The sequence below is a fragment of the Rhinoderma darwinii genome, chromosome 4 (assembly GCF_050947455.1).
Source record: "Rhinoderma darwinii isolate aRhiDar2 chromosome 4, aRhiDar2.hap1, whole genome shotgun sequence".
NCBI classification, from domain to species: Eukaryota; Metazoa; Chordata; class Amphibia; order Anura; family Rhinodermatidae; genus Rhinoderma; species Rhinoderma darwinii.
In genome coordinates, this window is record NC_134690.1 from 211,879,977 (window position 1) to 212,424,859 (window position 544,883).

At 41.2% G+C, this 544,883-nt stretch overlaps 2 protein-coding genes across 3 annotated transcripts; both read right to left on the bottom strand.

The window, feature by feature from the left end:
* Positions 1 to 2,503: 2,503 nt before the first annotated feature.
* Positions 2,504 to 307,306, bottom strand: BACH2 (BACH transcriptional regulator 2). Of its 2 annotated transcripts, none has more exons than XM_075862164.1 (7): positions 306,825 to 307,306; positions 235,388 to 235,510; positions 155,034 to 155,193; positions 84,298 to 84,552; positions 38,151 to 39,689; positions 19,064 to 19,270; positions 2,504 to 8,083 (listed from the first exon to the last, which is right to left on the bottom strand). In XM_075862164.1, exons 3-7 carry the CDS (start codon positions 155,064 to 155,066, stop codon positions 7,607 to 7,609), a joined length of 2,511 nt encoding a protein of 836 aa, XP_075718279.1. In that variant the 5' UTR covers positions 155,067 to 155,193; positions 235,388 to 235,510; positions 306,825 to 307,306; the 3' UTR covers positions 2,504 to 7,606. The 2 variants fall into 2 exon arrangements, with proteins under 2 accessions (XP_075718279.1, XP_075718278.1); XM_075862163.1 differs by having other exon boundaries at positions 235,383 to 235,510.
* On the bottom strand, positions 93,740 to 95,452 carry LOC142761008 (uncharacterized). Its single transcript, XM_075864185.1, has 2 exons — positions 95,307 to 95,452; positions 93,740 to 94,423 (listed from the first exon to the last, which is right to left on the bottom strand). The coding sequence occupies exons 1-2, from the start codon at positions 95,354 to 95,356 to the stop codon at positions 93,772 to 93,774; spliced, it is 702 nt and encodes a 233-aa protein (XP_075720300.1). The 5' UTR covers positions 95,357 to 95,452; the 3' UTR covers positions 93,740 to 93,771.
* Positions 307,307 to 544,883: the final 237,577 nt, after the last annotated feature.

Genomic DNA, 544,883 nt, shown 5'->3' on the forward strand with positions numbered 1-544,883 from the left:
GGGGCTGCAGGAAGAGAAATAAGCATTCTGCAAAGGTTGAGTACATTAGGCTGATTGAACTACGTCTATGCAGTTACTACAGCAGAGAAGGAAAAACCTACATGGTTATCAATTAAATTGGATACATAAGACCCTGATATAATGAACGTGAATGATAAACTAATTATCAGATGACTGATAAACAGTTCAACACATTGATCCTCTGCTCACGATTTAATTGGGGAACATTTCTAATCAAATTTTCCATTTTCACAGAATATTATATTATAAATATAAAATGGGAACTCAAAAGATATGATGGTTTATATTTTTATCCTCCTGTATGATGGGAGAAATCACTGATTAATTGCAATTTTCTTACATTTAAGTGCTTTATTATAGGTGTATCCTCTCACCAATCAATAAATATTTTTAAAGTGCTTAGCGGTTAAGCATAATTGTTCCAAAATGACTTTGATAAAGTTAACGGCATAAAATACATGTTCATAAGGTAAACCTAATTAGTTGTTTTTTAGATTCTGTATAGAATATATAAATTCAGTTATCGGAGTTCAGCTTAAATAAATAAATCACTTAAAACACGTGTTTTCTGCAATTCATTCTGAGCACAGAATGGGTGTTAAATATTGCCACATTTAATAGTAAGTTAATAAGATGAGACCCAACCAGATTTGAAGAGTTTTTATGGAGTGATGATATTGTCAGAAGATTAGCATCAATTAAAATTATTAGGGAATGTCTTGTTCTTCCCTTTTAGTCTATAGAGTAAATACTGCATATGAAAATGTGCTGCATATGAAATTTTAAATTTTTCATTTTCAATTCAAGTTGTTACACAACAAGAAGTGCATATATAAAGATTGTAGAATTCTCCACTGCTCCACTATGGAAGATAAAGATAAATTATAAATGTCAGGGTAGATATCTTTCAACACACATCACACTTTCTTTAATTCATTTTCTACAATTTCCCCTTGATGGCTGATGCTGGAAATTCACACATTTTTAGCAAAACTCAGTGCCAAAGTTTTATCTTAAAAACTTTTACAAGACCAAGGGTAAATTGGGCATATAGCATATTTGTAGTTAGTAGGTTTCTTTTTAGAAATGTAAAAAGGGGATTACAAAAAACAAGATTAAACGGGTTTGCCCATCATGTTTTATGACCTATTCATTGTATAAGTAAAGGGTTCTCACCCCATTAAAATGATAGTACTTGGTAGTTTCCATATTGGTTGGATTAAAGCCATTGGATTAATGGTGTATGACCTATTCTACCAATGAGTCATAAAATAGTATGGTGGAAAATCTCACTTTAAATTTCAGAAATGTATTTTTCGTACTTCCCATAGTCATTGAATTCTAATGAAATCACATATACTGTCTACCAGAAATATTTAACCAAAACGAAACAAAAGCATAAAATACTTCTCTATGTTAAACTGTGAAGAAAAGAGGTTTACATGGAGGAAATTTCTGGTAACAACTTAACAAACAATAAAGAAAAAATAGTAAAGGAAATAACTAGCAATAATACAATAATAAGTAATGCCCATCAAAATACTAAAATGCTGCCCAAAATCTTAAGGCGATTCAAGGTCACCCAGCTCTTTATATTACAAATTTGGCAATTATACATATACTTGGCCATGAAAACATGCTATATAATGACTATTTCTTGTGAAATGAGGGCTCTGTTTATGCTGTACATACTGCTGCAAGAAAACCAATTCATATAAACTGCCTTCCAGTAATAACCCTGATCAAGCATAGCCAATGGCCATGGAGAGTATTTAATAAGCTTCTTTAATGTTTCAAATAGGTTAATGTATTAATACCTGGTAAAGACTATCTCTATGCTATAGGATAGCACATGTATGCCCTTTTCTTGCCTGTGTTTATCCTGAAGCTGCATGATTTTGTGCATTATTTTTCCATTCTTAATGTTGTTGCGTGGGGCTTCCTAAAACAAGCCCATGTAGCATGTGGAGACCACTTCTGTCCATATAGGTACAAGTGCTAAAAGAGTGGTCACCAAGAAGAAGTTAGCTGGTTGCCAGGCAACCTAAACTTACACACCCAACAGAGTACACTGAAGGGGGATGCAAGAATAGCGATTATCATAGATTTTGCAAAGGGATGTTATTCAATTGAACTGTGTGTATATAGCAAACTACAGCTTTAACTTTGTTTTAGCAGCAGCAGGACATTAGTTACCGGATACAAAACGATGGTGATATTGTTTGTACTGATAAAATTTAAACTTAAAGGGGTTTTCCACTACCGGACAGCTAATGACCTATCTACCGGATAGGTCATCAGTAGATCATAAGTGCTGGGTCCGATACCCGGATCCTGCACTGATCAGCTTCTCTGGGCATCAGACGTCCTTGCCGGAAGCAGTTGGCTCCGGCCACAGAATAGCAGCCAAGCTGCAGTACTGCAGCTCTACTCCTATTCAGGTGAATAGGAGCAGAGCTGCAGTTCAGTAGCACGGCCGCAATCCAATGTACAGAGCCAACTGCTTCCAGCTCCGTAAATTGCATACTGTGCAATGCCATCCGGTGTCCGCAGGCAGCCAAAACAGCTGATCGGTGTGGGATCTGAGTGTCAGACCAGCACCGATGATATACTGATGACCTATCCGGTGGATAGGTGATCAGTTGTCCGGTAGTGGACAACCCCTTTAACATTAAAAAACATATATTACGATGCAAGTTGATAGTACAGCTGACTAGACCTCTTTTTACTCAGCAACACACTTGAGTGGTGTGTAACCTTGAAAAGTCTAATATGGCTTATAGTTTTTATGCTGTTTTTATCATATTTGTAGATACAACATATTACTGTATATATTAAAAAGAACTGTATAACTAGATCAAGTCTTTTAATAGAAACCGTTAAACAGTTAAAAACTGAGTGTAACTTAATAAATTCACTTCCACTGTTTTGTTTTTTTTTAAATTGTCCCATCAGAACACTGACTCAACATTTAAGTCATTTCAATATATATCTGCATTGTTCTTTCATTCTGTTATCAAGCAATACTCTTTGTAAGTTAAATTTACAATTACTATAGTGGAGTTACATTTATGTGCTTTTATTATACATCAGAAAATGTATGCACAACTAATGTACTGGCTCTCAATAAGTAGTTCTTTATGAGAAATCGTTTACGCTCATTTATATTAAGCAGAAGTAATAAACATCCCTACCCTAATGGTTTTCTATTGGAGTACATAATACTGTACTTGGATAGCTTAATGTTCCTGCGCTCCAATACAAGATCTGAGATAGAACTGCCTCATCTGTCCTTACCTCTAATAGAACAAACCAAATACAACTGTCTTACAAGCACTTTCTGTCTCTCTGGGAGCTACAAAAAGAGTGTACAACATAAATGGCATCTGAATCCATAACTAAAGAGTGAAAACAAGCAGGCCATACAGTATATAAGATTAGCAGCTGTGCCCCCATGGATCTTGGAGCTGATAGCAATTGCTATAACATGGGTAGCAGATGCAATGTCACTAGTACATAGACCATAATACAGCAGATACCATTGATACACACTACAGTACAAAAGACATAGGGTATACAGAAATAATAATCATTTTAAACTAGGGTGTCGGTATAAATATGCGTTTCAGAGAAAAGAGTTAAAAAATAGTAATTTTTTTCAAATAAAAATTTAATGAAAGGAGTTGTGATCTTGCTATTTCGATATACTAATCCCAACTGAGTAAAAGCAAGAGAAATTGTATAGAAAATCAGATAATTATTGTAGATTAAATAAAAATAAGAAGTACTGTAACATTTAAAAACAGAGTTGTTAGAATATGGCTAACCAAAATGAGAACATGTACCTGCAGTATTTAGGTAGGTTAGATTAAGATCATGTATTAAAGTAGAACATAAAATAAAAATTGTAGCAACAGAGAACATGAAGGCGTGAACACAAAGAATTACAAGTTTCCTATAAATAAATACAAACAAGAAAAAAGTCAAAACACTGGCAAGCTTAATTACGTATATTGCGGGCATCTGCTATCCAGCCACACCACTTAATCTTCAGTTAAGTGTTAGTTACTGTGCAGAAAATAACCTTTGTACAAGTACAATATATAAACATAATGTGTATTGGAATCCCAATAAATTATGTACGAAACAAATAAATAAAAAATTACCTAGAATAGGATTCAATCAGACGCCAATGTCAGATATTCGCAAAACGGCAAGAAATTGCGAGGGTATCTTAACAGGAACAACATTTCTTTCTCTGTTGCCACTTTGTTGATACTTGTCATCTCTATATTTCAGAGAGTAGCTAATATAAATGAACTTCCGGGACGAAAATAAAACACCGGTATAATACCACACATACACAATTTCAAGGGCAAGATATTGTACACCACAAATACTGCACAATGAGTGAGAATTACACATTATAATCTAGAATACATAAAAAACACATTTTTAGATTTGACTTTAATATATCATATGTGGGATTTGACACTTCTTGTCCTGTTTGCTTGCCCAAAAGTTTATTTTTAAATTCATAGCTTATAGAACAATTTCCTATAACTACCAACTTGATGATTAAGTAGTCACTAAGTCTTCAACATGGATTTCTAGCAAACTATAGCCAAGTGTAATAAGTTGGAAAATACAACACAGACATGCATGTTTATGTCATCCTTCTTAACAACAAGCGCCAACCAGCTTATTCCCTCATGTAGTCTCGATGCCCGGAAAACACAGCCACACAAGAGGGCAAATAAAAAAAAAGTGAAAAATATCCAGCATCGGAAATTCAAGGCGCATTACCTTAGGCTATGACTAAGGTTCAGTGTTCCTTGAAACTAATACGCAAAGTTTGTCTTGCATTTTATGCAAGACCTAAATTTAAAAAAATAAAAAAGTTTACGAGAACCTCTGGTGCTGGACATTTTTTCCACTAATTCATACTTTGCAACCACTGAGACTGTGTAGGTAGCCAATCTGAACTATATCCAAAACCTGACCATTTGTGCCAAACAACTTTGGTTGTCATATTGTCCAAAGAACAAAAAGTGTACTTGACGGTAATTTCAATGGCAGTTTCTATTATGTCTGATGCTCAGAAACATGGATAAAGCACATACATCAATTTTCATTGTAATCTCTAGGCAAGCATGGTGTAAATGTTGCAACGAATGGGAACCATGTCACTTGGACACCTCAAGTTCAGCCATCTTACTTATGCCATTAAACTGTCTTCCAACATGTGCATCAAGAGTCTAAAAATGTATGTATGTCTATCCTGCCTCTGAGCCCTCTCAGCCATTCAGCATGTCAAGAGGAGCTACATTACATGAGTAACCTTGTCCTGTAGCCGAGACTTCTTAGAAAAAGGAAGAGCTATTGCCAAAATGCTCAAAAGTGATGGCAGAACACATTTAATTGACACAAAATAGCTGAAATTAAATGAAAATGCTACAAGCAAAGCTTCGGAGTAGTTTTTTAGGTTTGCATATGCAGCCCATTCAGGGTAGAGTGCTTTGTAACAAACTAAACACAATGCCTTTTAGGAGATCAAGGTCACGGACATGATGGGATATACATTTGTAGGAAAATGCTTCTACTAAATGTGGTATGCTTCAATATAGAGCACGGTGAAATCATGTATAGGATTAATATGACATGCTGTTCTAAACAAACTTTGCTATCACAACAGTTACAGCACTCAATATCATCAATACAATGTATGAGGAGTATGATTTTAGAATATAGACCGTAAAGGGATGAAGAGGAGGGGTGATCTCAGCTAAAGTCATGTTTCTTCATAGTATCTCTTTAAAATTGTAAAATGACACATTTTATGCGTATGGCGGTCAGTTAATACTTCATAGTTTTCACTAACTATCAAATAATTGTGAAATACATTTTTAGACAATTAGTTCACAGCTATGGAAATGTTTCTGCTAACACAGAACCACAATCGAGCAACCTTTCATTAACCAACATGTCAAGCGCGCTCATAATTCTGGCGGTGGAAGCAATTCTGGCTGTCTTGAATTGGATTATTCTGAAATGGGGTACAGATGGAGGAAAGACGTTCTATGACTCTAGTCTGTATATAGGGAGACATCTTGAGAACAAAGTCGCCACTTATTCAAGATAGAAACTGCAATTGTGTATATAAATGTACTCATCAGCAATTTCATTGTCGTTTTATGTTACAGGCAAAGCGGGGGAAATGGGGCAACCAATACAAGTTACCAAGCTTTATCAACTGAAAGACTGCCGCAGCACTACATGGTCTACACCTACTTCAATATAAATCAGAGCTGCCTGGTGTCGCATTTGCATAGCAACAATTCTAACGTTTCTACGTTTTCGTCTTCCAAATACCAGGAACATAGCATATCCTCATGAGATCCAATATAGGAGTGTCACTAAGGAAAATACAGAGGGAAGCCAGGATAGGTTTCTTACTAAAAACCGAATATAAACCATTTTATATGATAAAAAAACATGTTCTGGAATTCCTGAACTGTTAATATGAGGTAAGCGATTTTCATTGGTTTGATGGACTTCAGCAAACTCCCTTTGTTAGCCGTCTTATTTTGATTTCTAATATGTTTCTTGAAAAGGGAAAAACACCTAAAGAAATCCACAGATGGCATCAAGCAAATTAAATTTTTCAGAACAGTTTTCGAGTAGCCGGGACTGAGGAAAATTTGAGTTGAAATTTTACACTATATGATAAATGCAATATTTGGCAAGAAAATGTTTCTACATCCTAATATCCTGAGTATTTTCTTCCTTTTTTTTTTCTTTGTTATACAAACAAATAATGCATATGTAGTCATGTTAAATTTACACACAACAGCAAAACTCAGTGCATGTGGCTAGGACAAAGTCTGTAAGAAAAAAACTAATAAAAATAAGCTTAATTGAAAATGAGACTGGCGCTGTGTGGTGCTAAAAGCTTATGTGTAATAATGGACGAAAAAAAAAAGTACCAATACAGCGGTTTATAAATAACTAAATACTAAATGATCGTGTCAGACTGAGAAAACATATATAAGAAGCAGTCTGTGGCATCAATGACATAAAAAGGAATGTTGGATATTATGTGAAGAGAAAAGAAGAGCTGACTTCCAGTTTCAGGTTGTGAAAATCGAGGGATGCGTGGACTTTTTGCATATGGATATAGAACCTATATACAGTTCACCTATAAAACCTTGATAACGGTCTTTAATGAAAACAAATGAACATTCTGAGGAAATTCCTGAGATTTTGTGACATGGGTCACTGAGAATATAAGCTGCTGTTGGGTCCTCGTGGGTATTAAATCCATCCCTGTTAAGATCTGAAATTAGAATACATTAACAAATATTATAGAACACAAGGAGGACAGTGTAGTCACTGTCTAGTCCCTTGCCTGAGCAAGGTATAGCACCATTGTGAAAGGATCTCCAACTTTCAGAGAGGAGTAAAATACTTATAAAACAGTATTGCTGCTAAGACTGCTGTAGTGTGCACCAATATTGTGTTCTGGAGGCAGTGGCAGCCCAAGGCTGACGGGTGACTTCTGTTGGACCATGCAGTTGTAACATCACTAGGAGAAATCTTTCCTTGGTTGTTCATCCGTTGTACATTTCTCGGTCATCTCCTGACAGAAGTCTACTGTTACTGTTTGGCTGTTCTGTTCCAAACAAGTCTCCCTCTCTGAGTAACTACCATGCTCCGATCCCTCCACACTTCTTGCTATACAATTCTCTGGTATATTGTTGGATACCAAGTGGTTTCCAAGCTGTACTTGACCTTGCTCAATGCAGCACTGCATATTTTCTCCGACATCCTGGGACATGACAAGTTTTTGCTCGATCCTTGCTGGTAAAGGATTGAATGCAGCAGCTGTAGGTAGATCCATAGGCCTCAAAACAGGGCAGTACCTGTGTAGGGCTTGGATCTGCTCTGGACTCTGAATATCTCTACATACTTCTTGGGATAGGCAAGAGAAGTTGTCTAGTAGCTCTCCCATGCAGGCCTTTAGCTGGTTCCTTTCCGTTAACAACTTTTCTTTTTCACATACCTAATGGAAGAAGAAAGTACATTAACTATTTATAGTTTACCATAAACCTCCGTCTCACCACACGAGTGTTGCAGTGTAAGTTTGCAACTGATCTTAAACAAGCCTTTAGCTGTATCAGTCTTTGATGTCATCTCTAGTTTGCGCAGTCCTGCCATATCGTTTAAGCTGTGACTAAATCACTCTATGTGGTAATACAGAATGTTCCTAAATTCTGGTCTCCGAATATTCTACTAGTTTTAAGCACTGGAAATCATTCACAACAAGATTGTACTTTGATAGAATTCTTAATAAAGTAATATGACATGTTATTTTACAACAGCTTGTAGAATGTTTAGATTTTAATTCATTGCATTTGTCTTATTGGATTGCTGCAAAATGGAAAATTAGTGATTCTGTTATGATTAAAGGGGTTTTGCGAGACTTAAATATTCATGGCCTCTTCTTATGATAGGCCAGAATGAAAGGGCTGCGATGCTCAGGTGAGTGCCACATCTCTTTAGTTGTTTACACCGGCACACTGGCTTGGCGGGTACGAGTGGCTGTGCCTCGTATTGCAGCTCAGTCCCTATCAAGCCAGGTCTGTATGTACGGTGTTGTGACTGCGTATACAGAAAGTGCCTGAGCACCTTTATTCTGCTGACAGGTTAAAGTTCCAGGGAACTGAGCCCAACCAATCAAACATTGATGTAGTTTAGGGTTAAAGGAGTTTTCCCACGAGAGACATTTATGACATATGCACAGGATATGTCAAAATGTCAGAGATGCGGGTCCCACTTCTGGATCCACACCTATCTCTAGAACAGGGCCCCCTAAACCCCATTCTAGTTTTGTCTGATCTCGCCGACTCCCAGGCCACTTCCTGGTTATATGGTCAAGAGTTACGAATACAGCGTAGCTCGCTAGTAGTGAGTGTCAGTTACGGAAGCAGCGTAGCATGTGAGCTATGCGGTTTCCGTAACTACCATTCAGCTTTATAGGACTTACAGAAACAGGGTAGCTCAGCGAGCTACGCTGTTTTTGTAACTCAGGACAATATAACCTTTTTCATGGTCGGAATTCGACTTAATTCAGCCACAACACAGAGCGGCTTAACAGGATTTTGGGGGCCCCATTCCGGAGATAGGTGCAGGTCCCAGAGGTGGGACCCGCATCTATCTGCCCTTTATGACATATCCAGTGGATATGTCATAAATTCTCTCATGGGAAAACCCCTTTATTAGAGGGGGTTCTCGGTTTAGGAATCGATTTGTGGTTACAAAGTTCGTTTCTCCCTCTGGAGGACCTGTTCTGTCCTTCATAACAGACAACCCATTGATATGAACGCAGGAAAAATAAATACGAACTGTTTCCCCACAGATTAAAAATGATCGCAGGGGGCGTGGCCAGCTGCTGATGTGAGAGGACGTGTGTGGCGATAGCTCCGGGCCAGCATCCTGTCTAAAATCCTCCTGACGGTGCTGTAATCCTTGAAATCAGCCAAAATTCCTTACCAGCTGCGTCGGAAGGGAAGGACATCTTCCAGGAAAAAGATGAGCCCGCCTAAAGCGATGGACGCGGCGGAAAAGCTGAAATCATATGCCCGCGTGGTGATCCAAGATGGCGCCAGCGGGAGTTCTTCTGCGCAGGCCGCGGCTGTGGCTGGGACATCCACCCCTGCTCCCTCGGAACAGGATGCAGGAATCACGCTGCAGGAGGCATCGGATAAGCTGCTGACAGCCATCCTCGAGACACGTACGACACTAACGGCTAAGATCGATGAGGTGAGAGTGGACGTGGGCCTATTGAGGCAGGATCTGCAAAATGTGCGGGAGAGAGTCACGGAGACGGAGGGCAGGATTTCAACCTTGGAAGACCTTACTGCCAACATGCCGGCGGCTATTCAAGATCTGCACCGTAAAGTTGAACTGTGGCGCCAGAAAGCCGACGATTTAGAAAATAGATCGCGCCGCAATAATCTCCGCATTGTGGGATTGCCGGAGAGGGCAGAGGCCTGGAGAATTCGTGGAAAAATGGCTGAAGGAGATCTTTCCAGCTGCCTCCTTCTCGTTGGCGTATGCGGTTGAAAGGGCGCACAGGGTTCCAGCACGGTCACCAGTTCCGGGTGCTCCCCCAAGACCACTGCTTGCTCGGATGTTGAATTGCAAAGATCGGGACACGGTTCTGCTGGAAGCTCGGAAGGCCGGCGGATATCGATTTGAAAATGCCTCTGTGTCCATATATCCGGATTTTTCTCCTGATTTGCAGCGACAGAGGGCGTCATATGTCCCTATCAAGCGCCGACTCCGGGACCTGCAGATTCCATATTCGATGGCCTATCCGGCTAGATTGCGGGTTGTGAATGGAGATAGAGCCATATTTTTTACGGATCCAACTGAGGCGCAAGAATGGCTTACGAGCAAGCATAGGCGATCTCCTCGACGCCGATTGCTGTGGCTGTGCAGGCTGGGAGGTCATTGCCGATATATGGAACTCATGGATACCCCATATTGCATGTAGTACAAAAGTTCCAGTTGAAAGTATCCTTATAAGATAATGATGTGATGTTGTAACATGTTATCTGCAACCTGCTATGGGGGGCCTGAGGTCCGTGTTATAAGTTGGGCAGTTTAGTCCTCATAATCTCTTCCTTATGTGTTCTGAATAAGAGAGATGGGGAACCGTTAATACGAGTCAGGTTTTAAAATGTTTTATAATATCTGGTGGATGGGATGCTGGTCGGGAGAAACGCTATACCTATACAGATAGTGTATTTGCGGCAGAAATACGCTAGCCGTAGAAACTACCCCCTAGAGTATTGGCTACAAAGGTTTGCTCCTGTTGAGCAATGTCTGTTCTTGATGTTGTTATGAAGGATACTGAGTCAACTCACATTACCGCAGAAATTGGCATAAATATTGTACACCTACGAGACATAGAGGGGACTGCAGACGGGGTCGGGACAATTGTCACTCAGGGGCTGGTGGGTAGGCTTCTGGGCTACGGTGCTCCACTATGTGTTAACAGTACGAAATGGCAGGATTACGGTTAATGTCCTGGAATGTCCGGGGAATGGGGTCTCCTGAAAAGAGGCATATGATATTCGCTGCTGTGCGGAGACAGCGTCCACATTTAACGTGTCTACAGGAAACACACATGACACCTGATACTGTGAGGAGTTTGAGTAAGCCCTGGGTGCAGTGGGTGGGACATGCATCACACACCTCGTACTTTAGAGGGGTGGCCATCTTAGTGAATGTGGAGCTCCGTTGGAAATTGCTACAATCCAACATGGACCCTGAGGGGCGGTACATTTTCCTACATGCGGTTCTTGATGAATGTCCATATGTGATCTTGGGGGTGTATAATCCTCCACCAGCTTCACTGGCAATAATCCAGGAAGCCGTCCGATTTGTGACAGCATATCCGGGGGCCCGGGTGATTATGATGGGGGATCTCAACTTGGCTATGGACCCTGGTATAGATAGATTTCAGGGGAATGGGAGTAGAGGTCCGGGAAGCCCCTCTCAGTTAAGTCTCCTTGTAAAGGAAATGGGATGGATTGATCTGTGGAGAGCGACACACAGAGGGATCAGAGAGTACACATGCCACACCCCACAATACAATGCGCTGTCCAGAATTGATTATATATTTGGATCGCCTGCGGTTTTCCAGGAGGTAGACTCTGTGGATCATTTACCGAGGGGGATCTCGGATCACAGCCCGATTTTACTAACATTGAAAAGGCCACAGGCAGGCAGAAGGGGTATTGGTAAAATACACCCGTTTTGGCTTCAGCTCATTCAACAAAACGATCGTATACCGGATCAGCTATCAATATTTATAGAAGCACATGCTCAGATGGGAAATCGGTCGCTGGTGTGGGATACTCTCAAGGCCTATTTGAGGGGATGTCTCCGATCCTCCATATCCTATGTAAAACGAGCTTCCGCCCTCCAGGAGGAGGACTTAGCATTTCAATGTTCACAGGCGGAAGGGGCATTTGTTCAGGATCCCACACCAGCTAACCGGAATGCCTGGCTGGATTTGGGTAGACAGTATCTACAGGTCTTGAGGGATAAGACTTCGCGTAGTCTATTCTTTAGCAAACAATCTCATTTTGAATTGGGCAATCAATCGGGTAAAATTCTTGCTCATATGGTGCGGAACAGTTCTAGATCCCCCCCGGTGATGGGTATAGTGGGGCCTGGCGATAGAACCTACACCTCCTCGAGGGATGTTCTCGAGCAATTCACACAGTTTTATGATCAGCTGTATTTTTCAAAAGTTGATTATAGGATGGATGAGATGGAGAAGTATTTGGATGGAATATCGTTTCCTACATTGACAGCCGAGCGGGTGGCAATGCTTGATGCTCCATTTACGGTAGATGAGATTTTGGAGGGGATGGCGTCTATGGCTAAGGGGAAAGCCTCAGGGCCGGATGGTATCCCCCTTGAGGTATATCTACAGTATGGGGAGCTGCTGGCCCCCCAATTGCTGGCCCTGTTTGAGCATAGCTATCGGAGCTCTGCTCTTCCGGAATCCATGTGTGACGCCACCATAATTGTACTGCTGAAACCAGGCAAAAATCCAGATGAATGTGGGTCCTATAGACCGATCTCGCTGCTGACAGTGGATTACAAAATCTTGACTAAGATGCTAGCTAATAGGCTATGTAATGTGATAAAGGAGATCATCCATTCAGACCAGTGTGGCTTTATATCCGGCAAGTCCACCTCAGAGAATATTAGACGGGTACAGGTGGTGACGCAGATTGGATGGGAGGAGCAGCAGGACTGGGCTGTGGCATCTCTGGATGCGGCAAAGGCATTTGACTCGGTAGAATGGGCATATCTGCTGGCAGTGCTGCGAAGATTTGGGTTTGGGGATTGATTCATTAATTGGGTCTCCTTGTATAAATCTCCACGAGCGCAGGTGTTGGTGAATGGGGCCCTGTCCCCTTCCTTTGGCCTCCATAGGGGCACGAGGCAGGGGTGCCCACTTTCGCCACTTCTTTTCGCATTGGCCATTGAACCACTGGCTCTTAACATCAGGAGGGATCCCGCATATATGGGAATTAGAATAGGGGACAGAGAGGAACGGATAGGGTTATATGCGGATGACATGGCGTTGTTTATGGCGAACCCCAATGCCACCCTTCCTAGGGCCATATCCCTCATTAACGTTATTGGAAGGTATTCCGGGTTACTAATTAATTGGTCTAAATCGTATCTGATGCCTTTGAGGCAGGATAACTGTGGATGGGGCACCCAGTTCTGCGGACTGCCAGTAAGACCAGAGTTCAAATACTTGGGGATTAATATTGCTAGGGATAGCTCTAGATCGTACAGGTTAAATGTAGCGCCCTTGGTCACGTACCTAAGGGATAAAATACAGGTGTGGAAAGGTCTGCCTTTGTCAGTGGCAGGACGCGTTAATCTATTAAAGATGATAGTATTGCCGAAGTTTTTGTATGTGTTGGAGCACATGGATGTGTTGGTGCCTAAAAGCTTCTTTAAAATAATAAATTTGCTGTTCGCGCCGTTTGTGTGTGGGGGGGGGGGGAGATCTAAACTCAAGCTGTCGATTCTACAAAGACCTAAAGATGAGGCCGGGGCTGCGTTACCGGATGTTTTTCTATATTACTTGGCGGGTCAGCTCAGGTACTTGACTTCTTGGGTCTCCCCCCCCCCCCTAACGACTAATGCGGAGTGTCATTTAGCCCAGGTGTTGGGCTTGAAAACCCTGTGGCTGATACTGGAACCGCATGATTTTAGACACCGCTCCCTGTTACCCTTGCATAAGTTGGCTAGACGAGTCTGGCAACAGGCTAAAGATCTACTGGGGTTTGTGGGGGTGGTGGCGGAGAGTCCGCTGTGGGATAATCCGAGTTTCTCCCATCTGCACGGGATGGTGGGGAAACGTTACTGGTCCTCTAGAGAGGTAGCTGCTCTATCACAATTGCTAACGGGAGAAGGGTCGGTCATGACGGTGAGTGAGATTCGGGCAGCATTCAATATACCACCGGGGAATTAATTATATTGTATACAGCTCCATCACGCTCTATTAGCACAATTCCCACTGAACTCCGTGACGTACTCTAGCTGTGATTTGGTGGTGAGGTTGAACACGCCGTTTACACGTGGAGTCGATTCTTAAATTTATTATTTTCTACTGGAGGCTAAAATGCGAATGGAGCCCCTGGTGGCTGAAGATAGGTGGCGTGCACTAATTCCACAACTCACAGCGGAGCAATGGAGGGAGGCTCAGGGTTCCCACTTGCTGGTTTCACCAGCGGCAAACAATAAACTAGTGCAGCTGTTCATCATCCACCAATGTTATTTGACGCCCGTAAGATTACATCGTATGGGAAGAATGGTGTCCTCACAATGTCATAGGTGTGGAGAGATGCGGGCTGATTTTATTCACCTAATGTGGGGTTGTCACTGGATTCTTAGCTTTTGGGAGGAGGTGGTTGCATTATTGACGGCAGTGCTGGGGAGGACGATACCTTGCAGGCCGGAGGTGTGTTTGCTGGGACTGCTCAATGAGGAGCAATGGTCAATATATGAGAGGACTTTCATAAGAGAAACACTATGCATGGCAAGGAAGGCGGTGGCCATGAGATGGATGGCGGATAGGGCCCCGACAGTAGCGCAATGGCGTAAATTGGTCAATGACATACTTCCATTTGAGAAAATAGTGTATAAACACAGGGGGAAACCGGCTAAATTTGATCTGATCTGGAATGGTTGGTGCTCATCGAATCTCACTCACTGTACAGTCCAAGGGCTATCAGCTGCTCTGATTCAAGCTGGGGGTGGGAGCGGGTAAAGGAGTCGGGAGGAGGACACTTCCAGGTGCTTTGTTTTATGTCGTACGAGATGATGGGTGCGTTATTGCAGAATATCGAACTGGGGGCGTATTCCTACTTTCGTGATGTACTGGATTAAAAGTTTTGTTAGAATGATTTGATCAATCTGTATTATGTATATGTGGTCTGCGAACCACGGTCTAACATCATGGGTACCTGCGAGTATTCCCTTTGTATGTATTGATTCTTCTGACATATGTATTATTGAGTGTATAATGTTATCCTGATGTATGTGATGGTTTGACTCTGACAGTTACTTTTAATAAAACGAGTTTTAAAAAAAAAATGATCGCAGGCACAACAGGGGGATACTTTGTGATAAGCCTTAAAGTAAACGCACCCTTCTAACAAGTAGTGATTGTTCAAAGCTGACAATGCCATTAAACCCCTTTAATAACATTTAATGCAACATCCCAAATATATTAATGTCGTTTTTTTCAGCTTATATAAACCACTAAATAGGTTCTACAGTGGATATATAAAGTCCACATACCCCTGTTAAAATGCCAGATTTTTGTCATGTCAAAAAATCAGTGCAAGATGAATAATTTCAGAACTTTTTCCACCTTTAATGTGACCCATAATCTGTACAATTCCATTGAAAAACAAACTGAAATAATTTAGAGGGGAAAAATAAAAATAACTAAACTGCAATAATGTGGTTGTATAAGCTTGAACTCATGTTAAATAGTAGTCAGTACACAGTTGCCATTATTTAAAGTGATTCTGAGAAACCTCATATAAATCTCAGCTGTTCTATTAGGATTTTCCTGAAATTTTCTTTGTTGCATGGGACAGCAAAAGACATGGTCCATAAAGAGCTTACAAGAGAACAAAGGAATCTGATCGTTGAAAGGCATCAGTCAGGAGAAGGGTACCAAAGAATTTCCAAGGCATTAGATATACCATGGAACAAATGAAGACGGTCATCAAGATGTGCATAACATTTGGCACAACATTGACAAGAACTGGACATCCCTCAAAGCCTTGATGAAAAGACAAGCTGAAAATTGGTCCGGGAGGCTACCAAGAGGCCTACAGCAACATTAGAGGAGCTGCAGGACTTTTTGGCAGGTACTGGTTGTGTAGTGCATGTGACAACAATCTCCCGTCTTCTTCATATGTCTGGGCTGTGGGGTAGGGTGGCAAGACGGAAGCCTTTTCTAACAAAGAAAAACATCCAAGCCCGGCTATGTTTTGCAAAGACCTACATCAAGTCTGCCAAAAGCATGTGAGAAAAAGTGTTGTAGTCTGATGAGACGAAGGTTGAACATTTTGGCCATAATTCCAAAAGGTATGTTTGGTGCAAAGCCAACACTGCACATCACCAAAAGAACACCATACCCACAGTGAAGCATGGTGGAGGCAGCATTATGCTTTGGGGCTGTTTTTCTGCATGGAACTGGTAAATAGTACAAATAAAAACTACAAGTCGTCCCGCAAAAAAAAAGCCCTCATACAACTGCATCGGCGGAAAAATAAAAAAGTTATGGCTCTTCAAATATGGAGACACAAAAACAAATAATTTTGAAAAAAAAGTGTTTTTACTGTGTAAAAGTAGTAAAATATACAAAATCTATATAAATTTGGTATTGTTGCAATAGTAACAACCCGCTAAATAAAGTTATTGTGTTATTTATACCACACGGTAAATTGCGTACATTTAGGATGCAAAAAAGTGTGGCAAAATTGTTTGGTTTTTTTCTATCCCCCCCCCCGCCAAAAAATGAATAAAGTTGATCAATAAATTCTAAGTACCCCAAAATGGTGCTATTAAAAAATACAACTTGTCCCGCAAAAACAAGACCCTATACAGCTATGTCAACGCAAAAATAAAAAAAGTTATACCTCTTTGAATGAGATGATGGAAAAACTTAAAAAATAGCTTGGTCATTAAGGCCTAAAATAGGCTGGTAATTAAGGGGTTAATCCCATAGGGGGAGTTTTCATTTTGATTTTTTAACTTTAATGTACTGGCATGTATCTATATTAGTTTGTGTACTGATTGTACACAGGCAGTTGTTAGGACATACCTAAGTATGCCCTAACAGCAAGGAATATGGTCAGACAGCCCTGGGGTCCTTCAATGGACCCTGGGCTGTCTGCCCATAACAAGTATTACCATCGATCACGTCACAGGGATTTCCTGTGACGCGATCAAAGGGGAGTCCCCCTTCTCACTATTGCTTTGAATTCCGCAATCAGCTTTGATCGCGGCATTCAAGGGGTTAACGACGGAGAGAAGAGGCTTCTCTTCGTAATTAGAGCGGGGCTGTGTATTACAGCTGTTGCATCCATTGCCACACTCATCATGGGGCGCGGACTCTGGCTGCCACACCGGGACACGAATACTTGTCCTAATGTGCAAAAAAAAAAAAAACGCCGCTCAGGACGAGTATTCTCGTCCTGGGTTGGTAACCAGTTAAAATACCACTCAGACGGCCATTTAGAAAAGTAGTTCAACAGTCCAACGCTACTTTTGGAGGGTACACTTTCCCCCAGCCGGTGTGCAAAAAGATAGTTCCAAGTCCTCCTTGTGTGCTCTCAGGTGTTGTTCACCTTCTAGTTCCACGAGGGATACGGTAGTCTCTCAATCCAGATTCTCCTAATTGTTTGCCAACCTATATCTCCAAATAGAGAAAAACAGAACAGATGCAACACCTTTAGGATCACTTCACGCTTTTTATTACATAATTAAAGGATCGGGATGCCCCAGAGTAAGTCGGAATGGCGAAACCCAGGGTTGAGCTAGAGAGTTTGGGGTGCCGCATGATATTGCTCGTGATATGTTTTTATGTTAATTTATCCTGTAAGTATGTAATAAAAAGCGTGAAGTGAAGTTGGCGACTGATTAGGAGAATCTGGATCGAGAGACTACCGTATCCCTCATGGAACTACGAGGTGAACAACACCTGAGAGCACACAAGGAGGACTTGGAACTAACTTTTTGCATACAGGCTGGGGGAAAGTGTACCCTCCGAAAAGACAATTGGACTGTTGAACTGCTTTTCTAAATGGCCGTATGGGTGGTAAAAATCAACACATTTGTTTGCATTTATTTTGGGCTGTTGTGGATTTCACCCAAAATTTTATTTTCACCTGCTCTGATCAAGTATAATTATAATACATATTGAGTAAAGAGCCAAGGACTACTATATATTTAACCAGTTAAAATATGCCAGAATTCTGGCTGAAAAGGAGCCAGAATTCTGCATGCCACATTTATTAGCTGTTTTAGACACACTTTTCCTACAAGCTAGACAAGGAGGCATGCTTTAGCAGAATAGGGGTTGTGGTCTAGTAGAAAAGGACATGGTTTAAAATGCAACACTGTGTGCCAACATTTTGGCGAAAAAAACTGGTGTAAACAAAGCCAACCAAGAGGTGGTATACGAAAGAGATGTGTCTAGCTAGATGCACTAAATTTATCATGCAGCATGCACCACTTTGATACATGGCACTTTTCTCCTGTCTTGTCTAAGATTGCACTGTCTAAATCTCAGACAGTATTAGCAAATCTTCCCCAGTAAGTCATATTAATGAGAGGATACCTGGACATGAAGTGATGCAAGAAGTGCCAAAACATGACATTACAAATAATAGTTGAATAAAAATAAAGACGTGGATTCTCTTCATCTTAGTGAATAAACAATCACTGCCCACTCAACAGTATAAAGCATATTGCAAAATTAGTTAAAAGTGAGTTTTACAAAATTCCTTTAAAGTTCTTTATTGCATTAAATATTTTGCAACATTTTCAGGTTTACAAGTGTATAAAAAATGTATGAAAGCATATGTTTCATCCGCATACGTACATTGTGAGACTTTTTTATGTACATGCTACACAGCTGAGCCGTTTTCTCAAGCGAAGAAAAATTTTTTTTGGACATGACTAGAGGTGCTATAAGAAATAGAACAATGAAAGGTTATTGTTTATGGGTCCTTATCTGTCCCAGATTTACATCACCCAAAGCACTCTTCTGTAAACCAGTTTTAGAAAAGGGATTTATTTTTTCAATGACAACCTACTGTATATCTGTACATAAATGCTTATATTCCCCCTAAATGTATGGTATAAACTATTCTCTCACCATTGTTACTCAACAACGGTGGCATGGGCTACTCACCAGCTTATGTATTTCACATTCTAAATTCTGTATACAGTCAAGTTTCCTCTTGCGACAGCGTTGTGCAGCTATTCTGTTTTTGCTTCGCCGCCGAATGTCATGAATGAATTCCAACTGTTCTGAGGTCAGCTTGTGCATTTTTATCATCATCTGGAAATCATTGCGTGGAAGATCTGTGATTTGATCAATTGGAAAGGGCAGCTTAACCTACGGGACAGAAGAAAGCATAATACTGAACTGTTATTTATTTATTTCAGTAGCATTCTACAAAAAAACAAACAAGGACTTTGTGGAAAGAGGTTGCAATACCCCAAACGAATTATAACGTAGAACACATGTACAGCAGCATAAATGAACAAATGGAATATCCTCCCTTTACTGTATAACACCTCATTATTCACGCATCGCAGAATGGGCCTCACCCTCTACGAGAACTTACTTCCTACTGTCCAACGAGAATTTGTAACATATCTTCATAGGGGTTGGAACTCGCACATAGTGCTCTAAATACCCTGCTCTCTTTCACACAGTCATAGTTAAGGGCCTGTTCATATCAAGGTTAAGTTTCCGATGATGGGTTCCTTTGACTTTTCCGTTGGAGGAACCCACCAACGGAAACCATAGCTTCCGTCTACACTACCATTGATTTCAACGGTAATGCTTCTGTTGCAACTGGCTTCTGTTTGTTTCCGTTCCGTAAGGTTTCCATTTTCTTAGCAGAATCAATAGCATAGTTGACTGTGATATTTTTTCCGCCAAAAAAACAGAAACCTTACAGAACGGAGACCAACGGAAACCATTTGCAACAGAAGTATTACCATTGAAATCAATGGTAATGCAAACGGAAGCTATGGTTTCCGTTTGCCTTTCCGTTGATGGGTTCCTCCGACGGATAGGTCTAACGGAATCCATCATCGGAAACCGAACGCTGATGTGAACAGGCCATTAGTTATGGCTTGCAGCCACTATTGAGGTAGGTTCATTGCATATTCATGTATATAGCTATTCTTTGAAGTGAACTCCCCTAGTGGCAGCTGCAGGCAAGCACTATGACTACAGCAGTTATACGGTCTGCCCCTATCGTAGGTACGCGACTACCTTTGACAGGTCTTGTGCCGAATGATGGCTGCCACTAGGCTGACAAACAATTCTAACAAATGATCCAACTTAAGGCCTAGTTCACACGGAGTTGTTTGCAGGCAGAAAAATCTGCCTCAAATTTCCTTCAGGATTTTGAGGCAGATTTTGACCTGCCTGCGCTTTCTTTTCCGCATTTTTTTGCAGCAGAAACCAGACTTTCTGCCTCCCATTGATATCAGTGGCAGGTCAGAGATGGAAAAGCGGGAAGAAAGAGCATGTTGCTTTTATTTTCCAGTCAGCATTTTTGATCTGCTCGCAGGAAATCAATGTCGATTTCGTACGTTTTTTGGTGTGGTTTCCGTGTCAAAAACAGCACCAAAAAGCAGTGTAATTTGAGTCAGGTTAGTTTTCCTCCTAACTTGGAAACTGTGAGGGACAGTAAGTAAAGCCACTGAAAATGGTTGTATTGTGAAGCAACCCTTTCAGTTTCAGCCTCATTAACACATTGCCCCATATTTACTAAGCAGTACATGCCAATTTTTGGCCCAAATGTGCAAAAAAATTCAAATAATAACATGCAGTAAAATTTGCAACTTTCTCATCACTGGTCAAATTTCAAAAGTGATTTTAAAAATGGGCGTGGTCTCCACGATGTAGTATAGACCACATTTATTCTAGTTTGTTCAGATTTTTTTTGTTACATTTGTTTATTTATAGGAGTAGGAAATCACACACTTTTCTAATATACATGTATTAGAAACTCTGCTCTTATGCCAGTGCAGTTGCCCTTGTCTATTCACAGTATAATGGCATAGCCCACAGATTGGTCCTATTCTGGTCTCTCAAAGATGCATTACACAGGACCAAACAGGGTGTTAGTCATGTGACCCCCTCCACACAAACACATCATGTGACCCCCTCCACACAAACACATCATGTGACCCCCTCCACACAAACACATCATGTGACCCCCTCCACACAAACACATCATGTGACTCCCCCCTACACACACACATCATGTGACTCCCCCCTACACACACACATCATGTGACTCCCCCCTACACACACACACACACACACACACACACACACACACACACACACACACACACACACACAGCATTCAGTTAGCAATAGGGTTAATGACATACATGTATTGGGAAACATCCATGGGCTACGTGAATGAGACTAATGGTGGAATAATGATTAACTACTTCACTGCGCATGTAATTACTTGTATAAAATGGCTGCCTGTCTTAAGAGATGTGGTCATGTTGTTAATAAAGTTAGCTGTGAAAACCCCCCCACAGTGTTGAGAAAACGTAAGAGGTGCCCCTACACGGACACTGGCAGACATGGTGAGATGCTGCTGTAGCTAGAAATACTTACGAATAATCTACTATTAACTTGTTACATACCTGGGTAGTATTATCTGAATGGCAGTAGTGACATGATGCGAGGCTGGTGGGTCACATGACTGACGCCATGTTTAGTCAAATTAGTTATCCTATGGATGCATTACTATGGACTAATATGTGGACTATACCAGTTTTCTTAAAGACAGAGGCCATTGCACGGTTATGAAAGGTATGTGAGCAGAATTTATAATACATGTATATTAAAAAAAACTCGATGTTCTCTTATGCTATAAAGAAGTAAAAAAATTATACAAATAAAAACCGGACAACCCCTAAATAGCAAACATTTTGACCCCAATATATGCTTCCTCATAGCAGTGGGAATATTATATTTTCTGCGCCAACGTACCAGTTTTATTAAGAGCACCCTTATGTCTCCCATGGGGGTATTTACCCTTTTTTCCTCCGGTGTTATTGTCTTAATTTGTCTTTTGGATTGTTTCCATTTCAGTAAAAGCTTCATGTCTTTTTGTCACTCATATATATTGTATTTGGGAGATTCAACTTCTACACAATGAACACCTCTTGTAACATATCGTTCTTTGCATTGCAATTACGATGGAATATTTTTTTTCAATGCTAACAAAATTTGATTAAACCAAATTTATTTAGAGGCGCGTGTCTTCTAATAAATTTACTGCAAACACTCCAACTAGTTCCCCTACTTAGACTGGCATAAGATACCCCAGTATTAGTAAAGGTGGGCCATTGACTGTCATCCACAGTGCTCTTCAATGCTTTCCTATGGGATACTGCATCCTAAATCATGTCATTCCAGTGACAATAAATGCTACACATCATGCAAGAATCAAACAAGTTGTAGAACCAGGTGAAGGATTTTAAAATCTACTATTTCATATCATTGACAGATTACAGAACAAAACAATTGTAAGAATTTAGAGCTTTAGCAGCAGGGCCGGATTAAGGTTGGTAAAGGTGCCGAGGCAAAAAAAATTGGTGGACGTCCCCATCCCACCTGACCCCTTATGGCAGTCACATATAGGAGAGGCGGCACTGTATGTGCCTGTCCCCCTCCACTGACAAGCTATGGGAGTTAGGGACCTAGCCCAGCCCGTGAATCCCTTAAACTTTAAACCCTTCCCGCTCCTTGACGTACTATTACGTCATGGCAGCTGTATCGTTCGCGCTCCATGACCTAATAGTACGTCTCGGGAGTAACGGCCGTTTCGGCCGTCCTCCCGACACATACAGGAGCTGTGACAGCTGCTGTCTTGTTCAGCAGCTGTCACAGCTCCTACAGCGGGGACCGATCGCTGTGTCCCCGCTGATTAACCCCTTAAAAGCTGCGTTCTATAGAGATTGCGGCTTTTTAGGGGTTAAGCTGCCATCGCCGGCCTGCTACACGATAGCGGCCGGCGATAGTGACTATGGCAACCGGACACCAAACAATGGCGTCCGGCTATGCCATAGATGGAAGCCTAGTGGGTCCTGACAACGTCAGGACCCACTATGCTTGCTGTCAGTGACTAGCTGACAGTTCTAATACACTGCACTACGCATGTAGTGCAGTGTATTAGAATAGCGATCAGGGCCTCCTGCCCTCAAGTCCCCTAGTGGGACAAAGTAATACAGTAAAAAAAAAGTTTAAAAAATATGTGTAAAAATAAGAAAATAAACGTTTTAAAAGTATTAAATGTAAAAATCCCCCTTTTTCCATTATCAGTCCTTTATTATTAATAAAAATATATAAACAAACAAATAAACTATACAGAATTGGTATCGCCGGGTCCGTAACGACCTGAACTACAAAACTATTTCGTTATTTATCCCACACGGTGAACGCCGTAAAAGAAAATAATAATAAACCGTACCACAATCACAACTGTTTGGTCACTTCACCTCCCAAAAAATGGAATAAAAAAAGAGCAAAAAGTCGCATGTACCTAAAAATGGTACTTATCGAAACTACAGTTCGTTACGCAAAAAATAAGTCCTCGCACGGCTTTATTGATTAAAAAATAAAAAAGTTCTGGCTCTTAGAATAAGGTAACACAAAAAGTGAATGATTTCTTACAAAACTTATTTAATTGTGCAAACGCCATAAGACATAAAAAAAAACTATAAACATCTGGTATCGCCGTAATCGTATCGCCCCGCAGAATAAAGTGAATATGTCATTTATAGCGCACTGTGAACGCTGTAAAAAAAATAGAATAAAAAAAAACAATAGTAGAATTGCCTTTTTTGAGTCACCACGCCACCTAAAAATGGAATAAAAACGGATCAAAAAGCCGCATGCACCCCAAGAAAACTGTAATGGATTCCTCAAGGGGTCTAGTTTCCACTTTTGGGGGGTTCCCAATGTTTTGGCACCACAAGACCTCTTCAAACCGGACATGGTGCCTAATAAAAAAGAGGGCTCAAAATCCACTAGGTGCTCCTTTGCTTCGGAGGCCGGTGCTTCAGTCCATTACCGCACTAGGGCCACATGTGGGATATTTCTCAAAACTGCAGAATCTGGGCAATACGTATTAAGTTGCGTTTCTCTTGTAAATCCAATTGTGTTGTAAAAAAAATGGAATAAAGAGGATTTTCTGACAAAAAAATTTTTTAAACTTCACCTCTACTTTGCTCTAAATTTCTGTGAAACACCTAAAGGGTTCATAAACTTTCTAAATGCTGTTGTGAATACTTTGAGGGGTCTAGTTTCTAAAATGGGATGTTTGATAGGGGTTTCTAATATATGGGCCCCTCAAAGCAACTTCAGAACTGAACTGTAACCTAAAAAAATAAATAAATGAGGCAAAACGTTGCTTCTTACATTATACTGATAATGAGCATTGCCCACCCCGAGATGACCCCAGTTTTGACCGTTTGTATAAACGGAGACCCCTATTAGACCGTTTCAGAGCCCGGTTTTCCAACGCATACACCCCAGAGAAGTGTATTTCTATTGATGAGTCCCTGGTACATTTTAAAGGGAGGGTTCAATTCCGCGAGTACCTGCCGGGTAAGAGGGCAAGGTATGGCGTGAAGATGTCTAAGCTGTGCGAGAGTGCATCAGGGTATACCTACAGGTTTAGGATATATGAAGGAAAGGCCACCCCCAAACCAGACTGCATCCTGGACTACAATAGGTACATGGGAGGGATGGACTTGTCAGATCAAATCCTGAAGCCCTACAGCGCCATGCGGTGTGGTATAAGAAGCTGGCCGGGCACATCATACAGATGGCATTGTACATTGCGTACGTGCTACATCGATGTGCAGGCCAGACGGGAACTTTCCTGGAATTTCAAGAGGTGATTATCAAGAACCTAATCTTTAGGGACCAAGAAGGGGGGGCACCCAGTACTTCTGGAAGCGAGGCCACACGCATCGTACCAGGGCGGCAACACTTTCCAGGAGAAGTTCCCCAAACTGGCAAGAAGGGAAAAAGTCAAAAGAGGTGCAAAGTCTGCTATAGGGGATGACACAATATATCAATGTGACACGTGTCCCGAATAACCAGAGCTCTGAATGAAAGTGTTTTAAAATTTATCATACATCCCTTGGTTTATAATTTACCCCAATTATACTTACCCTGATGCACTCCACACAGCTTATCCCCCCTCGTCTTTCCCCTCTGAGCCCTGCTATGTGCCCGGGCAGCTGATAACAGCCACATGTAGGGTATTGCCGTACCCGGGAGAACCCACATTACAGTTTATGGGGTGTAGGTCTCCCGTCAAAATGCTCACTACACCTCTAGATGAATGCCCTAAGGGTGTTGTTTTTAAAACGGGGTCACATCTTGGGGGTTTCACCTGTTCTGGTACCTCAGGGACTTCTGCATACATGACTTCGCACTAGAAAATCCCCAGTAGGCCAAATGGTGATCCTTTCCTTCTGAGCCCTCCCATAGGTCCAAACGGCAGTTTATCACCACAAATGGGGTATTGCCGCACTCAGGACAAATTGGGCAACAAAATGGAGTATTTTATTTCTTGTGAAAATAAGAATCTTTGCGCTAAAATGACATATTATTGGAAAAAAAATATATTTTTTTCATTCCCAGCCCAATTCAAATAAGTTCTGTGAAGAAACTATGGGGTCTAAATGGTCACATTACCCATAAATGAATTCCTTGAGGGGTGTAGTTTCCAAAATGGGGTCACTTCTGGTGGGTTTCCATTGCTTTGATACCTCTGGGGCTCTGCAAATGCGACATGGCACCCGAAAACCAAACCAGCAAAATCTGCACTCCAAAGAACACACAGCGCTCCTTCCTTTCTGAGGCCTCCCATGAGCCCAAACGGCAGTTTATCACCACATATGGGGTATTGCTGCACTCAGGAGAAATTGGGCAACAAAATGGAGTATTTTGTTCCCTGTGAAAATAAGAAATTTTGATAAAAAATTACATCTTTTTGGAAAAAATTTCATTTTTTTTAATGTCACAGCCCAATTGAAATAGGTGCTGTGAAAAAACTGTGCAGTCAAAATGCTAACAGCAACCATAAATTAATTCCTTGAGGGGTGTAGTTTCCAAAATGGGGTCACTTCTGGCGGGTTTCCATTGCTTTGATACCTCTGAGGCTCTGCAAATGCGACATGGCACCCGAAAACCAATCCAGCAAAATCTGGACTCCAACAAACACATAGCGCTTCTTTCCTTCTGAGCCCTCCCATGAGCCCAAACGGCAGTTTATCGCCACAAATGGGGTATTGCCGCACTAAGGACAAATTGGGCAACAAAATTGGGTATTTTGTTCCCTGTGAAAATAAGAAATTTTGATCACAAATGAAATTTTATTGGAAAAAATGACATTTTTTTCATTTCACAGCCCAATTCAAATACGTGCTGTGAAAAAACTGTGCAGTCAAAATGGTAACAACAACCATAAATGAATTCCTTGAGGGGTGTAGTTTCCAAAATGGGGTCACTTTTGGGGGATTCCCACTGTTTTGGCACCTCAACACCTCTTCAAGCCTGGCATGCTGCCTAAAATATATTCTAATAAAAAAAGAGGACTCAAAATGCACTAGGTGCTTCTTTGCTTCTAGGGCTTGTGTTTTAGTCCACGAGCGCAGTAGAGCTACATGTGGGACATTTCTAAAAACTGCAGAATCTGGACAATACATATTTAGTAGTGTTTCTCTGGTAAAACCTTCTGTGTTACAGAAAAAAAAATGAATAAAATTGAAATTCAGCAACAAAAATGAAATTTGCAAATTTCACCTCCACTTTGATTTAATTCCTGTGAAATGCCTGAAGGGTTAAAAAAACTTTCTAAATGCTGTTTTGAATACTTTGAGGGGTCTAGTTTTTAAAATGGGGTGTTTTATCAGGGTTTCTAATACATAGGCCCCTCAAAGCCACTTCAGAACTCAACAGGTACCTTAAAAAAAGGCTTTTGAAATGTTCTTAAAAATAGGAGAAATTGCTGTTTATGTTCTAAGCCTTGTAACGTCCAAGAAAAATAAAAGAATGTTCAAAAAACGATGCCAATCTAAAGTAGACATATGGGAAATGTGAACTAGTAACTATTTTGGGTGGTATAACCATCTGTTTTACAAGCAGATGCATTTAAATTCTGAAAAATGCTATTTTTTCAAAATTTTCTATAAATTTTGAAATTTTTCACCAATAAAACACTGAATATATCGACCAAATTTTACCACGAACATGAAGCCCAATGTGTCACGAGAAAACAATCTCAGAATCGCTTGGGTAGGTTTAAGCATTCCGACGTTATTACCACATAAAATGAAATATGTCAGATTTGAAAAATGGGCTCTGAGCCTTAAAGAGGCTCTGTCACCAGATTTTGCAACCCCTATCTGCTATTGCAGCAGATAGGCGCTGCAATGTAGATTACAGTAACGTTTTTATTTTTAAAAAACGAGCATTTTTGGCCAAGTTATGACCATTTTTGTAATTATGCAAATGAGGCTTGCAAAAGTCCAAGTGGGTGTGTTTAAAAGTAAAAGTCCAAGTGGGCGTGTATTAGGTGCGTACATCGGGGCGTTTTTAATACTTTTACTAGCTGGGCGCTGTGAAGAGAAGTAACATCCTCTTCTCTTCAGAACGCCCAGCTTGTGACAGTGCAGATCTGTGACGTCACTCACAGGTCCTGCATCGTGACGGCCACATCGGCAGCAGAGGCTACAGTTGATTCTGCAGCAGCATCAGCGTTTGCAGGTAAGATCGACTTACCTGCAAACGCTGATGCTGCTGCAGAATCAACTGTAGCCTCTGGTGCCGATGTGGCCGTCACGTTGCAGGACCTGTGAGTGACGTCACAGATCTGCACTGTCAGAAGCTGGGCGTTCTGAAGAGAAGAGGATGTTACTTCTCATCAGAATGCCCAGCTAGTGAAAGTATTAAAAACGCCCCGATGTACGCACATAATACACGCCCACTTGGACTTTTACTTTTAAACACACCCACTTGGACTTTTGCAAGCCTCATTTGCATAACTACAAAAATGGTCATAACTTGGCCAAAAATGCTCGTTTTTATAAAATAAAAACGTTACTGTAATCTACATTGCAGCGCCTATCTGCTGCAATAGCAGATAGGGGTTGCAAAATCTGGTGACAGAGCCTCTTTAAGGCCAAAACTAGGCTGCGTCCTTAAGATCTCCTCAGGGAGTCAATATTTCCCTAACAAAAGGGGGTCTGAGAAGAGAACAATGTATATACTACCCATTTAAACAGTGACTGGCAAGAAACTATAAAATGCAAAATAGACTTTATAATCCAGCCCTGTTTGGCAGTATAGGTTTGCCTCTGAATGCAGAAAAGAGCTTTAGCAAATAATCCCCCGATGGACAAGTAGATCAAGCATGACTCATCCATCTGGATATCCTCACAGGAAAGACATTTTCAGATAAAAATAGCAAACACCAAAGGCTTTTCAATTCACTGTAATGTGGTTAGAAATTCTGACCCACTGGCGCTTGCAATGAAAACATAGGCCATGCCATACAAAGTAACAAAATAGAAAAGGAGATTTATGCCCGTGTTTCTGTCTTGAAGTGCAAGAGTTAAAAACAGGTAAGAGATTTGTGTGGGAAGTGACTGGCACCTGTCACAGAAAAGTAATTACCTTGTAATGTTAAAAGAGAAGTTTCGTCTTAAGAAAAAGAAGTTGGGCAGAGCACATTACATTGTGACACATTTATAAATCCAATTTTTTTAGGCTTTGACGATGGTAACCCCCTTACTATAATAGTACATGTTGCCAATAGAATATTCAGGCCTGAAACAGGCATTAGATTATCAATTATTATACGGGTTGTAACATAACATGTAGCAGCCTGTACAGAGTAAGGCCTCATGCACACGGAAGAGGTGCTGTATGGCAGTCGTGGCTATCTCCCTACACCCAGCATATGATGGGAGAATGCCATGTTTTGTTTTCTGTTGGAATTCTGTTGAAATTGTACGGATTCATATGAAGTCATTGGCATACGCTGGTATGGTGAAGAACCTATGTACATTTATGGGAGCATCAACGGCTGTGTGCACGGGAACTAGGGCCACGTACAGATGTGTCGGTTCAGATGTTACAGTGTAGTAAATGAAATAGTACCCCGCATACACAGTATGGTTAAAAACTGTACATTTTTTCAAGGCATTCTGTGGCTTAGCATTCCCCATATGTGGTGTTTTTTGTGGCAATTTTACCATTTGACTTCAATGTGGAAACCACAATGAAAACCGCAAGTACTATTTTACTTCAGTTTTTTTTATTGTGGTACCGTAATGTGGTTTTTCATAAAAAGCTTGTGCACCAACTTCATGAACGACCATTTTATAGAATAACTCAAACATAGCGGTAGAAAGAGGTTATGTATAGCATGGTAACATCCCTGCGTAATAAGTGTCGTATGTCATTGTCTCTCCACATATACAGCACTGGTCTATGGGGTCTCCAGGAGCAGGGGTTCAGGTTGCCAATGCTAACTGTGTCACACCTATAGCTATTCTACTGAACGGGAGGGCATTTTGGTAAATTATGTACAATTGGTAATCTGGAAATAGGCAGTACTCCTTACAAATATTCATGAGCAGCCATTTTGATTGAGAAACACAGCAGAAGTCCTGGAGGATCATAAAGTCGTTTATTTAAAGCAACTAACCTTCATAAAGTTCAAAATATATCGATGACATCATTGTTAAACACTGATGTAAGAACATCTAAAAACAAACATTTTAATGACTCTCTAATAAATGCTGCCTACTGTATATGTTCACACCTCTCTCTTTTCATCACACATGTAATATGGCTACTTTATCCTAACAAAAGTACTAATCTCTGGGATTAAAAAATAAATAAAAAATGCAAAAAATTCCATACGTCTTTTCAAATTGTAATGTGGTGTTGTAGGGCCCAATTTTCACCACTAGAGAGCAGCAATTGCAAACTTTAAACAATAACGCATGACTAATTTAAATTACCATCAGGCAGAACGTGACAATTAGTTTAAACCGCCACCAGTCCCTATTTCTAGAAAAATGTGTATGCAGTCTGCAGGTCACCACGTAGAGGGGGGAGCGCTATCCCCAGGAATACAGTGGACTCATAACTACGAGTCAGCTGTATTCTTTCATCGTGACTAGATATTACCCAAATGGCACAATTTAGCCTTTTTGGATAATAGGGGTACGGACCTGTAGCTGTAATACGCAGCGCTTACATAAGACAGCAGATTCAGCGGACAGCCCCACTTTAGGATTTAATACCCATATAAAAGGAAAATTCCGCTTATTCTAATTCAGCATCAACTAGGACTAACCCTACACAATACTATTATATTATTTAACCACGCAAAGAAGATTTCAATCCTAAAGATACTATAGAAAGCCTGCAGACACGATAACCCTACTCTTAGATTGACACTAAAAATAATGATATATACAGATGTGAACATCATTACTTTTTCTTGAATTGTGTTAAGTTATACAATTTGTCAATAAACCAATTCATTACAATCTCGCACCAACCAGTAATGTGTGATGGATGTCCCGATGGAGGATATAGACTTGCATGTTAAAAAATTATATACGTTTAACATAAACTTTCTTTTACTAGACAGTGCGAGATTGTAACATGAAACGAACAAAAATACTTTATAACGGGAGAATGATCGATTTTTTTCTTAATACCTTTTGGTCTAACCATAGTCCTCCGGTTGGGGAAGAGTTTAGGATTAATTGGTTTCCTTCCAGAGGTCCTATATTGGAAATGCCCAAACTACAGATTATTCTCTGTATAAATCTTTACTTGTTTACACAACATCTAGAGTTGGACTCTAATCTCGATTATACACTCAACTATTTACACCAAGAGGAGATCGTGAGCTCCAGTTTATGTTAAAATGGGAGGAGGATATTGGCAATCAGTTGCCCACAGCGCCTTGGTTGGTTGGCAGTGTGTGAAACGCTCAGTAAAGGGAGTTGCCAAGTTTGCCTTATGGAAATGTCATAAAATATTCCTTACACGGCTTATACGGTTGCGGAAAGACTACGCAAAACATATCCTTACGTGCCTCCTATATGTTTTTGAGGTTGCCATGCTACAGGCTCTCACATTTGGTAGGCTTGACCCATTATTAATTCCTTTTAGAAAAGGATTTGCTCCTTATTGATCACTATATTGCAAACACCATTCCACGTCACACCAGAAGAACGCTTGCTGGGTACCCAGCCTTTCAATCTCAACTACACCCATTTTAAATTGGTGCATTATATCCTATTGCCAGCCAGGATTTATATTGCGTTTAAGCGGCAATCCCCAGATTTACATTTAAAAAGGTAATTTAGTAATGCCCAATCTCCTAGCTAATCTACTAGGCGCTGCCACACTGATAACGCTGGTGAATATTGTGTCCCAAAACGTTTATTATTTTAAAAGTTATGAGCTTTTTTCTAAATATGCAAATGAGTCTATACTAGAATAGTGGGTGTCAACACCAGCGATTCCCCTGAGATAGAGCTGCCTCATATCCTCTGACACTGTCCTATCAGCGTGAAGCTGCTTCACACAGTGTGAGAGACTGAGGCTGGAGAGAAGGGGGATCACTTCAAATAGCCATATCTCCTCCTGCTATAACAGTGGTTCTGGTGGCATATGAAAGATGAGATTCTACTAGTTCTAGCTGTGAAACTAACGGAGATATCACCAGTTGAAAACACAGTTAGGAATGGAAGCTGTGTACTATATGATCAACCTGTATTGATGGGCAGGGAAGGGGGAGAAGTTGTATGACTGACGATTGGACAGGGTCATGCAGAAAACATTACACTGCCCAAAGTGAAAAGAAAGAGTCACCTCCCATTTAGCAAGTACAGCCAAATTAGCATATTTAGAAAGATGCACATAACTTTGCAAATAATAAACGTTTTTGAAAAAAAAAAAAAAAATGACACTAGTTATCAGCATGATAGCACCTATTAGATTAGTTAGGATTAGTTAGGAGATTGGGCATTAATAAACTAGTGACCGATCCTCTTTAAGCATGTTCATAGCCTGTATTAATCAAATTACGTTTTTTGAGAAATTGAATGCAATTACTTTGGATACAATGGAACAGTATTTGAAGGACAGGCAGCCGTAAATATCCTTCTCCCATTCTCCCAATATATTGGGAATATATTGGGAATATACTTTGTGAAGGTATGTTGGTCCTGTTTTTCTCAAACTGGGCATTTATATGTACGACATCTCTACTCACAACCACTTGCGGATGTGCTTGGAGCTAACCCAGAATGATAACCTCTAGTTTATTCCTGATAAACACTCAACCCGCCATCATCTCCTTGAGATTTAACACTGCATATCAAGCGGTATTTCTACTATTAATAGTTTTTTGTACCTTATTACTATGTGTTCATTTACTATGTATTGGCTGTACCAGCCTCAAACTGAATTCCTTTGTGAAGGGGAAATGCTTTTGTATTTTCTATGACCGCTATAATACAATAAATATATTTAAAATATAAAATCAAATAATTGTACCGCTCATTTATTTTGTTATTTTTTAATTACAAATATATTCAGTGTTAAGCTCTGTTCACACTTAATTTGATGTATACACCCAGAAAATCTCCTGAAATATACGGCAGATGTATAGATGTGACAAATGTATACTTACCTACTAACTACCACTGTAAAAAAAAATAGTGCATTACATCTTTTTTTTTCAAGAGTTCAATATATTGAAAAGCATTAACCACACTTTCAATACAATGAAAAAAAAAATGCATGCAGACAAACTGTATACCTCCCAAATTTATACCAAAAGGACTTTCTTTCAGCAAACCTTGGGTCGATTATAGTCTATTCACAGATTTGGCATGTATGCCGAACGTGCACCACAAATTTCTTACAATTGCTAAATCATACTTTTAATGACCAGTGTCTGATCTGTTAGTGGTTTCCCATAGTGTGATTTCTCATCTCGACCCCAAAGCAGACCACATGAACTGCATCTTTGGGGCGCTGTGCTGATATAGGCAAGCCCTTGTATGCAGCTCTGAGGACAAGCTGTGTACATAACCACAGTCATCTCTACCTGAGCTTGGCTATGTACATAACCACAGTCACCTCTACCTGAGTTTGGCTATGTACATAACCACAGTCATCTCTACCTGAGCTTGGCTATGTACATAACCACAGTCATCTCTACCTGAGCTTGGCTATGTACATAACCACAGTCACCTCTACCTGAGCTTGGCTATGTACATAACCACAGTCATCTCTACCTGAGCTTCGCTATGTACATAACCACAGTCATCTCTACCTGAGCTTGGCTATGTACATAACCACAGTCACCTCTACCTGAGCTTGGCTATGTACATAACCACAGTCATCTCTACCTGAGCTTGGCTATGTACATAACCACAGTCATCTCTACCTGAGCTTGGCTATGTACATAACCACAGTCATCTCTACCTGAGCTTGGCTATGTACATAACCACAGTCACCTCTACCTGAGCTTGGCTATGTACATAACCACAGTCACCTCTACCTGAGCTTGGCTATGTACATAACCACAGTCATCTCTACCTGAGCTTGGCTATGTACATAACCACAGTCATCTCTACCTGAGCTTGGCTATGTACATAACCACAGTCACCTCTACCTGAGCTTGGCTATGTACATAACCACAGTCACCTCTACCTGAGCTTGGCTATGTACATAACCACAGTCACCTCTACCTGAGCTTGGCTATGTACATAACCACAGTCACCTCTACCTGAGCTTGGCTATGTACATAACCACAGTCACCTCTACCTGAGCTTGGCTATGTACATAACCACAGTCATCTCTACCTGAGCTTGGCTATGTACATAACCACAGTCACCTCTACCTGAGCTTGGCTATGTACATAACCACAGTCATCTCTACCTGAGCTTGGCTATGTACATAACCACAGTCACCTCTACCTGAGCTTGGCTATGTACATAACCACAGTCATCTCTACCTGAGCTTGGCTATGTACATAACCACAGTCACCTCTACCTGAGCTTGGCTATGTACATAACCACAGTCATCTCTACCTGAGCTTGGCTATGTACATAACCACAGTCACCTCTACCTGAGCTTGGCTATGTACATAACCACAGTCATCTCTACCTGAGCTTGGCTATGTACATAACCACAGTCACCTCTACCTGAGTTTGGCTATGTACATAACCACAGTCATCTCTACCTGAGCTTGGCTATGTACATAACCACAGTCACCTCTACCTTAGCTTGGCTATGTACATAACCACAGTCACCTCTACCTGAGCTTGGCTATGTACATAACCACAGTCACCTCTACCTGAGCTTGGCTATGTACATAACCACAGTCACCTCTACCTGAGCTTGGCTATGTACATAACCACAGTCACCTCTACCTGAGCTTGGCTATGTACATAACCACAGTCACCTCTACCTGAGCTTGGCTATGTACATAACCACAGTCACCTCTACCTGAGCTTGGCTATGTACATAACCACAGTCACCTCTACCTGAGCTTGGCTATGTACATAACCACAGTCACCTCTACCTGAGCTTGGCTATGTACATAACCACAGTCACCTCTACCTGAGCTTGGCTATGTACATAACCACAGTCACCTCTACCTGAGCTTGGCTATGTACATAACCACAGTCACCTCTACCTGAGCTTGGCTATGTACATAACCACAGTCACCTCTTTTTTTTGTGGTCCCAGAAAGAAGCACTCAGAAACAGAGTTAGGAAAACATTTAGCAGTTGGAGTCCCCAGTCCAAGACGTCAAGCACATGATCACATGAAAATACGGCAGCAATACAGTGTTCCACATATATGCATCAGTATTGCTTATACAGCAATTTATTCTGATTCCATATACTCTCAAAGTTTTTAAGCTTATTGTAGTACAAGAATATTGTTGTAGAAAATACACCAATACACAATACAGATGTACGCAAGATTATGAGGAACAACTCAGCTTGCATATGGCCTTCTTTTACTTTTTATTTCACAGGGATTGCGTCTATAAATAACAAAATATATAAAAAAATGCAGAGCTAAAGGTAGACTAACATCAGCTACGTATTTGGGAACAGTCCTTTATAGAATTCATATGCATCCTGAATACGTTTGTATTCAGCTAAGCACATACTGTACATGTTTTATTCACTGACTTGATTTTGGCCGGTGCAGCGAGCGCCAATCAACGAGACAGCTCGTTGATCGGCGCTCGTTTGCTCCTGTCACAAGGAGCTATATATGGAGACGAGCGGTCGTTACTCAAATCACTTGTCCCCATACATTATAATGTCGGCAGCGCGTCTCTCTGTTTACACAGGGAGATGTGCTGCCGACAACGATAATATTTTCCTTTTTTTAAAACGATATGACCCGTAGATGTACGAGCGTTTGCTCGTTCATCTGCTGATCGCTGCCCTGTTTACACAGGACAATTATCGGCAACGAGCATTATATGAACCCCCTTAAGATGCATGCTCTTTACATTCCAGAGATCAGGCTATGAAACGGTGAAGGAAATAGAATCTTGTGGATACAACATATCACAAAATAGACTTTGGCTTCTACAGCAATGTGTAAAGTCTACTCTTTGCTCCCTTTCACACAACCATTAAGACTTTGTACCTTTGTAATATGGGATATCAGCTACATCAGACACCCAAATAAACACAGAGAATTGCACTTTAAACAGGACAACTGAGATTAGAATTGATGATGTGGATTATTGTTTGGCAAAAACTCTTATGTACTATCTGCCGTAAAGCAACTTTTCCAAAGTGTAGCTTATTTAATGGAATATAATACAGGGCTATGGACTTTGGTGCAGAGAATCCTGGTAGCATCCCGGGACTAGTCTCCGATAGTAACTGTTGATTACTTGCAGATAGTATACAGATGTGAGGTTCAGAATTTTAAGGCACTAGTATATTGCTTTTAATAAAATATGAACAAAAAATTTATTTATTAGTGTTGTGACTTTAAACTTTTTACTGTGTTCTTACTTCTCTATGGGGGCTGCCATTTTTTTTTCCATCTCTGTATGTGTCGATTAACGACACATACAGAGATGGAATACGGCACACACATCCCCATAGAGAATGCGAACGGGAGCCGTTCCATTCTCAGAAGCGTGCGCCGTCTGTGTGGGAACGGCGCATGCGCCGCTCCCACACAGACCATAACGAAGCTCGTTCGTAGAGCAAATTCCGGCGCCATTTTCATGTGGACCAGAAAGCCGCTGCCGGACACTAAGTTGACGGCTTCTGGCCATATGTTCAATAAAGCGAAGGCGCAAGGAGCGTAGACCAGCGGAGGCGGCAGGAGCAGGTAATTTATGTTTGTGTATGTGATGTGTGTATTATGTTCGTGTTATACTGTCTGCTGAGCTCTGTATCTGATCCTCCTACACTGTGCAGTCGCTCAGAAAATGGCTGCACACAGTGTAGGAGATAAGAAGATTCAAACCCCTCCTTCACCTGGCACTAGCCAGAAGAAGGGAGGGGGTATTGTGTGAGGACACTAGAGGAGAGTGTGTCCACCCCAAATGTGCAGCATAAATCAATGAGGTTACTTTACCACATTGCCAATGCTGCAATTTCGGGAACTGCTCCCTCTAGTGCCCAGCACATGGAAATGTTATAAATTAGAATCTAATTTATAATATTTCCTTACTTGTGAAAAAATTAAAAAAATTAAAACAATGTGTAATCACTCAAATACTAATTGTTTAACTGGAAAAAAAATTAAAAATTCTAGCGACACATTCGGGGTGCCTCTATTTGGCATACACTGGTCCTTTAAGAGACCGAGCCAAGCGGTGGCTGAACAGAGCAGGATGGGCATGGTAAGCGGCCAGCCTCTCGTTACAAGATTAAATAGATTAATTTTTTTGGTTTGATCTATCAGTCACTAGGACCACTGGTATATTTGGGGTTATTGCTCGGTTTGCTAAGATTAATTAGTAGAGAATTGTTCCTGAACTTTATACTATACATACTTTATTTTTAGTTTTGCCTCCCTCATTTTGTCAGCCATAATATTTTTATCCCACATTAAATGTTTTTTTTTTACGGATGAGTGGTCCTTTGTGCTACTACACATGACCACAACTATTTTGTCACTATATGTATGAACCGCATGGTCACCGGATACAGGAAGTCATTGATAGCTGGTCAGGAGGAGACCATTCGAACATTCAGAAGGGAAGGAAATTTCAGAGCATGTAGAAAGATAACAATATCTTGGCATTAAGTGTACATAGCTCTACCTGGAACCTTTCTGTGCGACAGATATGTTTAGTGTCTTTCCAACAGCGATGGACATTGAAAGTTGTAACAAACTTTAACAATTATGATATTGTGATTTGCATCATTGGACCTCCGCTTGTATTGCATTGTGAAATGCGCACTTCATGCAACAAATGGTGCCCATTTTTTAGAAAATATATGGCCTTTCCTTATGGAAACCATAGGATAACAATTGATTTCATATAATAATGCACGTATACCATGCTCATGTTGCTGTGGCTCTGAAATGGAAGACTAAAAAGACATGGGCCAAATACTGCCTAACAAACCAAATAATTCGTTTGCGAACAGTTGCACTTTCCTGTCTGTTCACTACAGTTTTGGCTTGATTTTTTCCTTATGTGGGGGCAGCAAAATCTGCTATTCTTTTGGCTGCCGGAGAGAGTATTGTGTCTGAATACTGAGTGTAAAGATAAAAACATTACTTCATGTACAACTACCCGATAGACATTCATCACAAACATGTAAAATAGATTTATTAAAGGGAGTTTCAACCTTTAGATTAATTTTGAGTTGGCTTGCAGATACACGCCTTCAAAAAATATGTTGCCTTATCCTAACTTTATTCTGTGCTTTACAGCAGAAAGAGCTGTTAAATGACTTTGTGCAAGGAAAAGAATAAAAAAAAACATTCTGATGGTAAAAATGCCATCTGTGAAAAAGAAAAAATGCGGATACAACAAAGGTGACTAATAAAATTTATTAGAACCATTAAAATATGTGTTGTAATACAAACTTCCTTCAAGGGACTATATGTGTATACAAAAATGCTTACAATCACAAATTAAACAAATGCTTGGGTTCCTTACCTCGTGCCCCCTGTCTTGCACTGGACATGACTCACTGTCTGCTTCAGAAAATGATCCAGATTCGTCACTTGAGTTAGTTCCATAAGACTGCTCACATTTTATCTGTGGCCGTACTTGATTATAGATTGAGTCAGCTATTGAACAAGCTTCTTGATGATCAGTGGATGGGAATCTTGGGCCTTGTGAACAGGGTGATGATGAAAATTCACAAAGAGGAAGGCTACAAGGGGATCCACCACTGCCATCTTCTGCATATGAGTATGAGGAGCATGAGCTGGATGTCCTTGTTCTAGTTTCCAAAGGTGGAGAACGAGGACATACTTTAATTGGCACAGGACAACTAGAGTTTGGCCGCAGCCTTCCTGGCAATGGGTCTGTTATAAGCCCACTATGGGAAAAGGTGTGTGAGCTCGGTAGAGATTGGCTAGCTCCTGCCCAAATACCCTTTGGCACTTGCTCAGAAAAGTCTTTGTCCAAACAACTGACACCAGAATATGATTGCACCGGGGTGCTTATTTGGTCACAAGCACTTGAAGAGAATATGACACTTCTCCTGTCTAATTCCATTTCATGCTTAGAGGCAAGCTCTGGACCAGACCCTCCGAGAGGTGAAGCCATGAGCAAGCTAGAAGAATCTATGTGAGGTTCACAGGACAGTTCATAATTCCCAGTGAAAGGGTTGTATTCAGTTTTATGGTCACCCTGAGTTGCTCCCTTTTCTACAGGGCATGAAGGACTTCTGACAAAACGTTGTTGGGAAGTACCAGGCAAGTCAGTAAATTCCCCCCCTTTTGCTCCACTGAAAAAAGTTCTTAGATTGGAAGGAGATGACACACTTTTGGGGCTATCAATGCTAACAGGGCTGGGTTGTTTCCTCACCATCTCAACGTCCCCCTCTGTATCCCTGATATCATTATCATCTCCAGACAAGCAAAGTGTAACACTCTCTTCTTCATCATTATCATCATCCCGTGGCTCACTTTTTATCTGGCTTAAAGGAAGTCCTGATTTTAGGCCAAATTCAGAGTTATTTTCATTGAATGTGCTTGTAAAACCTGAGGTACTGTGTGGTGTATTGTAGACATTCTTAGTACAAGCCAACTGGTATTTCTTATATCGTGGGTAGCGGATTATAGGATCCTTGTCTAAGCTTTCTTTGTTTTCCCTTTGCATATTGGAATTGGGCAATATAACTTCATTTCTATCGGCTGCTTTCTCACCAGAACCAAAGTTGAAAGGCTCGTGGTGCATTCTTTCCTTGGGGCAAGATATTTTTGAGGTTTCAGATTCCATAGTTTCTTCTTCACAATCAAAAGTCTCATTGTGCACACTCTGGCATAAGGTGTCTTTCTTACAGAGAAACACTCCATCCTCATTGTTTAGAAGCTGCGACTGAAGGAAGCGGAAGCAGGAGTCCTCCAGGTTATGCATACGTAGGAATTCAGCACATTGGATGACCTCTTGGATGTTTTCTCTGCTCAGTAATAGCTTCGCAGTGTAGGCAAACTGCAACAATGGACCAAATCCTCTAGCAGTGACCTGCAAAAAAAGGAAATTGCCAACATTACTATCAGCACTGCAATTGTTTAGAGTCCCTCAAGTGTAGTGAGACAACCTGACAGCTACAATGTCCATACATAAACAGGGTAAAGTAGTAGTTAATCTCCCATCAGGTCAGCAATGACTCTGCATTTAATTATTAATTCCAAATTGCTTCTACACATGATGCTATGGTTGAAAAAGAAAGCTAGACTGAAACACAGGCTGGGTGACTTCAAACAGCATCCCCGATGAGTGATAAAAACGTGCTAAATCAATACAAGCAATCACATCTGCCTCTATTGGTGAATGAGGAATCCCATTTCATGGCTAGAATCCGGTCATTCTTTGTTGTAGACAAAAAATGACAAACTATGTATATCCTTGCCAAGCTGACTGCTGTGTCTCTACATCTGGTAACTGGATGAATATATCTGCATGTCTCAGATGAAAGATTATAAAATGGATTGAGTTACTTCAAATGTAAACTAAATATATGTTACAGCAGGAATATAACAATGTCAGTTCTAAATAGTATGCATTAGTGGAAGCATTGCACCCCGTGGAACAAAACAATAGAGAGGTCTGTCGATTTTTTAAAGTCTGCTCCTGAGTCATAGTTCACATAAGACTTTATTCATGTTTAACCAATTTCTAAAGAATAAAACCAAGCAAAACAATGATCGGCCGACAATCTAATGATTGGCCTCCCAACTCTCCCCCGAATGTTGGCAAATGTTGGGGGAAAGAAGGATCAAGGCATGATGGATTTCAATACTTGATCCTTTGTTCCCATGGGAGATAAGCCGCTGCCAGGGGTGTCCGGCAGCGTCTTATTCCCCCCTCCCCATTGAAATGAGTGTGCGTGCATGTGGGGGAGTCAGGGGAAATAAGTGTCAGCCGAGAAGAGCGTGCATGCTTGTATACGGGGGAGTCGAGAGAAATACCTGTTGACTGACCGTCATTTATTGTGTATAGCCACCTTTACATTCCTCCTCACAACCATTAGTTCTGAAATGCCTAATACATCAAACTAATTTGTAAGTCCACAGGGGAATAAAACAGAAGATCTTAATTCTTTCAGTAGCTACAAGTTTCTGAAGCTCTCTTTACTCATATTTTTGCATTAAAGTAAAAATGCCGCAAATAACAGGTGAGATAATAAAACAGATCGCATAGACTATGTGATTATTTAACCACCAACGTTAGAATTAGAGCTTGCTGCAATGCTATTCCTAGAAAGTTACCTTGGGGACAGTGGCATAGCAACACGGGGTAAAAGCACAAGCTAAGCATTACTGAGATCAACATTTAGCATTCTCTTCAATTTTGAATTTACAAACCAAACTGCTGCAATATTAGTGGAATGTTACCAAGTTGTTGCACTTATGTCACTTTTGTTTAACACCATTTCAAAAAGAAAAACAATGAGGGAGATTCACTAAGCAAAACGTGCAACAATTGTCACAAATTATACCAAAATAATAGAGTGCAGAGCGTGAGCTAAATTTCTTATGTGTTTTAGACACTTTTTACACCGACCTTGACAGTTTTTAAAAGTGTTAAAATAAAGGACGTGGCTGAAAGAGGAGTCGTAAAATGTGCCCAATTAAACATGCGCGCCATCTTTTGGGAGAAAATATTGTTGAGGATGGATGCCAACCATGAAGAATGATTTGGCACATGGTTATATCACAATCTACAATCTGGGTTTTAACATGACTGCAGGAAAAAACTTACTACATTACCTTAATTCACAGTGTTATAACTGTGCACAAACAATGCAGCTCAAAAAGCTGGCCTTACAACGTAGTTATTGCCTGAATGCTTATTTGGCCAACAGTAATCTCTCCTGATTTTCCCATGAAAATGCATTCAGAGTGTGTTCATATCAATAGGCAGAGGGGAATAAGCCACTGCCAGATACAAGCCTGGGGTGTACACATTACATTGTTGACTGACCCTGCTCAATCCATATGGTAGTGTATGGTCAGCTAAAGCGTTAAGATCCTTTTACACGGACCAATGATTGGGTGAACGCTCGTTCCCGCTCATTCATCAGCTGATCACATCTTTTATACAGCACAAAATTTCATTGTTGTTGATAAACAGGGAGATGCACGGCCGACATGATTCAAATGCACGGGGATGCTACATAGCTCAATCTAAGAAAATAATTATTCTAGAAAAGAATACAATAGACTACATAAGAACCCCTCGCATGGTAATCACATCTACAACTCTATGTAGGTCTTCCTTCAAAAAGCAAGTTTACGGATAGGAATGTTAGGCTATTTTCACACGGAGTATTTTTACCGAGTTTTTTGACGAGAAACCGCGTCGCAAAACTCGGCAAAAACGGCCCGAGAACGCCTCCCATTGATTTCAATGGGAGGCATCGGCGTCTTTTTCCCGTGAGCAGTAAAACTGCCTCGCGGGAAAAAGAAGCGACATGCCCTATCTTCGGGCGCTTCCGCCTCTGACCTCCCATTGACTTCAGTGGGAGGCAGAGAAAGCGTATTTCGCGCTGTTTTATGCCCGCGGCGCTCAATGGCCGCGGGCGAAAAACGGCGCGAAAATCGGCGTGCAGGGAGAGGAAAATCTGCCTCAAAGTTCCAAACGGAATTTTGAGGCAGATATTCCTCCTGCAAAATACTCCATGTGAACATAGCCTTAAAGTCTTTGTGACAGGCATGAGAAGGGATTTTCATTTTCCTGTCCTAGCACATACATACGGTAAACAATCTTGTAACCGATTCATAACATTCCATAGTAGGACTATTACATCAGACAGCATGGGCTGAGAGCTATTGAAAAGGGACAATAGAGGCATTCATTGTTCCACATTTCTTTAATAGACATTTCTCAATCCAGGCTCTCAGTAAGAACATAGACATACAATCGCTTGCACAACAGCTCACTACAACACTGCCTTGACAACGGCATCGAATTTCATAACGGTCATCAGGGCTTTTTTTCGTGGTGACATTACACTTATTACACCACTGCAAGCATTATGTAGTACTGTAAACAGTTAGTATTGTGTAGCGCACAAAGAGTACTACCCTTTTGACCCATTCTTACAAAATGTGACTTTCATGAACTAACAGTGCAGGTCCCACAACAGAAATAGGAACAGTCATGCAGACACATAACTCTACAGTGACTTTTGAACCATGCTTATCTGTATTATTCATTCAGAAGTATACACAGTAAACAGATCACAAACCAAGACAACAAATTAATGTCAGGGGGCCAAAAGTCAAAGAGCAACAAAGTTACTACAGTTGTCTGACCTTTTACCTGGTCATAAAAAGAAAATCAATCCACGTGAAAAGGCATGAATACAGAATAAACATTCACAAGATAAGTGAAGCTTAATGCGTTTTTGCTGGTAAGGCGGATACTCAGGGCCTGTCTAGAGCTTGTAATAAGAAAGAACTTTGTGTGTCAGTTGTCAAAGTGCGCTCTTCATAGAAGCAAAGTTCTAAAATACTGGCACCACTAGCGGCCGATGCTGGGTTCAAGAAAATGTCTCATGTATTTCTTTTTATTTTCTTTAATTAGATGTGATGGTCTTTTCTTTTCTTAAATGTTGTAAAAACGCTACCTAGAGGCGACCATATTGGAGGCACACACTTCCTTTCTGTATAGACAGTACAGCAGGGAGTGTGTGCTTTATTGCAGCTAAAGTGGGAGACAATTGACAGAGAAATCTCATCGATTATTAGTCCCCAAGAATCAGCTATTCCAGTAATACAATAGAGCCGTCATAGGATGTAGAATGTAAATAAATAAAATGTAAATAAATAAATATATATATAATAAAAATCTGTTTCAAATGTAATCTTCTCATGATACATTCCCTTAAGGGTATGTGCACACGATAGCAGGCTTTTACGTCTGAAAAGACAGACTGTTTTCATGAGAAAACAGCTGCCTCGTTTCAGTCGTAAATGCTCCTCCTCGCATTTTGCGAGGCTTCTCTGACAGCCGTAAATTTTGAGCTGTGCTTCATTGACTTCAATGAAGAACGGCTCAAATTACGTCTGAAAGAAGTGTCCTGCACTTCTTTTGACGAGGCTGTATTTTTACGCGTTGTCGTTTGACAGCTGTCAAACGACGACGCGTAAATGACAGGTCGTCTGCACAGTACGTCGGCAAACCCATTCAAATGAATGGGCAGATGTTTGCCGACGTATTGTAGCCCTATTTTCAGACGTAAAACGAGGCATAATACGCCTCGTTTACGCCTGAAAATAGGTCGTGTGAACCCAGCCTTAAGCTATTTCCCGCATTCCAGCAGTACATAATAGTGCAAGAAAATAGGTGAACTTTAGACAAATATATCTACGGAATGTTGTAAAAGTGTTAAACCAAGTGGCATCTTTTAGCCTCTGAACTGGACTTTGTAGTTTACTGCTTGTCTGGCTGTACTTTGTGTATCTTGCATTGTTGTTCTCGGTTATGGCATGACACTAGTTACATAGTTAGCATGGTTGACACAAAACCACATGTCCATTAAATTTAACCAGGAGATGGATGAAGGTAAGGGGTGGGGTAATTTTCTAACTCTGTTCCCCTATTGATTCAGAGAAAAGCAATTACTTACAGCACAGCAAGCGTAATCTCGCTGTAAAATGTCATTTACAGCGTGATCTCGCGAGATTACGCTTGCTGTGCTGTAAGTACCACACTAACGTTACTGAAGTGTCGGGATTGTGAATAGATATCCCGTCCTGGCTGGTAGTGATGTCTATTCATTGTCAAGACACTTCAGTAACGTTAATGAGTGAGTATGTGACTATGCGCTGATTACATGAATGGAGAGAAGTGTATGACGCGGATTGGTCACTGATTGGTCAGCGTCATACACTTCTCTTTACAACGCCCACTTGGTCAAAAGTAAAAACACGCCCAGATGTCCATTAAGAAAGTCATTAGCATAAAGCTAAAACCGGTCATAACTTGGTGAAAATAGATCGTTTTTCTAAATAAAAACCACTGCTGTCACCTACATTACAGCGCCGATCACATTATGTAGGAGATAGGCCACTTATAATGTGGTGACAGAGTCTCTTTAAAATTACTCGATATATTGTCGATCGGGGCTAGTTTTTACAACTCTATCTTCAAGTTAATGAACTAATGAAACCTCAGCTAATGTTTTTTAAATGCTCTTTTTTTGTTATTTACTGCCTTTTTAACATTAGATTTTAGTTGTTTATACTTATTGTCTATAGTAATAAATTTTGCAGTATAATTACTCAGAGTAGATTTAATGCCCTCCCAATTAAAGTCTCCAATTATCACTACAGTACCCCCCTGTGCTGCCAACTCCTTTTGTTTATATAGCAACTTTCCATCTCTACATTGATGTTGGAGGGTTTATAGATTCCACCTAAAAATATTTTTACTGTGTTTACCCCCCTTTGTAATTCCACCCACAAGGATTCAACCTCCTCACAATCTTCACCGATTATTGCCTATTTTATAATCACCTTCATATCACTTTTCACATACAGACATACTCCAAGCCTCCTATTAGCCCTGTAACTCTGAAAGTGTAAAGAATATTGACAGCCCAATCGTGTGAAGCGTCTAGCCATGTTTCAGCAACATCAACTATATCGATATGTTCCTCCAGTACCAAAGATGCAAGCTCCCCCATTTTGATTGCTAGGAATCTGACATTTCTCTTTTTCTACATTTATTTGAAATTCTTTATTAATGAATAAAAGAATAACAATTTTATATCATAATCACGTATGGATTAACATTTTACTTCCAGATCATTGCCTCAGCCTGTGAATGACCAATCCCTATTTAGCTCCAAATAATGTACAACTAAACCATACCGAAGTTGACTACACATCAGCTCATGATGAAGCTGTGACTGTCTATATCTAAATCTGATAGGGACTCATACCTATATAGGAGGGGACTGGACATTCACAGACCTTGGCAAAAGCTAAAGTACACCTGCATTATAAAGTGTGACAAATCATTTCTTTCCATTTCCTCTCTAAAATTGTCATTCATTACATTCATTTCATTCATTACATTTATATATATTTGCCCCCATCACAACAAAGTAAGCGACAAGGGGAGAAAAAAAAAGATACCAATAAAGGAGTGAGATGGGAGGATCAGATAGAAACACTTAATTTCCCTTGTTGACCTTGTTAAACCAGATAGCAAGGGTATTATTGAATTTACACATATTCGTAAATTCGTATGAGCCATTCTTTCTTTCGTCTAAACCACGTATCTGATGGAAATTCTCCAGACCCCCATGTCAGGAGACTCTGTGTGCTATAAATGTTTTTATTTCTGGCAAAGAAGAATAAAAAAGCAACAGCTCTCTTTTTAGTTGCTGGGAGTTTTTCGCATGTTACCCAGGATATATAACCAAGGGTTCAGATCTAATTTAACCTCAAATATGCAATTTATAATATACTAGATGGACTAAAGTATTTGAACACCTACAGATTACACCTACTGGTGTTTGTATGACATCCCATTCTAAACCATAGGCATTAATTGCAGCTAAAACGGTTTCCACTCTTCTGGGAAGTCTTTCTACAAGGTTTTGGATTGTGTCTGTGGGAAGTTTTGCCTATACATCCAGAAGAGAATTTGTGAAATCAGATACTGATGTTGGATGAGAGAGGGCCTGGCTGGCAATCTCCGTTCTGGTTGAACCCAAAGATGTACGATGGGGTTGTGGTCAGGTCTCTGTGCAGCCAGTCAAGGTCTTCTACATCAAACTTACCCAACCACTTCTTTATGGACCTTGCTTTGTGCACTGGGTCACAGTCATGCTGGAACAGATAAGGTCCTTACCGAAATTGTTCCCACAAACTTAAAAGCATACAATTGTCCAAAATGTCTTGGTATGCTAAAGCATTATGATTTTCCTTCACTGGAACCAAAGGGTCTAGGCCAACCCCTGAAAAACAATGCCGCAGCATTATCCCTCTTCCGCCAAACTTTAGAGTTGGCACAATGAAGCAATGAAGTTAATGGCAAAGGTAACGTTCTCCTGGCATTCGCCAAACCCAGACTCGCCCATCAGACTACCAGATAGAGAATGGTGATTCATCATTTTACAGAACAGATATCCACGGCTCCAGAGTCCAGTGGTGGTTGCTTTACACCACGCCATCCGATGCTTAGCATTATGCTTCATGACGTAAGGCTTGAATGCAGCTTCTCTGCCATGGAAACCCATGTCATGAAGGTCCCAGCGCACAGTTTTTGTGCAGATATTAATGCCAGAGTAGGCTTGGAACTCTGCAGTTATTGAGTCAGCAGAGCATTGGCGACTTTTATGTATTATGCCCCTCAGCATCCGGCGACCCCGCTCTATCTTTACGTGGTCTGCCACTTTGTGGCCGAGTTGCAATAATACTCACAGTTACATAGGTTGAAAAAAGACACAGGTCCATCAAGTCCAACCTCTCAATAAATTACACGTAATTCATTAATTATAACCCCAAATGTCATTTGTCAGTAAAAAGTCATCCAGCCTTTTTTTTTAAATGCTGACATAGTATCTGCCATTACTACCTCTTGGGATTGAGCATTCCATAGTGTACCTACTCTAACTGTAAAGAACGTTAGGGATAAATATTGATCGTGGAATATTTAGCAGGAAAGAAACTTCACAAAATGACTTGTTGCTCTGGTGGCATCCTATTACAGTACCATGCTCAAATTCAGTGAACTCTTTAGAATGAGTCATTCTTTCTCAAATATTTGTAAAGACAGACTGCATGGCTAGGTGCTGGATTTTATACACCTGTGACAATGGAACTGAATGAAACACATAAATTCAATGATTAAGAGGTGTGACCCAATACTTTTGTCCATATAGTGTATCTCTGTCCAGCATTTAAAAAGTTTGGGACAGCTCCAGAACAAATGGAACAAATCTGCATGTTCTTCCCCACATTTAGCACATTTGTCATCCAATTTAAGACCAAATTTGTACATAAAACTTGGGTTCTGTGTAATCTATGGACTATGAAATATTAAGTCACCCTATAAAGATAAATTTGTAGAGATCTTAGAAATTGATGAAAAAATATTGTGCCAGTCCTTCTCGTTAAGCTCCTCTCCGATATCTTCCACCCATTGTGCTTTTACATTTAGGGTCAGTTCACACGTTGCGTAAATACTGCAGTTTTTCTACAATGAAATTAGTTGCGGAAAATCTGCAGAAAATACAGTAGCAGCAAAGTGGATGAGATAAAGCAAATCTCATCCACACGCTGCGTAAATAGTGAGCTGAAAAACTGCTCAGAAATTGACATGTGGTGCAGAATTACATATCCGCGGCATGTCAATTGTATTTGCGTAAACGCTGCTGATTTGAATTCAATGGGGAGGTAAAACCTGCAACAAATAGCAGTTGCGTTCTTTGCGGCGGATTCGCAGAGATTCCACAGCAAAAAAAGCAACTCTGCAAAGAATTAAAAAAAAAAAAAAATCTTATACTTACCCAGGAGTTTGTGCTTCTTCCTCCAGGCCAGCCTCCTGGGATGACTTTTCATCCCATGTGACCACTGCAGCCAATCATAGGCTGTAGCGGCGGTCTCATGGGATGAAAAGTCTTCCCCAGGGGACGGCCTGGATGACGTCAGAGGGCTGGCGTCCTGGAATGACGCTTCGTCCCATGTTACCGTCGCTGCAGCCAATCACTGGCTGCAGTAGTCTCCTGGGATGAAACGTCATCCCAGGAGGCAGGCCTGCTAAGTACTGCAGTTTTCCGCAGCGGACATTCCGGGCAAAAAAACTGCACCACAATTTGGTGTGTTTTTTCGCCCAGAATTCTCTGCGGCGCACAGGGCGGATACGCTGCTTGCTTTTACACAGTGTATCTGGCCCGTGTGAACTCAGCCTTAAAGTGGATATTTATAACCCATTTTATAACAAAATGTTAATACAATATAGAGAACACATTTTTTTGCTTTGTGTTACATATGAAATTCTTCATCCTATCCAGTTGTGTGTATGTATCATATACTTTATTCAAATCTTTAAGTGCCGATCTCACCCTAATATATCTGTTAACCTATATTTACTCTGTAGCCTTGTAAATGGCTCGTGCCTCCTTCAAACAGTTGGCAGATAAATCGTATGCCCTTCATAATCCATTCTTAAAACCCTATCAAACTAGTGCCCGTGATGTGAATATTATGCCATATTGGTGTTTTCCTTCGACAGAAATTCACTCCCAACATTTTTTAAATTTCCTACCACATTTTATAACAATGTATTAATAGAGAAAATCAAACTGCTTGAGCTTCCGGCTTCCAAAATTTCCAGCAGATTAAGATTCCTATCCTGGTATTGAACAGATGCAGAATGGTGTTAACTATACTCAATGTCTTAGCACTTAATATTGCCAAGACCTGCGACAAAACAAAATACAATTTCCAATTAGGTAATAAAAGACCTTCTTTCCCCACATGAAACATTTATTTTTGACAAAGTTATGAGCATTTTAAGTGTTATGCAAATTTGTTCTTAATGCACAAGTGGGAGTTTTTTTTTACTTTTCACCAAGTGGGCGCAGTAAAGAGAAGTGCATGCCGCTGACCAATCAGCCTCATACACTTCTCTTCATTCATGTTCAGCTGTACTCACAGCACAGCGTGATCTCGCAAGATCACACTGTGCTGTCACTTACACCCACATTAACTTTACCGGAGTGTTGGGAGAATGAAAAGACATGGCCTCCAGTTTGGTCAGCGTCATACACTTCTCTTTACTACGCCCACTTGGTGTAAAGTAAAAAAACGCACACTTGGGCATTAAGAACAAATTTGCATAATACTTAAAATGCACATAACTTTGTCAAAAATAAACGTGTTTTTAAAAAAAATAAAAAAAACAAAAACAAAAACAAAAACACATTACTTATCTACATTAAAGCACCTATTGGATTAGGTAGAAGATAGGGCAGTTATAAACTGGTGACAAAGCCTCTTTAACCCCTTAGTGACCACCAATACACCTTTTCACGATGGTCACTAAGGGGCCTTAGGCTAGGCCACCGTGTTCTGATGACAGCTGGGCTCCTGCTGCAATGCCCGCAATTGAAGTTCACTTAGATCGCAACCATTTAACAAGTTAAATGCCGCCATCAATAGCGACCGCAGCATTTAACTTGTTTACAGAGGGAGGGAGCTCCCTCGGTCACCCATCGGCGGCCTGCAAATGCAATTATGGGTCTTCCGATGGGGTGTCATGGCAGCCGGGGGCCTAATAAAAGCCCCCAGGTCCTAATAGATTGCCTGTCAGATTTACACTGACAGGAAATAATGCTCTGGTATACGAAGTATACTAAAGCATTATAGCAGCGATCTGAAGATCGCATAGTAAAGTCCCCTAGTGGGACTAATAAAATAATGAATAAATGTGAAATAAAGATTATTAAGCAAAATGACAGTAAAAAAATAAATGAAACCATTTTTTCCCATAAAAAGTGGTTTTATTTAGTAAAAGAGTAAAAAAAGAAATAAAATAAACACATATATGGTATCGCCGCGACCGTAATGACTCAATTAATAAAGTTAATATGTAATTTAAACCGCAAGGTGAACACCGTAAAAAAACACAAAAAGCAATGGCGAAATTGCTATATTTTTCCATTGCCCCCTAAAAAAGTCATAATAAAAATTAATCAATAAGTTCCATGTACCCCAAAACAGTACCAATCAAAACTACGTCTTGTCCCGCAAAAAACAAGCCCAAAAAAATCACTAAATTCACGGAAAAATAAGAGCATTACGGCTCTTAGAAAGAGACGATGCAAAAACACAATTTTAGTTCAAAAGTGTTTTTATTGTACAAAAGTCGTAAAACATAAAAAACCTTTACATATGTGGTATCGTCGTAACCATACCGACCCATAGAATAAAGGTAATGTGTTATTTATTCCGCACAGTGAACGGCGTCAATTTAAAACGCATAGAACTATGGTGGAATCTCAGAGTTTTTTTTTCTAATCCCCCCAAAAAAAAGTTCATCAAAAAATTATATGTACACTAAAATGGTGCCATTATAAAGTACAACTAATCCCGCAAAAAACAAGTCCTGATACAGCTATGTAGACGGAAAAATATAAAAGTTATAGCTCTTTGAATGCGACTATAGAAAAACAAATAAAATAGCTTGGTCATTAGGGCCTAAAATAGGCTGGTCACTAAAGGGTTAAAGGATATGTAAACTTTTGATGGTCATTTATTTTTTTTTTCCCATAAAGAGGTCAGTCAGTGTTTGGTGTAACTTTTTAATTAGTTTTTATTAACAATTTGTTTTACTTTTTTTGATACAGCTGCTCTGTATTCTCTATACAGAGCAACAGTATCTAATGCTAAATCCTGTTCCCGTCAGGTCCGCGGGACTGACCGTGTCAGTGAGAGCGGGTCCTGCGTGTTTCTGACACGCAGGAGCCACCTGTCATCCATCACATCTAAGTTCATCACTTAGATGTGATAGATGACAGGTGGATCGACTGCTGTTACTGAAATGAATAACGGGACTGACGGATTCAGGGCAACACGAAAGATACAGCTGCTCTGTATAGAGAATAGATAGCAGCTGTATCTCAAAGAGTAAAACAAATTTTTAACAAAATGAATTGAAAAGTTACACCAAACACACTGACCGGTTTAAAATAATAAAAATGCCCCTCAAACGTGTATTAGCCTTTAAGCCCGCCAGCTATGGATCAAGGTCAGTACATTTAGACCTACATAATCGTCAACTTGACCCCAAAATATTTATTCCTGAGTACTTAAAGTATTCTTTACTTTTCAGAACCTTTAATGTGTGTGCACTCTTCTCCACATGTTTAAACGCAAATTGATCCAGTGGTAACAATGCTGATATTCCCCAGTTTATTACCAGACCAAAAAAGCTTCCAGAGGCCTGAATTGTCAACTACATACTACTCTCATTCCTAGATGGATGGATTCCACAAGAAGACCAAAAGATCGTCTGCATAGTGACACTTTCTTCTCCATGATACCATAACTAAAACCCACTACTTTCTTACTATCCTGTAAGTTAAAATTTAGCTCCTCTATTACCAAAGCAAACAACATAGGTGATAGGGGGCAACCCTGCATTATGTGCCCCTTGACAGTTCGATTTGGAGAGACTTCCCATCATTCAGACAAATCCATGTATGAGGTTCTTTATAAATCAGTTTTAGCCACCCAATAAACTTGGGGCCAAAACCCATCCAGCCAAGATGTCCTATAAGAAAGGTCATTATACTCAACTAAAAGCCTCTGTTGCATCAAGAGACAGGATCGCTCTCCTATATTGGTCCTCATGTTGACAAAAAGTCTACATAAATTATCTGTTGTTGTGCTCCCTGGTATAAAGCCACATTGATGCTCTCTTATAAAAACACTTATGACATTCTCTAATCTGCCTGTCAATGCTTTTGCTGAAATATTCGTGTCTGTGTTTATCAATTAGATTGGTCTACAGGAGTTTGGATACATTTTTCTTTGCCCTGTTTTGCTATTAAATATATATCTGCTCCACACATTGATTTGGGAAGTGTACCAGGCTTAAAGGCTTCATTGAGTATCTCCAATATGACCGAAAAGAGAAAAGATGCAAGACAAGAACATATGAGAAAATAGAAAAGTACTTTAATGAAAATTACACATAAATACACAATAAAAAAGAATCCATCAACCAACAGGTTAAAAAAGACATGCACGCCATGCACTATACAAAATTAGTAACGTCTAAAGTAGACAAGAAGTATAATCTGGTAATGAGGGTACGTCGGTACATAAATATAAATGAAATGCAAAATGACTACAAATGTATGCCAGATGAAATGGTCAAAGGAGAAGTACTCAAAGGTATAAAGATAATACCATAAATGGATAACATCAATATATGGACAAGTATGAAGAACATATGATGATGGATCACGTACCCATTGAACATCCAGGTGAGTGCACGGCAATGTGTCTGCCCCCAATAGTTCGCTTAACAAATTGCCTTGATACCTTTGATAGATTTTAATGGAAAGGGCGTCTGGCCCAGGAGCTTTATTCCTTTTAGATTCCTTAATAACTTGGCTACGTTTTTCCACTGTAAATGGTGCATCCGATAGCCCCCTTTACTCTACGTTAAGATATTTTAAGTTAACTGAATTCAGGTATCTGCTTAATTTCGTATTATTTTCAGCAGTTTTTTAGCTATATACTTTTCAGGAATCTGGCATTTGTAAAGGTACAAAGCTGGTGTCCCATTTTTCACATTCAGTATCAGGAATGCGATATCTTGAGATTCGGTGGGCACATTTGTCTTTAATTATGGTATGTAACACATGGATCTCCTTATCCACTGTCCTTTTCCTCTCTCCACAGTCCCCTTCACTACCCAATAGAAACTCAAACCCTTCTCCCTTACACCAAGACTTAAGCCATGCATTTAACTCCCTGAGCTCTCGCTGTCATTCCAGTGTTGAGCATGGCACAATCAGTAATCCAGAGAATACTACCTTGGAGGTCCTTTCTGGAGCTTCGTTCTTAAAAAAATATTCTTAAAGACCTCCCACCACAACAAGACAATAAGACACATCAATATATTAGAAATGTATCCACCGGTTCCACCATATGCGGAATGCTGGCACCAAGGTGAAAGCAACCATTCGATTGAGACGGTCTTGGCAACAAATTATTCTATCTTCCTGACAATAGAGTCCCCTATAACCACTAATTGTCTAGTGCTACCTGCATTACCATCCCCCGACTACTAGTTGGGCGGTTCTCCCAGCTCTTATTGTGAGAAGTATTTACTAGGGCTGTCATTGATGAGACTGATACTCTCGCACCATCACTCAACTTGGCAATTTTGCTTGAAAGCACAGAAACAGAACTGGCCTTTTTCTGGGAACCCTTTCTACTCCCCCTAACTACATTAATCCAGCTACTTGCCTGCTCCTCTTGACCCATTTCTCCACCTCGACTAGGATTCCCAAAAATTTGAAATATTGACAGTATTTGATATAACCATGTTATGCTGGTTGTATCTCAATAAACAAGGTTTTAAGAGATTAAAAAAAGGGTGTACTTTTTTCTCTGAAACAGCGACACTCATGTCTTTCACTTGAATTTCCTTCTGCTTCTCCTACATTTTCGTCTCGAAGATGACAGGGGGCAAGACAGCAGATTACCATGGATTAGCATTCTTTGTATCTTATTGCAGACAGAGCAATGTGGGAAGGCTTTCCTGCAGTTAGTTGTCTTACAGCCAGACTAAAGACTTTGAGGAGGAAATGGTTGATCTCCTGGGGCACAAAGAAGAATTCTTCACAGATTTTTCAATTTTATTGCAATATTAGGCAAAATAGTATTAAAAGAGAGATTTACTTTCTACATTTAGTGATCCATACAACCATGGATATCATGGTCTCACGCCAACACCTGTGAATTCATACCAATAAATCCTGATTTATTTATTGAATAAAATTTGGCAAAGAACTGGTGAACTGACATTTGTAGTATGTGTCGATCCATTATTAACAAACTGCCATGACAAGAGTTTTATCTGAAGAGCTTGTAAGGCCATATGGTTGGGCACATTTGAAGCCAATATCAGTAATGGATCCAAAAGAGAGCAAGACTGTCTCACTGTGAAACACCTGTTCTTTCTAAACACAGAACTCTTCTGATCTGTACCCGTTGTCTATTGCAAAGCTTTAATTTACACCACTCTTTAGGATCACATCTTCATTTAGCAAGACAAAAACAATGCAAACACAACACAAGCACATTGTGTAAACCTGGTCCATAATATCAGGTCAAGGAAAGGTTCGAGTGATATTTTAAGATTCAGATTATCTATGTACTGCTGTCACATTTAGCCATAATTTACCCTTATGTAATAAACTGCATATATTTATTATTTTGCTTAGAACGGCAAAAATGTTCTCTTGGAGTTCGGCTGCTTTCAGATAGGCATAATACTGGTGCTTTTTGCACCCGTACTATGGTTGCAACACCTGAACCTCTAGCGGTTCATCAGAACAAGGGTTAGACAACTAAAGACTTCTATGGTGTTCTAACTCCAGTTCTAATGAACCACACGAGGTCCGGGTGTTGCCTTAGTAATACCAGTGCAAAAAAAAACAACACCCAGATTACGCCTGTTTGAAAGCCTAAACGTGATAAGCAAATGCTCATGGTGTGCTAATTATTTCTATTCACTCCTACCGAAGTTTAGTTCCAGAATTGTCTACTCATTGTTGTTATGTTGTTCACATTTATGTTTGTTACATTTGAATATAACACAATTCCTTATTTTATGCACGAGCCATTAAAGGACTCCTGACGCCGCAGGAAATACTTTGAAACCTACTCTACATGCAAGCTTCTGATCATTAAAATTCAAATGCCGAGATTCAGCATTCACTTGCCATTGTTCTTTAACCTCCGTAGCCCCAAAGGAATTCTACACAGAGGAGATAGAACTTCACCATGTGAATGAAAGCCAGCATACCTAATAAATGTGAGATGGATTCTGGCTGACTATAGATTTCAATCTCAAGCTCCTTCTTACCTAGTGAATATTAGAATATCATTGCTTGTAGACTGATAAATAACCTCTGTCTATAACGGTGTGCTCACTGTTTATATCATCCTATTTTAATGGGAGATCTTTACAGTGTTCTCTGAAGTGTGGAAATGCACCATTGCCTTTGTTATCGCCATGCTTAATAACAACGTTATGCATTTATTTCCTCTAATTTTCACCTCAAAGCTTCATTTTATTTCTACACTTGACCAATTATCAGGAAATTTCTTTTATAGCAATTACCTACTAAAATTCATTACCACAATTACCCTACGTATACATTCCTCATAGCTGAATATGCTGCATGTAAACAACCATAGTAGTCGCATAGCCTTTGTCTCTGAGAAAACTGCCTAAAGTCTTGTGCTCTCTTAGGCTATGTTCACACGGAGTATTTTGGGGGAGGAATATCTGCCTCAAAATTCAGTTTGGAACTTTGAGGCAGATATTCCTCTCCCTGCACGCCGATTTTCGCGGCAATTATCGCGCCGTTTTTCGCCCACGGCCATTGAGCGCCGCGGGCATAAAACAGCGAGAAATACGCTTTCTCCTGCCTCCCATTGAAGTCAATGGGAGGTCAGAGGCGGAAGCGCCCGAAGATAGAGCATGTCGCTTCTTTTTCCCGCGAGGCAGTTTTACTGCTCGCGGGAAAAAGACGCCGACGACTCCCATTGAAATCAATGGGAGGCGTTCTCGGGCCGTTTCTGCCGAGTTTTGCGACGCGGTTTCCGCGTCAAAAAACTTGGCAAAATACCCCGTGTGAACATAGCCTAAAAAGCCATTGCTAGAAAATGGCCAAGTTTTTTTTGTTTTTTTTTTTAAATTGGTGCTTTGTTTTCTTATTTTGAATGTCTCTATCTATATAAAAACTACAACCCTAAAGCACTTCAGTTTTCACACTGGACACTGAGAACTAACAATACAGATGTAGCCATCTTTATCTTGACTTTTAACACATTAAATACATAGTGGCAAGATCCTTTATCTTAACTTTTTCAATTACTTTTGTTGTGTGATATCATGAAGCAGCAAGTTATCAGAGTCAAGATAAAGATGGCTACATCCATACGTTAACACTTCCTGCAATGTAGTGAACCCTTTTTTGCTGTGTACTCTGGGGGCAGGGTCAGAAGTAATCTCATTAACGTCAAAGAAAAGGATTACAAAGGTTACACCTTATGTTATAAAGCTGGAGAAAGATAATTCAGAATCCCACCATTGACAATAGTTGATGGACACAACTCAGGTCCTCTGTCCATTCTCTGCAGTGACTATATCACATACATACTATATCACGTTTCCTGACTTGGTTTCTTAAAGGGTATCTAGACGTTCAACAAACATCTGACATGTCCTAGGGTCCGAGCATTGAGACCCCCACCAATCGCTAAAACTAAGCGGCAGAAGTGCTCATGTGAGCGCTCAGCCGCTTTGTTTCTGTTTGTTTTTTTCTGGAAATTAATGTAACGGACTACGGGCTCAATAGAAAGTCCATGAGCCCGTACACTGCTACATCGGCTTTCCGAGAAAAGCCGAACAGAAAAGAAGCGGCTCAGCGCTCACATGAGTTGGGTTATGCAGAAGAACAATGTTCTGAAGCAAACAAGTAAGTCCATCTCTTAATGACTTTTAAAGAAACAAAATTTAAGGCTTTGGAGTGACCGAGTCAAAGTACTGACTTGAATCCCAATAAGATGTTGTGGCAAGACCTTAAACAGGCAATTCATGCTCGAAAACCCTTCCATATAGCCGAATTAAAACAATTCTGCAAAGTAGAATGGACCAAAATCCTCCACAGTGATGTAAAAAAAACTCATCGCAAGTCATTGCAAACGTTTGATTGCAATTGTTACTGCCAAGGGTGTTCAAACCAGTTTTTAGGTTTAGGGGGACAATTACATGGGTGATATAAGTTTGAATAAATCCTTATCCTCAATAAATGAAATGATAATTTAAAAGTTGCATTTACTCGTGTTTCGGGTAAGTGAGTTTTTCACAGCACTGTGTGTATATATACTATATGTAATAGTATGAGTTTGTTGTCTGCACTATACCCATGCTGCCAACTTGTAGACACTGCCAGACAGAAAACAAGAATGATGTCATGTCCAAGTCATGCTCCAGGACCAGAATTTAAATAACCACTGCAGCATCTATTTCTAGGAGCCTGATTGCTTGGCATACCAAACATACATGAAGGAATGAAGCATGGCATGCCAAAAGTTTGGAATTAATTTATCTTCTGTCAACAGCTTATGCTTGTGCAAAATGCAAGCTTGCAGTGAGAAGCCAGAAGAGGACTTATACGGTAACACAGACAACGTCCAGAGACTTTCATTATAAACTTGCACACACTGTCCAGACACCTGCTTTTTGACTGTCGAGTTGTTGGTTGTGGATGCTGTGTGTTGAACTATAAAATACGCTGGCCAGGAGCACTGAATGAGCTGGAGTACTAGAGCTATTTCCAGAATGCAAAATTAAATTAGCTGCCCTTCTGATGGGGGGGGGGGGGGGGGGGGTTGCATTGAGAAATGTGTACAAGCATATTATACATCAACTTAGCACGTACTGTCTGAAGGGTCAATTCTAGGAAATGAGTACTGGGAAGACCCCAGCAGTTGGCAGGCACGTAATGAATACAAAAAGAACTAAGTGTGCAAGGCAGCAACATTGGCTACAACTTTTTAAATTGTTTGTATCTATTGTTAATGTCCATATGGACCTCTTAGTGGCAAAATTAATAAAAGTTACTTTTTAATCATATTAGTCAGCAGTTGGGAAATTGGCTTTCAGTGTGCCTTGCACACTTAGTTCTTTTTGAATTCTAGGAAATGTCACAATGAAAAATATATATGGCCTACTGTGGATTTTGATTAAAAGACAGCAAAAAAGAATATCGCAAGAATATACACTATATGAACAAAGTGAGTGGGACGCATAGACATTACACTTACTGGAGTTATTATGACATCACATTCTAAATCCATAGGCATTAATAAGGGGTTGGTCCCCCTTTGAAGCTAAAAGAGCCGCCACTTTTCTGGAAAGGCTTTCTACAACAATTTGGAGTGTGTTTATTGGAATTTTTGCCCATTCATCCATTAAGGCATTTGTGAGGTCGGACACCCATGTTGGACGAGAGGGCTTGGCTGGCAATCTCCGTTCTATTTAGTCCCAAAGGTGTTCGTTTGGGTTCAGGTCCGGACTCTGCGCAGGCCAGTCAAGTTCTTCCACACCAAACTCACCCTACAATGCATTCGTAAAGTCTTCCCTACCCTTTAAATTTTTTCACATTTTGTTATATTGAGGCCTTGTGCTAAAATAAAAAAATTTCACGTTTTTTCCCATCATTCTGCACTCAATACCCCATAATGACAAAGTGAAAACAGAATTTTAGAAATTTATTAAAACTGAAAAACTAAAATTTCGCATGAACATAAGTATTCATTGCTATGACACTTGAAATTTAGATCTGGGAGCCCCTCTCTAGATCATCTTTGAAATGTTTCTACACCTTGATTGGAGTCCACCTGTGGTAAATTCATTTGATTGGACATGATTTGGAAAGATTCACCCCTGTCTATATAAGGTCTCACAGGTCATGTGCAAGAGGTGTAAAGGACTCTCAAACTGGGAAACAAAATTCTGTGGTCTGATTAAACCAAGATTTGACTTTTTGGCATCAATTCTAAGCTTCATGTCTGGAGGAAACCAGGCTCATCGCCCTGCCCAATACCATACCTACAGTGAAGCATGGTTGTGGCAGCATCATGCTGTGGGGGTGTTTTTCACCAGCTGGAACAGGGAGACTGGTCAGGGTTGAGGGAAAGATGAATGGAACAAAGTACAGAGATACTCTTAATGAAAACGATACTCTTAATTAGAGATACTCTTAATGACAAGTCTGGGCCGAAGGATCACATTCCAACAAGACAATGACGCTAAGCACACAGCCCAGACAACACAGGAGTGGATTCGGGACAACACTGCGAATGTTCTTGAGTGGCCCAGCCAGAGCCTTGACTTCAACCCAGTCGAACATCTCTGGAGAGACCTGAAAATGGCTGTCCACCTATGCTCCCCATCCAACCTAACAGAGCTTGAGAGGATCTGCAGAGAAGACTGGCAGAAAATTCCCAAATACAGGTGTGCAAATCTTGTGGAATCATACCCAAGAAAACTGGAGGCTATCATCACTGCCAAAAGGTGCTTCAACTAAGTACTGAGTAAAGGCTTTGAATACTAATGTCAATGCAATATTTTAGTTTTTCCTTTTTAACCCCTTAAGGACACAGCTTGTTTTGGCCTTCAGGACACAGCCGATTTTTTCAAATCTGACATGTGTCACTTTATGTGGTAATAACTCTGGAATGCTTTCACCGAGCCAAGCGATTCCGAGATTGTTTTCTCGTGACATATTGTACTTGATGTTAGTGAAAAAATTTCACAAGGGATAAAAGACAAAAAGCACCCTAACATTTGAAAAACAATTTCTCCCGAATACGGCAATACCCCATATGTGGTCATAAATGTTTTTTTATTAGAAATGAATTAACCCTTTCAGGACAGATTTTTCATTTTCGTTTTTCACTCCCCGCCTTCCAAGAGCCATAATGTGTGAGGGCTTATTTTTTTGCAGGAGGAGGTGTAGTTTCTATTGACACCATTTAAAGTACCAAATAATGTACTGGGAAACTGAAAAAAACATTATTTGCGGGCTGAAATTGGAAAACAAACTGTGATTCCTCCATTGTTTGTGGGGTTTTGTTTTTACGTCTTCTACCGTGCGGTAAAAACAAAAACGTAATTTTATTCTGCGTCTCAATACAATTACGGGGATACCAAATTTATATTTTTTTTTTTATATTTTATTACCTTTACAAACAAAAGACTGTTAAATAATTGTTTATTAACATCACATTCTGAGAGGCATAACTTTTTATTTTTTGGTCGATTGAGCAGTATGAAGGCTTATTTTTTGCGGGACGAGCGGTAGCTTTTATTCGTACCATTTTATGGTACATACAACTGCTTGATCACTTTTTGTTAAATTTTTTTTAGAGCTAAGGTGACCCAAAAAACAGCTGTTTTGGCGTTTTAAATTCTTTATTTCTTACAGCATTCACCGTGGCACAATAAATTACATTTTACTTTATTCTGCAAGTCGGTACGATTACGGCAATACCATATGTATATAGCTTTTTTTATGTTTTGTAGCGTTTGCACAATAAAATCACATTTTTATAAAATTATTTCTTTTTTGTGTCTCCATATTAAGGGGGCCATAACTTTTTTTATTTTTCAGTCAAGAATGCTGTGTAAGGGCTTGTTTTTGGCGGGACGGGTGTTCGTTTTGATTGGTACTATTTTGGGGTACATGCGACTTTTCGATCACTTTTTATTCTATGTCTTAGGAGGTGTGGTGACCAAAAAATAGCAATGCTGGCATAGTTATTTGTTTATTTTTTTTACGGTATTCACCGTGCGGAAAAACAACATCATAGTTTTATAGTTTGGGTCGATACCAAATATCTGTACTTTTTTTACGGTTTCATTTTTTTCTTATCGTAAAAGACCTATTATAGGAGAAAAATACGTTTATTTTTACACTTTTATAAAACATTTTTATTAACTTTTTTTTAAAACTTTTTACGCTTTCTTTTTTTACCTGCAGCACTGATCGCTGTCAGTGTGACATAGTCACTCAGACAGAAAGCCTATCAGGACATCCTCATAGGCTTCCATACATGGCAGATCCGGAGGCCGTTGTTTGGCGACCCGGAGGTCGTTGTGTGGCCTCCGGTTCCAATGGCAACGCACACGATTGCATGGGGGCTGCCAACGTGCTACAAACCCCCTAAATGCCGCATTTAAGGGGTCAATTGCCAAAATCAGCGGCGATGAGCCGCTGATCGGCAACACTGGAGTGTCAGCAGTCGGGGACAGCTGACCTCCTGGTTCCCGATGCACACTGTCGCCGACAGTGCCCATTGGGAACGACACAGTGGCTTCCGGTCACTGTGACAGGAAGACGAAAGCTTCTGTCCATGGCAGACACGGAGGCCATTGTTTGGCCACTGGGGGCCATCGTTTGTCAATCATTGGCAAACCTTGCGATTTCAGAGCGGGGTCTGCCGATGTGCTAGAAACCTCTAAAATGCGGCGATCGCAACTAATCGCTGCATTTAAGGGGTTAATTCAGCGGCAAAGGACAACTAGCCGGCAAGAGTGGAGTGTCAGCTGTCGAAGACAGCTGACCTCCCAGCTCCTGGTACACATGGTCACCGACGGTGTGCACCGGGAACGACTCAGTAACTATATGTTCTCGTGCGGGAAGTAACGACGTATTGTTACAAATGGTGCGGCTAGGGGTTAATCTAATGTCAAGCAAAAAAATACATGTCTGATTTATCTGTATACTCCACAATAAGTGACATAGAAAATTATTGAATATAGACCCAAAATAAAGAAAAAACAACATGATTTTCTGATGTACATCAGCTAAAAAGCTTTCAATTTGTGAAAAATGAGGAATGGTTCATCATTAGAGATGATTTCAAAGTCACATATGATAAATCCTCCACAGTAATAGGAGAGAAGAGAAATAACTTATCATATCACAGCATTACAGCAGAAAGCAAAAAACGAATAAGGCCATACAATTTGCCTAGCATTAATAGGATGAGTCAACACAACCAGTGCTGACAATGAGAAGATATGCACACTGCATAACAGACTTTGTCTCAATCATTTTTCAGATTGGATTTCTCCCCCGGAGATATGGATTCAGACGGGTGAGAAGCTGCTGGGAAGCAAGTTGCTAAGCTACTTGTCCTTCCCTTGTTGTCACTGTCACCTTCAAGGTTGTTTACTACGAGTGAACACTATCAGGAGATTGAAGAACTGAAGAAGCCGCCTTGTTTCAGGCGCCCGGAATAGGGTAGAAGTTGTAAATCTTAATAAAAATTGTCATCTTTCCCTGCAAAACAGAAATGACTTGTATTCTATCTAGGGTGTCTTTATAAGCTGGGATTAATGAGAAGTTCCTGTGACATGTAGAACAATAAATTCTAAAAGGATTGCATTATATTACATTTAGGGAACATTACTTTATTGTATTTCATTTTTAGGTGGTGTATTCAAGACATTTTAAAGGGAACCTGTCAGCAGCATTTCACCTATTGAACTTCACATATCCCCCACTGGCCGCTGCTATCAAAAGTTCATTGCCTTTATCCCCTCTCCTAAACTCCTCCCCCAACTGTAAATAACGGTCTGCGAACATTTTGCGCCTTTTATCGTAATAATCCGGTGTCCCTTTGTGCGCACACACCAAAAGAGGACATCAATGCACTAGCGCGGTATTTTGTGTGCTGGGGAAGGCGAGGAGCTGTCAATCAAAAGTAAGGATCAAAAATAGATATTGGGATGCACTCCTCAATCAATTGGCGTGGTGCTAGTAAGGTAGGGACGAGAATCCCACAATATTGGAAATATATAACCCCAGCACACACAGAGGTACGCAAAAGATCCAGATGCAAACAAATTTAAGTTTTATTGCAACAAAAGATGGTAAAGTTGAGGTGGAAAGCGACTTGGTAAAGACGTTTCGGCCGAACCCACACAGGGAATATCCGGCGGACAACCCATACCAGTGATATCGTCTTACAGCGACCGTGACAAAGGCCGAGGTTCGGCCGAAACGTCTTTACCAAGTCGCTTTCCACCTCAACTTTACCATCTTTTGTTGCAATAAAACTTAAATTTGTTTGCATCTGGATCTTTTGCGTACCTCTGTGTGTGCTGGGGTTATATATTTCCAATCAAAAGTAAGGAGGCGGGGTAAACTCGGAAAGACTTGATGAATGAAGATCTGACTCTTTTCAAACGAAGATCTGACTCTTTTCTGCTCATTAGCATACGTTGTGGGAACACTAAAAAACTGAATACTAAAGCTACAGAGCCGACTAAGAAGATAATTATAGGTTATATACAAATAATTTTTCACCCACTACCACCAGGTATTGCTGGTTTTATAGGTGAAATACTGGTGACAGGTTCCCTTTAAATATATAAAAATTGTTTCAAGTAACTGTATGCAGGGGCAAGCATTTTTCATTGCCCCAACACACCTAAAATGAAAAGTGAAGCAACAATAAATAAAAACTGGAGATAAAACAATTCTACAGTTTTCTAAGTCAGACTTGTGTGTCTCCATGGCTACAGACTACAAATAAGCCCTGTGTAGTCTGATCAGTTACTGTCTTCCACTGCCTGTAGGTTAACAAATAGAGGGGTAAAATGGAATAGTGTAACATGACTACACACAGAGTTTGATTTTGCTTTCTAATAACGTCTGAAACATTTATTATTATCATGGTAAAACCACTACTGAATAAAAAATACCTGTGGCATTTATCCTTTACAAATTAGTTTTAGTCAAAGTGTTCTGTAAGCACATGCATTTTCCATCACTACAAACTCAGGCCCAGAAAGAAAAAAAAAAAAGATGTACCTCATTTATAAGAGAATATTTCAGGCTAATTTAGGCTTTTTTTTGTTCATTTTCATTTGCCAGGATGCGTTAGAGTCTGTTTAGGCTAGTACAGGGAGAAATCAAGTGACAATGTTAGAATCTATCAGCTGTTTCAACCAGTCGTCTGCAAGAATGCTAGAGGACGAATACAGAGGATGCACAAGCAGCACTTCCGCACCTGCATATCAGCAAACGAGAAGGCTGCCAGTTCGAGAACAATTTTACAAAAATATCGGACATTCAGAAGCTCATAGGGTATGCTCACTTTGAACCACTTATTTTTATTTTACATTTATCTTTAACATGCATAAAAAGTAGATTAACTCTGCAATAACTTTACAGCTCAAAAGTTACAACCGGTCGTATACCCCTAGGGGCAAAAGCAAGATTTTTAGAGGGGGTTTCCAAAAGGATACTTTTTAAACCAAAATAATTTTCACGAATGCTCTCTTCTGGATTTTTTTCTGTGAAGATTGGTTTGCACATATCCACCTGCCTAACACTTTTATATTACAAGCTCTGCTGTAAAGGGTCAGGCTAGTGGATTTGTGCTGACCACTGTTGGTGGCGCAAAAAACAAAGACTAAGTTAGTGCCACAGTGCCCCCTGCCACAACAGGACCACTCACCTGTCCCTATTCTCACGCCGTCCTTCAGAGATGCCGGCCTGGTCTTTTCTGGCCAGGCCTGCTCCGGTGGTACGATGCAGGTGCCGTGATGATGTAATCGCGCCGCCTGTACCACAAGAAATGCGACGAATGTCAGGGAAAAGGAACGGAGGGTTCCCTTACCCTGCCAGCGCTGTCAATCGTTTCCACGTCCTAAGGACACAGATACAATTGACTCCAAATGTATGTGAGTGCCTCCTAAGTCAGCAGGGACCGCCGTGGGTCCCCCTGAGTCAGTGGGATAGCGGGTCCTGCAGCTACAAGATCTCAATGATAATCCGGCCCTGGTCACAGGGGGGTTTCCAGGTAACTGGACTCCCGCATGCTCTTCTGACCTCATTACCCACATTATAAATGCTACTAAGCTCACATCTCTCTATGGTTTTTCCAACTGAAAGCGGCTTTTTTTTTTTTAGACCAGATAGTGTACAGTTTTCTTACAAAAGTATTCAATATGCACATGGCTGTATGGCTGTTTAATAGGACTGCCATAGAGGTGCATGAGCTTTCTGCTGTCCCTCCGTATGCCTCTGATTTTATAAGAAGATAAAATTGTTGAACACTCCATCGGATGCATATGTACAGAGGTACAGTATTCTCTCCTAGATGCACGGATTTCAACGATGCCTGTATGGAGGTACATGGAGGCTGTATGGATCCATGCACTGCCATACAGGCTCCATGCCAGTGTGCATAAGCCCTTAATCTGTCGACTAAATCTCAACTTGTTCCACAAATACCCATCAGAATTTGAATGCAGTTCTGAGCTAGAATACAAATTCACAGGTATTGTGGGCCTTTGGACGAGAGTCACAGTGAGCAGTTGTCAACACCACCTTTAGTTTGACTATTGTACAGCATATTTACCCAGATCCACATGCCCCCAATCAGGCCCAGTTGGCCCTGGCATCTGCCTAGGTTTGCCTGGTGCTGTCGCTAGATCTTCAACATCTGTGCACAATATTTCATCAGTAGCGTCAATAATAGCCACACCCTAGCTGATATCAACTGTTAACCCCTTTAGGACGCAGCCTGTTCTGGCCTTGTGGCACAGCCGATTTTTTCAAATCTGACACGTGTCACTTTATTTGGCAATAACTCCGGAATGCTTTTACCAATGCAAGCGATTCTGAGATTGTTTTCACGTGACATATTGTACTTTATGATAGTGGAAAAATTTGGTCGATAAATTCAATATTTATTCGTGAAAAACACCAACATTTAGAGAAAATTTTCAAAAATGTGCATTTTTCTACATTTAAATGTATCTGCTTGTAAAACAGATAGTAATACCACACAAAATAGTCACTAGTTACCATTTCCCATATGTGTACTTTATATTTGCATCGTGTTTTGAACATTCTTTTATTTTTCTAGGACGTTACAAGGCTTAGAACTTTAGCAGCAATTTCTCACATTTTCAAGAAAAATTCAAAAGGCTATTTTTACAGGAACCAGTTTAGTTCTGAAGTGGTTTTGAGGGCCTTATATATTAGAATCCCCGAATAAATCACCCCATTTTAAAGAAATTTACAAATTTCTTTATTTTTTGCTGAAATTCATTTGTAATCAAAAAAATTGTGTAACACAGAAGGTTTTACCAGAGAAATACAACTCAATATTTATTGCCCAGGTCCTGCAGTTTTTAGGAATATCCCAAATGTGGCCCTAGTGCCCTAATGGATCGAAACACCAGCCTCAGAAGCAAAGGAGCACCTACAGGATTTTGGGGCCTGCTTATTTTTAGATTATGCTTTAGGCACCATGTCAGGTTTGAAGAGGTCTTGTGGGGCCAAAACAGTGGAAACTCGCCAAAAGTGACCCCATTTTGGAAACTAGATGCCTCAAGGAATTTATCTAGGGGTATAGTTAGCACTTTGACCCACAGGTATTTTGCTATATTTATTGGCGTTAGGCCGGATTTACACAAGCGTGTGCTTTTTGCGCGCGCAAAAAACGCGGCGTTTTGCGCGCGCAAAAGCTACTTAAGAGCTCCATGTGTCATCACCATATGATGTGTGGATGCGTGATTTATCACGCAGCCGCCATCATTATGACACTCTGTTTGTAAACAGAAAAGCACGTGGTGCTTTTCTGTTTTCATTCATAGTTTTACTGCTGTTGCGCGAATCACGCGCATCACACGGAAGCTGCGCGTGATTTTCACGCAGCCATTGACTTCAATGGGTGCGTGATGCGCGAACAACGCACACATAACGGACATGTCGTGAGTTTTACGCAGTGAACACACGCTGCGTGAAACTCACTGACAGTCTGCACGGCCCCATAGACTAACATAGGTCCGTGCGAGGCTCGTGAAAATCACGCGCGTTGCACGGACGTATATCACGTTCGTCTAAATAAGCACTTAGCCTGTGAAAATGAAAATCTACTTTTTTTCGGAAAAAACATAGAAATTTGTGATATTTACAAGGAATAAAGAAGAAAATGCACCCCAACATTTGTAAAGCATCTTCTCTCGATTACGGAAATACCCTATATGTGGTAATAAACTGCTGTTTGGACCCACGGCAGCGCTCAGAAGGGAGGGAGCGCCATTTGGATTTTGGAGCGCAGATTTTTCTGGATTGGTTTTTAGTGCCATGTCGCGATTGCAACGCCCTGGAGGGAACAAAACAGTGGAAACACCCCAAAAGTGACCCCATTTGGGAAACTACACCCCTCAAGGAATTTTCTAGGGATATAGTAAGCATTTATACAACTCAGGTTTTATGCAGAATTTAGTAGAATTAGGCCGTGAAAATGAATATAATCATTTTTGTCCAATAAAATGTTGAATTTTTTCATTTTCACAAGGAATAAAGGAGAAAAAGTCGCCCTAAATTTGTAACGCATCTCTCTCGAACATGACAATACCCCACATGTGGTAATCATTTATTTTTTTAATAGAAATTAATTAACCTTTGCAGGACTGATCCTTTTTTGCTTTTCCATTTTCGTTTTTCACTCCTTGCCTTCCAAACGCCATAACTTTTTTATTTTTCCATGAATTGAGCGGTGTGAGGGCATATTTTTGGCAGGACGAGCTGTAGTTTTTATTGGTACATTCAACTTTTTGATCATTTTTATTACATTTTATTTAGAGCTTTGGAGACCAAAAACAGTGATTTTGGCGTTTTAAATTCTTTATTTCTTACGGCGTTCATAATGCGCTATAAATGAAAATTTTACTTTATTCTGCGGGTCGGTACGATTACGGCGATACCATATGTATATAGTTTTTTTTATGTTTTGCACCGTTTGCACAATAAAATCACTTCTTTATAAAATAATTTATTTTCTGTGTCACCATATTCTGAGAGCCGTAACTTTTTTATTTTTCAGTCAAAAAAGCGGTGTAAGGGCTTTGTTTTTTGCGGGACGGGTTGTAGTTTTTATTGGTACTATTTTCAGGTACATGCGACTTTTTATTCTATATTTTGGGAGGGGTGGTGACCAAAAAATAGTGATTCTGGCATTGTTTTTATTTTTTATTTTTTTTGCGGTGTTCACCGTGCGGTAAAAATTACATTATAGTTTTATAGATTGGGTCGTTACGAACGCGGTGATACCAAATATGTGTACTGTTTTTTAACGGTTTCATTTTTTCCCTATAATAAGAGACTTATTATAAGAAAAAAAAATATTTTATTTTTACACTTTTGTAAAACATTTTTATTAACTTTTTTTTACTTTTTACACTTTCTTTTTTTACCTGCAGCTTTGATCGCTGCTATAATACATTACACTACCTAGGTAGTGTAACGTATTCCAACTGTCAGTGTGACGTCACAGTCACTCTGACAGTCTACGAGGACCAGCCAGAGGCTGGTCCTCATAGGCTTCCGTTCATGGCAGACCCGGAGGCCGTTGTCTGGCCTCCGGGTGCCATCACAAGCATCAGCAGCCCCCACAATTGCATGGGGGCTGCTGATGTGCTACAAACCCCCCACATGCGGAGATCGCAATCGAGCCCCGCATGTAACGGGTTAATTGCCGAAATCAGCGGCAATGAGCCGCTGATTGGCAACAGTGGATTGTCAGCTGTCAGGGACAGTTGACCTCCCGGTTCCCGATGCACACTGTCACCGACGCTGCCACAGACACTGTCATCGACAGTGTGCATCGCGAACGGCAGTGACGTCCTGTCACTCTGACAGGAAGTCTATCAGGAGGCTGGTCCTGATAGGCTTCCGTACATGGCAGACACAAAGGCCATTACTTGGCCTCCGGTCGCCATGCTAGCCATCTGCAAACCTCTCAATTTCATTGGGAGGTCTGCCGATGTGCTGGAAACCCCTGAATGCGGTGATTGCAATCGATCACCGCAATTAAGGGGTTAATTGCCGAAATCAGCGGAAATAAGCCGCTGATCGGCATACAGTGGAGTGTCAGCTGTCAGGGACACTCGGCCTCCCGGTTCCCGGTGCACACTGTCTCCGACAGTGTGCACCAGGAACCACGCAGTAACTGTACGTCCCCATGCGCTAAGACACTGGCCACATGGACGTACAGTTGCGTCGTGGTGCGCCTAGGGGTTAATCATTTGTGGACCTAGATCAACGTTGAAAGCAGTGTATCAATGCATAAAGAGAGGTTGGTAATACTGTGTGATGCATTTGCTACCCTATCCCAAATAGGCAGACTCCCAGATTCATTTAAAGGGAATGTGTCGCTAGAAATTGTTTTTTTTCTTAGTTAAACAATTATTAACAATTTTTTTTCACAAGTCAGGAAATATTATAAATCAGATTCTAATTTATAACATTTCCATGTGATGGCCACTAGAGGGAGCAGTTCCCAAAATTGCAGCATGGTCAATGTGGTAAAGCAACCTCTTTGCTTTATGCTGCAAATTTGGGGTAGACATACTCTATCTAGTGTCTTCACACAATCCCCCCTCCCTTCTTCTAGCTAGTGCCAGGAGAAGGAGGGGTTTGAATCTTCAAACCTTCTACCTTCTACACTGTGTGCCGCCATTTTGTGAGCGATTGCACAGTGTAGGAGGATTAGATACAGTGCTCAGCAGACAGTATAACACGAACATAATACACACATCACATACACGAACATAGATTACCTTCTCCTGCTGCCGCCGCCGCCGCCTCCGCTCTTATTCCTGGCACCTTTGCTTCCTTGAACATATGGCCGGAAGCCGCGGCCGGAAATCGTCGTCTTACTGTCCGGCAGCGGCTTCCGGTCCACATGAAAATGGCGCCGGATTTCGCTCTGCAAACGAACTTCATTTTAGTCTGTGTGGGAGAAGCATGCACCGTTCTCAAACAGACGGCGCACGCTTCAGAGAATGGAACGGCTCCCGTTCGCATTCTCTATGGTGTTGTATGTGCCGTATTCCATCTCTGTATGTGTCGTTAATCGACACATACAGAGATGAAAATAAAAATGGCAGCCCCCATAGAGAAGTAAAAGTAAGAACGTAAAAAGTAGAACACAAGAAACACAAATAAATAAAATTTATGTTAATATCATATTAAAAGAAATATGATAAAAAAAATAATTTATGACACCTTCCCTTTAAACTTCTCACTAGACTGTAGCATCTAAGTGGTTAGACAGAGGGAGGGGGATCCCCAAAGAAGGCCCCCATGTCTGCATACTGTGTATGCTTATTAGAACCTGCCTGAGTTTTACACTGCATCCGGCACTGTGAAAGTTGTTAAAAAAAACAAACAACTAAACAAAGAACGATGTCGGAATTGAAGGTTTTTTTTTCATTACCCTCTCTCAAAAAAAGTCATAAAAGTTAATCATTAAGTCCTATATACCCCAAAATAGCATTAATAAAAACTACAACTTGTCCCGCAAAAAACAAACCCTCATAAAGCTTTGTAGATGGTAAATAACAAAAAAAAAAATTATGGCGCTCAGAATGTAGAGACACAAAAAAAAGTGTTTTTATTGTGCAAAGTAGTAAAACATAAAAGAACTATATGAATTCGATACTGTCATAATCGTAACGAACGACTCACAGAATAAAGTTAAATTGTCATTAATACCACAAGATGAACCTGTAAAAACGAAAGTAAAAAAACAATGGCGGAATTGCGGTTTCATTTTTCATTCCCCCCCAAAAACGAATCTTAAAGGGGTTGTCCGGTTTCAGCAAATTATTATTTTTTTCTGTATAATTAAAAGTTATACAATTTTCTAATATACTTTCTGTATTAATTCTTTTCAAGATCTACCTGTGGATAAAATTCTATCCATGGTCATGTGATGTACACACAAGTGCTGGGTTCGTTTCAGTATCATTATCAGAGCTGTGTCTTCTGACACTCCCAGCACCTGTGTGTACATCACATGATCATGGACAGAATTTTATCCACTGGGAGTAAACAATGAATGCTCCTACTGAATAACAACAAGCAGAGATGTTGAAAACCGTGAGGAATTAATATAGAAGGTAAATAGGAAAATTGTATTACTTTTATTTGTACAAAAAATAAACATTAATTTGTTGAAACCGAACACCCCCTTTGAAACATATGTGAAATAAAAAAATACAACTCGTCCCGCAAAACATATGCCTTCATATAGCGAAGGAACAGGTCAGCAGAATTATGAGACTGTGTAGAAAAATAAAGTAGCTAATATGAAATCAATCTATGCTCCCATACAAATGGGATTATTTCATTTAAACAGTAGATCTGTCAAGCTCCATTGCTTCAAATGAATCCTGTCATTTCCGGAGTTCATTATAAATCAGATTTATATTACGATTTATGTTTGGTGAAGTCATTGCCTGGATGTAAGAAATAAAAAATAAATTACACAGCAGTTAGTAGTTGCACAAAGTCACTGTGCTGCACGGAGAATCAAAAGAGTCATCTTGCTAAATGAGGATTCAGGCTGTCCTATACCATGCCTGTAAGGAATAAATAGGAGACCTCTGGGAAAAGTGCTGAGCGTAGGCTGGATCTATTTCCAGCTTACATCAGCAGCTGCTGCCCCTGGGATCGTGCATACCCTATACCATATGCAATCACTGCTATGCTGCAACCTGTCTGATAATGAAAGAGCATGGTGTACATCTATACTCCAGTAGAATCCTAAATGAGAAAAAGAATGCAGATGACAAGGAAAGAAACCACATTTTGAAGTCATTAAAAAGAAATACTTTGACACATGAAATGTTGTAACCATTAATAGCACTTATCACATGGTGGAGAGACAAAGGGACAAATTAATCAAATTGACAGAACTGGGGCATTTTATGCTAATATGGGCTGCTGTGCTACAGATTATACTCTGGTGTCTAGAAAAAGGACAGAAACGACATGGCTAACATGCTAGTGACATATGTTCTGTAGGTTATATGCATGCATCCCAGCACACCGTACAATACAGGTCAAAGGAGTTTAAAAAACCACATCCACATACAGCGGGAAACAGTCAGCGCAGAAATAAGGGCATGTTTGGATCTTCAAATCCGCAACATGTCAATTCTGCAGCAGATTTGTCATGGATTTTCACTGCGGATTTCAACCTATGAAATGCAAAGGGTAAAAATCGGCAGAAAAATCCTAAGGAAAAATGACAGAAAAATCTGTATGCAGATTTTACAGAAGCTTTGCAGCTGATTTGCACCGAAATCCTCTGCAGTGAAAGTTTGCAGTGTGTTGACTCAATAAAATCTCAGTTACTATAAACTGCATATTGAATGATGAAAAAAAAAAAGGGCAGTATTAAACAGAGACTGGAAGGGATTCATAAGAGAGTACCAATGAGACCTGATTTCCCAGAGCAACATCAGTGAAGAATTGACTCTATGCTTCCTGGGTCAGGATAAAGTCTGTGGGCTAGCAGAACAATCTTAGGCCATAATATTTTAGCGGCTAGTTTAAAGGGGTTATCCGTACAATATAAACATAGTCTAAATCAGTTCCTCACTACATATAAACATGCTTCTTAATGTACTTAGGTTTTCATTTTTGGATCAAAATGCCAGTCGATGCCCCGGTCACGTGATCCTTTCAGTCTGTAGTTCATTGGTTCTTGATGACATGCCGACACCGCTACACGAGACCTCAGACTGCTTCCTACTTCACTCGGTGTTGGCACATCATTCAACACGTGACCAAAAGTGGCTGGCTCTGATGACAATCGTTAACTTTGCCAGCCCCCTTCAGAAATCTAACATTGTGCTTGTTCAGGGTATTAGCGACTGACGTGGGAAGGTGCAGGCGGACTATTGGCGGAACAATTCATGAGGACATGCATAGGGATGTGATGGGCAGGGATTAGTGTGTAGAGAGGACAGCAAAGCATCATGGGACATGTAGGAAAAGATCCAAAGAACAGCGTGCAGTCCCGCCGACAACCAAGCAGTCTTACAGCGTTTGGGGAGCAATATGAATATAATAGTACGAACATATTAATTTATTTTTTAAGATGAAAACAATAAAATTACATTGGGTAACAAGGTTCTAGGTGTTTGGTAGATGTATTTTTTATTTACCTTTAAGTATAGCCCGTTCTTAAAAAATTAAAAAGGATCTCCCTATTTCTGAATTGTTTTCTCAATGGAAAAAGCTTTGACCAGCAGGCTTAATATTTTTTTCTGCTTTTACAAACAATGGCAACTCCAAACCGTTTATTCAGTTTCCTTTTTCTAATATTACATTTGTCTAGCCCCTTGGCAACATGTCACTTATATACGTGACATTAGCCAAGGGGAAGAATGGAGCAGGCTCACAGGTGGAACCCACTCCATGCTCGACGGGTGTCAGCTGTTTTATACAGCCGACACCTCACTGCAACTGTCAGGATTGGAGATTACTCCAAACCTGGCCGTTTAACCACTTAGATGCCTGGGCCAATAGCGGCCGTGACATCTGAGCCTTAGAAGAGAGAAGCAGCCCTCTGACAGCCCACCCCCCATGCGAATCGAATCGGGTGGTGCAGATAATTTTTCTAGTCGGCCAACTTTGTGCTGCTTTTAACCCCCTCCCCTCGCTAGACTGGCTACAGAGACATCTTTGATCGCAAGCATTTAAGCCCTCAGATGCCATGGTTTTTTACTTTCATTTTTACTGAATGAAGATCGCGGGAGCCAGTATGTTTCTATGGCAGCCGGGAGTCTTCTGAACGCTCCCAGCCCAGCTATAGGAATATTGATATTGAGCTCTGCCTGTGGCAGGTCTCAATAGCAATGCACTGATTTTGCCATAGACTGAAGTACAAATGATCCCTAGATTACATATAAAAAAAATAAAAAAAATAAATAAACACATTACGTATCCCCGGGTCCGAAAAGGCCCTAACTATAAAAATATATATCCAATACGGTGAACGTCGTAGCGAGAAAACGTATAAAAATGGCCAAATCGCCACTTCAACCCCCAAAATAAAACGTAATAAAAAGTGATCGAAATGCCAGACATTCCCCAAAATGGTATAAATAAAAACTACATCTTTCCCCGTTCAAAAAAAACTACTTAAACAGCTCTATACCCAGAAGTATAAAAAAAGTTATGGGGGTTCACAAAATGTCTTTGATTTTTTTTTCAAACTTTTAATGCCTTTTAAAAAATGTAAAACATAACAAAAACTATATAGATTTGGTATCACCGTGATCGTACTGACCCTCAGAATAAAAGGTAACGTGTTATTTTCACCATACAGTGAACACCGTAAAAACGAAACCTATAAGAAAATGGCAGAACTGCGGCTTCCTTCCACAGTTCCCCATTCTGAATTGCAGTATATTGTGCAAGCGATCCAACGACCGCTATGGGGACTAATAAAAATAGGAATAAACAGTTATAAATAAAGGTGTAATGATGGGGGTAGGGAAACAGACAAGTGAGCCCTAATCTACCCGCCACTCAGTTCCTGCCTACTTGCAACGACCCGCCCTAGGCGACGGGGTACAACTGGGCGACGGTCTCTACGCTCAGTAAGTGCACGACAGACAAGGGTACACAAAGCTAGGGAAATGGGGCAGTTGCCCACGGCAACACCGTGAGCAACAAGAGAGGTGAACGAGCCGAGTCAAACCAGGAGTGTACGAGGTACCAAACGCAGAGCAGGAGAGTAGTCAGTAACCCAGGGTCAGTATGAAGCAGGGTCAAATAGTTCAGAAGCTGCAGCAGGGCCAGGAAATCACACCAGAAGAATCACAAGCAAGGAGGAACAGGAAAGGCAGGTATAAATAGACAGAGGGCGGGAGCTAGCTCCGTCTGGCCAGGCTGCGATAGGCTCTCCCACTCCTAAGCCTGCCATCCTGAGTGGTGGAAGATGGAGTCAGTCTCAGAGGCATAGACTCAGGTGCAGACTGATTACCTATGGGCGTGGATACAGAAGCTGTGCCTGGCAGATCCTTTACAAAAGGTTTTTTTTAATGTGCAAAAAAATAAATAAGACTTCAGAAAACACCTTTTTGTCATTTGTCCTCTAAAGTAACATTAAAAAACATAATTTGTATTACCGAGTCCACGCTATTCTAATATCATTTTATTTAACTCACACAGTGAATGCTTATATTTAAAAAAAAAATCCACAATTGCAGTTTTTGGGTAACCTTAGCCTCTCCAAAACATGGAATATAAAGTGATCAAGAATTTGCATGTACCCCAAAATGGTATCAATAAAAACTACAGCTCGCAAAGAACAAGCCCTCAACACCGCTCAATTGAAAGAAAAAAAAGTTATGGCTCTCAAAACAATATTTTTTAACAAATATTTTTTTCTTTGTAAAAGCGTTTAAACATAAAAAAAATATATAAATTTGGAATCACCATGATTGTATCGACCCGCAGAATAAAGTTAACATGTCATTTTCACCGCAAGGTCAACACCGTAAATACGAGACCCAAAAAAACAATGTGGAATCAGTTTTTTCCCACTTCACACCACAAAGATTTTTTTTTTTTTCAGTTTCCTAGTATATTATATGGAACATTAAATAGTGCCATTAAAAACTACAACTCGTCCTGCAAAAAAACATGCCCTCATATAGCTATGTCGACATAAAAAATTAAAAAGTTAGGACTTTGGGAAGGAGGAAAAAAAATAAAAAATTGGATGTGTCTCCAGAGGTTAAAGATCAGTAACCATGCAGTGGGGCAAGTATATAAAAAAAAATAGAGTGCCTTCAGAATGCAGAATACTTTTTCCCAGCACTGAATTTTGTAAATGATGCCAAACATGACACATAGCATTCTTTGTGGAAAAGAAAGCACAGGGGTTGTAGTTCTTGTAAGATTTTGTACACAGGTCATAATGAAGCTGCTCCACTGAATAAAAAGTACAGACTTTTTTTTTTTCTTTGTTATAGCATTTTCACTTGAATGATTTGCTGAATATTTAATGTGTGTTCTCTTTCCTAACAACACCCACGAGACTACTAAAATGTTCTACTTTGAGAAATGTTCTCAGAGCAGAAAAGACTTCCATCAGACATTGCATCTGTTGGGAGACATAGAATTTGATCCAAGAGAAGTATTAACATGGCCAACAATAGAGACCAGAAAGCATGCATGTCCATACTATTTTATCATAAGTTAATAAACCAGAGCAAAGGGTTAAAAGACATGTATTCAATACAGGATTCTTTTATTGGCACTTTCAAAGTAAATTATTTTGGGATTTCTACAAAATAAATGCCCCTGTTTTCTCTGTGCATGCAGAAAACCATAGACAGAGTGACCCGATACTGCACAGTAGACACAGGCAGATAGAGAAATAGGGGTCAGCAGCAGGTGGCACCGACCATCGCTCATCACATGAATGGTTGTGAATATCATAGGAATAGCTTATCCCTAACCATGTGACTTTACCTGAGAGCCAGGAGTGGACACGGGCAGCAGAGGGCTCCCATGCAAGAACAGTTTATGGGCCCCCTGCTCCCAACTCATAGAGCATCCCACTTATCATAGAGAATCTCCCGTATGTCTCTTCAATAATACGCCAATAATTGTGAAATATGAAGAGCTGACCCTTACATGCAATTTAATAAATGGTAGGATTCGGCTAGCTGTTTTGAGGTAGAAGAGGGCAACTTTTAGCTGTTGCACCCCTGTGCAGATGCACAGGTCACACAAATAGCTTAAGTTATCATGCTGCAGAAAGTTATCAGTCATGCCTTATTTATACGAACGTGTTTCACGTCCGTGATACGCGCATGAAAATCACGCGCATCGCACGGACCTATGTAACTCAATGGGGCCGTTCAGACAGTCCGTGATTTTCATACAGCGTATGTCCGCTGCGTAAAACTCACGACATGTCCTATACTTGAGCATTTTTTGTGCCTCATGCACCCATTGAAGTCAATGGGTGCGTGAAAACCACGCACGGCACACGGACGCACTTCCATGTGCCGCGCATGATTCCCGCTACAGTTATTACATAAATAAAAGGAAAAAAAAAAAAGCACCACATTCATTGCAGTTTCTAAGCATCAAAACCGCATGTCATAAGGATGGCATATGCGCGAAAATCACGCAGCCACGCACCAAACACATGGAACTGCAATGCGCAAAAAAATGCAGCGTTTTTTGCGTGCACAAATCGCACACGTTTGTGTGAATTTCGCCTCAAGATAAGGATTTCTACATCTGTATGTTGCTGTGCTCTGAAAGGGGTTGCCTGGGCATTTTCTATTGGTGGCCTATCATTAGGATACGTCATCAATATCGGATTGCGAGGGTCCGACTCCTGACAACCCCATGATTGACTGAAGGAGTCGTGACATTCGTTGCCTCGGCCTCTTCAGTATTTACCAAGATCAGTGTCACACACTTCTGCAGCAGCTGTGCCTGGGATTGCAGCTCAGTCCACTCACTTGAATGGGTCCAGAACTGCAATCCCAGGCACAGCCGCTATGAAAGTGTTTGGCGCTGTGCCTGTCAACTGGGAAAAGGCCACGGTGATGAACGCCACCCCCCCTCAATCAGCTGATTGTGGGGATGCCGGGAGTTGGATCCCCACTGATCTGATATTGATGACCTATGCTAAAGGATAGCCCATGATTCGAAAATTCCTGGAGAACCACCTTAAGGCCTTATTCACATGACCGTGAAAAACGGCCATGGCCGTTCTTTTAACTGCCGTCACACAGCCGTTTTCAGAACAATGATGTTCTATGGGTGTATTCACACGGCCGTTTTTTTAACAGCCCATGAATAATGGGCATCAAAAAATAGGACATGTCAAGTTCTACACTCAGTACAAGCTGCATTCGTAAACATCTTACACATTAATGTATGTGGCTCATCTTGCGAGATGCATTCATGGACATTCTGTGTACACAATGTAAAAAAAATAAAATTGCATGCTTAGCTGCACGTTCAGAAGTCTAAGGCCCTGTTCACACTGAGTTTTATTGCCTTCAGGTTTTTTGAGGCAGATTTTGACCTGCCTGCAAATTCTTGCCGCGATTTTCACAGCTTTTTCGCCCCCGGGCTTCGAGGGCTGTGGGAAAAAATACGATGTGAAAAACACTTTCTCTGCCTCCCATTGATTCCTATGGAAGGTCAGAGGCGGAACCGCAGTAAGAAAGAGCATGCTGCTTTTTTTTTTTTTTTTTTTTTTTTTAGCGCGAGCAGCAAGAAGCCACTGTGGAAAAACGCCTCCGCCACCCATTGAAATCAATGGGAGACGGTTTCGGACATTTTTTGGTGTTGATTCCAACGCTGTTTACGTGTCAAAATCAGCATTAGAAACAGTGTTAACTAGGGCTAAAGCTAGTCAGACACGTTAAATCTAAAATCGACCGCCGATCTAATGTGTAGTTCAACATTACCCTGACTGCAGATGTGTAAAATAGAAAAAAGGAGATAAACAGTTGTCTAGCAGCAACTTATTCCCCTCTCCCCATAGAAAAAAAAAAACATGCATGCTCATCTAGGAGTTCGGGGAGATAGTTGGTGGCTGAATGAGTGTAAGGCCAGCTGTAGGCTCTATTCAGACAAGCAATTATTATACTTTATTCTGTTGCCTCAGTTTACAGAAAAATTGAAACAAACATTTTCCTTAATGTCCTAAACGAATTTCAATGCGATTTCTCTGATGTAAATACCATTAGTTGGCTTCAGTTGGCAGTTTCTCGATCAGGCTTCTGTTGAGTTTGGCAGGCAGAATAAACGTAATCTGCTGAGCTATTCTATCCAGTAAAAATAAGAAAATGGACGTCTAACAGATCACACTAAATTAAATAGAACCCACATGATCGGTTATGCTTCTATTTTGATACTAGGACTACATTGTATTTGAATCAACATGCCCCTTTTGGTGAGTGGCCGAGCAGGATTACACTGCCTGTTACACAACCACTTTCTTGTTAGTCAGCCAAAATAGACCAGATTATTAGAATACAGTGCATGATCCCTAACAGGTGGTATATCTCTTTAAATTAGGTTATTAAAGGTTGTCAATTGGCCCAAAAAGATCACATGACCAACATACAGCCCACACTCTTAGGCTATGTTCACACGGAGTATTTTGGGGGAGGAATATCTGCCTCAAAGCTCCAAACGGAATTTTGAGGCAGATATTCCTCCCCCAAAATACTCCGTGTGAATAGCAATGATCGCGCCGTTTTTCGCCCGCGGCCATTGAGCGCCGCGGGCAGAAAACACGCTTTCTCCTGCCTCCCATTGAAGTCAATGGGAGGTCGGAGGCGGAAGCGCCCGAAGATAGGGCATGTCGCTTCTTTTCCCCGCGAGGCAGTTTTACTGCTCGCGGGAAAAAGACGCCGACGCCTCCCATTGAAATCAATGGGAGGCGTTCTCGGGCCGTTTATGCCGAGTTTTGCGACGCGGTTTCCGCGTCAAAAAACTCGGCAAAAGACCCCGTGTGAACATAGCCTTTAGGCTGGGTTCACAAGGAGTTTTTTGCATGCAGAAAATCTGCCTCAAAATTCAGTTTGGAATTTTGAGGCAGATTTAGCTCTGCCTGCACGCCGATATTCCCAGTGTTTTTCGCCCGCTGCCATTAAGCGCCACGGGAAAAAAACGCCACGAAATACGCTTTCTCTTCGTCGTGTTGAGGTCAATGGGAGGTCAGAGGCGTAAACGCTCGAAGATAGGGCATGTCCCTTCTTTTTCCCGCGAGCCGGTTTTTCCGCTGCCTCTTATTAAAATCAATGGGAGACAATTTTGGCCATTTTTTGGCGCGTTTTCCGACGCGATTTCCGTGTAAAAAAAGCTCAGTGTGAACTCCCCCTTATACTGCTAATGTATGGTGGGGGTGTAATAGTGTGCAAAGTTTGTTATAATAGATACCCTAATTTGATGTGACTTATCTGGTGACAGGATAAAGTATAACGCATTGACAAATATGTATTAAAAGTTCTCATATAAACAGCTTTTCTGTAATCTAGTGCACATCATTCCCAGTACAGAACAGAAGTTGTATAAATAATGAATGACAACATGTAAATAGCGCTCAGTAATTTGTCACATCTCACATACAGCTAAGCAGGTTTTTGCACGCTGTACGAGTCTGATGCACAGCAACCACATCTGCAGGCATGTCTAATGTATGTAGGAGGGATCTACGCTGTGCGCAGCTGTCAGAATCGTTAGCACACGGAGGAACCATAGAAAAGCTGCATCGCAGAGATTGAGAGCTCAATGTTTAACCATACACTCTTATGTCCTCATTTAAAACAACATGAAGCATCACGATGATTGGAAATATCACCCTGTCATCATTCATTAAATCCAGGAATTTTACCTCCTATGTGTTCTGCAAAACTAAAGTTGTACAATTTCACTGGAGCTCATGACTCAAAGAAAGAGGTAAAAAGTTTCAGACCAAATTCACGCAAGGGGAATATTGGTGTGATGAAGAACATGTCAAACACTGTGAAACAAAAACTGGCGATAACCAAGGCAGCGCAGGTTTGAAATTGAAAGCAATGACCTGATTGGCTGCAAAAAGCATCGGCATCATTTTTTTAAATCTGCAGCAGTTTCCATAATTGTGGGCCGAGATGTATAAATGCAGGCTCTCCATTGCACTATATAAAGACTGAGGTAGGAATGGCACTTATCAAACATGGACAGGCCATAAATGCTTAAGATCGGAATACCCTTTTAGTTTATGTAAGGAGATTTATCACTTTTTTTTTTTTTTACGCGGTAAGGATTCATGGATTATAATGAAAGTTAATAACTTCTAAAAAAACCAAAAAAGGTGTTTCCCCAATTGTATTATAATGTGCGCTGTATAAAGACAGAACTCACTGCTTTAACCTCAGTGGCCATTCAGCTAACAATAAAACAAGTAAAACTAGCTAAAGGTAAAATATAGTATAAGTAGAGGCGAGGCTTTGAACATATTCATACAATTTCAGTATTGGCAGGAAACAGCCCATGAGCTAATTGTTTTTCCCTTCGTTTACAATGCAGGCCACAGCAAGCATGTAACTCACAAAGTCAGTCTACCAAATTCCTTTTACATGTAATAATGCATTATTTAGGTTTGTCTGTGTCAACTGGTTTCCCCATAGACTTTATGAAACTTGAATAAACTAAAAGTGCCACAGTCAGAGAAAGCAAAACAATGGTTATATCATCGAAAAGAGAGCATAAAAGGAAGGCAGACGGTCAAATACTTCAGCTATATCTACTTACAGAGTGGTAGAAACTGGGCATGTGATAGAACCTTTAACAATCTTAGGCTATGGTTCACACAATAGTCAGGATTACGGCATCGGGAACATATGAAAAGTACTGCCAAACATATGCCTATACTGTTTTATACATCTGCCATGGATCCCTACTAGAAGAAAAAGGAGTACGATAAACTTTTTTTGTATACAGTTACGTATTACATACAGTTACAGCTGGATATTTTTCTAAGCTGTTCAGATCAAACGTGAAGCCTTTTTTTCCTTTGACAGGACAGACGAGCACACATTCTCTTGTCAAGTTTACCGTTTTGGGGTTCTCTTTTTAAAAATAATAGCTTATCGTCATTTTATTAAATGCATGAAAACACTTTGTTATTGTGCGGCTTTACATGCATGGGCAGACAATGGTGGACAAAATTATTTTTGTATGCATCATTCAAGACATACCGTACAGCTGGAAAAATGAGAAACTGCTCTTCACAAGCATTTGCACTTTCTAGGGTAGGGTACCATTGACATTACTTAACCATCCACTCAAGAGCTATTCGTAGCAATGATGAAGTCATGTTAATTGAATAATGGCTTCTTGCCCAGAACATTGGCATGACCTACAGTACCCTTTCCTGACGGCAATTTATATCTCTCTCTCACATACTTTATAAGAAAAAAAGACAATATGGAGAAGTATAGGACTATGAAAACTGTAACTAGATGGAACCTAAAAGACGTAAGTTTGTAGTCATATGATAGAATAAGTACTACTTTTATTATTGTAAGAAGTTCTTATATTGTTTTATTAAAAGGGTTTTCCACTAGAGGCATTTATGGCGTATAAATAGGACCTTGGGACCCTTTTCTATGACACAGAACTGGCAAATCTGCTGCATCCATGAATTACATGGACAGGCTTTCAATTGAATGGCCAACATGTATTGCTACAGTTCTCGTGCAGGGGAAATGTATAGCCAGACGCAGCTTCTGCAGATATAACACCAGATTGCTGGGGTTAGAGAGAACAGATCTACAGTCATCAGCCTATTCAAAAACGTTGTTTTACAAATCGGTCAGCTTTAAATTCACGAATAGTAATAAATTCACGCATAGTTTAAGGCTCCCCCAAATAGAAAAAAAGAATAAACTTTGTAATATACTTACCTTTTCAATTCCTCTATATAGTGATGTAACATCCCACAGCAGATGTAAGCATCACTACGGAGAAGATTACAAAGTTTAGCTTTTTTTTCTGTTTGAGGGAGCTTCACAGGGTCTTCTGTCAGAAAACCCCTTTAAAAATACATTATTGAATTCTTCCTGACATTCTGCAATGCAACTCCACTCACTGTCCCCTGGAGTTGTTCTGAGACTTGACACAATTGAGCAGTTTTCTTTTGCTATGGGGCAGGTAGAAATGTTTCACGAATACCAACATTCTTTGCAGAATATAATTCTCCATAGCCACTAATCGGTAATCTCATGTTCTAGGCAGCAGTCATGTGTAAAATCCAGATTGAAATAAGCAAACATCAGATAAGGCTATCTATAAAGTGAAAGTACATCGACAAGCCAATTGTATTCCCCCTACTATTTAGAAATGTAATAGATTACTCCTCAGTTTATTAGTAACTAATAATAAGACATTTAGTCTGAATATAAATTATAATGCATTTGATTTCTGTGGTATCATGCGGTGATATTTGGCTAAAACAGAGGGTTAACAGTAGAGATCAGAGGTTGCCCCGCTCCTGATTGCACAGGGAAACTTGCTATGCCCGCCCGATCAGCAGAACAAGTATGCTTGTCCTGTTGTGGCAACGTCCTTCCGCTCATGACTGGCATATTCATCAAACGTTGGCAACCAGGTCTTTGGTGAACATTTAACAGGTCCTCTTAAAGGACCTTATTTTTGAAAACTAGAGCAACAAGTAGAGATGCTGAAATCAGCAAGAAATGAGATTCCAACAGTTAGGTTTCTAGTGCACATTAGAAAAGGAAAGCAGTGCTTGAACTAATTGTTTAAAAGAGTTCTCATGAAGGTAATCCCAGTCACCGCTCAAAACCTCTCCCTATGGGCCATGACAGAGAGCGACTCTGTTAGACTAGCGCTCTGGCAGACTACATATCCCCTTGTCTTCAGTTGAACCTTTCAGACTAAGGGTATGTGCACACGATGAGAGGCTTTTACGTCTGAAATGACAGACTGTTTTCAGGAGAAAACAGCTGCCTCGTTTCAGACGTAAATGCTCCTCCTCGCATTTTGCGAGGCTTCTCTGACGGCCGTAAATTTTGAGCTGCTCTTCATTGAGTTCAATGAAGAACGGCTCAAATTACGTCTGAAAGAAGTGTCCTGCACTTCTTTTGACAAGGCTGTATTTTTACGCGTCGTCATTTGACAGCTGTCAAACGACGACGCGTAAATGACAGGTTGTCTGCACAGTACGTCGGCAAACCCATTCAAATGAATGGGCAGATGTTTGCCGACGTATTTTAGCCCTATTTTCAGACGTAAAACGAGGCATAATACGCCTCGTTTACGTCTGAAAATAGGTCGTGTGAACCCAGCCTAAAGCTTGTTCAGACGTGAATGATGGTATCTGTTTAGATCCAAGATCTATATTTGTTTACAATTGTTTGCACAGATGCTCTTGGTACTTTCAGTTGTTTGGAAATTGCTCCTTAGGAAACAACTAGGTCAACAATTGTGTTTCTGAGGTCTTGGATTTGCTTTGATTTTTCAATTGTGTCAAGGGCAAGAAGGCACTGGCTATAAATGTAGGCACTTAAAAACAGGCATTGGTGCCAATTAGCTCCAAAATGACTCCTAATTATTACAACTTGGTGTATGTAAATTTTTGGACTTCACATACAGTTAACAGAATCTGTCTCTAATTGATTTTTTTCTTTTTTCCTATGATGCCAAAGATGGCAAATAGCCTCAAGTGGCAAAATAACTGTGGCCCAGAGGTATGTAAAATTTCGGGCCTCAATATCTTAAAGAGTGTGAGGTACAAAACATAAAATGCATGTTTTACATCAAGGCCCAGAAACTTTAAGCTATTTCTATTTCCCTAAAATGTATTTAAAGGTTGTCCTAAAATAATTTTATATTTGTACTCTATCTCTGTTGCCTATAATCTATCAGTGTATTAACTGTAAAGTAAAAAAGGACATTACATCATACCTCTTCTGGCAAGCTGACTACCAATCCATGTTCTGTTGGCCCAACCAGCGCTTGCAGGAAGTACTCACTGCATGCAGCCAGAACTGCCCGATGGGCTCGAAACTCCTTTCCTTCCACCACTAATGTGACATCGCAGAGAATGTCTTGTTTCCACTGGTCATTGAGGCAGTGAAGAATATTGGTACAATGTACAGTAGACTCATACACGTACATGGGAGATTCAGTCTTGTCATCTGCAGACATTCCGTTCAGACCCTGAAAAATAAAATCAAGATTGTAAACAATGACTATAAGAGTAAAGAGCAACATATTATTTTAGAATACATTAACTTAAACACAAAATTTCCTAACGGACGTCAGATTCCAAGTATAGGATTATTATGTCATTAGGCTATGCTGTTACTTGTCTGTTTTTCTGGTCTTATTTATGTACATGACTATACTGGGAGCATACTTTATGTACTTGTTTGTGTCATGATCTCTTAAACTTTGTTAAAAACATTAAAATAAAATAAAGGAGATAACTGAAATGAGAAATTAATAGGTTAGTGGAACAAACTTTACATATTATACTTAAAGAAAATTCTCACAGATGTAATTGCAAAATGCAAAATTCTCTGTAAGAAGTCTTTAGGTGTCCCCCATTACACCATGGGCATCCCTAGATGTATTAGGCTCTATTTACCTTTGCGTCAGAGGCTCTGTAGCAAATTCTGTCAGATTTGTCCTGTATAGCCCCATGGTACCACGGCGGACCCCAATGTAAGCCCGGACCAAGTGTGAACATAGCCTTATATCTGTAAATTTAGCCATGTGAATCTTGGGGAAGGGTTGTCTTTTTGCACAGCACAAACAAGCAATTTTGATTAATCACGTTGAAGGAAGAATAAAGTACATTTGTAGAATAAGAAAAATGAATGACTATTACCAGCTTCATAAATTGTAGTTAGAACTTCATACGCTGTAAGGAGATTTTCTATTATAGAAAGATTATTTTTCTAAAAATCTACAGCGATTCCGCAGCGTGCAAATTCACGCGATGCGGAATTACTGTGGATTTTTAGAGCGGATTCCGCACTGAAAATACACAGACATTTACAGTACAATACAGGTGTATACAATTTTAAAAACTCCACTCATATGTAGCAGAAAAAAAAATCTGTGCGTGGTTGAGGGCAATCTGCGGATTTTCTAATCCACAGCATGTCATTTTTATCGTGGATTTATTATGGATTTTCACAGCGGATTTCTCATTGCAAAGGGTGAAATCCGCCGTGAAAATTCACGATGAATCCGGAAACATAATAGACATGCTACAAATGAGAAAATATACAGCATGCCCTCAATTCCACATAGATTTTTCCCCCGCTTAATGCAGGTGTGGTTTTTAAAATCACATTTATATATATTGTATTGTAGGATGAAATCTGAACCAAAATCTGCAAGTAACATATGCAGATTTCATCGTGGATTTGATCCAAAATCTGCGACAGAAAAAGTTAGCAGAATGTGAATTCAGCCTAAGATCTCTTTGACAGAGCAGTATTTAGTTGTGTATACTTCATGGCATGTTTACTGTCATAAGACCAAGTTCAGGCACTATGTAAAAACTGTTCCAAATTTGACTTATGTCTGTGAGAAATCTATTCAAATGTTGCATGTTTCATGATAAATGTTTCTAACACCGGTTTAACATGTTAACATATTTTAAAGTCCATAATATGACTGCAACACTTAGACCCACATAGCTTCCTATGGTGGTCAACGTTCAATTCAGTAGAACCAGGAGGTGGTTGCGGAGGTATTGTGGGTGGGCCCAAGGCAGACACTAAAATGTGACCCTATTACAGTAGAGCAAAACAGACTTAAAGAGGCTCTGTCACCAGATTTTGCAACCCCTATCTGCTATTGCAGCAGATAGGCGCTGCAATGTAGATTACAGTAACGTTTTTATTTTTAAAAAACGAGCATTTTTGGCCAAGTTATGACCATTTTTGTAGTTATGCAAATGAGGCTTGCAAAAGTCCAAGTGGGCGTGTATTATGTGCGTACATCGGGGCGTTTTTAATACTTTTACTAGCTGTGCGCTCTGAAGAGAAGTAACATCCTCTTCTCTTCAGAACGCCCAGCTTCTGACAGTGCAGATCTGTGACGTCACTCACAGGTCCTGCATCGTGACGGCCACATCGGCACCAGAGGCTACAGTTGATTCTGCAGCATCAGCGTTTGCAGGTAAGATCGACTTACCTGCAAACGCGGATGCTGCTGCAGAATCAACTGTAGCCTCTGGTGCCGATGTGGCCGTCACGATGCAGGACCTGTGAGTGACGTCACAGATCTGCACTGTCAGAAGCTGGGCGTTCTGAAGAGAAGTGGATGATACTTCTCTTCAGAGCGCCCAGCTAGTGAAAGTATTAAAAACGCCCCGATGTACGCACATAATACACGCCCACTTGGACTTTTACTTTTAAACACACCCACTTGGACTTTTGCAAGCCTCATTTGCATAACTACAAAAATGGTCATAACTTGGCCAAAAATGCTCGTTTTTTAAAAATAAAAACGTTACTGTAATCTACATTGCAGCGCCTATCTGCTGCAATAGCAGATAGGGGTTGCAAAATCTGGTGACAGAGCCTCTTTAATACTGAAGACCAGTCCAAAACTAATACAGTGCTGCATTATATGTTAAATATATACAATATAAATATAATACACCAATCACAAAAAAGGATAAAGGAAAATTTTAATTAGCCCAGATTCAATTAACCCAATAATGGCCACGGAAACATAAAAATGAATAGTTTTAATAAGATTTCAAATTCTTGGCGGGATTATAGTGAAAATTGCCTGGATTTGTTTTCAGACTGGAGAGTCAACTGTTGTTTAACCTTCAATTTTATTTATAGAAGCACACAAACTAATATGTTTATCTAACATTTATTTCCATATTGTGTTATTTAGTGTCACTTGAGTTAGCACAAAATTATGCATTGAGTAATTTTGAAGTAAATTAGAAACATATTCTAGTTTCTTGTGTGTTATAAAAGAATAGAAAATCAGGTTATTTAAAAACTTTGCTACATAACCCAAATAGTAAAGCGTAAATACTACCATTTAGGGAATAGAAAGAGTCAGCAAATATATTTTATTTAATGTCTCAGTCAGACATAAGACAGTTGGCATGCAATTAGACAAAAAGTACATTTGCTTTTTAATTTATTGCTTAATAGCCCCAAGTTCCAACAGTTTCATCATGTTTTACAGCAACGCTTTCATTTTATTTGATAAAATTTAATTCATATACATGATTTATGCGCTCAATATACATATTTAACCCAATCTATATTAAAATGGCATGCAAGTACAGAAGTCAACCGTCTGTCCTAATAACAAAGAAGAAGCTCATCAAATGGTAACATGACCACATGTGGTTAAAAACATGTCATACTAAATATACTATACCGTATTTTCCGGACTATAAGGCGCACCGGATTATAAGGCGCACTTTCTATGAGCGCCTTGTAAGCAATCATGTTTCATATATAAGGCGCACTGGATTATAAGGCGCAGCACATTACCGTTAAATAAACCATTGCTCAGACTGCAAGTCAAAATTTATTACACTTTTTAACAATAACCTGCAACTGGTTCAGCTGTAATTGCAAATCAAAACGTTAAGGGTATGTGCACACACACTAATTACGTCCGTAATTGACGGACGTATTTCGGCCGCAAGTCCCGGACCGAACAGTGCAAGGAGCCGGGCTCCTAGCATCATACTTATGTACGACGCTAGGAGTCCCTGCCTCGCTGCAGGACAACTGTCCCGTACTGTAAACATGATTATACTACGGGACAGTTGTCCTGCAGCAAGGCAGGGACTCCTAGCGTCGTACATAAGTATGATGCTAGGAGCCCGGCTCCTTGCACTGTGTTCGGTCCGGGACTTGCGGCCGAAATACGTCCGTCAATTACGGACGTAATTAGTGTGTGTGCACATACCCTTACCGTACTTTTTCAGTTCATTCCTCCACCAGAAATCCATCAAATCCGTCATCTTCAGTGTCGGAGTTGAACAGTTGGGCGATTTCGGCATCAAGCATGGGGTCCTCCTCTTCATTATCCGAGTCGGTTTCGTTGCTGCTGCTAGGCTCTTCAGTGGTGATTCCAGCCTTCCTGAAAGCTCGGATGACACTGGAGACTGATACATTCTTCCAGGCATCCACGATCCACTGGCACATAGTGGCATAACTCGCACGGCGTTGCCTCCCTGTTTTGGTGAATGTGTGGTCACCTTCTGTCATCCAATGCTCCCATGCAGCTCGCAATTTAACTTTAAATGACCTGTTGATGCTGATATCTAGCGGCTGGAGCTCTTTGGTTAATCCACCAGGGATGACAGCAAGCTCCGAATTAGTTTTCTTCACTTGGGCTTTGACAGTATCGGTCAAGTGGGCGCGCATCGAGTCACAGACCAATAGGGATGGGGATTTGTGAAAAAAGCCACCCGGTCTCTTGACGTAGACCTCCCTCAGCCACTCACTCATCTTCTCCTCATCCATCCAGCCCTTTGGGTTAGCCTTAATGATGACACCAGCAGGAAAATTTTCTTTAGGCAAAGTCTTCCTCTTGAAAATTACCATGGGTGGTAGTTTCTGGCCATTAGCCTGACAAGCGAGAACTACAGTGAAAGAGGACTTCTCATTTCCTGTGGTACGTATAGATATCGTACTGGTCCCTGTTTTCTCAACAGTACGGTTTACGGGGATATCGAAAGTGAGGGGAACCTCATCCATGTTAATAATGTGTTCTGGCTGGATATTCTTTTCATTTATCTTGGTTATGCAGTAGGTGCGGAAAATGGCCAGCTTCTCTTCATAATCCTTTGGTAATTGCTGGCACACAGTAGTTCTGGTGCGAATGGAGAGATGACGCCTTTGCATGAAACGAAAGCACCATGAAGGACCTCCTCGAAAGTCCTTGATCTCCATGTCACGTGCTAAAGCAGTGGCTTTGAGTCTAATAGAGACAGTGGAGACGCTTCTACATGCGTTTCTCTGTTCCATAACCCACTGTTCTATTTTGTCCTCCAACTGTGGCCACCTTGCTTTGTTTCCTCGGAAACTCAGTTTGGTCTTCTTTACTTGGCGGAGGTCATCTTCTTGTTTTCTCCACTTACGCACCATGGATTCATTAATGTTGAATTCTCTTGCAGCTGCCCTATTTCCATGCTCTACTGCATAACTTATAGCTTTAAGCTTGAAACCTGCATCATAAGCATGTCTCTTAACAGGAGGCATTTTTTGGGGTAGTGGGTATAGTTAACGCTAAAGCAAAGATATATTGCAAGGATCCTACAGAGCTGTAAGTATCACTCAGTGTGGCTCCTGATTACGGTGGCCGTAATGCTCAATCCATTTATGGATACTGTAAAAACCCAAGTGAAGAATAAATTCATAGGCGCACGGGGGGGAGGAGCATGGTGTGTGCTGTGGTATGCCGCCGCCGACCCCTGCCGCCCACGATAGAGGTAAAGGATCCTGTATGAACCCCTCTCTTTACTGTCGGGTTCATATATAAGGCGCACCGGATTATAAGGCGCACTTTCTATTTCTGAGAAATTCTCAACATTTTATGTGCGCCTTATAGTCCGGAAAATACGGTATGTGGTGGATTGCAGGAAAGAGGCATTTTAAGAGGTAGCCTGGGGCATTTTCAGTAAGGGTGCCCAGACCTGCTAAACTAAGTGATACTTTGTGTATGAGGATTACTATTATAATATTAAGATGTACAGTTTGTGCGGACATGAAATATGTGTATCACAATTAAAATGAAATAGGTTGCTATAATTTCATTATTTATTTAGATAAATGTGTTAACAGCAGCCCCAAATAATATTAAAGGGGTTTTCCACTACCGGACAACTGATGAACTATCCAGCGGATAGGTCATCAGTATATGTTCTGTGCAATGTCGACACCCGGACCCCTCTCCGGCTGCCGGCGGGCACGAGATGTCATTGCACAACATGCAGTGTACGGAGCCGGAAGTAGTTGAATAGGAGCAGAGCTGCAGCTCGACCACTACTGCATTTCGTGACGGGAGTCATCTGCTTCCAGCATGGACGTCTGGTGAACTGAGGCAGCTGGACCAGCTGATCGGTGTCGGACACGCACCGATCATATACTGATGACCTATCTGGTGGATAGTTCATCAGTTGTCCGGTAGTGGAAAACCCCTTTAACATACAATATATACTTGGAAAAACAGAGATATGTTTTCACATTGAGTTTAATGGGGGCTAAAGAAAACTATATTCAGTAACCTCCATCCGGTGGTGGCCACAGACTACCAGAATAAGCTGTCATGTGTGTGTACATTAAAAATAACACTATTTCTGGCAATTAAATGACTTGTATCCTGCATTTTTGGGGGGGGGGGGCAGTTTTCCCTATTTAGGCTCTATGTTTTCATTCTCAGCTTTTCCTGGGTGGAGCCTAACTGTTATCATGTCTCCCATATGCTGCACACACACACACACACACACACACACACACACACACACACACACACACAAATGTAGAGAACATCCTCCTCTCCAATCTCTTTCTAGCACACCCTCAGAAACAGAAGCAACATGGAGGACATCATACAGCAGTAATGAGCAGTGTAGCTGTGAATCCAGAACTGGGGTGAGATAGAACACTTACTCGAAGCTGCAGCAGCATCACTTTGCATCTCTTTCACTCTGCTTCCTCCCCCCCCTAACCTCTCCATGGATTTCTATGGGCAGCATGTAGCCTGATCCCTCAGTAAGATGATAGTCTGACTCGTCACTCAGGATGGATTTTAGCAGTGTATCGAGAGTGAATAATCAGTGCATGAGACAGAGGGGGAGAAGAGCCTGATAAGTGGATCTCTAATAAGATATATTACAAAAGTTTCTTATATTTGATTGTACCGTTGATTTATGAAAATTTGTTCAAAATTTAGTGACTATTTAAATATATAAGACTGTGGGTTAAGCAGCACATTCAGAGCTCCATATCAGACCAATATTATTATATACTATAATATTATTTAGGGCTGCAATTAGATACAGATTTATCTATAAAAAAATAACATCCTCACTATTTGGATAATCAAAGCATACAATATAGAAAATATTGCCTATCATTACAGACCGTGAACATATAGCCTGGGCTTATGTGGTATGGGAGGCATAGACAAGCATTTAGGTTTGGGAAGGGTGTTATAACTGAACTACCCGTAAACTGATTCGGTCTTGATTCAGATCATTTTCTTTCTACCAATAAAATTGTGGAAGCTTTAAACTTGTTGCCCTAATATTTACAATACTTTCATGTAATGAGGACTTGTCTCAGACAATGAGATGGTAGTATAAAAAAATCTTTATGGAGACTAAACAGCATAACATACCTAAGGCCTTATGCACACGACCGTGGTGTTTTTCTGGTCCGCAAATTCCAGGACCGTGTTCCGTGGAATGTCATCCGCAGTTCATCCGTATGTAGTCCGCAGTTCATCCGTATATAATCCGCAAAAATGCGGATGAAAAAAAAAAAAAAAAAAAAAGGACTTTGAAACAGGATTCCAAAAGCTTGGTCAAACCCCCTTTAGAAGGTCACATGATCGCTCTGGAGCCATTTCCTGCTGCATTTTCCCTGATCTTTGCTTTGTGCGAGTTCAGTAAGATTGCGCTGCTGATATAGCTGTGGTTTTTGACAGTTTTACTCACTGCGAACATGTCTTCGGATGATGTGGATGATGTACTCCTGTACTGGCTCCTCTCCAGGCGATTTGGACAGCAACCACCAATGCTGGACGAAGAACCGAGGAGGAGGAGGAGATATTGGGTTCACCCCATTATCTCACAACGGCTTAGGAAGGGTCATTTCAACATGCTCTACTCGGACCTGCGGCAGCACCCGGACAAGTTCCTCAGCTACTGCCGTATGTCCGTTCAAAGTTTTGATCGTCTGCTGGCGGACCTTCGTCCTGGACTCATCTTCCAGGACACCACCATGAGACGTTGCATTTCTCCAGAGGAACGCCTGATCGTCACTCTGAGGTAAGAAAACCTAAATCCCCTTCTACGACATGTCTCTACCCTGCAAACAATATTAGTATAGTTGTCCCCTGTTCATATTGCCGCCTTGCCAGCGTGCTGCAGATATTTTTCCTGTCTGTGCATATTTTGATATATATGTTTTTGGTTTTTTTTACAGATTTCTTGCTACCGGCAACTCCTTTGCCTCCCTACATTTCCAGTTTCTGCTGGGGTGCTCCACTATTTCCAAGATTGTCAGGCTTACCTGCGAAGTCATCTGGCAGCAACTTCGAGCAGCAGTTATGCCAAAGCCCAAGCCAGAGGACTGGATTCGGATTGCCGATGGCTTCTTCCAATCAGCACAGTTTCCCAACTGTGTTGGTGCGCTGGATGGTAAGCACATCCGCGTAAAAAAGCCTGCTCACTCAGGGTCTCAATATTTTAATTATAAGCAGTTTTTCTCGGTGGTGCTGTTGGCCTTGGCTGACAGTGACTATCGGTTTATAATTGTCGATATTGGGGCCTATGGAAGCTCTGCGGATGCTGGCATCTTCAGGGCTTCCAGAATGGGTGAACGGCTAGCTTCTAACCAGCTCGACCTTCCGGAACCTAGACAGCTTCCAGGATCTACAGGACCACCAGCACCCTTTGTCATTGTGGGTGATGAAGGTTTCGGACTGTCCCCTCACCTGATGCGTCCATTCCCTAGGCGTGGCTTAGATGAACAGAGGCGCATTTTTAACTACCGCCTTACACGTGCAAGACGGTATGTGGAGTGCGCCTTCGGAATTCTAAGCAGCAAGTGGCGTGTGTTCCAGAGCTCCATTCAGTTGAATCCTGGAAATGTGACAAAGGTTATCCAAGCCTGTGTTGTCCTCCACAATTTTCTGAGGATTCATGAGTCGGCAGTGGACGCAGAGCTGGACCATTTATCTACTAATTACATCCCTTTGGACTACACACCACATAGAAGACCTGGAGTGTCTGGACTGGCAGTCCGTAATTTGTATACAGACTATTTTGTATCACCTGAGGGAGCAGTTCCTTGGCAAAGGGATGTGCTTTGTCTGCCAAATTAAAATGTGAGAGGGACTGTTGTATTTCCGGTTTATGTTACAAATGTTAGTAGTTAAATTTGCAGTAGTAGGTAGAGTAGGGACTCGCAAGAGAATGAGGACCCTTGACGCGGGTTGCGAGCTAATGTATTTCTGTTTTTTTTTTTTAATTCTTGATTAAAAAAAAAAAAAAAGATTGTTTGCATTTGGCAGAAATGCAGACCAATACCTCATTATGTTTTTCAATAATAATAAAGACAAACACATAATTAACTAGAAACGTATTTTATTTCTTGCATAAAATAGTGTCAACAAACATTACCAAAACTATGTTATATAACTAAATTATAAATTGTAAAATGATTGCGAAGGTGCAGGTTCATGATGTGATCGTGGAACTGCCTCCCCCTGCTGCATTTGCCCATACTGTTGCTGAGAAGGTCCTGGCATGCCATAAACCACTCGATCTTGACTGAATAGCGGCATTGAGTCTACATATGACGGATGATGGATGCCTTGCGCGGTTGCTGCAGGTGCTGGAGGGACAGAGTTGTAGGTGCTTGCATCACACCCCCGTCGATGAAACTCGATGGCCTGATGCATTGCACGTGGGTCCGGATGTGTCGCAAATATCTCCACGACTTCCATTAGTGCTGTTTGGCACCTTATCTGTCTTGAAATTGGCACTCTTTTGAGAATATTAGAAAGAGCGCGACAGAAGGTGCCCTCTTCCGTTTCTGTAGCTCTTTTCTCCAAGTGCTCTAATACGCGCAAGTCGACTTCCTGCCTTGGCTCTGTACGCGTTGGACCTTTGGCAGAACGTCGACGTTTACCTCGGGGTAGAATTTCTTCGTCCGCGGTACAGACTGGATTCTCCGCTGTTGTTGGTTCTGCTGGCACAGGAGTGGAAGTGGACCTAGCAGTCCCCAAAGCTACGTCAGGCTCTTCAATTTGCGTCACATCAGAGTCTTCATCTTCCTCCAGATTATCCTTGGTTCTGTTTGAAAATAAAAACATAATGTTAGGGATTTTTTGTAGTAATTTAACGTCATGTCTACAGCTGGTCAAATAAACTATGTATGCATCACTACATGCAGAGCCCTAACTAGGAAAGACAGGGCCGCATAGCAAAGTTTTAACTGGGGCCATCCCTCCACTGGGTGTCACCCCCCCTTGTAGATAGTGCCTTTTTTGCTGCCCCCACCCCTGTAGATAACGCCATACAGCCCCACACTGTACACTGTATGGCATTATCTTACGGGGTACTATATGGCGTTATCTATAGGGGGACTGTACGGCGTTATCTAGTGAGGGGGCTGTATGCCGCTAACGCCATACAGGCCCACCTCCCCGCCCCCCGGACAAATGCCACCTATAGTGTGTCCTACAAATACATGCCTTATCGCTGGCAGCGATAGGGTGAAGGGGGGACTGAAAGTACCCTTAAGTTCTGCCGTCTGCACATCTACCAAAAATTGAAAGGAGCGCTGGTTATGTATGCGCACAAGCACGACTTTGGCTCCATTCATTTTGACGGAGGAGGCGAAAGTACCAGGTTTGGGATGGAGAAGTTCAGGGTACTTTCTGTCCCCCGTTCTCCCTGTCAATGCCAGCGATCACACATGTATCCCCTAGTCAGTGGTTAGGGGATACATGTCTGTTGTTTAATGTCAGAGCGGGGAGATACTTCCCTGCTCAGCCGTAGTGTTCAGTTGCGTCCCGCTGTAGCAGTCATAGCGGCTGCTAGCGTAGCCTCCGGACATGGTGGAGTCCCCTCATGTCGCGGTCCCCGTTGCAGTCGCTACGGCTGCTACAGCGGTACTTACACGACTGGCTACATGGGCAGACTACAATGATCAAAGTATATAAGCAATACTTACGGGCCAACCTGCATTACATCAAGAAGAAACGAAAGCTGTTTTGTGTACATGTACGGCTTTTTTTTCAGACGTCCGTCTCCGCTCTTCCCCTTGTCATTAATCTCCCTCTTGAATTGGTCTCGGCACGTGTTCCAGCGTGTTTTGACGTTTTCGACTATGATATAAAATAAACCAATCACAGATCAACATTTTAGAAGAGTACATTACTAGATATTAGGAAATGTTGTTTATTATTTGAAAATGATGCTGCAAATTTTTGTGGTTTACGCAACAAATCTGCACCTACATTTGTATATTTGACAGGTAATTCCAACGTTGCAGAAAATCCAGCAGACTTGCCATGTGCACACACGACAGCGTCCGTAACGGCTGAAATGACGTTGCTGGTTTCAGGAGAAAACATCACCCGTAATTTCAGGCGTAAAGGCATTGTCAACGCTATTGCGTATTGTCAACGCTATTGCGGCGTATTTAGCGTGTGTAATAGAGGTCAAACACCCCAGAATTACGTCCGTAATTAGTGTGTGGGAACATACCCTCATAGTGACATGTCACGTTTTGATCGGTGCTGTTCAGAGCCATGAGACCCCCACAATCTCACGTGCACTTCTGCAGCTTCATTTCAGCGATTGGTGGGTGATCCAACTGCCAACAATCAAAACGTCAGGCATGTCATTATGACATGACAGGAGTTCTCTGAAAACGCATCAAGTTGTGAAACTTACCCATGCGCTTCTTTTGCACTTTGGTTGCCTTCTCCCACTCAGGATGCACCTCACTGCAGACCTCCTGCCAGGCAAGATCTTTCATATTCCTGTCTGCATACTCTTCCACCCGCTTATTCCACAGACAGGGCTTGTGCTGGACCAGGATGATTAGTCTCTCTACGTTTATTGAAGCCATGCTGCTCTCTGCTGCTCTCTGCTGCTCTCATGTACTCTCTCCAGACTTCACGACGACAGAAGTCATTCCCGGTCGACGCCTAGCACACTTCCGGACAATCCGCAAACTGCGGATGACACACGGCGGTGTATCCGCAATTTCCACGGGCCCATTGACTTCTATTGGCATGTCCGCACCGCATTTGCGGCCCAAAATAGGACATGTCCGTAGTTTCTGCGGCACGGATGTGCGGACATGCGGAGACCCGTGAAAACACGGATAGTGTGTATGGGCCCATAGAAATGAATGGGTCCGCAATTCTCCCGTGGATTTGCGGGGGAATTGCGGACGCAAAAACACGGTCGTGTGCATGAGGCCTAATACCAAGATTTCTGTTCACAGTATACATAACAATAGTTCTGTGTTCACATTGTTAGGGACCTTTTCAAAATTAATTCTATGAAGTCAAATGTTTGTTTAAAATGAACCTATGGAAGATATGGCATCCCTGGATATCCTCCTCTCATTCCCCTAATATTGCATTATACCAAATATTGTCATGTAGTCCTCTCCATCTCTCTCACCACGTTTGTTCCTATAGGAGCAGAATAGCTATTATTCTCTAAGAGAAATTAAGCAATGTAAGAAATTGATAATAAAACATAGATTGTGAATGTACATTGAAATATTAATGGTCGTTAGTACCATTGACCTGGTGCAAATTAGCATTTAAATTCCTTCAAATACATTGTAAATGAACTAGGTATTGTTTACGGTGGTCTGGCAAGAGTCATAGTGAAAGTACAAAGACATGCAAAGGGAGTTACTTGAACCTATTATTAGCATTTTTCTTTATACGGCACCAACAAAATGTTCTTACATCTTAGTCCTACCCCCACTGGAGATCACAGTGTAATTTCCCAATGACAAACACACATCCTACAGTGATCGCAAAGCAGATTTACTGCTGTTGTCTTGGAAATGATATGGAAGGCATTACCTATGGATACGACTTGTTTGCTTTTTATTTTCTTCAATTTTGGCTGCTCTATAGAACTGCTCCATTAGGGCACAATTCTGATCAGTGACTACAACTAAGCTGCATTGTCTAATGTGATTCTGAGGTGGTCTAAAATGCACCTCCTGTCTCATCAGATGCTGAAACTACTGCTTGGTTCCTCCCCAAATCTTATGTTGTGGCTTTAGGCCATGTTCACACACACGTTCGGATTTCTGCTGTGGAGTGTCCAGCAGATCCGCATTTGGAGGCAATACTAAACATGCTGTGGATTTTAAAATCTGCAGCGCATACATTTTTACATGTGGATACTGTTCAGAGCAAGTGAAAGAGGTATAAAATACCCAATTTCCATGCTTTTCACACACGCACGTATGTAAGGAGGAGAGGAGTCAGCAGGGAACACATAATGTGTTCCCTGTTAGCCTGTGCTATAGTAAAAAGAAAAAATACATTTCAATGGACACTAACTTTTTAAACAACTTATGCTAAGCTAATAGTATACCTGATATATATATATATATCAACTTTGTAATTTACTTACTGTTAGAGTTTGCAAGGATAAATAAAATTATGTGTTAAATTACTGCCACTTAGTGTCTCCCTCCCTGTAATCTGCAGTCCACCATCTGTTGTCAAGCAATGTTCATCCCTAGTTACTGAGCAGAATTGATGGGCAGCAGAAGGGGGTGGTGTGCCTCTTTACTGTCTACTATTCAAATCTATGAAGAGTGGAAGGGGAGCAGAAGGAGGGGGCAGAGAGTGAGTCAGCAACACACATGCTGCCTGTAAGTATATGGAGTAGAAGAGGGGTGAGCATGGGAAGGAAGAAGGAGCAGAGTGAGAAAGACACCGGCTGCTGATAGGATTTGTATGTCACCTCAGTGCTGGATTCTCAGCTACACTGTTCAGTGCTGCTGTATAATCTCCTGCATGCTGCTGCAGCTTCTATATATGATAGCGATAGGAGAGCAGGATTCTCCTCTTCCATGTGTGCATTATATACAAGACATAATGGCCAATAGGCTCCGCCCACTAGCTCAGAAAAATCTGAGCATTAGAGGTAGAGACAGAAATAGTGTTATTTGTTACGTACACACATACGACCGCTTAGGCTGGGTTCACACGAGCACATTAACGTCCGTAATGGACGGACGTATTTCGGCCGGAAGTCCCGGACCGAACTCAGTGCAGGGAGCCGGGCTCCTAGCATCGTAGTTATGTACGACGCTAGGAGTCCCTGCCTCTCCGTGGAACTACTGTCCCGTACTGAAAACATGATTACAGTACGGGACAGTTGTCCCGCAGAGAGGCAGGGACTCCTAGCATCGTACATAACTATGATGCTAGGAGCCCGGCTCCCTGCACTGAGTTCGGTCCAGGACTTCCGGCCGAAATACGTCCATCCATTACGGACGTTAATGTGCTCATGTGAACCCAGCCTTATTCTGAAAACTCACCTGAAAAGTTAGGTATGCTTTAAAGCTAAAATAAGGTTTTTGTTCTCGGTGCTGAACATTGTACACATATTTGATATTGATATGTGCGGGAGAATTAGACTATTCATTTTTTAGGTAAAGATTATTCATTGAACAAACTACCTTAAGACAAGGCAGAAAGCAATTTAGTAAAAACAGTATTTTTTTCTGACTATTATTTAAAAAAAAATTATAATAATTTATTGATATCGTCTTCAATTTTAAATGAAAAGAAAGCCCTATGTGTCATGCGAAAAAAACAAAAAAAACAAAAACAATGCTGGGGTAGCCTAAAAAAAAAAAAAAAAAAAAGTTTCACCTTTAGAATGCAGCATTCCAAATGGTGACATTTTGCTCTGGTAATGGAATACCAAAACACCCCTGGTACAGAAAGGGTTAACCATGCTATTTGTATATATTTGTGTGTAAGAATTAAATCCAAAGTCCCAGCTGAAGCTGTGAACCATAATTTGAACCATAATTTTGGAGATGTCTTTTTATTGCTGGAAACCGGCATCTCTGAATTTGCCATCTCCTATCTTTTCTATCTTTGACAGATAACCAGTGTTACATACGAGTAGCAGAAGGCAATCGGGTCTCATGACATAAATAAGCAGCAGTAGGGCCATAATGGGTATGTTAAGATGCCAAGCAATGGCAAAAAAAACAAAGCTATTTAAACTCTTCTGATTGGAAAGCATAAAGAACCTGCAGATGCCACCCACCTGAAACTCCTACACACTTTTACCAATTAATTATCAATTACAACACAGTAAAACACGAGCACAAAAATAAAACCGATGCGATTTAATTATAGACTATTTTTCTTTGTTCCTGGAAATTCTATACAACACGGATTTGGATTAATAATTCATTCAGCAATAAAGTTTCAGTAAAAGATAATTATACAGTGCAACAATTCTCACACTGATTTCTGTAATTACACATTACGGCTGTGTTAGCATTTTAAAGGTTAGAGAGCTGCCTCAGATTGCTATGTCATGCTTTTCTCTGTCAATGACGGTCTCTCAGAATAAAGCAAAAAATATGGCCATGGAGCTTTCTGTTATTTTCTATTTCTATGTATGAATGCCATGGTAGCAGCTATAAGCAGTGCTCAGCAATTATTTAAAAAAAAAAAGGAGGATTGCATAGATATTCATTCCCAAACAATTGGTATTTAGAACGGTTGTAGATTTTGGTACAGAATCAACGCAATTTACATCTATGTCCTGAGTGAACACACTTAAAGGGGTTTTCCCATGATCAATATTTATCCGCTATCCACAGGATAGGGGATAAATATGTGATCAGTGGGGGGTCCGACCACCTGGACCTCCACTGATCCCAAGAACGGGCTTACCTAACCGTCCCTGTGTGTTATATTATGGGAAAACCCCTTTCAATAGATATTATGTCCCACATTTATTACGCAGTTTACGCAGACCACAATGTGTGACAAGCAGTTAAATTTACAACTTTTCTCACTCGCCAAATTTGGTAATTGACAAGTGGATGTGGTTTCCAAGGAGATGTTGTATCATTAAAATTTATGAAGTAAAAACCTGAAAATGGTGGATATTTTGTTGTAAATCTACTCTTGCTCAAAGCAGGGGTAGATTTTAATTTTTGACTAGCAGTGCAAAATGCGCCAAACTTATGAGGCGTGTGTCCCTTTGAATAAATTTGTCACAAATCATGCCATCTATCGTCTTTGTTAGGACTGGTGTAAGACCTGCCAGTATTAGTAAATCTGGCCCAATAAGTCTCCGCGTCCATATATAGATCTTGAATTTAAAAAAAATAATAAATAAGACACTCCCTTTTTTCAGTTAATATGCTGGTGTTCCTAGCCGGAGCGTCGGCAACACTTTGGCCCGGGAATTCCGCTACTGGAGGGAGCCCCTGACGTCACTGTTCATATATAGACAGTGTTGTCAGGGGCTTTAAACTATGGAGTCCCTGGCCAGGTACTCTGGTACTGGAGGAGCCCCTGATGCCATGGTCCATAAAGGTATACTGACATATACTAACCCAACGGAGGTGAAACTACACTCTTGACCTCTGTCAGGCAACGGAACCATATGGACACGTTTCACGTGAACGTAGGGAGCTTTCCCAACGTACATGCTAAACGAAGGATTAAAAACATGATGTGAACAGGACCCTATGCAGTGCTGACTTGATCTACATAAGAAGCATTGAATTGATGATAGTCCTTCCGTGGTCTCGTTGCTAAACACCATTCACACAGGTCCAACATCTGTTGCAGTAGAAAACAGAAAGCTTAGAGATTTCAAAAGTCACACTACAGGCAAACTCTAGTGAAAGAAGCAATATCTCTGCAGCATTAGATGGTATTTATTCATCATAAACTTGAGATCTAAATGCTATTTCCTAACAGACGAGAAAATAATTTATCATGTTTACATGGTTAAGTGGTACCTAACTCCTGGTTGTGTGAATGGGAATGACTGGAGTTAATTTACATTTCTAACACTGAGAGAAGTGTAATGAGTCTTTATTTCTGCTGAAAACATCACGACAAACAAGTCCTTACACGTCCTAACAATGGTTTGAGGACATTTTATCTAGAAAAATGCAATAGCTAACCCCTATAATGCTCTGTGTCCTAAAGTAGTAGCTAAGAACAGTACTAGAAGGGTCCCTCATCCTGGCAGAATAGAACCATAGCAACAAAGTCCTCTTGTGTCCTCCTTGCCCCGATAAAAAGAATCTTATGTCTGTCGAGTGCCAATGATACATGTGGCAAAAATGAATTACATTGCGCATATATATATTCTACATATTTTATGACAACAAAATACTTCAGTCTAAACTTAAACTGTCACAAGCCGATTGTTAACTAAAATAGGCTATTAAAGAGATTGTCTCATGACAGACATTTATGACATATGTAAAGGATATGCCATAAACGTCTGATAGCTACGAGTCCCAGCTCAGTCGAGCGGCTGTTTCTGTAACTCACATTTACTTCTATGGGAGTTATGGAAACAGCATAGCTCAGTCAGATCGGCTTTTTCCAGAATCCCGTTAGATAGATGCGGGTCCCGCATCTATATCCCGTGGATATGCCATAAATTTGTCATGAGACGACCCCTTTAACACTAAAAACACACAATCCATCTGCACTAGTAAACATCAACAAAAGTGAGCACACCCCATGCTCTTCTTGCTGATTTTATGATGATCGATTGTCCCCGTCCCCCCCGACGATTGCTATAAAGGTAGCAGTTTTTTTTTTCTTTTTTATAAATTACAATAATAAAACGTTGCGGCTAAATGCAGCGACCCTGCATTTGCTGCTGCCATTTTTTTTTTTAAAGAAAAGTGACTCTCTAGCTTTAAAATGGTTGCCCTATTATCATATATACATGCCACATGAGGATCCCCCACTCAAGCTCGTTTATATTAGTCAGAGCGGAAAGCCACTAACAAAGAGCTTCTCCTACAGTGGTGGACACATGCGTGCAATACAAGGTCAGCCATTTATTTGAATAGGCGCTATTGTAATACTACATTGTGCCTGCAGCAGTCACTGTAGGGAAATGTGTAGGACGGCTGCAACTTTCCCCAGAAAGAATGATTGATGTCTGCATTAACTACATTCCCACCATAGTGTTTACTTGCACACATGATGCAAAATTGCTTTTAGGTTCAGTAATCACTTGCGGTCATTAGGATGCAAGTCACGGTGAAATATCCAAGTTCAAAGTACATAGAAAAGAAACTGGCATTGGCGTTATCCAGTATTTAAAGCAAGAACGGAGTTGAGTAAGCAATATGGGTGCTATATAAATATGTTTACTTTCAGAGAAATTGTGAATCTTGTACATTCAAAGCACGTGTAAAATGAAGAACAAAAACTTTACAAACTATGTTTGTGAAAGGATCCTTAGGCCAATAGTAAATTCTCGATCAAATGCGAGTTTAAAAAACATACAAAAAAATGGTAGGATGTGTTTCTGTTATAAAGGTAAATGGACATCAGCATCTTTGAGAAGCGACTGAATAATGGACTGAGGAATATGGTTTCCTTCATTGTGCAGTTCAGCAAAAGAGAAAAAAAAGTTCACCAATACTAACTATTGTCTACATTTTTAACAAGTTTGTTTAAAACATGGGAAAATAAAGTTGTGCAACAAATAGAAGATTACGGAATATGTAAGAAAATAGCATATTGACCACCAGATGGCATTACAGTATCCTACCATTTCTAAAGGTCTACTGTACACTGTACAAAGGTGGTACTTATGTATTTTATTTGTAGGTAAAAGGTTAACACTGATAAATATTATTTTTTTTAATAAGAATTAGTTACAATTTGTACATTTCCGAGTGATCATTACAATAATTAATCATTAAATGCACAAAAGAGTCGACGATAAACCATCCAATTATTGTTTGTTTTTGATAAAAATGGGTAATTCAGCCAAATAAAAATTATTGTTAGGCCGGAATCACACGAGCGTGTTCAGTCCGTGATATACGGACCGCAGGTCGAACGCATTTCCAGGACCGAACACAGTGCAGGGAGCCGGGCTCCTAGCATCATCGTTATCTATGATGCTAGGAGTCCCTGCCTCCCTGCGAAACTACTGTCCCGTACTGAAAACATGGGACAGTTTTCCCGCAGCGAGGCAGTGACACCTAGCATCATAGATAACGATGACGATAAGAGCCTAGATACTGCCGACATACGGACCGTATATCCTGGACTGAACACGCTCGTGTGAATCCGGCCTTATACTGTGTCAAAGTGTTAAACAAAAATGTTTGTCATCCAATTTTGTCCTTATGCAAAGCAGAAACGATTGAATTAGCAATCGAAAATGGTAGTGTATAAATGATAATTGCAATTTTGGAAATTTCCATCTTTGCAATGATTGAGTGTTTCAGGAATTGTTTGTTGGTGCTTTTTAAATCGTTGTATAAATACAGCTTAAATGAGTATTGCCATTTTAAACACTGATGGTATATCCCGAAGATATACCATAAATGCCCGATAGTCCTAGTGGTGGGAACTGCACCAATCAGGTGAATGGGGGGTTCCTGTTTACATATTCATGCTGTCCCCATAGAACTGAATGATGAGGTGCCCGTGCTTGTGTGTGGCCCTCTCCATTGAAATACACTGGAGTTATGGAAAGAGTCGAGAACGGCTTGCTCGGCTCTTTCTGTAATTCCCATACATTGCAATAAAAAAGGGCCACATGCAAGTGTGGCCACCTCTCCATTAACTTCTATGGTTAAAGAGGCAAACTGAGGTCACAGAATCCCCGACTTCAGGCATTTATATCATACCATAAATGTTTAAGATGGGAATACCCCTTTAGGTTATGTTTACATCGAGGGGTGGGGGCGTCAGATTTGCTGTGAAAATCTCTGTGCAGCAAATCCGATATTGCAGCGAATTCAGTCCGAAGGTACACACCAAATCATGTTTGGTGCAGATTTTCAGCTATATTTAAAGAAGAGAAGATTAAAAAAAAAAGTTACAAATAATAACTAGTCTCTGTGCAGTTGGCCTCCTGGGATAATGTTTAATTTCATGTGACCACTGCAGCTTGTGATTGAAACGTCATCCCAGGAGGCCGGCAGCGGAAAGCAAAGACAAGTGAACAATGAGGCATCGCAGAAGTGCCAAGGTAGGGAAGTTTGATCAGCAGCAATTCCGCTAAACGTGTAAACGTAGCATTAAAAAGGTTTTCTAATAAATCTACTGTCTACTACACACTAACATTGTAATTCACTTACTTATACAAAAGTGCCCCGCCGTTCTCAGCTCTCCCCCTTTAGGATGTGGATGAAATTGTCCCCTCTTTTTTTTCTGCAGGGAATGAACTATTTATGATGGTTGTGAGGAAGCACTTCTGACAATTATATTCTGTAGGATGCAACTGTATTATTGTTTTACTGGCAAACATGGTATAGAATACAGAATACCCAAGAAGATAGTAAATAAAATACCTATTTTATGCCTATGTATGGACTAATGTTTCACAGGGAGTTTCATATACCTAAGGTAACTGGATTACGTTTGCCGTGTTTTTTTTCACTAGGCTTTTCCTCCAAAGAAAAGTCCAATCCTGATTTGAGTATTTTTTTTATTATGATTCCGTGTTTTTATGGATTACGTTAAGATATATGATAACATAATTTCTTTACAGGGCTCTTAATATTGCCATTGGCTTCATAGGTACACTCTTAGCGCCATTATCCAAGAAATCAATGTAGGAAAACACAATTATTTCTTATTTCTCTGATTCCAGTATCTTTTTTACAATCACAAGTTTAAAAAATATAATCTCATGGGTGAATGAAATTTGCAATCCTTCCTAATCCAGTGCTAGAAAACAGTTTGTCACTTACAGCAGATTCTGATAACTGAAATATAGTAGGATAGTTGTTCTTAAAGGGGTTATCCGGGACTTTTTAAAATCGGCATTAGGGCAGGGGATGGTGTAAAATATTAAACTAGCAGATACTCACCCCATGAGGTGCCCCCCTCCTGCACTGAGGTCCCGATCTTCACGACTCCTGACCCAGAAGCTCCTGCAGTGATCACGTGCTGTCCATTGATAACGTTTTGCTGCAGCCAATCGCTGGCCTCAGCGGTCACATGCCGTGCATGGCAGCATCTCTGCTGAGGCCAGCAAATGACTGCAGCAGCACGTGATCGATAAACGGCACATGACCGCTGCAGTAGCTTCCTGTACCGGAGTCGAGGAGAACAGGGGCCTCAGCGCTGGGGGAGGGGCACTTCAGGTGGTGAGTATCTACCAGTTTATCATTTGACATCATCACGTGCCCTGCTGACAATTTTAAAAAGTCCCCAATAACCCATTTAAGCTAGTGCAGCACACAGAATCTTAAAAATCGACAGATCTTACTAAGATATCCTTACTTATCTCTAACCCAACTTCCTCAGCTATGTGAGCAAGTGCTACACTGTAACAACAATGTGGTAATAAGATGATCCTGCCAGTGCAAATCCACACATTTAACACCATTACTTATTTTCATCTCCGGGAAAGCTTGAGACCGTTTGGAAGAATGATGGGGTTCTGTCCAAGATGTCTACTTAGATTGTTTTACCCTGACTTAGTGAAAAGTGAAAGTTAGCCATTTTATAGACCTAAAAAAAAGTAAAGGGTTACTAAACTTTCAGAAAACTTCTGACATGTCATAGTGAGGGTAGTAGGGGTCTCAGTGCTCGGACCCCGACGGTCGCTAAGACGAAGCGGCAGAAGCTCTCGGGTGAGCGTGGAGCCGCTTAGTTTTTTTTGGAAAGCCGGGCAGTTGGTGTACGGGCTCCTAGACTTTCTATGGAGTCCGTACACCGTTACATCTTCTTTCCGAGAAAAGCCGATCAGAAACCAAGCGGCTCCGCGCTCGCCCAAGCGCTTCTGCTGCTTCGTTGTAATCGGTCGTTGGGGGTCTCCGTGCTCAGATCCCCATCAACCAAAACTTCTAATATGTCACTATGACACGTCAGAAGTTTCCTGAAAGTTTAGTTACCCTTTACATTTTTTTTAGATCTATAAAATAGTGAAAAGTCATGATAAAACAATGTAAGGAGGCATCTTTGTACACCATTGAAATCATGTTGTTTTTTTTTTTATAAAAATGTTTTCTAAAAAGTGCGATAGGAGCAACTTACAAAATACTTTATTAAAAATGATTTCTACTTTTTGAGACACATCTGCTTTGTATTCTGTATACACAGCAACTGTATCTAGTGTTGAGACCTGAATCCGTCAGGTCAGTGGCACAGACTGGTTTAGTGTCAGCAGTTCCTGTATGTTTCGGACACGTAGGATCCACCTGTAATCGATCACATCTTAGTTATGAACGAAGATGTAATTGATAGCTGCTCGATCCTGCGTGTTGACCCGAACCTGACGGATACCTGTATACAGTATACAAAGCAGTTGTATCTCGTAAAGCAAAAAGCATTTTTAATAAAAAGTATTTTGAAAGTTGCACCAAACAAATTAAATTTTTATAAAAAACAAAACAAAACAAAAAAATAAATATTTCAAAAGGTGTACATAGCCTTTAATTTTCTATGATCAGGATTTATTTGCAATCTCACGTTGTAGCTCTCGATGATGATGATGATGATGGATAATTAAATAGTCCAGTGGATTTTTTACACTTGAAGATAAAGTTGTAAAAACGAGCCCCGATCTATATCGAGTCATTTTAAAGACATACATTTTTATGTAACAATAATCATATATTTTTTCAATCGCAATTGAGATCGCTTGTCTTTCTGGCTAACAATTCCACGCCACCTGTCTCGTCTGCTAACAACTAGCAGATGCCTGCGTACATGAAGGAATATACTGCCGACAAACAATTTTTAGGTCATCATAAAAGATTAAATTAACAATAAACAAAGAGATTTCTCGCTGATTCTGAATCACAGAACATTTTTACACTGGCCAACAACTGCTAAAATGTCCGACATATTAAAGGGGTTTTCCCATCTTGGGCATTTATGGCATATCCACCTATTTCTAGAAAGGGGCCCCGTTAAACCTGTTCTAGCTTACTCGGCTCCCGCCGCTTCCCGGCCACATCCTGGTTAGGTAGTCGGGAGTTACGGAAACAGCCGAGCTTACTGAGCTACGCTGTTTCCATAACTCTCATAGAAGTGAATGAGGAATTCCTGAAGCTACCGAGTTACGGAACATGTTTCCATGGGAGTTACGGAAACAGCGTAGCTCAGAGAGAACGCGACTATTTCTGTAACTCCTGACCACCTAACCAAAAAGTGGCTGGGAAGCAGAGTCAGCTAGAACGGGGTTTAGGGGGCCCCGTTCTAGAGATAGATGCCTGTCCCAGAGGCAGGACCCGCATCTTTTGGACATTTATGGCATATCCTGTGGATATGCCATAAATGTCCAAGATGGGAAGACCCCTTTAAGATTTTGCACACGATGATCACCCCATGTAAAAGGCCACTGAGCTTTGCTCTTAGGGTATGTTCAAATACGCCGCAGATTTTCTGTCTTGATTTGCGGGCAAAAAATCTGCAGCTTATTACAGCAGCAGCAAAATATATGGGATTTTAATAAATCTCGTCTATACGATGTGGATAAAAATTAGTGCGGCAATTGACATGCGGTGCGGATTTTAAATCTGCAGCATGCCAACTGTGACTTTCACTGTGGATTTCCCCTATACAATGAATATGGTGAAATCCACTGCAAATCCGCAATGAAGTCTGCGATACAATTCACATTTATATGTGGATTTTGCCACTCACATGCAACAAATGGATTTTCTACAGCGTAAATCGTATATACGTTTGGACGTATCGAAGAGCATCATTCAAATTCATAGTATTTAGGTCATCTCAGGTCATAAAGCTGATTTTTAATTTTTTTAATTTTTTTTTAGATCTTGACTGTAATGACTAAAAAGAAGACATCACAGGACAACAGTTGGGAACTTTTTAGGTCACCAGAGATCAAGTTATAAAGATCTCTTTATGAGAAATTCTTTGCTATGTATGTCACACAAACATAAATGAAGTAATTGTTCTGATGTGGGACATACCCCACTACTGATGTTCATGATTTTCATTTTTTTGTTCCCTCCCGCTAGTAAAAACAAAAGTTCCTTTTTATTCAATTGTGAAAGTTTTATGTAAATGCCGTAGACATAGTTACAACCTTGGATTTTAGCAAAAAGGTACCGAAAGTAAAAAAAAAAAAAAAAAAAAATTAATAATTGCCTTTTCTCCAATGTAATAAAAAAATAAAAAAGTTTCAGATCAGCAAACTGAATAGTGCCTCATAAGGAAATTTAGCATCAGATTGCTTAAAGGAAAGCAGAAATTCCTCTCAGCCCTGAGCAGCTTCAGACGTTCACATTTGCATTTGTTCAAAGAAGCACAAGCGTCTGTTGTGTAGGGTAAAAACAGAACTATGTATAGAAAACTTTAAAAATAAAAAAATGTATATATGACCTCAAGGGAATTTCCAAGCTCCAAAAGGATTATTCTCTTACCGATTATATTTATAAATTAGATTTTAATGTCAGTAAGCAGAATACGATTACAAAGTTTCTGAAAACTGTTTATTAACCTTATATACATTATTTGGAGGGCATTCTCCTATTTATATGGATGACAAAAGCTGTGCTATATATTTTTATTACTCAGGTTCCCTTGGTCTAATATTTTGTTTTATGTATGGTGAGAAACCATTCAGTTTGGCAAATATGCAATATTAGAGGACATCTCGATGGGGAAATGCTATTTCACTGTATTCTAGCCACAGTGAGGGTGATGCATACAAACAATGTGGTGTTGAAGGGGAAATCCGCTTTAGTTCATCATTTGACATAATCCGCGAAATCACCAACACAACCACAATCCATACAGGCATAAGCAGGGTGTAAAGCGGTTAATGTCCTGGTTCGTTGGATATCTTAGAAGACAACAGAAATGAGATAACTGCAGCAATCGATGCGTTAAAGTAAAGTGAACTTTTAATTCACTGTTTATCCAGCAGTTACAAAGTGCAATCTGCAAACTGTTAAAGGGGTTTTCCAGGCAATCAAAATTTGTGGCAAGTGACAGTACGTACAGTTACATTCCTTCCTAATGTAACTCATTCAAATTTTGCCTATTTATGTATTTTCTAGTACAAGCGCTGCGTGGTCGGAAGTTCAGTAGTTCATAGATTTATAATAGCGTGTTGACACAGGCTCGTGCACTAGTGAACTCCTCCTCTCAGTTCTGTGTCGATACGTCACACCAGTCGTCATTCTAGTGGGCTCAGCTTGCATTCCTCCTGGCGATAGATGCCAGCCCCTCTTGCTGTGTCTCCCCCCTCTATCCGCCCGACGCATAAAGTCGCCTGCTTTCGCTGCATCGCGTGACCGCAGCTCGGTTCCCCTTCTCTACACTATTGAAGGGAGTTGTGGTGGGGTGTAATTACTAAGATTGAGGAGGAGGTGGCACAAGCTGGACATGAAGTGTAAGGCCCTATGCACACGACCATGCCCATATTCACAATCCGTGATTACGGGCGCGGCCAGCCACGGAAAGGCATCCACATTTGCGGGCCACGCTCCCCTTATAAAGTACTGGAGCACGGTCCGTAAAATAAAAAAATAGGTCATGTCCTATTTTTTAAGGAAGGTTTCTATGGCACGGACACCTTCCTATTAATATACGGGAAGTTGTCCATCGGCCACAGAAAGAAATGGGTCCGTAATTACGTACTGTAATTACGGTCCATAATTACGGCCGAAATCTACTGTCGTGTGCATGGGGCCTAAGGGTCAGGGAGCGATGCATTGAAAGTGGAAGGGAGACAGGAAGAGTCCACTTAATATTTACAAAGTGGGGAGACAGATAATGTGAATAGGTCCCAAGTTGTGGTGGCATCCATATGCGGGCAAATGACCGCTCACTTGCAGTGGCCAATAGCAGAACGATTTTGCACAATATTACCGGCAAAATTGTTCAGTTGCAAGTGAGCAGGGAATCCGCTACATGTGGACGCCGCTACATAGGACCATACCCTTATATCCTGTGTCGTCAATTATGCAAATTAGCAATTAATCCCACATATACTAAAACCCTTTGGTTATACAAATCTTAAACATATTAATAATAATATAGTGCAACGAATGGAGCAGAAGACAAATACAAAAGCATTAAGTATATTTGCTAACCTTCACTACATATTGGCGTCAGGCAGTTGGATCAACTTCTGTGACATCATGTTCGTAAGTAACCAGGTGCTTGGCGTCTTTATCGTGCCAAACAGAAACTCTATACACTAAAACCTAGGTACGCACAGACTATTTGTATTTAGTGCACGCGATGTGGCACCTTGGCACATGTATATCGAGAAGCATCTCAGATTGCAAACCAACCTATTCTCGCACTAGTACATTTAGTCAGTGTCCCGATATTCACCAAAATCAATACAAATCGGATCATTTCATTCACAGCTATTTAAAGATTCTGGGCCATATAACAATCTCTGCTTCCATATTCTCTCACATTGTCTAAATCAATCTGTAAGTACAGTATTCTCCTGATGTCCCCACAGTAGAACAAAAAGACTCATGGTCATTACTAGACTACAGCATTCCCTCTCCTGTCTCGCCTGTAAATCTACATGAAAAAGTACTTCTAAATCTTTAATAAAGCGGGGAGGTGTTTATTTTAAAGGTAATATGGCTGCTTTAGGTTTTACATGGACATGTGTATATTGTTCTCACCATCACCTGAAAATATATTATTGTAATTCTTAGGGAAAGAATTGTATGTTTTACTTTAAAACAACATATGTTAACCCAAAAAACTTTTCGCAAACAAACACAAATTCTTATTCACTCTTAGGCTACATTCACACGAGCGTATCAGATTCACGCACGTGAAGAACGCACGTGAATCTGGTCCTTGTGTTGCGTTATGCATGAGTGTGCTTTGCGAGTGCCATGCATTATTCACGCACTCGCAAAGCACATATATTTTTTATTTCAATCGAATTGATGCGCAAATCACGCACCGCACACGGATGTGCATCCGTGTTCTGTGCGTGGTTTTCACACATCCATTGACTTCAATGGGCACTTAGGTGCGTGAAAACGCACCAACATAGGACATGCAGTGAGTTTCACGCAGTGGACTCTCGCTGCGTGAATAGTCACACATATGTGAACGGCCCCATTGAAATCAATGGGTCCGTGTGACGTGCGTGATTTCCATGCGCAGCACACAGACTTTATTGACATTCATGTGAATGGGCCCTTATACAGCAGGCAGTACTTTTAGCGTTTCAATGAAGAGGGCTAACGGTTCTATGGTTGGATTGTATATGTGTGACCACTGCTGTATTGGGCTTCCTTGGGCCCACCACAGGAAACGATACGGAGGGTCCACCCTTCATAAAGTATGTCCACTTTAATTGCTTTGTAAACCCAGGAAATATAGGTTATTTGTGAATCAACTTAGAAAAAACCTAGGGCTAAGTAAATAGCCCTAAAGTCAGCTTTAAATGGGGTTGTCTAGTGCTGGACCTTTGGGGATGCAGAACCTGGGCCCACCGGAGGATCCTCTGTTATTCTGGTGTCCCAGTCTAACCGTTTGAATAACATGGCAACAATTGCTTAAGTTAGCCAGAGCTTGATATATATACAAATGTATAAGACGGGATCAGCATTCAGGGCATAAAATCATCACTGCATCCTATATTTATTGCTACAAAGAACCATGGCATTTGTAGAAATCAGTAAATCCTAAAGTGCTTAATGCCACTGAATATAAAATTAGAATTGCACGGTGCGGTTTTAAATCAATCCGAATTCATAAACTTCAAAGGACACCAGCGGTCCTTCAAAGGTGGTAGCGGTGTATGAGGTCACTCTTGGCTCTGGTTAACAGCAGTCCCAAGCTAGGGGACCCTTGCTATAACAGTTTAACATACCCTATAGAACATAGGAGAAGAGTTTGTATACATTATACAACCGTTTTAAATAAATTATTTTTCTTTCCTATCATTTGAATACAGTATTGTATTAATGTTTGTGTCATTCTAGTTTCTATCTTTGTAATCTAGATTGTATTATTTGATTTACAGTTTAAAATGACAGACGTTATACAGTTTAGACTGTCTCCATTCCTTGTGCTCAAACAATGCTGACACACATATAGATGCACACACAAACCGTGTGCTATAAAACATGGATTTTTCCAAAACAGAATAAAACCAGAGCGTTTAAAGCCTGAAGCCAGTTGTTCTGTAATATCTTCAGCTTTATGCTGACAACCTTTTCTTTCCTGTGCTCATTCAGATACAATGCCGTTGGGTCTGTCTTCGTAATGTAATTTACTGAAGTGGAATTCCCGTGTTACCTTCTGCAGCACTCAGTGACACTATCATTTATACTCTCTGCTCTGTCAAGTCATGGCACTGATAGATCTGCGCTCCTTCATTGCTGATGATTATGCTTCTTCACCTTCTTTTGTGTCAGACATTAAAAATTGCCCAATCATACCGAACATTAACCAGAGGGGCTGATATACGACTACGCACAATTCTTTCAATTTCAAGAGATCCATTTTCGCTATATATTGTGTGTATTCACACGGTTATATACAGAAGAAAGCTTTATTTGGGACTTTTCCAGGTCTCTAAACACATTAGATGTTTTTTTTCCCATTGCAAACATGAGACTGCAGACACTGCATCTCCAGTCATAAGCCCTGCAGTGCAGTGAATTTGCTGTCTTAGCATCTTCAAGAGATTGGGATGAGTAATGATGATGACATCACTGGAGGCTTGCTAGTAAACATTAACAGTATGAGCTGGTGGCTTTCAATCCCCTAGCACATCAAAACTATATTAATACTGGCTACGGCTATCCAGCTGAAGAATCAGGATACATTATTAGTAGTCAAATGCAGGAGAAGACTTTGTTACAAATTCATACTGTGACAAAGCCTGAAAAAAAAAAAAAAAAAAATGAAAAAAAAGATTTTCTCTGTTTAAGTGCTAAAGAGATATCTATGGAACATGTTTCCATAGCAACATGTACTACCCCCTATACATCACCCTCATTGCTCTTCGTGGCTACAAATATTGACTAATGAATATCTCTACCTTAATTGCATTTACTGAGCAGAAGAATACCAGCAGGTTAAATTCCTCTTCTATAGGTTCCATTTATGCCTGTGCTGCAAATCAAAGAGATTCAGCCTTTTAAATATATATATATATATATATATATATATATATATATATATAAAAGGATTTCTCCTTTTGTGAAAGGGAATTGGGAATAATACAATCTTTAGTGTCTTGTGGAATAAATAACTCCATGACTGAAGGATCTCACATCAAATTATTTTAGTAATAAATTAGCTTACTAGTTATAAAAAAACAAACAAAACAAACAAACATATGTGGCATACTATGCACATCACAAAATGGGTTTCATTGTTCATTATGGAGCGCCAAGATGTATGTTACGACAAGCAGAAAATGAGAGTGAAGAAGACAGATAATAAAAATTCTAAACATAAAATGGTTTTCCGGAATGGCATTTTATTGTTGTAATGTAGAGGGGAACACAAGGGAAACTATAATATAAGTATTTATTTCCTTTAAAACAAATATTAAATCATGCAGGTAAATCTGTCTACCAGAACAGCCTGAAGTGTCAAAAGACAATCTTTATATTGTATATTACGGTGTTACAGAGGAGCCGTCACCTCTCCTGACATGGATGTTTTAGTAAATACTTGCATTCCTTAGGATATAACAATTCTGTCATATATTTTTCTTAGAACTCTGATTTGTGCCATTCCTCGGTTATTCCTCCTAGAAATGTATGAATAGATTGACAACTGGGTGTTACCATTTCCCTTGTCAAAGGGATTTGTCCCTACACAATCTCACTTTGTCAGAAGTGATTGGAAATTGTCAGTTTGTGTAAGGTAACACCCAGTTGAAAATTTACTCATAAGTTTCTAGGAGGAATAACAGAGGAATGGCAGAACATAGAGTTCTAAGTAAAGATATTCCAGTCTTGTGATTTCATGGGGAATACAATTATATACTAAAACGGACACGTCGGGAGAGGTGAGGGGTCCTTTTTAGCCCCCGTCAGCACACCATGGGAAGTTAATTGTACACTCACCCCTCCATCCCACATACATACATACATACATACTATCTAGACTATATATTACTAGCATTCAATACCATGGTTCTAATACAGCTTGTATATGTAAATCTATGAGAAGACCCTCTTGTGCCTCTGACCCTCTTTACACCACAATCCACTTTTATTCTCTCTCTTAACTGGCTGAAGAAAAAATAGACAAAAAGGTTACATGGTTCAAGTGATGGTTAAACCAAGTGACATTGTCACATCCATAATTTTGCCACAAACCGTATCTCCGCCATCCGTAAGAAAAATCAGCAAACACAAAATGCATAAAAATATATAGTTAGCCTTATAAAATAGTCTTGTATATTCTCTCCTGGAACAATATAAATGACTTAAAAGAGGATATTATTATATAGATCTCTGTATCAATTTTCTTCAAGAATAATCTTTAATGTATAATTCAAGCACTCAGATGAATGGTTAAAGTCTAGTAGCCCCTGTAGCGTCCATGGCCGCGGACCGTCGGGTTTACTCGCCCCCCGACGGCCGCAGCCATGGATCTGTGAGCGCTGGCTCGCATCCCCTTCCCAGGAGACGCCAGCGCTCACTTCCGCTCCGGTCCGCTTTGTCCCGTAGGGTGCGCTCGTGCCCGGCCTTAAAGGGCCAGCGTCCGCACAAGTGGAAATCATCATCAACTGCCCATGATTTCCTGGACTATAAGGCCCTGTTCACACAGAGTTTTGACACGTTTTTTTTGACCCGGAAACCACGACGGAAAACGAACAAAAAACGGCTGAAAATGCCTCCCATTGAGCGGTAAAACACGGGCTTTTGCCCTGATGAAGACGCAGGTTCAGCGTAGAAACGTGTAGTCTGTTCATTAAACTAAGTTTTCTTCTATCAATTGGAGTTTGTTCTTTTGGATGTTAGCAGCGCTATCTTGAGGTTCACCTTTTTTCCATATACTGAAGCTTCATTCAGCGGTTACCCTGCCCAGGTGACCGGTCATTGAACCCAGCTGCAGCTTCATCCCATACATTCTGTTTTCACCATTGTTGTGCTTGGTGCAGCACAACTTCAATAGGTGAGCAGTTATCATTACATGCTTATTGCTCTACCTGTATAATTTGTGACCTGCACCATGTGGCGCCGTGTTTTTTAACTATATTTCCACTGTTAGGCATTTATCACAGACATCTGTCACCCATAACTTATAATGGTATTTATTTTACAAATAAATCATGAACTCTCATGATCCTTTTCATTAAGTATCCATTAAATGGATACCATTATAGCCTATAGACGACACATGTCACTTTTAGGCATAAATTAAACACATTAGTCACCCATAAGCTATAATGGAATGTGTTTAACGAATAACTCATGAAAAGCTCATGACATATCTGTTTAATGGATGCCTGTAACGAATGTCATACTGTGGCATGCGTCCCCGATAGGCTACGATGTTTAAAAAAATACTGTCGAGACGGAGGCCAAAAGGACACTCCTTTGACCCCCATCTGACAATAGTGGCCTATGGCCCAATTCAGTGTGTACTTCGGGAGCTTTCCCAAATGACGCTCTAAACAAACAAAAACCCTGATGTGAACAGGGCCTTATGGCGTCCTATGTACACATTTAGTATTTACATTGGGAGCTTTCCCTAGATACATGCTAAACATACAGAAAAACGTTATGTAAATGGGTCTTGACAATGGGCAACAATCGTAAAATGGGTGGATCTGGGTGACTGCCAGACTTCTTGACTCATCGTTTTTATGTATTAATGTAAATCTGCAAATGCACAAAGGAAGCTTCATTTTATGGAACTGTCTCAGCTGTTCACTCAGTGGAACACGGACGGTACCAAAGAGATTTGGGCTATGAATTTCCTGAACAAAAGCAGACACCAGTTCTCTTTAGCATGCCTTTTGGCCATGAGTTGACATGCTATCAATTAAATTAGAGTCACAGTAGATTGGTCATTCCAGTAAAAAGGCAAATTTTCACTAGATGTAACAGACCCTAGAGCAGATGTAAGTATCTGGGAAAAACCTGCTGACACAGAAATGAACAGCACTCTGAGTAGCAGAGTGGTTAATGTGCACTGCATACTGATGAACAACATTAAAGAGATCCTTACACTATCTATACAGCATAGGAGCATCTTACAGCACGCGGACGTCTTTACAATGAATACAGTTACAGAGTACGGAAGTGTGAGTTATTTCATCTATCCAACTACACATATAGACTGGTAATGAGTCTTTATGCTGCTAACCTGTGTCTATGGCAACAACTGAATACATTACAATTGATAGAAATATGATCCATACCTTAGAAAATGTATTGGACATTTTTTTCTCCCTGTTAAGATCATTGCAAATAAGGAAAACAAACAAAACACCCTATTGTAGAAAAAATCCTTAAGATAGCAAATATCTTTTTATTACCATAGACACGCAGAGTGCTCCAGCCAGCATTTTTATTGAAAATCAGTATGCTCTTAAAGTACAATTTCAGACGCACAGTTTATTTTTTGTCAGTAGATTCTTTTTATTTAAATAAAATAAACCCCTTGGTGCAATCTGACATAAATGGAGTGTTAGGAGCTAGTAGTTTGTGCCCAGCAACTTACATTTATGCACTGTGTTCTTAAGGGTAGAGCAGTTGTGCCCGTGCGATCACCAATGGGGAGGCAGCTTTGATTAACTGGGACAAATCGCTGGAATTGGAGAAAACTTAGATCCCATTCGTTAAACTCTTGTGATGTTTCGATCAATAGCAAAATAAACTGCCTACTGTCCCGTAGTTACACTCAGCCACCAACTACAGACGGTGGATTTAGCTGGCCATACACATGGAATACTAAATCGGTCAAACTGACCATTTTCATTTGGGGGCCTTAGACTGCCCTAACAAGATGTTGAGGGAAAGAAGGATCAGGCATTTTGGATTTGAACGTGCCCAATCCTTTGTTTCCACGGCAGATAAGCCACTTGGAGAGCTTATTCCCTCCTTCCCATTAACCATGCATTTGGTAATCAGTAATTCTAGGCTACAGACTGGCATTAGTTAAGAAAGTATATGTTTGGAGGGAGAGGGTAACCACAGTGATCTAGTAATCAGTATTTATATAAGCAATTTACTGATATTTTAATTAAAATAGCTACAAATCTACTAAGCACAAAGCTTTACCCACTGCACGTACATCCTTGATTTAAAACGAATTCTATTATAGGGTCCAAAACTGGGTCAAGTAGTATGTTCAAGTTTGGTGTCAAATATCTGCATGTAAATACACCTTCCTAAAAACAGAAGGTTGGCAAGTAATGTATGCCTCCAGATTATTTATACCAGTAGAGTACAACCTGCAAAACGCAATGCCTCTCTTTGCGCCCTCCAACCATCCGGTCACAGACAAGATTGTCTGTGTCTTGACAGTTCACATGAACTATGCCCTAAATATCGGACAACTGGGGCTTCTAACTCAACCCCACAGAGGGTGTCCCCGTTCCCCTAATCGGCTTTCCAAAAAGGAGGAGAGGTAGTTGCACATGCATTTTGCTCTTTCCACTGAAGTTTATGGAAGTTGAAACATTTGGCGGTTCACAAGAATGGACCTGTCAAATACTTATGGCAAATATTGTCAATATGCCATAAATGTAAAAACAACGAGAATGCGCCTTTAAATTTTATAGCGGCCTTTAGAAATAGTAAAATCTGACAATGTGGCCCTTGGACTAGAAAAGGTTATGAATTTCTCATCTCCACTTTTCTCAAGTAAATCTGTAATAAGTGTGTCATGATGAGGGTTGCACTGGAACATTTAAATCAAGTGATTTTTGTAAGTGACATTAAAGCTGTATTTCTAGCTCTCTGGCTGATTATACAAGACACCTTAAAGCTTAAAGAGACTCTGTCACCACATTATAAGTGCCCTATCTCCTACATAAGGAGATCGGCGCTATAATGTATGTGACAGCAGTGCTTAATATTTAATAAAACAATCTATTTTCACCACTTTATTAGCGATTTTAGATTTATGCTAATGAGTGTCTTAATGCCCAAGTGGGCGTGTTTTTACTTTCGACCAAGTGGGCGTTGTACAGAGTAGTGTATAGCGCTGACCAATCAGCGTCATGCACTTCTCTCCATTCATTTAGGCAGCGCATAGGGAACCTTTTAGATTGCTATGCGCTGTCTTATACTAACACATTAATGATACTGAAGTGTTTAGACAGTGAATAGACATTCCACGGGATGTCTATTCACAATCTGTGCACTTCGGTACTCTGTCTGTAGTAGTTACAGCAGAGGACGCGTAATCTCGTTGTAACCTGTCATTTACCGCGTAATCTCGTAGCTGTAACTACCATAGACAGAGTAACGAAGTGCAGAGATTGTGAATAGACATCCCGTGGAATGTCTATTCACTGTCTAAACACTTCAGTATCGTTAATGTGTTAGTATAAGACAGAACATAGCGATCTAAAAGGATCCCTATGTGCTGAGGAAATGAATGGAGAGGAGTGCATGATGCGGATTGGTCAGCGTCATACACTCCTCTGTACAACGCCCACTTGGGCATTAAGACACTCATTAGCATAAATCTAAAATCGCTAATGAAGTGGTGAAAATAGATCGTTTTTTTAAATAAAAAGCACTGCTGTCACCTACATTATAGCGCTGATCTCCTTATGTAGGAAATAGGGCACTTATAATGTGGTGACAGAGCCTCTTTAAAGCTCCATGGTCTGATAAACACTCATCTCTACACAACATGCATAGATGGCACAGGGATGAGTACAACTAAGGGTTCTTTTACACATCCGGATAATTTGGTTAAAACGAGTGCCGATCGTCGATATAGCCAGTCATTAACTTTCGTAAGACATGCATTTATATGTAACAATAATCGTATGTAGTTTTGATCGCTTGTCTTTCATCCTTCGAGCATTCACACAGAAAGGTGGAGTGCAAAGCTTAACAAACGAGAACGGTTAGGTCATCATTAAAGATTTGATCAACGACAAGCGAGCAATTTCTCGCTGTTCGTGCAATCGCTGAACTTGTTTACACTAGCCAATGATTGCAAACTTTTATGCAATATTACAATATTTTTATATTAATCGTAAAAGGCCCTAAGTTAATTTAACAATCTGCCACTGCATATTTACATGGCAAAATAAACATTACCATATTAGCAAATCATTTTTATTTCTTTTTTAAAGGGTTCTCTGGGACTTTTAGGTTGACAGCCTATCCTTAGGATGGGTCATTAAGATCAGATCGGTAGGGTCCGACAACTGACACCCCTCCCGATCGGCTGTAAGAAGGCGTTCGTCACCGTGGCCTCTTTATAGTTTATATTATACTATGTAGACTTAGAAAGCAGCTGTGCCTGGGATTGCAGTTCCGGTTCCATTCAAGTGAACGGGACCAAGCTACAGTGAACTGCAATCCCAGGCAAAGCCGCTACGGAAATATAGTGTGCCTGGCAAGCTATAAAGAGGCTGCGGCATTCATTGTCGCAACCTATTCAGATAATTAATCGGTAGGGGTGCCGGGAGTCGAACCCCCGAATATCTGATATTGATGACCAATCCTATGGTTAGGCCATCAATATAAAAGTCCAGAAGAATACCTTTAACTAGAAATTCAAATTTAGACACATTTAAAGGGGTATTCCGGTTGTAACAAGTAATCACCTATCCACTGTATAGGTCATAGCTGTTCGAAATCGGTGGAGGTCCGACCACAGACTACTATTCAAAGGTCATGCCATAGACTTTGAATGGAGCGGCAGGGCGCCTGCTCGACTACCTCTCCATTCAACTCCTCCTGGTAAACGGTCTTGCTGCTAGGAGAACAAAGGACACCGTACCCCTGGTCTGGCGATCGGTGGGGTTCCCAGTGGTCGAACCTGCATCGATCTAACAGTTATCACCTATCACGTGGATAGGTGATAACGTATTACAACCGGAATACCTCTTCAATTCAAAACAGTTGGGGAGTCAATTGTTATAGTATAGGATAAGAGAGTCTGCAAAAAACTTTGAAAGTTGACAAATGCCCTGGGTACCAATGGCCAATTTACAGAAAGCAGCTATTGGTTCAATGCAAACAATAACAAGATGGCCTATACAAATTACATTAAAAGGGGTTGTTCTGGAGTTTAAATTAGAAAAAAGGCTAACAGTAGGAAATGTGTTAACACTGAAAAATAACCATTACACACTCAAATCTCCCGTTGCTCCAGTGGTCCCCACTGGTCTTTGTTTACTTTTCTGTAGCAATGATGTGCCATGACTACTTCAGTCAATCACTTTTTTTCCTATTTAATTTCTATTTTAAAGGGGTTCTCCGGGACTTTTAGGTTGACAGCCTATCCTTAGGATGGGTCATTAATATCAGATCGGTGGGGTCCGACAACTGACACCCCTACCGAGCAGCTGTCAGAAGGCGTTCGTCACCGTGGGCTCTTTAGTTTATAGTATACTATGTACACTTCCATAGCGGCTGTGCCTGGGATTGCAGTTCCGGTTCCATTCAATATTTAATTGCCTAATGAGGGGGTGGTCATCTACTGCAAGGGTAGTCTGATCTTGGTGGGCAAGGTACGGGGCCTGGCCTGGGCCTCCACCTTGCTAGGCCCAACACAATTACATCTACAACAGCTGCTGGCATAGACTTCCACTATAATTTATGCCAGTTTTCTGGTGTCAATTATAATAAACAATGGCATAAAAGGCCAAATGGGCTCTTATGCAACTTTTCTACGCCAAAACTGGCATAAAAAAGGTTGATAAGTTGCCCCATAAGTGATGTTGTGTAAAGCAATTATGAAACCAATTATTGACAGTACTGGTCAGTAACAAAGCAGTAAAATAGTTATCGGTCTATATATAAAAATATATATGCATTATCAACATTGAGTAAATCGATAGCACAATAAGCTAGAAGTGCTCAACCCCAACATATACAGCAAAACAAACTTATTCAAACCTCATGTTTTCCCTTAATCCTACCTGTAGTTCACTGGAAGACTTTCATTTTAAATGAGCAGAGAAAGGAAGCTTGACCAAACTATCAAAGTAGCCTTCTGTACTCCGTCCCTCAGCATCACACACATGCTTGCTGGCTCTAAAGGAGAAGTGTCTCATGAATGGGTGCATTGGACCGCCTTCACAGCAGACACTGGATGACTTATAGTCTGAATCTCTGCAACACTGAAAGTAAAACTCATGTGGTGAGGGGAAATTAAAGTGTTTCCATGAGGTTACATTACACTAAGCATACAAAATCAATTAAAAAGATGTAGCGCTTAAAAGAAAACTCCTTTTTTTGATATTCATTGCACACCTAAACTCTCCCTTAAAGGTTGAGTAAAAGTTCTTTACTTATTACTGATTTGGAAATATATTTCATTTTCTTCTCCAATCACATCGAAAGTAAACATTGTTGTTCTTTTCTTGAAATCTATAAGCCGTTTACCAGCACTTTGCAGACATTCATGTGACTTCACAGCTAAGGCACTGTTCACATTATGTTTGTGATGTCTGTTTAGCGTGTACGTCGGGGAGGCTGCCGACGTCCATGCTAAACGTGTCCATAGGGCTTCATTAGCCCCACGGAAGGCAAAAGTGTATCCTATTGGCCTCTATCAGTCTATTATAAGTCAGTATATATATATATATTTTTTTTAAGGATGAAATAATGTAATAGAGTACACTATTCCATCCCGTGGATGTAAAATGTGTACAGCGCGGTATAGGTGTTTTAACATGGGAGCCTAAAGGGGATGTATGCCACTGTAATGCATACGTTACAGATCTACATTTAACGTACACGTTATGGGATTTTCAATAGCCTTTCATGACAAATACGTTAAACAGGTACCATTATAGTCTAAGTGCAGCGGATACGTTCAACGGATGCCTAATAGTGGCATCCGTAACCCATAGACAATATTAGTATTCGTTTAACGAATATGTCATGGACTCTCATGACTTCAGTCCACGACTTATCCATTTAACAAAAACCATTAAAGACTATGGTGAAGGATGCAACTTTTAGGCCGTCTAAATTTTAACGTATACGTCAAGCATAGGGAAAAAAAACAAACGTCATGGAAACAGTCTTAGTTCTAACTGTGTGGTGGTAACCTAAGAAGTTTTTTAGCCAAACACGGTGGATACAGAAGCGAGGTACTTTTAGAAGTACTTCTGAAAGTTTTTAACTATTGAATGGCACCTGTAGTCCGATGAATACATTGAGTTGCATACAATCTTGAGGATTGTAGCTGTCCTACTCAATAGTAAAAATTTATCAGTAGCACTAGAAAAAGTCATACTTTTCCTTCTTTTTGGATCCACTTCTATATTTGGCTCAAAAATGCTCACAAAAACTGCATGTGGTAGACATTTTTGCATGATTTCTTATAGAAGAGAGCTCATTTAAATGTATCCTTTAGAATTTTATTGAACCAAAAGCCACGCTTAAAATACAAAACAGGTAAATGAAGGCAAAGTGTCTGGGTTGAAAAGTCTGATAGTTTTAAAAAAAATAAAAATGACCATTTATACAACAACATTTATTTTAATAGAAAACAAAGAAAAACTGAAAATAAAAAAGGGAAAATACAAAAGAAATGTCTTTAAGAGACTATGACTGGCAGATCTTTAATTGAAGTGTAGTAACCTAGTAACCAGAGAAAAATCTTTCAATGTTTTCCCCAAGATCCTATTAAGTGTAGAGCCATCTATGTTCTAATGACATATATCACAGGTCTGTGCAGTGTAGGCTTTCATGCTATTGCTAACACACTGAAGTTACCGGCAGAGCTTGAAAAAAAAAAAGTATAATATATATAATATACACACACACACACGATGGGAAAAGGGAAGGGAAAAATTGACACATAGGAGCTAATATTTTTTTGTTCTAGGAAATTATCTAAGCCTTTTTTTAAAGCCATCCACTGTCCCTGCTGTGACCAGCTCCTGCGGTAGACTATTCCATAGATTCACAGTTTTCACGGTAAAGAAGGCTTGTCGCCTCTGCAGGTTGCACCTCTTTTTTCTCCAGACGGAGGGAGTGCCCCCTTGTTTTTTGAGGGGGTTTTACATGGAACAGGATTTCACCATATTTTTTGTATGTGCCATTAATATATTTATAGAAATTAATCATGTCCCCCCTTAGTCGTCTTTTTTCAAGGCTAAATAGGTTTAGTTCTTTTAATCTTTCCTCATAACTTAGATTCTCCACGCCCCTTATTAGCTTCGTTGCTCTTTGTATTTTTTCCAACTCCAGGGCATCAATAAACTGGAGCCCAGAACTGGACTGCATATTCTAGATGAGGCCTCACTAACGCGAGTCCATGCCTCTTTTAATACACGACAATATCTTGCTGGCCTTTGAAGCAGCTGATTGACACTGCATGCTGTTATTTAGTTTATGATTTACAAGTACACCCAGATCCTTCTCAACAAGTGAATCCCCCAGTGTAGCTCCCCCTGGGACATATGATGCATGCAGGTTGTTGGTACCCAGATGCATAACTTTACATTTATCTACATTAAACTTCATTTGCCAAGTGGATGCCCAAACACTTAGTTTGTTTAAATCAGCTTGCAATTCACGAACATCTTCCATAGACTGAACTATATTACATAGCTTGGTGTCATCTGCAAAAATAGAAATAGTGCTATTAATCCCATCCTTTATATCATTAATAAATACGTTGAATAATAGTTGTCCCAGCACTGAACCCTGGGGTACACCACTTATAACCAGGGACCATTCAGAGTAGGAATCATTGAGCACAACTCTCTGGATACGGTCCTTGAGCCAATTCTCAATCCAATTACAAACTATACTTTCTAAACCTATAGTCCTTAATTTACCCATTAGACTTCTATGAGGGACAGTGTCAAATGCCTTTGCAAAGTCCAAAAACACTATATCCACAGCGGCCCCTCTATCTAGGCTTCTGCTCACCTCTTCATAAAACAAAATCAGGTTGGTTTGACAACATCTGTCCCTAGTAAAACCGTGCTGGCTGTCACTTATAATACTATTTTTTGTCACATAATCTTGTATATAGTCCCTCAATAGCCCCTCAAACATTTTCCCCACGATGGATGTTAAGCTTACTGGTCTATAATTACCCGGGGAAGACCCAGAGCCCTTTTTGAAAATAGGCACCACATGTGCCCTGCGCCATTCCCTTGGCACTATACCAGTCACTACAGAATCTCTGAATATTATGAAGAGGGGGACTGAAATAACTGAACTAAGCTCTTTAAGAACTCTAGGGTGTAACCCATCTGGTCCCGAGGCCTTGTGAACATTTATTTTATTTAATTTAACTTGGACCATATCTACATTCATCCAATTCAGTATATCAACTGATATATTAACAGCACTGGCATCGGCTACATCAGCTGCTCTTTCTTCTGTTGTATATACAGAGCTGAAGAACCCATTTAGAAACTCTGCCTTCTCTTGATCCCCTGTGACCAACTCCCCATTACCACTATCTAGGGGTCCTACATGTTCAGACCTTGGCTTTTTTGCATTTATATACTTGAAGAATTTTTGGGGATTTGTTTTACTATCCTTGGCCACCTGCCTTTCATTTTGTATTTTTACTAATTTTATTACATTTTTACAGATTTTATTAAGCTCTTTATAATTTAAAAAGGCTACAGATGTACCCTCAGATTTGTATTTTTCAAATGCCCTTTTTTTGTCATGTATTGCCCTTTTTACAGAAGGTTTAATTTTAGTCGTATATACTTGTTACCTATAGGAATAAATTTTGCACTATAATTACCCAAAGCAGATTTGAAAATCTCCCATTTATCATTTGTCCCATTATATGACATTAGTTCTTCCCAGTCCATATCCTGAATTGCAGTCCTAATCCTGGGGAAATTGTCCTTCTTAAAATTAAATGTTTTTGCCCTCCCAGCCTGTGTTTGTTTTTTACAGTATAGGTAAAATGTAACAATATTGTGATCACTGTTACCGAGGTTTTCACGAACATTGACATTCCCAACAAGCTCGGCATTATTAGAAATGACCAGATCCAACAGAGCTTCACCTCTAGTCGGGTCTTCCACAAACTGGCCCATAAAATTTTCCTGCAACAGGTTGAGGAAATTTCTCTCCTTTGCAGTTGAAGCCGAACCAGGACGCCATTTAATATCCCGGTAATTAAAATCTCCCATTATCACTACAGTACCAGCCTGTGCAGCCCGCTCCATCTGTTTATATAGCTGACCTTCCATCTCCTCAGTTATATTGGGGGGGGTCTATAGATTACACTTTAAGTAATTTTTTCAGTGTTTACCTCCCTTTCTAGTTCTACCCACAGACATTAGTTTCAACCTCCTCACAGACATTAGAGGGTGAAGATTCTTTCACACTCACCTTCATATCACTTCTCACATGTTTAAAACCCTGTCGATTTACAGCCCAGTCATGTGAAAAGTCCAGCCATGATTCAGCAACACCAACGATATCTATATTTTCCTCCAGTTGACGCCTTTTCACCAAAAAACAAGACCAGATTTACACGGGTTAAAAATAAAAAAAAGAGGGTGTGGTCATGGGGGCATGGCTTGGCTTCACACACTGTGATTTGCCAATTAGGTGTAGGAATTATTATTAGAATTGTTCCCTGTGGGGACAAAAGTTCAGGTCAGCTAAACCACAAGTTTACGTGTTATGACTAAGATTGTGAGAAAAATGTGCATTAAATAGGTTTTGTCACCAGATTATAAGTGCCCTATCTCCTACATAATGTGATCGGCGCTGTAATGTAGATAAGTGGTTTTTATTTGGAAAAACTTTCATTTTTGAGCAAGTTATGAGCTATTTTAGATTTATGCTAATTAATTTCTTAATGCCCAACTGGGCGTTTGTTAACTTCTGACCAAGTGGGCGTTGTAAAGGGAAGTGTATGACGATGACCAATCAGCGCCATACACTTCTCTCCATTCATGTCCATCTGTATTCACAGCACAGCGTGAACTTTTGCGAATGAAGCATAGACCCAAGTATAAAGAATATGAGATGTTGGAAGGAGAGGGGTCAAATGACCGAAGAAATGAATAGACTTTAAATTTGAGGTGTATGCTATGACATGTCACTATTTTTATAAGAAGCAAAGTATGATATATTGTTTATAAGTTATATGAAAATGGAGGTTATTGTAAAGAATAATAGAGAACAGATGGCGAACATTTCTGTAGCAATGAGAGGTAGCAATATACTCTAGACAATTACCTATTGTTGTTTCTGTTAGGTTATGTCTGCACTAAAAAATACATTCGTGTATAACTGTAAAAATATTTCTGAATAATTTACAAATCATTTGGCGTACAAAGAATGAGAAGAGATAATTCACAAAAGGCTATTATTTGAATAGCAAGTATGCCATGAACTCGTACAAGCAAGTCACCTGAATGGAAGGGATCACATGCTGTCATAGTAACAACATCAAGCCCTTCCTTTTTATCGAAGTAAGAAAATAGACTAGTGAGCTTGGAGTGAAGATGAATGTAAGATAAACAGAAAACTCATGAATCTTATTCTAACTCGTCATTCTTCTTACGCTGCGTATTCTCAAAACAACTATGCCGTATGACCATCAACATATTCAAGGCTGTTAAGCCTTCATCAGACTACTATGATTTGCAATATCTGACAGATCTGGACATTTTTAATGCAGCCAGGAAATGGAAATCGGACAGATGAAACATCTGCTTTAAGTCATAATACGATCGTTTCAAATATGGTGGTTTGCTACCTCTGGACATAGATTTTTAGGAAAGTCCTTCAGCTGTTGACATAAGGAATGTAAACAATGATTGTAAACTGACGCACAAGATACAAACACATAGACACACTTTATGTGTGAAGATGTATGTGTGCATGTGTGGTGTGTCTGACCGCCTGAATAAAATGCTGATAGCTATGTGCAATCATCTTGAATAAGAGAAATGGTGGGCGCACCGCTGCACCGGCAGGAAATAAAGAACCTATCTTTGGAAACAGGGAGCCAATGCATAAAAAAAAAAAAAAAAAATATACCACTGGTGTCTTTGGCATATTTTCTATTAATGCTAATGAAAGTTAAAGGACAAAAAAAAACTTAATTTGCACCTGTACTAGAGCATTCCCTCTCTAACTGGGAAACATATTTCTGTGTAACATCTAACATAAGTGATTGAACCGCTTTACAACCTACACCTGGCACTAAATGCGGACTTGTCTGTCACTTCATATTATCTACATATAAGCGTCAATGACAGAAAACCAGGCTGTGAACTGTAGCGGTCACACTGGAGATTTATTGGTCAGAAGATGGCAGAACATACAGTGTAATTCAATAATGGAAGAAAGAGCCATCATCAGCATCTCTCCATATGGAACGGCTCAATTTACCTGTGCAGTAAATGATGATACGTGGAAGGAAAGGATGTACAAATATTATTACGCAATGGATAACAATTGTAAAGAAGCTTTAACCCCTTAGTGACCTAATTTAAGCCTAGCTATTTTTTTTACTATTTTCCATAGTCTCATTCAAATAATCAAATTCATATAACGTATTGATTAACTTTTCTTTTTTGGGGGGGGGGGGGGGATAGAAAAAGACCCAGCAATTTGGCCGCTATTTTTTGCGTCCTAAATTTCCGTAGTTTACCGTGTGGTATGAGGAATATAACTTTATTCAGAGGGTCATTACGATTGCGACGATACGAAATTGATATGGTTTTCTTATGTTTTACTACTTTTACACAGTAAAAACACTTTTTAAAAAAATTATTTGTTTTTTGTGTCACCATATTTTAGGGGCCATAACTCTTTTTTTCTGCCGATGCAGCTGTAAGAGGGCTTTTTTTATTCAGGATGACTTGTCGTTTTTATTGGTTCCATTTTGGAGCACATGTGACTTTGTGATCACTTCATCAAAAGTTTTTAAAGCAGGATTAACAGAAAAACGCAATTCTGCCATTGTTTCCTATTTTTGACAGCGTTCGCCGTGCGGGTTAAACAATGTAATAGCTTTGTTGGGGTTGTTAAAGACGTGGCGATACCAAATATGTGTAACTTTTTAAAGTTTTTTCATAATAAAGCATTTTGTAAGGGGAAAAAGTGGGTTTTAATTGTTTTTTTTACTTCGGATTTTTATTTTTTATAAACTTAATGAAACTTATTTTTTTAACTTCTTTTTAGTCCCACGTTGCGTTTTTTTGTTCTTGCATTAGCTTCAATGGGCGCAGGCGAAAAACATGAAAAAACGTGGAAAAATACATGCAGGCAGTTCAAAATCTGCCTCAAAATTCCTGAAGGAATTCTGCTCATATGTATCTTCCAAGTCAGAAAGAATAGCAGAGGCAAGAAGCGGCATGCCTTGCAACAGCAGGGACAGGTAAGTACTAATGGTACACTGTGTGGCTGGCACTGTTATCAGGGTAGTGGAAGGCTGGCACGGTCATAGGGAACATTGTGTTACTAGCACTGTTATGTGGGGCACAGCGTGGCTACCATTGCTATGGAGGAACTCTGGGGCTGCACAATTTCATGCTAAAAAGGAAGTATATGGTTTATCGAGGATTTAGTATAGATTCAGGGATTGGATCAGGTTATTGCGCATGAACCAGTAGCCAACCATGGTCTTACATAGTATGCATTTCTGCATGTCGGGATTTGTCATGCTGTTGATAGATTTGTTAGTAAGTATGGCGTAAACTCAAAAGAAGTTAATAGGGTAATTGCTTACATGTGTTCTTTACTATTTAACATGATAGCTTATAAATAAGTATGGGCTACTACTGTTCCACAGTCTCAAACGTGACGAAGCTGCACTAGAAGGGAGCGAAACGCATCGGGAGTTTTCCTGACTATTACCAGTCATGTATATTACTAATATTTTAGTTTTTTTACTAAAGATCTTTGATTTTTTTTTCCATCATTAGGTCACATTGTTATTATATATTATTGTTGTATAATATATATCAATATTTCATATAAATAATATTCTTTATGCACTAGACACTTTATATTTCCAGCCCTGTAAGCCAAGTTCACTCGCGGTGGGTATATATCAGACTAACTGCGTGCATATTCATATATCTGTATAGGGATGTCATATTTTTCTCTGACTACATGCATTTAGTCATATGCACTTGTGGAAATGATTTACTATTAATATTTTATTTGTTATATAGTTATCTTGGATCATTAGTATATAGATTTAAATATTAATTTTGTTTTTAACTCCTGTATGTCATGCCTTATTATGTGTTTACACTGCTGCTGATCCATCATTATGGTCAATGAATCCTGACTATGTTTGGCTACTTAAATGTTTTTAATCAGTTTGTGGAATATTGCATTGAATAAAATCGACATTATTACTATGATAGATATGTGTGCGCATTCTCCTTATATAAGTGTTCTTTTTTCAAATAATGGTTGTAGTGGTTTTCACATTTGCTGTACCCCGATACATTATTATATTTAGCGTTGCCCGTTCACTACAATTCTCTACTTCGCATGTCTTAATACTTTGTAAAATTCAGAATCAAACTGGTCAGAGCGCATGCTCCCTCACTTTGAACTCTAAGGCCCTGTTCACATGGTGGATTTTGCAGGCAGAAAAAAATCTGCCTGAGGTGGATTTTGACCTGCCTGCACTTTCTTGCCAAGGTTTTTGTGGCGTTTTTCACAAGAAGCCATTGAGGACCACGGGCAAAAACCGCTGTGAAAGAATGCTTTTTCTGCCTCCCATTGATTTCGATGGGAGATCAGTGGCGGAACCATGGCAAGAAAGAACATGCCACTTTTTTTTTCCCCCGGAAAAAAAGCACCTCCGCCTCGCATTGAAATCAATAAGAGGCGGTTTCAACCCTTTTTTGGCGCGGATTCCAAGCAATATAACTTTAAAACACTTGAATTTATCTATAATACAATATTTTAAAATGCATTAACTATACTTTGACTTTCATACTACTGTAGTATCATTTAGATGTTTTTAGTTTTATTTATTAACATAGTAATAAACATTTTATTATGAATTAATTTATTGGCTATATTATCAGTTCCATACCATTATAAAATCATTTAGGTTGAATTCTATCTATAAATTAGAATTTTTTTAATTTTGTTTATTTAAGGAAAACAAAAGTATATTCGATTTTAAGTATTTTTATTCCTTTTATGATATGCATTACTTTATTTATGCGCTTTATTTGCGTTACTTATTTGTTGTGTATTTATTTATCCATACGTCTATGTATATATGCCTTAGATTTCTATTAATTACCTATTCCACATAGGTAACGCTATCTTTTTGATTTATTTATTTGTTTTAATGTTCATCAATTGTATTTTTAATGATAATTTTAAATTTGTGATTGTTTGGCTAACCCTTATTGGATTTATCTTATGTTTGAAGACCCCTAAATAAATTCTTACTGTATTAGTCTCTATATTTTTCATTAACCTTTCTTTTAGAAGACCATGTTACAGTAGACAGCCACTCGGTGAACTTTTTTTTTTTTTCTTTATCAAAATTTATTCGATTTTTAAAAACAAAATGTACAAGAGAAAAACAATAGCATATAAATCAAATTGTACTGAAACAATTCAGTAAGATACAATAAAATACAATACAAATTGAGTACATCTATTATCAGAAAACAAAAGTGTAGGGGAACCAGAAAAAGGTAAAGGACAAGGGAGGCAAAGAAGGAGGGCCTCGACCAAAGATGTGTGAATGGCCAGAAAGACTCAAGTATTATCATCCAGCCAATGAGAAAGCGCATCACTGTCTGTAAACCTAATCCAACCTTTCCACGTGGTCAGGAATCGGTCATATTTACCAATATCCCTTGCCAAAAGACTCTCCATTCTCATAATATGATTCAATTCAGCTACCCAAGCAAGTAAAGAAGGGCAACTTGTGGACTTCCAGTATCGAGGAATCACACACCTGGCAGCAGCAAGAAAATGTCTGAAGATGCCTTTTTTCAGAACAGCTTCAGTACCTGGTAAGAGAGATAATAAACCAATGGATGGTTGCATAGGTAATTGAGAATCAAAAAGGTCGTTATATAGCAAGAATATGCTACTCCAAAAAGGAAGCAGGAGAGGACACTCCCACCAGATGTGTAGCATAATTTCAGAGGCAGAGAGTCATCGCCAACAACGATCCGACACGGAGGGAAAAGCCCTGTGCAGCAAAACCGGTTAACGGTACCATCTGTTAAGTATCTTATAGTTATTTTCCTGTGCAAGCTGTGGGTAGTCTATGTGTAAGCAAAAATATCTTGTGTCAGTCTTCGTCCAGGATATGAAACCCCAGTTTACGTTCCCAGGCCTGCAGATACTGGATCTGCGAGAGATCGGAGGAAGAACGAAGAAAGGTATGTAAAGTCAATAATAGTTTAGAGGGCATTGAAGGCTGCAATAGTAAACTGGGGTTTTGTCCAAAGCAAGAGCAGCAACGTCAGATAAAGACGATATGTACGCTCTAAGTTGGAGATATTCCATCCAAGACAATCTACAATGAGGACAAGAGGCACGAAGAGATGATAGCGGAGGAAGGTCGTGGGTATCATTAAGTGTAGAGGAAAGTCTAACACCATCCTATTTACTTCAAGATAGAAACTCTGCCACTCCAACCGCTGGTGGGAAATCAGGATTATCGAATAAAGGAGTAAAAAGTCCAGGGCAATGTGAGAGTTTGAAGGATACTGCATCCCTATCCCAGGCAACTAAAAATTGTTGAGTCAACAATGGCAGCAGGACTGTATGTCTGTGTTTTTTGTCAACCCACGGTAGAGATGTTAAACGCAAAGGCGAAATTTAAAATTCCAATCGTACCCATTGTTTACATTGAAAAGATCTAAACCAATCAACTACTCTCATTAAAAGAGCCGCTGAATGGTATTTTTTAAAATCAGGCAAACCTGCTCTCCCTGCTAATTTATGCCTACAAAGCACCGTCATGGTTATCCGAGGTCTCACAGAACCCCAAATAAATTTATTGATGGCTCTATGCAATGAGAGAAAATAAGCTTGAGTAGCCAAGATTGGCACAGTCTGAAATATATGGAGAAATCTAGGCAAGATATCCGTCCAAACCAAAACAAATGAGCAGCGGAATACTGCTCTAAATCTCTCAAAGTACGCTGCAGTAAAGGAATATAGTTCAAACGGAACAACGCTGCCAAATCCTGCGGTACCTGGATCCCCAGATATTTAAGAGACTCCTGTTGCCATTTAAACGGAAAATTATGTTTTAATTGTTTGACCAAATTGGGAGTGAGACACACATTCAATACCTCAGTTTTAGAGATATTAACTTTAAAATTACTGAGCTGACTGAAGCGTTCAAATTCTTTTAGTATAGATGGCAGAGTCACAATAGGGTCTGTGATATACAGCAAGAGGTCATCAGCATATAAATCAAGTTTAGTGTGTGGGGAGTTCACCACTATTCCTTTAATCGATGGGTTATTACGTATGGCATTAGCTAGATGTTCCATAGTAAGGACATATAAAATAGGTGAGAGCGGGCAAGCCTGTCTAGTACCATTTGATATATAAAACGAGTCTGAGAGCAAACCATTTACGGGAACCAGAGCTGTAGGCTTCGTGTATAAGGACATAATCTTCCCAAGTAAATTATGTCCAATACCAAGTTGTAACAAGGTCCTCTGGAGAAATTACCAGCTGACCCGGTCAAAAGCCTTCTCAGCATCTACTGAAAGCAGACAGGTCGGGATACGGTGTTGTTTTGCATATGACATGAGTAAAATAGTTTTGTTCGTATTGTCCCTCGCCTCCCTCCCCCTAACAAATCCCATCTGATCATCATGAATGAGAGAGGGTAAAATTGGAGAAAGGCGAGAAGCAATGGTCTTTGCAAATAATTTGACATCAACATTGATCAGTGAGATCGGATGAAAATTAGGACAAGATGTTGGGTCTTTCCCAGGTTTTGGTAATAAGGTTATATGCGTCTCAAGTGACTGTCGTGCAAAACCACACTCCGAAGTGATAGAGTTAAAAACCTGAGTCAAAAATGTAATTAAAAAGGTCCTGAAATGTCTTATAAAATGTATTATTGAATCCATCAGGCCCAGGACTCTATCCCAGCGGAAAATCTTTCAAAGCCTGTAAAACTTCAGCTTCAGTGAAGTCAGATTCCAACGTTTTAGAATCAGACTGAGAAAGAGTCGGAAGTGGAGTCTCATATAAATACGTGTCCATTTTGGACTGTAAAGAGTCAGTTGGTAGATCATGGAAACTGCCCTTGATGTTATACAGAGACGAATAGTATTGTTGAAAGCATGAAGCAATGTCTTTGGGATCAGAAACCACCTGTCCTAAGACAGAGTTTAATTTGGGAATATAAGCAGCCTGTGACCTGGGATGCAGCGCCCTTGCAAGAGGCCTTCCACACTTGTCAGCAAATTCATTAAAAAAAATTACAATTTCTATCTCTATATCTAGTGTAGGACTGATCAAGCAATATCCTGAGTTGACTTCTTGTAGTCTCAAGTTCTGACAATATAGAGGATGTTTGAGTGTTTATGTTGAGACTCAAGAAGTCCAATCCTATCTAACAGTTTCGTCATAGTTATACCTTTTTCCTTCTTCAAGCGGGACTCGGTGAACATTTTTGATGTCGAAAACTATGTATTTGTTGTCAACATCTATTGTATTGACCGGTCAATAAGTTTGTTACATTCAAATTATTTTTCAATAGCTAATTTCCTATCAAAAATATTAACAGAGTATATGTAAAGCCTTCATTCAAACCCAATAGGTTTATATAGATTTTAAACTAAAAACCCATTTCGCTTCATGTTGAAATAATATTTTATCAAGATAGTCTTTTCTGGGACCCAAGCTTAGTTTTTGGATATTCTAGAATTTTAGAGTGTTAAAAAATTTTCTTTTATGTGTAATTGTAGGATGTTCAGAGATAACCCCATTTAGGTCAAGAGCAGATGTCAAAATATGCCAGTATCTTGATAAGATTCTTTTTACTTCATTCGTTCCAGAGTCAACTGTACCAATACATCTTATCTGTCGGTCTTTTTCATTTGGATTTATTTTGTCTATTTTATCTGCAAGAAGAGTCTCTCTATTAATCCATTTTCCCCTGTGAAAAGATCGCTCTAAAAGTTCTGGTCACATTTTAGGAGTTGAGGTTGTGGGGTCTACCACACATAAGTTCTTGTAAGCCAATTCACAACTGCTGTTTTTAGTAAACTAAAAGGATAACAAATGGTCATCTCATCAAACAGGACCGTGTTGTGCCAGCATAAAGAAATTTAAAGGGAGAACGGGTCATTTTTTCCTTTTTTTAAGGCTACTATACTATGCAGCACATTATACTTACTCAAACTATACATTATACTGACTCAAATTAAAGATTTTTAAGTTTGATCTATTTTTATGTATTACATGCACACTAGGATAAATTTACTAAACTACACACTTTCTTCTCGAATATCACAAATTGAACATGTGTTCTACTGCAAAGTGTGAAAAAGTCACTGAGATGATTTAGCATTTTCTTTTCACATATTTGTAAGGCAAATCTAGCGTTTGCTTTATTAAGAATTCTCCATTAAGGAAAATGATTTCATAAAAACAGAAATATTTTCAGAATTACAGCCAATAGCTAATGTACATTTACCTTCTTTTTCTCCGCTCTGGAATTGATGTTTGCATGCTAACAAAAGAAAAGCATTGAAATTCTGCGAACACCAAAAATTCTCAATAGACTGTAAGGGCATCAGTATTCATGGCACGTTCTCATCATGCTACATTTGTATACTTGCAATACATATGGGGGTGGGGGATACTGTAGAATAGTCATCTATTCGTATCTTTTCTAAGTTTTCAAAGAGATTGGCAACATAGCTCTGAGATATTAGGGAAAGAAATTTAATTGAAGCAACTTTACTTCTGTTCCCCACAAGACAAGACCAGAATAGATATTGTGAAACATTGTTGGCCTTTAAAATATGTGGGCAATATAAATAAATATGGTGCTTCAGGGGAAAGCCGCAAAAGGAAGGTCATTTTTATCAAATTGTGTTGCTGCTGCTGCCAAAACCGCCAAGGTGATAGATCAGGTGACCACAATTGCTGTCACATCTGCAGACTGTGCACAACTAGCCATAGTTATGAAAAGCAAAGAATAGTAATAAAAACACACACACACACACACAAAAACACATTGGACATTGAACGAGACATTGAAAGAGAAATGTCATTTCAACACCTTCATTCTGCTTTCAGCATATGAGCAACAAAGCAGTGATCCCTGCTATATAGTGCTGGTGATACCTGCGCAGTATCAAGCATATTCAAGAACAAAGCTGGTAATGATAGGAGTAGGCCAATTTAGCATTTTATTATGGCTGGAGTAGAACAGGAGTTGCGATTATAGCACCATGCCTGTGCCACGTTGCGATTCATGAGAAAGGGCACGTTCAGATGTTGCGGACAATTTTCTGCAAAATCTGTATATTATGCATGCAGATTTTGTTGCAGACATACTGCAGACTTTAGCCTTTCGAATGCTTTGCAAATGCTGAAATGGTCTATCTCACAATCACCAGTCTAATTCCTCCTAAATATGTTCGGCAGGGTTGTGGTTAGAGCTCTGTGCAGGCCCCTCCAGTTCCTCCACACCAAACTTACCCAATCGTGCCTTTATGGATCTTGCTTTGTGAACTGGGGCATAGTCATGCCTTTCCCAAACTATTCCCACAAAGAAGGAAGCAAAAAATCATCTAAAATGTCTTTGTATGCTGTTGCATTAAGATTTCCATTTACTGGAAATTAAGGGCCTAGGTCAACCCTGAAAAACAACCCCAGACCATTATTCTGCCTCCACCACATTTTACTGTAGGTTGTATGCGTTCCAGTAGGTAGCGTTCTCTGGCATCCTCCAAACGCAGATTCATCTGTCAGACTGCCAGATAGTGAAACGTGATTGGTCACTCCACAGAACACATTTCCACTGCTCCAGAGTACGTGCTTTACACAACTCCATCTGACACTTGGCATTGCACGTAGTGATAATAGACTTTTGTGCAGCTGCTTAACCATAGAAACCCATTTCATAAAGCTCCTGGCACACAGTTCTTGCGCTGATGTACCTTTTGACAAACGGACTTGTGAATAGGTTGCATACTACGACATTGCCACATTAAAATACAAACTGTCTAGTGATTTATGCAGCCCATCTGAAAGCAGCATATGCTAGAGGAAGAGAAGCTGAGAAAAACACACTAAATCCTGACAGTACCTCTAGGACGGGCAGTGGGATACCCCAAACCCTGTCAACATGGATAACATGGGATAACTGACAGCCTTCTCAATACACACGGACTTTTGGATTTTTCCGTCGACATAGCCAAAAAGAGGGCTTGTTTTTTGCGGGACAAGTTGTATATTTTAGTGACAGCATTTTTGCGGTATATATAATTTATTGTACAACTACTTAAAAAAAAATTATGGAGAAAGGAAAAAAACAGCAATTCAGCCAGTTTTTTGGGTTTTGTTTTTATGGCGTTCACTACTTTAAATGACATGATAATTTTATTCTGTGGGTCGTTATGATTAAGGCAACTGATCCAGTGCTCCCCGTCACTCTTTGTTGACAGTGCAGAAGCGATGACGTGCCCGTATACCACCGTGAACGCTGCAGGTAACTACTGGCCTCAGTGCTATACAGCATGAGACCGCTGAGGCCAGTGGATCAGTGGTGGTGGAGCACCAGAGAGGCTGTGCTGAAATGTGTGTGTTTGGGGGGGGGAGGGGGGGGGTGTTGTAAGGTAAGTAATGACTTTTATTGCTTGATTACATTCCGCCCTCTTATTTTACGATCTCGGAAACCCACTTTAAGTGTTCTATTAGTGTGTTTCTGTGGCTGAGCTCAGCATTTTTACCAAACGTCATAGAAAAGTGTGATTTTCGTTAAAGAAAACCTCAAGTCATAAACTTGGCTGGGATGTTGAACAGCCTTTCCAAGGTCACAAATCTTACCTACATTTAGCCTCCCATTTTCCATACTGATCACCCAATATGTCATCATCACTTTCCCTTTTCCCTGTTTTACATATTTCTCTCAATACCAACTTATGCCCCAAAGCTGCAATGAATGCTAACCCTCAGCATGATCTCCAGCAATCTCGTCACGTGTAATCCCCGCGTCCTGCGCCATCGGTACAGGAGAGAAGCCTACCAGCTAGAAAACGGATCCGTAAAAGATCGCTTCTCCCGGGATAGAGAAGCACAATGCTTCTGTAGCAATCTCATGTCTGATGATTGCCCGATTCTGACTTATTTTATTAAGATTTAGACCAATCCTTTAACTATTCCAATTAACACCACATAAAAAATCAATCATATGAAAAAAGGGTGGCAAATCAATTCTTGGCTGAGAAGTCTACTACATTTACAGAGTAAGAGAGCAGCAAGATGAAATTACACCAGAGACGTCAGTACCGGGATGACTGAAGAAAACGATAGGCAAGAGTTCCTTTTGCAATGTCACTTGTTTCTTGGAAGGTGGGATTGACAGGCACATCTGTGAGGTTTAGAACATGTTTACGTCACCCTTTCCCACTCCCTACCAAACATAGTCTTCGGAATATACTTCTGTGGTGTTGCACCCAGCAGGTAAATATTAGGACCTGGAAGTCCTGAGTGAAGTATGTTCTAGTGCTTCAAGTAAAAGCAATATTTTGCTAAAGTAAATGAGGTTCAGTCTTAAATGTTAAGATACATAAATTAAATTTTAAACATTATTGTTGACATTTGGGCTTTAAGCAGAAGTTACTAAAAATCCTGCTAAGCAAGTAGTCTATTATTAATTGTATTTAATTTAAATGTTAAGAAGGTTGTCCTGCCATGCAAATAGTATCTACATTCATAGAACATGCTATGATTATAATTTTTGCTATTTTCATTGCTTTTTAAAAATACTCATGGTCTAAGTTATTCGACTTACACGCTTGTAATGGCGCCCCCTATCTTAGAATCATTCCCAATGTGTGCCTCCACCTGGTGTCACGCCTTTGAACTTTGTTGTTCCTAAATTCTAGTAGTGGTGGCAGTGCAATCCCTTTCCATATGCTAACTACCTATTACGCATCGGCTTATTCTCTGCTCTCTGCTCTTCAGAGAAGCCGAGCCCTGTATAGTAATAATGTAGGGTTACAGAGAAGAGCTCGCGCATAAAGCAGTATGAGAAGAGAGACTCAAGTTCTAAGGGATAGGGAACAGTATGTGCAGAGGCTTCTTGGGAAATGTAGTTTGCACCAACAACAAATCACATGTTTCCACGCTGCTGCCTGCTATTAAGACCGTGCTGAAATCGTGGTACTGATGGGGTCACAGGAAGCAGAAAAAGGAACATATCTGAATCAGCATAAATACATATGCATATTTATGAGGTTGTGATGTGTAAACAAGTAGCAGTTGCCCTTGGTAACCAATCAGGTTGCTGCTTTCATTTTCCATAGGGCCTTAAAAAAAGGAAAGGTGGCTTTTGATTGGTTGCCATGGGCAACTACTTTTCTTTGCACAGGTTTTCATAAATCTTCCCCTGTGTCTTACCAGAGTGCAACTATATAGAGACTCATTGACTAAGTAGTTGATACAGATTGTATAGCACCTCATATGCACAGTACAAAAGGAGACATTGGAAAAATAAATGCAAATACAGTACACGGCCTTAAAGGGCTTGTCTCACGAAGAACATTTATTCACAGGATGTAATAAATGTCTGATCAGGCCCCACCACTGGGACCCCCACTGAGACCCTTGACAAACAATGGTCACGTATGTGCCCTGCCACTCAATACATTTTGGATACATTTTGTGTACTAAAAAAAAAAATATGGTGGCCCTACATTGGACAACGATATATAAATGTTTATAAGAAAGGGACAGAATGATGCCTTATTACAGAAAATAATATGTCGCTATGTATGCCAGAATAGGGGCCAATAAAAACTTTTGTTAGAATTTTTTTTATTTATTACCATGTCTAAAATACTCTACTTGCTAGCAATGTAATTTGTCACCCTCTAAAAAAACCAAAAAACAACCCACCTGCAGGATCTGTTTGGGTGGCATCAGCATAGTTCTACAATAGGGACTTCTAATTAGGCAAAAAAAAAAAAAAAAAAAAAAAAAAAAAAAAAAAGAGTTCTCAAATGTCTAATATACACTATGCTAATATATAAAATGTGTGGACTGCGGTACCCAGAAACCCAGGACTCTAACTTTAACCAGTGGACATCTCTAGAGTAAAGAAAGTTTCTATACCAATATAGAAAAAAAGGGGTTTGCTTACTGTAAGAGCAGGGACACTGTGGACTCTCTGCCACCGGATGTTGTTATGGGTCATTTGTTGGAACAGTTTAACCCCTTAAGGACACAGCCTGTTTTCTCCTAATGGACCAGGCCATCTTTTAAAAATCTGACATGTGTCACTTTATGTGATAACTTTGGAAGGCTTTTATTTTTTCAAGCAATTCTGAGACTGTTTTCTTGTGACACATTGTACTTTAAGTTAGTGGTAAAATTTGGTCGACACATTCAGTGTTCATTTGTGATAAATACCAAAATTTTGAGAACATTTGCAAAAATGTGCATTTTTCTAAAGTTAAAAGTATCTACTTGTAAAACAGATAGTTATACTACACAAAATAGTTACTAGTTAACATTTCCCATAGGTTTACTTTATGTTGGCATTGGTTTTTTTTAACATCCTTTGCAAGGCTTAGAACTTTAGCAGCAATTTCTCACAATTTCAGGAAAAATCCAAAAGGCTATATTTTCAGGGACCAATTCAGTTCTGAAGTGGCTTTGAGGGCCTTATATATTAGAAACCCCCTATATATCACCCTATTTTAAAAACTACACCCCTCAAAGTATTCAAAACAGCATTTAGAAAGTTTCTTAACCCTTTTAGTGCTTAACAGGAATTAAAGCAAATTGGAGGTGAAATTTACAAATGTAGAAATGCAGAAAATCTGTTTTAATTCATTTTTTCCCTGTAACACAGAAGGTTTTACCAGAGAAACGCAACTCAATATTTATTGCCCAGATTCTGCAGTTTTTAGAAATATCCCACATGTGGCCCTAGTGTGCTACTGGATTGAAACACAGGCCTAAGAAGCACTGGAGCACCTAGTGGATTTAGTGGTCTCTATTTTATTAGAATATATTTTAGGCGTCATGTCAAGTTTGAAGAGGTTTTGTAGTGCTAAACCAGTATAAATTACCCAAAAGTGACCCCATTTGGCAAACTACACCCCTGAAGGAATTTATCAAGGGGTATAGTGAACATTTTGACACCACAGGTTTTTTTGCTGCATTTTGTGGAATTATGCAGTGAAATTGAAAATAAATTTTTTCCTGATAAAACGTGGAAATCTTTAATATTTACAAGACATAAAGGAGAAAAGCACTCGAACATTTGAAAAGCAATTTCTCCCGATTACGGCAATACCCTACATGTGGTAATAAACTGCTGTTTGGACCCACGGCAGGGTTCAGAAGGGAAGAAGCATCATTTGACTTTTGGAGCTCAAGTTTTGCTGGAATGGTTTTCGGGTGCCATGTCACATTTGCAAGTCCCTGCGAGACTAAAACAGTGGAAACCCCCCTAAAGTGACCTCATTTGGGAAACTAAAGCCCTCAAGGAATTTATCGAGGGGTATAGTGAGTATTTAGAACCCACAGGTTTTTTGTGGAATTAGGCTGTGAAAAATATCCACATTTTTGTTGACATTTTTCATTTCTACAAGGGTTAAAGGAGAAAAAGAACCCCAACATTTGTAAAGCAATCTCTTGCGAGTACGGCAATATCCCACATGTGGTTATAAACTGCTGTTTGGATACACGGCAGGGCTCAGAAAGGCAAGAGCGCTACTTGGCAAGGACATTTTGCTGGAATAATTTTTGGGTGGCATGTCGCATTTGCAAAACCCATGCGGGACAAAATCATTAGCAATCCCATTTGGGAAACTACACCCCTGAAGGAATTTATCGAGGGGTATAGTGAGCATTTTGAACCATAGGCTTTTTGCTGAATTTAGTGGAATTATGCTGTGAAATTCAAAATTAATTTTTTTCTATTTTGGTGATTTTCACAGAATTGACCCACCATTGCAGAGCTCTGAGGTCAAATAGTAAAACAAACGCCCAAGTAGTGACCCTTATTTTGGAAACGACACCCCTTAAAGGGGTTGTCCGAGATTTAGTGACTTTGTGTTCATGCTTGTAATTTATAAATGTAAATACATTTGTAATATACTTACATTTTCCAAAGTGGCCCCGTTTCCAGATCCTGCCGTGGGGAACTTGACGGGTGACGTCCCTCTCAGCTCTGGCCACTTTGTTGATCTTGAATTATTTTACGGATATACGACACGTCACTTGTGACGTGGTGTATATCGGCTTGTTCTGTTGTAACGCGCATGTTATCTCGAAAACAGTAGGGACCTCGAGAACAGCAGTGACAGCCCATGCGCGTTACGGGCTATGAAGCAGAACAAGCCGATATACACCACTTCACAAGTGACGGGTCGTATACCCGGCAAAGCATTCAAGATCAACAAAGTGGCCAGAGTCTGTGCAGAGTGACGTCACCCGTCAAGTACCCCACGGCAGGATCTGGAAACGGGGCCACTTTGGAAAATGTAAGTATATTACAAATGTATTTACATTTATAAATTACAAGCATGAACACAAAGTCATTAAATTTCGGACAACCCCTTTAAGGCATTTTAAGGGGTGTGGTGAGCATTTTGACCCCCACAGGTGATTTTTCATTGGAAATTAATGCGCAGCGGATGGTGCACAGTGAAAATTGCAATTTTCTACTGATATGCCATTTTAGTGCACAATATGTTGTGCCCAGTTTGTGCCACCAAAGACAAATACCTCATAAAATGTTAATCGGGTTCTCCCGGGTATGGCGATGCCAAATATGTGGACGTAAACTGCTGTTTGGGCCCGCTGTAAGGTTCAGAAGGGAGGGAGCGCCATTTGGATTTTGGAGCGCAGATTTAGCTTGGCAGTTGTTCGGTGTGGGTTTTACTGGCATTTCAGTTTATAATGTGGGGGCATATGTAAGCTGTGCGGAGTACATCAGGGTATAATAAGAGGGTATAATAAGGCGGTAAATAAATAATAATTCATAGACATGTGGCTGGTGTCGCACTGATAAACGGTGCCCAATCTTATCTGCCTTTGGAACGCTCTGCGCATTTTGTGTTGTCATATTCTGAAAGCCAGAACTTTTTATTTTTTCTCCACCGGAGCTGTGTGACGGCTTATTTGTTGCGGGACAATCTGTAGTTTTCATTGGTGCCATTTTGTGGTACACACAATTTTTTTATCACTTTTTATTCCATTTTTTGGCAAGCCGGGTGACCAAAAATCATAAATTCTGATATTTTATTTTTTTTTGTAACAGTGTTCAACGTGGGCTATAAATGATAAATTTACTTTATTCTGCGGGTCGATACAATATACCATATGTATATTCTTTTATTACGTTTTGCAGCGTTTTTATAAAATTATTTATTTTTTGTGTTGTCATATTCTGGGAGCCATAACTTCTTTATTTTTCAGTGAAAAAAGCTGTGTAAGGACTTGTTTTTTGTGGGACAGGCAGTATTTTTTTTGGTACTGTATTGGGTTACATGCGACTTTTTGATCACTATTTATTCCATGTTTTGGGAGGGGTGGTGATAGAAAATAGCGATTATGGCATTGTTCATTTATTTATTTTTTGTGGTATTCACCGTGCGGGAGTAACATAGTTTTATCGTTTGGGTCGTTACGGACGCGGCGATACCAAATATGTGTACTTTTTTTTAACGGTTTAATTTTTTCCCTATAATAAAAGACTTATTATAGGAAAAAAGGCAGTGTTTGTTTTTATTAACTTGAAACTTATTTTTACACTTTTATTCAACTGTTTTATTAACTTTTTTTTTTTGGTCCCACTAGAGAACTTGAAGGCCTGCACCTCTGATTTTTACTCTAATGCATTGCACTACCCAACGTAGTGCAATGCATTAGAGCAGTCAGTCATTCACTGACATCAAGCCTATTAGGTCCTGTCTCTGGGTGGGGCCTAAAAGGGGATCATACGTGGCAGGTCAGGAGGCCATTGTTAGGCTTCTGGTTGCCATAGTAACGATCGGCATCCTCAAGATTGCTACAAACCACTAAGATGCCGCGAATGTTTTTGATCGTGGCATCTAAGGGGTTAATGGCAGGGGTTAATGGCAGGGGTTAATGGCAGGGATCGGAGCTGTAACATACAGCGGAAAACTGTGGCTGATGTAGCAGGCTCAGCTTCTGAGCCTGTGCCATCATCCTTTTGCGGCTGGAAGTCTTTTAGGCCCCGCCTCCGGGGGGACCTAGCAGGCTTCCATACTTGGCAGACAGGAGGACATTGTTAGGCCTCCGGTCTGCTAGAGCAGTCATCGGAACCCGGAGATTGCATTGTGGGGTTCCGATCTGCTTGTAAACACCCTAGATGCAGCGCTCGCTTTTGAGCGCTGCATCTAAGGGGTTAATCGGCCGGATCGGAGGCTAGCTCTGGTCCTGGCCATGCTGCAGGGTGTCAGATGTAATATACAGCTGACACCCACTGGAGATGGTGCGGGCTCAGCTTCTAAACCCGCGTCAGCAACACAACGTACCAGTACGTCATGTTGCGTTAAGTACCTAACGACAACAACGTACTAGTACATTGGATGTCCTTAAGGGGTTAAAAGGGTCCTGGATGCCTTTCTTTAATGGGGATGGGTCATAGATCCAGGGATTTATTCTGAATGTAGTATTTGGATGGAAGAACATTTCTGTCCTTTTTGCCTCTGGATCAACACTGCAGTAGGAGGGGTTTATCCAGATGGACTTGTAAAGGTGACACAACCAGTGCAATATATGAGCACAGGAACCAGACAGGTGGCAGATTTTACACAATTTTACTTCAGAAATGAAATGAGTATCTGTGGTTTATACAGTGACACAATATCTGTCTCTGTAAATATCCACATATCACAGTCACCGGCTTCTCCTCCGCTCCCACATCAGTGTGAACAGTCCCTGCAGTTCTTAGCCACACTCCTGTAGCTGTCTCAGTCTCCACAGATCTCTCCAGATGCTGCTCTATTTACAGACTTTCCATTGAGGGGTCTCTGTAGTCTCTCTTTCTACTCTCCTCTGGAGTCTCTCCCTTCACTCCCTTGTCTGCTCCTCTAGCACAGAGATTCGCCTCCTGCTCCTCTAGCATAGAGCTCCGCCTCCTGCTCCTTCCCTTGCTTTCTAGAACTTTCCTCAGTCTCCTATGCTGGGCTTTCTGGGCATGCTCTGTACAATCTGTCAAATTACTCATTAGTAAAAATATTCCTACAAATATAACCAGACGGATAACGGTAATAACTAAGGCCTCTTGCACACGACCGTATTTTTTCCCACCCGTAAATACTGGTTCGGTGTCACACGTATTCCACCCGTTTTGCACCAGTATTTACGAACCCGTGCCCGTAAATATGGGTCCGGTGTCACACGTATTCCACCCGTATTTACGAGCACGTTTTTGGCGTCAAAATAGCACTGCACTAATCGGCAGCCCCTTCTCTCTATCAGTGCAGGATAGAGATAAGGGACAGCCTTTTCTGTAATAAAAGTTAAAGAAATTCATACTTACCCGGCCGTTGTCTTGGTGACGCGTCCCTCTCTTCACATCCAGCCCGACATCCCTGGATGACGCGGCAGTCCATGTGACCGCTGCAGCCTGTGATTGACCTGTGATTGGCTGCAGCGGTCACATGGCCTGAAACGTCATCCAGGAAGTCGGCCTGGATGTCGAGAGGGACGCGTCACCAAGGCAACGGGCGGGAGACCGGACTGGAGGAAGCAGGAAGTTGTCGGTAAGTATGAACGTCTTTTATTTTTATTTTTTACAGGTTTATACTGATCGGTAGTCACTGTCCAGGGTGCTGAAAGAGTTACTGCCGATCAGTTAACTCTTTCAGCTCCCTGGACAGTGACTATTTACTGACGTCGCTTAGCAACGCTGCCGTAATGACGGGTGCACACATGTAGCCACCCGTCATTACGAGAGCTCCATAGACTTCTATGGACTGTCCGTGCCGTTATTACGGCCTGAAATAGGACATGTTCTATCTTTTTCAACGGCACGGGCACCTTCCCGTGAGAAAACGGGAAGGCACCCGTCGCCAATAGAAGTCTATGAGCCCGTTATTACGGGTCGTAATTACGACCCGTAATAACGGGAGTTTTTACGGTCGTGTGCATGAGGCCTAACAGTATACACATAGGACAGCAGAATACGGGTTACACAGACTACAATCATTTATACCAGCCATGCTCACCCCTCTTACACTTTATGTTTTTTTAAACTTACTATGTTAATGCTCTCGTACCTATGCTGTAGGATGGAGAATCACTTCTTTTTATGAGGCTTGTCCAAACAGATGGCACTCCAAGGATTGGATTATTTTACAGAAGACGATGGACATATCTCTCTTTGTACAGAGCCCTCTGTAAGGATGAGCAATGCCCCCCAAACACAACATTTCATATTAGGAAGTACGCAATATATATTTTAAACTACTATGTCTTATCTTTAAATACCTTCACAACAACTATTCCCACTATACTGTACATCTCTACCGTTATCTACATATATTGTCCTCAGCGCCCTCTCTCATTACCGTGTTCCACTGAAATCTACAGGATTCCTCTCAGTATAACTGTCCCCATACTCTGGTGCTCTCTCCCTCATGCTATCAGGCTTACCCCTACCGTCAAAAAGTCTAAAAAAAAAGTGCACAAAGCTCACCTATTTATTAAAGGCAACCTAACTTCCTTCCTTTCTATCGTGACGGTCCCACAACTTGAAGACTACAACTTCCACCGCCTGTCCGCACACTTTCCCCTTATAGACTGTATCCAATGCTCCCACACACGCACACATCTCCTAGATTGTTTTCGGGCAGAGTGTTCTACTTATGCAATTTATCTGCCTTGCATATCTAATGTTTTGTCATTATATAAAGTAGATTACTAATAATGATATGTATAAGTGAATACAGTATACATGTTTGTTTGTGTACGTTTAACCCCTTCAGGACTGAGCCTGTTTTGGCCTTCAGGACGAAGCCGATTTTTCAAATCTGACATGTGTCACTTTATGTGGTAATAACTCCGGAATGCTTTTACCTATCCAAGCGATTCTGAGATTGTTTTCTCGTGACATATTGTACTTTATGTTAGGGAAAAAATTTGTTCGATAAATTCAATATTTATTTGTAAAAAACACCAAGATTTGGAGAAAATTTGCAAAAATTTGCATTTTTCTAAATTTAAATGCATCTACTTGTAAAACAGATAGTAATACCACACAAAATAGTTACTATTTTATATTTCCCATATGTCTACTTTATGTTTGCATCGTTTTTTGAACATTCTTTTCTTTTTCTAGGACGTTACAAGGCTTAGAACTTTAGTAGAAATTTCTCATATTTTCAAGAAAATTTCAAAAGCCTATTTTTTCAGGGACCAGTTCAGTTCTGAAGTGGCTTTGAGGGCCTTATATAATAGAAAGTCCCCATAAATCACCCCATTTTGAAAACTGCACCCCTCAAAGTATTCAAAACAGCATTCAGAAAGTGTTTTAACCCTTTAGGCGTTTCACAGGAATTAAAGCAAAGTAGAGGTGAAATTTACACATTTCATTTTTTTTTTCGAAAATTCATTTGTAATACATTTTTTCTGTACCACAGAAGGTTTTACCAGAGAAACGCAACTGAATATTTATCGCCCAGATTCTGCAGTTTTTATAAATATCCCACATGTGGTCCTAGTGCGGTAATGGACTAAGGCACCAGCCTCAGAAGCAAAGAAGCACCTAGTGGATTTTGGGGCCTCCTTTTTTTAGAATCTATTTTAGGTACCATGTCAGGTTTGAATAGGTCTTGTGGTACCAAAACAGTAAAGACCCCCAAAAAGTGACCCCATTTTGGAAACTATACCCCTCAAGGAATTTATCTATGGGTATAGTTGGCATTTTGAACCCACAGTTATTTTGCTAAATTTATTTGAATTAGTATGTGAAGATGAAAATCTACTTTTTTTGTGAAAAAACGTAAAAATTTTAAATATTTACAAGGAATAAAGTAGAAAAAAACACCCCAACATATGTAAAGCAATTTCTTACGATTATAGCAATACCCCATATGTGGTAATAAACTGCTGTTTGGACCCACAGCAGGCCTCAGAAGGGAAGGAGCACCATTTGGATTTTGGATTTCTGATTTTGCTGGAATAGTTTTCAGTGCCGTGTCACGTTTGCAATGCACTGGAGGGATAAAAACCATGGAAACCCCCCAATAGTGACCCCATTTTGGAAACTACACCCCTCAAGGAATTTTTCTAGGTGTAAAGTTAGCATTTTGACCCCACAGTTGTTTTGCTGAAGTCATTGGAATTAGTCTGTAAAGGTAAAAATCGACTTTTTTTCTGTAAGAACTTAGAAATGTTTAATTTTTACAAGGAATAAAGGAGAAAAAGCACCCCAACATTTGTAAAGCAATTTCTCCTGATTACGTAAATACCCCATATGTGGTAATAAACTGCTGTTTGGACCCACACCGGGGCTTAGAACGGAAGGGGCACCATTTGGCTTTTGGAGCTCAAATTTAGCTGGAATAGATTTTGGGTGTAATGTCGAATTTACAAAGCCCCTGACGTACTAAAACAATGGAAACCTCTCAAAAGTAACCCCATTTGGGAAACTACACCACTTAAGGAATCTATCTAGGGGTATAGTGAGCATTTAGGCCCCACACGTCTTTTGCAGAATTTATTAGAATTAGGCCGTGAAAATTAATATCAACATTATTTCCACTAAAATGTTGCATTTTTTTCAATTTCACAAAGGATAAAGGAGAAAATGCACCCCAACATTTGTAAAGCAATTTCTCCCGAGTACGGCAATACCCCACATGTGGTCATAAATGTTTTTTCAATAGAAAATAAATTAACCCTTTCCGGACTGATCCATGTTTTGCTTTTTCTTTTTCGTTTTTCCTCCCCGCTTTCCGAGAGCCACAACGTCTTTATTTTTCCGTCAATAGAGCGGTGTGGGGGCTTATTTTTTGCGGGACGAGCTGTCGTTTTTATTGGTACCATTTTTTGGTACATAAGACTTTTTCAGCACTTTTTATAAAAAATTTTGGTAGAGCGAAGTTGACCAAAAAACTGCGATTTTTCCATTTAAAATTCTTTATTTTTCACGGCGTTCACCGTGCGAGTTCAATAATGGTACATTGTAATAGCTTGGACTTTTACGGACGCAGCAATACCAAATTTTGTGTATTTTTTACATTACTTTAGAGAAAAAATATGAAAAGGGTTTCTTTTTGGACTTTAAATATTTATTTTATTTTTTCCACTAATAATAACTATTTACTTTTGTTTTTACATATTTTATTAGTTCCCATAGGAGACTTGAACCAGCGATCGTTAGCTCACTGGTAGAATACACTGCAATACTAATGTATTGCAGTATATTGTCATTTTTACAGGCTCCTGTAACAGCGCGATCGCTGTTTCTGTCCGTTAGTCCCGGGTATCAGCTGTAATATATAGCTGACACCTGCAGCGTATGGCACGGGCTCAGTGCGTGAGACACTCCATATATCACCCCCCACACCACGACATGCTATTAAGTCATGGTGCGCGAAGGGTTTAATTCGCAGCCGATGGTGGAAAGTGAAAATTACAATTTTCCACTGATGTGCCATTTTAGTGCACTATATGTTGTGCCCAGTTTGTGCCACAAATACCACAAATAAAATATTAACAGGGTTCTCCCGGGTATGGCGATGCCATATCGGTGGACATAAACGGCTGTTTGGGCAGACTGTAGGGCTCAGAAGGGAGGGAGGGAGCGTTTTGCTGGTATTTCAGTTTATAATGTGGGGGCAAATGTAGGCTGGGCAGAGTATATCAGGGCATAATAAGAGGGTATAATAATGGGGTAAATAAATAATAATCCGCAGATATGTGGTCAGTGTTGCACTTATATTATAAATGGCGCCCGATCTTATCCGCTTTTGGAACGTTCTGCACATTTTGCATCGCCATAATCTGGGATCCGGAACTTTTTTTATTTTTTGACCACCGGAGCTGCGTGAGGGCTTATTTGTTGCGGGACAATCTGCAATTTTCATGGGTACCATTTTGGGGTACATGCGATTTTGTTGATCACTTTTTATTCCATTTTTCGGCAAGCAAGGTGACCAAAAACCATCAATTCTGACAATGATTTTTATTTCTTTTTTACAGCGTTCACCCTGGGCTATAAATGACCATTCTATTTTATTCTGCAGGTAGGTACGATTACGGCGATACCATATGTATCTAGGTTTTTTTATGTTTTGCAGCGTTTGCGCAATAAAATAACTTATTTAGAAAATAATTTTTTTTCTGTGTCACCGTATTCTGAGAGCCGTAACTTTTTTATTTTTAAGTCAAAAAAGCTGTGTAAGGGCTTGTTTTTTGCGGGACGGGTTGTAGTTTGTATCGGTACTATTTTGGCGTACATGCGACTTTTTGATCACTTTTTATTGTATATTTTGTGAGGGGTGGTGACCAAAAAAAAGTGATTCTTGCTTTTTCATTTATTTTTTTTGCGGTGTTCACCGTGCGGGAAAAATAATATTATAGTTTTATAGTTGGGGTCGTTACGAACGCGGTGATACCAAATATGTGTACTTTTTTTTTCCTATAATAAAAGACTTATTATAGGAAAAAAAGCAGTTCATGTTTATGTCACTTATAACTTTTATTTTTACACTTTTTTTAAAACATTTTTATTCTTTTTTTTACTTTTTTCACTTGTCCCGCTAGGGGACACTTAGACTTGCAGCTCTGATCGCTGCTGGAATACATTACACTACACACGTAGTGTAATGCATTCCAACTGTCATTGTGACGTGACAGTCACACTGACAGGAAGCCTACGACGACCACCCTCCGGGTGGTCCTCATAGGTTTCTGTACATGGCAACCCGGAAGCCATTGTCTGGCATCCGGTTGCCATGGGTACGCTCGCCAGCTCCCGTGATTTCACATGGGGGCTGCCGATCGGCGCGAAACACCTTAATTGTGGCGTTCAAATCGAACGCCGCAATTAAGGGGTTAACTGCCGAAATCAGCGGCGATAGGCCGCTGATCGGCAACGGGGAATGCAGGGCAGACGCCCTGCACAGTTAACCGCCGCTGCGGTGTAGCGCCGCGCAGCTGTTAACTGTCAAAGCACAGACGTAACTGCACGTCAAGGTGCGCGAACTTACTGCACACCTCGACGTACAGTTACGTCAAGGTGCGGGAAGGGGTTAAAAAGTATGGGACTTCTAAACATGTATGTTTATTAAGTCTATGCCTATTTTTACCTTGTATACGTATTAGAGTATCATTTCACCAGCTACTAATAAATTACTGTGCTGTTATTTCAAAGCTTTCAAAAGACCTCAAAAAAAGTATTGAAATAGCTATGTATGCAGAAACACACTTCTTTGCCATGTAATGGATCTCTGGAAAAGATAAGACGACTATTCTGTAATGATGAATAATATGTGTCATAAAGAATAACTGGATACCACACAGCTTTCTCTGACTCATTCAGTCTTGTAGGCCAAGTAAGGTCAAAAGCTGTTTGGTATTTAAAAGTTAGAATGAGATGATAAAAAAATAAAAAAATGTGTTCTTGAATCGAAAAACTATCTCCAGTTGATTAACAAGCGTGTAACTAAGCATCTTTAAACCTCATCATTATAGTTGTTCTAAAATCCTAGTTCTTATGCTAAAAGTCAGATCATTCTCTACAAAACATAGCCAGAAACATACAGTATATGTACGCTGCAAATACTCTGTATGTCTAATTTGTGTCAACCTTAAAGAGGCTCGGTCACCAGATTATAATATGTTTGAATAGAAGTGTAAGACGCTGATTGGTCACTGATTGGTCAGCGTCATACACTTCTCTGTACAACGCCCAGTTGGTAAAAAAACGCCCAGTTGGTAAAAAGTAAAAACACGCCCAGTTGATCTTTAAGAAACTAATTAGCATAAATCTAAAATTGTTCATAACTTGCTCAAAAATGATCGTTTTTTAAAATAAAAACCACTGCTGTTATCTACATTCCAGCGCCGATCAGACTATGTAAGAGATAGGGCACTTATAATCTGGTGACAGAGCCTCTTTAAATTCTCCTGTGCTAACGGAAAACCCTTTTACTCTCTTCTCATTTGATGAGGTAAACTATCCATAAGGTATTGTCTGATCATTTACCAGGTTGTCTATGCTCCAAAATGCTGAGAAGGAGCACTGTTCTGAACAGATTGTAATTGTATTATTACAAAAGATAGCTCCACGTCAACAAATATAAAAGGGATTTTCCGGGACTTAAAAATTGATCCTTAGGTAAGGCCATCAATGTTTGATCAGTAGGGTCCCACCTTCCACCGAAGGGTCCGCTGATCAGCAAAATAAAGATGCCTTAGCTGTGGGCTGACAAGCATTTGCGCCGTACCTTCTGTACGCCGGGCGACCTGTCAGCCCGTCCGGAGCCGTGGCATGGCCATGACAATGGAAGACCACTGTTCTCGTCTGCTTGTAATGCAGCATCTAACATTATAAGATGAAGTTGCTTAAAGGGGAACTACTCCTGGAATTCCTCGCTTGGTTATCAGTCCTGTGGTGAGTTTTCTGCCATTTGTTGCCAGCGATTTTCCTGTATGTGACCCGGCTTTCGTCTTGACTCCACTTCATGTGAATTACCTGTGTTCCAACCTCTGGTCTAACCCTGACTTTGTGTCCCGATATTGATTGCTGAACTGGACGCTGCCTGCCTGTCACTGACATGGATGTGTTTGACCACAAAACATTTTATATGTGCCATCTGCAGCCCAACTGAGTATTGGGAACTATCCTGGGGTCTGCGACCTGGATATCTTATCAGCAAAGGCTATACCTCCTTGCAAGGGTTAAAGGTTAAGGACAGGGGACTTCTTAGACTCTGCACGCCAGGTTAGTCTGTGCCAACTCAATAACAGTCTCCATCATTCACGGTCACTGCCTGCTACTAAAACCTCTCTTGTGCTGGAGCACAACTCCTTCTCCTATAAGTATGCATGGTTTTGCTGGTCTATTTCTGCTACGCTGTGCTACTCTGTGTCACGGTCCCTGAGAGGCCACTCAAGTTACAACTAGGTACACTTGTGGGCAAATAGTCTAATATCGAGCGTTACAGTAGGGTGCTGGGCAAATAGTCTAAGACCGAGCGTTACAGTAGGTGTCAAAGCACTTCTCCAATCTCCACATAACCTCCATTGTTTACACTGGCACAGCCTGCCCTGGTACTGCAGCTCAGTCCCATTTAAATCAATCGGACGGACGAGCTGCAGCACCAGCCACAGCCACCTGTATAGATGAGGTGCTGTGCCTGTGTAAACAGTTAGGCTAGGGCTGCACGATGAAATTTGCCCTATATCACCCTGCTGGCATTGCAGGCAATAAAACTCATTGTGGTCCCTATGCGACCTACAAGTTTTCCATGACCACAACTTCACAGTCACTAGATATCCAAACCTACAGGGCTTCTTGCAACTGTGTCGCGGTCCCAGCTATTTGCGGGTCGCAAGGCGACCACATTGACTTTCATTACCTGCAATCCAGGCAGGGTGACACAGAGATCTTTGGCCACGTGACCTGTGTCGCGGTCAAACTCGCTGTGTAGTTCTAGCCGCTGACTGTTTGAACTCCTACCAATTAGGCATCAAAATAAGTCCCGAAAATCCCCTTCAAATGGCAAAATAAACAACATAGGAAATACACTTGTAACAGTAAAAAGGATTTATCAATTCAAGCCCTTGTTTGATCAGCTAGATTACAGCAGAAACCATTGCCACTAAATGCAGAACATGAAAGGTAGAATCTATAAACACCGGTAACAGAAGACATACACAGGTTTTTCAGCCTGTCAAGTTACGATAGCACAACTTAGCGTTTATACCCAGACTTTTCTATGAGGTTTTGAGGTTTCCAGTAATAGTAACGTAGCTTGTAGTGCAAACGGAAGAAGAAACGTATATGAATATCATGATACATAGGGAACTTCTGAGATTACACTTTTTTTTAGTTGGGTATTCTAAAGAGATGAAGGACTAGAAGAAGAAGTAGTTGTATGCAATGCAGGGTTCCTAAAATATACAATTCCGTTTTATAGATAGGTGCTCAGTAAGACAAATGTTTTACTTTAGACTAGGTAAAAAAAGAAATTTCTAATTACTTAGTTTAGCAAAGCACTTTTCAACTAAATATTCTACATAGATAAATAATAAATTCAAGTGTTATGAGAGGTTGCTAATCATAAGAATGAAAATCTGTGGTCTGCCTTAAAGTAGGTTTCAAAACTCTCACTTCCTGCCAGTGTTCAGTAATCTCATTTACATTTCTTCAACTGAGTCACTGAGTAATCTGCAAAGCCAAAAGTGACTAATAAATGCCCTAATGATTGAAATATCAAACTATCAATGAGTCAGAATTCTTTTTTTAGTGATAAAGTTGGTACAAATGCTTTAAATACAAATGCGCTAATGTATTATTTGTGCACAGATGTAGACAGTACGGACAGTTTGCGGTTTTTAATAGCTCCATAGACTGCATCCAAAAAAAAGTGATCATAATATACCGTACGAAATGTAATTCTTTCAACCGCTTGTGTCAAAAAGAAACCAGCTTTTCAATAAAATCGGATGTTCTTTCAAGAATGAAGAAAAAGCTGATACTATTCATGAAAGTACGAAACCGAAAAACATTTGATCGCCATAGCAATGTGTATTCAGTTGACTTAGAAGACTTACATGCGCAAGGTTGACGTGCAGGTTAAGTTTGACTTTACTAAGGTCTAAGCCTTAAAAAATCTGTGAAATTAGTGTCCCACACATTTAGAATATATTCCCTAATAGATGGGCAGTCATCTTTTGAGCACAGTTAAACTGGCGATGCACAGGAATATCCAACTTCCCATTGATTCCAGTCATCGGGCCCGATCATCCCATCCAAACAAAAATGTTCCAACATTAGAATACCATGTGGCTAAATGTCCTATCATTTATAGTATATATTTTTTTTAGAACAAGGAAATGTACAATTATTTATAGTTAGGAAAAATAGAAACCAGGGTCCAGCTTTTCTAATCAAAGCCCCATCTGGTCATACATTACAGCGGCCACTGCAGGTGAAATGTAGCGTTACATGGCAGTCATTTAAATGAATAGCCGACCATGTAATACATGGACAGGTCGGGTCCGCCAGAGTGGGAGACTATCTTTGTGGCTCTCTTATCTGGCTCATAGGGGGGCCCTATTAGGGGACATGATAGGGGTTGTTATAATAAGACAAGCCCCTTTAATAGAGAATGAAGACTAGAAATAGAAGAAGAACAAATATAAAAAAATCATTTTATCAACAAAAAGCAAAAAAAACATTACCTTTAAATGATGCCTCTCTCTATTAATATACATTTTCCAGAAATCACAGAACAGTTATTCACGTGACACTCTGTCTTCATGCTGATAAACACGTCGGAAGGTCATTGTGAGCACATGGAAGACTTGGTTTTGATGTCCAGATGCGACACTTCTTCAGCCTCTAAAAGAAAGAGAAAATAGGTTTGAGGCATTTTGCTAAATAATACCATTATTATCACACTTGATTGTAAATCTCTTTAGAAGTTAAAGTGGAGCTGTCAGCTAGTATATGCTGCCCTATTTAAATCCTAAATCCCCCACAAAACTCCCCTTTACCAATCTTAAAAAAAACCTTCCTAGCTTTATAGAGATTCTAAACTTTTTTCCTACTTCGAGGCATTCCATCCCGCTAGTGAGAGTCCAGAACTGGAAGCCACCTAGCATCTCCACTTTTGCATTTATTACTACATCTGATACATATGTCAAATGTTGTTTTGCCATTGACCTTAGCTCTTAATGGGGGAAGACAAGAGAAAATCAGTGGTTTGTGGGCAAGGGAAGCTATCAGCTCATGAATACTACCATGTTCCTTCTAAAATAAAAAAATTCCACATCCGTGCTTGGAAGACCTTCATCTATAACATGTTGCCCCTAACAGGCTGACAGATCACCTCGGATGGCATCCCCTCTGTAAGCCAGAGCAGTGAGCCGCTGCATAGGGCCCATTGACCAGTTCCTAACAAGAGAGAGCTGTCCTAGGAAGCTCCACCAAAGATCTATGACGTTTTTTGTAAAATGTTAAAACATGCTCTCTGGATCCACTTTCCAGGTTTGAATCATTACACTCAACGTACGTAGATGTTTTCTATATAACATATTACCAGTATCTGCTTACTGTTTGTTGGAAACTCAGATAAGGAAAAAAAAAATCACAGGTGCTCAGCCGCACAGAAAGCAATAATAAACAGCTAAAGCAACTACGTTTGTTTCAAGTTTTCAGCACATCACAAAATCATTGACTTCCCTTATGGAAACTCAAGATAATTTACATGAATCTATTTTGGACCACCTTTTATATATTTATACTTAAATTATTTCCATTTATTTTACTTCCTTTTATCATTCAGTTGACTAAATCATGATGGCAAAAACTATTGAAAATGTATTCAAGCAGAAAGAAAGAGAAGAGACACAAACTATTTCTTACAGAACACCAGTCTCGGAGGGTGGGGAAAATACAAAACACTTTTCCATGATTCACCCAGTTTTGTACGTAAAAATATCAAACACAATTGTACAGGAAGTTATGCACGCGCGAGGGGATTTTGATTGTGGAATACAACACACATCTAGACTAAAGCACTAACTTTAAATGTTCAAGAACAGACAGGATTTTATTCTATATTAGAGCCTTCACTTTCCGCCTGAATAGAAACCCAGGACCATGAACCCAGTAGTGTTGGACATTAGGAGTGGAATTCTGCGTGGTTTCTTCCAGTGTATCACAGCATCTTCCCTGAGGGATGTTCTCACTTACTTTGGTGTCATTTCCTGATGCCCAAACCTCCCATAGTGCTGTGCGCAACATTCTGAACCAATCATATGTTTCCCCACCCCCTTTGTCGCCTATTTACTGTATTACTAGAGATGGATTTTTAAACATTTAGAAAGGAAATGGAGGTGCTGTATCCCTGATAAAATATTGGGCAAGGTTTCATCTATTCAAATAAAAAACTGATGTACAAAAAAAAAAAAAATGTAAACATAGATACTCCTTAAGTTGCTATGGCATAATACGGTATATAGTAGACTTGTACTGTACAGCTGCCATTACTTGACACTTTTGCATTGAAGATCACTAAGCACAGATGGGATCGAGGAGATTTCATTCATCACCTCTCTTATATTTTACAAATTCATTCATTTCATGGAATAGATAAAGTCAACACAGTAATCCTAAAAGCAAACATGCCATATCCTTATGAAATCTGAGCGCACAACTTCAGAACAAAGGATCTTATTCTTATAACATTCATATTTAGAAATGTGTAATAAAATATCAATACAATAACATGCTCCCATCCCTCTGGCCAGTAATGGCCAGTCACGTTACTTCAAGGAATAACATGTTTTCTAGTTAGTAACTTAAAAGGTAGTTAAAACTAAAACAAATATCAAAAAAGGTATAAAAGTTATTGTCCAAAATGATAAACTTTAGATGGGGGTTTAGGTAGAGCTAGGCAGTGGTGCACGATAGAATGCGACTTTGCCATTGTTGTCCATAGCTAATGCATCAAGTCACTTGTCTGCTAAACGTGTGTGATACAATACTCACAGTGATGCCGGGGCTAATGGGGAGATGAGAAATGTAGTCCCCTTTCTTTGTCAGAACCTATAGCAGCATTAATCGGGGATAACACTCGCCCACCAGCTGGCGATCGCACAGGCACAGCTTCAACATCACGTACATGGGATTCAGAAAGGGGACCCTTCCCGCGATGTACATGTAGAGATTCTGTAGGAAGAGGTTAAAAGGCCTCCATAACCAGACAGAGCCCCTTTTGTTATAGATGAGATGCTTAGCTAAAGCAAGCCATTGGGTGTACTTGGGCACCCTGTGTGCAAATTAACCTGGCTGTGGTAGTTACAGCAGAAGCGGCGAGATTACGCTGTAGATGACAGGTTACAACGAGATTACGCTAGCTCTACTGTAACTACCACAGAAACAGTAACGAAGTGCAGAGATTGTGAATAGACATCCCGTGGAATGTCTATTCACTGGCTAAACACTTCAGTATCGTTAATGTGTTCGTATAAGACAGCACATACTGATCTAAAAGGATCCCTATGCGCTGAGGAAATGAATGGAGAGGAGTGCATGATGCTGATTGGTCAGAGTCATACACTCCCCTGTACAACGCCCACTTGGTCAATAGTAAAACACGCCCAGTTGTCCATTAAGAAACTCATTAGCATAAATCTAAAATCGATAATAAAAAGTGGTGAAAATAGATAGTTTTTTTTAAATAGAAAGCATTACTGTCACCTACATTACAGCGCCGATCACCTTATGTAGGAGATAGGGCACTTATAATGTGGTGACAGTCTCTTTAACCCCTTAAGTACACGGCCAATTTTGGCCTTGAGGACAGAACAATTTTTTTTATATTTCCCTCTTTGCATCCCGACGCTCATAACTTTATTTTTTGTACAACGTAGTTGTATGAGACTGTTTTTTGCGGCACGAGTTGTACTTTATGTAGGTACCAGTTTTTTCTACAAATACATTATCGTTTAATTTATATACATTTTTATTTTGGCGAATATGATGAAAAAAAAGCAGTTCCGCTGCAGTTTTAATTTTTTTTTTTTACACCATACACCGATCATGTGTGTTTGTGTATTTTTTTTACTTTGTATTTATTTATTATTACATTTTTTTTACATTCATTTAACTTTTTTTTTTTTATCCCATAAAGGGATTTTTCATTTTGATTTTTATTTTGTAACTGTAATGTACTGGCATAGATCTATATGCTAGTACATTAGCCTGTGTACTGATTGTACGCAGGCAGTTGTCTGGCCATACAAGTTATGGGCTTTGATCGCGTCACAGTAATTTCCCCCCCCCTCGTTGAACGTCGCAATCAGCTTTTATCGCGGCATTCAAAGGGTCAACGGCGGAGAGAGGATGTTTCTCTCCTCTCCGCTGTCAGACCGGGGCCGTGGCTGTGTATTACAGCCGTTGCCCCGCTCTCGATCGCGCGCACAGACAGCTGTCACACAGCACGAGAATGCTCGTCCTAATGTGTGAAGTACCCGCCGCTCAGGATGAGCATTCTCGTCCTGTGTTGGCAACAGGTTAACACTAAAAGGCAAAGAGCATATATTTGGATCCGGACATAGAAAGTATTCAGTAAAAAGTATGAAAAAAAAACGTAAACAAGTTCCTTCTTAAATAAGATTAAAAAAGAGAAATGTAATATGCGGTGCTATATTTATAAGCAATCATTCATAAAAACGGACTGTGACCTTAACATAGATATAGAAAAGAAAAATTCCTTCTGATAATGGTCTGATAAGAAGTGTGGCATGACACTGACTTCAAAGCACTTGTGCTATCAAGGTAGTTGTAACTGCCATAATAAGTATCAAGTCTGCAGTCAATTATCTTCCAATCACTAGAGTGCATAGTACTAGCTCTGCTTGATAAAGGAGCAGTCTGCCTCTAGTAGGAAGCACTCCATGACTGTGTCACCAGCTCCCTAGGAACAAGCCAAAGAAAGAGAGCAATGGGAAGTGCATGACTCAGACTCAGAAGAATTCTTATTCCATTTCATCCATTCTAAACATGCCACAGACAGTATGAAATACCAATAAACAAAATCAACTTCAACAATGTCCTTGTTAGACAAAAATGACAACTCACACATTCATTTTTCTTGCATCTTATATGGAAGAGCTCCATGGCCAAACAGTAGACTTCAAACCATAGTATGCCGGGTCGAAGATCACGACTAGTTTTGGGACTTTTCAGTCCTTTCATTTTACTTTGACCACTTCTAAACCTAAAGCTTCATGCACAGGGCTGTATTATGGCTGTGTGAAAGAAATGAATGAACTCCACCATTATGTCTTATATTCTATATTTCCATTATAACGTCAATAGGGGAAAGATACTTGGAGAGAATGTAGTAATGTGTTTTTGCTGTGTAGAAGAGAATCTTTGCTGGATATCAGAAAAGTTGACTTGACAACATTCCAAGACACTTCTACTGACTAAAGGAAAAAGCAGAGGACTCAAAACCACGCCATCCACAGAAGATGATAAAGGAGAGATGACTACTAAAATAAAATGAATCCTAGATAGAATGGATAGAAAATATTGCATTGCCAAGAAAAATTGTGAATGTAAAGTATTTTGTTTTGTGCAAACTCAAGAGAAAATATTAAAGCTGATGTAGTAAAAGTTCAGTCTAAAAGCTGTATATAAACTCACTCATATTGTAAGTTAGACACATTTGCCATCACATGCAAATTGACATCCATACGTCAGTTCTCTGTCAACCCTTTTCTTAAGAAAATAAATATGAATGAATCTGGAGCAACGGTTTGACGTTGAATTATCCACAACAGCTGTTTTGTATGGAGCGGTAATAGGGCACCCATAAAGGTGAATGGGGCCTTGCCTGAAGCTCCATACCCATACAAAAGTTTTTTCTTTTAGATACAACACAAATGCGACAGAAAACACATCATCACGTACAGAGCTTTTTTCCCCTAGAGACATTACTTTTAGGGAAGAATAGCTTGCTACCAACATTGCCCGACAGAGCATGGTACACAGCAAGAAGAGGTTGTACGGCCTCCGTGTGCTGCTGTACAGGTTCCATGAACATTATGCTTTTTTATATTAACGTCTTACTTTTTTTTTTCGTCTACAATATTTGGTAAAATTCCTGTTTCCATTACAAAGTTGAGAGAGGCTGCAGGAAACCACACATTTCCCCTGGAGTATTAATATGTTGTAATACAAGTCACCCATTCAAACCATCACCCCAAGTCGTCCAGGGCAGGTGTGATTTTTTGTTTTACCGCCTCTCTGATCTGGATAATTGAGGGAGATCCAGAGTAGGCAAGCTTGATCTGCAATGTCCATATATGCTCTACTTGGGATTATGGAAAGGAAAATTAATATGGTATTCCTTCAATAAGTATTTAAAGCTAATCTAAGTGCTTTTTATGGAAAACAAGGTTGGTGTTTTAAAGGGATTGTCCCAAGATTAAAAGTTATCTCCTAACCACAGGATAGGTGATAACATGCTGATCGGTGAGGGTCCGACAGCTGGGACCCCCATCAATCACGAGAATGGGTGTCCCGTTCTTCCGAATGAATGGAGCGGTAGGTCGCGCATTCACTCTGCTGCTTCATTCATTTTCTATGGCACTGCCGGAGATAGCCGAGAGCTGTACTCGGCTATCTCCGGCAGTCCCGTAGACCGTGAATGGAGCGACCTGCGCAACCTGCCGCTCCAATCGAGGAGCCGGACCCCTGTTCCTATACTGGTCGGGGTCCCAGTGGTCAGACCCTCACCGATCAGCATGTTATCACCAATCCTGTGGTTAGGAGATATCTCTTAATCTTGGGACAATCCCTTTAAGGCTCTTAAAGCAACACAATGTAGAAAATACACAAAAATGTAAAAAGATCGATGCAAATCCTCTCCTAATCTATTTCCTCCTTCATTTCCTATTCTGTCTTCAATTGTAATAAAAAACGAAATACATAAAGAATTCTTCTATATGTGTCCGGGGAGAATGATAATTTTTCTCCTTCTCACAAATCTATGTATGACTGTAAGATAACTAACTGCCCCTTTGGCTAAACCATAAATGGAATAGATTAACAACAAATGAACAGGGCTGTTAGTGCCTGTTGACATCAGCGTCGGGCTTTCGTTCATGAGTTCGGCTCGACCTTTCCGTCGGAGGAGCCAATGAACGGACAGCCAAACAGAAATTATAGCTTCCGTTTGCCTTACTATTGTTTTCAATGGTAATGCTTTCATTGCAATTGGTTTCTGTTTGTTTCCGTTCCGTAAGGCTTCCTCTTTTTTTTTTTGTGGAAACAATAGCTTAGTCGACTACACTATTGTTTCCGCGAAAGAAAAAGGAAACCTTACGGAACTGAAACAAACTAAAACTAATTGCATTGGAAGCATTACCATTGAAAACAATAGTAAGGCAAACGAAAGCTATGGTTTCCGTTTGGCTTTCCGTTCATCGGTTCCTCTGACGGAAAGGTCGAGCGGAACTGATGAACGGAACCAGACGCTGATGTGAACATAAGCTTAACTGAACCAAAACATTTTTCTAAATTCCTGTGAGTAAATATGCAACACACGCATTTAATAAATTTGTACAAAATATTTCATATATTTATTTTGAAGCTGGAGTTGGATTCGGTACATTTCTATCGACTCCACCCAATGTTCTCTAAAAGATTCTCTGAAAGACTTTTCTTTTTAGTTTTATTCTGCTGCGCAAGTGTCCCACAAACTAGGAAGTGTCCATCATCTCACGCTCCAACCACTCCGCTCCCCTATTCAGTTGATTCACCTCTCTACTTGTATGACAATAAAGACAAGCCGAGCTGTTAAACTGCGGAGGGGATGGGTGGGTATGGGTTGGAGCGCTACATGCACTCACGCGGCCAAATAAAAGATCTTCAACAATATTATGTTCCTATTTTGCTACCTAGTGGCGTCAGCCATTTAATAGTGAAAAATCTCCTGACAGACTCCCTTTAATAATTCTTCAGTTCATTTTTAATCTTGGTCCCTGCCTGATAATCATTGACATGCTGCTGCTGATGGATCATTACTTATATGATGGGTATTTTTAGTTCATATCTGTATATTGCGGTGAATAGGGAATAGTTTTGATGGGCTCATTAAAAACGTATTACCCCTGTGACATACATAAAAGCAGGAGTCCCATATCAAACTTAAAAAATGTACCTCCCGATAGTGTTATTTCATGTCATTACACTTATTTATTCAACTCAGAACAGAAGGGCAAACATCTTGCTGCCCCCACCGCCTTCCCATCCAGTCTAGGAGAGTAGGGTGGCATAAATCTCTGGCGGTTTTTCCCACACTAGTGTGTGAATGCCATGCTCCTCTTGATGCTGCACGGGCTGCCTTCATGGTACGTATACCCTTGCAGCTCTGATCAGAATACTCAATGCAAGTATTGTATTCACATGTTAATCAAACTATTTGGGTGTCCGTGTGTTAATGAGTGGAGCTGCGGAATGTATTAACAATCATTAGAATAAATATAAATTCAGAATAAGATCCCAAGCAGCTAGGAAGCAACAGATGGACTGAACACAACAACATAGGTAATGAAGATGTATTACAAAGATGCCGGAGAGAACATTTACTGACTAAACAGCGAATGTCAAACAAAAGTAAAGCTGCGCTTTCTAATATAATACAATGAATCCCGTCACTAATCCCCTCATTGTTTCCCTGTTTTCTGTAGCATAAAACTTATTTCACTAAGAAGCGGCTACTAAAATTTCCTCCAATCACAAATCAGAGTGTTGTTTACCTTGAACATTTCACTGATTGTAGGGATACAATATTGACTATTACTTTACTGAATATCTCCATCACCTCCGTCCAATGCAAGAGAAAATCTGTTAAGAGTCTCATCAGACAATAAGTAAATGACATCAATATTTGACTGCATAGCAGGTGAAAGCAAAGCTGTGGGGGCGAAAAATGCAAGTGCTCATTGGAAAGAATGACTTCACACAAACACATCTCACTATCAGATTAGAAGCCGCAGTGACTCATTCTTTGTTATGAGAGACAGCAGTAACACCCACAGCACAAAGACCAGCTTCCCTGCTGACAGCGATTACACTCGCACTGCAAGGCCTGACATGGAATTCACAGCACTAATTCCAGCCCTCCGCTCTGGCTCGCTGGCTCCCCTCCTGACACAGCAATACTATTGTATACAGATAACACCTTCCCCTACTAGTCTACAGCCTTCATTCGCTTGCAAGCAGCCACATTACACTGGCTACACAGTAAGAAACTTAAAGCCACCTTCACACTTTTTTTTTTTTATTGTCCCAATGAATTAAAAATTTAAAATAAAAGCAACTTTCCAATAGACCTGGATTCAAACAGAATCCTGACGTTTGTAGTCTGATCCTACAGTCATACTAGCTTTCATCCTTCCCCTACAAACATTCAGTAGGTTAGCAAGAAGTAGAGGTCAGATAAAAGGAGGACCAGACTTACCAACTAGTGGGGATCTCTCTGAATGTCACATACAAGGGGTCTTTATTTCCACTAAAGGGGTGAGAAGATTTGCAGCTGCACATCTAATCGCTGCCTGTGCCTAAACAGGCCAATTGTGGTCTCCGTCAAACACCTAAAATAGTAAACATTAACATTAGTCCACACGCTGCGGAATTGCCGCGTTTTATCCGGCCAGAATTTCAGTTGGAGAAAACGCAGCAGAATAAAGTAGCAGCAGAGTGGATGACATTTAACAAATCTCAACCACATGTTGCGTAAAAATTTCCAAGCAGAAATTGACCTGCAGTGCGTATTTTTCGCACCGCAGTATGTCAATTCCTGTTGCGGAAAGTGGCCAGAATTGCTGAGATTTTCAGGGGAGATGTCTCCATCTCCCAGCATTGGGAAAAACGAAGAAAAATACGCACCATTTACTGTATTAAAAACCGCAGGAAATGGTGCGTTTTTGCCGCAGCGGAATGTCTCCAAGTTTCAACGCAATTGCTGCAGAAATTTTCTGCAACAATTCCGTTGTGTGGACAAGCCCTTAGAGGAAAATTCCGCCCAAAATGAAAGTTTCCCATCCATTCCATTAAAAAATTCTATGCATCAGTCTATTTATTACCTGTGCCTTTTCTTGCTGCTTCTATCACTAAATATCACACTGGAGCCGTTGCTTAGCAACAGTCTGAATCAGGCTTCGGTGAAGCGCTTTTTTTTTTGTACTTGAGTCTATAGATGTCTAAGGGTTCATTCACACTTTGCAATAGAGGTTTGGTTAGGCTGGACTCACACGAGCATGTTACGTCCGTAATGGACGGAACGTATTTCGGCCGCTAATCCCGGACCGAACACACTGCAGGGAGCCGGGCTCCTAGCATCATAGTTATGTACAATGCTAGGAGTCCCTGCCTCTCCGTGGAACTACTGTCCTGTACTGAAAACATGATTACAGTACGGGACCGTTGTCCGGCAGCGAGGCAGGGACTCCTAGTGTCGTACATAACTATGATGCTAGGAGCCCGGCTCCCTGCACTGTGTTCGGTACGGGACTTGCTGCCGAAATACATTCCGTCCATTACGGACGTAATGTGCTCGTGTGAATCCAGCCTTAGAAGCACATCCGAAAACCGCATGCGGTTTTACAGTGGACTGGTGCTTTTTTTATGCAAATGTGTTTTGTACCACAGCCACATCGAAAAATGCATGAAGTTTTTTATGTGGTTCTAAATGTACACCACTGGTCAAAAGTTTTAGTACACCTCAATTTTTCCAGTTATTTTTTACATTAACACAGTTCTAGTACAGCACATAACGTGAAACGGTTCAAAGGTTCCAAATACATTAAAAACATAAAAATAATATGAATTTTTAACCTCAAATGCAACAATAGTCTGAATTTCTGATTTTAACCAAAGGGCTTTTTTCAGGGAAGACATCAAGGACCGCTGCTCTGCAGCACAGAAAGCAAATTGTGGTTTGAAATTGGATGCAAACTATTTCTACAGGTGTCTCAATTTTTGGAGATTTCTTTCCAACCCTCCAATTCTATATAATCAGTGCTGGAACAGACCGCATTACAACACCCTGTAGGGCAGGATTTGGACAGGACAGAGCACATGGATATCATAAACGGCAAGAAAAAGGCAATTAACAAAAGAAAAACAGACAGACCATTATAACCCTTAGGCCTTATTCACACGAACGTGTTATACGTCTGGGCTACGCACGTGATTTTCACGCGCGTCCCACGGACCTGTGTAAGTGAATGGGGCCGTTCAGACTGTCAGTGATTTTCACGCACTGCACACGGAAGCACTTCCGATGCAGCTCGTGATTCGCGCAACAGTAGTAAAAAGAATGAATGAAAACAGAAAAGCACCACGTGCTTTTCTGTTTGTAAACATACATACAGAGTGTCATGGTGATGCCGGCTGCGCGAAAATCACGCAGCCGCGCACCATATTCAGATGCCCCACGGACCTTTTGCGCGCAAAACGTAGCGTTTTTAGCATGTGCAAAATGGACACGTCCGTGGGAATAAGGCCTTAGGGTATGTTTGCACGCAAACTCAAAAACGTCTGAAAATACGGAGCTGTTTTCAAGCGAAAGCAGCTCCTGATTTTCAGACGTTTTTGTAACAACTCGTGTTTTTCGCGGCGTATTTTACAGACGTTTTTGGAGCGGTTTTTCAATGGAGTCAATGAAAAACGGCTCCAGAAACGTCCCAAGAAATGACCTGAACTTCTTTTGACGCGGCGTCTTTTTACGCGCCGTATTTTGAAAACGACGCGTAAAATTAAACCTCGTGGGAACAGAACACCGTAAATCCCATTGCAAGCAATGGGCAGATGTTTGGAGGCGTAATGGTGCCATTTTTGAGGCGTAATTCGAGGCGTAAACGGCCCGAATTAGGTCAGAAACCACTGCGTGTGAACATACCCTTAGAAGTGTAGGTCTGTCCTACAGAGAAATTGACAGGAAAGCCAAGGTGGCAGTCAGTACAGTTTCCTATACCATCAAAAGGCACTTGGAAACTGGTGGAAACTCTGACAGGAAGAGGTCTGGCAGACCAAAGGCCACTACAAAATTAGATGACAAGTTTTTGAGAGTCAACAGTCTATGTAATCGGCGCCTCACAGCACAAAATCTTCAAGCCCAGCTTAAAGAGGCTCTGTCACCAGATTTTGCAACCCCTATCTCCTATTACAGCAGATCGGCGCTGCAATGGAGATAAGAGTAACGTTTTTTTTTTTCAAAAACAAGCATTTTTGGCCAAGTTATGACCATTATTATATTTATGCAAATGAGGCTTTCTTAAGTACAACTGGGCGTGTTTAACCCCTTAAGGACACGGCCAATTTTAGCCTTGAGGACAGAGCAATTTTTTTTACATTTCCCTCTTTGCATCCCGACGCCCATAACGCTTTTATTTTTTGTACGACATAGTTGTATGAGACTTTGTTTTTTGCGGGACGAGTTGTACTTTATGTAGGTACCATTTTTTGGTACAAATACATTATCGTTTAATTTCTATAAATTTTTAATTAGATTAAAATGCAGAAAAAAAGCAGTTGCGCAGCAGTTTTAATATTTATTTTTTTACACCATACACCGATCATCATAAATAATGGTATACATTTGTTGTACACGTTGTTACGGTCGTGGCGATACCAAATATGTCCATATTATTTCATGTTTTGGGACTTATATTTTAAAAAGTTTATTTATTATAAAAAATGTGTATTTCTGTGTATTTTATTTACTTTTTATTTACCATTATTTTTTTTTTACATTCATTTAACTTTTTTTGTTAATCCCATAAAGGGATTTATCATTTTTATTTTTATTTTGTAACTGTAATGTACTGGCATAGATCTATATGCCAGTACATTAGCCTGTTACTGATTGTACACAGGCAGTTGTTAGGGCATACCTCAGTATGCCCTAACAACAGGAAATATGTTCAGACAGCCCTGGGGTCCTTCACTGGACCCTGGGCTGTCTGGCCATACGAGTTGTGGGCTTTGATCGCGTCACAGTTATTTTCTGTGACGCGATCAATGTGCAGTCCCCTCTCTTTGAACGCCGCGATCAGCTGTCATCGCGGCGTTCAAAGGGTTAACAGCGGAGAGAAGATGTTTCTCTCCTCTCCGCTGTCAGAGCGGGGCCGTGGCTGTGTATTACAGCCGTTGCCCCGCTCTCGATCGCACACACAGAGACGGCAGGGACGGCTGTCACACAGGACGAGTATGCTCGTCCTAATGCGCGAAGTGCTCGCCGCTCAGGACGAGCATACTCGTCCTGTGTCGGCAACCAGTTAAAGTTAAGTCCAACTGGGCGTGTATTGTGTGTGTACATCTGGGCGTTTTTACTTCTTTTACTAGCTGGGCGTTGTGAATAGAAGTGTATGATGCGGACGAATCAGCATCATCCACTTCTCTTCGTTACCACCCAGCTTCTGGCAGTGCACAGACACACCGCGTGTTCTCGAGCGATCACACTGTGACGTCACTTCCTGCCCCAGGTCCTGCATCGTGTCGGACGAGCGAGGACACGTCGGCACCAGGCGACAGAGGCTACATCGACTTACCTGCAAACGCTGATGCTGCTGCAGAATCAACTGTAGCCTCTGTCGCCTGGTGCCGATGTGTCCTCGCTCGTCCGACACGATGCAGGACCTGGGGCAGGAAGTGACGTCACAGCGTGATCTCTCGAGAACACGCTGTGTGTCTGCACTGCCAGAAGCTGGGTGGTAACGAAGAGAAGTGGATGATGCGGATTCGTCAGCATCATACACTTCTATTCACAACGCCCAGCTAGTAAAACAAGTAAAAACGCCCAGTTTTTAGCGTGTTTTGCGCTGCTGTTTCCGCGTAAAAAAAAATAGTCAAAAAACGCAGTGTGAACTCAACCCTGGTTAAAAGAAAAAAAAGATACTAGTTCAGCTTCCCTGACTGTATACATATGGTCTCCTAGCTTATTTAATAAAAATAAAGAGGAGAGGATAATTACACAGTCCTTCCAGCACGTAGATATGGTACTGGCCACAAGCTGCTTATCAGTTGTGCTGATGGAGGTCTTCAGAATATGTGTTTAATGGGGTATATTATGATTATTTTTTTTTCCATCCATGTTTAACCTTTTTGCTGCCAGGGGCTTTTGGACATTTTGCACCTTTGGTAGCCAGGACAATTTTCACACTTTTGACATACATGTTTAAATAATACCAAAATAAACTAAACAAATCATACTAAACTTCCATACCTATAAATTTCTGAAAGTCGACACGTGGCACATTGTCAAAATCCCAATCAGAACTTTATACATACAGGCACCACTGTGTCAAATGTGCAATTTTTCATAAAAATGCATACAAATTGATATTTGTGGCTAAAAGAATGAGCAAAGTAGAAAATTAGATGCACTGCACATACTAAAAATAAAAGTTTGATATGTGCAACGTTTATACAGTGAAGGAAATAAGTATTTGATCCCTTGCTGATTTTGTAAGTTTGCCCACTGTCAAAGACATGAACAGTCTAGAATTTTTAGGCTAGGTTAATTTTCCCAGTGAGAGATAGATTATATTAAAAAAAACAGAAAATCACATTGTCAAAATTATATATATTTATTTGCATTGTGCATAGAGAAATAAGTATTTGATCCCTTTGGCAAACAAGACTTAATACTTGGTGGCAAAACCCTTGTTGGCAAGCACAGCATTCAGACGTTTTTTGTAGTTGATGATGAGGTTTGCACACATGTTAGATGGAATTTTGGCCCACTCCTCTTTGCAGATCATCTGTAAATCATTAAGATTTCGAGGCTGTCGCTTGGCAACTCGGATCTTCAGCTCCCTCCATAAGTTTTCGATGGGATTAAGGTCTGGAGACTGGCTAGGCCACTCCATGACCTTAATGTGCTTCTATTTGAGCAGCTCCTTTGTTGCCTTGGCTGTATGTTTCGGGTCATTGTCGTGCTGGAAGACACAGCCACGAGCCATTTTTAATGTCCTGGTGGAGGGAAGGAGGTTGTCACTCAGGATTTGACGGTACATGGCTCCATCCATTCTCCCATTGATGCGGTGAAGTAGTCCTGTGCCCTTAGCAGAGAAACACTCCCAAAACAATGTTTCCACCTCCATGCTTGACATTGGGGATGGTGTTCTTTGGGTCATAGGCAGCATTTCTCTTCCTCCAAACACGGCGAGTTGAGTTAATGCCAAAGAGCTCAATTTTAGTCTCATCTGACCACAGCACCTTCTCCCAATCACTCTCAGAATCATCCAGATGTTCATTTGCAAACTTCAGACGGGCCTGTACATGTGCCTTCTTGAGCAGGGGGACCTTGCGGGCACTGCAGGATTTTAATCCATTACAGCATAATGTGTTACCAATGGTTTTCTTGGTGACTGTGGTCCCAGCCGCCTTGACATCATTAACAAGTTCCCCCCGTGTAGTTTTCGGTTGAGCTCTCACCTTCCTCAGGATCAAGGATACCCCACGAGGTGAGATTTTGCATGGAGCCCCAGATCGATGTCGATTGACAGTCATTTTGTATGTCTTGCATTTTCTTACTATTTCACCAACAGTTGTCTCCTTCTCACCCAACGTCTTACTTATGGTTTTGTAGCCCATTCCAGCCTTGTGCAGGTCTATGATCTTGTCCCTGACATCCTTAGAAAGCTCTTTGGTTTTGCCCATGTTGTAGAGGTTAGAGTCAGACTGATTAATTGAGTCTGTGGACAGGAGTCTTTTATACAGGTGACCATGTAAGACAGCTGTCTATAATGCAGGCACCAAGTTGATTTGGAGCGTGTAACTGGTCTGGAGGAGGCTGAACTCTTAATGGTTGGTAGGGGATCAAATACTTATTTCTCTGTGCACAATGCAAATAAATATATATAATTTTGACTATGTGATTTTCTTTTTTTTTTTTTAATATAATCTCTCACTGGTAAAATTAACCTAGCCTAAAAATTCTAGACTGTTCATGTCTTTGACAGTGGGCAAACTTACAAAATCAGCAAGGGATCAAATACTTATTTCCTTCACTGTACATACCATTTATGACTATGTCTACATGTATATCTTTATAAAATCACCAGAATTGCAGACCAAAAATCAGTTTTTAAGCTGGACATTAAAGTAAAAATCTATAAAAATATAGGGAGTACAACACAATAAAAAGTGAGTGCACCCCGAAACCCTAAATATTTCCTGAAACCAGACGTTTGCAATTGTCTTGATGTACTGTTGGCAGCTACGTCCACCTTCAAGTAATTTTGTGATAAAACAGGAATAATTATTTTAAGTGCATTATAACATGCATTTCAGCCTAAAACTCACATACAAGCAGAGGTGTAAACAAAAGAAAAAACAATGTAAAAATAATAGACCAAGGTTTGCAAAATTCATATATACATGTGTCCACCCTTAGGGTATGTTCACACGCACTGTTTTCAGACATAATTCGGGCGTTTTACGCCTCAAATTACGCCTGAAAAAACGGATCCATTACGCCTACAAACATCTGCCCATTGCTTTCAATGAGATTTACGATGTTCTGTTCAGACTAGGTGTAATTTTACGCGTCGCTGTCAAAATACGGAGCGTAAAATTACTGCTCGTCAAAAGAAGTGCAAGACACTTCTTGGGACGTTTTTGGAGGCGTTTTTCATAGACGCCATTGAAAAACAGCTTCAAAAACAGCCGTAGAAAACGCAGCGAAAAACGTGAGTTGCTACAAAAACGTCTGAAAAACAGGAGCTGTTTTCGCCTGAAAACAGCTCCGTATTTTCAGACGTTTTTGGTCACTGCGTGTGACCATACCCTTACGTTTGCTTGAATTTGGATAAGGACTCCAATTTCTCATTAAACAAATTCAGCACAATATCGCGACACGTTAGCAAAACTGTTGACAGGCTGTAATCCACATCATAACCACTGGGTGGCCACACATAGACACCTATAGGATCAACATTCTGTGACAGAGTAACTCAAAATCACGCTTTTTTTAAAGCTAGTCATCTCGTACCACGGATGTCAGGATATGTTGAGATAAGAGGAAAGGTAACAAAAGGACACATCTGCACCACAGAGCTGTCTACATCAACAAGAGCTATTTGAGAGTGCACAGTATACCGTGTATAAAAATGCAACTTGATTTATACACACTTTACATAAATGATTATAAGCAAAAATTCCATGAAAAGTCAAAATTGTGAATAAAATGTGTACTCAAGCAGACCTCTTATGCAAACACAATGCACTCTGCAAAGAACTGTAAGATGTGAGGAGTTGATACATACCACAGATGTTTACGTTCTCAGATGCATGTGTTAAAGATGCACCAAAACCTCAGGAATGCAGCAACCAATTTTTGCATGAAAATTGAATTGTGGATTATAAAAAGTATATAATTTTACATCCCCCTATATGAATTCTAAGGCTGTGTTCAAACATCGCGTTCAAATCATGTTTTTTTTGCTGCAATTTAAAAACTTGCAGCAAAAATGCTCTATTTTGTTGTGACAAAAAAACGCAATTTGGCTGTAACTTTTCATCAGTAATTGCAATTCCCTAGACTTAATCTAATGCGTTAACTAATACAGATAATTTTTTTTGTGGAACTAGTTGGAAACGATTGTTTATGGCAACTATCAGTGGACGAAAATGTATTTTCTGACTGATGGAAATCTTGTCAATCAGAAATGTATTAGACATTCCTTTCTAGTGATAATCATTATCGCTATGACTTTATCGCAAAAAGAAGCAGATTTTTTGCAAAAAAACTCAGTGTGAACACAGCCTAATGGCACCGATATCTCCAGAACAGCTTAGACTACACTGCTATTTCAAAGTGCCCCAAGGTCTGTGCAGCAGCGTCTAAAAGATGGTGCACTCAGCTGCACAGGTCTGGGGTAGTGAACGGTTTTCTTTAACTTGGAAAAATGGAAAGATTGGCTTATTTGCCTTTAAATTCGCACATTCTAAATATTCTTTTTGCCTGGCCTCAAGCCTGTTCTGGACTCCTCTCCTCTTACTTTGTACAGTGCGATCACTACTAAATGAAGCGGCCACCAGACAAAGCCACGTGGCCATGCGCTAGGGAAGTTTATAGCGGATGTATAGTTCATAATAAAGCCCCATTTCACTTTAAACTAAAAAAACAAGCATTGATATTGATATTAGACTCGGTTTACCACTCGTTTTGAGCTTACGTCGGAAGGATCTACCAAAGTAGATCGCCAAAGGAAGGCTAAAACGTTTCCCACTGTATAGGTATACAGTGGGATACGTCATCTATTCTAGGGAAAAAACTAAACGGGATATCGCACTGTACCTGTTATTTTTTTACTGTGCCAATGCATAGGAAAGCAAAGTAGACTATGTTTTCCTCTACAGTGAGAAGAAAGTTATGCCAACGCATTATGGCCTGAAATATGCAAAAAGGACACTCTTCTCGCATATGCTGGGTGCAGGGACGCCATGTTGAATCACTCCAGACATATACCTCCGTTGTGTAGAAAAAAACATGTGAACAGAACCTTATTTTGATATTGGTAATATAACAGTGGACACACCAGCACCGTCTGTCTGAATTGTTTTCTGGAGCAGAAACCATCCTTTCATATTTCACATGGATATTCTTATTAGTTGTATCAAAATAAATACTGGCATGTGTAAATGTAGAGGATACTATATTCATAAAATAGTTACAACTGGGCCCCTTATTTTAGCAATGTTTTATTCAGAATAAATATAGAACATTGAATGCCAGGGATCAATAGCATACTAAAAAGGCATTGCAAAGGTTTTTCGGTTTTATGTAAATAATTGTTGCACTGTTTATATGAGAAGTTCTACAACTTTCTAATATACTGGGGGTCAGATTTACGAATGGTTTTGTGCCAGAATTCTGGCCTAAGCTGAACCTGCTTTTTGGCGCAAATTATTTGAGATAAATCTGATCAATTAAATGAGCCAAAAAGAAAAGCTGGCAGTGTACACTTTAAATCACATCTTCATTGCTTTGTTTTAAATCCATTGTGGTGGTGTACGGAGGTTAACCCCTTAACGACCGGCATATAGCCTTTTTACGTCGGCCGTTTGGGGTAGTTATTCTGAAGCGCTGCCTTTTCACATAGGCACTTCAGAAGAACTTTTCCCGCATCGTGCGGGGTGTTCCCGAAGTCCGGGCTGTTGCTAACAACCTCGGGCTTCAGGGCAACTAGCCGTGGTCTCCGATCATATTTAACCCCTCAGATGCGGCGCCCAATAGTGAGCGCCACCATCTGAGTGGTTTTAGGGTATGCTCACACTGAGTTTTTGGCAGGCAGAAAATTCTGCCTCAATGGGATGTCAATGGGAGGTCAGAGACGTAAACGTCCGAATATAGGGCATGTAACTTCTTTTTCCCACGGTTATTCCATTCGCAGGAAATAAATGCCTCCGCCTCCCATTGAAATCAATGGGAGGCATTTTTGGCTGTTTTTTTTACGCATTTTCCACGTCAAAATAATTGGAAAAAAAACTCAGTGTGAACTGGGCCTTAGGGCGGATTCACACAAACGTGAGAGTTTCCCGCGTGCATAAAACGCTGCATTTTGCACGCCTGGCAGCAGCGTGACAGCTCCGTGTGTCATGTTCATATGGATGCACGGCTGCGTGGTTTTCACGCAGCCGCCATCATTATGACACTCCGTTTGGATGCGCGTGATTTTCACGCACCCATTGACTTCAATGGGTGCGTGATGCGCGAAAAACGCCAAAATATTGAACATGTCGTGTGTTTTACGCAGCGGACTCACGCTGCGAAAAACTCACGGACAGTCTGCACTGCCCCATAGACTTGCATAGGTCCGTGCGACCCGCGTGAAAACCACGCGGGCTGCACGGACGCAAATCACGTTTGTGTGAATCCCCTCTCCCACCCCACTGGCACCCTGCATGCATCGCGAGGTGCCGATGGTTTCTATGGCAGCCTGGGGACCTAACAAAGGACCCCAGGTCTGCCTTTAGTGATGGACTAACAGATGCCTGTCAGTTTTACACTGACAGGCAATAATACACTGCAATACAGAAGTATTGCAGAGTATTATAATAGCGATCAAAAGATAGCACAGTAAAGTCCCCTAGTGGGACTAAAAAAAAGAAGTTAAAAAAGTTACATTAAGTTTGAAATAAATAAATAAAAGTCTCAAGTTAAAAAAAAACAAAAAAAACACACTTTTTCCCCAAACAAAATACTTTATTATGAAAAAATGAAAAAAGTTACACATATTTGGTATCGCCGCGTCCGTAACGACCCCAACTATAAAACAATTACATTATTTAACCCGCACAGTGAACGCCGTAAAAAAATAAAATAAAAAACAATGCCAGTTTAGCAGTTTCTTGTTCATCCTACCTTAAAAAAAAATTTGATAAAAAGTCGCATGTGCTCCAAAATGGTACCAATAAAAACTACAAACCGTCCCGCAAAAAAGCCCTCATACAGCTGCATCGGTGGAAAAATAAAAAAAGTTATGGCTCTTCGAATGTGACCATGGAAAAACTTAAAAAATTGCTCGGTCATTAAGGTTTAAAATACCTTTGGTATTAAGGGGTTAAATTGTGAAAATTGTGTCACTGTACAAATACTTCTGGATCCAATTGTACCTAGTCCTGTGCTCATCTGAGAAGTGGATACAATTGCATCCAGTCTAGGCAATGCTTTGTGAGCTAAACAGTCTGGACTGCAGAATAATACTACCCGAGAGCTTTGTGCAACTACTGATGTATTTAGATAAGGGCGTGTTTACATCGGCGTTCGGTTTCCGTTGATGGGTTGTTAGACCTTTCTGTCGGAGGACCCCATCAACAAAAAGGCAAACAGAAACCATAGCTTCAGTTTGCATTACCATTGTATTTCAATGGTAAGGGTATGTTCACACGCAGTGGTTTCAGACATAATTCGGGCATTTTACACTTCGAATTACACCTGAAAAAACTGATCCATTACGCCTACAAACATCTGCCCATTGCTTGCAATGGGTTTTACGGTTTTCTGTTCCCACGAGCCTTAATTTTACGCATCGCTGTCAAAATACGGTACATAAAATGACGGCTCGTCAAAAGAAGTGGATGTCACTTCTTGGGAGGTTTTTGGAAGCGTTTTTCATTGACTCCATTGAAAAACAGCTCCAAAAACGGCCGTAAAATATGCAGCGAAAAACTTCTGAAAATCAGGAGTGTTTTCGCCTGAAAACAGCTCCGTATTTTCAGACGTTTTTAGTCACAGCGTGTGAACATAGCCTAAGGCTTCCATTGCTCATGGTTTCCATTTGTCTCCGTTCCGTAAGGTTTACGTCTTTTTGATGGAATCAATAGAGTAGTCAACTGCGCTATTGTTTCCCCCCCAAAAAAAAACAAAAACGGAATCCTTACAGAATGGAGACAAACAGAAACCATTAGCAAGGGAAGTATTAACATTGAAATAAATGGTAATGCAAACGGAAGCAATGGTTTCCGTTGATGGGCTCCCCTGATGGAAAGGTCTGACGGAACCCATCAACGGAATCTAACGCCGATGTGAACAGGCTCTGACTGAGCACAAGTCTACCAGATGGTCTGCCATGGTTAGAGTCACTCTTTGCGGCTCTCTGTTCTAGCTTTAAGGGTTCTAACAGGGCATATGGAAAGGGGTGGTCATCAAGAGACAACCCATTTAAGCTTTATTTACATAAAACCGGAAAACCCCTTTATAGAGGATGTAAAGGGGTTTTACGAGAAAAACTAAACAACCTGAAGGAAAAGTTATAAAATTAAATTAAAAAAACACACTCACCTGGTAAATCCCCCACCACTCCAGCGCCGATGCTCCGGTGGTCCCTGCCAGTCTTTGTTTATCTTCCCGTAGAAATGACGTGCTGTATATCTACGTGACCGCTGCAGCCAAATCACTGGCCTCATCGGTCATGTGCCGTACATGCTCGAATAACAGCTGAGGCCAGTGATGGTCTACAGCGTTCAAGAAGATATATACGTCATGTAATTTCTCCAGGAAAATGTACAAAGACTGGCGGGAACCACTGGAGCATCGACACTGGAGTGGTGGGAGATTCAATAGATAAGTATTGTTTTATTTATTTTGTAACATTTCCAGCAGCCTGTTTAATTTGTTAAACTCAAGGAGACAGGTCTGCCGCAATATTAGCCCAAACTGCACAAAACAATATTCTGCTGTGTGGCTAATAGAAGCTATCAAAGAATAAAGTGGACTCTAAATTATGAGTCCCCTATATTCATGACGGAGCACCCCTTCCCCATCACTAGATGAACTGAATGGACTGGTCTTCTTTTCAGCCTTAAAGAGGCTCTGTCACCACATTATAAGTGCCCTGTCTCCTACATAAGGAGAGCGGCGCTGTAATGTAGGTGACAGTAATGCTTTTTATTTAAAAAAAACGATTTTCACGTTAGGAGCGATTTTGGTTTATGCTAATGAGTTGCTTAATGCCCAAGTGGGCGTATTTTTACTTTCGACCAAGTGGGCGTTGTACAGAGGAGTGTATGACGCTGACCAATCGGCATCATGCACTCCTCTCCATTCATTTACACTGCAGAATCGCGTTCTTACTAGAACATGATCTGCAGCCACATACACAGCGATTCTGCTTGATTAATGTTAATCCAGTGACCTGATAATGAATATACATGACCTCCAGCCTGGACGTCATGTGTATTCAGAATCCTGACACTTCTGAGTCTTTTCTGTGAGATTTACAGCAACGGATACAAAATCTCGTTTACCTAGTGTCAGGATTCTGAATACACATGACGTCCAGGCTGGAGGTCATGTATATTCATTATCAGGTCACTGGATTAACATTAATCAAGCAGAATCGCTGTGTATGTGGCTGCAGATCATGTTCTAGTAAGAACGCGATTCTGCAGTGTAAATGAATGGAGAGGAGTGCATGATGCCGATTGGTCAGCGTCATACACTCCTCTGTACAACGCCCACTTGGTCGAAAGTAAAAATACGCCCACTTGGGCATTAAGCAACTCATTAGCATAAACCAAATTCGCTCCTAACGTTGTGAAAATAGATCGTTTTTTTAAATAAAAAGCATTACTGTCTCCTACATTACAGCGCCGATCTCCTTATGTAGGAGATAGGGCACTTATAATGTGGTGACAGAGTCTCTTTAACATACTATGTTACTAGTGACTGACAGGCTGCATAGTATTGGGATAGATCCACTTTAAATTGTGTGAAATATTCACAGTATTTGCATGTGGCATTTAATACAGAAGTCTTTATAGTGGGCTGTATAGTCGGAAAAAAAATCTTTATTGCAACAAAACTATTGAATAAAAAATTACCTAAAGCTTCAACTGAATGGTAATCTGGCACTAGAAATAGTATACGTGTAAGTTCCAGGCATTCCACTCACCAACTGCTCGATATCTTCAAGCTTAGAAGAGGTCAGTATAGCAAGACAAGAGATGCTTTTGAATAAATACATAAGGCTTTAGCGCTCTAAGTACCGCAATAGATCATGAAAAATTCATCTGCTTCTCACTTGAGACCCTCACTATTTCTCAGATATACCAATGATGAGTCTCTTAAATCACATGGAAAAAGGAGACCAAGACATTGAGACTGCTTCTTAACGATCGTTCTACCCTTACGTCAAGCAGAGGAGCTGGACTTTACTGGCACTGCAGACTGCAATGAGATCATCGCTACTCAATTAGTGTACAATCATCAGAAGAAGAAAAAAGCAAACACTTCTTATTATTAAGGAAGGAATTACACAGATCCTCTCCTCTTGGCCCCCATCCAGGAGACAGTCTGAAATTGTACTGAAGATGACATTGCGGATCTGGCCCAAGCTACTTTATCAGGTTGCAAATTACTTTGTAAGTCCAGTCTTGCTTTACATGGCTTTAAATAACTATTGATTTATCTGTCTTCTAATGAAAATGCCAGACAAAACACATGCAATCAAAACGATACCAATTCTGCTTTTCATCTGTAGCAGCGCCTTTCTCACCACCTTTGTAAGACAAAATTGTGCCAACATATTCATTCATGTTCTTTTGGTCAGTGCTAAACCACAGCAGTAATATACTTACACCACAATAAACATATACGTTAAAATAATTTTTAATAATACTGGTGAAGATGAAAAAAAAACAGTCAACACATTTCTATATGAAGTATATGTTTATCCATAACCTGTATAATTGAAGGGAAATTCAACCCACTAAGCAACTCCAATCATTGGCAGAGTTGTCATTATTAGGGCTTTTTATCTGGAGTAGAATCATAGTTCTTAAGAGGGTGAATTGTGCCAAAGAGGCGCAGTCACTAAAATATAGAAGTAACTAGATCAGATTGGGTGCTGTTTAGATATATTGGAGCCATCAGTCATCTTGGTCCTTAACACAACCATACAGGATATGTAAGATATGAAATGCACGTTCCAAAAATGCATTTGTTGATCTGAACGGTTTTCCCAATAGGACATATTATAAAAAGCTCTTAACAGTATAAGGCTGGATTCACACGAGCACATTACGTCCGTAATGGACGGAACGTATTTCGGCCGCAAGTCCCGGACCGAACACACTGCAGGGAGCCGGGCTCCTAGCATCATACTTATGTACGACGCTGGGAGTCCCTGCCTCTCAGTGGAACTACTGTCCTGTACAGAAAACATGATTACAGTACGGGACAGTTGTCCTGCAGCGAGGCAGGGACTCCTAGCATCGTACATAAGTATGATGCTAGGAGCACGGCTCCCTGCAGTGTGTTCGGTCCGGGACTTGCGGCCTAAAAATGACCGTCGGCACAGTACATCGTAAAACCCATTCAAATGAATGGGCAGATGTTTACCAGCGCTTTGGAGCCGTATTTTCGGACGTAATTCAAGGTTAAAACGCCCGAATTACATCAGTAAATAGGGTGTGTGAACCCAGCCTAAGGCTTCAACAACCAGAACCTCCACTTATCCGGAGAAGGATCAAGTATCATTCCCAGCTTTCAATGGAATGGTGGCCACACATGCCCTGTTGCTCTCCATGGAGACAGCGTGCAATGATACAATTTAGGCTGCCTGCAGCTGTCACAAGGGAAAGTTTAGGGATTTACTGCATACTGTTTATACATTGAATTCAATAATAAAACAGTATGCAATAAGCTTATAAGCTCCTCCTAGTGGTAGCTGCCGGCAGCCTGAATTTTATCATTACACTGCATGCATGTAAACTCAGGAAACAGCTCTGATTTCTTCAGAATATAAAACAAATGGTGTATCGAGAGCAATAGTTAGACCATTCTATCAAAGCAAACAAGCCGTAAACATTTACTGTATACACGTACAATAGCAGCATTGTCATAAAGCGGTTTAGACATCCAAGAATTAGGCTTAAGTTTCACTTTTCTAAGAAATGAGATAAACAGTCGTGAATACCTGTGAATTAGCGAGTTCCTGTGGTTTTGTCGCTTACCTATGAAACTTTTGTTATTGTTATGAGTAATTGTCAGTGAAGGTGCATCGCTTGATCTTGTCTCAACAAGAAAGTTTGTCCTCAGAACAAGACACATGACGTTAGTCAACCGGCATATATCCCGAAGTACTTTATATTTGCATTATCAGAGAACAGAACAAAATACTTGGAAAGAACGTACACATCATTTAGAAATATAGATATGGCTTGTAGTAACAGAAAGACATCATTCTGTTTTTTGCTACATTAAGACGTTAATATGATTTAAAAAAAAAAAAAAAAAAGATAAGATGAGATAATGCTCAAAGAAAATATATGCAAGAGACAGAAGGTATGATTATGCCGCCCACACCAACACAGGAAGCTTTGGGGTCATACAGATAAGTATGTATTACGCCAGCTTCTGATCTAAAAAGCGAGTGAGGTATAAGGGAATAAAAACATATAGCGTTCTCTGCACCACTCCCTTTCCCAAACCGGAAGCCCTCAACCACATGAGTGCACTTAAAAAAAAAAAGCTCTATCGCTTTTATAAAAGCACTGCCTAGACATGGTACAGTAGGAATTCATAACTGATGTGGTAATGTGCTGGATATAGGATCAGAAGTATTCATGACTATAAGCTGTATTTTCTGTTACACATCTCACTGCATGTTACGTAATAATACCCCATGACAATAACATGTAAGGGCATCTTTTACACCACATACCCCCTTCCCGCTATTGGATGCAAAGCACAGCAACAAAAATGCATAGATGAATAAAGTATATTGTAGTAACATCTCTTTTACACTGCAATGTTGTGTAAAAGGTGAGCACCACTCACGGTGGAGGGGTCATGGTGTGTGATTAGGACTAACACATTCTCCTTGCATATCACTCGATTTGCAGACTTGGAGAGGTAAAGCTATTCCTTCAATTAGTATAGAACTGCCTGTGGCACATGAGAGAAGATTGCTGGCAAAAGATGCCAAGTAACAGACTTCAAAGACGAGGCAGAAAAATGTACATGTACATCCTTTGGATATGGAAATGACAAGTCACAGTCAGAAACATTATTATTTATAAATCATCAATATCTGGTTTGAGCTATATACATCCAGCACCGCTTTACCAGAAGTACAGTAAAAGAGGGACTCTTAATTGAATTGCCTTTTAGTCTCGGATTTACTTGCGGTTTCTGTTTTCCAATTACATGTAAACGTTATTACAGACGAGCTATACTGTAAAATATATGCGCTTATTTATACATATCATGTTTTCAAGTCTCTTTATTTAAAAGTTTGCATATTACAGTGTCAGACAAACAAAAACTGTAAGGGTATGTGCACACGTAGTGACCAAAAACGTCTGAAAATCCAGAGCTGTTTTCAAGGGAAAACAGCCCCTGATTTTCAGAAGTTTTTTGACCAACTCGCATTTTTCGCGGCGTTTTTTACGTCCGTTTTTGGAGCTGTTTTCATTGGAGTCTATGAGAAAACAGCTCCAAAAACGTCCAAAGAAGTGTCCTGCACTTCTTTTGACGAGGCTGTATTTTTACGCGTCGTCGTTTGACAGCTGTCAAACGACGACGCGTAAATCACAGGTTGTCTGCACAGTACGTCGGCAAACCCATTCAAATGAATGGGCAGATGTTTGCCGACGTATTGTAGCCCTATTTTCAGGCGTAAAACGAGGCATAATACGCCTCGTTTACGTCTGAAAATAGGTAGTGTGAACCCAGCCTAAAGCATTAGAGTAGGACTCGCAGATCAACAAAGAAGGAGACTATCAAATACCAAAAATCATTAGAAGTGATAACGGAGAATCAGTGACACATGGACGGCAAAAGAAAGTCATGACAATTCATCACGTAATAATACCAATACAAGAAATCACATGCTCATCCCATCCTATCTTCAAAGGAAAATCTGCTGAATAGTCAGATAAGCTTCATGTAAATCTATCTAGCCTTGCGGCTTTGCATCAGCTGATAAAGGGGTGAATGTGATAGCATGAAAGGGGTGAATGTGATAGCATGAAAGGGGTGAATGTGATAGCATGAAAGGGGTGAATGTGATAGCATGAAAGGGGTGAATGAGATAGCATGAAAGGGGTGAATGTGATAGCATGAAAGGGGTGAATGTGATAGCATGAAAGGGGTGAATGTGATAGCATGAAAGGGGTGAATGTGATAGCATGAAAGGGGTGAATGTGATAGCATGAAAGGGGTGAATGAGATAGCATGAAAGGGGTGAATGAGATAGCATGAAAGGGGTAGTTCAGCCTTATGTGCCAAATGCAACCAGGGCTTTTATATAGCCATCATTTTTTTCTCTAGATTGGGGTTTCCAGCCTGCCAATGCCTCAAAGTGGCAGATCTGAGACACCTTATCTATCTACATAGGACACATGGGGGGTTCAACATCTCCCCATCATCTTCTTTAATGCAATCAGCAATTGTGCGGGTGAGATCAGTAAAGTAGGTACAGTAAGTTTGTTTTTGAGGGACATAAAGAAGTAGAAGGTTTCCACACAGTTATGAGTTCTGGCGTTAATTGAATTGTAGTTAAACATATTTTATTAACCTGTTCAGTAACAGCCAGACAAAATATCTGAATTAACGGACAAGCCCACCAAACATGCCTTTGTGGGTCTGACACCGCCAGCAGACATCTGAGGGAGCGATATTCCGTTTGTATAGGAAAGTCCTTTACTACCTTGTCATAAGCTCATATAGGCTTTCCTTTATATGTACATATGTAGAGAGACCACAGGAATTACGCATTATTTCATTGGGGTCTTCCCTCGAAAAGGTGGTATGTAACGCAGTGTCCCACTCTCTAATAAATCTAGGCTTATCGGAATATAAGTAAAAAAGAAGAGCGGAATATCAATTAGATAAAAGTTTAGGAGGCATTTGTGCGAAGCTAAATAGTTTCCATACCACGTAGGGTCTCAGAAAATGTCTCAATAGCCCGCAACATTTGTTCTAATATTGTTTACATTAAACTAAGTGTAGTACACGAGCAGTAACTATGGGCACTGCTATGTAATTGGACCTATTTTATGGACACGGATATGTGGATGACACAATATTCTATTATATGTAAGACTTTGTGGCAAGAACAATATTATGGTCTATCCTATAAGGTTATTGCTGTTCTGGCACTAATTCTGTATTTGTCCTGCACTTCTTCCTGGTGTGGCACCACCGTAATCACAATGTGGCCCTGATCTGGGGCAGTCTATGGTGAGCAATGGGTACAATGAGGAGGACATGCTTCTAAGTATTAATAATGGAGGCTCCTAAATGGGAGCTAGCCTTAATTGTGTCTCCCAAAAGATAGTTCTCAGCTCCCCGTGGTAAATGCACTTATACCATATAGTTACACACATATGATTAATTCAGACAATGATTATCCAGCGTCATCTGAAGAGCTCATTTCATTTGATTTGGTAAAACAGGGATTGGCTGAGCTTTAATTCAGCAGTTATAATGTTGCTAGTTGGGTAGTATGTTTATTATAGTATACGACCAGCAAAACCGGTTCTCAGCATTAATGGTATCCTAGCAACAATCTACAGTCTATAAAGCTGCATTGGAAAAAAAACAAAACTCCCCACACCAGCAGGATGTACATACTTCCGGAATACCACCAAGTAACCCTGTAAACTGCTGCCTCATACTACTCCAAGGTCACTGTCCTACTTTCATCTGCTGAATCAAAACAACAACCCGCAAAGAACATTTATCATGATGTCCGGAGCAGATACTGTTGCAAAAGCATTCATCTGCACTTGACTACGACACCAAACAAGTAACTAGCCTTAGGCCCTGTTCACACCACATTTGTGATGTCTGTTCAGCATGGAAAGCTCCCGATGTACACGGCAAATGTGTCTATAGGACTCCATCAGCACGACAGAGGCCAGAAGAACGAATACATTTTTCCATTCCGCAAAAAAAGTATACCACACGGTGATGAAGTATACCATCGTATGGAATAAGTCACACGTATATATTTAATATTTGCATCATAGGCTTTTCATTAGCCTTTCTTGACGTATACGTTTAATGGCTGACAATGTCGCAATTTGCGGGACAAATAGTGGCTTTTGTGCGGTTTAAGGCGCTTTTACAAAATAAGGGGGCAGGGCTTAGTGAAAGGGGGAGTAGCCACACAACATACTGACTCTGGACAATGTGTGCTGCGTACATGCGTCACATATAATGTCCTGACGCTGCTCGGCGTCAGTATGTTGTATGTAGCGCAGCCTGATGTGGGAGCCTGAATAGATCCGGGTGAGAGACGGAGTGATGAGACGAGTACATACTTTTATTTTATGTACGATCGGAAGAAGAGGGACGGGGTCACGCCACAATTGTGGAGCACAACCAGAGAAAAAAAATTTAACTGATTTATTAAGAGGTGTGCGACTCGGTCTCATCTTACTGAAAGCTATGACTGGCTTATGAAACACCAGTCTTCGTAAATCTGCCCCAGTGCCTTTCCTTAAAAGATAAATTAATGAAGATTCTATTATTTATTTATTTTTTGTTACTAACATAAGACATTGAACCAAACACTTTGGTATCCATTAAAAGAATGTCTAATAATATAATTCATAACATAATAAGCAAGTATGTTCTTTCCGGTGTTTCAACAGTTTGCAAGCACAGTTAGGCCCCATGCACACGACCATAGTATTCATTCGTAACGGAATCCATAATTACGGACTCATTCATTTCTATTGGCCACGGACAGCTTTCCGTATATTTAGAAATGATCCGCAAAATATAGAATATGACCTATTCTTGTCCGCAATTGCGGCACGGACTCGCCCATAGAAGTCTGTGGGAACTTCGCAATTGCGGCGGGCTATGGATGTGTATCTATAGACGTCGGATCGGTATTTGCGGACAGTAAGAACCCTTACGATCGTGTGCATGAGGCCTTACTAACACATTAAGAAACAGAAAAGTGATCTCAACATACAGAAGGGCAGCCTCAGGGAAAAATAATTTCCCTATGGCTGCCCTGGAGCCCGTCAACAAACTACAGCCTTGCCCTTATGGCTATGGAGCTATGGGGTACAGGCTGCTTTGAGAGAATATTGGGGATATTTTTCTGTACAATTATATTTCAGTGAGTGCACCACCAATCTTATATGTTAGTAATGTTTTTACAGTGCAACAAATAAATGGTGCATAGTTTATATCTAGTATTTTCTATAAATGACCAGGACTGAAAATGAGGACAGGCATAAATTCCTTTCTGTGCATAAGGGAAATGATTGTTTAGCCTGTGGGCTTCTGTATCTCATGTACAGCCTTCCCTGCAATCGTCATCTCAGCACAGCACAATTCATTGTAACAAAGAATCATGTTGCTTTGTGGGAAAAACACAGAAAGAAAGAAAAATCTGTGTCCTTTACATCATCATAATCCTGCAAATGTTAGCAGAAAATGGAATGTATTGCACATTTTTATGAGGACTGCCTGACTATAGCAGTACTATTATCTTCACCTTCCCATGCACAAGGCATGAGCTATGCCCTGGTCTGCAGTATCCCATTACCATAAGGGCAGATTCAGACGAACGTTGCGTTTTTGCGCGCGCAAACAACGCTGCGTTTTGCGCGCGCAAAAAACATTTGACAGCTGCGTGTGTCATCCGTGTATGATGCGCGGCTGCGTGATTTTCGCGCAGCCGCCATCATAGAGATGAGGCTAGTCGACACCCGTCACTGTCCAAGGTGCTGAAAGAGCTAACTGATCGGCAGTAACTCTTTCAGCACCCTCGACAGTGAATGCCGAACACAATATCGAGAAACCTGTTAAAAAAAAAGAAAAAGTTCGTACTTACCGAGAACTTCCCTCCCGGCCGTTGCCTTGGTGACGCGTCCCTCTTGACATCGGGCCCCACCTCCCTGGATGACGCGGCAGTCCATGTGACCGCTGCAGCCTGTGCTTGGCCTGTGATTGGCTGGAGCTGTCACTTGGACTGAATTGTCATCCCGGGAGGTCAGACTGGAGGAAGAAGCCGGGAGTTATCGGTAAGTCAGAACTTCGTTTTTTTTTTACAGGTTCATGTTTATTGGGATCGGTGGTCACTGTCCATGGTGCTGAAACAGTTTAACTCTTTCAGCACCCTGGACAGTGACTATCTCCTGACGTCGCGTACCCTGAAATTTTTTTGCCGGGTTCGGCCAAAACGAGTGAGGCCGAACCCGGTGAAGTTCGGTTCGATTGTCCGGGTTCGCTCATCGCAAAGACACTCCATTTGGATGTTTGGAAACAGAAAAGCATGTGGTGCTTTTCTGTTTACATTCATCCTTTTGACAGCTGGTGCGCTGTTTCAGTCGGTTCGCAAGTAAGTGCTTCCGTGCGACCTGCGTGGTTTTCAAGCACCCATTGACTTCAATGGGTGCGTGATGTGCGAAATACGCGGAGATATTGAACCTGTCGCGTTTTGTACGCAGCGAACAAACGCTGCGCACAAATCACGCACTGTTTGAACTGCCCCATTGACTTCTATAGGGCTGTGCGTGGCGCGCGAAAAATACGCGGCCTGCACGCACGCAAATCACGCTCGTGTGAATCCACCCTAAGAGTATTAGAACTGCCAGCAGCTATCCTGCTAAAATGCTAATTGATCCAAATTAACTCATTACACATCTAAAAGGACATGCACAGGTCACAATTACATCGCAAAACAAAAAATTACTGAAAAATATATTGCAGAATAATGATAAGAATAGCATATCTGGAAACAATATACTAAACCTATACTTTATTTTAAGAAAAAATACACAATCGGGCATTAAATGTCCATATATCCCCTATAATGCCTGTGGCATCCTGTAGTATATAGAGTCTAACCTGAAGCACTTGTTGGGTTTGTTTCTGGGGGCTGTACATGCGCACTGATCTCAACCAGCTGGTCCCCAGTTTTAGGCCTCATGCACAGGACTGTAGTCCTGTGCACAGCCGTGATTTTCGGGTCAGTCGGTCGGCCGGCTGCTGGGTGTCACCCGCGAGCCGGCCGCGTGAATTATTTTCTGGGCCCAAAACACGGCCATAATAAGACATGTCCGTTCTTTTTGCGGTCCAGGCTCCTGGGCCATGCACGGACTGTGGAAACCATGGTCGTGTGCATGGGCCCATTGAAATTAATGGGGCCGCAATTCTCCCGTGGATTTTCGGGGGAATTGCGGCCGCAAAAGCACGTTCGTGTGCATGGGACCCTACACAAACACAGGTTTCAAAAGATGAAGATACTGTACCTGTTATGATTGTTATAAGCTTAGAACTAGAAATAAAACACGAGTGTAAAGGTATGTTCACACGCACTAATTACGGACGTAATTCGGCCGTTTTTGCCCCGAATTACGTCCGAAAAATGCACCTCGATAGCGTTGACAAACATCTGCCCATTGAAAGCAATGGGCTGACGTTTGTCTGTTCACACGAGGCGTTTATTTACGCGCCGCTGTCAAATGACGGCGCGTAAATAGACGCCCGCGTCAAAGAAGTGACCTGTCACTTCTTTGGGCGTAATTGGAGCCGTTATTCATTGACTCCAATGAAAAGCAGCGCCAATTACGTCCGTAATGGACGCTGCGTTCAAGCGCCTGCACATGCCGTTACGGCTGAAATTACGGGGATGTTTCCTCCTGAAAACATCCCCGTAATTTCAGCCGTTATGGACGCTGCCGTGTGAACATACCCTTAGGCTTCGTTCACATCTTCGTCGTTACTCCATTCATGGGTTACGTTGGAGCTTTCTATCAGGGGAACCCATGAACAGAATCCAAACTGAAACAAATGGACACCATACCATAGGTTTCCGTTTTCATCACCTTTGATTTCAATGGTGACGGATCCGGTGCAAACGGTTTCCATTTGTCACCATCCTTTAAGGGTTCTCTCGTTTTGACGGAATGAATAGTGCAGTCTACTACGGTATTGATTCCGTCAAAAAGATAAAACCCTTACAGAACGGTGACAAACGGAAACCATTTGCATCAGATCCGTCACCATTGAAATCAATGGAAATGAAAACGGAAACCTATAACCTATGGTTTCCGTTTGTTTCAGTCTGGATTCCGTTCATGGGTTCCCCTGACGGAAAGCTCAGACAAAACCCATGAACGGAGTCCCGACGCAGATGTGAATGAAGCGTAGTAACATAAACGTACCATAAATAGCTTTTTGTGCTGAATTTTTGGTTGAGACACACAGATCTACCAGTTAGGGCTCCTAAGGTCAGTTTTCAAACATATAGAATATAATGTGTTAAGATTTCAGCAATATCAATAGTCACACTGAGTTTTTTGGTGCTGATTGTGACGCGTAAACGGTCGAAAATGACCCCCATTTATTTCAATGGGAGGCAGGGGCGTTTTTTTCCCAGGCGTCTTTTGGCTGCTCGCGGGGAAAAAAAGTGGCATGTCCTTTTTAGTTTCTGACCATTCCTTGTGGCGTTTTTTTTGCCCGCGGTCCTCAATGGCCATGGGGGAAAAACGCAGCACAAACAGCGGCAAAAAAGAACAGGCAAGTCAAAATCTGCCTCAAAATGCCTGAATAAATTTTGTGTGAACAGGGCCTTGGTGTCATCTGTTAACCCCTTCCCTATATTTGACGTATCAATACATCATAGCCGGGTAGGGGAAGCATGGAACGGGCTCACGGAGTGAACCCGCTCGATACGGGTGTCGGCTGTATGTTACAGCGGACACTTCACAGTAAATGCCGTGGTCAATAGCGTACGCGGCATTTAAATCGTTAGAAAGAGGGGGGCGACCCCCTATAGCAGCTCATCGCACCCCCCGCAATGCAATCGCGGGGTGGCGATGGTTGCTATGGCTGCCTGGGGGCCTAATGAAGGCCCCCAGGTCCACCATCTTTGTGCTCCTACTAAGCCCTGCCTCTGGCAGGGCTTAATAGAAGCCTGTCAGAAAGACAATATACTGCAATACATTGGTATTGCAGTATATCGTGCAAGCGATCCAACGATCGCCGGTTGAAGTCCCCTTGGGGGACTAATAAAATAAAAGCAAAAATTTGTAAAAATAAAAAAATTAAAAATTAAAAGTTCAAAAAAACACTTTTCCCATTTTCCCCCTAGTGCATAGTAAATAAATAAATAAATATATAGAATTGGTATCGCTGCATCCGTAAAAGTCTGAACTATCAGACTACCAGAATCGCTATTTTTTTGTCACCTCATCTCCCACAAAAAATTGAATAAAAATTGATCAAAACGTCGCATGAACCCCAAAATGGTATTATTAAAAACTACAGCTTATCCCGAAAAAAATAAGTCCTCATACTACTTAATTGACAGAAAAATAAAAAACTTATGGCTCTCAGAATTTGGCGACAAAATAAATTTCATTTTTTACACTTAGTTTTTTACTTGTAAAAGTAGTAAAATATAGAAAAACTATATATAGTTGGTATCGCCGTAATCGTATTGACCCACAGAATAAAGTTAATATGTTGTTTTAATTGCACAGTGAATTCCGTAAAAACGAAGTGCAAAAAACTATGGAAGAATTGCTGGTTTTTTTCATTTTCTACCCCACAAACAATGGTGCTACGAAAAACTAGTCCTGTAAAAATCAAGCCCTTATAGGAATAGATCGACGGAAAAATAAAAAAAGTTGCGGCTTTTGGAATGTGGATAGGAAAAAAACTAAAATTAAAATCTGAAAGCTGTTTACGACGGGAAGGGGTTAATATGCTTTGGTGACAAATATGCATCTTGTCAATTACTAGGAACCTATGTAAACAATCTGCTTATCTTCTGGTGAACTGATAAATGGTACGATCATGAATACGGTTCTGACAACCAAATAGCTCATTTATAACAATGTGTGCGTTTCTTAGAACTAAATAATATTCCTGTTCCAAAATATAATTTCATCACTAGGTGTTGGTGTTCATTTCTTTTATTTGATCAACCCTATTTTGTCCCATACAACCTAGGGTTTTGATTTTCATCTCAGCATACTCTTTACTCCGTACCAGATCTATCATATTTCAAGCGATCACTAAAAACATTTAGATTTATTGTTCATTACCAAGGTGACGCTCTCCAGAGTATTACACCCACTAAACATTTATATTAGAACCAGCGAGAGTGAGATCAGACTATTTTAAAGATGCTACAAGGACATTTTACAGTCATAAAAGTCATGTAAGTAATCAACGTAAAAAGAATATTGGCTTTAAAATGACTAAAATGCATTAAGAAGAAAAAAAATGTAAACGCATTAATCCATTTAACATTCAAATTGTTTAATATATAGGTTCAAAAAATTTGAGAGGGCAGATTTGACATAGTAAGGCCGGGTTCCCACGTAGCGTAAATGCTGTGAAATTTACGCAAGGGAATTCTGCGCGGAAATTCCGCAGCATTTACAGTAGAAGCAAAGTGAATGAGATTTAGAAACCCTCATGCCCGCGCTACAGAAAAACTACAAAATACTAAAAAGTACTAAAAAAAACTGTGTGCGAAATGTGTTGTGTGTTACTTTAAAACCCGCAACATGTCAATTTATGCTGCGGGTTCTGTGCAGAGATGCCGCATGTTTGGTCCTAAGACTTCAATAACGGAGCATAAATTCCGTAACAGATTTGTTTTATTGAAGTTTTTACAGCAGTTATGCAGCAGAAACGCAGTACGAACCTCTGGAAATCCACTGGCGCACATACAGTGAAGGAAATAAGTATTTGATCCCTTGCTGATTTTGTAAGTTTGCCCACTGTCAAAGTCATGAACAGTCTAGAATTTTTAGGCTAGGTTAATTTTACCAGTGAGAGAAAGATTATATAAAAAAAAAAGACAGAAAATCACATAGTCAAAATTATATATATTTATTTGCATTGTGCACAGAGAAATAAGTATTTGATCCCCTACCAACCATTAAGAGTTCAGCCTCCTCCAGACCAGTTACACGCTCCAAATCAACTTGGTGCCTGCATTATAGACAGCTGTCTTAAATGGTCACCTGTATAAAAGACTCCTGTCCACAGACTCAATTAATCAGTCTGACTCTAACCTCTACAACATGGGCAAGACCAAAGAGCTTTCTAAGGATGTCAGGGACAAGATCATAGACCTGCACAAGGCTGGAATGGGCTACAAAACCATAAGTAAGACGCTGGGTGAGAAGGAGACAACTGTTGGTGCAATAGTAAGATAATGGAAGACATACAAAATGACTGTCAATCGACATCGATCTGGGGCTCCATGCAAAATCTCATCTCGTGGGGTATCCTTGATCCTGAGAAAGGTGAGAGCTCAGCTGAAAACTACACGGGGGGAACTTGTTAATGATCTCAAGGCAGCTGGGACCACAGTCACCAAGAAAACCATTGGTAACACATTACGCCGTAATGGATTAAAATCCTACAGTGCCAGCAAGGTCCCCCTGCTCAAGAAGGCACATGTACAGGCCCGTCTGAAGTTTGCAAATGAACATCTGGATGATTCTGAGAGTGATTGGGAGAAGGTGCTGTGGTCAGATGAGACTAAAATTTAGCTCTTTGGCATTAACTCAACTCGCCGTGTTTGGAGGAAGAGAAATGCTGCCTATGACCCAAAGAACACCGTCCCCACTGTCAAGCATGGAGGTGGAAACATTATGTTTTGGGGGTGTTTCTCTGCTAAGGGCACAGGACTACTTCACCGCATCAATGGGCAAATGGATGGAGTCATGTACCGTCAAATCCTGAGTGACAACCTCCTTCCCTCCACCAGGACATTAAAAATGGCTCGTGGCTGGGTCTTCCAGCACGACAATGACCCGAAACATACAGCCAAGGCAACAAAGGAGTGACTCAAAAAGAAGCACATTAAAGGTCATGGAGTGGCCTAGCCAGTCTCCAGACCTTATGGAGGGAGCTGAAGATCCGAGTTACCAAGCGACAGCCTCGAAATCTTAATGATTTACAGATGATCTGCAAAGAGGAATGGGCCAAAATTCCATCTAACATGTGTGCAAACCTCATCATCAACTACAAAAAAAGTCTGACTGCTGTGCTTGCCAACAAGGGTTTTGCCACCAAGTATTAAGTCTTGGTTGCCAAAGGGATCAAATACTTATTTCTCTGTGCACAATGCAAATAAATATATATAATTTTGACAATGTGATTTTCTGTTTTTTTTTTTTTATATAATCTATCTCTCACTGGTAAAATTAACCTAGCCTAAAAATTCTAGACTGTTCACGTCTTTGACAGTGGGCAAACTTACAAAATCAGCAAGGGATCAAATACTTATTTCCTTCACTGTATACTTCAATGTTTAACACTAAATCTGCAGGTAATTCCGCTGCGGAAAAACTGCAGAGTTTCCACAGCAATATGCTCAACAAAAACGCGTTTTTCGCCCGCGTCCATTGAGCACAAAAGGCACTCTGCTTTTTCTGCCTCCCATTGATTTGAATGGGAGTTCAGAGGCGGAACCACTGAATGAAATAACATGCCGCTTTAGGGTATGTTCACACGAGGTCATTACGTCCGTAATGGACGGAACGTATTTCGGCTGCAAGCCCCGGACCGAACACAGTGCAGGGAGCCGGGCTCCTAGCATCATAGTTATGTACGATGCTAGGAGTCCCTGCCTCGCTGCCGAACTGTCCCGTACTGTAATCATGTTTTCAGTACGGGACAGTTGTCCGGCAGCGAGGCAGGGACTCATAGCGTTGTACATAAGTATGATGCTAGGAGCCCAGCTCCCTGCACTGTTTTCGGTCCGGTACTTGCGGCCGAAATACGTCCGTCAATTACGGACGTAATGACCTAGTGTGAACATACCCATAAAGAGGCTCGGTCACCACATTATAAGTGGCCTATATTGTACAGTATGTGATCGGCGCTGTAATGTCTCTGTGATTTACAGTACAGCAGGCGTAGTCTCGCGAGATTACGCTGTAAACTGTCATTCACAGCGAGATCTCGTAGTGCTGTGCTGTAAATCACAGAGAAGCTACAGAAGTGTCAGGATTCTGAATACAGATGACGTCCTGGCTGGAGGTAATGTATATTCATTGTCAGGACACTGCAGTAGCGTTATAGTGTGTTTATGTGACTGCACATAGCGATATAGCTATATAGCTATGTGCTGTGTAAATCAATAGAGAGAAGTGTATGATGCTGATTGGTCAGCGTCATACACTCCTCTGTACAACGCCCACTTGGCCATATAGTAAAACACGCCCAGTTGTCCATTGAGAAACTCATTAGCATAAAGCTAATATAGGTCATAACGCCGTCAAAAATTATTGTTTTTCTAAATAAAAACCACTGCTGTAATCTACATTACAGCGCCGATCACATCATGTACAATATAGGCCACTTATAATGTGGTGACAGAGCCTCTTTAATTTCCCACGACCGGCTAAAAGCCGCTCAGGAAAAAGATCACCACCGCCTCCTATTGAAATCAATGGGAGGCGGTTTCAGACTTTTTTTGGCGCGGATTCTGACACAGTTTCCTCATCAAAATCAGCGCAAAAAAACTGTGTGATCTGGGCCTAACTGTACCTTGATTAGGAGGCATATATTCTTCAAAGATCTCAAATGGAGGACATTACCAAAAATAAAATGTACAGTATATGTAATGTATCAGTTTGGAAACATATTGCTAATAAGGTATATAGGGTGCAAGGAATTACTGAAGGATTAGCAGTGTCAGTGTTGCAGGCTACTCCTCAGCAGATCAATACAGCGATTAAACGGCAAGTGTCAGACAACAGAGTACAAGCGGCTTTTAGGAATCATAAAAAGGCGTTAGGTTCCTACCATTCTGACAACAAAGCATCCCGATAATGTCGGTATTAACAGATAGGACAATTAGGGTATAATCACACGACAGATTTGTTGTTGACATTTCTGTGACTGTCCCATTCATCTGAATTGGGGTTTGCAGAAATCCATGTACATGCTGCAGAATCAACCTCATTCACATGTATGGCATTGTTTTTTCAGTCACAGAAATTTTTGCAATTAATCTGCCACGTGTGAATATACCCTTAAAAATAATGTGTGTTTAATATAGTTTATATTGCATGTACTGAAAAATTATTAACCACTAGACACTAAGTGTATGTGCATACGGATTATTTTCAGCGGTTTTCGGGCCGTTAACAGCTGAAAAACATCTGCCCATTGATTTCAATGGGAAACACGGCGTTCTGTTCCGACAAGGCGTATTTTTTACGCAGCCGTTTTAAAAAACGGTCACGCAAAAAAACGCCCGCGAAAAAGAAATGCATGTCACTTCTTGAGCCGTTTTTCATTGACTCTATAGAAAAACAGCCCCAAAAACGTGAGTTTGCTCAAAAAACGTCTGAAAATCAGGAGCGGTTTTCCATTGAAAACAGATCTGTATTTTCAGACGTTTTTGAGTTTGCATGTGAACATACCCTAGCAATGACTGCTTGTTAGAGTAGTGCAAGAATGCACAGGGTTAAGAGTTTTCCTATGGTTGACACTGTTAAAGGAGGAACTTAGGTGGACACGGTTAGAAAAGAACTGTAGCTTGCTCTGCATATGTTATGCCAGGTAGAGAACATATACATGCATGCAGGGCATATGAACAAGGTCATATATCCGTACCCACTTTTGCATACCACCCAACTTTGAAGTATTGCAAAGACGAACAACCGATGCTGCAATTTTTATTTCCTTTTGAGCCACACCTCTAACCCCACCCAATCCCTGCCCATACACACCTGTTTCAACCCACACAGTATGATGCTCCCATAGTGCGTCCCCATAGTATAATGCCCACATAGAAAGCCCCACACAGTATAATGCCTATAGCTGCCCCCCAGAGTATAACACCACTATAGTGCCTCCCACACAGTAGAATGCCACATAGCTGCCCCCGCACAGTATAATGCCCCCATACAGTATAATGCCCCATAGATGCCCCCATACAGTATAAAGTTAGTACAGATGCCGCCATACAGAATAATGCCCAAACAAATTCCCCAATACAGTATAATGCCCCATAGCTGCCCCAATACAGCGTAATGCCCCAATAGATGCCCACAGTATAATGCCCCATAGCTGCCCCAATACAGCATAATGCCCCAATAGCTGCCCCCATACTGTATAACACCCCATAGTTGCTCCATACAGAATAATGCCCACAGATGCCCCATACAGTATAATGCCCCCATAGCTTCCCCCACAGTATAATGCCCACACAGATGCCCCCATACAGAATAATGCCCACACAAATTCACCCATACAGTAGAATGCCCCATAGCTGCCCCCATACAGCATGTCCCCTTAGCTGCTACCCTATAGTATAATTTCCATACCGTATAATGCAGCTTTAGATGACCCAATACAGTATAATGCCGCCTTAGATGGCAACATAATCCCCCTTTATCTGCCCCTAGTGCCAGTGTCCACATATAAAGAGTCAGTGTCCACATAGTGCCACAGTGCCCATGTAGATAGTGCCAAAGTGCCCATGTAGATAGTGCCAATGTCCCCTGTAGATAGCGCCATATAGTGCCACAGTGCCCATGTAGATAGTTACAACCCCCCCTTGAATATAGCACCACGCCCCTGTAGATAGCATTACACCCCCTCCTGCAGACCACGCCATTGGGGCTCCTTATAGGAGTGAAATCCCCAGGCAGAGCATCGTCCCCCGACGTCACTGTCCTTATATGGACAGTCCAAACAGTAGAGATATGGGCAGCACAGCAGAACTAGGGGCCAAAATGGTGCCAGCCTCCAGGAATCAGACTTGTAGATCCCACAAACGTAAACAGACCAAGGAGAAGAGGCAGCACTCCGGAGTTGAAATCCCCCAAAAATGATTTTATTCACCCATATGTGCAAAGGATGCAACGTTTCAGCTGCTCAATGCTTTGTCAATTGCTGCATTGAGCAGATTAAACATTGCATCCATTGCACATATGGGTGAATAAAATCATTTTTTTGAGATTTGAACTCCGGAGTGCTGCCTCTTCTCCTTGGTCTGTCCATATATGGACAGTGATATTAGGGGCTTTGAGACGCCGGAATCCACAGCCAGAGTGTTGGCAACGCTATGAGATGTTCTGACCATTAAATGTTTCTTGCAGGACAAAGAGAAAATAAATGGTTTAAATATACATCATATTCACCTTTATCAAAAAAATTCAACATATATGGATAATGCATGTCTGCCAATTGTATTATAAATGGAGTTTGTACTGAAGAGACGGTCCAAGGGTAAACATGGGACTTGAGTATAAAGCTCTAGGCCATTTCTGTCCTCTGCAGGTAGCACACACTCTCATTGTGCATGAAACATCTAAATATATCTGCTTTGCAATGAGAGCTATGTATTTCATGGTCACTTTGAATACGCATAAAATGAAATAATAGAAAACGTAACCTATTTCTATTGTTCTTTTATGAACTTCTTTTCGAATATACTTTGGTAAGTTTGATAAATGTCTGTCTAAAATGCTGTGTTTTTTAAAAAACCGGAATGTGTGAAACCACCCTGAGGGTTTATTCACATGGGAAGATTTTGGGGCGTTTCTTTGCCACAATTCCAATGAGATTTCCAAAAAAAACGCTTGTTTGCCCCAATTTTGCTTAACTGCAGCATTTTATGGGGTCGGTCATGGCAAAAAGATGCCACAAAACTTGCCAGCGTAAATACCAGTGGCGTAACTACCGCTGTAACTATAGCGGCTGCCAGCCGGCACGGCCCCCTCCATGCACGGAACTATGGCTGCTACAGCAGTAGCGACGCCACATTCAATAGTGTCAGCATCCTTCGGATGCAGATGCTATTGAACACTATGACAGAGCAGGGAGGCATCTCCCTGCTCTGCCATAGGCTACTGTACAGTGGTGTAGCTCTAGGGGTCGCAACTGTCGTAATTGCGACCAGGCCCCTAAGCCTGGGGGGCCCAATGTTGCGCCTGTCTGTGCAGAGTCACTCACAGCAGACCGGAGGAGAAGGATCCTCCACCCATCTTGGGAACGGGGATAGGTAAGTAATTATGTTATTAGGTTATTATTTTTCTATTAGGCACTATGGCTGCATTATACTGGGTAGGGAAGGGGGGCTGATATGGTGGCAGCTATAGGAGCATTTTACTATATGAGGGGCACTATACTGTGGGGGCAGCTATGGGTGGCATTATACTGTGTGGGCAGCTATGGAGGGCATTATACTGTGGAGGCAGATATGGGGGGCATTATACTGTGTGGGGGGCAGCTATGGGGGCATTATACTGTGTGGGGGCAGCTACGGAGAGCATTATACTGTGTGGGCGCAGCTACAGAGAGCATTATACTGTGTGGGGCAGCTATGGGGGTACTATGTTGCATGGAGGCAGCTATGGGGCATTATGCTGTATGGGGGAATTTGTTTGGGCATTGTACTGCATGGGGGCACCTGTGTGGGCATTATACTCTATGGGGCATCTGTGTGGGCATTATAATGTATGGGGGCATCTGTGTGAGCACTATACTATATGGGGCATTATACTGTATGGTGGCAGCTATGGGGGCATTATACTGTGTGGGGGGCACTATAGGAGCATGATACTGTGTGGGCTGAACCGGGTGTGTATGAGCGGGGATTGGGTGGGATTAGAGGTGTGGCTTAAAATAAAAAAATGTCCCTCTGTGATAATTGAAAGTATAGCACTGTATGGGGAGACTGTATAGTCCTGTCTACAGGGGGGGGGGGGCTGTATAGTACTGTCTACAGGAGGGCTGCATAGCACTGTCTACAAGGAGGGCTGTCTAGCACGGTCTACAGGGAGGGCTGTATAGCACGGTCTACAGGGAGGGCTGTATAGCACGGTCTACAGGGAGGGCTGTATAGCACGGTCTACAGGGAGGGCTGTATAGCACGGTCTACAGGGAGGGCTGTATAGCACGGTCTACAGGGAGGGCTGTATAGCACGGTCTACAGGGAGGGCTGTATAGCACGGTCTACAGGGAGGGCTGTATAGCACTGTCTACAGGGAGGGCTGTATAGCACTGTCTACAGGGAGGGCTGTATAGCACTGTCTACAGGGAGGGCTGTATAGCACTGTCTACAGGAGGGGGCTGTATAGCACTGTCTACAGGAGGGGGCTGTATGGCACTATTTACAGGGGGGCACTATCTACAAGGGTGGGCTGTGTGTGGCACCCGGGGGAGGGGGCCCAGTCAAAAGTGCTATCGGGCCTAGTGTTTCTTAGTTACGCCCCTGGTGAATACACGTCAATTATGTGCATCCTAGACTTGACGACGCAATGGTAATAAATGTGGTTTTACACACATATACATATATATATATATATATATATATATATATATATACACATACATACAGGGGTGTAGCTAAAGGGTCATGGGCCACGATGCAAAAGTTCTTACTGGGGCCCCAGTGTGTGCGTTCGTTTACAGGTTTGGTCGTTGGACTACTTCAAAACAGCGTTTTTTTTAATTCTCAATAAAATGGTTAATGAGGGTGGTGTTTTTTTTTTTTTATTTCAATAAAATATTCTTTCTATGTCCTTGTATTTTTTTAAACTTTATTATTACCACCTTAGTAATAGCTGCTGGCTGATGGACAGCGTCCATTACGAAGGCAGGGTTTAATGTTATGCCGATGCAGAGGCTAACACTAACCCCCATTATTACCCCGGTACCCACCTCCACCAGGGGTTCTTGGAAAAGCAGGGTACGAACCAGTACCAGACCATCTGTAGTGATGGTCGGGCACTGGAGCGACCGCAGGCTGGTAGTATTAGGCTGGGGAAGGCTCAAAACAGTGGCCCTTCCCACCCTGGTAAAGCTAGGCTGCTGCTGCTGTGTTGTATCCGGCTGGTTATGAAAATTGGGGGGACCCCACATCGTTCTTTCCAATTATTATTATCTTTCATTTTTTAAATGACGTGGGTTTTTTTTAACCTGCCAGATACAATAAAGCAGAAGGCAGCATTACCGGGGGGGGGGGGGGGGTTTAAGTAATAATGGGGGTAATAATGGGGGTTAGTGTTAGCCTCTGCACCGGCTAACACTAGGCTCCGCCTTAGTAATGGACGCTGTAAATCAGCCGGCGGCCATTACTAAGGTGGTAGTAATAAAGTTGAAAAAAAAAAAAAAAAAGACATAGAAAAAATATTTTATTGAAATAAAAAAAAAAACACACAACCCTCATTAACCATTTTATTGATAATAAAAAAAGCCGTCATCGAAGTAGTCCTCGAATCCGACGTAGTCTAACGACCGAACCTGTAAAAAGAACACAACAAAAACGATTAGTAATACGTGGTAAGCTTAGATACAGGGCCCTTGTGTTATACTGTTTGTTGGACCCTGTATCTAAGCCTACCACAAGGTAGGCTTAGATACAGGGTCCAGCAGACAGTAATCTTATACAGTATAAGATTACTGTCTGCTGGAGCCTTGTGTCTAAGCCTACCAGGGGGTAGGCTTATATACAGGGCCCATCAGACAGGATCACACATGGGCCCTGTATCTAAGCCTACCATGTGATTGGCTTAGATACGGGGCCCAGCAGACAGCATCACACAAGCTGTGATCCTGTCTCATGGGCCCTCTAAGCCTGCTACATTGTAGGCTTAAAGGGGTTGTCCAGTCCCTAAACATTGATGGCCTATCCTCAGGATAGGCCATCAATAGCTGATGGGTCGGGGTCCGACTCCCGGGACCCCTACCAATCAGCGGTTTTGAAAAGGCTGCAGCGCTCGTACGAGAGCTGCTTACCCTTCATTTCCCTGACTTGCTCACACGGAGTCGCCGACACGGATTCACAGTGTGAGCAAGTGACCGGAATGAAGGGGAAGCAGCTCTTGTACGAGCGCTGCGGCCCCTTCAAAACAGCCGATTCGCAGGGTCCCGGGAGTCGGCCCCCGACCTATCAGCTTCAGCAGACAGGGATATTAATCTTACCCTCCTCTTCAGCCGCAGCGGAGGTCCTGACCCTATCCAGGGCCGGGATGTTGTGCGCGGTGCATAGCATTGTGACATCATGCGCTGTGCACAGAACTGTGACATCAGGACCTCCTCTGCGCTCCGGAACCAGGCAGGTACGTACGGTCAGTTACTATAGTAACAGGGGCCCGCGGCCCCAGTGACTATAGTAACTTTTCATTGATGTGGTGCAGGGGGGCCGCGTGCCCCCCTAGTTTCTGTGCCCGGTCGCAATTGCGACCCCTATAGCCAAGTCACTGTATATATACACATATATATACACACACACACACACACACACACACACACACACACACACACACACACACACACACGCGCGCGTATTGTACATTGACACTTTGCTTGACAAAGGCTCCTGTAGAGCAAAATCTGGCCTGTTTGTGATAGGTGAAAAATATATATTTTCCTTGCCGTGACGGTGCTGCAGTTTCTGAAAAATCTTGGCACAATTAACCTTAAGTGTCCCTCTTTGACCATCTGAAATGCTGGGAGGTGTGTGGACATTAGTCAAAGGCTCAATATGCAGAGAATGTGTAGATTCTTTACAGAACATCTCAAGACGACACTTGTCACAAGTGCTTCTGTTCTCCAGGACAGATAAATAGATACATTCAATACAGAGCTATACAGATTGAAAATGTATTGCAAGGCCTCGAGTGCCACGAAAAGAGGACAATAAATGACTGAACATAATACGGACAAGTGTGAGCGGAAAAAAAAAGGTGTCTTCAGGCCGGCCATTAGCGTTCTTCTTTGGAGTGTGTCTGCTAGCTGTTCACATTCATTTCAGGCTAAAAAATTAAGTGCAAGTTCAGTGGGCACAGATTCATTACAGGAATTCACTGATGTAAGTGACTCAGCTCTTTTTTAACGGCAGGCAACATTCAATACTGGTCTACTTGGAGACGCTCTATTTATAACAGAAGGAACAATTAGCCAGTTACAAAGATTGGGAAGAACATACACATTTTAAATATCTGTTTTCTTATAGCCTAGTTCTGCTGCAGATCGTGATTTTTCATTTGTAATACTGTTCAAGTGTGAGACAAAGTCATAGTTATATTGATACAAAACCATAACTCCAGTAATTCAAGTGCAGACACTATTTTTCACCCACAATAGGTAAATCACTGAATTAATACCATAGCATTGTATATGAAACAAATCCATTATTGAACATCTTCCCCTATGGCTGACTATATGAGATGGCATCCCTTGATGATATACACTCCTATAACGTAATACTGTCTGATTGCACATGATCACTAAACATGCCTGTGGTTGTCATTCTCCAATAAGAGCTATTAGTATAGAAGCGATGGATGGATGGATGGATGGATGGATGGATAGATGGATAGATAGATAGATTATAACAAGCTTTACAATTTACACCATCCCTTTTGTACGAAGATCTGACCATTTTGCACATTTACTACATTTCTCTTTCCTTACAATTGAAAATAAATGTATGCTAGACATGTTCTGTTCTGCAGACTAAAAGCTTCCTCTCTTGCTACTACCCTCTGGAAGTAAAGGCCTATTTTGGCTGCCATATACTCTGGTCCAGGTGCCTGCTTTGCTAGCTATTTCATGGGCCTAGAGAAAAATCTGTTATTAAAGAGAACATTTCACCTCTCCATACAGGTTATATTTGGTGCCCGATATTTAAATAACCCCCTGAACTGACATTGGTTCGATTAATGGCAAGGGGGCGTGCAATATCGCTGTGACACTGTCCAATCAGCAAGGGCAGGGCCACAGCAAGAGCTGGAGAGAGGAGAGCGTGTGCACATCCTTGTCTGCCGAGAGATAAAGAGTGAGTGAGAGCTTGCGCGCGCATGCGTGCACACGCTCTCCTTTCTCCAGCTCTTGCTGTGGCCCTGCCCTTGCTGATTGGACAGTGTCACAGCGATATTGCACGCCCCCTTGCCATTAATCGAACCAATGTCAGTTCAGGGGGTTATTTAAATATCGGGCACCATATATAACGGCACCGATATCTAAATTACAGAGGAGGGTAGGAAAAAATGTAAAGTGCCCCAGGGTTTGTGCAGCCCTTACCATTACATGCTGCACATGTATAGGCAGGTGAAAGGTTCTCTGAAAAATCAAAGAAACGGTAAAAACAGAAACAATGACACCTCATATGTCATAAATAAACATGTTACATGTAAATGAAAAATCTGCAGATATGGATAATCGTTTTAGAAAACAAAAAACGTGACATGCCGTTAAGGGGTTAAAAACACAGTAATCAGAGCGGATAACAGGACTGAGAAACCAGGACCAAGAAACCTGGTGCTTTCTCTTATGCTACTTGTTTACATTTTTTTTTTTAATCCCCTTCATATCAACATCATATGTAGTATATGTGCAGCTAGGACATGTGTATATTTTTTATATATTGTAACAACTTGGGGGCAAGCTAGCTCACAGTATCGCCATCTCCGGAGTAAGATAGCTGGCACACTAGAAAATTCTCACTCCAACACAGTGGATTAGATTTACAACTGGCCGCAACCAGCTATCACTGCATACACGGCAAAGAAGTTTTACAACACGGTGAAAATAAACACTGGGCCTCCAGCCTCTAACTAAACATATAGCTTCCCTAGCTATCAAGGTGAAAAGCCTACTGCCCAGCACCTCAAAACATTTGTTCTTACACAGGCTCACAATGCCAATCTTCTCCAGGCTGGCAATGCCAGTCTTCTCCAGGCCGGGAGCACTGAGTGAGTAGATCACACCTTTCTTAACGGAGACCACAGCTGGCAGCTAATAAGACTCCTAAGGCAGCTCAAAGCACGGACTGTCCTGTAGACGGAGTAGAACTTCTCTTCCCTCACACTTCAAAAACATGTCCCTTTTTCCAGATTTTTCACATGCTGAATGAAGAGAAAGGACATTTTCTCTAGCAAAATACCTTCTGATTATCACACTTTGTGACCAAATCCTGCCTCTTACTAACTGAACTTCTACTGTAGAATATAGTATATATATATATATACACACACACACATACATATACATATATATATACACACACACACACACACACACACACACACACATATATATATATATACATACATATATACACACACACACACACATATATATACATACATACATGCATATATACACACACACACACACACACACACACACACACACACACACACACACACACACACAGTTGAGTTCAAAAGTATTTGGACAGTGATACAATTTTCATCATTTATCCTCTGTACGCGACCACAATGGATTTGAAACAAAGAAATGAAGATGTGATTGAAGTGTAGACTTTAAGCTTTAATTCAGGGGATTTAACTAAAATATTGCATTCACCATTTAGGAATTACAGCCATGTTTTCATAGTCCTTCCATTTTTACAGGCTCAAAAGTAATAGGACAGCCTAACATAATTCTAACTATTAAGGATTTGTGTTAACACTTGGATTCAAATCCTTTGCAATCAATGACTGCCTGAAGTCTGAAACCCATGGCCATCACCGAATGTGGAGTATCTTCACTTGAGATGCTTTGTCAGGCCTTTACTGCAGCCGCCTTCAGTTCTGCTTGTTTGTGGGTCTTTCTGCCTTCAGTTTTGTCTTCAGTAAGTGAAAAGCATGATCAATCAGGTTGAGGTCGGTGACTCGGCCATTGAAGAATATTCCATTTCTTTACCTTAAGAAGCTCTTGGGTAGCTTTCCCTTTTTTTTGGTGGGGGGGGGGGGGGGTCATTATCTATTTGTACTGTGAAGCACTGTCCTATCCGTTTTAGTGCATTTGCTGAATCTCAGCAGAAAGTCTCGCTCTATACACTTCAGAATTCATCCTGCTACTTCAATCTGCAGTGACATCATCAATAAAAAACAGTGACCCAGTTCCATGTGGTATGCTTACAATTAAGAGTCATTCCTTTCCTTTTCCACACCCGGCCATGAAACTGCTTATCAGAAAGGCCACACTTCAAATCACATTTTCAATGCTTTGCTTCAAATCCATTGTTCCTCTCTTCACACTGGGCAATTATCGGCAACGAGCGTTCTGTGAGCGCTCGTTTGCCCAATAATCGTCCAGTGTAAAACCCCCTTTAGTGTCAATTGTGTCACTGTGCAAATACTTCTGGACCCGACTGTATATCTACATCCACTAAATTAATGGTAGGTTGCACTGTCAAACAGATTGGGTCGATGCGGAGTCAGCCCAATCCTACTGAAGTTCCAGGGAACTGAAAATATCAGCTCCCTGTCACAAAAAGTACCAAACACAGCGTTAGCGGTGTCCTTTCAGCATTCCTCTGTATGCAGATCACTGCTGATAGTAATCTAATGGCTGCTGACCATTAACACACTATTGCATGTATGAAATAAAGTAAACAAAAAAAATAAGTACAAATAATAAAAAAAAAATAGCAAACCCCTTTCCCGAAACCCACAAGTATTGCCAGAAACATTTGCCACAGCATGAATGTATTCTAAATTGGCATTATGAAACGAAGTCACCCGCAAGGACACACAAATTATTTGTTGTCACTATTTTTTGACTATACATCCCTGGTCTATCTGTCTTAAGGTGGGATTCTCACATTTAGTTTTCATGCAGTTTCTAGTGCTGTTTTTAAGCCAAAGCCAGAAATGGATACAAAAGAGAGAAGATGTTTACATTTTTCCTATAGACCTACCTTTCCTTTTGTATTCATTTCTGTCTTTGGCTAAAAAAAACGCATAAAAAACTGCACCAAAATAATTGCATGTGTAAATCGGCATAACACCAAAAAACAAACAAAAATAAAAATGTCTGTTCATGGACTCTTGGCACCCGTTTACAAATCACACATACCAGACCAATTTTGCCTATATAAAACCTTTTAAAATCATGGCTCTTTTTGTGTGCAAAGTCAATATAATATTTTGCTAAAGTAAAATAAAGCAAATATACACCCTTACTATTTCACGTTTTGAAATTATATATTGATATTTAGGTATTAAAAGACTTGGTCACAAAATGGTTAAACTAAAACTAACCAGAAGTAACTAAACACACAGACTTGGGAGTCTTAGAAACAGGAAATAGTGCCCGATTACATTCTGACATATGGTGCTACAGATCTTCTATAGAAAAGCCAAGAAAGTCAATAAAATTTAAATAATTATTCGAATAAGCTCTGAGTCACTGTTCAATTCATTTAAAAAAAAAAATCATTTCAGAATTTAATGGCAATTTTAATAGTAAAAATACAATAAGAAAAAAATATGAATGTGTCCACTTAGCTATGTAACAGGCTTTAGGCAGATAAAAAAAACAAATACTTGGACGCCTTTGGCTCTTAAGTATTAAAATGTATGCGCCAAACTATTGTTTTGGTCGCCAAATGAAATCCAAGGATAAATACACAAACAGATATTACATTACATTCCTAAATATATAAATGTTATTGTAGCAAAAAGGCAGAACAAACAATCTTAAACAATATTCCCATCAATTATTTGAGTGGCATGAAGCGCTGAGCAATTCAGGTTACCGAAGGTTGTGTTTCTTCCTTTAATAAGTTGATTTATTAAAGGAAGAAGAACAATGTGAGCGAACATGAATTGCTTCAAACCCATCATGCCGCTCAAATCATTGATGGGCATCACCACATGGCAAAGTCGCCCTGCAACATTCCACCACTGCCTCAAAATGCCCAGAACAAGGTGTCATTCCATAACTTGTCAAGTCCGTGCCTAGAGGCTATGCACCCTCTTTCTGGGTGTGCACTGCTCTCCAGGCAACGGCCTGTAATTAGTCCTAAATTCCAACACCCTAGCAGGTGCAGTCCTGCGGTGTTAGTACCAGGGCGAGAGAGGGAGGGAACTCTGATGGACCCCCAGCGCAGGTTGCTGCCAACCACTGCCTATTCCCCAGTACCAGTCACCAGGCTGGAAGTGTGGGGAGGCAGGGGGACAGAAACCAGTGAGAGCCAATAGAGCAACATGAGTGTGGGAGGGATGACAAGATCTCTTCTGACCAACCAAGTTATTGTAACTAGATCATGACCGTAAAATGTCCTAAGTCCCCAGCAAATGAAGCATCCAGCAGAGAAGTCAGTGACCAAACAACTAGCAAGTCCAGTGTGCTTCCAGTATGCTCATGCAGTGGGGGGGGGGGGGGGGGGGCACACGATGATGGTTGTTTATTCTCACAGGACGCTCCAGTGAACCGCTTCTACAAGATTATTAAACATATAGAAGGTAGTTGCTGTCCAACACTCATGGAGGCATTGGTTGGTTCTGAATCAATGTCACCAACTATAGATTATTATAAAGTGGCAGCTACACTATTGGTGTGGTATAAACAATTGCTGAATTTTGAGCAGAGACTTAAAATACTATAGTTGTGTGTGGTCTAAATGTAATGCAGTATCTGTACTCTTAACTTGGCTTGTGAACACGTCAGCCAAACGATAATAATTAACTACTAGGCTCCTAGAAAAGTCCACAAATATTTCAATGTGCAGAAACCGTAACTGCCATTCACTTCTATGGGAGTGAGGGAGGATTGGCACGAGCGGGTGTGTTTTTGCGCACGCAAAAAACGCTGCGTTTTGCGTGTGCAAAAGGCACTTAACAGGTCCGTGTGTCATCAGATAGGATGTGCGGCTGCGTGATTTTCGCGCAGCCGCCATCATTATGACTCTCCGTTTGGATGTTTGTAAACAGAAAAGCACGTGGTGCTTTTCTGTTTCCAAACATACTTTTGACTGCTGTTGCGCGAATAACGCGCGTCCCACAGAAGTGCTTCCGTGTGATGCTCGTGATTTTCATGCACCCATTGACTTCAATGGGTGCGTGATGCGCGAAAAACGCAGAAATATAGGACGTCGTGAGTTTTACGCAGCGGACTCACACTGCGCAAAAATCACTGACAGTCTGCACTGCCCTAGACTAGCATATGTCTGTGCGACGTGTGTGAAAAAAACGCGGGTGGCACGGACGTATATTGCGTTCGTGCAAATCCGCCCTTACGGAAACAGCGTAGCTCAGAGAGCTGCACCCTTTTCTAATTAAATGGTCGGAAATTACGAAGTGGAAGCAGGAAGCGAGAAAGGTAGAATGGGGATTAGGGGGCTCCTTTCTAGATATAGGGACCCGCATCTATCGGACATTTATGGCATAACCCTTTAAGGTATTACTGCAGGTGCCATGGCTACAGCCCTTTCTTCAGCATTTAACTGGCTGTTAAATCTGAGTCACATCCAATTTTATTCAGATTTATTGTTTTATTTAAATGATGTGAAATGCATTACAAAATTATATGTTTTTCAATTGTTCCTGACTTCCCATAGTAATGTGAGACAGTAACATATTGAACAGGGGGAGGTGTGGGTGTTTCAATGCGGTTCGCAATCTGCAGACAAATGAATTCATAAAATGCTCATTCAAAATTCTTCTACTGAGGCAGAATAAATGCAATCTTAATAAACATGCATAGCCTTGAAGAGCAGCTATTTATATCATGCATCACCGTGTACGTTACTTCATTCTATATGCCTTGGTGATGGAAATAAATAAATCAGCCGATTTACAGGCCCAAGTCCGCGCGATCATTGTCTTATTACAAAAAACCTTCAAGGAGGGCAAGAGATACAAGAATCCCAAATAAATTACTTACTAGATAGTGTATTGTGTCACGGGACAAATTACATGTGATGTGGGAGGCATAAATGAAAAAACTTTAAAAAGATGTAAGGTAAAAAATACATACAATATATCACACATGCCACCATCTTAGTCGTGACTAAAAAGATTTCAACCCAGACACTAAACTTCACTCTCCCTAAATGCTTTTTAGCCCAATGGTGATGTCATTTATACAGCACGTTCTGATATTGTATATGGACTATTTATATATTATATTAACCCCTTAATGACCGGGCCTGGAAAGACCTTAATGACCAGATACATTTTTCTGTTTTTGCCTCTCTGCGTTTCAGCAGCCTTAACTTTTTTATTTTTTCATCGACGTGGCTGTATGTGGCCTTGTTTTATGCGGGTGAAAATGGATTATTTTATTTTTCTCACAGTTTGGTGGTAGAAAAAAAATATCTTTTTATGGCGTGAATATAGGAAAAAAGCGATTCTCTGCATAGTTTTTCTTGTTTATTTTTTTTATCCCGTTCACGTTTCACACTAAATAACCGGTCAAATTAATTCTTCAGGTTATTACGGTCGTGTAGATACCTAATATGTGTAGGTTTTTTGTTTATATGTAATGTAGGGGCAATAAAATATATTTTATGCAAAATAATGACTTGTTTTGGAACATTTTTTTATTTATTTATTTCTTTGTTACTTATTTTTTAATCCCATTAAGGGATAACTTTATTTACAACTTTATCTTTTACTTGTAATGTATAAGCATACTCTTGTATGCTAATACATTACACTGTGTCACTTTGACACAGGCTGCTGTTAGGGCAGCACATAGTGTGCCCTAACAGCAGGCAAACTAAACAGACAGCCCTGGGGTCCTTTCTATGTCCCCAGGGCTGACTGCAGAGGGATTCCCCAGTCATTGATCACGTCACCGGATTTCCGTTGATGCGATCAAAGAAGGGAGTTCCCTTTGATCATGCCGCGGTCACGGACCGCGGCGATCAAAAGGTTAAACAGCTGGGATCAGAATGTTTTCAGACTCCAGCTGTATTTAGAAGGCTGCTCTAAGAGAAGGATCTGTAAGCTCAAAGAAGCGCTCATCAGCCTCTTCTAAAGCAACGCCAAATTACGTCGCTGTAGATGAAGCACCTGCACCGCCTGCAGTCAAAAGACGGTGGGTGGTCATTAAGGAGTTAATATAACACAGGCTCAAAATATCTAATGTATACTCAACCTTTAATGAAGAATAATTCTATATACAAAATAATTTTCAAAAATAAAATCAATAATGGCATTGATCTAATAAGATCAATAAGAGCACTATAAAAGAGATGAAAGCTACACTGTGATTGGTTACTATGGACAACAAGAAAGTTTCTGTTTGACAGTTTTCCTAAATCTCCTAATTGTTTATATATTTTACGCTCCCGGTTATTTTAAGTTGTTAAATATCTACATGGGATACCCCACGTCCTCGAGATTGGTGACAGTCCCATTTAACAGGTCCCCATCATTTGACATGTCTCAACAAGATGTCAGATGGTGCTTTCAGGTAAAAAAAAAACCTTTAAGCCAAGAAGATTTTGGCCAGCTATGATTCTGGTCATATAGTAGGTTTCACTTAGTAAACATATAAATACAATTTTCACCACTTGCTGCAGACTAGTACAAGATTATTGGTATTGCAGCACTGTTAGCAGTAGCAAAGTCTCATAACGAGAGATAAATTAGTACTTTCTTATCAAAGGCATTTGCTTCTCTTTTCATTCCCCACTGTCAGCAGAAGGACTCTAAACAGAAGCGCATTAAAAATCAAATTGAAATCAATGGAAAAGAACATACTTGTTAAGCTCCTGCCATACCAAGATGCCTCTTCAAAGCTGAAACCCTTGAGTTTTCTGTAATGTATAGTGGTTACAACCGTGCTCTCTCATTAAAATGACTAATTGGCGTTTGTCTCTGTTGTGTAATAAAGCTTTTACAAACCCTTTCAACAGAAACGTGCACTAAACCATTTATCTTTGAAAAAACTCTAAATTCAATCTATAGTGTATACAAAACAAACTGGATGGAGCATCCTATTTGGAGACACCTTACAGGGTAACTAAACGATCAAACTTCTGATATGTCATAGTAACATGTCAGAAGTTTTGATTGGTGGGGGTCCGAGCACTGAGCCCCCACCAATCGCTACAACGAAGCGTCAGAAGCGCTCGTGTGAGCGCTAAGCCGCTTCGTTTCTGTTCAGCTTTTTCCAGAAATTAATGTATCGAGGTACGAAAGTCTATGGGCCTATACACCGTTACAACGGCTTTCCAGAAAAAGCCGAATAGAAACAAAGCGGCTGAGCGCTCACACGAGCGCTTCTGCCGCTTCGATTTTAGGATTGGTTCTGGGTCTCGGTGCTCGGACCCCCACCAATCAAAACTTCTGACATGTCACTATGACATGTCAGAAGTTTGTTGAACTTTAATTATAATATTAGGAAATTATATGAGGATGGAGCAACCAGATGATAACCTGTATAGCAGATCTAAATTCCTGTCCACGATCTAAGATGCTGTGGTAGCGCTTCTCATCAGCTTACAACAAAACTCCAAAAAAACAAAAACAACTAATGTATTTGATCATGATGTATCACGCAGTTATCCTATTCCTAATCCTTCCCGTTTTTGCCTTTGATTCTTCCTTCTTCATATTAAGTAATTACATTCTTTATAGCTGGATGAAGATCTCCTGAAAGTGTCACACTATGGGGCAGATTTACTATTCAAATTGCAGAGCAGTAAATGTTGTGCGCCACATTTATTAATGGTTTTAGACACTTATGCAAAAAAAAGGGGTGTAGTGTACCAGAACGTGCCTTAAAATGTGACCCCGTGGGGGAGATTAAAAAAATGGTGCAAAGGAAAAGTGGAGTAGTTGCCCATAGCAACCAACCAGGTTCTAGTTCATTTTTCTATGTGACAAAATTATGGTGCAAAAAACTGGCATAATGTAAGCCAACCAAGTGGTGGTATAAGGAAGATAAAAATCTAACATATCTAGCTAGATGTGCCAAAATTATCACATAGCGTGCACTACTTTGATAAATTTGGTGCATTTTCTGACTGCCTGGTCTAAGTTTACACGGTCTAAAACTTAGTTAATATTAGCAAATCCGCCCACTATGAACTAAATATACTTGTTATTTATTTGAATTCTGAATAATGACAAACATTTTTTAAAAAATAGGTCTTTCTAGAAATAGGCCCTGGCAAGTAGCTGTTAACTAAAACAAAAAAAAACTCACTTGTCGAATATGTTAAATACATGGTTAATTAAACAATAAACTTCTTAATATACTTACGTTTAGAATTATTCACAATCCTCTGTGGTCACGGTTTGGATCACCCTCTACATATCTGTTTACAATCTTGCGGGCCTGACTGGTTGGCGACGTATGACACGTTATAACACAGGAGCACAAATAGAATGCTGGTCTTTATCGAACGGTATGAGGCAGGGGTGCCCTTTATCAACTTTAATTTATGTTTTGGTAATGAAACCCTTTGCATCGTTCATTCGCAGGCAAAACAATATTAGAGGATTACATATTGGAAGGATGCAACACAAAATCGATACTACAATATTTTTTTCCCCAGTTTTCTATCTTCCAGTCCCATCTATTGCAATGCATTTGAGTGAGGACAGTGACAACGTACTCACCCAGATTAGACAAATCCAGATCCTGGCAGTCCAGCCTACCGACCTTTAGCCACCCTGTCTTCTATCTACTTTTGAACTTTCCAGGCTTCTGTAGCTGATCTCCTCTGTTCCATGGTTACTATAACAACCGCTAGACACCAGGCTCACCACTGACCAATAGTCATCAGGAAAGTCCGCTCGCCGCTAACCAATAGGCTACCTGACTATGGTCCAGCCTCCTAATGTTGCCAATGCAACTAGTTGACACTCACCGTGATTCAAAAAGGCAAAAGCGGACAGCAGATGCCGATCATACTCGGGTTCATTTGTCTGCCTTCCACAAATTATACCAAACCCCTTGCCGTTATGACCACATTGCGATTCCCCATATCCTAGCATTACCTCTAGCCCCCCACCTTCTCCCTTATTGCATTTAATAACAGACGATATTTAATCACGAACGGATACACCATATGGCAGCGCCAAGAGATATCTTCGAACCTGTTTTTCTTTTCACTGTTTATATCTTCACTCTGGACGCAAGTCGCCCAGATCAGAGCCCGGGCTGCAGCCTTTTTACATATATATGTAAAGAAGCGCTCTTGGATGTTGTGCTCCGAGTAGGACAACACCAGAACTAATCGCCTATCAGTTTCTCTTTTCTCTTGGATGATGCACTATGTGCACCGTTTGTGTTTTTTATCCTTTTCCTTTAGCCCATCCCAAAAAATCAGTTATATATTTTTCTCCAAATTCGACATCATCTTCAAAAACAATCAGGCGGATTTGGTGATATCTGGTACCACTTCCTCATTTCAGAAATTCCTAGACTCTCAACAGACGACTCCTTTGAAATGTTTATTATCGGCCGATAAGTGTTTAATTACCCATGAACCCCTTGTTAAATTAAAATACATGACTCAATGAAAGTTTTTATAAAGAATCAGTTATTGTCCCGTTTAAAAAAAAAACAAAACAATACGCACCGAGGACTCAATTTCACTGAGGAGGAGTGGAGGGACGCGTTATCGGATACCAATAAAGTCTCTAAATGCATGAATAATTTGAAAGCAGTTAAGATACCATCTAAATTAAATATTCTTAAGGCCCTTTTACACTGGGCGATTATCATGCAGACGAGCGCTCGTATAACGCTCATTGACGATAATTGTCCTGTGTACAGGGCAGCGATCAGCAGATGAACGAGCAAAAGCTCGATCATCTGCTGGTCGTATCGTCTTAGAAAAGTTAAATATTATCGTTGTTGGCATCGCGTCCCCCCCTTGTTGATCGGCGTTCGCTGCACCGGCCGATTTACTCTGGTTCGCTTCCAACATATGCTAATGGGTGCTTCACCTATGTGTAGGAGAAACGGTGAAGTCAGAGGTACATTATACCACTTATGGTGGACAAGCAGAACAGTATATCCATTTTGCAAGCGTGTTTTTCAATATATTTCCGATTTGATGGGCAGAGAATTTAAACCGTCCCCTGCCCTAGCTTTACATTGGGATTCACTGCCTTTAGATTTTAGAGGGCATATAGGTCACATGAAATCTAGCAGCTAAAATAATATCACAAGAAGATGGCAGTCGGCTGATGCTCTGAACCGCTCAGAGGTGCTGAAAAGAGTCTTCCTACAATTTCAATCTGAACTGCATTGCGCCAGTTCAAAAGGATATAGACAGCGATGTTTGAGTAATAGGGCCACATGGAGAATCTGCCTCATATCCATTTACTTTTCCACAAACATTACATTAGTTTGTAGTACCTCGTATTTTCTACCTTATCACGTTAAACGGTTATTAGATTGTTTCTCCTTGCTTAAGGAAATATGGATCTCATTTTTAGTATATTTTGTATTTGTAGATGGTCACACCACCACCATGTTTAATTACATGTCTTGGTTGTACTTTCTATTATTCTACTTATTACTGTTCTTATTTTTCCAAATAAAAACAAAATTTAATCTCACAAATAGAATGCTTGAATACGTGTCTTAAGGTGAACTCACATGACGTAATTGAACACCACAGATTAGTCCACAGCAAACTTCTGAATTGTATTTGCTGCGGACAAATCAGTCTTGTACCACTACATCACCTGTGAATCTAACCTTTGAATTAAAAGGTACGTATAAAAATCAATGGGCATCCGTAAAATGCATAGATGCAAGGCATCATCCAAAGAAAGAGCTCTGGTTAGTAAAGCTTATGGAAGGGCTTGTTAAAAGCAGGCAACCCCTTTATTGTGTATATAATAAAGAATATATTACTAAATCATATTTTCAATCTAATATGTTGATGGCGTGGAGGTGTATTTCAGCAGAATTGATTTCCTTTGTTACCCTATATATTTTGTGTAATTAGAATTACACAAGCGGTCATCCTTTTAGAACCCATGGTCTAAGGGTGACAGCTGTAAAGAATGTATCTGTATTCTATAGGGCAGTAGCAGTAGATGTTGGTAATAAAAGACTTGTATGGCCTTGTGTATGTACTTCTGAGAGTAGGGTAGATGGATACGTAAAGTAAAATAAGAGACGCCTACCAATTTGGGTTTAATTTAATGATGCAGTGAATATTTTACAATTGGCATATGCAATTCAATAAAGTAGCCCATGTAACAAGAGCATGTGTCTCTCATCAAATCATTATTGGCACTTGTTTTCCTTTTCAACGTATTTTTATGACACATAAAGACCCATGCGATAAGGCTTACTGCAAAAGTACGAGTCACAAAACAAAAACAAAAAAAGCCCTCCCTTTCAGTTCTAAGGTTATGAGGTCTCCTAAGTCCACACTCTAAAAACTCTGGAGAAGTCTTTATTTAGGCATTTTATTGATGTGTCTTCTAGGAAAATGCTGCAGACGTACCAGCCGTTTGGATTCCTATTGTTTTACATTCTTTTCTTTGTGTGCAATTCGTACAGCTATTTTTAGCTTCAGTCAGACCACTTCCAGCATGGTGTAATCCTTTCCTACGGCTGTCAAGATGGGAATTTTGCCGTGTGGTTTGAGGAAAATGAAGCTGAAGAAATACCAAGATGCCATTAAATTCGGAGCAGTGCTCATTTTTTCCCCTTTACTGTGAAAGCATTAGCAGAATAAGGAATACAATAAATATGGTTTGTGTTTTTTTAATAGCTTACACAGGATCGCATTCATGTTGACACAGCAGCAGTTAAAGTGCATTGCTATAGTACACTCTAATCTGCTTAGCAATAATTGTGTCGTTTATGGTCACTAAAAGACAGGACAGAGAATACAATCAATCTTTACAAAAGTATAACAGCAAAGGTTCATATGAACCAACACTTTAAAAAATCCTAGCGAACAGGCAAAGGGATTAGCGCAGTAGTGTACACCCAGCGATGACATGATATAGGGTGAGCACCACTTTTTTGTAGCAATATCTTACTAAACCCTAATTACTTTTGCTCGTTTTCTTTTAAGAAATGTATCCTCCCCACACAGATACTTAATTTTACACAATATACAATATTTAAAGCACATTCCAACAAAATGAAACAAAACGTGTTGTAAGTAGGTTTAGCAGTAATGCTTATTTATTTATATTTAGTGGCTTAGGTGACATTAGTGTTTCGCAGTGTGCGGTCGCCATTTTCTGGTGTTCTGTATAAATTTACAGTCACAGGCGTTCTTGTACCTGTATACAGGTTTTGTTTCATTTTGTTGGAATGTGCTGATCAAACTTTTGTGTTGTTTATGTGATTCACATCTGTGGGGTTAGTGACTGCCTCCATTTTTTGATCATGCACTCCTCCCATTCTGCCCTGGGTGATTTTAACCCCTTAATATCGAAGGTATTTTAAACCTTAATGACCAAGCAATTTTTTTAGTTTTTCTATCGTCGCATTCAAAGATCTATAACTTTTTTATTTTTGCGTTGACATAGCTGTATAAGGACTTTTTTTTTGCGGGACAAGTTGTATTTTATAATAGCACCATTTTGGGGTACATATAATTTATTGATTAACATTTTAATAAGTTTTGTAGTGGGCTATTGCAAAAAAAATGGCTACATTTCTGGGTTTTTTTTCAGTCTTAATTTTTCGCTGTTTACCGTATGGTATAAATAACATAATAACTTTATTCAGTGGGTCGTTTACGATTGCGCCGATACCAAATTTATATGGATTTCTTTTACGTTTTCCTACTTTTACCCAGTAAAATCAAATTTTTTCCAAGATTTTATTTTTCAGAAAATATTGGGCTTCCATATTGCTATATTTAACTTTTTTAAAAAGCATGGAAAGAAAAATGGAAAATAAAGTTGAAAAAAATGTGATTGTGTGATTTTAGGTGAATTTAGGTGAATTTTAGGTGAATTTTTTTTACATCTGGTGCATGCCACTGGGTAAACACACCTGAATACATATTTGGCAACTTCTACCGACTTCAATGATACCAAATATGTGTGCATTTCTTACACGCTGGGCGCAAGGTGGTGCTTACAAAGAATGGTGCGCAAACTGGCTTTTAGAGAAAAAATTTCCAAAGCTTGTTCGTTGACACCATACGACCATTACAGATGTTGTGACGTTTCCAGTCCACAAAAACTGATGGCCTATCCTCAGGATAGGAACAATACAAAAGAAAAAGCGGATATTTCCTCTGGCGCAGCCGGTGTTGGATTTGTTCGTTCAACCCAGTCACAAAGACAAGGTGAGTAGAAAAGATTTTTATTTGGTACAAGATACTTGTACCAAATAAAAATCTTTTCTACTCACCTTGTCTCTGTGACTGGCTTGAACGAACAAATCCAACACCGGCTGCGCCAGAGGAAATATCCGCTTTTTCTTTTGTATTGTTCCTATTGAAACATCGAGACTGATCTCCGGCTGCACCCAGACCAAAATACTGAAGCCCCAGAGGAATACTGGACCATATGATATTGGATGTTATGCTCCCAGCATAACTTTTCAAGGTTAGCATAAATTGAACTTACTACACGTCACGTTTGTTACGGTTTCATGCACTATGTCCGCTTTGTTGCTTTTTTTCTTCTCTCGTCTATCCTCAGGATAGACCATCAATATCTGATCGGTCAAGGTCCGACACCCGACACCCCCGTCGCTCGCCTGTTTTGAAGGGGCCACAGTGCTTATACGAGTGCTACTTCCACTTCATTTCCTTTACTGCTCACACTGTGAATCGCAGATAGGCTTGTAGCAGCGGTTCACAGTATTACAGCATTCTACCATCCAAGTGTATACTGTAATACTGTGAACCGCCGCTACAAGAGTGTCCGCGATTCACAGTGTGAGCAGTAAAGGAAATGAAGGGGAAGCAACGACGGTATGAGCATCGCGGCCCCTTCAAAACACCTGATCGGCAGGGCTGCGGCGAGACGGGCCACCACCAGTCAGATATTGATGGCTAAAGCTCTATTCACACGACAGGGTCAGAGTGTCGGCCGATAAAAACGGCCGTTTTGCATCCATTCCAGGCCATGTTTCCGTTTTCAACGGCCGATTTTGACTCGTTTTTTTCCCTGTCTGTTTTAAAATCGGATGAATTTAATTTGTACATTTTTTGCCACACACTGCCTCCTCTGTAGAGAATGCCACACACTGCCCTCGGTAGATACTGCCACAGCCCCACTGTAGGTAGTGCCACACAGACCCCCCCTGTAGGTAGTGCCACACAGCACCCCTGTAAGCAATGCCACACAGACCCCCTGTAGGGAATGCCACACAGACCCCCTGTAGGGAATGCCACACAGTCCCCCCTGTAGGTAATGCCACACAGCCCCCCCTGTAGGTAATGCCACACAGACCCCCCCTGTAGGTAATGCCACACAGCCCCCCCTGTAGGTAATGCCACACAGCCCCCCCTGTAGGTAGTGCTACACAGCCGGGACACATTCCAGTGATGACCGTGTATTACCCGGTCCCATAGACTTCTATGGTGGCCGAGAGAACGGCCGAAAATAGGGCATGTTCCATTTTTGGACGGCTGGGTTTCCCGGCCCATCGAAAATAAAAAAATCGGTCGTGTGAACAGCCCCATTGGGGGTCTATTGTTCCTACTGCAGCCGTGTGACGGCCGGGAAACCCTGTCGTGTGGATACGGCCTTAAGTTTTGAGATCTTGTGGGGTCGTTTTAACATTGTATAGCTGCAGACCGCTAAATCTGTTTGGATCTTTTTGTGTTTTACCGTGTATTTTATCTTTTCGCTACAATAAAGATTTTTCTATCCTATTGTTTTTCACATGACCTTTTTGGACTTTTTTTCTATTCCTATTATTTATAATCATTTTGGTGGTGTAGTACTTTGGGGAAACACCTAACCGTTGTATTTTGTCCTGTGAGACATTGGTTTATAATCAAAGTCAATTCCAAATGTACCAATTTTATTAAAAGACATTCTCCCAGATTTCATTAATGCAAAATCACTAATATACACACCATCCATTTTCTGCCTATGTGTATTGGTTGCTTGCAGAGGAAAACAGTGTAAGGTGTTTCATCTAGCAAGCTTATGCCCTTACATAGCAGCCTGCAAGCCCGATGAGCAGTGCAGAGTCAGAACTAATATTATATATCAGAGGCATAGCTAGGTTCTCCAGCACCCGGTGCAAAGATTCAGTTTGGCGCGCGCCCCCCTTCAACCTCTTTCCCGACATCTCCTTCCCCCTCGCCATGTTTGTTTTCTCTATGACGTGTCATTTCTTTTCCACATTTTTTTTAATGTAACTCGAGCATAAAAACATTTGTACATTTTACAAGCAATATAGCTCTATACACAACACCAGAACAAAGCTCATTACATAAATACAGCACCAGAACAAAGCTCAGTAAATAAATACAGCATCAGAACAAAGCTCAGTACATAAATACAGCTCCAGTACCAAGATTTGTACATAAATACAGCTCCAGTACCAAGATTTGTACATATATACAGCGCCAGAACAAAGCTCAGTACATAAATACAGCATCAGAACAAAGCTCAGTACATAAATACAGCTCCAGTACCAAGATTTGTACATAAATACAGCACCAGAACCAAGCTCAGTACATAAATACAGCACCAGAACCAAGCTCAGTACATATATATATATATATATAACACCAGCACAAATACAGCTCAATTTAGTGCAATCCCTGCCGTATAGATTTTCACTAAAGTGCACTAAAGTTTCCAGCTCCCAGCATGGCCCGAACAATGGTAAGGATAGACTGAGTTGCTGTTTCACAAAAAAAAAAAAATCATATCATAATCATACCACCCATCATCTCGCTGCAGATCATACAGTGACTACAGTACTGATTAGAGGCAGAGTAAACATTTACATTAAGTGACTCACCAGTGACGTCTCAGATTCTAGTTCTTTTTCTCCATCCGGTCCAGATTTCTATGACGGCTTCTCCCAGTCACAGCCCATTTTTGCAATATGCCGCTTAGATGTCTTCAGCTTCTCACTTTTCAAACATTTCTACACCTATAAACAAAGATAAAGTTCTCATTATACCACACACCACGCCCCTAAATATAATAGCACCATACACGGTGTCCAACACACACACAAACTATGCCCTCTGTAGATAGTGCCCACATATAGCCCCCCTGTATATAGTGTCCCACATATAGCACCCCCTATAGTGCTCCATATATAGCCCACACCTTTATATAGCCCCCCTATAGATATAGCCCACCTGTAATGACAGGGATAGGGAAACAGACAAGTGAGCCCTAATCTACCCGCCACTCAGTCCCTGCCTACTTGCAACGACCCGCCCTAGGCGACGGGGTACAACTGGGCGACGGTCCCTACACTCAATAAGTGCACGACAGACAACAGACAAGGAAACACAGAACAAAGGGAAACGGGGCAGTTGCCCACGGCAACACCGTGAGCAACAAGAGTAGTGAACAAGCCGAGTCAAACCAGGAGTGTACGAGGTACCAAACGCAGAGCAGAAGAGTAGTCAGTAAGCCAGGGTCAATACGAAGCAGGGACAAGTAGTTCAAGAAGCTGCAGCAGGGCCAGGAAACCAACAGAGAAGAATACGAAGCAAGGAGGAACAGGAAAGGCAGGTATAAATAGACAGAGGGCGGGAGCTAGCTCCGTCTGGCCAGGCTGTGATAGGCTCTCCCACTCCTAAGCCTGCCATCCTGAGTGGTGGAAGATGGAGTCAGTCTCACAGACATAGAAGCAGGTGCAGACTGATTACCTATGGGCGTGGATACAGAAGCTGTGCCTGGCAGATCCTTAACACCACCCCTTTATATAGTGCTCCACATATAGCCCACCCCTGTATATAGTGCTCCACATATAGGCCACCCTGGATATAGCCCCCTTGTAGATAGAGCCACCCCCCGTAGATAAAGCCACACACTTTTTTATTAGGATAAAAAAAAACTATACAAACTCACCTTAATCCCGTCCCCGCGCCGTCCGGCGGCAATGGAGACCTACTCTCTAATGCGCAGGTCTCCTGGGGTTGAACCAAGCATGCAGCATGATCACGTGATCGCGCCGCTTGCGTCTATGAAAGGCACTGATTGGCAGGGCAGAATAATTTTCCCTGTCAATCAGAGCCTTTCAACGACGCAAGTAGCGCAATGTATTGCGCCACTTCACTTGTAAAGAGGCGCTGAATGACCGGGCACGGAATGTACCCGGCCATTCATTGCTTTTAATTGTACCAGTGTCCTATAGACGCAGGTACAATTATAGTGCAGGTGGGGGTGGCAGCGGCTGGTTTCAGTGGCGCCATCGACCCCTCGGAGGCAGCAGGCCGCCGTCATGGACAGTGCGGCCCTGGCGCTCCCTAAGTTGTGCTTGGGGCACATGCCCCGCCTGCCCCCCTAGCTACGCCCCTGTATATATGTGCTATTGTGTCCGGTAAAATCACAGACGGAACCCAATAAAGTCAATGGGTTCCGTCGGCAACCAGCGGTGTCTGTTGTGCAATGGAACCGATGGTTCCGTTATTCCCTTGTTCTGCTCCTCTGATGGAGCAGAACAAAGGAATGGTACAATGCAGGTGTGAACCCAGCCTTAGACTGCTATACTATGGACTAAACAAAGATGGGCAGAATATTACATTTTGGCCAATAAGTTTACCCAGCGATAATGTAACATGCATAAATATTTCCTTTTGTTAAAAATGTTTTTGTAGTTATTCCCCTAACGTCAATTTGCATGGAACAGTAAATAAATGATATGCAATAAAGTAAAGGCAGCTCTCAGCATTTTATTTAAATCTCTCTTAGTATATTTCTTCAAACAAGATAAGGATTTTCACAAACTCTTTAACAACTTTTAGAAAAAACATTCACTCATCCAGTTAGTCATCAAGTGGTTTACAGGTACAATAATTTTTTTTACCTGCCTGCCAGAATAATAACCGGTAGAATTTGTGCTGTATGATATGCAAATTTCAGTATAAACTTGCCATTCACTTCTCAGAGAAGAAAAATATACACATTTACAATCTGCATTGCATAAGTGTGTACTTTGTACTGCATGACTCAGACAGCCTTGAAAATACTCATTCTTGTTATAGAACGTCTGACTAAAGATTGTTGTTTGTACAAAGGGAAAATACAATTCTGCAAGTTTCTTAGTCCTAAAAAAAACGTGACTAAACAAAACCTGAAGAAAAAGAAGGGGTGTTGAGCTGGAATCACACATGCAGTATTCAATGCAGTTTGAGCTAAACCTAGAAGTGGATTCAAAAGTAAGGAAAAGTATAATGGAGAGAGACTTCTAGGTCTTCTCTCTTTTGTATCAACTCCTGTGTTTGCCTCTAAAAACGGCATCAACCACTGCAGTGAAAGCTACATGTGTGATTCCAGTCTCACTGATAGGGCAGGAATATGGCAAGGGCCTAAGAGGCAATTGTCTGGAGCCTTCAGCAACCCATGTTAAAATAACTACCTGCTGCTGCCAGGATTGTAACAACTTTCCAGATCTCTTCAAGACACTACTATGATTTTAGCTCCTAGTCTTGCCTGCTCTTCATACCCCTTCTCTCTTCCATTCATATTTTCCTTCTCATTCCCATGACATTAAAAATGTAAAGAGCTATTGGCTTCTTCCAGCTGAAAGCTCTGATGGCTCTCAGATGGCGTCAGATCCATCAGCTAAGAGTGTGTATCCTGTGCATATTAATGTCATATCGGCTATAGCCGCAGAGTTACATTATAAAACGGTACCATAAGTAGGGGGAGTTTATCGCATACTGTTTATCTATGGAACTTACACCACTGTATGCAGCAAGCTCCTAGTGGTGACTAATTTATTTGAACTACGTTTATATAGGGGATTTGGAGCTCTGTATCAGATTTCTAAATATATCTTTATTTCCATTGGAGCTAATTTTTTTTTCTATCAGCACAGAATGATGGTAAAAGGTGGACAGTTGTGATGCTGCAGACATGTTGGGGATAGAGAGCTGTAGCAGACGGCTCTCTTCAGTTTTGATGCAGTAGGGGATCATATTACACAGGGACCCAGAGAATTGTGCACGAAACGAAATACATACATATGTGGGTGGATGGGCGAGTGCATGGGCAGGAGAGTCATCCAGGTTGCAATTACCTTTTGCTGGGTCTCTGGATGAGTGAGCAAGCTCTTGAGCCTTGGTGGCTGGACAAGTAAGTGGGTGTCAGGCACTGAGTGTCCGGATGATTGAGCGGGCACCTGGCACTGGGTGTCTGGATAGGTGACGGGGCACCTGGCCTTGGGTGTCTAGACATGTAAGTGGTACCTAGCCCTGGATCTCTAGAAGAGGGAGCCGGTATCGGGCTCTAGGTTGATGTCTGTGGGAAATTGATCACCTTAACCTTGGTATCAGAATGAGCAAGCACCCTGGCCTAGCTGTGAGTGAGAGCAGCTGAGCGTACAGTCACATTGCAGATTTTGGATATGGTTTTGCACAATTATTTGAGCTAAATATATCTCAGATATGTGGACCTTTCTAACATGGCTATTTGCAAAGTCTGGTCCTTGTTTAGGATAACTAATACAGACAAAAAGTTGAGGCATTGCCTGCAGGATAGATTAAAAAATGGAAAATCACATTGGTCCAATTGGTTTTCAACAGGAAACGGCTCTATCTTCTCTCTGCGCCTCATTTTGGCACTGTTATTTGTGCACTGTACAGGAGTAGAGTTTTATTATTTCAGAACACTGGTTTCCCTATGTTTGGCCAATCTGTTCATGGAATATGGCTAGGGTGGAAAAATTGCAAATTGTACAGACAAGGGAATAATTACCAAATTATATTTACAATACAGGGGTTTTATGATCTATTACAATTATTTTAAAAGACGACAAAAAAACAAATGTGTCGTTGGGAAAGTTCTCCTACCAAGTTTCCTTTTAAAATTAGCCAACCCCCTACCTTGACAGATTTCAGCACCTCTCCACGATGTTCGTATTTGGCAGGCCAGAAGGTGGCTCTGTAGCTTGTGCTACTTGAAAAACTATTCCCGGCGTGCAAAGCTTAGACTCCACTCTAACCCCACCTTTCTCTCTCATCTAATGCACGCTCCTGCTGCTACATATGTTTTATTCATACATAGAACTCTGCATTGAAACATGTATTTAATGTGTGTTAAAAAAAAAACAAAGAATTAGGACAATGATATTTCGTATTTTCCTGAGCCACCACTACGTCCCTCATTAAAGGGTGCATGTATCCTAGTAATTCTGTTATAATTGCAACTACAGGTAAAAGGGAAACTGCATAGTGCATGCTCCGGCTGTGTATTTTCCAGATATAAGAAAGAAGATCAAACTAGTTAAAACGCTTTCTCCATTAGCTAAGATCACTTGTGGAAACCTCGATTTTTTTCCACGTACCAGCAGCCATTTGTGTAGATACAGTCAAAGTACTGAATGGGATGCCGCCACGTTAAGACACATAGGAGAAAGTGCAGAAAAACTGTGTCCACTACCTCTAACTTTTTAGTTGAAGTAAAGAAAAGAAAAATGATTAATATGGAAATATCCTAATAATGCTCTGCTTGCTTGTTAGAAGGACACTGTTACAAGCTGTGCACCTGTGTGAAAAAGACAGATTGTAATCGCTAAATGTAAAAAACTAATGGGCCTCATTTATCAAAACGGTCTATAAAGAAAGAAAAAGAATCCCCCCCCCCCCCCCCCCATGGATTTTGAAGCTGTGTAAACTGATATCTTCAATGGCTACATAAAAAACCTTATTTGGTTCAATGTAGAAGTGTTAGTCTTCGGTATCCTATCATGGCATCATGAGGTTTGCTAAAAGAATTAAAAAGAACATATGACTACATTTCTGGCGACTTTTGTCATGGCTACTACCATTTTCTGTTGTCCCTTTTGTAATACTTAGAGAGAATAGTAATACAAATAACTGAACGTTATTTGTAAAAACTTTAGGGAGGAGAACAACAAATGGGATTATATTTAACTCCTTCATGACGAGCAACGGATACATCCGTTGCAAGCAGTTGTTAGTTCCCGCATAGCGACGGATATATCCGTCGCTCTGATCGGGTGGGTACTGCCGGTGTACCCACGCAATCAGCGGCAGGAGCACGGCTGTTATACACAGCCTGGCTCCTGCCCCACCTGCCGGAATTGAAACACGCTCCGATTCCGTCAGTTTAACCCATTAGATGCCGCTGTCAATAGCGACAGCGGCATCTAATGGGTTTTACAGAGGGAGGGAGCTCCCTCTGTCATCCTATCGGCTCCCCCGCAAAGAAATCGTGGGCTGCCGTTTGCATAGCCCGAGGCATGGCCTAATAGAATGCCTGTCAGTTTTATACTGACAGGCAATAATGCTTTGGTATACGAAGTATACCAAAGCATTATATAAGCGATCAGCAGATCGCATGGTGAAGTCCCCTAGTGGGCCAAAAAAACGAAAAATGTAAAACCGCTAAGTAAAGTTTATGATTTTTTTTTTAAAAAGATTACAGTAAAAAAAAAAAAAAGTGGCTTTATTTAAAGTGTAAAAAAAATAACACATACAAATATATGGCATCGCTGCAATCGTAACAACTCAAACAATAAAGTTAACACATTAAACTGCCGGGTGAACGGCGTACAAAAAAAAATGCAAAAAACAATGGCAAGATTCCTGTTTTTCTTCCAGTCCCACCATAAAAAATAAAATTAAAGTTAATTAATAAGTCCCATGTACCCCAAAATACTACCAATGAAAACTACACCTTGCCCCGAAAAAAACAAGCCCACATATGGCTACATTGACGAAAAAATAAAAAAAAGCTACGGCTCTTGGAACGTGGCGATGCAAAAACAAGTAATTTTTTTTTTTTAAAGGGTTTTTATTTTACAAACGTATGAAAACATAAAACCTTTACATATTTGGTATCCCCGTAATCGTGCCGACCCGTAGAATAAAGGTAACATGTTATTCATGCCGCATAATGAACGGCGTAAATTTAGAACGTGAAAAACAATGCTGGAATAGCTGTTTATTTTAAATTCTTTCCTAAAATAAAGTTAATAAAAGTTAATCAATACATTATATGCACCCAAAAATGGTGCAATTGAAATATACAACTCGTCCCGCAAAAAACAAAGTCCTTATACAGCTGTCGACAGAATAAAAAAAAAAAAAGTTACGACTCTTAGAATGCAACAGTGAAAAAACAAAAAATAATCCTTGGTCAATAACGTGCAAAATAGCCTGGTCATTAAGGTTTTAACCCCTTAACGACGAGCGACGGATATATCTGATCAGGTGGGTACTGTGTACCCACGCGATCAGCCGCAGGAGCACGGCTGTTATACACAGCCTGGCTCTTGCCACAACTGCCGGAATCGAAGCGCGCTCCGATTCCGGCATTTTAACCCATCAGATGCTGCTGTCAAAAGCGACAGCGGCTTCTAAGGTGTTTGACAGAGGGAGGGAGCTCCCTCTGTCACCCCATCGGTGCCCCCGCAAAGAAATCGTGGGCGCCGTCGGGTTTCCATGGCAGCCGGGGGCCTAACAAAGGCCCCCAGGTCTGCCTTCAGCATCCGCCTATTTGCCCATGCCAGAGGCATGGCCTAATAGATTGCCTGTCAGTTTTACACTGATAGTATACCAAAGCATTATTGCCAAGTATACCAAAGCATCATATAAGCGATCAGCAGATCGCGTGGTTAAGTCCCCTGGTGGGACAAAAAAAAAAAAGAGTAAAACGGTTAAATAAAGTTTATGAAAAAAAAAAAAAAAGCTTACAGTAAAAAATCAAATAAAAAACACTTTTTTTCCCCAAAAAGTAGTTTTATTAAATAAAAGTGTAAAAAAAAAAAAGGTAACACATACACATATATGGTATCACCGTGATCGTAACGACTCGAACAGTAAAGTTAACGCATTAAACCGCCAGGTGAACAGCGTCCAAAAACGCAAAAAACAATGGCAAAATTCCTATTTTTCTCCCATTCCCACCATAAAAAATAAAATAAAAATTAATCAATAAGTCTCATGTACCCCAAAATACTACCAATGAAAACTACACCTTGTCCCGCAAGAAACAAGCCCACATATGGCTACATCGATGGAGAAAAAGAAAGTTACGGCTCTTGAAATGCAGCAATGCAAAAATAATTAATTTTTTTTTTTTTAAAAGGGTTTTTGTTCTGCAAATGTAGGAAAACATAAAACCTCTACATATTTGGTATCCCCATAATCGTGCCGACCCATCGAATAAAGGGAATATGTTATTTATGCTGCATAGTGAACGGAGGAAATTTGAAATGTGAAAAACAATGCTGGAATTGCCCTTTATTTTCAATTATTTCCTAAAATAAAGTTAATAAAAGTTAATCAATATATAATATGCACCCAAAAATTATGCAATTGAAAAATTCAACTCGTGCCGCAAAAAACAAACCCTTATACGGCTATGTCGACGGAATAAAAAAAAAAAATTACGACTCTTGGAATGCAACAGTGAAAAAACAAAAAATAATCCTTGGTTATTAACAAATGGCCTGGTCACTAAGGGGTTAATAGTCATTTTACACATTTAAAGTATAAATGCTTTTTAAATCGACATCAGATTTAGACAGGACTCTAGTCTCTTGAAAAGTTTACTGTACAAGAAAAGAAAGGAAATAATTCCTAAACATGGGCTAACTTAACTGTAAACTCCAGGTTGAAACGAACACAGCTTAGTCTCTTTTCATTGGATAATAGCATGCCATAAAGTACATGTTGTAGTAAAGTTGTCTGGTGATTAGTATAAACCACATCACTTGCATAAATCCAAGGCACATGCTTTGCGGGCATAACGGGTTTATGTTAGTCCACTTCTAAGTGTTTGCATAGAGCTTGCTGTCCTCATTTGCAATCTGGGAAAAATAGCCCTAATGCCAAGGAAGAGGGCAGTAGTGGGCATTCTGATAAGATTGTTGGGGTTGTGTCTGTACACAGGTTCCAGTAGCAACCGACGGAATTCTGACTTTACTTTTCATGTTGTCTCTAAATATATAGCTATAAAATGGCATTCAAAAGGAGAAGCTATGCTACATGAACAAAAAAAAAAGTGGTGGGAAATTTCATCTTCTGTCAAGAGACTTTAAGGTATAATACTATGTAACCGACAATGTGAATATAGATTCATCTACAGAATAGAAGCTTTATCTCGGTCAGGGGACAAAAAAAGCTGCAACACAGGCAGATACGAGCTCCAGGAGCTTATTGTACACATGATCATGTTAGAGAAAGATACTTGCTTGCTCTCTTCTCCTTTTATAGATGTGTTGACTTAGCTCACTATATTGGCCCCACCTCGCTGTGAAATAGACATTACCTTATTCAAGAAAGAATCTGCAGCACATTCTTCTGTCTGGTTCTTGAAAGGATAATTTTCATGTAAGTTTAATTATGCTTTAAGTCAGCCTCAGAGCAGCAGAAGAAAACACGGCTGGTCATCTGATCCGCAGAGCAAAAATCACATAGCAAGCCACCAAAGCATGAGGCACATGGATCTCAGAGGGGATTCACAAAATCTCTCCATATAGGTTCCAGGATCAAGAGATTAAACTAAAATCGAGCCCGTATTTTTATTAAAACAATAAAATATAGTTCAGTTCTGTAGAATGAGATAAAAGACTATGATAGCTCCGCTGAGGACGGTCAGATCTTGTATATCAGCTATAAAGCGGATCTATTAGCTGCTGACTGGTAAAACGGGACATTCTGTATTAGTCTACTAATGTTTTTATGCTTATTCATCTTTGTGGTCTTTATACGTATAAAACGTGTAGATGTTTTGGTTTATATGTTAAACAATTTACCAGCTAGTTTTAGTAATCACGCTTAAACATTTCAGTCTGCTGGATTTAGTGGTCGCCGCTCGCTTACTGTGCACTCACTATATATTTTTGTGTAAATGATCTCACATGACTCAACAAATCCATCTGCATAAAGCAGGCCAAGTTCAGAGCCTTCCCAGGAGGGGAGGAGAAGAATTGCTTTGTGGAAAGGACCTGGAGCTCTGCCCTTTCTCTGGCTCAAATTACTCGCCTGTCAGGCTTGACAGATTTGGCTGAAAATAAAAGGAAACGGCCGTGAAAAAGAGATGAATGAGCTCAGCAGTTCTGTAGATAACATAGGCCTTAGGGATGCCCACATCTCCCAAAACAACATCTCTCAGTGCCACGTACATCAGTAGTGCCCTGTTGTAGATACTAAACTAACAGCCTGGGCATTATGGAAATAAAATACAATAGGTTAATTAACTACCCTCCCCCCGCTGCAACACTGGAAAGAAAAGGGACGATTTAGAAAAACTAACCGATGATGTCAACTTGTTCTTTGCCAACAAAGAGCGAAGTCATTTGTGTAAGTGTATGCCTGGTAACCACAGTGGGTATTAAGCACTTAGCTTGGCAATGACATAACAGTCTGTAATGTGAAGCAGTAAGAAATGCTCTGGCTTTGAAATGCCTCTGTCGACCATCAGCCATATGTTTGGCTTCTCGATTTTCAGAGCGGGTGTTCCAGCAGGCCATCTGGTTTCTATGCAGGGAAATAGATGTAAAGCACAGAGTATTTCCCTGTGTGGATGTAACTCTCTCCCTCCCTTCCTTCTTTTAAACTACTTTCCCAGACAGAGTTCCTTTTCATTCACCAAGTTTCAAAGCAAACTTTACCTCATATAGCATCCTGTCCTCCCGTCCCCCTTTCCCCCCGGCTTCCATTACTAGAATTACTGAAGAATGCGCAGAGCTACAGTGTAAACAAGGCAAGTAGAGGCATTCCCATTTGTAGACTACACAGAGGAGGGCTTCCTCATACACACAGATAAGGATTTGTAACCAGCATTGCTGATATTTGATCCCGAGTGTTTAAAAATAGGCACATTCTTGGCACATGCAAGAGTTGCCGTGGCGCCCTTGACACTTGTTTCACATTGAAAAAAAAAAAACCTCAAACCCTCCCCTGGAAAGTGGAAAAAGCACATTCACCATAAATTACATCAGCTTCATAGCTAAACACGGATAGAATTTCAACAAAGAAGCAAATAGAAGTTCTGGGGAAACAGCAGCCTAAGAGATATTGTTTCTGGCTTTAGTGGTGTAGACGCTTTACATGCACACAGACAGGGCGGGCCGTACATCTGTAAACGCTTTTAGGCCATGTTCACACGTTCAGGATTCGGTCAGGATTTAGGCACTGATTCTGCGCCCAATTCCTGACAGAATCCGCTAACATTTCAACGGTAGTGCATTTTAATGAGGTATTTTATAACCAATTCGCACGCTCAGAAAAACAACTGCGAATGTTCATTATTGCCGCAGATTCCGCGCTGAAAAGTGGTGGATTAGAATATTTATAATACAACGGGGCTAATCTGCGTGCGGATCCCCTCGTCAATCCACAGAAGAAATGGGAGTTTCAGCTGCTTTCTGCCACAGAACACATGGCAATCCGCTCATCACGCTCCAGCTTCATTTTAAAAAGAGGTTGGATTTCTGAGACAACTCATGTAAAGAGGACCTTTAACCTGCCGATACATGTGCAGCAAGTAACAGGCAGGGCTGCTCAAACACTCTCACTTTACACTTTTTTCCTATCTTCTTCCGTTATTTACGTATCGGTGCCGTTCTATTTGGCACCCGAAATGTAAATAATCAGCTACGGACAGTGTCAGGGTGGCTTGCGCTGTGTTCCCTCCCGCGAGAACACACGGACTGGCGGTTCTGCAGAGAGCGCTCGCTCAGTCTGTGTGTGTTCTCGCGGGAGGGAACACCGCGCAAGCCGCCCTGATATTCGGTTTGTAGCGGATTGCACAGTGTCAGAGCGAAGACATCACGCCCCCTTGCCATTTCCTTAGATAGAAACGCCCCATTGACAGTTCAGGGGCTTATTTACGTATCGGGCACCAAATAGAACGGCACCGATACGTAAATAACGGAAGATAGGAAAAAAAAGTGTAAAGTGAGAGTGTTTGTGAAGCCCTGCCTATTACTTGCTGCACATGTATGGGCAGGTGAAAGGTTCTCTTTAAAAAGGAATTTATAATTGCAAAACGCCTCCCTCTTTATGCGGTCTTCCTGCGATTAATTTGACAATAGGGGGAAGAGGAAAGCAATCATTCACTGATCGCTTCACTCCCTGCCCATAAGAATTATGAGCGATGCAGGGCACAAATGGGACAAGTTGTTGACATCATAATCAGTGAAAGGACTGTTTGAGAAATGTTGCATTGGCAAATAAATTTACATGCCACTACAGATCTTTTTTTTTCAGTTGCTCCTTATAAAATTTCAAACAACTTAATTTTCCTAGTTTACTTTGAGATATACCGACACTTGCTCCTTCTGTGCCATATTGCCAGTGTTCTTCAACAAGGCACCAGATGTGTCAAGCCAGTAAAATAATGTTAAATTCTGAGCAACTAAAGGCATTTACAGAGTAATTAAACTGCAGCAGACACAGAGGGTTTTCATCTATGCCCAAAAGCAACTGAAACTGATCATAATAAAAGCAATTGCAAATAATTAACTAAACAAAACTCACAGCCCTCATGCGGAAATCTACCCCCCTCCCCCTGTGCCTGTGTGCATTTAATGGGAGGCTATGGTAGGGAAAAGAATGCAGTTTGAGTTTCATGCCACAGCATACACATTGCTGTCGCATGAGTCACAGCAGTAAGTTCAATATCTTGAGTCACTAACCACTGAGCCACCAGCGGCAGAGGGGAATCCTAGACTTTAAAACCCATCAATCTGCAGCAGATCATTTAGAGCAGTACTAATGTGGCCATTCCTAAATTTAGCCCGCTGCCAGGTGAAGCGTATGCCCACCATGATATAACCTGCTGTGCCTGTATGCTATTTTCAGATATTCCTTCCCTCTTCAAGTAATAGATTAGTAATACAATAGTAATAGGTTATCTTAACCATAATTGAATAAAAAGAAAACGTGTGCTAGCAGATATAGCCAATACAACACAGGCAGTGTGCAGTATCTAAAGCTGGCCGTACACGAAAAGATTTTTAATTTAAAGCGTACATGTCATTTCAGATGACTTTTCTGAATAAGCGGTCATGTGTGTGCACTTGAGGAATAACACTTTCTGGCCAATATAGGACTTGTATTCTGTGTTTTTATTTTAAGCAGTTTTCCTCTATACCGGCTGTATCTCTAATTCTCAATTTTCCCTGAGTTAGTCGGTGGAGCCTAACTTCTATCATGACTCCCATACAAAGCACACACACAGACAACATCCTGATCTCCTGTCTCTTTGTAGCACACACACAAAAGGAGCAAAAACATGGAGAGGAAAATACAGCAGTAATGAGCAGTGTAGCAGAGAATCCAGCCCTGGGGTGAGATTACACTATCAGTGTCTCTGTGTTTCTCTATAACTCTGCTCCCGCTCTCCTTTTCCCTCTTTACCTCTCCAAAGACCTCTATGGGCAGCTGTCAAACTGATCCTTCAGTCAGCGGATAGTCCGTACGAGACGGATTTAGAAGTAAATTCACTGAGTGACCATTCAGGTGGGATGTAGAGAGGGTTAGGAAAGGAGCCTTATAAGTGGAGAAAAAGGCATTTTTATGTAATAAAAGATCATCAAAGTTTCTTATATTCGCTTATACTATTGATTTATGAGAAGCTTCTTTATCTTAAGGTGCCAATACACAATAGGGGACAGTTGGCCGGACCCACCAACTATCTAATGTGTAAAGGGTGTCCTAATTCTCCACCGACGACAAATGTCGGAGAAGATTGCAGCATGCCTGATCCCTTGTTCCTGCACGCTCGGCAGTCAAGAGGAATAGCTGTCAGCCGACAGCTATCTAAAAGTGTATGGCCACCTTTAGCGTGTATGGGTGAGTGCGCATACAGTATCACTTTGTGGTCCACGATATATATGAGCTGTGGCTGATTGACAGTTCCTTTCCCAAATTGTCAATCAGTGGCGGGAGTAGCCACAGTTCATGAATAAGCTTGCACGGTCAAAAATAAATTGTGTTTTTATAAAAACGAGGCCCTTTTACATGGACCAATTATCGGGCAAATGAGTGTTCATGTGAGCGCTCATTCCCGATCATTGTGTAAACAGGGCAACGGTCAGCCAATGAATGAGTAAACGCTTGTTCTTCAGCAAATTGTATAGTTTCATTTGCAAAAAATATTATGGGTGTCAGCAGCACATCTCCCTGTGTAAACAGGGAGATGTGCTGCCGACATGATATAATGAGGACGAGCGATTGTAGTAACAATCACTCGTCCCCAGACACAGCTCCCTGTGAAAGGAGCAAATGAGTGCCCATCAACGAGCTGTCTCGTTGATCGGCGCTCGTTTACATGGACCATGTCGGCCGTGTAAGAGGACACATCACTGGAATCAAGGTCTTTGTCTACTTTATGCTGCCCTATTCCCTTTAATCCTTTAGTGACCACCAATACACGTTTTAACGGTGGTCACTAAGGGGACTTCAGCTAGGCCGTCGCCTTTTCATGGCGGCCCAGTCTAAGCCCTGCAGGGGTGTCCCATGCAGGCTGGAGTTGGGGCTTGGCTGTCTAATGACAGCAGGGCTCCTGCTCCAACGACCGCGATCTAAGTTTACTTAGATTGCGGGGGTTAACCCGTTAAATGCTGCAGTCAATGGCGATTGCGGCATTTAAATAGTTTACAGAGGGAGAGAGCTCCCTCTCTCACCCATCGGCAGCCCGCAAATGCAATCGCGGGCCTCCGATAGGGTTCCATGGCAGCCAGGGGCCTGATAAAAGCCCCCAGGTCTGCCCTAGGCATATGCAAATTAGGACATGCCCAATAGATTGCCTGCCAGATTTACACTTACCGGCAATAATGCTTTGGTATACTAGGTATACCAAAGCATTATAGCAGCGATCTAAAGATCGCAAAGTAAAGTCCCCTAGTGGGACTAAAAAAATAAGTGAGTAATGTGAAATAAAAATTACAGTAAAAAACAAAGCCATTTTTTTTTTCCGTAAAAAGTGGTTTTAATTTAGTAAAAGCGTCAAAAAATAAATAAAAGTACACATATATGGTATCGCCATAACCGTAATGACCCAAACAATAAAGTTAACATGCAAGTTAAACCTCAAGGTGAACACTATTGCTATTTTTTTCCATTGCCCCACAAAAAAGTCATAATAAAAGTTAATCAATAAGTCCCATGTACCCCAAACAGTACCAATCAAAACTATGTCTCGTCCCGCAAAAAACAAGACCAAAAAATTACTACATTGACGGAAAAATATTTTTTTTTTACGGCTCTTGGAAAGAGACTATGCAAAAACAAATAATTTTAGTTCAAAAGTGTTTTTATTGTGCAAAAGTCATAAAAAAAAACTATACATATGTGGTATCGTCGTAATCCATAGAATAAATGTAATGTGTTATTTACGCCGCACAGTGAACGACGTCAATTTAAAAAGCATACAACTATGGCGGAATTTCAGGGATTTTTTCGATTCCCGCAAAAAAAAGTTAATCAAAATATTATATGTACCCAAAAATGGTGCCATTAAAAAGTACAACTAATCCCGCAAAAAACAAGTCCTCATACAGCTATGTCGATGGAAAAATAAAAAAGTTAGAGCTCTTTGAATGCGACTATAGAAAAACAAAAAAAATAAATAAATAGCTTGGTCATTAGGGCCTAAAATAGGCTGGTCACTAAGGGGTTAATTAACATGTACACTAAACCTAGAAACTAAATTTTAAAAAAAGTAAAACAGAAGATGGCTGATCTCTTGGAACAGATTTATTTATATATTTCTCATTATTAATTGTAATATGAAAAAATAGGATCAAAAAGGAAAAGAGGACATATAGGGAGAAATTGCTGGGATATTTTTTTGTGTGTATTTTCTATGTTTAGTGTTCCTTCAAGGCTGTTCCTCATGAACATTTTAAAATTAATAAGTTAACTTGCTTAGCTAAAGTAAAACGTTAATACATCACATATTTCTAAGAGTACTGTAATAAAAGCAAGTAATCTTTTCTTATGTAAATGGGATACTAAATACAAAATGACATGGCAAGAAAAGTATGGAAAATAAAATAATAATAATCATAATAATAAATTGCTTTGTTATCCTTGCCCCACAGAAAAGTGCCCCAATACAGCCCTGTTAGAACCCCATGCCAACTGGTGTCTTTTTGAACTTCTGTAAGTACTCATTTGCGATGCTGTTCACAACTCTTAGTGTATATTCACACGGCCTATTTTCATGCCTCCAAACATCTGCCCATTGATTTCAATGGGAAAAACGGTGTTTCGTTCCAACGGGAGTTTTTTTACGCGCAGTTTGTAAAAGCGGCGCGTAAATAAAGCCCCGTAAAAAAGAAGCGCATGTCCCTTCTTGAGTCGTTTTTCCCCTTAATACACAGAGCTCTAGGTAATGCGATTATTGTGCCATTTTTCCGCATTGGCTCCTATGGGGAAAATGGCAAATGAAAACCGTTTGTGACTTGTGGATTTTGCATAAGCTATCAAAATACAGAAACAGTTCTAGTAATATATCCTACATTCGTTTCTATAAAGCAGATATGTCTCTATAATGTGCTGCCAAGTGGCTACTATGACGAAAAGACACAGAAAATAATATTGTTTCGTTTTCCCATAGAGTACAGTGGACTCCAGCTTTGGAGTCTGCTGTATTCATAAGAAGAGCATCTTCCACATCTCCTCTTGCCTTCCCTCACTTTCTCATTAATTCATGACTGCCATGGCTGTATAAACCTGTATACTGGTGGCTGCATCACTCAATAGGAAGGAGGGCAGGTAGTGTTGGGGGACAATGTCCTCCTAATGAAAACAGCAGACCCCTAAGCTGGAAACCCTTCTATAGGTTTATTAGACACACAGCGCAATGTTTTTTTGGACGATTTCTCACAGTAGCCCGTGACCCAGACATAGAACATTCTGTCTCTAACAAGGGCAACATCTTAGATTGACATATTAGCTTTCCAAAAAAATAAATAAATACCCTAAAGTTGATAATGGGAACATTAATGCTGCGGTGTTCTGTTGGTGCATTGAGAATCTCACCACTTTTGTATGAATAAAGACTTAAGAGTAACGGCACAAGAGTATGTTTTATACTGCATTACATATTGCTTCATTTCTGCTGTACGTCAGTTCTGCATGTCAGAAGTGCCGTGTCACTCCATAATCACAAAACATTATAAAGAGCTAGAACAACTGTGGTGCAAAATTTGTATAAAAGTACTCATTCAAAGAAATTCTTTATTGGAATCTGGGTTTTTGCCTCACCACTATTTGTAATTACACTGAAAGAATGTCTTCTTAGACAAGCAGCGCTGGTGAAATCGTGTCATGAAACTAGCTTGCCAGTTGTGGGTTAGGGCCTGTTCACAGCTATGGTTTCCGTTTGCCGTTGATGGGTTCCTGCGACAGAAAGTTCTGACGGAACCAATCAACGAAAACCGAACGCTGATGTGAACACATCCTTAAAATTTTGTTTTCCTACTGGCATTCAAGTTTTGGAAGGAATCAGTTTTGTATATCCGGCTAGCTAAAGTCTCCATCACAAAATCTAGTGTACACATCATGTATACCATATACACATCTAGTGTATATGGTATAACGGTCTATGTCCTCAGAATTTCATTAGAAACGACTACACAACACTACAAAGTATATATCTGTTTGATTGCGGAAAAAACAAGTTTATAAATACATTTTTATTTTATTTTTTATTCCACGGTATTTGTAGCATTGAAATTACAGTGAAGTCTCTCTTACCTTACCTGAAGCTAGTCCAAAAGCAGTCATTTAATAGTACACTATACCAGTAGTGCTTGTCAAATAAGATCTTTAAATGTTTCCTGGGGAAATCCTTCTCATCCAGATGTCAGTTTAACAACCATTACCTGTCAATAGAACAAAAAAAAAATCTTATTTTTTTAAAAAATACCTTAAAAACTAATAGATTTTTTTTTTTTTACACTCTTAATTCCCAGTTAGTCTTCCAATTTTTCTTTTATGTTTATTTAGCCATTTAGATTTAAAGGGGGTTGTCCACCAGCGGACAACTGATGACCTATCCAGATAGGTCATCAGTACACGATCTGTGGGGGTCCGACACCCGGAGCTTTTACCGTTAAGCAGCTCCAGCTGCCTCCAAGCACTGGACGTACATGCTGGAAGCAGTTGGCTCCAGCCACGGAATAGCGGCCGAGCTGCAGATCTTCTCCTATTCAAGTGAATAGGAGCAGAGCTCCAGTTTTGCAGCACGGCCGCTATGCTTTGTACGGAGCCAACTGCTTCCGGCTTCGAACATTGCAAAGTGGGCAATAGCATCCGATGCCCACAGGCCACCGGAGCGGCTGATTAGTGTGGGGTCCGGGTGTCGGACCCGCACCAATGATATACTGATGATCTATCCGGTGGACAGGTCATCAGTTAGCCAGTACTGAACAACCCCTTTAAGTCTATACCAAAATTTTCCTATGAAACCTAAATGTACGTACTTGCATATGCACCACTATGAAAACTTCTTCTACGCAGGTGGAAACTAGGTCAAATTTACTGTAAACTAGAGTGCACTGTCCAGTTTATGTATTACCACTAGCTTTACACACCTATTCACTTTTTGGTGTCTAAAAATGCTCCTCTTTGGAATTTTATCTTTAGTTACTAGTTTTTATACAAACTGAAATATATCTTTTATTACAAATCAGAAAAGGTCAAAATTAGGTAAAAAAAAAAAAGAAGAAAGGAATACAAACTATTCTCTACACAACACTGTTGTTCTAACGAAGTATGGACAGTGTTCAAACAATTCCTGAACAAAGTTGGGTGCCAATTTGGGCTTGATTTCAATGCTCTCTTACAATGTTAATTTCTGGTGGAAAACAAGTGACTCAGGTGGACAAAAATTTGCATATATATTTAATTTGTAAATTTCGCTTTAACAATTATTGGCAGTGGGTGTATAATAATAAGAACAACAATAATAAAAAAAAAAATAGTTCAGGAGAAATAATTCCTGCTTTCATTTTCTAACATTCACTTGCAAATTCAGAATGAACATGACGTGTTGAAATCTTTTTATTTGTGTAAGGAGAAGAGTGAAACTTGTGGATACCACGCATTCATAATTCCCACCGGAATTATTTACTGATCTTATTAAATATTATACATACTGTTGCAGGTATCAGAATGATAAAAAACAATTCATGAAGGTCAATGGCTATGGTTGTTCTGTTTCTATTTTATTTAATGCTTACTTTACACAATACTTCTCATTTGTCAATATAAGCCTCTTATATTCATAGAAATTGTACAAACTGGCTTTTACACAGCCTGCTATAGTAGCCAAAGCCTTTTATAAGGCAATATTCTGCATGGCAATGTCTATTGCGGTCTACAGAGCAGGTAGCAGTTGCCATGGAATCAAGTATGTTAACACACAAATCCAACACTTAGAGAAATTCTGAAAATTGCTGTGCGTAGGTGGTTGTGCAAAGATAAACGTTTTGAGTTTCTCCAATTAGATCCAATATTACCAAATAGTAAGTAGAAATTATTTTCACACTGTGGCTTTGTGCTTTACAATTTCTAAAAAGTATTTGAAGACGGGGCTTTTCTAGAGGGGTCAGGGAACTTTACTTCTAATAGCATTAACAAATGAAAGCAGTGACTCGTACATAAAATCCTAACTTTAAAGTTAAAGAGATTGGCCATAAAGAATTCTGAATATGCATTAATTTGCCCATTACAAGTCATTTTCATTTTCTGCAATGTGGTCACGTGAACGCACTGTCTGTGAATTTTTAACTTCCTGTGACGTTCTGTGCCTCAGCCCAGCCTGCACTTCCGGCTGAGCCAAGGCATGGCTCATCATCAATTCCGTGTACAGGTAGTGGGCGAGGCGAATGTTCCCTGAGCTCTTCAGGGATAGTGTGTGGCACTATCTACATGGGCACTGTTTGTGGCACTATCTACGTGGGCACCTGCACTAGGGGCAGCTAAGTGGGCATTATACAGCATGGGGGCAGCTATGGGGCATTATACTATATAAGGCAGCTATGGGGCATTATACAATGTGGGGCATCTGTGTGGGCATTATACTGTATGGGGGCATTATGCTGTACAGGGGCAACTATGGGACATTATACTGTTTGGGGGAATTTGTGAGGGCATTATACTATATGGGACTATCTATGCGGCATTATACTGTATAGGGGCAGCTAGAAGTAATTATAATGTGTGTGGGGCAGCTATTTGGCATTCTACTGTGTGGGGGGCAGCTGTAGGGGCATTATACTGTGTGTGGGGTTCTATTAGGGCATTAGGCCGTGGGGGCACAAAAACACATCAATATCGCCAAAAAGATTAGCCCTCGTTTCCCAGATACCTATTGAATGCTTACTAATATTGTGACGTATAACTTTATTATGAATAACCATAAGCATACAAATGAAGATTAAAAGCGCAATGTAAACTGAAAGTCTCCATATAATGATACGAATAATACTCTGTAGTCTGTACCATCTAAGTGAAGAGTCAAACCACCATCTCCGATGACCGCACTATCTATATGAAACTATGATTCGCGGCTGCAGTCCACTTGAAGGACGCCACTTTGGTGGTGAAACATGTCGGGGGCGGCTCTTTCTTCTTTTTAAAAATTCAATGTGTTCTGACTTTGAACCACTGAGCAACAGACCAGTCCTTTTTCTCCTTAGCCCAGGTAAGACGCTTCTGCCATTGTCTCAAGGAACGAGACAGTTGTAGCCCATGTCCTGGATACATCTGTGTGTGGTGGCACTTGAAGCGCTTACTCCAGCCGCAGTCCACTCCTTGAGAATCTCCCCAAGATTCTTGAATGGCCTTTTCTTGACAATCCTTTCAAGGCTGCGGTTATCCTTGTTGCTTGAGCACCTTTTTCTACTACACTTTTTCCTTCCTCTCAACTTTCCATTAATATGCTTGGATACAGCACTCTGAACAGTCAGCTTCTATAGCCAAGTCCTCTTGTGGCTTACCCTCCTTGTGGGGGGTGTCAATGACTGTCTTCTGGACAACTGTCAAGTCAGCAGTCTTCCCTACGATTGTGTAGCTACTGAACCAGACTGTTGGACCATTTAAAGGCTTTACAGGTGTCTTTACAGGAAACCTTTGCAGGTGTTTTGTGTTGATTAGCTGATTAAAGTGTGACACCGTGAGTCTAAAATCTTGAACTTTTACTCAATATTCAAATTTTCTGAGAGACAAAATTTGGGGTTTTCATTAACTGTTGGCCATAAACTTCAACATTAAAAGAAAAAAATTCAGGAAATAGATCACGGTGTGTAAGGAATCTATAGAATATAGGAGTTTCACTTTTTTAATTGAATTACTGAAATAAAAATAAACTTTTTGATGATATTCTAATTAATTGAGAAGGACTAGTATATAATGCTGTAGAGCAGCGCTGTGTAAAGAATTTCAAATCCCAGGAAGTTGATCAGCTCACCAGGTTGACCTCCAAATCCTGGACCGTAACCACCTGTAACAAAGAGCGGCGCTCCAAAAATTGGCTTAATCTAAAATATCACGTTTATTTACCCATAGTGGACAGACAAAGTTTTGACTCTACCAAGGCTTGAAAATGACTATGGTGGAATCAAAACATTGTCTGTCCACTATAACTGAATGAATGTGATATTTTGGATTAAGCCAATTTTTGGAGTGCAGCTCTCTCTTTGTTACAAATCAAGCACCTAGCCATGACCTCTGCCTTTACAAACTTTTCTGAGAGAATGGGTCGTTCTTAACAGCTCACTGAATTCCACCGTGGTACTGTAATAGGATGCCACCATTGCAACAAGTCAGATCCTGAAATTTCTTCCCTCCTAGATATTGCACAATCAACTGTGAGTGGTATTATTGCAAAGTGGAAGCTTTTAGGAATCACAACAACTCAGCCCCAAAGTGATACACCACGTAAAAGTTACAGAGCAGGGACAGTGAGTGCTGAGGCCCATAGTGCATAAAAGTCGCAAACGCCCTGTTGACTCAATAATTGCAGAGTTCCAAACCTGCTCTGGCATTAGCATCCGCACAAAAAACATGTGCCGAGAGCTTCATGGCATGTGTTTTCATGGCCGAGCAGCTGCATGCAAGCCTTACATCACCAAGCACAATGCCAAGCATCGGATGGAGTGGTGTAAAGCACGCCGCTACTGGACTGTGGAGGGGTGGAAACACGTTCCGTGGAGTGACGAAGCACGCTGCTCTATCTGCCAGTCTGATAGACGAGTCTGGGTTTGGCAAATGCCAGGAGAACGTTACCTATCTAACTGCATTGTGCCAACTGTAAAGATTGGTGGAGGAGGGATAATTCTATGGGGTTGATTTCCATGGGTTGGACTAAGCCCCTTAGTTCTAGTGAAAATAAATTTTAATGCTTCAGCATTCCAAAACATTATCATTCCATCACTTCTGTCGTCACTATTGTGATCCGGATGCCGGCATGGACGCATGAGTCTGATTGACTCATTAATTTGTGCCAGCCGTGACGCCTTACAGGTCATTGGTCAGCCATTACATATCAGCCTCTCTGACTCCCGGACACCACACCCGGACGAAGGCTCCATAGCAGAAATGCCAGGCCGCCTTCTTTCAGTCCCCATATATTCATGGGTAAGTTACATGCACTTTCCCATGTCTTGTATGTGCTGTATACACTTGTAGTAATATTATATGTTGCAGTTTAATAGCTACTTGTTACATTCTTCATACAGACATATTTTGTCATAATTCTAGAATTCCATCATATATATATAATATAGTACAGTTAATAAGGCGCTTTTCTATTCCAGCATGACCGTGGCCCAGTGCACAAAGCAAGGTCCATGAAGGAATGGTTGGGCGAGTTTGGTGCGGAAGAACCACAGAGTCCTCACCTCAACCCCATCAAACAAGATCTTTTGAACTAGAACGGAGATTGCAAGCCATTCCTTCTCATCCAACATCAGTGTCTAACCTGTATACAGTGCCCCTGTACCTAGTGCGACAATCACCTGACCACGTTCCCGTGCTGCGCTCTCCTTCAGCGATGCAGCTCCTTCTGACAAGGCCTGCTCCAGCGGAACAACGCAGGTGGCGCGATAAGGTTATCACGCCGACTGCATCATAAAAAAAAGCAACAAATTGGGGGGAAGGGAACCAATTGTTCCCTTCCCTTGGCAGCGCCAACAATTGTATCCACTTCCTAAGTACGTGAATGTAATTGAGTCCCTTTGTGATTGATCAGTTTTTAACAGCTGTCACATAGTTTAATGTCTCCTAAAAATAGCCAAAACTAGAACATGTTCTATCTTTTGATGGCTAGTATTCATGGGTCATTAAAAAAAACGGCTGTGTGAATACACCCATAAAACTCCATTGTAATGAAAACAGCCATTAAAAAAAATAAAATGGCCATCACACGACCATTTTTAACGGTCGTGTAAATATAGCCTAATGCTTCTATGGTCTATGCTTTGCCTTCATGGCTTTTCCTTGCCATAGCCAGCTGGGTTCAATGGAGACGCATTATTGGTCAGAAAGTCCTGTGCATTGTAGAATAAAATGCAGGGCTTTCTAGGCAGAAAAAGCTGCCACGGTTGTGCTGGCAGATGTAATAATTTTCCTAAAACCGCTCATGCAGTGGCGAGTTTCAAATTATTATGCAAGTTTTCACAAAACATCCCTACTTGCACATCAGGCTTATGATATAGAACGTTATATATACACTTCAACGCTATAATAATATCATAGTTTGTAAGGTCAAAATGACACCTGCCCACTTAGTTCAGCCCATTATTCTGCAAAGTTGATCCAGGGAAAGGCGAAACCCCAATGAGTCACAATCCAATTTTCCTTATCTTATTGAAACTTCCTTTTTTACACCAATATGGAAATCAGAATAAAGGCTTGGATCAATGACCCATCTCCAGTAATCTAGTAAACATAACCTGAAATATTTTTACAAATCACGAAAGACATTGAGGCCGATTTTGAAAATCTTTCAGGGAATTCACCCTGGCAACTTCCTGTGACAGAGAGTTCCTTTGTCTCACTGCTCTTACAGTAAAGAATCCTCTTCTACGTTGGTGTAGAAACCTTATTTCCTCTAGACGTAGAGGACCCCCCCCCCTTGTTCTAGTTACAGTCCTGGGTATTCCTAGATCATGAGCGATATCTCTTTAATATATTTATACATAGTTATTAGGTGACTCTTCGGTTGTCGTTTTTTGAAAAAAACAAAACGAAATAACCCTAATTTTGGTAACCTTCCTGGGAATCGTAGTCCACCCATTCCATTTATTAATTTGGTTGCCAGCCTTGGAACCCGCTCAAGCTCTATGTCTTTCTTGTGCACTAGTGCCCAAAGCTGTATACAATACTCCATGTCCAGTCTTACTAGAGATTTATAAAAAGTAGTAGAACTATGTTCTTGCCATGTGCATCTATCTCCCTTTTGATGCACCCCATGATTTTATTCGACTTGGCAGCTGCTGCCTGATCCTGGTTACTACAGTTACGTTTATTGTCAACTAAGATTCCTAATTTTTTTTCCATGTCAGTTTTACCAAGTGTTTTCCAATTTAGTATCTAATGGTGACATGTATTTTCCCTTCCCTAATTCATAAGTTTACATTTTTCAGTGTAAACCTCATTTGTTACTTATCTGCCGAATCCCCCAACTTCACCAGATCCATTTGTAATACAACACTGTCCTCCTTTGTGTTAATTACTCTACACAGTTTAGTATAATTAGCAAAAATTAAAAAGGTTACTGTGCTAACCCTCTACAACATAATTAATAAATATATTTAGCAGACTAGGCACGACACTGACCCCTGTGGTATCCCGCTATTTTCACTTCTGAAACCAAAGTTGATTGCCCCAATGCAACATGGAGGTTCTGTGGTTAGAACTATTGCCTTGCAGCGCTAGGGTCCTGGGTTAAAATCCAACCAAGGATAACAGCTGCATGGAGTTTGTAGGTTCTCCCTGGGTTTTCACAACCAAAAAACATACAGATAGGGAATTTAGATTGTGAGCCCCAATGGGGACAGGCAGTGAGGAAAACCGCTGTGCAGCGCTGCAGAATATGTTGGCTCTATATAAGTAAAATAAATACGGAATAATGAATATACTTTAAAAAAAAAAAAAGCAACAGTAGTCAAATTAAAGGCTCACTATCAATTCACTTTTTTTTCTAAATTTGAAATCATTATTGCCAGATGTATTATATATATATATAAATATATATATATATATATATATATATATAAACCAATTTTTGCATTGAAAACAGTTAATTACCCTCCCTATAATCCGCTGCAAAGCAGTATACCACTAGTAAACAAATTACCTCATGACAGTGGTTATGTGAAATCTGTATACTGTTCAGTGTATACGGACGTATACAGACTTTATCCGCTCATCTGCTGTGTGCCCTCTCCCAAGGTTCAGCCAACGTACTCTTCTCGTACATCGCCAATTCCACACTGCCCTCGCTTCACACGTGATTTCATAATTAGAGGCAGCAGGTCTAGGCGGTCTTATCTATGCACGAAAAAAAAAAAGGCTCTATCTATAGCCACAAGAATGATATATAGAAAACATTAAGAACTAATAAGTACCATCCTCGCCACGTAATTGAGCAATCTGTCAGTGTGGTGCGCACTCCCGATTCAGTCAGGACAGTTTTGTGGGAATTGAGGGCAGCGGCTCCTTAACACTTGTACTGGCGGACGCTGCAGTGTGATCACGCCCCCTCAGCCCAAATTTTGAATGGTCATGGCGGCAGGTGAAAAAGGCTGAAAATTAGGGGTTGACATTACTAATTTATTTGTAACTTCCAGACAACCAGTCAGGAAGGCCACAGCAAATACTATCAGACACAAGTATTTTTAAAGTGCATTCAATTAGAAGCGCAGCTTCTTCCAGAGCAACGGCAAAAGGAATTCCTTGGATTCCATCATTAAGGCAGCTAGATGGTCATCAGAGAGAACCCTCATCAAAAACTATTGGAGACCCTCTGACATACATCAAATAAGATAAGATTTATGAGAGCTACTACGAGGTGTGTGCTCCTCTCCCCAATATGTGGTGCTAGGTGGCTGCCTCCCGAAGAACAAAGCTCAGTTTACAGGAATCCATGATCTGCAAACTGCATTTGTTGTAGGGAATAGGCCAGTCACCTAGCAACAGCACCCACCCTCTCACCGAAAATGTTATTTTCCTGGTGGTCTCTCTCAAGTAAAGCCAATTTTTAAGCTTTATTATAGGCGCTGCCAGAAATCAGGAGTCAGAAGCAGACAGCTCTTCCAAATACATCGGAGGTTAAGAAACGATGCCTTGAAGGACAGACCGTTTTAGTCTATTAGAAAACCCGGTCTAGGAACTCTGTATAGTTATTCGATCATAACTACAATATATCTATTTATTTATTTTTAACACTAATGTTTGAAATATCCGACAGTTATTAAAGTTAAGATTTAAACGTAATCCAGTTTACAGAGTGCAATTTATCCTTTCGGGCATGCATAATTGCATATGTCGTTTCTAGGAACGAGGTATTTTCACCGAGTCTCTTGGAAAAATTCAGCGGTAATCCCACGTGCGCACGCTCACACACACACACACACACACACACACGAGTATCTCACTGTTACGAGGTAGTGGAGTGGACATGTTTGTTTTATTCCAACAGCAATTTTGGAAGGCGGTCGCCAGCACAGAATAGCGGTTGCTCGGTGGTGGCCTAGAACAAATACAGTTTGCAGATCATAGATTCCTGAAAACGGAGCTTTGTGGCCCTAATAGACTTAAAATACAGCTAGGGTAAAATAGACCGGAATTGTAAAACTCGTAAGACTTTGTTGCAAACTACACGGTTCTAGGCTATATTAGCCACCACCTGCTTCTTATATTAGTTTCATAATTGAAAGGCTGTCCCAGAATTAAAAATTACCCTATTTACAGTTCTCGGAGTTTGGATAAAGTCTTGCTAATGTAAAAAGTATAAACAAAGAGGAACATGGATATTTTTTTCCTCGTGTAATCAATATCACCTTACTTTTGATGGATAATAGGATAGGGTCACTAAGTGCAATTAAATGGATGGCACATGGTTTACTCATTCTTGGGGATCGGCAGGGAACCCAGAGATGGACTCCCTGCGATAAAAGTGTTATGGACAGAAAATAATGATTATATTCAAGAAATCAGCAGCAGTGAAGTAGGAAAACTCCCCAGTCATGGCTCGTGCACGCAGTAAGACGTATCCCAGATCCAAGGGAAACAAATAGTCTGCAATTTGAAAAAAGGAATTGCACCACTCAAGATGATCCAAATAAGTATTTGTTTTTATTCACCAAGCATAAAAACGCTTGAAACGTTTCAACCCAAGATGGGTCTTTATCAAGCATGGTTACACATAGATTCAGTGCACACTTTATATAGTACAAAATACGTGACATAATTTCCTGTGCATGATTTTATATAAGCAAAGTGCTTAATACAATAAACAAATACATAATAACATTTGTAAACATATCCACATAATCCTTGTGATCCAAAACAATCTTAAAATGTGTGAATAGCCACTAGACACCGCTGCACAAAGTATTTAAAGTCTATCTTGGATATAGCGTCCTGAGGTGCCTATTGCGCATGCCCCTGCCTACGTCAATCTACATACTAAGCGTCTCCTGTCTCCATGGACAGCTGAGAACGGCTCCCTAACAACTGCGCATGCGCGAGTCTAAATTGTACCGCGCATGCGTCCAAGGAGTAATACATAGGACAAGGAACCTCACTGCATCTTAACTTGTCTCTAAGAAACCACTAATGCTCTCCACAGAATAACACATAAGTATTTATCAGTAGTTATTTTCACCAGACTCTTAATTAATAGTATTTAGCCTTTTTCTTTTTTTAAATATACTTTTTACCGAACGGGCTTTCCTTTATTTGGCTAGTCGTCTTCTCTATAACTCCACTACTACAGAACCTCACGATCCTATGCTGTATATAGCTCATAATTAGATTAATTCTCACTTGTTTATATCATGACCTAATAACCACTGACATTACTCATAAATAAAATGCAAATATACATATGAGGGATACCATCCTATCCTTGAAGTATATAAACAATGAGGACGAAGTAACGAACAAGAGATTCTATCCTCCCCATCTAGGACACAAGAATATATCAAGCCATAGGTCTAAAGCTATATAGTATGTAAAAGAGTGTGGGGTTGTGTCTTTGTCTGGCTAAAAAAAATAAATCTATAAATAGATATTGTACAAGTCAGTCAAGGACGCTTCAATCCCCAATTCTGGAGAGCGGATCGTCCCAGAGTTTAGACTATTCTTTTGGACCACTAGACAAAAAAAATAATCCACAAACAATGGGATTAGTTGTCCAGCATATGGTTCCAATTTACCACCATCAGAGAGTTTTTATTTACTATGTCCAGACACAAACCCACAAAGGCGAGAATAAATACTTCAGATATCATATAATTAAATCCAACATGGAGCAGGCAGACTACTCCGCGAGGGGGGTCAAAGTGTCAGTCACTTCAATTCTCAAGTCCCTTCATACATTGTATCCTTTGTTTCATTCACACAAGTGTTCAAATTTTGATTTCCACCTATAAATTTATACAGGTTTCAAATCAGAATAAGTTATCATTCCACAAACAACATTTTTCTTTATGAACACACAACCTAAAGGCTGGGCACCAAATCTTAAGTTCAACCTCTTCGACGATCTGACCAGAATTATGCTAGGGAAACATGTTTAACTAAGGCCTGTAGTCCTAGATTGTCTATTTAACCCTTTAGGTCCAAAAGTATCCAACTCATATCCATTTCAGCTCAAGTGTCTATCTCCCCCTCCACTACTAGGACAAACTCAATTATTTTGAATCTCAACGGTGAGATATTATGTCTGTGTCCGATAAAATGTTCCGGGACGGGTAACTCAATCTTATTTACTTCTAATTGTATATTTAAAGTTGATTAATATGTGACCGACATTCCTGGGTTCTCTCCCCCACATACAAGTATCCACAAGGGCACTGTATCACATATATAACAAAGCTCGACTAGCATATAAAAAAATAAATCACTTATTATATACCTTTCCTGTTCACGGTGTACAAATGTACCTCCTCGCAGCATATTGTTGCAATTACAACATTCCAAGCATGGAAAGCATCCTTTTTTTCTTAGTATTGATCTAATGTTCAGAGCCAATATCGGCACGTACGAAACGGTCCTTCAGTTTAGGTGGTCTCCTAAAGGACTATTAAAAGGACATACTAATAATTAAGAGTCTGGTGAAAATAACTACTGATATAAATACTTATGTGCTTCTCTGTGGAGAGCATTAGTGGTTTCTTAGAGACAAGTTAAGATGCAGTGAGGTTCCTTGTCCGATGTATTACTCCTTGGACGCATGCGCGGTACAATTTAGACTCGCGCATGTGCAGTTATTAGGGAGCCGTTCTCGACTGTCCATGGAGACACTTCGTATGTAGATTGACGTAGGCAGGGGCATGCGCAATAGGTATCTCAGCACGCTATATCCAAGATAGACTTTAAATACTTTGTGCAGCGGTGTCTAGTGACTATTCACACATTTTTAGATTGTTTGGATCACAAGGATTATGTGGATATATTTACAAATGTTATTATGTATTTGTTTATTGTATTAAGCACTTTGCTTATATAAAATCATGCACAGGAAATTATGTCACGTATTTTGTACTATATACAGTGTGCACTGAATCTATGTGTAACCATGCTTGATAAAGACCCATCTTGGGTTGAAACATTTCAAGCGTTTTTATGCTTAGTGAATAAAAACAAATACACTTATTTGGATCATCTTGAGTGGTGCAATTCCTTTCTTCAAATTACATAATAATGATTAGACATAAGATTAGAATACCAATATAACGCCTAGAATGGCAATACATGAAACAAAACAGTCTTGCTTAATCAGGGAAGATCTCAAAGACAATAGATCGAAAAGTACAAAAGCATAGTAAAGTCTCTACTGTATATCACATTTGTAACTCACTGCACCCCTCTCTTAAAGCGATTTATATAAATGAATGATCGCTAGGACCCCCACAAACTCTAGAATGGGAGTCCTGACCACTGCGCTCAGCTCTTTCCATAGCTTCCATTGAGTTTGAAGTTCTGTGGATGCTTCAAATCTGATGTCATATACCAACGCATTTTTCTGAACATCAAATTTTCAGCCGTTCCTTCGTGTTCCATTCTGCCTTTCAATCGCCTCATTTTTTCAAGTCCTCTTTCCCCTCCCTCCACATTAATAATGTTGAAGTCCGTTATCTACAAAACAATGAATGCCATATTCTAGCGTCTTTTTTTGATGACTGTAGTTTGTTTGAAATTCAGCAAAAACAACACCTGCAGATGACAGACGCTGAGCATACATTTACATACCGAAACACAGTTCCTTAGAAGGCTCCTTTCTTCGCTTATTATACTTCATTACACAATTGTATGCTTCAGTAATATTCTCAGCATTGACAGTTTAAAGGGGTGGTGTTTGCAAGAGAAACTGAAGAGGAGATAGGAATGTGTAACTGCCTAATTCTTTAATGAAGACATTTAATTGCTGGACTGGTAGATACAAATATGTTAAAATGAGGACCTGTATTAAACAACATATTTAAATTCTTAGGGCTCTGCCCACACGTCGTTTTGGTATTATGTATGGCGTGTACAATGGGAAAATGTGTACATATAGGACTCTACGTTTGCAGTTGTATACGTTGCTCATTGGCTCCCATAGAAAGCCTCTTTGGATTTAAGCGCATAGGTGACTGCATTTTGTAATATAGTGGAAAAAAAAATCTGTATAAGGATGTATACTGCCCGGACATATGCCAAGAGCAGACACGAATTGGAATATGTCAGGCCCATTATAGGATATGATCGTGCTTGTTTGTTTCTTAGTATATATGAAGTACAGTAAAAAAAATAGTGTAGTACTGTGTTAGCCAGAAACAATATGCAATGTTAAATACTTTTGCGTCAAAAAAGACAAAAGCATAGTAGGTATGATACCTTTATTGGCTAACCATAAAAATTATAAATGCAAGCTTTCAGAGCACACAGGCCCCTTCTTCAGTCAGGTTTACAAGCCTGTGTGCTCTGAAAGCTTGCATTTATAATTTTTATGGTTAGCCAATAAAGTTATCATACCTACCATACTTTTGTCTTTTTTGACGCAAAAGTATTTAACATTAGTATAAATGAAAAATGTACACTTATTCTAAACCTGGACACAGACATTAAAAGGGTAGCCCTTAGGTTAGACGATTAATTTGAAAAAGCTGACAGTGAAACGCGCGTCGTAGCATTTCTTGTGGTCTGATTTGTGCTTTAGGGTATCAACATGCAAAACACGTGTACACGTGTACCTGTGTATTGTTATTCAGTTCTGATATACCATGCCCTAGTGTCTATTGTGTATGTAATTGTATGCATTGTGGTCCCCTAACCACCACCAGATTTTATTGTGTGCTATTTTAATTTTTGATGGCCTATGTGTTTTTATAATATTCTGCAATAAAGTATTTGATGTATTGGATAGTGCTATATTGTGTACTATTAGTTTTTCTTGTGTTCTGGACACCACTATGTCTGTATATATGTCTATAGGTATTCTCGCTCTCTAGTGTTGATATATATGGACGCTCATTGTTGAAACGTTTTGTTTGGCTTGGACTTATATTAGGTTTTTATATATGCCAAGAGCGCTGGAGTAGAACTAGAGTTTAATAAAATTTAACTTTTACTCATATCTTTTAAAAAAGTGTGCAAACAGGAACACCCTAAAACAGAACTTTTCACAACAGAGAAATACTCCCTATTATGGAGAGAATAAAACACTCTGTACAGTTATTAGATGCCAATTTATGCAGGTAATATTTATATTTTTTACAGAATGTATGTAATGCTCCAAATTGATTCAATACATAGGGATAATTTTCTTCCCAGAAAGATAGATATTGGTATCTATGGGGTAATGAACCCCCCCTACCCGTTCTGTAGTGTAGCAGAGTCCGTACTGTTCCTACGGCTGGGGACTAGGAAAGCTCATTATTCCTATTTTATGTCTAGGCAATCGATTTTTGCGTTCTCCCGACGCGTTTCTTTGTGGCCGAAATTCTTCAGGGGAGAGAAGGCCAGATGGCCCCTTCAACTGGAGGCTCAAATTAAGTTGGAGCAGTGTAGAAAGTAATTCTTCTGCAGTGGCAGAGATTCCTAACAGAATCTGTTCCCACAGTGCTGGTATGTGCGCTTGTCTCAGCATCTGACGTCATCCTGTGAATTAATTACGATTTTAAGTAGAGAAATTACAAATTACCTTTGGAAGGCTTTAAATATACCACTAACACCTATATTTGCCAAGAGCAGACACGAATTGGAATAGGTCATGCCCTTGATAGTGCTTGTTTGTTTCTTAGTATAAATGAAAAATGTAAACTTATTCTAAACCTGGACACAGACATTAAAAGGGTAGTCCTCATGATAGATGATTAATGTTAGATTAAAGGGGGTCAGTCAACTGGGACCCCCACTGATCACCAGAGGGAGAAGGCTGCTCCCTTCCCCTGTGGCTGACTGAAATCCAGTGAATGGTAGACCCCTGTTCTAGTGAGTGTTGAGTGTGAAAGAAGTCAAACTCCCACTGATCTAATATTTATCACCTGTCACGTGGGTGGGTGATAAATGTTTATGTTGGGAAAACTTTTTTAAATTGTTGTTTGTTTCAGACTCCTTTATGTATGATTTTTTAACGGTCAAGTGTGCGCTAAAGTAGCGGCTCAAAGGTCTACCAGTGGTAGACACAGTCGTCGAGAGCTGGTGATATACTTTCTTGTATGAGTGAAGAATTAGAAACATGAATTGATTCGCCACAAACAATTCTACACACCAGTGACAACAAGATGTCGGACAATTCATAGTGCAGGCAAACAGATTTCTAGACAAGTAATTTTATTTGACGATGCATTGCCTCCTATCTAATGATGTTTGTTTTATTTTTATTAATCCCTTCCCGCACAACGACATAACGATCTTTATTTTAGCGTTGCATTGTTGCAAATGGGTGTAAAGTTATGTCCATGAGATGGTGCGGGCACAGTAGCTGTGCCCATGGCATCCACAGCGTGTGATGTCTGTAATATATAGCCAGCATCCGCTGCAATGGTCAATAGAGTTAAATCCAAGCCCGACCATTAAACCCTTCAGATGCCGAGGTCAATAGTGATCGTGGCATCTAAGTTGGTTGACAGAGGGAGGGGGCTCGCTCTTTTCTCCTATTGGCCCCCAGGGAGTACGGATGGTTGCTATGGCAACCAGGAAGCCTAACAGTGGACTCCGGGTCTGCCACATAAGGAAGTGTGTTAGGTGCTGAGGCAGCTAACGGAGAAATAACACACTGCGCTACTTATATTGTGCCAGCAATCAGAAGTGAAGGCCTTCAATTCCCCTATTGGTACAAAAAAAAAACAGAAGTTAAAAAAAAATATGTTCACGAAAAGGTTTTAAGTAATAAAAATCTAATTTTTCCCCCTTGATCAATTGGGAAAAAAATGAATAAAAATATTTAAAAAATTAAAAAAAACTATACATAAATTGGTATTGCGACATTCTTAAGACCTAAGCTATAAAAATATCAATATTATTTGTCACGCATGGTAAGCACCGTAACAAAAAAAAAAAAAAAAAGAAAGATGGCAGAACTGCTTATTTTTGGTCACACTTCCCCCAAAACAGTACTAATAAAAACTCATGTTTGTCACACAAAAAAGCCCTCACACAGCAACGTCAATGGGAAAAAAAATTAAATAAAATATTGGCTCCCAGAATTTGGTAACGCCAGAACATTTTATTGTTTTTTTATTTTTGAAGAAAAAAAAGTGTTTTTTGGTGTAAAAGTAGCGAAACATAAAAGAATGATATAAATTTGGAATCGGAGTAAATATATTGACCCCACAGAATAAAACATAACATTTTATTTATACTGCGCGTTTAACGCTGTAAAAAAGAAAATTATACAAAAAAAACCAGGCCAGAATTGCTGTTTTTTTCTAGTCTTCCAAAACATAGAATAAAAAGCGATGAAAAAAAAACACAAAAACGCATGTGCCCCAAAATGGTACAAATAAGATCTAAAGCTTATCCCGCAAAAAAAAATAAGCTTTCACATAGCACAGTCAAGGGAAAAATAAAAAAAGTTATGACTCCCGGAACACAGTGATTGTCCACGCCATTATTTGCTAGACCCCCACAGGTGGACCCCATAGATAATGGCCTTGAGCTGCATATGGGGCCAAATAGGCAATACTGGACATTTTGTACAATCCCACGATGCTCCATGGTATAAAAAGCTGTCCGTTTACATTGTACAAATGACATTGTATAACGCTTAAAAGGCCATGTAAACATTCGCAGGGCATTTTTTTTTTTTAATAAACCCGTCAGTCAGTGTGTTTAGTGTGACTTTATAAATAGTTTTTATCAAAAATACGTTGTACTTTTGAAGATACAGCTGCTCTGTATTCTCTGTACACAGCATCTGTATCTAGCGTTACACCCTGTTCGCGTCAGGTCTGTGGGACTGGCGGGTTCAGTGTCAGCAGGTACTGCGCGTCTCCGACATGCAGGATCAAGCCTCTATCCATCCCACCTAAGTTCATAACTTAGATGTGATAGATTACAGGTGAACCCCGCATGCCGGAGACACACAGGACCCGCTGGCACTGAACCAGTCAGGTCCGAGGGACTGACGGATTGAGGTCAAAGCGAACTATATGCATACAGAATACAAAGCAGTTGAATCTCAAAAAGTAAAACCCATTTTTAATAAAAACTGTTTATAAAGTTACACTAAACACACTGATTGACTGGTCTATTGAAAAAAAGAATGCCCTTCAAAAGGTGTACATAGCCTTTAAGAGCTATCCCAATATGTGGGCCAGATGGGAACAATCTTTCAGTTTTAAGAGGTGGTTATCAAGGCCCTACTATTTGGGAATCAGGAAGGGTAGGGCCCAAGTACAGCTACCCCAAAACGTAATCTCCGCTAGAAGCGAGGCTGCCGTATTGTATTGCAGCAACACTTTCCCAGCAAAGTTTCCCAAACTACACCTTTTTTGTGTCCTTTTGTTCGCAGAGTTTGTTCCAAAAGGGGGATCCGAATGAATACCAAGTTATCAGTGCGACAGCTGCCCGAAAAAACTGTGGGAATCACACATTATGGATTATTAATGTTATTATTTATTTATCCCATTGAACTTATTATGCTGTGATATACCCAAACGGCAGTTTATGACAACATATGGGGTATTACTATACTCGGGAGAACCCCTTTAACCTTTTATAGGGTGTATATCTCTAGTGGCACAAGCTGTGAACAACATATTTGATACTGAAATGGCAGGTCTGTGAAAAAAAATGGCAATTTTCTATCTGCAACATTCATCAAGCATTTATTTTTGGAAAACACATGTGAGGTCGAAATGCTCACTACACCCCTAGATACTGGTCTTCAGGGGTGTCGATTTTAAAATGGGTGACTTCTATGTTGGGTTTCTTTTATTATTTGAACTCAGAACTTTTGTAATTGTGGGTTAATGCTGTGTAAATCACCAAAGCAGGCTTCAAAAGGCGCATGGTACTTTCTTAATCCTGAGCCCTGTACTATGCCCAGGAAAAAGATTAGGGCCACATGTTGGGTGTTTTGAAAATCAGAAAACGGAGCATAATAATTAGAGAACTAATTTTCCCACAGTGGCACAACGTATTTGACATAGCTATGGAAAAATAGCATTTTTCACTCTGCAAAATCCATTGTTCTATTTCTGCAAGACACCCCTTAGGGATCAAAATGCTCATTACACCTCTAGATAAATCCCTTGAGGGGTGTAGTTTCCAAATGGGGCCACTTCTGGGGAGCTTATACTGTAATGGTATCTCAGCGCAAATCAACATGGCGTCCGAAAACCAATCCAGTAAAATCTGCACTCCAAATAACAAATTGTGCTCCTACCCTTTGGAACCCTGCCACTAAGCAGTTTATGACCACATACTGGGTATTGCAATACTTGGAGGAAATTGCGTAACACATTTTGGTGTGTCTTTTCTCCTGTATTCCTTATGGAAATGTAATGAGCTAAAAATTTAATTTTAATTTTCACAGAGAAACTGCCTGACAATTTTTAGGATGCTTTTTCTCTTGAACTCGTTGTGAGCTAAAACTATATATTATTGGAAACAAATGTATTTTTTATTTTCATGGCCCAATTCTAAGGACCTGTTCACATCTGCGTTGGAAGCTTCATTAGGGGCCCACGTCGCAGATCCGGCAGAGATTACTGGAAAGAATAGTGCAGCATGCTGCGCTATTGTGTCCAGTAAAACCATGGATACCCCCAACAGAAAGCCGACGGAACCCATTAAAGTCCGCCGGCCGTCAGTGATGTTCGTTTTGGAACGGAACCATTGCATCTGGCATTCACTTGTTCTGCTCCTTGGATGGAGCAGAACAGCGGAATGCCCGGACACAGATCTGAACAACACCCAAAAAATTCTATGAAACACCTGTGTGGTCAAAATGCTTACTACATCCCCAGATAAATTCCTTGAGGGTTTGCTGGGTTCCCAAACAAACGTAGACACTGCAGAATTTCCACAGCCGAATTCTGTGCAGAAATTCCACAGCATTTACAGTAGCAGAGAAGTGAATGAGATTTGGCAAATCTCAGCCAAACGCTAAAGAAAAAAAAACGTAGGATAGTCATGCAGAAAGTGTTCTGCGGTGTGACTTTCAATTCTGTGCAGAGATGCTGCGTGTTTGGCCCATAGACTTGAATTGAGAGCATAAATTCCGCAACAGATGTGCTTTGTTGTGGTTTGTACAGTGTCTACGCAGCGGAAATGCGGATTTCCTACGGTTTGCACTGCAGGTGCATTTAAAGTTTACTTTAATCAATCCTTGACACTAACTCCTCTGGGTTTCAGGGTTTTTTTCACGGAAACCATAGCGTAGTTGGCAGCACTATTGCTTCCGTGAAAAAACGGAAACCTAGCGTAATGGAGTCAAATGGAAACCAACTGAAACAAAAAAAATACCATTGAAATCAATGCTTTCAGTTTGGCTTCCCGTTCATCTGCTCCTCTAACGGAGCAGATGAACTGAAATCAGCGCTGATGTGAACAGGCCCTTAGAATATTTATGGGAAAAAGAGTTGAGGAACTCCATGTAAATTTTTTTAAGTTACTCCCAAATCTTGTAACTAGTAGTATTGCAGCAAAAAGTCAATAAAATTCTCAGCAAAATATATTTATGGTGATCAATTATAACATTATAAAAAAGTTAAGTGACGGAGCACAAGAGCGCGACAGTGAAAATCTTGATACAGAACACAATGTTTATTATATTAGTTAAGGAGAAATAGGTCTTCAAAGCTCTGAATCAAATCTGAAACCAACTTCAGGGTCGAGGGTGTCAAAATACGTCAGTAGTATTATGTGTACCTATTCGCCTAACTCCATGAATGAAACATCTATTCTATAAAAGTCCTGCTTCACATTTGTTGCTCACCTTTTTTGCCCATTGCTCTGACACAAACAAGTTTAGAACACACACAAAAAGTGCACAGTTCAAAGAAATGTAATAATGGGAAGCCGAATATAAGGAACTTTTTTTTCAATCAACATAGCCGTACGAAGGTTTGCTTTTTTTTAAAGGAGAGCTGTTATTTTGTGGGATGGAATGGGAAAAAATAAACATCCATTGTGTTTTGAGTTTAGTTTTTACAGTGTTTACCATGCGGTAAAAATTACGTTAAGTGTACTCTGCAGGTCAATACGATTATGGCGATACAACATTTATGCAGTTATTTTTTTATGTTGGAGTACTTTTACCAAATAAAAATACATTTGTAAAAAAATGTTGTGTGTCACCATATTCGAGTCCAATAACTTTACTATTTTTCCATCATAGGAGCTGTGTGATGGCTTGATTTTTGTGGGACGAGATGTAGTTTTTATTAACATTTTAGGGTATGACTTTTTGATCACTTTTTACTCCATTTTTTGGGGCAGGAAAGGTGACCAAAAAAACGTCAATTCTGATGTTATTGTGGACAGGCACAATACTCCTCCCCTAAACACACAGGTCCAGATTTACGAACACTGGTTTTTCGTATGCCAGTCTTAGGGTATGTTCACACACTGAGTTTTCAGCCATATTTCGGGGGGAGTAAACGCCCCGACATACACCTGAAATAATGGTAGCTAAATGCCTACAAACATCTGCCCATTGATTTCATTGGGAAAAACTGCATTTCGTTCAGATGGGATGTGGTTTACGGCGCAGTTTTAAAAAAAACGTTGCGTAAGAAAATGCATCGTAAGAAAAAGGAGCGTGCCACTTCTTGAGCCGTTTTTACAAAAAACACCTCAAAAAAAATTTCAGCTTAAAATATGGCTGAAAATCAGTGCGGTTTTCTCAGAAAACACCTGTAATTTTCAGCCGTTTTTACTTGCGCGTGTGAACATACCCTCAATATTAAGACTACAGGATTAAGATGCGGCTTATTTATTCAAATGTGTCGCATTTTTTGCTGTCCGTGCGCCAAGAAGGGAAATCTACGCCAGCTACAAGCAGGCATAGATTTTCCCTATATTTTACGTCACTTTAAGGCGTAAATTAGAGTAAATGGGTCGGCTGTCGATGCCCCATCCCGTTTTGCTAAACCCGCTTGCTTTCTCCCTAAAATGGCATGAGCACCGTAAATGCATCAAGTGTCAAATTTTTCAATGTATTTGCGACTTTTCTACACCAGAAAACCGTTGTGTAACGATTTGTATATTGCCCCCAAAGTTATTTTGATCTAAAGCCATACCTTAAATCATAGCGGAGGTAGAAAAATTGGTAAAGGTGTTGCAGCAATTATCATTGTCATAATACATAGAGTAGTCATTGTCATGATACATATGTCTTAATCTGATTGAACAGTACAATACATTCCAGGAATCAGAAGTTTATTTCTGATAAATAAATTAATTTTGGCAAAATAGACAATTTTTCTACAATATGAACAGATGTACAACAATATGAATACTTTGTTGATCATACATAAAATGCACTTTTTACATTTAATTTTGCTAGTTCTTGATAGTCTGAAAACAAAACATCAAGATTACAGGAGATGGAAAAAATTCAGATTATTACTTACATTACTACTAGAATTTACATCTTTTATATCATCACAAAAGTTTGCAATATGAATTTATAAATACCACTAAAACAAGCTATTAATAAAATGTCACCAGTTCACCGATCCATTGTAAATGGTTTAAACGATAGAATGTAAATGAATATATACGCTTTTTAATAATATCATTTAGAAATATTTAAGCTATTATACGTTCTCATCTTTAATAAAAGATCTCAACGGATGCTTAGATCAGGGGAAGCGATGAAACAAAATGCCAAGAATATAAAATCAAACCTACTGTGCAATAAAAAAAAAAATTCTATTTTTTTTATTTTACATCACTTGGAATAATAATTCTAAAAAAATAGATTGCTTGCTATTGTGATCTTTAAATTTGGGTTAATGTCCAGTTAAAAAAAGAAAACTAATATATGGTTAATAATGTTAAAATGTATTTCGTTTGACCCAAAAAGCATAAAATCCCCTAAAATAGGGATTTCTTTTTGCATTTATCCAGAGCGAAGCATGTCAAACAAACAGATTTTCTTTAAGGCAACAAAAAAAATTTTGTACCGTACTTACACACAGTATCTAGTTATTATTACAGTCTAACTAAAGTAGTATTATTATACGATAGAAGATCTAGATTAAAATAAATATTTTGCATTGCCTTTGCATTTCCATTAAGCGCATAGTCTGTTCTTCCTCGTCTTGCACCTGGGTTAAATCATGGGTGTCCTTTCAAAAAAAAAAAAAAAACAACAACAGCAATCCATAACTTTCCATCAATCTGATTTATAATGTATATGTTACGGTGGTATTTTAACAAGGTTTTATTAAAGGGCTAGTAGACTTTTTACTTCAGCGTAGACCAAGCGTGCATTGCAATATTCAAATGTTGGTGTACACAAGTGGTGATTCATTAAACAGTGCTGCAATGGAAATGTTGTCTACAGTCCTATTGGATAAACATTAAATAGTCATATAAAAACCTGCCTCCTAAGGCCTCATTCACACGGCAGGGTTTCCCGGCCGGGTGCCGGCCGTTCATAAATCGGCCGGCACCCGGCTGCATTAGGAATAATAGACCCCTAATGGGGCTATTCACACGGCCGATGTTTTGACGGCCGGGAAAACCGCCCGTCAAAAAATAGGACATGCTCTATTTTCGCCCGGGTACCCGGCTCCCATAGAAGTCTATGGGGCCGGGTAATACCCGGCCATCACCGGGATGTGTCCCGAGTGACGGCCGGGTTTTCCGGCTCTTGCGCTCTATCTCCTCCTCCTCACAGCGCAGAGTGCATGTGAGGAGGAGGAGTTGATGCCATTCTGACGAATGGCATCGCTGTACACGGTGTGGCAGGGCCGGGGTGTACAGCAGGTGGAAGGGAGCGCTGCGCTGGCTCCCTTCTCCTGCTTGTTAAAAGCGCCCTGGCCCGGCGACACCTTTGATGGCTGATGCTGCAGCTGCTGCAGCTGCTGCTGCTGCTACTACTGTAGCGACGCCACTATAGCAGAGCGGGGAGGTATCTCCCCGCTCTGCTATGTGCTAGCCGCACTTTAGCTCCTTGAAGGAGCGGAATCCCCGTGTGTTCGGGGATTCCGCTCCTGGACAGAGCGCTTGATGTCTCTGTCCATATCTGGGCAGTGACATCAGGGGAAACTCCTGAAGCGGAATCCCCGAACACATGGGGATTCCCCTTCAGGAGTTGCCGATGATGTCACTGTCCGGATCTGCCCGGCCCGGCACGGATGCATAACTTTATGCAAACCGGCCGGGCAGAATGGCCGATTTTACCGGCCGGCACTCGGGCTCGGACGCGACCCGGTCGTGTGAATCCCGCCTAAGACTTCTAAAAAAGCAACGGTCTACTTAACTTCTTAATAACCACCAATATTTGTCCTGTGCTGGCAAGAGCAGGTGTGGTATTGTCTAAACTAGCCGGGCTACCGCTCTAACATCCATATAACCCCTCAGAAACCGCTGACAACAACAACAACGGCATCTATGTGGTTTCAGAGGGAGGGGGCTCCCTCTGTCACCCTATCGGCACCCCTGCAATGCGTCGGTGCCAATTCTAGAGGCAGAGCCGAATAGAATGCCTATTAGTTTTAAACTAAATACAGCAGTATTGCAGTGTAAGGGTATGTGAACACGAGAACTGTCTTTTACGTCTGAAAAGACAGACTGTTTTCAGGAGAAAACAGCTGCGTCGTTTCAAACGTAAAAGCTCCTCCTCGCATTATGCGAGGCGTCTTTGACGCCCGTAATCTTGAGCTGCTCTTCATTGACTTCAATGAAGAACGGCTCAAATTACGTTGCAAATAAGTGTCCTGCACTTCTTTGCCGAGGCAGTCAATTTATGTGTCGCCGTTTGACAGCTGTTAAACGACGACGCGTAAATTACAGGTCGTCGGCACAGTACGTCGGCAAACCCATTCAAACGAATGGGCAGATGTTTGCCGACGTATTGTAGCCCTATTTTTTTTTTCAGGCGTAAATCGAGGCATAATACGCCTCGTTTACGCCTGAAAATAGGTCGTGTGAACCCAGCCTATTATAAAAGTGATTAAACTATCGCATAGTAAAGTCCCGTAGTGGGACCCAAAAAAAACGTAAAAAATATTTTAATAAAGTTGACGATGAAGAAAGGAAAGATCCCGAGTTAAAAAATTTTTTTTAAAAAAGACCCCACTTTTTCCCCTTAGAAATGCTTTATTATGTCAAAAATAAAAAAAAGTTACACAATGGGTATCACCATGTCCGTAACGACCCGAAAAATAAAACTATTCTATCATTTAACCTGCATAGTGAACGTTGGGGAAAAAAAAGCCAGAATTGCTGTTATTTGTTCATCCTGCCTTCTAAAAAAACACCATAAAAAGAGATTAAAAAGTCGTATGTGATGGTACCCCCAAAACTGTACCAATAAAAACTAAAAAAAAGTCATCCCGCAAAAAATAACCCCTTATAGAACATCTGTGGAAAAATAAAATAGTTCTGGTTCTTAGAATATGGTGAGACAAAACAATATACTTTATTTTTTTTTAAAAAGTGTTTTTAGTGGTGTGCAGAAGTAATAAAATGTTATGTTATTTATACCACACAGTAAACAATCAAAATTTAAGACGCAAAAATAAACGACTGAATTGCGGTTTGTTTGTTTTTTACCATTACCAACCAAAAAAAAAAAAAGAAGTTAACCCCTTTAGGACACAGCCTGTTTTGGGCTTGTGGCACAGCCGATTTTTTCAAATCTGATATGTGTTACTTTATGTGGTAATAACTCCGGAATGCTTTTACCTAGCCAAGCGATTCGGAGAATGTTTTCTCGTGACATATTGTACTTTATGATAGTGGAAAAATTTGGTCGATAAATTCAATATTTATTCGTGGAAAACACCAAAATTTAGAGAACATTTGAATTTTTCTAAAATGTAAAATGTATCTGCTTGTAAAACAGATATTAATACCACACAAAATAGACACTAGTTAACATTTCCCATATGTCTACTTTAAGTTTGCATCTTTTTTGAACATCCTTTTATTTTTCTAGGATGTTACAAGGCTTAGAACTTTAGCAGCAATTTCTCACATTTTCAAGAAAATTTCAAAAGGCTATTTTTACAGGGACCAGTTTAGTTCTGAAGTGGTTTTGAGGGCCTTATATATTACAATCTCCCAATAAATCACCCCATTTTAAAAACTGCACCCCTTCAAAGTATTCAAAACAGCATTCAGAAAGTTTCTTAATCCTTTAGGCGTTTCACAGGAAATAAAGCAAAGTAGAGGGGAAATTTACAAATCCCATTTTTCTTTGCCGAAATGTATTTGTAATAAAAAAAAATTGTGTAACACAGAAGGTTTTACCAGAGAAACGCAACTCAATATTTATTGCCCTGGTCCTGCAGTTTTTAGGAATATCCCACATGTGGCCCTGGTGCCCTAATGGACCGAAACACCGGCCTCAGAAGCCAAAGAGCACCTACAGGATTTTGGGGCCTGCTTATTTTTAGATTATATTTTAGGCACCATGTCAGGTTTGAAGAGGTCTTGTGGTGCCAAAACAGTGGAAATCCCCCAAAAGTGACCCCATTTTGAAAACTAGACCCCTCAAGGAATTTATCTAGGGATATAGTTAGCATTTTGACCCCAGGTATCTTGCTATATTTATTGGAGTTAGTCTGTGAAAATGAAAATCTTGAATGAAAATGAAAAACATTGAATTTTTAAATATTTACAAGGAATAAAGAAGAAAATGCACCCCAATGTTTGGACCCACAGCAGGGCTCAGAAGTGAGGGAGCGCCATTTGGATTTTGGAGCGCAGATTTTGCTGGATTGGTTTATAGTGCCATGTCGCGATTGCAACGCCCTGGAGGGAACAAAATCGTGGAAACACCCCAAAAGTGACCCCATTTTGTAAACTACACCCCTCAAGGAATTTTTCTAGGGGTATAGTAAGCATTTATACCACACAGGTTTTTTGCAGAATTTAGTCGAATTAGGCCGTGAAAATGAATATAAACATTTTTGTCCACTAAAATGTTGAATTTTTTTCATTTTCACAAGGGATAATGGAGAAAAAGTCGCCCTAAATTTGTAGCGCAATCTCTCCCGAGTATGACAATGCCCCACATGTGGTAATTTATTTTTTTAATAGAAATTAATTAACCGTTGCAGGACTGATCCTATTTTGCTTTTCCATTTTAGTTTTTCACTCCACGAATTCCAAACGCCATAACTTTTTTATTTTTCCATGAATTGAGGGCTTATTTTTGGCATGACGAGCTGTAGTTTTTATTGGTACCATTTTTTGGTACATACAACTTTTTGATCACTTTTTATTTAGAGCTTTGGTGACCAAAAAAACAGATTCTGGCGGTTTAAATTCTTTATTTCTTACGACGTTCATAATGTGCTATAAATGACAATTTTACTTTATTCTGCGGGTCGGTACGATTACGGCGATACCATATGTATAAAGTTTTTTTATGTTTTGCACCGTTTGCACAATCAAATCACTTTTTTATCAAATAATTTATTTTCTGTGTCACCATATTCTGAGAGCCGTAACTTTTTTATTTTTCAGTCAAAAAAGCGGTGTAAGGGCTTGTTTTATTGCGGGACTGGTTGTAGTTTGTATTGGTACTATTTTGGGGTACATGCGACTTTTTGACCACTTTTTATTCTATATTTTGGGAGGAGTGGTGACCAAAAAATAGTGATTCTGGCATTGTTGTTAGTTTGTTTTTTTTGCGGAGTTCACCGTGCGGTAAAAATAACATTATAGTTTTATAAAAAAAAATAGAAGGGCGGAATCCAGTACAAGAACAATTCCTGAGAGGTTGTTAGTTTAAAATGGAAAAAAGTTCAATTTTATTTGTAGGAACAATAAAAACGGGAGTCAATATCCCACGGAGAGAGGTGGATGTAAGGATGTATACGCTGCCAACGCGTTTCAGGCGATTTCTTGCGCTGGATTCCGCCCTTCTACTTTTTTTTCCAATATATACGTGTGCCGACACGAGGATCCGGGCGCAGCTGGAGTCCTGCTAAAGGTGAGCTGGAGGTTTTTCCTCTATATATTATAGTTTTATAGATTTGGTCGTTACGAACGCGGTGATACCAAATATGTGTACGGTTTTTTAACGTTTTAATTTTTTCCTATAAGACTTAAGAAATTTATTTTTTTATTTTTACACTTTCGTAAAACATTTTTATTAACCTTTTTTCTTTACCTGCAGCTCTGATCGCTGCTAGAATACATTGCACTGTCAGTGTGACGTCACAGTCCTCTGACAGTAAGGCCAGATTCACACGAGCGTGTGCGTTTTGCGCGCGCAAAAAACGCGGCATTTTGCGCACGCAAAAGTCCATAAAAGCTGTTTGTCAGCAGCATATGATGCACGGCTGCGTGATTTTCGCGCAGCCGCCATCATTAGGACACTCTGTTTTTATGTTTGTAAACAGAAAAGCACGTGGTGCTTTTCGGTTTTCATTCATAGTTTCGACTACTGTAGCGCGTGTGCCGTGTGCGGTTTTCACGCGAAAAACTGGCAAATATAGGACATGTCATGCGTTTCACGCAGCGGACATACGTTGCGTGAAAATCACTGACAGTCTGAACGGCCCCATTGACTAACATAGGTCCGTGCGACACGCGTGAAAATCACGCGTGTTGCATGGATGTATTATACGTTCATCTGAACAAGCCCTTAGTCTACGAGGACCAGCTGGTCCTCATAGGCTTGCATACATGGCAGACCCGGAGACCGTTGTCTTGCTCCCGGGTGCCATCACAAGCATCAGCAGCCCCCACAATTGCATGGGGCCTGCTGATGTGCTACAAACCCCCTACATGCGAAGATCACAATCGAGCTCCGCATTTAAAGGGTTAATTGCCGAAATCAGTGGCAACGAGAAGTTAATAAATTACATATACCCCAAAATGGTGCCATTAAAAATAGAACTTCGTTACGCAAAAAAAAAGCCTTCACATGACTATGTCTACGGAAAAATAAAAAAGTTTTGGCTTTTGAAATACGACTACGAAAGAACGGAAAAAAAATACTTGGTCATTAAGCCCTTCCCGCACCTTAATGTAATAGCACGTCCTGGTGCAGGGGGGTGATGTATGGAGCGGACTCACGCACTGAGCAGCCTCCATAAGCTGCAGGTGTCAGCTGTGTATTACAGCTGACACCAAGGACTAACGACGAGGAACAGCGATCACGCTGTTCCTGGCCGTTTAAACCCCTTAAGTTAAAAAAAAAAAAAAACCTTCTAAATTTTCCCTCTAAAGCAAAAAATAAAAAAAACAGTAAAAACGTAACCAAATTGGTATCGCTTTGTCCGTAAAAGTCTGAACTATTACAATATAACTCATGGTGAAAGCCGTAAAAGATTAAAATTTAAAAAAACTTCACAATTGCTGTTTTTTGGTCACCTTAGCTATAAAAAAAACAAATGTAATAAAAAGTGATCAAAAAAAGTTGAATAAAAACGACAGCTTGTCCCGCAAAAAATAAGCCCCTCACACCGCTCAATCAACTAAAAGAAAAAAAAGTTATAGCTCTCAGAATCTGGTGAAATTAAATTATTTTTTTTTTAAACAAAAGTTTTTTCTTTTTAAAAGCAAAAAAAAAAATATAGAAAAAAGCTATATAAATTCGGTAATACTGTAACCGCATTGAGCCGCAGAATAAAATCAAGTGGTCGTTTTTACCGCATGGTGAAAGCCAAAAAACAATGGAGAAATCACAGTTTTTTCCAATTTCAGCCCACAAACAAGTACATCATAAGGGACTTTAAATGGTGTCAATAAAAACGACAACTACTCCCGCAAAGAACTAAGCCCTCACACCACTCCATTGACCGAAAATGGAAAAAAAAGTTATGGCTCTTGGAAGGAGGGGAGTGAAAACTACAAAGCAAAAAACAATGGCTCAGTCCTGAAAGGGTTAAGGCCCCAAAAGGCTGGTCACTAAAGGAGTAAGATCCCATACTGAAGCATTCTTTATTTCTAACCGGTTTTTATTTTCGGATTTTAAATTTTAAATTTCAATTTTCTTTACATGATTATGGAGTGGCCATTTTATCGGAGATGCTGCTCTGTGTGCAACAGTTCAGATCTCTGCTTTACTTAAAGCAGCAACACGGACAAACCGGAGGATGCCTAATTGGCCCACATTTACGAAGACTGGTGTATCTTACACCAACCTTAGTAAAGGAGATACGAAGAGTGATTTCAGCCACCCTTCTTAATACATTCAGCACATTTTGGACTGTCTGGATGCAACACCAGCGCTCTACGCTCGTCAGCGTAATACCTCTCCCAGCAAGCACAGCTGCCAGGTTACCTTTGGTACACGCTGTATGGTTCCTGCATCTTACGTTTTGTATGGGAGCACGGCCCGAAAAATGCAGGCGGCCGTCAGCAGCCGGCTGTGCCCGCAAGCGGGCCGTAATTATGGGCACAGTCGTGTGCATGGGACCTGAGTGAGAGCTTGATCAACACACCTAAGAAAGGAGAAAATTCACAATCAAAGAAAGAGGGAGGAGGCCAGGTATAAATACTCCACCCTACACCTGACAGGAAGAAGTCAGAGAAGTGGGATAGCCTCAAGAAGTAAACAGAACCGCCGAGAAGCTAGATCAGTAGTCATGGCGATCTTAAAGACACAGATGCTTCCCAACAATGGTTCTAAGAATACCACGTAACCGGAGCCTTTCATTTATTCTAGAATAAGAATTTCCTTCTTCTTACTGTCAGTTCAACATGACAAAGAACATGATCCAGTGGATATGACAAATGTTTGAGGTGGAAATACCCTTTAATGCATGTGGCTTTAAATATTGACGAATTATTAACTTTAACTACAAGAGAGAATAAAGAAAAACAGAATATAATTTGTGTTTGTGTCATCCGTAAGATTTCATGAAACCGACAAAATTGTAGATTTCTTGTTCACGCATTAGAAATATTTCTCTCTGCTGACTATGCCTTGTGTAAAAGTTCTAAAGTTGTTAGAAACCACTGTAACTTATGGACGCCTACATACTTTCACAACATTTCCCACAAACAAACATTAGCTGTATTATGAATTATAGTGTACAAAACATTCCCTAAAGCTTTAAAGATGTAGAGGTTTTATGGTAAACTACGAAGACAGAAGATATGTTGCTAAAGGCTTCAATAAAAAGTATACAATGAAACAAAAATGAAAGTGTCAATACGAGTTTAAAATGTCCAGAACATAAAAATAAATTTGTCTTATGATAGTCTAACCAATACGTCACGGGGGGTTTCCCTCTAGTCTTTTCTGTGGTCAAGTTTATATAGGTTTCTTCCTACTAACAAAAAAAAACAAACACTTTTTAGCCCCATTTGCATAGTAAAACTCCTCTTCTTTTGGCTCAGTTGTTCCTCTGTAGATCCTGATGTGTCCTATCTCCAGAGACAGCACATTTTCAGACGTGTTGATCACTTCTTTTATTTTGTATACTGAATTTTAAAAAATTCCCTTTTTATCTGCACTAGTTTTAATGCATAAGGCAAATGTGCACACATTTAATACTAATTCAGTATAGACTCTTCCTTTACTGTTCATTCTACACATGCACTGGCTATACAATACATAATGATGTGAATAATGTAACTCAAACCGGGCATGCACAACCGACTGGGAGAGAGCCAACAACCTGTAAACATGGTGAAAAAGGGCAAGAAAAAAAAATGGAAAATGCTTGCCTCTCCTACATCTTTCCACAATTATGTATTAACTTTCTCAATTGAGGTAAATGTAAAAAGGTCATCATACAGCATGAGTAATGTGCATTGTTCATATAGTTTGTTTGCAAAATTCCTATATGTAGCTCATTTTCCACAAACTAAAAATATTCAGTTTCAAACAGATGTGTCCTTCCTTACTTTTACTTTTTAATCTCAACATAACATGAGGTGTGTTGCGAGATGATTAGATTTACAAAAAAAAACAAAACTATGATTTCGCGATACGCTGTCACAAAAGGTCTATGCTATATGCGTCTGTGTGTGGCCACCCAGTGGTTGTGATGTGGATTGCAGTCTGTCAAGAGTTTAGCTATAATGTTGCAATATTTTATTGAAATGTGTTTTTTTTTATTTTTCATGAGCCCTTACCTTTGCTTGAATTTGGCTAACGGTGGACACATCCGTATTTGATAAATGGGTTGGAGCAGGAGGTAAAGGTGGATTTCAAACAAAACAAATTAAAAGGGTCCCATGCATTTCTTAACTATGGGCCATAACCAAATGGTCGCACATAGCTAGAGTTCAGGGACTGAACTGCACGTGCGGTCCTTACTTCAATCAACTTTATCTGTAAAGTCCAACATAATCTTTCCTCTTTGCGATTTCTGCATTTTTAATTCAATCAAATAAATTGTAACAGGGAAGAGCAGCAAGGAGCCTCTTTGATCTTGGCATCAGAGGGGTCCCAACACTTGAACCCCTACCAAACACACTTTCAGTACATGTGTAAAGAGGACCTGTTACCTCAAAGAACGTGTCTGTTTTAGTAAATACTTGTATACCACATAAAATCTACAATTCTGTTGCATCTAATCTGTTGTGCTGCTCCTATGTTTTTCCTCGTGGGAGATTAGGAACAAAAGTCAATGAGGAATGTCTCTATACAGTCTTAGGCCTTATTCACACAAACGCTTAATACGTCCGTGTGGCAGCCGTTAAAACAAAGGCCGTCACACAGACCTATGCAATTCCATGGGGCCATTCAGACATGCAGTGTTTTTCATGCAGCATGTTTCTGTTGCGTGAAACTCACTGCATGTCCTATTCTTGTGCGTTATTTGCAGATCATGCACCCATTGAAGTCAATGGGTGCGTGAAAATCACAGACAGCACCCGCCCAGAATATAGCAAGGCTGGAAGAAGCCTCTAACGACACTGTTCATAAATGGACAGTGATGCCAGGAACTACAAAATGCCGGAGTTCCAGGGCAGAGTTCCAGGAGCTTTAAGATGCCCGAGTCCATGGCCAGAGCATCAGCAATGCTCTGACCGGGGATACTGTCCCTGGAGAAGCCCCTGACATCACTGTCCATATATGGATAATGATGTCAGGAGCTACAATACCAGAGTCTCCGGCCAGAGTTTCGGAAGTGTTTTGGCCGGGGGCTCCAGCCCTGGGAAAGCCCCAGATCTCACGGTCCATATATGTATTCCTGACGTATACATTTAACGTATACCTGTAACAGATGCCAGACAGTGGCATCCGTCATCCATTTTTTTTCTGGACACTCTTCTATATAGCCCCACTCTGTGGAGTCTACAGCTTATGGTGGTCCTATTGACAGATACTTCCATCTTCGCTGTAGATCTTTTGAGTTCCTTCGGGGTCATCGTCGGGGTCCTTGTTGAATCTCTGATTAATACACTCCTTGCGCAGTCTGAGTTTTGGTGGGTGACCTTCTCTTGACAAGTTTGTAGTTGTGCTAGATTCTTTCTATTTTGCTATAATGGATTTAATGGTGCTCCATGGAATGTTCAAAAGTTTAGCATATTATTTTATAACCCAACCCTAATCTATACTTCTGTACAACTTTGTCTCTGACCTGTTTGGAGAGCTCCTTGGTCTCCATGTTGCATTTATTCTGATATCATGTGACAGATCATGTGACACTTTGCAACTAGGGGGACCTTATTCAACTAATTATGTGACTTCTGAAGTTATGGCCTGTTCACATCAGCGTTAGGTTCTGTTCATGGGTTCTGTCAGACCTTTCCGTCAAGGTAACCCATCAGCAGAAAGGTAAACGGAAACCTTGTGCCTCTGTTCCTTAAGATTTCCGTTGTTTTGGCGGAATAGCGCAGTTGACTGCGCTATTGTTTCCACAAAAAAACCCTGAAACCTTACGGAACGGAGACGAACGGAAACCATTTGCAACGGAAGCATTACCATTTAAATCAATGATAATGTAAACGGAAGCTATGGTTTCCATTTGCCTTTCCGTTGATGGGTTCCTCCGACCAAAAGGTCTGGCGGAACCCATCAACGGAAACCGAATGCTTATGTGAACACACCCTTAACTTAGCAAAGGGGTGTTTTTTTTGCTTTTTTAATTCCACTGTAACAATTTGGACTGTTTTGTCAGGTCCATTACATAAAATAAAATGTAAAAATCGATTTTAATTTCAGGTTGTGATAACATACAATTGCCGACAGGTTGCCTTTAAACTTAAAATGACTATGCAGGAAAATATGATTTAAGTATCAGGTTTTAATCTGTAAAACATTTGAATCTCAACAGTGTCAATAGAAACCATTATTTTCCTGTGACTATATAAAGTTTATTCTAAAATGTTTTCATAGTAAAGAAAATACACAAACCTGGTGATTCCTAAATATTGAAATGTAAAAAAAAAAAAAAAAAAAAAGAATGTCAAGAAAGCCTCATGCACTTGGCTTGTGCGATAGGTTAAAGTTGTGCACAGACTTGTGTCAGGCATACTTTTCAGTAGAAACAAGCACACTGAAGACCGTACTTAGTGCATGGTAAACAGGTCAGCATAAGCATGCACTCATTTATGTGCTTTTCTTTACCTAAAGAACCTCATCATGTGTATTTCAAGAACTTATTATGGTAAATTCCTACATATGTGCATTTTTTTTCCCCACAATATTGCTTAGGCTACAAACAATGCTGAATCATTAAAAGTGATTATTATTTTAGTAATATTTATTAAAAGAGTACACGCTTCTAATTGAGAGCTTTTAGATTAGCAGTATTAGTATTTTTGGTAGCTATTTGAGTTTTGTAAAGGGAAGGTATACCTATGTCTGGGAAGCCTACCTCAAAAACAATTAAAAGTATTTGTAAAAGCTAATCTTTTCTACCATCTATAGATCTAAACTGGAATTTACAGCTTAAAGAGGCTCTGTCACCAGATTCTCAAATCCCTATCTCCTATTGCATGTGATCGGCGCTGCAATGTAGATAACCGTAACGTTTTGTTTAAAAACGTTCATTTTTGGCCAAGTTATGAGCTATTTTATATATATGCAAATGAGCTTTGAAATGGACAACTGGGCGTTTTTATTTCGTTATGTCCAACTGGGCGTGTATTGTGTTTTTAACTGGGCGTGTTTATGTGTATGACGCTGACCAATCCGTGACCAGTCAGCATCATACACTCATCTCCATTCATTTACAAGCAGCACATAGTATTCTTACTAGAACGATGTGCAGCCAGATACACAAGTATCCTGATAATAAATACACATGACATCCAGCCTGGACGTCAGGTGTACTCAGAATCCTGACACTTCTGAATCTTTTCTGTGAGATTGCAGCAAGAGAAACGAAATCTCACGAGATTTCGTTTCTCTTGCGAGTCAGAAGTGTCAGGATTCTCAATACACATGACGTCCAGGCTGGATGGTCATGTGTATTCATTATCAGGACACTAGATTAACGTTTATCAAGTGTCCTGATAATAAATACACATGACATCCAGCCTGGACGTCATGTGTATTGAGAATCCTGACACTTCTGAATCTTTTCTCTGAGATTTCCAGGAAGAGATTACGAGTGGCTTGCTGCAATCTCACAAAAAGATTCAGAATTGTCAGGATTCTGAGTACACATGACGTCCAGGCTGGATGATTTTGAGCTGCAGTCCAAAGATCTGGCCTCCAGATTAAAGGATAGGGGATTTCCAACAGGAGTAATTCAAAAAGCTTATGAAGTGGCAAGGGACTCTGACAGGACTAGTCTCTTAGTTCCAAAGAGAAGGAAAGAAGAGAAAATCACCAGGCTCATAGGCACCTTTGATTCTAAACAACCAGAAATCATGCAAATATTGAAAAGGTATTGGCGTATCCTTAGTGCAGATATGGACCTCGTAGATCAGATTACTCGCCAGCCATCAGTTACGTTCCGTAGGGGGAAGAACATTAGGGACAGGGTGATGCAAAGTTGCTTTGATCCCATATCACACAAAGGAACATGGTTGGATAGGAACGTCCCAGGTACATACAAATGCGGTAGTTGTAGAGCATGCAACTTTATCCAGAATGGGAGAAAATGTAAATGTGTCACGACAGGAATTGAGTTTGATATACGTGATTATGTGAACTGTAAAACAGCAGGAGTGGTATATCTTATTATATGCCCATGCCCATTAAATTATGTGGTTAAAACTATTCGGCAATTTCGTCGTCGAATTAGGGAACACGTAGGGGATGTGACAAACATGAGAGATACTCCCATATCTAAGCATGTACATGATAAACATCATGGTAGAGCAGAATGCCTAAAATTCCAGGCAATTGAATTGGTGCGACCTCCAAGACGTGGAGGAGACTGGGATAATTTAATCCTTAGAAAGGAGGCGCAGTGGATTTACAGACTGGCATGTACACAGCCAGAGGGCTTGAATGAACAGACAAATTTTACCTGTTTCATCTGAATAATGTCAATGGCAGACACAGTTTCTGCCTCTAATATGCTCTATGATTATCTTAGCATGGTGTCAGGTTTTGATACAGTTATTTTATTATGGTTACGAACTTCGTGCTCAGGTGTAAAAGTACATACAAAAACGCTTCTCATCTATATAATTGTTTGCACAGAGTGTCGATTTGATGTAAGGATGCCAGACTGTTGTGGTGAGTTGGACGATTGTCTTTATTCCCAGGCAAGTATTGGTAGCTCCATCCCTGAGATGGGAGGGCTTAAGGCGGTAATGAGATGCACTCCATGGCCTCTTATTGCGCCTGCGCGATCGGCGTGTGGTGATGTCAGCTGACGTGCCGGGAGCCACATGGCCGCGCGTCATAGATCGCTTGGACGCTGGTGATTGGTCGTATACAAGGCTCTGCCTCAGCCCAGGGGGAGGAGCATAATTTATATAAACTCCGAGTCCTCAGTGAAGCGTGCCGCTGACATCCATGCGAGCACGCTTCCGTGTGTGTAGCAGAATATCTGTTACAATCATCTATCACTGGCACTTTAGCTAGATTATGATAATACATTGACCCCTGATGAATTGATACATAGAAACGCGTAGGGTCTAAGGAGAAGGGATTATAGCGTAGGTGTCAGGAGTATCGTGGGGTAACCTCAGCACTGGGGTTACTAGGTACGGGAACGGCTGGCTCCAGTGTACTTTTAGAGGTTCCCATCTACTGACGCACCAATGTTTAACGCTGATCCACTATACATCTTTCTAATGCAATCTAGGGGGGTTCGCAAATGAATCAGTGATTGCAGTAATTATTTAATACGTTTTTAAACAAGCACGGTTGGGGCTTTTTTCTCACAGTGGTGATTGTACCTCTGTTTTTAGAGAGTTTTTCAATAAAAATTAACAATTTTACTCATTATATAATTCAGTGAATTCTATGCAATTAAACCCCACAAATAATATTTATTTCAGTTTCCTGGTACATTATATGTATTTAAAATGGTGCCAATTAATACTACATGTCTCGCAAAAAGATAAACCATTGATTGAAAAATAAGAAAAGTTATGGCTTTTTTTTTAAATTTCTTAAGGGGTTAAAGCGTACCTAAAGCTTTAAGTGACTTTTCAGACCAAGTTGTCATATGTATGTACAAGAGGAAGAACACTATTTTTGGCCATTATAGGACTGATATCCTGCATTTTTAGCAGTTTTCCCCTCTGCAGGCTCTCTTTCTAAGGAAGTGGGTGGAACCTAACTGTCTTCTATACTCAGGGAGGAGAATTCTGCTCTCTTAAGCCTTATTTACACGAGCATATTTCACATCTGTAATTGCCCTTCACTACCATGGGAGTTACGGAAACAGCGTAGCTCAGCGAGTTATGCTGTTTCCGTAACTCATTCATGTATTGCAATGTATTGTACCAGCGATCTAATGATCACTGGTTCAATTCCCCTAGGGGAACTAATAAAATGTGTAAAAAAAAAAAAAGTTCCATGTATTTTCAGTAGTGTTAAATAAAAAAATAATAAAAACATTTTTTTACATTTTTCCTCATGCACAATGTAAGAATAAAAAAATTGGTATCGCTGCGTCCATAAAAGTCCGAAGTTATTACAATATAGCATTATTTGACTGACACAAAATCGTATGTACCAAAAAATGGTGCTAATAAAAAGTACAGCTCACCCGCAAAAAATAAGCCATCACACCGCTTAAACGATGGAAAAATATTAGTTATGGCTCTCAGATTGTGGTGAAACTGAACAAACTATTTTTTTTAACCAATAGTTTTTTCTTTGTAAAATATGACATTTTTTTCCTATTTTCTGTTGTCTAAAACCTGGGTGTGTCTTAAAGTCAGGTGCGTCTTATAGTCCGAAAAATACGGTACTATTTTTCAGCAATAAGATATATTACAAAGTTTCTTATATTCACTTGTACTATTGATTTATGAAAGGCTTTTTTAAAAGTTAGTGACCATTTATAGATCTCTAGTGTATGGACAGTTTTAGTTATACTTCCAGAATCAATGTATACTCTATACGTAGAAAGAAAGATGAAGAATTGAATCCAGCGATGAGTCTGTGTGATTCTGTTAAAAATATATTGGAATCTTCTTCCAAGTTTTATTCAAGCAGAGGATAAAACAAGTGCGATGAAATATAGGTCAATATCCCTATGTGCAACAGAGGGATGGTACAGCAATTGGAGCGGAGCCTACGCGTTTCTGACGCTGACTGCGTCCTTAGTCATGGCTGCTGTTGGGGCTTACTCTGAGTCTGACAGTTTTATATCTTTGCATTTTTGTATCTAGCACACTCTATGAACATCTTCTTTAGTTTCACACTTCTACAGCACCAACAACTTTTATCCAATGTAAGTCTGTATATTAAAGGCATCACTGGATTGCACTCCATGAGTCTTGAAGGGTGGGCAAATTCACTGCATAAGGGGTGAAGGCAGCAGCAATTACCTGAAAATACAGCAGGACAGTCACAGTAAATTTATATTTGCTGTGATTGAGAAGAGTTCCCTTCAGCAAGTTATAGACTTCCAATTCCTGCATTCCATTTGCATGCCTACTATGAACTACTGTAAAACCGTTTAGAGCCTTTTCACTGGCTTAAAGAGACATGGAGAAATTAGGGTATTTTCCGTTTTGTGTAAATAAAACGTAATCCCTTTATAATGAAAACGTTTGCCACTTGAAAATACTTTGGGGAATTTCTTAAATCTTGCTGGAGTAAGATGTGCCTAATTTATTAAGAGACAAACGCCTCTTAATAAGTTAGACGTATCTCTTGCCGCCCTTGCAACAAAAAGTCATAGCTGGCGTGGATTTTCTCTAAAAATTTATGCCAATTTCTGGCGTAAATTATAGTAAATTTGTCCCATAGCTGATAGTTGGATACAATTTTATCCAGACTTGGCTGCACATCTTCACTACGGGTATGTTCACACGTCTTATCAAATTACGTCTGAAATTACGGAGCTGTTTTCAGGCGAAAACAGCTCCTGAATTTCAGAAGTTTTTGTAACTACTAGTGTTTTTCGCGGCGTCCATTACGGACGTAATTGGAGCTGTTTTTCAATGGAGTCAATGAAAAATGGCTCAAAAAACGTCCAAAGAAGGGACATGAACTTTGACGCGGGCGTCTTTTTACGCGCAGCCTTTTGACAGCGACTCGTAAAATTACACCTCGTGGGGACAGAACACCGTAAAACCCATTGCAAGCAATGGGCAGAGGTTTGCAGGCGTAATGGAGCCGTCCTTTCAGACGTAAAACGCCCGAATTATGTCTGAAAATAGGCCGTGTGAACATACCCTAAGGGTATATGCACACGACCTCTTTTCAGACGTAATGGAGGCGTTTTACGCCTCGAATTACGCCTGAAAAGACGGCTCCAATACGTCGGCAAACATCTGCCCATTGCTTGCAATGGGTCTTACGATGTTCTGCATACTGTCATTTTACGCGTCACTGTCAAAATACGGCGCGTAAAGTGACGGCTCATCAAAAGAAGTGCAGGACACTTCTTGGGACTTTTTGGAGGCGTTTTCTCATAGACTTTATTGAAAACCGATCCAAAAACGGCCAGAAAAATGGTGCGAAAAACAGACGTATTTTGTTAATCGTGTGAACATACCCCAACACAAATCTCTTTCTTGTCCGGATGTCTAGTAGAGTGGGTAAAATGTATCATGGAGTCCAGGCTGTTTAGCTTACAAAATGTCTAGATTGAATACAATTGTATCCTCCGCACAGCTGTATAAGGTATATACACAGCTGTATAAAGTATAAGGCTGGGTTCACACGACCTATTTTCAGACATAATGCAGGCGTTTTACATCTCGAATTACGTCTGAAAAAACGGCTCCAATACGTCGGCAAACATCTGCCCATTACTTTCAATGGGTCTTATGATGTACTGTGCCGACGACCTGTCATTTTACGCGTCGCTGTCAAAAGACGGCGCGTAAAATTACAGCCTCGTCAAAAGAAGTGCAGGACACTTCTTGGGACGTTTCTGGAGCCGTTTTCTCATAGACTAATGAAAACCGCTCCAAAACCGGCTGTAAAAACGCTGCAAAAACGCTGCGAAAAACACGAGTTGCTTAAAAAACGTCTGAAAATCAGGAGCTGTTTTCCCTTGAAAACAGCTCCGTATTTTCAGACGTATTTTGTTAATCGTGTGAACATACCCTTAGGAAGCTTTTCAGCCTCTTCATCCTCTTTATCCACTGCCAGCAGGCTCTTGAAAATGTTGCGGGGTTTAAACACAAAGGGGCAGATTTACTAATGTGATGGCGCCTAGACCGTGTCGCAATATGAACCAAAACGTGGTGTATTTCTGACGCATAATGTCACATCAAGTGCCTATTTATGAAGCTAATGCATCAAAAAAACAAAACAGACAGAGGTTTGTGCCTCACTGGAGCCTACTCAAAAGTGTATTGAAAAGGAGGGGTCTTAAAAAAGGGATGTGGCTTACAATGCGTCAAAACTGTGTCAAAATTTGGTGGCAAAAAAAAAAATAACAACCTGTCAAAAACTAAGCCAACCAAGAGGTGGTAAAAGGAAGAGAAAAGGCTCGCTAGCATGTCTAGCTAACTTCACCAAATTTTTCATACAGCGTGTGCCACAGTGATAAATTTGGAGCATCTTCTGTCTGCTGATTTTGCGGTCTAAATCTTAGACAGCATTAGTCTGCCTCAAATTATTTTTTAAAGTAACATAGGTTTACATTACGCAATGATTAAGGCCCTGTTCACACTGAGTTTTATTTTCAGGCAGAAAAAAATCTGCCTCAGAATTCCTTCAGGAATTTTGAGGCAGATTTTGAACTGCCTGCGCTTCTCTTACCACAGCGTTTTTCGACCACGGCCATTGAAGCTGATGAAAGGTCCGCAGGCAAAAAAACGCAGCGGAAAACACTTGGAAACTAGCGCCGCAGGTTTTTCTGCCTCCCATAGATTCAATGGGAGGTCAGAGGCAGAAACTGCGGCTTTTTTTTCCCAAAAGCCGCCCGGGGGAAAACAACGCCTCTGCCTCCTAGGGTTGTCACAATACCAGAATTTGGGCTTCGATACCGATCTTTGTGTAGTATTGCGATTTGAGATACCAAAACGATACCTTGCCAACAATTAAAAAATAGAAATAAAAAGTATTTTAATTCTCTGATGGGAGGCACATGGTGTGATGAATTTTGAAACTCCATGTGCCTCACTCACATTAATAGTAATTAACCCTATGTACCTCAGTCAATGGGCAACATTGGGTTAATGTGTGAGGTACATGATGGGTTTAATTACTATTAATGTGAGGCACATGGAAGTTCAAAGTTTATTACACCATGGGCCTCACATTAATAAGTGACCCCATAATTTCCCTCATATATTGGCAACATTGGGTTAACCACTTAGGGACATGGCCAATTTTGGCCATCAGGACAGAACAATTTTTTTTCTCCTCCTTGCATCCCGCAGTCATAACTTATTACATTTTTTGCTAGACGAAGCCGTATGAGACTTTTTTTGCTACATTTACATTATCGCTTAATTTACATAGATTTTTATTTTGACAAAAATGGAGGTATTGTATGGTAAAAAAAAATAAAAAAAGGGCATGTGTGTATTTTTACAATATTTTACACCTTTATTTTTTTAAACTTTAATGTACTGTCATATATCTATATACCAGTACATTAGCCTGTGTACTAATATAACTCAGGCAGTTGATAGGACATACCTCAGTATGCCCCAACAGGAAATATGTTCAGACAGCCCTGGGATCCTTCAATGGACCCGGAGCTGTCTGCTCATATATGGTATGTCCCTCAATCCCATCACAGGGATTTCCTGTGACCCGATCAAACGGGGGTTCCCAATGCCCATTTTCCCTGTGAATACCAGAGTCCATTTTGATCACGGCATTTAAGGGAATAGCGGTGGAGAGCAGAGTTTTCTCTGATCTCTGCCGTTGCCCCACTCCCGATTGCCCGCGCACACTTGTTGTGCACGTGCCATCAAATTATGTGATGCGGCCAGCACTGAAGGGAGAGAACATGAAAGGAGCTGTGCAGTGTGCCGCCATGTTCGCTGCCTTCTGGAGCGGCGCCGCTGATCATTAGTGCAGCGCTAGCCGCATCACATCACGCCAAATTCATGTATTACAATACTAAGCTGTGCCATGAATCCACGGTATTGAACTCTTTGAGGGTGCACGGCATCTAAATAGTATCGATATTTCGATGCATCGTGCAACCCTACTGCCTCTTATTGAAATCAATGGGGGACGATTTCGGCCATTGTTTGTCGCTGATTCCGACATGGTTTCCGTGTAATAATCAGTGCCAAAAAAACTCTATGTGAACTGACCCTAAGGCCTTATTCACACTAAAGTATATTACATCTGTGATACGCACGTGAAAATCACGTGCGTCGCACGGACCTATGTTAGTCAATGGGGCCGTTCAGAGAGTCCGTCATTTTCACGCAGCGTATGTCTGCTGCGTAAAACTCACGACATGTCCTATACTTGGCTGTTTTTCGCACATCACGCACCCATTGAAGTCAATGGGTGCGTGAAAATCGCGCACGGCACACGGAAGCACTTCCATGTGACGCGCGTGATTCGCGCAACAGTAGATAAAGAAATTAAGGAAAAAATAAAAGCACTTCCTTCATTTCTTTTTCTAAACTTCAAAACCGCGTGTCATAAGCATGGCATATGCGTGAAAATCACGCAGCACATACTGATGACACACGCAACTGCAACGCGCAAAAAACAGCAGCGTTTTTTGTACGCGCAAAACGCACACGTTCGTGTGAATAAGGCCTAAGGCGCGTCGCACGGACCTAAGTAAATCAATGGGGCCGTTCAGACAGTCCGTGATTTTCACGCAGCGTGAGTGCGCTGCGTAAAACTCACGACTTGTCCTATACATGGTCGTTTTTTTACGCATCACGCACCCATTGAAGTCAATGGGTGCGTGAAAATCGCGCACGGAAGCACTTCCGTGTACCACGCGTGATTCGCGCTACAGTTGTAAAATAAATGAAAAAATAAAAGCACTTCCTACTTTTAGGTTTGTAAACATAAAAACAGTTTCATAACGATGCCATATGCGCGAAACTCACGCAGGCACGCACCAAATACTGATGCCACACAGAACTGCTACTCGCGCAAAACGCAGCATTTTTACGCACGCAATACGCACACGCTCGTGTGAATAAGGTCTAAGAGTTATTTAAATAAAGGTTGCAGATTTCAAGGTCACCTACGTTCTGTTCAATACATGTTGCTTATGTATACATGTTCGACGTAAGGCCTCATTCACACTTCCGTTGTCGGTTGTACGGCCTCTAATGACGGATCTGTGAAATATGGAGCGCACATGGATGGCTTCCGTGTGCAGTCCGTTGTTTCAACGGACCAAATGAATAGTATGGCCGAGACTGTTCTGTCAAAAATTTCCTATTTTTGTCGGAACGGCCACACGGTTCCGTTAAAACAACTTGTGTCAGTGTGCTATCCATTAAAAAATAATAATAAATGGATAGCACACTAGAAAATAACGGAATTGGGCATGAGGCCTTAGGCTGGGTTCACACGAGCACATTAACGTCCGTAATGGACGGACGTATTTCGGCCGGGAGCCGGGCTCCTAGCATCATAGTTATGTACGATGCTAGGAGTCCCTGCCTCTCTGCAGGACAACTGTCCCGTACTGTAATCATGTTTTCAGTACGGGACAGTAGTTCCACGGAGAGGCAGGGACTCCTAACGTCGTACATAACTACGATGCTAGGAGCCCAGCTCCCTGCACTGAGTTCGTTCCGGGACTTCCGGCCGAAATACGTCCGTCCATTAAGGACGTTAATGTGCTCGTGTGAACCCAGCCTAACTGTTAACTATCAAAATATCATAGTGATGAAGCAGAATGTTAAATGGCTAAAACTCTAGATGACATGAAGAGAGTCAAATACATGTAATGTAATTATGTCAAATATGAAAAATTCTGATTAAACATTGAATATGAATATTGTGACATTAGGAAAAAGATTTAGAAAAAAACGAATCTTGAGCCTGTATTTTAGAGTAATTTCAGGGTGTACCTACGGCATCTACATAGTTAACCAGATCCCTCTTTTGAGGTTCAAAAGACAGAAAAATCTTTATCTGTCTGGATGGCAAACACCAGAGTTATGTTTTTAAGATAATCAATAGTAATTCAAATGTTTCCAGCCAACACATATCCTACCATAAACTTCAAGTTATCACGGACCACCACCAAAACAAAGTTCAACAAGACCGATCAAAATTCCTACGGATTTTCTTTTAGTTATTGGTCACTTGCACAGAAGAATGTGGCCAATTAATAGCACAAAAATTAAAAAAACAAAACAATTGTACTCTTGCTGGTGTGAGATGTATAGGGTGGTCAATGGCACTTTAGTTTCCTTTAACCCCTTAATGACCGCCGATTAGCCTCCTCACGGCGGTCATTAATGGGCTTTATTCTACAGCGCCGCTATTCCACGGCGCTGCATTAGAATAAATAAACAGAGCAGGGAGCGGTCAAATCTCCCTGCTCTCAGCTGCCAGAGGAAGCTGAGGGCTGGGGGCGTCCCTGCTCTGCCGGGTGAGATCGATATAAGTATCGAGCTCACCCGTTTAACCCTTCAGATGCGGTGCTCAATAGCGTGCACCGCATCTGAGTGGTTTTGGAGAGAGGGAGGGAGCTGCCTCTCATCTCACTAACACCCGGCGATAAGATCGCCAAGTGTCTGTCTCTCCGATGGCAGCCGGGGGCCTAATAAAGGCCCCCAGGTCTGCCTGTAGCGAATGCCTGCTAGGCTATGCCAGAGGCATGTCCTAGCAGATGCCTGTCCGTTTTAAACGGACAGGCAGTAATACACTGCAATACAAAAGTATTGCAGTGTATTATAAAAGCGATCGGATGATCGCATATGAAAGTCCCCTAGTGGGACAAGTAAAAAAAAAAAAAGTTGAATAAAGTTAATAAAAAAAAAGTGAAAAAAAAATAATTTTTCCCCTTACAAAATGCTTTACTCACAATAAAGCAAAAATAAAGCAGAAAAGTTACGCATATTTGGTATCGCCGCCTCCGTAACGACCCCGACTATAAAGCGGTTACATTATTGAACCCGCACGGTGAACGCTGTAAAAAATAAAAAACAATGGAAAAATTGCGGTTTTCTGTTAATCCTGACAAAAAAAATGTGATAAAAAGTGATCAAAAAGTCGCATCTACTCTCAAATGGTACCAATAAAAACTACAAGTCGTCCCGCAAAAAACAAGCCCTCTTACAACTGCATCGGCGGGACAATAAAATAGTTATAGCTCTTCGAATCTGACGATGGAAAAACTTAAAAAATGGCTTGGTCATTAGGGCCCAGAATGCAAGCAGGGGGCAAGGGGTTAAGGAGCGTTTGATTATTTTCTCAGGCAGCATTGCTTGAAGTCTGTCTACCTTCCTGCTGGTAACTGAAACCGGATAGGTCATCATGCTATGCTGCCATGTTTAACAATAGCATAGTATGGGCACAGGCCCCATGCACACGACCATAAAATCGCCCGTAATTACGGGCCCATTCATTTCTATGGCCGACTGACACCTTCCCGTATGTCTACGGGAGGGTGTCTGTGCCGTAGAAACCTGCCGAAAAAAATAGGACACGTCCTATTTTTTTATTTTACGGACCGTGCTCCCATACTTTATAATGGGAGCACGGCCCGTAAAAACGGCTGGTTATCCGCAACCGGACGTGCCCGTAATTATGGGTCATAATTACGGGCACGGTCGTGTGCATGAAGCCTAAGGCCCCATGCACACGACCGTATTTTCATCTATCCCGAAATACTGTCCGTATATACGGATCCGTACAAAAAGAGGGAGGTTGCAAGTGATGTCATCAACATGATGCCTAGCAATGCTCCCGTAAATATGGACGGTTTACAGATACACATCAGTAGCCATCCATATTTACGGAAGCTCCCATAGACTTCTATGGGAGAGTCCTTGCCGTAATTACTGACAAGAATAGGACAGGTTCTATCATTTTTTCAGCACGGACACACGTCACTAAAAATACTGAAAGGTGTCCGTGGCATAGAGAAATGAATGGGTCCGTAATTACTGTCAGGAATTACTGTCCAGAATTACTGATGAAAAATACGGTCGTGTGCGTGGGGCCTTAGCCCAAAATTTCAGGAAGGCTAGTCTAGAGCCTAGAATTGATAATATTACAGCGTGATCATTTAACCAAACATAGTTCTTATTGTACAGGGAGTACACACATACCTATGTGAAGCAAATACAAGAACAGATTTATACTATGCTAACAGATTTATACAATTTTGTTAAAGTATTTGAAGCACCTACTTAAACAGTGTGACTATTTCCTCTAATAACCACAGCACCTACTCACTTAGTCAACCTGGAATGAGGAGGGGGAGAAATTTGAGTATGAAGCATTGTGGCATGCCACATTTTTCCGTTCACGGATCAAAGTGGTGCACTAGGCTACATTCGAATGGCAGTGTGTAGCATGTGTGTATAAAGTTGGAACATCAGCAGTTATCCATTCACACATGCAAAGTACAAAACAAAGGGAGGTGGCAAAAATATGTTCGTTAATATTGTAAGAAAGCGTAAGAAAAAAAAAAAAAAAAAAAGAAGATCTCAAACTTTGCTTTTGCCATGACAATGTAATGATTGAAAACAAGGAGAAAATGTTACCAATTGAGTAATTTTTTCAGAATTCAATGGACTTTTTTTTTTATAATGAACATTTATACAGATCATCTAAACACCTGGTAACTCTCAAGATGTTCCCCACAGTCTCAGGAGTTTTAAAGTAAATTTAGGGATATTAAAACTGCCTAACACCTCTTGCACACGGCCAAGTTCGGGCCGTGAAAAACGGTCTGAGTGTCGGCCACATTTCCTGGCCCGGCCACGGTACAGGTGAACGGGACTCCTGGCATCATAGACATTTTATGATGCTTAGGAGTCCCTGCCTCCCCACAGAACTGCAGTTCCATACTGAACAAAATGATACAGTATGAAACAGCAGTTCCGCGGGGAGGCAGGTGTCTACGATGCCAGAAGTCCCATTTACCTGTACCGTGGTCGGGCCGGGAAATCCAGCCAACACTTGGACCATTTTTCATGGTCGTGTGCAAGAGGTGTTAGGCCCCGTTCACACAGTTTTTTGGCGCCGATTTTGACGCGAAAATCAAGTCAGAATCAGCGCCAAAAAACGCACAAAACCGCCCCCTATTGATTCCAATGGGAGGCGGAGGAGTTTTCTTTCCCCGGTTCCGTTGCGGACCTCCAATTGAAATCAATGAGAGGCAGAAAAGGCGTTTTTCACAGCGTTTTGCCTGCGGTGCTCAGTGGCTGGGGCTGTAAAAACGCTGTGAAAACCGCGGCAAGAAAGTGCTGGCAGGTCAAAATCGGTCTTTTTTTCTGCCTGCAAAATACTCTGTGTGAACAGTGCCTTAGATTTGCCCAAAATTCTCACTGAATGCCTATTGTCAGTAAAATGTTCTTTTACAAAGCCTGCTAGCATCGATTATCTCCATACTACTTTATAAATTTTCATACATTTTTAACTTTACATGAACGATGAAAACATAAAAGCTCTTTTAAATTTTCAGATAAACTTAAATGTCACAAAAGACATACATTATCCTTTTAAGTGAAGTTGTGACTATTTACATCACTGTATGCAACATAATCGCATAGGTTATACACTAATACACTATTTGTGTTAAACCCTTAATGACCGGGCCTGAAAAGGACTTGGGTCTCATGCACACGACCGTAGCCATGTGCAGAACCGTGATTTTCGGGTCAGCCGGCAGGGGAGTGCCACCCGCGAATCGCGGGCTGTGCACATGGGCACGTCTGTTATTTTCTATGAGCCTGGACCGCAGAACACGGCCGTAATAAGACATGCCCGTTCTCTCTCCGGTCCAGGCTCCTGGGCCATGCACGGGCCGTGGAAACCACGGTCGTGTGCACGGCCCCATAGAAATTAATGGGGCCGCAAATTCTCCCTTGGATTTTTGGGGGAATTGCGGCCGCAAAAGCAAATTTGTGTGCATGGGGCCTTAACTTAAAGACCTTACTGACAGAGCCTCATTTTTCAAATCTGACGTGTCACTTTATGTGGTAATAACTTTGGAATGCATTTACCTATCCAAGCAATTCTGAGAATGTTTTCTCTTAACACATTGGTCTTTAGGTTAGTGGTAAAATATGGTCAATACATTCAGTATTTAATTGTGAAAAACACAAAAACATAGCAAAAAAACTGCCAAAATTTGCATTTTTATCAATTTAAACACATCTGCTTGTAACACATAGTAATGACACACAAAATAGTTACTAGTTAACAATTCCCATATGTCTACTTTTCGTTGGCATCGTTTTTTGAACATCCTTTTATTTTTCCAGGAAGTTACAACAAGGCTTATAACTAGCAGAAATTTCTCACATTTTCAAGAAAATTTCAAAAGGTTATTTTTTCAGGGACCAGTTCAATTCTGAAGTGGCTTAGAGGGGCCCATTCTTTATAAACCCCCATACATCACCCCATTTTAAAAACGACACCCTTCAAAGTATTGAAAACAGAATTTAGAACCTTTTAGGCATTTCAGAGGAATTAAAGCAAATAGAGGTGAAATTTACAAAATTTTTATTTTTTTGCAGAAATACATTTTTAATCCATTATTTCTGTAACACAGAAGGTTTTACCAGAGAAATACAACTACAAATGTATTACCCAGATTCTAGTTTCTAATATCCCACGTGTGACTCTAGTGTGCTAATGGACTGAAGTACAGACCTTAGAAGCAAAGGAGCACCTAGCAGATTTTGGAGAGTTCTTTTTATTAGATTATCTTTTAGGCACCATGTCGGGTTTGAAGAGGTCTTGTGGTTCCAAAACAAAGGAAATGCAAGCAATTTATCTAGAGGTGTAGTGAGCATTTTGACCTCATAGAGTTTTAAAAAATTGGGCTGTGAAAGTGAAAAATTTAATTTTTTCCAATAAAACGTAGAATTTTTTTATTTCCACAAGGACTAAAAGGAGAAAAAGCACCCCTGCATTTGTAAAACAATTTCTCCAGTGTTTGAACACACGGCAGGCTCAGAAGAGAAGGAGCGCCTGTTGGCTTTGGTGCTCAAATTTAGCAGGAATGGTTTGCGGAGGCCATGTTGCATTTGCAAAGCCCCTGATAGGACAAAACAGTGGAACCCCCCCACAGATCACCCCATTTGGGAACCTACACCCCTCAAGGAAATTATCTAGGGGTATAGTGAGCATTTTGACAATTTTTTGCAGATATTGGAAGTAGGCTGTGAAAATGAAAATCTACATTTCTTTTCCAATAAAATGTTGGTTTAACAAATTTTTTTTAATTTCCTCAACAACTACATTTGTAAAGCAATTTTTCCCGAGTACGGCAATACCCCATATGCGGCAATAAACTGCTGTTTGGATACACAGCAAGTCTCCAAATGGAAAGAGCGCCATTTGGCTTTTGGAATGGTTTCTGGGCACCATGTCGCATTTGCTAAGCCCCTGTAGTACTAGTACAGTGGAAACACCCCAAAAGTGACTCCATTTGGGAAACTACACCCCTGAGGATTCATCTAGGGGTATAGTGAGAATTTTGACCAAAAGGTTTTTTGCTGAATTAATTAGAATTAAGAAGTGAAAATTAAGACTTTTTATTTTTAATAAGATCTAGTTTTAGATTAACATATTTCACTTTTTTACAAGGAATAAAGAAAAAGCACCCCAACATTTGTAAAGCAATGTCTACTGAGAATGATAATTCCCCATATGTGGTTATAAATTGCTGTTTGGACATATAGGAGGGTTCAAAAGAAAAGGAGCGGTATTTGACTTTTGGAGCATAGATTTTGCTGGAATAGTTTGGGGACGCCATATCGCGTTTGCAAAACCCACGATGTATCAAAAAATAAAAAAGGGACCCCATTTTAGAAACCCCTAAAGCCATTTATAAAGAGGTGTAGTGTGCATTTAGACCCCACAGGTGTTTTTCAGATATTAATACGCAGTGGACGATGCAAAGTTTAAGTTGCAAATTTTCCACAGATATGCCATTTCACCGCTCAATATGTTGTACCCATCTTGTGTCACTGCAGAATCTTACTCCATAAATTATTAAGCGGGTTGTCCCGGGTATGGCAATGCCTTACATGTGGACATAAACTGCTGTTTTGGCACACTGTAGGACTTAGAAGGAAAGGAGCAGCATTTGGAGTGTGGATTTTGCTTGATAGAAGTTTTGTTTGAGTATTACAGGTATTTCAGTTTATAATGTGGGGACATATGCAATCTGTACATCAGAGCATAATAAGAGGGTATAATAATGGGGTAAATAATAAAACTATCCATAGATGTGTGGTACAATGTGAAGCAATCCGTTATGCACAGGCCGATGTTGCATTGATAAACGGGATCCTTTCTCACCCCCCCCCCCTTTGTAACACTCTGCAACTTTTGGGGACTTTTCCGCCATTATAGTTTGGAAAATTTTGTTGGGAAAGTGTTGCCCTGGTATAACATGGGTGCCCTCACTCCCAGAGGCAAGGAGCACTCTTTCCTAGATATCTATTCCAGCAGATGTGGTATGTCCCTTCTTTGTTCCTAAATACTAGGGTCCTGAAACTGAAGGAATGTTCCCCTGCGGCCTGCACATCGGGATGTTTATTCATCACGGCATTACTAATGCCATAACTTTTTTATTTTTCGGTTGATGGAGCTGTGGGATTGCTTATTTTTTGCAAGACAAGCTGTAGATTTTATTGGAACACATACCACTTTTTATTCCATTTTTTGGAAAAGGAATTTACCAAAAAAAAGCAATTCTGGATTTATTTTTTCGGCATTCACTGTGCGCCATAAATTACATGTTAAAGAGGCTCTGTCACCAGATTTTGCAACCCCTATCTGCTATTGCAGCAGATAGGCGCTGCAATGTAGATTACAGTAACGTTTTTATTTTTAAAAAACAAGCATTTTTGGCCAAGTTATGACCATTTTCGTATTTATGCAAATGAGGCTTGCAAAAGTACAACTGGGCGTGTTGAAAAGTAAAAGTACAACTGGGCGTGTATTATGTGCGTACATCGGGGCGTGTTTACTACTTTTACTAGCTGGGCGTTGTGTATAGAAGTATCATCCACTTGTCTTCACAACGCCCAGCTTCTGGCAGTGCAGATCTGTGACGTCACTCACAGGTCCTGCATCGTGTCGGCACCAGAGGTTACAGATGATTCTGCAGCAGCATCAGCATTTGCAGGTAAGTAGCTACATCGATTTACCTGCAAACGCCGATGCTGCTGCAGAATCATCTGTAGTCTCTGGTGCCGATGTGTCCTCGCTCGTCTGACACGATGCAGGACCTGGGGAAGTGACGACACAGCGTGATCTCTCGAGAACACGGCTGTGTCTGCACTGCCAGAAGCTGGGCGTTCTGAAGAGAAGTGGATGATACTTCTCATCAGAACGCCCAGCTAGTAATAGTAGTAAACATGCCCCGATGTACGCACATAATACACGCTCAGTTGGACTTTTACTTTTCAACACGCCCAGTTGTACTTTTGCAAGCCTCATTTGCATAAATACGAAAATGGTCATAACTTGGCCAAAAATGCTCGTTTTTTAAAAATAAAAACGTTACTGTAATCTACATTGCAGCGCCTATCTGCTGCAATAGCAGATAGGGGTTGCAAAATCTGGTGACAGAGCCTCTTTAACTTTATTCTGTGGGTCGATACGATTATACCAAGTTTATAGTTTTTTTTTCATGTATTGCAGCTTTTGCACAATAAAATAATTTGTTTTCTGTCGCCATATTCTAAGACCCATAACTTTTCTATTTTTGCGTGGACAAATCTTTGTCAGGGATTTTGTTTTTGCTGGATCGGCTGTCATTTTATTGGTACTATATTGGGGTAAATGTGACTTTTTGTTCACTTTTTATTCAATTTTTTTGGGGAGATGTGACTTGAAAACTGCGATTCAGTCTTTTTTTTTTTTTTAAACATATTTTTGATTTTTCAAAGATTTGTATAACAAAGCAGTATGCAATAAATTATGACCTACATAAAATATTTAACAGAACCCCCCTCCCCCAATGCTCAAGGACACTAAGTATATTATGTTAGACTGCGTTTATAAGAACAGCTAGATCTTAATTTCTAAGCAGGTACGCCTCCATATAAATATCTCTTTCCTAACATTCGCTAACCTTTCAGATTTCTAGCGTCCCAGCAATGTCCCTAGTCAAGTACCATGATGTATAGTAAAAGGGGGTCATCCGCTCCATAATTTCGTTTAGTTGAAAATGATTGTATATGAAAGTTTTACATTTCTGGAAGAACTTTGGGGCTTTAGCATTTTCTGTACGTTCAATTTATAGCCTGTCCACGTGTATAATTTTTTTCAGTTGGGATAGGCGTTCCGCAATTGTTGGAACCTGCGGTTTAAGCCACTATGCTTTGTTTAGTTTTGACGTATTTTTTCATATATTTTTTATAATATGGCGTCCACCGTGCGGGATAAAATATGTAATGGTTTTATACTTTGGGTCATTACGGACACGACTATACCAAATTATGTATATATTTTTTCTTGTTTTTTCCAATAATAAAAAGTCTTACGAGAAAAAAGGCAATTTATTTTTTTTAACATGAAACCTATTTTTTTTACAACATTTTTATAAAAAATGTTTTTGTCCCACTAGGGGACTTGAAGGCCTGCAACTCTGATCGCTATTCTAATGCACTGTACTACATACGTAGTGCAGTGTATTAGTGCTGTCAGTCATACACCGACAGCAAGCCCATGAAGACCCACCGGAGGCGGGTTCTCATAGGCTTCCGTACAAGGCAGACACGGAGGCCATTGTTAGGCCTCAAGTTGCCGTACCAACCTTTGGCACCCCAACGATAGCGTCGTGGGGTGCCGATCGGCTAAAAACCCCTCAGATGCTGCGATCTCTATTAAACCCAGCATCTGAGGAGTTAATTGGCCGGATCGGTAACTAGTAATATACATCAGACACCCGGCGGTAATGATGCGGGCTCAGCTTCTGAGCCCACACTATTACCGCGCCATAATGGTACTGCGCTTTGCGGGAACACCTTCCCGACAGCGCCGTGTATATATACACACATGGCGTAAGTCGGGAAGGAGTAAACGACAAGCTATAGGTTTCTGTTTTTGCCTTTGCCTTTCAGCAGCCACGACTTTATTTTTTTTTATTGACGTGAGTGTATTACCTTGCTTTATGCGGGTGGAATAGTTTTTTTATTTTTTCGAGGGTGGGATTGTTTCTGTGTAGATTATAAAATTAATTTTTAGTGTGAATATAGGAAAACGCGATTCTCGGCATTATTTTTTATCTTATTCACTTTTCACGCTAAATAACCTGTTAAATTAATTCTGCAGGTTATTACGGTCGTGTAGAGACCCAATATGTGTAGGCTTTTGTATTTTATGTAATGTAGGGGCAATAAAATATATTTTTTATGCAAAAAATTACTTTTGGGGGCTTCATCTTTTTGATTCATTTTTTAATTTCCCATTAAGGGTTAACTTTATTTTCAGCTTTATTTTTTTACTTATAATGTATTAGCATACTCCTGTGCGCAAATACATTACACTGTGTCACTATGATACAGGCTTCTGTTAGGGCAGCACATTGTTCAGTTTGCCTGCTGTTCTGGCACACTGAACAGACAGCCCTGGGGTCCTTTCTAGGTCCCCGGGGCTGACTGCAGAGGGATTTTCCGGTCTTCGATCGCATCACCGGATTTCCGGTGACGCAATCGAAGAGGAGTTCCCTTTGATCAAGCCGCGGTCACGCACTGCAGCGATCAAGGTGTTAAACAGCTGGGGTCGGAATGTTTTCCCATCTTAGCCTTCTGTGTTCAGACGACATCTCTAAGTTCAGGAGCTGTAAGTTACAGCTCCTGCTTAGAGGTCGAGCGCTCATCAGCCTCCTCTACAGCAACGCCAAAAGACGTCGCTATAGACGAAGCACCTGCACCGCCTGATGTCAAAAGACAGTGTGCAGTCGTTAAGGGGTTAACCTTTACTAATTTGAAAAGCTATCTCGGCTCAAGTCCTATGTGGAATGACTGCTTAGTTATCAGGTTTTTTTTTTTATAATTGCTATATGAAATGTAAAATAACTTTTGTTAGTGATGCAAAACAACTTGCCATTTGGCTAAGAAGACTATGGAAAGAACATGAGATCGTATGCATGATATACTGCAATGTTTACCAAACTGTAAGGTAAAAATCAAAAGAGCAATATTTTCCAACCTTTACTGAGACTTACTAACTAAAACCACATGTTTTATTATTAGAAGTAACCAACTCACTGATACTAATGAGTCACTTGCATCAGCGGAAACCAAGAATCACTATCTTTGGCACAAGTTTCAAGTCCACAGCATTTAAAAATATACGCATTCTGTAGAAGACCGATTGATCGAACAAGTGTACATTTTCTAAACAACATATAGAGGCACATATAACGTGTGCTATTAAACCGGATAACTCAATAACATCGCTAGGCGAAGTTCATTTTTCAGTCTTATGTAAATAAATATTAAAGGGGTGTTCTGGGACAAATTTGCTATTCTGGAACGAATATAACTTATTATAGGAGTACATTTTGTAATATACTTAAACTTCATGAAGTGCCTGCATTGCTCTATCTACCGGCTGGTCGCGCGATGCCTCCGCTTTCAGACTTCAGACTCTGCATTAGCTGAATGCCCAATCTTGCATGCGCAAATTCCTCCCAACCAATAAGATGCTCTAAAATGATTGTGGCCTGGAGGTGTACATGGAGAATATTCAGATAGCTAAGATGCCAGCGCAATGCAGCATGGGAATTGTAGGCTAATAAGGGAACAGGAGACGGCTGCGCGGCACTTGTTCAGACTGTAAACAACCCAGGAACAGCACACATTCGGTGAGGCAAAGAAACAAAAATGGTATGTTGGGGGCATTAGGACCCCATACCCAGCATAGACACAACATTAAAAAAAAACAACAACATGATCAGTGTCAGAAAACCCATTTAATAATCATCTGATGAAAATGTATTAACATTTCTAATATACTAATAGGTTTCAATTCCTTATCATTTTGAAGATCTGCGCTTGCTGGCAATAGATGGGCCACATGTTTACATTCAAAGGCTGAACTCCATATAGATCCAATGCTTCATACAGCTGAGAGTTTGCTACAATGTATCATTTCTTGACAATACTCTGTGAGCCAAACAACCTGGACTCCAGGCGGATACATTTTTACCTATAGTGATACATTAAACACAAATTTCTCTCCTTTACTGACAATTTGCTTTAATGTATTTAGGATTGCCTGGATACTCTGAGCTGTGAAAAGTATTATGCCTGGACAGAGACATGAATGTTTATATTCACTGACAGCAAACATATATATTGAAATTTTAGGAACTAAAACAAAAAGTATATTGGAAAGTTGTGCAACATCTAATTACCCAATGATTAGGATTTAGCTATACAAGTCTAGCCGTCTAAAAACAAAATTATATTTGCCAGATTAGGGAGATACTTTCTTTGCTGTTACCTTATAATATTTTATTTATATATGTTTATATTTCATTTCTCCATTATTCTGATTTATTATTATACTTGTGTGTTTTTGCCATTTGTAGTCACTAGGTGTTGGGTTTCTCTAATTAACTATTTGGTAAATATCCCTTTAAATAAGCACTATATTAAGGCTAGGGGGAGCCCTACTGAGCATGCACCCTGAAGGTCCACGTAGCAGATGAAACGCATCGGTAACATAAGATGCCTACACCACCTGGTGATTGAGGATACACCGGCCCGTATTTCCAATATTGAATTCGGCGCCCCTGAAATTTCCTTAGAAGTGTAGACACATGCCGGAGAATATTGGACAGACTGGCCTTTGAGAAGCCTGATCTCGGCCATAATATATGGGTTCCCAATGGTTTATAAGTAGTCCCCATTGAGAATACCCTTATATCTGCTGCTTTAAACGCCCACTGTGGGGTTGAATACGGGACAATATATAAATATGGCCATACCCAAGAAGGTGGGATGCTAATGTATGCTTTGGATCAGAAGATTATGGAGCCAATGTTCTGTATTAACTAAAGTTACTCAGCAGGGAATGCCCATAATGAGTGGATATATATGCACCAGTGACATCCTGTGACGAGCAAGTGTGTTACTACTTACTGCATGGCATTCTGTTCTTATTGCATACCAGACATCTCGATTTAAATTACCATTTTTATTTTTTCTTAATTGCGACATTATGATAAGTACATAAAGGTCTTCTGCATTCCATATTACAGTACAATGATGTCCGGGATGTTTTTACTACAATCTGATACTATCAATATTATGACCGGGGAGGGGGGAAAGGCACAATAATGCACAACTAAATATTGATCACTATTTAATGTACACTCCTTCTGCAGCATTTTTTGATCTGTCTGCGTCCTGCTGGGCACGGGTTTTCACCCACCCACCTACCTAGTAAGTATGGCCTTTTTTGTGGTTTTGTAAATATTGATCGGGTTGGCTGCTATGCTCCTTATTTTTCCCATTTCTCATGTTTCACTGGCCTTTGTAATAGTTATTATATTTATTGCCTTATTCTTTCATGAAGTTGCTTTATAATATTTGAACTTAATTAATTATGCACATATGAATTTAGCATTTTGATGAATAAATTGTTTGTTCTGTATATAAATCTTGCATGTTTTTCATTAAATGATTTAACTGTATCATAAACGTTATGCTCACTGACCAGTGAGTTATTTGATAGGGGTTGTGGGTAAGGCAAATGTACTTTTTTGTATTTGTTAATACTTGTCTTCTATCCTAATAAATTTGATAAATAAAATGTTTTTAAATTATTCCATACTTCTATCTGTACATTTATATAGGTAACCTGTTTTTTTTGTAATCTGGCAAAAAGCCCGTAAATTAGGCATGTAGGTGGTCACACAATAACTACCCATGTCTGATAAGGATTTCCTCAAAGCCAAAAGAATGAAACATTTATGTAAGAGGCAAATTCACATTACATAGGTTATTATACACAACAGTGTTCTTTCCATGCCCAAAGTCTTTCTGGGGAATTTAGAGGCTTTTCTCTGGACTATCATTCCCTGTCCCTTAACAGTGTTGTGTTTTTTCCCCCCATTGATTTCATTTAGCTACATCCATCCAAGTGCAAACTTTTATACTTACAAATCCCAGTTAATATAGAGAAAAGGCAAAAACCTCCCTAGAACGACATGACTGAATTGCTATAAAGAAACAAAAAATTCCTTCCTAAACATATTGGCAATTGTACAGATCCTTTGCAGTTTTTCAGAGAAGCAGTTCTAGGGACACTTGTAGAAATGCTTCTTTCAAGCGTTTCAAAACCTACTGTCAGAAGCCTTCTCCATGACCAGATGCTTTTTGAAAGAGATCCACAAAGAAGCCTTTTCTAAGAGCAAGCCTCAAAATGCAGCATCTGAACTTGTAACGTACTTGAAATGTAATGTGAATTACAAATGGAATGGTATAATGTGGTCTGACGAAACAAACATTGAACTTTTTGGCCATGCACACAGTTAATATTAGGTACTGCATTCAAAGAGGATACTGTGACGTGGAATACATCATGAGTTGGGTAACAAGATTCTGACTGAATGCCCATCTAAATACAAATGTACTAGAATAAAACCTGGGGGACAGTTTCAGATTAGGTCAGATGGTAATTGACCATCAGATAGAACGTGGAACGGCGGTTTTCACTTTCCTTCTCCCTGCACAGTACTTTAAAAATTGTTATTTTACTGCATAGCAATTTGGGACTTTGAAAATGGCATTTAGGGAACATTTTGTTAAACTGCCTCTAATGAGATTTTTATACACGGATGTTTATTGAATAAATATGCTTTGGTGGAAATGTATGGTGGAAATGGGAAAATCTAAACAGATTACAGATTTGTTTCAGGACTGTTTTAAGACCAGTTTTTATTCGACCACCAAGATCTATCCCAAAAAGCACCTAAAACATTTATAAAAAGAAGTCACTATGTTCTGTTTTAATTTTTAAGTTTTTTTTCCAAACATAAAATAAAAAAAGCTCCATAAAATATTTTACATATAAAACAATAAAAACAGGCACAATATATAGGATTGGAAAAAAAGAAAAAACTAGCCTATAACATAACTTCTTGGGTTACATATATGTCAGGCTTCAATGTATGTCGAGGTGCTGCAATAAAGCTGAAGTACTTTAGCACAATACCACTCAGAATTAGAAAAATATAACAGACCACCCGGGTGTCAAATCGGTCGTGAAATACGTCCGCCTTTCATGGTCGATTTCCACCCGCGCGGGACCCATTTTCCCGGATCCTTCATAGACTTGTTTACTAAGGGATCGGGAAAACTGGCAAAAATAGGTCATGTCCCATTTTTTCCAGGGCCATTCATACAGTCCATTAAAAAAACGGCTGTGTGAAAAACACCAGAGACAAGCATTAATTTTAATGCAGCCGTGTGATGGCTGTTAAAAAAAAACAAAAAAAAAAAACAGCCATCATACGGCCTGACTTTCCCTGTCGTTTGAATAAGGCCTAAAGCTGGCCATACACTTTAGATAGCGGTCGGTCAAACGCTGGTTGAAATCCAACAAGCTTGATATTTTTTGCCATCGGGGATTGTTGTGAGACCCCCATACACATTAGCTAGTCAGACGATTCTGGTAGGTTCGGACGGCTTTTATCGAATGTGTTTGGTCAGCTTCATTTAAAAACAAAATGCAAAACTGCCAAACTTTTCAAAAATAATATTACTCAAGAGGTGCCAAAGAGCATTACACTGCTTAGAAGAGACTTTTGGTCAATGGAAGTAAATGAGGCTGCGTTCGATTGCGTTTGGAGTTTTTTTTTACCGTTAGTAAGGTTAAAATCAAGACAAGACCACACAATTATTTTCATGCTGAGTTGATCAAGGGGAAGGCATAAACCAAATGTGTCAAGTAGTTGGTAATTTACACTCATGAAGGAAAACAAATACATCTTTCCTGACTCTAAATATGTAAATTGCAATAAATATCTGGATCAAGTACTCATGTAGTAGTAATCGAATATAAAGAACTAGCAATTTATTTATTTATTTTTTAAATTACTGCATCTAATCCCACTTTAGAAAAACTCAAAGCGGCTCTGTCAGCACATTATAAGTGCCCTATCTCCTACATAATCTGATCAGCGCTGTAATGTAGATAACAGCAGTGGTTTTTATTTAGAAAAACAATCAATTTTGACCAAGTTATGAGCTATTTTAGCTTTATGCTAATGACTTTCTTAATAGACAACTGGGCGTGTTTTTACTTTTTGACCAAGTGGGCGTTGTAAAGAGAAATGTAGGACGCTGACCAATCAGTGACCAATCAGCGTCATACACTTCTCTCCATTCATTTACTCCGCACATAGTGATCCTGCGAGATCATGATGTGCTGTCACTTACTCACACATTAACTTTACTGAAGTATCTTGAGAGTGAATAGACATCACCTCCAGCCAGGACGCAATGTCTATTCACACTCCCGACACTTTGGTAAAGTTGTGTGTGACTTAATCACACAGCACATCGAGATCACGCTTGCTGTCATTAAGTCCCACACAAACGACACCGAAGTGTCGGGAGTGTTAATAGACATCGCATCCTGGCTGGAGATGATGTCTGTTCACTCTCAAGACACTTCAGTAAAGTTAATGTGTGAGTAAGCACATCGTGATCTCGCAAGATCACTATGTGCGGAGTACATGAATGGAGAGAAGTGTATGACACTGATTTGGTCAGCGTCATACATTTCTCTTTACAACGCCCACTTGGTCAAAAGGTAAAAACGCCCAGTTGTTTATTAAAAAAGTCATTAGCATAAATCCGAAATAGGTCATAACTTGGTCAAAATTGATAGTTTTTCTAAATAAAAACCACTGCTGTTCTCTACATTACAGCGCCAATCACATTATGTAGGAGATATTATAATCTGGTGACAGAGCCTCTTTAGCCCCTTAATATGGCATTCATTTTGGGGCCTTATTCTACGGTACAGCGTTTTTACGGCGCTGTAGAATGTGCAGCCTCACGTTGGGTGCTTGGCTGTCAGACAACCAAGCAGCACAAGTGTAGGCAAAACCGCTATTTTTTTCTAGCTAGAAAGCACAGCCCGGACATTGACACCAGTCAGGGCTATATTCCCCTGTAACTGGGGATTTAGTTGGGAAATAAACTAAAAAAAAAAAAAACAAAAAAAAAAAAAAAACAACGTTTAAAACAATGAAGTTCTTCAAGGGACTTTTTTTTTTACCCTCTGTGGGACACATGAAAAAAATAAAACTTTAAAAAAAAAATAAATGGAAAATAAAAGTAATACAAAAAAGTCTTAATAATAGGAAAATCATAAAAGACTTGCAAATCATATACAAAGCCCTGCCCCAGGCAGTGACCCTTACTAGGTTGTGTCATATATTTAAAAAAGCAATCGCTATTTGGTTAAGAAATTATAAAAAAAGACAGGTAATGAAAAAAAGAAGCAAAAATCATTTTAATAACCGGAAAAGGCAATAGCCGTTTGACCAGTAAAGTCTGTGTATTATTGGGTTAAAGATTTAAAGCCTAACCCCACTTGTAATAAAACACTGCAGTTTTTAGTAAAATCGTCCCTTTAGCTTGTTCTGATGCCTGTTTCTCCACAGCTGTCAATTACTTTCTGCATCTGTGACTACAATGTACATTCATGTAACTGACATAATAGCTGTGGTCACCAGCAGTTCTTCTATGCACCACAGAAGACCTTCTATGATAACGACAAAACAGAAAGATGGTGTCCAGTCATTGTAAAATGCTGGGGGGGCGCAGGTACTAACGATGGGGAAAAAAAAAAAAAAGAACAGGTATACGGAACAGAGATAGCGGTTTGTGACATTGATAAAGAATCCCAAAGAAATGCATTATGGACATAGAAGGCCTCATGCACACGACCGTAGCCATGTGCACGGCCGTGATTTTCAGGTCAGCCGGCCACGGAGTGTCAGCTGCGAGCCGCCCGCAAATCGCGTGCTGTGCACATGGCCGCGGCCATTAATTTCAATGAGCCCGGACCGCAGAATACAGCCGTAATAAGGCTTGCCCGTTCTTTCTGCGGTTCGGGCTCCGGGGCCATGCATGGACCGTGGAAACCACGAAAACCTCAGAATGAACAACAAGCAAACCATAGAATACATTCTCCTCAATGGAGTCTAAAAATATGGATCTGTAATAATACTCCATTGACTTCTATGTGGTAAATACGGCTCCAAATTTGAATTTTTAAAATGCATTGCCTATTCCGGGGAGCATACAGACCTGAAATCCGGATCTGTATTGTCACCACATAAGCCAACACACTCTAAAATACAGAATATGTATCTTAGACTCGATTGACATCTGTGGTGAAAACAAGGATCCATGTAACGGATCCAAAAGTTTAGACTTCATTGACTTCTTGCAGCAAAACAAATTATTCTGCGTTCAATCCCTCTACTTATAACGGATCCCTTTTTCATTTTTTGATCGCTCATTTTAGAAAATAATGGTCACTTTTCTTCTTTTCTACCACATTACCAGAAAAAAAACGACAATATATTATGCAAAAAAACGGAGAATTAGAACATACTTCAGCTGAATAAACAAAGGGCCTTCCTTGCTTTGTTACAAACATATACAAACCACACAGAATAGCCCGGATCATTCAGAATATATAATCGGATGTGTAAAGACAGGAAAGAAGAAATGATGCAGTTTAAGGTCACGAGGAGATGGTAGCGGAGGGGTCATCAGCATTAGGCACTCCCCTTTAGTTTCTGTGTACAAACACTGAAATATGCAGTTGGATGATCCACTTCTGCATGACTGTACAGATTCTTTCCAGGTCATTCACCCCGATTTCCTGAAAAACACCAGGAACTTTAACAGCTAAGGACAGGCTCTTTCCTACCTCCCGGGCACATGTTCCGAGGCTCCGCTACAATGAAACAATTATCTGCTTAGGGAATTCACCAGAAATATTGTAACACACAAAAATTAGAAATGGTACCAAATATTCTTCAAATGTCATTTCCCCAAAAAGCCGGAATCACTTAAACAATAGGGTACAATTAGAATAATCGAATAAAGGCAATTTCCTACACAGTTCAACATTCAAGAGCTGCACGATTTAAAATGGTTACAAAGCATACATTACATAAAAATACAAGCATCTAAGGAGTCATAACATGCCCGAAAAAACAAAAACTAAACTCTGAAAGTGGAGTCTAGGCTACTCCTAGTCGGAGTACTGTAGGAGTCTTATTTACATCGGAGCGAAGGGAAGGGCTGTGGAAGAAATCCCAGAAAAATAGCATGATGCATGCAATAGAGAGGAGAACAATACTCCCTTTGTTACAATGAAAATGATGCAATTGTTCTGCACTCCATGCTGGAATGAGCCAAGTGCAATCAAGGTAAAGTCTGGCCAGTCTAGTGTGTACACAGAGCAAACTGCCCTGCCAATGGCTTTTATCTCTCTCCTTCGCTCGTTAAAGGGGCATGTACACACAGAGGAACAGCCATCAGATAACTGACAGTTGCACATTCTTTCATTCACGCTGTGGATGATTTGGAGAGGGCAGCTCAGGGCTGAAGCAGACATGTGAGTCAGCAGCAGCTGCCTGTAGGAAACTGCTGACAAGCACGATTGTTCTCACATACACAAACCGCTACACACACCTACCTCATACATAAAACATGGGTGTATGTAAAGTGGACATCAGGAACACCTCCACTCACAGTTCCTGTTTTCCAACTCAAGGTCAAAATTAACCCCTCTTATGCCCTATAGAGAATAACTAAATCCTGTCATGCAATACTATTATTATCAATGTAAATTGTGATACTATATTCTAGTGCTATACATCATAAAACAAGAATACACACACACACACACACACACACACACACACACACACACACACACACAATATAAATTCAGTCATTTCTGACTGAACACAATCAAAACAGGGCTCTGGGTTGTTGTTTTCTTATGTAACCTCAAAGCTCCAGAGTAACCAAACACAGAACTTCCTCTTTTTATTACTATAAGTTTGCGAAAGTGATACTCTGTACAGATGCAGCTTTTTCCGCTTTTCACAGTATGGTCGTTTTTTTTAAACCAGAACATTGTATGACCTGACTCATGAATGAAAAGTTTGGCAGCACATTTGTAAATCTGTATTATAGTATTGAAAGAAAATTACCCTAAACATTCAGTATTTATTTATGGGGTGTTGTTGAAGAGAACATCAGAGTTGGTTCTTCTCAAACATTTTTGACACCTTTATTTAACCCATTTAACCAGTAATTGTGAAGTATTTTTTTTATGGGAAACATTAACAGTACCATTATTCTTCATGTAGTGGGTTTGGACGAATAAAAGAAGATGCTATTCATCTATTCCACTTAGAGGAGCACAAAACTCAACATCATATATACACACATACATACCACACACCACACACAAATATTTCTCAGAATATAAACTATTTGCAAGCAGCCAGTTACCCATTGCACTTACAAATGAGATACTGCTGCCTAAATTATTGGGTCGTATTGTCAAGTCACTAAAAAGTTAGATTGGTTCCTGGATTATTCTGGCACGGATAGTCTGCAGTATTTTGTCCAAAGCTGACTATGAGTATCTTACACCCGAGCTCTACCTCTAGACATATGATGAGGCTCAGAAGACTCTGGTGCCAGCATCTCTCCATCTGTAAATAAGGGGATGTGATAGAAATATTCTACACACTCAGATTCTAGGGGCTACTGTGTAGCAATTCCATTCTCTGGGAGCCGAACTCTACGTACATTTACCTTGTCCAGGACACACTTTGTAAATATGCGGGGTAATCTGTACAGGTACAAGAGCACTCTGTAGAGAGGATCATCATGCATTGCTAATTACTATACCCCGCTTCTATCAAAAAACCTATATCATGTTGGTGCTATGGACATAAATCATGGACATAATATATAATTGACTTATCTTATTTTCAGGATTTTTATTAAAAATAAATCAAAATAAAAATGCTCTATAAAGCATACAAAATCAAGTGTACGCTTTTTTTTTCTCATAAATGGGAGCAGATCCATCAAGAGCAGTGTGCGTGCAGCCTCATACAGAAAGAAGCCACAAATCAAACAATATATGTATTTCACTCTGGAGTTGGATGAAATTAAACTGATCAGCTTTGTAAATACGAGTTACTCTCTCAGCCCTTATGAGGAGGTTCACACTAGTGTTCTTTGCTTTTTCTCCCCCTTCGTATAATGCAAACTGATTGGAATCTGATGCATAAAATGGTATCAGTTTGTAATAGTTTTAAAATATTTTTTTTTTTGGTACGGTTCAAAATTTATACAAGAAGTAGAATGCTGGGGTTTAGATCCTGTGAAAATGAACTCATAGAAAACGGATAGAATTAATGGGATCCAGTTCTTTATGTTGTTTTCAATATGTGTGAAGCACTAGAGTTTAACTAATCTAACCCAGAACGAGGGGATTATTGGACATTTGAAAGGAAAAAAATCATTATTCGTTCTCCGAAAGATTCCACTGTTATTGGTCAATGCAAACAATAAAGATAACAACTTCTGAATGAAACATTTATTATTAACATACATAAGCTAGTAGTTGAACAATAAATTAATATTGGGTGTGTAGACTTTGTAGACTACTTTTGTACTATATAAACAATGGCAACTAAATCACAAATGAGGTTGTTCACTGGAGCAGAACCATGGAATAACAGCTAGTCTATTCCAAAAATATCTAAAATCTCAATAAATAACAAGCAACCCCAAAGAACATCACAAAGATCACGATTGAAATAGACATTACAGTTCCAAACACTTAGATTTACAGGTTTGATAATACCATTTGTGTGCAGTTTATAACTATTTAAATGTAAGGTCCAATACAACTCAAATACTAACATCAAGGTGAGATCGGTACACGAATGCAAAACAAAGCTAAAATAAAATTAGTACCATCATAAATTCTTATAGTATCAAGATTTTTAAAATACATCTTAAAGCAGATTAAAGAGTGTATACTTTAATATTTCTAATTCTTAGGCATCATTCACACTTGTGTATGAAAATAAGGACCCAACACGGATGCAATACACATCAGGTTTTATTTACAATTTGTTTTTTTTGTTTCTGTATTGTGTTCGAAGTTATCCGTTTCATCCGTATGTGTTCCATGTTTTGTTAAAGGATTAACTATTTTTTTGCGGTTTTCATAATGTTGTGCAAAGTTGGAGACACATGGATGATAAAAAAACTGGAACAAACGCGCAAATGTGAACTATGCAAACAGAGAGCATGCTTTTTTAAATTCAAGCCATCCGGGGGAATGTAACAACTTTTCTACGCCAGCTTTCTAGCATAGAAATGTAGCAAACGGCCCAAAAATTGCAACTCCCCCACTCTCGCCACATTTCAGAAAAGTGGGCAAGGCTTAGCGAAGGCGGGCAAGGCCAGCAGTGGCCCGACGTATTTACTTCAATTTATGGCAGAAACTGTGTAAACATAAACAGTCTATTTTCATCCAGTGGCGCACAACCAGCCAAAGATTGGACAATTTATAAAAAGAGTTGTGTGGCTCTTGAAGAATTTGTTGCATTTTAGGCCAGCTTAATTTTTAATAAGACTGGCGCAGTCTTAATACATCTCCCTATTGACTTCTATGGGCAAAAACAGCCATAGGAAAAGACCATGTAAACCGTCGTCTGGGCATGTTTTTCTGTAAAACTAGATTATTTATCAGACAAATAATTTGAAATAGGGTTAAAACATAACATTAGCATGCTTTGTAAAATACATCTTCCAGGTTACGGCAGCGTCTACAAAGAATTTCCCTTTCTCTTGGTGATCTCACGGCTTAGGATGATGACAAGGAAGGAAGGAAGACCAATTTAGCTGCAAAGCTTAGTCAGGCTTCTCAGTGGTGACCCGGCAACTATTACTAGGTTGAAGGTCATCGTTCATGTAGCCGGCGTAATCCAGCCCACAGTATGGTACACATCACTTACATAGATTTGTTTGCATATCATTAACTTGGTTAAATGAAGCCAATGGTCAAATCTCAGCTGGGAGCGATGTATGAGACAGCACAAAGCTATAGCTGCCATGTCACTTCTGATACACAACCACATTGATACAGATTGGCAGGTGCCACCAGCTTGGTCACTAAGCAATTTGATTAAATATTTATTTTAAACTACAAACAGATCCAATGCATTTATGGATGAAAAGATATGAAATGGTTATTGTATTTATTGCTCAACTAGACATAAATGATATTAACTGCAACACCACAACAAATGTGCAGAAAGAAAGTGTTGTGATGTCATTTCATAGGAGGGGGGGGGGGGGCAAAAACAATATCCTATGTCATACAATGGTGGCAATATAAACACAAAAGACTAACAGATCTATACAAACATATGTACTAAACTCAGCTAAACAGGTTTTTAGAAAACTCTCTTGAAATTTTAAGTTAAAACATTTTTAGATTAAATTAAAAGCAATATCATTACCAAAACAAGGACTGAAATGGGAAACCTCAATGAACCAGTTTCTTAGATACGACAAAACCTCACACTATTACATCAGGAGTGGGTCATAGAGAAAGGACAATCTAGGCTGGAATCACACACAGCGCTTACTCATGTTTTCAGTGGTGTTTTCCACCGTTCTTTTCCCAAAAATTACTGCGGCCAGATGTTATTTCATTTCTAATGAGAAAGACTGCTCACACTGCAGCGTTTTGGTTTGTGGCATTTTTAGGGACGGTGTTATGTTTTCAAAACGCAGCATGCTCTAGGTATGGCGCTTTTCACATGGACTTTTCTATAGAACTTCAAATACACATGTAGAAAGGTATGTACAAAATGACATTAAATAAAAAATGCCACCAAAAACGCATTTGTTACATGCAGTTTAGAACGCCAAAAACCCTGTGTGAAGGAGGTCTAAGGGTATGTCCCCACAGTTCATATACGCTACAGATCTTTCTCAGCAGAATCTCAGAACACGCAGGTAAGTATGTCACATAAATCTTCAGCAAACGGTGCGTTTTTGCTGCGCATATTGCAGCAGAAATGCAACAAAGATGTGGAAATCACTGCAATTCTCCGAAGTGACTTCATCTGCGGATTTAGTGTGAAGCATTGATTGTAACAAATTATATGTGCAACTGTGGATTTCCAGCGGTATTTATATAGTTTCCGCTGTGTAAATGCTGTACAAACTGCAACATGCGTATTTTACTGCGGACATTATGCTGCCCATTCAAATCTATGGTCCAAACAAGTAGAATCTTCGCACAGAACCCACAGCATAAATAGACATGCTGCGGATTACAGAGCTGCACCGCAGAACACTGCACAACTTGTCTGCAGTTCTTTTCTGCAACTTGTGGCTAAGATTTGCAGAAATCTCATCTACTTTACGGCTACTGTAAATGATGTGGAATTTCCGCACAGAATTCCGTTGTGAAAATTCCACAGTGTATCCTGCCTGTAGGAACATACCCTTAAGGCCACATGCACACAATGCATATTATGTGCGGATTTTCCATCTGAGTTTTCCTGCAGAAAATCCACAGCATAATAGAGTAACAGCAGAGTAAAGAAGATTTCATGTAATCTGATTTACACATTGCAGAATTTTTCCACATGTAAATTTTCCCGAAGTGCAGACTTTAAAATCCGCAGCATGTCAATTTATCCTGCGTTTCCGTGTCTGAATTGTATTTGACACAAAAATGCACCAAAACCCGCAACATAAAATCTGCACCTGTTTCTGAATCAAAATGTAAAAAAATTATTAAAAAAACATGCAATATTAAGTGTAGATTTAACATGTGGAATTACCTGCGTTTATCTAAGGTTTTGATTTGGATTTTCCGCAGCGAATTACGCAAAGTGTGTGTGTGTGTGTGTGTGTGTGTGTGTAGCCTAAGGGCTTATTCAGACCAACGTATTATACGTCCGTGCTACGAGCGTGATTTTCACGCGCGTCGCACGGACCTATGTTAGTCAATGGGGCCATTCAGACATTACGTGATTTTCACGCAGCGTGGGTCCGCTGCGTAAAACTCACGACATGTCCTATATTTGCCAGTTTTTCACGCATCACGCACACATTAAAGTCAATGGGTGCGTGAAAACCGCGCACGGCACACGGACGCACTTCCGTGTGCCACGTGTGATACGCGCTACAGTAGTCAAAACTATGAATGAAAACAGAAAAGCACCATGTGCTTTTTTTGTTTACAAACATAAAAACAGAGTGTCATAATGATGGCGGCTGCGCGAAAATCACGCAGCCACGCAATATATGCTCATGACACACGGAGCTTTTGTGCGCGCAAAACGCCCCTTTTTTTGCGCGCGCAAAATGCACACGCTCGTGTGAATCCAGCCTAAGGGTGTATTCAGACATTGCAGTTGAGGTGCAATAACATGCGTTTTTACAGCAATTTGATGTGTTTTTCGATAATCTGTTTCTTTTTAATTGCGTTTTAGTTACACCACAACTTCTGAATATACCCTAGGAAAGACTGATATGGCTTCTCTCTTTTGTATCCACTCTTGTGTTTTGCTAAAAAGAAAAACGGTCTCAAAAACGGCTTATTCCAGCCTAAGGCCGCCTTTATCAGTGTTTTAAAATACACATAAAAAAAAAAAAACAACAAGTGGTTTAAATGGTGTTTTTTTTTAAAATGTACTTTTGGTGGAGTTTTTTTAATTTTGTGAGATGTTGGTGTTTTTGAAGTTCTATAGAAAAGACTATTCAGAAAAAAAATGCTACTCACCCAAAAGAACGCTACAAAAACGTGCACAAAAGCAAACACGTATTGTATGTTTGGTTAATGTATGTAAGCTTTCGCATATTTTACTATAGTTTTCGATAATTCACATCTGGCCAAAGCATTTGTTGTTTTGTTTGTTTTTATTTAAAAAAAAACAAAATATGCAAACTAACGCATTGAAAAATGACCGTTAAATGACGAAAAAAAACAAGTTAACGCTGTGTATGGATCCAGCCTAAGGCCTCTTTCACATGGCAATATTTTGGTTAGTATTTCGCAGCAGAATTTGTTTCTGCAGCAGGCCCATGGTATTTTCCATTCAGAACGGAACTGAAGTTCAGTAACAGAAAATATCTGCAACAAAGTTTGCTGCGTGTGACTGCAACCTAAGGCCTTATTTACACGAGCATTGCGCACCTCGGATGTGAAAAACGATAGTTTTACACATCTGAGGTGCATCTGTGCTCAGCGCCGCGGGACGCGATGTCTTGAATCCCGCATAGTTGAGAGTCTATGGAGGGATGCGTGATAAGATAGGACATGTTCTATTTTCCCACGGACCCTTCACACGGTCCGTTGAAACAACGGCTGTGTGAACGGCCACATTGAATAACATCGGTCCGTGGGACGGCCGCTCTTTCAACAGCCATCACATGGACGTTTAACACGCTCGTGTAAATAAGGCCTAATAGAAAGCTTTGCAACTCTTACCGGTATAGGACCCACTTCAAGTGTTTTGTTTTTTTTTATATACGGATGAAAAATACTGTGAAAGAGATCCAAAGGTCTTATATTCCCGCTCTCTCTTTTCTATCCATTCCTGACTTGGACTAAAAAAAAAATCCAAATAAAATGTATCAAAAACTGCACTGTGTGAATCCAGCCTTATAGCTGGCTATCATATATATATATATATATATATATACATACACACACACACACACACACACACACATACACATACTAGGACTTAAGAAATAAAGCAATAGGATTTTATTTTGCAATTCAGTATGAAAGCAAAATCCATCGATGTAGTGAACAAGTGTAAAAACCCCATTTATTATTTCATGTAGACGTCAATGATTTTTAAACACTGAACTCACGTGCCATATCTATCCAATCACACACACACACCTAGATATATATATATATATATATATATATATAGTCCATGGCATTAACCTGCATCCTTGGCAGCTTTTTGTGAATGAAAGTGATCCTCTTTTGTTTACTACATGTAGCAGAAGAAATCTAGAGACCGATCTGCGTCACATCAAAGCTGAGAAGACAAATATCTGACATTTCAGCGGTGAATTAAGCCACCAAAATCAGTTTTTGGGTCATGTAGTCAACAAGAAGAGGCTCTCTACGGCACGGTAAAAAACGGACACAACGGGGCAGTCCTGGCGTTACGTAAAAAAATTATTGGAGTTACGACTGCGACATAGTCTGTAGAGACTTTGTAGTTTGTCGTGAAAAACAGGACAAGCTCTACCAGCCCTGACCTATTGTACATATACTCCTTATGTACTTTCTGAAGACAAAAATTCTTGATAAATACGTCTGACAGCCGTGATTAACGAGCTCACCCCACCACGCCCCTGCAACGCCCCGTTTGAAGGACAAAATTTAAAAGTGTTTTAAGTGTCGTAGCTTTAAAAATATCCCAGCTGTTGTGGCACAGGTGACCTGAGAGCGCCCAGGACCCCCTTACTCTAGGGCAACACATTGATCACCCATGACAAGCTATATATAGATGATCGTATGTGTGCTCTGTCCAGTGTGTAGAGGTGTAGCACAATCTGGAAGGGCATATATTACACATGAGCTGCATCAGTGTACACGCGGGTGACGTGTTTGTGTGTGGCCGGTATCCCTGTCACTCTCACACATCTGTCAAGTCACCGTTCTCACATATAGAGAGAGGTCTGGCACGCAATTTCCCATATCTGGATCACCTCCCTCAAGGCTTAGGCAAAAAAACAGAAAAGGTGACCCTGAAAACGCTGAATAATGTGCACAGCACTTTCCCTGCCGCCGGAGCCAACGAATACGACACGTAACCATGTGTAATGAAATATTAACCCGTGGAGGGAGGAACGGAGCAATTCCAGCAGCACCAGACCCCATCAATATTAATGTGACGGCATTACTAGGTGGATATCTGTACTACAAAACGCATCACGTGGCCCACAAAATGCACAATGTCCACGCTATGGTTATGAATGGAAGACGACCTCCAGTAGGTGTCACTTCATTGTTTCCGATTCCTCAGCCACAACTTTAACGGTTACCTCATGAGATAACGCTCTTACGGTAGTAGAAGGGCAGGTACAAACGTTATATTTACGCTTTCCAATAATTACCATAGAGACCAAAGTCTACCTACCACAAGCGGTGTAAAAAATCCCGCAATTTTACCACACAAGTTGCCGTTTTTGTCAACAACCATTTTTTTCTACCCGTTTCTGTCGCAACTTTTACAGCTTGTTATGGATGGAGGATAGAAAGAGAATGGTCCCAGTTTCTATGGAAGCTATTGTAACAAATCATATGAGCGGCTTCAGCCAGACAGGGGTTAATAGCAACACAAGAGGCCTCCAAATGTGACAGCTGTTTCTCCCTCCAAGCACAACAACAAGAGCCATGCTGGAGTTCCGCACACTACACGCTGTGACAGGGCTGACAGCAACTTTCCCTCCATCCATGTTGTGTCCTTTGTTGTATCATCATATGGATGCACAGGGCGGTATAACAGAGCAGCGCTGTAACATTCCAGTGCGTGGCTGCCTGTGACCCCGTCCACTAAGCAGCAGCTTTCTCCCCCCATAGACAGCTGTGCCCCCTCCACTCACCTTGTTTGCACTTTCAGTTCCTCCTGTGACACGCTGCTGTTGTTTTTGGTTGTACAAGCTCACCCCTCAGAGAGACATCACATGGCCATTCGCCGTGTGTGAGGCTGCTCGTTGTTGTTGTTGTTGTTGTTGTTCCCAGGGATAGCTTCTCTCAGTCAGGATCCACCCCCAGCCCTTTTACGTGGGGCTTGTGAAGAGGAAGGAACGTCGCCGCAGCCTTGTATGAGTGCCTGTGTGGAGATGTCAGTTCATGCAGGAGGAGGCGGCGGCAGCAGCAGCAGGCACAGTGTAACTTCCCTGGCAGAAGCTGGTGTATACAGTCACTGGCTGGTGTGTGGTTGTGTTGTATGTGTGAGTGTGACCGGCTCTCCCCTCATCCTGACGGCAGGGCAGCGTGTGTGAGTGCTATGTGTTTGTTGCTCTCTGCCTGGCCCGCCCCCAGCGGCAGCCTCCTTCTATGAGCGCCTGTTGTTTATTGGCGGGTTACTCGTTACTGACATCTGCTGTGTGCGCTGCTGTGGCACACAGTGCTCCTCATTGTCACTGGCGGCACACTGGCCGCATTGTTTATCACTATTGATTCATGCTTTCACATAAATCCAGCTGCTCTGTGAATTCCTCCATAGCTCTGCTTCTCTATCTGAAGCTGCACTACACACATTAGGGGAGATTTATTCATGCAATTATTACACCGCTTTTCTGACATAACTGCATTGAAATCAATGGCGTCATTCTGCACTGTTGTCATTTGTGTCAGTAACAGGGGGTGTGGCTAATCGCGACAGGCGTGGCCAGGGGCGTCACTAGGAAAGACTGGGCCCCATAGCAAACTTTTGATTGCGGCCCCCCTCTCCTGGGTATCACACAACCCTCTCTTGTAGATAGTGCCTCCCTATAGATTCCGCCACACAGCACCGCCTATAGATATCACCATTACAGCCCCCTGTAGATAGCACCATACACAGCCCCCTGTAGATAGCACCATTACAGCCCCCCTGTAGATAACACCATACAGCCCTCCCCCTGTAGATAACACCATACAGCCCTTCCCCTGTAGATAACACCATACAGCCCTCCCCCTGTAGATAGCACCATTACAGCCCCCTGTAGATAAAGCCATACAGCCCTCCCCCTGTAGATAATGCTATACAGCCCCCCCCTGTAGATAACACCATACAGCCCCCCCCCCCTGTAGATAACGCCACACAGCCCCTGTGGCTAACGTCATACAGACACCCTGTAGATAACACCTTATAGCCCTCCCACTGTAGATAATGCTATACAGCCCTCCTGTAGATAACGCCTTACAGCCCCCCTGTGGATAACGTCATACAGCCCCCTGTAGATAATGCCTTACAGCCCTCCCCTGTAGATAATGCCATACAGTCCCCCCTGTAGATAACGCCATACAGCCCCCCCCCTATAGATAACTCCATACAGCCCTCCCCTGTAGATAACGCCACACAGCCCCCTGTGGATAACGTCATACAGCCCTCCCATGTAGATAACGCCATACAGCCCCCCTGTAGATAACGCCATACAGCCCCCCTGTAGATAACGCCATACAGCCCTCCCCCTGTAGATAACGCCATACAGCCCCCCCTGTGGATAACGTCATACAGCCCCCTGGAGATAACGTCATACAGCCCTCCCATGTAGATAACGCCATACAGCCCCCCTGTAGATAACGCCATACAGCCCCCCTGTAGATAACGCCATACAGCCCTCCCCCTGTAGATAACGCCATACAGCCCCCCCTGTGGATAACGTCATACAGCCCCCCTGTAGATAACACCTTACAGCCCCCTGTAGATAACACCTTACAGCCCTCCTTGTAGAAAACGCCATACAGCCCCCCTGTAGATTACACCATACAGCCCTCCCCTATAGAGAACGCCATACAGCCCTCCCCTATAGAGAACGCCATACAGCCCCAAACCCCCCTATAGATTCCGCCACACAGCGCCCCATGTAGAGAACACCTTACAGCCTCCCCCTGTAGATAACGCCAGACAGCCCCCTGTAGATAACACCATACAGTCCCCCTGTAGATAACGCCATACAGCCCTACCATGTCCCACTTGGTGATTTTGCTCATCTGTGCTGCTGGGGGTGGGCTCTAAGCAGAATCCCTCTCCTTCCCCCTCTGGCAGTGGATAATATAGTCCCTTCTTACTTTCCCTGCAGATAGGTAACATGGGATCAAGAGTAGTGAAGATTTATACTGTGTCATCCACACTAGGCACTAGCTAAGGAACCAATGAAAGTAGATGTAAAGAGGACCATTCACCTCCCCATACACATGCAGCTGAGCGCAGCAAGTAACAGGCAGGGCTTCACAAACACCGTCTCACTTTACACTTTTTTCCTATCTTCCTCCGTTATTTACATATCGGTGCCATTATATTTGGCGCCCGATATGTAAATACACAACAACACAAAATGAAAGACCCAGGTAGCTGGTGGGCTGCAATACAAAAAACACACATCAATATTGCCAAAGGCAAGTAGATTTGCCCTTGTTTCCCAGGTACCTATTGAATGCATATAGTATTAACCCCTTAAAGGAACAGTGTCATCACAAATAATTTTTTTATATGTTAAAGATGTTAGTGCTTTAATAAAAACGTTTATTTTCATTTGTGTGTTTGTGTTTTACTTTTTCTTATTTTTACACTTTTTCTTCCCTATGGGGGCTGCCATTTTTTGTTCCATTTCTGTGTGTCGATTAACGACACACACAGACATGGAATACGGCAGCCACAGTCCCATAGGGACTGCGAACGGCTCCCGTCCCATTGACTGCCGTGTACGGCGTCTGTGTGGGAACTGCGCATGCGCCGCTCCCACACAGTCCTATTCGAAATTGGCGCCGTCCGGCGCCATTTTCCTGTGGACCGGAAGTCGCGGCCGGACAGTAATATTACTACTTACGGTCGCGGCTTCCGGACTTGTGCACATGGAACAGCGGCAGCAAAGGGAGCGGACGGGCCGGAGGGAGCCGCGGCGGCAGGAGCAGGTAAGAGATTTCAATGTATGTTAGTGTTTGTGTGTGTTTACTACTGTATGTAAACCTACTACACTGTGGGTTACCTCAAAAAATGGCGACACACAGTGTAGGAGGTTAAACCTTTCAAACCCCTCGTTTATCCCGGCACTAGCCAGGATAAAGGAGGGGGGGATGCTGAGAGCTCACTAGAGCGAGGGCTTTTAACCCAATGTTGCAATGCTGCAATTTTGGGAACTAGCTCCATCTAGTGACCAAAAATGGGTAGTATTATAAATTAGAAAAAATGTATAATATTTCCTGACTCGCGAAAAAAATAAAAAAAATTTGAACAATGTTTAATCACCCACACACTAAATGTTTCATTTTTTAAAAAAAAACATGTTTTTCAGGCAACACATTCCCTTTAAGGACACGGCCAATTTTAGCCTTGAGGACAGAGCAATTTTTTTTTACATTTCCCTCTTTGCATCCAGACGCTCATAACGCTTTTATTTTTTGTACGACGTAGTTGTATGAGACTTTGTTTTTTGCGGGACGAGTTGTACTTTATGTAGGTACCATTTTTTGGTACAAATACATTATCGTTTAATTTCTATACATTTTTAATTAGATTAAAATTCAGAAAAAAAGCAGTTGTGCAGCAGTTTTAATATATTTTTTTTTACACCATACACCGATCATCATAAATAATGTTATACATTTGTTGTACAGGTTGTTACGGTCGTGGCGATACCAAATATGTCTATATTATTTCATGTTTTGGGACTTATATTTTAAAAAGTTTATTTATTATAAAAAATGTGTGTTTGTGTGTATTTTATTTACTTTTTATTTACCATTATTTTTTTTTTACATTCATTTAACTTTTTTTTTTAATCCCATAAAGGGATTTATCATTTTGATTTTTATTTTGTAACTGTAATGTACTGGCATAGATCTATATGCCAGTAAATTAGCCTGTGTACAGATTGAACATATTTCCTGTGTTTTAGGGCATACTGAGGTATGCCCTAACAACTGCCTGTGTACAGACAGCCCTGGGGTCCTTCACTGGACCCTGGGCTGTCTGGCCATAAGAGTTGTGGGCTTTGATCGCGTCAGTTATTTTCTGTGACGCGATCAATGTGCAGTCCCCGCTCCTTGAACGCCGTGATCAGCTGTCATCGCGGCGTTCAATGGGTTAACAGCGGAGAGAAGATGTTTCTCTCCTCTCCGCTGTCAGAGCGGGGCCGTGGCTGTGTATTACAGCCGTTGCCCCACTCTCGATCGCGCGCACAGACGCGCGCAGGGACGGCTGTCACACAGGACGAGTATGCTCGTCCTGTGTCGGCAACCAGTTAAACATGTAACTTTATTTATCAACAATGCTATAAAGCATACAAGTGAAAATTAACCCCTACCCGACATCCGCCGTACATGTACGGTGCTGTCGGGAGGTGCTTCCCGCAAAGCGCCGTATAGGTACTGCGCAACGGGAAACGGTCATCGGTGCTAATTGCACCGTGACAAAGTAAAGATGGCTGCTGTCCATGACAGCAGGCCATCTCTACTACTAGCCCAGGGTGCCGTTTTGGCCCCCGCATTGGCGATCGCTGCTATTGGCCAGTCAATTCTGAAAGGCCAATAGCAGGGATTTTTGTTAAAACTGCGCCCTGGAGTCACAGGGCACAGTTAGACAGTGGCGATTGGTGCTGTCTAAGACAACACCCATCGCCACCAACGTCACCTAGGGAGGTGGCAGTGATGCCACCTCCAGGAGCGATCTGATTGGTCGGTCTGTAATGACCGACCAATCAGTGCACTAGGCAGTGTGGTGAACATCGACACTGCTCTGTACGCCACCATTCCAGTTTGAGACAGCGTGCAGAGCGGTTGAGAGAGAGTCTGCTGCGGATTTACTGGTATTTGTAGTGCATCCTGCACTACTGTGTAAAAAATAAGAAAGCCCTTTTGCTGCTTCTGTCTGATCACCTTTTTTTTTAAATTTTTTGTGATCAGGCACATTTTTTTGACCCTATCCCTGTCCTTGGGCCTGTCCCTGCCCTTAGGCCTGTCCCTGTCCCAATCCACCCCCTCCCTGTCCCAATCTACCCCACCCCACCCCCTCCCTGTCAGAGTCCTGTGCCCACTGAGCGCTGATCAGTGACCACCATAACTGATCAGCATCTGTGCTCAATTTTTGGCGCAGGATTTTATTTTTTTTAATTTGCACCATCTCCCTGTGTGCGCCCTGCGGCCTCGAAGTGCTGGTTAGTGACCGCCATCACTGATCAGCATCCGTGGTTTTTTTTTTCCCGCAGGTTCTTTTTTTGTGCCTTTTTTCACCCACACCAATTACCTGTGTGGGTCCTGTGACCGCTGAGCGCTGATCAGTGACCGCCATCACTGATCGGCATTTGTGCTCAACTTTTGGTCCAGGAATTTTTTATTTTTGTCATTTTTTTCCAATTATAAATTTGCACCATCTATCTGTGTGCACCCTGCGGCTACAGACTGCTGATTAGTTATCAGCATCTGTGGTAATTTGTTGACGCAGGTGTTTTTAGTTTTTTTTTCACCCGCACCTTTCCATTGTGTGCGTCCTGCGCTGCGTGCTGATCAGTGACGCACATCACTGATCAGAATATTTTCTGGCGCAGGTTTTTTCCTAATACAAAATAAAATATAATAGTAGTTAGGTGTAGCTAGTAGGTAGGGCGTTAGGGTAGCATACGCCAGCGTTAGAAACTTTCATTTAGTTTTAGACCTAGATAGCTATATCTAGCAACTTTTTTCTGCAGTTTTAGTAGAAATTTACCGTAGTTCAGTTAGACTACAGTTTTTTTAGTAATAGATAGCGTCAGTTACTGACGGACGTTCAGTTGTTTTTTTACTGACGTTTGTCCAGTAAATTTTTAGAGCCTAATTTTACTGTAGCACGCTAATTAGACTACAGTTTTTTTAGTAATAGATAGCGTCAGTTACTGACGGACGTTCAGTTGTTTTTTTACTGACGTTCGCCAAGTAAATTTTTAGAACCTAATTTTACTGTAGCACGTTAGTTAGACTACAGTTTTTTTTTTAGTAATAGATAGCGTCAGTTACTGACGGACGTTCAGTTGTTTTTTTACTGACGTTCGTCCAGTAAATTTTTAGAACCTAGTTTTGCTGTAGCACGTTAGTTAGACTACATGTTTTTTTTAGTAATGGATAGCGTCAGTTACTGACGGACGTTCAGTTGTTTTCTTCTAACTGACGATCGTACAGTAAATTCTATTCTTTTTTTTTTTTCCTTTCCTTTTCTTCTCTTCTTTCTTATCTTCTCATTTCTGTTCACTATACACGTGTAAAAACACTACACACACACACACCCCCCTGTGTAAAAATAAAAGTTGATTACACGTGTAAAAACACTACACGACCCCCTGTAATAAATCAAAATGTCTCAATCGTCCAGAAGGATGTATTCAGTCGAGGAGGCATACGCCATCATTGCCTCTGACACTGAGTCGGCCAGCGAGGGAGAGGAGGAAAATACCCCACTCCTTTTAGTTTCCTCCTCTTCCTCCTCCTCCAGTGATGACGAACCCCCCCAAAGGCGACCCAGGAGAGCAGCTGAGCCAACCCCAATGATTGATCCCGTGTGGACTCCACTCCCTGAAAATTATGAGCCTCAAATTCCTGATTTTATAGGCAGCTCAGGAATTCAGTTTGAGACTGAAGGCCTCTCAGAAATGGACTTTTTCAAGGTCTTTTTTTCTGAGGAGTTTGTTAATTTAATGGTGGCCCAGACGAATCTGTACGCCCAACAATTTTTAACCAGAAACCCCACTTCATCATTTGTTAGGTGGACCCCAGTAAATGCAGCGGAGATGATGACATTTTGGGGCCTTGTGCTGCATATGGGACTAGTGAGGAAGCCAGAGGTTAGGCAATACTGGAGTGCGGATATTTTGTACAACACCCCAATTTACCCCATGGCCATGACCCGGACTCGCTTTGAAGCCATTTTAAAATTCTTGCATTATAATGATAATGCACAGTGCCCGCGCCAGAACGACCCCACATTTGACCGTCTTTTTAAAATCAGGCCACTCATTGATCATTTCTCCACCAAGTTTTCACAAGTGTACACCCCCGATAAATATATTTCCATAGACGAGTCCCTTGTTCATTTTAAGGGGAGGCTTAAATTCCGCCAATACCTGCCCAATAAGAGGGCAAGGTATGGAATTAAATTGTACAAACTGTGTGAGAGTACATCTGGGTATACACACAGGTTTAGGGTTTACGAAGGGAAGGACTCTATTATTGAACCCCCAAAATTCCCCCCCGTCCTGGGAGTTAGTGGGAAAATAGTGTGGGATTTGATGCACCCATTGCTGGACAAGGGTTATCACCTTTATGTGGATAATTTCTATACCAGCATCCCACTATTTAAGTGCCTTTCTGCCAGAAGTACTGTAGCATGCGGTACTGTGCGCAAAAATCAGAGAGGCCTCCCTAAAACACTGCTTAACCAAAGCCTCAGAAGGGGTGAGAGCAGGGAACTATGCAGCGAGAACATGCTGTTCGTTAAATATAAGGACAAGAGGGATGTCCTTATATTGACCACAATTGATGGCAGCGGCAGCACCCCTGTCCCTGAATGAGGTACCACCACAGTGACCCAGAAGCCAAATTGCATCCTGGGCTACAATAAGTACATGGGTGGGTTTGATCTCTCTGATCAAGTACTGAAGCCATATAGTGCCCTACGGAAAACAAAGACATGGTACAAAAAGCTGGCCATGCACATTGTACAGATGGCATTATATAACGCTTACGTACTATCCCGATGTGCAGGCCGGACAGGGACATTCCTTAACTTCCAAGAGGTGGTGATCAAGGCACTTCTATTTGGGAACCAGGCAGGGGAGGGCCCAAGCACATCTGCTGGTAGCGATACTCCATGTATTGTACCAGGGCAACATTTCCCCAATGAAGTGCCCCAAATTGCAAAGAAGGGAAGGACACAAGAAAGGTGCAGAGTGTGTTCCAAAAGGGGAATAAGAAAAGACACTATTTACCACTGTGAAACTTGCCCCGAAAAAACAGGCCTGCTTCAAAGTGTACCATACATCCATAAATTAGTAATTTCATGATTCATTAACCCCTTTATTATGGCAAAAGCAACAATGCGTCCACGCACATATCCAGCTACATCCTAGTCCCAAAAGTCAAATGAAGCTTCTGAGCCCTGCCGTGTGTCCAAACAGCCATTTATGACCACATGTGGGGTACTGTTTTACTCGGGAAAAATTGCTTTACAAATGTAGTGGAGCTTTTTCTCCTTTAGTCCTCGTGGAAATGAGAAAAAATTAGCTAAACCTACATTTTCTTTGAAAAAATTTAGATTTTAATTTTCACTGCCTACTTCCAGAAATTTCTGCAAAAAACCTGTGCGGTCAAAATGCTCACTATACCCCTAGATAATTTCCTCAAGGGGTGTAGTTTCCAAAATGGCATCACTTGTGGGGGGTTTCCAGTGTTTTGGCCCCTCAGGGGCTTTGCAAATGCGACATGGCCTCCGCTAACTATTCCTGCTAAATTTGAGCTCCAAAAGCCAAATGGCGCTCTTTCCCTTCTGAGCCCTGCTGTGTGTCCAAACAGCCGTTTATGACCACATGTGGGGTATTGTTTTACTCGGGAGAAATTGCTTTACAAATTTGGTGGAGCTTTTTCTCCTTTAGTACTTGTGGAAATGAGAAAAAAATAGCTAAACCTACATTTTCTTTGAAAAAAATGTAGATTTTCACTGCCTACTTCCAGAATTTTCTGCAAAAAACCTGTGGGGTCAAAATGCTCACTATACCCCTAGATAATTTCCTCAAGGGGTGTAGTTTCCAAAATGGCATCACTTGTGGGGGGTTTCCACGGTTTTGGCCCCTCAGGTTCTTTGCACATGTGACATGGCCTCCCAAAACCAACCCTGTCAAATTTGAGCTCCAAATGGTGCTCTTTCTCTTCTGAGCCCTGCCGTGTGTCCAAACAGCCGTTTATGACCACATGCGGGGTACTGTTTTACTCGGGAGAAATTGCTTTACAAATGTTGTGGAGCTTTTTCTCCTTTAGTCCTCGTGGAAATGAGAAAAAAATAGCTAAACCTACATTTTCTTTGAAAAAATGTAGATTTTCATTTTCACTGCCTACTTCCAGAAATTTCTGCAATAAACCTGTGGGGTCAAAATGCTCACTATACCCCTAGATAATTTCCTCAAGGGGTGTAGTTTCCAAAATGGGGTCACTTGTGGGGGGTTTCCACTGTTTTGGCCCCTCAGGGGCTTTGCAAATGCGACATGGCCTCTGCTAACTATTCCTGCTAAATTTGAGCTCCAAAAGCCAAATGGCGCTCTTTCCCTTCTGAGCCCTGCTGTGTGTCCAAACAGCCGTTTATGACCACATGTGGGGTATTGTTTTACTCTGGAGAAATTGCTTTACAAATTTGGTGGAGCTTTTTCTCCTTTAGTCCTCGTGGAAATGAGAAAAAATAAGCTAAACCTACATTTTCTTTGAAAAAATGTAGATTTTCATGTTCACTGCCTAATTCCAATTGTTTCTGCAAAAAATCTGTGGGGTCAAAATGCTCACTATACCCCTAGATAATTTCCTCAAGGGGTGTAGTTTTCAAAATGGGGTCACTTGTGTGGGGTTTCCACTGTTTTGGCCCCTCAGGGGCTTTGCAAATGCGACATGGCCTCTGCTAACTATTCCTGCTAAATTTGAGCTCCAAAAGCCAAATGGCGCTCTTTCCCTTCTGAGCCCTGCTGTGTGTCCAAACAGCCGTTTATGACCACATGTGGGGTATTGTTTTACTCTGGAGAAATTGCTTTACAAATTTGGTGGAGCTTTTTCTCCTTTAGTCCTCGTGGAAATGAGAAAAAATAAGCTAAACCTACATTTTCTTTGAAAAAATGTAGATTTTCATGTTCACTGCCTACTTCCAATTGTTTCTGCAAAAAATCTGTGGGGTGAAAATGCTCACTATACCCCTAGATAATTTCCTCAAGGGGTGTAGTTTCCAAAATGGGGTCACTTGTGGGGGTTTCCACTGTTTTGGCCCCTCAGGGGCTTTGCAAATGCGACATGGCCTCTGCTAACTATTCCTGCTAAATTTGAGCTCCAAAAGCCAAATGGCGCTCTTTCCCTTCTGAGCCCTGCTGTGTGTCCAAACAGCCGTTTATGACCATATGTGGGGTATTGTTTTACTCTGGAGAAATTGCTTTACAAATTTGGTGGAGCTTTTTCTCCTTTAGTCCTCGTGGAAATGAGAAAAAATAAGCTAAACCTACATTTTCTTTGAAAAAATGTAGATTTTCATGTTCACTGCCTACTTCCAATTGTTTCTGCAAAAAATCTGTGGGGTCAAAATGCTCACTATACCCCTAGATAATTTCCTCAAGGGGTGTAGTTTCCAAAATGGGGTCACTTGTGGGGGGTTTCCACTGTTTTGGCCCCTCAGGGGCTTTGCAAATGCGACATGGCCTCTGCTAACTATTCCTGCTAAATTTGAGCTCCAAAAGCCAAATGGCGCTCTTTCCCTTCTGAGCCCTGCTGTGTGTCCAAACAGCCGTTTATGACCACATGTGGGGTATTGTTTTATTCGGGAAAAATTGCTTTACAAATTTGGTGGAGCTTTTTCTCTTTTAGTCATCGTGGAATTGAGAAAAAATTAGCTAAACCTACATTTTCTTTGAAAAAATGTCGATTTTCATTTTCACTGCCTATTTCCAAAAAATTTTGCAAATAACCTGTGGGGTCAAAATGCTCACTATACCCCTAGATAATTTCCTCACGGGGTGTAGTTTCCAAAATAGTGCCACTTGTGGGGGGGGTTTCCACTGTTTTGGCACCGCAAGAGCCCTGCAAACTTGACATGGTGCCTAAAATATTTTCTAATAAAAAGGAGGCCCCAAAATCCACTAGGTTCTCCTTTACTTCTGAGGCCTGTGCTTCAGTCCATAAGCACACCAGGGCCACATGTGGGATATTTCCTAAATCTGCAGAACCTGGGCAACAAATATTGAGTTGCGTTTCTCTGGTAAAATCTTCTGTGTTACAAAAAAAAGAGATTAAAAATGAATTTCTGAAAAAAAAAATGAAATTTGTAAATTTCACCTCTACTTTGCTTTCATTCCTGTGAAACGTCTAAAGGGTTGATAAACTTTCTAAATGCTGTTTTGAATACTTTGAGGGGTGCAGTTTTTAAAATGGGGTGACTTGGAGGGGTTTGTATTGTGTAGGCCCCTCAAAACCACTTCAGAACTTAACTGTCCCCTGTAAAAATAGCCTTTTGAAATTTTCTTGAAAATGTGAGAAATTGCTGCTAAAGTTCTAAGCCTTGTAACGTCCTAGAAAAATAAAAGGATGTTCAAAAAACGATGCCAATGATATGATACTTAATGGTAGGACAACTTCACATTGAGGGAGATTCATAAAAAATGGTGTAATATCAGAAAGGGTAAAAATAGAATAGTTGTGAAAACTGGCATGAATTCATGAACCAAATTCAGGAAGCAGCTAAGAAAATGTTTATTAATTTGGTATGAAAATCTGCATCAGCATATTTTTTACATCCGCTCCAACCCAGTCTTTAAAATGCGCCAATTTTCATAGTAAAATATCTGTTTTAGAAATGTGGTGTTAATTTACACTTCCATTAGCCACGCCCTCTTTTACTGACTTAAAAAAAAAAAAGAAGATCTATTCGTATTTGGAAACATTTCCGGCACAACTGCCCTCAAGAATCTGGTGCAAATATTGTGTTTCCTTGGCACATTTTACAACATTTAGCTAGCGTAAAATTCTTTATCAATCTCCCTCATTGCATCGGGGCTTTACTTCTGCGCATATGGCAGGAACATTTCCTGGTGTATGCAGCGAACGTAAAGCAGGCTGTCATACATATTACAGGCTCTATACAGTCCTTGGTACTGTGTTTGGAATACCAGAGCACAAAGTATTGACCATAGACTCTGTTCACATCTGCGTTCTGGTTTCTGTTTATAACGGAAACTACGATGCAGTGTCGAATCCGTTGTACGACGAATACCCCTGTTGCTCGACTGACCAGATTGACTTATAATGGGGCCTGTCAGGTTCCGTCATGGAGTCTATCGTTTTGATGCGAAGAATAGCCGTGCATGCAAATTTACTCTATTTGTCAAATCTGACGGGATCTGTGACGGAGGCTCCAAGCGAAGCCTCAGACACAGATGTGAACAGAGAGACCTCATTTTTTGTTTACGTTCGGTGCGCATACTGGGAAATTCTCCTGACGTAAACGCAGGACGTATGGCCCCAACGTATGCAATGTATGGCTCTTTGACTAAGAACATTTTTTTTTTTTGTGGAATCCCCTGAATTGAAAATGTAGTTAACTATGTGTTTTAAAACAGTGAAAAAAATGATACCAACCTACACTGACCAAATGCTTCCTGAAAGGACACCCTGTTGGCATACATCGGGCCCCTTAAAATCCATAAAAAAAAACAAACCATGGCACTAACATGAATGTGGGCACTAAGAGAAAACAATGTAAATAGCCAGCCCAAAAAAAAAGGCAGAGCAGAAATCTATATTCCATCAAGGTAAACACTAAAAAAGCAATTCCCTAAATATTATTATATTTTAATAAAAGTATTAGTGCATAGAATAAATTGATATTACAAATATAATAACTTGTAAGGATGTAGTACTAGATAAATAAATGCAAAAAAAAACAATTTCCTGAAATATAGTGACATTATAGTAATGATATTGTTACAGGTAATAAACTGGTATTGGAAAAATTAAGGGAAAATAGTGCGCAAATATCAATATATACTCTAAAATAAAGGCAAATGCTAAAAAGGCAATTGAAGTATTAAATTGTTAGTAATCCACTAATATTGCAAACAATATAAACATGTAGTCTCTTATTAAATCAAAAGAAATATGTTTTGTCAAGAACGGCGCTTCTCGTGAATCTCTCGTGAATCTAGAAAGAAACATTTAGGACATTATTGATTGGCTGAGATCCAGCACCTTGTGAATGTACCTGTTTGCGCTTATGCCAGGAATAAAGAAGCATTTTATGCTATGAAAAGCCTCCTTCTTTTGTTTAACCCCTTAATGACCGGGCCATTTTGCACGTTAATGACCAAGGATTGTTTTTTGTTTTTTCACGGTCGCATTCCAAGAGTCGTAACTTTTTTATTCCTTCGACATAGCCGTATAAGGGCTTGTTTTTTGCGGGACGAGTTGTATTTTGGAATTGTACCATTTTTAGATGCTTATAACATATTGATTAACTTTTATTAACTTTAATTTAGGAGAGAATTGAAAATAAGCAGCTATTCCAGCATTGATTTTCACGTTATAAATTTACGCCGTTTACTATGCAGCGTAAATAACATGTTAACTTTATTCTATGGGTCGGCACGATTATGGGGATACCAAATATGTAAAGGTTTTATTACGTTTTCCTACGTTTGCACAATAAAAAGCCTTTTAGAAAAAATTACTTGTTTTTGCATCGCCGCATTCCAAGAGACGTAATTTTTTTATTTTTCCGTCAATGTGGCCGTATGTGGGCTTGATTTTTGCGGGCCAATGTGTAGTTTTCATTAGTACTATTTTGGGGTACATAGGACTTACTGATTAACTTTTATTTAATTTTTTATGGGGGGAATGGGAGAAAAGAGAGAATTTTGCCATGGTTTTTTGCGTTTTTTTTCGGACGCCGTTCATCCGGCGGTTTAATTAATGTGTTGATTTTATTGTTTAAGTCGTTACGATCGCGGGGATACCATATATGTGTATGTGTGATTTGTTTTGACACTTTTACTAAATAAAACCACTATTTGGGCAAAAAAAAGTTTTATTTGACTTTGACTGTAATTTTATTTATTTTTTTTCACAAACTTTATTTAACTGATTTACATTTTTTTTTTAGTCCCACTAGGGGACTTCACTATGCGATCTGCTGATCGCATATATAATGCTTTGGTATACATAGTATACCAAAGCATTATTGCCTGTCAGTGTAAATATGACAGGCAATCTGTCAGGTCATGCCTCCGGCATCGCCTAACAGGCATTTGCTGAAGGCAGACCTGGGGGTCTTTGTTAGGCCCCCGGCTGCCATGGAAACCCGACGGCGACTCGCGATTTGTTTGCGGGGGCGCCGATGGGGTGACAGAGGGAGCTCCCTCCCTCTGTCAAACACATTAGATGTCGCTGTCACTATTGACAGCGGCATTTAATGGGTTAAACTGCCGGAATAGGAGCGCGCTTCGATTCCGTCAGTTGCAGCAGGAGCCAGGCTGTGTATAACAGCTGTGCTCCTGCCGCTGATCGCGTGGGTACACCGGCAGTACCCGCGCCATCACAGGACGGATATATCCGTCTTCCTGCGCGAACTAGCAGCTGCAGAGGACGGATATATCCGTCCTTCGGCGTTAAGAGGTTAATACGATCCCATGTCTGTGGTGGTCCACATGCTCATTGAGGTATATTCAGAGCAGTTCTCAGGACAGGGCCCTGAGGATTGTGCTATTTGTTCTAACTCTGGCTGTTTGCATGGTGTGTAACCTGCAGTTTGTAAAATATAGCAGGTTGTCATGGTCCGTATAGGAAATGATGCTCGAGCAAGTGTCTGTACTGAAAAATGCTGTGATATACTTATTTTACTTCCTTATTTCACTTTCAACTTTTATTTGACATTTTGTCTTGTTCATTATCACTGTAGCTGTTTCAGGAAGTGTTATTTTATCAGCTGTTTCTACTTTTACCTGAATTTTCTGTTTGGTAACTGCTGTTTCAGCATCTATCTACATTACGTGTATCATCATTGCAATATTAGTATATTACTTTATTATTGTTTTGTTTGAAGGAATAGCCTGTTAAATATTTACCTTCATCTTATAGTATATATATATATATATATATATATATATATATAAAAAAGTCCAAATACAATGTCAGCCGCACAGCCTTGTAAATCGTAGGTGGGTGCCGACCTGCCCAGGTCAGGGCTAACAGACTTGCTGTAGTAGAATCCAAAAATCAGGCAGCACTGCAAGGTATAAGCAAGGTAGAAAAAGGTGCTTTATTGGTCCATATACACACAACGTTTCAGTTCAACACAGGAGCCTTTCTCAAGTGAACAGATTCATGTCATGACCACACATTTATAGGAGAACCAATATTATAAAAAAGTAGTGCCAATAAAATGCAACAACACATATAAGGTTGCCAAAAGGTACATAGTGAATTCATATATGAAACATTAAATGAGTGAGGAATGTGTTAAAAAGATACTATCACAACAGGACTGTAATACATAACATAATACATTACAGAAAGTTATATAGTCTAACAATCTTTAAATTGTATATAATTAGATAGGATCGTGCACATGTGTAGATATCACTACACTTGAGGGACTCACCGAGAATAAGGATCCGGCTCCAACGTAAACACAAAACATGTGCTGCAATCACCATTGTCGAGCTGTCAGAAGCATTGGAAGCATTAGTATTCGTGCTGCGCATGTCACGCATGCGCAGTCACGAAGGGAACGCCAATCAGCCATACCCGAAGAGGGCAAATGCCATTCATAGACATGCAAAGAAAATCCACAATGAGAAATGGAATTTTAGGAGTGAAGGGGAAAAAACCTTTATCAATCCTATTTGATACAGGAAGACAAATACTAGAATGTCAAATATGTATGTGTGTATATAAAGAGACCTCAGTCTACTACGTAGAGGATTAAATACAGAACCCTAAATCACGGGTATTCTGAAAAGATAAATTAACTCCTGATAGTGTATACATATATATATATATATATATATATAGAGGAAAACACAGCACTCAATGCAAACTGAACATCAGGCCATGTGCACGTTACCAGTGGAAGGACGAATCAATTCCTTAGATAAGAATACCAAAAAGACAAAAAAGCAAGTAACAGCACCAGGACTTCAGCGTTGGGGAGATGTTGGTTTATTCACCACCAGGTGGAAGAATGAGCAACGTTTCGGTTCACACCTGAACCTTTCTCAAGGATGTCGCTCCTGGAGCTGCTGCCTGTCTCTAAATAGGCAATTGGTCCAGTAGAATTTGGAATTATTTTTTTTTGTGAACCAGCTTAAAAAAACACAAAACTTTTGTGTTAGGGCCTGTTCACATCACCGTTCGCTTCCGTTCCGGGGTTCCGTCTGAGGTTTCCGTCGGGTGAACCCTGCAACGGAAAGTGAAAGTGACAGCACAGCTTCCGTTTCCGTCACCATTAGCGCAGTCGACTACGCTATTGATTCCGTCCGAAAACCTGCCGGAATGGTGACGAACGGAAACCATTAGCGATGTTTCCGTCACCATTGAGATCAATGGTGACTGAAACGGAAGCTGTGCTGTCACTTTCACTTTCCGTTGCGGGGTTCACTCGACAGAAACCTCAGACGGAACCCCGGAGCGGAAGCGAACGGTGATGTGAACAGGCCCTAACACAAAAGTTTTGTGTTTTTTTAAGCTGGTTCACAAAAAAAAATAATTCCAAATTCTACTGGACCAATTGCCTATTTAGAGACCGGCAGCAGCTCCAGGAGCGACATCATAAGGAACACACTAGGCGGATATGCTGAGTAAAACTACACAGCTTATCCGCCCCGGTAGCCGCAGGGAATTCTGCCAGCAAAACCGCACCAAATAGTGGCGCAGGTTTCGTGAGGCATGTCCGCTGCGGGAATCCTGCAGGGAAAAAAAGTTTAGACTTGCCCCGGCCGTAGTTTAGATGACGCGTCTCTCTCTTCTGAATGTAGCCCCGCCTCCTGTGATGACGCTGTAGACCATGTGACCGCTGCAGCAGTCACATGGGATGAAACGCCATGACAGGAGGCCGGGCTGTGCTAAGAATAGAGGATCGCGTCACCAGGACTACGACCGGGGCAAGTCTAAACTTTTTTATCAATTTAAAAAAAGTACCTTTTTTTTTTCTCATTTGTGATTTTTGCAGCAGAACCGCAGCATTTCCGCAACAGAGGAGCAGCGATCCCACAGCATAAATTGACATGCTGCGGCTTAAAAAGCCACACTGCAGGTCAATTTTTTTTGCAGCGTGTGGATGAGATTTGTTCAAATCTCATCCACTCTGCTGCGACTGTAATACGCTGCGGATTTTCCACAATAAAATGTGTTGCATAAAATACGCAGTGTTCATGCCTAGTGTGTTCCTACCCTAAAGCCGGATTTACACAAGCGTGTGCTTTTTGCGTGCGCAAAAACGTGGCATTTAGCGCATGCAAAAGGTCCATAACAGCTCCGTGTGTCAGCAGCGTATGATGCGTGGCTGCGTGATTTTAGCACAGCCGCCATCATTATGACACTCTGTTTGTATGTTTGTAGCACGTGGTGCTTTTCTGTTTTCATTCATAGTTTATACTGCTGCGGAAGTGCAGGGCGTGATTTTCACGCACCCATTGACTTCAATGGGTGCGTGATGCGCGAACAATGCACAAATATCGGACATGTTGTGAGTTTTACGCAGCGGACACACGCTGCGTGAAAATCACTGACAGTCTGCACGACCCCATAGAGTAACATAAGTCCGTGCAAGGCGCGTGAAAATCACGCACGTTGCACGGACGTATTACACGTTCGTCTGAATAAGCCCTAACAATAAGGCCCAGTTCACAGAGTTTTTGGGCCTTGATATTGACTCGGACACTGCGTCAGAATCAGCACCAAAAAACTTCCAAAACCGCCTCCCATTGATTTAATCTGAAATCAATGGGAGCCAGTCGCGGAAAAAAGAAAAAGCAGCACGTCCTTTCTTGCCGCGGTTCCGCCTCTAACCTGCCATTGAAATCACTGGGAGGCAGAAAATGCATTTTTCGCTGCGTTTTTTGTCTGCTGTCCTCAATCGCAGCGGGCAAAAAACGCAGCAAAAAACGCGGCAAGATAGTGTGGGCAGGTCAAAATCTGCCTCAAAATTCTTTAAGGAATTTTGAGGCAGATTTTTTCGGCCTGCAAAATACTCTGTGTGAACAGGGCCATACATAAACAGCACTTTGAGACACTTTACTCACTGTGTCAGAAGAGCTGCTCCCACTCCAGTCCTCTTCAGGCAATATCTTCGGTCCAGACGTCCAGTCCTTCACCTCCAGGCTCCAGGCTCCAGAAAATGGCGGGGATCATAGAACTGCCGCCGCGCAACAACTAGACTCCTCCCCCTCTCCTTACGCAGCTACGCTCTGGAGGAGAAGGAGGAGGAGGCGGAGGAGGACGAGGAGGCGGACGAGGAGGCGGACGAGGAGGCGGACGAGGAGGACGAGTCGGAGGCGGGCCAGCAGGTAAGTAGACTGTGCGCCGCTGTCCCTGTGTGGCTGTCCTTCCCCCTAGATCTTGTGTTGCAGGCGTACCGCCTCCCTCTCGGCGGCACGCCTGGTCGTTCGCGCGTCGCTCGTACGCGCGCAAGCGGGCGGTGTTTCGCGGCGGTGATGAGAGGGGGGCCCGCAGCTCACGGCGGTGTTTCACGAGAGGGGGGCCCGCAGCTCACGACATTGTTTTGGTGTAAAGAACAGGCCCCATTTCAGGGGCCTGTTTTTTTCTACCAAAGGCAAGTCGCGGCAGTTGCCGGGCCCCCCTTTCAATTAAGTTTGGCCCCCCTACAGTAGTACCCCTAATACCCCCCTGATGGCGGCCATGGTTGTACATGTCTAACTCAAACCACATGTCAAATATTGGCGCATCTCAATGCATTTGAAAATACTAACTATAGTTGTCAAGATTTTCAACAGAAAATACAATAAGCATATTTCATTAGTATAAATGAGCCAGTCCCAGTATCGGTGAGTCGATCAATGCCGCGATGTGATATGAAAATACGTGATCTGTGAATAAAGAGAAGTGTATTAAAAACATGTAATAAAATTTTGAAAAGGACATGAAATGGTAATCAATCCTAATACCAAGGAAGACGTGGATTGAATATCTAATGTAAGAGGTGTAACTGTATGCAAAATTTATTTAATAACGGTACCCAGAGGAAACTCAACGTTTAAGCCCCCTGGTTTAAGTGTACCCAATCTGTAAATCCACTGCAACTCGCGGCGTTTCAACAATGTAACTCTATCGCCACCCCTGCGTAGTGGGGGTACATGATCTACTATCCAAAATTTCAAGTCTTTTTCACCGTGTTTAAAATCAGAAAAATGTTTAGAGACCGGAAGGTCAAGTCTCTTTTTTCGTATAGTATAGCGGTGTTGGTTCAGTCTCGTTTTAGCATCAAGTGTCGTTTCTCCTACATACAGGAGACGGCAAGGGCATTGGAGTACATAGATAATAAATTCAGTATTGCATGTCAAAAAGTAATTGATGAAGAATTGTTTACCAGTATCAGGATGCACAAAGTGACTGCCCTTGACCAAAAGCGTGCAGTTCGTACAACTGAGACATGGGAAACAGCCCTTCCTGGGGGAAGATAAAAAAGTCTGTCGTTTAATTCTTGATGTACCAAAGTCCGATTTGACTAACTTATCTCTCAAATTGGGTAGTCTACGGTAAGTGAACAGGGGCGGTCTTCTGAAAGGTTCTACATGTGGGAAACATCGACCCAACATGGGCCAATGCAACCGTATAACATCATATATCCGATTACTCATCTGTGTATGAGTGGTAATAAATGGGATACGTTTTTGATCCCTGTGTATCCTGTGCTGTAAAAGATCAGCTCTAGGGATAGAATCTACCCACATTTGTGCTGTTCTAATATACATTTGGGGTATCCTCTGGCTTTGAACTTATCCATCATCTGATCAAGGCCAACAGAAAGTTTGTCAGGTCTATCTATGATTCTCTTGGTTCGCATAAGTTGACTAACCGGCAAAGAATTAATCATTTTTCTAGGATGTGAGCTGTCATATCTCAGTAAGCTATTCCTATCCATAGTTTTAACGAATAAATCAGTGTAGAATGTAGTTCCACTCAGTTCCACTAGCACATCCAAAAATTGCAAAGTACTTTTGGAACTGACCAATGTAAACTTCACTGTCTGATCTATGGTATTCAAGAAATTATGGAAATTCGTAAGCTCAGAGGAACTGCCAGTCCAGACAAGGAAGACATCGTCTATGTACCTCCACCATATCAGCACATGCCGAAAATGGTGGGACACATAGACGAGATCCTCCTCGAGTGAACGCATATATATGTTGGCATATGTAGGGGCAATGTTGGAGCCCATGGCAGTTCCCTGGCATTGGATAAAAAACTGATCATGAAAAAGGAAATAATTCTTTGATAGAATAATTTCCAAAAGTGATAATATAAAGGATCTACATTCAATAGAGTAATCCGATTGTTGTAATAGTATCTCAACGGCTCTCAATCCACCCTCATGCTGTATGGACGTGTAAAGCGAAGTTACATCGAAGGAGGCCAAGATGACCTCCGCTCCTTCATCAAGTTTAATCTACTGTAATTTATTTTAAAAATCTGCTGTGTCCCGTATATAAGAACATGCCCCCATAGCAAATTCCCTTAGACATCTGTCAAGAAAAATCTCTATATTAGAAAAAATAGAGTCAGACCCAGAGACAATCGGTCGCCCTGGCGGGTCTGTCAGAGTTTTATGAATTTTAGGCAATATATATATCACGGGGGTAATGGGATGTTCGATAATCAGAAATTTTTTCAAGTCGTTATCAATGAGGCCCCCATTACTGGCGTCATTGATAGCATTTTGAATAGTCCTGGAGATATCAAATTTAGGGTCATACGAGATTGGTGTATAGATCGTTGTGTCTGCAAGCTGGCGGTATATTTCCTTCAAATATTGTGAGGTATCCATGATGACAGTAGCCCCGCCTTTATCAGCCGGTTTGATAGTAATACTGTCATCATGGATCAATTCATCAAGGGCCGCAGCCTCATCCTTTGTCAAATTACTATATGTGAATGTTTCATCCTCATATCTAGATTTCAAATTGCATATATCTCTTTTCACAACATTAATAAAGGCATCAACGCCAGACTCAGTGAAAGATGGAACAAAAGCACTCTTATTGTATAGACCGAAATTTTTTAGCTCTAATTCAGTAAGCTTGGTCTTAGGAATGGGTACATTATTGGTAAACCACATTTTGAGTTTAACACTCAAATTATAGAGGTCAGTTTCAACCTGAAACCAATCCGTTTTTTTATTTGGACAGAAAGAGAGACCTTTACTTAATACCCCCAATTGTGTTACAGACAATGTTTTACTAGAAATATTTACCACTAAGTCCGTTTCTTGAGGTTTATTACCCGTGTTACTGGGGGTCGATTGCTCGATGCCTGGTATCCCCTTTCGACGATGCGGCCTACCGCCCCTTCTGGTGCGTCTCCCACCGGTGTGGTTATCCCCGGAGTCCCACCTAAAAAAGATATGTCTCCAGTGGATCTCATATAGCCAGGGTTCCTTGTGTTGTCAGAATGTCCCTTTTTCTTTCTAGTATCTTTAGCCGCTGTACCCAATCCTTTCAGATCATCTTGTTGCCAATTGTAGACTCGTCCGCGACTATAATCGTCTGCGTCACGATACCATTTTTTTCTTTTTACATCTTCAAGGCCAGATTTGAATTTGGCCAAATATGTATTGATGCCAGTGTAGATGTTGTCAAATTCTTGACTAGAGACAATAGATTTCAATTTTGCATCAGTTTCCTGCATGCATACGGTCAGAGTAGCAACCTCTTTTTGTAAGAAATCGATATTGAGCAGCAGAATATCCATGGCATATTTATTAGATATTTGTTGAAAACGTTGACAGAAGACTTGATTTTCAATAAATAGGTTGGGTCTCATGCTGGATCTCATCCCTCTTGGGATTCTTTTCACCTTAAAATATTCGCCAAGTGTGGGTAGATGTAACTGGAGGTTGATCAATCGCTTGTGTTCACTCTCCTTTCTGTATTTAAGGTCAAATACTGAGGGGGTACTTAGAAATCCAGCCTCACCCATATCACCTCCAAGTATTTGATCCACGTCAGCGTTGGTATAGGTGAATACATCTGGACATGATGCACCAGCTAGTTGTGAAGAAAATGACATTTCTATGGCGTGCAGGCTAATGACTAGCCAAATAGTAAAGTCCAAATACAATGTCAGCCGCACAGCCTTGTAAATCGTAGGTGGGTGCCGACCTGCCCAGGTCAGGGCTAACAGACCTGCTCTAGTAGAATCCAAAAATCAGGTAGCACTCCAAGGTATAAGCAAGGTAGAAAAAGGTGCTTTATTGGTTCATATACACACGACGTTTCAGCTCAACACAGGAGCCTTTCTCAAGTGAACAGATTCATGTCATGACCACACATTTATAGGAGAACCAATATTATAAAAAAGTAGTGCCAATAAAATGCAACAACACATATAAGGTTGCCAAAAGGTACATAGTGAATTCATATATGCAACATTAAATGAGTGAGGAATGTGTTAAAAAGATACTATCACAAAAGGACTGTAATACATAACATAATACATTACAGAAAGTTATATAGTCTAACAATCTTTAGTCTGATAAAGGCGGGGCTACTGTCATCATGGATACCTCACAATATTTGAAGGAAATATACCGCCAGCTTGCAGACACAACGATCTATACACCAATCTCGTATGACCCTAAATTTGATATCTCCAGGACTATTCAAAACGCTATCAATGACGCCAGTAATGGGGGCCTCATTGATGACGACTTGAAAAAATTTCTGATTGTCGAACATCCCATTACCCCCGTGATATATATATTGCCTAAAATTCATAAAACTCTGACAGACCCGCCAGGGCGACCGATCGTCTCTGGGTCTGACTCTATTTTTTCTAATATAGCGATTTTTCTTGACAGATGTCTAAGGGAATTTGCTATGGGGGCATGTTCTTATATACGGGACACAACAGATTTTTTAAATAAATTACAGGAGATTAAACTTGATGAAGGAGCGGAGGTCATCTTGGCCTCCTTCGATGTAACTTCGCTTTACACGTCCATACAGCATGAGGGTGGATTGAGAGCCGTTGAGATACTATTACAACAATCGGATTACTCTATTGAATGTAGATCCTTTATATTATCACTTTTGGAAATTATTCTATCAAAGAATTATTTCCTTTTTCGTGATCAGTTTTTTATCCAATGCCAGGGAACTGCCATGGGCTCCAACATTGCCCCTACATATGCCAACATATATATGCGTTCACTCGAGGAGGATCTCGTCTATGTGTCCCACCATTTTCGGCATGTGCTGATATGGCGGAGGTACATAGACGATGTCTTCCTTGTCTGGACTGGCAGTTCCTCTGAGCTTACGAATTTCCATAATTTCTTGAATACCATAGATCAGACAGTGAAGTTTACATTGGTCAGTTCCAAAAGTACTTTGCAATTTTTGGATGTGCTAGTGGAACTGAGTGGAACTACATTCTACACTGATTTATTCGTTAAAACGACGGATAGGAATAGCTTACTGAGATATGACAGCTCACATCCTATAAAAATGATTAATTCTTTGCCGGTTAGTCAACTTATGCGAACCAAGAGAATCATAGATAGACCTGACAAACTTTCTGTTGGCCTTGATCAGATGATGGATAAGTTCAAAGCCAGAGGATACCCCAAACGTATATTAGAACAGCACAGACGCAGGGTAGATTATATCCCTAGAGCTGATCTTTTACAGGACAGGATACACAGGGATCAAAAACGTATCCCATTTATTACCACTCATACACAGATGAGTAATCGGATATATGATGTTATACGGTTGCATTGGCCCATGTTGGGTCGATGTTTCCCACATGTAGAACCTTTCAGAAGACCGCCCCTGTTCACTTACCGTAGACTACCCAATTTGAGAGATAAGTTAGTCAAATCGGACTTTGGTCCATCAAGAATTAAACGACAGACTTTTTTATCTTCCCTCAGGAAGGGCTGTTTCCCATGTCTCAGTTGTACGAACTGCACGCTTTTGGTCAAGGGCAGTCAGTTTGTGCATCCTGATACTGGTAAACAATTCTTCATCAATTACTTTTTGACATGCAATACTGAATTTATTATCTATGTACTCCAATGTCCTTGCCGTCTCCTGTATGTAGGAGAAACGACACTTGATGCTAAAACGAGACTGAACCAACACCGCTATACTATACGAAAAAAGAGACTTGACCTTCCGGTCTCTAAACATTTTTCTGATTTTAAACACGGTGAAAGAGACTTGAAATTTTGGATAGTAGATCATGTACCCCCACTACGCAGGGGTGGCGATAGAGTTAGATTGTTGAAACGCCGCGAGTTGCAGTGGATTTACAGATTGGGTACACTTAAACCAGGGGGCTTAAACGTTGAGTTTCCTCTGGGTACCGTTATTAAATAAATTATGCATACAGTTACACCTCTTACATTAGATATTCAATCCACGTCTTCCTTGGTATTAGGATTGATTACCATTTCATGTCCTTTTCAAAATTTTATTACATGTTTTTAATACACTTCTCTTTATTCACAGATCACGTATTTTCATATCACATCGCGGCATTGATCGACTCACCGATACTGGGACTGGCTCATTTATACTAATGAAATATGCTTATTGTATTTTCTGTTGAAAATCTTGACAACTATAGTTAGTATTTTCAAATGCATTGAGACGCACCAATATTTGACATGTGGTTTGAGTTAGACATGTACAACTATGCAATATGTGCAATTTTTGCGCTATATGTGTGTGTATATATATATATATATGTATACACTATCAGGAGTTAATTTATCTTTTCAGATTACCCGTGATTTAGGGTTCTGTATTTAATCCTCTACGTAGTAGACTGAGGTCTCTTTATATACACACATACATATTTGACATTCTAGTATTTGTCTTCCTGTATCAAATAGGATTGATAAAGGTTTTTTCCCCTTCACTCCTAAAATTCCATTTCTCATTGTGGATTTTCTTTGCATGTCTATGAATGGCATTTGCCCTCTTCGGGTATGGCTGATTGGCGTTTCCTTCGTGACTGCGCATGCGTGACATGCGCAGCACGAATACTAATGCTTCCAATGCTTCTGACAGCTCGACAATGGTGATTGCAGCACATGTTTTGTGTTTACGTTGGAGCCGGATCCTTATTCTCGGTGAGTCCCTCAAGTGTAGTGATATCTACACATGTGCACGATCCTATCTAATTATATACAATTTAAAGATTGTTAGACTATATAACTTTCTGTAATGTATTATGTTATGTATTACAGTCCTGTTGTGATAGTATCTTTTTAACACATTCCTCACTCATTTAATGTTGCATATATGAATTCACTATGTACCTTTTGGCAACCTTATATGTGTTGTTGCATTTTATTGGCACTACTTTTTTATAATATTGGTTCTCCTATAAATGTGTGGTCATGACATGAATCTGTTCACTTGAGAAAGGCTCCTGTGTTGAGCTGAAACGTTGTGTGTATATGGACCAATAAAGCACCTTTTTCTACCTTGCTTATACCTTGGAGTGCTGCCTGATTTTTGGATTCTATATCTATATCTATATATATATATATATATATATATATATATAGATCTATATATATATCCCTATATATATATATATATATATATAGATCTATATATATATAGATATAGATATATATCTATATCTATATCTATATATATATATATATATATATAGATCTATATATACATATATCTGTATATATAGATATCTCTCTCTATATATATATATATATATATCTACACTACCGTTCAAAAGTTTAGGGTCACTTAGAAATTTCCTTATTTTTGCAAGAAAAGCACAGTTTTTTTCAATGAAGATAATCAGAAATACACTCTATACATTGTTAATATGCTAAATGACTATTCTAGCTGCAAACGTCTGGTTTTTAATGCAATATCTACATAGGTGTATAGAGGCCCATTTCCAGCAACCATCACTCCAGTGTTCTAATGGTACATTGTGTTTGCTAACTGTGTTAGAAGGCTAATGGATGATTTGAAAACACTTGAAAACCCTTGTGCAATTATGTTAGCACCGCTGTAAACAGTTTTGCTGTTTAGAGGAGCTATAAAACTGACCTTCCTTTGAGCTAGTTGATAATCTGGAGCATTACATTTGTGGGTTCGATTAAACTCTCAAAATAGCTTTCATGTGAAACTCGACAGTCTATTCTTGTTCTTAGAAATGAAGGCTATTCCATGCGAGAAATTGGCAAGAAACTGAAGCTTTCCTACAACGGTGTGTACTACTCCCTTCAGAGGACAGCACAAACAGGCTCTAACCAGAGTAGAAAGAGAAGTGGGAGGCCCCACTGCACAACTGAGCAACAAGACCAGTACATTAGAGTGTCTAGTTTGAGAAATAGACGCCTCACAGGTCCTCAACTGGCAGCTTCATTAAATAGTACCCGCAAAACGCCAGTGTCAACGTCTACAGTGAAGAGGTGACTCCGGGATGCTGGCCTTCAGGGCAGAGTGGGAAAGAAAAAGCCATATCTGAGACTGGCTAATAAAAGGAAAAGATTAATATGGGCAAAAGCACACAGACATTGGAAAGAGGAAGATTGGAAAAAAGTGTTATGGACAGACGAATCAAAGTTTGAGGTGTTTGGATCACACAGAAGAACATTTGTGAGACGCAGAACAACTGAAAAGATGCTGGAAGAGTGCCTGACGCCATCTGTCAAGCCTGGTGGAGGTAATGTGATGGTCTGGGGTTGCTTTGGTGCTGGTAAAGTGGGAGATTTGTACAAGGTAAAAGGGATTTTGAATAAGGAAGGCTATCACTCCATTTTGCAACGCCATGCCATACCCTGTGGACAGCGCTTGATTGGAGCAAATTTCATCCTACAACAGGACAATGACCCAAAGCACACCTCCAAATTATGCAAGAACTATTTAGGGAAGAAGCAGGCAGCTGGTATTCTATCTGTAATGGAGTGGCCAGCGCAGTGACCAGATCTCAACCCCATAGATCTGTTGTGGGAGCAGCTTGACCGTATGGTACGCAAGAAGTACCCATCAAGCCAATCCAACTTGTGGGAGGGGCTTCTGGAAGCATGGGGTGAAATCTCTCCCGATTACCTCAGCAAATTAACAGCTAGAATGCCAAAGGACTGCAATGCTGTAGTTGCTGCAAATGGAGCATTCTTTGACGAAAGCAAAGTTTGAAGGAGAAAATTATTATTTCAAATAAAAATCATTATTTCTAACCTTGTCAATGTCTTGACTATATTTTCTAGTCATTTTGCAACTCATTTGATAAATATAAGTGTGAGTTTTCATCGAAAACACGAAATTGTCTGGGTGACCCCAAACTTTTGAACGGTAGTGTATATATATATATGATATATTGATCTATCTATCTATATATATATATATATATATATATATATATATATATATATATATATATATATATATATGTATATTATATAAGATATTTGCGTCTTTTCTGGTTGTCATCTTTGCAATATCTGTATATAACTTGCACTTATACTATTCTTAGAATATTTTTCTGTTTGATAGGAATGCCTTTTTAGCCTTTGCCTTCATTTAATACCGCATATTTGCTCCTTTGTTTTTCTACCTAGCTATTGTAAATGATTTGATTTAAGGCTGCATTCAGACATAGCGTATTTGCTGCGGATTTCCAGATGAAAAGTTCACAGCATCATACAGTAGCAGCAAAGTGGATAAGATTTAGATAAATATCATCTACATATCTACATGCTGCAGACATTTTCCTATTAGAAATTATGCGACAAGTTCACAGATTTGTTGCAGATTTCCCCCATTGAATTCAACGGAGAAGAATAAATCCTACTCTTGCAGATTTTGCTGTGATTTACCTGTGGATTTGCGGCAAAATCCACATGTCCAGATAGTTTAAGAAAATATTAAAGAGGCTCTGTCACCAGATTATAAGTGCCCTATCTCCTACATAATGTGATCGGCACTGTAATGTAGATAACAGCAGTGTTTTTTATTTAGAAAAACAATACATTTTGAGCAAGTTATTACCTATTTTGGATTTATGCTAATGACTTTCTTAATAGACAACTGGGCGTGTTTTTACTTTTTGACCAAGTGGGCATTGTAAAGAGAAGTGTATGACGCTGACCAATCAGCGTCATACACTTCTCTCTATTCATGTACTCAGACATCGTGATCTTGCGAGATCACGATGTGCTGTCACTTACTCACACATTCACTTTACTGAAGTGTCTTGAGAGTGAATAGACATTGCTTCCAGCCAGGACGCAATGTCTATTCACAATCCCGACACTTTGGTAACGTTTGTGTGTGACTTACAGCACAGCACATCGAGATCACACTGTGCTGTCATTTACAGCGTGATCTCGCGAGATCATGCTGTGCTGTGTAAGTCACACACAAACGTTACCGAAGTGTCGGGAGTGTGAATAGACATTGCGTCCTGGCTGGAAGCAATGTCTATTCACTCTCAAGACACTTCAGTAAAGTGAATGTGTGCGTAAGTGACAGCACATCGTGATCTCGCAAGATCACGATGTCTGAGTACATGAATAGAGAGAAGTGTATGACACTGATTGGTCAGCGTCATACACTTCTCTTTACAATGCCCACTTGGTCAAAAAGTAAAAACACGCCCAGTTGTCCATTTAGCATAAATCTAAAATAGCTCATAACTCTGTCAAAATTGATTGTTTTTCTAAATAAAAACCACTGCTGTTATCTACATTACAGCGCCAATTACATTATGTAGGCGATAGGGCACTTATAATCTGGTGACAGAGCCTCTTTAATATAAGTTTGAAATAAAAGACAACACTATACTCACCACCTCTGGCAGTCCCATGGCAATGTTTCTCTTAGTATGTGTACACGTGGCCACCAGCAATGACATGTCGTGTCAACACATGATCGCTGGAGCCAATCATAGGCTGCAGCGGTGACATGTGATGGCACGTCATGCTGGAGGCGTACAGAGGAAGAGGGAAGCATTTCCATGGGAGCTCCAAGGGAGGTAAGTATAGTGTTCTGCTTTTTTTGGAGACACTCTGCTGTTTTTCTGCAGGGAAATCCTTACCAAATTCCTCATGATTTGGTGCAGACTTGCCACTGTGGCTTTCCCTGCGACTTTTTGTAGATTTGCTAGAAATTTTCCACAGCAAATCCACAACATATGACCTAGCCTAAGGAAAAACGTTTGAAATATGTTAGTGAAAAATAAAATTAATAGAGAACATAGGGGCAGATTTACTAAGACTGACAATTCATATGCTAGTCTTAGCCTAAAGCACGCACGAGTAAGATGCAACATATTTATTATGAAGCGCACACCTCATAATAAATTTGTGCATCATTGGCTGTCTGTGTACCACAGAGTAAAATGTACTTAAAGGGTAACTAAACTTTAAAAAAAAATTTGACATGTCATAGTGACATGTCAGAAGTTTTGATCGATGGGAGTCCAAGCACTGAGTCCCCCACCGATCTCTAAAACGAAGCAGCAGAAGCGCCATTTTGTTTCTGATCGACTTTCCTCAGAAAGTCGAGTGTGCGTTGTAAGGGCTCAATAGAAAGTTTATGAGCCCGTACACCGCTCTCTCAGCTTTGCAAGGAAAGCCGATCAAAAACAAAATGGCACAGCACTTACCGGAGTGCTTCTGCTGCTCCGTTTTAGCGATCGGTGGGGGTCTCAGTGCTCAGAACCCCATTGATCAAAACCTCTGACATGTCACTATGACGTCAAAAGTTTTTTAAAAAGTTTGGTTACCCTTTATTTTTCTACTTAGTCATGTGAGCGGCGGAAACAGTCAAAATAATTTCGACTTTTTGACGCAAAAAAACTGGCGTAAAGCCCTTCGTAAATTTTCCCCATATTGTTTTTGTCACATTTGTAACAAATTCTTAAATAAATATCTTTCTTGTTAGCTATCTGTAATAACTGGACATCCATGTGAAGTCGTGTTACATCACCATAGAGTGCCTTGATTGGTTAATGCGGTCACGTGTTTTCATAGTTTGAAAACAAGAAGAACCGAGAGCAGTGGTATGGTAAATGTATATAATCAATGCTTTATTTTTGCATCCTGGAAAACCCTTTTAAAAGCCTTATGATGCATGTTAGCAGAGGCGTAATATACAGAGTCTGAGGGGGCACAAAAGGTCCATATAGGGAGATCAATACTACAAATAATGCATGATAGTTGGGGCCCTGTTACATATTTTGGATTGGGGCCCAGGAGCTTCAAGTTACATCTCTGCATGTTAGTATCTTATGGGGTGAAACACTACATCACTGTAGGGTAAAACTGCAGGATGTCTTTTCTCAACCTTATTATGTTAACTGATGGTCTTTGCTTGAATTTCTCATGAAACCAATTTAATACAATATCACGACATGTTAGCAAAACCCCTCACATCACAACCACTGGGTGGCCACACATAGACAAATATAGCATAGCCATTTGTGTGTATCGCAAAATCATGTTCTTTGTTTTTTTTAAAAGCTGGTCATCTCGCGCCACACATTTCAGGATATGTTGAGATATGAGGAAAGGTAAGGAAGAACACATCCGTATAAATGCAAGTTCCTGCACAGTGGTGGTGTTCTTGTTACACGTGTGGGTGAAAGTACAGATTTTCCCAACTAGCATATTGCATTAGACTGTCAACCAGGGGCAGCCTTTGCCGATTGCTGGGAGCAGCATAGCACAGCATCCCATTGCAATGGAAGCCATGCGTCCTCTAAGGAGACTTCTTTGCAATGGCCCTCTTCTTCTCTTGGCCCTCGGGCAATGATCATGTACCCCTTAGCACCCACAATACAGTTTTTATTTTACCCTTAAAAACGACAAATTATTCATTACTTTTTCCATGTTTTTAAATGAGTTTTCAGGCACTTGCCTTACATTGCAAAATCCTTAAAAAAAAAAGTAAAAATAAAGCTCTACTCTCAAAATTCCTTGCCAGCCTCCAGTCTTCTTGGTGTCATGAATAGGCTACAGTGACAATGCATCTGTAGTCACGTCACAAGGGCGTAACTACAAAGGGTGCAAAGGTAGCACCTGGGCCCTTGTGTGTGAGGAGGCCCAAATGCTATATAAGAAGATACTACTATTATAAATGACACATGGTAGGTTAGGGCCCTTTTACAGATTTTGCATTGGGCCTTAGGAGCTTCAAGTTATGTTTCTGTAGGTAACTGACAATTTTTAAAAGCCTGTCTGGTGCCCTTATAGCAGACTTTTAATGAACGAGTATTCTGTCTTCACCAATTGTTATTGCAATGATGGGGGTCATATAATTATTATTATTATTATTATTATTATTATTATTATTATTATTATTAATATTATTAAACTTGTGCAGGTTAAAGTAAATGTTCTTTTTTTAACTATAGCGACTACATTGTTAACATTCTGAAAAATAATTATAAATGTAATTTATTGATAGATGCTGTCTGTATATGTGTCAAATTTGATGGCATTGAACAGCATATAACAATAGTGCCATAAATGTAGAATTTCACAGAATCCTTTTCAGAAAGAAGCTATAAAATGGCCATAATTAGTAAATGTAAAGAATGGTAAATATTATAGGGAACAATTTATGTGTTTGTAGTAAACTATTATGTTTTAGTTTACACTGAGAATAGAACCATTTATAGGTTATTTCCCAGAGGATAATAGTATTTCCACAAAATGTAAAATTATTTTCTTTTTATCATTATAGAATATGAACACATTTCTATAAAAATTTTATTAATTTGTTCCGTAGTTCTATTTTGTTTTCCTTTGGATAATTCTATGTATTAATATGGATATTATTATTCATATAAAGATTATTTTATTTATAAATATTATTACAAGGCACTAGAGTGCCACCAAATGTGACCTTGCCCTGCTGCGTCCTGATGGTTATAAGTGCTGTGAGGACCATATACAGCTATATGATCATACTGTACTATTTATATCCTAGATACAGAACTAGTACAGTCAGCAGGTGGCAGCATCACCAGCAGAGAGAGACACTGTTAATGCGGCGTTCTTCTCCTCAGTCATGTTCACGGCGAGAGTAGTGTGGTGAGTTTTGCCTGGTGGGCTGTGGCTGTCACTATATTGGGCTCTTCATAATAAGGAACACACAGTCCCAGTATATAAATGGAAACCAAGTTGTTCAATCCATGTAAAATAGAGTGCTCTCTCTTCCCTCCAAACAATGTGTATCATCAAATAATTGCATGGTAGACCTCCTTTTTCTTTCTTTATATATTATATTCTGTTAAATAGACAGCAAAACATAAGCTAAAAGACCAATCTTATGTTCACCCTTCTGTGGGAATAATGTCCTAGTGCAATAAAACACTGATCCGTGGCTCAATATACTTCATTTTCATGCGGAGACACTGTTAGTAGAGGAAGATGCGTAGCAGCACACCTGTTGCGACATTTCGGGGGACCTCTCCTTTTCTCAGGCATGCTGTTGTATTTTTTTTTATCTTGCTCATATTCCAGAATAATCAACTACCTCAACATTTTAACTGGGAAGTTAAAGGAATTAGTCGGAGATATTTTTTTGTATGCAACGTTTTAAGCTAGCTTTCTTTGCAAATAGCAAGTATAAACCCTGATTGTTGTAAATATGTTGATTAATCCAATTTCATTATAATTAAAACGTTAAATAAACAACCATAAAACATAGTTGTTTTAATACCCAGATATTTTATTCACCAATATGGAAACTTCATTTCGAAATAGCTTTATCGTAGGATTTGATAGTTAGGACATAAAACAAAAAAGTTAGCATTTAATAAATCAAATTTTGAATATTTATTTTTGTAATAAGATATGTACTTTCCCAGTGGAATATAGAAGGCTATAGACACAATTAAATTACAGAGAAAGTAACTATATTAACTTAAAATCAATGAAAAGGCCATACTTCCACACAAGGGCAGGTACAGCACCAATTCCCAATAGGATGCAGACAAACCCCAATGCTACATAGATGGAGATTGTTCATGAATAGTAGGCATGTGAGTGGATGTTCATTAGTATCTTGCACCTGACCACTCTCCGTTTATGAAGCATTGTGGTTTGTCTGAATCCTGTTGGGAATTGGTGTGTGTACCTGCCCTTGCGAGTAAGTATGGCCTTTTCGTTGATTTTATAGACACCTTTACACAGATTTTTTTAATTGTACATTTGCTTACTAAATACAAAGTTAAGCCAATTTCTAAATAGTCTTCATTAAAAATATCCTACCATTTTGCTGTGGTAGAGTCTCTCCTGTAGATAACTGGTTCATCTGTTGCTTGTAAGTCAAATCAGTCAGTCCACTGCTCCTGATGGGCTGATGGAATTGTGTTTTGCAGGCAAAAAAAATAAAAGCCAGATTGAAAGCATAATTATTCATTTTAGCCAAATGAAACCTCAAAAATTGGATAAAGTGGTGTGTAATGATTGTATGATGCCTCCTGTTCGTCAAGGTGTCAGTTATCGCCACTTGTCGCAAACTGAAAGGGACAGTGTAAAGGATCTGCCAGACACAGCTTCTGTGTCGACGCCCGTGGTTAATCAGTCTGCACCTGCTCCTAGGTCTGATAGAGTGACTCGATCTGCTACCACTCAGGCTGTCAAAACCACAAAAAAGGCCATACTCACTAGGTAGGTGGGTGGGTGAAAACCCGTTCCCATCAGGACGCAGACGGGTCGAAGAATGCTGCAGAAGGAGTGTGCATTAAGTAGTGATAGCCCCTCCCACTAGTCTTGAGGGGAGTGGCGGACTAAGTGCTCAAAGGTGTGCGATAAATGGGTGTCAGTGTAGTGCTAGGGTGTGAATGGATGGTAAAAAATAAATATGTATGTATGAAAGTGTGTAATAATGTAATAAAAATAAATAAATAAATAAATAAATGTGATGAATAGGGGTCAGTGCTGTGAATAGTACATGGGGTGTCAGTACTATGTGTAATACGTGGAGGGATAATGTGCTGGTCGTCAGGCATGGCGTATCTTGCCGAATAACAGCCTATTTGTAACGCCGCTAGTGTTAGCTAAAGCGGGCTGCTCTGCATTCCAAACCAAACGCCAGCACATCATGCCCTCCCAGCATATAAGACCCGGCTGCGTCCTGAAAAAAAGTGTAGTATACGTAGTAAGAAATATCCATGAAACATGGGGTATTAGTTGTTATTTTGGCCAAAATACGCAAAGCTCGCAACCCAACGTCAAGGGTCCCCAGTGCCTTGCGAGTCCCTAACCAGAACTTTTCGTTCCTAATTTAAAAACACAAACAGAAAAAATGGGACATAAAGATCATCAAAACCACAAAAAAGGCCATACTCACTAGGTAGGTGGGTGGGTGAAAACCCGTTCCCATCAGGACGCAGACGGGTCAAAGAATGCTGCAGAAGGAGTGTGCATTAAGTAGTGATAGCCCCTCCCACTAGTCTTGAGGGGAGTGGCGGACTAAGTGCTCAAAGGTGTGCGATAAATGGGTGTCAGTGTAGTGCTAGGGTGTGAATGGATGGTAAAAAATAAATATGTATGTATGAAAGTGTGTAATAATGTAATAAAAATAAATAAATAAATAAATAAATGTGATGAATAGGGGTCAGTGCTGTGAATAGTACATGGGGTGTCAGTACTATGTGTAATACGTGGAGGGATAATGTGCTGGTCGTCAGGCATGGCGTATCTTGCCGAATAACAGCCTATTTGTAACGCCGCTAGTGTTAGCTAAAGCGGGCTGCTCTGCATTCCAAACCAAACGCCAGCACATCATGCCCTCCCAGCATATAAGACCCGGCTGCGTCCTGAAAAAAAGTGTAGTATACGTAGTAAGAAATATCCATGAAACATGGGGTATTAGTTGTTATTTTGGCCAAAATACGCAAAGCTCGCAACCCAACGTCAAGGGTCCCCAGTGCCTTGCGAGTCCCTAACCAGAACTTTTCGTTCCTAATTTAAAAACACAAACAGAAAAAATGGGACATAAAGATCATCAAAACCACAAAAAAGGCCATACTCACTAGGTAGGTGGGTGGGTGAAAACCCGTTCCCATCAGGACGCAGACGGGTCAAAGAATGCTGCAGAAGGAGTGTGCATTAAGTAGTGATAGCCCCTCCCACTAGTCTTGAGGGGAGTGGCGGACTAAGTGCTCAAAGGTGTGCGATAAATGGGTGTCAGTGTAGTGCTAGGGTGTGAATGGATGGTAAAAAATAAATATGTATGTATGAAAGTGTGTAATAATGTAATAAAAATAAATAAATAAATAAATAAATGTGATGAATAGGGGTCAGTGCTGTGAATAGTACATGGGGTGTCAGTACTATGTGTAATACGTGGAGGGATAATGTGCTGGTCGTCAGGCATGGCGTATCTTGCCGAATAACAGCCTATTTGTAACGCCGCTAGTGTTAGCTAAAGCGGGCTGCTCTGCATTCCAAACCAAACGCCAGCACATCATGCCCTCCCAGCATATAAGACCCGGCTGCGTCCTGAAAAAAAGTGTAGTATACGTAGTAAGAAATATCCATGAAACATGGGGTATTAGTTGTTATTTTGGCCAAAATACGCAAAGCTCGCAACCCAACGTCAAGGGTCCCCAGTGCCTTGCGAGTCCCTAACCAGAACTTTTCGTTCCTAATTTAAAAACACAAACAGAAAAAATGGGACATAAAGATCATCAAAACCACAAAAAAGGCCATACTCACTAGGTAGGTGGGTGGGTGAAAACCCGTTCCCATCAGGACGCAGACGGGTCAAAGAATGCTGCAGAAGGAGTGTGCATTAAGTAGTGATAGCCCCTCCCACTAGTCTTGAGGGGAGTGGCGGACTAAGTGCTCAAAGGTGTGCGATAAATGGGTGTCAGTGTAGTGCTAGGGTGTGAATGGATGGTAAAAAATAAATATGTATGTATGAAAGTGTGTAATAATGTAATAAAAATAAATAAATAAATAAATAAATGTGATGAATAGGGGTCAGTGCTGTGAATAGTACATGGGGTGTCAGTACTATGTGTAATACGTGGAGGGATAATGTGCTGGTCGTCAGGCATGGCGTATCTTGCCGAATAACAGCCTATTTGTAACGCCGCTAGTGTTAGCTAAAGCGGGCTGCTCTGCATTCCAAACCAAACGCCAGCACATCATGCCCTCCCAGCATATAAGACCCGGCTGCGTCCTGAAAAAAAGTGTAGTATACGTAGTAAGAAATATCCATGAAACATGGGGTATTAGTTGTTATTTTGGCCAAAATACGCAAAGCTCGCAACCCAACGTCAAGGGTCCCCAGTGCCTTGCGAGTCCCTAACCAGAACTTTTCGTTCCTAATTTAAAAACACAAACAGAAAAAATGGGACATAAAGATCATCAAAACCACAAAAAAGGCCATACTCACTAGGTAGGTGGGTGGGTGAAAACCCGTTCCCATCAGGACGCAGACGGGTCAAAGAATGCTGCAGAAGGAGTGTGCATTAAGTAGTGATAGCCCCTCCCACTAGTCTTGAGGGGAGTGGCGGACTAAGTGCTCAAAGGTGTGCGATAAATGGGTGTCAGTGTAGTGCTAGGGTGTGAATGGATGGTAAAAAATAAATATGTATGTATGAAAGTGTGTAATAATGTAATAAAAATAAATAAATAAATAAATAAATGTGATGAATAGGGGTCAGTGCTGTGAATAGTACATGGGGTGTCAGTACTATGTGTAATACGTGGAGGGATAATGTGCTGGTCGTCAGGCATGGCGTATCTTGCCGAATAACAGCCTATTTGTAACGCCGCTAGTGTTAGCTAAAGCGGGCTGCTCTGCATTCCAAACCAAACGCCAGCACATCATGCCCTCCCAGCATATAAGACCCGGCTGCGTCCTGAAAAAAAGTGTAGTATACGTAGTAAGAAATATCCATGAAACATGGGGTATTAGTTGTTATTTTGGCCAAAATACGCAAAGCTCGCAACCCAACGTCAAGGGTCCCCAGTGCCTTGCGAGTCCCTAACCAGAACTTTTCGTTCCTAATTTAAAAACACAAACAGAAAAAATGGGACATAAAGATCATCAAAACCACAAAAAAGGCCATACTCACTAGGTAGGTGGGTGGGTGAAAACCCGTTCCCATCAGGACGCAGACGGGTCAAAGAATGCTGCAGAAGGAGTGTGCATTAAGTAGTGATAGCCCCTCCCACTAGTCTTGAGGGGAGTGGCGGACTAAGTGCTCAAAGGTGTGCGATAAATGGGTGTCAGTGTAGTGCTAGGGTGTGAATGGATGGTAAAAAATAAATATGTATGTATGAAAGTGTGTAATAATGTAATAAAAATAAATAAATAAATAAATAAATGTGATGAATAGGGGTCAGTGCTGTGAATAGTACATGGGGTGTCAGTACTATGTGTAATACGTGGAGGGATAATGTGCTGGTCGTCAGGCATGGCGTATCTTGCCGAATAACAGCCTATTTGTAACGCCGCTAGTGTTAGCTAAAGCGGGCTGCTCTGCATTCCAAACCAAACGCCAGCACATCATGCCCTCCCAGCATATAAGACCCGGCTGCGTCCTGAAAAAAAGTGTAGTATACGTAGTAAGAAATATCCATGAAACATGGGGTATTAGTTGTTATTTTGGCCAAAATACGCAAAGCTCGCAACCCAACGTCAAGGGTCCCCAGTGCCTTGCGAGTCCCTAACCAGAACTTTTCGTTCCTAATTTAAAAACACAAACAGAAAAAATGGGACATAAAGATCATCAAAACCCACTCAGGCTGGTAGGCTCAGGAGTGGGAGAACCTATCACAGCCTGGCTAGACGGTTCTAGCTCCCGCCCTCGGTCTATTTATACCTTCATTTCCTGCTTGTCTTTGCCTGTGATTCTATTCTGTTTCTTGGCTCTGCTGCTCCTGCTATTATTATTGACCTTGCTTCATTTTGACCCTGGCTTTACTGACTACGCTCCTGCTCTGCGTTTGGTACCTCATTCACTCCTGGTTTGACTCGGCTCGTTCTCTACGCCTGTTGCTCACGGTGTTTCCGTGGGCAACTGCCCCATTTCCCTTAGCTTCTGTGTACCCTTGTCTGTTTGTCTGTCGTGCACCTATTGAGCGTAGGGACCGTCGCCCAGTTGTACGCCGTCGCCTAGGACGGGCAGTGCAAGTAGGCAGGGACTGAGTGGCGGTTAGATTAGGGCTCACCGGTCTGTCTCCCTACCCCGTCATTACAGACAGAATCCTTGAACTGAGAGACCTTGTTTTATGATTCCGGCAGATCGCTAAGCGCCTCGGCTGAGATGTCAGCACTGTTCAATGTTGCGTTTCCCAGAGGTTGGGAGAACAACAACGAATGGGAATGACAGCAAGAGGTGCGCGGAAGTGAACCTCTGCACGGACTGATCATCTGATTGGAAGAATGTCTTTCTGTACTGCAAGTGAAATTGGCAGTCACATCCCAAGCCTAGGGCGGCAACCGGTGTTGGCACAAACCATCAAAAGGCGTTTGCACAATATTCGGCTACGAGACAGATATGCAGCTACAGGTGTTTCACTGACCACACAACACCACTCTCAAAGGCTATCATGGTGCACAGCAATGGAGGTCTATCCTCTTCAGCGATGAGTCACGCTTTTGTCTCGGACGCAATGATAGCCGGAGATTGTGTTGGAGACCACGTGGGCAACGGCATCAAGAGTCCTTCGCAAGAGAGCATCACACCGGTCCTACTCCCGGCATTAGAGTGTAGGGTGGCATAATGTATGTTAGCTGAACCACTCTAGTCTTAATTTCAGGTACACTAACAGCTCGGCGTTGCAATAATTTGGTTCTGGAACCAGTGGTAAGGCCATTTCTCCAAAGTGTTCAAGAAGCCGATTTTCATCAGGACAACGCCAGCGCATGTTGCTCGTGCTACTGTAAGCAGCCTGCATGGGCTAAACGTGCTACCGTGGCCTGCAGCATCTCCGGACTTGTCTCCTATCAACACATCTGGGGCATCATTGGTCGGCAAGTGCTGCCAGAAGCCAATCTTGATTTGCGTGCCCAAGTTGTTTCAGTGTGGCATAACATTCCTCAGACAACCATTAAAGGGGTTGTGCCATAAAACACATGTATACCCCATCCACAGTATAGGGGATACATGTGTGATCACTGGAGGTTCGACCGCTGGGACCCCTAGCGATAAGGAGAACAGGGGACAGAAAGTCACCCAGAGCGCTACATGAGAGGCTTGGACTTCCGTGTTCTGTGTCCGGCTTATATGTTTGGCAGCTCCATAGAAATTAATGGAGAGCCGGTCACGAATGCGCAGAAGGATCCCATTAATTTCTATGTACATGTGTTTTATGGCACAACCCCTTCCCGCCCAATCACGTACAGTTACGTCATCAGCGCTAATGTGATAGCGCAGGGCCGGGCTTAGGGGTGTGCGACATGTCCGGGTGCACAGGGTGCTGCAATCTCCCAGCATGTAGGGGGCGCTACTGTGCAGGCTGCGTAAACTCTATATTCTCAGCTCCTCGTTACACACACTGAGGAAGCAGAGGCAGAGCAGAGGAGGAAGCTCCAAGCCACAGCCCGTCCACAGCCAGTCCTGCAAGAAACCTGTGCAGCAAGGAGAGATGGTAAGTTCCCTTCTGTGTACAAATGACTGTGTGTATATGTTTCAGAAGGTGTGTGTCTATATGTGCAAACATATATGTGTGTGTCTATATATGTCTCTGTGTGTGTATATATATATATATATATGTGTGTGTGTGTGTGTGGTTATCACTGTGTTATCTGTGGTGTTACATAGGACTGCAGGTAACATCTACATTATCTGTACTGTATATATATATATATATATATTATATATGTGTGTGTGTGTGTATATATGTATACATGCCCCCTGTGTGTATGTGTGTGTATGTATACATGCCCCCTGTGTGTGTGTATGTGTGTGCATGTATACAAGCCTCCTGTGTGTGTGTATACATGCCTCGTGTGTGTGTGTGTGTGTGTGTGTATGTATACATTCCTCCTGTGTGTGTGTGTATGTATACATGCCTCCTGTGTGTGTGTGTGTGTGTGTATGTATACATTCCTCCTGTGTGTGTGTGTATGTATACATGCCTCCTGTGTGTGTGTGTGTGTGTGTGTGTGTATGTATACATGCCTCCTGTGTGTGTGTGTGTGTATGTATGCATGCCTCCTGTGTGTGTATATGTATACAAGCCTCGTGTATGTGTGTGTGTATGTGTATGTGTGTATGTGTATATGTGTGTGTGTATATGTATATGTATACATGCCTCCTGTGTATGTGTATATATATATATATGCATGCATCTTGTGTGTGTGTGTGTGTGTGTGTGTATGTGTTTGTATGTGTATACATATATATCTTTATGTACAGTATATTTGAGATTAATTTTTTATTTGTGGAGGGCAGCAATAGATAGTCCCGCACAGAGCGCCATCCAACCCAAGGCCGGCCCTGGTTAGCACCTTCTCACGTAACTATACGTGATGGTAATGGATCGGGCTCAGCTGTATATCACCAGCGGGTATCAGCTGTATATCCCGCTGTAATGGCCAGGACCGGAGCCAACCTCCGATCTGTCTGATTAACCCCTTAGATGCAGCGAACAAAAGCGATCGCTGCATCTAGGTGGTTAGATCGCAGCCGATAGTTGCTATAGCAACAATCGGTACACACGTTGTTGCCGATGGTTCCTATGGCAACCGGAGGCCTACCAATGGCCTCCTAGTCTGCCTAGTACGGATGCCTATTAAGCCCTGCCCGCAGGCAAAATCTAATAGGCTTGCTGTCAGTGAATAACTGACAGCTCTAATACACTGCACTATGTAGGTAGTGCAGTGTATTAGAATAGCGATCAGGGCTTCATGCCTTCAAGTCCCATAGGGGGACAAAAAAACTAAGTTCAAAGAAAGTTAATTAAAATGTAAAAAAGTTAAATAAATTCAAGATAAAAAACAAACACTGCTTTTTTCCCATAATAAGACTTTTATTGTTTGAAAAAATGGAAAACATTAAAAAAGTACACATATCTGGTATCGCCGTGTCCGTAATGACCCAAACTATAATGATATCATGTTATACCCCGCCCTCTGTACGGTGAACACCGTAAAAAAATAAAACAAAAATCAATTCCAGAATCTATATTTTTTGGTCACCACCCCGCCCAAAACAGAATAAAAAGTGATAAAAATGTTGTACGTACCCCAAAATTGTACCAATAAAAACTACAACCCGTCCCGCAAAAAACAAGCCCTCCCACAGCTTTTTTGATGGGAAAATAAAAAACGTATGGCTCTCAGAATATGAAGATACAAAAAACAAATGATTTAAAAAAGAAAAAAATGTGATTTTATTGTGCAAATGCTGTAAAATATAAAAAAAACTATATACATATGGTATCGCCGTAATCATATCGACCCGCAGAATAAAGTGAATATGTCATTTATAGCCCAGGGTGAACGGCATAAATAAAAAGAATAAAAAACAGTATCAGAATTGCTTGTTTTTGGTCACCTCGCTTGCCAAAAAATGGAATAAAAAATCGCATGTACCACAACATTTTAATGTAATTTAATGGGGCCGTTGAGGTGGCCGTTGTTTCAACTGACCGTGTGAAGCGTTTGTGAGAAAATAGGACATGTCCTATTTTTTCACGCTTTGCATATCCCTCCATAGACTCTAGTCTATGGGGGATGCGTGATAATGCATCCCACAGCGCAGCGCACGGATGCACCTTGGACGTCAAAAACTACCATTTTTCCCGTCCGAGATGCGCAACGCTCGTGTGAATCTAGCCTAAGCCCACGTTCTCACGTAGCACAAACCATGCAGAATTTCCGCAACGGAATTCTTTGCGGAAATTCCGCAGCATTTACAGTAGCAGCAAAGTGGATGAGATTTAGAAAATCTCATGCCCACACTACGGAAAAACTAGACCCCATAATTCAGACTCCAATATTCAGACCCCAGACCAGACTTTAATATTCAGACCTCAAAAAATACCGCAGTCCAGACTGTGTATAGGTGATAATTGTCGATTTATTCATTTTTGTTTTGCATGTATTTTTCTTTTGTTTATGTTTTTTACACACTGAAAGAATTTTGCAGACGTAGTGACTATATTATTATCATAGCAACATTCCAGCACTTCCTGTCCCTAATCTAGTTAAAGGAGATTTCCAGTGAGTAAAAATTGATGGCATTTCCCTCATTCACATCAATGGGAGAAAAGGCTGCAATACCTGTGAATCGTCGCTAAATGCATGTCGAAAATTCACAGTGAGCAAGTAGAAATGAAGGGGAAGGAGCTCTCTTACGAGCGCTGCACCCCCTTCAAAACAGCTATTGATGACCTACCCTGAGGATAGGCCATACATTTTTAGTGAAAACCCCTTTAATTCCTGCCTATTAGGCTAGATTCACACGGACGTGGGGAAACTCCTACGTGAAAAGCATGTCGTTTTCACGTCTGAGGTGCCCCCGTACTGGTCCCGTTTTCACGAATCCCCATAAACTTGTGCCTATGGAGGGATCAGTGAAAACGGAAGAAAATAGGACTGGTTCTAATTTTCAATGGACCCTTGACTCGGTCCGTTGAAACAACGGCCGTGTGAACGGCCCCATTGAAAAACATGAGTCTGTGTGACGGCCGTTGTTTCAATGTCCGTCACACAGACGTATTCAACACTCATGTGTATAAGGGACTCATTGCATTATCAACCAATTGCCTTAGCAGCAAAAACCTGTTTGTTACCTACCATCCTCTAAGGCCCCATTCACACGACCGTATTTTTTCCCTCCCGTACATACTGGCCGTAAATACGAGTCCTTTGACACATGTTTTTAACCCATATTTAACCTGTATTTACAGACCCCTGCCCGTAAATACGGGTCCGTTGTCATCCGTATTCCACCCGTATTTACGGACCCGTAAAAAAAGGGGGGCTGGAAATGATGTCACAATCATGTCCAAACCCCTTAAAAGGGTCACATGATTGCTCAGACACCATTTTCTCTGCTTCTCTTTATTCAAAAATTTAAATCCCATGACGTCGCCTAGCAACGCTCCCGTAATTACAGGTTCACACAAGTAGCTACCCATAATTACGGGAGCCCCATAGACTTCTACGGGCCTGAAATAGGAAATGTTCTATATTTTTAAACGGCGCAAACAGGAAGGTACCCGTCGCCAATAGAAGTCTATGGGCCCGTAATTACAGGCGTTTTTACGTTCGTGTGCATGGGGCCTCAAGCTTAACTTTTATAAAATAATTACTAGTTTTTAAAAAAAAAATGTAAAAAATTGTCTATCCGTATAGCAAATTCCTTTCAGACAAACAGCTTATTTTAACATTTTGTAAAGCATTTGGCCTTTTGTTAAAATGCCAGTCTGTCTCTCAGTAAGCTCATGTTTATTGTACTTGGTTTTATTGTGTTTTTATTTTTTATATATAAACCCCTATATATTTCATATGTACAGTTCTCTGGAAGTTTAATGGTGCTATAAAAGAATTAATAATAATTTTACTGTTTGGTTTATGACAGTTCCCACCATTTCCACTTTTTATATATGCCCTCCTATTTTTAACCTAGAATTAATATTTTTACATTGTAAGAAAACTATATATCTTTGACATATCCAACTAAAATTAAAAAAATCCTTTTGGGTTTATTTTCTTTGTGAAATAAGGCGTTATGCACATGGCCATATTACTGTTGCACTGTATGCCTCTGATTTCATACAGAAACATAGGGAAGCTTTTTTCTGTCAAATTTCATATGAATCCGACAGAATAAAAAATTGTGGCATGTATGGAGCTATGCCCCGTTTTGTAGCAAAGCTTCTAGTAAACAATATCTCAGCACATATGACAACCTATGGAGCCTGTAAGGCAGTACACGGAGTCTGTGTGGCTCCATACTTGGGTGCCTTGCAGTCTCCATGCACTGTACGAGCTCTGTGTACATGGCTATGTCCTGTGCTTAGAGACTGTATGAAGGCACACAAAGTCCCTGCCTCTCTGTACTAAGACTAAGAGCCTTAGGCACTCCGTGTGATCCTGAATGATGCCTCTGTATGACACTGTTTTACAAAAGGCATTGATTTTAAATGCTGGCTGCTTCTCCTAGTGATCGTTGAGGGTCCCAGCAGCGGGTACACCCATTACAAGATCATCGTTGGAGACCTGTTATTTCATAAGGGATTGCTCAAACGCAATCGCCCCTTTAAGTCTTTCGGTGCTCCTGATTTTCACCATGGAATGCTTATCGTCTTGGCTTCTATAAACTTGCAAAATGTCTCTTAATCCCTTCTGTAGGAGTATAATAGTACTTATTTAGGAGGAACATATTATGGTTTACAACCCCTATTTCTCTATACATCATTATTGTAAATAGTGATTTCAGAGAAAACCCTAATAAGGGTAATAGCAGTGTTTTATTTGGTAAAATGGGAAAGATTTCTCCTCTAAAAATAGTTCCCATCCTAACCAAATATTCCTATGCGTAAACAGCCAGCACAGACCGATGAACCAATATTGATATTGGCCTGATTGGGGGCCAAAATATATGTGTGCAAATCCAGCCTTAGCTATGTCACCCATAAATACTAGAATTATTAGTTTGTATATTTTTACTTCACATCAAAAGCCACCTATGTAGATTTCTCTTTACTGTGTGACACTGAAAATATGGTGAGTCTCTGAAATGAAAGAACCCCTCATTCAACAGAGTTAAATCAATAAATATGTCATTGATCCACACTTCTGTTTTCACTGTATCTTGCATATAATATATCAGGACACTGCAGAAACGAGCTCCAGCTAGATAAGAACTTGTAATATGTTTCCTTGATAATACCTGTACACATAAGGAGTCAGACAATACTTCTCATAATAAAAATTAAAAACATGAAATGAATTACCATATTTTTCGGACTATAAGACGCAGTTTTTAGCAAGAATAAATCTTGCTAAAAGGCCCCTGACTGCTCCTTACTTAACCCCTTCCCGACCGAGCGTGGAAAGGATGATGTTTGGAGCGGGCTCACGAGCTGAGCCCGCTCCATACACTGCAGTTGTCAGCTTCTCTCACGCTGCTCTAACGGCCAGGAACAGCGATCACACTGTTCTTGGTCGTTTAACTATCTAAATGCCGCGGACAATAGCGACCGCTGCAATTATAGTGGTTTTCCCATGAAGAACATTTATGACAGATCCACAGGATATGTCATAAATGTCAGATAGATATCATATGTCAGGTAGATGCGGATCCCACCTCTGGGACCCGCATCTATCTCTAGAACAGGTCCCCCTAAACCCCATTCTATCTTACCCTACTCCGCTGTCTTCCGGCCACTTCACCTCCTGGTTACATGGTCGAGTTACGCAAACAGCGGAACTCGCTGAGCTACGCAGTTTCCGTTACTCCCATACAACTGAATAGTAGTTACGAAAACAGCGTAGCATTCTACGCTGCTTTCGTAACTGCCATTCACTACTATGGGTGTTACAGAAACAGCGTAGCTCAGCGAGTTATGGTGTTTCCGTAACTCATCCATGTATTGCAGTGTATTGTACCAGAGATCTAATGAGTGTAAAAAAAAAAAAGTTAAAAAAACACCTTTTCCCATTCTTCCCCAAGCACAATGTAAAAATAAAAAAATTAAAAAATTGGTATCGCTGCGTCTGTAAAAGTCCGAAACTATTACAATATAGCATTATTTAGCTTACACAGTGAACGGCATAAAAATAAATACATTTAAAACCCCAGAATCTTTGTCTTTTGGTCACCATAGCACAAAAAAGAATGAAATGAAAAGTGATAAAAAAATCGTATGTACCAAAAAAATGGTGCTAATAAAAACTACAGATCATCTCGCAAAAAATAAGCCCTCACACCGCTCAAACGATGGAAAAATATATGTTATGGCTCTCAGAATGTGGTGGAACTGAACAAATTATTTTTTTAACCAATAGTTTTATCTTTGTAAAAGAAATAAAATATAAAATTTTTTCCTATTTTCTGTTGTCTAAAACCTGGGTGCGTCTTCTAGTCAGGTGCGTCTTATAGTCCGAAAAATACGGTAAACGAATCTACAAAATGAAAACCCCATAAGTACTATGAAAACCAAAGTAAAAATAGTTGTAATATTCAAAGCGGTTGCAAAGATATTATCGTTTAAAGAAGTGCATATGGAGGGGCGTGGCCAGCTATGAGAGTGTGAGGACGTGTTTCCCTGAGCTCCTCCACCAGCTTACCTGCAATCAGCTACCATCCGGCGTTTTCCATGGGGAAGGTGCCTAAAAAGACCAAGGCACCCTCCTTTACACTTCCCTCATCTCCGCAGGGCGACATTGGCACGTTTTTCTGGAGACAGACCCCGATGCAACTCCGCCATCTCCCTCTGTGCTACCCCAGGGTTCCGGGGGGCACCGAACAGCCGTCTGCCGACATCTCCCTACCTCCTCAGGTGCAGCTGCAGGGGACATCGAGCTGCTCGCTCCGTTCCAGGGGCATAGCTGAAGCGGGGCCCCGGGCATCCCGGCCCGCCGCCATCCAAGATGGCTGCCCGGATCTCCCCACGGCCTATTCTGGGATTGCTGATGTGCACCAGCCATCCTCCCCTGCTGAGGAAGCCCTGAGTGCGGGGATTCCCCTGCATAGCCTTGCTGTTGACAAATCGGCTTCCGGAACCGCCGCTCCTCTCCTGGCCATGTGTGAGGCCTTCCAAAATGGCCACCGGCACTCATCAGGGTCACAGCCAGCGGCCAGAAGTCTCTGCACGGCTCTCTCGGAGGCTGCATCCCCCCAGGCCTTGTTTCCGCTGTATGCGGCTCCTCATCCTCCAATATCTACCTGCCTGCTGTCCACACCGGATCTGGGCCCATCTGTAATGGGGATCCGGGATCCGCTGACTCTGACCCTCTGGACCTGCCTCAACCTGCAACTGAGCCAGCCCAGGAGTTCTCGTCTCATCTGCTCCACAGGAACTGTGAGTACGGAGGTCGCAGACCTCATGACTCTGAGCCCACTGTTCCGACCTCAGGGTCACAGACCCAGGTCCTCCTGCAGACGCGCCAGAGCCCCATGCCCCTAGGGGTTACCCCCTCGTGGTCCTTAGGCTCTCCCTGGGATGGCCCCCCACCTGTCCAGCCGACCACTCCATCCTTGCTGCTCCAGCGGTCTCCTCCACACCATTGGCCTCTGTCTTCCTCTCATGTGCCTAGTCAAGGTTCCGATATTTTTTCTTCCAGTCTTCCTGTTCTGGACTCTGCTCACGACCCGGACGATATTCCGGCTGTTTTCAGATTAAGTCATACAGACTCCTCATCTGTCCCTGTCTGTGAAAATCGTCCGGCCACTCTTTCGGATATCCGTCAGAGGGTTCAAACGTTACCCACTAGGGCGGATATGTCTTCCGGAATGTAAAATGGAGTTTACCCAGTCCCGTGCTGAACTTTCTTCACTCTCTACGAGAGTGGATACTCTTACTCATGACCGTGTCACTGACTCTGCTATGTTGGCAACTATGCAATCCACTCTGCAACAACATTCTGCTCACCTGTTTGCTCTGCAACAACATCTGGATGATATTGAGAATCGTAATCGGAGGAACAATCTTCGTGTTCGGGGTCTACATGAATCTATCCCTAAATCGGATCTTCAATAACCTATTGGGTAGTCCGCCAAATACGCATATTGAACTACCCTCTATTTTCAGCATATCTATAATAATAGCTGTTTATATTTATAATTCTGTTATTATACGCTGGGGAGCACGAATTGCTCTTATGCATAGCTGTCACCTTCCCCCTGTAGGTACTGGACCAACACGGCTTGCAGTTGCCGCTTCCTGGTACTTCACAATTTTTTGCTTAGTTTGTGCGGCAGTCTCCATTTTGCTGCCTTTTTTGTTGATGCTTTTGTTTTTCATTAATGCTGTGATTTCTCTCCCTAGACTGTCCCTTCCCCTTCTCTTCCTCGTGGTGATCCTGGACTCCTGCTTTTCCTGTTCTTTCTGGGAACGCTTCAGAGAGCGGTTTTGCCTGCGTCTACGGCTGACCTCATTGTAGCCTCCTTCAATGCGAAGGGGTTGAATACGCCTGAAAAGAGAGCGCAAATCCTGCACCACCTGCATAAGCGTGAGGTACATATTGCATGTTTCCAGGAAACACACTTTAAGGAGGGTCACTCCCCGGCTATTAGACATAAGTTTTACGCACACTAACATTTTAGTAATAATTCCCTCTCCAGATCTTGTGGAGTAGCCATAACTCTTCATAAATCCCTCACTCATCAGGTAGTCAATGTTGTCATTGACTCTGCGGCTGGATATATAATCCTAGTTCTAAATATTGGTGGGAGTGAGTTCACTGTGATTAATGCCTATGCCCCTAATACCGGTCAGGTCCCTTTCCTTCTTCATCTCAGAGAAACTGCCCTTCCAGTTGTACGGGGGACTGTGATGTTATGCGGAGACTTTAATCTCACTCTAGATTCGACACTGGATAATTCTACTGGTCGTTCCAGTATTGCGTATGGTGCTGTGAGATTGGTGAAACGCGCTCTTGCACAGCTTCAATTGTGATGCTTGGCGTCTACAACACCCTTCTGACAGAGAGTACAGCTTTTATTCTCATCCGCATGGCACCTACAGTCAATTGGACTACATTCTCCTTCAACATCGTGCCCTTCCATGGGTCGCTTCCACGTCCATCGGCAACATCTTATGGTCCGATCATGCCCCAGTGTATTGTACCCTACACCTTCCTTTTCTCACTAAAGGTCCCTGGTTCTAGAAACTTAATGAGTCCTTGCTCCTTGATGGGGTCTGCAGTGCTGAACTGTTGCAAGCGGTGGAGCACTTCACGTCCGATTATGCGCATGATACCACATCTCCTATGATGCAGTGGGAGGCCCTTAAATGTGTGCTCTGAGGTGTCCTTATAAAACATGGAGCATGCCTTAAAAGAGAAAGGGCCCATTCCTTGAAACTTGCTTACCAAAAAATTAACTCCCTTGAACTGGCTCACAAGCGTGTGCTTTCTCTTCCGCTCTTACGGGAGTTACAGAGTGCCTGACAAAATGCTCGACGTCTGTTAGACTCGGCTCAAATGCGTGCCCTCCAAGTGTGTCGGAGCAAGTTTTATGAATTTGGTAACAAAAGTGGACGCATGTTAGCCAGAGCTTTAAAGGCTCAATTGGCCCAATCCCATATACCAAATATTAAATCTCCTTCTGGCCATGTGGTCCATACGACCACCGAGATTGCGGACTTCTTTCACACATTTTATTCTGACCTTTATAACCTTAGGCCCTCCACTGACACCCCCCCCCCGGATCGGGCCTCTTTCCCTTCTCCTTTCACGCCTTTATCCAGGGAGATCTCTGAGGAGTTTGAGGCTGATTTTACCTCACCGGAGATCCTTGCTGTTATAAGGGACCTCCTGGGGGGAAAGAGTTCCTGACTGGATGGATATACTGCCAAATTTTATAAAACATTGACTGACTGTTTGACACCACTGCTGCTCCGGGCCTTTGATTTTATCTCCCCTGACGTCCTGTTCCCCCTGGCTCCACCTTAGCCCATGTAGCGGTCATCCCTAAGTCGGGCAAGGATCCCCAGCTCTGCTGCAGTTATCTCCCCATCTCCTTGCTCAATGTAGACCTAAAAATCTATGCCAAATTGTTAGCTAATAGGTTGAATACACATCTCCCTAACTTAGTCCATCCAGATCAGGTGGGATTTGTGCCTGGTCAGGAGGCACGCGATAATACTCTTAAAACCTTCGATATTATCCATCATGCCCAGACTCACCACATTCCCCTCATGATCCTGTCTCTAGATTCAAAAAAGGCATTTGACAGGATAGCCTGGCCCGCCCTTTACCAAACTCTTAAACATATAGGACTGGGACCTTCCCTTCAGAGTAAAATAATGGCCCTCTATCATTCACCATCCGCCCAACTAAAAAGCAAGGCTCCCTCTCGGCGCCATTTGCTGTTCATAATGGTACCAGGCAGGGTTGCCCTCTATCCCCATTGTTGCATGTCCTAGTTATGGAACATATCATGGCCTCCATTCGGAACAGCACGGATATTAGGGGCATTCTCATAGTGGGGACAGAATATAAGTGCTCTGCCTTTGCTGAAGACCTGTTGGTTTATCTCACAAACCCGCATGTGTCACTTCCCTCGTTGATGTCCGAGCTGTCCAATATGGTCCAATTTTAAGATTAACTTCTCTAAGTTTGAGGCTTTGAAGGTATCCCTTCCATCATCTACACTATCACTCCTCAAAAGTAATTTCGCCTTCTCCTGACCTGCTAGGGGTATAACATATTTGGGTGCGCGTATAAGCTCTGATCTCTCACAATTGTTCACAATAACTTTGCCCCTTTACTAGCCAAATTTCACACAGATCTCGCCTCTTGGCATAAAAGGGAATTATTCTGGTTTGGCCATATTAATATTATTAAAATGTCACTCCTCCCCAGACTGCTCTACCTCCTGAAGACAATCCCTATCTCCATCCCATCTTCTTATTGGCTACGTATCCAACAATGTTTTGGATCCTTCATATGGCCAACGGGTCATCCCCGTTTGAGTAGGACGATTCTTACTCATTCCAGGGGTGCAGGTGTGGTTGGTCTGCCGGACTGTCGCCTTTTATTATCTAGCGGCAACTCATGCGCATGTTCTAGACTTTTTTCACAATCATGATTCTAAAATGTGGGTTCATTTAGCCCAACAACTCTGTACTCGTACCCTTTCTACCCTGCCTTGGACCCTGCCTGGGAACAGACCGACTTCCACCTTCTTTGTTGTTTTTCATACCCTCTTGGCACTGCGGTCCTCTGGAATGGGGGGCTCTTTTGTTAACCCACTGGGTCCTTTGACTCCTATCACTGACAACCCTGCCTTTCCTGCTGGGGAGGCGCATCTCTCCTTCCTGGGTAGGTCTTCCACCAACCCCATGTACTTCACTCAGGTTCTCTCAGATGCCTCTCTGCTACCATTAGCCACGATTTGCCCAGCTGAAAAAACATTATATTTTTATAGCTTAGGCCGTCACGATTGTGCGATACCAAATATGTATGGTTTATTTTATTTTTTTCAATAATAAAGGACTTGATAAGGGAAAAAGGGCGATTAAGTTTTTTTTTATTACTTGAAACTTTTATTATATTTTTTACAACTTTTTTCACTTTTTTTTACACTTTTCTTTAGTCCCACTAGGGGACTTGAAACGTCCAACTGTCAGATTTTTTTTTCTAATACATTGCATTACCTATGTAGTGCAATATATTAGATCTGTCAGTCATTCACTGACAGCAAGTCGATTAGGCTTCGCCTCTGGGGGGGCCTAATCGGCTTCCGTAATGGCAGAAAGGAGGCCATTGTTAGGTCTCCTGTTGCCATAATAGCAGCCGGCAGCTGTGCAATTGAAGGACACAGCTGCCGATCTGCTAAAAACCACAAAGATGCAGCGATCGCATCCAATCGCTGCATCTAAGAGGTTAATGGCAGGGATATGAGCTAGCTCCGGTTCCTGCCGTTACAGGTGGATGTCAGCTGCAACATACAGCTGACATACACCGCTGATGACGCCGGCTCATTTCCTAAATCGGCGCCATCTTGCCGGCGGCTACGGAAGCCTTTCAGGCCACGCCTCCGGGCGGGGGCTGAAAGTTTTCCATGCTAGGCACACTGGGAGGCCAGTATTAGGCCTCTGGTTGCCATTGCAGCCACCGAGACCCCGGCAATTTCCTTGCTGGGGTGTCGATGAGTTTTTGACGGCTGCATTTAAGGAGTTAATGGCGGGGATCGAAGCTAACTTCAGTCCCCTGCCATTACAGCAGGATGTCAGCTGTAAGATACAGCTGACATCCGGGGATGATGGCACCGACTCAGCTTCTGAGCCGGTGCCATGCATTTGTTGTAAGTATACGACATTTTGCGGGAATTACTGGCTTTCCATGTCGTATACTTATGAGAAATGTTGGGAAGGGGTTAAGCCTATTATGTGTAATACTGCCTGCTGGGGCCCTGTATCTAAGACTATCATGTGTTATACTATCTGCTGGGGCCCTGTATCTAAGTCTGTCATGTGTTATACTGTCTACTGGGCCCTGTTTCTAAGCCTATTATGTGTGCTACTATCTGATGAGCCATATATATGATCCTAGCATGTGTGATAATGTCTGCTGGGACCATGTATCTAAGCCTATCATGTGTGATACTATCACCTGGGGCCCTGTATCTAAACTTATCATGTGTGCTACTGTTTGCTGTGGTCTGTGATACTGTCTGATGAGCAATGTATTTAAACCTATGGTTTGTGATACTATCAGCTCAGCTGCGGTATCTAATCCTATCATGTATGATATTGTCTGTTGTAAACCTCCCTCAGTACGAACCAAGCAAAATGGAAATTAATGTTCTATCTAAAGGACTTAGTTCCACTAAACCACTTGACAGAGCCCAGTTTTGCAGTGACTTGGAGGAATACTTCCACAGATTGCGGCTGAAAGAATTATTTTCTGACAAAACAGATATGACATTACAAGCTGGGATGGGAAAAGAAACATCAAGAAAGAAGAAGAAGACAAGATGGACCCCACAACCTGGATACAATCAAACTCTGGATGCTTACATAGACTGCTTCAGAAAAAAAAGTTAAATCTGAGATCTTGGACCAACAGAACAAAGTAACACACAATCTCAGTATGGAGGAAAGGAAAGCCACAAAATCACTAAAATCCAACAAAGACATCATCATCAAACCAGCTGATAAAGGAGGGGCTGTAGTAAGTCTGAATACATCTGACTACATCCAGGAGGCAAAAAGACAACTCTCAGACAAAAAACACTACACCCTGCTTAAAGAAGACCCCACCAAATAATACACAGAGGAACTTGTCCATATCATCAATAGTTTCAATGATGTGTCAGACAGTGTAGTGGACCTTATACCGGACAGGCCCAGAATAGGTACATTCTACATGTTACCTAAAATATATAAAGGAGGCAATCCAGGGAGACCAATCATTTCGGGTTTTGGGACTTTAACTGAGAATATTTCTGGCTGGGTGGAAAATCTTCTAAAGCCCTTGGTGAGGTGCAAACCCAGTTATGTCTAGGACACCACAGACATCCTCTGCAAACTCTCAGCCCTAGGTACACTACCAGAGGGAACAATATTGACAACTCTGGATGTGGTGTCTCTGTATTCTAGCGTCCCCCATGAGGATGGCATAGCCGCATGCCAACACTTTCTTAAAAAAAAATATCTAGCGACAGAGCCAGCAATACAACTCATCAGGTTCGTACTCCATCACAATAATTTTTTTATTTGACAAAGACATACACTACCGTTCAAAAGTTTGGGGTCACCCAGACAATTTTGTGTTTTCCATGAAAACTCACACTTATATTTATCAAATGAGTTGCAAAATGACTAGAAAATATAGTCAAGACATTGAAAACTTTAGAAATAATGATTTTTATTTGAAATAATAATTTTCTCCTTCAAACTTTGCTTTCGTCAAAGAATGCTCCATTTGCAGAAATTACAGCATTTCAGACCTTTGGCATTCTAGCTGTTAAAAGCCAGATTGAAAGCATAATTATTCATTTTACCCAAATGAAACCTCAAAAATTGGATAAAGTGGTGTGTAATGATTGTATGATGCCTCCTGTTCGTCAAGGTGTCAGTTATCGCCACTTGTCGCAAACTGAAAGGGACAGTGTAAAGGATCTGCCAGACACAGCTTCTGTGTCGACGCCCGTGGTTAATCAGTCTGCACCTGCTCCTAGGTCTGATAGAGTGACTCGATCTGCTACCACTCAGGCTGGTAGGCTCAGGAGTGGGAGAACCTATCACAGCCTGGCTAGACGGTTCTAGCTCCCGCCCTCGGTCTATTTATACCTTCATTTCCTGCTTGTCTTTGCCTGTGATTCTATTCTGTTTCTTGGCTCTGCTGCTCCTGCTATTATTATTGACCTTGCTTCATTTTGACCCTGGCTTTACTGACTACGCTCCTGCTCTGCGTTTGGTACCTCATTCACTCCTGGTTTGACTCGGCTCGTTCTCTACGCCTGTTGCTCACGGTGTTTCCGTGGGCAACTGCCCCATTTCCCTTAGCTTCTGTGTACCCTTGTCTGTTTGTCTGTCGTGCACCTATTGAGCGTAGGGACCGTCGCCCAGTTGTACGCCGTCGCCTAGGACGGGCAGTGCAAGTAGGCAGGGACTGAGTGGCGGTTAGATTAGGGCTCACCTGTCTGTCTCCCTACCCCGTCATTACAGACAGAATCCTTGAACTGAGAGACCTTGTTTTATGATTCCGGCAGATCGCTAAGCGCCTCGGCTGAGATGTCAGCACTGTTCAATGTTGCGTTTCCCAGAGGTTGGGAGAACAACAACGAATGGGAATGACAGCAAGAGGTGCGCGGAAGTGAACCTCTGCACGGACTGATCATCTGATTGGAAGAATGTCTTTCTGTACTGCAAGTGAAATTGGCAGTCACATCCCAAGCCTAGGGCGGCAACCGGTGTTGGCACAAACCATCAAAAGGCGTTTGCACAATATTCGGCTACGAGACAGATATGCAGCTACAGGTGTTTCACTGACCACACAACACCACTCTCAAAGGCTATCATGGTGCACAGCAATGGAGGTCTATCCTCTTCAGCGATGAGTCACGCTTTTGTCTCGGACGCAATGATAGCCGGAGATTGTGTTGGAGACCACGTGGGCAACGGTATCAAGAGTCATTCGCAAGAGAGCATCACACCGGTCCTACTCCCGGCATTAGAGTGTAAGGTGGCATAATGTATGTTAGCTGAACCACTCTAGTCTTAATTTCAGGTACACTAACAGCTCGGCGTTGCAATAATTTGGTTCTGGACCCAGTGGTAAGGCCATTTCTCCAAAGTGCTCAAGAAGCCGATTTTAATCAGGACAACACCAGCGCATGTTGCTCGTGCTACTGTAAGCAGCCTGCATGGGCTAAACGTGCTACCGTGGCCTGCAGCATCTCCGGACTTGTCTCCTATCAACACATCTGTGGCATCATTGGTCGGCAAGTGCAAAGGGAGCTGCCAGAAGCCAATCTTGATTTGCGTGCCCAAGTTGTTTCAGTGTGGCATAACATTCCTCAGACAACCATTAAAGGGGTTGTGCCATAAAACACATGTATACCCCATCCACAGTATAGGGGATACATGTGTGATCACTGGAGGTTCGACCGCTGGGACCCCTAGCGATAAGGAGAACAGGGGACAGAAAGTCACCCAGAGCGCTACATGAGAGGCTTGGACTTCCGTGTTCTGTGTCCGGCTTATATGTTTGGTAGCTCCATAGAAATTAATGGAGAGCCGGTCACGAATGCGCAGAAGGATCCCATTAATTTCTATGTACATGTGTTTTATGGCACAACCCCTTCCCGCCCAATCACGTACAGTTACGTCATCAGCGCTAATGTGATAGCGCAGGGCCGGGCTTAGGGGTGTGCGACATGTCCGGGTGCACAGGGTGCTGCAGTCTCCCAGCATGTAGGGGGCGCCACTGTGCAGGATGCGTAAACTCTATATTCTCAGCTCCTCGTTACACACACTGAGGAAGCAGAGGCAGAGCAGAGGAGGAAGCTCCAAGCCACAGCCCGTCCACAGCCAGTCCTGCAAGAAACCTGTGCAGCAAGGAGAGATGGTAAGTTCCCTTCTGTGTACAAATGACTGTGTGTATATGTTTCAGAAGGTGTGTGTCTATATGTGCAAACATATATGTGTGTGTCTATATATGTCTCTGTGTGTGTGTATATATATATATATGTGTGTGTGTGTGGTTATCACTGTGTTATCTGTGGTGTTACATAGGACTGCAGGTAACATCTACATTATCTGTACTGTATATATATATATATATATATTATATATGTGTGTGTGTGTGTATATATGTATACATGCCCCCTGTGTGTATGTGTGTGTATGTATGCATGCCTCCTGTATGTGTATGTATACATGCCCCCTGTGTGTGTGTATGTGTGTGCATGTATACAAGCCTCCTGTGTGTGTGTATACATGCCTCGTGTGTGTGTGTGTGTGTGTGTGTGTATGTATACATTCCTCCTGTGTGTGTGTGTATGTATACATGCCTCCTGTGTGTGTGTGTGTGTGTGTGTGTATGTATACATTCCTCCTGTGTGTGTGTGTATGTATACATGCCTCCTGTGTGTGTGTGTGTGTGTGTATGTATACATGCCTCCTGTGTGTGTGTGTGTGTGTGTGTGTGTGTATGTATGCATGCCTCCTGTGTGTGTATATGTATACAAGCCTCGTGTATGTGTGTGTATGTGTATATGTGTGTGTATATGTATATGTATACATGCCTCCTGTGTATGTGTATATATATATATGCATGCATCTTGTGTGTGTGTGTGTGTGTGTATGTGTTTGTATGTGTATACATATATATCTTTATGTACAGTATATTTGTGATTAATTTTTTATTTGTGGAGGGCAGCAATAGATAGTCCCGCACAGAGCGCCATCCAACCCAAGGCCGGCCCTGGTTAGCATCTTCTCACGTAACTATACGTGATGGTAATGGATCGGGCTCAGCTGTATATCACCAGCGGGTATCAGCTGTATATCCCGCTGTAATGGCCAGGACCGGAGCCAACCTCCGATCTGTCTGATTAACCCCTTAGATGCAGCGAACAAAAGCGATCGCTGCATCTAGGTGGTTAGATCGCAGCCGATAGTTGCTATAGCAACAATCGGTACACACGTTGTTGCCGATGGTTCCTATGGCAACCGGAGGCCTACCAATGGCCTCCTAGTCTGCCTAGTACGGATGCCTATTAAGCCCTGCCCGCAGGCAAAATCTAATAGGCTTGCTGTCAGTGAATAACTGACAGCTCTAATACACTGCACTATGTAGGTAGTGCAGTGTATTAGAATAGCGATCAGGGCTTCATGCCTTCAAGTCCCATAGGGGGACAAAAAAACTAAGTTCAAAGAAAGTTAATTAAAATGTAAAAAAGTTAAATAAATTCAAGATAAAAAACAAACACTGCTTTTTTCCCATAATAAGACTTTTATTGTTTGAAAAAATGGAAAACATTAAAAAAGTACACATATCTGGTATCGCCGTGTCCGTAATGACCCAAACTATAATGATATCATGTTATACCCCGCCCTCTGTACGGTGAACACCGTAAAAAAATAAAACAAAAATCAATTCCAGAATCTATATTTTTTGGTCACCACCCCGCCCAAAACAGAATAAAAAGTGATAAAAATGTTGTACGTACCCCAAAATTGTACCAATAAAAACTACAACCCGTCCCGCAAAAAACAAGCCCTCCCACAGCTTTTTTGATGGGAAAATAAAAAACGTATGGCTCTCAGAATATGAAGATACAAAAAACAAATGATTTAAAAAAGAAAAAAATGTGATTTTATTGTGCAAATGCTGTAAAATATAAAAAAAACTATATACATATGGTATCGCCGTAATCATATCGACCCCCAGAATAAAGTGAATATGTCATTTATAGCCCAGGGTGAACGGCATAAATAAAAAGAATAAAAAACAGTATCAGAATTGCTTGTTTTTGGTCACCTCGCTTGCCAAAAAATGGAATAAAAAATCGCATGTACCACAACATTTTAATGTCATTTAATGGGGCCGTTGAGGTGGCCGTTGTTTCAACTGACCGTGTGAAGCGTCTGTGAGAAAATAGGACATGTCCTATTTTTTCACGCTTTGCATATCCCTCCATAGACTCTAGTCTATGGGGGATGCGTGATAATGCATCCCACAGCGCAGCGCACGGATGCACCTTGGACGTCAAAAACTACCATTTTTCCCGTCCGAGATGCGCAACGCTCGTGTGAATCTAGCCTAAGTCCACGTTCCCACGTAGCACAAACCATGCAGAATTTCCGCAACGGAATTCTTTGCGGAAATTCCGCAGCATTTACAGTAGCAGCAAAGTGGATGAGATTTAGAAAATCTCATGCCCACACTACGGAAAAACTAGACCCCATAATTCAGACTCCAATATTCAGACCCCAGACCAGACTTTAATATTCAGACCTCAAAAAATACCGCAGTCCAGACTGTGTATAGGTGATAATTGTCGATTTATTCATTTTTGTTTTGCATGTATTTTTCTTTTGTTTATGTTTTTTACACACTGAAAGAATTTTGCAGACGTAGTGACTATATTATTATCATAGCAACATTCCAGCACTTCCTGTCCCGAATCTAGTTAAAGGAGATTTCCAGTGAGTAAAAATTGATGGCATTTCCCTCATTCACATCAATGTGAGAAAAGGCTGCAATACCTGTGAATCGTCGCTAAATGCATGTCGAAGATTCACAGTGAGCAAGTAGAAATGAAGGGGAAGAAGCTCTCTTACGAGCGCTGCACCCCCTTCAAAACAGCTATTGATGACCTACCCTGAGGATAGGCCATAAATTTTTAGTGAAAACCCCTTTAATTCCTGCCTATTAGGCTAGATTCACACGGACGTGGGGAAACTCCTACGTGAAAAGCATGTCGTTTTCACGTCTGAGGTGTCCCCATACTGGTCCCGTTTTCACGAATCCCCATAAACTTGTGCCTATGGAGGGATCAGTGAAAACGGAAGAAAATAGGACTGGTTCTAATTTTCAATGGACCCTTGACTCGGTCCGTTGAAACAACGGCCGTGTGAACGGCCCCATTGAAAAACATGAGTCTGTGTGACGGCCGTTGTTTCAATGTCCGTCACACAGACGTATTCAACACTCATGTGTATAAGGGACTCATTGCATTATCAACCAATTGCCTTAGCAGCAAAAACCTGTTTGTTACTTACCATCCTCTAAGGCCCCATCCACACGACCGTATTTTTTCCTCCCGTAAATACTGGCCGTAAATACGAGTCCTTTCACACATGTTTTTAACCCATATTTAACCTGTATTTACAGACCCCTGCCCGTAAATACGGGTCCGTTGTCATCCGTATTCCACCCGTATTTACGGACCCGTAAAAAAAGGGGGGCTGGAAATGATGTCACAATCATGTCCAAACCCCTTAAAAGGGTCACATGATTGCTCAGACACCATTTTCTCTGCTTCTCTTTATTCAAAAATGTAAATCCCATGACGTCGCCTAGCAACGCTCCCGTAATTACGGGAGCCCCATAGACTTCTACGGGCCTGAAATAGGAAATGTTCTATATTTTTAAACGGCGCAAACAGGAAGGTACCCGTCGCCAATAGAAGTCTATGGGCCCGTAATTACAGGCGTTTTTACGTTCGTGTGCATGGGGCCTCAAGCTTAACTTTTATAAAATAATTACTAGTTTTTTAAAAAAAAATGTAAAAAATTGTCTATCCGTATAGCAAATTCCTTTCAGACAAAACAGCTTATTTTAACATTTTGTAAAGCATTTGGCCTTTTGTTAATGTTCACTGCAAAAAGTCATATAATGTTTTCAAAACAAATGTGAATTGTATTTTAGCCAATTACTGTTGCAACTAAATCTTTAAGACGCAACATTGTAAACTACCACTGAAGCATTGTGTTCGCTCAGTGAATCAATACATCTCACAAAATGCCAAAATGTTACACGCCTTTGGGTAGCTGCAGGCTAAGAGTAAGTCTAAGGGTAAATATTGCAGATTTTCCACAACGGATTTCGTTGCATAAAATCTGCAGCATACTACATTAGCAGCAGCCATCGCCCCCCCCCCCCGATTGCATTGCGGGGGGGGGGGGGGGCGATGAGCTGTTAGAGGGGGTCGCCCCCCTCTTTCTAACGATTTAAATGCTGCGGTCGCTATTGACCGCGGCATCTTACGGGTTAAACGAGCGGGATCCCGCTCATTGCTCTGAAGTGTCGACTGGATACGTCAAATGTTGGGAAGGGGTTAATCAGATTTTTATAAATATAAATTTAGATGGATAATGTCTATAAATATCATGTATATTTTTGTTGGGAGTCCTACAAAAAATGTAGGTCTGGATGTTAATTTTTGTTCTTTGAGAACATGCATTAAATGTCTCATCATGTATGAGGAATATGTCGCACTTCAACTTACAAAAACCATATGCTGTCTTATAGTTCTGCTGTTTTTGTGCACCTGAAAATGTTGCAGCATGTTTTATACATATGTAGGATATCAACAAAAAACATTTCAAAGTACTTTTATGCCTTTTAACACACTTATAGTTTGTAAGGTGCATGACCCTCCCTCCTTCTGTGCCAGTCTGTCTCTCAGTAAGCTCATGTTTATTGTACTTGGTTTTATTGTGTTTTTATTTTTTATATATAAACCCCTATATATTTCATATGTACAGTTCTCTGGAAGTTTAATGGTGCTAAATCTTGCTAAAAGGCCCCTGACTGCTCCTTACTTAACCCCTTCCCGACCGAGCGTGGAAAGGATGATGTTTGGAGCGGGCTCACGAGCTGAGCCCGCTCCATACACTGCAGTTGTCAGCTTCTCTCACGCTGCTCTAACGGCCAGGAACAGCGATCACACTGTTCTTGGTCGTTTAACTATCTAAATGCCGCGGACAATAGCGACCGCAGCAATTATAGTGGTTTTCCCATGAAGAACATTTATGACAGATCCACAGGATATGTCATAAATGTCACATAGATATCATATGTCAGGTAGATGCGGATCCCACCTCTGGGACCCGCATCTATCTCTAGAACAGGTCCCCCTAAACCCCGTTCTATCTTACCCTACTCCGCTGTCTTCCGGCCACTTCACCTCCTGGTTACATGGTCGAGTTAGGCAAACAGCGGAACTCGCTGAGCTACGCAGTTTCCGTAACTCCCATACAACTGAATAATAGTTACGAAAACAGCGTAGCATTCTACGCTGCTTTCGTAACTGCCATTCACTACTATGGGTGTTACAGAAACAGCGTAGCTCAGCGAGTTATGGTGTTTCCGTAACTCATCCATGTATTGCAGTGTATTGTACCAGAGATCTAATGAGTGTAAAAAAAAATAAAAATTAAAAAAACACCTTTTCCCATTCTTCCCCAAGCACAATGTAAAAATAAAAAAATTAAAAAATTGGTATCGCTGCGTCTGTAAAAGTCCGAAACTATTACAATATAGCATTATTTAGCTTACACAGTGAACGGCATAAAAATAAATAAATTTAAAACCCCAGAATCTTTGTCTTTTGGTCACCATAGCACAAAAAAGAATGAAATGAAAAGTGAAAATCGTATGTACCAAAAAAATGGTGCTAATAAAAACTACAGATCATCTCGCAAAAAATAAGCCCTCACACCGCTCAAACGATGGAAAAATATATGTTATGGCTCTCAGAATGTGGTGAAACTGAACAAATTATTATTTTAACCAATAGTTTTTTCTTTGTAAAAGAAATAAAATATCAAATTTTTTCCTATTTTCTGTTGTCTAAAACCTGGGTGCGTCTTATAGTCAGGTGCGTCTTATAGTCCGAAAAATACGGTAAACGAATCTACAAAATGAAAACCCCATAAGTACTATGAAAACCAAAGTAAAAATAGTTGTGATATTCAAAGCGGTTGCAAAGATATTATCGTTTAAAGAAGTGCATATGGGCATATGGAGGGGCGTGGCCAGCTATGAGAGTGTGAGGACGTGTTTCCCTGAGCTCCTCCACCAGCTTACCTGCAATCAGCTACCATCCGGCGTTTTCCATGGGGAAGGTGCCTAAAAAGACCAAGGCACCCTCCTTTACACGTCCCTCATCTCCGCAGGGCGACATTGGCACGTTTTTCTGGAGACAGACCCCGATGCAACTCCGCCATCTCCCTACCTCCTCAGGTGCAGCTGCAGGGGACATCGAGCTGCTCGCTCCGTTCCAGGGGCATAGCTGAAGCGGGGCCCCGGGCATCTCGGCCCGCCGCCATCCAAGATGGCTGCCCGGATCTCCCCACGGCCTATTCTGGGATTGCTGATGTGCACCAGCCATCCTCCCCTGCTGAGGAAGCCCTGAGTGCGGGGATTCCCCTGCATAGCCTTGCTGTTGACAAATCGGCTTCCGGAACCGCCGCTCCTCTCCTGGCCATGTGTGAGGCCTTCCAAAATGGCCACCGGCACTCATCAGGGTCGCAGCCAGCGGCCAGAAGTCTCTGCATGGCTCTCTCGGAGGCTGCATCTCCCCAGGCCTTGTTTCCGCTGTATGCGGCTCCTCATCCTCCAATATCTACCTGCCTGCTGTCCACACCGGATCTGGGCCCATCTGTAATGGGGATCCGGGATCCGCTGACTCTGACCCTCTGGACCTGCCTCAACCTGCAACTGAGCCAGCCCAGGAGTTCTCGTCTCATCTGCTCCACAGGAACTGTGAGTACGGAGGTCACAGACCTCATGACTCTGAGCCCACTGTTCCGACCTCAAAATCACAGACCCAGGTCCTCCTGCAGACGCGCCAGAGCCCCATGCCCCTAGGGGTTACCCCCTCGTGGTCCTCAGGCTCTCCCTGGGATGGCCCCCCACCTGTCCAGCCGACCACTCCATCCTTGCTGCTCCAGCGGTCTCCTCCACACCATTGGCCTCTGTCTTCCTCTCATGTGCCTAGTCAAGGTTCCGATATTTTTTCTTCCAGTCTTCCTGTTCTGGACTCTGCTCACGACCCGGACGATATTCCGGCTGTTTTCAGATTAAGTCATACAGACTCCTCATCTGTCCCTGTCTGTGAAAATCGTCCGGCCACTCTTTCGGATATCCGTCAGAGGGTTCAAACGTTACCCACTAGGGCGGATATGTCTTCCGGAATGTAAAATGGAGTTTACCCAGTCCCGTGCTGAACTTTCTTCACTCTCTACGAGAGTGGATACTCTTACTCATGACCGTGTCACTGACTCTGCTATGTTGGCAACTATGCAATCCACTCTGCAACAACATTCTGCTCACCTGTTTGCTCTGCAACAACATCTGGATGATATTGAGAATCGTAATCGGAGGAACAATCTTCGTGTTCGGGGTCTACATGAATCTATCCCTAAATCGGATCTTCAATAACCTATTGGGTAGTCCGCCAAATACGCATATTGAACTTGACCGTGCTCACAGAGCCCTGCACCCACTGAATCTTGATGACCAACGGCCAAGAGATGTCATTTGTCGGATTCATTTCTATTCCATAAAGAACTCTATTCTGCAAAAAAACAGGCACCAAACTGCCATCTTCCATCAGGGTACGCAGATACATATCTTACCAGATCACATTGGCGCAACGATCTGCTCTCAAACCACTTCTGGAGGTGCTTCGTAACTGATGTATCATCTATAGATGGGGCTTCCCCTTTGCCCTAATGGTCAGACAAGAATGCCATCTCTACACTTTTAGAGCTCTGAGTGACTTACCTGACTTCCTTCGGGGTCTAGGCCTTCCTCCCATTGCTATACATGAATGGCCCTCGCTGTTGTCTTCTGCAGGCAGAGGCTTTCACGCAGGGAGCCCCCCTTATTCGCACCCGCTGCCTGCTGGGGGTCGCCCCCCATGAGGTCCCAGAAGACGGTGTGGCCGCAGCCGCGACAGGGAGCCTACACCGTCTAGAGATCCTGCCGGTTCAGCCTGATAGCTTGAGGCGTTCGTTGTCCTGTTTATAAACTCTAGTACTTATTTTGCTACCTGCCATTGATTTTCTAGGTCTTGGAAGTCTTCTTTTGTTCCCGATTATTGTAGGATGTCTAATTTGTTTTCTGCCTTTGGTATTGTTTTTTCCTGCTGTTCTAACATGCCTTACCCTCTATTTTCAGCATATCTATAATAATAGCTGTTTATATTTATAATTCTGTTATTATACGCTGGGGAGCACGAATTGCTCTTATGCATAGCTGTCACCTTCCCCCTGTAGGTACTGGACCAACACGGCTTGCAGTTGCCGCTTCCTGGTACTTCACAATTTTTTGCTTAGTTTGTGCGGCAGTCTCCATTTTGCTGCCTTTTTTGTTGATGCTTTTGTTTTTCATTAATGCTGTGATTTCTCTCCCTAGACTGTCCCTTCCCCTTCTCTTCCTCGTGGTGATCCTGGACTCCTGCTTTTCCTGTTCTTTCTGGGAACGCTTCAGAGAGCGGTTTTGCCTGCGTCTACGGCTGACCTCATTGTAGCCTCCTTCAATGCGAAGGGGTTGAATACGCCTGAAAAGAGAGCGCAAATCCTGCACCACCTGCATAAGCGTGAGGTACATATTGCATGTTTCCAGGAAACACACTTTAAGTAGGGTCACTCCCCGGCTATTAGACATAAGTTTTACGCACACTAACATTTTAGTAATAATTCCCTCTCCAGATCTTGTGGAGTAGCCATAACTCTTCATAAATCCCTCACTCATCAGGTAGTCAATGTTGTCATTGACTCTGCGGCTGGATATATAATCCTAGTTCTAAATATTGGTGGGAGTGAGTTCACTGTGATTAATGCCTATGCCCCTAATACCGGTCAGGTCCCTTTCCTTCTTCATCTCAGAGAAACTGCCCTTCCAGTTGTACGGGGGACTGTGATGTTATGCGGAGACTTTAATCTCACTCTAGATTCGACACTGGATAATTCTACTGGTCGTTCCAGTATTGCGTATGGTGCTGTGAGATGGGTGAAACGCGCTCTTGCACAGCTTCAATTGTGATGCTTGGCGTCTACAACACCCTTCTGACAGAGAGTACAGCTTTTATTCTCATCCGCATGGCACCTACAGTCAATTGGACTACATTCTCCTTCAACATCGTGCCTTTCCATGGGTCGCTTCCACGTCCATCGGCAACATCTTATGGTCCGATCATGCCCCAGTGTATTGTACCCTACACCTTCCTTTTCTCACTAAAGGTCCCTGGTCCTAGAAACTTAATGAGTCCCTGCTCCTTGATGGGGTCTGCAGTGCTGAACTGTTGCAAGCGGTGGAGCACTTCACGTCCGATTATGCGCATGATACCACATCTCCTATGATGCAGTGGGAGGCCCTTAAATGTGTGCTCCGAGGTGTCCTTATAAAACATGGAGCATGCCTTAAAAGAGAAAGGGCCCATTCCTTGAAACTTGCTTACCAAAAAATTACCTCCCTTGAACTGGCTCACAAGCGTGCGCTTTCTCTTCCGCTCTTACGGGAGTTACAGAGTGCCTGACAAAATGCTCGACGTCTGTTAGACTCGGCTCAAATGCGTGCCCTCCAAGTGTGTCGGAGCAAGTTTTATGAATTTGGTAACAAAAGTGGACGCATGTTAGCCAGAGCTTTAAAGGCTCAATTGGCCCAATCCCATATACCAAATATTAAATCTCCTTCTGGCCATGTGGTCCATACGACCACCGAGATTGCGGACTTCTTTCACACATTTTATTCTGACCTTTATAACCTTAGGCCCTCCACTGACACCCCCCCCCCCGGATCGGGCCTCTTTCCCTTCTCCTTTCACGCCTTTATCCAGGGAGATCTCTGAGGAGTTGGAGGCTGATTTTACCTCACCGGAGATCCTTGCTGTTATAAGGGACCTCCTGGGGGGAAAGAGTTCCTGACTGGATGGATATACTGCCAAATTTTATAAAACATTGACTGACTGTTTGACACCACTGCTGCTCCGGGCCTTTGATTTTATCTCCCCTGACGTCCTGTTCCCCCTGGCTCCACCTTAGCCCATGTAGCGGTCATCCCTAAGTCGGGCAAGGATCCCCAGCTCTGCTGCAGTTATCTCCCCATCTCCTTGCTCAATGTAGACCTAAAAATCTATGCCAAATTGTTAGCTAATAGGTTGAATACACATCTCCCTAACTTAGTCCATCCAGATCAGGTGGGATTTGTGCCTGGTCAGGAGGCACGCGATAATACTCTTAAAACCTTCGATATTATCCATCATGCCCAGACTCACCACATTCCCCTCATGATCCTGTCTCTAGATTCAAAAAAGGCATTTGACAGGATAGCCTGGCCCGCCCTTTACCAAACTCTTAAACATATAGGACTGGGACCTTCCATTCAGAGTAAAATAATGGCCCTCTATCATTCACCATCCGCCCAACTAAAAAGCAAGGCTCCCTCTCGGCGCCATTTGCTGTTCATAATGGTACCAGGCAGGGTTGCCCTCTATCCCCATTGTTGCATGTCCTAGTTATGGAACATATCATGGCCTCCATTCGGAACAGCACGGATATTAGGGGCATTCTCATAGTCGGGACAGAATATAAGTGCTCTGCCTTTGCTGAAGACCTGTTGGTTTATCTCACGAACCCGCATGTGTCACTTCCCTCGTTGATGTCCGAGCTGTCCAATATGGTCCAATTTTAAGATTAACTTCTCTAAGTCTGAGGCTTTGAAGGTATCCCTTCCATCATCTACACTATCACTCCTCAAAAGTAATTTCGCCTTCTCCTGACCTGCTAGGGGTATAACATATTTGGGTGCGCGTATAAGCTCTGATCTCTCACAATTGTTCACAATAACTTTGCCCCTTTACTAGCCAAATTTCACACAGATCTCGCCTCTTGGCATAAAAGGGAATTATTCTGGTTTGGCCATATTAATATTATTAAAATGTCACTCCTCCCCAGACTGCTCTACCTCCTGAAGACAATCCCTATCTCCATCCCATCTTCTTATTGGCTACGTATCCAACAATGTTTTGGATCCTTCATATGGCCAACGGGTCATCCCCGTTTGAGTAGGACGATTCTTACTCATTCCAGGGGTGCAGGTGTGGTTGGTCTGCCGGACTGTCGCCTTTTATTATCTAGCGGCAACTCATGCGCATGTTCTAGACTTTTTTCACAATCATGATTCTAAAATGTGGGTTCATTTAGCCCAACAACTCTGTACTCGTACCCTTTCTACCCTGCCTTGGACCCTGCCTGGGAACAGACCGACTTCCACCTTCTTTGTTGTTTTTCATACCCTCTTGGCACTGCGGTCCTCTGGAATGGGGGGCTCATTTGCTAACCCACTGGGTCCTTTGACTCCTATCACTGACAACCCTGCCTTTCCTGCTGGGGAGGCGCATCTCTCCTTCCTGGGTAGGTCTTCCACCAACCCCATGTACTTCACTCAGGTTCTCTCAGATGCCTCTCTGCTACCATTAGCCACGATTTGCCCAGCTGAAAAAAACATTATATTTTTATAGCTTAGGCCGTCACGATTGTGCGATACCAAATATGTATGGTTTATTTTATTTTTTTCAATAATAAAGGACTTGATAAGGGAAAAAGGGCGATTAAGTTTTTTTTTATTACTTGAAACTTTTATTATATTTTTTACAACTTTTTTCACTTTTTTTTACACTTTTCTTTAGTCCCACTAGGGGACTTGAAACGTCCAACTGTCAGATTTTTTTTTCTAATACATTGCATTACCTATGTAGTGCAATATATTAGATCTGTCAGTCATTCACTGACAGCAAGTCGATTAGGCTTCGCCTCTGGGCGGGGCCTAATCGGCTTCCGTAATGGCAGAAAGGAGGCCATTGTTAGGTCTCCTGTTGCCATAATAGCAGCCGGCAGCTGTGCAATTGAAGGACACAGCTGCCGATCTGCTAAAAACCACAAAGATGCAGCGATCGCATCCAATCGCTGCATCTAAGAGGTTAATGGCAGGGATATGAGCTAGCTCCGGTTCCTGCCGTTACAGGTGGATGTCAGCTGTAACATTCAGCTGACATACACCGCTGATGACGCCGGCTCATTTCCTAAATCGGCGCCATCTTGCCGGCGGCTACGGAAGCCTTTCAGGCCACGCCTCCGGGTGGGGGCTGAAAGTTTTCCATGCTAGGCACACTGGGAGGCCAGTATTAGGCCTCTGGTTGCCATTGCAGCCACCGAGACCCCGGCAATTTCCTTGCTGGGGTGTCGATGAGTTTTTGACGGCTGCATTTAAGGAGTTAATGGCGGGGATCGAAGATAACTTCAGTCCCCTGCCATTACAGCAGGATGTCAGCTGTAAGATACAGCTGACATCCGGGGATGATGGCACCGACTCAGCTTCTGAGCCGGTGCCATGCATTTGTTGTAAGTATACGACATTTTGCGGGAATTACTGGCTTTCCATGTCGTATACTTATGAGAAATGTTGGGAAGGGGTTAAGCCTATTATGTGTAATACTGCCTGCTGGGGCCCTGTATCTAAGACTATCATGTGTTATACTATCTGCTGGGGCCCTGTATCTAAGTCTGTCATGTGTTATACTGTCTACTGGGCCCTGTTTCTAAGCCTATTATGTGTGCTACTACCTGATGAGCCATATATATGATCCTAGCATGTGTGATAATGTCTGCTGGGACCATGTATCTAAGCCTATCATGTGTGATACTATCACCTGGGGCCCTGTATCTAAACCTATCATGTGTGCTACTGTTTGCTGTGGTCTGTGATACTGTCTGATGAGCAATGTATTTAAACCTATGGTTTGTGATACTATCAGCTCAGCTGCGGTATCTAATCCTATCATGTATGATATTGTCTGTTGTAAACCTCCCTCAGTACGAACCAAGCAAAATGGAAATTAATGTTCTATCTAAAGGACTTAGTTCCACTAAACCACTTGACAGAGCCCAGTTTTGCAGTGACTTGGAGGAATACTTCCACAGATTGCGGCTGAAAGAATTATTTTCTGACAAAACAGATATGACATTACAAGCTGGGATGGGAAAAGAAACATCAAGAAAGAAGAAGAAGACAAGATGGACCCCACAACCTGGATACAATCAAACTCTGGATGCTTACATAGACTGCTTCAGAAAAAAAAGTTACATCTGAGATCTTGGACCAACAGAACAAAGTAACACACAATCTCAGTATGGAGGAAAGGAAAGCCACAAAATCACTAAAATCCAACAAAGACATCATCATCAAACCAGCTGATAAAGGAGGGGCTGTAGTAAGTCTGAATACATCTGACTACATCCAGGAGGCAAAAAGACAACTCTCAGACAAAAAACACTACACCCTGCTTAAAGAAGACCCCACCAAATAATACACAGAGGAACTTGTCCATATCATCAATAGTTTCAATGATGTGTCAGACAGTGTAGTGGACCTTATACCGGACAGGCCCAGAATAGTTACATTCTACATGTTACCTAAAATATATAAAGGAGGCAATCCAGGGAGACCAATCATTTCGGGTTTTGGGACTTTAACTGAGAATATTTCTGGCTGGGTGGAAAATCTTCTAAAGCCCTTGGTGAGGTGCAAACCCAGTTATGTCTAGGACACCACAGACATCCTCTGCAAACTCTCAGCCCTAGGTACACTACCAGAGGGAACAATATTGACAACTCTGGATGTGGTGTCTCTGTATTCTAGCGTCCCCCATGAGGATGGCATAGCCGCATGCCAACACTTTCTTAAAAAAAAATATCTAGCGACAGAGCCAGCAATACAACTCATCAGGTTCGTACTCCATCACAATAATTTTTTTATTTGACAAAGACATACACTACCGTTCAAAAGTTTGGGGTCACCCAGACAATTTTGTGTTTTCCATGAAAACTCACACTTATATTTATCAAATGAGTTGCAAAATGACTAGAAAATATAGTCAAGACATTGAAAAGGTTAGAAATAATGATTTTTATTTGAAATAATAATTTTCTCCTTCAAACTTTGCTTTCGTCAAAGAATGCTCCATTTGCAGCAATTACAGCATTTCAGACCTTTGGCATTCTAGCTGTTAATTTGCTGAGGTAATCGTGAAAAATTTCCCCCCATGCTTCCAGAAGGCCCTCCCACAAGTTGGATTGGCTTGATGGGCACTTCTTGCGCACCATACGGTTAAGCTGCTCCCACAACAGCTCTATGGGGTTGAGATCTGGTGACTGCACTGGCCACTCCATTACAGATAGAATACCAGCTGCCTGCTTCTTCCCTAAATAGTTCTTGCATAATTTGGAGCTGTGCTTTGGGTCATTGTCCTGTTGTAGGATGAAATTGGCTCCAATCAAGCGCTGTCCACAGGGTATGGCATGGCATTGCAAAATGGAGTGATAGCCTTCCTTATTCAAAATCCCTTTTACCTTGTACAAATCTCCCACTTTACCAGCACCAAAGCAACCCCAGACTATCACATTACCTCCACCATGCTTGACAGATGGCGTCATGCACTCTTCCAGCATCTTTTAGTTGTTCTGCGTCTCACAAATGTTCTTCTGTGTGATCCAAACACCTCAAACTTCGATTCGTCTGTCCATAAAATTTTTTTTCAATCTTCCCTTGTCCAATGTCTGTGTGCTTTTGCCCATATTAATCATTTCCTTTTATTAGCCAGTCTCAGATATGGCTTTTTCTTTGCAACTCTGCCCTAAAGGCCAGCATCCCGGAGTCGCCTCTTCACTGTAGACGTTGACACTGGCGTTTTGCGGGTACTATTTAATGAAGCTGCCAGTTGAGGACCTGTGAGGCGTCTATTTCTCAAACTCTAGACTCTAATGTACTTGTCTTGTTGCTCAGTTGTGCAGCGGGGCCTCCCACTTCTCTTTCTACTCTGGTTAGAGTCTGTGTGTGCTGTCCTCTGAAGGGAGTAGTACACACCGTTGTAGGAAATCTTCAGTTTCTTGGCAATTTCTCGCATGGAATAGCCTTAATTTCTAAGAACAAGAATAGACTGTCGAGTTTCACATGAAAGCTCTCTTTTTCTAGCCATTTTGAGAGTTTAATCGAACCCACAAATGTAATGCTTCAGATTCTCAACTAGCTCAAAGGAAGGTCAGTTTTATAGCTCCTCTAAACAGCAAAACTGTTTACAGCAGTGCTAACATAATTGCACAAGGGTTTTCAAGTGTTTTCTAATCATCCATTAGCCTTCTAACACAATTAGCAAACACAATGTACCATTAGAACACTGGAGTGATGGTTGCTGGAAATGGGCCTCTATACACCTATGTAGATATTGCATTAAAAACCAGCCGTTTGCAGCTAGAATAGTCATTTAGCACATTAACAATGTATAGAGTGTATTTCTGATTAATTTAACGTTATCTTCATTGAAAAAAACTGTGCTTTTCTTTCAAAAATAAGGAAATTTCTAAGTGACCCTAAACTTTTGAATGGTAGTGTATATCTGCAGTTTATGGGACGCACTATGGGTAGCAGAATGTCACCACAATATGCTAACCTATTCATGGCCAAACTAGAGGAGGAGTTTTTATCAACCTGCACAACTAAACCTCCAGCATATTTCCGGTGCATTGATGACCTGTTGATAATCTGGACAGGCTCTGAACATGAACTGCTTTCTTTCCATAAAAACGTTAACAAGTTCCATCCTACCATCAAACTCACTCTCAACTACTCAAAATCTCAAATACATTTCCAGGACTTGACCATATACAAGAGAGACAATACCATATAAAATAGAATATACCATAAACCTACAAGCCGTCATGCATATCTGAGATGGAACAGCTTTCATCCAATACAAATAAACAAATCCATCATTGTGAAAGTGATTAAAATAATGTTTAAATGAATCCATTTTGTGCAGCAGCCATCTTGTCTGAAGTTCCCATCTTGGTTCTTTTGTAGTGAATAAGAAAGTCATTACTCCTTTAACACAAATTTCTATGTTTTTAAGTTAAGTTATCTCTGACCTTTGTTCCCATGTGAAGCTTGAAAAGAAGGAAAGGGGAGGGAGTGAGATAGGACAGGAAGACGCATCCACATCTTAACAGAACAATCTATTATAGCCTTACCAAGAGAGATAAACCACCTGTAACCCTGATGTATGAAGAATTATAATAATGCATTTAAAATGTATCGTATGTCTGTAATTGGCTAAATTTGAAATATTGGCACATTGCCTCTGATTAATTAACCTCAAGCTTACACCCCTTTTGAATGATATTATTGTAATTGAGTTTGGAAATAAACCTCAGAGGAGTATTTTGAGCATACCAGCTGTGTGTCTAATTCCTCTCTCGATATATCGATAAAACATGATTTGAAACTGGATAAATCACTGGAGGGCGGGAATCAGTTGACAAACCAATTACAATTTTCAGTCATATATTTTGGCTCAGTTGTTGCGTCAACAGTTTTTGGTGCCGAAATCACGGGAGATTGCTTGTCTGATAGTCTCTGGAGGCCGAGCATTGCATCAGTAAATATTAAAAACCGGCCAGTACGTAAGAAGCTTATTTTTACAAAACCTTTTTCACTTATTCATTGCCAGATCTGGAATTAGCTCTCATGACGTCACGTCTCCTGAACGCAGTAATTTATCCAGAAGCATGAGGTATGTTGAAAGCTTTTAGTGTGATGAATGATTGCAGATACGTACGTTATCTTGAGTTGTTGTTGCAGATGTGTAAATCTTGAGTTTCATGGTATGGGAGAATTTTTGCTGGCACTGAACATTGAAACTGTTAAGATTGTATGAAACAGAAGATGTGAGGAGTAAGTGCATGACCCCCTTCTTTGGAATGTGATGACGTAGCGGACTGTTATAATTAACTTTTAAAGTGTCAGTAAAAAAACTTGTGCATTGCGTCCTTCTGTCTATGTGTAAAGTGAGGAAGAAAAGATTTGTACAGTGAACCTGCGATGAACTGTGCGGTTTGGATTTGTGTATTGTTATAGGTCTGTTGAAAATTTCTTTTAATATTTGGCTGTAGAAACTGTTAAGGATCAAAGGAAATGTTATCATGTTGCCCGTTTGTTCTGAGAGAGCTGAGTGTCGGGGATGCCCGACTCGGCGAGAGTCACAGACTACTGACTCAGCGGTGCTACATGTGTCTGTAAGTGAGGCAGTGTGTCCGTAGGTGACAGAAACGTACTACAAACTGCCCGTAGGTGGCAGAATCTGTCCGTAGGTGACAGAAAGGTTGGATATTCGTAGGTAATATCCTGTAGTACTTTTAGTACCACAAGGACTTCTGCGGTTAATTCCTGATAATTAGGAACTCAAAGGGCAGAGCAGGAGCCCAGTGGCATACAGTCAAAAGATTATTGTGACAAACAGGGGAAGAAAGATGCTATAACAACTAAAAAGAGATCCCATAATAATCAGGTTCTTTGTCAGGATTGTAATGGGCAAATGAATATATATGAAAGTGCATGTGACAAGTGTGATAAGTGTATGTACCATTACCCAGTGCAATAGGGAAAACTTTGAATGTTGTATTGAGTAATAATTTATACGTTTCTAGCACACTGCTAGCTTGTAATATTATGTGTAAGGGTCCTTAAAAAACACCAGTTGTATGCATTGTCAGACTGGCATAAGGTAGGAATCAGTACAGACTTATTTCTAGCACGCATTTAATAATCCGGCATATAGAGTGTCGTAGTAGTATAACTACCTACACAAATTACAGTTAGGGAGATTGGTATTTGTCGCACAACCAGGGCCCTAAAGAAACCATCACCAACATACGTAGTAAGCCCCTAGACTAAAACTCACACAGTGAATGGCTGAGTGGGGAGGACGAGATATATGTGATCAAATGAGTTGATTGTTAAAAAATTTAGGTTGTGTGGATGTTAATAAATGGCTGTTTGTGAATAGACAGAGACAGAGTAAATGAATCCGGAATGCTGCGTGTAAGGAATTGATGGTGATAACTAATGTCGATTGTGACGGTGAGGGGGCTGTGCGATATAACATGTGTGAAGTCTGATGTGGCCACAATATAGCATTGATTTTTAGATCTATATTTCATGCTCTTGTTTTTAACAGCAGTACTGCGTACAATTTTTTGTGTATTGGGTTAAATATTTTGAGTTATAAATTTGTGTCAAGGAATGTTTCTTATCTCTGCGCATGCGCTGTTGTCCGTAAGTACTGTATATAGGGAGTAAAATATTACAGCGGGCTGAATTTGCATAAAAGATAAACGTTACGTTACATATTCATGTGTTATGTTATGGTATGATTTAATGTTGTAATGTTTTGAAGTTAATTCAAATAAATTAAAATACAGATATCATGACACACTGGTCTTGAAAATGTATGTACCCCTATTGTTCCCTACTCCCACGTATAGTTTATTGGTTTGCAGTAATTAATATTAGCAGATATATTATTTTCTGTTTTATTGGATAAAGAATTACAATTGTTATTTTGGTTTTTACACATGCAGGCATGTGCTATAGTATTGCCTAAATGTTATTTTTGAAAATGTATGATGTTTTAAAAGTGAATGGTTGCAAGTTATTTAAAAGATAAAATGTAGTTTTGTCAGGAGAAAGTAATTTTTGTACCAGGCTATTGTGTATTACAGGGGGCCAAACAATCTGGGGGCCAAACTCTATCAGGGGCCCCCCAGATAGAGTGTCCAATCTTATTATGTTGAGATATGTAGTTTTGAACTCTGCTACATTAATTCCGCAGAGTCCAAAACAGGGGAGTAGTGATGAGACTGATCAGGCACATTTTTTGGTTTTGTTTTTTATTTTGTTTTGTTTTGAATTAATGAATATGGTTCTAGGTCGTCTACAAAATGTGTGAGACCCCAATGAGTAATCCAGATTAAATGTGTAAGGGAGTGACCCAGATTTTGAGTTTTTTCTGTGTAGATGGTTCCAGATCCTTCCAGAATGGTAAATATGGCACTGAGCATTCTGTGCTGTAGTCACCAGCCAATATGAGGTATTGTGTAAGAGATTACTCCCCTCTGGCTAATCTGCACAGGAGGCCGAGGTGACATCACTCACAGAAGAGTCTTTACAGATTTAGTTGGGAAGGAGGTGAAAATTACCTGAACATTATTAATTTTATGCCAGATGTTAGTAAGAATAATTTTTGTTTGTTTTGGTATTAATCAGGTATTTACAGGACCTGATGGGTGTGGGATTTACAAGTGTTCTGGATTATCAGATGAATGTGGAAAAATTAAACTCCACCCTTTTGAGATAGTCTATCTATATGCAACATGGGTTTCCAAAGTAAATTTTTAATGTAGAGATACCTCATTATATACAGTATGCACAGGATAGGATATGATGCATGAGGTAAATCATTCAGGAAACAACTCCCACCTTCATGTTCATCTCAAGAAGCTGGAGGTCCTCGCTGAGACTTGTAACCTGGTAAAAGGTAAGACGGCCAACATTTAGGGTATGTTCACACGACTCAGCAAAATACGTCTGAAAATACAGAGCTGTTTTCAGGCGAAAACAGCTCCTGATTTTCAGACGTTTTGGTATCAACTCGCGTTTTTGCGGCGTATTTTACGGAAGTTATTGGAGCTGTTTTTCAATGGAGTCAATGAAAAATGGCTCCAAAAACATCCCAAGAAGTGACATGCACTTCTTTTTCGCGGGCGTCTTTTTACACGCTGTCTTTTGACAGCGACGCGTAAAATAACACCTCGTAGGAACAGAACATCATGAAACCCAACGAAAGCAATGCGCAGTAAAATGCCCGAATTACGTCTGAAAACTGCGTGTGAACATACCCTAACACTGATTCTAGGTACGCTTTTGGCATCGCCCACAATTATGGGCCCATTGGTAGTAGGACCTTTGTTGGATCATCGGGTAAGCCAATTGAGAGCGCAAGAGATGACACACGTGGCAAAGAGAGTATATGCAGCCAGGTATCAGAAAATTGGCTTGTCCTTGGGTTCAATAATACCACCACTAGGTTTGTTGCAGCCTGCATGATATTCGCACGGCATGACAGGTAAAACAGCAAAGGTACCTATGAAAAGGCACCCTGGCCAGATTACCCGTTCCAGCGACTGCAGAACATACAACTACCCAAGGTAGGTGTGTATGAAAATGTGCTCGTATGTGTAGACCTGTTTTCAGGGTGGCCTGAAACCTGGCCAGTATTTTTCTCACTGCAAAGAACACGGTCAAGAACATTTTCAGTGAAGTTGTGTGTAAGTGACAGGGGAATAGTTTTCTCCCAAGTATTGAACTGGTGTTTGTACAACGACTAAGGCATGGTGTAATGTCTGTGGCTGCGGTCCATCAGGTTTACTCTCCCCCTGACGGCCGCAGCCATGGGTCGGTGAGCGCTGTCCCCAGTCTCCTCAGGAGACGCCAGTGCTCACTTCCACTCACCTCGGCCGGATCCAGTAGGGGCAGTGCGCGCACCGGACTTTAATGAAGTATCAGCCCATGAGTGCCCTAGACTATAAGAGGGTTCAGCCCCTTGCTTCCATGCCTGAGCGTTGTTGCCGTACCCTGTTTGTCTATGCGATGGTCTCCTAGTGTGTTCCTGTTCCGGTTACCTATATCCCGTGCTATCCTGGTCATGTGCCGTGCTGAGCCAGAGTTGTGCTGTGCTGTATACCATGCCTGTCCTGCTTCACCATGCCTGACGTCTGCCTGTTGCCTAGTCCCAGTCAAGCCTGCCTTGCTACTGTCCGAGCTGCCACAGGTACCCTATACGAACTATAGACTTTAACCTGCGCCCTGTTGGCCAGCTGCCATACCGCCAAGGCGGTATGACCCAGTGGGTTCACGAACCCCAAGTGACACATGGTTCACATCTGCGTTAGGGTCCTGTTTTGACGTTCCCTCTGGTTTCCGTCTGTGTCAGTTTGTGTCTGTTCAGGGTCCCATTCTGACAGAAAGCTCAGATTGAACGTTAGAACAGGACGCCAGCACAGATGTGAATAGAGCCTAAGATATCAGCAGTTCTCCAGATGCTATCCCAAAGTTAGTTTTTTTAATAATGGTATTCGAGAAGTGTTGTGGGAATATTAAATACTGAGGTTAAGTTTTATGTGAAGTTCTAGATCAGTGTGCCTTAGCATTGGACTTTTGGAGGCATGTGTCAGTGTTATAACTTGTAAATAATAACTTCTCAGTGCAAGTAGATTCCCATTGCACAATATTAGTTTTGCAGAGGATTGAACCAGCTGTTCGATAAGACAATTCTGTGCAGTATATCTAAAAGAAGAAAAATCTGTTTGTATGTATCAGTTTTAGGGTATGTTCACACGGCTTATTTTCGGCCATTTTTCTGTCTGTAAACAGACAAAAAACGGCCGAAAAATCGGAAGCAGAACGCCTCCAAACATCTGCCCATTGATTTCAATGGGAAAAGCGGCATTCTGTGCCGATTGGACATTTTTTTACGCGGGCGTTTTAAACAAAAGCTGTGTAAAAAAACACCTGCGAAAAAGAAGTGTATGTCACTTCTTGAGCCGTTTTGGAGCCGTTTTTCATTGTCTCTATAGAAAAACAACGCCGTAAAAAATGTAGCGAAAAACGCGAGTTTGATTAAAAAACTTCTGCAAATCAGGAGCTGTTTTCTCGTGAAAAGAGCTCCGTATTTTCAGATGTTTTTTGCTAAGCGTGTTAACATCCCCTAAGTTACTGCTCATTGTGAATAATTAATGTAAAGATGTCATTGTTAATGTTTTTCTACAACTGAATTATCTGATTAAGATCAATTAATGATTATGCAATGACAAAGATTGTTTTCCACAGGAAGTGTCCAACTGGGAGCAGAAGGTGTGAAAACCAGATTCTAATGGATTGTGTACGGATAAGGAAGGCACCCAAGGCACTCTTGATGGCACTTCCATTAATGGCATGTGGCCTCACATATGCCCCAAGACGGCAAGGGTCAATTTGGTAAGATCTAATTGGTATTTCCCAGGTTTTACAGCTGTTGCTGTTAAATTCTGTTAGAGCTGTTTGATTTGCCTACAGAACAGTCCTGGCAGACCGGTGCCAACCTTATCATCATACCTGCCTGCAACAAAGAAAAGAGACCTTGAGAGGCCTTCCCAGGTAATAAAAATCAGAGTAGGAAAAAAATTGGTGTGAGACACTCGTCAGATAAACATATGGTATCTGTGAATATTTCTGTGGGGAGGAGCTGTTACATGTAATCAGCTCAGGACAAGGTACAAGAACAAGGAAAAGTGTAAAACAAGGTACAAGAACAAGGAAAAGTGTAACACCAAGTGCAAAATTAAATGTACCCGGTAACTACCCATTTTCTAGGTGCCCTGTCCAGCGGGACAGAGAAGTTTTTTTTAAATATAAAGGTGTTTGTTTAATGTAACCCCATAATGACTACCGTATAGCCTTTTTACGGCGGCCGTTCAGGATAGTCCTTCTGAAGTGCCGCCTTTTCACAGCGGCACTTCAGAAGAGCTTTTCTCGCATCGGTCGGGGAGCGCCTGAAACCCGGATTGTTGCGAACAGCCTCAGGCTTCAGGGCAACGGTCGGAGACTACGAGCAGTGGTTTCTGATCATATTTAACCCCTCAGATGCGGCGCTCAATAACAAGCGCCGCATCTAAGTGGTTTTGAAGGGAGGGGGCTCCCTCTCTCACCCCACTGGCATCCCGCGATGCAATCGCGGGGTGTCAATGGTTTCTATGGCAGCTGGGGGCCTAACAAAGGCCCCCAGGTCTGCCTCTAGTGATTGCATGTTAGGCCATGCCAGAGGCATGGCCTAACAGATGCCTGTCAGTTTTACACTGACAGGCAATAATACAATGCAATACGGGAGTATTGCAGTGTATTATAAAAGCGATCAAAAGATTGCATTGTAAAGTCCCCTAGTGGGACTAAATAAAAGTTAAAAAGGTTTAATAAAATTTGAAATAAATAAATAAAAAGTCACAAATAATAAAAATTTAAAACCCACATTTTCCCCTTACAAAAACCTTTATTATGAAAAAAAGTTAATAATTACACATATCCAGTATTGCCGCGTCCGTAACAACCCCAACTATAAAACAATTCCATTATTTAACCCGTGCGGTGAACGCCGTAAAACAATAAAATAAAAAACTATGCCAGAATTCATATTTTCTCTTCAAAAATATTTGATAAAAAGTGAACAAAAATAATTTTGAAAAAAAAGTTTTTTTACTGTGTAAAAGTAGTAAAACATAAAAAACCCTACATAAATATGGTATCGCCATAATCGTAACGACCCGCTAAATAAAGTTATTATGTTATTTATACCACACTGTAAATGGACTAAATTTAAGACGCAAAAAAGAATGGTGAAATTTCAGTTTTTTTTACTCTACCCCACCAAAAAAGTCAATAAAAAGTTAATCAATAAGTTATATGTGCCCCAAAATGGTGCTATTAAAAAATACAACTTGTCCCTCAAAAAAAGTCCTTATACAGTCGACAGAAAAATAAAAAAATTATAGCTCTTTGAATGCGACGATGGAAAAACTTAAGATTTAAAATACCTTCGGTATCTGTCATTGTTATTGTATGCATTTAGAATTTTTTTTTTATTATGTAGATGTTATCACCAGATTAGCATTTATTTTAACAATTGACAAAGGTTGGGTCCCCAGCAAGTGGCAGTATAAATGAACTAACAGACTTTTAACATGATGAACTCCATCACTGACATGCGGCAGGCACAGCCTGAGCCAATACAACATGCTTGTCATGAACTGAAGGCAATGTCACAATTCTAAGCAGCCGTGCAGACAAGCAACTTGCCGATGGAAGAGGAAGATGCGGAGGGTTTCGTGGCAGTCATAATAGAACTCTACTAATCCGTCTACGAGGGAACTCACCCCAGGCTCACAGTATGAGATGCTGTGTACAGCCCAGTGATGTACACTAACAAGAGACAGTGACTGACAGATGAGAAGGACCAAACCAAGCCCTGCTGACATCAGCAATTGTCAAATTAAAGTAAAGGCCATAGACCTGAGTGAACCTGTCAGCAGCATCCAAGTGTTTCACAGTGGAAGATAAGTGACCAGGAGGAGGATAATTATAAATCCCCCACTGGACACCACCGTACAGTCTGACTCCATAAATGTGTCGGTTACCCTAAGGGCGACAGTCAGCGAAAAGTAGAAGGCAAGAAAAAGAGGATGATGATGTACAGAATTTATCAATGAACTGATGGGACCCAAACCTATTATTTTATTAGTTGAGGCCCTATTGTCTGAAGTTTATAATTATAATGTCGTAAATATGCCACGATACTGCAAATTACAATCTGAGGGGTTTTGTGTGGAGTTATGAGGTGAAGGTCACTGGTTGTTGTTACTCATAAGTAAGAAGTACATGGCAGCAATAAGAGCCCTGAGCTTATGATACCTGTGTGTCTTTAGGTTAGAGAAAGTTGCTGCCCACAACCTGTTATATCTGCAGAGGTAAAAAGTCCCAATAGGACAGTAAGTGACCGTCAACACAATTATTATGACCAATACATGTACTGTTGCAGGAGAAGTTTGGATTATTGCCAACATTAGTAGGTTTAACAGTAAAGGAAGCATATAATACAGAGAAATTAGCAAAAATTTTTTTAAAATGTTACAGATTATATGTTTGATGTTTTGAATGTAACTTCTGCGTTTGTTAGATAATTCATATACAATAGTGTGAGATGTTTTGAATGCTGCCCCAATTGGGCATGTGCCAAGTAGTTTGTCCAGCATGTTGCCATTATATAGACCTTTTTGGCATTATGCAGGTCAAGTATGACATAGTTGAAGAGTGGCCAGATTGGTTGCCATGCCTAGACCCCTCTAACTGGAGGATGGCTAATGGGTTGCTCCAGAGAGTCCTGCAGGTTGTTTTATTACGTATTGCATTATATTTGCTTCTATGCCTCATATTTTGAGGCCTGCCAAAACTCTTGCAATGCTTCGCAGCAAAGGCTCAAATAATTACCCACCAGCCTGTATCCTTTGATCAGGTATATTTTATGAGTGAAATGAGTATGGGTTAAGTAAGTCGACAAGGGGGGATAAGCCCTTCTTTAACCCCTTCAGGACTGAGCCCGTTTTGGCCTTCAGGCCGAAGCCGATTTTTCAAATCTGACATGTGTCACTTTATGTGGTAATAATTCCGGAATGCTTTTGCCTATCCAAGTGATTCTGAGATTGTTTTCTCGTGACATATTGTACTTTATGTTAGGGAAAAAATTTGGTCGATAAATTCAATATTTATTTGTAAAAAACACCAAGATTTAGAGAAAATTAGCAAAAATTTGCATTTTTCTAAATTTAAATGTATCTACTTGTAAAACAGATAGTAATACCACACAAAATACTTACTAGTTTATATTTTCCATAGGTCCACTTTATGTTTGCATCATTTTTTGAACATTATTTTATTTTTCTAGGATGTTACAAGGCTTAGAACTTTAGCAGCAATTTCTCATATTTTCAAGAAAATTTCAAAAGCCTATTTTTTCAGGGACCAGTTCAGTTCTGAAGTGGCTTTGAGGGCCTTATATATTAGAAAGTCCACATAAATCACCCCATTTTGAAAACTGCACCCCTCAAAGTATTCAAAACAGCATTCAGAAAGTGTTTTAACCCTTTAGGCGTTTCACAGGAATTAAAGCAAAGTAGAGGTGAAATTTACAAATTATTTATTTTTTTTTTGAAAATTCATTTGTAATAAATTTTTTCTGTACCACAGAAGGTTTTATCCAAGAAATGCAACTCAATATTTATTGCCCAGATTCTGCAGTTTTTAGAAATATCCCACATGTGGTCCTAGTGCGGTAATGGACTGAAACACAGGCCTCAGAATCAAAGGAGCACCTAGTGTATTTTGGGGCCTCCTTTTTTTCGAATATATTTTAGGCATCATGCCAGGTTGGAATAGGTCTTGTGGTACCAAAACAGTAAAGACCCCCCAAAAGTGACCCCATTTTGGAAACTATAAGCCTCAAGGAATTTATCTATGGGTATAGTTAGCATTTTGAACCCACAGTTTTTTTGCTAAATTTATTTGAATTAATATGTGAAGATGAAAATCTATTTTTGTTGTGAAAAAACGTAGAAATTTTTAATTTTTAATTTTTAATTTTTACAAGGAATAAAGTGGAAAAAACACCCCAACATATGTAAAGCAATTTCTTCCGATTATAGCAATACCCCATATGTGGTAATAAACTGCTGTTTGGACCCACAGCAGGCCTCAGAAGATTTCTGATTTTGCTGGAATAGTTTTCAGTGCCGTGTCGCGTTTGCAATGCACTGGAGGGATGAAAACCGTGGAGACCCCCCAATAGTGACCCCATTTTGGAAACTACACCCCTCAAGGAATTTTTCTAGGGTTAAAGATAGCATTTTGACCCCACAGATGTGTTGCTGAATTCATTGGAATTAGTCTGTAAAGGTAAAAATCTACTTTTTTTCTGTAAGAACTTAGACCTTTTTAATTTTTACAAGGAATAAAGGAGAAAAAGCACCCCAACATTTGTAAAACAACATCTCCTGATTACGTAAATACCCCATATATGGTAATAAACTGCTGTTTGGACCCACACCGGAGCTTAGAAGGGAAGGAGCGCTATTTGGCTTTTGGAGCTTAAATTTAGCTGGAATAGTTTTTAGGTGTCATGTCGAATTTGCAAAGCCACTGAGAGACCGAAAAAGTGGAAGCCCCCCAAAAGTAACCCCATTTGGGAAACTACACCATTTAAGGAATGTATCTAGGGGTATAGTGAGCATTTAGGCCCCACACGTCTTTTGCAGAATTTATTAGAATTAGGCCGTGAAAATTAATATCAACATTATTTCCACTAAAATGTTGAATTTTTTCAATTTCACAAAGGATAAAGGAGAAAATGCACCCCAACATTTGTAAAGCAATTTCTCCCGAGTTCGGCTATACCCCACATGTGGTCATAAATGTTTTTTCATTAGAAAGTAATTAACCCTTTCCGAACTGATCCATGTTTTGCTTTTTCTTTTTAGTTTTTCCTCCCCGCTTTCCGAGAGCCACAACTTTTTTATTTTTCCATCAATAGAATGGTGTGAGGGCTTATATTTTGCAGGACGAGTTGTAGTTTTTATTGGTACCATTTTTTGGTACATAAGACTTTTTGAGCACTTTTTATTACATTTTTTGGTAGAGCGAAGGTGACCAAAAAACTGTGATTTTGCAGTTTAAAATTCTTTATTTTTCACGGCGTTCACCGTGCGAGTTCAATAATGGTATATTGTAATAGATTGGACTTTTATGGACGCAGCGAAACCAATTTGGTGTATTTTTGTTAATTTTTTTACATTACTTTAGAGAAAAAATGTGAAAAGGGTTTCTTTTTGGACTTTAAATATTTATTACATTTTTTCCACTAATAATAACTATTTACTTTTGTTTTTACATATTTTATTAGTCCCCATAGGAGACTTGAACCAGCGATCGTTGAATACACTGATAGAATAGTATTACTAATAGTATTACTAATAGTATACTAATGTATTGCAGTATATTGTCATTTTTACAGGCTCCTGTAACAGCGTGATCGCGGTTTCTGTCCGTTAGTCCCGGGTATCAGCTGTAATACACAGTTGACACCCGCAGCGTATGGCGCGGGCTCAGCACGTGAGACGCTCCATATATCACCCCCCACACCACGACATGCTATTAAGTCATGGTGCGCGAAGGGTTTAATGCGCAGATGCAGAGTAAAAATTAAAATTTTCCACTGATGTGCCATTTTAGTGCACTATATGTTGTGCCCAGTTTGTGCCACAAATACCTCATAAAATATTAACCGGGTTCTCCCGGGTATGGCGATGCCATATCGGTGGACGTAAACGGCTGTTTGGACACGCTGTAGGGCTCAGAAGGGAGGGACGCCATTTGGCTTTTGGAGCGCAGATTCTGCTTGGTAGTAGCTCTGGCGTTTTGCTGGTATTTCAGTTTATAATGTGGGGGCATATGTAGGCTGGGCAGAGTACATCAGGGCATAATAAGAGGGTATAATAATGTGGTAAATAAATAATAATCTGCAGATATGTGGCCAGTGTTGCACTTATAAATGGCACCTGATCCTATCCGCTTTTGGAACGCCCTGCACATTTTGCATCGCCATAATCTGGGAGCCGGAACTTTTTTTATTTTTTCACCACCGGAGCTGCGTGAGGGCTTATTTGTTGCGGGACAATCTGTAATTTTCATTGGTACCATTTTGGGGTACATGCGATTTTGTTGATCACTTTTTATTCCATTTTTCGGCAAGCCAGGTGACCAAAATCCATCAATTCTGACAATGATTTTTATTTCTTTTTTACAGCGTTCACCCTGGGCTATAAATGACCATTATACTTTATTCTGCGGGTCGGTACGATTACGGCGATACCATATGTATATCGTTTTTTTATGTTTTGCAGCGTTTGCGCAATAAAATAACTTATTTAGAGAATAATTTATTTTTTGTGTCACCATATTCTGAGAGCCGTAACTTTTTTATTTTTCAGTCAAAAAAGCTGTGTAAGGGCTTGTTTTTTTGCGGGACGAGTTGTAGTTTGTATCGGTACATGCGACTTTTTGATCACTTTTTATTGTATATTTTGGGAGGGGTGCTGACCAAAAAATAGTGATTCTGGCATTGTTTTTCGTTTATTTTTTTGCGGTGTTCACCGTGCGGGAAAAATAATATTATAGTTTTATAGTTAGGGTCGTTACGAACGCGGTGATACCAAATATGTGTACTTTTTTTTTTACGTGTTAATTTTTTTTTCCTATAATAAAAGACTTATTATAGGAAAAAAAGCAGTTCTTGTTTATGTCACTTATAACTTTTATTTTTACACTTTTTTTTAAAACATTTTTCTTCTTTTTTACTTTTTTCACTTGTCCCACTAGGGGACACTTAGACTTGCAGCTCTGATCGCTGCTGGAATACATTACACTACCTACGTAGTGTAATGCATTCCAACTGTCATTGTGACGTAACAATCACACTGACAGGAAGCCTACGACGACCACCCTCCGGCTGGTCCTCATAGGCTTCTGTACATGGCAGCCCGGAAGCCATTGTCTGGCGTCCGGTTGCCATGGGTACCATCGCCAGCCCCCGTGATTTCACATGGGGGCGGCCGATCGGCGCTAAACACCGTAATTGTGTCGTTCAAAATCGAACGCCGCAATTAAGGGGTTAACTACCGAAATCAGCGGCGATGCACGGTTAACTGTCAAAGCACAGACGTAACTGCACGTCAAGGTGCGCGAACTTACTGCACACATTGACGTGCAGTAACGTCAAGGTGCGGGAAGGGGTTAAATACCTGGCTTGGATACAAAATGTCCCCAAATAAACAAATGGTGGGAAATGTGAAAGTGATTCAAATAATGTTTAAATTAATCCATTTTGTGCAGCAGCCATCTTGTCTGGAGTCCCCATCTTGGTTCTTTTCTAGTGAATAAGAAAGTCATTGCTCCTTTAACACAAGATTTTATGTTTCTAAGTTAAGTTATCTTTGACCTTGGTTCCCATGTGAAGCTTGGAAAGAAGGAAAGGGGAGGGAATGAGATAGGAGAGGGAGACACATTCTCATATGTATGTGGGTATGTCTCCCCCATCTTAAAAGAACAATCTATTATATCCGTGCCAAGAGAGATAAGCCAGCTGCAACCCTGATGTATGAAGAATTATAATAATGCATTTAAAATGTATCGTAATTGGCTGAATTTGAAATATTGTCACATTGCCTCTTAACCTCAAGCCTACACCCCTTTTGAAGGATATTATTGTAATAGAATTTGGCAATAAACCTCAGAGGAGTATTTTGAGCATACCAGCAGCATCTGTGTGTCTAATTCCTCTCTCGATATATCAATAAAACATGATTTGAAACTGGATAAATCACTAGGAGGGCGGGTATCGGTTGACATACCCATTACAATTTTCAGTCTACTATATTTTTGCTCAGTTGTTGCATCAACAATCATTTACAGCCAGGCTCTGCGGTACATATGGATCTGTTCAGACAGTGAAGACAGAAAACAACACCTGCTATCACTGAGGAATACATTCCTACAACAGGGATACCGTCCATAGATTATAGATGATCAGATCTACAGAGCCACAAGAATCCCAAGGATCAATCTTCTGGAGTACAAAAAGAAGGAAGACAACAGCAGGGTGCCCCTTGTGGTCATATACAACCCACAAATGAACATCTTGAGGAAAATTGCTGCTGATCTACAAACTATACTTAAAGAGGCTCTGTCACCAGATTTTGCAACCCCTATCTGCTATTGCAGCAGATAGGCGCTGCAATGTAGATTACATTAACGTTTTTATTTTAAAAAAACGAGCATTTTTGGCCAAGTTATGACCATTTTTGTAGTTATGCAAATGAGGCTTGCAAAAGTCCAAGTGGGTGTGTTTAAAAGTAAAAGTCCAAGTGGGTGTGTATTATGTGCGTACATCGGGGCGTTTTTAATACTTTCACTAGCTGGGCGCTCTGATGAGAAGTAACATCCTCTTCTCTTCAGAACGCCCAGCTTGTGACAGTGCAGATCTGTGACGTCACTCACAGGTCCTGCATCGTGACGGCCACATCGGCAGCAGAGGCTACAGTTGATTCTGCAGCAGCATCAGCGTTTGCAGGTAAGTCGATCTTACCTGCAAACGCTGATGCTGCTGCAGAATCAACTGTAGCCTCTGGTGCCGATGTGGCCGTCACGATGCAGGACCTGTGAGTGACGTCACAGATCTGCACTGTCAGAAGCTGGGCGTTCTGAAGAGAAGAGGATGTTACTTCTCTTCATAGCGCCCAGCTAGTAAAAGTATTAAAAACGCCCCGATGTACGCACCTAATACACGCCCACTTGGACTTTTACTTTTAAACACACCCACTTGGACTTTTGCAAGCCTCATTTGCATAACTACAAAAATGGTCATAACTTGGCCAAAAATGCTCGTTTTTTTAAAATAAAAACGTTACTGTAATCTACATTGCAGCGCCTATCTGCTGCAATAGCAGATAGGGGTTGCAAAATCTGGTGACAGAGCCTCTTTAACAAAGACAATAAACTGAAGGAAATATTCCCAGATTTACCTCTCCTTGCATACAAACAGCCACCAAAACTAAGGAATCTCCTGGTCGGAAGTGCCCTCTCATCACCATCAGAGACTGGCACTTTTCCTTGCAACAGTAGAAAATGTAAGACCTGTACCAACATCTTGTCATCAAACACCATCCACATACCAAACACGCAGCAGGACTATAAAATCACTGGCACGTTCTCCTGTACATCCTCCAATGTAATGTATATGATCCTATGTACAAGCTGCATCAATAAAGGAATCTACATTGGAGAAACCATACAAAAACTAAAAACCAGGATGAATCTTCACAGACATACAATAAAAAAGGAGCTGGATACACCCGTGGGAAAAAACTTCTCTAGACCAGACCACCGTATGGAAGATTTAAAGGTCCTAATACTGAAGGGTAATTTTAAGAAGAACAGAGAAAGGAATATTTTGGAATTCAAGCTAATGATAACATTCCAGTCATTGACACAAGGCCTCAATCTAACACCTGGATTTATGAGCCACTACATGGACACACATCACATCCCCCATCAGACTGACTCCAGATGCCTTAACTCCTAAGTCATCACCCCTATAACCTCAGTTTTATTGCCCCGGCTTATCTTAATGATGTATCACCTCATGTACTAATTGTCTTTTTGTAAGATATTAAATGTTGTGCTTTTTTTTCTAAGTTATTCATTTCTATACTTGCCTGAAAAAGGAGCCTGTGTGCTCTGAAAGCTTGCATATATATGGGGTCGGGACAAGACGGCATGACGTAGCTCGTCTTTTACTGTGCTCCACCTGCCGCTTCCACCCTTCTGATGTCACTTCCACCTCCGGGATGAGGGAACACCGGCTGAATATCAAGTGCCGAAAACTCAATCTCTGAGCGCTAGAACGCCAGAAGCCAGAACATCTTAGAGATAGCTCCCCATACACCACTCTCATCTGGCATATACATGCTACCAATGCTTTTGCTTCCTCCAGCGCTCCTGCTTTCTGGGTGCCTCATGCTCCTGCTTTAAGTCTTTGGGAAGAGATATGAGGTGAATCTTTACTATTACTATGCAGAAAGTGGGAAAGAAATAGGAAATAAGAGGCTGCCTTCTACGTATATTGGCTTGGGTGAGAGGCGAAAGCCAAATACTTGTTATATAACATACACACACTATTGTCGTATACTGACTGTACCGGCTTAATCAATCAATTTGCATTAGTTGCTCAAGCTGGGTCGAGGTATTTGCCTGTCCGAAGTAATCGTATAAACTCGCCTGACTGACCCGTGAAAGCTTGAGAGGCTGGAGTCTTATATGACCCTGATATACTGAGGCCTTTGGAGTGCAATAATATAATATTGGATAACATGAGGCAATATAAAGCGATATTTTTGAACTGTTAAACTGTCAAATTGTTGCATTAATTGCCCATTTCTACCCTATGTTTGATACCCTCCTTGTTAACATCATCAAATCCTGGAAAATCTAGGAGGGCTTTGTTGGGGCCGCAGGTACTACGTTGGTACTATGCTGCTCCCAGATTGAAGTACATCGCAGGTAAAATGATGGGTAGTATAGTTTATGAAGCTTCTTTTCTTTTTTATTTGAGAGGGGACTTGCACTACGTTACAGGACACTCTATGGAGCGATATTGTATGCTAATTAGGCAATCATTTATGTATTAACCGTGCCAAATCATATTTGTCAAGATCTCTTGTGAATAACTGATAAAAAGCTGGACAAACTGCTTAAGGGAAAAAAAAACAAAAAACTTGCATATATCATTTTCATGGTTAGCCAATAAAGGTATCATACCTACAATACTTAGTCTTTTTGGACACAAAACTATTTAGCATTGCATATTCATAAAATGAATACATCAAATTAAACATGGGGTCGTTGCTACAAATCCTCAACTAGTGCCTTGCCAGTTAACCTCGTGGCTGGTTTTCCCACGCTGGTGGTCCACCTGTTCTGGAGGAAATCATTCCGGGCTGTGTATTGCTGGGACTGGTTGAGCAGTGGGGGTCAGCTTACGCTGTTCATTTTATTATTTATTTACCTCAGTGAATAGTAAAGTTTAATGCCATTCATATGTTTATTTATTTGCCTAAGCTGTACTATGGTATTCTCACAACATTGGTTATTTTTGTGCAAGGGGTAGGGGCACCATTAAGACATGCACTGGGCCCCAAAAAGGCTGAGGACAGATCTGAAAGGATACATTCACATCAGGGTGTATTGTTGTGGAAGAGAGCAAAACCTCATGTAAATACATGTAATTTTTTCAGCAGTTTTACCTCGATTGTGGTAATGGTTTTAGAGAACTAAAATCACAATAAAGCCACAGCAAAAACCTCCTCATGAGAAATAGATTGGTCAGGAAAAGAAGAAAACAAAGAAGGATGTCTAGTCTAAGGCCTTATTCACACGGACATGTCCGTTTTGCGTGTGCAAAAAATGCTGCGTTTTGCGCGCGCAAAAGGTCCGTGTGTCATCAGCATATGGTGCGCGGCTGCGTCATTTTCGCGCAGCCGGCATCATGATGACACTTTGGTTTTATGTTTACAAACAGAAAACCACCTGGTGCTTTTATGTTTTCATTCATAGTTTTTACTACTGTAGCGCGCATTACGCGCGGCACCCGGAAGTGCTTCCGTGTGCCGAGCGCGATTTGCACGCACCCATCGACTTCAATGGGTGCGTGCAGCGTGAAACACGGGCAAATATAGGACATGTCATGAGTTTCACGCAGCGCACATACGCTGCGTGAAATTCACTGACAGTCTGAAAGGCCCCATTCATTAACATAGGTCCGTGCGACGTGCGTGAAAATCATGAATAACGCCTTAAACTGATTTGACTTATTCAGCAAGACAATGACCCAAACACAAACGCCAGTGTACATCTAAATGCCTTAGGAGAAACAAATCAAAGTTTGAGATTGGCCCTTTACTAGCCAAGTCTTGAACCCAATAGAGATGTTCATGCATAAAAATTTGTGTTCGCATTAAAAAAAGTTCTGCAAAGAAGTGTGAGCTAAATCTCCTAACCAGTAATCTGAAAGACCGATGTCTGTAAAAATATGAAAATTATTTTGTTTTGATTATTAACTTACTTTTTCACATGTCTATTTTGCTGATGGCACCTGCAGGAAAATTGACCACTCCCTGATTCTACTGTCTTTTATAATATACTGTAGTAGTTGCTCCTCTGCTTGTGCAATGAACAAGACTTGTACTTAAAATAATCATGTAAGTCTTTTTTCCATTACCAAATTAGTTGAATTGTTCAAACAGGTTATAAACAGAGGACATATGCCCAGAAAATTTTAATAAAATGAAACTGCTGAAATATTGAAGTGACTAATATAGTGATGTGAAAAAATATTTAACTCCTCATCTCCAGATGTCCTAATTATTACATATTTATTACACAATGGTTGGAATTTAACATAGTTTCTACGCCACATCCTGGAGTAGAAAAGTTGCAAACAGCTCAAAAGTTGCAAACATTTTTTTTCTTATTAAAAAGTAGGCAGAATTTAATGGAAATGGGTGGGTCACCCGTGGCTTCACGCATTTACTAAAATTTCTGCCAGAAACTCATATTATAGCGGAAAATTGCAGGGGGCTTGATAAAACGATAGAAGGGGCATCTAAGGGGTTATATGAGCGTTACACTGACATGTCAGCTGTAACATACAGCCGACACGCTCACCTTTTGGAGTGGGCTCAGCCTGCAACCATTTTTGTGGCTGCATAAAAGATCCAATTAGCCAACAAACAAATGTTTGCTTGTTCATCAGTTGATCGCTTCCTTGAATGCTTGTTCACCCAATCATTCACCCTTGTAAAAGGGCCTTTACTCTAGCTCATCCTATATATGTCTCTGCAATATTCTTAAGCACTGATATTTGGAGGCGTTCTGCTTCCGATCTTACGGCTGTTTTTCGGCCCTTTACGGCCCAAAAAACGGCTGAAAATAAGCCGTGTGAACATACTCTTAGTGTTGGGGAATCTTTCTAATAATAGGGATTGTCCGAAGCAGAAACCTCTTTAACCCCTTAACGATGAGCGACAGATTTATGAGACATTAGCGGGTTTTAGTTCCCGCATTGTGACGGATATATCCGTCACTTGGATCTTGCCATTATAACCATGAGATCAGCGGCAGGAGCACAGCTGTTATACGCAGCCAGGCCCCTGCCGCAACTGCAGGAAATGGAGAGTACTCTGATTCCGGCAGTTTAACCCCTTAGATGCTGCGGTCAACAGCGACTGTGGCATCTAAGTTGTTTGACAGTAGAAGGGAGCTTCCTCTGTCAGGCCATCGGTGCCCCACAACACAATCGCAGGGCACAGATGGGTTACCATGGCAGCTGGGGGCCTAGCAAAGGTCCCCAGGTATGCCATTAGTAACTGCCTATTAGGCCATGCCCCATGCACACGACCGTATTTTCATCCATTCGTAAATACTGTCCGTAAATACGGATCCATAGTCATAGGCAACTTATCCGCATATACGAAACGGTATCTGCAAATACAGTCTATAGTGCATCTGTATATACGGATCCACAAAAAGAAGAAAACCGCAAATGATGTGCAACATCTGCAAACCTGGCTTTTGCCAGATGGACTGCTACGGGTGCACATCCGTAGACGTCCGTAATTATGGAAGTGCCCATAGACTTCTATTGGGAGTCCGTGACGTAATTATGGACAAGAATAGGACATGTTCTATATTTTACGGATCATTTCTATGGAACGGATACCCATCCGTAAAAATACGGAAAGGTGTCCGTAGCCCATAGAAATGAAAAGGTCCGTAATTACGGTCCATAATTACGAATGAAAAATACAGTTGTGTGCATAGGGCCTAACGGTAAGGGTATGTGCACACGATGAGAGGCTTTTACGTCTGAAAAGACAGACTGTTTTCAGGAGAAAACAGCTGCCTCCTTTCAGACGTAAAAGCTCCTCCTCGCATTATGCGAGGCGTCTTTGACGCTCGTAAATCTTGAGCTGCTCTTCATTGACTTCAATGAAGAACGGCTCAAATTACGTTGCAAAGAAGTGTCCTGCACTTCTTTGCCGAGGCTGTCAATTTACGCTTCGTCATTTGACTGCTGTCAAACGACGACGCATAAATTACAGGTCGTCTGCACAGTACGTCAGCAAACCCATTCAAATGAATGGGCAGATGTTTGCCGACGTATTGTAGCCCTATTTTCAGACGTAAAACGGGGCATAATACGCCTCGTTTACGTCTGAAAATAGGTCGTGTGAACCCAGCCTAAGCATTCCAAAGTATTATACAAGAGATCAAAGAATCGCTGCTTCAAATCCCCTAGTGGGACAAAAAGTAAAATGTCTAAATTTAGGTAAAACTTAATTAAAAAATTATACAGTATGTACCCCAAAGTGGTACCAATAAAAACTACAACTCATCCCACAAAAAAACAAGCCCTCATGCGGCTACATCGATGGAAAAATAAAAAAGTTATGGATCTCAGAATGTGGCGACACAAAAATTACTTTTTTTCATAGAACATGTTTTATTGTACAAAATTACTAAAACGTAAAAAGACTATACATATTTGGTATCGCTGGATTTGTACCGACCTGTAGAATAAAGTTATCATGTTATTTTTACCACACGGTAAACTGCGAACAAAAGCCTGCAAAAAACAATGGCACAATTGCTTGTTGTTTTGCATCCCCTTCCAAAAAAAACCAATTAACGAATTCTTAATCAATAAATTATATGTAACCCAAAATTGTGCCATTAACATATACAACTCATCCTGCAAAAAACAAGAACTTATACAGCTACATCAATGGAAAAATAAAAAAGTTACGATAGAATGTGAGAATGAAAAGATGTAAGAAAATGGTTTGGTCATTAAAGCCCAAACAGGCCTTGTCATTAAGTGATTAAATAAATGGTATTATAATTCATCTTGCATAAAGATCAACAACTGTTTAGTGTATGAAATGTACAATAATAAGATACATATGGAGATGAGCAATTTTTTTCACAGTTCAACACTGTAGTCTTTTCACAGCATTGTATATATTACAGTCAAGTTAAACCAGCCTGATTCCAGTTATACACTTTCCATCATTGTATTACAAGTAATTGTGCAATATTTGTGCGCTCATGCTGAAGCCTTCAACAAGTACCTTCATGGTACATTATGTCTATTCATTTCAGAGACAAAAGGAAACTTGATAGTAAATGACTAGAATCTCAATAAGATAAAAACCGCTAAAATAGATTAACAGTTTCAATTATGTCGATGTGAAGAGTCACTGTGACTGGTACACCTGGTAAAGATCATGATATAAAGACCCCTTGGTACCGGTCGTCCCATAACCTGTCCACTACTGAATAATAGCTCTTCCTTATATCGTAACTGCCCCTGTGACGCAGTAACGGCCTTCTTCACTTTCTTCCTCCTTTTCGCCCCTCAGTAAACTATACAGTGTAAATTTGTATGATGTCTCTGATTGAGCTGTGAAACATGTACCTGTTTGAATTTTCTGTTTCATTGATTTACTGGTTATGTTGCTTTGTACTAATTTTGTCCCTTAGTGTGCAGTCTTTCATATATCTCAACATTCTAGACTTTAACAAGCACTAACTCCTCATAAGCTGTGCACCGATAAAGATATGTTTTTAATTGACAAATGTTAATTCTGTAACATTTCTTATTTTGTACACTTTGTGTCACACTGGGTACATTTGTTTCTGTTATTTCTTAAAATAAATTTTTTTGTTGAATTAAAAAAAAAAGTCATTGTGAATACCTGACTTGAAGATCAATCTTACCCAATCTCTGATTCAATGGAAATTCCATAAATTCCAATTTTCTTGGATGTAAAACCCCCTCAAAAAACAAGGGGGCACTCCCTCCGTCTGGAGAAAAAAAAAGGTTCAACCTGCAGAGGCGACAAGCCTTCTTTACTGTAAGAACTGTGAATCTATGGAATAGCCTACCGCAGGAGCTGGTCACAGCAGGGACAGTAGATGGCTTTAAAAAAGGCTTAGATAATTTCCTAGAACAAAAAAATATTAACTCCTATGTGTAGAAATTTTTACTTCCCCTTTCCCATCCCTTGGTTGAACTTGATGGACATGTGTCTTTTTTCAACCGTACAAACTATGTAACTATGTAATGACCCCAGGGCCTTAAGTAAAAAAAGACTGGGTCCAATAGCAAACTTTTAACTGGGCCCCCCTCCCCGTAACCAACATCCCCCCCACCCTCCTGACAATGAACATTTATCAGTTCTGTGTGCAATGTAAAAATACAGCTAGGCCACCTGTAATGACGGGGGTAAGGAAACAGACAAGTGAGCCCTAATCTACCCGCCACTCAGTCCCTGCCTACTTGCAACGACCCGCCCTAGGTGACGGGGTACAACTGGGCGACAGGCCCTACGCTCAATATGTGCACGACAGACAAACAGACAAGGGTACACAGAAGCAAGGGAAAAGGGGCAGTTGCCCACGGCAACACCGAGAGCAACAAGAGTGGTGAACGAGCAGAGTCAAACCAGGAGTGTACGAGGTACCAAACGCAGAGCAGGAGAGTAGTGAACAAGCCGGGTCAAACCAGGAGTGTACGAGGTACCCAAACGCAGAGCAGGAGAGTAGTCAGTAAGCAATGGTCAATATGAAGCAGGGTCAAATAGATCAAGAAGCTGCAGCAGGGCCAGGAAACCAAATGAGAAGAATCACAAGCAAGGAGGAACAGGAAAGGCAGGTATAAATAGACAGAGGGCGGGAGCTAGCTCCGTCTGGCCAGGCTATGATAGGCTCTCCCACTCCTAAGCCTGCCATCCTGAGTGGTGTAAGATGGAGTCAGTCTCCCAGACATAGAAGCAGGTGCAGACTGATTACCTATGGGTGTGGATACAGAAGCTGTGCCTGGCAGATCCTTAACACCACCAGTGTACTCTTTTTAACCTTTAGTTACTGGGTTACGAAATAATAAACAGTTAAGCACTGATATTTTAACATTTGTTATCGCTTAATTATGTTATTTCGTAGTCATAATAGTTATTAGAAGAACTGACCCGAAACTTAAAGCACTGGGACACACCCCTGTAGATAGTGCCACATACCCCCCTTGTAGGCAGTTCCACATACCGCCTCTAGCAGATAGTGCCACACACAACCCCCCTTGTACATAGTGCAAACACAACCCCCCTCCAAACACAACCCCCCTTGTATATAGTGCCACAACCATCCCCCCTTGTGCATAGTACCACACACAACCCCCCTTGTACATAGTGCCACACACAACCAATGTTCCCCCTAAGTCTTGGTAGCTCCTGAGCGGGGCAGTTAAGGAGCAGGGCAAGTCTCCATCAATGGTGGGCAATCTGATGACCAAAAGTAAGACCCCCAGTAAACGCTAATATAGTGTACTAAATAAGAAAACTTATTTTAAATTAGTTTTAATTAGTTTTTTAAATACTATAATATTACAAGTACAGCAGTAAAATAGACAACACCAATTATAGGCATCAACGAAAGAATCCCTCATTACACTACTGTCCCTATAGATAGCGCCACACAGACGCCTGTAGATAGCGCCACACAGAACCCCTGTAGATAGTGTCACACCCCCTCCCTGTAGATACTGCTACACACAGACCCCTGTAGATAGCGTCACACCCCTTCCCTGTAGATAGCACCACACCCCCCCTCCTGTAGATAGCGCCACACACAGACCCCCTGTAGATAGTGCCACACATAGACCCCTGTAGATAATGCCATACAGCCCCTTGTATATACTGCCACACAGCAATCCCCTCCCCTTGTATATACTGCAAACAGCAACCACCCTATCCTTGTATATACTGCTACACTGCAATCCCCCCTGTATATACTACCACACAGCAATTCCCCCTCCCCTTGTATATACTGCCACACAGCAATCTCCTCTCCCCTTGTATATACTGCCACACAGCAATCCCCCCTCCCATAGTATATACTGCCACACAGCAATCCCCGCTCCCCTTGTATATACTGCCACAGCAGTCCCTCTACCCTTGTATATACTGCCACACAGCAATCCTCTCTCCCCTGTATATACTGCCACACAGCAATCCGCTCTCCCCTGTATATACTGCTGCACAGCAATTCCCCCTGCCCTTGTATGCACTGCCACACAGCAATCCCCCCTCCCTTGTATAAACTGCCACACAGCCCCTCCCCTTCTGTTTACTGCCACACAGAAATCCCCCTCCCCATGTATATACTGCCACACAGCAATCCCCGCTCCCCTTGTATATACTGCCCCACAGCAATCCCCCTCCCCTTGTATATACTGCCACACAGCAATCCTCCCTCCCCTTGTATATAGTGCTACACTGCAATCTCCCCCGCTGTATATATTGCCACACAGCAATCCCCTCCTGTATATACTGCTGCAATCCCCCCTGTATATACTGCCACACAGCAATCCCCTCTACCCCTGTATATAGTGCTACACAGCCCCCTCTCCCCCTGTATATAGTGCTACACATCAATCCCCCCTGTATATCACCACACAGCAATCCCCCGCCTGTATATTACCACACAGCAATCCCCCACGTCTGTATATTACTACACAGCCCCCTCCAAAAAAAATATTCTACTCACCTTGCCCGGCTCCCACGATGGATGAAATGCTACACTGCCTCTTGGGTGGGAAACATGCGCAGACCGGCGTGATGATGTGACGTCATCACGCTGGCCTGCACAAGGAGTCTTCCCAGCGCTTATAGGCTGCAGGATTAACCTTTCCTGTACCCTATAGTATTCATTTGTATCCGCATCCAGAAAATGCATATACAAGTGAATGTGGCTGTCGCTAGCACCGGAGCCCCCTCCGGTGCTAGCGACGCCACTGCATCCGCCCACCACCTGTGACAGTGCGCGGGCTTTAAACTTTAGTGAGCGGACGGACTGTGGAAGGTGCGTGGCCGCGCAGCCGCGTACCTTATTGGGAACACTGCACACAACCCCCCTTGTAGATATTCCCTTATAGCCCCCTTTTACATAGTGTCACATAGCCCCCCTTGTACATAATGCCACATAGCCCCCTTGTACATAGTGCACATTTCCCCCCTTGTAGATAGTGTCACATAGCCCCCTTCTAGATTGTGCCACATACTCCCCTTGTAGATAATATATGAGTTCCACATGGCCCCCATTGTAGATATTGCCACATACAACCCAATGTACATAGTGCCACACCAAACAAATAAAAAACTTATACTCACCTAGCCCCGTTCCCGTGAAGAACGGAGCTGCTCAACAGCAGCCTGAGACTGGACCCTTGCGTAGGCTGGTGTGATGATCACGTCATCACACCGGCCTGTGCATGGGCCCTTGTCCAGCGCCTTATATGCTGTAGGCCTAGTAAATGTCAGAGTAAGTAGCTAGTTCCATACTCTGCAATAGTGTTTAATTGTATCTTCGTCCTAAGGATGCAGATACAATTAAATGTGGCAGTCACCCGGGGCCCCTGATACCCGGTGCTAGCAACGCCACCAGGAATGAGGGGGCCCGTGCCGCCCGGCCCGGCACATAATGTTATGGCTGCTACAGCGGTAGTTACGCCACTTCATGACTGTGATACAGTTCTGACTCAGAGCAAGGCACATTTTTGTTAGATCTCGCGAGATCACTCTGTGCTGTGATTAAGTCCAACACAAACTTTACCGAAGTGTCGGGAGTGTGAATAGACTGCATCCTGGCTGGAGGTGATGTTTATTCACTCTCAAGACACTTCAGTAAAGTTAATGTGGGTGTATGTGACAGCACAGCGTGATCACGTGAGATCACTCTGTGCTGAGTACAAATGGACATGAATGGAGAGAAGTGTATGACGCTGATTGGTCAGCTACATACACTTCTCTTTACAACGCCCACTTGGTGAAAAGGTAAAAAACACCCAGTTGTGTATTAAGAAACTAATTAGCATAAATCTAAAATTTCTCATAACTTGCTCAAAAATCTTTGTTATCTACGTTACAGCGCCGATCAGATTATGTAGGAGATAGGGCACTTATAATCTGGTGACAGAGCCTCTTTAAATAGTTAATAGTAGGTATTTTATAAACCTTACCAATATACAAACACTCAACATGCCATGATTCATGTCATAGGTTAATGACATAGGAATTTGATTTTACTGTTCTAAGGTATATTTTGCTAAGGCCTCATGCACTCGACCGTAATTTTTATCCACAATTACGGATCCATTCATTTCTATCGGCCACTGACTCCTTCCCGTATATTTACGACATGTCCTATTTTTTGCATAAATGGACAGTACTCATATACTTTTTAATGTGAGCACGGCCCACAAATGCGGGTGACAGTCCTCGGCCCGTCCGTGCAGTATTTACGGTCAGTGTGCATGAAGCCTAAATACGTAAAAGACAGAAATAGCCTGCTGCAACAAAGAGAAATACAATCGAGAAATGTAAACACTATACACAGTATACAACGTACAAACTGTAGTATGCCTGCTTCAGTGTTTGAGTGGTGGTGCATGACATAGGGATTTAAAGAACACAAATGAGAATCGTTGTTTTGTTTCAAGTGTTTCTTTAAGAACAATAAAAAAGCAATGTGTTTCTCTACACTTTTTTGTGGTTCATCTATAAATTTATCCTGAAAAAGTCTGTATTTCCTTATGTATAATATCAATTGATGTTCCATTATGATCAGCCTAATTCTTTAAGATACATTGGTGTACACACTGGAAATGTTGATATATGGCTGGTTGTTCATTTATTTAGCAAAAAGATAATCTCAATCTATTCGAATCTCATACAACAAAAGAAGATATAATCTTAGTGTGATGTCAAAGGGTATAAAACACTTACCAACCAATTTACAAATGATCTGCTGGAACTGGGGAGCAGATTATAGTAAACTGTATTTTAATAGATGAACTAGTGCAATGTATATGGTGCAGATCACAACCATTCCATCATATTAACCACATACAGCAGTTTTTCTTTGTTACCATAGGCACAGCTGCGGATGCTTCTGCAAGTCCCACGCTTATTACCTAGAAAAAGAATTCAGCTGTCAAGTTCTCATCAACTTTCACATAATGCACATTTCTAAAAGTACTAAAAGTATTATTGATATTCTAGCAGAATATGAGTAATTATAGGCTTCTTATAATATATGCAGGATGCACATTTTTCATGTTCTGGCATTTGTAGTCGTATTTAATAACAGGGGACTGAAGCTAAACAATTTGAAAAATGTATTGAGGTACATAACAAAAAAAGTTGAGTTTGAACAAATCCAAATGATTCAGCTGTTCAGCACTTTTTCTAAATTTGACAAAACCTATCGTGTAGGGGGTGCCAGCAAACTTACTTTTGTAAGCAAATTTTTCAGGTGCAAGCCTCAAAATAACCAATTATCATGGTGGTACCGCCAAAACCTCCATCGGCTGTAATGTCAAGATAATACTGTTTTCTCAGTCCCCTGAATCGTGCCTGTTATGGTACAACTATAATATAGCATGCTTTTTCCCCTATGGTCTTGCACTGCTCTGTAATCTATTAACAGGAACTTTTATGTGAGCAGCCAACCAGCAACCAATTGAATGTAATTATTTTTTCCTGTGTCAATCGCAGCAGTCTTAAACCCCATTCACACAGAAAATGGACAGTTTCCATCATAGCAATCATCTACAGGCGGAATCATGGCTGCCTAGCGACGGCTCTCCTGAGAGCCGTGTGCTAGGCATTGTAAATGTAAATGCCGCTATAAACATGGAAACTTCACTTCTGAATCCTAGAACTCATAGAGCAAATTCCCCAGATGCAGTAAGAATGTATGGATAAATATAACATTATGACCTGAACATGCTTTTTATAGTCTGGAAATGACTTTGACCCCTGATCTTAGGCAGTTTACCTTCATTACTCAGTCCGGTCTGAGCTATAAGTAGGACAAGTCACACCAGGAAAACTGTTATTTTCATCATTGTGCTGAATAAGAGATTTCCTCAGACTATAAACCTCATTTGACTTTCAGAAATAGGTTGTTCTGGTAAGTGTGCTAGGAATTTTTCAGTTAATGAGAGAATGGAAAAAAAAATTATCAGTGAAATAAAATAAACTATAAATCCTTCCGACGTTGAAAAAATTATGCACTGGTTAAAGAATTAGATTACTGCATCAAAGATGATTCAGCCTGAAACTATGCAGTGTTTGTGGTTTGAGGAGCTTGTGCCAGAGAATGACTCAGACTTGGCCGTACTCTAGAAAGAGCATTACTAAGCCTCTGAAAATGAGTGAGTATGCAAGAAACGCTTGTGTTTTTCAAGGTAAAAGCATCCTTATTGTTTACATGGTTCAAAAAATATGTGGAAGAAGAGATGGAAAATTGCATTATTTAAGACCCACAATTTAATAAAGACGTATATTGTTAACAGCTTTAGTGGAATTTATTATATTATTCACTTTCTTATATACCTTTAGATTGCTAACAGCATACTGATGTTACTGGCAAACACAATGTGGCCATTTACTCAGATTGGCGTTTCATACACCAGTCTTCGGGTTAAACCCACAGGAATAAGATGCAACAAATTTATTAAGAGACACATCTTGTGGTGTCTGTGATGGCGTAGATTTCTGCTATAATTTAAGCCAATTTCTGGTCTAAATTATAATAAATTTGTAGTACAGAGCTGTAATACAGTTCCCCTAAAGGTGCGTATCTACAGAAAGAAAATTGTGCCATGCTCCATCGGATGCTGTAATATGTGGAGAAATTCTCTCTTAGAAGCATCGTGTAACATCCACTGGGGTTGTGGACCCACTGGGCCACTCCGCCGTAATGGAGTAGCAGCTGCCCAAACAAATATAGGACAGTCACTGGTTGGTGGTACCTGGATGGCAGGCTGGTGGCGGATAGCTGGAAGCTGGCTTGTGCTGGATTGTCGAAAGCTGGCTTGTCTTGGACAATGGACACGGAAACAAAAGTCGTCACGGACACTGGACATGACACTAGCACTGGATGCAGATACTGGACTTGTCATGATCACAAGGCACAGATACTGAAGTTGTCACGGACACGGGACACGGATACTGAAGTTGTCACAGACACTGGACTTGACACGCACACCGGACACGGTTACTGAAGTCGTCACGGACACGGCTACTGGACTTGTCACGGTACTGGCTTCACGAACAGGCTACAGAACCTTTGCATACTAAACAGGGTTAGCAACAACAATGCTCAGCCACTTATAAGGGATAGGCTGGGGACAACTTTACTGGTGCGCGCAATGGCCCTTTAAGAACTGGCACAAGCGTGGGCACGCACCCACGGGACAGACAGTGAGGGAAGGCAGAGAGCAGAGCGTGAGAAGGGAGACGCCGGCGGAGAGGAATAGTCTTGCGTTTGCGGCTGCCACAGAGTGGGACGGGGGTGGTCTGCGGCCGCAGGCACTATACATCGCTTCTAAGGATGAATAGATGTGTAATACAGTGCCATACAGAAGCAACACACAGCGACACACAGATTGCCTACGGATCCATCCATGACCCCTTATACACATACTCTTTTACATTGCTTATTTTATAAATAGGTGCATGGTTACTGAGATAATGAAATTATTGATATCAAGAAAAAGTTTCGTTCATCTTTTTCTGCAGATTTTTTCTTTTTTTTGTCAGAATCAAATGCCATATGTTTCTTTCTGATATTAAAAAAAAAATTACAGGAATTCAATTTATAAATAAAACAAACCCAGCAATATTTAGAAACATAGGAATCTGATGGGGTCTAAATAAATCTATTGCCAATAGGTTCCTTTCATTATAAACAAAACAAAATGTTAGAGCAACCATCAAAATTATACCACTAATTCTGCATATGAATGCTGAGATAGGGAATTAGTCAAAAGACAAATATTGGTTTTAAAAAATAGATAATGAAAATTTTTCAGCTTTAGTTCCAAAGACAGTTCTGGTTTCCCACAAGATTTAGCAGAATCTATTTCAATACCACAATTGTATTTTCTCAAGAAATCCACCAATGTCACCATCCACAAACAAAAGGAAACAGAAAACTAAAACCAGGCATGACAATCACAAAGCGTAATGAAGCATGAAACACGAATAGTGACATGTAGGGTATGCACATCAAGGATACGTATTTAACAAGGTAATAATGTACTCTAAGATTCAGACACCATTGTAAAAGATTATATGGTCCTCCAATTTTTCGTCTTCTACTGAACTGTCACAGGTGTTAACCATTTTAATAAACCTTTGAATCATAGAAAACATATTTTAGCAAACAGGGAAGGATTTAGCATTTGAGAATACTGAGTTTTTGATAACCCAGAGTGAGATAGACCTAGACCACTATCTATTGACAAAATTCTAATTGTTAGGGTATGTGCACACGATATCGACCATTACGTCTGAAATTACGGAGCTGTTTTCAGGAGAAAACAGCTCAGTCATTTCAGACGTAATTTCTCCTGCTTGCATTTTGCGAGGCGTCATTGACAGCCGTAATTTAGAGCTGTTCTTCATTGAATTCAATGAAAAACGGCTCAAATTACGTCCAAAGAAGTGTCCTGCACTTCTTTGACGAAGCAGTCATTTTACGCGTCGTTGTTTGACAGCTGTCAAACGACGACGCGTAAATTACAGGTCGTCGGCACAGTACGTCGGCAAACCCATTCAAATGAATAGGCAGATGTTTGCCGACGTATTGGAGCCGTATTTTCAGGCGTAAATCGAGGCGTAATACGCCTCGTTTACGCCTGAAAATAGGTCGTGTGAACCCAGCCTTACTGTACACAAACCGGAATACATGTAATGGACTAGTGTTAAGATCACATACAGAAGGTGTTGGTTACTTTAGCTGCCAGTAGTGAGATCACCTTTATCGAAGAAACAAAAGATAGCTTTGAAATATTTACAGGCATTCAGCAATGTTGTCATTCGCCATGAGGTTTAAGGTGGTTCGGTGGTGTTAAACATAGATTAGAATGAGGTCAATATACAGTCATCAGATGATGACTCCTTTATATAATGCTCCCTTCAAACCCTGCCCGCGATCTTTAAGGCACTTAAAACAAATAATTACTATTGGGATGGCTTGGAAAACTATTTATGCTCTATATTGAACTGAAAGAGAGTTCCAACTGGCACCTTTCCTTTTTTCCTGTCATGAAACCATAATTCCTCCCTATAAGACATAGGAGGAGAAAATATAGATTTGTGTTTTAGCCTCTATTGTCTTAAATCAGGGATATACAGTTCTGTATGATTCCGTTAATTGGTTGAACCAGCAAACTTTTCACGTGTTGCTTATGTCTAGGTCTAGTACACACACTGGGTTTATGTTGCTAAAGCATCTAACATAGAAATGGCCAAACTTTTTCACAATAGGATCTACTTTTGTTTTGTGAAATCTGCGTTACACTGTCTACCAGGGTAACAGAGAAATGCATGTATAATTCATGGAGGACACTGCTGCAAATTTTTTTGCAACCTCCTTTTTCAGATCCCTAAGTGTCTCCATAATAGTAATATCAACCACAGTTATTTTCTTCTATGCTTCTTCGTACATGTCCTTGTTGCGCCTCCCCCATACCCTGCCCCATGATAGAATACAAGTTAGCTGTCAGGCTGAGACCCGCACCAGCTAAAAGCTCTGGTACAGACACATGAGTTCCTATAACATTCGCCAATGGCACACGAAAACACAAACCTATAAAGGAGGCAGGAGCATAGCCTGGTGGCCTAACATCAAGATGTTTTGGTACCAGTGTTAGGTCTACAAGTAGATCACAGTCTACTAAATGACCACCACTGATATGACAGATGTAATAATTTAAAGATTTAGTCTGATGACATTTAGTCTTTATTGATAGTCTAAATGTATCTTTTTCTGCACATCAGGTTGTTTGTGCACATCATAAATGTCTTGCTGGCAATATATTTTAGTTTTCTTTCTTAAAATACATAATTAGACAAAAATCGTTTTTCTTTCTTACGCAATTAGGCTCTCAGAGATTGTTTCTATTTTAAGGTAAATCTACCTTATTCTTTTTCAATGCAAATTATCATCAAATGTTATCCATTTGTTATACATCGTAGCAACCAATGTTGGGTTGAATATTATACCTAAGCTTTTTTTTTTTTAACCTTTTTTGTACTGTACCACAGACAATGCTAAAAAAATACTTCTCCTCTGTTTACTTTTAGCATTTATTTAGTATTCTTTTAAACCTACTGAGGTAATTTGTAAGGTTTTAATTTTAAAGCATGAATCACACATGCAGTTTTTGTGGCAGTTTTTTTAATGTAGTTATTTGAGTCAAACAAATTAGTGGATCCAAAATACTTTTTCTTCTTTTTGGATCCTCTCCTGAGTTTTGCTCAAATAGCTGTCACTAAATATACATGTGTGATTCCTCCCAAAGGTTTATGATTTCGATCAGAGAAGGTCAACAACGTAAATTTCTGTCACAGTTTTATTTATTTTTTTAAATATATTTCTTGAATAAATAGTAATACATCTATTAATTGCTTTAAATACTTTTGGTGTGCAAGCTATGCATGAGGACCCAGTCTCATTAAAGCCAAGTCTGTGCTTATGTGGTCTGTAGAGAATGTGATGCATATTTTTCATATTACTACATTTAGGGCTTATTCAGACGAACGGGATATACGTCCGCGCAACTTGCGTGATTTTCACGCGCCTCGCACGGACCTATATTAGTCTACGGGGCCGTGCAGACAGTCAGTGATTTTTACGCAGCATGAGTCCGCTGCGAAAAACTCACAACATGTCCGTTCTTTGTGCGTATTTCGCGCATCACGTACCCATTGAAGCCAATGGGTGCGTGAAAATCACACGCACCACACGGAAGCACTTCCGTGGGACGCGCGTGATTCGCGCAACAGCAGTGAAAAGGATGAATGAAAACAGAAAAGCACCACGTGCTTTTCTGTTTACAAACATCCAAACAGAGTGTCATAATGATGGCGGCTGCGCGAAAGGCACGCAGCTGCGCATCATATGGTGATGACACACGGAGCTGCTAAGTGCCTTTTGCGCACGCAAAACGCTGCATTTTTTGCGTGCGCAAAACACACACGCTCGTGTGAATCCGGCCTTATATTTATATTGTTTGTTACTTGACACATTTTATTTAAGCTCATATCTGAGCAGGCGTTTATATATAGTACATGTATACACTTCTGTAGTGCCTTGCACAATATAAAAATTAATTGTTTAACCAGCTAAACGCTAAAACTGTATAATGTTATTGATAGACTCAGCTTCGGAAGCGATCTTAAAATTATTATTCCTCACAGCTTTTCCCTGAAGCAAACTGTTTAAGAACAATCTATGGACAATCTTTGGGGGGAGGGAAGTTATTATATATATATATATATATATATATATATATATATATATATATATATATATATATATATATATATATATATATATATATATATATAGTTTGTGTCTCATTTTTAGGTCTGGCTGCTGTAAACAGCTCACTGAAGGAAGCTGTTTCTTTTTCTCATTGCTATGTTTCCTGTTGAAATATGAATATTTCAGTGTCTTGTTTGTGCGGAGGGTAAAAGTGACATTTAACCCCTTAATGACGAGCCTATTTTAAACCTTAAAGGGAACCTGTCACCAGCATTTCACCTATTGAACTTTACTTATCCCTCACTGGGCGCTGCTATCAAAAGTTCATTACCATTATCCCCTCTCCTAAACTCCTCCTCCGACTGTAAATAACGGTCTGCAAACATTTTGCGCCTTTTATCGTAATAATCCGGTGTCCCTTTGTGCGCACACACCAGAAGAGGACATCAATGCACAAGCACAAGCTTTTTTCTGCTGGTGGAAGGCGAAGCGCTGTCAATCAAAGGTAAGGACGCGGGGTAAACTCGGAAAGACTTGAGGAATGAAGATATGACGCTTTTCAAACGAAGATTTAACTCTTTTGAAACTAAGATATGACTCTTTTCTGCTCATTAGCATACGGTGTGAGAACACAAAAAAACTGAATACTAAAGCTACAGAGCCGACTTAGAAGACAATTATAGGTTATATAGAAATTATTTTTCACTCACCACCACCTGGTATTGCTGGTTTAATATGTGAAATGCTGGTGACAGGTTCCCTTTAATGACCAAGCCATTTTTTACATTTTTCCATCGTCGCATTCCAAGAGCTATAACTTTTTTCTTTTTGCGACGACATAGCTGTATAAGGTCTTGTTTTTTGCGGGACAAGTTGTATTTTTTAATAGCGCCATTTTGAGGTACATAATATTTATTGATTAACTTTTATTAACTTTTTTTGAGGGGGAATAGAAAAAAACCTGAAATTTTGCCACTCTCTTTCACGTCCTAAATCTACGCTGTTTACCGTGTGGTATAAATAACACAATAACTTTATTCAGCGGGTTGTTATGATTGCAACGATACCAAATTTGTATAGATTTTATATGTTTTACTACTTTTACACAGTAAAAACGCTTTTTTTTCAAAATTATTTGTTTTTGTGTCTCCATATTTGAAGAGCCATAACTTTTTTATTGTTCCGCCGATGCAGTTGTATGAGGACTTTGTTTTTGCGGGAAGACTTGTAGTTTTTATTGGTACCAGTTTGGAGTAGGTGCGACTTTGTGATCACTTTTTATCAAAATTTTTTTTATGTCAGGATTCACAGAAAACAGCAATTTTTCCATAGTTTTTTATTTCATTTTTTACGGCGTTCAGCGTGCGGGTTAAATAATGTAATAGATTTATAGTTGGGGTCATTATGGACGCAGCGATACCAAATATGTGTAACTTTTTAACTTTATTTTGTTTTTTTAATAGTAAAGCATTTTGTAAGGGGAAAAAGTGGCTTTTCATTTTTTTTTTGACATTTTTTTTAATTAACTTTATTAAACTTTTTTTTAAACTTTTTTACTAGTCCCACTAGGGGACTTTAATATGCGATCATCTGATCGCTATTATAATACACTGCAATACTTTTGTATTGCAGTGTATTACTGCCTGTCCGTTTAAAATGGACAGGCATCTGCTAGGTCATGCCTCCGGCATGACCTTGCAGGCATTCACTACAGGCAGACCTGGGGGCCTTTATTAGGTCCCCGGCTGCCATCGGAGACACAGACACTCGGCAATCTTATCGCCGAGTGTCGGTGGGAGAGAGAGGGAGCTCCCTCACTCTCTCCAAAACCACTCAGATACGGTTCACGCTATTGTGCACCGCATCTGAGGGGTTAAATGGGTGAGATCGATACTAATATCGATCTCTCCCGGAAGAGCAGGGACGCCCCCAGCCCTCAGCTACCTCTGGCAGCTGAGAGCAGGGAGATTTGATAGCTCCCTGCTCTGTTTACTTATCCTGATGCAGTGCCGTAAAAAGGCTTATGCATCAGAATAAAGCCCGTTAGTGACCGACGTGAAAAGGCATATTAGCGGTCACTAACGGGTTAAAGAGGATTCTGTGCTGCAATATCTATAAAACAAGACATAAGCCACTAGTGATGGATGTATAATGCAAACTGGATTTTTTTATGCAAGTTCTGCACAATATATTATTTCACTTGCAGTTCACTGGATGTTACCACTTAGGTCACATTATGACATGGTTGTTACGACACTTAGGGGACTTACTGTATTAGAGTGTAGGTCTCTCTTATTATCTATTGCTATAATTATCACATATACTTACCATAAGAAACATCAATACATTTCCCTGTTACTTCCCAATAAGCTGACATTTCTTGTGTAAAAGAGTCTACATGCAAAATACAAAAATGGAAACAATAAGCAAGACATTTTACTCAATGTTACTTTATACAGTCAATGTATTGTGCAGTTTCTCTGTTATTTCTTCTGGAAATGTAGGAATAAAGTGACAACTGAGTGTAACCATTCCCCTTGTAAATGAAGCGTGTTTCTACACACTTCGACGCTATCTCAAAAGTACTATCTCTCTAAAATATCACAAAACATTATTATAAAATGTAGAACTTCAAAGTTTTCTGGGACTTTGTTTTGTTAGTTAACTCTTACTCATGAAGCATTAGAGGGCTTCTAAAATTAAATGCTTGTCGAGAACAGATCAAGTATTTGGGTATAAATATTGGACACACAAAAGAAACTATTTATAAAGATAATAATACTTCACTTATTAATACAATAATAAAAATTAAACAATAGAAGAAACTGGCATTATAACTGTTTGGAAGAGCAAAGAAACAATATCAAATACCTAAATCCACTATTTTACAATTTTATATGGAGGGAATTATGATGTCAATTAGGAGATGAAAAATTCCTAGGCAGCGGGGTAGCATTTCTTTCAGTTAGGCAGGCGTATATTGAAAGTGGAACCTTGAGGCTGAAAGCGGTTTGGCGCTGACTAAAGTGAGGTGCGGAGTCTAAGGGAGCCTTCTCGTTTGTCACGGTTCTGGGCTATATGGATCCACTAGGACTCTTTGCCGTAGTGGAGTAGATAGATAGATAGATAGATAGATAGATAGATAGATAGATAGATAGATAGATAGATAGATACTTTATTTATCCACAAAAGGAAATTTTTTACAGTTGTAACTCCCATTTACAGTACATATTATACTAAACAATACAATATACAACGACATATAATAAAATATATAATAAAAAAGCATTATGACACACTATAAAGACATATTATAAAGTGCAATAGCCTTTGGCATAAAAGATCTTTAAAATTGTTCCTTATTACATCGAAATTGTAGCAATCGATCACTAAAACAGCTTTGTTTATCGATTAAAATATTATGTAACGGATGCAACTACTCTATTTTAATTGCACTAATCTTCCTTAATAACCTTTTATTTAATACCTCCTCAAATAACGGCACCTCACTAACCATGATCGCTTTTCCCTTTTTGATCACCTTATTTAACTTATTCTTTTCTGCTTCTCTGATATTACCTCCCCAACAGACAGCACCATAAAATATAACGCTAGCCACCACAGAGTTATAAAACATTACCATCATTTTATTACACACATTAAACTAGCGCAAGTTACGTAAAAAATACAACCGGCTCATTGCCTTTTTGTACACCTTTTCTGTATTCTCGATCCAATCCAAATTCTGGTCCAAATATATACCCAAAAATTTGTACGATCTCACTCTCTCCACTTCCTGATTTAGAATAGACACCGGCACCACTGTCTCTTTTTTCCTGCGTAAATCGATAATCATTTCTTGTGTTTTCCCTATATTTTATTCCAACCCATTATCCACACTCCATTTAACAAATTCAGATATCACATCCCTATATTCTTTATCACATCCTCCCTTTACCGCCCCCATAATTACGGAATCATCAGAGAATTTCTGCAGATGACAACTTCCAGTCTTGTACCTAAAATCCGCCATCCCCTGTGGTGCCCCAATTATTTGGCCAGTAGCAGCTGGCCAAACAATAGTCAATGGTAGTCTCTAGGACAAGTGTACCTGGATAGAAAATTTGGAAGACACTTGGTGTGGCAGACACTTGGTGTAGCAGACACTTGGCACAGATGATGAACTCGACTCCAAAACTAGACTTCGCACTGGAACAAACACAATTGCTGGATACGGGATATGAGAACACAGGATACAGGATACAACTAAGGCACCATTTGCAGTAATGAACATAGGCAGACACAACAATGTTCAGGCAAGGAGGAAGAGGGCAAAATCCTTTTTAAAATCCAGGGTGAATAGGGATAGGTTAGGAAAAATTAAACTGGTGCGCGCACTGGCCCTTTAAGGCCGGGAACGAGCATGCACGCACACACTACAGGAATCAGTGGGGAACTGCAGCCGCGTGTGCTGGCAAGATGAGACTGTCCTTCGGTAAAGTTTGTGTAGGACTTAATCGCTGCACAGCGTGATCTCGCAGGATCACGCTACTGCTGTCATTCATAGCGTGATCTCGCGAGATCACGTTGTGCAGCGATTAAGTCCCACACAAACTTTACCGAAGTGTCAGGATTGTGACTAGACATCGCGTCCTGGCTGGAGGTGATGTCGATTCACTGTCAAGACACTTCAGTAAAGTTAATGTGGGTGTATGTGACAGCACAGCATGATCTCGCGAGATCACTCTGTGCTGAGTATGAATGGAGAGAAGTGTATGACACTGATTGGTCAGCGTCATACACTCCTCTTTACAACGCCCACTTGGTCAAAAGTAAAAAAACGCCCAGTTGGGCATTAAGAAAGTAATTAGCATAAATCTAAAATTGCTCATACCTTCCTCAAAAATTATCATTTTTCAAAATAAAAAAAACAGTGTTGTTATCTACATTACCACAAAATGAAAAGATTCCACAGCACTGGACTGCAAGTGGGTGCACGCCTCATTGAACCTGGTCCGCGGTCCTGGATATCAAGCAGACAAAGAATGGACAGAGGCAGCACTTCCAAAAAGAGCAAGAGCTATTTATTCACCCATGCAACGTTTCTGTCCAAATGGACTTTTTTCAAGCATGCTTGAAAAAAGTCCATTTGGACTGAAACGTCGCATGGGTGAATAAATAGCATTTGGACTGAAACGTCGCATGGGTGAATAAATAGCTCTTGCTCTTTTTGGAAGTGCTGCCTCTGTCCATTCTTTGTCTGCTTGTTATCTACATTACAGCGCCGATCACATTATGTAGGAGATAGGGCACTTATAATGTGATGACAGAGCCTCTTTAAGGCTCAAAGCCCATTTTTCAAATCTGACATATTTGACACCCCATTTTAGAAAGTAGACCCCTCATAGTATTCAAAACAGCATTTAGAAAGTTTATTAACCCATTAGGTGTTTCACAGGAATTGAAAGCAGAGTAGAGGTGAAATTTACAAATTTCATTTTTTTTGTCAGAAAATCCTTTTTTTCCCATTTTTTTTTGTAACACAGAAGGTTTTACCAGAGAAAAGCAACTCAATACTTATTGCCCAGATTCTTCAGTTTTTAGAAATATCCTACATGTGGCTCTAACAGGCCTCCGAAGCAAAGGAGCACCTAGTGGATTTTGAGGCCTCCTTTTTGTTAGATTATATTTTAGGCACCATGTCAGGAATTTATCGAGGGGTATAGTGAGCATTTAGACCATACGTTTTTTTTGCTGCATTTTGTGGAATTAGGCTGTGGAATTAAAAATCACATATTTTTCCGATAAATGTTACAAAATTTAAATTTTTACAGGGAATACAGGAGAAAAAAACACCCCAACATTACGACAATACCCCACTTGCGGTCATAAACTGCTGGTTGGACAAACGGCAGGGCTCAGAAAGGCAGGAGCGCTATTTGGCATGTAGATTTTGCTGGATTGGTTTCTGGTTGCAGAGCTTCTGAGGTACCAGTACAGTGGAAACCCCTTAAAAGTGTCCCCATTTTGGAAACTAGACCCCCTTGAGGAATTCATTGTAGTTTTCATGGGGTGCATGCGACTTTTTGATGAGCATTTATTCTATTTTTTAAGAGGCGTGGTGACTAAAAAAACAGCAATTCAATACTACTATGGTTTTTTATTCCTTTTTTTTTTTTACAGCGTTCACCGCGCGCTATAAATTACATTCACTTTATTCAGCGGGGTAATACGATTACGGCGATACCAGATGTTTATAGTTTTTTTTATGTCACTGCGTTTGCACGATAAAATACTTTTTATAAAAAATCATTTACTTTTGTGTTGTCTAATTCTAAGAGCCATAACTTTTTTATTTTTCCATCAAGAAAGCCACGTGAGGGCTTGTTTTTTGTGTAACGAACTGTAGTTTCGATCAGTACCATTTTTAGGTACATGCGACTTTTTGATCTCTTTTTATTCCATTTTTTGGAAGGTGAAGTGACAAAAAATTTTTCAATTCTGGTATGGTTTATTATTTTTTTCTATTTATGGCGTTCACCATGCAGGATAAATAATAAAATACTTTTGTAGTTCAGGTTGTTACGAACGCAGTGATACCAATTATGTATAGTTTATTTATTTATTTTATTTACATTTTTAATAACAAAGGACTGCTAAGGGAAAAGGGGAATTTCTACTATTATTACTTTAAAACTTTTACTTTTTTATTTTTATACAACTTATTTTTACTTTTTTACTTTGTCTCACTAGGGGACTTGAGGGTAGGAGGCCCTGGATCGCAATTCTAATACACTGCACTACATGCATAGTGCAGTGTATTAGAGCTGTCAGCTACTCGCTGACAGCAAGCATAGTGGGTCCTGACTTTGTCAGGACCCACCAGGCTTCCGTAGATGGCATAGCCGGAGGCCATTGTTAGGTCTCCGGATGCTGTAGCATCTATCGCGACCGCGATAATGTCGCGGGACGTCAATGGTGCTTTAACCCCTGAGAAGCCGCGATCGCTATTGAACGCAGCTTCTAAGGGATTAATCGGCGGGGACAATGTGATCGGTCCCCACTGAAGGAGCTGCAGCAACTGCTGTACAAGACAGCAGTTGTCACAAATCATAAAAATGGCGGTAGGGGGGTGGAAGGGCAATTATTCCCATGACCTACTATTAGGTCACGGAGCGCGAACGCTCTACTTAGCGTGACCTAATAGTAGGTCATGGAGCGTTAAGGGGTTAATAAATATGGTACAAGAATGAAGCTCAACACCTAAATATGGCACCAGAACCAAGCTCAGATGATAAATACGGTACAAGAACTAAGCACGGGATATGAATATGGTACTAGAGCCGAGCTCACTAACACAGAACTAACCCAGGATATGCCGACTTAGCACTCATGACAAGTGGTACATCATAAGCTGGTTATTTAAATGCCCATACTGCCTCCAGGATTAGCCCAGGATATTCCGTACAGCGGGGGTGCTCTTGACATGCAGTGATAAAATGAGGGGCCCTTCCGACAGCTACAAATATTAAATGTTCTGTTTTAGGCCTCGTGTCAGGTTGTAATACAGTGTGCAAAGCAGAACCGTATTGTGCACTGTGATAGGTTTGCTATATTTTGGATTGATCAGCATTGTGAGAAACTAGACATGGACCGCACAATCCACAATATATACGTTGATCTGAGCCGCTAGGCATAATTTAGAAACATGAACATGAGGTTCTTTGTAAACATTTTGATCAAACTGTATAAGCCCACTTGCCACTTCACGGCGACCTCTTTTAAGTGGGTCCCTACTCTATCGGCTGCAGAACCGCATGGCGGCCCCCGCCACCGCAGTACCACTCCCGCAGAGGGAGCAACCCAGTGGTCCAAAAGCACCCATGCTAACGGATCGTGCCAAGCCTCTTAAGTGGGTCCCCACTCTATCGGCTGCAGCACCTGCTCTTGCTTGTGCTCTCAGTTGGCCACTGGGGGCGCATGGCAAGGTGAGCTTATTCCATCTGTTCACATGTTGTTGTGCTATATGGTGGTGTCTGTTGCTGTAGTGCTGCACTCAGTGGCGTAGCTATAGGGGTCGATGCGGTCGCACTTGCGACCGGGCCCCTAAGCCTGTGGGCCCACGGGCCCCCGTTGCCATACTGTATGCTTCCAAAAAAAATCTTCTGTGCCGTAAAGCCGGCACTTCCTGGTTACGGTCACATAGTACACTTAGTGTACCATGTGACCGTGTTGTCACGTGACACGTCTTACGGACAGTGGAGTGGAAGAGTCGGTGCCGAGGACTCCAGGTGAGCTGCAGTCTGTGTTGTGTTGTAATGTATTGTGATGTAATGTGTTGTGATGCCTTGTAATGTATTGTGTTGTATTGTGCTGTTTGCGGTGGAGAGGGGGGGGGGGCGTTAAATCACAGCCCCCCCTCCTCTCTCCACCGCAAACTTCACAATACAACACAATACAGTATAGTACACATGACTATGAGAGCGGGGCTGCGGCTGTGTAATACAGCCATTGCCCCGCTCCTGAGTCCTGACATGTGCGCGCCGTCAGCATGATGTGATGCGGCCGGCGCTGCACTAATGATCTGCGGCACTGAAGACAGAACATGGCACCCCCATGTTCTGTCTTCAGTGCCTGAACCGCCGCTCATTAGTGCAGCGCCGGCCGCATCTCCTCATGCTGACCGCGCGCGCACTTACTGTCAGGAGCGGGGCAATGACTGTATTACACAGCTGCAGCCCCGCTCTATAACGGCGGAGATCAGAGGAACCTCTCATCTCCGCCGCTATTCTCCTGAATGCTGCAATCAAAGCCGACTGCAGCATTCAGGGGAAAATGAGAAGGGGGGGATGCCCCTGGATCGTGTCACAGGGAATTCCTGTGACGCGATCGAGGGCCATACCATATATGGGCAGACAGCCCTGGGGTCTATTGAAGGACCCCAGGGCTGTCTTACCATATTTCCTGTTAGGGCATACTGAGGTATGTCCTAACAACTGCCTGTGTGCTATCTGTCCACAGGCTAATGTACTGACATATATCTGATATATGCCAGTACATTAAAGTTTAAAAATAAAGTAAAAACAAAGTAATGTTAAATAAAAAAAAAAAACATTCACCTTTTTTCCAATAAACATTAAAATAGGTCTCAATACATAAAATATACACATATTGGGTATTGGCGCGGCCGTAATAACCCGCACAACGATTTTTTTTGCATTATTTGTGATGTGTAAAAAAATAAAATAAACTGCTTTCTATCACTTATTGTGAGGCACAAGGTGTGATGAATTTAACCTCCATGTGCCTCACATTAATAGTAATTAACCCCATCATGTACCTTACACATTAACCCATTATGACTGAGAAACATGACGGGATTAATTACTATTAATCGTGCCTCACATCAGAAAACGAAAGAACTTTTTTTTTTATTACTGTAAACGAAGTATCGGTATCAAAGTCCAAATTTTGGTATCGTGACATCCCTACACTGTGGGTCGCGTCCCCCTGGGGGTTCGTGTGAAGACCTCCGGGGGGTCGCGAGTCACTCACCGAGGTCCCGGTTCCATTCAATCCTGGAGCAAGGAGCTGGCATCTCCTTGATCCAGCATTCACTGTGCCCTGAGTGGCTCGACGCAGGCAGGCGGGATGTAGCGACATCATCGCGCCTGTCTGCGCTGAGTCACTCATAGCACAGACCGGAGGAGGCAAAGAATCCTGCACCCGGCGTGGGAACGGGGATAGGTAAGTAATTATGCTATTTTTTTTTATTATGCACATATGGGGGCATTATACTGTATGGGGGGGCTGATATTGTGTGGGGGCATTATACTGCATGGGGGGCAGATATGGCATGGGGGCTGATAAGATGGGGGCATTATACTGAATAGGGGCTGATATGGGGGAATTATACTGTATGGGGGCTGATATGGGGAGCATTATACCGTATGGGGCTGTTATGTGGGGGCATTATACTGTGTGGGGGCAGCTATGGGAGCATTATACTGTGTGGGGGCATTATACTATGGGGGCTGTTGGGCAAAGCGTCTGGGCATAGGCACGCACAGGGGTCTGATGATAATGATGATGGTGGTGTTGGGGAGTGGTAGGGGGGCCCAAGCTGAATTCTTGCACCCGGGCCCATGAGCCTTTAGCTACGCCCCTGGCTGCACTTGTGGGGGGACGTGGCCCAGAGCCAAGGAAGCTTGGCACGGTCTGTTAGCATGGGTGCTTTTGGACCACTGGGTTGCTCCCTCTGCGGGAGCGGTGCTGCGGTGGCGGGGGCCGCCATGCGGTGCTGTAGCCGATAGAGTAGGGACTCACTTTAAAGAGGTCGCCGTGAAGTGGCAAGTGGGCTTATACAGTTTGATCAAAATGTTTACAAAGAACCTCATGTTCATGTTTCTAAATTATGCCTAGCGGCTCAGATCAACGTATATATTGTGGATTGTGCGGTCCATGTCTAGTTTCTCACAATGCTTATATTTTGGACTGAGTATAGTATCTGGCATCAAATTTAACATAAAGCACTTTTTTCGGACTTGCCATGAGAAAAAAATGAAATAATGTCACCTAAGAGTATAAGTTGATATTATTGACATAATGTACAGATAAATTATGGCGTAACGCAGCCATACATACTGTATCCATAAAAAATACTGCCATCCACTGTGCACACCAATAATGCTGCTATACAATGTACCAACTAATATTACGCTATTGGACTGTACACACCAATAAAACTGCTATACACTGTGCACACTAATGATGCCACATTAGACTGTACACACATATAATTCTGCTATACACTGTAAACCCCAATAATGTTGTTATACACGGTACGCACCAATAATTCCGCCATATTTATACACACAACCTGCTACCTCACACACTGTACACACATAATGCCGCAATATACCATACACATTAATAATTCTGCCATATACAAAACACAAATAAAGCCGCTATATACTGTACATTACACTATCATACACTGTACACATATACTGTATACATGCACACATAGATACATCCATATATACATCCATGTGCTCATGGAACAACCTGTACAATCATTAGTTATAATGATCGGTGTAAGGCGTATAAATAAAATAATAAAAACTGCAGTTGAATTGCTTTTTTCTGCATTTATTAATAAATTATTACAAACATTAATGCATATGTACCAAATAATAGCAACTCCTCCCGTAAAAATAAAAGCCTCATACTGCTCTGTTGAACAAAAAATAAAAAAAATAATGACCGTCGGAATGCAAACAGACAAAATGAAAAAAAATTGTTCTTTCCCTCAAGGGGTTAAAAAGTCCCTTCCTGTGGCAACTTACAGAATTGATTGCCACTGTAGGTAAACATTGCAGCAGTCAGTACATTGCCTCCCCCCTCCCAGCCTGTACATTGTTCGGGACACCCATATAATAAAATGACTCACAAATTATTATTTATCTCACTTCTTACTTTTTTCTTTATTTGATCAAATGATGTATTGCTTGTTATATATTATTCGTACTTGTTATGCTGTATTGTGCATGTATGTTTACAAGACCTTACTATGTCCATCTTTTTTTATAAAAATATCTGCCTATTTACTGTCTATATGTACAAACTTGTAATCCATACAGAAATATTGTTTTGTCAAGTGAAATCAAAGCTTCTTATGGTGGGTTCACATGACACGGAGTGGCCAAAATGTTTTTTGTTGTGAGCAATTGTGGCAAAACCGCTGATTTTTGACACCATTTCGCAACACTTTTGCAAAAACAGCAGCAAAATGGCGTGGTTTTGACCTGGTCGCAATTTGGCCGCACAATGTGAACGCAGCCTAAGACAAATTAATGTCAAGTTGTGTTCACACACCTGCAAAAATCCACTAAATATACGCCGCACGTATTGCCCAGACCTATGCAACTCTGTAACATAGAGTTGTGTATGTCTGCCATTGACTCCCATTGTGAAACAATGTATACTGTAGTCAAGCTGCTTACCAATACAGTTGAAAATAAAAGGTATGCCACTGCACGCCAGACAGACTTATGACAAAAAAACACACGTTTGATATTTGTTAGGTCCATCATAGGCTATGGATATGTTAGGTGTATACACCAGTAGCTTTTCCTACCTATATTCCAAACATACAACAAAATGTACAGTAAACTTAGTCTAATCTGGATTTTTAAAGAAAAGGGAGCAAATTCCAAAATTGGGTTACTGTAACACCACACAAAATAAAAAACAATTATTTAGGGGTTAGGGTATGTGCACACGATAACTGCAATTACGTCTGAAATTACGGAGCTGTTTTCAGGAGAAAAAAAGCTCCTGAATTTCAGACCTAATTGCATGTACTCGCGTTTTGCGGGGCATCTTTTACGGACGTAATTTGGAGCTGTTCTTAACTGGAGTCAATGAAAAACGGCTCCAATTACGTCCCAAGAAGTGTCCTGAATTTCTTTTGACGAGGCTGTAATTTTACGCGCCGTTTTTCTACAGCGACGCGTAAAATGACAGGCCGTCGGCACAGTACATCATAAAGCCCATTGAAAGTAATGGGCAGATGTTTGCCGACGTATTGGAGCCGTTTTTTCAGACGCAATTCGAGGCGTGAAACGCCTCCATTACGTCTGAAAATAGGTCGTGTGAACCCAGCCGTACACATTTTCAGAAAAAAATGAATGAATGTTTGTTTCACTGTAAATCCACGTGGAATAATGTAACTGTGAGGGGCTGAACAAGTTCATAATTACGTCGTGGTTTATAATAAGCAATAAACCTATATGGAGTTTGCGAGGTCCTTTGGCTTCCTCACAACTTTGCCTATGTTCACACAGCATATTCTCAGGCATATTTTGGAGCGTAAAATGCTCGTAATATGCTCCGAAATACACCTAATATATGCCGGCAAACAGCTTCACATTAATGTGAATGGGAAATATGCTGTGTAGTTTAAACGAGAGGGATTTTTAAGCTGTTAAATAAAAAAACACGCCTCTTAAAATGCGCTTCGTAGAAATGAACTTTTACAAGCTGATTTTTCCTGTTTCCCATTAGGCTATGTTCAGGCTGAAAAATAAGAAGCTGATTTCAAGAGAAAACAACTTCTGAATCCAGGCGTTTTTGGAGCTGATTAAAAAAGCACTTTTTAACCCCTTCCCGACATTTGTCGTAAGTATACGACATGGAAAGCCAGTGCTTCCCGCAAAATGTTGTATACTTACGCCAAATGTTTGGCACCGGCTCAGAAGCTGAGTTGGTGCCATCATCCCTGGATGTCAGCTGTATCTGACAGCTGACATCCGGCTGTAATGGCGGGGACCGAAATTAGCTTTGATCCCCGCCATTAACCCCTTCAATGCAGTGTTCAAACGTGATCGCTACATTTAAGCTGTTTGCAGCTCATCAGAACCCCAGCAATGAAATTGACGGGGTTCCGATGGCTGCAATGGCAACCGCAGGCCTAATACTGGCCTCTCGGTCTGCCTAGCATGGAAGCCGGTCAAGATCCGCCCGGCGGCGGAGCCTGATCGGCTTCCGTAGCCGCCGGAAAGATGGCACTGGCTCAGGAGCTGATCCGGCATCATCAGCGGTGGAAGTCAGCTGTATGTTACAGCTGACATCCACCTGTAATGGCAGGAACCGGAGCTAGCTCCAATCCCTGCCATTAACCCCTTCGATGCAGCAATCGAAATCGATTGCTGCATCTTAGCGGTTGCTAGCAGATCGCCAGCCCTGACAGGCAATCAGGACTGGCAACTGTTGCTATGGCAACAGGAGACACAATGGCCTCCTTCTCTGCCATTACGGAAGCCGATTAGGCCCCGCCAGGAGGCGAAGCCTAATCGGCTTGCTGTCAGTGAATAACTGACAGATCTAATACATTGCACTACGTAGGTAGTGCAATATATTAGAAAAAAATAAATCTGACAGTTGAACCGTCAAGTCCCCTTGTGGGACTTGAGAAAAACTGTAAAAAAAAGTTTAAAAAAGTGTAAAAAAAAAAGTGAAAAAAATAAAAGTTTGAAAACAATAAAAGTTTCAAGTAATAAAATAAGACACAATCGCCCTTTTTCTCTTATCAAGTCCTTTATTATTGAAAAATAATAATAAACCATACGTATTTGGTATCCCCACGACTGTAATGACCTGAGGTATCAAAATATTATATTATTTATTGCACGCGGTGAACAGCGTAAAAAAAAACTTAAAAAAACTTTACCAGAGTTTCTGGTTTTTGGTCACTTTGACCTAAAAATATTGGAATAAAAAGTGATCAAAAAGTCGCACGTATCCAAAAATGGTACCTATAAAAACTATAGCTCGGTTCTTACAACTTGGGGACAGAAAAAATACATTCTTTTTACAAAAGTAATTTTATTGTGCAAAACGTTGTAAAACATGAAAAAGTGCTATAAATTAGGTATCTCCGGAGTAGTACGGACCCGCAGAACAAAGTTAACATGTAATTTATAACGCATGGTGAACGCTGTATAAAAAAACAAAAAAAAAACTATGGCAGAATTGCGTTTTTTTATTTACCTGGCCTCCCAAAAAATAGGATAAAAGGTGATCAAAAAGTCGCATGTACCCCAAAATGGTACCAATAATAACTACAGCTCGTCCCGCAAAAAAAAGCCCTCATACCACTACGTCAATGAAAAAATAAAATTAGTTAAGGCTCTAATAAGTCAGGAAATAAAAAATATGCAGTTGTGCAGCCCGAGGGGAACATTTCTTCTGTTTCAAGAGGCGATTTATCAATGGCCTAAAATTAGGGAACCAGGAAGGGGAGGGCCCAAACATATCTGCTGGAAGCGAGGGTGCCCGTATTATACCAGGACAACACTTTCCCAGCAAAATTCCCCAAACTGCAAAGGTGCGGAGTGTGGACCAAAAGGGGGATAAGAAAGGACGCCATATATCAGTGCGACACCGGCCTGTGCAGAAAGGATTGCTTCACAGAGTAACACACATCTATGGATCATTTTATTTGTTTTTTACCGCATTATTATACCACCTGACTATGCCCATGATGTACTCTGCCCAGCTTACATGTACCCCCACATTATAAATAGAAACACCAGCAATAATCAAACAAATCTACTACCAAGCAAAATCCGCTCTCCAAAAGCCAAATGGAGCTCCCTCCGCTCTGAACCCTACAATGTGCCCAAACAGCAGTTTCCTTCCACATATATGGCAGTGTCATACCCGGGAGAACCCTTTTAACATTTTTTGGGGTGTGTGTCTCCAGTGGCATACGCTGGGCATGACATATTTGTCACTGAAATGGCATATCTAGGGAAAAATATACATTTTTAATTTGCACCATCCGCAGCGCATTCATTTATGGAAAAGATCTGTGGGGTGAAAATGCTCACTACACCCCTTAATAAATGCTTTGAGGGGTGTAGTTTCAAAATGGGGTCACTTCTCAGGGGTTTCTTTTTATTATTTCACATCTGAGTCTCTGCAATTGTGAAGCAATACTTTCTAAATCGCCAAATTAGGTCTCAATTTTACATGGTATGCTTTCACTCCTGAGCCTGGTCCAATGTCTAGGCAAAAGATTAGTGCCCCATGTAGGGTGTTTCTAAAACCGGGAAACACTGCATAATAATTCGAGAGCTGTCTTGTTATGGTGGCACAAGCTGGGAACCACATATTGGCATATCTATGTAAAAAATCCCATCTTCACTCTGCAACATAGAGTGCACACTAATTTCTACAAAACACCTGCAGGGTTAAAATGCTTACTACACCCCTAGGTAAATGCATTGAGGGTGTAGTTTCCAAAATTGGGTCACTTCTGGGGGGTTTCCACTGTTTTGGGCCCACAGGCGCCCAGAATCCCATCCAGCAACATCTGCACTCCAAATGTCGCTCCTTCCCTTCTGAGCCCTGCCGTGTGCCCAAACAGCAGTTTATGACCACATATTGCCGTACTCGGGAGAAATTGCTTTACAAACGTTGGGTTCTTTTTTTCCTTTATTTGTTGAGAAAAGGAAAAATTTTGCGCTAAAGCTACGTCTTATTGAAGAAAAAGGATTGTTTTTATTTTCACTGCCGAATTCTAATAAATTCTATGAAACATCTGTGGGGACAAATGTAGTTTCCTAAATGGAGTCACTTTTTGGGCGTTTTGATTGTTTTATCCCCTCAGGGGTTTTGTAAATGTGACATGGCCTTTGCAAACCATTCCTGCTAAATGTGATCACCAAAAGCCAAATAGCGCTAATTCTCTTCTAAGCCCTGCCGTGTGTCCAAACAGCCGGTTATTACCACATGTGGGGCATTGTTTTACTCGGGAGAAATTGCTTTACAAATTTTGTGGTGCTTTTTCTCCTTCAGTCCTTGTGGAAATGAGAAAAAATTAGCTAAACATACATTTTCTTTGAAAAAATGTAGATTTTAATTTTCACGGCCTACTTCCAATAATTTCTGTAAAAAACCTGTGCAGTCAAAATGCTCACTATATTTCCTTGAGGTGTGTAGTTTCCGAAATGGGGTCACTTTTGGGGGATTTTCACTGTTTTGGCACCGCAAGAGCCCTTCAAACTTGACATGGTGCCTAAAATATATTCTAATAAAAATAAGGCCCCAAAATCCTCTAGGTGCTCCTTTGCTTCTGAGACCGGTGCTTCATTCCAGTAGCATGCTACGGCCACATGTGGAATATTTCCAAAAACTGCAGAACCTGGGCAATAAATATTGAGTTGCATTTCTCTGGTAAAACCTTCTGTGTTATAAAAAAAATAGTATAAAAAATTTATTTCTGCAGAAAAATATGAAATTTGGAAATTTCACCTCTACTTTGCTTTAATTCCTGTGAAATGTCTAAAGGGTTAAGACATTTTCTAAATGCTGTTTTGAATACTTTGAGGGGTGAAGTTTTTAAAATGGGGTGACTTTTTGGGGGTTTCTAATATATAAGGCCCTCAAAGCCACTTCACATCTGAACTGGCCCCTGTAAAAACAGCCTTTTGAAATTTTTCTTGAAACTGTGAGAAATTGCTGCTAAAGTTCAAAGCCTTGTAACGTCCTAGAAAAATAAAAGGATGTTCAAAAAATGATGCCAATCTAAAGTAGACATATGGGGATGTTAATTAGGAACAATTTTGTGTGGTATAACTGTCTGTCTTACAAGCAGATACATTTAAAGTGAGAGAAATGCTAATTTTTGCCATTTTTCGCTAAATTTTGGTGTTTTTCACAATTAAATACTGAACATATCGAACAAATTTTGCCAGTAACTTAAAGTCCAATGTGTCACGAGAAAACAGTCTCAGAATCGCTTGGATAGGTGAAAGCATTCCGAAGTTATTACCATATAAAGTGAAACATGTCAAATTTGAAAAATGAGTCTCTGTCAGGAAGGTCAAAAGTGGCCAAAGAGGGAAGGGGTTAATATTGCAAGGGTTTTCAATTGCATATTTTGAAGCGTATTTTGAGGCGTATATTCAAAGCTTTTTTTTAGTAGTGTCAATGGAAAATCAATTTGTAAAACGCTTCAAGAAGTGACGTTACTTCTTTCTTACGAAGCCTATTTTTACGAAGCGTTTTTTAATTCAGCAGTTTAAAAATTAGACTCATATGTACTACACGGTGTATTTCCAATTGAAATCAATAGGAAGCTTTCTGCAGGTGTTTTGCGCTCCGAAACACACCTGAAAATAAGCCGTATGAGCATGCCCTTAAACCTCAATAGATGCTTAGGAGCAAGGCCTGCTCCAGGTTTATGTGGGCTCTTAGGCGACCCAGACTCAGTACGCCCCTTTACGGGGGAACTCACGACGGCGGTAAAACGACAGAAAACGACAGTTTGTGCTTCCATATAGAAGTTAGGCTCACAGTTTGTGCCCCCATATAAAAGTTAGACCACCTTTATGTCCTTATAGAAGATAGGCCCCCAGTTTGTGACCCCATATATACAGTGCCCTCTGTAGATAATGCCACAGTGCCCTCTAGATAATGCCACAGTGCCCTGTGTAGATAATGCTCCAGAGCCCTCTGTACATATTGCTACAGTGCCCTCTGTAGATAATGCCACAGAGACCTCTGTAGATAGAGCCACACAACCTCCTGTAGATAGTGCTACACACACCCCCTGTAGGTAGTGCCACACACACTCCCTGTAGATAGTGCCACACACGCCCCTTCTAGATAGTGCCACACACACCCCCTGTAGATATTGCCACACACCCCCTTTAGATAGTGCCACACACACCCTCTGTAGATAGTGCCACACACACACACACACAAACACACACACACACACACACCCTTGTAGATAGTGCCACACACATAGCCCTGTAGGTAGTGCCACACACAGCCCTGTAGATAATGCCACACCCTCCCTGTAGATAGCACCACACCCCCGTCCCTGTAGATAGTGCCGTTGCGGCTCACTCTAGGAGTGAAATCCCCAGTCAGAGCATTGTCAATGCTCTGACCGGGGGTTCCTCTCCTGGAGGAGTCCCTGACATCACTGTCCATATATGGATAGTGACACCAGGGGCTTCTCCAGGAGCGTGAGCATCGGCAACATTTTGGCCAAGGATTCTGGTCGCGTAGGAGCCCCTGATGTTACTGTCCATGTATGGACAGGGATGTCAGGGGCTCCCTCTAGGAGCGGAATCTCCGGCCAGAGCACCCAGCGGTGAGTGGGCCCGCCCATGGGTTCGCCGGGCGCTGACCCCTGCACTGCTTAGGAGACATGCCTCAAAATATGCATAGAAAACGCTTGCAATTTTCAACAGTGCTTTGAAATTCAGCTCCAAAACAAATGTATTTCAGAGGCTGTTTTCTCTTGAAATTAGGCTCATATTTTTCAGCCTGAACATATACTGTGTGAACATAGACGTTGGAAACTCAGGTAATAAGTTTACAAGAATCTCCATAACAGCTGCAACGTGTGTTGCACATACAATAGTTAATGAAATTATATATAATTCCTGACCTGACCAAAGCTACTACTGCCAACCGTATTCTTGTAGAGAGAAGTAGTGGTGTGCAAACACTTAGATAATGGCTTTCTCTTCACCGATAGCAGTGCCTGAGCTCAGGCTGGCATACACATTAGATTGTTGTCAACCAAGCGCTTGTTTGGCCAACAGCTTTTCCTCCCGATCCCCCAATACACATGCACGCTCGGCCAAGCGTGCATGTATTCTAAATAGGTAGGGGGGAGTAAGCCGCTCCAAAACACATGTGGCAGCAGTTTGTTTCCCCTGAGAACAAAAGCAACGGGCATGTTGAAATTCAACTGCACCTGCATTTGGGGGAGAGTTGGGAGGCCCCTATACACATTAGATGGATCGATCGATTATACCAAAATCAGCAGGTTCGGCCGAAATCAAGTCGGTAAAACATGTTTTCTTAAAAACATCACATTATTATTAGGGTGTGTTCATATCAGCGTCACCCTTCCGTTCATGGGTTCCATTAGACCTTTCCGTCAGAGGTACCCATGAACGGAAAGGCAAATGGAAACCATAGCTTCCGTTTGCATTACCATTGATTTCAATGGTAATGCTTCCACGGAAATAGTTTTTTGTTTGTTTCTGTTCCGTAAGGTTTCTGTTCTTTTTCGTGGAAACTATAGTGTAGTCGACTGAGCTATTGTTTCTGCGAAAAAAGCTGAAAGGCTTAACGGTACCCATGTGAACATGCCCTTAGATGTGAGTTACAAATCATTACATGTGAGCTACTTTCACTGCCTTACGACTTGTTCCTGAACACATATACAGTATGTTTACTGTGTCAGTCTGAATATACTTTGATTTCATCAACATGAAAAAGTACTTAAATGGGTTGTCAACTCTGTACACCTTCCTACATTATGTGTGCCCTAATAATTAACTGATCGCGGAGTCCTCCAAAAGAAGAAGAATGGCACATTGGGGCTGCAACAATCTGGGGATTTGAGAAACTCTCCAGCATTTAAAAGTCACTCAAACTGAACGTTATCAATCAATACAGTTTATTAACTTATCAACTCTGTTTATAAAACTGCTATATAATGCTGCTGAAATATTATACAGTGACTCGGCCACTCTGTCTCTCTGTTAGGAGCGGTTAGTGCTAGCACCGTGGCCCACATTAGTTTCCATATGTGCTGAAATTGAGTGTTTTTCATATACCACTGCGCAAGGGATGAGAAATGTAAAAATGCACTGCCATCATTATGACATGAATAGGGGCATCCACTAATATTGACCCGGCCCTCAGAATATATACTACTAAATACAAGCCAGACCTTGGATACACTATGTAAATGTGTAATTAATCTCCGTGATGCAGTCATTGGCACCAGGATGCTCATTAATTGGATTTACATGCAGCATTGCTCCTAAATTACCAGTCACCCTGCAGTCATGAAAGGGTACCATCTGAGAAAAACATGGTAGCTGTACAATACAGTGGAAGAAAATATACTTTTTGAAAAATCCCAAATATAGGAAACTTAAACGGGACACTAAACATCAGGAGATTACTAATAGATTTGTGTAATTTTTTGCCATTAAAAGCTTCAGGGCTGGCACAAATAAATCACTAACTAACAGACTTTAGAAAGACAAAAGGACAGGTTTACAAATGTGGCATCCCTCTCAGTTCACTTGTATTGTGTAGTATATTTGTAATAAATTTTTTTTGTACCTATACACATGGAATTCTGCAGACAATTAAACCATCCAGACATACCAAAATGAAGATGCGACAGAAAATATTTCAATCTGAGTAGGCCTACTTCAAGTCCATGCATGTTCAGTTATGTAAACTTAAAGCATACCTAACCTTTCAGGTTTATTCAGAATAAGCTGTCATATGTGTGTACATGAGGAATAACACAATTCTGGCCATTACATCACTATATGAAATTTTTTAGCAGTTTTCCCCTCTGCAGGCTCTCTCATATTCACCGTTTTCTCTGAGCTAGTGGAAGAAGAATAACCACTCTCATGTCTGCCAGACAATGCACACAAAGAGCAAAGGAGAATCCTACGCTCCTATCTCTATCACGTATATAAAAGCTGCAACAACATGGAGGATATTATACAGCAGTAATGAGCAGTGTATCTGAAAACCCAGCACTAGGATGAGATAAAACTCTTACCAGCAGCTTGTGTCTCCTCTCCTCTCCTGCTCCTGTCTCCCTTCTCCTGCTTCCCTACACACTCCATAGACTTCTATGGGAAGCTTGTCTGAGTCTGTCTTTCTCTCCCAGCTCCTTCCACCCACCCTCCCCTCTGCATAGACTTCATGGGCAGTGCGACTGTATTCATGGGCAGTATGACTGTATGTGTATCTTACCCTGCTACCTCTGCCTGCTTCCCCCTCCCCTCTCCATAGAATCTGAGCAGCGTGTCTGTGTCTACTCTTGCTGCTCATGCTCATTCATCCTGCTTCCTCCTCTGCTCTCCAAAAACTTCTATGGGCAGCGTGTCTTTGTCTCCTTGCTGCTCCTTCACGATGCTGCCCCCTCCCCTCTACACAGACTCTGTAACTAGAGATGGATTTTGCCTAACAACAGGGGGTGGACAGCATATTACAGGAAGGGAGACACCTAGTGACAGGAACTTCACACATAATTTGCACGAATAAACAAACTTAGGTTTAACAGTAAGTAAATTCTAAAGTTGATATATATCAGGTATACAATTAAATTAGCATAAGTTGTTTTGAAAAGTTAGTATCTATTTAATTGGTTTCAAATTGACTGAAGTCTTAAAGGTTAGGCACTAATCACATTAACTTTTTTGGCCTAGTTTTGACATATACGTAGGGAGAAGCTCCTGATATTTACGTTAAACATAGACTGTAACGGATGGCTAACAGTGGCATCTGCCACCCATAGGCTATAATTGTATCCATTTAATGTAAGTGTTGTGAACTCTTATGACCCTCTATGTGATGTATCTAGAAGTCGGATACCATTATAGCCTATGAGTGAAGGATGTCACTGTTAGGCATCCATTTAACGCATATGTCACCCAAAGGCTAAAACGGCATCTGTGAAATGGATAGGTCATGAAAAAGCTCATGACGTATACGTTTAACAAATACTTGTGACAGATGCCATCCAGTGGCATCCATTACCTATAGACTACCATGTTAAAAAAAAAACACATACGTTTAACGTATGCATTTTTTACTGGACTCTGCAGGATGGATTAGTGTAGTCAACTACGCTATTCTATACCCTTTTCTTTTGCGATACACATTTTCTCTAAAAAAAAATGATAGTAGCACTTTTTACTTCCTGAGCTATGGACACATCATAAATGTCAAAATAGATATATCAGTGTGATTCAGGCCCAGATAACATAACAAAATACATTGAAAACTACTGGAGCCAGATAACAGTAGGGTAAGGGTATGTGCACACGTAGTGACCAAAAACGTCTGAAAATACGGAGCTGTTTTCAAGGGAAAACAGCCCCTGATTTTCAGATGTTTTTTGAGCAACTCGCGTTTTTCGCGGCGTTTTTCGCGCCGTTTTCGCTGCGTTTTTTACGTCCGTTTTTGGAGCTGTTTTCATTGGAGTCTATGAGAAAACGGCTCCAAAAACGTCCAAAGAAGTGTCCTGCACTTCTTTTGACGAGGCTGTATTTTTACGCATCGTCGTTTGACAGCTGTCAAACGACGACGCGTAAATGACAGGTCGTCTGCACAGTACGTCGGCAAACCCATTCTAATGAATGGGCAGATGTTTGCCGACGTATTGTAGCCCTATTTTCAGACGTAAAACGAGGCATAATACGCCTCGTTTACGTCTGAAAATAGGTTGTGTGAACCCAGCCTTAGAGTATATCAGTTGCTAAGTTGCATAACATCCATGTTGTAGTCAAGATTTAACTCTTTTGTTACTGTGGAAATAGTTTTCTTTAAGGTGTAAAGGCTGGTTTAAATGGGCAGTATTCGTCCCATAACGAGCGCCGATCGACGATATAAACAAGTTGATTGGCGCTTGTTAGCAGGCCCTTGTACATGGATTAATGCTTTCTGTATAGGGACGAATGATCATTAATACAATCGTTTGGTCCCCATGCAGCTTACATAATGTCGGCAACACATCCCCTGTTTACATGGGAAAATGTGCTGCTGACAACAATGATTTTATAGGCTACACAAACAATGTGATCAGCCGACGAAAGACCCTTTCTAGTTTTTGGCTGATTGCTGCCCTGTTTACATAGGCCAATAATCGTCAATGAGCGATCGTAAATGCTGGTTTGACTGATTATTGGCCAGTGTAAATGGGCCTTAAGAAGGAGAACACAATCATTTTAAAAAGCCAGCGTTAGAAATCTTAAGAAAACACTAAAATTAGAATGTAAAAACATTAGGCATTTTTAAGAACATTTAATAGCATTTACAATAAAAGTTAATGGAATTTTCTTGCTGTAGCTCATAAAATAATCCAATCCAAGAATAGGGCATCAATGTTAAAGAGGCTCTGTCACCACATTATAAGTGCCCTATCTCCTATATAAGGAGATGGGCGCTGTAATGTAGGTGACAGTAATGCTTTTAATTTAAAAAAAACGATCTTTTTTCACGTTAGGAGCGATTTTGGTTTATGCTAATGAGCTTTCTTAATGCCCAAGTGGGCGTACTTTTACTTTCGACCAAGTGGGCGTTGTACAGAGGAGTGCATGACGCTGACCAATCGGCATCATGCACTCCTCTCCATTCATTTACACTGCACTAGCGATATAGATATATCGCTATGTGCAGCCTCATACACAAACCCTAACATTACTACAGTGTCCTGATAATGAATACACATGAAATCCAGCCTGGACGTCATGTGTACTCAGAATCCTGACTCTTTTTTTGTGAGATTCCGGCAAGTGAAACCAAATCTCGCGAGATCACGGAGCTAAACGAGATTTGGTTTCACTTGCCGGAATCTCACAAAAAAAGAGTCAGAAGTGTCAGGATTCTGAGTACACATGACGTCCAGGCTGGATTTCATGTGTATTCATTATCAGGACACTGTAGTAATGTTAGGGTTTGTGTATGAGGCTGCACATAGCGATATATCTATATCGCTAGTGCAGTGTAAATGAATGGAGAGGAGTGCATGATGCCGATTGGTCAGCGTCATGCACTCCTCTGTACAACGCCCACTTGGTCGAAAGTAAAAGTACGCCCACTTGGGCATTAAGAAAGCTCATTAGCATAAACCAAAATCGCTTCTAACGTTGTGAAAAAGATTGTTTTTTTTAAATAAAAAGCATTACTGTCACCTACATTACAGCGCCCATCTCCTTATATAGGAGATAGGGCACTTATAATGTGGTGACAGAGTCTCTTTAAAGTCCCAGAGAACCCCTTCAAACTACCTCCTCACATTAGTTTCAAATGCCTGTCAAATGATCGCAAGATATTGATCTCCCGGGTTTTATTGAACTGAACTTAAATTATAGGATTTCCATGTAACTAACTAATCGTGAGGGGATGCAACTGCTAAGAACTTCTGCACTTACTGTTATCTTACAGGCTTGCCGCTCAGCATCTGCTTATTTCCCCTGCAGCCGCTACTTTGCTGCAGAAGTGAAGCATGGTCCTCCATAGTACCAGTTGCCCTTTGATGTAGTTCTCCATTCTGATAGAGAGGGCCCTGATTAGAAGAATTGTTTTAAAGTTTGTTCTCCTGTGATATTTGAAGCTGGTAGTGTAAGGGTATGATCACACGCTAAAAAAAAACCAGCTGTAAAATACGGAGTTGTTTCCAAGGGAAACAGACCCTGATTTTCAGACGTTTTTAATAAATCAACCCAGGGCCGGTTTTTGGAGCTGTTTTTCTATTGATACAATGAAAAACTGCTCCAAAAACGATTTAAGAAGTGACATGCACCTCTTTTTTACAGGGCGGTTTTTTACGTGCCTTTTCACAAACGGCCGTGTAAAAAACGCCCCGTGGCAAAAAAACACAGTTTTTCCCATTGAAATAGATGGGCAGATGTTTGTAGGCATTCAGCCTCCGTATTTTTAGATGTTTTTTAGGGCATTTACGGACCGAAAAACAACTGAAAATAGTCCATGTGAACATACCCTAATTGGGTCATAACAATACAAATGAATGAATTCATGCATATTTTAAAATAGGAAGAAAAATGCTTGTTGAACAGTTTCATCCCAGCAACTTCAGGATAGTTCATTAGGCAACATGAATATAGCTTAATGTTAGGAGCAGTCTAATTTAAGACAAGCTTGTATTTTCCTCACGGTTTAATAAACGTTGCTGAAGCTAGTAGGATACTGTTTGAACAGTATTGCTTGGCAACAGACACTATACATCAAGATCTAGAAGAGATCTTGCATTTCCATTGTCAGCATTTTTTTATTGATAACGTTAGCATATTTTTAAATAAAAGTAACTTAACTATTGACACTTTAACCCCTTTACCGACATTTGTCGTAAGTATACATCATGGAAAGCCAGTGCTTACCACAAAATGTCGTATACTTACGACAAATGCATGGCACCGGTGCCATCATCCCCGGATGTCAGCTGTATCTTACAGCTGACATCCTGCTGTAATGGCGGGGACCGAAGTTAGCTGCGATCCCCGCCATTAACTCCTTAAATGCAGCAGTCAAAAGCCATCGCTGCATTTAAGGTGTTTGCAGCTCATCGACACTCCAGCATGAAATTGCTCGGGTGTCGGTCGCTGCAATGGCAACCGGAGGCCTGATAGTGGCCTCCGGATCTACCTAGCACGAAAAACTGAAAGGCTTTTGTAGCCGCCGGTAAGATGGCGCTGGCTCAGGAGATGAGCCAGCATCATCAGCAGTGGATGTCAGCTGTATGTTACAGCTGACATCCACCTGTAATCGCAGGAACCGGAGCTATCTCAGATCCCTGCGATTAACCCCTTAGATGCAGGTTGTGGTTGTTAGCAGATCGGCAGCTGTGCCCTGCAATCCCACGGCTGCCGACTGCTGCTATGGCAACAGGAGATCTAACAATGGCCTCCAGTCTGCCATTACGGAAGCCGATTACGCCCCGCCAAGAGGCGAAGCCTAATCGACTTGCTGTCAGTGAATGACTGACAGATCTAATACATTGCACTACATAGGTAGTGCAATGTATTAGAAAAAAAATCTGACAGTTGGACCTTCAAGTCCCCTTTTTTTGTAACAAATATTTAAAAAGTTTAAAGTAATAAAATAAAACACAATCGCCCTTTTTCCCTTATCAAGTCCTTTATTATTGAAAATATAAAGAAACCATACAGATTTGGTATCGCCACGAATGTAACAGTCTAAATTACAAAAATATTATGTTATTTATTCCACGCGGTTAACGGCATAAAAAAAAAACCAGTAAAAAACAATGCCAAAATTTCTGTTTTTTTGGTCACTTTGCCCTCCAAAAATGTTAATAAAAAGTGATCAAAAAGTTGTGTTGTGGGGGGGCGTGGCTTGGCTGTTGATCCTAATGGCTGCGTGAAGACTGAGCTCCGGCACCATCTCCACTTTATAAGCGTCGTAAGCCTCAGAAACAGACCCGCCACTTACCGACTTCTGCAGCACGGGTCACTGTACCATCCAGGATGCCGAGGAGGAAAAGACCGGTGACGAGACCAGCTCGACTCACCGACTTCTACCCTTCCCGCCTTACGGAGGAAAAGCAAGATGGCGGAGAGACACGCTCTCAGAGAGGATCTCTTACCTCTGAGCCTGCAGCTCTGTCTCCCACAAAACCTTCTATAGAGGGACGTGTACACAGGAGAAGTGCCTCGGTACCGGGAGTGAGCCCGTCATCAACAAGATCACAGGAGGAGACCGCGGTAAGCAGCAGGAGATTTACAGCAGAGACACGTGGGAGTCTGCAGACAAATACAGCCCCAGGCACTGCATCTTCCTCGCAGACATCGCTAGGCTCAAGGAGCCCGGAACGTCAGAAACAACGCAGGTCCTCCAGAGATGAAACCAGCGACCAGGTAGGGGTCATAGACCAACATGAACCCCCCGTTGATGAATTGGGAATGGAACTGGGTAACCTGCCCTCCTCAGACACCCCTGTTACTGAAATAGCTATGAAAGCAATGCTACTAGCCCTGAATACCTCTTTACAGGTCGGGTTTGCTAAATTGCTTCACCCTGTATCTGCAGCAGTGAAAGATGTGGAACAGAGAGTCCATCATACGGAAACTAAGTTAAGCGAGTTTGTTACCTCACACAATGAACTAATTGATGCACACTATGAGCTTGAAGATGATGTATTGCAGATGAAAGCGAAAATGGCAGACCTAGAGGACAGATCCCGTAGAAACAACATAAAATTGAGAGGGGTCCCAGAAGATGTTGGCACTAAGGATCTATGCATGTATGTTCAAGATTTTATTAAAGCCATGTTACCAAAGTGCTCGCCAAGAGATGTGATCATAGACCGGATACACAGACTTCCGAAGCCTGGCAATCTGACGGATGACTCTCCGCGGGATGTGATAGCACGCATCCACTTCTACCACATAAAGGAGCAGTGGATGGCGTCCCTCAAAAATAAAGATAGGATTCCATCCTTATACAATAAGATAGCCGTCTTTGCAGATCTATCAGCAACTACACTGCAGCTCAGAAGACAACTGGCTCCAATTACAAGCGCTCTGCGAGACAAGCAGATTCTATACCGATGGGGATTTCCGGTTCGACTGTTAATCCATCGTAATGGATCCCTCCACATAATACGTAATCTACATGAAGGGGTGGCCATATTGAAAACATGGAACATTCAGGTTACTTTTCAAGATCAACCTCCTAATCGTCCTCCTGCAAGAATGAAAGATGATTGGCGGCAAGCTGCGCATCGCAAACAAAAGAAACGTTGAAGGGTCACTTCTTCACTTTACGCCTTTTATATTTATCCACGTTGGATATGATAGAAAGAAGTTCGTTGACTGACCTATATGGAGGCCTAACCACATAGGTGCTGAATGCGGTCATTGGGATTTGACTTCAAGCTGACTGAATTTTTTTTCCCCCCCAAAGAGCGGAACAGCAAGATCTGTCCCGGTGTTTTACAGTTTCTTTTGTCTAATATGTATGTTCTGTTTTTATATTATTTTCGTTGCAGCAGCAAGTACGACAAGCCTACAAAACAGCGATCAGGCTTGTATAATGACATTTACTATACTGAGGAGATAAGTAGAGAAATAGAGAAGTTTAAAGTGGGAAAACTGTCATCTGATATTTTATATATTACAAAATGGCTTTAAAGTTAGCTTCTATGAATGTTAATGGCCTGAATAGCCCCCATAAAAGGGCTCATATGTGGAGAGAATCTCAATCGCTAGCTTGTGATGTGTTTTGCATACAGGAGACACACCTTTTAGCTAAGGACGCGTCTAGAATACACCATCAAGCTTTTCCACATATATTTCAGTCACACTTTGATAGCAAATCCAGAGGGGTATTGATTGCAGTGAAGAACACGGTGTCGTTCCAAATGATACACAACCACATTGATACACAAGGAAGATTTGTTATATTGGTCTGCATAATTAATAATGTTAAGTACACCCTGGTGAATGTATATGCCCCCAATAGACATCAAAGTCGCTTCTTCCATAAAATATTTAGGCTTATAAACAAATCCAAGCAGGGGAAAATAATTATGTGCGGAGACTTTAATTCTATAATAGACTCTTCCTTAGATACTTCGAACCCAATAAGGCAGTCAAAATCACAGCTGGGAGACCTACTTTGGAAACATGAATTGTATGATGTATGGAGGGCACAACACAGCACAGAAAGAGATTACTCTTATTATTCCTCAGTTCACAATAGTTACTCCCGCATTGATCTATTCGTCATAGAAAAAGAATTGCTCTTTAATACAAAGAGCACAAATATTGAGGACATAAAATGGTCAGATCATGCAGCAATCACTTTGACATTAACAGACAAAAACACGAGTTCTCCAACATATATTTGGAGATGTAACCCGTTTCTATTATCCCATGCAGATCATAAACAAGTAGTAACAAAAGAACTCAGAGAGTACTTCCATAACAATGATACCCCTCAAATTAATAACTTCACACTATGGAATGCCCACAAAGCATTCATTAGAGGTACCCTAATCCGACTGGGCCATAAAGTTAAAAAGCAAAGGATGGAAGCCATTTCCTCTATCACTTCCGACATTCACAAATTGGAGTCACTGAACAAAACCAAACCGACTCCACAACAAGCGAAAAGCCTTATTACCCTAAGACAGCAACTTAGGTATAATTTACTCTCTGAATATGAAAAGAACCTAAAAAAAACAAAAGCTAGGTACTACTCACAGAACAATAAAGCAGGTAAACTGTTAGCATCTAGGCTTAAAACACAATACCAGAAGTCCAGGATTCCATTCCTAATAGACCCTCAGACAAAAGTGAAACGTACACACCCCAAGGATATAGCAAACCAATTTAAGGAATACTATTCGTCCCTATATAATCTGAAAAATGATCCTTTTTCACCCCACCCGTCCGAAGAAGATATCCAATCTTTTCTTCGTAATATACACCTACCACAGCTTTCTGAGTGTCAGATGCAATTCCTAAACTCCCCAATAAAAGAGGAGGAAATATTAACAGCAATACAATCAATGCCAATGGGAAAGTCCCCGGGCCCAGATGGCCTTACTAATATGTACTTCAAAACAATGAAGGAAATATTACTTCCTTATATGAGTAGATTCTTCCAATCAGCTATGGATTCAGGATCTTTTCCTGAAGAAAATCAAACGGCATTAATCGTTACCATCCCAAAACCAGGAAAATCCATGGACACTCCCCAAAATTTCCGCCCTATTTCTCTACTGAATGTAGATATTAAAATATATGCCAAGATTCTGGCTCTGAGGCTTTCCCCCATATTGCCATCACTCATAGGTGAGGACCAGGTTGGGTTCATAAAGGGAAGACAGGGTTCAGATAACACTCGTAGAGTCCTGGGACTGTTACATGTTATTGAACAAAACCATACACCTGCAGTCATGCTAGCTCTTGATGCGGAGAAGGCATTTGACCGCATCCATTGGAAATATGCCTTTGCCACATTAGAGAAAATGGGGTTTAAAGAAGGAATCCTTGCAGCTATTAGAGCACTATATTCAAACCCCTCGGCAAGGGTATTCACTAATGGAATCCTCTCGGACAGCTTCCACATATCAAACGGCACCAGACAGGGTTGTCCTCTTTCCCCCCTGGTTTTTATTTTATCAATGGAACCTCTAGCACAACTACTTAGAACACATCCTGATATTCAGGGAATACGGGTAGGAAATAGAACCCACACGATTTCTCTATACGCGGATGACGTTATCCTGTCGTTATCCTCCCCGGAAGATTCCTTGGAGACAGCCATGGAATGCATTCGTAACTTTGGTCAGGTCTCCCTATATAAACTCAACACACAGAAGTCCCAGATTCTTCCACTGAACATCCCAACTTCAACAATACATTTCCTCCAAACGAAGCACCCGTTTGACTGGCAGGAGCGTTGCATTAAATACCTAGGTATCTCATTGACACCATCCCACAAATCCCTATACCAAGCCAATTACGAACCCCTTCTACAAAATTTACAAGTAGAAATGACCAGACTACACAAAGTAGAAGTATCATGGATAGGCAGAATTGCAGCTTTTAAAATGCTACTACTACCTAAACTGTTATACCTGTTCAGGACGGTTCCAATTAAGATTCCAAAGAGTTTTTTCAAAGATATTCAGAAAGCCATGTTGGATTATATATGGGCATATAACAAGCCGCGCATATCTTCACATATTCTAATCAGAGATAGAGGCATAGGAGGTCTGGGGATTCCGGACATCTATAACTACTACGCATCCACACTGATAGCTCTTCTGGGCCCAAGCTGGAAGGAAGACCTCAGGACTCATTGGGTGCAGATAGAGACGACATACGTTTACCCCTCCAATCTAAAAGCGCTTTTATTTCTAGAGTTTTGGAATCTGAATATACCCGCTAATATTTCTCCTCTAACTAAAGCGGCTTTGGCCTGTTGGTCTCATATTCATAAAAACGCGGGTGACTGCTGTCCTCTCCCAAAGGTGCATATCCCGATTGATATTCTAGAGCTAGCTATCCCAGACTTAAATTTGATAAATTGGAAGGTAGGAGGATTATCTAGTGTTGCTCAGATGTTTGGCAGACTGGGCCTTGAGTCCTTTGAATATTTAAAAAATACTTTTAGTCTCCCTCAATCTGACTTCTTTAAATACCTTCAGATTAGACATTTTCTAGCTACAATTCGGAAGATACATCCAAGGTGTAACCCTACAATGTTTGTTGTGATGAACAAATCTGCTAAACTGCTTAAAGGGGTACTAAACACAATGAGAGTGAATACAGAATTTTGCAAAACACGTAACATGAGAATATGGGAAAGATCTCTAGATATAACCTTTAGCGAATTAGAATGGAAAAAAGCGTACAAATTAATCCATAGTTCATTACAATGTAGCTCACAGGTGGAAGCCGCCATTAAGACTAACTTACAGTGGTATTACACTCCTGACAAGCTACATATAATGTTCCCGAATGTACCAGATAAATGTTGGAGAGGATGTGATAATAAAGGTACAATTTTGCACATACTATGGGATTGCCCTAGAATAGCAAACTATTGGCAAGAAGTATTCAATCTGTTGGAATCATTGACGGATAACAGGATTCCACAACTCCCTCACCTAGCTCTATTGTTTCTCCGAATGGATATTGTGCCCGCAGAATATAGAGGGCTGACCTGCAAAATCCTAGCCATGGCTAAACTGGTAATTACCAGACATTGGAAAAACGCAGTTTCACCTAGCCTAGAAGAATTGATAACTTTAATAAATACCTCTTATACATTTGAAAAGATCATTGCATATGGGAATTTTTCATATACTAAGTTCACTGAAGTATGGAAATGCTGGTCGGAAAATTCCTCTTGTATTAAAGTATAGTTCCAATGAATAAAAGGAAAACACACAATTTAGCTTTGGAAATAAACATATTTAATGGTAAAGCAAGTCTGTGATAAAAGATTTAAGCTGTAAAAGATTTAAACTGTAGTACTGCTGTATTCTTGTATTTTTGTTCTGTATTGTTTCTTTGTAATGTTCTTGTCAAGTTGTATTGATGATACAGTTCTTGTATTTTTGTTTTTACTTACATCTGAAATACAATAAAAAATGATTAAACCGAAAAAGTTGTGTTGTGGAAGTCAATGGCTCAAAATATATTACACTGAAATTTAGAAGAGTCCAACAGACTCTCAGGCCAGGCACTTTATCTAGCATCCTAATCAGGATATTTCATACCGATATATATCGAGAGAGGAGAAGAAAACACACAGACGCTGCTGGTATGCTCAAAATACTCCTCTGGAGGTTTATTTCCAAACTCAAACTATAATACTATCATTCAGAAGGGGTGTAGGCTTGAGGGTAACCAATCAGAGACAATGTGACAATATTTGTTATTCAGCCAATAGCAGACCATAAGATACATCCCAGATACATCATTATAATTCTTCACACATCAGGTTTGCAGGTGGCCTTATCTCTCTTGGGCAGAATGTTCCCGTAAGATGGCATTCCCACACGCGTATTTGCCACCCTCCCTTCTCACTCCCTGTGCCTTCTCTGCAAGCTTCATATGGGAGCCAAGGTCAAAGATAAAACATACGAAATCAACATTACTTGCGTTAAAGGAACAATGACTTTCTTATTCACTACAAAAGAACCAAGATGGGAACTCCAGACAAGATGGCTGCTGCACGAAACGAAATCATTTAAACATTATTATAGTGACTTTCACATAATACATATCTTAGTAATTCGGCATCCTACTTGATAATTCATAATGTAATTTCATACAGAGAATAAAGCAAATAAACCATCCTTCACAGTTGCATGTGTCCAAGAATGGTACTTATATAAACTTTAACTCGTCTCGCAAAATATAAGCCCTCATACAGCTCCGTCAACGAAAAAATGTAAACGTTATGGTTCTCAAAATATGGCGACAGAAAAAATACATTCTTTTTACAAAAGTTATTTTATTGTGAAAAAAGTTGTAAAACATAAAAAGTGCTATAAATTAGGTATCGCCGGAATCGTAGTGACCCGCAGAATAACGTTAACATGTAATTTATAGCACATGGTAAACGCTGTATATAAAAACCTATAAAAAACTATGCCAGAATTGCTGTTTTTTGGTCACCTTGCCTCCCAAAAAATATGATAAAAATTGATCAAAAAGTCGCATGTACCCCAAAATGGTACCAATGATATCTAAAGCTCTTCCTGTGAAAAAACAGCCCTCATACCACTACGTCTATAAAAAAAGAAAATTTGTTAAGGCTCCAATAAGTCAGGAAATAAAAATATGCGGTTGTGCAGATCAGAGGGGAACATTTCTTCTGTTTTAAGTGGCAATTTATCGGAGCCCTTAAATTAGGGAACCAGGAAGGGTAGGGCCCAAACAGATCTGCTGGAAGCAAGGATTCCCGTATTATACCAGGACAATACTTCCCAGCAAAACTCCCCAAACTGCAAAGGAGTGTGGACCAAAAGGGGGATAAGTAAGTACACCATTTATCAGTGCAACCCAGGCCTGTGCAGAAAGGATTGTCTCACAGCATAAAACACATCTATGGATTATTTTATTGTTTACCCCATTAATATACCACCAGACTATGCCCCTGATGTAATCTGCCCAGCTCCCATATGCCCCCACATTATAAACTGAAATACCAGTAAAACTGCAAACAAAACTACTAGCAAACAAAATCTACACTTCAAAAGCCAAATGGCGCTCCCTCCCTTCTGAGCCCTACAGTGTGCCCAAACAGCAGTTTACTTCCACATATATGGCACCGCCATACCCGGTAGAACCCTTTTAACTATTTTTGGGGTGTGTCTCTCCAGTGGCATAAGCTGGGCATGACATACTTGCCACTGAATTGGCATATCTGGGGAAAAAGTGACATTTTTACTTTGCACCATCCGCAGCGCAATCATTTATGGAAAAGACATGTGGGGTGAAAATGCTCACTACACCCCTTCATAAATGCCTTGAGGGGTGTGGTTTCTAAAATGGGGTTACTTCTCAGGGATTTCCTTTTATTATTTCACATCAGAGCCCTGCAATTGTGAACCAATACTGTGTAAATCGCCGAATTAAGCCTCAATTTCACGTGGTACTCTTTCACTCCCAAGCCCTGTCGAATGTCCAGGCAAAAGATTAAGGCCACATGTAGGGTGATTCTAAAACCGGGAAACACAGCATAATATTTAGAGAGCTGTCTTGTTGTGATGGCACAAGCTGGGCACCACATATTGGCATATCTATGGAAAAAATCAAATTTTCACTCTGCAACATCGAGTGCACACTAATTTCTGCAAAACACCTGCAGGGTTAACATGCTAACTACACCCCTAGGTGAATACCTTGAGGGGTGTAGTTTCCAAAATGGGGTCACTTATGGGGGGTTTCCACTGTTTTTGTCCCACAGGGGCTTTGCAAATGCTACATTGCAACCAGAAACCAATCCAGCAAAATCTGCACTCCAAAAGCCAAATGGCGCTCCTTCACTTCTGAGCCCTGCCGTATGCCCAAAAAGCCGTTTATGACCACATATGGGGTATTGCCGTTCTCGGAAGAAATTGCTTTACAAATGTTGGGGTTCTTTTTCTCCTTTATGTTTTGAGAAAATGAAAACTTTTGCGCTAAGTCTACGTTTTATTGGAAAAAAAGGATTATTTTTATTTTCACTAACCAATTCAAATAAAATCTATGAAACACCTGTGGGGTCAAAATTCTCACTACACCCCTAGATTAAGTCCTCAAGTGGTGTAGTATCCCAAATTAAGTCCCTTTTTGGTAGTTTCCACTGTACTGGTACCTTAGGGGCTTTGCAATGCGACATGGGCTTCGCAAACCATTCCTGCTAAATTTGAGCTCCACAGCCAAATGGCGCTCCTTCCTTTCTAAGCCCTGCTGTTTGTCCAAACAGCCGTTTATGACCACTTGTGGTGTATTGCCTTACTCGGGAGAAATTGCTTTACAAATGTTGTGGTGCCTTTTCTCCATTAGTCCTTATGGAAATGGGCAAAAATTAGCTAAACCTACATTTTCTTTGAAAGAATGTAGATTTTCATTTTCACAGCCTACTTCCAATAATTTCTGCAAAAACCTGCAGGGTCAAAATGCTCACTATAATCCTAGATAATTTCCTCAAGGGGTGTCGTTTCCAAATTGGGGCCACTTGTGGGGGGTTTCCACTGCTTTGGTTCCTTAGGGAGTTTGCAAATGCGACATTGCCTCTGCCAACCATTCCTGATGAATTTGAGCTCCAAAAGCCAAAAGGCGCTCTTTCCCACCTGAGCCCTGCAGTTTGTCCAAACAGACGTTTATTACCACATGTGGGGTACTGTTTTACTCGGGAGAAATTGCTTTACAAATGTTGTGGTGCTTTTTCTACTTTAGTCCTTGTGTAAATTAGAAAAAATTAGCTAAACCTACATTTTCTTTGAAAGAATGTAGATTTTCATTTTTACGGCCTAATTTCAATAATTTCTGCAATAAATCTGTGGGGTCAAAATGCTCACTATACGCTTAGATCATTTTCTTAAGGGCTGTAGTTTCCCAAATGGTGTCACTTTTGGGGGGATTTCCCCTGTTTTGGCATCGCAAAAACCCTTCAAACCTGACATGGTGCCTAAAATATATTCTAATAAAAAGGATGCTCAAAACCCTCTAGGTGCTCCTTTGATTCTGAGGCCTGTGCTTCAGTCCAGTAGCACACTAGGGCCACATGTGGGATATTTCCAAAAACTGCAGAACCTGGGCAATAAATATTGAGTTGCATTTCTCTGGTAAAACCTTCTGTGTTATAAAAAAAAATTGTATTAAAAATTTATTTCTGCAAAAAAATATGAAATATTTTTATGTTTTTTATTATTTATTTTTTATTCTTTATTTCTTATTTTTTATTTATGGTTTGTTTATTTATTTACTGGAATGTGACATATATTGAATTGGATACTAAAGTATGTACTCCAATTTATATCGGTTTTATAGTATAACGGCACAATTATGCATTATATTGTAAGTATTTATTTTCCCCGTTAATTAAATCTAATATTTTATTATATAGTAGTGTTAGTTTGAGTAGTGGAAGCTTGGTGATGAGGCTCTAAATTTATTTTTTGTCGAATTAAAAGTTTTCAGGACTTGAACTACATAGTTATGCATTATGTTATACGTATTTATTTTCCCCGTTAATTAAATCTGGTATTTCATTGTGTAGTAGTGTTAGTTTGGATGATGGAAGCTTGATAATATGACTCCGAGTGGATTGTTTGTTGTCGAGTTCAAAGGGTTTTATGAAATTGGTCAGTAGTAGAACATAAATTCTTTCCTCAAATTAAGACCTTTTGGTACTCTAGTCTGTAATCCAATATGCTTCTCTAGTGTGTGTTTTATGTATAATGTCGCCCCCTCTCTTGGGAGTATGGATCTTTTCAATAGCATAACATTTAAAGTAATTAGTCGATCTGTTGTGTTGATGGACGAAATGTTTAGCAGCATTGGAGATATTTATGATATTCGGGTTGCGTATATATCCTAAATGTTCTAATATTCTTATTTTGAGTTTACGGTTGGTGCATCCTATTTATTTGAGGTTGCATTGGGTACACTCGATGATATAAATTACTGATTCTGTGTTACAGTTGATGTATTTATTAATGATAAAAGTGTTGATATTATTAGAGTCAAAAAACACCTTTTTTGGTAGTGCATATAAGCAGACTTTGCATGGGTTGTTCCTGCATTTATAAAAACCTTTCTGTTCCAGCTAGGTAGTTTTGACTTCCTTGAAATTGAAAAAGGACGGTAAGAGGGAGCTACCTAGGGATTGGGCTTTTCGTGCCACAATTCTACATCCATCTTTGAGGATATCTTCCAGAGTATCGTCCTCCATTAACATAGGTAAGCGTTTGGTAATGATGCTTTTTATATCATTAAACTGATTGTTTTGCTGGAGGACCAGGGTTGGTTTATTTGAATCTGGTATTGTATATGGTTTCTCTTGAAATAGCAGGACATCTCAAGATTTTTTGTAGGTGATGTTTTGTCCCCTTCTCAAGGACCAATCGGGGTATCCTCTATTTTGTAGTCTATTGTGAATTTGTTTCTTCTCTAACTTGTAATATGTGTCAGAACTACAGTTGCGTTTGGCTCGGCTCATCTCCCCGACCGGAATTGATCTGATTGTCTGCTTGGAATGGTTGCTTGTTGCATGTAATGTGGTATTACCAGTTAATGGTTTTCAGAAAGTTTTTGTTCGTATCAGTGTTCTTGCTGTTCCTGTTAGCTCTAGATCCAAAAATATAATGCTATCCTTCTTCCATGTATGGGTAAATCTGAGGTTTGATGTATTAGAGTTGAGGAAGTTCATGAATTCTGGGATAGCAGATGTATCCCCATCCCAGATGAATAGGAGGTCGTCAATATATCTTCCATACCAGTGTATATTGGCTCCAAAGGGATTGCTGATTGAAAAGATTGACATTTCCTCCCACCATGCCATCACCAAATTAGCTAGGGAGGGGGAAAATTTGGCTCCCATGGAAACACCCTTTAATTGTAGATAAAAATTGCCATCGAATAGAAAATAATTATGCGACATTAAAAACATGTGTGTGTGTGTGTGGGGGGGGGGGCACAGTGTATGGTGCTATTATAATCAGGGACACAGTGTATGGTTATTTTAGAATTAGAGGTGCAGTGCATGGCGCTATTATATTTAGGGGCATTGTGTGTGGCACCATGAAAATTTTATCTTTGTTTATAGGTGCAGAAATGTTTGAAAATTAAGCAGCTGAAGACATCTGAGCAGATAACTGCACAAATGGGCCATGGCCGGGAGAATTCATATAGAGGTCTGGACTGGATGGAGACGTCACCTGTGAGTCACTTAATGTAAATTTTTATTCCGCCTCTAATCAGTACTGTAGCCATGTATGATCGAAGCGAGATAATGGTTGGTAAGCTTTTTTTTGTCTGAGGCTGCTACTGATGTAGAACAGCCATGGGGATGTCAATCAAGATCGCGGGGGGGGGGTTCACCATTTCAATTTTTGTCTCAGGCAGCAGAAAAGCTAAAATCAGCCCTGGTGTTCAAACTATGGAGATGCAGACACTTCATGTTCCACTAAACAGTGCCTCTGTAAAAGGAGCATGCACAAACTTTTTTATCATAGATTTCTTATGAATCTTTCAAAATAAACCCTCTGTGTGCTTCCATATAAAATTGTAATACAGCAGTGTGTATGAGGCCTTACTGTGTGATCTTTGGAAAAAGCTTTGTAAAAACATTCTGCTTTATTTTTTGGGCATTCTAAAAAAGCCATTAAGTACAATATGGAAGTGCAGCAAAAAGTATTTCATGAAGCTCCAACATAATCCATTAATTACAAAGCACACTGTTTTTTTTCCAAAGAAATCGTATCTTTGTGTTAGGGGAGCTGCATTTTGCAGATGATCTATTCTGATTGCCACAGACAATGCTATTGTTCATAGTTAATTTTATATGTGACCTGTAGAATCCTTTGCTCCATCTATGCAAAAGAAGGACAATTCTAAAAAATTATGACTGAATTCTAACTGAAATTATTTTGATCTATGAGAGAATAAACAGGAGAAGAAATGGCCAATGATTAACACAAATAAAGAGCTATGTTGTAAATATCAAGCAAGTGAACTATGTGAGGGTTCAAGCACAGAAATGTCATGCAGAATGAACAAGAGGAACGGCCTAGGGTTTTTTAAAAGTATGTGATATACAGTATATTATTTCTATATGAGTCCTTAATTATATACTATAATCAAGAACATTATCAGACAATACATGTAAAATAGGTTAGAACACAGGGTAACATTTACATGCTAATCGTTACTAATAACATTATTATACGTTATGTATTATTAATAGCATAGAGAAACAACATACATATTGTCTGGTTACAAAAACAGTCAGAACATATTACATATTTTATATTTTTATTCACAATACATTATAAGTGGCTTTATATATTTTAATCTACAGCTAAAATGTGACATAGTACTATACATACATACATACATACATGCTGAATACTAAATATTATGGTTTTACTGTCTAAGTTCCTAATGAAAGCATACTAGTGTAACAAACTTTACCTACTCTTTAGTAGTCATTGCCCAAAGCTACCATTTCACGGCTTGCAAATTGCTGACATGTCAGAAAGATCGGCAGGTGAGTTGGATCTGCATAGTGAAGTAAAAAGGAGTAATGATTGTCCTCTTCTCAGCAATCTCTGTGATAAAAATTACTTCTGAAGTTTACAAGCAAGTATGCCACGAACTGACTTGGCATATTAATATCAATATAATTTTAAACAAATTGTCAGATATTTGCACAAGAACACAGCATGGGTATTGTAAACGCAATCATGGCCAAAATATATGAGTTTTAGATGAGTGTGTCAACTGACACTCGCCCAGTAAATGTATCCAGATCTAAATCAGGTTTTATCTATATATCGGAGAGAAGTAAGAGACACAGACACTGCTTGTATGCTCAAATATTCTACTCTGGTTTATTGTCAAAATCTCATCACAATAATATCTTTAAAAGAGGAGCAGGCTTGAGGTTATTCAATCACAGACAAGAAAGACTTTTTAAATGTAAAACTGTAATTCCCATGAATCTCTACATCGTCCCAACTGATAGTCAACATCTGCCGTTGTTCTCAGACCAGAATGAATTCTTAGCTTACTTTGTTTCACTTGCAATGAAAGGGCCTTCTCATACCGTTTAGGCTTTGTCACATCTGCATTGGGGTCCCATTCTGACGTTCCGTCTGAGCTTTCCATCAGAATGGGACACTGAATAGACACAAACGGAAACCGGTGCCCATGGTTTCAGTTTGTCTCTGTTGTGCACTGGACCCGTCATTTTGCCGGAAGCAATAGCGTAGCAAGACTATCGACGGATCCAGAGACAAACGGAAACTATGGGCACCGGATCCATCACCATTGAAATCAATGATGAAATCTCTGGTTTCCGTTTGTGTCAGTTTGTGCCTGTTCAGGTTCTGACGGAAAGCTCCAACAGAACACCAGAATGGGACCCCAACACAGATGTGAATGAAGCCTTATAGTTACAAGACCATTACACATTTCTTGTAACAGACTCAGATAAGAAACAGAGAGACACATAGCTGAGAAACAGACGAGGTCAGCATAAATGCTGTCTTAAAGCAACAGGTGACTTCTTAAGCACTAAATGGATTTTTTTAGGATACAAGATGGATGCGAGATATACAAGATGGATGCCATAAAATGGAGTCACTTAAACACATTGTAATCACTTTCATATTTCCCACCTTTTGTTTATATGAGGACATTTTGTATCCAAGCCAGATACTTAAAGAAGGGCTAATCCCCCCTTGAGAACTTACCTAAACTTTTCACCTCATCCCCTGGGAATTTCATAAAAATTCCTTCCCATACTTGTTTCACTCATGGAGTATGCCCAATCAAAGAATCTAGGATGCTGCAAAGCACTGTAAAAGTTTTGGCAGGCTCCAAAGTATGAGGTGCAGAAGCAAATATAATACAATACATAATATAACAACCTGTAGAACACTTTGGAGCAGCCCCATTATCCATCCCCCAACACCCTTCAGTCAATTAGATGGGTTTAGCCATGACAACCAATCTGGTTACTCTAGGCTCCAATCATCTTTGGAATTGGCTTTCATGAACTCTTCCTTTATTTTCTTAGCTGGATTTATGTCATACTTGACCTGCATAATGCTAGAAGCGTCTATATAATGGCAATATGCTGGTTCGACTACTTGGCACATACACCCTTGGGCAGCTGTCAAATAATCTAGCACTATTGTATATTAGTTAACTACTAATATACAATAGTGCTAATAATCGGAGATTTTAATTACCGGGATATTAATTGGTGTCATGGTTCGGCTCCAACTGCAAAGGGGAGAAATTTCCTCAACCTGTTGCAGAAAATTTTTATGAGTCAGTTTGTGGAAGACCCGACTAGAGGTGAAGTTCTGTTGGATCTGGTTATTTCAAATAATGCCAAGCTTGTTGGCAATGTAAATGTTCGTGAAAACCTCGGTAACAGTGATTACAATATAGTTATATTTTACCTATTCTGTAAAAAACAAACACAGGCTGGGATGGCAAAAACACTTAATTTTAACAAGGCCAATTTCGCCAGGATGAGGGCTGCAATTCAGGATATAGACTGGGAAGAAATAATGTTAAATAATGGTACAAATGATGAATGGGAGATTTTCAAATCTACTTTGGGTAATTATAGTGCAAAATGTATTCCTATAGGTAACAAGTATAAACGACTAAAATGAAACCCTTCTGTAAAAAAGGGCAATACATGACAAAAAAAGGGCATTTGAAAAATACTAATCTGAGGGTACAGCTGTAGCCTTTATAAATTATAAAGAGCTTAATAAAATCTGTAAAAAGGTAATAAAATCAGCAAAAATACAAAATGAAAAGCAGGTGGCCAAGGTTAGTAAAAATAATTCCCAATTCTTCAAGTATATAAATGCAAAAAAGCCAAGGTCTGAACATGTAGGACCCCTAAATAGTGGCAATGGGGAGTTGGTCACAGGAGATCAAGACAAGGCGGAGTTACTAAATGGGTTCTTTAATTCTGTATATACAACAGAAGAGCGAGCAGCTGATGTAGCCGGTGCCAGTACTGTTAATATATCAGTTGATATACTGAATTGGCTGACTGTATGTTAGGGATCTGCCAGGTACTTCATCTAGCTATACTCCTGGGATTAATCAATCCACACCTGAGGCCAGACCTGCTCGACTGACACCATCTCCCACCAACCAGGGTGGCAGGCTCAGGAGTGGGAGAGCCTATCGCGGCCTGGTCTCTCGGAGTTAGCTCCGCCCCCTGCCCTTTATTACCTGCCCTGTGCTCTCCCTCAGTGCTTGTAATTCTTTTGGATTCCTGGCCCCCTGCTGCTTGCTCCAGCCTGCTTCTGCCGTGCTTCTGCCTTGCTGCAGTTCTGCTTGACCTGCTTGCTTGCCCTGGCTTGCTTCTGTCTCCGTGCCTGCTCGGGTGTACTCACTTCGTCCTGGTCCTGACTGTTCGTTCGCCGCCCCGTTTCCTCGTGGCGTTCCGTGGCTACTGCCCCTTCCCTCGCGTGTTCCCTGTTTGTCTTCCTGTGCACTTAGCCAGCGTAGGGACCGCCGCCCAGTTGTACCTCGTCGCCTAGGGCGGGTCGTTGCAAGTAGGCAGGGACAGGGCGGTGGGTAGATTAGGGCTCACTTTCCCTTCACCTCCTTCCTGCCATTACACTGTAGATATGGTCCAAGTTAAGTTAAATAAAATAAATGTACACAAGGCCCCCGGGACCAGATGCGTTGCACCCTAGAGTTCTTAAAGAGCTTAGTTCAGTTATTTCTGTCCCCCACTTCATAATATGTAGAGATTCTCTAGTGACTGGTATAGTGCCAAGGGACCATCGCAGGGCAAATGTGGTGCCTATGTTCAAAAAGGGCTTTAGGACTTCCCTGGGTAATTATAGACCAGTAATCTTAACATCCATCATGGGGAAAATGTTTGAGGAGCTATTGAGGGACTATATACAGGATTATGTGACAAAAAATAAGTATTATAAGTGACAGCCAGCACGGTTTTATTAAGGACAGAAGTTGTCAAACCAACCCTGTTTTGTTTTTATAAATAGTGAGAAGAAGCCTAGACAGAGGGGCCGCTGTGGATATAGTATTTTTGGACTTTGCAAAGGCATTTGACACTGTCCCTCATAGACTCTAATGGGTAAATTAAGGACTACAGGTTTAGATAGTATAGTTTGTAATTGGATTGAGAAATGGCTCAAGGACCGTATCCAGAGAGTTGTGGTCAATGATTCCTACTATAAATGGTCCCCGGTTATAAGGGCTGTACCCCAGGGTTCCGTGGTGGGACCACTATTATTCAGCTTATTTATTAATGATATAGAGGATGGGATTAACCGGTTAAGGACACGGACAATTTTGGCCTTGAGGACCGAACATTTTTTTTATATTACCCTCTTTGCATCCCGGCGCTCATAACGTTTTTATTTTTTGTCCGACATAGCTGTGTGAGACTTTGTTTTTTGTGGGACGAGCTGTTCTTTATGTAGGTACCATTTTTGGTACATTAAAATTATCGTTTAATTTCTATAAATTTTTATTTTGGTAAAAACTTAGAAAAAAAAGCAGTTTTCTGCAGTTTGCTTTATTTTTTTTACACCATACACCGATCATCATAAATAACATTATACATTTATTTTACAGGTTGTTACGGACGTGTCGATAACAAATATACATATATTATTTCATGTTTTGGGACTTATATTTTGAAAAGTTTATTTATTGTAAAAAATTTGTATTTCTGTGTATTTTTATTACTATTGTTATTTTTATTTAACAAAACTTTTAAAAAAAATTCATTTAAAGAGGCTCTGTCACCACATTATAAGTGGTCTTTCTTGTACATGATGTGATCGGCGCTGTAATGTAGATTACAGCAGTTTTTTATTCCGAAAAACGATCATTTTTGACGGAGTTATGACCTATATTAGCTTTATGCTAATGACTTTCTTAATGGACAACTGGGCGTGTTTTACTTTTTGAACAAGTGGGCGTTGTGGAGAGAAGTGTATGACGCTGACCAATCAGCCCAAAAATACAATATTTGAAGCAGCACAAATCTCGTTATCAGGAGCGGTGTCACGCTGTCAAATCAGACAAACCCAGTCTGACATAATGTAATCTTCAGAAAAAGTGCGGTGAACAGCAGCACACGTCTCCCAAGCTGACCAATCAGTGTCATACACTTCTCTCCATTCATTTACACAGCACATAGTGATCTAGCTAGATCACTATGTGCAGCCACATACTCACACACTAACGTTACTGAAGTGTCCTGAGAGTTAATAGACATCACTTCCAGCCAGGACGTGATGTCTATTCAGAATCCTGACCCTTCGGTAACGTTTGTGTGAGATTTACAGCAAGGCAAGCGTAATCTCGCGAGATTACGCTGTAAACTGTCATTTAAAACGAGATTACGCAGCCTTGCTGTAAATCTCACACAAACATTACCGAAGTGTCAGGATTCTGAATAGACATCCCATCCTGGCTGGTAGTGATGTCTATTCACTGTCAGGACACTTCAGTAACGTTAGTGTGTGTGATTGGTCAGAGTCATACACTTCTCTCCACAACGCCCACTTGGTCAAAAAGTTTAACACGCCCAGGTGTCCATTAAGAAAGTAATTAGCATAAAGCTAATATAGGTCATATCTGATTGTTTTTCTAAATTAAAAACACTGCTGTAATCTACATTACAGCGCCTTTAACATTATGTAGAAGATAGGCCACTTATAATGTGGTGACATAGCCTTTTTAACTTTTTTATTTATCCCATAGAGGGATTTGTCCTTTTGATTTTGATTTTTGAACTTAAATGTACTGGCATATATCTAGAGGTTTCTCTTCTCTCCACCGATAGAGCGGGGCTGTGGCTGTGTATTTCAGCTGTTACAGCCTCTGCCCTTCTCATCATGGCGCGCAGACACTGGCTGTCATACAGGACGCGTATACTCGTCCTAATGCGCTAAGTAGCCGCCGCTCAGGACAAGTATTCTCGTCCTGTGTCGACAACCAGTTAATTGCACTATTTCTATTTTTGCAGATGACACCAAGCTTTGTAGTATTTTTCAGTCTATGGAAGATGTCCGTAAATTGCAAGCTGATTTGGACACACTAAGGCTCTATTCACATCACAGGGTCCGAGTGTTGGCTCATTAAAACTGCCGTTTTGGAACGTTTTTCCCAGCTGTTTTGCATCGGTTCCGATTCCGTTCTGATTCCGTTCCGGGCCGTGTTGCCGTTTTTAATGGCCGATTTTGACTCGTTTTGCATCTTTTTTTTCCCTGTCCGTTTTAAGATCGGATGAATTTCATTTATAATTTTTTTGCCACACACTTCCCTCTGTAGATAATGCCACACACTGCCATCTGTAGATACTGCGACAGCCCCCCTGTAGGTAGTGCCACACGGCTCACTTTGTAGGTAGTGCCACACAGTCCCTGTAGGCAATGCCACACAGCCACCTGTAGGTACTGCCACACATCCCCCTGTAGGTAATGCCACACAGCCCCCTGTAGGTAATGCCACACAGAGCCCATGTAGGTTATGACACACAGCCCCCTGTTGGTTATGCCACACCGGGGGGGCTTATAACCTAATCCGGATTCGCCGGGGTGACGAATGGAAGACGGCATTTAACACCAGTGACGGGCACTACGAATACCTAGTGATGCCCTTCGGACTGTGTAACGCTACCGCAGTCTTTCAGGAATTCATCAATGATATTTTCTGAGATCTCCTCTATATGTGTGTTGTAGTTTATCTCGATGATATTTTGATTTTCTCCCCAGATCTGATGACCCATCGGAGGCATGTCCGTCAGGTTCTTCTGCGACTAAGGGAGAATCGCTTATATGCCAGATTGGAGAAGTGCGTCTTTGAAAAGAGGTATTTGCCCTTTCTGGGCTACATCATCTCGGATGAAGGTCTTAAGATGGATCCTGAGAAACTAAAGTCTGTCCTGGAATGGCCACGTCCTCGTGAACGCCAAGGTGTGGACTCCAGAGGCAGAGTTCGCATTTATTAGCCTCAAGAAAGCCTTCACTTCAGCCTCGATCCTTCATCATCCTGACGTATCTCAGTTCTCATTGGAGGTGGATGCTTCCTCTGTTGGTGCAGGTGCACTTCTGTTCCAGAGGAGCTCCAAAGGAAAGGCAGTAGTATGTGGTTATTACTCAAGACTTTTTTCTTCTGCAGAGCTCAATTACTCTATTGGGGATCGGGAGCTACTGGCCATCAAATTGGCTCTGTAGGAGTGGAGACATCTTCTAGAGGGCGCAGCTCACCACATCTTGGTCTACACCGACCACAAAAACCTTACCTATCTTCAGTCCGCTCAACGACTAAATCCCCGTCAAGCCAGGTGGTCGTTGTTCTTTACCCGTTTCCAATTTGTGCTCCACTACCGTCCCGCTAACAAGAATGTGAGGGCCGATGCCCTGTCCAGGTCATTTGAAACGGATGACACGGTGGAGTCCCTTGTCACTGCTAATCCTTTGCAGGTTACATATCTCCGGGGAGGACTTTTGTTCGGTTGGTAGACAGGAGAAGAATTCTCGGCTGGGGACACAGTTCTAAACTGGCTGGGCATGCTGGTGTTCGTAAAACCCGAGACCTGATTGCTCGTCACTTCTGGTGGCCCACGCTACCTAAAGATGTTCTGGACTTTGTCTCTTCTTGCACGGTGTGTGCTTCTAACAAAGTTACTCATTCCAAGCCTGCCGGCCTGCTTCAACCTCTGCCTGTACCCAATGCCCCCTGGCAGCACATTGCGATGGACTCCCTCAGAAGAATGCAACACTGTCTGGGGGGTGGTGGACTGGTTCTCGAAGATGGCACATTTTATCCCGCTGACCGGCCTACCTTCTGCTCCCCGACTGGCGAGTCTCTTCATTCAGCACATCTTTCGCTTGCATGGCTTGTCCCTTCACATTGTGTCCGACTGGGGGCTTCAATTTACCTCAAAGTTCTGGAGAGCCCTCTGTAAACTCCTGGATGTAAGATTGGACTTTTCCTCAGCTTATCACCCCCAGTCCAATGGGCAGGTTGAGAGGATCAACCAGATCATGGAGAATTATCTCCTTCTCTTCATCTCTTCACAGCACGATAACTGGGTACATCTTCTTCCATGGGCCGAGTTCTCGTACAACAACCACACAAGTGAGTCCACCGCTTCAACTCCGTTTTAAATTGTGTAAAGTCAACATCCTAGAGTTCCTCTTCCTGTGTCGACTACATTTCAGGGACCCGCTGCTGACTCTGCATTTGGGGACTTTCTGCAAATCTGGCAACAGACCCGGTCCTCTACTTTGCTGGCAGTCAATCGCATGAAGCGAAAAGCGGATACAAAAAGAAGAGAGCCGCCTCAGTATCTTCCAGGTACCAAAGTCTGTCTGTCTGTTTGAAGGTGCCTTCATACAAGTTTGCTCCCAGGTTCCTTGATCCTTTTTAGATTCTGCAACAGATAAACCCTGTCTCCTATAAGCTGCGGCTGCCTCCTACCCTCAAAATCCCCAACTCCCTTCATGTGTCCCTCCTGAAACCAGTAGTCTTGGACCACTACAGCAAGACTTCTAGTTCCAAAGTTGCTCCCAGCGGTTCTTCTGATGTGTTTGAGGAGAGGGAGATCCTGGACTGCAAAAGGGTAGGAGTAAGGACTTTCTATTTGGTGGACTGGAGAGGGTTTGGTCCTGAGGAGTGATCCTGGGAGCCGGAAGAGAACCTCAGTGGTCCTGCTCTCATTAAGAAATTCCTCTCTTGCTCTGGCCCCAAGAAGAGGGGACGTAAGAGGGGGGATACTGTAGCGTCCATGGCCGCGGGCCGTCAGGTTGTCTCACCTCCCGATGCCCGCAGCCATGGATCTCACTTCCGCTCCAGTCCGCTGTGTCTCGTAGGGTGCGCGCGCACGCTCGTGCCCGCTCTTAAAGGGCCAGCGCGCACATGTGAACAATCATCATCATCAACTCACATGATTTCCTGGACTATAAGAAGGCACCAGCCCTTCTGATCCTTGCCTGAGGGTTGTTAGTATATCCCAAGTCTGTCTTGCAAATGGTCCCGTAGTGTTTCCCGTTCCAGTTGTTACGCGAGCCCTGTTACCTGTTCTTGTATCCCGTGCTGTATTCTTATTCCTGTGCCTACTAGTGTTGGAGTCGTGTCCTACTGCACCTGCTGTCGTTTGCCACGTCCAGTGTCTTCTGCCACATCTTGTACTGTCCGCCACATGTGGCGCAACCTGCTGCACCAACCTCCATCCGTGCTGAAGCCACAGCCACTGTCCGGACTAGTTCAGGTACCCGAGTGTACCCGAACTGCTATAGACTTTTGTCTTGACTGAGACATGGTCAGCTGCCTCTCCGCTACAGCGGAGCGGCCTAGTGGGTCCACATACCCTGTGACCGTGACAAGAATTTATCAGCAACAACTATAAAACCTGGGACATACCAATTGGATCTTACCAAACTGATCGTTGCAATCTTGGAAACATATGTGGGGCCACACACCATCAATACAACTGCCATCAGGAGTGCCTTGGGTGCTACCGGTTTACCTTCCTTATCCGTCCACATTCCATATGAATCTGGTTTTCACACCTTCTGCTCCCAGTTGGACACTTCCTGTGGAGAACAATCTTTTTATCTCATAATCATTGATTGATCTTAATCAGGTAATTCAATTGAAGAAAAACATTAATAAATGACATCTTCCAGTTAAACATTCACATTGAGCAGTATACTAAAGATGATACATGTAAACTGATTTTTCTTCTTTTTATATATACACAACATTCACAACATTTTCTTATCAAACAGTTGATTCAATCCTCAGCAAAACCAAATAATATTGTGCAAACACAGACCAGATCCAGGTATAGTTCCTGATCTGAATTTTCTTTTCTAAAATTTTCCTTTCACAACAATTTTTTTGGTTCATATGGGACTCTATTTCCGCTGAGAATTTATTCTAAGGCATGCTGGTCCAGAACTTTACATAAAACTTAACCACAGTATTTAATAGTTCCACAATACTGCTTGCATACTGTTATCAAACAACTAATTTTGCGATAGCATCTAGAGAGCAGCTGATATCTTAGTCAATGTACAAACACCAGTTCAATAGGGGTAAAAACTATTCCCCTGTCACTACACACAACTTCTGCTGTGGGAAAAATACTGGCCAAGCTTCAGGCCACCCTGAAAACAGGTCTAAACATACGAGCACATATTCATACACAACTACCTCGGGTAGTCGTATGTTCTGCAGTCGCTGGAACGGGTAATCTGGCCAGGGTGTACTTATCATAGGTACCTTTGCTGTTTTACCTATGTCATGCTGTGCGTATATCATGCAGGCTGCTACAAACCTAGTGGTGGCATTATTGAATCCAGGGGCAAGCCAATTTGCTGATACCTGGCTGCACATACTCTCCAGGTGTGTCATCTCTTGCTCTCTCAATTGGCTCACCCGATGATCCAACAAGCTTCCTACTACTAACGGGCCCATAATCGTGGGCGATGCCAAAAGCGTATCTAGTGTCAGTGTAAATGCTGTCTTACCCTTTACCAGGTTACAAGCCTCAGCGAGCATCTCCAGCTTCGCTTCTTGAGCAAAACAAGTAGGTGGGAGTGTTCTCTCGGTAATTTACCTCTTGCATGGTCTTCTACAAAAAAAAACCCTCAAAATCTGGGTTACTTACAGGGGTCTCATACACATTTTGTAAACCTCCTAGCTCTGCACATTAATTCAACACAATTGTGTGGTGTCTCACTGATATGTAACTGATCAGTCTCATCACTACTCCCCCCTCTTGGACCCTGTGGGGTGCTGTGGGCAAAAATACTTACCGCTCTTATCTTTTTCGGGTCCAGCGCCGCTCACGCGATCTTCCCTCTGTCTTGTCTGGGGTCACTGTGCTTTTGAAAAAACCTGAACGCTCAACCCAGAAGGAAGCTCCATAGGAATTAGAAACCTACTTCCGGTTTTCTGAAAAGCAGCGATTCCAGACTAGGTCAGAATGAAGATCATGTAAGCGGCGCTGGACCCGAAAAATTACTTGATGCGGGAATCGGTAAGTATTTTTGCACACAGCACCCCATTGAAACACCAATGTACAAATGGAGGGTGCAATAAAAAATAAAGTGGAGTGCTTCTTTAAGGCTGGATTCACACGAGGTCATTACGTCCGTAATTGACGGACGTATTTCGGCCGCAAGTCCCGGACCGAACACAGTGCAGGGAGCCGGGCTCCTAGCATCATAGTTATGTACGATGCTAGGAGTCCCTGCCTCGCTGCCGGACAACTGTCCCGTACTGAAAACATTATTACAGTACGGGACAGCTGTCTGGCAGCGAGGCAGGGACTCCTAGTATCATACATAACTATGATGCTAGGAGCCGGGGTCCCTGCACTGTGTTTGGGCCGGGACTTGCGGCCGAAATATGTCCGTCAATTACGGACGTAATGACCTCATGTGAAGCCAGCCTAAGAATTAAGTCATAACCCTGAGTATGTCGCACTCTTTATTAGTCTCTAAACAATCACGGGGTGGGTCAGATTTATCAATATCTGTATTCAATAGCTGATTTTTAATTAATATGAATTTTCTTAAAGACACAGCAACGTCAAATAATATCATTACATATCATATATGCAAAGAGGCAGACTTCAGACGTATCGCCATACCTGGTGAAAACACCTAATTTCCAACATTCCACATTTTGTAACTTTTATCTTTTGTGCAGACAGACTGAGCTTGCTGTAATATTTTGCTATCTCTCTGTGTACTAAGAGATAGCACTGCATGCTTGAAGATAAGACACATTCTTCTGACACTAATCAGCCAGCTGCCTCCCCCTTGTCTCGTCACTCACACAACCCCCCTTTCTTCATCATCATACTTGCTCTGCCACTTTAAAGAGGTTCTGTCAGCTGATTATAAGTGCCCTATCTCCTACATAATCTGATTGGCGCTGTAATGCAGATAACAGCAGTGGTTTTTATTTTGAAAAAGGATCATTTTTTAGCAAGTTATGAGCAATTTTAAATTTATGCTAATTAGTTTCTTCATAGACAACTAGGTGTGTTTTTACCTTTTTTACCAACTGGGCGTTGTAAAAAGAAGTGTATGATGCTGACCAATCTGCGAGATCACGCTGTGATGTTATTCACAGCGACATCACGCTGTGCAGTGATTAAGTCCCACACAAAATTTACCGAAGTGTCGGTAGTGTGAATAGACATCGCGTCCTAGCTGGAGGCAATGTCTATTCACTCTCAAGACACTTCAGTAAAGTTAATGTGGGTGTATGTGACAGCACAGCATGATCTCGCAAGATCACACTGTGCTGAGTACGAATGGACATGAATGGAGAGAAGTGTATGACGCTGATTGGTCAGCGTCATACACTTCTCTTTATAACACCCACTTGGTCAAAAGGTTAAAAATGCCCAGTTGTCTATTAGGAAACTAATTAGCATAAATCTAAAATTGCTCATAACTTGCTCAAAAATGATTGTTTTTCAAAATAAAAACCACTGCTGTTATATACATTACAGATCAGATTATGTAGGAGATAGGGCACTTATAATCTGGTCACAGAGCCTCTTTAAGCCATGCAATTGTGTGGTGTCTCACTGATATGTACAGTGGATATAAAAAGTCTACACACCCCTGTTAAAATGACAGGTTTTAGTCATGTTATAAAATCAGTCCAAGATTATTTCAGAACTTTTTCCACCATTAATGTGACCCATAATCTGTACTTGTATTGACAAACAAACTGAAATCTTTTAGGGTGGAAAAATAAAAAATAAAGTACAAAAATAATGTGGTTGCATATATATACACACCCTTAAACTGAGACTTTGTTGAATTACCCTTTGACTTTATGACAGCATTCAGTCTTTTTGGGTAGAAGTCTATCAGCATGGCACATCTTGACTTGGCAACTGTTGCCCACTCTTCCTTGCAAAAGTGCTCCAAATCTGTCAGATTGCGAGGGCATCTCCTGTGTACAGCCTTCTTCAGGTCACCCCACAGATTTTCAATGGGATTCAGGTCTGGGCTCTGGCTGGACCATTCCAAAACTTTGATCATCTTCTGGTGAAGCCATTCGTTTGTTGATTTGGAGGCATGCTTTGGGTCGTTGTCATGCTGAAAGGTGAAATTCCTGTTCATCTTCAGCTTTTTAGCTGAGGCCTGCAGGTTTTGTGCCAATATTGCCTTATATTTGGAACTGTTCATGATTCCCTCCACCTTGACTAAAGCCCCAGTTCCAGCTGCAGAAAAACAGCCCCAAAGCATAATGCTGCCTCCACCATGCTTCACTGTGGGTATGGTGTTCTTTTGGTGATGTGCACTGTTGGCTTTTCGCCAAACATACCTTTTGGAATTATGGCAAAAAGTTCAACCTTGGTCTCATCAGACCATAACGCGTTTTCCCACACTCTTTTGGCAGACTTGATGTATGTCTTTGCAAAACATAGCCTGGCTTGGATTTTTTTCTTTGTTAGAAAAGGCTTCCATCTTGCCACCATACCCCACAGTCCAGACATATGAAGTAGACGGGAGATTGTTGTCACATGCACTACACAACCAGTACCGGCCAGAAAGTCCTACAGCTCCTTTAATGTTGCTGTAGGCCTATTGGTAGCCTCCAGGACCAATTTCCGTCTTGTCTTTTCATCAAGTTTTGAGGGACGTCCAGTTTTTGGTAATGTCAATGTTGTGCCAAATGTAATCCACTTCTTGATGTCCGTCTTCACTGTGTTCCATGGTATATCTAATGCCTTGGAAATTCTCTGGTACCCTTCTCCTGACTGATGCCTTTCAACAATCAGATCCCTGTGATGTGTTGTAAGCTCTTTACGGACCATGGCTTTTGCTGTCACATGCAACAAAGAAAATGTCATGAAAATCCTAATGGAACAGCTGAACTTTATATTGGGTTACTCAGAATCACTTTAAATAATGGCAGCTGTGTACTGACTACTATTTAACATGAGTTTAAATGTGATTGAGTAATTCTGAACACAACCACATCCCCAATTATAAGAGGCTGTTCACACTTATGTAACCACATTATTGTAGTTTTGTTATTTTTATTTTTCCCCTCTAAATTATTTCATTTTGTTTTTTTATGGAATTGTACAGATTATGGGTCACATTAAAGGTGGAAAACGTTCTGAAATGATTCAAATTGTACAGATTTTTTGACATGACAAAAACTGGCATTTTAACATTTTTTATCCACTGTAACTGATCAGTCTCATCACTACTCCCCCCCCCCCTCTTGGACCCTGTAGAAGTAATGTAGCAGGGTTCAAAACTGCACATTTCAACATAATGAGTTTGGGCACTCTACTGGGAACAAACGTTTGGCCCCCTGTATTATACAATGGCCTAGAAGAGTGACTTTCTCCTGGGTTTCGGCACCAAAAACCACAGATATGCCCCTTAAATAACTAAAGATCCAGTTTACTTTAATTCAATAATGGGTTGTCCAAAAGTGAACAACACCTTTTAAATGTTGAAGTTGGCTGAAAGAAATCAAGTCTGGATGATGTGGGTCTATTTAGTGTATTATTTAGCTCTTATTATCCCCTCTTTTTATAATGTCTAAAGTCTTTGCTAGGGGAATTGACATTATATATTTGGTTGGGACCTATATTTTATTGAAAGTTGTGTCCTACCATCATTTTAGAGTAATTCCTGTTCAATTTCCTGAGGTGTTTTGATGCTTCATGGGAGAACTCCAGACATTAACAAAACCACTAAGTTCTACTAAGTTAAAGGGGTGTCTTGGGGTCCCTGATATTATCAAATAGTATTATGAAGCTCAATTTTGTTAAAAGTGTTTTCCATAAGTTAACAATAGCTTTAATAATTTGAGCATTTAAAGTGCAAACACTTTGTAAAATACACCCTATTTTAAAGATATCCGTAACACAGCATTTCTGGGACAATCCTGAATGGATGCAGTGGTTCTAACAACCAACACATGCACAGAATATTTTCATGAAAGTAAACAAAAACATACAAGGTGACCCCTTGGCACCGCAGCCAGTTTCAGCCCTGTGGACACAGCCCCGTTTTTAAAATCTCACATGTTTCTTTTTATGTGGCTATAACCGTGGAAAGCATTTACTTATCCAAGTAATTCTGAAAATCTTTTCTCGTGGCACATTTTACTTTTTGTTAGTGCTAAATTTTGGTCAATACATTCATTATTAATTTGTAAAAAACACCAAAATGTAGAGAAAAATTGGAGAAATGTAGATTTTTAAAGTTTGATTTTCTCTGCTTATAAAACAGAGTAATACCACAAAAAGTTACTAATTAACATTTTACATATGTCTACTCTATGATGACATCATTTATTTGAACATCTTTTTATTTATTTTTTTAGGATGTTAGGAGGCTTTGAAGTTTAGCAGTTATTTATAATTTTTAAGAAAATTTCCAAAGCCTATTTTTTTAGGGACCTATTCAGGTCTGAAGTGGCTTCGAGAGGTATATATGAAAGAAACCCATTATAAATCACCCTATTTTATAAACGGTACCCCTCAAAGTATTCAAAACAGCATTTTGGAAGTTTTTTTTAACACTGCATTTCACAGGAATTAACGTAAAGTGAAGGTGAAATCTGAAAATGTCATGTTTTTTTGCAGATGTTCGATATTTATCCTTTTGCTCTGTAACAAAGCATGTGTTAACAGAGAAACGCAACTTAATTTTTATTAACCTGACTCTTCAGTTTTTCTAAATATCCCATATGTGTGCTCCTTGACTGAAACACGGGCCTCAGAAATAAAGGAGCACCTTATGTATTTTGGGGCCTCCTTTTTATAGGTTTGCAGAGGTCTTGAGGTGCCAAAACATCAGAAACACCCACATATATACCCCATTTTGGAAAGATATTAATAACTGAATTAATCTCGGGGTGCAATGAGCATTTTTTGCCCCACAGGTGTTTAATAGATTTTATTAAAATTAAGCTGTAAAAGTGAAAAACTTCATTTTTTCAATATTATGTAGGTTTAGATTTAAAAAAATATATTTTCCACAGGGAATAAAGGAGACAAAGTACCCGAAAATATGTGAAGAAATATTCCAGAGTACAATAATTCCTGAAACATGGTTAGAAACTGCTGTTTGGACACATGGCATGAAGGGAAGTAGCAACATTTGGCATTTGGAGCGCAGATATTGTTGGAATGATTTGCGATACCAGAACAGTGGAAACCCCCTAGAAGTGACCCAATTTTGCAAAGTACATCCCTCAAAGAATTAATATAGGGTTATAGTAAGCATTTTAACCCCTCAGGTTTTTTTTCTGATTTGTTTTTTAATTCTGGCAAGATGTCGTTTTAGCTAATTTTCACAAGGTATACAGGAGAAAAAGCACCCCAACATTTGTAAGGAAATTTCACCCGAGTACGGCAATACCCCATATGTGGTTGTAAACTACTGTTTGGTCACATGTGAACAATGAAAACTAATTTTTTCCCAATAGAATGTAGTTTTAGATCAATATTTTTCATTTTTACGGGGTATGAAGGAGAAAAAAACATCCTAAAGTTGGTAAAGCAATGTCTTCTACATACAAAAATAGCCCATATAGCCCAAATAGCCCAGAACAGTAGGAGTGCTAATTATTTTTAGAATTGGGATGTGAAAATTAAAAAGTTACATTTTTCCAACAAGATATTGAATTGGCTAAAAAGTTTTAATTCTTACAAGAAATCCAGGAGAGAAAGCACCACAACGTTTACAAATATTTTTTTCCAGAGAACAGCAATACCCCACAATGAAAGGAGCGCCTGAGGTTCCAAAGCAGAGGAAACCCCACAGTAGTGACCCCATTTTGGAAACCACACCCTTTAATGTATTTATCTTTTTGCTGAATTTATTAGAATTGAGTCATGAAAATTAAAAACTAAATTTTTTTCCAATAAAATGTAGTTATAGCTCAATATTGTTTTGTTTTTCAACAAATAAAGGAGAAAAAGCACACCAACATCTGTAAAGCAATTTCTCCCAAGTACAGCAATACCCCATATATGGTCATAAACTGCTGTTTAGGCACATAGCAGGGATCACAAGAAAGGGAGTGCTATTTGGCTTTTGAAGTGTGAATTTTTCTGGAATGGTTTGCGAACATCATGTCACACTTGCAAAGCATCTGAGGTATCAAAGCAGTGGAAACCCCCCAAAAGTGACCCCATTTTGGAAACTACACCCCCTGAGGAAATTATTTAGGGGTACAGTAAGAATTTTAACCTCACTGGTTTTTTTGCTGATTTATTAGAATAGGGGGTTAAAAATGAAAGGTGTTTTTTTCCAATAAAATGTAGGTAAAGCTCAATATTTTTATTTTATCAAGAAATAAAGAAGAAAAAGCACCCCAGCATTTTTTTAAAGTAATTTCTCCCGAGTTCAAGACTAACCCATATGTGGTCATAAATTGTTGTTTGGGCACACAGTAGGGCTCAGAATTGTAGGAGCGCCATTTGGCTTTTCAACTTTTGTTGGAATGGTTTGCGGACACCATATTGCATTTGGAAAGCGCCTAAGGTATCAAAATAATGGAGACCCCCTAAAAGTGACACTATTTTGGAAACTATACTACTTGAGTAATTCACGTAGTGGTATAATGAGCATATTGACACTAAAGGTGTCTTGCAGAAATTAATTTGCATCGGTGCCCAATATATTGTGCCTAGCTTGTGTCACTGTGATAAGACAGGCCTGTAAATTATTATACTGGTTGAAGAGGAGAAACAATGACCGCGTATCCACAATATAAGGCCTCATGCACACGACCGTAAAAACTCCCGTTATTACGGGTCGTAATTACGACCCGTAATAACGGGCTCATAGACTTCTATTGGCGACGGGTGCCTTCCCGTTTTCTCACGGGAAGGTGCCCGTGCCGTTGAAAAAGATAGAACATGACCTATTTCAGGCCGTAATAACTGCACGGACAGTCCATAGAAGTCTATGGAGCTCTCGTAATGACGGGTGGCTACATGTGTGCACCCGTCATTACGGCAGCGTTGCTAAGCGACGTCAGTAAATAGTCACTGTCCAAGGAGCTGAAGGAGTTAACTGATCGGCAGTAACTCTTTCAGCACCCTGGACAGTGACTTCCGATCAGTATAAACCTGTAAAAAATAAAAATAAAAGACTTTCATACTTACCGACAACTTCCTGCTTCCTCCAGTCCGGTCTCCCGCCCGTTGCCTTGGTGACGCGTCCCTCTCGACATCCGGCCCGACGTCCTGGATGACGTTTCAGGCCATGTGACCGCTGCAGCCAATCACAGGTCAATCACAGGCTGCAGCAGTCACATGGACTGCCGCGTCATCCAGGGATGTCGGGCTGGATGTGAAGAGAGGGAAGCGTCACCAAGACAACGGCCGGGTAAGTATGAATTTCTTTAACTTTTATTACAGAAAAGGCTGTCCCTTCTCTCTATCCTGCACTGATAGAGAGAAGGGGCTGCCGATTAGTGCAGTGCTATTTTGCCGCCAAAAACGTGCCCGTAAATACGGGTGGAATACGGGTGACACCGCACCCATATTTACGGGCACGGGTTCGTAAATACTGGTGCAAAACGGGTGGAATACGTGTGACACCGGACCGTATTTACGCCAGTATTTACGGGTGGGAAAAAATACGGTCGTGTGCATGAGGCCTAAATCAATGAATATGAACATGAGGTTCTTAGTTAACATTTTCATAAAATTGTATAAGCCCACTTGCCACTTCACAGCTTCATAAGTGGGTCCCTACTCTATTAGTTGCAGCACAGCATGGCGGGGCCCGTCACCACAATACCGCAGCCGCAGAGGAAGCAACCCAGAGGCCCAGAAGCACCCCTGCTGCCAGGCCAAGCCGACTTGGCTCTGTGCCACGTCCCCCAGAAGTGCACCAACCAGCCTCTTCAACCAGCCTCTAATTATTATGCTATGTTTTCTTGTTTTAAAAACACCTCATATGTTTCCCTTAAAGAGGATCTGTCACCAGATTATAAGTGCCCTATTAGATTTATGCTAATTAGTTTTTTAATAGACAACTGGGCGTGTTTTTACTTTTTACCAACTGGGCGCTTTAATTATTATGATGCATTTCTGGTTTTAGAAACATCCCACATGTGTTCCTAAGCTTTCACCTGGAAATACGACGGGGCTCAGAAGTGAAAGCGCACCATGCGCATTTGAGATTTGGTGATTTACACAATACTAGACAACAATTGCAGAGAATTTCAGGTAAATTTATAATAGAAACCCCCAAGATGCATCCTTTTGGAAACTAAACCCCACAAAGAATAAATGCAGAGTGTTAGTGAGCATTCTGATGCTACAGGTGTTTTGCAGAATTAATTTGGAACGGATGTTGCAAATTAAAAATTTAGATTTTTCCATACAAACGCAATTTAGATGCCTAATAAGTTTTGACCTGTTTGTGCCACCGGAGACATACATCCCATAAATTGTTAAGCAAGTTCTTCAGGGTAGGGTAATGCAATAAATGTGGAGGTAAAATGCTATTTGGTCACACAGCAGGGCTCATAAGGGAAGCAGCTCTATTTGGTTTTTGGAGTTCCGAATTTGCTGTATAGTTTTTTTGGGTGCCATGTCACTTTTCCAGAGCCTCTGAGGTACCAGTACAGTGACTCCATTTTGGAACTACACCACTTAGGAATCCCCTTCTAAAGGTATAATAAGAAGTAATAGTTTTGTGTGGAGTTTTACTGGTGTTTCAATGTACAGGGTGGGCCATTTATATGGATACACCTAAATAAAATGGGAATGGTTGGTGATATTAACTTCCTGTTTGTGGCACATTAGTATATGGGAGGGGGGAAACTTGTCAAGCTGGGATTTGACCATGGCGGCCATTTTTAAGTCAGCCATTTTGTATCCAACTTTAGTTTTTTCAATGGGAAGAGGGTCATGTGACACATCAAACTTATCGAGAATTTCACAAGAAAAACAATGGTGTGCTTGGTTTTAACGTTACTTTATTCTTTCATGAGTTATTTACAAGTTTCTGACCACTTATAAAATGTGTTCAAAGTGCTGCCCATTGTGTTGGATTGTCAATGCAACCCTCTTCTCCCACTCTTCACACACTGATAGCAACACCGCAGAAGAAATGCTAGCACAGGCTTCCAGTATCCGTAGTTTCAGTTGCTGCACATCTCGTATCTTCACAGCATAGACAATTGCCTTCAGATGATCCCAAAGATAAAAGTCTAAGGGGGTCAGATCGGGAGACCTAGGGGGCCATTCAACTTAATTTTACGTGTCGCTGTCAAAAGACAGCACGTAAAAAGACACCCGCATCAAAGAAGTGCATGTCAATTCTTGGGACGTTTTTGGAGCCATTTTTCATTGACTTTATTGAAAATCAGCTCCAATAATGTCCATAAAATACGCCGCGAAAAATGTGAGAAGTTACAAAAACTTCTGAAAATCAGGAGCTGTTTTCAGGCGAAAACAGCTCCGTAATTTCCTAATTTGCTACTGCGTGTGAACATACCCTTAGTCAGAACGACGGGTCGGGGCCATAGATGTTACAATAACCACCTCTTAAAATGAAGGGATGTCCCTGTCTGGCCTGCACATCAGGACAGCACATAAGCATTATACAATGCCATCTATACAATGTGCATGGCCAACTTTTTATACCACACCCTTGTTTTCCGCATGACACTATACAGCTTCAGCACTTGGCCTAAGAAATTAACCCCTCCCATGTAGTTATTATAGCCCAGGATTCAATCTGGCTTGGGGGTCACTGTAGTGGTAGCTCGTATAGGGACAGGGATGATGCTGTTAATGTGTATTGTGGTCAATGTGGGATAATGCCTCTTGACCAACAACATAAACGTTATCCATGTCAAGGTGGTAACTGTGGTCCGGCAGTGGGTACACAAAATCCCACACTATTTTCCCACTAACTCATAGGATGGTGGAAATCTGGTTGTTTAATCCTGGTGTCCTTCCCTTCAAAAAACCAAAATCTGTCGGTGTACCCTGAGGCAGTTTGTGGTTTTAATTCCCTGCCTCGACCTCTTGGGCAACTATTGGCAGAATTTAACCTTCCTTTATAATGTACAAAGGACTCGTCTACGGAAATGTTCTTTTCAGGGTGTAAACTTGGACAAACTTGGTGCTAAAATGATCAATGACTTGCCTGATTTTGAATAGGCAGTTAAATGTGGGGTCATCATGTGGCAGGCACTGTGTATTATCATTATAATGCAAACATTTTACGATTGCTTAAATGTGTGTCCGAGTTAAGATCATGCAGTAAATTGGGGTGTAGTACAAAATACTTGTACTTCAGTATTGTCTAATCTTTTGATTCTGTACTAGCACCATATGCAGTAAAAAATGTCATTGTCTCCGCTACATCTACTGGGTTCCATCTGAGGAGTATAGCATATGATGACTAGGGATTGCTGGGCATATAAATTGGTCTGGGTCACCATTAAATTCACAAAATCCTACCTGAAAAAAACCTTTAAAAATCTATTTCTGTGCATCCTACATTCTCAAAATGAATTTGTGAGCTGCCCATGTATCAGGAATCTGAGGCTCGTAATTCTAGGGGGGTGGGTTTCACATGCGATCAGTCATCTGGGGAGTTTAAACAATTTTCAAGGAACTGTTAGGGACAGCAGGCATCTTTACTTGGTCACCGTGTTATTAACGCTCCACTGTGACTGTACTGTGAATTGTGCTAAGTCCTTGGTGACGGCAACGTAACTATACATCGGATGTCACTGGGTTACAGGGAACCTGTCAGCAGGTTCATGCTGCCCTAAGCACGGGCAGCATGGTGTAGGGGCAAGGACCTTGATTAGATATAACTCTAAAGTGCTACAGTGATTAACCCCTTAAGGACATAGACCAGTTTGCACGTTCAGGATGCAGCCCCATTTTTCGAATCTGACATGTGTTACTTTATGTGTGTCACGTTGGGTACGTGGACCCACTGGGCCGTACCGCCTTGACGGTATGGCAGCTGGCCAACAGGACACAGGTCACAGTCTATAGTGTGTATAGTGTATCTGTGGTAGCTCAGACAGTAGCCAGACAGGCTCGGCTGGGACTAGGCAGCAGGCAGGCTCCAGGCGTGGTGTAGCAAAACAGGCGTGGTATACAGCACGACTTCAGCTCAACACGGTACTTGACCAGGATAGCACGGGATACAGATTACAGGTAGCAGGAACGGAAAACACTGGGAACTAGGAAACACTAGGAGACCATTTGCATAGACATACTAGGATAACGACAACAATGCTCAGGCATTGCAGGCAGGGCACAGCCCTTCTTATAGCCTAGGGTGCTCTGGGAGCAATCAGCTCAATCGCCCATCTGTGTGCACTTTGGCTCCTTAAGTCTGGACTGAGCTCGCGAGCGCACCCTGGTGGTCACTGTGGAACAGGACGGCCGCATGTGCAGACATCTCTGGAGAGAAGGGCGTCGACTGGATGGAAGGAGTTTGTGGTCAGCGACCACGGACGTTACAATGTGGTAATAACTTTGGAATGCTTTTACCTATCCAAGCGATTCTGAGATTGTTTTCTCGTGACACATTATACTTTTAGTTAGTTGCAAAATTTTGTCGATACATTCAGTATTTTATTTTTAATTTTCATTTTTGTAAATTTAAATGTATCTGCTTGTAAGACAGATAATAATACCACACAAAATAAGTGCTAATTAATATTTCCCACATATCTACTTTAGATTGACATAGTTTTATTTTACATCCTTTTATTTTTCTAGGACGTTACAAGGCATAAAGGAGAAAAAGCACCCTAACATTTGATAAGCAATTTCTCCTGATTACTGCAATACCCCATATCTGCTGATAAACTGCTGTTTGGACACACAGCAGGTTTCAGAAAGGAAGGAGAACCATTTGGCTTTTTGAGCTCAAGCTTTTCGGCAATGATTTTCGGGTGCCATGTTGCTGTGGCATAGCCTCTGAGGGACCAAATCAGTGGAAACCCCCAAAAAGTGACACCATTTGGCAAACTACACCCCTCAAGGAATTTCTGAAGGCATATAGTGGGCATTTTGACCCCACAGGTTTTTTGCTGACTTTAGTGGTTTTAGGCTGTGAAAATGAAAATATAAATTTTTTCTAACAAAATTTTTAATTTTTACAAGGCATAAAGGAGAAAAAGCACCCCAACATTTGAAAAGCAATTTCTTCCGATTACGGCAATACCCCATAAGTGGTCATAAACTGCTGTTTGGACACACGGTAGGGGTCAAAAGGGAAGGCTCACCATTTGGAGCTCAAATTTAGCTGGAATGGTTTTCGGGTGCCATGTCACATTTGCAAAGTGCCTGCGGGACCAAAATAGTAGGAACCCCCCAAAAGTGACCCCATTTGTGAAACTACACCCTTTAAGGAATCTATCTAGGGGTATAGTAAGCATTTAGGCCCCACTGGTCTGTTGCAGAATTTATTGGAATTAGGCTGTAAAAATGAATGTCAACATTTTTTCCACTAAAAAGTGGAATTTTTTCATTTTCACAAGGGATAAAGAGAAAAAAGCCGCACAACATTTGTAAAGCAATTTCTCCAGAGTACGGCAATACCCCACATGTGGTCATAAAATGCTGTTTGGACACACGTCAGGGCTCAGAAATGCAGGAGCGCTATTTTGCATGCAGATTTTGCTGGATTGTTTTTTGGGTGCCATGTCGTATTTGCAAAACCCTAAGGTACCAGAATACAGTGGAAGCCCCCAAGAAGTGACCCCATTTTGGAAACTAGACCCCTCAAGGCATTTAACATTTGCCTGGACATATCACAGAGCTCAGAAGTGAAGAGCAACATGCGCATTTGAGGTCCATTTTGGTGATTTTCACCGCATTGGCCCACAATTGCAGGGCTCTGAGGTCAAATAGTAAAACAAACACTCATGTAGTGACCCCTATTTTGGAAACTACACCTCTTAAGGCATTTTAAGGGGTGTAGTGAGCATTTTGCCCCCACAGGTGTTATTCCATTAGTAATTAATGCGCAGCGGATGGTGCAAAGTGAAAATTGCAATTTTCCGCTGATATGCCATTTTAGTGCACAATATGTTGTGCCCAGTTTGTGCCACCAAAGACACACATCTCGTAAACTGCTAAGCTGGTTCCCCCGGGTATGGCGATGCCATATGTGTGGATATAAACTGCTTTTTGGGCTCGCTGTAGGGTTCAGAAGGGAGGGAGCGCCATTTTGCTTTTGAAGCGCAGATTTAGCTTGGTGGTAGTTCTCCTTGGGGTTTTGCTGGTATTTCACTTTATAATGTGGGGGCGTATGTAAGCTGTGCGGAGAACATCAGGGCATAATAAGTGGGTGTAATAATACGGTAAAAAAATAATATTTCAGAGATATGTGGCCAGTGTCGCACTGCTAAATGGTGCCCGATCTTATCTGCTTTTGGACACTATGCACATTTTGTGTTGCCATATTCTGAGAGCCAGAACTTTTTTATTTTTCAGTCAAAAAAGCTGTGTAAGGGCTTGTTTTTTGCGGGACAGGTTGTCGTTTTTATTGGTACTTGTGACTTTGTGATCACTTTTTATTCCATGTTTTGTGAGGGGTGGTGATAAAAAAAAAAATTGTGATTCTGGCATTGTTTTTTTTGTTAGTGGTGTTCACCATGCGGGAAAAATAATATTATAGTTCTATAGATTGGGTCGTTACGGACACGGCGATACCAAATATGTGTACTATGTGTACTTTTTTAACGGTTTTATTTTTTCCAATAATAAAAGATTTATTATTGGAAAAAAGGCAATGTTTGTTTATTATTAACCTGAAACTTTTCTTTTTACACTTTTATTCAACTTTTTTTTTTTTGTCCCACTAGGGTACTTGAGGTCCTGCACCTCTGATCTTTACTCTAATGCATTGCACTACGTTGCCCACGTAGTACAATGCATTAGAGCTGTCAGCTATTCACTGACAGCAAGCCTATTAGGTCCCGTCCCTGAGGGCGAGGCCTAATAGGCTATCGTACGTGGCAGACCAGGAGGCCATTATTAGGCCTCCGGTTGCCATAGCAATGATCGGCATCATCACGATAACATCGTGTTGATGCCGATCGCTACAAACCACTAAGATGTCGCGATCGTGGGATCTGAGGGGTTAATGGCAGGGATCGGTGCTAGCTCCATTCCCTGCTGTTACAACACGGTGTCAGCTGTAACATACCGCTGACACCAGCAGCTGATGTCGCAGGCTCAGCTTCTGAGCCTGCACCATCTTGTTACTGAGGCCAGATGCCTTTTAGGCTCCGCCTCCGGGCGGGACCTAGAAGGCATCCGTTCTAGGCAGACAGGAGGCCATTGTTAGGCTTCCAGTCTGCCGGAGCAGTCATCGGAACCCCGCAATTTCATTTCAGAGTTCCGATCTGCTTGAGGGCTGCATCTAAGGGATTAATCGGCCGGATCTGAGGCTAGCTCCTGTCCTGGCCTTGAAGCAGTGATAGAGTTAAGCTATCACTGCTTTAAAACTGTGTCTGCAGACGCGTCTGCCGACACAGTACCCTGTTAATGCTGTGACGTAATAGTTAGTCAGTTTGCGTTAACAGGACAACGCCTGTGACGTACTATTACGTCACATAGCGTTAAGGGGTTAAAAAAAACAACATATGGGGGAATTTGTCAAAGACTTTATGCAATTTTATGGTGTCGAAATGTTGCAAATTGTGTCGCATGCCATATTTGCACTGTAATTAGCGACTTTTCGCACCTTCATTTTTGAAAAGTGGCAAGAAAAGTGGGCAGGGTTCAGCTGTAGAAGGCAGGGCCCCTCCGTGAATCGGCAGATTTACCATCACAAACACCAGAAAGTAGAGTAAATTATGACGCAAATCTACGCATGTTCATAGCAGGGGTAGATTTAAATTTAAAACAAGTTAAAGTTAAGTTTAAGACTGGCGTATGAAACGCCACATAGTTTTAAAAACCTTAATTGACAGATCTTTCCCTATTTGTGTATAGTGATAGACCTGTTAATCAAGCTGAGCCATTCGGTGAGAAGCCAAAGGGTTCACTGTAATCAGGGTGCTTGTTGCTATAACATGCTGCCTGTGGTTAGGGCAGCATGAATCTAAAATCATTTTGATTACCAAAAACTGAAGACCAACTGTAATTACTAAACATAATCCACTGAATACTTTACCACAACAACCACTAAGGACAGCATGTACCACTGACCACAACGGACGTGTAGCTGCAGTGACGGATTAAGTAGACCATAGGCCCTGGGCTGTTCCCCAAACTTGGGTCCCCTTTCCCCACCACCGCTTTGCCATGTCTAGAGTGAACACCACCTTTCTATGCGAGCATTGACAAATGGGTGTTACGACTCCCCTTGCCAAAAGGCTGTGTTCCTACATACTGACAGTCTCCAACCATCGCTGACAGTATCACACTGCGTAGGGACACATTCTTTTGACAATGGAAATGGTAACATGCATTTGTCTATTAGTCCTGGGTACACAAAGGCTTTATGTGGAATACAAGTTTTCCTACGACAGACATGTCAGGAGAGGGGACAGCTCCTCTATAAATCCAGTGACTCACAAGTAATGTCTTCTCTGATGGGAGTCGTTAGTTTCTGCTCTATCTGACAGACCGTTATGGCGACTTCTCCTGATGACTGTACAGTTTCCTGATGAGACATCTTTGTCCCTTGATTCTGCAGGTATTTCCTGCCTGTATTTAGACAAGGCCCAGGCCAATACATTAAAAGGGTTGTCTGAGCACAGACCGGTTTTTCATATTGATGACCTATCCAGGTGCCCAGGCAACCACTTTTACTCTAATAAATTTGTACCCCAGACCAGATCCTAGAATACATACACACCCCAGACTTTTTAAACGATTGCAGTCCCCAGACCAGACCCCACTAAACAAATACAGACCCCAGAACAAGAGCCCCAAATAAAACCAGACCCTAAACCAGACCCCTAAATACAGACCTCAGACTAGACCCCTAAATACAGACCCCAAACCTGACCCCCTATATAATGACCCAGACCTGACTCCTTAAAATAATACAGACCACAGACCAATGTTCCCTCTAAGTCTTGGTAGCTCCTAAGCGGGGCAGTTAGGGAGCAGGGCAAGTCTCCATCAAAGGTGGGCGATCTGATGACCAAAAGTAATACCCCCCGTAAACGCTAATATATCCTACTACAGGGTGGGCCATTTATATGGATACACCTAAATAAAATGGGAATGGTTGGTGATATTAACTTCCTGTTTGTGGCACATTAGTATATGGGAGGGGGGAAACTTTTCAAGCTGTTTGTTGACCATGGCGGCCATTTTGAAGTCGGCCATTTTGTATCCAACTTAACTCGCCATGTTTGGAGGAAGAGAAATGCTGCCTATGACCCAAAGAACACCGTCCCCACTGTCAAGCATGGAGGTGGAAACATTATGTTTTGGGGGTGTTTCTCTGCTATGGGCACAGGACTACTTCACCGCATCAATGGGAGAATGCATGGAGCCATGTACTGTCAAATCCTGAGTGACAACCTCCTTCCCTCCACCAGGACCTTAAAAATGGCTCGTGGCGGGGTCTTCCGGCACGACAATGACCCGAAACATACAGCCAAGGCAACAAAGGAGTGGCTCAAAAAGAAGCACATTAAGGTCATGGAGTGGCCTAGCCAGTCTCCAGACCTTAATCCCATCGAAAACTTATGGAGGGAGCTGAAGATCCGAGTTCTAAGCGACAGCCTCGAAATCTTAATGATTTACAGATGATCTGCAAAGAGGAGTGGGCCAAAATTTCATCTAACATGTGTGCAAACCTCATCATCAACTACAAAAAACGTCTGACTGCTGTGCTTGCCAACAAGTGTTTTGCCACCAAGTATTAAGTCTTGCTTGCCAAAGGGATCAAATACTTATTTCTCTGTGCACAATGCAAATAAATATATATAATTTTGACAATGTGATTTTCTGTTTTTTTTATTTTATATAATCTGTCTCTCACTGGTAAAATTAACCTAGCCTAAAAATTCTAGACTGTTCATGTCTTTGACAGTGGGCAAACTTACAAAATCAGCAAGTGATCAAATACTTATTTCCTTCACTGTAAGAGAATAAGAAAACTTATGTTAAATTAGTTTTAATTCCTTTTTTAAATACTATATTACAAGTCCAGCAGTAAAATAGACTGATATAAACACCAATTATAGGCATCAATGAAAGAATCCCTCATTACACCACTGTTCTTATAGATAGCACCACACAGACCCGTAGATCGCGCCATACAGACCCCCCTTAGATAGCGCCACACAGACCCCCTGTAGATAGCGCCACACAGACCCCCCCTTAGATAGCGCCACACAGACCCCCCTGTAGATAGCGCCACACAGACCCCACAATAGATAGCGCCACATAGACCCCCAGTAGATAGTGCCACACAGACCCCCTGTAGATAGCGCCACACAGACCCCCCAGTAGATAGCGCCACACAGCCCCATGTAGATACTACCCCATGTTGATACTGTATATACTGCCGCACAGACCCCCCTTGTATATATTGCCACACAGCCCTTCTTTATATACTGCCACACAGCCCCCCTTGTATATACTGCTACACAGCCCCTTGTATATACTGCCACACAGCCCCCCTTGTATATACTGCCACACAGCCCCCTTGTATATACTGCCACACAGCCCCCCTTGAATATACTGCCACACAGCCCCCCCTTATAGATAGCCACACACAGCCCCTGCTTGTAGATAGGCACACACAGCCCCCTTGTATAAAGTCACACACAGCTGCCCTTGTAGATAGCCACACACAGCCCCCATTGTAGATAGCCGCACACAGCCCCCCTTGTAGATAGTCACACAGCCCCCCTTGTAGATAGCCACACACAGCCCCCCTTGTAGATAGCCACACAGCCCCCCTTGTAGATAGCCACACAGAGCCCCCCCTTGTGGATAGCCACACACAGCCCCCCCTGTAGATAGCCACACAGCCCCCCTTGTAGATAGCTACACACACAGCCCCCCTTGTAGAAAGCCACACACAGCCCCCTCTTGTAGATAGCCACACACAGCCCCCCTTGTATATAGCCACACACAGCCCCCCTTTGTAGATAGCTAGACACAGCCCCCCTTGTAGATAGCTACACACAGCCCCCCATTGTAGATAGCTACACATAGCCCCCTTCTATATAGCGCCCCCCATTCCCTTGTAAGTAGCGCCACGCAGCCTCCCCCCTTCCCTTTTACTTAGTGCAAACAGAGCAGAGAGCGGTTGCCTACCGCTAAAACTCTCCGCTCTGCCTAACACGACTCACCGTCAGGAAGAGGAGGAGGTGGTCATGCGGCGAAGATCGGATCACTTTTGTCTGGGGTCGGTGATGGCACAGGACTGGTCCAGTTCAGTCATCTGACCTCATGTCAGGTGACTGGATTGGTCCACTCCCGGCACCGACCTCACTTCTCAGCGGATGGCCTGCATGGCGTCTCTGATACTCTGGGCTATCGCCTCCCTCTCTCACCTTCCAGGAGTTCTCATTGGGTGGCCGCTCCGTGAAGGTGAGTGAGGGAGGAGATTGAGAAACTTCCGCTCGCCATACTGACAGTGTGCAGGCTTTAAAGTTCAGTGAGCTGGGGGGCCGTGGAAGGTGCGCGGCCACGCAGCCATGCACATTATTGGGAACATTGCCCCAGACCCTTAAATACAGGCCCCAGACCAGGCCTCCTAAATACAGATCTGACCCCTTAAACTAATACAGACCCCAGACCCCTTAAACTAATACAGACTCCAGACCAGACCCTCTAAATACAGACCCCAGACCAGAACCCCTAAATACAGGCCCCAGACCTGACCACCTAAATACAGACCCCAGATCTGATTACCTAAACTAATACAGACCCCAGACCCCTAAATACAGACCCCAGACCAGACCCCCTAGATACAGACCCGACCTCTTAAACTAATTCAGACCACAGACCGGATCGCCTAAATACAGACCCCAGACCCCTTAAACTAATACAGACCCCAGACCAGGCCACCTAAATACAGACCCCAGACCGGACCCCTAAATACAGACCCCAGACCTGACTTACTAAGCTAATAGACCCCAGACCAGACCCCCTAAATACAGACCCCTTAAACTAATACAGATCCCAGACTAGACCCCCTAAATATAGACACGACCCCCTAAATACAGACCCCAGACCAGACCCCCTAAATAAAGACCCCAGATCAGACCCCCTATATAAAGACCCAGACCAGACCACCTAAATACAGACACCAGGCCCCTAAATACATACACCAGACCAATTAAACTAATCCATCCCCCTTATACTTACATAGCAGCTCAGTCTTCTCTATGGAGTCTTTCTGCTGTACTAGGACCTGCGGTCATGTGACCTGCAGGTCTCTAAACAGTAACAATAACTGCAAACATAAAGTCATGTGACCTTATGTCTGCAGGTCCTTTTGCAGGACATACACAATGCAGTTCTGTTGCGGTTTTTGCCATGATCTGTGGAAAAAACGCGCCGCAACTGCAATGTACTTTGAGCGGCCATGGGCCACCCGGGAGCCTCGGACACCGGGTGGCGGCCCAAAACGCCCCTATGATGATCCGCCATTGTGTTGCTGACTGTATAACTGAACATCAATGTTCCTTTTACCATCAAGAAGCGGATTCTCAGTACCAGATACCAGCAGGCACTCAATCTGCCTTTACAATTCACCACACAGATAGTTGGTGCTGACTGATGTCGTCATGCTGGGCACAACTTTCAATAAGTATGATTCGTTTATATGCACTTTATACTGAATATAACCCCTAAACTGTGACACATACATGATGCATACAAATTCTACTTTCTTCAGAGGCTTCAAAGATCATCTCTAGCTGTATTTTGAAAAACATAAGAGAATATTTCAATATCAGAATTTACAGATCCATTGGTCTAGCACAGGGGTTATACTATAAATGCTTTATAATCATTTGCCACATAACCATGTCATGCTCTGATATGTATGTTTTGGCTTATATTTAACTAAATACAAAGGAAAAATGAACCTTTAAAATGCATCTTCAATGAATATTTCAAGCACTTGCTCCCTGAGCTGGAGTTTTAAAGCTTATTCATCTTTATGGCACTGACAGTCTGCAAAGTGGCTATAATGCCTCTGGCTGTTCATGTATTTATAGAAAGAAGCATCACCGGAAAATACTGTTCTATTTTTTTTATTTTTTTTCAGCCCATTTTCTGGGTTCTGTTGTTCAGCATCTAATGTATCTATTTCTTATTCAATTCTATTTCTACTGATCATTTTAAAAGTAGATGAAAATATGTTTTAATAATGCTGCTTTCTTTTTGAGAGTTTGCCACTATGGTTTGGAGGTGCGATTATCTTCTAGACATAGGCTTTGTGTTGCCTTAAATGGGCAATAATATTTTGCACACCAGACTGTTGCCGTATTGATTTATGATATCTATCGATAGATATCATTGGATTCATATATTTTCATTTCTCCTGTATCAGTCCAATTGCCAAATTGCTTATGTCAACATATTTAGATTATTATATATACTAGATCTCGCATGCAGAAGCATGATTGTTGTTCGTTGTGTTTATTATAATTATTTTATTCAGATGTTAGCTGTACAATGCACAAGAGGCTTTACATGAAATGCTGACTGCATCTTACAGTTGCATTGACACCTTGCACTGAAATTTTTCTTTATTGTGCATCTGCATCCTGTTTATAACCCCTTCACATAGCTGGTTGTCTTGCAAATTCTGACATACTATACATCCGACAACACACTGCTCCTGTCTGGGATTGTTTGTCATCTGCTCTTTCTGGGAGGAGTTTGTACAGGCAGATCAGTGTAAATAGGCAGAAAGCATCTAAGTGTTCTGGAAGGGCAGATTATACAGGCGGAACTGTAACAGTGTAGACAGGGAGAAGAGCGCAGGGGAAATTAGGGGGAATCAAACAGGCTATGAATGTAGGGAGAATCTAAGTACACTCGGCAGGGAGAGTATGGGGTTGAAATCACATACTCCTCAGCATCTGTGTCAGTCAGGACAAGGGAGAAGAGATCCCTAATGGGCACTAGAAGTGGGGTGCAGTACAGGAATAAAGCTGTGCTGATACATGAGACCTAGGGAAGGCAGCAGCATCCTGGACTCACAGAAAAGTGGGGGTTATTTAAATCCAAAACACACAGACTTTTTTATATTTTTTAGAAATGGTCTCAACAACTATGTCACGCAATCTTGCATCATAAATTAAACACCAGAGATGTTTAGGGCATCCTTAGAAAAATCGTCATATATAAAATGTAACCACACTTCTGAAAGTGTCATCTAAACTCACACTATAAAAAAAAGGCACCATTTAATCATGTTTATTCTAAAGTACAAACTGAGCCCACTGTGGTCTGTGTTTATTCTAGGGTCTGGTCTGAGGTCTGTATTTATTCTGGGGACTGGACTGAGTTCTGTATTTCAGGGTCTGCGGTGTAATAAACTTACCGGTTTTTGCTATTAATTTCCAAAACTGTCAGGGTATGTTCACACGGGCTATTTTCAGATGTTTTTCTGTCCGTAAACGTCCAGAAAAACGGCTGAAAAATCGGAAGCAGAATGTCTACAAACATCTGCCCATTGATTTCAATGGGAAACACGGCGTTCTGTTCCCACGGGCCTTTTGTTTTGCGCGGCCATTCTGAAAAACGGCCGCGTAAAAAAAAACGGCCGCAAAAGAAACGTGCAGGTCACTTCTTGGGACATTTTTGGAGCCGTTTTTCATAGACTATTGAAAACAGCTCCAAAAACGGTCGCGAAAAACGCCAGTGGCTTAAAAAAGTCTGAAAATCAGGAGCTGTTTTCCCTTGAAAACAGCTCTGTATTTTCAGAAGTTTTTGGTTAAGCGTGTGAACATAGACTTGATTGGTCTGCCTTTTCCTTAGAATTTGTGGCATCAGCATTACGGGGTCGGTGAAAGCGTTTGTTCGATTTTGATTGTGTGTTTCCAGCCTAGTTTTCTGTACTGTATTCCTTCAGTCCTTGTTTGGTTCAGTGTTTGGTCTTGTTTAGTTGTTCAGTTCTATTGTGCCTCAATTGTTCTCTGTTCTGCTTGTTTTGTATCGGTTTAGTTTAGTTTTCATTGCGTCTCGTAAAAAGAGGTGCATGTCACTTTTTGAGTCGTTTCTGGAGCTGTTTTTCATTGACTCAATAGAAGAACAGCTCCAAAAACGGCCGTAAAAAACGCAGCAAAAAACGCTGTTAATTAAAAAACGGCTAAAAATCAGGAGTTGTTTTCCATTGAAAACAGCTCCGTATTTTCAGACTTTTTTGTTAAGTGTTTTTTGTTAAGAGATTTGCCCACACTATTCATTAATATGTGTATCTACTCTTCTGTGTAGCTGGCGATGCCTGCTCACTTCTGAACTCTTTCTTCCTGTAACAATCCCACTGCTGACATACCATCCATGACATCATCACATCCTAAATAAAGCAGTATATGTCTCTGTCTCCTGTTGCTGGTTCCTATGCCCTTGCCCTATTTGGATTTCCTGTTTACCCTTGTTATTCTTGAAAATCTTACCTTGGACTGTGTATTGACCCACTGTATTGCCTTATACTACAACCTCTGCTTGCCTGGCTATTCTTTGTATCATCCTTTGTAACATGCCTTAGTATATCTTCGCCACCTAGGAAGACTCCTCAGGGAACCGCAACCTGCGGGCTGCACACTACGAAGTGTGGTCCCTCGCGGAGCTCCCTGGTAAATAATGGAAGTCCGTCAGACTCTGCGCCTCTGGGTCAGCCAGTGCTAATTCATAGTGGTATCTATAAGATTCACTTTCTTATCACAGTTTGTTCCAGCTATCATTCCAGAAAATGCACCACTACCTGTCAGCCCTATCAAGCAACTCTTAGCTAGAGTAAACAAGCAAGAAGAGAATCAGAGTAGTAGTCAGGGCCATCCTTAGTGGTGCACAGGGCGCATCACTCCAGCAGGTGGAAGGGGGTGCTGCGCTGGCTCCCTTCCCCTGCTTGTTTCAGAAGCGCCCGGGCCCGGCAACTCGGCAGTCGCCTTTCCACCCGGGGACTTCTTCACTCAGTGCCGTCGCTACCGCTGTAGCAGCCATAGTGGCTGCTAGCGGCAACACCGGGCATGAAGGTGGTGGCGCCGCTAGCAGCCGCCGCGGCTGCTACAGCGGTAGCAACGGCGCTATAGCAGAGCAGGGAAGTATCTCACTGCTCTGCTATCTACTAGCCACTGTAGCTCACTGAAGGAGCGGAATCCCCGTGTGGCAAGGGATTCCGCTCCTGGAGCACTCCGCTTCATGTCTCTGTCCATATATGGACAGTGACATCAGGGGAACTCCTGAAGCGGAATACCCGTCCACAGCATTGCCGACTCTGTGACCGGGGATTCCACTCCAGGAGAAGCCAGTGACGTCACTGTCCATAAATGGACACAGACGACAGGAGCTTTTCACAGGGTCACAGGGTCGGCAACGCTGTGGACGGGGATTCCGCTTCAGTAGTTTAAACTGATGTCACTGTACATATATGGACGGAGAAATCAAGCGGTATCGCACCGGGAGCGGAATCCCCAGCCACATGGGGATTCCGCTCCTTCAGGGAGCTACAGTGGCGCTATCTACAGGAAGGGGGGGTGCTATCTACAAGGGGGCTGTGGACTGCGTGGCATTACCTAGAAGGGGGCTGTGGGCTGTGTGGCACTAGCTACAAGGGGGCTGTGGGCTGTGTGGCACTACCTACAAGGGGGTTGTGGGCTGTGTGGCACTAGCTACAAGCGGGCTGTGGGCTGTGTGGCACTACCAATAAGGGGGTTGTGGGCTGTGTGGCACTACCTACAAGGGGGTTGGGGGCTGTGTGGCACTACCAACAAGGGGGCTGTGTGGCACTACCTACCAGATTTTTTATGTTTTGCGACTTTTGCACAATAAAAACCCTTTTGAACTAAAATTATTTGTTTTTGCATCATCGCTTTCCAAGAGCCGTAATTTTTTTTATTTCTCCGTCAATGTAGTGATTTTTTGGGCTGTATTATGAGGGACGAGACGTAGTTTTGATTGGTACTGTTTTGGGCTACATGGGACTTATTGATTAACATTTATTATGAATTTTTGAGTAGGGCAATGGAAAAAAATAGCAATTTCGCCATTGTTTATTTGCGTTTATTTTATTACGGTGTTCACCTTGCCGTTTAACCTACATATTAACTTTATTGTTTGGGTCATTATGGCCACGGTGATACCATATATGTGTACTTTTATTTATTTTTTACACTTTTAAAACCACTTTTTATGGGAAAAAATGTTTTTATTGATTTTTTGGCTGTAATTTTTATTAATAATTTTTATTTCACATTAATTACTTATTTTTTTGTGTCCCACTAGGGGACTTTACTATGCGATCTTTAGATCGCTGCTATAATGCTTTGGTATACTTAGTATACCAAAGCATTATTGCCTGTCAGTGTAAAACTGACAGGCAATCTATTGAGACGTGCCTCCAGCACGTCCTAATAGGCATATGCCCAGGGAAGACCTGGGGGCTGTTATCAGGCCCCCAGCTGCCATGGCACCACATCGGAGGCCCGCGATTGCATTTTCGGGCCCCCGAGGTGTGAGAGATGGAGCCTCCTTCCTCTGTAAACAAATTAAATGCTGTTGTAATGACAGGGGGGTAGGGAAACAGACAGTGAGCCCTAATCTACCCACCACTCAGTCCCTGCCTACTTGCAACGACCCGCCCTAGGCGACGGGGTACAACTGGGCGGCGGTCCCTACGCTCAGTAGGTGCACGACACACAAACGGACAAGGGGACACAAGCAAAGGGAAATGGGGCAGTTGCCCATGGCAACACCGTGAGCAACAAGAGAGGTGAACGAGCCGAGTCAAACCAGGAATGTACGAGGTACCAAACGCAGAGCAGGAGAGTAGTCAGAAAGCCGGGGTCAGTATGAAGCAAGGTCAAATAGATAGGAGCTGCAGCAAGGCCAGGAAACCACACAAGAAGAATCACAAGCAAAGGAGGAACAGGAAAGGCAGGTATAAATAGACAGAGGGCGGAACTAGCTCCGTCTGGCAGGCTGCGATAGGCTCTCCCACTCCTAAGCCTGCCATCCTGAGTGGTGGAAGATGGAGTCAGTCTCAGAGACATAGAACCAGGTGCAGACTGATTACCCATGGGCGTATACACAAAAGTGCCTGGCAGATCCTTTCCAGCCGTGATCGCTATTGACGGCGGCACTTAACGGGTTAAACGGCCGCAATCTAAGTAAAGTTTGATCGCGGCTGTTGAAGCAGGAGCCCGGCTGTCATCAAACAGCCGAGCCCCGGCTCCAGCATGGACTGGGCCGCCGTGAAAAGGCGACAGCCTAGCCTAAGGCCCCTTATTTGCTGCCGTGAAAAGGCGTATTGGTGGTCACTAAGGGGTTAAATATGATTACTTTCTGGATGCTTTTTGTAAAACGTTTGAATTAACGAGTATCATCTCTATCCTCTGGTCTCGCCACTTACAGCAGGGCTCTCTATCCATAGGCCGATGTGCTATACAATTCAGGACCTTAGACTCTGAACTCTCCCGGAACAATGGGGCTAGCAACCCTCTGGCAGGGATTATCTGACTGCATCAAAGATGAGCTGGCATCTACATTCCTCTCTCGATGAGCTCATCACCTTAAGCTCGATTTACATTTCAGGGAGAGAGCTCAGGAGAGGGAACAAACAAAACACACCACCATTAGACTAATTTCTCGCTTCCAGCAAACCAATCAACCATTATCATCGCTGTCACTGTCTCCTGAAGAACCCATGCAGATCGGCAAATCCTGACTCACTCCTGAAGAACGCAAAAGAAGGCAGAGGCTAAAACTATGCCTTCACCGTGAGTCCTTCAGCAATTTCATAGACTCTCATCTCCAGCTGATAGCCCTACACCTGGAGGATGGTAGGGAGATCCCCCTAAGCATCAGATCTATCTCTTCATCTCCTCATTATGATTTTTATTTTGAGATTTTCCTTTTAGTCCCGTCCGAGCCCTAATTAATTTCAGGGGTTGCAGGAAACTTCATTGCTATGTCTTTTGTTCACAAACTCTGCATTCCTTTGGAAAATCTTGGAACGCCCCATCACCCTTAGTGTCATTAATGGAATTTCTATCACTGAAGGGTTACTATACTTGCGAACCATCAGAAGATTTCTCTTCTTGGCATGCCAAAAGCTATCAACTGTGTAGTATTCGGGCTCCAATTGTTGCGAACCCACAACCCAGTTCTGGATGGAACCCAGCACAGATCCTATTCTAGGGCGCACACTGCATAGGTAAATGCTTCTGAAAGATTATGAATCTACATTACATCATTACTAAATAAACCTCTTCCTCTTCTACCACCTTCATATTCTAACTTTGCTAATGTCTTATATAAAAGGCCAGGCCACTCCCTCATCACTCTTATGATTGTAGAATTGAGCTAATAGCAGACAAGACCCTCCCAGTGGCTGATATACCCCCTTTCTCTACCTGAAACCATGGTCATATCCTGCTATGTTCAAGAAAATCTTCCATAAGGCTTTATCCAGAAATCTTCTTTGCCTGCTGGATGAGGATTTGTCTTTGTAAAAAATAAATACCTTTGCCGCTGCATTGACTTCTGTAAACTCAATGCTATCACAGTAAAAAAACGCTTTCCGCTACTCCTTATCGCTGAACACTTTGACCGCCTTAAGAGGGCTTTACTAAACTGGATCTTTGGAGTGCCTATAACGTTATTGTGTTATGCCGTGAATCACAGTCTCATAGCACTCTAACACACACGGAAAGTGCATCAACTATTTCTAAGCTGCTTCAAGATGACTACTCGTAAAATAGAAATAAAAATATGAAACTCAACTGTAATGGCAGGAAGGAGGTGAAGGGAAAGTGAGCCCTAATCTACCCACCGCCCTGTCCCTGCCTACTTGCAACGACCCGCCCTAGGCGACGGGGTACAACTGGGCGGCGGTCCCTACGCTGTCTAAGTGCACGGGAGAACAAACAGGGAACACGCAAGGGAAGGGGCAGTAGCCCACGGAACGCCGCGAGGAAACGGAGCGGTGAATGAGTTGTCAGGACCAGGATGAAGTGGAGTATACCCAAGTGAGCACGGAGGAGGAAGCAAGCCGGAGGCAAAGCAAAGTTGGTTAAGCAGAACAGCAGCAAGGCAGAAGCACGGCAGAAGCAGGCTGGAGCAAGCAGCAGTGGGGCCAGGAATCCAGAAGAATTACAAGCACTGAGGAGGAGAACACAGCAGGTAATAAAGGACAGGGGGCGGAGCTAACTCCGACTGACCAGGCCGCGATAGGCTCTCCCACTCCTGAGCCTGCCACCCTGGTTGGTGGGAGATGGTGTCAGTCGAACAGGTCTGGCCTCAGGTGTGGATTGATTAATCCCAGGAGTATACCTAGACGTAGTACCTGGCAGATCCCTAACATCAACTATATGTTATTTTTAAACATTATATATTTTTTAAACATTATATTTTATTATTTATTATATATTATATATTCTTACTGTTTTATTTATACATACATGTGTTCATTGGTTTGTGTATAACTTTTAACCTGATGACAGCTCGTGTTGTGATGTATTATGTTCTCAGTGATCTCGTGTAACCTTTAACCTGATGGCACCTTGTCTGACGATACACCAATTTGGCGGTTTTTCCCCGTATATATTACCCTTTGCAAGGAGACATTACATAATTTGTGCTCGAAGAATGGCGACACCTTTATGAGGTTTCTCCTCATTTGATTGCCATCATCTCTGACCCCAAGAATTTAATTTCCATCCCATTGGCATCTGTTATTTTCCAGCTTCAACTTTCTTATTACCTACCTGCCCAGTGCCAAAAATGTTACTCTCCCCAGATCTTTTAAACCTTCTGACCACCTGCCGAATCCAAATAAAAAATATAATTGAACCTAGCAAAATCAAAAAGGCCATTTCCGCCCAAGAAATCTTTGATAGTCCCAGCATTTAGAATACATGTTTTGGCCTTGGAGCATAACTCCCTTTTTTTTGTCACCGTGGGGCCAAAACGATCTTACAGATCTGCTCTACTCCTGGTTGCCAATGTCGTCATCCCCGGCCAAAAAAAAAAATCTGCAAGAGAACTTACACTCTCTTCCCAGGTTATAAAGTATAGCTTTCAACTAAATACACCTGACATAAAATTCACCCCTAGATTTATTGGGCCTTTCAAAATATCTAAGCAGATTAATCCTGTGTCCTCCTGTCTTCTTTTAACTTCTGTTACGTCTATGGCCGGGGGTCGTCGTTCAAACTTACCCCTTGACGATCCCGGCCATGGACATCTCTCTTCTCTGCGTCAGCTCCCTCCTGGGAGACGCCGACACTCTTCCGGGTCCTCGGACTGTTTCCTGCAGGGCACGCGCGCCCGCACGGCCTTGAAGGGCCAGTATGCGTCCAGCTGTCAAACATCAATTATCAGCCCAAATGGCTGCTGGACTATTTAAGGGGCTCTACCCACTGGTTCCTTGCCTGAGCGTTTTTGTATACCCTAGTTTGTCTTGCAAATGGTCTCCCAGTGTTTTCCAGTTCCCAGTGTTACCCGTTCCGGCTGCCTGTACCCTGTATCCTGTGCTATCGTATCTACAAGTGAAAGTCAAGTCGTGCCTTCCCGCTGCCTCCTCGGTGTCACTTGCTCTGAAAGTCAAGTCGTGTCTTCCCGCTGCATCCACGGTGTCACCTGCTGTGAAAGTCAAGTCCTGCTTCCACTACTGTCTACATTGCCTCAGGTACCCGTTCTGAACTATAGACATAGTGTCTTGTACCTTGTTGGCCAGCTGCTACCCCGCTATGCGGTACGGCCCAGTGGGTCCACACCCCGCACCGTGACAGTACGCTCAGGCCATGGACCCCGCTGGCCAAGTCAAAAGCCTGTCATCCTCCCAAGCCACGCAGGCGGACCTGCAGGATCTGCAAGCACGACAGGATCAACTCTTTGTGGCAGTGGACTCCATGGCACAGCATCTAGGTACGCTAGTTACTTCCGTCACCGCTCCTATTCAAGCTTCTCCGATCAACCCTCCAGCTACACCTCCTGGCAGCCCCAGTTTGGACTCCTGGTCCTTGCTGACATTGCCACCTCAATTCCATGGAGACGCAAGTTCGTGCAGGGGGTTTCAGAATCTATGCCAAATCCACTTCACTCTGCACGCCCGAGCATTTCCTTCGGACGAAGCAAGGATCGCCTTCGTTATATCCCTACTCGCCAGCAAGGCCCTGGCATGGGCGAATCTTATCTGGGAACGACAGGGACCCGAGACTTCCAGGGGTTTGTGCGGTTGTTCTGTTCCGTATTTGAGGAGCCTGGACGAGCCTCATCAGCAGCCACTGCTATCTTTAACCTGCGTCAGGAGGACGCCTCCATGGGCGAATATACCATCCAGTTCCGGACTCTGGCAGGAGAATTGTCCTGGAACAATGAGGCCTTGGTAGCATCCTTCTGGCATGGCCTATCGCCTGAGATCAAGGACGAACTGACTGCTCGAGATCTCCCAGTTGCCCTGGATGACCTGATTCTACTGGCTACCCATGTGGACATAAGGCTCAGAGAGAGATCCCAAGAGATTCTACAGGAGAAACGGCTTCCTAGACTTCCAGCAACCCCTCTTGCCTTGTTCTTCTGCTGTGTCCGAGGTTCCGATGCAGGTGGATCGGCTCAAACTGCCCGATCAAGAAAAACAGCGCAGGCGCACCTTTCAATAAATTATCAACTCCAGAAGATACAGAGGAGGCATCTGGTATCTGGTCAACTGGAAAGGCTACGGTCCTAAGGATTGCTGTTGCATCAAATCTTCTGAGATCCGAGCTTCATTATTTTTTTTAAATCAAACAAGTTTTTATTGAGAATACAACATTCGTTATACAGCTTTTGCATTTCCTATAATAAATGACAGGAAAAAAACTAACAACATAACATCTCGTGCTTAATGCAAAATTCCTGCAGTTAGATTATAATATGTATCCATCATCTTTGGTTGTATCTTCACATACGTCCCTGTCCCTACCCCTGTCAACCTAACTCCCCCCCCTCGCAGTACCTCCTCTGTCTCCTGATTCGTCAAGCCACTCCACCTCCTCCATCCTTCCTGCATATCAAACAGTGATCCCACCATACCGTGACAATATAAGTGTGTCAGCCCACCTCCAAATCTCATCTAGTGTACTGCATTACCATAGGTGTTCACCCATTTACCCCATTGCTTCTCATGCTTATGAGTTGCCCCTCTTTTCAGATATATTCGATGTTCCAGTGATACTGTGTGGTTCACATACCCAACCAGCTCAGACACCTCCGGGGGATCCGCCTGCAGCCAATATTTTGCAATTAGTTTCCTAGCGTGATACAGGACCTTTTTAATAGCCAGCAATTCCACTCCATCCCCTCCTTCCTCCCCCATACAGCCCAATAAAAAGATCTTAGGTTCCAGTGGGAAATCTCTACCATATACTCTAGATACCATTCCTTTAACTTCTTTCCAATAGACATTTAGCATCGGACAGCTCCAAAACATATGTTTTATGTCCGCCCCATCAAACAAACACCTAGGACACTCCTTTGTTGATCTAATTCGCATTTGCCATAGCACCTTAGGCGTCCTATACACCCTATGTAATAAAAAGAGTTGTGACCTCCTGTGCGCTACACTAATAGAGAGTATTTTGGACGATCCAAGTATTTCCTCCCATTCTTCATCTGCTATAGTCCCTACATCCTCTTCCCATTTACGTCTTATCTCCACCAGCGGATCTCCTAGGAATTTGGAGAGTAGCGTACTATATAGCACCGAAATAATCCCTTTAGTGTCTTGTGCCCCCAACACCTGTTCCATCCCTCCCATAGTGGAGCAACTCAAGTCCATCAGCCTCTCTTGAGCCTGTGCCGCATGCCTTAACTGAAGATATTGGTAGAACAGCCGATGTGAGAGTCCAAACTATTCATGTAATTGTGCAAAGAGCTTAAGAGTACCTCCTTCATACAACTGGTGCACATATCTAATCCCTGCTTGTTCCCAATCCTGAAATCCTTCTAAAATATTAAATTCCAATAGATATGGATTATCCCATAAGGGCATATAATTGGAGCATCCTGTAACCCCCAATATTTTCTTACTTTCCCACCAAACTCTATGTATTAATAGCAAAGTCGGTTTCCCTCTCGCCTCCCACCTTAATTTATGAGACTCCATGGCCTCTAGTACATCCGTTCTCTGGCCCAAATAGTACACCAGTTTCCCACTAGAATTCCACTCCTCCCTATTCTTCCAGCCTTTAACCCCTTAAGGACGTAGCCTAGTTTTGGCCTTAAGGCTCAGAGCCCATTTTTCAAATCTGACATATTTCACTTTATGTGGTAATAACGTCGGAATGCTTAAACCTACCCAAGCGATTCTGAGATTGTTTTCTCGTGACACATTGGGCTTCATGTTCGTGGTAAAATTTGGTCGATATATTCAGTGTTTATTGGTGAAAAATTGCAAAATGTAGAGAAAATTTTGAAAAAATTGCATTTTTCAGAATTTAAATGCATCTGCTTGTAAAACAGACGGTTATACCACCCAAAATAGTTACTAGTTCACATTTCCCATATGTCTACTTTAGATTGGCATAGTTTTTTGAACATTCTTTTATTTTTCTTGGACGTTACAAGGCTTAGAACATAAACAGCAATTTCTCATATTTTTAAGAAAATTTCAAAAGCCTTTTTTTTAAGGTACCTCTTGAGTTCTGAAGTGGCTTTGTGGGGCCTATGTATTAGAAACCCTGATAAAACACCCCATTTTAAAAACTAGACCCCTCAAAGTATTCAAAACAGCAGTTAGAAAGTTTTTTTAACCCTTCAGGCATTTCACAGGAATTAAAGCAAAGTGGAGGTGAAATTTGCAAATTTCATTTTTCTTGCTGAATTTCAATTTTATTCATTTTTTTTTCTGTAACACAGAAGGTTTTACCAGAGAAACACTACTAAATATGTATTGTCCAGATTCTGCAGTTTTTAGAAATGTCCCACATGTGGCCCTACTGCGCTCGTGGACTAAAACACAAGCCCTAGAAGCAAATAAGCACCTAGTGCATTTTGAGTCCTCTTTTTTATTAGAATATATTTTAGGCAGCATGCCAGGTTTGAAGAGGTGTTGAGGTGTCAAAACAGTAGGAATCCCCCAATAGTGACCGCATTTTGGAAACTACACCCCTCAAGGAATTCATTTAGGGTTGTTGTTACCATTTTGACCGCACAGTTTTTTCACAGCACGTATTTGAATTGGGCTCTGAAATGAAAAAAATTTAATTTTTTACAATAAAATGTCATTTGTGATCAAAATTTCTTATTTTCACAGGTAACAAAATACCCCATTTTGTTGCCCAATTTGTCCTTAGTGTGGCAATACCCCATTTGTGGTGATAAACTGCCGTTTGGGCCCATGGGAGGGCTCAGAAGGAAAGGAGCGCTATATGTTTGTTGGAGTCCAGATTTTGTTGGATTGGTTTTCGGGTGCCATGTCGCATTTGCAGAGCCTCAGAGGTATCAAAGCAATGGAAACCCACCAAAAGTGACCCCATTTTGGAAACTACACCCCTCAAGGAATTCATTTAGGGTTGTTGTTACCATTTTGACCGCACAGTTTTTTCACAGCACGTATTTGAATTGGGCTCTGAAATGAAAAAAAATTCATTTTTTACAATAAAATGTCATTTGTGATCAAAATTTCTTATTTTCACAGGGAACAAAATACTCAATTTTGTTGCCCAATTTCTCCTGAGTGCATCAATACCCCATTTGTGGCAATAAACTGCCATTTGGGCCCATGGGAGGCCTCAGAAGGGAAGGAGCGCTGTGTGTTCTTTGGAGTACAGATTTTGCTGGTTTGGTTTTCGGGTGCCATGTCGCATTTGCAGAGCCCCAGAGGTATCAAAGCAATAGAAACCCACCACAAATGACCCCATTTTGGAAACTACACCCCTCAAGGAATTCATTTATGGGTTTTGTGACCATTTTGACCCCATAGTTTTTTCACAGAACTTGTTTGAATTGGGCTGGGAATGAAAACAAAATTATTTTTTTCAAATAATATGTAGTTTTGGCTGAAAATTTCTTATTTTCACAAGAAATAAAATACCCCATTCTGTTGCGCAATTTGTTCTGAGTGCCGCAATACCCCATTTGTGGTGATAAACTGCCGTTTGGGCCCATGGGAGGGCTGAGAAGGAAAGGACCACCATTTGGCCTACTGGGGATTTTCTAGTGCGAAGTCATGTATGCAGAAGCCCCTGAGGTACCAGTACAGTTGAAACCCGCAAGAAGTGACCCCGTTTTAAAAACTACACCCTTAAGGCATTCATCTAGAGGTGTAGTGAGCATTTTGACCGGAGACCTACACCCCATAAACTGTAATGTGGGTTCTCCCGGGTATGGCAATACCCTACATGTGGCTGTTATCAGCTGCCTGGACACACAGCAGGGCCCAGAGGGGAAAGACGAGGGGGGATAAGCTGTGTGGAGTGCATCAGGGTAAGTAAAATTGGGGTAAATTATAAACCAAGGGATGTATGATAAATTTTAAAACACTTTCATACAGAGCTCTGGTTATTCGGGACAGTTGTCACATTGATATATTGTGTCATCCATTATCGCCCTCTTATAGCAGACTTTGCACCTCTTTTGACTTTTTCCCTTCTTGCCAGTTTGGGGAACTTCTCCTGGAAAGTGTTGCCCTGGTACGATGCGTGTGGGCTCGCTTCCAGAAGTACTGGGTGCCCCCCCTTCTTGGTCCCTAAAGATTAGGTTCTTGATAATCAACTCTTGAAATTCCAGGAAAGTTCCCGTCTGGCCTGCACATCGACGTAGCATGTACGCATTGTACAATGCCATCTGTATGATGTGCCCGGCCAGCTTCTTATACCACACCGCATGGCGCTGTAGGGCTTCAGGGCTTGATCTTACAAGTCCATCCCTCCCATGTACCTATTGTAGTCCAGGATGCAGTCTGGTTTTGGGGGTGGCCTTTCCTTCATATATCCTAAACCTGTAGGTATACCCTGATGCACTCTCACAGCTTATACATCTTCACGCCATACCTTGCCCTCTTAACCGGCAGGTACTCGCGGAATTGAACCCTCCCTTTAAAATGTACCAGGGACTCATCAATAGAAATACACTTCTCGGGGGTGTATGCTTGGCAAAACCGGGCACTGGAACGGTCTAATAGGGGTCTCCGTTTATACAAACGGTCAAAACTGGGGTCATCTCGGGGTGGGCACGGCTTATTATCAGTATAATGTAAGAAGCGAAGTATTGCCTCATTTATTTATTTTTTTAGGTTCCAGTTCAGTTCTGAAGTTGCTTTGAGGGGCCCATATATTAGAAACCCCTATCAAATACCCCATTTTAGAAACTAGACCCCTCAAAGTATTCACAACAGCATTTAGAAAGTTTATGAACCCTTTAGGTGTTTCACAAAAATTTAGAGAAAAGTAGAGGTGAAATTTACATTTTTTTTTTTGACAGAAAATCCTCTTTATACCATTTTTTTTATAACACAAAAGGATTTATCAGAGAAACGCAACTCAATACGTATTGCCCAGATTCTGCAGTTTTGAGAAATATCCCACATGTGGCCCTAGTGCAGTAATGGACTGAAGCACCGGCCTCCGAAGCAAAGGAGCACTTAGTGGATTTTGAAGCCTCTTTTTTATTAGGCACCATGTCCGGTTTGAAGAGGTCTTGTGGTGCCAAAACATTGGGAACCCCCCAAAAGTGACCCCAATTTGGAAACTAGACCCCTTGAGGAATCCATTGTAGTTTTCTTGGGGTGCATGCGACTTTTTGATCAGTTTTTATTCTATTTTTAGGTGGCGTGGTGACTAAAAAACAGCAATTGTACGATTGTTTTTTTTTTCGTTTTTTTTTACAGCGTTCACCGTGCGCTATAAATGACATATTCACTTTATTCTGCGGGGCGATACGATTACGGCGATACCAGATGTTTATAGTTTTTTTTTATGTTTTATGGCGTTTGCACAATAAAATACGTTTTGTAAACAATCATTCACTTTTTGTGTTACCTTATTCTAAGAGCCAGAACGTTTTTATTTTTCAATCAATAAAGCCGTGCGAGGACTTATTTTTTGCGTAACGAACTGTAGTTTCAATCAGCACCATTTTTAGGTACATGCGACTTTTTGATCTCTTTTTATTCCATTTTTTGGGAGGTGAAGTGACCAAAGAATTGTGATTGTGGTTCGGTTTATTATTATTTTATTTTATGGCGTTCACCATGCGGGATAAATAATGAAATAATTTTGTAGTTCAGGCCGTTACGGACGCGGCAATACCAATTATGTATAGTTTATTTGTTTGTTTATATATTTTTATTAATAATAAAGGACTGATAAGGGAAAAAGGGGGATTTTTACTTTTATTACTTTTAAATCTTTTATTTTCTTATTTTTACACATCTTTTTTTAACTTTTTTTTTACTTTATTACTTTGTCCCACTAGGGGACATGAGGGCAGGAGGCCCTGATCGCTATTCTAATACACTGCACTACATGCGTAGTGCAGTGTATTAGAACTGTCAGCTACTCACTGACAGCAAGCATAGTGGGTCCTGACGTTGTCAGGACCCACTAGGCTTCCGTCTATGGCATAGCCGGACGCCATTGTTTGGTGTCCGGTTGCCATAGTCTCCATCGCCGGCCGCTATCGCGTAGCAGGCCGGCGATGGTAGCTTAACCCCTAAAAAGCCGCGATCTCTATAGAACGCGGCTTTTAAGGGGTTAATCAGCGGGGACACAGCGATCGGTCCCCGCTGTAGGAGCTGTGACAGCTGCTGAACAAGACAGCAGCGTCACAGCTCCTGTATGTGTCGGGAGGACGGCCGAAACGGCTGTTACTCCCGAGACGTACTATTACGGCATGGAGCGCGAACGATACAGCTGCCATGACGTAATAGTACGTCAAGGAGCGGGAAGGGGTTAAAGTGTTGTATTTGAGCCGCTAGATAATATATCCATGCATTTGGAATAGCTAACCCTCCCTGTTCCGCTGGTAGTTGTAGCTTTTCCATTTTAATCCTGGGGATCCCCCTTTTCCACACTAAGTCCCTAAACAAATTATGTATTCTCCTGAACCAATATTTAGGCAACCACACTGGGGCATTATGCACAACATAAAGAACCTGGGGCATCAGAATAATTTTGATGAGATTTGCTTGTCCCAGCGCTGACAGTGGTAACCCAAGCCATACTTTGGTCCTATCTGTTAATTTATTCAATAATGGTATCACATTCAACTCAACAAAGTCCTGCACCCTTGCCGATACCGTAATTCCCAGATACTTAAACTTCCGTACACACGGTACCTCAATTCCTCCAATCATCAATGGCGTATCTACTGGCTGGAGTGGCAGCAACACCGACTTGTTCCAATTAATTTTTAACCCTGAAAATCTGCCAAACCGCTCCAATACCGTCATTATCACTGGCAATGAATAATCTATCTCCCCCAGGAACAACAAGATATCATCCGCATATAGTGCTATGCGCTCCTCCAGCTCCCCACAACGAAACCCTTCTATCCCCGGATGTTGTCTTACCATATTTGCTAGAGGTTCAATTGCCAGCGCAAATAGTAGCGGGGAAAGTGGGCATCCCTGTCGCGTCCCGCTCTCCAACCTAAAAGAGTCCGACATCCTTCCATTTGCTCTGATCCTAGCTACCGGTTCCCTATATAGTAATTGTACCCATTTTATAAAGTTCCTTCCAAAGCCGATCCGCTCCAATACAGCCCACAAGTAACCCCATTCCACACTATCAAACGCCTTGGCGGCATCCAAAGACAGCACTGCTCTACCCCGTGCATCCGGAGCATCTGTCTGCAAATTTAAGAAAAGTCTACGTAAGTTAACTGCTGTAGAGCGTGATGGCATGAATCCCGACTGATCCATCCCCACAATTTTAGTCACTACTCGCGACAACCTGTTAGCCAGTACTTTAGCTAAAATTTTAATGTCCGCGGTTAACAGAGATATCGGTCTGTAAGAGTCAGGTTGCGTCCGGTCCTTCCCATCTTTAGGAATTACGACTATAGCAGCTTCATACATCGTCTGCGGTAAGCGCCCTCTGGCGAAACTATCCTGGAACACCTCCAGTAATTCTGGCAGAACCGTCTCTCCATATGTTTTATACAATTCAGTGGGTATACCATCCATCCCTGGGGCCTTTTGATTTGCCATAGAACTCACCGCTTCCTGTATTTCCTCTAAAGTAATTGACTCCTCCAACCCCTCCCTCTCTTCCTCCTTTAAAGTAACCCATGTCATTTCTGCTAGATATTCTGACAGAAGATCCTCCGGATAGTCCACCTTAGTGCGATATAGTTCCGTATAAAATGATGTCAACACACCTAATATATCCTCTGTTTCTCCAACCAGAGTCCCATTTGCTGTCTGTAACTGGTGAATGAATTCACTCTCCCGCATCGGCCGTGCGATATTTGCTAACAGTCTGCCCGTCATTTCCCCCTCCTCATAGTATTTTTGTTGCAAAAACAATCTTTTATTAGCTGCTTGCTCCAGCTGATGTTCCCTAAGCAATTTTTGAGCAGCCTTCCATTGGGCTAACGTTTCCGCAGTGTTATTAGTAATGTGGCTCTCCTCTGTTGTTGTCACCCTGTCTGTCAGATGTTGACTCACTTGTCGTGTCTTAGTTTTTATGAGCGTGATCTCCCGTATATACACCCCCCTTATATTCGCCTTCATAGCATCCCATAGAATATCTGTAGGGACCGTACCCTTATTAAACTCGAAGTATTCTCGCAGGCTCGTATTTATTGTCTCCTCTCCCACCAAGCGTATCCAGAACGGGTTTAGCCTCCAGTGCATTCTCAACCTCCTCATCTGCGAACTTGTTCGGATCTTTAATAACATCGGGGAGTGATCAGACAGCGATCGTGGTAGATATTCCACCCCTTCCACACATTCCATCCCCATTCCATTATTAAATATTAGGTCTATTCGGGACAGTGATCCATATGTAGATGATACACACGAGTATTGCGTAACAGATGGCCACTTTGCCCGCCAAATATCCGTGAGCCCAACTTCCATCATGTATTTACCAAACCTTGTCAGACAGACATCTCCCACCCCCCCCCCCTTTTGGAAATTTATCCCACCCTTTATCCATTATATTGTTGAAGTCTCCCATCAGTATAGTCGGTATCATAGGCCATCCAGCCAGTTTCTCCAACACCTCCCTTATCAGAACCACAGAGTACGGGGGAGGCACATACAGCACCACAATTATACATTCCCAGTTAAACAATTTACAATGCACCCCGACATATCTACCTTCCCTATCTTTAAAGGAATCTAAACAGCTAAACGGTACATCCCTATGAACCAGGAGGCTAATCCCCCTCGAGTATGTAGAATGAAAGGAATGGAAGCTGTGCCGGATCCAAACCCTATGCACCTGTTGCACCGTATCAGTAGTAAGATGAGTTTCCTGCAAGCCCATCACCCCAGCAGACTGCCCTTTCAGGTAGTCAAATATAGCTCGCCTTTTAGCTACCTCCCCCATACCTCTCACGTTCCAGGACAAAAGATTTACCCTACCCCCCATCTGGACATTTCTTGCATTTGACAGTGGCTATTTCCATTACATCCAGTGGCAATCAGAGCGTACTGCGTTTCAAACTCCCTTTCCCTCCAAAACATCTCCCCTCCCCCTCCCACCACCCTATCCCACCCAACTTTCCATAAACATACCCTCCCAAGAGGGCCCGGGCTGGCGAAGAAAACTTCACCACTATGACCATACAGCTTCCCATTCACTTTGTAGAAACACATCCCTTTTCCATAATTTTAACCTTAAGAACCAAGAACCTCCCGCTAACTCCTCCTCAATAAACAAGTAGCATTTTTATGACTCCTATATCCAATTCTGCCCTTGAACTGACAGCACTTTCCTCTCCTCCCGCCATCAATGACATAGAGACTTCAGCCCAACTATAGACCAACATATAAATGCATAGAACAATGCCTTATTCCCTTGTGCCATTCATCTTCCTCCTTTCATAGCAGAGTCCCCACTTCAACCATCCACCTGTTGATCACGCCGCCGCTTCCTCTCGATCCTGCCGTAGGCGATCTTCATGACTGTCCAGCCATCTTAGTGCATCTTTCGGATTCTCAAAGAATTGCACGGATCCCAACGCCGCCACCCGAAGCTTAGCAGGATACAGCATGGAGTACTGAACCCGGTTCCTCAGCCGCCTTTTAATGTCCAGAAATCGAATCCTCCGTTTCTGAACTTCTGCAGAGAAATCCGGACAAAATGACACTTTCACACCGTTCACCCGTATGTCTTGCCGTTCCCGGGCCTGTCGAAGAATTAGATCTCTATCTTTATAATGAAGCAGCTTTACCAGAACAGGTGGACCAGGACGCGTGGGCACTCTATGAGCTCTTTCCACCGCAAACAGTGGGGTCAGCGACTCTTTGCCAAACACCTCCAATAGCCACTTTTCAAAGAAGGAGTCCGGATTGGACCCTTCCACTTCTTCAGGTATTCCCACCATCCTCACATTATTTAGTCTTAAACGATTCTCCAGGTCATCAGCTTTAGATAGAAGATATGTAACATCCACCGCCACCGCATTTACATCCCTTCTCATGGGCAGCATTCTATCCTCTAAGTCGCTGACTCGGCCCTCCACCGCTGTTGTGCGCTCTGACACCTTCTGCAAATCATGGCATATTATAGATAGAGCCTCCTTAATCCCCCACACCTGGCAGGTAAGCTTAGCAAGCGTGGTATTACTCAGGCTTACCACCGAGAAGACATCTGCCAGCGTGGGGCCAGGTTTGTCCATACTGTGCGTGCCTCTATCCGATCCTCCTCCTGAACCGCCTGAAGCGTCTTCTCCATTTTCCTCCTCCTCTGACTCCATCTGTGCTCGCATCGGCTCATATCTCGACCCTGAGCGGCCAGCCTGCTCCTTCCCTCCGTCCGACATCCCTCCACCCGCATCAGCTTTCATAGGGGACTTCCTGGCAAAGTGCTCCAACCTAAATGCCGCCGCCCCTCTCACATCCCTGCTCTCTGCATACGAGCACATGTCGGCGCCATCTTGCGGCCCCAGCTCACCGTCCTCTGCCGCCTTGGATTTCCTGGACCGGGTCATCACAGCCTCCGATGGATCCAGAATCGTGCCTGCAGGATCACCTCCTTCTCCCCTCTCACCACAGGTATGTCTCCGTTAATATAATGAAGTCCCAGGATGGTTTTCAGGATATCGGCAGCGGGAGCTCTGGTTCCTGCGTCCTTTCACATATGCCGCTAAGCCACACCCCGGAGCTTCATTATTACTATAGAAATTCCCAAACAAGCCAGGAAGGTGTCCAGAGTCCACACATGAAAAGGAGTTTGTAGCAACATATGTTTTTAAATGAAAACGCAATTAAGGTGAACCTTGACAGATGCAAATCTTAACCTAATTTTAACCTGTATTTTGGAATTTTTTTTTGCTTACATCTTGCCCCTTTTAAGAAAAATGTTTTATTTATGTTGGCCTGATGAAGAAGTCGGTCTGCCTTCGAAACGAATTGCCTTTTATACATTTTACCAATAAACCATTCTGAGTTCTTCATTGGTGTGTGACACTATTTTGCACTAACTAAATGAACACAGGGCAGCGTCAAGGGCTCAATCAGACTTATTTTTTTCTGTACGTTGTGCTCCCTGCACAACCAAACCAGGTCAGCAAAACTGATTATACCTTGGTATTTCTTTTAAATTGGATGATGCGCTATGTGCGCCTTGTGTATTTTTTATTCTTTTTTATAGTATTCTAGGGTCTAGTCAGGGGTCAATAGTTATTCTGGTCTGGTCTGGGGTCTTTATGTTTTCTGGGGTCTGGGTTTGTGTTTATTCTGGGGTCTAGTCTGAGGTATGTATTTCAGGGTCTGGGTTTATATTTCAGAGTCTATTTCTGGAATTACATATTTTGGGATTCTGGTGTCTGTATTTATCCTGGGATTTGATCAGGTGTCTGTATTTATTCTGGGATCTGGTCTAGTGTCTGTAGTTTTTTGGGGATCTGTTCTGGTTTTGGGGTCTGGGATCTGTTTTCTGAGGTTTGGGCTAGGGTTTGTATTAATTTTGGGGTTTGATAAAGGAGTCAAATACGCTATACACATTAGGCCAGCCGTTAATGAGGGCATGGCCTATGTAAATGGCAAGCATATGGTAAAAAATTCTATGCATCCATTTCTCACACCACTTCCCACAATGTCCCTGATGTTACCCAAAAGTAGGCAAATATGATGTGTGGGTCTATGTGTGTGTGTGTATATAGTGTATATGTGTGGGCTTGTTGTTGCACCTGACTGTACATATGTATTATTGACTGTACGCCTGTTGCTGACTATTTGTAGAGCGGATAAGCCTGCACTTTCAGCTCTTGCCAGCCTAGTTGTGGACCAATAATTTGGTGAACCAGACAGCGTTGGAGCCTAAGGAGGTTAGTAAACCACTGGACACCAGATACGTGATTAATGTGCATATTGAAACTCTGTTCACATGACCGTTGGCCGTCCCGGCAGATATGACAGAGAGAATAGTGCTGCATGCATCGCAGTTCTTCCTGTCAAACTGAGGGAAACCACATGAAACTCACCCAGATTGCATTATAAGTCAATAGGGTCCATCAGACAGTGGCAGTATCTGTTCCGCTATAGATCCGGCAATGGGTTGTGGTTTCCGTTATGAACAGAATACATGACGCAAATGTGAACAAAACCTTACCCATTTACTTCCATAGACCACCAGGGATGTTTCCATTAACCTCTTCACTGTCAATGACTAAACAACTACCATTTTGAATTGCTTCTACGATGGAAGGGATTGCACGAGGTTTAATTTGCTTCATCTGTCTAGAGCACCAAAATGCTAATGACTTATATTGGGAACCGTCGGATTCCATCATGTCCGTCATTTACTGGAAAAAATAGTGCTGAATGTTAGACTTTTTTTCTCCATCAAATATGATGGAATCTGCAAAAGAGACTCCGAATGGAGACTCCAACACAGTTGTGAACAGTATTAGGTAGATAGAACAGGCTCACTATATGTTACAAATAGTGATAAACAAGTCTGTCTCTTTTTACAAAGCAAAGGCTTTATTCACGTGTATGTTAGGCTGGATTCACACCATGTTTGTGGTGTACTGCCAGTGTATATGCCAAGAAAATATCCCAATATATACGCTGATGTCCCCAAAGACTTTAATGGCCAAATATATGCCAAAAGGGTTTCCTGTTGGCATATGTTTGGTGAGTATAAATTGGGATCCAACAACCCCAACGGTTTTGAAGAGCACAATCGCAGGTTTGCTAAAACATTTTCTGTAATTAAAAAATATTAACCCTTTTGGACAGAATATTTTTAAATAAAGAATAAGGATACTCCAAAATATACAGTTACTGTGGTACAGTATAGCGGGAAAACATATCAACCCAGTACAAATTTTACCTAGCCTCTCCTCCTGTCTCCTATTGTCTATTGGTCCGTGGTGAATGCAGAATTCAGTGTTAAGTCATCAGTAGTATTAGGGGCGTACACTTTTTACAGTAGTTACCTTATCTCTGAATCAAATAATAATAAACAAGTTAAAAGATAATGAAAATTACTATGTTAAAGATACTCCATAGAAAATTAAAGGGGTTTTCCAGTTTAGAAAACACGTTTTCAAATAAACTATTAGGGAATTCTGAATAAATAAATGAGGGTCTCATGTTCAGGATCCTTATCTATCAGATAGTTGCTACAAAAAGTGTATTTCTTTCTGGAGGACCGAGCATGTCCAGACATTGCATAGGCAGCCTATTGAAATGTGCAATGCTTAACTTCTCCTGTGGTCATGCTACAGGGAAAATTAACACTTGCAGCTGGATTTTCCCACATATAATAGCTAATCACTTGGTTCCCCAGTAGTGGGACAATCTGTAATCTCAAAGAGATAATTATAACACCTAGGGATTCTCAAAGCCCCTTTAGGTGGATTGTAATGTGACTGATTTATATGCCATGATAACACATTGAAGTGGCAAGAAAGGTTGCAGAGTGTATCATGCAAGCATTGGGGAAGTTCTGTTGACGTTCAGCCTAACCATAATGTGTGGGTGGTAAATGCTTTCACAAGTCTTGTAAAACCTTTTCACTGTGGTTAAATTATAATGTTAATTGACATGCAAAGCATCATATCCAATTATTTAATTTTTTTCATCTTTTAATTATATCTAAGTACAGTCATCTGAGAAATTAAGGACACCCTATGTTAAATGTAGACATATCAATATTCTTTACATACTAGGAATGGCTGGAAAAAATAAATTAATTAAGGAATCTTTAATGGCCAAGTCAAACCCCGGATCTAAATCCCATCACTGTGCTGAGGGGAGAGGGCTTTGAAACCGGGTGTGCATGCAAGAAACCCCTGAAACACTGGGAAAAATCTCCAGGGGTGAGTGGATAAATTTCATTCAATATCAAAAAATAATGGACAGTTAGGCTCTAGCACACGACCGTGCGTGACGCCCGAGTCCCGTCCATGATATGTGGAAAGATAGGACATATCTTTCCACAGATCGGAGCGTCGGGTCCTTTTTCACAGACCCATTGCACCCACTGAAGTGAATGGGTCCGTGAAAACTATCGGGTGCCACTGGGATGCCGTGAAAAACGACCCGAGTGGCACGCACATCAGGAATTTCTTGGCCCCATACAGCCAAGAAGATTGGGCCCCCCCATCCATTTCCGGGGGTGGGCAATGGAAATTGTGGCACTCACGTTTGTACGCTATATGCAGTAACTAATTTTGTTACTGATGTCAAGTTACAGTGAACGAAACCATGAAGCAGTCAGTGACCAGTTGAGACCCTGGATTTTATTGAATTCTGCCAAAACATATGGCATGCAATGGCATTGAGAAGTTCCTGACGTTACTGTCCATATAGTGTTGTCAGGAGCGGTATACGTTTTTTTTGCGGGATCTCTCAGAATGGAATAGCAGAGTCTACTACGCTACTCCATCCTTCAAAAAAAAAAAAAAAAAGGTATACCAACATATACCAGCCCAGCGGAGACCAAAAGGACATAATGGAGCCCTATGAACACATTTATCGTGTACGTCGGGAGCTTTTCTGACGTACAAGATAAACGTAGGGCGATAACACTATGTGGAGGGCGCCTTAAGAGAAGGTGATGCACTTGTGAGGATGTAAGGAGCACTAAGGCGGGTAAAAAGAGAAAAGCCTATACTTTCCATGCCACGCTTCTCTCTGACGTCCTGCAACAGTCACATGGGATGAAACGTCATCCCTGGAGGCCGTGCCGGACGCAGAAGCACACTGTTCTGGGTAAGTATACGTTTTTTTTTCTGAGTTGCTATTTTTTTGTGGCGGAATCGCAGCTTTTCCGGCGCAAAAACAGCTACATCTGCTATTTGTTGCGGGCTTTAGCTCCCCATTGACAATGGAGAAAACCCACAAAAGAAAAGCAGCGATTCTGCAACATAAATGGGCATGCTGCGGCTTAAAAATTAGCACCGCAGGTCAATTTATCAATGCTTTTCTAGTGCATTTTTTACGCAGTATGTGGATGAGATTTGTTTAAATCTCATCCACTCTGCTGCTACTGTATGATGCTGCAGATTTTCCACAATGAAATCCATTGTGGAAAATCCGTAGTATTTATGCTACGTGCGAATTTACCTTTACGGATTTTGCTAAGGATTTTCAGCAAATTAACCCTTTGCATTGTTTACGGTAAAATGCGTGTCCATTTTGCAACTTAATAGGCATGCTGCTGACTTAACAATCAGCAGAATGCCCTTGCAGATACTTTTCATCTGCATGTGAATGTGGATTTTAAAACCCCGTTCACATAAATTGTATTGTATTGTAGTTTGTAGTGGATTTTCAGTACGCAATCAGCACCGAAAATAGGAGACAAATCCACCATGTCTGAAGTGGCCCTAAGGGGGGGTTTACACAGGACGATTATCAGGCAGACAAGCGTTCATAGAATGCTCATTGACGATAATTGCCCAGTGTAAACAGGGCAGCGATCAGCAGATGAACGAGCAAATGCTCAATCTTCTGCTGATCATACAGTTTTAAAAGAGTAAAATATTATCGTTGTCGGCGCTGCCGACATGATAACGTATGGGGGCGAGCAATCAGAGTAACAACCGCTCGTTCCCATCTATAGCTCCGTGTGACAGAATCAAACAAGCACCGATCAAAGATGTCGATTATTGACCGGTGTAAAAGGGCCACTTACGGTATTTATACAGTGCAATCAAATCCCATTTTTTGCCACGAATAAGGTGGTAAATCACGGTGAAACTGCGCCATTTTTGCCACGATTACTAAAATCGCGGCAAAAAAATGTAAGATAAACGACAAAAAAAAACACTTTATTTTCTATAGGTGGGTTCAGGGGGGATATTAAGGAGGAGGGGCACTCCCCAGTCTTGCAGGGTCCTGTCGGCTGTGTCTGGTGGGCGGCTGTCTCCACACGGAGCTGCTTTCATGCTTCTCATGCAGCAGCTTCCTCTACTGTCTCAGGGTCCCATCGTTAAAGTTACTTCGGAAGAAGGAACGGAAGGGTCCGTTCCTTTCTCTAAGTAACTAACGCTGGGGCCCTGATAGAAATGTTTACAGTTACTAAGAAGCGGGTGTGCCCCTTTTTTCCAGCATTGTGGCCAGGCACCTGACACCTGTACCAGCTGTACTGCCCTGACAGCGGCCCTGGGCACATGGTCGTGTGCAAGAGAGCTTATAGGGAAGAGTACGCTGGAGATTGTTTATGCCAAAGGGGGGCAATGCCAAGTGTAGACTCAAAGAAGGAAATAGATTTTTAGTTTTTTTTGTAACATCAACATGGGGTGTCCTTACTTTTTCACATGACTGTACATTTAACATAAATAAATCTAGTGTGCACAATCTTGTACTGCTAGATTCTACTTTTCTATTTAATTAAATGAAGTGTAGTTTGTCCATATATAGATATATAGGTTTGACATGAAAGTCAGCCATAACATTTTTGTCTGTGCTCTTTTAGCATTAAACCCACATCTGTGGGTGGGATTTTGTGAGCGTTTGTTGTCTGTTTTCAGTCTCAAACCAACTGTGGGAGTGAAAGCAAATATGTCTACAAAAAGTTCACAGTGAATTAGAGATGATCTGCATCTTTAATATTGGTTTACTACACATTTAAAGGTCCACTAAACCTAGACTTCAGCTTGACATATAAAAGGTGTATTAATAGTATTCACTAACTTATAAGTAAATGTTATGGAATTTTTCTGCACAGATGTTATGCAGAATACACTTTGAGTGTGGGGATAGACTTCTTGTTCCACACAGCAGACTTCCTGTAAATAATCCCAAGTGATGGAAACACCAACCATGCTCTTTTAGTCTGCATTGGGAAAAAAAATGCTTGAAAACAGACAAAATTGCATATAATCAGCTGCAAAGTAGTTATAAAAACAACTAAAGACGTTTCAACTTCTGTTAGGACATCTTTTTGTACCTCTGTAACCACCTTTGAGTTAGTATTAGTCTTCAATCATATATCAACTTAAAATGTTATCTTTCGCCTTAAAAAAGGCAGGTTACATTTCGCAACTGCAGATTTGAACAAAGGTTTTAATTTTTGGAGAAATGTCCACTGGTCTGATGAAACAAAATAGAACTGTTTTGCCATTATGATCATCGTTATGTATGGAGGAAAAAAGGTTGGAAGCCTGCAAGCTAAAAAACACCATCTCAACCGTGAAGCTTGGGGCTGGCGGCATCATGATGTGGGGTGCTTTGCTGCAGGAGGGACTGTTGCACTTCACAAAATAGATGGCACTATGAGGAAGAAAAATGATGTGAAGACATTGAAGCAACATCTAAAGACCTTAGCCAGGAATTTAAAGCTGGATAATGACCCCAAGTTTTCTTCCAAAGTTGAGGCAAAATGGACAACAAAGTGAAGGCAATGGAGTGGCCATCACAAAGCCCTGACCTCAAGTCCATTAAAAATGTATGTGCAGAACTGAAAAAACGTGCGCAAGCGAGGAGGCCTACAACCTGACTCAGTAATACCAGTAATACCAGTAATACCAGTAATTCCAGCAACTTATTGTGAGAACCTTATAGAAGCCTACACAAAACTTTTCACTCAAGTTAGACAATTTAAAGGCAATGCCACCAAATACTAACCACGTGTATGTAAACTTCTGTGCCTCTGCAAATGTGATGAAAGAAATAAAAGCTGAAATAAACGGTCAGAGGGAATGTATACTAGGGTTAAAGGGGTTTGTCCATCAGGGACATTTATGGCATATCCATAGGATATGCCATAAATGCCACCTCTGGGACCCGCACCTATTTCTAGAACGGGCCCTCCTAAATCCCGTTCCACCTTTCTCGGTTCCAGCTGCCTCCCGGGCCACTTCCTGATTACATGGTCGGAAATTATGAAACAGCGTAGCTCACTGAGCTACATTGTTTCTGTAACTCCCATAGATGTGAATGGCAGTTACGGAAGCGGCGTAGCAATCGCAATTTTTGTAATTTCCGACCATGTAATCGGAAAGTGGCCTAGGTGGCAGCGAGAACCGAGAAAGATAGAACACTGGTTTAGGAGGGGTCATTCTAGAGATAGGTGCGGGTCCCAGAGGTGGGACCCACATCTATCTGACATTTATGGCATATCCTGTGGATATCTTTAGTACACAATTTGTATGCCACTGCGTAATTTTTAGTACACAATTTGTACACCAGTAGGTAATTTTCAGTACACCTTTTTCACGCCAGTAGGTAGTTTTTAGTGCACAATTGGTATGCCTGTAGATAATTTTTAGTACAGAATTTGTACGCCAGTAGGTAATATTTAGTGACAATTTGTACAACAGTAGGCATTTCTGATGGACCCCTTACTAGGTTCCACACAACCTCGGCTTATATGATATCTTTAGTAAAATTGCTAAGTATTTAGTATGACAATATACTATATAGCTCACATTCAATACTGGTTCCTACATGGTTTATACTAGACTTCATATGGTCATATTTCAGAACATACTATGGTCCAATACACAGCATAACAATATACAAGCTATTCAAATTAAATGTAATAACAAATGTACATTGACATTTTTCTTCAATGTCTTCATTTATACTAGCTGATATTGCCACTAAGTGGTCACAATTGGTTTAACAAGGATGTACACTCAACTTCTTTTGTTCTATCTATCTATCTATCTATCTATCTATCTATCTATCTATCTATCTATCTATCTATCTATCTATCTATCTATCTATCTATCTATCTATCTATCTATCTATCTATCTATCTATCGTGGTTTAGGTGGCATTAGTGTCGCAGGGTGCTGTCACCATTCTGTGTTTGCTGTATATCTGTAGTCATGGGTGTTCTTGCACCTGCATACATTTTGTATCATTTAGTTGGAATGTGCTGTTCAATTTTTGTTGTGTTTATGGTATCCATATATGTGGGGTTAGTGACTGCCTCCACTTGTTGTTCTTGCACTCCTCCCATTCTGCCCTGGGTGATTTTAATCAGTTCAATGCTGGATCCTACCATCCCCAGGTATATATGTAGGCTTAGTCCCAGTTCTGGGTGTATGTGCAGCGTAGGTTCCCACCTTACAGAGGTCGCCTTGTCGTGGCAGGTGGGCTAACACTTTTTGATCAAAATGTGCACTAAGAACCTCCCTATTTGTAAGTAGATTTAGCTTTAGTGCATAGTTATTTATATTTAGTGGTTTAGGTGGCATTAGTGTCGCAGGGTGCTGTCGCCATTCTGTGTTTGCTGTATATCTATCTATCTATCTATCTATCTATCTATCTATCTATCTATCTATCTATCTATCTATCTATCTATCTATCTATCTATCTATCTATCTATCTATCTATCCATCCATCCATCCATCCATCCATCCATCCATCCATCTATCTAGTCTAAGGCCTCATGCCCACTTCAGTTTGAACGGATAGCACCCTGACACATTCATTTCTATGGGGCCATGCACACTCCCATTGCTTTAACGGAACCGTGCAACAGTTCCGTCAAAAATAGGACAGGTCCTACTCCTGTCCGTTTTTGACGGAACAGTCTCTGCCTTTTCATTTATTTGGTTTGTGAAACAACAGACTGCACACGGAACTCATCCGTGTGCGGTCCGTGTTTTACGGAACCATCACTAGCGGCCGTACAACAGCCGATGGAAGTGTGCATGCAGCCTAAGGGCGGATTTACACGAATGTGATTTACGTCCGTGCAGCCCGCGTAGTTTTTACGCGGGTCGCACGGACCTATGCAAGTCTATGGGGCAGTGCAGACGGTCCCTGATTTTTGCGCAGCGTGAGTCCGCTGCGTAAAACTCATGACATGTTCTATATTTGAGCGTTTTTCACGCATCACGCACCCATTGAAGTCAATGGGTGCGTGAAAATCACTCATGCCCCACGGAATCACTTCCGTGGGACGCGCGTTATTTGCGCAACAGCAGTAAAAGAATGAATGTAAACAGAAAAGCACCACGTGCTTTTCTGTTTGCAAACATCCAAACGGAGTGTCATAATGATGGCGGCTGCGCGAAAAGCACGCAGCCGCACATCCATATGAACATGACACACGGAGCTGTCACGCTGTTGCCAGGCACGTAAAACGCAGCGTTTTTTGCGCGCGCAAAATGCTCACGTTCGTGTAAATCCGCCCTAAGTCACAATCCTATAGATGTGATTGATTTAAAAGGCCAAATAAAACGAATGATGGCAAATAGAAAGCTTTTGACACTATAACTTGTAAAGAGTCACACATGTACTGTATACAAAAGAAAAGATGATTGTGCTTTATCTTATACATGAAATACAAATTAAATGCTAACTATATCTATGTAAAAATATCTTCTGTATAAAGTCTGTGTTTTGCAATAATGGCACTTTTTGGCTCCTTTAGTCCTAACCATTCAAAGTCATTTACCATTCAAACATGTTTAAAATACACTATGCAAATAAACATTTTTAGAATATGAAAGTTTGTAGTAGAAAGCTATTTCCGGAACAAAGTTAGAACAAATGGTGTGTAGGTTATGTGTAACACACATTGCCATAAAATACAACTCACTCACATTAAACGAACACTAAGGGTAAGTTCACACAGGGCAGATATGCTGCATAAAGCTACACAGGGAATTCCTGCCAAAAAAAACGCTCCAAATTGTGACCGATGATGCAGCCTTTGATTGGCTGCAGCGGTCACATGAGATGAAACGTCATCCCAGCAGGGCGGCCTAGACGAAGAAGCACAGAATTCTGGGTAAGTATAAGATTTTTTTTCTCTGAGTTTTGATTTTTGCGGCGGAATTACTGATTTTCCGCTGCAAAAATCACAATATATGCTATTTGTTGCGGCTTTCACCTACCCATTGAATTCAATGGGGAAAACCCGCAACAAAAAAGCTGTGAATTAAAAAACCGCACCGCAGTTTGTTGAAATCTCATCCACTCTGCTGCTACTGTATTATGCTGCGGATTTTCCGCAACAAAATCCGTTGCTGAAAATCCACAGTATTTACGCTACGTGTGAACCCGGCCTAAGGGTAAAATTAGCAGGTTATAAAACTGCATCTTAGGCTTCGTTCACATCTGTGTCAGGGTTTGATGTATAGAAACCAAATGGAAACCATAGCTTTCCGTTTGCATTGCCATTGATTTCAATGGTAACGCTTCCGTTGATAATGGTTTGCGTTTGTCTCCGTTCCTTAAGGTTTAAATTTTTTTGGTGGAATCAATAGCGTAGTCGACTACGCTATTGATTCTGCCAAAAAAAGGGAAACCATAGGTAACGGCGACAAACGGAAACCATTAGCAACGGAAGCGTTTCCATTGAAATCAAAGGCAATGAAAATGGAAAGCTATGGTTTCCGTTCATGGGTTCCCCTGACGGAAAGGTCCGACAGAACCTATAAACGGAAGCCCGACGCAGATGTAAACGAAGTCTTATAACAATGTCTTATAATATCATTCACAAATATGGATGTAAATATTCTCTGGAGGTTCTCAGAACACAGAACAGGAGATATGTGAGATAAAGTAGTGATAATTGGGGTAGATTTTTTTGGGGACTTTCTGTCAGTAATCCCATAGCAGAATACTACAGTCAGCCCCTCCTTGGCCTGAAATAGCTGCTTATAGACAACAACAATACTCTGAACTGCGCAGTAAATAAAATAACATATTCTTTAGACTTTTTGCATCTTAAATAAAACCCTGATTTTTTTAATATGGCTGATTCTGCCATCTAGTGGATTTTACAAAATCTTCAGCAATTGGCTTCAGACTATTGAAGCAAACATACTTTCGTAGGGGATTGGAATTGGACCTCAGTAAAAAGTACATGTTTAGAGGTAAACTCATAATTTCTTATAATTGATAACACCATTATTTAAAGCCATGTTAATAATTTATTTGCTGTTTTTATTATGCTTTTTTTTATGTGGCACTGTGATGAATTTTATTTTACAGTATCAATATACTTCCCTATTATGCAGCTGTTCACACAGAATATATTCTTGCATTGGTTTATGACCCCATCGGTCTCAGACCCCAGTTGTTTGAGAATCTATTTTCCCTATCACCCACACACACTGCCAAATAAATATGGCATACTATGCACAGGAGAAGAATTATAGAATTATGATGCGTTGGTATCGTTTTCCTGTGCTTTTACACAAGATCTTCCTGTCTGTGCCTAATGTCTTTTGGCCCTGTAATGCTGCGTCAAGGCCTATGCTACACAACTATTGGGGATGTCTAGCACTCCACTGATTTTTGGACAAAAATTTGGGGATACACAGATATATTATAGCTGATGACTGGGAACTCTGCTGCATTGGAGGGGAGTGGTATTTTTTTCACTGTGTCCAATGAAGTGTCATGAATTATTTATCGAATTATTCCTCCATAGACGTGACCATGCCCCCTTTTGCTAAACTCGACTTTTAAAAAGTGACAAGAGTCATTTGAAAACGACCCAAAAGTCAATATTTTTGCGACTTTTGGGCCATTTGCGACAATTCTATGCCAAAAAACTGGCACAGAAGCTTTGTTACATTCCCCCCATTGTGTTTATATTCTACCTCTAAGGCCTTATTCACACGGACCTGTCCATATTGCGCACGCAAAAAACCGCTGCGTTCTGCGCCCGCAAAAGTACCGTGTGGCATTAGCATATGGTGCGCGGCTGCATGATTTTCGCGCAGCCGGCATCATTATGACACTCTGGTTTTATGTATACAAACAGAAAAGCACGTGGTGCTTTTCTGTTTGCATTAATTTATTATACTACTGTAGCGCGCATCACGTGCGGCACCCGGAAGTGCTTCCGTGTGCCGTGTGTGATTTGCACACACCCATTGAATTCAATTGGTGCGTGCTGCGCGAAACACGGGCAAATATAGGACATGTCGTGAGTTTTACGCAGCGCACATACTCTGCGTGAAATTCACTGACAGTCTGATCGGCCCCATTCATTAACATAGGTCCGTGCGACGCGTGTGAAAATCACGCGCGTGGCACGGACGTATAACACGTTCGTGTGAATAAGGCCTAAAAGCAAGATGTAAAGGGTAGCAGGGAGCTGGCAGAGCAGCTGCAGGTCTGTCCTTGTGAGCAACGTTATAAACCAGCCTACTTTTATTGATGCCAGCTAGTATGTGTGGCAGCTCACAAGGTCAGAATTGCAACGACTCTAACAGCTGTTTCCCTGTTTGGATCATATAACTTTTTAATTTTGCCGATGGAACCGCTGAGTTAGGTCTTGATTTTTTGCGGGACATGTTGTACTTTCTATGTATACAATTTGGAGGTTTGTACTGAATATGTTAGCGTTTCATTTTTATTAATTACAATTTGGGAAACTTAGATGTAATCGATATTATTGTAATCCTGTGTATTAGACACACAATGGAGCTGCTCTCAGCCGAGCCATCATTTCAGCTAAACTGACGGAATCGGCTTATAGCGAACGATACAGTTTCTTAGATCCTGTATCGGAAAAACAAAACAAAATTCTTAATAAAAGTCAATTTAAAATATGTTCAAAGTCACCTAAAACATTGATTTCATGGAAAAAAATAAAAAAATAAATCTTGCAAAAGTGTACATAGACCTTTGGCTGGCCATAGAAGTGAGGATTTGCTCCCAGTTTTACCAGTATTTTAATATTTTTTACTATTGGGAACTTGATTGTAAACGGGCCATAAACCGAAAGATATCTTCGAGGATGGGAATGATTTTGCATGTTGAAAATAGTTCATACACATTGTTATTGTTCATGTATTTTCTTGTCCAATAAATGATATACATTGAATCACCACTGACAAGAAGGGTCAGAACAAGTGCTATACTTGTTCCAACGAATGGAAGAAATTTCCGTTGGTCAGAACCAATCGTTTAACTCACATAGACATTATGATCATTGTTAATGTTGTTAATGGTCAGGTTGCTAAAAAAAAATTGTCATTACGTCTATGGCCAGGAATAGTTGTATTAGCGGCAGGAACAGTATAAACTTGACTCACCAAATATAGTAACATTCGGCCCGCTAATACATTTAATATGTCATATTCAAATGTATGCAAATGAGGTGCCTAGGAACACCCTGTTGCGGTGCTGCCTGAAATCAGAAGCAAGCCACGTGAATATGTAAAAAAAAATAGCAAATAAGACAATATAAATTAATCCCATCCTATACTTACCTGACAGTCACATTTTCTCAGTTAAAAAGTAAAGAATGACTGGTGTCCATCTATCTTGTGCTAGTAGTGTCCCTTGTAAAAATGTGTAAAGCAAGCGACACATCTTGGTCTCCACAGTAGCATGAAGATCTTGATGTGTTCCTTGTGGCAGATAATACTAAGCAATTGCTGAGACATATTTGGGTTACTGCTTGGCAAGTTGTGATAGCAAAATATGAATAAATTAATGATTATTAACAATGGGAAACCACATTTATTGCAGGAATTCCCATTTAAGCCCAGTTACCACCAAAATCCGTGTGGCCAAGGTAGCTCCAAAAGTTGTACACTGTAAGCAGAGATGCATCCTTTAACTTATTTGCCCAATTTATTCTCTGCACTAAGTTTACTGAAGCGATTACTCTATTAAGTGCCAGCAGAAGCTGACGTTTTTAACATCTCTCTTTGAACATTACCACTCACAGGGAATAAACTTTACTTAACCTAATTCATTTTAATCACTGTATTCCAGTCTCATACTGAGCAAACAGATGCAAAGATGTTCATAAATTTACAGAATCCACTGTGGGCTAATCATGCATTGAACATTTGCCGGTCCACATTAGGAGGATCACAAAATATGTATAAAAAAATGTAACTGTCCAATAAACATTGGTCCATGTGTAAAAGTTTCTATAGCAACACAGTGTGAAAAAAGCACATTAAGAAGTTCATGAAAGGTACCTCCATATTTCTCATAAATCCCTAAGCATTTTTTTTTTATATGCTTGGCAGATATGCTTTTTATTTTACTCCAGAATGAAGATGGAGCTTTAGCTTTTCTTTTATACAGTATTTGCCAGGAACATGCAGGGAGCACTTGTAGGGAGATCTCAGGCGTATAATTTACAACGCGACACTACCCCTGAGTTGGACATACTGACCCTACTTGACCCATTTCCTGTGAGTAATTTGTATTTGTCCCCTGTCTTAGCACGGTATAATGTCTTGAAATATGTGTGTGATTATTGGATTCCTCTTACAACACTTATACATAAAGATTGCAAGTGAACAGAACGCATTATGAATTATAGCAATATAACAGGAGCTAATCATCATATTTGTTTTGCAGAGTATTCCATAAAAGAACCAAATAAAAGCATTTTATTTCTGCAATGGGAGTAAAATGCTACATATTACAATAGATGATAACAACAGCCCTTTTGGTGACGTATTATGTAGTATTCTACAAACCTTATTTACAGCATAGTCAATTTATAGTCATTTTAATCCCTGTTCACATTAGTTTAGGGACTATGCTCTATATACAATGCCTACTGGGCTCTGTTGTAAGGGAATAGTAGAGAAAATAATTAATAAACTATACCTCAAATAAATGATTAATAAAGTATACCTTAAAGGCGTGTTAGATCATGAAACAAAGTGTTCCCAAATACTATGGTGTCTTTGTTAGCATGGTTATTTTATTGGAACTGTACTGTACCTGAACTCTAATTTCACTTTAGAAATAGTGATTAAATAAATATAATTGTTTTTATTGCTTACATTGTGCTTGGTCACAGATTACTTTGAAAATGTAAGTAAACTCTTCACTACTATGTAACAGAGTTTTGTGGGAGTACAGTAATAGAACTTTAATCAATGACAGACCCTTTCATAGAGGAAGACCATGTGACTGTTATGGGGCCCATGTTGCAGGGGCCAGGCAACAAACTGTTTCTCCTGCTCCCCCTTGTGGCAGCTGCAGAGAACCAGAATGATATAATCTGGCTTTATGGCTATGTAAAGGGAAGCTCTAACCAATAATAAAAAAAATATATATTATAGAATTGATCAGCGCAGAATTTTGAAGGTTGGAGGTAAACTTTGAATTTCATAAATTTGAGTAGACTCCTAATGAGCAAATGAATAGCATTTCTTTAAAATGTCTTCTGCATGGGTAAGTTGAGTATGTATGATTAGTATGTGATTAGTATTGTCAAGGAATCACTATTGAGCAATTCCCCAGAGTGACAGTTTATGTAATTGCTATATGAGCAATTCCCCAAACTCAGCTGGAGACTGTCTGGATTAAGCGTACTAGTAAATCAGCTAGCTCAAGTCTGTCACCACTCTGGTCAGCAGAGTCTTCGGTTACTCTATGGTCTTCACCAGAGCCCGCAACAAGGCAGGTTGGATTTGGTCGCATAGAACCCTGGTTGCTTTAACAGAATAAGGTGTTGGACAGGAGGTGCACTTGCAGGCAATGCCAGAACATTTATCAGAAAGCCAGAGGGGTAATAAACAAGCAGAGTTCAAACAGGAGAGACTAAAAGTCCAAATTGCAAAAGAGAAGAATACCAGGAGTAGCAGAGGTCGAAACCTACTGTGAGCAGTATATCCAAATCAGTGAGCAGAGGGTAAATCCAAAGACAAAGCCGAAGTCCAGTTCACAGAGTCCAAGTAGTCAAGGTGATTCAGGGTTTAACCAGGAGCTTGATCAGACACATGATTTCACAAGAAAATCACAAGGAACAATGAAAAAACGGAACAGACTCAAATACTCCACCCTTGGCCCTGATAGGTTGCAGACAGAGAAATAAGATTGGCTCTGCATCTTAAACCAGGGCCCCCCAGAAGTTTGACTAGTAGTCATGACAACCTAAATGTGACGGACGTTTCCTAACAAGTTGTTATGGAATTACTGGTTGCACAATTCCCAAAAGGCTGCTGGAGACTGTCGGGAGTAAGCGTGCAAATAAAACAGCAACCCCAAATCCATCACAACTCTGATCAACAGAATCTAAGGCTACTCTGAGGTAATCGCCAGAGCCCATCGCAAGGCAGAATGGTTTTTGCTGCACAGAACCCAGGTTGCTATAACAGAGTTCAGTGTTGGATAAGCGGAGCAATGCAGGCTATACCTGAGCAGGTAACCAGACAGCCAGAGGGCAAACAGAAAGTTCAAAACAGAGCTAGTGGAAATCAGGTACAGCAGAGGTCAAAACCAGCCGGGAGCAGATAATTAAAATCAGTAAACAAGGGGTTAACGAGAGACAAGCCGTGGTCAGTTTCCAAGATGTCCAGAAGTCTAGTGAGGGCTTGATCACCACACCTAAGAAAGGAGAAAAATTCACAAGCAAAGAAAGAGGGAGGAGACCAGGTATAAATACCCCACCTTACACCTGACAGGAAGAAGTCAGAGAAGTGGGATAGGCTCAGGAAGTCAACAGAACCGCTGAGAAGCTAAATCAGTAGTCATGGCGATCTTAACCCCTTCCCTCTTTAGCCACTTTTGACCTTCATGCCAGAGCCTCATTTTTCAAATCTGACATGTTTCACTTTATGTAGTAATAACTTCAGAATGCTTTTACCTATCCAAGCGATTCTGAGATTGTTTGCTCGTGACACATTTGACTTTATGTTACTGGCAAAATTTGCTCGATACATTCAGTATTTAAATGTGAAAAATACCAAAATTTAGTGAAAAATTGCAAAAATTAGCATTTTTCTAAATGTAAATGTATATGCTTGTAAGACAGGCAGTTATACCACATATAATAGTCGCTAATTAACATCCCCGACATGTCTACTTTAGATTGGCATTGTTTTTTGAACATCCTTTTATTTTTCTAGGACGTTACGAGGCTTAGAACTTTAGCAGCAATTTCTCACATTTTCAAGAAAATTTCAAAAGGCTATTTTTACAGGGGCCAGTTCAGTTGTGAAGTGGCTTTTAGGGCCTTATATATTAGAAACCTCCAAAAAGTCACCCCAATTTAAAAACTCCACCCCTCATAGTATTCAAAACAGCATTTAGAAAGTTTCTTAACCCTTTAGATGTTTCACGGGAATTAAACCAAACTAGAGGTGAAATTTACAAATTTCATTTTTCGTTTTTGCAGAAATTCATTTTTAATCCATTTTTTTGTAACACAAAGTTTTACCAGAGAAACGCAACTCAATATTTATTGCCCAGGTTCTGCAGTTTTAGGAAATATACCACAAGTGGCTCTAGTGTGCTAGTGGACTGAAACACAGGCCTCTGAAGTAAAGGAGCACCTAGTGGATTTTGGACACTCCTTTCCATTAGAATATATTTTAGGCACCATGTCAGTTTTGAAGAGCTCTTGTGGTACCAAAACAGCGGAAACCCCCACAAGTGGCCCCATTTTGAAAACTGCACCCCTTGAGGATATTATCTAGGGGTGTAGTAAGCATTTTGAAGCCGCAGGTTTTTTTCAGAAATTATTGAAAGTAGGCCATGAAAATTAAAATCTACATTATTTCAAAGAAAATGTAGGTTTAGCTAATTTTTTCTAATTTCCATAAGGACTAAAGGAGAAAAAGCACCGCAAAATTTGTAAAGCAATTTCTCCCGAGTAAAATAGTACCCAACATGTGGTAATAAACGGCTGTTTGGAAACACGGCAGGACTGAGAAGGGAAAGAGCGCCATTTGGCTTTTGGAGCTCAAATTTAGCAGGAATGGTTTGCGGAGGCCATGTCAGATTTGCTTAGCCCCTGAGGGGACAACAATGAAAACGCCCAAAAATTGACCCCATTTTGGAAACTACACTTCTTGAAGAATTTATCTACGGGTGTAGTGATCATTTTGACCCCACAGGTGTCTCAAAGAATTTATTAGAATTGGGCAGTGAAAATAAGATGTAGCTTTAGCTCAAAGTTTTTCATTTTCTCAACAAATAAAGGAAAAAATGAACCCCAACATTTGTAAAGCAACTTCTCCCAAGTACGGCAATACCCCATATGTGGTCATAAACTGCTGTTTGGGCACACGGCAGGGCTCAGAAGAGAAGGAGCGGCATATGGATTTTGCTGGATTGGTTTCTTGACACCATGTCGCTTTTGCAAAGCCTCTTAGGTACCAGTACAGCGGAAACTACCCAAAAGGGACTCCATTTGTGATACTACACCCATTGAGGGATTAATCTAGGGGTATAGTGAGCATTTTGACCCCACAGCTGTTTCATAGATTTTATTTGAATTGGGCAGTGAAAATAAAAATGTAATTTTTTTTTCAATAAGACGTAGCTTTAGTGTAAAATTTTTCATTTTCTCAAAAAATAAAGCAGAAAAAGAACCCCAACATTTGTTAAGCAATTTCTCTCGAGTATGGCAATACCCCATAAGTGGTTATAAACTAATTTTTGGGCACACGGCAGGGCTCAGAAGGATATGCCAATATGTGGTGCCCAGTTTGTGCCACCATAACAAGACAGCTCTCTAATTATTATGCTGTGTTTCCCGGTTTTAGAATCACCCTACATGGGGCCCTAATCTTTTGCCTGGACATTTGACAGGGCTCAGGAGTGAAAGAGTACCATGCGAAATTGAGGCCTAATCTGGCGATTTACACAGACTTGGTTCACAATTGCAGAGGCTCAGATGAAAAATAATAAAAGAAACCCCCCAGAAGTGACCCCATTTTAGAAACTACACCCCTCAAGGCATTTATTAAGGGGTGTAGTGAGCATTTTCACCCCACAGGTCTTTTCCATAAATAAATGCGCTGCGTATGGTGCAAAGTAAAAATTAACATTTTTCCCCAGAATTGCCAATTCAGTGGCAAGTATGCCATGCCCAGCTTGTGCCACTGGAGACACACACCCCAAAAATTGTTAAACGGTTCTCCTGGGTATGGCGGTGCCATATATGTGGAAGTAAACTGCTGTTTGGGCGCACTGTAGGGCTCAGATGGGTGGGAGCGCCATTTGGCTTTTGGAGCGTGGATTTTGCTTGGTGGTAGTTTTGTTTAGAGTTTTACTGGTGTTTTCAGTTTATAATGTGGGGCATATGTAAGCTGGGCAGAGTACATCAGGGGCATAGTCAGGAGGTATAATAATGGGGTAAACAATAAAATAATCCATAGATGTGTGTTACGCTGTGAAGCAATCCTTTCTGCACAGGCCGGTGTCGCACTGATAAACGGTGTCTATACTTATCCCCCTTTTGGTCCATACTCCGCAACCTTTGCAGTTTGGGAAATTTTGCTAGGAAGTGCACCCTCGCTTCTAGCAGATATATTTGGTTCCCTCATTTTAGGGCCCCGATGAATCGCCTCTTGAAACAGACGAAATGTTCCCCTCTGATCTGCACAACTGCATATTTTTTATTTCCTGACTTATGGAAGCCATAACTAATTTAATTACGGCCGTAATTGACGCCTCGCAAAACGCGAGTACGAGCAATTACGTCTGAAATGCAGAAGCTGTTTTCTCCTGAACACAGCTCCGTAATTTCAGCCGTAATTGTCGTTATCGTGTGCACATACCCTCATGGTGGGGAAAATCGGTCACAGAAAAATTCAGTCTGGAAGGGGGGTCTGCTCAAAGGGGTCTTCATCTTAGGAGGTTTCACTGTATTTATATAGGACCAGGGTTAACTTCTATCATCCACCCAGTAAATAGCAATAATGTTGCCAGTGACCTTTTTGTCTTGTTTCTCTTTGTGTGTTTTTTGGTCAAAATAAGGGTATGTTCACACGGCTTATTTTCAGCTGTTTTTAGGGCTGTAACACCCCGAAAAATGGCTGAAAATATGTGGGCTGAACGCCTTCAAACATCTGCCCATTGATTTCAATGGGAAAAACTGCGCTTCATTTCCACGGGGCGTTTTTCTACATGGCCGTTTGTAAAAATGGCGCGTAAAAATATGCCCCGTAAAAAAGTGCATGTCACTTCTTGAGCCGTGTTTGGAGCCATTATTCATAGAAAAACAGCTCCAAAAACGGCCGTAAAAAAAAGCATCAAAAACCACTTGATGCATAAAAAATGGCTGAAAATCAGGGGCTGTTTTCCCTTGAAAACAGCTCCGTATTTTACGGCCGTTTGTCGTTTGCCGTGTGAACATACCCTTACAATATATTAATTTTTCTGTTATTTAAAAAATGACAAGAAATACCACCACATATGAACATAAGGAAGGAGAGATGCAGCTTTATGTCACAACATTTGAAATGTAATCCTTTTACTGAAATGTAGGTGCTGTAATTGTTCAGATGGCCAGAAGAATTATTTAATTTTCGTCTACCCACATACAGCCATTGATTTTTACATCAACATGAGATCTTGTTTTTTGCGAGACGAGCTTAAGTTTTATTGCCTTACGCATAAGTAAAGATTTAATTTCTATTAACTTTTATCATGGGCTACATGCAGAAAAAAAGCAAATGGGATAGTTTTTATTTATGCTATTTATAGATCATTATAAATAATGTGCTCACTGTACGGTTATGAGGATACCAAATATTTCCATGTTATGTAATGTTTTGTGATGTGTGTATTTAAAACAAAAAAATATATATATAATTGTTTTTACGCCGTTACTCTTTAGTGCCTTTACCCAGTGGCAGATCGCCTTAGGTTCGTTATGGGCGGCTGCCGGGAGCCCTAGGCTCCCAGGGGGCCGATGTCCGCCCAAATCGCAGTTTTGTCATGCTTTTGCCGCAAATTGTGGCACAAACTACGACAGAACTGAAGGCCCCTGGAATCAATTGTATCCGCGGATACAATTGACATCGCCGGCAAAGCTAGGGAACGGTTGGTTCCCTTCCCTGCCATTCAGACTTTTTTGTTTATGCAGGCGGCGCCATAATGTCGATGCAATGACTTCATCGCGACGTTTGCGTTGTTCCTCTGGATGCGGCCTGGTCAAAAGAGACCAGGCTTCCATCGTCGGAGAAGAGGACAGCGCTGGAACGGGGGCAGGTAAGTGTGGCACTAACTACAGGGGGGCTGTTTGGCGATTTCTACAGTGGGTGGCGCTATCTACATGGGGGGCTGTTTGGCACTATCTACAAAAGGGTTTTTTGTGGCACAATCTACAGGGAGCTGTGTGGCGCTATCTATAGGGGGGGGGGGGGTGTGGCACTATTTACAGAGGGCACTGTATGGCACTATTTACAGAGGGAGTTGTATGGCACTATTTACACAGGAGGCTATGTGTGGCGCTACCTACAGTAGGGTGTGTGTGTGATGTTATCTACAGGGGCTGTGTGTGGCGCTATCTACAGGGGCTGTGTGTGGCGCTATCCACAGAGTCACTGTGTATGTGGTGATTTACTTTACAGTGTTTGACACAATTATATTCAGGGGCACAGTGTTTGGTACTATTTTATTCAGAAGCGCAGTGTATGGTGCTATAATATTTAGGGGCACAGTGTGTGGCACCATGAGAGTTTATCTTCATTTATATGTGTGGAAATGTTGGAAAAGAGAGGAGCCGAAAACATCTGAGTGGCAAGAAATGGGTCATGTCCGAGAGAAGTCACAATGAGCTCTGGACCGGATGGAGTAGAAAAGAGGAAAAAAACTAGAATCTGAGAAGTCGTCACCTGTGAATCACTGGATTTATAGAGAATCTGTCACCTCTCCTGACATCAGGGACGTTGCTTGGGTCTTAAAAGATATGGGGCACAAGCCCCGGGACATATACCTCCCAAAAAATATACAAATTTACATACATATCGGAGATAGCATATCTATAAGACAAAGGCTTCCATTACTAAGGCGGTATTAATGAAGTTTAAAAGAAGATACAAAGACATAGAAAAAATATTATACTGAAAAAAACACACAACCCTCATTAACCATTTTATTGAAAATAAAAAAAGCCGTGATCGAAGTAGTCCTTGAATCCGACGTAGTACAACAACCGAACCTGTAAAAAACACAAACACGAAAAAAAACACATTAGTAACACAGGTGGTAAGCTTGGATACAGGGCCCATGTGTGATACTGTCTGTTAGATCATGAATCTAAGCCTACCACAATATACCATATACTGTATAAGATTACTGTCTGCTGGGGCCCTGTATTTAATCCTACCTTGTGGTAGATACATGGTCCAACAGAGAGTATCACACATGGGCCATGTATCTAAGCCTACCACAAGGCAGGCTTATATACAGAACCCCAGCAGACAGTAATCTTATACTGTATAAGATTACTGTCTGCTGGGGCCATGTATCTAAGCCTACAATGTGGTAGGCTTAGATACAGGGCCCATCAGACAGTATCATACATGGCCATGTATCTAAACCTACTATGTGGTAGGCTTAGATACAGGTCCCATGTGTGATACTGTCTGTTGGACCCTGTATCTAAGCCTACCACATGTTAGGCTTAGATACAGGGCCCCAGTAGACAGTAATCTTATACTGTATAAGATTACTGTCTGCTGGGGCCCGGTATCCAAGCCTACAATGTGGTAGGCTTAGATACAGGGCCCATCAGACTGTATCATACATGGTCATGTATCAAAGCCCACCATGTGGTAGGCTTAGATACAGGGTCCATGTGTGATACTGTTTGTTATACCCCAGCAGGCAGTAATGATGTTACACTTACCCACCTCTTCAGCTCCGGGTGCAGCGGATGTCCCCACTCCATCCAGCATCGTGACGTCATGCCCGGCGCACAACGTCGTGATGTCATGATGCGAGAAGACGTTAGGACTTCCGCTGCGCTCGGGAAGGAGGGTAAGTATAGTTGTATTACTTTAGATACAGGCGCCATGTATTTTATGACATAGGCCCCAGTTACTATAGTAAATTTTTACAGACTTTCACGATCCGGGCCCCGGAGGCCGGGGTGCGCGACGCCCCTGCCTGACATGTTTATCAGAGGCGTAGCTAGGTTCTCCTGCACCCGGGGCAAAGATTCAGATTGGCGCCCCCCCCCCCAACTTATTTCCCGACATCTCCTTCCCCCTCGCCATGTTTTCTTTCCCTACCAATCAATGAAATTGTTTTCACAATTTTTTTAATGTAACTCGATTATAAAAGCATTTCTACATTTTACAAGCGATATAGTTCTATGATGTATTTAACATAAAAATAAATTAAAAGAAAATAAATTAAAGAGGCCACACACAGCCCCTCTCTTGTAGATAGTGCCACACACAGCCCCCTGTAGATAGTGCCACACACAGCCCCCCTTGTAGATAGTGCCACACACAGCCCCCATTGTAGATAGTGCCACACACAGCCCCCCTTGTAGATAGTGCCACACACAGCCCGCCTCCCCCCTAGTAGATAGCGGCACACTCCCCCCCCCTTGTAGATAGTGCCACACACAGCCGGCTTTCCCCCTTGTAGATAGCAGCACACTCCCCCCTTGTAGATAGCGCCACACACAGCCCGCTGCCCCTTTGTAAATAGCGCCACACTCCCTCCCCTTGTAAATTGTGCCACATTCCACCCCTTTTAAATAGTGCCACACTCCCACCCCTTGTACTTAGCGCCACACTGTGAACAGACCGGTGAGCCGTAGCCTACCTTTACCACTCTCCGCTATGCCTGGTGCGACTTACCGGAGGAGCCGAGGAGGTCATGCGGCGCAGGCAGCGGCGGAGTTTCTTCTGACTAGGGTCGGTGACAGCCAGGGCCGGCCTTAGCTTGGATGGCGCCCTGTGCGGGACTATCTATTGCCGCCCCCTACACAAACCAAAAATTAACCACATATATGGACACGCTGGAACATATATACTGTACATACATAAAGACAGATATTTAGACATGCAGGCAAATATACATACACACATTCTGGAATATATACATACAGGTAAATATATAGAAATACAGACATATACAAACACACACACACACACACACACACACACACACACACACACACACACACACACACACACAGGCACAGAAATACACAGACAGGAACATATACAAATACATAAAAGGCACAAATATACAAGCACAAAGACACATTCACAAAAAGACCCATATATACGCACACAGGCACATATGTACACAGCACAGATAATGTAGTAGATGTCACCTGCAGTCCTATGTAACACCACAGATAACACAGTGATAACTCTCTGAGTACAGATAATGTAGTAGATGTTACATGCAGTCCTATGTAACACCACAGATAACACAGAGATAGCTCTATAAATACAGATAGTAGTGTTACCTGCAGTCCTATGTAACACCACAGATAACACAGTGATAACTCTCTGAGTACAGATAATGTAGTAGCTGTTGCCTGCAGTTCTATGTAACACCACAGATAACACATTGTAGCAGAGCCGAGATTGTAATTTAGCACAATGTGTTATCTGTGGTGTTACATAGGACTGCAGGCAACAGCTGCTACATTATCTGTATTCAGAGCGTTATCACTGTGTGTTATCTGTGGTGTTACATAGGGCTGCAGGCAACAGCTGCTACATTATCTGTAATCAGAGTTATCACTGTGTTATCTGTAGTGTTACATAGGACTGCAGGTAACATCTACTACATTATCTGTACTCAGAGAGTTATCACTTTGTTATCTGCAGTGTTACATAGGACTGCAAGTAACATCTACTACATTATCTGTACTCAGAGAGTTATCTCTGTGTTATCTGTGGTGTTACATAGGACTGCAGGTAACATCTACTACATTATCTGTACTGTGTAGCAGGCTGAGATTGTAATTTAGCACACAGTACAGATAATGTAGTAGATGTTACCTGCAGTCTTATATAACACCACAGATAACACAGAGATAGCTCTCTAAATACAGATAGTAGTGTTACCTGCAGTCCTATGTAACACCACAGATAACACAGTGATAACTCTCTGAGTACAGATAATGTAGTAGATGTAAGAGACAAACACATGCAGAGACACAGAGAGACAGAGACACACACAGAGACGCACACACACACTGCAACATATATATACACACACACACACACACACACACACACACACACACACACACACACACACACACAAACACACACACACACACACACTGTAACATATACACACACACAGACACTCACCATGACTCCTTGCTGACATGTCAGGACGGGCTGTGTGTGGGCGGAGCTTCCTCTCTGCTTCTCGGCAGAGCACAGAGTAGAGGCAGATGCAGGGAGGCTTCAGCACGGGAGTGGACCTGTCCCCTGACCTGAGTCATCTGACCTCATGTCACTGACGTGAGGTCAGTGACTGGACTGGTCCACTCCCTGGCCGTCACAGACCCCAGTCAGAACGCTGTAATGTCCTGGCTGTTCCTAAGCTGCTGCAGGTGTCCGACATACGGGGCGCCTGTCAGCAGCGATCAGCTGCTCTTCGGCGCCCCCCTTCCCTATCCTCCGGGTTGCGCCCGGGGCACATACCCCGCCTGCCCCCCCCTAGCTACGCCCCTGTGTTTATTATAGGAAATCCTTGTATTTTACAAAAAGTCTTTGGGACTGATAGACAAATGGGTGTTATCATTCCCCTTGTCAGGAGGATGTGTCCCTGCACAGTGTGATACTGTCAGTAATGGTTGGAGACTGTCAGTATGTAGGGACACAGCCCTTAGACAAGGGGAATTGTAACACCCATTTGTTAATGCTTGCACGAGAAGGTATTGTTAACAATAGTTACGGCGCGGCGGTGGAGAAGGGGAGCCTAAGTTTGAGTAACAGCCCAGGGCCTATGGTCAACTTAATCCGCCACTGCCTTTACCAAAAAAAAAGAAGAATATTATTGAGGGTTTTAGGAATAGAAAATTCTCTCATAGACCACAGCATGTGGCTCACTATTAGTGTTTCTGCATCCCATACAGCAGGTCCTGAGTTTGAGACCTGGTGAAAGAAAAAGCTGAAAAATATATAGAGGCTTCCCTCAACTTCCTGGAGGGGAAAGAACACTGCAGCGTCCTGTGTCGTTTATCCTACCGTCTTGAGTATTCTACACGGGTGCTAGATTACAAGAAATGTAATCCAAGATCCCTTCAGGATCTAATAAACAAAGAATATATAATTTGAAAATTTAAAAAAATAATATATTTCAGTATCTGGTTTAATATAAGCAATACATTTCTTTAAAAGTAACTACAAGAACCATTTAAAAGAAAATAAGAAAATGGCAAGATACGTGAACTTGTATTATCCCAAATTTCATATATTCCCTTAGGAAATTCGGAGTTAATAGAGTGGGGTCCTCTAATCAGGATCCTCATCTCTTGGCCACAGTGGAGAGCAGTTATAAAGAGCATCTATTTCTTTAGGACCTGTCCTGCATTACACATTACAACAAACCATTGGTGTGATTGGGCACTGTGTAATGCTAAAATTTCCCTGTGGTGGTGCTACAAGGGAATAGAACATTTAGGCCTCATTTACACGAGCGTGTGCGTTTTGCGCGCGCAAAAAACGCAGCGTTTTGCGTGCGCAAAAGGCAGTTGACAGCTCCGTGTGTCATCCGTGTATGATGCGCAGCTGCGTGATTTTCGCGCAGCCGCCATCATAGAAATGAGGCTAGTCGACGTCAGTCACTGTCCATGGTGCTGAAAGAGTTAACTGATCGGCAGTAACTCTTTCAGCACCCTCGACAGTGCATTCCGATCACCATATCGCGTAACCTGTTTTAAAAAAAAAGAGGTTCGTACTTACCGAGAACTTCCCGGCCGTTGCCTTGGTGACGCGTCCTTGGTGACGCGTCCTTGGTGACGCGCCTCTCTTGACATCTGGCCCCACCTCCCTGGATGACGCGGCAGTCCATGTGACCGCTGCAGCCTGTGCTTGGCTTGTGATTGGCTGCAGCTGTCACTTGGACTGAATTGTCATCCCGGGAGGTCAGACTGGAGGAAGAAGCCGGGAGTTATCGGTAAGTCATAACTTTTTTTTTTTTTGACACGTTCACGTATATTGGAATCGGAAGTCACTGTCCAGGGTGCTGAACCAGTTTAACTCTTTCAGCACCCTGCACAGTGACTGTCTCCTGCCGGGTTCAGTCAAAACGAGTTCGGCCGAACCCGGTAAAGTTCGGTTCGCTCATGTCTAAGACACTCCGTTCGGATGTTTGTAAACAGAAAAGCACGTGGTGCTTTTCTGTTTCCATTCAGTTTGACAGCTCTTGCGCGAATCACGCACTTCCGTGCGGCATGCGTGGTTTTCACGCACCCATTGACTTCAATGGGTGCGTGATGCGCGAAAAACGCACGATTATAGAACATGTCGTGAGTTTTACGCCACGCACTCGCGCAGCACAAAATTCACGCATCGTCTGCACTGCCCCATAGAGTAATATAGGTGCGTACGACACGCGTGAAAAGCACGCGCGTCGCACGCGCGTATATTACGCTCGTGTAAATGAGGCCTTACTGGCAGGTTTCCCCACAGATTACAGCTAGCTGGGGGTCCCAGCAGGGGAACACTTTATGATCTGCCTATTGTCAAGGGACCCTTGCCCAAATCAGAGAACCCCATTTAATACAACTCGAAAAGCATCACTGATACATCTGCATTTATAAGAAATAGGAAGAAAAATAGGAGACTGTTTCTAATGAGCATGAGCCTTGTGAACCATGCAGAACAAACCAATTAACATGACATAGGAAACCATGATGTAGTTATATTTAAATCAACATGACCTTTTTAGTTAAAAACTGTGTACTGGAAAAAGGATTAACAAAAACACTGCACGTATAAAACCAATATAATACTTGTAATGTCAAACGAGAACTAAATGTCAACAAAACAACTAAATATATTGATGCTAAGTACTTTATTACAGTATTTCCTGATAAGTCTGGGTTTTACTGAGGTAAGGACACAGTCAGGGTATGGGATTAATCAAAAATGTTTGTTTATTTAACTTAGAGTCAAAATAACCATTAAATCCAAGTTATTAATTCTTCGGTATCACAAAATATAAGCAGAAACATTTAACAACTAAAAATAGTTTATAATTAGCAGCATTCATATATTCAATCAAAAACAAATCTCCAACTCCAGATGTGATTCACAAACTACTACAGATTTGACACAATGGAGGGTCTTGATTTTATTCTATATCCTATGTTTCTTATCTTGTCCTCATCAGCACAGAAGGGTTATTACCTTGTCATTGACTCCTCCCACCTGGACAAGACCACCTGGAACTAAACAGAGCATATTAGCATAATAGATGGATCGGTCATATAAACCCCCTGACCCAAAACACACTGGAGCAATTATATTAATAGATTTACACCAGATTTGTGGTGTAAAAAAAAGTCGCAAATGATGGAGCACACCATAGTTGCTTTAAAATTTGTGAGTTTTTACATTTCTTGCCACTTTCTGAAAGTTATGGTACAAATCGACACTTGCTTACAGCAGTGCAACCAAAGATGCGCCAAATAGGTGTGCATCTCGTAATATATTTGGTGTATTTTCCGCCAATGTTAATTCGTTTTAGACCCTGTTCACACAGAGTTTGTTGCAGGCAGAAAATTCTGCCTGGAAAAATCAGCTCTGTTTTTTTTTTAAGTGGTTTTGCACCACATGCGTCTTTTGACGCAATTTTTTCTGCGGGTTTTGCCGCGTTTCTTTTAAGGCGGTTTTCTTTACCTATGTCTTCAACAGACAAAGGGAGAAACTGCGAGCATTTTTTGCCAAAATAACGCATCAGAAAACGCGTTTATTTACGTCTCCCATTGATTTCAATGGGGTTTTTGAGGTCGGAAAATGCCTCAAGAAAGGGCATGACGCTTATTTTTACCGCGAGCGTTCTTTCTTGCTTGCGGGAAAAAACGCCTCCACCCCCAATGGGAGTCAATTTCGGTTTCCAAGGCAAAAACCGCGGCAAAGAAACTCCATGTGAACAGGGCCCTGTGTTTTTTTTTTATCCTGCAGTTCAAAGGTTCTTGCCTGCATAGTCCACCTCCTACAGAAACGTTACTAGGCTGCCCTTGGCTTGGGGGGCGTCTGTATATTTTCTGGTCTGAATATTAGGAAGGATTCTCTTTATTGTCGGTTATTTTTCATGTTTCATGTTTCCATTACAGGCATCTTGTTTGGCCACGCTGTCGGCTTCCTCTGCCTTCCTAGCTGCGTCAGTATTCCTGTGCCTACACAGTGAAGTTTGGTCATTCATCTGGGCATCACAGCCACCTGCGTGCATCTGTCTATTGGTGGGCACATGCGCTGTTCGTAGAACTTGGCGCTTTTGCTAATTACCTTGTACGGCGGCATATCGGGTATTGGCAGCTTTTTCAAGTCCTTATGTTATGTTAGGTTATGTGGGGATGGAAAACTATTAGCAGAGTATTCACTGCAGTATGTGAGTACACTGCTCATATACATTCCGGTTCCCCGTCGCACTGATTGTATTTTAATCGATTTTTACAGCGCTGCTGGGGGACCGGAAGTCTAGTGGCACAGTCTAACTTCATGACAACACGACTCGTCGTCATGTGACCACTCCCGCTTTACGCTATATAATCGTTGTAGCACTAGGACAGCAATTACATAGCGTACAGTGGGGCCGGTCACATGACGGTGAGTCGTGTCGTCTTTAAGTTAGACTGTGCCACTAGAATGTATATGAGCAGTGTACTCACATACACTGCTAATAATTTTCCGTCCCCACATAACCCTTTTAACTGTGAGCAACCATTACTAGAGGATTATGCTGCTGACAAGTGTGAAGCTTGCCTCTCGCAGGAAGTGTCGCTGCAAAGTTTTTCCATCTATCCAGCCTTTGGCGATAAAAAAAGACTCTCACTGGACTTCCTCCACAATAAGCTAATTACATGGATGTCTTCAGCAGGAAGGAGGCCGAGGTCCTTGCTCCTCATCGCCCCTATGACTGTCCTATTGAGTTGGTCCCTGAAGCCTCACTTCAGCATGGACATGTTTATCCTCTCTCCTTGTCTGAAACACAGGCCATGTCGGAGTATGTCAAGGAGAACCTGGAGAGGGGATTCATCAGAAAGTCTACTTCACCAGCCGGATTCTTCTTTGTGAAGAAAAAGGATGGATCACCGTGAATGTGCATCGATTACCATGGGTTAAACCTAATCACAGTAAATAACAAGTACTCTTTGTCGCTTATCTCCGAGCTCTTCGACAGTATTCGTGAAGCCAAGATTTTCACAAAGCTGGACCTACGCTGGGCCTATAACCTGATCCGTATTCGCAAGGGTGACTAATGGAAAACCACATTTAACACCCGAGTTGGTCACTACGAGTAAAAAAAAAAACGGAGGACCCAGGTAGCTGGTGGGCTGCGATACGAACAAAACACATCAATATTGCCAAAGGCAAAAAGATTAGCCCTTGTTTCCCAGGTACCTATTGAATGCTTACTAATATTATAACGTATAACTTTATTGTAAATTACTATTAAGCATACAAATGAAGATTAAAAGCGCAATGTGAACTGAAAGTCCCTATATAGTAATGCTATTATTGCTCTGTAGTCTGTACTATCTGAGTGCAGGGTCAAACCAACATCTCTGATGACCACACTGCCTGTATGAAACAACTATCATTAGCAGCTGCAGTCCGCTTAGGAGAGGACTTAGAATTGGCAGAACACATTGAATTTTAAAAAGAGAAAAGCCCCCCTGACATGTTTCACCACCATAGTGGCTTCCTCAGGGAAAATGGGGCTAATGGCGGCGAACGCGGCTAGGTCCCCTATTTATGACCTCACTCGTGACGTCAGCTAAACTGATGATACCAATCAAAATGGTCCTCATAAGACAAGCCCCTAGGTGAAAAGATTTGCTCCAATCACGCAGTGCTAACGCCCAACCAATGAGGGACTTACTTTCGCTCCAGTAGTTAAAATGATTGACAGGAGTGTGCTCCATCCCTGCAACTCTAACGCCCGACCAATAGAGGACTCACTTTCGCACCTGCGTAGTAGAAGGAAATTTCACCAGATTGATAAGTATAGAATCCAGATCACTGCGCATGTCAGTGAACTTAGAATTTGTAGCACATATGTACTTAAAGTAATGATGAAAAAATATTTATCACAGAAGTACCAGGTGTAAAAGAAAAAAAGCCACTGCGCCTGTCAATGGACTTGGATACAAAAAAAGCAGTGGAAGACACAAATTTAAGTATCTTAAATCGATAAATTATAATAGAAAATAATAAATTAAAATATTCCACTATCAGTTACCCTATATCAACACCCATCTACTTGGTAGAATATATTGTAATTGTTAGTAAGACAGTATACAAATAATATATCTATGTGATAGGAGAGCTGTCAAGAATGGAAAGAGAAGATCACTACACATATCAGTGAGCTTGGACATTGCTCAATACTAATAACCATATCACCAGTAGGTTGGGGCATATAAGTGAATTATCAGGAGAAAGGTTTTTCTGTAAGTATATATCTGTAAAATTCTGAAAAAAATCTGAGAATAACTTCAGAAATTGGATACATCAGCGATGTGTATACATATTTAAAGGTATATTTAAAGACAAAATATTAGTAAAGTTAATATGCGAACGCGACCATATCAAAATGTATTTGTAAGGTTGAGCCAGTATTAAAGGACAAGGATTTTTGGAAAATGCAAAAATGTCTGCAAAGATCATAGGGGGTTCAGGATCTACAAATTATTTGTATTCACAAGAAGGCTACAAAAGTAAAGCCTTCATTGAGTCCACCAGGACTAAGGCTATCTAGGCGGTAAATCCACCGTGCTTCCTCCTGTAACAACCTAAAGTCTAAATTACCTCCTCTGGAACCAGGTTTCAACACAGTGATACCCCAAAATTGGATGGATCTAGTATCATTCTCATGCACACATGTCTCTAGACAGTGGGGTGTCTTCTTTACACTTAATGGAGCTTAAATGCTTGGAGATTCTTCTTCTAAATTGTTGAATGGTTTTGCCTACATAAACTTTAGGGCATGGGCATTGGGCAATATATACAACTCCCGCACTGTGGCAGTTAATAAAGTCTAATTTCATAGGATGTCCCATTAGAAGCATTGACAAATTTCTCAAATTTTGGCATAAAAGGACAGAAAGAACAATGTCCAAATGGATAAGAACCAAAGTTAGGTGAGGGGAGCCATGTATCACATGGTATAGATGGTTTAGAATAGTGGCTATGAACCAAAAATTCTCTCAAAATTCTACCCCTACGGTAAGTTAAGCTTGGGGTACTAGTTAGCACCTCCTGTAGATCAGGTTCGGCCAAAATAATGGGCCAATGTTTTTCTAAGATGGTTTTCACTCTCTGGGAACAAATGCCATAAGTTCCAATGCATCTAATGTTAATACTAGTTTCTCCTGAGTTTTTAGTTTGATTAATAAGAAGATCCATTCGATCTGTCGCCCTGGCCCTGGCATAAGCTCTATGCAAGCTTTTTTTTGTATAACCTCGTGCTCTAAATTTTTGATATAAAGTATCACATTCTTTTTGAAAAGCAAGATCGTTAGAACAGTTTCTTTTAGCTCGTAGGTACCGACCTATAGGGATTCCCTTCTTCAGGCTTGGTAGATGATAGCTATTCCAATGTAGAAAAATATTAGTGGCAGTAGGTTTACAAAAGATGTCAGTATCTACACTGCCACCAGGATCCAAAGAAATTCTCAGATCAAGGAAATTAATTTCAGTTTCATGAATTTCGTAAGTGAACTTCATCCCAATAGTGTTATTGTTAAGAATCGTGAGAAAATCAGAAAATATTGTTTTGTCACCATCCCATAAAATCAAAATATCATCAATATAGACCCAAAAATAAAATGTGAGATGTGTAAAACAAAAGATCTTCAGAAAAAACTTGAAAATATTCCCACCACCCCAAAAATAAGTTTTGCATAAGTGGGTGCATAAACTGTGTCCATAGCAGTGCCTTTTAATTGATGGCAAATTTTAACATTGAATGTGAAATAATTGTGTTAAAAGAAAATCAAGAAGTGTAAGGACAAATTTGTTATGTGATTGAAACTGAATACCCCTAGTGCTGAGAAAATGTTTTACGGCTAAGAGTCCGAAATGATGTTGTATATTAGTGTATAACGATTCTACATCGATACTTGCTATAAGAGTAGTCTCTGTTACATGAATTTCATGAATCCTGGTGACAGCGTCCTTAGTATCCCGCAAGAATGATGGAAGGGAAGTGACAAAAGATGATAAAATCTCATAAACATAAGTGCTGTTCCCTTGTGTTAAGTTATCATTGCCCGAAACTATAGGCCTGCCAGGGACAGGGCGAGAGGCCTTATGAAACTTCGGCAGTGCATAGAATGTAGCCAAAGTAGGTACAGGGTTATACATTTATTTGAATTCATCTTGTGTGATAAGATCTTTAGTTTTAGCTTCGGTAAGTATATTCCGTAATTGAGATAGAAATTTATCAGTAGGATTACTATCCAGAATTGTATATGTGGTGGTGTCACCAAGCAACCTCTGGACCATACACACATAGTCAGTGCGGTCCATGATCACTATGTTCCCTCCTTTATCTGATGGCTTAAAAATTAGATCTTCATTCCTGGATAATTCTTCCAGAGCTATTTGTTCACTTTTACTGAGATTGTCAAAGACTCTGGCTTTGTTAGTTCTGAGTTGTTGTAAACCCGAACTGACCATATTTACAAAAGTATCTATATACGAGTACTGTGAAAAAGGAGGTGTACTCTTAGATTTAGGACGAAATGAAGAAAAGGGACCAATTGCCTCACTCGCTGGATATTCGTTCTAATCATACAAATCCTCCAAGGCCCTAAGGGCACTCCTCTCCCTACTGGTGATATGGTTGTTGTCACGGTTTGTGGGTATGTGAACCCACTAGGCCACACCGCCATAGCGCGGAGGCAGCTGGCCAGACAACAGAGCACCCCAGTATTACAAAGTCCCGCACGAGGGTACCTGGGTAGTCCAGCTATTGGCCACAGCTCTGGCATGGATGGAGGTGGGTTGCGCAGGTTGCGCCAGTCGTGGCGAATCACACTGGACGTGGCAGATTATACTGGACGTGGCAGATGACACAGGACGTGGCGGATGACACAGGACGTGGCAAACGATAGCAGGTGCAGTAGACACGACTCCAATACTAGTAGGCACAGGAACAAGAACACAGCACGAGATACAGGAACAGGTAACAAGGCACGGGTAACAACTGGAACAGGAAACACTAAGGGACCATTTACAAGACAGACTTGAGATACACTAACAACGCTCAGGCAAGGATCAGAAGGGCAGGGGCCTTCTTATAGTCCAGGAAATCATTTAAGTTGATGATGATGATTGTCTTTACATGTGCGCGCCGGCCCTTTAAGAGCGGGCACGAGCGTGCGCGCGCACCCTACGGGACACAGGGGACCGGAGCGGAAGTGAGCACTGGCGTCTCCTAGGAAGACGATGGGGAACAGCGCTCACAGATCCATGGCTGCTGGCGTCGGGAGGTGAGTAAACTCGACGGCCCGCCGCCATGGACGCTACAGCAAGGCTGGCCTTAGGTTGGATGGCGCCCTGTGCGGGACTCTCTATTGCTGCCCCCTACACAAACCAAAAATGAATCACATACTGGAACATATATACTTTTCATATACGTAAAGACAGATATTTAGACATACAGGCACATATACATACACACATCTGGAATATATACATACAGGTAAATATATAGACGTACAGACACATATACACACATACACCGGCAGATAAATACACAGACAGAAACATATACAAATACATAAAAGGCACATATATACAAGCAAAGAGACACATTCACAAACAGACCCATATATACCCAGTACAGATAAAGTCATAGATTTCACATGCAGCCTTATGTAACACCACCGATAACACACAGTGATAGCTGAGTACAGATAATGTAGTAGATGTTACCTGCAGTCCTATGTAACACCACAGATAACACACAGTAATAACTGAGTACAGATAATGTAGTAGATGTTGGCTGCAGTCCTATGTAACACCACAGATAACTCACAGTAATAACTGAGTACAGATAATGTAGTAGATGTTGCCTGCAGTCCTATGTAACACCACAGATAACACAGTGATAACTCTCTAAGTACAGATAATGTAGTAGACGTTACTTGCAGTCCTATGTAACACCACATATAACACACAGTGATAACTCTCTGAATACAGATAATGCAATAAATGTTACCTGCAGTCCTATGTAACACAGCTGATAACACAGTGACAACTCCCTGAGTACAGATAATGTTGTACATGCTACCTGCAGTCCTTTGTAACACCACATATAACACACAGTGATAAATCTCTGAATACAGATAATGCAGTAAATGTTACCTGCAGTCCTATGTAACACCGCTGATAACACAGTGATAACTCTCTGAGTACAGATAATGTCGCAGATGATAACTATACCCACAGACACATATAAACACACACAGAGGCATATATATAAGGGCAGCAGAGTATATAAGGGGCAGCAGAGTATATAAGGGGCAGCAGGGTATATAGGAGCAGCAGGGTATATAAGGGGAAGCAAGGTATATAGGGGCAGCAGAGTGTATAAGGAACAGCAGGGTATATAAGGGACAGCAGGGTATATAGGAGGCAGCAGGTTATATAAGGGCAGCAAGATATATAGGGGGCAGTAGGATATATATGGAACAGCAGGGTATATAGGGGGCAGTGGGGTATATAGCGGCAGCAGGGTATATAGGGGACACAGGATATATAGGGGCAGCAGGATATATATAGGGGCAGCAGGATATATAGGGGGCAACAGGGTATATAGGAGGTGGCAGGATATATACGGGACAGCAGGATATATAGGGGCAGAAGGATATAAAGGGGCAGTAGGGTATAAAGGGGGCAGCAGGGTATATAGGAGGCAGCACAGATATCTTTGTTTTATGAACACACACTTTTACAAAGATACATAAACACATGCAGAGACACACAGACACACTAACATATACACATACAAAAACAGAGACACCCACTGTATACACACACACACACACACACACACACACACTGTAACATATACACATACAGACACATACTGTATACACACAGACACATACTGTATACACACAGAGACACATACTGCATACACACAGAGACACATACTGCATACACACATATACACACAGAGACACACAGACACTCACCATCTCTCCATGCTGACAGGATCACAGGCTTCGGGCAAGAATGGGCTGTGGGCGGAGCTTCCTCCTCTTCTCTTGTTCCTCGGCTCTTAGTCCGTGTGTGTAACAAAGAACAGAGCACAGAGTAGAGGCAGAGCCCAGTGGCGCCCCCTACATGCTTGCACAGCTCGCACACCCCGAAGGCCGGTCCTGCGCTACAGTTATTAGTATTGGGCAATGTCCAAGCTCACTGATATGTGTAGTGATCTTCTCTTTCCATTCTTGACAGCTCTCCTATCACATAGATATATCATTTGTATACTGTCTTAATAACAATTACAAGATATTCTACCAAGTAGATGGGTGTTAATATAGAGTAACTGATAGTGGAATATTTTAATTTATTACTTTCTATTATAATCCATCGATTTAAAGATACTTAAATTTGTGTCTTCCACTGCTTTTTTGTATCCAAGTCCATTGACAGGCACAGTGGCTTTTTTTCTTTTTCTTTTACACCTGGTACTTCTGTGATATATATTTTTTCATCATCACTTTAAGTATGTATGTGCTCCAAATTCTAAGTTCACGGACATGCGCAGTGAACTGGATTCTATACTTAACAATCCTTCTACTGCGAAAGTGAGTCCCCTATTGGTCGGGCTTTAGCGTTGCGGGGTTGGAGTACACTCCAGTCAATCACTTTAACCACAGGAGCGAAAATAAGTCCCTCATTGGTTGGGCGTTAGTGCTGCGTGATTGGAGAAAATCTTTCCACCTAGGGGCTTGTCTTATGAGGACGATTTTGATTGGTAGCATCAGTTTAGCTGACGTCATGAGTGAGGTCATAAATCGGAGACCTAGCCGCGTTCGCCGACATTAGCCCCATTTTTCCCTACTATGGTGGTGAAACATGTCAGGGGGGCTTTTCTCTATTTAAAATTCAATGTGTTCTGTCAATTCTAAGTCCTCTCCTAAGTGGACTGCAGCCGCTAACGATAGTTGTTTCATACAGGCAGTGTGGTCATCAGAGATGTTGGTTTGACCCTGCACTCAGATAGTACAGACTACTGAGCAATAATAGCATTACAAATTAGGGACTTTCAGTTCACATTGCGCTTTTAATCTTCATTTGTATGCTTAAAAGTCATTTACAATAAAGTTATACCTTATAATATTAGTAAGCATTCAATAGGTACCTAGGAAACAAGGGCTATATTAGCAATATTGATGTGTTTTGGTCACTACGAGTATCTCGTAATGCCCTTTGGACTGTGTAACGCTCCAGCAGTGTTTCAGGAGTTTGTGAAGGACATCTCCAGTGATCTTCTGTATGTCTGTTGGTGGTTTATCTGGATGACATCTTCATTTACTCACCTGATCTGACGACGCATTTGGAAGCATGTTCGCCAAGTCCTGTCGCGGGTAACCGTTTATACGGTAAACTTGAGAAGTACGTATTTGAAAGAAAATCTTTGTCCTTCATGAGCTATATTATCTCTAAACGTGGTCTACAAATGGATCCGGAGAAAGTGAAGTCCGTCTTGGAGTGGCCACGTCCTCAAGGTCCCTGAGCCGTACAGAGATGTCTAGGATTCACAGGATTTTATCGTCAGTTCATCCCAAATTTCTCATCTCTTAATGCTCCCTTAATGAAGGGAGTGAACGCTAAGGACTGGACCCCTGAAGCAGAGTCAGCATTCTCCAACCTCAAAAGCACCTTCACTTCTGCTTCTGTTCATCATCCTGATGTGACTTGACAGTATTCGTTGGAGGTTGACGCCTCTTCCATTGGTGTGGGAGCAATCCTGTTTCAAAAGAATTCCAAGGGCAAGGAAATATCCTGTGTTTTTTTCTCCAAACACTTTTCTCCTGCAGAGCGCAACTATTCCATTGAGGACCAAGAATTACTCTCTGTCAAGTTGGCCTTTGAAAAGTGGAATCAATAGATAGGAGAAAAAGTGCAGCATTCGGGACATGGCGCCTGGCAGCTAATTTTTCCAAAAGAAGTATGATTTACTTAGGTATATGTTTTTTTCTTTTTTTGAGCCTAAGGGACCTGTCCGGTCCTGAAACGCGTAATGTATGACAATAAAACATAAACCTAAGAAAAACATACTTCTTTTGATTCCTTCTCCCCGGGCACAGAGGATTCCACCCGAGGGATAGCAGCGGGTGGCAGCCGGCACCTAGAGAAAGACCATCACTATTATCAATGCAAAGCAGTAGCGTTGTGCCTATACTTGCATAACAAAACTAGGTGAGTAAACCAGCTCACTATGCACTGTTATCTATATACCTTCAAAACAGTATTACCTTAGAGAAGTGCCGTTTTCCTCTTCTCTTCTTTTTCCTTTCACATTTTAGAAGAGTGGAGACACCCGTTGGAGGGGGCTGGTCATCCCATCATTATCTTCACGGATCACAAGAATCTCACATATCTACAGTCTGCACAACTACTGAACCCTTGTCAAGTCAGATGGTCACTGTTCTTTGCCAGATTTCAATTCCTGCTTCATTTCCGCCCTGCGGACAAAAACATTAAGGCCGATGCCCTGTCCCGGTCGTTTGAGACTAACGACTGAAGAAAGTCCTCAACATGTCATTGATCCTTCCAGGATGATTGCTGTTAACTCTCTGCAAATCAAGGACATTCCTCTTGGGAAGAGTTTTGTCCGTCTTCCTGACAAGAGAAGATTTCTCGGCTGGGGACATAATTCCAAACTGGCTGGGCACTCTGGTGTCCGTAAAACTCAGGACTTTATTGCTCGTCACTACTGGTGGCCCATGCTACCTAAATATGTCTTGGACTATGTTTCTTCCTGTATGAACTGTGCCCAAAACAAGGCTACTCATTCTAAACCTGCTGGCCTGCTCCTACCTCTGCCAGTTCCTTATACTTTCTGGCAACACATCGCCATGGAATTTTGACCTCCCTCCTGCTACTGGATGTACTACAGTCTGGGTCGTGGTGGACCGCTTCTCCAAGATGGCACATTTTGTCCATTTAACTGGCCTTCCCTCTTCTGACAAGTTTGTTTATCCAGCACATATTTGTTTGCACGGCCTCCCCCTTCATATTGTGTCAGATCGGGGTGTACAATACAGTTCTGGAGAGCCCTATGTATCAACCAGGTACATGCCCTCACTTGCCCTACAGTGGCCACAGGCCAGTGAACTCAAGTCAGCATCTCCCTCCTCTGAGGCCTGCACGTATTACTGTCCTTGGCTACTGCTGCTTGTAGGGTGCGTGTGCTCGCTTGAGAATCTACCCCAACCTCTCCCAGCATACCAGAAACTACAAAAGTAATTCTGCCCATTGATTCCTTGCCTGAGCATTGTTGTGTCTTCCCATGTTCGTTTGCAAATGGTTCCTTAGTTGTATCCTTTATCCTCTGTTCCCGTAACCTGTACCCGTACCCAGTAATTCTGTTTGTTCCAGTGCAAAGTCTAGTGTCGGAGTCGAGTTCATGCTCTGTGCCAAGTATCATCTGCCATGCCACGCCAAGTGTCTGCCAAATCTTCTATCCAGGTACTCTTGTCCTAAAGACTTTAATTGACTCTTGTTTGGCCAGCTGCTTCTCCGCTACGGCGGAGCGGCCTAGTGGGTCCACATACCCCACAGCTGTGACAGTTTCCCTGACCAAAGCTGCCATTGCTATAGTTTTCCAACCCTTAAGTCTGGTTAAGTCAACTTGGTAGAGAAATCCAGGTACCAAGAGAGGAACTTCTAGACCAACTTTCATCTCTTAAAGGGGTTTTCCCATGAAGGACATGTGGTAAAACGCGGGCGCCAAGTCGCGGAGGGAGGGACTCTAGGAGCTGGGGTTGGTTTTGGCGCCCTTTGGTCACGGCGGCGCCCTTTCTCTGTCTCCCGCTCCTCAGGCCGCGGAACCAGTGAAATAAAAGTGGTGCTTCCGGGATACACTGTTCTCTGTCCCCTGGGGTGTTATGTGGTGTACCCCAAAATAAAGATGTTCCAGGAGACAGGGTTCAATAAACTTTCACAGTAGATTTTACTGGGCACAATACGCTTGATTGTTACTTTGGTTACAGCATAAGACAGGAGGTTGGGGTGGTAGTTGAACAGGCGAGCTCGCGGCACAATTTACTTCAGCATCAAACATGGCGGTTACAATCTTCCACATAGAATGGAGGCACAATTCCTTATAGTAAAACTCAATCCTTCCAATACAATGCAGACCCAGAAGTTTTCTGCTTCTCATATAATCCGCAGGAGTGGGCGACCCTCCCTCACTGCTCCTCTTCTGATCCTACCCTCGGCAATTCTAGGGCATAGCTGATCCCATAGTATGCGGGACAATGCAGTGTCTGTCCAATCGGGCAATGCAGTATCTGTCCAATCTCTGCCAATCTCTGTAATGGCCTGTACTACTTCTGCCTCTATCATGGGTAGTCAGGGCTAGTATAATGACGGATGAGACTCACCAACATACATGGTGGCGGTGTTAATGGCTTCTGGTTCCTCTGTGTTAAGAACTACTTCTCCTCAGCTTATTCAGTTTCCTTCTGCGAGCTTTTCTATGGCCTGATGTTGTAGGCAGCCTGTCTCTGGATCTAGGATGGATAAAACCCAGGAGCAACTCCACTTTGCTGTTACCTCAACTGCTCACTCACTCCTCCTCAGCAACTGCCTTTTCCAACTGCCTCTTTTCCTAAGCTCCTCCCACCTTCTGGAAACTTCCCCTGTATCTGACACTCCTGCATAAGCTATAAAACAGTGCATTGCAAATTCACATTTACTTTTTAAAGTGACAGTACCTAATAGTTGGAAAAAGGTCATAAAATACAATTACAATACATTATCTTTATAGTAATGTCTTGGGGACATTACATACGCCCAGACTTAAATAAAGCTGTCCTCGGCGTCTGCACCTCTGGTGCATCAGAACTGCTGTAAGTACAGGGACCTAAAATATTACTGCAACATTCACATTAAAGGCAGTTAATAAGACACTTTCAGGTACACATTAGTCCTTTTTAGCAGGATATCAGGAACAAACAGCATAGGGGTGATGACTCTCTTTTCCAGCAGAAGAGGGTGTAAATGGGAAAAAGGGCATATGTCCTTTTCAGCAAGATGGGGTGCAACAATGACTGGAGGGCTACCTCTCCCAGGTCGGTCGTTCTTTTCAGCAAGAAGGGGTGCAACAGCACAACTGGGGCAGTGTCTACAAGTTCGGCACTGAACAATCATCAATCAAAAGGAAAAATGGATTTATAGCCAACCAGGAAACATCAGGAGTTTTCTTTCTTTACTGACCAGCACAGTCAGCTACAGTGTTTCCGTGTAGAGACAGGTGTCCGGTATTTAGGATGGACACTGCGCAGGCCACTGTAGAAATGGTGGCTGCAGCCGCTTGGGATGAAACATGCGGTGCAGACTCTATGGGGTTCGACTGTATCTGTACAGAGGAAATGTACAGTTGGCATGGAAGCTGCGGCTGCGGTTGGTGGTGACAACGCAGGGGCTCCAGCCCGGATGGGAAATGGTCTGAACTGCATCCCATCTTCGGTCTGCTGGAGACATCCCATTGCATGGGGCCTTTCCTCCCAGATCTCATTGGCCAACTGTACAGAGATCCGATCCACCTCTGCCGCCCAGTATCCCTTTGGACCCATTTTTAAAGTGAAGCTCACCTTCTCTCCCGGCCACAAGTTGTGTAGGTGTCCCGGTAAGGAGGGCAACTTCACTGAGCGCTGATTCACGAACACCTTCAGGCGCTTCTCTTCTTCCCAGATGAACCCGTACCCTTGCTGGATGTTGAAGTCCAGTACAGTTCCTGTCCTTCGTTTTCCACCAAACCAGTGTGGACGGGACTCCCGACCAATCCTCCACTGATAGGCAGCTTTCTCCACCTTTATCCTCCATTCTTGCGCCTCATCTAGGAACATGTCCTTGATCACCTGCGCACGTCCACGAGGTGGCAGGACCGGGGGTGCAAAGCGGCGTACTCCAGCCAGAGTCGTTTGATGAACCGGGGTTTCCTCTTAGCCATCTAGCCGTCTTTCATAAGGAGTCTCAGTAGATGAGACACTATGCATCCTCTCCGCCATTTGCACACAGGGCTCAGCAGCCGATCTCCTCAGGACGTCCGTCTGTTCAGTCTCATTAGCAAGCTCTGGGTGACATCACTTCCGATGACGTCGGTGGGCGTTGCCCATCAGTCCCAACCTTTACAAGCGAACCACCGTGCAACTCGCAAGATGG

What these genes read in the sequence shown, in the direction of transcription:
- LOC142761008 (XM_075864185.1), bottom strand. Translation starts at nt 95,356, where the DNA reads ATGTACACAAAACAGCTTTCGTTTCTTCTTGATGTAATGCAGGTTGGC. An exon ending in GATGTAATGCAGGTTGGCCC is followed by an intron (nt 94,424 to 95,306) that starts GTAAGTATTGCT and finishes ATTTTCAAACAG; the next exon opens with AACCAAGGATAATCTGGAGG.
- BACH2 (XM_075862164.1), bottom strand. Translation starts at nt 155,066, where the DNA reads ATGTATATTAATAGAGAGAGGCATCATTTAAAG. An exon ending in GAGAGAGGCATCATTTAAAG is followed by an intron (nt 84,553 to 155,033) that starts GTAATGTTTTTT and finishes TTTATTTTTCAG; the next exon opens with GGTCTGAACGGAATGTCTGC. An exon ending in TAGTCAGCTTGCCAGAAGAG is followed by an intron (nt 39,690 to 84,297) that starts GTATGATGTAAT and finishes CTTTTTTTGCAG; the next exon opens with GTCACTGCTAGAGGATTTGG.